Source organism: Alternaria conjuncta, assembly GCF_024043145.1.
Source record: "Alternaria conjuncta strain BMP 0040 chromosome Unknown scaffold_4, whole genome shotgun sequence".
NCBI classification, from domain to species: Eukaryota; Fungi; Ascomycota; class Dothideomycetes; order Pleosporales; family Pleosporaceae; genus Alternaria; species Alternaria conjuncta.
Window position 1 is genome coordinate 2,048,865 of NW_026250093.1, and position 424,743 is coordinate 2,473,607.

At 50.6% G+C, this 424,743-nt stretch overlaps 140 protein-coding genes and 1 non-coding gene across 141 annotated transcripts; 75 read left to right on the top strand and 66 right to left on the bottom strand.

Annotated features, from left to right (window-relative positions):
- Positions 1–303: 303 nt before the first annotated feature.
- On the bottom strand, positions 304–2,299 carry J4E85_003548 (uncharacterized protein; the record flags this gene model as incomplete). Its single annotated transcript, XM_051467815.1, has 5 exons — positions 304–750; positions 803–1,180; positions 1,232–1,611; positions 1,664–2,019; positions 2,067–2,299. 5 exons carry the CDS (start codon positions 2,297–2,299, stop codon positions 304–306), a joined length of 1,794 nt encoding a protein of 597 aa, XP_051328974.1.
- Positions 2,300–3,461: 1,162 nt separating this feature from the next.
- On the top strand, positions 3,462–5,557 carry J4E85_003549 (uncharacterized protein; the record flags this gene model as incomplete). Its single annotated transcript, XM_051467816.1, has 5 exons — positions 3,462–3,659; positions 3,725–3,994; positions 4,223–4,659; positions 4,725–5,482; positions 5,532–5,557. The coding sequence occupies 5 exons, from the start codon at positions 3,462–3,464 to the stop codon at positions 5,555–5,557; spliced, it is 1,689 nt and encodes a 562-aa protein (XP_051328975.1).
- Positions 5,558–5,918: 361 nt separating this feature from the next.
- On the top strand, positions 5,919–7,504 carry DBP8 (putative RNA helicase; the record flags this gene model as incomplete). Its single annotated transcript, XM_051467817.1, has 2 exons — positions 5,919–6,385; positions 6,436–7,504. The coding sequence occupies 2 exons, from the start codon at positions 5,919–5,921 to the stop codon at positions 7,502–7,504; spliced, it is 1,536 nt and encodes a 511-aa protein (XP_051328976.1).
- A 169-nt stretch (positions 7,505–7,673) lies between these two features.
- J4E85_003551 (uncharacterized protein) lies at positions 7,674–9,409 on the bottom strand (the record flags this gene model as incomplete). The annotated part of the gene is made up of 4 exons (XM_051467818.1): positions 7,674–7,778; positions 7,834–8,637; positions 8,694–9,056; positions 9,104–9,409. 4 exons carry the CDS (start codon positions 9,407–9,409, stop codon positions 7,674–7,676), a joined length of 1,578 nt encoding a protein of 525 aa, XP_051328977.1.
- A 1,354-nt stretch (positions 9,410–10,763) lies between these two features.
- Positions 10,764–11,621, bottom strand: J4E85_003552 (uncharacterized protein; the record flags this gene model as incomplete). Its single annotated transcript, XM_051467819.1, has 2 exons — positions 10,764–11,162; positions 11,220–11,621. The coding sequence occupies 2 exons, from the start codon at positions 11,619–11,621 to the stop codon at positions 10,764–10,766; spliced, it is 801 nt and encodes a 266-aa protein (XP_051328978.1).
- A 1,653-nt stretch (positions 11,622–13,274) lies between these two features.
- J4E85_003553 (uncharacterized protein) lies at positions 13,275–14,152 on the top strand (the record flags this gene model as incomplete). The annotated part of the gene is made up of 2 exons (XM_051467820.1): positions 13,275–13,704; positions 13,800–14,152. 2 exons carry the CDS (start codon positions 13,275–13,277, stop codon positions 14,150–14,152), a joined length of 783 nt encoding a protein of 260 aa, XP_051328979.1.
- A 3,948-nt stretch (positions 14,153–18,100) lies between these two features.
- J4E85_003554 (uncharacterized protein) lies at positions 18,101–19,210 on the top strand (the record flags this gene model as incomplete). The annotated part of the gene is made up of 1 exon (XM_051467821.1): positions 18,101–19,210. One exon carries the CDS (start codon positions 18,101–18,103, stop codon positions 19,208–19,210), a length of 1,110 nt encoding a protein of 369 aa, XP_051328980.1.
- A 2,167-nt stretch (positions 19,211–21,377) lies between these two features.
- J4E85_003555 (uncharacterized protein) lies at positions 21,378–22,397 on the top strand (the record flags this gene model as incomplete). Its single annotated transcript, XM_051467822.1, has 1 exon — positions 21,378–22,397. One exon carries the CDS (start codon positions 21,378–21,380, stop codon positions 22,395–22,397), a length of 1,020 nt encoding a protein of 339 aa, XP_051328981.1.
- A 3,274-nt stretch (positions 22,398–25,671) lies between these two features.
- J4E85_003556 (uncharacterized protein) lies at positions 25,672–26,675 on the top strand (the record flags this gene model as incomplete). Its single annotated transcript, XM_051467823.1, has 3 exons — positions 25,672–25,699; positions 26,229–26,368; positions 26,505–26,675. 3 exons carry the CDS (start codon positions 25,672–25,674, stop codon positions 26,673–26,675), a joined length of 339 nt encoding a protein of 112 aa, XP_051328982.1.
- An 864-nt stretch (positions 26,676–27,539) lies between these two features.
- Positions 27,540–30,164, bottom strand: J4E85_003557 (uncharacterized protein; the record flags this gene model as incomplete). Its single annotated transcript, XM_051467824.1, has 2 exons — positions 27,540–27,678; positions 27,736–30,164. 2 exons carry the CDS (start codon positions 30,162–30,164, stop codon positions 27,540–27,542), a joined length of 2,568 nt encoding a protein of 855 aa, XP_051328983.1.
- Positions 30,165–31,524: 1,360 nt separating this feature from the next.
- J4E85_003558 (uncharacterized protein) lies at positions 31,525–34,580 on the bottom strand (the record flags this gene model as incomplete). The annotated part of the gene is made up of 5 exons (XM_051467825.1): positions 31,525–32,567; positions 32,617–33,685; positions 33,734–34,106; positions 34,274–34,350; positions 34,533–34,580. 5 exons carry the CDS (start codon positions 34,578–34,580, stop codon positions 31,525–31,527), a joined length of 2,610 nt encoding a protein of 869 aa, XP_051328984.1.
- Positions 34,581–38,520: 3,940 nt separating this feature from the next.
- J4E85_003559 (uncharacterized protein) lies at positions 38,521–39,447 on the top strand (the record flags this gene model as incomplete). Its single annotated transcript, XM_051467826.1, has 1 exon — positions 38,521–39,447. One exon carries the CDS (start codon positions 38,521–38,523, stop codon positions 39,445–39,447), a length of 927 nt encoding a protein of 308 aa, XP_051328985.1.
- A 987-nt stretch (positions 39,448–40,434) lies between these two features.
- On the bottom strand, positions 40,435–41,793 carry J4E85_003560 (uncharacterized protein; the record flags this gene model as incomplete). The annotated part of the gene is made up of 6 exons (XM_051467827.1): positions 40,435–41,083; positions 41,130–41,238; positions 41,288–41,341; positions 41,421–41,591; positions 41,644–41,662; positions 41,773–41,793. The coding sequence occupies 6 exons, from the start codon at positions 41,791–41,793 to the stop codon at positions 40,435–40,437; spliced, it is 1,023 nt and encodes a 340-aa protein (XP_051328986.1).
- Positions 41,794–42,787: 994 nt separating this feature from the next.
- J4E85_003561 (uncharacterized protein) lies at positions 42,788–44,247 on the bottom strand (the record flags this gene model as incomplete). Its single annotated transcript, XM_051467828.1, has 4 exons — positions 42,788–43,089; positions 43,149–43,727; positions 43,793–44,029; positions 44,115–44,247. The coding sequence occupies 4 exons, from the start codon at positions 44,245–44,247 to the stop codon at positions 42,788–42,790; spliced, it is 1,251 nt and encodes a 416-aa protein (XP_051328987.1).
- A 3,840-nt stretch (positions 44,248–48,087) lies between these two features.
- On the top strand, positions 48,088–49,155 carry J4E85_003562 (uncharacterized protein; the record flags this gene model as incomplete). The annotated part of the gene is made up of 4 exons (XM_051467829.1): positions 48,088–48,259; positions 48,314–48,368; positions 48,414–48,456; positions 48,508–49,155. 4 exons carry the CDS (start codon positions 48,088–48,090, stop codon positions 49,153–49,155), a joined length of 918 nt encoding a protein of 305 aa, XP_051328988.1.
- Positions 49,156–49,491: 336 nt separating this feature from the next.
- On the bottom strand, positions 49,492–50,163 carry J4E85_003563 (uncharacterized protein; the record flags this gene model as incomplete). Its single annotated transcript, XM_051467830.1, has 1 exon — positions 49,492–50,163. One exon carries the CDS (start codon positions 50,161–50,163, stop codon positions 49,492–49,494), a length of 672 nt encoding a protein of 223 aa, XP_051328989.1.
- Positions 50,164–51,034: 871 nt separating this feature from the next.
- On the top strand, positions 51,035–52,261 carry J4E85_003564 (uncharacterized protein; the record flags this gene model as incomplete). Its single annotated transcript, XM_051467831.1, has 2 exons — positions 51,035–51,478; positions 51,539–52,261. 2 exons carry the CDS (start codon positions 51,035–51,037, stop codon positions 52,259–52,261), a joined length of 1,167 nt encoding a protein of 388 aa, XP_051328990.1.
- A 201-nt stretch (positions 52,262–52,462) lies between these two features.
- J4E85_003565 (uncharacterized protein) lies at positions 52,463–53,211 on the top strand (the record flags this gene model as incomplete). The annotated part of the gene is made up of 2 exons (XM_051467832.1): positions 52,463–53,155; positions 53,182–53,211. 2 exons carry the CDS (start codon positions 52,463–52,465, stop codon positions 53,209–53,211), a joined length of 723 nt encoding a protein of 240 aa, XP_051328991.1.
- Positions 53,212–53,487: 276 nt separating this feature from the next.
- Positions 53,488–54,424, bottom strand: J4E85_003566 (uncharacterized protein; the record flags this gene model as incomplete). Its single annotated transcript, XM_051467833.1, has 3 exons — positions 53,488–53,724; positions 53,836–54,189; positions 54,227–54,424. The coding sequence occupies 3 exons, from the start codon at positions 54,422–54,424 to the stop codon at positions 53,488–53,490; spliced, it is 789 nt and encodes a 262-aa protein (XP_051328992.1).
- A 763-nt stretch (positions 54,425–55,187) lies between these two features.
- Positions 55,188–57,079, bottom strand: J4E85_003567 (uncharacterized protein; the record flags this gene model as incomplete). The annotated part of the gene is made up of 2 exons (XM_051467834.1): positions 55,188–56,972; positions 57,059–57,079. 2 exons carry the CDS (start codon positions 57,077–57,079, stop codon positions 55,188–55,190), a joined length of 1,806 nt encoding a protein of 601 aa, XP_051328993.1.
- Positions 57,080–57,756: 677 nt separating this feature from the next.
- Positions 57,757–58,751, bottom strand: J4E85_003568 (uncharacterized protein; the record flags this gene model as incomplete). The annotated part of the gene is given in 2 exon segments (XM_051467835.1): positions 57,757–57,822; positions 57,834–58,751. The coding sequence occupies 2 exon segments, from the start codon at positions 58,749–58,751 to the stop codon at positions 57,757–57,759; spliced, it is 984 nt and encodes a 327-aa protein (XP_051328994.1).
- Positions 58,752–59,729: 978 nt separating this feature from the next.
- On the top strand, positions 59,730–60,695 carry J4E85_003569 (uncharacterized protein; the record flags this gene model as incomplete). Its single annotated transcript, XM_051467836.1, has 1 exon — positions 59,730–60,695. The coding sequence occupies one exon, from the start codon at positions 59,730–59,732 to the stop codon at positions 60,693–60,695; it is 966 nt and encodes a 321-aa protein (XP_051328995.1).
- A 1,045-nt stretch (positions 60,696–61,740) lies between these two features.
- Positions 61,741–63,117, top strand: J4E85_003570 (uncharacterized protein; the record flags this gene model as incomplete). Its single annotated transcript, XM_051467837.1, has 2 exons — positions 61,741–62,177; positions 62,313–63,117. The coding sequence occupies 2 exons, from the start codon at positions 61,741–61,743 to the stop codon at positions 63,115–63,117; spliced, it is 1,242 nt and encodes a 413-aa protein (XP_051328996.1).
- Positions 63,118–75,007: 11,890 nt separating this feature from the next.
- Positions 75,008–75,404, top strand: J4E85_003571 (uncharacterized protein; the record flags this gene model as incomplete). The annotated part of the gene is given in 2 exon segments (XM_051467838.1): positions 75,008–75,355; positions 75,375–75,404. 2 exon segments carry the CDS (start codon positions 75,008–75,010, stop codon positions 75,402–75,404), a joined length of 378 nt encoding a protein of 125 aa, XP_051328997.1.
- A 1,846-nt stretch (positions 75,405–77,250) lies between these two features.
- Positions 77,251–79,036, bottom strand: J4E85_003572 (uncharacterized protein; the record flags this gene model as incomplete). The annotated part of the gene is made up of 3 exons (XM_051467839.1): positions 77,251–77,845; positions 78,940–78,949; positions 79,015–79,036. The coding sequence occupies 3 exons, from the start codon at positions 79,034–79,036 to the stop codon at positions 77,251–77,253; spliced, it is 627 nt and encodes a 208-aa protein (XP_051328998.1).
- A 1,639-nt stretch (positions 79,037–80,675) lies between these two features.
- Positions 80,676–82,515, bottom strand: J4E85_003573 (uncharacterized protein; the record flags this gene model as incomplete). Its single annotated transcript, XM_051467840.1, has 2 exons — positions 80,676–81,791; positions 81,850–82,515. 2 exons carry the CDS (start codon positions 82,513–82,515, stop codon positions 80,676–80,678), a joined length of 1,782 nt encoding a protein of 593 aa, XP_051328999.1.
- Positions 82,516–83,401: 886 nt separating this feature from the next.
- Positions 83,402–84,311, bottom strand: J4E85_003574 (uncharacterized protein; the record flags this gene model as incomplete). The annotated part of the gene is made up of 3 exons (XM_051467841.1): positions 83,402–83,519; positions 83,597–83,883; positions 83,970–84,311. The coding sequence occupies 3 exons, from the start codon at positions 84,309–84,311 to the stop codon at positions 83,402–83,404; spliced, it is 747 nt and encodes a 248-aa protein (XP_051329000.1).
- A 386-nt stretch (positions 84,312–84,697) lies between these two features.
- J4E85_003575 (uncharacterized protein) lies at positions 84,698–85,724 on the bottom strand (the record flags this gene model as incomplete). Its single annotated transcript, XM_051467842.1, has 7 exons — positions 84,698–84,925; positions 84,975–85,060; positions 85,107–85,215; positions 85,268–85,401; positions 85,452–85,505; positions 85,552–85,588; positions 85,641–85,724. The coding sequence occupies 7 exons, from the start codon at positions 85,722–85,724 to the stop codon at positions 84,698–84,700; spliced, it is 732 nt and encodes a 243-aa protein (XP_051329001.1).
- Positions 85,725–87,355: 1,631 nt separating this feature from the next.
- J4E85_003576 (uncharacterized protein) lies at positions 87,356–88,028 on the bottom strand (the record flags this gene model as incomplete). The annotated part of the gene is made up of 2 exons (XM_051467843.1): positions 87,356–87,864; positions 87,914–88,028. 2 exons carry the CDS (start codon positions 88,026–88,028, stop codon positions 87,356–87,358), a joined length of 624 nt encoding a protein of 207 aa, XP_051329002.1.
- Positions 88,029–88,560: 532 nt separating this feature from the next.
- Positions 88,561–89,217, bottom strand: J4E85_003577 (uncharacterized protein; the record flags this gene model as incomplete). The annotated part of the gene is made up of 2 exons (XM_051467844.1): positions 88,561–89,063; positions 89,112–89,217. The coding sequence occupies 2 exons, from the start codon at positions 89,215–89,217 to the stop codon at positions 88,561–88,563; spliced, it is 609 nt and encodes a 202-aa protein (XP_051329003.1).
- A 566-nt stretch (positions 89,218–89,783) lies between these two features.
- J4E85_003578 (uncharacterized protein) lies at positions 89,784–90,250 on the bottom strand (the record flags this gene model as incomplete). The annotated part of the gene is made up of 2 exons (XM_051467845.1): positions 89,784–90,097; positions 90,148–90,250. 2 exons carry the CDS (start codon positions 90,248–90,250, stop codon positions 89,784–89,786), a joined length of 417 nt encoding a protein of 138 aa, XP_051329004.1.
- A 276-nt stretch (positions 90,251–90,526) lies between these two features.
- Positions 90,527–91,477, bottom strand: J4E85_003579 (uncharacterized protein; the record flags this gene model as incomplete). Its single annotated transcript, XM_051467846.1, has 1 exon — positions 90,527–91,477. One exon carries the CDS (start codon positions 91,475–91,477, stop codon positions 90,527–90,529), a length of 951 nt encoding a protein of 316 aa, XP_051329005.1.
- A 2,036-nt stretch (positions 91,478–93,513) lies between these two features.
- Positions 93,514–94,489, bottom strand: J4E85_003580 (uncharacterized protein; the record flags this gene model as incomplete). The annotated part of the gene is made up of 2 exons (XM_051467847.1): positions 93,514–93,821; positions 93,883–94,489. The coding sequence occupies 2 exons, from the start codon at positions 94,487–94,489 to the stop codon at positions 93,514–93,516; spliced, it is 915 nt and encodes a 304-aa protein (XP_051329006.1).
- Positions 94,490–95,815: 1,326 nt separating this feature from the next.
- J4E85_003581 (uncharacterized protein) lies at positions 95,816–96,439 on the top strand (the record flags this gene model as incomplete). The annotated part of the gene is made up of 2 exons (XM_051467848.1): positions 95,816–96,054; positions 96,106–96,439. The coding sequence occupies 2 exons, from the start codon at positions 95,816–95,818 to the stop codon at positions 96,437–96,439; spliced, it is 573 nt and encodes a 190-aa protein (XP_051329007.1).
- Positions 96,440–97,985: 1,546 nt separating this feature from the next.
- Positions 97,986–99,090, top strand: CHS7 (Chitin synthase, class 7; the record flags this gene model as incomplete). The annotated part of the gene is made up of 3 exons (XM_051467849.1): positions 97,986–98,220; positions 98,274–98,845; positions 98,896–99,090. The coding sequence occupies 3 exons, from the start codon at positions 97,986–97,988 to the stop codon at positions 99,088–99,090; spliced, it is 1,002 nt and encodes a 333-aa protein (XP_051329008.1).
- Positions 99,091–100,007: 917 nt separating this feature from the next.
- On the top strand, positions 100,008–101,994 carry J4E85_003583 (uncharacterized protein; the record flags this gene model as incomplete). The annotated part of the gene is made up of 4 exons (XM_051467850.1): positions 100,008–101,444; positions 101,492–101,657; positions 101,709–101,825; positions 101,882–101,994. 4 exons carry the CDS (start codon positions 100,008–100,010, stop codon positions 101,992–101,994), a joined length of 1,833 nt encoding a protein of 610 aa, XP_051329009.1.
- Positions 101,995–105,691: 3,697 nt separating this feature from the next.
- On the bottom strand, positions 105,692–107,642 carry J4E85_003584 (uncharacterized protein; the record flags this gene model as incomplete). The annotated part of the gene is made up of 2 exons (XM_051467851.1): positions 105,692–106,929; positions 106,976–107,642. The coding sequence occupies 2 exons, from the start codon at positions 107,640–107,642 to the stop codon at positions 105,692–105,694; spliced, it is 1,905 nt and encodes a 634-aa protein (XP_051329010.1).
- An 813-nt stretch (positions 107,643–108,455) lies between these two features.
- J4E85_003585 (uncharacterized protein) lies at positions 108,456–109,939 on the top strand (the record flags this gene model as incomplete). The annotated part of the gene is made up of 2 exons (XM_051467852.1): positions 108,456–109,301; positions 109,355–109,939. 2 exons carry the CDS (start codon positions 108,456–108,458, stop codon positions 109,937–109,939), a joined length of 1,431 nt encoding a protein of 476 aa, XP_051329011.1.
- A 707-nt stretch (positions 109,940–110,646) lies between these two features.
- Positions 110,647–111,501, bottom strand: J4E85_003586 (uncharacterized protein; the record flags this gene model as incomplete). The annotated part of the gene is made up of 2 exons (XM_051467853.1): positions 110,647–111,264; positions 111,319–111,501. The coding sequence occupies 2 exons, from the start codon at positions 111,499–111,501 to the stop codon at positions 110,647–110,649; spliced, it is 801 nt and encodes a 266-aa protein (XP_051329012.1).
- Positions 111,502–112,258: 757 nt separating this feature from the next.
- On the bottom strand, positions 112,259–114,371 carry J4E85_003587 (uncharacterized protein; the record flags this gene model as incomplete). Its single annotated transcript, XM_051467854.1, has 2 exons — positions 112,259–112,826; positions 112,888–114,371. 2 exons carry the CDS (start codon positions 114,369–114,371, stop codon positions 112,259–112,261), a joined length of 2,052 nt encoding a protein of 683 aa, XP_051329013.1.
- Positions 114,372–114,830: 459 nt separating this feature from the next.
- J4E85_003588 (uncharacterized protein) lies at positions 114,831–116,026 on the bottom strand (the record flags this gene model as incomplete). The annotated part of the gene is made up of 3 exons (XM_051467855.1): positions 114,831–115,003; positions 115,041–115,890; positions 115,943–116,026. The coding sequence occupies 3 exons, from the start codon at positions 116,024–116,026 to the stop codon at positions 114,831–114,833; spliced, it is 1,107 nt and encodes a 368-aa protein (XP_051329014.1).
- Positions 116,027–118,506: 2,480 nt separating this feature from the next.
- Positions 118,507–119,275, top strand: J4E85_003589 (uncharacterized protein; the record flags this gene model as incomplete). Its single annotated transcript, XM_051467856.1, has 2 exons — positions 118,507–118,704; positions 118,772–119,275. 2 exons carry the CDS (start codon positions 118,507–118,509, stop codon positions 119,273–119,275), a joined length of 702 nt encoding a protein of 233 aa, XP_051329015.1.
- Positions 119,276–122,563: 3,288 nt separating this feature from the next.
- Positions 122,564–123,817, top strand: J4E85_003590 (uncharacterized protein; the record flags this gene model as incomplete). Its single annotated transcript, XM_051467857.1, has 1 exon — positions 122,564–123,817. One exon carries the CDS (start codon positions 122,564–122,566, stop codon positions 123,815–123,817), a length of 1,254 nt encoding a protein of 417 aa, XP_051329016.1.
- Positions 123,818–123,961: 144 nt separating this feature from the next.
- J4E85_003591 (uncharacterized protein) lies at positions 123,962–125,317 on the top strand (the record flags this gene model as incomplete). The annotated part of the gene is made up of 1 exon (XM_051467858.1): positions 123,962–125,317. One exon carries the CDS (start codon positions 123,962–123,964, stop codon positions 125,315–125,317), a length of 1,356 nt encoding a protein of 451 aa, XP_051329017.1.
- A 221-nt stretch (positions 125,318–125,538) lies between these two features.
- J4E85_003592 (uncharacterized protein) lies at positions 125,539–126,564 on the top strand (the record flags this gene model as incomplete). The annotated part of the gene is made up of 1 exon (XM_051467859.1): positions 125,539–126,564. The coding sequence occupies one exon, from the start codon at positions 125,539–125,541 to the stop codon at positions 126,562–126,564; it is 1,026 nt and encodes a 341-aa protein (XP_051329018.1).
- A 497-nt stretch (positions 126,565–127,061) lies between these two features.
- Positions 127,062–127,957, top strand: J4E85_003593 (uncharacterized protein; the record flags this gene model as incomplete). Its single annotated transcript, XM_051467860.1, has 2 exons — positions 127,062–127,408; positions 127,501–127,957. The coding sequence occupies 2 exons, from the start codon at positions 127,062–127,064 to the stop codon at positions 127,955–127,957; spliced, it is 804 nt and encodes a 267-aa protein (XP_051329019.1).
- Positions 127,958–128,498: 541 nt separating this feature from the next.
- Positions 128,499–128,936, top strand: J4E85_003594 (uncharacterized protein; the record flags this gene model as incomplete). Its single annotated transcript, XM_051467861.1, has 1 exon — positions 128,499–128,936. One exon carries the CDS (start codon positions 128,499–128,501, stop codon positions 128,934–128,936), a length of 438 nt encoding a protein of 145 aa, XP_051329020.1.
- Positions 128,937–129,281: 345 nt separating this feature from the next.
- On the top strand, positions 129,282–130,426 carry J4E85_003595 (uncharacterized protein; the record flags this gene model as incomplete). The annotated part of the gene is made up of 2 exons (XM_051467862.1): positions 129,282–129,798; positions 129,852–130,426. 2 exons carry the CDS (start codon positions 129,282–129,284, stop codon positions 130,424–130,426), a joined length of 1,092 nt encoding a protein of 363 aa, XP_051329021.1.
- Positions 130,427–130,697: 271 nt separating this feature from the next.
- J4E85_003596 (uncharacterized protein) lies at positions 130,698–131,048 on the bottom strand (the record flags this gene model as incomplete). The annotated part of the gene is made up of 3 exons (XM_051467863.1): positions 130,698–130,783; positions 130,835–130,949; positions 131,001–131,048. The coding sequence occupies 3 exons, from the start codon at positions 131,046–131,048 to the stop codon at positions 130,698–130,700; spliced, it is 249 nt and encodes an 82-aa protein (XP_051329022.1).
- Positions 131,049–131,379: 331 nt separating this feature from the next.
- Positions 131,380–132,721, top strand: J4E85_003597 (uncharacterized protein; the record flags this gene model as incomplete). Its single annotated transcript, XM_051467864.1, has 2 exons — positions 131,380–132,367; positions 132,423–132,721. The coding sequence occupies 2 exons, from the start codon at positions 131,380–131,382 to the stop codon at positions 132,719–132,721; spliced, it is 1,287 nt and encodes a 428-aa protein (XP_051329023.1).
- A 558-nt stretch (positions 132,722–133,279) lies between these two features.
- J4E85_003598 (uncharacterized protein) lies at positions 133,280–134,092 on the top strand (the record flags this gene model as incomplete). The annotated part of the gene is given in 2 exon segments (XM_051467865.1): positions 133,280–134,000; positions 134,013–134,092. The coding sequence occupies 2 exon segments, from the start codon at positions 133,280–133,282 to the stop codon at positions 134,090–134,092; spliced, it is 801 nt and encodes a 266-aa protein (XP_051329024.1).
- Positions 134,093–136,720: 2,628 nt separating this feature from the next.
- J4E85_003599 (uncharacterized protein) lies at positions 136,721–137,699 on the top strand (the record flags this gene model as incomplete). Its single annotated transcript, XM_051467866.1, has 2 exons — positions 136,721–137,283; positions 137,336–137,699. The coding sequence occupies 2 exons, from the start codon at positions 136,721–136,723 to the stop codon at positions 137,697–137,699; spliced, it is 927 nt and encodes a 308-aa protein (XP_051329025.1).
- A 430-nt stretch (positions 137,700–138,129) lies between these two features.
- On the bottom strand, positions 138,130–138,765 carry J4E85_003600 (uncharacterized protein; the record flags this gene model as incomplete). The annotated part of the gene is made up of 2 exons (XM_051467867.1): positions 138,130–138,357; positions 138,412–138,765. 2 exons carry the CDS (start codon positions 138,763–138,765, stop codon positions 138,130–138,132), a joined length of 582 nt encoding a protein of 193 aa, XP_051329026.1.
- Positions 138,766–143,060: 4,295 nt separating this feature from the next.
- Positions 143,061–144,915, top strand: J4E85_003601 (uncharacterized protein; the record flags this gene model as incomplete). Its single annotated transcript, XM_051467868.1, has 3 exons — positions 143,061–143,205; positions 143,262–143,510; positions 143,567–144,915. 3 exons carry the CDS (start codon positions 143,061–143,063, stop codon positions 144,913–144,915), a joined length of 1,743 nt encoding a protein of 580 aa, XP_051329027.1.
- A 1,295-nt stretch (positions 144,916–146,210) lies between these two features.
- On the bottom strand, positions 146,211–147,872 carry J4E85_003602 (uncharacterized protein; the record flags this gene model as incomplete). The annotated part of the gene is made up of 2 exons (XM_051467869.1): positions 146,211–147,283; positions 147,347–147,872. 2 exons carry the CDS (start codon positions 147,870–147,872, stop codon positions 146,211–146,213), a joined length of 1,599 nt encoding a protein of 532 aa, XP_051329028.1.
- A 1,308-nt stretch (positions 147,873–149,180) lies between these two features.
- J4E85_003603 (uncharacterized protein) lies at positions 149,181–150,187 on the bottom strand (the record flags this gene model as incomplete). The annotated part of the gene is made up of 2 exons (XM_051467870.1): positions 149,181–150,052; positions 150,112–150,187. The coding sequence occupies 2 exons, from the start codon at positions 150,185–150,187 to the stop codon at positions 149,181–149,183; spliced, it is 948 nt and encodes a 315-aa protein (XP_051329029.1).
- Positions 150,188–151,034: 847 nt separating this feature from the next.
- J4E85_003604 (uncharacterized protein) lies at positions 151,035–152,281 on the bottom strand (the record flags this gene model as incomplete). The annotated part of the gene is made up of 5 exons (XM_051467871.1): positions 151,035–151,578; positions 151,633–151,769; positions 151,820–152,056; positions 152,110–152,182; positions 152,244–152,281. 5 exons carry the CDS (start codon positions 152,279–152,281, stop codon positions 151,035–151,037), a joined length of 1,029 nt encoding a protein of 342 aa, XP_051329030.1.
- An 834-nt stretch (positions 152,282–153,115) lies between these two features.
- Positions 153,116–154,212, top strand: J4E85_003605 (uncharacterized protein; the record flags this gene model as incomplete). Its single annotated transcript, XM_051467872.1, has 2 exons — positions 153,116–153,280; positions 153,343–154,212. The coding sequence occupies 2 exons, from the start codon at positions 153,116–153,118 to the stop codon at positions 154,210–154,212; spliced, it is 1,035 nt and encodes a 344-aa protein (XP_051329031.1).
- Positions 154,213–154,445: 233 nt separating this feature from the next.
- On the top strand, positions 154,446–156,417 carry J4E85_003606 (uncharacterized protein; the record flags this gene model as incomplete). Its single annotated transcript, XM_051467873.1, has 3 exons — positions 154,446–154,885; positions 154,934–156,197; positions 156,259–156,417. The coding sequence occupies 3 exons, from the start codon at positions 154,446–154,448 to the stop codon at positions 156,415–156,417; spliced, it is 1,863 nt and encodes a 620-aa protein (XP_051329032.1).
- A 1,311-nt stretch (positions 156,418–157,728) lies between these two features.
- J4E85_003607 (uncharacterized protein) lies at positions 157,729–158,887 on the bottom strand (the record flags this gene model as incomplete). Its single annotated transcript, XM_051467874.1, has 2 exons — positions 157,729–158,782; positions 158,838–158,887. The coding sequence occupies 2 exons, from the start codon at positions 158,885–158,887 to the stop codon at positions 157,729–157,731; spliced, it is 1,104 nt and encodes a 367-aa protein (XP_051329033.1).
- Positions 158,888–159,708: 821 nt separating this feature from the next.
- J4E85_003608 (uncharacterized protein) lies at positions 159,709–161,209 on the top strand (the record flags this gene model as incomplete). Its single annotated transcript, XM_051467875.1, has 2 exons — positions 159,709–160,697; positions 160,750–161,209. 2 exons carry the CDS (start codon positions 159,709–159,711, stop codon positions 161,207–161,209), a joined length of 1,449 nt encoding a protein of 482 aa, XP_051329034.1.
- Positions 161,210–161,284: 75 nt separating this feature from the next.
- J4E85_003609 (uncharacterized protein) lies at positions 161,285–163,739 on the bottom strand (the record flags this gene model as incomplete). Its single annotated transcript, XM_051467876.1, has 2 exons — positions 161,285–161,352; positions 161,408–163,739. 2 exons carry the CDS (start codon positions 163,737–163,739, stop codon positions 161,285–161,287), a joined length of 2,400 nt encoding a protein of 799 aa, XP_051329035.1.
- Positions 163,740–164,046: 307 nt separating this feature from the next.
- On the bottom strand, positions 164,047–165,304 carry J4E85_003610 (uncharacterized protein; the record flags this gene model as incomplete). Its single annotated transcript, XM_051467877.1, has 2 exons — positions 164,047–164,169; positions 164,198–165,304. The coding sequence occupies 2 exons, from the start codon at positions 165,302–165,304 to the stop codon at positions 164,047–164,049; spliced, it is 1,230 nt and encodes a 409-aa protein (XP_051329036.1).
- A 1,049-nt stretch (positions 165,305–166,353) lies between these two features.
- Positions 166,354–168,155, top strand: J4E85_003611 (uncharacterized protein; the record flags this gene model as incomplete). The annotated part of the gene is made up of 3 exons (XM_051467878.1): positions 166,354–166,386; positions 166,447–167,034; positions 167,085–168,155. 3 exons carry the CDS (start codon positions 166,354–166,356, stop codon positions 168,153–168,155), a joined length of 1,692 nt encoding a protein of 563 aa, XP_051329037.1.
- A 449-nt stretch (positions 168,156–168,604) lies between these two features.
- Positions 168,605–171,246, top strand: J4E85_003612 (uncharacterized protein; the record flags this gene model as incomplete). Its single annotated transcript, XM_051467879.1, has 3 exons — positions 168,605–168,743; positions 168,809–168,915; positions 168,973–171,246. The coding sequence occupies 3 exons, from the start codon at positions 168,605–168,607 to the stop codon at positions 171,244–171,246; spliced, it is 2,520 nt and encodes an 839-aa protein (XP_051329038.1).
- A 944-nt stretch (positions 171,247–172,190) lies between these two features.
- Positions 172,191–174,375, top strand: J4E85_003613 (uncharacterized protein; the record flags this gene model as incomplete). Its single annotated transcript, XM_051467880.1, has 4 exons — positions 172,191–172,752; positions 172,804–173,028; positions 173,078–173,280; positions 173,329–174,375. The coding sequence occupies 4 exons, from the start codon at positions 172,191–172,193 to the stop codon at positions 174,373–174,375; spliced, it is 2,037 nt and encodes a 678-aa protein (XP_051329039.1).
- A 1,150-nt stretch (positions 174,376–175,525) lies between these two features.
- On the top strand, positions 175,526–177,924 carry J4E85_003614 (uncharacterized protein; the record flags this gene model as incomplete). The annotated part of the gene is made up of 3 exons (XM_051467881.1): positions 175,526–175,636; positions 175,685–176,857; positions 176,905–177,924. 3 exons carry the CDS (start codon positions 175,526–175,528, stop codon positions 177,922–177,924), a joined length of 2,304 nt encoding a protein of 767 aa, XP_051329040.1.
- A 2,558-nt stretch (positions 177,925–180,482) lies between these two features.
- Positions 180,483–181,754, top strand: J4E85_003615 (uncharacterized protein; the record flags this gene model as incomplete). Its single annotated transcript, XM_051467882.1, has 1 exon — positions 180,483–181,754. The coding sequence occupies one exon, from the start codon at positions 180,483–180,485 to the stop codon at positions 181,752–181,754; it is 1,272 nt and encodes a 423-aa protein (XP_051329041.1).
- A 2,497-nt stretch (positions 181,755–184,251) lies between these two features.
- Positions 184,252–184,333, bottom strand: J4E85_003616. Its single transcript has one exon. It is a non-coding gene; the product is annotated as a tRNA-Arg (tRNA).
- A 3,250-nt stretch (positions 184,334–187,583) lies between these two features.
- J4E85_003617 (uncharacterized protein) lies at positions 187,584–195,195 on the bottom strand (the record flags this gene model as incomplete). The annotated part of the gene is made up of 5 exons (XM_051467883.1): positions 187,584–189,103; positions 189,286–189,919; positions 189,967–190,357; positions 190,405–194,926; positions 194,973–195,195. 5 exons carry the CDS (start codon positions 195,193–195,195, stop codon positions 187,584–187,586), a joined length of 7,290 nt encoding a protein of 2,429 aa, XP_051329042.1.
- Positions 195,196–195,360: 165 nt separating this feature from the next.
- On the bottom strand, positions 195,361–197,148 carry J4E85_003618 (uncharacterized protein; the record flags this gene model as incomplete). The annotated part of the gene is made up of 2 exons (XM_051467884.1): positions 195,361–196,847; positions 197,118–197,148. The coding sequence occupies 2 exons, from the start codon at positions 197,146–197,148 to the stop codon at positions 195,361–195,363; spliced, it is 1,518 nt and encodes a 505-aa protein (XP_051329043.1).
- A 297-nt stretch (positions 197,149–197,445) lies between these two features.
- J4E85_003619 (uncharacterized protein) lies at positions 197,446–202,551 on the top strand (the record flags this gene model as incomplete). Its single annotated transcript, XM_051467885.1, has 3 exons — positions 197,446–197,629; positions 197,678–202,446; positions 202,501–202,551. 3 exons carry the CDS (start codon positions 197,446–197,448, stop codon positions 202,549–202,551), a joined length of 5,004 nt encoding a protein of 1,667 aa, XP_051329044.1.
- Positions 202,552–203,376: 825 nt separating this feature from the next.
- Positions 203,377–204,930, top strand: J4E85_003620 (uncharacterized protein; the record flags this gene model as incomplete). The annotated part of the gene is made up of 2 exons (XM_051467886.1): positions 203,377–204,346; positions 204,479–204,930. The coding sequence occupies 2 exons, from the start codon at positions 203,377–203,379 to the stop codon at positions 204,928–204,930; spliced, it is 1,422 nt and encodes a 473-aa protein (XP_051329045.1).
- Positions 204,931–205,268: 338 nt separating this feature from the next.
- On the bottom strand, positions 205,269–206,378 carry J4E85_003621 (uncharacterized protein; the record flags this gene model as incomplete). The annotated part of the gene is made up of 1 exon (XM_051467887.1): positions 205,269–206,378. The coding sequence occupies one exon, from the start codon at positions 206,376–206,378 to the stop codon at positions 205,269–205,271; it is 1,110 nt and encodes a 369-aa protein (XP_051329046.1).
- A 6,011-nt stretch (positions 206,379–212,389) lies between these two features.
- Positions 212,390–213,123, bottom strand: J4E85_003622 (uncharacterized protein; the record flags this gene model as incomplete). Its single annotated transcript, XM_051467888.1, has 3 exons — positions 212,390–212,421; positions 212,478–212,835; positions 212,884–213,123. The coding sequence occupies 3 exons, from the start codon at positions 213,121–213,123 to the stop codon at positions 212,390–212,392; spliced, it is 630 nt and encodes a 209-aa protein (XP_051329047.1).
- Positions 213,124–214,226: 1,103 nt separating this feature from the next.
- On the bottom strand, positions 214,227–215,488 carry J4E85_003623 (uncharacterized protein; the record flags this gene model as incomplete). The annotated part of the gene is made up of 2 exons (XM_051467889.1): positions 214,227–215,152; positions 215,227–215,488. The coding sequence occupies 2 exons, from the start codon at positions 215,486–215,488 to the stop codon at positions 214,227–214,229; spliced, it is 1,188 nt and encodes a 395-aa protein (XP_051329048.1).
- Positions 215,489–215,729: 241 nt separating this feature from the next.
- J4E85_003624 (uncharacterized protein) lies at positions 215,730–216,209 on the top strand (the record flags this gene model as incomplete). Its single annotated transcript, XM_051467890.1, has 2 exons — positions 215,730–215,768; positions 215,832–216,209. 2 exons carry the CDS (start codon positions 215,730–215,732, stop codon positions 216,207–216,209), a joined length of 417 nt encoding a protein of 138 aa, XP_051329049.1.
- Positions 216,210–216,582: 373 nt separating this feature from the next.
- On the bottom strand, positions 216,583–217,532 carry J4E85_003625 (uncharacterized protein; the record flags this gene model as incomplete). The annotated part of the gene is made up of 4 exons (XM_051467891.1): positions 216,583–216,829; positions 216,883–217,273; positions 217,362–217,432; positions 217,495–217,532. The coding sequence occupies 4 exons, from the start codon at positions 217,530–217,532 to the stop codon at positions 216,583–216,585; spliced, it is 747 nt and encodes a 248-aa protein (XP_051329050.1).
- A 1,177-nt stretch (positions 217,533–218,709) lies between these two features.
- On the top strand, positions 218,710–220,377 carry J4E85_003626 (uncharacterized protein; the record flags this gene model as incomplete). The annotated part of the gene is made up of 2 exons (XM_051467892.1): positions 218,710–219,133; positions 219,245–220,377. The coding sequence occupies 2 exons, from the start codon at positions 218,710–218,712 to the stop codon at positions 220,375–220,377; spliced, it is 1,557 nt and encodes a 518-aa protein (XP_051329051.1).
- Positions 220,378–220,549: 172 nt separating this feature from the next.
- Positions 220,550–221,442, bottom strand: J4E85_003627 (uncharacterized protein; the record flags this gene model as incomplete). The annotated part of the gene is made up of 2 exons (XM_051467893.1): positions 220,550–221,065; positions 221,257–221,442. 2 exons carry the CDS (start codon positions 221,440–221,442, stop codon positions 220,550–220,552), a joined length of 702 nt encoding a protein of 233 aa, XP_051329052.1.
- A 569-nt stretch (positions 221,443–222,011) lies between these two features.
- On the top strand, positions 222,012–223,719 carry J4E85_003628 (uncharacterized protein; the record flags this gene model as incomplete). The annotated part of the gene is given in 2 exon segments (XM_051467894.1): positions 222,012–223,628; positions 223,648–223,719. 2 exon segments carry the CDS (start codon positions 222,012–222,014, stop codon positions 223,717–223,719), a joined length of 1,689 nt encoding a protein of 562 aa, XP_051329053.1.
- A 4,853-nt stretch (positions 223,720–228,572) lies between these two features.
- J4E85_003629 (uncharacterized protein) lies at positions 228,573–229,845 on the bottom strand (the record flags this gene model as incomplete). The annotated part of the gene is made up of 2 exons (XM_051467895.1): positions 228,573–228,595; positions 228,624–229,845. The coding sequence occupies 2 exons, from the start codon at positions 229,843–229,845 to the stop codon at positions 228,573–228,575; spliced, it is 1,245 nt and encodes a 414-aa protein (XP_051329054.1).
- Positions 229,846–230,478: 633 nt separating this feature from the next.
- Positions 230,479–231,262, bottom strand: J4E85_003630 (uncharacterized protein; the record flags this gene model as incomplete). The annotated part of the gene is made up of 2 exons (XM_051467896.1): positions 230,479–231,123; positions 231,173–231,262. 2 exons carry the CDS (start codon positions 231,260–231,262, stop codon positions 230,479–230,481), a joined length of 735 nt encoding a protein of 244 aa, XP_051329055.1.
- Positions 231,263–232,728: 1,466 nt separating this feature from the next.
- On the bottom strand, positions 232,729–233,097 carry TIM9 (protein transporter tim9; the record flags this gene model as incomplete). Its single annotated transcript, XM_051467897.1, has 3 exons — positions 232,729–232,923; positions 232,974–233,043; positions 233,090–233,097. 3 exons carry the CDS (start codon positions 233,095–233,097, stop codon positions 232,729–232,731), a joined length of 273 nt encoding a protein of 90 aa, XP_051329056.1.
- Positions 233,098–234,171: 1,074 nt separating this feature from the next.
- J4E85_003632 (uncharacterized protein) lies at positions 234,172–237,436 on the top strand (the record flags this gene model as incomplete). The annotated part of the gene is made up of 3 exons (XM_051467898.1): positions 234,172–234,337; positions 234,487–234,642; positions 234,690–237,436. The coding sequence occupies 3 exons, from the start codon at positions 234,172–234,174 to the stop codon at positions 237,434–237,436; spliced, it is 3,069 nt and encodes a 1,022-aa protein (XP_051329057.1).
- Positions 237,437–239,576: 2,140 nt separating this feature from the next.
- J4E85_003633 (uncharacterized protein) lies at positions 239,577–240,782 on the top strand (the record flags this gene model as incomplete). The annotated part of the gene is made up of 1 exon (XM_051467899.1): positions 239,577–240,782. One exon carries the CDS (start codon positions 239,577–239,579, stop codon positions 240,780–240,782), a length of 1,206 nt encoding a protein of 401 aa, XP_051329058.1.
- A 776-nt stretch (positions 240,783–241,558) lies between these two features.
- J4E85_003634 (uncharacterized protein) lies at positions 241,559–243,166 on the bottom strand (the record flags this gene model as incomplete). Its single annotated transcript, XM_051467900.1, has 1 exon — positions 241,559–243,166. The coding sequence occupies one exon, from the start codon at positions 243,164–243,166 to the stop codon at positions 241,559–241,561; it is 1,608 nt and encodes a 535-aa protein (XP_051329059.1).
- Positions 243,167–243,980: 814 nt separating this feature from the next.
- Positions 243,981–244,792, top strand: J4E85_003635 (uncharacterized protein; the record flags this gene model as incomplete). The annotated part of the gene is made up of 2 exons (XM_051467901.1): positions 243,981–244,753; positions 244,786–244,792. The coding sequence occupies 2 exons, from the start codon at positions 243,981–243,983 to the stop codon at positions 244,790–244,792; spliced, it is 780 nt and encodes a 259-aa protein (XP_051329060.1).
- Positions 244,793–245,557: 765 nt separating this feature from the next.
- On the bottom strand, positions 245,558–247,739 carry J4E85_003636 (uncharacterized protein; the record flags this gene model as incomplete). The annotated part of the gene is made up of 2 exons (XM_051467902.1): positions 245,558–247,492; positions 247,548–247,739. The coding sequence occupies 2 exons, from the start codon at positions 247,737–247,739 to the stop codon at positions 245,558–245,560; spliced, it is 2,127 nt and encodes a 708-aa protein (XP_051329061.1).
- Positions 247,740–248,161: 422 nt separating this feature from the next.
- Positions 248,162–248,475, top strand: J4E85_003637 (uncharacterized protein; the record flags this gene model as incomplete). Its single annotated transcript, XM_051467903.1, has 2 exons — positions 248,162–248,195; positions 248,252–248,475. The coding sequence occupies 2 exons, from the start codon at positions 248,162–248,164 to the stop codon at positions 248,473–248,475; spliced, it is 258 nt and encodes an 85-aa protein (XP_051329062.1).
- A 480-nt stretch (positions 248,476–248,955) lies between these two features.
- On the top strand, positions 248,956–250,646 carry J4E85_003638 (uncharacterized protein; the record flags this gene model as incomplete). Its single annotated transcript, XM_051467904.1, has 3 exons — positions 248,956–249,196; positions 249,310–249,598; positions 249,743–250,646. 3 exons carry the CDS (start codon positions 248,956–248,958, stop codon positions 250,644–250,646), a joined length of 1,434 nt encoding a protein of 477 aa, XP_051329063.1.
- Positions 250,647–250,992: 346 nt separating this feature from the next.
- J4E85_003639 (uncharacterized protein) lies at positions 250,993–252,352 on the top strand (the record flags this gene model as incomplete). Its single annotated transcript, XM_051467905.1, has 3 exons — positions 250,993–251,318; positions 251,416–251,892; positions 251,956–252,352. The coding sequence occupies 3 exons, from the start codon at positions 250,993–250,995 to the stop codon at positions 252,350–252,352; spliced, it is 1,200 nt and encodes a 399-aa protein (XP_051329064.1).
- Positions 252,353–252,929: 577 nt separating this feature from the next.
- Positions 252,930–253,932, top strand: J4E85_003640 (uncharacterized protein; the record flags this gene model as incomplete). Its single annotated transcript, XM_051467906.1, has 2 exons — positions 252,930–253,387; positions 253,485–253,932. 2 exons carry the CDS (start codon positions 252,930–252,932, stop codon positions 253,930–253,932), a joined length of 906 nt encoding a protein of 301 aa, XP_051329065.1.
- A 2,620-nt stretch (positions 253,933–256,552) lies between these two features.
- J4E85_003641 (uncharacterized protein) lies at positions 256,553–258,799 on the top strand (the record flags this gene model as incomplete). The annotated part of the gene is made up of 2 exons (XM_051467907.1): positions 256,553–256,962; positions 256,987–258,799. The coding sequence occupies 2 exons, from the start codon at positions 256,553–256,555 to the stop codon at positions 258,797–258,799; spliced, it is 2,223 nt and encodes a 740-aa protein (XP_051329066.1).
- Positions 258,800–259,347: 548 nt separating this feature from the next.
- On the bottom strand, positions 259,348–260,106 carry J4E85_003642 (uncharacterized protein; the record flags this gene model as incomplete). The annotated part of the gene is made up of 1 exon (XM_051467908.1): positions 259,348–260,106. One exon carries the CDS (start codon positions 260,104–260,106, stop codon positions 259,348–259,350), a length of 759 nt encoding a protein of 252 aa, XP_051329067.1.
- A 197-nt stretch (positions 260,107–260,303) lies between these two features.
- Positions 260,304–260,728, bottom strand: J4E85_003643 (uncharacterized protein; the record flags this gene model as incomplete). Its single annotated transcript, XM_051467909.1, has 2 exons — positions 260,304–260,520; positions 260,574–260,728. 2 exons carry the CDS (start codon positions 260,726–260,728, stop codon positions 260,304–260,306), a joined length of 372 nt encoding a protein of 123 aa, XP_051329068.1.
- Positions 260,729–262,617: 1,889 nt separating this feature from the next.
- J4E85_003644 (uncharacterized protein) lies at positions 262,618–262,892 on the top strand (the record flags this gene model as incomplete). Its single annotated transcript, XM_051467910.1, has 2 exons — positions 262,618–262,692; positions 262,758–262,892. 2 exons carry the CDS (start codon positions 262,618–262,620, stop codon positions 262,890–262,892), a joined length of 210 nt encoding a protein of 69 aa, XP_051329069.1.
- Positions 262,893–263,246: 354 nt separating this feature from the next.
- J4E85_003645 (uncharacterized protein) lies at positions 263,247–264,008 on the bottom strand (the record flags this gene model as incomplete). The annotated part of the gene is made up of 2 exons (XM_051467911.1): positions 263,247–263,763; positions 263,818–264,008. The coding sequence occupies 2 exons, from the start codon at positions 264,006–264,008 to the stop codon at positions 263,247–263,249; spliced, it is 708 nt and encodes a 235-aa protein (XP_051329070.1).
- Positions 264,009–264,232: 224 nt separating this feature from the next.
- Positions 264,233–265,512, top strand: MDM10 (Mitochondrial distribution and morphology protein 10; the record flags this gene model as incomplete). The annotated part of the gene is made up of 3 exons (XM_051467912.1): positions 264,233–264,329; positions 264,383–264,661; positions 264,710–265,512. 3 exons carry the CDS (start codon positions 264,233–264,235, stop codon positions 265,510–265,512), a joined length of 1,179 nt encoding a protein of 392 aa, XP_051329071.1.
- A 2,318-nt stretch (positions 265,513–267,830) lies between these two features.
- Positions 267,831–269,616, top strand: J4E85_003647 (uncharacterized protein; the record flags this gene model as incomplete). The annotated part of the gene is made up of 2 exons (XM_051467913.1): positions 267,831–268,108; positions 268,161–269,616. The coding sequence occupies 2 exons, from the start codon at positions 267,831–267,833 to the stop codon at positions 269,614–269,616; spliced, it is 1,734 nt and encodes a 577-aa protein (XP_051329072.1).
- Positions 269,617–271,918: 2,302 nt separating this feature from the next.
- On the top strand, positions 271,919–273,913 carry LCB2 (serine palmitoyltransferase component; the record flags this gene model as incomplete). Its single annotated transcript, XM_051467914.1, has 1 exon — positions 271,919–273,913. One exon carries the CDS (start codon positions 271,919–271,921, stop codon positions 273,911–273,913), a length of 1,995 nt encoding a protein of 664 aa, XP_051329073.1.
- A 1,293-nt stretch (positions 273,914–275,206) lies between these two features.
- Positions 275,207–276,322, bottom strand: J4E85_003649 (uncharacterized protein; the record flags this gene model as incomplete). The annotated part of the gene is made up of 1 exon (XM_051467915.1): positions 275,207–276,322. The coding sequence occupies one exon, from the start codon at positions 276,320–276,322 to the stop codon at positions 275,207–275,209; it is 1,116 nt and encodes a 371-aa protein (XP_051329074.1).
- Positions 276,323–282,762: 6,440 nt separating this feature from the next.
- J4E85_003650 (uncharacterized protein) lies at positions 282,763–286,899 on the bottom strand (the record flags this gene model as incomplete). The annotated part of the gene is made up of 5 exons (XM_051467916.1): positions 282,763–283,483; positions 283,548–284,310; positions 284,363–284,729; positions 284,856–286,788; positions 286,868–286,899. The coding sequence occupies 5 exons, from the start codon at positions 286,897–286,899 to the stop codon at positions 282,763–282,765; spliced, it is 3,816 nt and encodes a 1,271-aa protein (XP_051329075.1).
- Positions 286,900–289,142: 2,243 nt separating this feature from the next.
- Positions 289,143–290,325, bottom strand: J4E85_003651 (uncharacterized protein; the record flags this gene model as incomplete). Its single annotated transcript, XM_051467917.1, has 2 exons — positions 289,143–289,526; positions 289,582–290,325. 2 exons carry the CDS (start codon positions 290,323–290,325, stop codon positions 289,143–289,145), a joined length of 1,128 nt encoding a protein of 375 aa, XP_051329076.1.
- Positions 290,326–291,641: 1,316 nt separating this feature from the next.
- Positions 291,642–293,105, bottom strand: J4E85_003652 (uncharacterized protein; the record flags this gene model as incomplete). Its single annotated transcript, XM_051467918.1, has 4 exons — positions 291,642–291,830; positions 291,884–292,490; positions 292,542–292,601; positions 292,801–293,105. 4 exons carry the CDS (start codon positions 293,103–293,105, stop codon positions 291,642–291,644), a joined length of 1,161 nt encoding a protein of 386 aa, XP_051329077.1.
- Positions 293,106–293,804: 699 nt separating this feature from the next.
- On the top strand, positions 293,805–295,077 carry GB1 (Guanine nucleotide-binding protein subunit beta; the record flags this gene model as incomplete). Its single annotated transcript, XM_051467919.1, has 5 exons — positions 293,805–293,910; positions 293,980–294,692; positions 294,751–294,840; positions 294,891–295,010; positions 295,060–295,077. The coding sequence occupies 5 exons, from the start codon at positions 293,805–293,807 to the stop codon at positions 295,075–295,077; spliced, it is 1,047 nt and encodes a 348-aa protein (XP_051329078.1).
- Positions 295,078–297,392: 2,315 nt separating this feature from the next.
- J4E85_003654 (uncharacterized protein) lies at positions 297,393–298,250 on the top strand (the record flags this gene model as incomplete). The annotated part of the gene is made up of 2 exons (XM_051467920.1): positions 297,393–297,968; positions 298,017–298,250. 2 exons carry the CDS (start codon positions 297,393–297,395, stop codon positions 298,248–298,250), a joined length of 810 nt encoding a protein of 269 aa, XP_051329079.1.
- A 1,608-nt stretch (positions 298,251–299,858) lies between these two features.
- On the bottom strand, positions 299,859–300,795 carry J4E85_003655 (uncharacterized protein; the record flags this gene model as incomplete). Its single annotated transcript, XM_051467921.1, has 3 exons — positions 299,859–299,866; positions 299,892–300,193; positions 300,248–300,795. 3 exons carry the CDS (start codon positions 300,793–300,795, stop codon positions 299,859–299,861), a joined length of 858 nt encoding a protein of 285 aa, XP_051329080.1.
- Positions 300,796–302,720: 1,925 nt separating this feature from the next.
- J4E85_003656 (uncharacterized protein) lies at positions 302,721–303,043 on the top strand (the record flags this gene model as incomplete). Its single annotated transcript, XM_051467922.1, has 2 exons — positions 302,721–302,903; positions 302,963–303,043. The coding sequence occupies 2 exons, from the start codon at positions 302,721–302,723 to the stop codon at positions 303,041–303,043; spliced, it is 264 nt and encodes an 87-aa protein (XP_051329081.1).
- Positions 303,044–304,532: 1,489 nt separating this feature from the next.
- On the top strand, positions 304,533–306,245 carry J4E85_003657 (uncharacterized protein; the record flags this gene model as incomplete). Its single annotated transcript, XM_051467923.1, has 1 exon — positions 304,533–306,245. The coding sequence occupies one exon, from the start codon at positions 304,533–304,535 to the stop codon at positions 306,243–306,245; it is 1,713 nt and encodes a 570-aa protein (XP_051329082.1).
- Positions 306,246–312,211: 5,966 nt separating this feature from the next.
- Positions 312,212–317,246, bottom strand: J4E85_003658 (uncharacterized protein; the record flags this gene model as incomplete). Its single annotated transcript, XM_051467924.1, has 2 exons — positions 312,212–312,780; positions 313,091–317,246. 2 exons carry the CDS (start codon positions 317,244–317,246, stop codon positions 312,212–312,214), a joined length of 4,725 nt encoding a protein of 1,574 aa, XP_051329083.1.
- A 1,239-nt stretch (positions 317,247–318,485) lies between these two features.
- On the bottom strand, positions 318,486–320,309 carry J4E85_003659 (uncharacterized protein; the record flags this gene model as incomplete). Its single annotated transcript, XM_051467925.1, has 1 exon — positions 318,486–320,309. The coding sequence occupies one exon, from the start codon at positions 320,307–320,309 to the stop codon at positions 318,486–318,488; it is 1,824 nt and encodes a 607-aa protein (XP_051329084.1).
- A 1,438-nt stretch (positions 320,310–321,747) lies between these two features.
- Positions 321,748–323,621, top strand: J4E85_003660 (uncharacterized protein; the record flags this gene model as incomplete). The annotated part of the gene is made up of 2 exons (XM_051467926.1): positions 321,748–323,535; positions 323,571–323,621. The coding sequence occupies 2 exons, from the start codon at positions 321,748–321,750 to the stop codon at positions 323,619–323,621; spliced, it is 1,839 nt and encodes a 612-aa protein (XP_051329085.1).
- Positions 323,622–324,336: 715 nt separating this feature from the next.
- Positions 324,337–325,635, top strand: J4E85_003661 (uncharacterized protein; the record flags this gene model as incomplete). The annotated part of the gene is made up of 3 exons (XM_051467927.1): positions 324,337–324,834; positions 324,884–325,361; positions 325,424–325,635. 3 exons carry the CDS (start codon positions 324,337–324,339, stop codon positions 325,633–325,635), a joined length of 1,188 nt encoding a protein of 395 aa, XP_051329086.1.
- Positions 325,636–330,631: 4,996 nt separating this feature from the next.
- Positions 330,632–331,532, bottom strand: J4E85_003662 (uncharacterized protein; the record flags this gene model as incomplete). The annotated part of the gene is made up of 3 exons (XM_051467928.1): positions 330,632–331,052; positions 331,152–331,274; positions 331,360–331,532. The coding sequence occupies 3 exons, from the start codon at positions 331,530–331,532 to the stop codon at positions 330,632–330,634; spliced, it is 717 nt and encodes a 238-aa protein (XP_051329087.1).
- A 780-nt stretch (positions 331,533–332,312) lies between these two features.
- On the bottom strand, positions 332,313–334,153 carry J4E85_003663 (uncharacterized protein; the record flags this gene model as incomplete). The annotated part of the gene is made up of 3 exons (XM_051467929.1): positions 332,313–332,370; positions 332,425–333,775; positions 333,826–334,153. 3 exons carry the CDS (start codon positions 334,151–334,153, stop codon positions 332,313–332,315), a joined length of 1,737 nt encoding a protein of 578 aa, XP_051329088.1.
- Positions 334,154–334,850: 697 nt separating this feature from the next.
- J4E85_003664 (uncharacterized protein) lies at positions 334,851–335,574 on the bottom strand (the record flags this gene model as incomplete). The annotated part of the gene is made up of 3 exons (XM_051467930.1): positions 334,851–335,268; positions 335,323–335,519; positions 335,548–335,574. 3 exons carry the CDS (start codon positions 335,572–335,574, stop codon positions 334,851–334,853), a joined length of 642 nt encoding a protein of 213 aa, XP_051329089.1.
- A 2,538-nt stretch (positions 335,575–338,112) lies between these two features.
- Positions 338,113–339,483, top strand: J4E85_003665 (uncharacterized protein; the record flags this gene model as incomplete). Its single annotated transcript, XM_051467931.1, has 1 exon — positions 338,113–339,483. The coding sequence occupies one exon, from the start codon at positions 338,113–338,115 to the stop codon at positions 339,481–339,483; it is 1,371 nt and encodes a 456-aa protein (XP_051329090.1).
- Positions 339,484–340,507: 1,024 nt separating this feature from the next.
- Positions 340,508–342,265, top strand: J4E85_003666 (uncharacterized protein; the record flags this gene model as incomplete). The annotated part of the gene is made up of 4 exons (XM_051467932.1): positions 340,508–340,848; positions 340,984–341,243; positions 341,307–341,817; positions 341,872–342,265. The coding sequence occupies 4 exons, from the start codon at positions 340,508–340,510 to the stop codon at positions 342,263–342,265; spliced, it is 1,506 nt and encodes a 501-aa protein (XP_051329091.1).
- Positions 342,266–342,841: 576 nt separating this feature from the next.
- Positions 342,842–344,639, top strand: J4E85_003667 (uncharacterized protein; the record flags this gene model as incomplete). Its single annotated transcript, XM_051467933.1, has 4 exons — positions 342,842–343,031; positions 343,093–343,192; positions 343,248–344,063; positions 344,120–344,639. 4 exons carry the CDS (start codon positions 342,842–342,844, stop codon positions 344,637–344,639), a joined length of 1,626 nt encoding a protein of 541 aa, XP_051329092.1.
- A 2,943-nt stretch (positions 344,640–347,582) lies between these two features.
- Positions 347,583–348,115, top strand: J4E85_003668 (uncharacterized protein; the record flags this gene model as incomplete). The annotated part of the gene is given in 2 exon segments (XM_051467934.1): positions 347,583–348,083; positions 348,101–348,115. The coding sequence occupies 2 exon segments, from the start codon at positions 347,583–347,585 to the stop codon at positions 348,113–348,115; spliced, it is 516 nt and encodes a 171-aa protein (XP_051329093.1).
- Positions 348,116–349,843: 1,728 nt separating this feature from the next.
- Positions 349,844–351,325, top strand: J4E85_003669 (uncharacterized protein; the record flags this gene model as incomplete). The annotated part of the gene is made up of 1 exon (XM_051467935.1): positions 349,844–351,325. One exon carries the CDS (start codon positions 349,844–349,846, stop codon positions 351,323–351,325), a length of 1,482 nt encoding a protein of 493 aa, XP_051329094.1.
- Positions 351,326–351,592: 267 nt separating this feature from the next.
- Positions 351,593–352,712, top strand: J4E85_003670 (uncharacterized protein; the record flags this gene model as incomplete). Its single annotated transcript, XM_051467936.1, has 3 exons — positions 351,593–351,775; positions 351,822–351,925; positions 352,325–352,712. The coding sequence occupies 3 exons, from the start codon at positions 351,593–351,595 to the stop codon at positions 352,710–352,712; spliced, it is 675 nt and encodes a 224-aa protein (XP_051329095.1).
- An 87-nt stretch (positions 352,713–352,799) lies between these two features.
- On the bottom strand, positions 352,800–353,125 carry J4E85_003671 (uncharacterized protein; the record flags this gene model as incomplete). Its single annotated transcript, XM_051467937.1, has 2 exons — positions 352,800–353,057; positions 353,084–353,125. The coding sequence occupies 2 exons, from the start codon at positions 353,123–353,125 to the stop codon at positions 352,800–352,802; spliced, it is 300 nt and encodes a 99-aa protein (XP_051329096.1).
- A 2,011-nt stretch (positions 353,126–355,136) lies between these two features.
- J4E85_003672 (uncharacterized protein) lies at positions 355,137–356,639 on the bottom strand (the record flags this gene model as incomplete). Its single annotated transcript, XM_051467938.1, has 1 exon — positions 355,137–356,639. The coding sequence occupies one exon, from the start codon at positions 356,637–356,639 to the stop codon at positions 355,137–355,139; it is 1,503 nt and encodes a 500-aa protein (XP_051329097.1).
- A 447-nt stretch (positions 356,640–357,086) lies between these two features.
- J4E85_003673 (uncharacterized protein) lies at positions 357,087–358,678 on the bottom strand (the record flags this gene model as incomplete). Its single annotated transcript, XM_051467939.1, has 2 exons — positions 357,087–358,442; positions 358,499–358,678. The coding sequence occupies 2 exons, from the start codon at positions 358,676–358,678 to the stop codon at positions 357,087–357,089; spliced, it is 1,536 nt and encodes a 511-aa protein (XP_051329098.1).
- Positions 358,679–361,528: 2,850 nt separating this feature from the next.
- J4E85_003674 (uncharacterized protein) lies at positions 361,529–363,333 on the bottom strand (the record flags this gene model as incomplete). Its single annotated transcript, XM_051467940.1, has 3 exons — positions 361,529–361,846; positions 361,915–362,911; positions 363,128–363,333. 3 exons carry the CDS (start codon positions 363,331–363,333, stop codon positions 361,529–361,531), a joined length of 1,521 nt encoding a protein of 506 aa, XP_051329099.1.
- A 567-nt stretch (positions 363,334–363,900) lies between these two features.
- Positions 363,901–364,463, top strand: J4E85_003675 (uncharacterized protein; the record flags this gene model as incomplete). Its single annotated transcript, XM_051467941.1, has 2 exons — positions 363,901–363,972; positions 364,032–364,463. 2 exons carry the CDS (start codon positions 363,901–363,903, stop codon positions 364,461–364,463), a joined length of 504 nt encoding a protein of 167 aa, XP_051329100.1.
- A 229-nt stretch (positions 364,464–364,692) lies between these two features.
- Positions 364,693–365,052, bottom strand: J4E85_003676 (uncharacterized protein; the record flags this gene model as incomplete). The annotated part of the gene is made up of 1 exon (XM_051467942.1): positions 364,693–365,052. One exon carries the CDS (start codon positions 365,050–365,052, stop codon positions 364,693–364,695), a length of 360 nt encoding a protein of 119 aa, XP_051329101.1.
- A 778-nt stretch (positions 365,053–365,830) lies between these two features.
- Positions 365,831–368,068, top strand: J4E85_003677 (uncharacterized protein; the record flags this gene model as incomplete). The annotated part of the gene is made up of 2 exons (XM_051467943.1): positions 365,831–367,199; positions 367,707–368,068. 2 exons carry the CDS (start codon positions 365,831–365,833, stop codon positions 368,066–368,068), a joined length of 1,731 nt encoding a protein of 576 aa, XP_051329102.1.
- Positions 368,069–368,282: 214 nt separating this feature from the next.
- J4E85_003678 (uncharacterized protein) lies at positions 368,283–371,218 on the bottom strand (the record flags this gene model as incomplete). Its single annotated transcript, XM_051467944.1, has 4 exons — positions 368,283–369,311; positions 369,361–370,191; positions 370,245–370,942; positions 370,993–371,218. 4 exons carry the CDS (start codon positions 371,216–371,218, stop codon positions 368,283–368,285), a joined length of 2,784 nt encoding a protein of 927 aa, XP_051329103.1.
- A 976-nt stretch (positions 371,219–372,194) lies between these two features.
- J4E85_003679 (uncharacterized protein) lies at positions 372,195–373,674 on the top strand (the record flags this gene model as incomplete). The annotated part of the gene is made up of 2 exons (XM_051467945.1): positions 372,195–372,688; positions 372,750–373,674. The coding sequence occupies 2 exons, from the start codon at positions 372,195–372,197 to the stop codon at positions 373,672–373,674; spliced, it is 1,419 nt and encodes a 472-aa protein (XP_051329104.1).
- Positions 373,675–374,330: 656 nt separating this feature from the next.
- On the top strand, positions 374,331–375,751 carry J4E85_003680 (uncharacterized protein; the record flags this gene model as incomplete). The annotated part of the gene is made up of 2 exons (XM_051467946.1): positions 374,331–375,542; positions 375,596–375,751. 2 exons carry the CDS (start codon positions 374,331–374,333, stop codon positions 375,749–375,751), a joined length of 1,368 nt encoding a protein of 455 aa, XP_051329105.1.
- Positions 375,752–376,375: 624 nt separating this feature from the next.
- Positions 376,376–377,327, top strand: J4E85_003681 (uncharacterized protein; the record flags this gene model as incomplete). Its single annotated transcript, XM_051467947.1, has 2 exons — positions 376,376–376,709; positions 376,894–377,327. The coding sequence occupies 2 exons, from the start codon at positions 376,376–376,378 to the stop codon at positions 377,325–377,327; spliced, it is 768 nt and encodes a 255-aa protein (XP_051329106.1).
- Positions 377,328–377,509: 182 nt separating this feature from the next.
- On the bottom strand, positions 377,510–378,325 carry J4E85_003682 (uncharacterized protein; the record flags this gene model as incomplete). Its single annotated transcript, XM_051467948.1, has 3 exons — positions 377,510–377,784; positions 377,897–378,036; positions 378,177–378,325. 3 exons carry the CDS (start codon positions 378,323–378,325, stop codon positions 377,510–377,512), a joined length of 564 nt encoding a protein of 187 aa, XP_051329107.1.
- A 328-nt stretch (positions 378,326–378,653) lies between these two features.
- On the top strand, positions 378,654–379,728 carry J4E85_003683 (uncharacterized protein; the record flags this gene model as incomplete). Its single annotated transcript, XM_051467949.1, is given in 2 exon segments — positions 378,654–379,698; positions 379,712–379,728. The coding sequence occupies 2 exon segments, from the start codon at positions 378,654–378,656 to the stop codon at positions 379,726–379,728; spliced, it is 1,062 nt and encodes a 353-aa protein (XP_051329108.1).
- A 461-nt stretch (positions 379,729–380,189) lies between these two features.
- Positions 380,190–380,624, bottom strand: J4E85_003684 (uncharacterized protein; the record flags this gene model as incomplete). The annotated part of the gene is made up of 1 exon (XM_051467950.1): positions 380,190–380,624. One exon carries the CDS (start codon positions 380,622–380,624, stop codon positions 380,190–380,192), a length of 435 nt encoding a protein of 144 aa, XP_051329109.1.
- A 1,884-nt stretch (positions 380,625–382,508) lies between these two features.
- On the top strand, positions 382,509–383,431 carry J4E85_003685 (uncharacterized protein; the record flags this gene model as incomplete). Its single annotated transcript, XM_051467951.1, has 3 exons — positions 382,509–382,623; positions 382,676–383,177; positions 383,203–383,431. 3 exons carry the CDS (start codon positions 382,509–382,511, stop codon positions 383,429–383,431), a joined length of 846 nt encoding a protein of 281 aa, XP_051329110.1.
- Positions 383,432–385,436: 2,005 nt separating this feature from the next.
- J4E85_003686 (uncharacterized protein) lies at positions 385,437–386,671 on the top strand (the record flags this gene model as incomplete). Its single annotated transcript, XM_051467952.1, has 2 exons — positions 385,437–385,822; positions 385,882–386,671. 2 exons carry the CDS (start codon positions 385,437–385,439, stop codon positions 386,669–386,671), a joined length of 1,176 nt encoding a protein of 391 aa, XP_051329111.1.
- A 1,932-nt stretch (positions 386,672–388,603) lies between these two features.
- Positions 388,604–389,251, top strand: J4E85_003687 (uncharacterized protein; the record flags this gene model as incomplete). The annotated part of the gene is made up of 2 exons (XM_051467953.1): positions 388,604–389,211; positions 389,233–389,251. 2 exons carry the CDS (start codon positions 388,604–388,606, stop codon positions 389,249–389,251), a joined length of 627 nt encoding a protein of 208 aa, XP_051329112.1.
- A 1,199-nt stretch (positions 389,252–390,450) lies between these two features.
- J4E85_003688 (uncharacterized protein) lies at positions 390,451–392,160 on the top strand (the record flags this gene model as incomplete). Its single annotated transcript, XM_051467954.1, has 3 exons — positions 390,451–390,512; positions 390,562–391,405; positions 391,459–392,160. 3 exons carry the CDS (start codon positions 390,451–390,453, stop codon positions 392,158–392,160), a joined length of 1,608 nt encoding a protein of 535 aa, XP_051329113.1.
- Positions 392,161–424,743: the final 32,583 nt, after the last annotated feature.

Sequence of the window (424,743 nt, forward strand, 5' to 3'; positions counted from 1 at the left end):
GGGAGAGGAACTCTTTGAGCAGAGAGGACGGAGAAGGACTAGAAGATGGCGGTAAGTGAAGCGTAGGCAGAAGTTCGATGGAGAAAGGAATAAGTGGTTCATAACCACCTTGTTCATAAGATCAAATCTAGGCATGCGGAAGGGTAGTGAAGCTAAATATTGTATTACATTTAATTATCTTCAATGCCTGAACGGCCCTCTGAAAGAAACGAACATTAGTCTAACAAATCAGCGTTGCCGTCGCCATGAACCCCCTCGCTAAATCAACAGTTTTGTCTATACCGTAGCCGTACTAAAGATTGTCTAATCTTCTCGATGAAGACTTCCTGCTCGTTGACGCATGGCAGAGTGTGGGTGCGCAGCCTCTTCCTCGTCTCGAGGACCACCAGCACCACCCTCCATAGGACCTCCAGCCTGCATGCCACTCGGTGTTCCACCGAAGCTGACCAATACAGACGGGTTGTCTGCCGTCAGGGCGTCCAATACGTCCAACTCGTGTGCTGTGAACCATTTCGGCATCAAGAATGTGCGCAGCGGGATGAGGGCGATAATGAGGACCGGGAAGCCGATGGCGGCGATGGTTTGCGAAATGGCGACTGTGCATGCGACACCAAGAATCTGAAGACCGATGAAAAGCCGAATCTTGTTGCGTGAGACGCGGTTGAGTGGGTTATCGCGCTGGATGAAGCGTTTCTCTGACGTGAGGTAGAGCGCCTTGCTGACAATGCCGTTGGATTCTATGGAGCCCCACTATGAAGAGATTAGCATATTGTATCGTGCTTAAAGATGAGTCAACACGTACACCGACGACGAAGAACACGCCAGCAAAGACTGCTGCGGGCATGGTGTGTAGTACGATGAGTAAGGGACCAGTCATGGTACCCCAGATGGCCATACCCATCAAGAAATGACTGATACGCTGCTCGACAACAGCAGTAGCCTTGACAAATGGCTTGCGGATCTCACCACCGTCTTCCGTTTTGGTGATTTCCAGCCTAGTTTCGTAAACGGTCAAAGAGTCTGTGTGTACGGGTGCTTGCGGAACCAGGCCGTTGGGAAGTGGGAGGCCGATGACGCCACCAACAAAGCATGTGCAGCCGAGAAGGAAAAAGTCCCAGTGAAAACCAGCGGGCTTCTTGAGGGGGTACTGGCGGGCCTGTGCTGTGAGGGATGACACATTCTATGATCAAGGGTTAGCGTTCGCCGATGCTAGAAGACGTGTATGACTTACGTGGTCGTAGTAGAACAACAGCATCATCAAGAAGCCGAATGGCAAAGCCACGAATACCCACTTGACGTCAAGATTCCAGAAGTCGATTACCCAGTCTCTATCCTGCGTCGGCGCAAAGGCCTTGCCGATAGGCACTCGGTATAGCCCAGTCTCCTCTAAACGTCCAGGAATATGCGAGAAACCGACCCAAAACAGGGTAGGGAAGACGAAGGAGTAATCGGCGATAATGCTACGAATGCCTGGGGTAAACACCGTACTGCTACCAAGCTTCTCGAGGCCGTAGACAGAGCCGAAGTAACACATCGCAATGACGATGGAGAGGTAGCCACCGTCAAAACCGGATTCTTGGAACAGATATACTAGCTCTTCAACACCCTTGACTGAATGCAGGTCAATATCGTGTCTTGATATGGCCAGTGACTAGATACATACCACAGTAGATAATTCCAACATACATGCCGAACGTCTCACTCGAGAAGTCAGTGACATAGGCCATGTAGTCGCTGAAGTTTCCGAAGGCTACGATCCAGTGAAAGATGGCAGCCCAAATTCCAACCCACGCGGTAAATGCTGGATAAATGGAAGGGTCATATTGGGTAACTATGTCGTAGATGGTGTAGTTGAAGAGCGCGATCAGACCAGTGACTCCTACGATGGTGAGGGGTTGGCACGCGAGCAAACTAAACACCATGGCTGCTAATGCGGACGAAAACAGGGCTTCGTTGATGCCAAAGAAACCGCCCGTTCGACGGTACATGTCGAGTGTGAACGCAATGGCAGGTAATACGCTATATTGGTCAGTCTGAGACTTGAGCGTCTATCGAGATAGACTTACTTTACGAAGTACATGCGAACTGTACTGGCGAAAGCTCTATAGGTGAGAGCATCGGTTATGTCACTCCAGTAATAAGGTAGTCTCCTCTTGACATCGTGATACATGCCGCGACCAGGTTGGAGAATGCGCCATCTCCGCCATCCTCTCGCGCCTTGGAAGGTATACGATTCGTGTGTTGCGGTCCTCTCTAGTATCTCCTTGCTGTTCGAATTTGTCGCGTCTGGCGAATCCATGATGACGGATATGCAAGTTGAATGGACTACAAACGGGCAATGGATGCGAAGCCGCAGAAACTAAAGCTGAAGGAAACCGATCGACGCAATAGATGTGTGCATAGTTTGATCCGGACCCTGAGCATCTAGCCTATATACGCGGGATCAAGTCCAATTACAGAAGCCGGCGCACTACGGCCCCAATGTCATAGCCAAGCTTGGCATTTGTGGAGATCGAGGTTTTGCCATCGATGGGCGAACTGCTTTTGCGCGGAAGGAGACATGATGATGATGTTTAGCATGAAGATATTAGACAAAGGCGGATGCTTGTCTCGAACAATAGCGTCTGCGCTTCCGACACGATTTCGTTGTGGTTGTTCGCGATAAGCATGTTCATTGTTGAGACATGTTTGGTTGTTTGGTGACGTCTGCCGGAGTAGAGGCCTCGCGCACGTGGTTAGCGTGGCCGTTAGTTCCCGTGCCATGCTGAGGAAGGTCGCCATTAGCCCTGTGTTCCATGGGAGCTAAACCACTCGAGAACCCAACAGACACCATCAGCCCTGTCGCCTGCGGCTTTTTTCTGTCTGCTCGAGCAGCAACTTCCATGGTCTGGGTCAACGTGCACGTTACAACCCAAACTCCGCAACCACGACCATCGTCTGCAGGGCACCGTGCAGCTGTGACATTACTTCTAATTGGTCCAGACGTCTGTACCACACCAAAATGACGTACACGGCTCGCCGAGCGTATGACTGACGCCAAGCGCCATACCGCACGCGGTCAAGAGCGTTTCCATTCCACCCCGGTATCTTTAACAGCTGCTTGAGCAGAATTTCCATCGGCATCGTCACGTTTCCGCGCGCTCCTATTGCGGCATATAGAAAGAGGTGAACAGTGTCGCGACATTGCGACATTCGATCCGGTTGGACTTCGGACAGTTTGTTCAGCCCATGAACAGTCCACCGACCTTCCATTACCGCACGTCTGTAGCGAGTCTTGTTTCGCATCCTGAGGTATTTCTATGGTACGGAGATACCTCCACTGTAAAACTTCTAGTGGGCATCGTGGTAGGTTTTAAATATATCACCCACCTACCCGCACAATGCTCAAGCTTCTTAGCGTCCGGTGTCAACTCCACAGGCTTAATTAATCGTCCGGAGTTTTATCGATATACTTCCTTATCATGAACGCTCTCCAGGACGTCGATGGGCTTTCAGAATGCATCGGCAAGGCGATCCAGGAACATCTTGCTAGATTTAACATCAACATTGCATGGCCGCAGCTCGACAACCTGGATCATCCCATCCTTCGTGTCGAGGCTTTTCTTGAGGAAGCCGATGCCACCCATGCAGCGAGAGCGCAGTCCGAAAAGATCGCATCGGTGAGTTATGTTCCCACCACACTCCAGCTGCCAATGTGCAGTAGCGTGTGCTCACGCGTCCACAGAGAACCGTCGATCTGGCGGGTATGAGGACGCCAGCCCCCACAGCAAGCCCAGCCGCAATGGATCTTCAGAACTTTGATGAAACCTCGTCAATGGACGAGTCTCATTCGCGGGACGAGTCGTCCTCGTCGGTACAACAACCCCGCGAGCCCCGCAGGAAAGGCACTGGCGGTCTGAGGGTGTCGCACACTCAGTCATCGTTCCAAGAGGATCTGAGCGAACACCAACGGCAAATGCAAGTCGATAGCCGCAGCTTCCCGAAGCGGAAGAAGGTACGTGGATTCTCTCAGGCGACGTCACGTCAGCCTAGGAAAAAACTGAACACCCTAGAGCCTACATTAAGGTAAAAACATGCAAAGTAGGTGGCCCAAGGTCAACGTAGGCTCCAGGGTGTTCAGTTTTTCCATTGTATGAGGTGACATCGTTCTCTCAGGCACTCGCCAAACCCTCAGTGGGGGAACGGGTGGACTGCTTTCTCGTACCTAGCTAACTATTTCCAGGTAGCATCGGAGAAGTTTGTGTTCCAACCGTCTACTTTGGACAAACTCATCATCGGCATCTGGGAGCAAGTACATAGCACGCTCAACCTCGATCCGAAAGCAATCTTCGAACAATTCCAAGTAACGCCCAATGGATCCTCCATGAGTATGGGCATGGTCGGCCATGCGCACACCGATGAAACACCTTCCGCTATGGCCGTACTCAACAACGCCCCGAATCCAATATCCGAATCCTTCAGTCAGATGAATGTCTTTTGTCGCAAAGTTACACAAGCGAGTCGTGTATGCCGGTCCATCGAAATGATCGTACAAGCTCGCTGGGTCGAACTGTTTGAGGAGCAGGTGCTATACCGGAGCCAATTGAGACCAGAGTTGTCAACAACAAAGCATAGGAAAGCTGTGTTCATGGAAGCGTGTCAGGACTTCGATTGGTCGGAGTAAGTACATACACCTGGGATTGCGCACGCATCTTGGCTTGCATTCGCTGACTGTACCACTCCAGAAAGGAACTGCGCAACAAAATGGCCATTTGGCGTGGCTACAAAGAAGTGAAGGATTCAGCAGGCTGGGCTGCACTTGTCTTCGCTGGCATGGGCATATACCGGTTCTGCAAGTACCGGGTCGGTTTCGATAAAGATGCCATGCGCCGGCTACGGAATCTGCGAAAACGTCTCGAAGTCGCGGCCGATACCCTACACCCCCATTGGCGCCAGCTTTTGTCCATAGTAGGCGAATCGCAAACCCTTCAATACCCTGGCCATCCGCACGACTGGGTAGTCTTCGAAGACGGATCAGATCCTGTGCCACTGCGCCAAACATATCTGCTCCAAGACCCTTACTTTGCCTTCGAACACATCGACGAGTCGATCATCGATGAATCAGTTTGGGGATGCGAAGACCCACGCTGGACACCACAGTCGAGCGCAGTGACAAGACCAGGCGGAGCCTACATCTGCGCTTTGTGTAACGAGCCGCAGTCCGACAAACCGCAAGACAACTCCTGTTTCTGTTTCCCGACCCTGTTTGGCTGTGTAAAGCGAAAGCCACCGCCTGTTCAGATCCTGCGGACTTCCGATGGCAGAAACAACGGTCTAGCTGCATTGACCTCCTTCGACCGTGGTACAGCAATCGGCGAGCTGGTTGGCCTGATCACAAACGGTGTTAGACATCTCGATGTGCTGGATAGCTCAACACCCCTGGCCAGCTATCAAATCTGGCAAGGAAGGGCAGGAAACTTCACTCGCTTCATCAACCACAGCTGTAAGCCGAATGCGCAATGCTCTACATTCACTTGGATAGATACCCAGAGGGTGGTTCTGGTCAGCAAGGGGATAGATGCGGGAAAAGAGGTTACATTGGACTACGGAGACAAGTATTGGGCTGGGCTAGACAAGAGCTGTCTATGTGGAGAGAGTTGTTGCAGGTATCGGAGAGATGGAAGGATGAGATAACATTGTTGGAAGCGACTTGCTATATTTAACGCACACTTGATAGAACACAGCGACTTTTTTTAAACAGCTGATGTGTTCGAGCTGTGGCAAACGTCATGTTGGTGCAATAGTCGCAAATGTTGGGTCCAGACGTGAAAGGCGCGTGTTGCAGTATCGATAAGACTAGCGCGACAGACCCCTGCACAAAATTTCGGAGACACTCGAACCTGAACCATCAGCGTGTCTGCGAAACATCAACAACAACCATGGCGACCTCCGATTACAGCGAATCTGGCGCATCCGACCAGGAGATACTGGAAGCGCAGTCAGGAGCCAGAAAGAGAAGGAGACTATCACCTACCGAGCCCGAGAGTTCAGCTTCCGAGGCTGAAGCTGAGAAGCCGCTGCCAGTAGCAGCACCAGTACCAACGATTTCGCGCATCAAAGCGAAACAGCAAGACAAGTCGACGAATACCGCCAGCTCCGCACCAAAAGTAAACCAGAAGCTGGATTTTGCGACGCTCAATGTAGCACCATGGCTTTGCACCTCTTTGGCCAGCATGGGGATCAAGCGCCCAACGGGCATTCAGGCTTCTTGTATTCCTGAGATCCTGAAGGGGAAGGACTGTATTGGTGGATCGAGAACCGGTACGGGTAAAACTGTAGCGTTTTCTGTGCCGATAATGCAGAAATGGGCGGAGGACCCAAGCGGCATCTTCGCCGTTATCGTCACGTGAGTACAGACCATTGCTGCCATGTGGGCAGTAGCTAATAGCCATGTAGGCCGACCCGTGAGCTCGCGATCCAGATTTACGAACAAGTGAAAGCGATCTCAGCGCCGCAATCTATGAAACCCATTCTCATCACAGGAGGTTCAGACCAGCGTTCTCAGGCCATCGCTCTCGCAACGCGTCCCCACGTCGTAATCGCGACACCAGGTCGTCTAGCAGAGCACATCCGCACCTCAGGCGAAGACACCATCTGCGGCCTCCGCCGCGTCCGCTTCGTCGTCTTCGACGAAGCTGACCGTCTTCTCGCCCCAGGAAAAGGCTCCATGCTGCCCGATCTCGAGACGTGTCTTTCCGCTCTACCTCCCAAAGAAACGAGGCAAACCCTTTTATTTACGGCGACCGTAACGCCAGAGGTTCTAGCGCTGAAATCGCAACCGCGCGCACCGGGTCGTCTTCCCATCTTCGTGTCCGAGGTCGATACAGAGGATCTAGCAATTCCGCCCAAGCTGCAGCAAAGATATCTCCAAACGCCTGTCACGCACAAAGAATGCTATCTGCACGTCCTATTGAACACGCCCGAGAACCTCAAAAAGAGCGTCATAATCTTCTGCAACCGAACCAAAACCGCCACGCTACTAGAATACATGCTGCGTCTCCTCGCTCACCGCGTAACAGCCCTGCACTCGGGCCTCAAGCAAAACGACCGCGTGAGCAACCTCGCTCGCTTCCGCGCACAAGCCGCTAGAATCCTAGTCGCGACCGACGTCGCAGCCCGCGGTCTAGATATCCCAGAGGTAGCGCTCGTTATCAACTTCGACGTGCCCCGTGACCCGGACGATTACATCCATCGTGTTGGTCGTACGGCGCGTGCGGGCCGTGTGGGAACGAGTATCACGTTGATTGGACAGAGGGATGTGGAGTTGATTCTGGCGATTGAAGCGAGGGTGGGCAAGAAGATGGAGGAGTTTGAGGAGGAGGGTGTTAGTGTTGAAGGAAGGGTTGTAAGGGATGCGCTTAAGCCTGTGACGGAGAAGAAGAGGGAGGCGCTGTTGAGTATTGAGGAGGGGAGGGATGTGCTGGGGAAGCGCAAGGTGGGCATGCAGAGGAAGCGAGCGGAGTAGGTGTAGATATCTGATTGCGTGGATGGTAGATGGAATTCACAAGTCAAACGGTATCATCTAGGGTCATTTCATACTGATGTTATTCAAATAGTACACATTGTATGCTCTTCGCTAGAACGCTATAGATCGATACATGAAACAAGATACATTACTCAAAACACTTCGTTGCTCACGGCGACCCCTTCCTTGGCCTAAACACTGTGTTGAAGTTCCTTTGCGTAACGAACCAAGCGTTATGCGTCTTCCACTCAGCATCAGGGTGCTCCAGCTCGATCTGCAACCAGTGTTAGTACCGTCCAGTTTTCAAAGTCATCATTAGTGAGACTTACCTCGAATCTCCTTAGAAAACTCGGCACAAGCTTGTAGATCTCAAGAAGACTGATGTTCTTTCCAATGCACGTCCTAGCTCCAGCACCAAATTGCAACATCGTGCCCTTCATTTCCTTCAGCTTATCCGGACTGGCCCCGATCCAGCGTTCAGGACGGAAAGTGTCAACATCCACACCGAACACCTCCGGTCGGCGGTGGACGATCCAAGCGTTGCAGCCGACGATGGTGCCACCAGGTATGAATTCGCCGCAGATCTGCATACCCTGCTTGGGTACGACGCGCTCGAGGATAAGGCCGGGTGCGGGGTGGAGACGGAAAGACTCTTGAATGACAGCGTCGAGGTAGCTGAGTTTTTGAGCTTCAGGCCAAGATACGGTCTTGTCAGGGCGAGACTCGACAAGGCCATCTGCTACTGCGGTATCCAATTCTTGCATAAGCTTCGCATAGACGCGCGGGTGCTTGACGAGGAAGTAGAAGACGGCCGAAAGCGAGATGGCGGTTGTTTCTGAGCCGGCGAAGACCATAGATGTGCATGTTGAGAGGATGCGGTTATCGTCCATGAATTCATGGTCGTGGCTTGCTTGCGCAAACTTGGAGAGGAGGTCGATGCCATGAGGGTTGGCTTTCTCGTCGTCGGAGAGACCGAAACGCTTGATCTTCTCGACTTGTGTGGCTCGCTCGTTAGATCGGTTCAGGGCGAAGAGGGTGACGGGGTGGACACGCTTGTCCAGGCCGATGCGCTGTGCGAGGAGGCTGATTGGATTCTTCCAGAGAAGACGGTCGAGGATAGGAATTTGACCGACCTGAAAACGCGTAAGTATGACCCCATGCATGCCAGGTCCTGTTTGTGAGGACTTACCGGTGCGACATAGTCAAAGAACTTGCCCAAGAAACCAATAATGTTGTCCACGTCCTTGTTCCCCTCGACAAAACCCAATCGCTTACTCCATGTCAACTCGCCGATAACGTCGAAGGCGAAGAACTGCAGCCATTGACTGAAGTTGCAGCTCTGACCAGTCCTCGCGTACATGTCCTCCGTCTTGTCCAGCCAGTATGTGAGTGTCGAGCTGACGAGAGGCTCGTAGTTGACGAGCGAACTCATGGAAAAAGCGTTGTTGACGCATCGGCGGTACTTCGCGTGGAAGTCTTCGTCGGTGGTGGAGAAGAGGGAGAGCAGCGGCGCGCCTTTGGAAACGGCGCCTTGGACGGGGTAGAAGTCAGACTGGAAATGTTAGCTGTCGCTCAGGAGATTGACCGAGACGTGCGTACCTTGGTAACACCCTTATTCAACCCATAGATAGCCTTGATAGCCTTTGGGTCCGCGAAAGACAAGACGTTCGGTCCCAGCCTGACGATGTCTCCATGCTTGCGATGCAACGCGAGGTTGGTCCATTGATGATTGTGCTTGGACACATCCCACAGCCGCCACCAGTTGGTGTATCCCGCAGCCCAATGCCCAGGGTATTTGTTCAAACCGTTCCAGTACTTGTTGTTGAGGAGGTATGCAATGGTAGTCGTAGCCAGAACAAGCGGCCAGTACTGCACCAGCAGCGGGACGATCTCGTTGGCCAGCATGTCGCGCGATCAATCTACCCGGTGATAAGGTATTCGATCCGGGGGTCCAGATAACGGTAACACGTGAGTAGGTATATAGCAGAGTAAGCAGCGCGACACGTATAGAACGCTCGCCCGGGGCAAAAGCTCATATAAATGGCAGCCAGCCGTCCGGCCTGTGCCGCCCACTTCCCGCGTCGTCAGACAGTCGGGTCGGAGTCGGAATCGCCATCGCAACGCGTCTGGGTGCTTGCGCAAGATTGTGTGTGTCGGCAGTTGATAGCTGAGGCGTGAGATGATGAAGGTGGGTCGGTGGCTGGACTGGAGCGGCTTGGAAGGATGACGCGGGGACAGTAGCTCCGGGGCGCTTTCGCGGGGTAAACCTCGTCCATCACGCTGAACGCCCATCCTCAGCCCTATCCATTGGCCTCAAAACTCGGTTATCGCGATGCATACAATTTATCGTCCTGACTCTGATTGGTTAAATCGCCTGTGTGCAACACCACGCGGGATTGAAGTGATCGCAAACCCAGGTCTCTCACAACGCCTCTAGATTCGGCGCAGCATCGCCAATGTGCTCTGTGCTATTCTTGAACTGCCGATTATCGTCACTTCGACAGCTAAACCTTGTGTGAGACGATAGCGAGGGTTTGTGGACCTTTCGCGTGTCGGCAGTTGTATTCCAATGTCATAACTGCAACTGCCGATATCTGAAGGGGGAATGGGCGCCGAAGCCTCCGAGGCCTCGTCACGTGGCTCCGGCTACATCTGGCCCTCGGCTGTCATGTAACCTTTCCAGCAGTCGGTGAGAAGTATGAGACTTACTTTTCATGTTCGTCCCAGAGATGAGCAGTGCGTTCAACGATCGGCAAAAATGTACGCAACTTGGGTGCAATGCATCGTCTGATAGCAAGCTAATTAGAAGCACAGATCGCGAAATATGCGCATGGGTTTTACCGTGATGGTGGACAAGGCAAGTGACATGTCTTGCATGAATGCATGGGCAAGACCCAACTGCGTAACCCGGATATATGCAAGCCCAGCAGAATATCGACGTCAGCGGCCTTTCCGCACCTCACTTTCGCCTTCATCACGTTCCGTATCACGAGATATACTGAATTGTCTAGTCAATCTGATAAGAGAAGTAGAGATTGAGTCGAAGTAGTGCACCAAAGAGTTTTGATCAAAGTTTTGTATTGCTAGTATACCTAGGGTAGTACTTCTTCTTGCACAATGTTGTGGCATACAGAAGTGTCGACTACCATCTTCAGCTTAGCCGGTGTTGAACCAGACTGAAGCTATCCTGTGCACCAGCACAAAGACTACACCAGAAGGATGAAAACCAGATCCCTGATCCGTAGGGGTATGTGGCCGCTTAGCCAGTGCACTGGTAGTCATAGTTCATGCGCGAAGCATCCGTATCCTTGGGAACATAAATAGTAACCCTCCTCCCATCCGCCTCAAGCGTACCCACATACGAGTCAAAGAAGGGACGCCAGTAGACCTGACCAGTTCCACCCGGGCAGTCAATGTTGATAGTAACAGACGTGGTACTGGTCATGGTAGTCGAGAAACCGGCGGAAACGCCAATCTCTGCGCTGACTGCATCCCATGCGCTTGCACCCAGACTGGCGCTTGCCGTGATGGAAAAGGTCTCTGACTTTGCTTCTGAGACGGTGTAGGCGCCGTTGTTGGGGACTTGGGCGACGAAGACGGCGGAGCCGGGCATGTAGACGTTGTAGGATGTTACGACGTCTGCGAACCTGTCCGCTTGCTGCGTTGTAAATGTTTAGCTTTCGGAAAAAGAGAGTGAGGAAGCTGGTGTACATACCCGGCTCTCCAATTCGTTGACTTGAGATGCCGCGGCGAGACTGTCGATCTCTGCCACCAGAGTCTCAAGCTCAGCTTTGTTCTCTTCGACAGTGATCTCCTTGTAGCTGGTCGCTGCAGCCGTAGACATCAGGCGCCATTCAGTGGCGAGCCTGATAGCGACCTCGGTCCAATCCGCGGGTGGAGCTGGTGACTGATAACCACCCGTGTCCTCTGCGCAGCCGTCCTCGATGGCTCTGGCTCTTCCACCCCAGCCAGAGGCAGAATCGCAGACTTCATACTCCTCGTTGTTGCAGAATGAGATACGGCAGTTGCCTCGTGTCCAGATACGGCATTCTCTTGGGATGACGCAGACACTCATGTCTGGGTTGGTGCCCTCGCCAAAATAGCCGTTGCCACTCATGATGTTGCGGCCTGTTCATGGGAAGAAAACTCAGCATTGCTCTTCAATGTGATGATTTTGAAAGCAAGAGAAATCGGAGTACTCACAGTCAGCCCAGTCAGGCTGCAATCTTGCCTCGCAGAAGATGCCGCCAGTTTGCGTTCCGTCCCAGTCCTCTTGACGAGGAGCAATTGGGGAAGAAGCTCCCATTGCCGCAAGCATCGGCAAAAGGGTGAGAATGTAGTTCATCTTGTCGAAGATGGAGTCTTGAGGTCGAGGATGAACCAGGTGATCTGAGAAGAAGGTGTTTGGTTGTGATGATGGGATTGAGAGCAAAAACATACCTCTTTATACCTTTCTGCCCTTCCATCTGTCTCACGAGCATTCGTATATCCAGCGTCATGGCTGGCCTGACTATGCACAATGTCTACTATCGAACATGGGATATGGTTTGCCTTGAACGTGAACTAGAACTCTGAGCTCTAGCGATTGGTGCTCTCGTACACTATCATTGATGTGCATACCTCCGGGGGCCAGAAGTAACGCGCTACTCAGAGTATACGATACTTGGCCGCTGTCATTCAGTGTCTTGGAACGATTGTCTAAGATCAGCAGAGCCTCTTGCCAGGCAGAAGCATCCGAGTTTCCCGGCGGTGGTACATTTGGGGGAGTGGAGAAGGGGCTGAAATGAAGACCTCAGATATCTCGATCGCAGGACGATATCACAGTCCCAATAACTTCTCGTGGTGCCTGCTCCTCTAGGACTTCAGTGCCTTCCATTTGTACGTCTTGCAGAAAGACGACAGGGCAGACGCCATGAATCGAATGTTTCCCATAATCCCACATGTTCTCAAAGAGAATTCGACAAGACTGAACCAACTTCCTCTTCCAGCTTCACCACACGCTCGTCAAGACAACCCAGCATGGACGCCTTGCGTCGGCTAACACGGCGCGGGCCTAACATCCCCACGTTTCTCTTCCCAAGGCTCTTCTCTGGTCAAAAGGTTGGTGAAGGCAACGGCAAGTCCGATGTACGTGCGTAGGCAAGGTTTGGAGCCTCGAGGCGAGCGAAGAAGAGACACCAAGACGTCTGCCAAGTGCCAAGCATTCCGATCACTCCACATCCACCCTTATTGTTCGTCTCGTAAGTGTTATTTCCCCACAGTAAGCTGCTCAATGTAGCGAAAACATGCGAATGTAACGAATGCGATGCAACCTGTTCACGTTAGTTTGAACATATTTACGCCCTGCAGGTGCGACGGGGCGGGACTACTATTGCAGCCCATATTGACCTTGACACCGGAGTATGTCATCCATCCGATTACCCGTCTGGAAGACAGCGGAGCCTCTCATCCTTTCCCAACACGTAGTCGCCAGTTGATGCCTCGCGGGGGGCCTGTTGCGGTGCGAGCCGCACACCCGTCACTGCAGGTACCTTGATGTCCCCTCCGCTCTTGGCAAACTCCGCTGGAAGACTGCTACGTCATGTTAGGTCCACCGTGAGGCTGATTCATACAGCAATGTAAAGACCGCATGTGCCTACCTCGAAATGTCTTTGATGCTTGATACTTCCACTCGTCCCTGGTTTTGCTGATCATCATGGCCAATTTCGTCCTGCTAGCTGCATCGCTCCTTCTCAACTCATGTTCAGCGCAAGAATCGAATGACACATCTATGGAAAGATGTCAAGGCCCCATCAACGCTATCGCCAGCGGCAGTCAGTACTTCAACTCGACGGGAACGGCCCGCCTACCCTCAAACCCAACACACGACGATGACTGGTACGTCAGCGTCACCATCACCGATAGACGCGATCCGAATCACATCTACGGGACCGAAATGCCCTGGCAAGAGAGGGAAGCTTTTATAAGTGTTCCTGATTCGCTGGTTGGAAGTCAAGATGGCAATCAGACGGAGTACTGCGTCTACGAACTTCCGGGTCAAGACGCCTCTTCGCAACAAGAAGCTGGAGACTGCAGCGGCGTACTGAGCGACGACTGCATTGACGCGTTGATGAAGAATACGCCGGCCATGTCGGATGGCCAATGTTATAAGCCGGAGAATGTCGAAGACGCCTGTGGGATGGTTGCGTCGCAGCCAGTAGGTTAGTACATCCCGCTCTTATCTCAGCCCAGCGACAGGAGCTTCGTGACCTACTGGTCTATTCATATAGCGAGCGTGTACTGACGTCGTGATAAGGTACACCATCGAACTTCAACAGTACCGAGTGCAGTTTGTCCGAGATGCCGCATGTCGAAGTACCGGATAATTACCGCACCTACTACGCCCACTACGTACCCGTGTCTGAAGGTGGAGGTGGTTACGAGAATTTCGACCTTTACGATAGGCACGTTCGCGAAGCAGTGCCCATGGTCTTCACCATCAAGTCTCCAGGTGGCACCATCGCCCACAAGGCCGTTTGTGTAGCACCGAACAATGTCGTTGACGGTAGCCGTGTTCCAGAGTCTGCGGCTGCTCAGTTGTCCTCCGGGGCTTCACTGGTAGCAGCCCTTACTGTTATGGCTTTTGTATCTGTTCTCTCGATAGCTTGATAGATCTTGGCATTTCCGTGTCTTTTACTTGCAGCTTAAAGTAACGATTATCGCATCCGGTGACTTGTAGCATTAGCGTTGTAACGGTAGTAACACCGGGAATGACAGTCAAGCCGAGCATTTAGCTCTAGTCAGTATGATCGGGTGACCCGCAATGTGTCAAAACCTCGGAGCTTGAAGCGACATGTTGGTATACAACTGGGTGGGTTGCGACAAAGTTTGGGGCGCGAGAAAAAGCAAAAGGATCGACGATATGTCGCTGCCTCGAGGCAATACCCGAATACCGTAGACATGTGATTGTAGGTAGGGTCGGCGTCTCGCTACACCCGATGGTGGGCTGTATATTGGAAGACTCGCGCGATAATGATTGTCAAGTCGGCAGACGTGTATAGCCGAGATCCTTTCGTGAGAATTTGCTTGAAGGATTGTCAAGTGAATGTGTTAACCGAAAGCGGGAGGTGACAGTACTATTACAGCAACTCCTGACGAAGCAGCGTATTGGGATCTGAGATTAGCTATGATCTAGCCGAAGATCTGCAAGACCTTTGACTCGTAAACACCTGTCAGCCTTGATTCCTCGGGGCTACACTCCATGACTATCTACCCACGCGTGCATAACTTCTCATCAGCCTGAACACTGCACATACTTCTCCGCGGCAGTGCACAACGACGACGGCTGATTATTTCCGACTAGAAGAAATATGAGGCTTCGGTGGGTACGTCAGCGGCTGCGTAAGAGGGTCTAGATGCGACAGTGTAAAAGCGAAGTTGCGATCCCAGCATACAAGTCTAGCCGAAACGACGAGCAGTATGGCGAAGCGCCGACAAAGCTCAACAATCATGCCCTGCCTGCGCTCCGCTGAAAAAGGCAGATTAGAGTCCAGGAACATGGCTTGACAAGCGACGACTACCGATCGCCTATGGGTGCAACCCCATTTGGTTCCAAGGTTCCCGTCGATTAGTCGATGAAGTTGCGAATGGCGGGCCAGCCATACCACTAGGACCACGACCCGGCACCCCCGATCGAGCTGTTCTCAACTCTGCAGTGTTGAGGTTCGCGGGCGAGAAGATGGTGTGGTGGATACCAGAGCTACGGTAGCCCAAGCTCCCCGTCAAGGATGATGGGGGCGGCTACCATATCTGACCCCGCTCACATCTCATAGGGAGACCGTTTGGACAAGATACAGCCCCTGAATTGAGGAATCCCTATATTTCCCATGTTGTTTAGAGACCTTGCCTTATTGTTTCTCAGCGAATCTTCTCCTAGATGATTAGAACTGATCACTGGCCTAAGATGACACCCAAGTGGCTTGGGTAAAACGGAAGATCGGACGAGGCATCTCTCGGATCTAGCGCTTATACCAACAAGAACGCTTGGATAGCTTCGGAGAGCGAGGCACGAGCCAAACAAGTCTTGAAGACAGGGAATCGTGGTCTTCGACTTTGGTGCTCGAGCCGGGGGCATCAGCCATGGGTTTTCAGGGACTTTGGGATAGAGCAGGGACCACCTGGTGTAACCAGAGTATAAAGGCCTAGCAGCCCGTGTGAGGAGATGGTTCAATCAGCAGTCGGGCTGGCTTGTGATCCGGCTGCATCGTTGCCCACCTCTATGGCAGGTGAAGAGACGACATTTCCAAGATTGACCGGGCCCGGAAAGCGAGCGCATTAGAGGAAAGCAGCCGGAGCAGGAAAATTCTGCAGCGCTTGAGGTCAAGACAAGTGCCGTGCTCCGCACATGCGCTGGGAAGTATGCTTGCTCGAAGCTTGCTTGCTGTGGGTGAGTCATCTAGGTCCACGTCGCGATGCAGGCGTATGCGGCCGCCGCTTCGCCGACATATTGTGAAACACGACGGATGAATTGCGTGCATGATCAGTCATACGTACATATGCTCCATGACGACGCTCTATCACGAGCAAGACATTGTCTGCGTTGGAGGGTAAATGTTGGGCGAGGACGGGCCTGGGAAAGGGTTGAGTCGTGGGGGAAGGAGCCACCCGCTTCGTGTCGGCTTAAGTGGGGCACCTGACCCGTCTGTGCCCCTGTCAAGCTGAAAACGCAGGAAACGGTCACGAGTATCCTTACACGTTGCGATATAACATCATGCTCTGTATGCACGCACGATCCTTTTGAATCATGAAATCGGCACCAGCAAAAGTAAAAGCATCATGATAACGTGGGGCAGTCGGCCACGGCCGCGGCGCATGGCCAGGACGTTGCCCCGCGTATTCGTTTGCTATGAGGCGCAGCTACAAATCCCAGCTGCAGGTCTCGGGGTCGCCTTTGCAGGTCTGAAACATGGCAATGTGGGATGCTATCGATAAGTCCGTACAGATGGGACGACTGGACGGCGCTGGGGTTGCCGAGCATTGCGTAATGCTCTCGCTTTGCTTCACTTGAGGATACTTTTCTCCAATCGCGCAGCTGTAGGCCTAGCAGACGATGCGGATTGAAACGGAAACGACCTCTCCGATGCAGCCTTTCTTTTGCGCAGAAGCGACCGTTTCCCATAGAGACAGGTGGTATCGGCCGGAGCGAGTTATTGCCAGTTTATTGCCAGGTCACTGTGGGTAACATCGTCATGAGGCCCGATTGTGTCGGTACTGTAGAGGTGACATCGGCAGCGCCGAATTGATCTGCCTCGAGGTGGCATCGTCACCGCCGGAGCGCACGTGTCTGCGGCTGTGCAGCCTAAGCGAGAGTGGCGCAACTGCCGACGCCACTGCGACCATCCTCTTGCTTCTTCGCAGCAGCAGCATCATCGTCATCAGGGCACAATTGCGCAAGCAGGAGTCGTAGAATATTCGCATCGTGCTTCAGCAGGCGCCGAAGCTACTCGACCATGGACGCTGGCATGATAAACTTCTGGGCCGTCTGCGGCTCACATGATCGCGGGTTTTTCGGTAGAGAACCCTGCTCACATCCCTGCTGGGCCCGCTGATTGGGCTGACTGTTTCGAGCCCATTTTTAGGCTCAAGCAACGTCAACCTGTAGATGGCCCAAGACTACCACGACTACACCCACCGTGAAAGTCCTGCTCTGCGAAACCCCTTGACAAGCGTAGAGGGCTCGTCCTCCCTTTAACCGCACACTCCCCAAAAGGGTAGCAAAGCCGCTGCCGTGCTCTCTGCTTCCGGACGCCCAAAGAAGGCTTCTGGAATCCGTGTCATGTCGCAACACCAGATGCTCGACGCCCAACTATAAGCGCAGTTGCAGGCTCGAGGATGCTGCGACGCTCGCCTACGGCGTGTATCCATGTGCAGGTTTGGTGGCTGCTGCGGCCTCCCGATCAGGTTTCTGCGGCCTCGCATGCATCTGCAACCGTGAGGCCGTCTTCAGCTGCCCTGGTGCACAGCACTATTCGGTCGTAGTCGTCGATTACATTTGCTATTTCCACTGGGGAGGCTGATCAGACGCCTCTTTCGCAGTCATCTCCGCGCGTGCATGGCCGAGTAGTCGTTCGCACAACACTCGCAGCCATGAGAGCATCGCAATCTTCGCGCACCACACGCATCCGCCTATCCACGCGTGCGCAACGCGCTCGCCGTGTCCGTCGGTCAGCTTAGATCCGACTAGACCTGCAGCTGCGGACTCTGGCCGTATGCACGTTTAAACAAGCTAGATGCGCAGTGCAGCTAAACGGGGCAGTGTGCATGAAATCCTTGCCGACAAGTGTGGCCACGCCGACCCATGATCGTCGCTTGTAAGCTCTTAAGAGATCCCACCCACCACCACCACTAGCCTTCTTCACCCTCCTCCCACCTCGCCTTCCCCCATCCTCATTCGCCCGCCCCTCCCTGTCTCTCCTCCTCAATCCAAGGCGCCTCTCGAAAAATTATACCCGCCAGAGACATTTTCTTACAACCTCTCTTTTGTTCTTTTCTTTGAATCTTTGATAAATCGTCCCAATCCTAATATCGCAAACGTCTCGCACATACCACACACACAACATGCCGATCTCGTTACTACCCGCCTCGGCTGCGGCCTTTGCGCCCCGATCAAACGTCAACGTCGTATTAGCCTCCAAGGTCGAGCCATGGTTAACACAAACCCTCAAGAGGGTCAACCGCGTCAAGCGTCCGTTGAACAGCGTCCAGCAACACACGAGGTGTCTGACTGAAACTCTTTCCGGACCCAACGCTATGTGGTCGCTGTGCTCAATCATGGTACCAAAGGCCCCGGACTCGGAACTGCGCAAGGACAACAACCCGCTGGTAGAAGCGCTCTTCAACTACCAGCTCATCCACATCGAGGCCTACGTCGTACACGTTGACATGGTTTCACAACATGAGGTCGCATTCAAGCTTACACCGGAGACCATCGAAGCGCTTATCGAGTACCACAAGGACATCTACTCTGTCGATGTATCCGCCAGCACCTGGGAATGGGCCGAGAAGGAGCAACAGCTGAAGAAGCTCCAGGATGGATTTGTCCAGGCTGTCAACCGCTACGTCTTCCGAACTGGTGTCAAGGCTCTGGAAGGACTCGAGGAGGATGGTGCGGGAGAGCTACTCGAGGGACGAGGTGAGGATGTCAAGAGCGCCATCATGGGCCTGTTCCTCCCGCTCCTTCCTCCTCCTCCCAGGATCGTCGACGTTGTGCGACCAGCACCGCTTCTCCCAAGCTCGCCCGGTTCCGCCAACTGGTGGGTGCCAACACAGCAGTACCAGTCGCACTCAGCCCCGGTTGACACATGGAGAGTGGTCCCATCGACACCCAGCCCGACCATCGCTACCTGCGGTGAAACTGGACCAACATTCTGGAGCACCATGGGCAACATGGGCTTCGAAGCGATCCAGCTTCCGTCGCCGACACCCTCCTACAGCCAGCCATACAACTCGACGAGCCCGTACGCACCATGCACCAGCCCGTATGCGCCAAGCACCAGCCCATACACGTCAAGTTCGTACTACAGCCCGCCCCCAGCGTCGGCACCGATACCAGCCCTTCCTCTGCCGAGCGTGCTAGCCCAGCAGTGCGGGTCAAGCGCCGTTCACGGAGGTTTCGGCGGTTTCGGATGGGACACAGGATTCGCACCACAGTACGCAGCATTCACATAAGCTGAATGACAAACTCGACTGTGGTGTATGCACCTGTTCTCTGTCGATGCTGGGAAGCGTGGACCTGGCCAGTCCCCCTTGCTCTTCCCTTTACCGCGCAGGTTGCCCAGCGCACCAACCTTGCCACGCCCGACACGAGACGAATGCGATATTCACGACATGATGTGCAAACATCACTACCCAACCGGCATGGGACGGCGTTTTATCATTGATTCCTTTTAGCGAGCGTCATTTCCCCTCTCCTTCTCCGTACATTTTCTTTTTGATACCTGCTCTCACGTTATCTGTTTTGTTTTTAGCGAGCGATTTCCTTTTTTGTCTACCACAACGGCCGGACCAGGTCTTTTCATTTACTTGAATACAGCATCTCTGGGAGGCATGCATGTCGGGCATTTCAAACGGAAGACGGTTAAACAACAGCCTCACGGCTCACGAGGTCAGGCACACTCGGTTTTGGGATTTTTGTTGTGCTTTTTTTCCTGTTTGTTAATGTCGTTTTACAACTCCTGGACGGATGCGCTATCTCTTCGTTGAGCCTGTGGCATGCCATGACTCTTTACGATCTGACGCGATTCACGTTCACGAATTACGCTTACTTGGCCTGGCATTGAGTGTCAGCTGGATCTGCCGAGAGGCGGCGACAAAAGTTATACATGCATCTGCGATGCCGCTGTGATAGCTCGTCTCCGTTGCGAAGGAGGACTGGGTCGGAAAAACTAGGGAAAGCGACAGCGCGGGGTCGAGACATGAGCACGCCCGTGGCGTCTCTGCCTCTCGGGAGGTGGTCCTCTGCTTGCGGAGCAAACACTTCCTGACGCACCTTTGCGCTATCGCTGACCTTTCTTTCGACTTGGGATACTGGATGCACGGAGACTGTAGGTTCATCTCCTACACTTCAAGCAAGTTCTTGGAAGAAGCACTCTCCTGGTTGACCTGGGAGCAGTTGAATCGGATGCTGGAACAGAAGCAAGCTTCTTTAGCCTTCTAAACTTAATAAAAAACGAAACTTGAATCAAACAAATCAACTGTTCAAAGAACTGTGCATCGTTGCGAGTGAGATTTGACGAACAACCTTTGGAATGCGATGACCTTACAGCCTGACAGCCTCGCGACTTTCGATTAGCCATCTCGCATTCGCGTCGATCATCCTCGCAGATCAAGAACACGATACCCACTTTCGATGCGACATAGAACATTGCATCACCCGAGCCCTTGGTGTTGGTAAGTGACCACTTTTTGCGGCACAGTTTGGCGAGGCCACCAGGCGACGCCGCCGCAACAGCGCGCGCAGACTGATGTTCTGCCCAGCCGGCCTCGCCAACCTTCAGCCCCACGCAAATCGCAAGCAAGCCCAGCATCCCGTCCCATCAACCATTCATCATCTCAACACCGCGACTGCCACAGGGCTACCGCGCTCATCAAACGGAAATCAGAAGCAGTGAAAGCCATAAAGTCGGAGTTGGAAAATACATAATCGATGAAAGATTTGGCACGTGAACAGTCGACAAACGAGCCACTATGCCAACACTGACAAACATCGGGAACATTTGATCACAAAGACCATCAGTAGCAGAAAACATACTTGCTATCAAAGAGAATATCACATCGCGTGATCGCATGTCAAGCTAACCTTCGCCTTATAACCACGTCTCAGCCCTTGACTGAAGCTCATCTCTCAGCTTCTCATATATACGCGAAACCTACCTAGGTACTCATTCACTATAGCATCGTCAGCGCCACAGCATTCACTTCCTACGCCGCGAGAATATCCGTCTCGTTTCCTTGGTGAAAGAACAACAGGCGGAAGCGATGGTGCTGTGCGTCTATCATGTCCGACCTGAGCAATGCATCACCACCCGCAGGTACATTCACTCATTCACACTGAACGGAGTAAGCCTACAACCTCAGCTCCTCGCCAGCCTAACGCCATGGCCTCTCCTGAATTCACTATGGCTTCAGTCTCCCCTTCTCCATATAAAAAACCCCCCTTTTTCCTCCTAGCTGTTCTCCATCACAGCACCGGAGTCAACTCTCAACCCACCCAACAGTCTACGCGTCGAAGCCAGCTCAGTATCCCCACTAGCAAATTCCAAACTTTGCTAGACCAGAAACAAGTTGTCCACATCCTACCGATTGCTCCCATCTTTTCGCAAACGACAAAGCAGAGATGGCGCCGACTCCCTTGACCAAGCAGATGGAGCAAGCTACCAAGAAGGATACAAAAGCCGCCGCTCCATCTCCCAATGGTAAGGCCAACCTTCTTGCTTCTGCTTTCGTGACCGCGCCTGGTTCCAAGAAAGCTATGCAAGCGACCGAGAACAACATGGGCGACGTGGCCAAGATCTACGAGCTCTCTCATGCCGACCGCAAGGTCCTAGCTACAGGACCAAAAGTACAAATCGTCGACAGCGAGGGCAAGCCAGTGGCTGAGATGCCTATCGCACTCTTTCGTGCAGTCTCCATCAAGAAGGAGATGGTAGCTGGCCCCAATCCAGTGATCAAGCTGCCTGCCGAACTTGAAGTCCAGATGGTCCAGGACCTGATCACGCACTTCAACGAGATCACCACGTTCAAGAAGTTCGCGAAAGAACTGCACGCCTACAAAGCCCCGGGCGCGTACCAGGACCTCCAGCTATGCAGCGCCGCAGACTACCTCGGCATGATGGCGTACACCCAACGAATTTTCAACCGATACTGGGCCCTCATCCGCGCGGAGCGTCTCCCAGAGTACTCAGACATTGACGCCTTTTCCACTGTCCAGACACCGATGGGCGAGAACCTCTTCCGAAAGGTCGTAACCAAGCTCGCTCAGGCCGAGCTTGACGGCAAGATCCCCGACCCAGAGGACTACGCGGCCTATCTTGTGCACAACGAGCGTTTCGGACTTGCTGTGACTGAGGCAAAGGAGAAGATGCAGAAGCATCTTGACTATGCCGAGCGCAAGGCCAAGCGGGAGGCGAACGCACAACAGAAGAACGATGCCGATCAGAAGTGGTCGCAGCAGCGGAAGCTGAACGAGAAGGAGAAGGCGCAGAAAGATAAGGCGAAGTGGGAGGCGGCGAGGAAGACGGAGGCGGAGCTGGCTGCGCGTGTTCAGGCGAAATGGGTGCAGCCGGGTAAGAAGCATTGGACTGCAGAGGAGGCGGGGTATCTGCGTCGTGTTCGTGGGATTAACGTGGCTATCTAGGCGTGACGAAAATCCCTGCGGCTTCGTGGTAATTGTGTTTCTATAGCTGGGCCTGTAGAGGCTAGTATGTGCAGTAGTTGTTTATCTTTGTCTGCATGGGTACATCCATGGAGTGAGAGGATATGGTAGACAGCATCAAATGAGCTCGTTGCCATTCCACACACGTTAATTAAGAAAAAAACTAAATAGGCCTATAGCCTATATTAACGTAAAAACTTATAAAATAAGTAACCTAACATTAATATAGGCTCTAGACCTGTTTAGTCTTTTTCTTGTATAAGGTGCACGTATTTATCTCTTTTTTGCTTGTGTCATTTCCTGTAACATTGTGTAGCTTCACTCACGAAACTCTCGAGCTGTGGTGCCGAACGATGCGCCACGTCAGAGATATGCAGACTTTCTTTCATTTCGAACAAATATGGTAGCCGTGTATTTCTGAAAAAGCCACACTGACAACAGGTAATCTGAGCTTATGGCCGACCAGATGATGAAACCTCAAATGATCTTTACTTCTTCCATCGGCAACGACAGTATCAGACGTCCTACATTATCTTCCTTCTCTTCAACTCTCTCCTTACCATCATTATCACTCCTTGCTAAGTCTTTATCATTCGTCCCAATCATTTCAGATTTCGTCGTCTTCAGGTGGATTTTAAGAAAACCTATCCTCTTGTACTGTGGGGCATTGTTGGACATTTGCTGGACGACAATCCCGCCGATGCTGACACTGGAACCTCTCGCGACTAAAAGTTTTATGGTACATCCACTTTCAAATGGAGGATTGGCGGTGGTTAGATCGTAGTCGGGAGAGAACCAAGTGCGAGAGATTTCCAGATTGTTCTGCCGGAACTGTTCCATGATTGGAGCTGACTTTGAGATGTCGTGAAAACGCGTGCCCCGCCTGATGTGATGATATTCGGCGGAATCAAGCCCGTCAAGGCCTGTCAAGTCCAGTACAGGCACCATTAAGACGATGCTAGCATTGTTGATATCTCCGAGGTTAGCAGCACCAACGACAGTATACTCCAGATCGACAATCTTGACCTCTCTAGTAAATTCATAATCATGCCAAAAGATCGTCGAGTTTTGCGCTGATACCCAAGACCAAGAAGGAGTCATCCGGTCAGGGCGCGGTTTCTTTCCCGCTGTGTACCACAGCAAATCCGAGAGTATGCTATTCTTCCACAATCCTGCAACGTAAAAGTCGTCTACTCTTCGTAGCCGCGACATTTGACCGACGACAGCTGCAAGAGCTGGAAGACGATCACTCTCGTAGGTCATTTTGAGCTTGGTGTACTCCATCACAGTCTTTTGCCAGTAGGTTTTATGGTCCATGCATTCATCACCCCAGTAAAGATCTAGCGAGTCTTCGAAGTCAGGAGCATTTGTACTCCATGCTATGTCTTCTCTGGAATCCTCGGACGAAAACCCGGTTTGGCACTCCCAGTATACCTGATGGTTGCCAAAGTGTATTGTGCGGTGTGAGAGTCTTCGTTCTTGATACACCCAGGCGCGAGTTAGCAATGGCATTGATGTTGGTGTATTATCTAGCATTCTTGTTGGAAACTTCATTAGTTGTCTCCGGACGAACAGATGGGAATGCTTTTTTAAACGTCTGTTAATCTGTAAGCACGAATAATAAGATGTCTTCGAACCGCGTTGGCAAAGCATAGCAAGGGAGCTACATACTATTAAGAAGTTAGCAAGACATCTTAAGAGCTATCCGTGGCGGCTACTTTACCCTCGCGACTGGACGATCCGAAGAAAAGAGACCGCCGTTGCTATCTTGGCTAGCTGTGGCTGCAATGGTGATGTGTGAATTTTCGTAAATATCGCCCATCGTAGCAGCAGCTTCTTTCCAATCTTCTTCGCTGTCTTGGAGAATACCTGCACTTGGTCAGCCGCGTATCTTTAACTAAATTTTGTCCTAGGATATCTCACACAGCGCATCGATCCAGATGTAGTAGATTCCTATGTTACGACACACCTCCACCGCATCTCGAAATGTCTTGGGTAGATCCGATGTCCTGAGACCATCACGTAGATGTCCGGCAGTCTCAGCAGTTAACTTAATGGCTGGACCATTCAACCCCCAACAGTGACTGAGACAAGCATACGGAGCTAGCCTGCCAGGCCGCTCGCGAAGGAATACATGTTCAGCTGTGATCTTTAGGATCCTCTTGGGCAATGGGACGGCTTTTCGTTGCATACAATGATTATGGTGTTGCATGCAAGTAGTCTTCCACTCCTGAACCATACGAATAGTCTCTTGCGAAGAAGTGTTTTTCGAAAGCGGTCGGCATTCTTTGACGTTCCAGACACCAAACTTGGAAGGCTCGAAATTGCGTGGAAGGTCTTACTTGTTATTAGTTCGAGCGTACCTATGGAGTGTTCAGACATACCACTGTAACGTATGACTTCAATCTTATCGCCGATGTCGATGCGAAGTTCTTGGCGTAGTTTTTGGCGTATGGGACCAGGGTGTACCGTTATGTGGTCTTGCATGAATGATCGATCTTTGCCCTCAACGAAAGTGAGGATAGCGTCAAGAACGACAGCGCAGTTCCGACACCCAGAGTCTACTCCCACGGGCAGCTTCTTGACGTTGACCTCAGTATGACCCCATTTCAGTGTCATGTCGCCTTCAATCATTTCGTCCACTATCGGATGCTTACAACCAACACAAATATTCTCGCTGTCAGACATCTCTGCGCAAGCTGCGGATGTTGTACTGGCGAAGACGTTTACAAGCAGAACTGGCTACTCGATGATAGAGAGGCTTATGAAAGGGTCCTTTGTTACTGTGCCACTAGCAACGGTATGCGGCAAGAGCAGCTATCGGTCTTGGATTTGAAGAATGTTGATGCAAAGTCGCAGCCTGGTGAGCCCAGTTGAAGAAATGAACATGATGCATGCAGCCAAGTTATGTGGCTGTGGCGGGGTTTCCTTCACCGGTTTACGTAGTGAAGCATGCATGCTGACAGCATGTGGGTTGTAAGATAAATCCCTCATTATCAAGAGTATTGCAAGCCCATGTTCTGGGAGAACTGTTATCTCAGCGCAATGTATGCGCTGAGTCTGAACTGTAGAAAGGAAAGACGCAGACATGGCTTGCTAAGACGATGTAGAGGTGTTTGAGTGTGACCTGTCGCAGGCCCGCGAGCGCCATCGGATGAATGACGGACGGTCCGTGCGCTGCTGACGTAACCCAAGCTGGTCGAGTTCACAGCGGCAGCACATCGCGACTCAAGACCCCCACTTAAACACCGCGACAATGGCTTCAGGATACGGACTTGCTGGTGGTACGTACAAATCACTTCCTGGGGGACAACCTTGGGAGCTTTGGGGGTTGGCGGAGGCAGCGGGGCGAGCGCAATGGCACTACGAAGAGCGAACCCGGAACGGATGCGAAGAGCGATCATGACGACTACACGATGCGAGCACCCACACCGAACGTACCGAAGGATGGAATTACATGGAGGGATTGGGAATAAGGTGGACCGAGCATCACTGCTAGCGCAGAGGCCAGCCGTTGGCTTGAAGACGACTCCAGATCTGGAGGATGATACGAGCGCGCATGAGCACCAAGAGCTACAAGATCAACACCCATTAAATCGACGGGACCTCCAAGAATGGCTTTAATATCGCAAGACGGCTATCACATCTTCACCACCAGTGTCCGCCCTTCGCTCGCTACATGCCCTCAACTCGACCGACCGTTCGCTCGCGCCGCAACCCTCCAAAGCTTTTTGATCTCGTTCTTATCCATACGAAGCAAGAAGAAGCGCCTCTACATAGAGTTCTCAAACATCAACTAACACATCACCCCAGGCCCATCCCGCTGCTTCCCCTTCTGGCAAGAAGTCCTCGCATGCTACACGACCAACACAAACGCCGAGGACGACTCTGGCAAGGCAAAATGCGCCCCCGTCCTTGAGGACTACTACGAGTGCCTTCACCACAAGAAGGAGGTGCGTACCTCCAAACCTCACCCCCTCCCCCTACCATCTCCCAATCAATCCCATCTTCTCATTACACCTCCCACACAGTCCCTCCTCCCCCCCACCAACCTAGACCAGAACACCAACGCTGACAATGCAACAACAGGCTGCCCGTACCCTCGCCCTCCAAGCCGCGTACCGCAAAGCCGAAGCCAACATAAAACGCGACGACGCACCGTCTGCGGGCGAGATAAGGCGATTGGGTGTGTTGGATGCGCCGCTTGAGGAGAAGAACCTTAAGCCGAGCAAGTGGTTCCCTCATAAGGAGATCAATTAGATTGGGCTGGGCTGGATTGCATTGCGTATTGGTCTGACGATGGATGGGGAAGGGAAATGGGATGACTGAGGGGGGTGGACTTGTGTATATTGGTACCTAGGTAGCTTATGTTACCTGCACGGCCAGCAGAAAGGGAACAATGGAAGGGAACTGAAAGTGATGAGGCATCCCAATATATATGTGAGGTGATAAATGTGCAATGGAACAGCTGGTATCTGACCCGTACCAAATGAACTTTGCCATCGAAGCTAGAGTAACTACAGGTCATGCATGCCATCCCAGTCCCATTTGCGATGGTCACATTTGTAAACACGTCAAACATCCGAGCAGGAACCACTTTCAAAAGATATATGCTTTCATTCATTGCCTAACACTACAAGCATACACCATCCAAACTTTCCCACTCTTCCATAATCCATACGCATAGCCATCTTATCCTACCCCTCCCCCTCGTAACCGATGCAGATAGCAGCAGGAAAGAAACTGAACACACCATCATTATCATGACGCACCCGTTTTTGCCCCAGAATGCCATAATGCCCCATAGAACGCCATAAGCGGAGTGATACGATCGATAAAGTGATGCAGCAATAGAATGAAGACAACAATCCGTATGACGAACAACACACTCAACTCCATGCATACGCAGAGTTTTGCGGACCGATAAACCGAGAAACCGAGATGCGACCTAATCAAACACACAACAAGGAAGTGTCGTAACCGTCATAATCCAACTTTCGCTCATTCTGAAGAGTTTGGACCACCCACACCGTCGTCAGATGGTAGTATAGGATCTGTACCGAAACGTGAGAGGAGAAGATATATCGCTAATGTCTGTTGGTCTATATCGTCCTGCAACTCAGTCTACATGTTTGCAGGGACACTGGTGCGCGCGAGATGGGGAGGATGGGGAGGTGGTGTAGCAGTAGCGCGGCTGCCTATGCTGCCGAGACCGTGGGCTTGAGCCATGCTGCGGTGGAAGGAGCCGATTTTTTGGAAGCCCCTGTTGAATTGTTAGCAGTGCACCGTTACGAAAGACAAGGACGCATTCGCAACATACTTTGAAAGATCGTAGCTTTCCTCCTCGGGCTCAGGCTCCTCCTCGAAGCTCGTCAGGCTGGCACCGCGTACCATCCCTCCATTGCCCACGATACCCAATCCAAGCCCGTTGACATTGCTATTTGATCGGGAACGCTGGCTTCCAATATGCCGACTGGCGGGTCTGGAGACGGTACGACTTGGACTCTCTGGGCCGGCATCTTCCTCTTCTTCGCCTTTCTCCTCGGCATCTTGGTCTTGATCTTCATTGTCTTCGGGCTCTGCGCTGTTGTACGGCAACATGGGCGGTGAACTAGGGTGGTCGTCGTCATCGCCATCTTTGAAGTCTGGACGTTGTAGTTTGATGGGGCTGAGCTCGAGGGGTGCTTTGGCAGGTGTGCTGGGGAGGTCGACGAACTTCCAGAAAGGTGCTGGGCTGGAGAATGCCATGTACTGGCTGGGCATTTGAGCTGTGCTGGGGGGTGCGAGACGGGGTGCGTGGCGGGAAACAAGTGGGGTGACGAGGGCATTGTTCATTCGGTTCGCATCGTAGTTGCCATTCATGTTGTTCGACCCGGTGTCCGAGTACAGGGTCGGTGGTGAGTTACCGACGTCTGTCTTCATACCAGGGACACTCTGCTTAACGGGGTCCACACCGGGTGATGATTCCAGTCGAGATTCGTCCTGCTTGATGTGAGTAGGTTCCTGGCCGTCATTGGCTCCATAAACAAGGCGCTTCGCCGGAGTGACGAACCGATCCTGGTCGCGTATAGTCGGCGATTGCTTGAAACCTCCAAATGGGCGTGGGCCGCGGTCTGGAGTGTAGGATTCGGTGGCCATCGGGACCGACGAAAGCGGGGGCGTAGCGGATCGTGGAGGCGACTTGACGCGAGGAGGGTATTGGCTTTGGCGGTTGTCGCGCTCCAGGGCACCTACAAGGCGCTCGGTGGCTTGAGATGGATTGCCCAGCGCGGGCGAACTAGGCCCTGAGCCGTCTATGCGGTATCCGATTGCCACACCGCCCTTGCGAGGGTTAAGCAGTTGCTTCTTGATGAACTCTTCCTTCTCTGACTCTGCAATCTTCCACTTCATACCCTTGCCAGGCTCGTCGGTGCGGCGTGCAACCTTTTCAAATGACTTGTTGAGAGACAGATTGTGTCGAATGCTGTTCTGCCAGCCACTGTTTGTGTGGCGGAAGAAGGCATACCGGGACTTGATGTAGTCGTAGATGTTGGCAAGCGTGAGCATCTCTTCCTCGCTACTGAGGATCGCTTGGCCGATGAGCTGGGCGTAGCTGTGAGGCGGCTTGATTTCTTTAGTTGAGTCTAAGCTGTAGTCAATATCGTCGCCATTTTCTAGTAGAACTGCTCGAGAGAAGGTAGCAGGTGAGCCTTTGCTGCGGGGGTCCTTTTCGCCGCGGAAGGTCATGGGGGTTCCGGGTTGTGGGTATCCCGGGGTGGATGTCATCTGGTTGTAGTATGCTTGTGACGATTGGTGTTTGTTGCGAGGGTGCGAAGACGGTGGGAACGGATCGTACTGGTCGCGCTTGGGCGTCGGTCCGCTGGGATGCGCGTGCTGATGGGGTTTTGGCGGCGGGTTGCCGTCATTGTCAGACTCGGCAGCGTCCTCATTCTTAACCTGACGCCACAACATAGGGTGAAAGTGGTCCTCTTGGTTGGCGAGAAGGAACAGCATCTGAGTGCTCATGATGCTGATACAGATACCCGAGTGTAGGGGTGCCTTGTCTCCTCTGGTGAGATGGCGGTCGTCTAGCTTGAGACCGTTGCGGCTGTTTACAGTGATGTACCACTGCTGGTCGTCAACCTCAAAGTTGATCTCGGCGTGGACGCGGGATATCTGGCGCTCAGGTCCGAGGTCAATGTGCACGCCCCAGTCCTGGCGGTTGGATTCACTTGGAGGCAGCCCAGAGATGTCGGGCTGAGAGCTCTGTAGGTTGGAGCGTGTGTTCGAGTCTACACGGCCGATTCTAACTTGCGTGTCCTGAACGAAGAAGCACCAGTCGCGGGCAGCAATCTTGGCAAAGGCCGGGATGTTCTTGCCCTTGTTGCGCTGCGACTGCAGGTCGTTGGCATAGTCGATGGCAGCGTGGGGCACATAACCGGGCACGCGGAGGGCGGCTATGACGATGTTCTGGCGCTCTATGGGGTCCATGGGGTTTTCTGCGTCTCCGCCGTTGGGCAGTGTCGTGTTGGAGTCGTTGCTGGCGACCGACTCTGTGATGCGGGTACGGGGCGGGTCGGGGGCGGCCGTAGCAGCGGGCTCTTGGGCGGCGCCATTCAACTGTGCGAGTGAGTACAAGTTCGCCGCAACACTGGTGGTGTTGGGGCTGCTCACCCGCCTGCGCTTGCGCGAGGGCGTGGCATCTGGCGTGTCGGGTTCAGACTGCTGCTGGGCGTCTCTGCGCGAACGAAGACTTCTACGAGTCGACATGGTGCATGCGGGGGGCTAGCGAGCGAATCTGTGGAGGAGAAGAATGTATCAGCGAGAGTTGTGCGAGTGTGGGCATCCGTGTATTATTTGTTTTGGGTGGTGACGGCGGACCATGGGAGAGGGACGAGCCAGCCACGGACGTGCGAAGAGCAGCCAGCCAGGCGCCCCACCAAGCGACTCGACACACTCGGAACGGGAGCTGCTTACCGCGAAACGTCGGTGTTGGATTCCCAATGCACTGCGCGCGACTGGAAGGCGTCGTCCAGGGAGCGGCGGCGGGCCGGGGGCAGGCGTCGCAGGGCGGTGGTGACGAGGAGGGTGGAAGAGCGCGCGGTCGTGGGCGGAAGGGTCGACGTATCGGCGTGTTTGTTATTCCAGCACGACGCGACTTGGTGGCTAGCGCAGGCGTGGCGATGACCTCAGGACGCAGCGAGACAACGGTGACAATGCGCGACGCGTGGGATAGTCAGATAGTCGGTGGCTATCGATAGAGAGATAATGGAGCAGAGCCGCAGGAGCACGGAAGGGGACAAATTACGTCGCCTTGGTGTCCTGGCTCAAGATGCTATCCGTGCGCACTCGTGATCAAAATAACGCGGTAGCTGGCAGCGCGCCCCCAGCCGTGAGCGACCCAGACCCAGACTTCCAAACATGCACGCTGCGCCGCTGTCAAACGGGACGCCTGCAATATGATGCCCGCCTCCTGTCATTGCGCCCTGAGCATTGCTTCTCCAGCGCACCCAGAGGCCCCAAACGCTCAGGTGCCGACTGTGCGCGTCGGGCCCAGCCAAGCAAACAATGACGCTATGCAATCGGGCTTGAAAACCGTTCGCATGCCGCCAACAGGATCGCTGCTGGCTGCACCAACGGCCCACCAACACGACGCCAATCGTTGCCGCTTCGGACGCTTACTCACGCTCGCTTGCTGTGTGTACTGCTACACGATGAGCGAAGAACGTCGCAAAATACCGTGTCGACATCCTGCATAACGATCGCAACTTTGCATCGTTCGTCTCGTGACGCGTCTAATTTTGATCGCTTTAGCTACATTAGTCACCTCGTAAACGCATTCCTTGACTGTCGCCCGTCATCGAGGCTCCACGCCGAAGCGCAGCCGGCCCGGGATACGCATTACCCCTCAATCCATCGCGATAGGGCACCATAGCCGTCTGTCGGGATCGATCAAGCGTCCATGTAGCGGTTTCACCAAGTTTGACAGGCAAGACACGTGCACACACCATCAGGCAATAGTCACAAAGATTCGTTTCTTCATAAAACTAGCTATGACTAGCTCACAATTAAGGATTGAACATTACTGTTGATGGTTTTTATCCAAACAATACAGATCTCAACGACTCCTCTACGAAGTGTAGTCGCTGGTGTCCATCTCCGCAGTAAGCAACAACTTACGCGAGCTAGCACCAACGTACACCGTCTTGGGGTACTCGGAGATGACCCAGTTCTGGGCAGCGACGTCCCAGTTGCTGATGTCACGGCGGGTGATGTCAGCGTGGAAGGTAGCGCTCATGCCGGGCTGAATGCTCAGACGGTCAAAGGCGCGGAGCTGGACCACCGGGTCTTCAGGTCCACCGAGAGCGATGTAGCACTGCACAACTTCGTCACCAGCGACGGTGCCGTTGTTGGTGATGGTGGCCTCGACTGTGTAGAGGACGTCCCACAGCTGAGGGTTACCACCGGGAGCACCACCGGCAGCGATGCGGGCCTGGGGTGAGCCATCAGTGGAACCTTCAGGCCACGTGTAGTCGACACCGTACTCAGGGTCTTGTGACGCCTCAGCAAGGTCAGTCGAGTTCAGGTAGGGGTAGATGAAGGTGGCCGGGCGGGTGAAGTTGGCGGGGAACTGGTACTCCTCAATATTCCTGCTGTAGTTGCCAAGAGTAGGGGCAGCGATGGTCTGGCCAGTAGTGGGCTCGTATGCGCCAGCAGGCACCTTGACGACACTGATGTTAGAGTACTCGAAGGTGGTGTAGGAGAGACCGAAACCGAACTCGTAGATGGGGGTGATGTTCTTCTTGTCGAACGCACGGTAGTCAATGAAGACACCCTCGTCGAAGTTGTCCTGGGGGCTGCCGTGGCCGTTGGTGGGCTCGTAAGTGACATCAGGGCCGTACTCTTCCTGGGAGCTGCCAATGGTGAAGGGCAACTTGCCACCGGGGTTGTGGCGGCCGTAGAGGATGTCGACGATGGCGTTGCCAGACTCTTGGCCGGGAAGACCAGCCCAGAGAATGGCAGTGATGTTCTCGTTGTCGTAGAAGTTGTTGACAAGGACAGGTCCGACAGAGTGAATGACGACAATGGTGTTGTTGCACAGTGCCGACACGTTCTGGATCAGAGTCTCACCGTCTTGCCAGACAGTGAGGTTGTTGCGGTCACCCATGTTGCCTGTGCCTGAGTTAATAAAGTTTCAATGTAAAAGTAGGATAATATATACCGTCGACGGTGATGTAACCTTCACCAGAGTCGGCGTTGACGAAGACGATAGCGTGGCTAACTTGGCTAGCCATTGCCTGGATCTGCGCGTAGGCCCAGTTGTCGGTGACGGAAGTGACGACACCACCGTTGTCAGTAACCTCGCGCTTGATGGACTCGAGAGGAGTGACCAAGTAAGGGAAGTCGGCAGTTCCCGATCCCCAGCCCATGGCCAAGGTACCGTTGTCACAACCGCGGTCAGCGCATCCGTTGGGACCATACTCGTTCTCACCAGCATCGTTGCCGAAGACACCAGTCCACTTCTCGTTTCCGGAGAGAGGAAGGACACCAGAGTTCTTGAGCATGACAGTCGACTTGGCAGCAGAGCGGCGAATGGAGCGGAAGTGGTCCATGCGAACGTCAATGTGCTGGTTGACGAGCTTATTGCCAACTTGTGCGTAGTAGTGCTCGTATCCGTAAGTGTCGCGTTGCCAGCTGTCGAAGTTGACAGGGATGGACTCGTCAAGGCCGACGAAGTAGTAGGCGGCCATGATGCGGACAGCCGCATCGTCGAGACGCCACTGGGGAACGGTACCGTTGAGGATGGAGATAGTCAGGTTGGTTCCCCAGAAGGACTGGCCAGAGTTGAAGTCGGTGTCACCGGGCATAGTCATGTCAAGACCAGCAAGGGTGGAAGACACACCAGAGTGCTGAGCATCCCAATCAGAGACGATGAATCCCTGGAAGCCAAGCTCGCCCTTCAGAATGTAGTTCTGGAGGTACGAGTTCTGGCAGACCTGGGAGTTGTTGACCTTGTTGTAAGAGCACATGATGGATCCAGTTCCAGCACGGATGGCGTCGGCGAAAGGCCACAGGTAGAGCTCGTGCAGAGTCTTGTCATCCAAGTTGGAGCTGATGGCATCGACGAAGCCAAAGTCCTCGAAGTTACCGGGCTGGCGGAAGTGCTCCTGCTCGTTCATGATGAAGTGCTTGGTGCAGGCAATGACACCAGCGTCCTGGATACCGCGGACGGTGTCGGCGACAGCATGGCCAGTCAGGACTGGGTCAGGAGAGAAACCTTCCCAGTTACGCTGGGCAGATATTAGTGAATGTTAATGCGGTTGGGTCGAACAACTTACTCCACCCTTGGGATGGCGACCAAGAGGACCGATAGCAGGGCCGAGTTGCACGTCGACACCCTTTGCGCGGTGCTCCTGACCCATCTGGTAACCACGGCGGTAGAACTCGCCACGGTCCCATGATGCAGCGATGGTGCCACCTGCGGGGAAAGCAGAGACGTAATCGGCGAAACGGATACCCAGAGGGCTGTCTTGCAAGCAGAGAGGGTCGAAGTCGAGACGGGGGATGGCGCCAACGTTGCCAACGCAGGCGTCACTCTGCCATCCAGTTCCGGTGGTGAGGTTCACTTTCTCGATGAGAGTAAGCTGGCTGACAAATGCCTTTGCCTTGGTAATGGCATCAGCCCAGTCGCCAGTGGTGTCCTCTGCCCAGCTATGTTCGAGTCAGCAATTGTGTTCCAGATGTGAAGCTCGGTCGTGTCGCGATGCAACTGCCGCATGTGAAAGCTTGGTGGAGCCGGCGCTCCTTCGCTCTTCCCCACACCTGTCAAGCCCACTTCTACGGCTAATGACTTGTAAAATGCCGAAATTTGTACGTACGGGCTGGGGTAGTATGGAGGACTCTCAGCAAAGTTCAATGGACTGCTGGTGTCGTTAGAGCCCGTGTTGTTGGAATACTTGTTTATGATCAGCGTAAGCTCGTAAACACAACTGCAGGGGTGAATTGTACTGCGCGCAGAAAGGGGAAGAGGGCAACAACAAGATGCGCAAGATCGCGCAGCATCTCTGCAGCTTGAATACAAACATCTTGCAGTGCCAACGGCGTTGTGGTGCGTAATTAGAGGATGTGCAAACAGACCTGGGCGTGGGCAAGGCCCGCAAACAATGCTTGTGCAAGCCACAGCATGGCGTCGGCTGGCTGGGAAACGCGGCGATTGAGATACAAGAACACAGTAATATAAATCTACTGTGGTAGTATGCAAGTAGGAGTTGAAAGCGCTCGCAGACACAGGCCTAAAGTCCCGGGCGCCATGACAGCTTTATTCACAGCCGCGAGCAGCAAGTGACATGGGCAGGGCATAGCTTCCCCAGCGCCCAGCTACCCGTCCCCTAGCACCATGCGCCGTCACGACCCCAGGCGCAAGCGGCTGCCTCTTCTTCTGCGGGGGACGTGTGCAGAACCTGCTGATCCCCGCCCCTAAGCCCTCAATGACTCGATGGAGCGCACCCCGGTGCCTCCGCTGTGTTCTTCTGGCCCCGATGTTTCCTTGGAAGCCCCATCACATGGTCCGTCTCCAGTCAAGACTGCTGCGCATATGCAGCGACCATCGACTTCTCGCAGCTGCATCACGTCAGGGTAGCTCCACAAGGGAGAAGAAGAAATATTGCTTCTCTCCCTCCCTTGAGCTACGTGCACGGGCGCGTTGAATTACCCTGGCCGTGTACATCGTCATCTACCTACGTCAACCCCGGACGTGCATATAAGCTCACACTCAAAAGCCCTTTCCGAGCGCCACAGAACAGCCAAGCTCGCAGTGGGAGGTGCGTGAGGCGCCCTGTCTCGCTGGCTCAAGACGTCCAAGCCAGGGCAAGACACCCAGTGCGGGGTTGGTGTCGTATTCGAGCTTCCATGCATCCGTCTTCAACTGCGCCGCAAAGTCGCAAACCTTGGTCTCTAGCATCTGCTCAGTAGCGTCTGCTGTGAGGTCCGACATTCCGTTGGGCTGAGAAATCGGCGGTATAGCTCCTCGGGGTAGACCCCAGTATTACCTGGAGCACCCGCATTATACATTGGCGAATCCTCGGGAAAACTCTTTGAGGACATGCTCCCGTTTTGCAAGCTCACGTTTACGTCCGGACCGTTGCCTCGGCGTGTGCTGTCGAGCAACTAGCAGCCGACCAGGTGCGCTTGAGAGCTTTTCCACCGGATGATCTAGTAAGCACCAGGACGCTCTCGTGGGCCGCCCCACTCGGCAGGTGGTACAACGAAAGTCACTCACGTCACTGATCTGGTCTGAGTAACTTGACCCCGATACTGACCCATTTGTGCTACACCTTTTCTCTCAGAGCAGCATCGCGTCAATACCAAGCGGATACACGAGCCGACGGTACGTTGTTCGGCATGTCGTCTACCACCCGCCATGCTTGGCTGTGTCTCTCAATTGGTCACTATGTTGTGAACGGTACAAAGTACCTTGAATGTCAAAAGTACCTCGCGGTACACCGATAGTCTGCGATCCCTACCCAAGAACATCGCTAGCCACGTTGGCTCCGAGTCCTAAGAATACCAGCAATATCCGAGTACCCGTTTTCCAGTGTGACGATCGCAACTTAATCAACGTAGTCGCGGTGTATTAGCTTCGCGCTTTCAAGGCATATCGCTGGTGGTGGTCAATCTAGATGTCGTCGTCCTGTGCAAGGACTTGCATGAGTCGTTCACGCTATATACCCCGCTCCGCGTGGAAATAGCACCTATTACGTCTAGCCTGCAGAAGTCTACCAGGTTTCAGCGTATGAACGTATGAGCGTATTTCGGGTGAAGACGACCGTCTGCGCCACATTCCACGATGCCGATGCAAGAGATTGGAGCTCTCTCTTGGAGTTGTGCCCAACGGCGTAGGCTTACTCAACATCATCTCGGTGCGGTCAGATTGAATTGCACCGGGCCGTCATGTTATATCCGCAGTTGAGCCTAGCCTATAGCCAAGCCCTTCGAGATAACTTGGATCACATATCACGTATTACACTGAACTTTTCACTCCGTCGAAATACTGAACTTAGATTGTGGAGCCTGTTCTTCTCCTCTCGAGCCTAAATCCGATCAAGTCTAGCATGTCTTTGATGCAGCGCCATACGGACTCTCAGCAGCTGGAGACGACAATCGATCGCTTTCGGAGATGCGCCTTCCTACGTGTGCATGGCTCAGGGTCTGACTAGCTTCGAGAGTTGCGACATTGATGACGAAGCATGTCTGGTTTCCAGCTGGTGAGGAATCGCGAACAAAAAGTTTTGAGCTTCACAGCAACATCAGTCAACTTGTCTGACTCGGAGCTACAATCACATCTGAGGACGAAGAGCATAGAGCTACACGCCTACACGACTACCCTTCGTGCCGGTACGCGCCATGATCTCTAGGATACAAGACGATGGCCAGGTGACCTTCATCAGATGGTAGCGACAAGAAGCGGATCCAGCAACTGTTTCTTAGTAGGCGTACCGCGACACAGGTTCGGATGATGGATTTCGAGTGTGAAAGCTAGCGAAAGATGAAGCCCCAGATGGCGCTAAACCCGGTGCGGGGTTGGTGGAGCTACTAGAGAGTAGGCCGCCTGCTGGCTGTGCACGACATCGTGCCCTCAACCGCATGCAGCTTTCTGCCATCGAAAGGGCGGAATGTCCTATGTTTCGAGGTTCTGTTGTTGTGCCCCTACCAGAGTCATATGGCTGAAGGGCGAAGGCTCGTGATCTGACGTCATGGTCAGCCCTCACCATGCTCTCGCAGTACGACACGAGTCTCGGAGCATCGATTGATCAATCAGCATACGTGAAGAGGTCGACCAGATACGTCTTCAGGCCACAGTCTCATTGAAGCTAGGAGATGTCTGGTATCTGTGGGGTACTGTGATGATGTCTCGTCGAAGCCAATGACTGTCAGCGCCGCAAGGCTGGCTGCCTGCAGGCAGCACCACTGCGCCTTCCGTTGAGTCAACAGCCTTGAGTCAAACCTCGCACATTTAACTGCATGCTGTTCTCTATTTAAGGTCTTCTTGCTGAGAGCTTCATGTGTAACAGTAGCATACGCCATCTCGTTTACTATGGGTTCTAAGTTCTCTCGAGCGGTACGGCCGCACGTGAAAGCTGTTGCCTCGCCAGTCGCGACTGCCCAACATCACGACATTGACCATGCAAACGCCAAACGGGACTGCCAAGAGGCCACACCACGGGTCTCAGACCCTTATTGTTACGACGATATCAACGTTGCAACCTCTACCACGGTACCAGTTATTCCGCAAAGACGCAACAGCGCGCCCGCAACAACGTTCGCAACTCTTGCACCTTCCATCGCCATGGAACAAGCCCCAAACATCACCACTTCCTTCCTTCTCTTCTTAGAAGAGCGTCGACTCATGTCTATCCAACACGATCATACCGACCCTGAACCCCCGCCCGCGATTACCATGCCCCCGCCTCCTCCACCACCAGCAAAGCCTACTCTTACCTTACCATTACCAGAAGTACAGTGTATTATATGCTGTACGGAATTACCAGGTGCCAAAAGTCCGAAGCACTCAAAGGAGGTTGTGAAGCCATGCAGACAATGTGGCAGTACATACTGTGGGTCGTGTATCAAGAGGATGTTCACCGAATGCTGTAAAGATACCACGCGCATGCCTCCAAGGTGCTGCGGACAGATACCAATTCATTACGCAAAACCGCACCTGACAAAGGAGGAGTTCACAGAGTTCAAATCGAAGTACGAAGAGTGGCTCACACCAAATCCATTCTATTGTCCAGTGCCAACATGCTCGGCCTTCATTCCAGAACGACTCCTGCCCGATCAGGCAACAAAAAAGCAAGGGAAGCGCGCTGACTCTGGTGTTGGAACGCCAACGTTGAACGTCTTTGCGTGTCCAACCTGCTCAGCTGATATCTGTCTCACATGTCGGCAAGTCGCTCACCCGGACGCTATATGCAATATCTCTGAATTTGGCATCGATGCAGAAACTACAGAGCTACTGAAGAGCTGGGGATATAAGAGGTGTCCGAAGTGCGGTCATGGACTGAAACGAATGTACGGTTGTCTACACATGGAGTGTCGGTGTGGAGCGCACTTCTGCTACATGTGTATGGACGAGCCGGAGGACTGTGGTGGAGCGTGTAATGAATATGGGGAAGACGACGGCAGTGACGGCAATATCACGGAGTCTGATGAGGGCGAGCCTCCATCTGGCACGAACGATGCATCGGCGCTACCCAACGAGACATCTCAAGCGCAAGAGACGGTTGGCGCAGCAGCGATATCTACGCCACAGCCAGCGCCTCCACGTAATCTTGATGCTGGAGGGCCTCGTTACTGGGAGAATCAAGATCTAGACTTTGGTGAAGAGCCAGGGGAAGACTACCAGGACCGCTCATGGAACTGTGACCACAGCTTCGAAACCTACAGAATCCCCCTCGCAAAAGCTCTAATCAACGATTCCGCGGCTGAGATGGAATGTGTAAAATGCTGGTGTTCAATACACCCAGAGATCGAAGCTCCCAAAACCGCAGTCAATGGGATGAAGGCAAAGACCGTAGCCGCAGGTATAGTACGAAGAGCCGGTCGAGGGTTCAGGAGGGGTAACGGACCAGGGCGAGGGCGCGGTCGCGGACGGGGTGGATACATACCTCCTCGCGGGCTCTTCCAAGCTGGTGATGCCATTGGAACAGCGCCCCATCTCACTACTTCCGTCGCCTCTCCGCTCTCTGAAAGTGTGCCCATTCGCGAAACCTCGCCTATGGAGGATATTCAGTACTCTTCCGGCCGCGTGGTAGATACCTACGGCAATATCGTCTCCACAACTGAAATCGAGCTTCGGCGACGAGCATCCGAAGCGTCATTCGTCACTGACGTCGTCCCTCCGCAAGCGAAAGGAAAGGCTCAAGCTACCTTCAATGCCCCATCGAACATCTTCTCTATGAAGTTCAGTCTCGCCCATGAGTGCGTTAACTGCGCCTTACTTGTGTGCGCATCGTGCAAAGACGGTATCTTGGCTGCTGAAGAGGGGAAGTGAGAGTCCTGAACCTTTCCGTACCTCTTACTTTACACGGAGTCTTGCAACATTTAATAGCATGGGGAATTTGACGTTGAACTGCAGGGGCGTTATGGGCATACGGCGTTGCTTCCGTAGTTTCAAGAAGCTTTTCAATGAGAAGATTTGGACACTTGTTATCGAACGGCGTATAGCAAGTAACTGGAGCACTCGTCTATGCACTTCAAAATGATAAATAGTGTGGGAGAATACCATGGGGTTGCATGTGGATTGTATAGGCGTCTTGCGGTGATGTATATGTCTCGGTCAGCGATTGCATGCTCCATCACACGATATTTGCGCATCGAACCACTCCCCGCTTCGTCCTAATATCAGGACCGGACGATTGTATTGACTTGAATCATCTTCATGTAGAGAGGCAACGTCGATTCTTATATGGTTTCATAGCCCTATTGTCTCAGTACTTTGATACACTCATACATATGCTACCGGCCTACTACTTGAGATTATATACGCCTCATATTCCCTGAACTGATGATATCGGAGCTATCTCACACATTGCATGCTTGACTGTCTCCTCTTACTTCAAGCATTCAGTTGGACTTCTAGCATTCTAGCGCGCCTCGGGATAACATGAGTCCACTCGTCCTTTCTACAAGCACTCCTTATAGTTGACAAGAGCGTGAGGGTGTTATCAACGTACACACAATCATCAGATACAATTTTTTATTCTTGTTCATAGAAACGTACTACCGCACACGAGAAGACCAACCGGGGAATCAAAACACTTGCAAAGGTTGAGCTCAAGTTCACTACATTCGTGGTACCGGTAGATGTAAGTATTTTAGCCCGCCGACATCTCTGATCGAGATTCCTTGATATTGTGCTTTCGCTCTCCGTTCGCTCGTCCCGTCGTGAGATAGCTTATTCATTCGTTCATTTCATCCACACTTGACTGTCGGATGCAGGTATGTCCTGTTTTCAGGCCGGAACCAAGGTTGACGCAATCTATGCGCCCAGGCTGGGGAAGGCGCTGGAATCGGTGATGTTGATGTTGGACTGGGCACCGCCGCGGCCTCCACGACCACGGGCCTCGCCACGTCCACGACCCTCACCGCCACGGCCACGTCCGCGGAACTCGCCACGACCTTCGCCGCGACCACGTCCCTCGCCACGGAATTCACCGCCGCCACGGCCACGACCGCGGAACTCGCCACGGCCTTCGCCACGGCCGCGTCCTCCTCGGCTGCCACCCTCACGGGGAGGGGGAGCAAGCATGCGGTCACCGTCAAGCTCGACGTGGACCTTTTCCTTGCGGGCGCGCTCGCGCTTGGCCTTGCCTTGGGAACCGGCCATGAAGTCCTCTTGCTCCTCACGGGCGAGAGCAGTGCCCTCAGGGAACTTGGTGCTGCTGCCCTCGTTGGCCTTGCGGACGTTCTGGGCGGCGAGAGAGAGCTTCTTCTCGGCGAGCTCAGCGAGGTAGGCGGCGTAGGACTTGCTCTTGTCCTCAGGCTCGGCATCGGCCTCGCCCTCGGCGTCCTCCTTGATGGCGTCCTTCTCTTCAGCCTGAGCCATGGCCTCTCCAGCCTGCTCGTCAGCCAACTCGGCATCGCCGTCCTTTCCGCCCCAGCCGTGTGCGGCCTGCTTGTCGTGCTCGCTGGAGATCGTTAGATATGGTCGTTATATGACATGGGATTTCTTACGCGATGCCAGTCCTGCTATGACGGTCACCCTGAGCAGCGCCTCCGCGACCTCCGCGTCCACCGCGACCGCGGCCACGCTGTCCACCACGACCTCCAGTGCTGGTAGGCTCTGCGAAACGTCAGTATAGGTACGAATTGACCAGTGACAGGGCACTCACCGCCAGATCCCCTGCCGCGGTTCTTGTCAGAGCCGACGCCGCGATCCCGGAATGCTGTGCTGCGTTAGCAATTGTCCACTGAACCTCCCATGAGAGTGTAGAGCATGGGGATTGCTCTTTGTATCCGACGTACCGTTGTCGTTGGCGTTGTCGGACTGCTTGGCACGGTTCTGGTTGCTCATCCTCTCGGGCATGGGCTTGGGGGCATCGGTTCCCTCGCGCTTGCCGTGCCTCATGACGGGCTTCTCAATCGCCCTCGTCGGTGGGTCAGCCGGCCTGTCGGGGTCGAGCTCGGGGTCATTGCCTGCGGGGTCGTGAGTGAGAGTTCGGTGCCTGTGCTGTGCGCTGCGACATACCCAGCAGCTCGTAAATGTTCTGCAGTTGGAATTAGCATCTTGAAGCTGTCTACTGTGGTGCAGGCCCTCTCGCAGCCCTCAATGGAAGGCGCGAAGCTGAACCTGATGGTGGGGTGAGTTGTAGCTTACCTTGGAAGCAATTTGCGACATCTTGACGGATTGGAGCGCCTTTCGCGCTTTGCCCTTCTAGATGCACAATCTGCCGGGAGAGAAAAAGAATGCGAGAGCTTGCCCTACAGATTTTAGGGACGTGGCTCTCAGAAGTTGACTCGCGAACGGGGTGATAGGCGCGATGTTGCGGGCACGAGGTTTTGGTCAATCGAAAATGGCCGTGGGTTGCTTCCGTAAGCGAGTGTAGTGGGGCTAAGACTATTGGAGGCACAAAGAAACATGAGCGCTGCGGTTCTTGCCGCATACAGCGCTTCACTCGATTCTTGTGCGAGTGCAGCTCAAAACAAAGTCTTGAGGCACACGGTATTCACTGTAACCAACCTGTTAGTCTGCAGCTCTTGCGCCGCTGGCGTGTCAATGTTGATTTGAATGCGCGTTCAAGCGCACGTCATTCCGAGGCTGTTTCACCCATGCAATGCTTTTTGTCAGGAAAAGCAATTGTGAATGCGTCCAATGCAGCTCCAGAATGCGACCGCATCGCTATAGTGTCGCAGGATGTGAAAAGGCCTGACTTGGCCTTGGTTAAAGAGCATGGGCGCTGTCACGGCGTTGTGGGAGTATGAGGGGGGGTGCAACATTGACTCGATAGTTGCGGCCGACTGCATTACAATATGTACAAAGCATCGTCCCGCCTTCCAGTGTCACTAGACAGGCAGCGATGCCAGAGTGAAGCGTATGGATGAGAAATATTCACCCGCGTCCATAGCAATAACCCCAAGCAATTTCCATCACAAGTACACATGTCGTAAACCTGCCCCAGGTTGAATGATAACTTTTTTGTAGAATTCCCCCGTATCGAGACTCGTGGTCTCATGTTGAACGCCGTCGTACCGTCGTGACACATTGTCGATTGGGTAAAAGCAGTTGTTGCGCCCGCTAAACAACGTCATGGGAGGGTATCAGTCGGCGGTGATCCAATTCGGTCCCTGATAACTCCAATATAGCCCCCTCTTCCTATCCTTTCCTCGTATCATCATCTACTCTCATACATCGTGGGGAAGTGCATGCTGGCCGAGAGTCCAAAGGGGTCGGCGTCAAGCATAGGGTCGTACGGGTCGAAGAGGTGGTTGTTGCTCATGCCATTGTAGGCATGGCCTCCGTCGTTGGGCGCCAAAGCTGCTGGGCTCGTAAAGGGTGGGTTCTGCGAGGGCGGCATCGGTGGTGGCATGTTGTTCGACGGCGGGAAGTTCTGTTGCGGGAATGGGCCAGGGCCAGCGGAGTGCTCGCTCGGGTCGTCGTGGTCGTAGGAGTCGGCTTGTTCCTCGTACTCCTGCTCTGTAACACGAAATCAGCCTAGGATTACAAAGCCCTATACTTAAGAGGGGATAGGAAACGGGTCAGCTTGCCGAGTTGACTCATGTGGTCCGTGAACTGTGTCTGGTAGAAAGACGTAGGACCACTGCTCTGAGTTATGCCGTTACCGTTGCTGCCAACAGTAGACGCGTTTGCTATGCCATTTGCGGGAGCCTGGTTCGTTACGAGCGAAGGGCGCTGAGCACCCATCATGGGAGTAAAGTTTGATCTAGGCGGCTGTGGCCGTAGTGGCTGCTGCTGTTGGTGCTGCTGCTGTTGTGGAGGTATGGGCCCAAAGTTGGGAGACACTGATTGACCATGAGGTATGAAGCTGGGCGAGCGCGTTGCTGATTGAGCAGGCGACGAGAGATGCGAGCCAGGAGTGGGTTGCGACAGTGGTGAACGCTGAATCGGCCCATCCGGCTGTATCATGGGCAAGCCATTGACGCTATCAACCTTGGGCGGGCCTTGGAGCGAGCGCCGCTGTTGTTGTCTGTTCAATATAGCACGTTGTTGGAGAGGCGCCTGGTTGGGCGAGGTGTGTGCAGACGCTGGGGCTCTGGTCGGCCCCAGGTTTGGACTGCCAGTCTTCGCGCGCAGCTCGGCCTGGACGTCGATACCTGGTGGAGCAAGAGGTTAGCGTGTGTACCCTGATTGATAGACGTCTTGATAAGATTGGGGCTACCTTTCTCTAGCAGAATCCTCTCGAGTAGAGAATTCTTATACCGGAGCATAAGGCATTCGTCGGCGGCGTTGCGGTGACTGTTCTGCAGGTTCTGCAGCGTGTCCTCATGGTGCTTTATGGTGCTCTCCAGCTGCTTGATGTACTCTGTACGGCGCTCACGAAAGGCGGCTTGCGCCTGTCTATTGCGCTGCTTGCGCTCCTCTGAGGTGGCATATATCTTACGACGCTTGGTTAGTCCTATCTTCGACATAGTGATTGGCGATTCAATTGCTGCAGCCATGACAGGCAAGGCAATTGGCATCAGGAAGGCTCACAGGTTTACGGCCGCCTTTGCGCTTCTGCTGCTGGGGCTCTTCCTGGGTATATGTCTCCGCCAGACCAGGTTCGGGCGACGATCCGATAGAGTCGGTCGAACCATCGCGCGAAGCCTCTGCCTTGCCCACGGGGGCCGTCATATCTGTTACGAGACTATCTCCCATCTACGGCCACCGTACCCCTCCGTCCAGATAGAGGGGCACCGAGGCGCCAAGAGCTGCGAGAGATGCGACAAAGGCAGGTCGAAGGAGATAGCAGGAGGCTCTGGTCGCTTAGACGCGCTTGTGCTGGGCAGCCGCAGCGCCGGGTCGAAAATCGATACGGTTTGTATGGGGTTTTGATAATGTATGATAAGAAGAGGGCGTTCGGGCCTGTGTGTGGTCGCGCAGTAGTTGTGAGGTAAGCTCTTGGGTAATGGAAACAGAGATGGGCTCGAACGGAGGGGCGGAGTGCTGGACTTGAAAAGGCGGGCGGACCACTCTCTGCTGCCCAGATCAACTCCTCCCGTGTGGTTAAAGCTCGCTCGACTCGCCTCGCCCCAGAAGGCTGCCTCTCAGGCGCGCAGCAAATGGCAGCCGTGCTCCCGCTGCTGGGCACTTCGCACGCGCAATGACGGCCAAGCGAGCGGGTGCGCGGTTGGCCGAACGCTCAGAATTTTCTCGCGGGGTGCTCACGCTGCATCACGGCTCTCGCTGTGCCAGACGCCTGGTGGACGACGCCGAACATGGCTGCCCCAGCCGAGCTGGATCGCGATGCCCCATGCGGCGTAGCCTGGTGGTTAGCTCCCGCGCCACTAGAAAGTTTTGTAGCCTTTCTCCGGCTTCTCCATGGACGCGCAGGCAGAGCGCGAGCCTGGCATTGTTATCTAGCAGGCGTCGCCCGTTCGAGCGCGATCAACTCGCGACGTGTATGCGTCTGTCTGATTTCATCCACGCGGCCATGAAGTCTTCCCGTGAAAAGCAAGCAGCCAGCCGTCGTCGTCGCATCCACGCCAGGCCACCGACGTCGGAGCGCGCCCTGCACCGGGGCCACGCACCTCGCCCTTATGAAGTCACCCTACTCGCGGACGGCATAGGTAAGGCTGACGAGCAGGTTCCATCTGGATGATCTGATATGACGAGGGTTGCATTATCGGCGCAGCTGGCGATAACGATCGATACGACGGCAGTCAATCTATACGACATGCCTCACCGATGAACCTAGGACGTCTCTCAGCCGTGACCAGGACAACGCCCGTAGCCATCACGCTCCAAACTTTCAGGGTCGTCACGTGGCCTGCCCCGGGGCTGCTATGGGCCCTACTAGTGGATGCCAGATCTTGGAAGAAGGAGCCACCAACGGTCGCATCTGCCGTGTGCATTGCACACCACCACCGCACAACTAGCACTTTGGACACTTTGTTCCGCCAGCGCAACCACCGGCTCCCGAACCGCTACCGAAGTCTGGCCTGGGGATCGCCGAGGTCGTTGCTTCATGCAACACTTGAGCCCTGTTGGCCCGAAGCAGCCGTAGCGTCACCACGCTTTTTCTCGGCTGAGCAAGCAGGTGACCTATGGGGCGGGCGGTCGAGACTCGTACGAGGGCATTAGTTGCACCCTGTCGCATCGTGACCTTCCAGCCGTTGTTCGAATAGTCGAGACCCGTCAAATCGGCAACGGACATTCGGCATTGCCTAGGTGCGGACTGTCGGATTCCATACCTGAGTGCTTTTGAACAGAAAGCACCAAAGTGTCAATTGACCCCGCGCATGTACATTGCGAACCGAATTCCCGAGAAGTCTATCCTATACACGTAGAGGTTTGCGAGTATGAGAATGGCCTGAAAAGGTGCTCTCACTGAATCGCTATAGAACACTTCACAGACATGATATATGGGCTGAGATCCTCATCGGCGCGTCTGAGTACATTGCTCGATAACATCAACGCAGTGAGATGCGCTCTTTCCAAATGTCAGGTTTGTTCCTGCCAACTCCAACCGCCACGTGCCGTACAATCGTGTCAAGAGCAAGCCCACACGGGCTCCTTCTCTCACTCCTAGATGCAATGTCGCGGGAAATCGTGACATCCGACCTCCACCATGCACACCTCAGGCGACAGTCCTCACCCCTACCAGGATATCCAAGCATCGCATAGTCTCATATGACTTCCATCCTGTTTTCAGCAGTATAGATCCCGCATCAATCACTCGGTCAGCTTCTAGTCGCTAGTCGCCAGCTTCGCGCGCAGTCTATCGTTCACGAGGTGCTTGGCGCGATATCGCTCCTCAAAGCATTGCTGACGGTAGGTAGCAATGACCTTTTCCGAGATCGCGGGACGGCTGCTGAAAGGGTCAGGACACTCGCAGCCGCCGCCTGGCAAAGAGCACCTAATCGAATCTCATCCTTCGCCAGAGCGAGCCAGCATTTCCTCCTTCCTAGCTTCGCCCGAGTCAGACAACGGTCATATCACAGCCCGCGAAGGCATGCTCAGCATCCATCTTGGCGAGCAAAGAGGACACTCCACCGCCTCTTCGTGGGCGAAACCTAGACCTTTATCAGACATTCGCGAAGTCACCGAATCAAGCTTTGCAGACACTCTACCCCGGAACGCCCTGACAAACAACTTTCACCGGAGCACCTCGCGCACGGAGATGTCGCGGAAGCCCTCTGTTGCGACGAGACGACGTCCGAGCAACGACAACAGGTACGGTGAAAACGTAGAACCTGATCGAAAGAATAGCATCGAAAGCAACGGCATAAGATCCAACCACAGGGGTCGGACGTCTAGATCACCATCACCATCAAGCCCTGCAGATAACCACAGCATATCGAGCATATACAGCATACCAGCCGGTACCGTCCCGCCACGATCCTCCTCACGACCTCGTGCACCAAGCACTTCTCGAACCCGACAGCCACAGCAGATACCACCTATACACATAACTCAAGCGACTGCGACGAACACGCTCAGTGCCATACCTACTATACCGTTTCCGCCTCCTAGCAATAATACCAATACTATCATTCGGCATGGTCAATCGCAGTCGCCCTTGCGCCACATTGTGACTCACCTTGATCCCATTACTCATGACACCCACCGACGCATACCCTCCAGAACATTTGTTCGCGATCCACTATCGAAAGAGCTGCTAGAGTTTCCATCACACCGACATCCGCGAATTGACCTTGGCCTGGACTTATCCGCAGGCATTTTCGTGGGCGGAGGCTCCATCGAAGGGACCGTCCAGATAAACGTCGACGATGCAGAGCGAATACGTCATAGAAGGACTCTGGACATTGCCCGGATATCTATCGATCTTCTTGGGACTGAGGAAGTGAGCGGCAACAGACGAGCTGTCTTTCTGAACCTCGCCACAGAGCTCATTGATGAGCAAAACCCGCCGCCTCAAAACATGGTAGATACCCAAGAGCCCATAAGCTCGGCAGATCTTTTCTGGCATCTGATGCCTTCTACGACCAATCTCGCGTTCAATCTGAGTCTACCTCTCAACGTTGGTCCCCCGCCTTTCCATTCAAAGAACGCAAGGATACGTTACATACTTTGCGTATCACTTCTTATCCGCGACCAAGGAAGACAGTACATTGTCAGGACTTCCGAAGATGTCACAGTGCTCTCAGTGTACGATCGTATGAGAAACCTGATCATTCATGCTTCCTGTGATGAGGCTAATATGTCCGCAGCTGAAAAGGCACTCATGTCGCTACCTAGTCCCTTGACTGCATCAGACGAATGGATAAAGCCCCGAGATACCACCGTCGAGGTTGTTAGGGTTACCGCAGGCTTACATCGACAAGTTTGGGTCAGCGGTACTAGCCTCTATGTCGATGTCCACGTTGCCAACAACAGTCGCAAGATCGTCAAAAAGATTGAGCTTCAGCTGGAAAGGGATATACTCTGCTACAAACACGTTTGTTATGCAAACTTGACATATCATCTCCTCATGATACTAATGAGAGTACTTTGCAGGCTGCTGCGGCCACGATGGAGAAGTCTGCGGGCCAGGCTCGCATCTTTGACAGCAACGAGCGGACTATCCTCAGTAAAGCAGTCGTCAAGCATGGTTGTGCTGGCTGGAACGGTGTCACCCCGCATCAAACCCATACCAGAACATGTGATCTCGAAGTACCTCGTGGCCATGGTACCGTGAAGTGTGGTATGTACATGTACCTTGGCAAAAAGTCATGTACATCGCCCCTAACTGAGACAGGGAAATACTTCGAAGTCAGATACTTTCTAAATGTCATCGTTACCAGTGGACACACGTTAGTGTCACCATTTCTCTCGCCGACGAAGCTGACTTCCTGCAGAAAGCTCGTCACCGTCCAACTACCGATCGTACTCATCCACATGGTGCGTCCCACAACCACCCCTCCTTTATATTCGCTAATGATTGCACCTCAGAATTCTCTCGACGTGGTCCCCAACTCCGTCGCCCAAGTCGCCATGGCCATCGAAGAAAAGCGTACAGCCCGCCACTCTCCACCTCGCCTCGGTCGCCGCCCATCTCAATCCGTCCAAGGCCGCGCCTTCGCAGCACCGCGCATGCAATCCCTAGAACGCATGCGCGCACGCGACGAAGCCATCCAAGAACTTGGTCAAGCCCTCGAGCAAAGCCCGCGCAAATATGGTCTCCGCCGCGCGAACTCCAACTTCGACTACCACACCCCGCCTTCCAACCGTAAAGGCAGAATCCTAGGCGATGGCGAAGCAGCAGACCTCCAAGACCGTCTGCGTCGTGTAAGATCGAACGAGACGATTGGCTCGAGGCCTCCGACTCTTCACCGTGTCAACTCTACGCGATCGAGAATAGGCGCTGCATCGGCGTTTGGATTCCGAGAAGCAGAGGTTCGAGAGGACATTGAACTTGGGGGACTGGGCGCATCGGGTGATGGGCCATTGAAAGAGAGGTTGGAGAGAACTAGTGATCGGCAGTATCGCTTCAGCAAGAAGAAGAGTGTGGAGAAGTGGAAGGGCGTGGCGAATGTGGGGGTTGGGTGGTTGAAAGGGAATGGGGTTAAAGATGAGAGGGAGAGGGAGGGATGGGTGTGATGTGCGCACTTTGTTTCCTTTGACAGACTTCCTGTACGTTGGATAGAGCGTGCGTCGCGTTGAATGAAGATTACTTTTTCCTTCGGCTCTGCCATTGTCACATACCATGAACGTACAATAAGTGATCGGACATCACAGTCAACAGTATAGGTAATGTGGTCTGATTAGGTCTGTCTTAATGACAGCCTGAATGCTTTGGTGTAAGATACAATCATGCCTCATAGTAGTCATTAATCCCCTCTTCATCTTCCTTATGCAATATCATACAGTATTATACATGGCGTATCAAGGTGATCGTGATAGGAAAGGTTACGCGAAGCATCCTTTGCTCCAAGCCTATGACCTGCTCTTCGCGAGCTCAGACTGAGCAGTCGACGTAGGACCACCCTTGACACGCTCTCCACCAGTAACCTTCTTTTCGCCCTCAGTGATGTCGTGCAGCGCCTCGCTGGTGATGGGCTCCTTGGCGTGACTCTGCGCCTGCGCAGTAGGACCTCCAGGGACAGGTCCGTCCTCGCCGGTAAGCTTCTTCTCCGCATCGGTGATCTTGCTCAGCGTCGATGAGTCCAGCTTTCCTGAAGCGTTGGAAGTGTTGGCGCCAGTGTTGTTGTTATTGGAAGCTGCGGAACCGGATGTGAGAGCAGACTGAGCGATGGATGTGGGACCTCCTTTCATGACCTCATCGGAGCCGGTGAGGACCTTCTCGCCCTCGGTGATGTCGTGGATGACTTGTGCGGTAAGGTTCTGGCCAACGTGCTGTTGGGCTTTCGCGGTAGGGCCGCCCTTGTGTGGCTCGTCCTTGCCAGTGATCTTCTTCTCGGCAGCGGTGATCTGCGAGATGAAGTTGGAGTCGACCTGGACAGACATGATGCGTGTTGTTGTGAAAGCGCGGTGGTTGCTTAGGTCGTTGATGTTGTTCTTGAGCGGTGCTCTTTGCGATGTAATGCGAGCTGTTGGTCGTGCTGCGAGGAAAACGTTGCGGTTGATACGGAGGAGTCTGGAAGCCATTGTTGCTGCTTGTTTATATGTTGATGTGATAGTGAACTGGAAGGAGCAAGTGTGTGCGGTGTACAAGCTGAATATGTAGTGTGATGGAGTACTGATGTAATGCGAAATTGATTCTCGTCTGAGGGTGCGCTCAACGTGACGTTTACTATGGGGAAAGATGGATTGCAATGCGCATTTGCAACTTGTCGGTCTGCCCGTGCACCGCAAATCTCTGCATCAATGGCGACGACATCGTGCTGATGACCCTGAGATGCAGGTACCACATCTCCGATGGACGCGGCGACTGTGCGATGCGCGCGCATCATGTGGTGGAGCCATGATGTCAGCATTCTGGGGAACTGCGGCCATGACGATTCGGGTGTACTAGCGGTGAGCTAAGATGGCGATGCGATTTAGGGGTCCAGATGCAAACTTCACAACATCAATTACGGCGCGATCAATGCGGAAAGTAGTTGTTCAGCTACTGAAGGTTGTTCGAGTGGGTGTAGTTCAACTTTGGTCTGACGCTTCGGAGATTGCGGAATTACCGGCTTTGGTGGCGCATGTCAGACCATACGAGATTCTCGCCCGTTGCTTGATTGCAACGCCATTGGATATCAGCAAGTATCGTTTTGGTCGCACCTACTTGTACGGCATGCGTTACGCCTTGTTAAGTTGTGTGTATACAACCAATTGCTCCGAGATGGCCTTCGCGGCGATAAGGCATGCGACGGAACGACTGTGAGGCCGCTGCTGCAGAAGCTGGCAGCTATATAAGAAGAGTTGGTGCATTGGATGCTACGTGCATGAAGTTTACAACAGGATCAAAACCTATCTCACCCTTGCGTAGCTCTTGTGAATTAAACTTTCGGCTTATTCTCACACTGCGACAATGTCGTTCATCAATCCAGCAGCGCCCGTGTCTCTCCTAGGCAGACATCGGATCCTCAGTCCCACAGCAGCCGTCAGAGTCTCCCCCCTCTGCCTCGGTGGCATGAATTTCGGTGAAGCATGGAAGGCCACTCTCGGAGAATGCACCAAAGAGACCGCTTTTGCAATGCTGGACTACTTCTACGAGCAAGGCGGCAATTTCATCGACACCGCCGTCAACTACCAATTTGGCGAAAGCGAAGAGTGGATTGGTGAGTGGATGGAAGAGCGAGGAATCAGAGATGAGATGGTACTTGCGACCAAGTTCACTGGTATGCAGATCACCGAGAGAGAAAAGGAAGGCGGTGCGAGGTGCAAGAGTAACTATGGAGGTAATAGCGCGAAGAACATGCATACAAGTATTGAGCGTTCGCTCAAGGCGCTCAGGAGTAGCTACGTCGATATCGTAAGTTCCTTCTTCGGGCTCTGTATTCCGCTACGACTGTTGTGATTGACTGACTCATAGTACTACGTCCACTTGTGGGACTCAACAGCCTCCATACCAGAGCTGATGAATGCCCTCAACGACCTCGTCTCCTCCCGCCGAGTACTCTACCTAGGCATCTCCGATACCCCAGCCTGGATCGTCGTAAAGGCGAACTGCTACGCCCGCCAGCACGGTCTCCGCCAATTCTCAATCTACCAAGGCCGCTGGTCCGCCGCAGACCGTTCCTTCGAGCGCGAAATCATCCCAATGGCGCTTGACGAAGGCATGGCCCTTGCACCATGGGGCGCTATCGGCGGAGGAAGCTTCAAGACAAGGGCGCAGAGGGAGAACCCAGAAGACGGCGGCAGGAAGATGGAGATGATGGTCATCGGCAACGAACAAAAAGTCAGCAATGTGCTCGAGGATATTGCGAACACCAAATCTCCGGTCCCGCCTATCACTACCGTCGCTCTCGCATACGTCATGCACAAGTCACCCTACGTCTTCCCCATTGTCGGCGGTCGCAAGATTTCGCATCTCGTGGGCAACATCCAGGCTCTTAGTTTGAGTCTTACGCCTGAGGAGATACAACAAATCGATAAGGCATATGGGTTCGAGATGGGGTTCCCGCATCAGTTCCTGAATCCAGAGAATACGGCGATTTTGGGACCGGAGGATAATCGATTCGCGAATAACATGGGCGTTCTGGATCATGTCAAGGGGCTGAAGTCGATTCCGCCGCATCAGGGGGAGGGAAAGTAGCTGTCGATTTCTGTTAGAGCAGATATCATAACGTGCTCCAGGTCAAAGGCCGATGATACTAGACCATTCACTGTTGTGATTTGCCAAGACAAGAGCCGTTTGTACCCTTCTTGCGCCCGTATATCCGCCGTCTTAGCTCCAGCCTGGAACCAACATTTCCTGACGCAGACTTCAAGCACGCACGAGAAGGAACGAGTAACCATGTCTTCTTTACTACTACGTTCCGCCCGCCCCAACGTCCGCGTAGACGATGATGTCTGGGATATGATCTTTCCTGACGCAAGGACCACAAAGAACCAGAAGGCCGCCGGAGACACCACTCAGTCCCCCGAACCGATCACCGCCAAAGACATTGACATCCGAGATTGGCCCTTCACAGACCGCAAGAAACTCGAGTCCGAGGACAACCGTATCAAAGTCTTCATCGACGACGAGCTCATCACAACGATCTCAAAACCACTGTTTCGAGCGACTTCGACGAAGACCAGCGAAATCCTCGTGGATGATGCAGTCATGCTACCCGCAGCCGTTGATGCGGATGCAGTGTCTCGACTCATCAAATACCTCGAGGACATCATTGCGAATCCGGGCAAGTCCCCGCCATTCATCCTTTGTCTACCCATGACAACATCTCTGGACGTCTGTGCTGCGGCCTCGGCCCTTGGAATGGACAAATACGTCGATGATCTATACGCCCAGTGCGAAGACCTTTTAAGAACAAGCCTACCCTCGTGGGCGACCATCGAAGCCATCACTTCATATGCGACAATGACAGCGCACTTCTCCCGTCTCTTCCGCATTATGATAGCCGGCCTCGCTAAACGCGTTTGGAACGAAACAGCCTCCAATGTGGAAATCTTCCAGATCCAGCTAACCCCTGTTCTCGACAAGGCGGTCAAAAGGGCGAATGAGAAATACAGAACCCTTTCTCAAAGAAGGGTGATGTATGAGAGACATGAGCGCTTTTCGCGCAGAATGGTGGCAGCTGGGTATGGAGAGTGGGATTGGGGGCGGAAGGTGGTTGGGAAGAAAGATGAGGCGGGGGTTGAGTGGGATGAGTATCATGGGCCTGCTAGGAGATCACATGTATGAGGCAATGTTTAAACTACTATAAAGTAAGGAGAAATATACCGATTGTCCGTATGAAAATTTACACTGATGAGACCAACGCAAGAAACCGCCCATGATCGCCCGTCGATCCATCCTCACATGCCCTTGTTCAGCTCTTATTTACCCTTCCCAATAGCCTCGAAAGCATATCCCCTCGCCTTCGCCGTCTCCTTCATCCTCCAACTCTCAATATACCCCTCCACATCCTTACACCCATTCTCCTCTCCAGGCACCGGCTCCCCCCACGTTCCCCAATACGGCACAACACCCGTCCAGGTCTTCTTCACCAACTCCTTATCCTTAAGATCATTCCTATCCTCGCTCGGCCCGCCGGTCCGTATCTTCGCGCTTGCCTGTTGCCACACAAATAAATTAGTACGGAAAAGAAAACGTAGTAGCAAAGAATACCAATATCTTTGCAAAGAGATGGAAGGAAAGAGAGAGGAGAAGAGGAAGCAACCTACACTCTCAATCCTAACCCTAAGTATACTCGTACTCTTCAACTCCGCACTACTCGGCGGCACCCTACTCTTCTCCCAACGTTCCGGCAAAATATTATCAGTAATAGCTTTCATAGCGTACAGCGCTTCGTCGGCATCTTCGACGAGCTCTGCGTAGCCGTAGACGATGGCGGAGCGGTAGTTGCACGAGTTGTGGAAGGGGGTTAGGGAGAGGACGAGGCCGTCGAGGAAACTGGCGGCGATGGTGATGGGGAGGCCGGGGGTGGGGGTTTCTTTTGAGGACTTGAAGATGCGGCCCGAGACGTAGCCGTGGATGTAGAGGGATTGGGGGGTGGTTGAGGGGTCGGCGGATTGGTTCTGTGCGGGTGGGTTAGTAAATCGCTGGTTTGTTTACCTGTGGACTCTCTGCTCCGTGGTGGTGTAATGGAGGGAAGCGACGAACCTCGTAGTTCCCCGTACATCCCAGCATAGGCAGGACGACGGGGAAAGGGTGTTCTGGGTCGACGAAGGATACGTGGAGGATTGGACAGGCGTTTACTAGACTGTGGATTGTTGCGTAGTCATATGTGCCTGGGTTTATTGATGTGAGCATTTATCTTGAGTAGTTGGGAAGGAGAAGCCGACGAACGTACCTCGATTCGCCAACCGACCAAGTTTGTTGACGGCGGTTTTGGGGTATTCCGGTGATGCCATTGTGTAATGTCTGTTGCTGGATTTTTGAAGTATCTCCGTTCGGACGGCAAGAAAGTACTGTCGGAGAGGAAGTGTTGCTGAGGTCTCGCTGAACTGGAGTGCGATCGTATGCGAGGTTCAATCAAGCTTTGTACCTTTCCCTCTAAGCTTTCTGTGACTCCTAACTCGTGACTCTTTCAACACTCACATATGCACAGACGCACGACGCTCATCAGGCAAGCCATTGTACACGTCCAAAGTGTCTGGAAGGATGACGGCACCCGGCAGGACTTACTGCATGCGGAAGCGGGGCCGTAATCGTGTGAGTAATCATTGGTGGATGGCGTTTACACTGCGCGACTACCATACCTCGCGTACACGGTTAGGCGTGTAGGGCGTCTAGAATTGTGAGTAGCCTCACAACAGTGTACATACCGCGGAACGTTGGCTGCGGATACTTCGGGTTATCCACGGCCCGTGTACAAATCAGAGCTACAAGTAAGAGGCGATAGTATTCGATATCCATCTATGATACTAGACCGAGTACAACATGTAGTCAAAGTAAACCTAGTCCCAATCCAATCCGGGAGAGCCTCAATGGGCGATGCAGTCCAAAAGTTCAATTCCAAAACTCCGTTCCATGCAATTCTTCTTCCGCTCTTCTTGACTCATTCTCCAATCTATCATCTGAAACTCCACGCCGTTCTCAGTCCACCGTTGACACTCTCCAACTTTAAACACTGATACGGACTGCTCTGCGGATCATAATACAACCCTTCCAGCATCCCGCTTCTCCGGTCAAGGGCCACGTAGTAGAACCCGCTGATGGTAAGCCCGCAGCCTGAGTCATCGAATGTCGCTTGTTCGGCGTCGTTCGTTACGGAATTGAAGAGCGGTTGTGGTGTGATTTCGACCTCGGCACGGCCAGTTTGCGCGTTGCGGACTATGCGGTAGGGCGAGGGCTGGAGTTGCGAGGTATGCGTCGAGGTAGGAGCGGCAGGTGCGTAGTTGGAGGAACCCGTCGAGGCCCAGGGATTGGACGGTGGAGGGTCGGCGGAGAAGGAGGAGGGTATCGTGGTGGAGGGTGGGGGCTGAACGGGGTCAGGGGTGCTGCGGTTCAGGCTCTTTACAAAACATCGCTCTTTCCAGCGCATGAGTATCCAGTTCTGGCCCAGGACTTCGGTGAGCCACTTCTTGCTTGTTAATGCCCTGACCACGTCTTCATCGCTCATCTTCTGGAACGGGGGCAGTTTGCGCCAATATGTTGCGTCGTTTGCGGCGTTTGATTTGAAGGATTCGGTGAGGAGGGTGTAGTTGTTGAAGTCGAGGATCTCGCCTTCGAGGTAGGTTGTGATAGAAGATGTGCGCGTGACGGACGGTGTGGCATTGTTGGGGGAAAACATGGTGTGCGGATGCGGGTGGGAAGGTACGTTATACGCTTCCATAGTTGCGGAGAGAGACATCTGCTCCCAGTCGACGTCGTGTATGGTAACCTTGACGGGCCATCGGTCTTGGTGCGGTTGTGCGTCGGGCTGCGAGTTCCGGCTCGTGGAGACTTCGCTGGGATTCCATATCCACGGTCGAATGGGCGGTGGGAGTCCCGTGTGCCGGCTGTATGTGGTGGTCGCGGCAGCGGGCATGGTCGTCGCATGCTGACAGCCCGAGAGTATCGCGCCCGGTGCCAGCCACGATGTCTCGGTGGGCGGCGGTATGGCGAGGGTGTTTGCGACGAAGTCTGCGTGCTGCAGGAAGAAGTCCTTGGTCAGGAAACCGGCGTCTCGCGCACGCTCCCAGCTCTCGTCGTCGTCGCGCGAGTGGCGTATGCGCGACAGGTACTTGACGGTCTGCTCCAGCATGGGCGACGTGCGGGCCTCGGAGTCTCGGTGCGAAGACATCTGGCGGGCGGAGCGTTCTCGCTGGACGGTCTCGGGGAAGAGGCTGGATCGGGCGGCAAGCATGTCTCTGAGGCTGCGGTGTGAAGCGTGGCGTGGCGGTGCTTCGCTGCTGGTGGCGGCTTCCCTGGTGCGCGCTGAGAAGCGTGGATGGCGGCGCACGCCTGCCGACTGGAGGATGGCCGTCGACCTCAGCGAGCTCTCGGGCGCGCCCGGGGCCTCTGTGGCCGGCGACCAGTCATACAGGCTGTTCTGACTGGGCACGCGGTCGCCGTAGTTGTTGTCGCTGAGGCGGCTGAGGCGTGACATGACGCGGCGCAGGCGGTCCCGCTGCTCCAGCTCGTCTCGCTGCCTTTCCAGCAGGCGCAATCGCTCCTGGGACCGGTCCAACCGCGCCTGGTCGCGCTCACGTGCTGCGCGGAGATAGTCGACGTGGGCGCGTTCGATGTCGTCGTCGCTGGGGATGCCTGCTTCGTCCGTCGGGGTGCCCAGCGTGGCGGCGAGGTTGAGCACGTCGTCGTTTACGGGGCTCTCGAGCTCGCGCAGGGCCGAGATGAAGGTGGGCTCCGCGTCGTCCTATTGAGCGGCTACGTCAGTCATGCACTTAGACCACGGCTATGTGACAACATGTGGACGGCAACATCTGAACGGCGGGTGCTTACAGGCGAGTTGGCGGGCGGCATTATGACCAAGCAGGCGGCGCAGCGGGCATGGCGGGACGGAGCGATGGATGAGCTGTCGCATGCAATGCACGACGTCGGATGCACGATGTCTCAAGAGCAAAGGCGTGTCCTCGGCGAAAGTGACGCGACATGTCAAACTCTTAAGCCTGAGCCATTGCCCCGAAAAACCAAAGACAACTCTGCCTGGCGACCGTCGCGGCACCTGATAGCGCACGCCATCTCGCCATGCACTTTCCCCGTTGTCCCGCTGCTGGCTTCCGCTCCGCCCTGCCAATAGTCGGCGCAGAGAGGCATGCCGCACAACTCAATGCATTCCTCGCTTGCCCCAGATTGCCCTCGTCGGTCCCGCGGGCATGGGTGGGTGGTCTGTGCGTCACAATAACCTCAACTACACGCGTCACATTGACGACGCTGGACACTACAGTCCATTTCTAAGCAGGCAGGTAGTCTTGCAGTAGAGCTAAACAATGATTACTTTCAACATGTTCGCGCTAGCACCGCAATCAAAACTTCATCACGACAGTCGCTCCTTCCTCTCCAACCCCTCCAATACCAACAAAATCCTTCCTACCAACTCTGCAAACTCCTCATGATCCCCCCACGTATAAGGCCCCAGCCTCGCCTTACTCGCCCGTACCAAATGCATCAACTTCCCCCTCAACTCCCTCCTCGGCTCCTCATTCGTACACATCGGAAACCTCAAATCCAACAACGCACTCCTCGCCGTCTCCACCATCGTCTTGCTACACCACACATGGAACCCATGCATAATCACATCTTCCAGACTCAGCGGCGCGTGCACAGTTCCTGGTGGCATAAGTAATAAATCCCCTTTCTTGAGGTAAATAGGAAAACCGGGTTTGTTTGGTGCATACTGGATACCTGCTTGTCGCGATACAGCCCATTCCTCGCGTTCAGAGTCGGAAAGCGACCATGTGAACCAGAGTTTCGAGCCAGTCTCACACAACACGCCGGTGTAGAGGCCGTGTTCGTCAACGTGAGGGAAAGACCATACGCCGCGTTTGCCCCAGAGCGCGAAACCAGTTTTACTAGAGAGATCGCTGGGGTTCGGGTCCGAGTGGTTGGACATGCCACCGTATTCTGTCGCTTCGGATAGGATGCTGTAGTCAGTCAGGTTGTCGAGCTCCCAGGGTAATACGTTTTGACGTACGGGCCGGATGTCGAGCAGGTTTATCGGGAGGGCGGTTGGGTCGGACATGCGTTTTAGGGCGGTGGAAATGGTGAGGCGGCGGGTTATGTTTTTGGATGTGAGGTCTTGGACGTCCATGTAGGGTTCGATTGAGGCGTGGTTGCGGAATTTAAGGACTGCTTCGTAGTGCTGGGCGGAGTAGAGGGTGCGTGGTTCCGGGCTGTTGTTTAGTTCTGAGGGGACCAGGAGAGGGATTTGGAGGGTAAAGCGCTGGAGTAGGTCGCGTGCTTCTATTGAGGTGCAGACGATGAGGTTGTTGTCCCAGCTCGGTGGGGGCTGCTGGATGCGCTGTTCGTACTGGGCAGCGGTGATGGGCACAACGTCTTCTCCGGGCTTGATGATGTCGATGTAGCCCTTAGATTCTGGGATGAATCTCTTCTTCCGGGCTTGCGCGATGTCAGAATCTTGTACCTGCGTGATCAGGCCTTCCAGCATACAGATACCGCGCTTCAGTGATGACATCGCGGTGGCAGAATAGCTCCTGATGAAGTCTTCAGTCTCGATGGCTTGATGCATTTCCGGGAGAGAACAGGATCGAACCTGCTCAAATGGCTGAACGGTAGCTTCTGACAAGCGCCTCTTTTTGGATGAAGGAGGGCTGTTTGCCACATCTTCCGTACGCTTCTTAGTCGGCTTGGTATCAGCAAACATCATTATAATCACTGTTAGTACTGCCGAGTCGAAGTTTGATCCTCGCCTGCACATCGGGCGGTGCAGCCGTCGTTATGTCCCCTTGACTGGTGCTTGTCACCCGTCTAAGCGCATTCTCGAACTGATGGACCTCATCAAGGACGTTCGCGAACATGTAAGACAAGTCCATAGAGCAAGAAAGATATGACTGGCATGTTTCTCTAGTCACCAAGGGTCGAAGAGGTCGAGCTACTCACTCGGTCACTCGACAAGCAACGCACTCACGCTGTATTAACGTGCAGCAAAGCTTAATGTATAACAAGACGTTTAGCAAGTGGATGACGATGTATTGCAAACATTCCACACCGTATATAGACCCATTTGGCCAACAGAACTCCGAGTATCGGCCTTTCCTTTACTTCCAACATGTCACTCGCACGAGTCCCCTGACGTATCCCATGATCATGATTAACTGAAGACGCAGTAAGAGACCTCTTGGCGAGCTCTACTAGGCAGAAGTGTGATCAATTGGGCGAGGTCGGCTGTCATTGTCATTCACTGCCAAGGCCACTTAGTGCTTCCCTTCTCTGTATAGATTCTCCAGCCCTGCTACTCTTATATCTCTTTTTCTACGAAAGTATCTCATCCCTCACTTTTTAGGTCTACAGTTGAGAATACTCGCCATAGAATCCAACCACGATAACCTTCTACAATACACCCAGAACGCCACTTGTGTGTAAGGTCCAATAACCGCTTTACTTCCCGACCGATTCTGACGGCTACAGAGACACGCGACGACTCATATCAAACATGTCGAACAACATGGTAGCCCCCGCGCCTACTTCAAGCGATTCTCTCAACGATCAGAAGGTCCCCGGTGGTCTCGAGCACTTCCGTACCTTCGGACCTATCCAACGCCAAAACCTGGTCATGAGCAACAAAGCCCAGCTTGTGGATCACCTAGGTAACGCTATAATGTCCGGAACCAACTCCACCGAGTTACCGATCGCTCTCTTTGAGGCCGTCTCAGAGAAGCATGAATTGGTTGTCGATGGCAAGATTGAGGTTCCAGAGGGCATCGATATCAAAGCTCTGAACTACCTGGTCTCTCTGGTACTAGCACTACCAACCGCGCCGAAAGTGTATCAGTTCCAGAAGTATGTGGTGAGAGACTTTAAAGGACAACCCATGAAGGATGTTGAAGATACCTTCAAAGACCTGCATCTTTGCTGCGCCGCAGATGCATTGGGTATTGGCTCCTTCACCCAAGGCATCTTCAACCACTTCTTCCGCCGTATCAACACCAAAGTCCCTCCCACAGACGTCATCAACATCATCACCGCGGCCAACAATCCAACCGGAAACAAACTGTTCAAGCAGATGGCGTACACCATGGCGACAAAGCTCAACGATGGAACTTTCCCCGACCCTGAAGGATTCAAGCAGAAGTATCTCACGACCAATCCCCGTCTCTCCGAAACCATCGACCGCTTTCTCACCAACATCACGGACACTGATGCTCGGAACGCTGAGTACGAGAAGCGAGAAGCTGGACGGCAGCAGTATGCTGCTCACAATGCACAACACGAAGCCTGGAAGGCGGCGGAGAAGGCACGCAAGAAGCAACGCGAGGCAGATGAGGCTGCGCGGTGGGCGGCAGCTGGCGTGTCGTACCGGAAGAAGGTCAGTCAGGGGAAGAAGAACTTCACTCTGCTCGAGGTGAAGTGGGCTGATAAGGTGGCTGGGAAGAGGGTATATCCTGGGACTGGTAACTGATGAGTTCTTAATTTCAGAGGATCATGAACTGGGGTGGCTTTAGTGGTTGATGGGATGCGCGGGCTCGCGCGGAAGACATTTGCTGATATGGTCTGCAGCTTTCACTATGGAGTCTTTTGGGATTGGTGAAGATGTGTATCTAAAGAACAAAGGTTTGGCTTTGTAGACGACAAGTGTATATTCATGAAAATGATGGTGAGGAAATGGACATCTCCGTGTGTTGAAGTTGCCCGACATGAGTAATGTGCACGTGCTCTTCCATTACGTCATGTGCAAAAGTCACGGAAGTGACGCGACGCGCCGCGGTTGCTACACCACCAACACTCATCTCATCACGTCGCATCTATGTCCATCGCCCTACTGCATGTCATCCTTCAGTTGAATGTGTGAAGTGCCATGCCGGGCGCTTCTTTCCCTCCGGCTATACGCGCTAACAGATGTCGGTCGGCCATGGCGTACGCAGTTGGCAAGAACAACAGCGACGCAACACGTTCATCGCACATCAGTCTCACGCAGCGTACATGTCTCGAAAGCCCCAAAGAGGTCAGGGGTAGGTAGAAGCGAAATGCACATACAACGTAATGTGATGAAACACGAGACATTCCGCTCGGGTGTGAGCAAGACTAATAATAAGAGACACGCAGCCACCTATACAAGAAAAAAGCTGAACAGGTCTAGAGCCTACATCAACGTCAGGTCACCTACCTTGTAGGTTTTCATGTTAATGTAGGCTGCAGGCCCGTTTAAATTCTCTTCTTGGCAGACTTGCTGCCCCATAATTTCTTGGGGTATTTCACTTGCTCTTGCTCAGGTCGCGTGTTTACGCGCTAGTGTCTGCTAGTGTAGACGACACACTCACGCATCCATCGCTCCTGCTCAAACAAACCCAGTCGCCCGCCGTTGATCCTGTCCGAATTCTCTTTCGAAGCAGCGACTCTCACTTCTATCGCCGACTGAGCACCATAGTCTAGGCGTCAACCCCTGAACACTCCTTCGCAAACGGTGCCGACTAGCCGTCTGACACACTCCGCTCACGACAGCCACGATGACCAACCTTCTCGATCTTCCGGTTGAGATCTTCCAGATGATCGTCCACGAGCTAGTCAATAGCGCGATTAACAACGTCAAAGGTCCTTCCCAGGGCTTTCAGATCGATGGTGTCTGGAGACTGCGAGATGTTTGCGGTACCTTCGCTGCAGAGATCGAGCGCAACGTCTTCTCCCTTCAGCCCAAAGAGGTTTACTACAACAAGTACTTTGTTCAACGCCTTGCCCTCAAGCGTTTGCCCCGATACATGATGCAAGTCAAGCGAATTCCGGGGAACATCAACGAAGGCTTTCATGCAAGACTAAAGCGCATGATCAGCTACATTTTACAAGAGCTTGACATCAAAGATGAAAAGCAACGCGCAGGTATCATCGAAAAGTTCTACCTTAGTTTACGCAAGATCGTCGAAGCGTACAAATTGAGTCACGCCTTGTGGTGCGATTGCGGTCCCTCCTGCCATTACGTCACCCAGAACCAGAACAGTACCGAGTTATCTGTCCAAGATAGGCTTTACACATCTCTAATGGTCAGAGCGCATGATGTTCTTGCTAGTGTTCTCACAGAACTCAGTGGTATGGAGAAAGATGCGCTCTTTGATGTGGAACCTTTCCGGATCGCACGAGATCTAGGTGACACGGAGTCGATTGACGTTATTGTCCGTTATCTCGAAACACGGTCGTCATCAGTGCAAGCTGCTCTTACATCTGAGGACGCCATGTTTCCCATACATAGCACTATCAGCATCGCGCTGGCTACCGACAGCGGTACAATTGCTCAAACTCTGCTCGACTACCACAAGAAGAATCTACGCTCCCCCACGAGGCACGCCTACAACTATTGGGTCTCTCGCGCTGTCCATGCGAGTACGACCAAATATCTGCACAATCTAACGGCCGTCTTGGATTTCCACCCTGAGGGCAGGAGACGTGTCTTGCGCGAAACGATGCTCTCCATATGCGCCGGAGGCAGCTCTGAAGATGTTCAGGAAGCTCTCAAGCGGGTTGAAGATGTGGACAAGGGAACAGCGTTGAACGCTCCCATCTTCATCGCTGTTCGATCCGGTCGCGTTGCCGCTGTACAGGGCTGCATCCAGGCAGGTGCTAATGTGGACTTCACCGTACGTTCAAACATCCCGACACTTCACAAGGACACTATCACTCCCCTTGACGTCGCCATGAATCGGAACGATGATCGTGTTGCAGACGTCCTCATCAAGGCCGGTGCAACAATTCCGCACATATCGCAGTGGCCAGGGACTAGGCGCGTGTACAAGGTGTTGCGCAAGGCCGTCTCGGAACGCACTAAAGTCAAGCTGCCGGATCTGAGGAGCTTTCAACATATGAGCCTGGTGGAACGCAAGGATATACAGTATTAGTGGACCGACAGCGAGGCTATGGGCGTAGCTGCAGCTTCGACGTGGCAAGAGTGATGGACTGGAGCATATGGGAAACGGACGGCAGGCATTATGGTGAGCCTTGAAGTACACATCGTTTTCTTATCTATAGACATGCCAATCAAAAGCATAGCGAATACGCCTGGGTCAATTGTGGGTCAAGTCGCCCAAACAGTCGCCTTTGTTATTAACATGCCATGTACATGATGATGATAGCTAGCTCCGTACCGTCACTTCCCCGCGTCCAAGCTACCATCCTCATTTGCTTGCTGGTGCGATGTTGCGATTAACACAATGGCGAAACTAGTGCCTTTTGAGGAAGTTTGTGTACGCCGGGAGTATAGCGAAGGTCTGTCATAATGTTGGAGAGTCGAAAGTCGTGGTAAGAGTGATGGAGGCTCCGCGATCGCGTCGACGCATACGTGCGGATGGAAGTTTAGCGCTTTTGCTCAAATATACCGCGGCATGACGTTGGTGGCTGCTTCCAAGCAGCTCGGTTCTGCCAACAACATCCGCGCCGTAACTTTTCAATAAACGTCCTCGTTCTGTCCTTGCCGCTTCTTGCATGCATGCAAAGCACATGCTTCGACCATCTGGTCGAGCAGAGGCCAGAAGGCGCCTTCTAATGGTAAAGTCGCCCCCCTCATCGCATTTCCGTCGACGGGAGACAGCGAGACCTCTCACATCTATGATCCTGATGACGTCACGGGAATTTCGAGGAACTCGAGTACATACATGGGCCGAAAATACGACTGTCTCAGTTCAAGCTGAAAGGAATTGAATCACTCGATGAACAATGCGACTGCGGCCTGTGCCACACCTGTCTAGCGGTGTGGCAAAGTGTATGTAAGCTCCTTGCTAGACTTCGGATTATCTCAGTGCTCTAGTGTATATGATGCACAGACGTTGGCCCAGCAAGCCAATGCTTTTCTAAGCCTCTACACTATACCTTCTGCGCTACTCCAACTTCCACTACAGCTGAACCTCAACCTGGCGCGACCATCACCGACCAAAAATCTCAACTGAGACTTGAGTGCACTGTCGATAATTGCTACAACAGTCGATATCATGGCGCTCCTCAACGACCTTCCCAATGAACTTCTGCTCCAGATAACCGAGCATCTCAAGGGCCAATCTCAAACACTCGCCCGACTTTGCCTAGTCTCGCGCAGATGGAAAGAAGTCGCTATGAGCACTCTTTACACTGGAGTGGCTTTGTACATTAGCCCAAAGAAGTTTCATACCTTTGTGCGAACACTGCTTACACACGATGATCTTACACGGCATGTCAAGATATTTGAATGTCTTTGGGATACACGGAACGGCGATCTCTGTGCTGCCGAGGAAGATAAGATACAAGATGAACCAAAGCTTGTGGGGAATTGCGCCGCACAGATCATGCAGATGGCCGTCCCGGTCGAGGTAGCGGGACATCTCACTAGTAATCTCGCGCGCGGGCAGCGGTCGGCTTTCGCAGCGATCATATTACACCTGCTACCGAAGCTTGAAAGGCTTTCAATCCGTGTCACAGACCCCATCAACGGATCACGATTCTCTTTCCGTAACGACCTTCTTCGGGTGTTATATGGAATCAGACACGATCGATTCACCCGGACTGATCTGTGTGGTTTACGAGGCGGGCTCCAGCATTTGACACACCTCTGCATTCCCTTTACACATTTCAATCTCCTCCGATTCTTCTACCTCCCAAACCTGAGGGCGTTGAAACTAGATCTCATGAGCAACGGTGTCCGCGATCTAGGGTCAGGCTGGTTGAACCATATCACCACACCGATAGCTTCGAAGAATGGCATTGAAGATCTAACTATCCAGAGTGATTGCTGCGAACTAGAGCCGTCATCAGTTCACCCCGTCACCCCACATATCATACGATGGCTTCACATCGATGGAAGCCTTAACGGTCGACGACATACACTGAAGCATGTCGACTTTCATCTCACTTTTAGAAGAGGTTACTACTGTGGAGCTAGGCGATATTTCCAGACCCTGGTCTCGCACCTGGCGGCCGCTTCGACAGAAATTGAGAGCCTGCGCATAGATATCCGCCTAGTCTATTGCGACTGGGAAACATTAGCACGGTACCTTTCGAGTATGAGACCCGTTACTACACTCTCTGGCTTCGGGAACCTGCGAAACCTTGAGGTGCCACAGGAGTTTCTCATAGACAGAAAGTTTCGTAGCAGACCGCATCCTGGAGGTGATCTTCGACATCTATTGCCCTTAGCGATCGAGAGTTTGACTATCATCTGCCCTGATGGTATGGCCATCGTATGGCTCCACAAACTCTCCCTTGTTCTAAACCACTTCAATGCGCTGCGGGTTCTTGCGCTTGAATGTGTTCCAGGACATGGTCGACTTGCCTCATGGTTCCATAAGCGCCGCGATCCTGTCTTCGACACATTCCGCGATAGAGGCATTTGCGTGCGTATATATGATGCAAAATCTGGATTCAGGCGTCCTCAGGCGTACGACACTGTCGATACGCCCGATCTAAGACAGAAAACGGAAGACCCTTTCCAAGACTCTCTGCACATTTCAAGTCTTTTTGGTGAAGACGTCGAATGTGCAGAAACATAAAGGAGGGTTTGGTTCGATGGAGACAAAAGTCGCATGCTTGTCGATAGATGCACTACTGGCAAGATGGCAATCAATGATGCACGTCTCCAATATCAGAGAATATTGACAGGGTTTTCTGGATAGTATCGGCTGAGAGCGATCTGACTGATGTTGTAAGAGGGCGAAACTCACCGTCAATAACGCTTGGCTTTGCTCGTAGAATGTAAAATAACACAAAGAACATGCCGCTGTTAGCTATTTCCACTTCGTTGAAATTAATCACGAAACAGACATGTCAGCGTGATGCTAGATTTGGGCACAATGAGATGAGATAGTGCAGGAGCGGGCCGGAGAGACGACCTCGGCACGTGCTCGGGAAGGTATCGCAGAGTCGGAGGTTCGGCGAATTGATGCGCCGACATCCGAAGCCGCAGTTTCCCCGAAGCCTCGGCCATGAGCCTCAGCTGTCTGGCAAGCCAACTCCGTGCATCATCGCTATCATGTACTTTCCCACGACTAGAATTGGCAAGCGATCTCCCGTTGCTTCGAATCGCTCCAACCTTCTTCCCTCACCATCGCGCCTCCGGTCGTTGCTACCGATGCCGTCCACACCATACACAAGCGCACCTACCGTGGTCGCTGATGATGGCAACTGCTGTAGCCAACGTTGTAGTTTTCGACCTTGCAGATTATCGCCTTATGCAGATTCGCAATAGCCGACAACAAACACTGTCATAAGAGACTGCAAGAGTACCCAACCCCAGTTAGAACGCCAACTTTCACTGGGACTCCAGGCACATACTGTAATACAAGATCACGTCGCACACCGAATGAAGCTTACGGATGCTGGGTGTCATCTCAGAATAGAGCCCAGGTGATAAGGTAGTTCGACCTCTGGGACGATGCGCAATACGGGCCCGGCGGTAGGCCTATCTGGCTGAGAGAGGCGGAGGGAGACAGAGTCGCAGCGCGTTCGTCAGTCGCATTATCTTCACTGACAGCTAAACAGGGAGTAACATAATGATACAGATATTGATCTTCATCACGCGAGATATGAAGCCACACAGTACATCCCAGCGCGCAACATGGCGTGAACAAACCCAAGACACGACACGCATACATCCGATCGCCGCGACCCTACGAAATCTTCGAAAGCGCATACGCAGCAAGATGACGACAGAGCTAGCCACGGCTACCGACCTCGTGAAGAGCAGAACACACAAGCTACACTGAGCAATGTTGGAGTGGCTCTCAAACCCTGAGGCGGGGCTACACGATGTAGCGTTGTTCACTTGTAACACGACATTGACGCGGTCGATATAATATGCCCTTGCGGACAAGAATTCTCTAGTCTTTGTAGTCGAACCGTGCGTAGACATCCCCGTCCCAGCACGTTGATCCTGGGGCCCCCATATCGCATGAGTATGAACAGAATGGCGAGGTGGGCGAAAGAAAGTTAGACGGCAGTGTCATAATACCATTGCGCTGTGCTAGCTACATATTTCCCTTCCACGTCAACAACCCGTTTGCCCCGATTGATCTGTTGCAACTTTCTAACCCCGACAGATGTGTTTCCCCCCCCCCTCCCCCAGGTTGTGTCGCGTTCGTATCAAAGACTCCGTCTGTTGCAAAAGAAAGATTAAAAAAATTCCAGAGACAATATACCACCAAGCTACAATAGCGGTGACGAAGAAATCATGCCAGGGGCTGAGTTATTCTGGGCCGTTCTAGCCTGGGACCTGACAAGTACCCTAACCGCAGTCGGGGCGACCTCTCCCTCCTGAACGTAATCCGGTAGTATCGCGTCCCATGTATACGGCAAGGGTGGAACTATATCTTGATATCGCACCTTAGCCCACTTGTGATACCAGTCGGCCATCCCTGAACATTCAGAATTTGCTTGGAGGAGCTCATCGATGTCCCAGTGCCGATTACTGCAATTATTGAAACGCACTGCTCCAGTTCCAGTAAGAGAGTCTCGCATGAGATCAGGGAAACCTGCGAAAAAATAGCAAGGATAGTTCTCGTATCCTGTTTCGAAATAAGGAATGATGTGCCGACCTGGCCAATTCTGCAGCGCCTCTTGCCATGCGGCATCCTCGATGACTATATCGAATATTGGCTGCATTAAATCTCCTTCGCCTTCGAAGATAAGGGTAAAGGATCCTGGAGGCATACCTGCAGACTCCAAAGCCAAAGCTTCCATCATCCAAAGAGCGACGGTTCTAGTAACGTCAGTGCCAAACATGGTGCGCATCAGCGCTAACCCTTGACGTAGGTCAGAGCGGTATTCCTCATAGCGCGCAGATTGCAACGAAGTCAGGACTGCACCCAAAAGATCCACACGGTACACAATCTTGAGTTTCGGATTTTCGATCGGAAAGGGTATCAAAGCTCGCGCATGGCACTCCGGGTGCGACACGCTCGCATGCGTATCGTGGAGGTCGATCGATCGGATGCTAGTCCGAAGATGTTGAGGTAGCTGCGGTAAAAACGTTGAGGCTTGTGAAGCGGCAGAGACGTAGTACTTGGTGCGATCGCGGACGTGTTCGCGGAACGGGTTATGTCGGGACGGCGAAAGCTTCTCCATGGACTCGACTTCGTGCTCAGTCAGGAAATTCCATGGCGTCGGTTGTAAAAAATGAAGACTTAGTGCATCCTGGCCTGGCGAGAACTGGAATCCATGCCTCTCAAGCATTTTGCGACTTATCTCACCGAATCTGGGATCCCGGGCCACGAGTCGAAGCAGCTCAGCGATCGTTTCCCGGTAGAAGGATGGAGCTTGTCCCCATACGCCTGAATCATTCAGCAGCTCGCTCCATTCGGGAAGCCTTACATTAGTGTTCATGAGGTGTTTCATCAAGATCTCGCTTCGTGGGAATTGCTCCGATATTGTACGAGCTATGTTGTCGTCGATGAACTCCCGGGCGCAAGGCAACAGAAGTATATTGACCATATGGAGGTCATCGAAAAGGTGACCATGATGCCTGGTCCTTGTGCTATATCGCTCGGTAGTCAAAGTAGTTGTCGTAAAGTGTATCGTGTTGTTCTGAAGGTGCAGACTCCGCATCTCGGAGGCGATGCTCTTGCATGAGTACATGAGAGACAGCTCAATCTTATCTCCGGACTTGGTGCGTAGCCTTCCAGACTCAGAGTCGAAGTGATAACCACCATCTTCAGTGGTATAGTGATTGTATATCATGTCGCGCAGTTCGCGGGGAAGGCGATCGAACAGCATTGTAGTGAGTGCTATGAGCGTTATTTTGAGGAGGTCCGACGGTTCGTAGCTCGGGTCTCAAGGTACTGGGGGTTGGAGATGATTTCACAGTAAAGAAGGTGCGAACGATGGTTTTTATAACCCTCCCGTCAGGCTCCAGCTTCAGAAAAATCACGTGACACACTCGGGGCTATTCATGAACGCTAGACAAGACCAGTGGGCGCAGTGTGGGTCACTCTCGAAAGAATGCCAAATGCATCCAGGCAGAATCTGACGAAAGCAAAAGGCCAGGCGGCAGTTGCAGTTGGAAGTGCTGATACTGGTTCATTACGTGGTAAAGGTACCATGGTACTATGCGATGACTGTGGATGCCTAGGTGCGTAGCTGGCGCATGTTTTCTGTACCAAATCACAATCTTAAGCAAGATCTGCGTCTAGCGTCCACAGGTGTTACTTGGTTGCGGAGCGCGAAGGCTTCCAGCATTCGCACTATGTGATCACGTGTTTGCTCCATCTACTTGAAAAAGCCTTATCGTGGACATTCAGACCGCCTTCTTGAACCGTACGGCTACCTGAGTGCGTTATTAATCAAGCCCGCTACATCGAGATAGCTCTACAAGTTGATTTACACCCGTGGACGTATCCCATTGCGACAGTAGACACCATGCAGTGATGTGTGTATATTCATGATAACAATCTCGATTGACAACACGCTGAGTCTACCTACGTAATGAGCCTGGAGTGGCAGCCCGCCCCAAGCCACCCAAACAGGGCGGTCAAAGACATGAACAACAACAAAACTATCAGCAAGCCGTTCCGCGATCTTGCAGCACTCATTCACCTTTGCGGCCCTAGATCCGTGGGATAATCGGCCTATAAACGATGACTACCACGACTATCCATCTGGCATACTACAGCCATGCCCGAAGCGTCCTGAACTGCGCTTTTGCCTATACGTATCCCTTGTGCGTCCGCAAGATCTTGACACAGGATGTAACTCCAACTGAGACACACTCACCTAGTCACTCTTTACCACCTGCTAAGTCCTGTCGTCTGGACGACGAATTTCGTACGATGATACTGCAAAAGAATCGCACATCTTAAGAACTCGAGAGACCAAGCCTGATCCTAAGCTCACACTAATCATAATTTAGACCAGTGGAGGCATCGTGTACTGACGCTGAATATGCTTCCAGCTAGGCCAAGGTTCCACCGGGTCCAAAGAGGTTAGGCTCAGCAATTTCCATTTTTGTATCCAGGCATCATGAGTGGTGCATGTACGATTCTCATCGATAAGCCTGCCTCTGCTTATAGGCTCCGATGAGGCCACTCCCGAAAATCTGATGAATGAATCGCCAGCTAATATGGTCGCCATCTTTCGGGGAAAATCTTCAGAGAAGTGAAGCGGAGAGCCCCTATGGCCAGCAGCACAGTTGTCGGGCCCAAGCATGGGCGGCGCAATGGATTGGCGTTGAAGGCAGCTTTCTAATGCTCCCTGCCAGACCGCATCGTATTTCATTACATTGATGACGTATTGCACGTAGTCGAAAGTGCCATCGAATATGAGCGAGAATGCGCCTGGAGGCATGCCGGCTGCAGGTAGTGCTAGAGCTTCGTCGATCCATATTGCCACGGTTTCGGTAATCAACGGTCGCGGCATACGTGGACCGCGCACGCTATAGAGGCTCAGCTCTCGGGCTATGTCTCGACCATTTGAATAAAACCCTGGTAGCACGTTTTGCCATAGGTCTACATGCCGCTTGACACGCATATTCGGATTTTCGATACAATATGGTATCAGTGCTTTTGCATGACATTCGGTATAGCCGGCGCCTATGTGGGTTTCGTGTAGTCTGATCTCTCTCACTGCGATCCGCAAACTGCGGGGAAGGCTGGCCAGGAAATCTGCAGCCAACGCCGCGGCGGAAAAGCACCGTCTATAACGCGTGCTGCCGTCTGAAAAAACGCCACGAAGACCTGGAACTGTCTCTTCAATCTGATCCAATTCTGTATCGGTTGGTACTTTCCAGGACTGACATACTGGATGTGTCAATGTGTCTATATGCTTCGCGTGTTTGGCGAAACAGGGGTGCTTAATGAGATTACCCAGTGCGTGTATGAAACCTGGGAAACCTGGTTGTCTCTGGACTTGTTGAAGAACGTATGTGATTAGATCCCGATGCTCGGATGGTACTGTTCCCCAATCTTTTGCTTTGCTTGGCGTTTCCGGGTAACTGCGCCTTCGGTTCGTCAAGACCGGTAAGAGCGAAGTGCAGTAAGGAAACGCTATCGTCGCATCTTCAATGATCTCTGCCGTGATGTACGGACGACAGTGATTCAACAGCTCTAGTCTTCTCTGATGCAGATCATGTACCATGGCATGGAAGCGGGAGGCTCGAGAGACTGTGGCGGGGTTGTCGTTCAAGGACGCTACGAAGTCAATAGTGTTATGGCGGAACAGCATACCGCTCAGTTCCACAGCAGCTTGCTTGCATACGTAAGTAAGATTGAGATCGATCGCATCTCCGTTACATGTTCGTAACTTGGCATCATCGGGAAAGTATCGTAGAGGTTCGCGTTGTGTGACGTAGAATTCATATATCAGATCGCGCAGTTCGCGAGGTAGATGGAACAGCTCCATAAAGCTTGGGAAGCGTGAACCGGCAGTAAGGGGGTTTTGATGCGAGAGACCTTGGAAGTTTCAAATTTATGTGTTGCACCCAAGCAAATACTTTTGTTTGGGCAGCAAGACTGGTAGGACGGTAGCACGATCAAGGCGCCGAGAACGTGAAAAAATATGCCGGCTACCAGGCGGCCGGTGGAAGAAAAAGCGCACCCGCTGAGATGAGGGCTGGATGTGAGTACCGTGGTACAAAGTAGGCTGATAGGTACCTACTCTCACTCTGTGCAAGGAAAACACCTGCTAGAACTCAGCAATCTAAAAGTCTACGTTGCGTTTGGATTAAAGTAAGCCTTTTTCCTTGCTGGTGTAGACCACAGTCATTCGATGAATTTTTGTCTTGTATGAGATATCCGCAAAAAAGAGGGTTTGATGATCAAGGGGACACTAAAGATCCCTTGGGCCGAACTAACCTTGGAAGGTTTCCAAAGGTTCCAAGGTTATCATCAGTGTAAATACCAGCATCAACGAATGGTCATCGAGCAATGTAACGTCACCGTGGTAGTCAAGCGTGTCTGGCCTCCTTCCACTGGGGTGTTTTCAACTGCAAGGGTTGGAAATATGGGCCGCTACGGTAGATCATACGAAGGCTACCATGATAGGTACGCTTTGGGTCACATGATCGGGCTGTTGCCTAGGTGTTCGCACATCACAAAAGTATCTTCGCCCAGTCCCACTCCAGCGACAAACCGTTACATGGTACTTCCTCCAATCTCTCGGCAATCTACAAGCAGAAGCCTTATCCTTTCCTCATCACTCATTACTACAAACCCACCAAACATGAATACACTTGCACACGTCCCGAGTGGTCCCAAAGACATCCTTTTACAGCCTCAATCCAGATTATTCGCGCTTCCGCGTGAGTTGCGTGATCTGGTCTATGAGTACTATCTTATGGCTGCGGATGGGTATCATTATAATCATGAGACAGGGAAGCTGACACAGATTGGGGGCCAGCCTATAGACATCGCTCTTACCTACACTTGCAAACTGGCAACTGCTGAGATAAATGGTCGCGCGCTTACTCTAAACGCCATCAAGTTCACCACAGCTCATGACGAAGGAATCCGCGACCGGGCAGGACAGTACGCACTGATCGTACAAAGACTTGAGGCTTTGAAGTCAGGCATACTTTGCGCTGTCTATGAATGCATCGAATCATCGACCAGCAGCGAGTTTGAGCCCGAATTCTCGTATCTTCTACCCGTCATCAGCCAACTTCGGACGTTGGGAGCGGACCACGAACTCGCTCATAAGAGTTGGGGCGAAACCCCCTCGCTTCATCGCCGATTTGTCGTACGAGCTCTGGAAATCCTCTCCGAACACACGAATTTCAGCGAAAGAATCACTAGCGACGTCAATATAGGGTGGTTTGGCGATCGCGTCCATGAGATTCTCTCGCTAGATGACTCGCCCTGGAACACACCAGATAGCAACGAGATAGCCAACATGTGGCGCGTTCTGGACGATGAACCAATGTTCCTTGAGATATGGGAAAGAACTAAACACAGATTCTCCGCGGCAGCGACAGCGATACGGTTCCTTTCGTCACTGCCCAAATCTACGCGATGTCGCATTCGTCGTGTGCTCTTGGACGAGGACCGCGTGTCAGTTGCTTGGCCTGAGTGCCACGCCCAGGGGTTGATTCCCTTCTGTCAGGAAAATGGCGCGCTTCGAGTGGAGCGACGAGTTGATTTGTGGAGAAACGCACTTCCTGCTGGTGCCGAGCCGATAAATTGCGTCGCCAGTGCAGCAAGAAGTCATCATCCTCAAGATCGTATGGATCGTCTGCGCGCTGGATACATCACAACCCCATGCTTAGCACCCTGGATCATGGAAGCACTCGCCCTTGACGGTCTGGGCATGCCACCTCAATGCTTCAAGCTGAAACTCGATGGACAGCCAACACCAGAAAGGAGCTCCGAAGTTTTCAAGGTCGTGCAGCGGGACGCCGCATGGCAAACCGCCTTCGAGAGAAATTTCGCAGAGCAACACAATACCCCCAGCTGGTTCGAAATGAGGGGTAACAGAAGCTACCAAATGAGAGGATTTCCGGAGGCCATCACAGCCATCGTCCGAGGAACATCGATTGTTAGCTGCAACTTCAATACTGATACTCCAGAAGACCCGGATACTATAGCGCAGGATGGACGTCACTGGACGATGGGTGAATGGGAGCAGCAATGGCGTATGCACGAACCCCGCGCGTTCAATACCGCAGCGCCATTGCCTGGCTGGGAAAGCCTTCGTCTTTCAGAGGAGGCATTGCCGGAATGACTGTGTCGCGATGTAGGATGGATCAGAGCCGTCAGCAGATGCTCAGGTAAGATATCGACAATTTAGGTCTTCAGGTACAATAGGGTCGAAGAGACCCCAGGACGTTCTGTTCAGCCCAAGCATGGCGCGTATAGCTTCAGTCCGCTTACTTACAACGCCCTCAATACTTACACACATACCCCAATCAGTTATCAGTTGGATCATCTTCCGTCTATCTTCCTGGTGACTCTTTTTAGACCGTTGGTAACCGACCATCGATTGTTGCGAATTCTATTTCCCAGCGACCATCCCCCAAAGAGATGTAGGGCTTGAGTCAACAGCGCAAAACAAGCGTAGATTCTGATGCGCGTTCAGAGTGCATCGTTCCGTCTGCGATCCGTTGGTGCATTACGTGTTAGAGGCTTCAATGTAGTGTGTTGGACATGGGACGGTACCTAAATTGGCCCTCTCGCTAGCTAGCCTGGCACGTGCCTGGGCGCCTGCCGCGCGATCTCCGCCTGAGCGTCGGTGTGCTGCCACACTGCCCATACGGCCACCCAACAACTCACCATCACCACAATTTGACGACCTCATCACACCTTGATGGACCCAGTCAATGCTATCGAACGCGCGCGAAACGCACTGCCCATCGACGTCTTCTAAAGCTGCGCGATTGGATGCCTGACCCTTCAACCTGTTGAATGGTGAGGTCACATTCACAAGGGTATTATCGCAACCATTCGACAAGCATGGTGCGCCCAAGCTGCATAGCCTGAAGAGATCTATGAAAACCAGCATGATACACATCATAAACAGCGGGATTACGTACAGCGTGACGCTACCTCTGGCTGAGCTGCAGGGCTCACTTCCTAAATAGTAGACGAGTTCCGCGGTACCACCAAGGCAACCCCATAACTAGGCATCTTCGTGCGCACGAGTGCATTGTTTCCGGATAACTTTGCAACTACCGTTCCAATACTATAAAGAGCTTGACCCCCCGGCTTACAAGACAGTCTCACTTCCCACATCGTTACGCCTTCCACGGTATCTCCCAGACTCGCCAGACCACGTCCATCGCACCCCGATCGATTTACCTCCCGCGTCATACAATACTACCTGATTCGAAAGCGATTTACACGAACTATGACGATTCTGGAGGGCTTCCGCAGGCTTCCGCGCGAGCTTCGAGACCAGATCTACGAAGAATACTTCATCCTTCAGGGTGGGTATCACTACAACCATAAGACCAACAAGCTGCTTACAGCGAAGGGCAAGGCTATCGATCTCAATCTGAGGTTGGCCAGCCGTCAGACAGCTGCTGAGACTCGCGGGCTCGCGCTCAAGCTGAACACAGTTAACTTCTCAACTGTATACGACAGCGACCTTAACCAGAGAGCCGGCCACTTCAATTCTCTTCTGAATCTGATCAACGAGTGGAAGGGACGATACTTGCTCCGTGAAGCTCCCCGGTCCGGCTTATTCGATGATCAAGTACGCTCACACGTCGAAGAGCATCATACACACTTTCTTCCTGTTCTAGACGCGTTAGAAGCAAATAATGTCACCAACAGAGACATTTATGCGTGGAAGGAGGCCCCATCACGATCGCGACACTTCGTGGAGTCGACACTCGAGTTCATGGCCGCACAGCCGCATTTTCACGATACTGTGAGCCAGGCCTACCATTGGCACGGGACAAACGAACATCCTTGGCCCGATCCCCTTCCTGTGATAGCGCACTACCAGGTGCCGTGGATACTACCGAGTGAAGAAGAAGTCGCCGCTATGCGCAAACTAGTCTCACCACTTCCCATTGTGGCCACCCGCTTCCAACAGTGTCAATATTGGGAGAGAGAGAAGTACAGGCTATCCGCAGCGACTATGGCCATTGTATTTTTAAGTTCTCTCACACGCAGCACGCGGCTCGAGATGTGTGAAATGATCTTGCTTGAGGATCATGTCGCGGTTGCGTGGCCCGAGTGCCACATGCAAGGCTTCATTCCGTTCTGTCGTGAGAACCCTAACTTGCACATAGAACGAAAAGTGTCCCTCTGGAGAGCTATGCTACCTGCCGCCTCCGCGTCCCTCTACGCGATGTCGACCTTTTCACCCGCGGATCAGCGACGAGGTAGATACCACTGCATAGCCCCGCACGCAGTCAGCCGAGGGAAGTTTGGTTATGGCGGCGTGGTGGACTGGATAATGGAAGCGCTGGAACTGGAATCTCTCGGGATGCCATCGGGCTCTTTCACCCTAGTCATCGACGGCGAACCCACAACCGAGGCATCAGCACAGATCTTCGACATCCTACAGCATAACGCTGCATGGCAGGCTGCTTATGACCTCTGTATTCACGACTCGACAGTTTGGCCAGTCCCGCTTACCTGGCTGCAGAGTCGGAATCTTGATGCATACATTATGAGAGGATTTCCTGATGCCTTGAGAGCAATCAGTGATGGTAGGTCGATCGTCAAATGCAACATCGACACCGGGCTTGTACATGATGTGAACCAAATTATTGCGGATGGTCGATCATGGACCCAGAGAGAATGGCATGAGAACTGGTGGACGACTATTCAACTCCACGGCGACATACACACCAGTGAACCACTGCCGAGCTGGGTTGAGCTCCGGATGGAAGACATGTTGGAAGAAGAAGGAATGGACTGATCGCATGCATGCGCTTTCGTTTTGTGCTGATACTGGCGGCTGGCTTCGTCTCCAGTCTTAATAGCGGCCTCACCGTACCTTCATCTGTCAAGCAAGTTCATGAGAGCAGACTAGTCATCAGCAATAATGCCAATCAATATGCGTTCACTATTCGTCCACCGGCTTGATCGAAGCTTCGCGTTTATTAGGATATAGGCTATCACGCCTCATAGAAGTGCGCATGTTGAGCTCGGCCTCCCTTCTGGCTGCATGCTGCATATTCATCCGCAGAGCCTCTCCTTCTCCGCTGCGGTTGCTGCGATTGTCACAGTGGAAAGACTCCGCACGACCCAGGTAATATGATAGCTTTATAATAGCCTATAAATTCACACATATCTTGAATATGCTTACACGTCCAAAGTTATACATTCTGTGCGATAGTAGGCTTCAAAGTAATTGCGTCTATGGCCTTGCTTTTTTGCACACCTGGGCAGGGTGGCACCCGAATAGCGCTCTCGGGTGTTACAAATAGGGCCCGATAACTATGATCAAACACGATGACAACACGTGGTAGACAGCAAGATGAATGCTCAGACATCAGATATGACTCATTTGTTCGCCGTCTCTAATCTATCATCTTTTCCCGCCACTCTCTTGTCCATTCCCCTTCTCCCATCTCCCAAATCCGCGTGGTGTCATTCTGGGTTGGACTACCCAGTCTCTTGCACATCTTCATGTTACTCAACATCGTCGTCGTACTCAATATCGGCATGCTCCGGGTAAGCCAACGAAACTTCTATCGGTGTATGGTCGTTTGGATAGCCCGGCACGTCGATGACAATGGGATCGTTCGTTGCTTGCGATACCTGCGCGTTTGGTACGAATGTCAGATCAATGACCGCCTGATATGACGGCCACTGATCGGAGGTGTTGATCTCGGTACGACTAGCGTTCCATTCACTCCCCCAATCATCTAGTGCCCAATGGAAATGCTCTTCTGGCACTTCGTTCTCGTCAGGCAGACTTCCGATAGGAAAATTGCACCTGACCATCGAGGTTCCATTGGCTACATCCTGCATGGCCCGAGGGAATCCAGCCATGATGAACGTCGGACTTGTTCGGATGATAGCTGGGTGGAGTAGACCACCAGGATTGGTCGATGTGCGTCTCTCAAGCGCAGCTTGCCAAGCTGCGTCTTTCAGGGCAACATTGAGGACTTGGGTAGCGCGCGCTGGGTTCGTGCCGCCGATGAACGTCAATTTGAATGCACGTAAGGGCATACCAAACTTCGCCAACGCGATTGCTTCCATAAGCCAACGAGCAATGTACTGACTACTTGTGGTCGCCATTACATTCCACGACGTCTTGGACATAATTCCATATATCGATTCGGCGATCGATGCGCAAATGTCCGTTCTCTCGGCAGAAAGGTATGAGCCCTCGAGCGTGACATTCAGGCCATGCGATAGAGTCGTCGTCTTCGTCCAGTACAATCCATCGTATCTTCTTCCTCGCTTCTGGGCGAAGACGCTTCATATATCCGATAGCAACGGCAGCAGCTGAGAACCGGTTCTTGTCTTCTGCGAAGAACTCGTTCATGCCGTATGCAGAGCGGGCATATGGTCGCAGCTCGTCTGCATTCCTTTGCAGCTCGTCGAGTTCGTCGTCGGTGGGAATCAGCCACGGCTCGATTGCTTGGCCTTGTGAAGTTTTCAAAAGGCTTTTCAGATAGATATGCGGCATTTGCGGCGGGTCTGTAGCCGAGCCTGGGCAAAATCGCGGCCTTATGGTATCCAGTGTTGATGCAATGAAATCGCGGGTGATAGAAGGGACTTCCTTCCACTGTTCTCTATACCGGTCGACATCCGTGTCACGCAATGTCTTTGCATGATCAAGGAGGGGTAGGAACTGGGCGTGGTTTGTTCGAACGTAGTCACGGGCGGCGTCGTCATACCAATCTGACATCGTGAGCAGCCTTCGTAAAGCCCTGTCTCGCGTATTGGACAGCTCGGTGAGGAGGTGACGGATCTGCGAGTAATTGGGCTTCGTCATAGGTAGCGCAACCGTGGTGAAATGTATCTCGTTGTATTTGAACACGAAATCGCGCGTTTCTTGCGCGATGAGCTTGTTTACTGTCCTGAGTGCCATTGCGTTCTTTTCCTGATGCGATGCGACAAACTTGTTGGTTGCTGGATTATAAGTGTAGCCATCTTCAAGCCTGAAATAGTATCCATAAATCTCTTCTCGGAGTTCTGCGGGCAGGCCAACAATGCCCTGCTTTGCCAGCACTGAAACGTGATTGATTTCGTGAGCCATGGTGGTCGTAGGTCGCGGAGGGTCGGAGAATGCGTTGCGATGGTGAAGTTGCGGAGAGGCGAGGCAGCTCGGCAAGATGCGATCATTGATGTGGGGTCGTATCTCATAACTAGCGGGACGCTACGGTGGCATTTAACGAGGTTGGGGAGCGGGCTCCTCACCTACAATTCCGGTCCAAAACTTACCGGGTCCACAGCCAAAAATCATGTCTGATGCAGACGACGGTGTCAAAGCGTCTGATTCGCTCTCCAATAGCTACCTCGGCAGGCTACCACAGGAGTTGCGAGACGAGGTTTACAAGCATTACTTCACGACGCGTGGTGGCTATCGCATCGATCCCATCACGAACACTTTGCGTGCAGTTGATGGAAATCCCATTAATCTATCATTGAGATCAACATGTCACGCGATCGCGAAAGAGACGGAAGGGTTAGCGCTCCAATGCAACACCATCCACGCCACGACTACCGAAGAGAAGCGCTTCGCAAAGGCAACTTACAACTCGTGGAGAGTAACGAAAGGGCATTCCTTCGATCGTCACAGGGCTCTGGTGAAGCTCTCTAAGTGCATTACCCCAAGTGTAGCCGATGAGATCCTGGAAGGGTTCCCTCAGTATAGGGACGCACTGCAGGAGTTGATAGCAAACAGAAATAGGGAGGGGCCAGGTAGGGAATACATGCGCTGCACTCCTCCCACAGCTACAGAGCCCTGGTCTACGGAGCTGAGATTCGTCTCACGTGCCGTGAAAATAATGAAAGAGCGCTTGGATCTCCCCGGAACACTCTTCAGAGCTATAAGCCAACTGCATTTCTGGGTGCTATCAGAGACCGATCCGGAGCAGCAAGCGCCCTGTTGGGAATTCCAGAGGAAAACGAACCCTTTCGAAATCGCTTTCAGCCGGATCGATGGAAGGCCTGTTATGAAGGAATATAAACCGTCATCCTGCTTTTCCGCAGCGGCCGTAGCAATACGATTCTGGAACGCCCTCGACCCGACGACCCGCAGGCAAATCCGACACTTCGATATAGACGAGGAGAGGCGCTCCAGATTCTTCCCAATGTGCCATGCGGAGGGCTTCATCCCGTTGTGGCAAGAGAACCCCAAGCTTCGCATCAATCGTCGCGTCAATCTCATCAATACTATTGTCGAAGAAGCTCGTCAACCTGATAGACGGGCTTGGCATCGGGAGCACGCGCATCATGCAGACAGTAGGTGCTGTGGAAGCTCAAAGCTCAAGATTAAAGCTGACAGGCGCACAGAATTAAAAACACTTTGGGATTGGATTGTCGAATTCAAAGCACTACATGCGGCATTTGACATACCCAAAGGAGCTTTCGGTCTCTCCTTCTATTCTGACGCGTCGCCTGAAGACACTAAAGAGATAGCCAATGTCATTCAAGAAGCGGCAGCCTGGCAGATGGCGCTCGACAAAGTAGCGAAGAGCGGAAACGCAGGTAACATGCATGCTCTTGGGTTCAACTACTCTGATTACCTTTGGGACCCACGCGGGCTGGCGTGGCAGGAGTTGCAGGATGTATCAAAGGGCTCCTCGATGATCAAGTGTGACTTTGACATGGGTCAGTCTGTGGACCCAAAGGACTTGTATGATGGCAGTGATCGCTGGCCGCATGAGAGATGGAATAGCCACTGTGCTGTGAATGACTCCAACAGTTGGCGGCTTACGTGGCAAGTACGATAACATCTATTGGGCGCATTTCACGATATCAATGAAGCAGATCACTACCAGGCACAGAAGTAGTGACAAATGCGACATCCTCCATTAATCTTTCAACTAAGCGAACCTTGCATCACGTATTTGTCACATCACATCCCCTAAAGGTCTACCCTACGACCCCCCAAACCCCTTCTCCAACCCCCTCAGCCAAATCCCCGCAGCATACGCCCCCGGATCAGGAATCTTACTCCTCTCACTCCCATCCTCACTAATATACGTCGCACGTCCAAACTTGGCCTTCATATCCTTCGTACTGTCCGCCTTCTTCTCCGCGACATCTACACTCTTGCTCAGATCCTTACTTTCAGCCAACGTGTTGATAAACGGAATCAACACGTCCATGACCGTTCTATCGCCTTCCCGTGCACTAGTATAGTTTTTGAGGTTCTCGAGAGCGGCGGAGGCGGAGGAAGCGAGTGTAGAGATATCCAGCGGTGCGTTTTGGGATAGTGTGGCTTTTGACAAAGCGTTTGTGAAGGCGGTGACGAGGATAGAGAGGATGGCGCCGAGGGAACCGCCGACATCTTCGACGTTCTCGCCTATGCTTTCGAGGAGGGCGAGGATGGGTGGTGGGCTGCTTTCTACAGAGTCGATGTTGGCGAGGATGGATTTGCAGACGCCGGCTACGGCTTCGCCGCAGTCGCCATCGCCCATTTGGAGGTCGTATTGTGTGATAGTGGGTTCGGCTGCGAGGGCGTCTTTGCAGGCTTGACGGAGCGCGGGGATGAAAGATGCTGGTGTGGCGGGCCCCTTGTGGAGGAGGGATTTGTCGGCTGCGGCGGCGTTGGCTTTGTTGCGGAGCTCTTCGGTTTCCTTGTTGATGTTTAGGGGTTGGTAACCGTTCTTTGGCCATGCTGGGGCGTTTGTGGGTGCGTCCAGCAACTCCATGACGTCCTCGTCTTTAAGGTCCATGGCCTTTGCCATTCCGCTCATGTTGCCAAGTGTGATGCTGAAGCCCTGGGCGTTGAGTGATGTCTCCAGCACGCCGGCGTAGATGCGTGTTGGCACGATCTTCCAGTCGCGCTTCAAGGCTATCAGGGCGAGGTTCACCAAAGCGTCGAATTCGAGGTTTGAGAGGCCTCCGAAGTTGTTGACGAGCATGACGACGTTGTCGTTGGGGTTGAAGGTGACGAATGCGCGGTCGGAGTCAGAGGAGTCGAGAAGGTAGCGGAGCATCTCTTTGATCACGTCTTCGGGACTGGGCATCGGGGAGATGGTTCGTAGGCCCTTGGTGAAAGTCAGTTTGAGGCTCTTGGGAAGGCGGAAGTAAGCTGATGAAACTTACAGGCTCATTGTGAATACCCATACCAACCACACAAGCATCGTCCTGCACACTCTCGAACGCCTCTCGACCCGGTACGTGGCAATGATCCAGACTCGTGCCAATAGTGACAAGCTGGGAGTTGCCCAACTCACCAATCTTCCTACACCGCTCGAAAGCCCAGCCTTTCTGTGATGCAGCACCAGCAAGCTTGATAACCAGCAAGTTACCAGCCAGTCCTCTCCTTCCTACCTTGCCGCTTTTTTCGCGGCCCAAGGCAGCGTCTTCCGCCATGCACACAACGTCGACTTTGTAGCCAAGTGCTTGTCCCTTCTCTCTGGCAAGACCGAAGTGGAGCATATCTCCAGTGTAGTTTGTTATGCACAGTATGACGCCCTCATTACTCGGCACGTTCCGTATTCCAGCCATGATCTGCTTAGTGCTGGGAGAAGCGAAGATGTCACCGCATACAGCAGCTGACAGCATGCCGTCGCCAACGAAGCCGGACCATGCCGGCTCATGCCCTGAGCCACCACCGGATACGATGGTGACTTGATTCGGAGGGTGTGAGAGGTTGTAAACGACGCGGTTGGCCTCATCGAGCGCCATGTGGGAGTTGCGCGTGCATAGTGAGCGCAGGTTGTGGAGGACTACGCCTTCTGGGTTGGGGAAGAAATGCTTTCTTGACATTGCAGCGGTTCGTATGGATATGTGTAGTACTCAAAAATCTGAAGGTTGTTAGCGACTGTAACGTGTTTGACAACCGTAGTGTGAAGCCGGAGGCTGATGGAGAACGTACCTCAATTCAATCACGTATGCCAACGTGTACACAACTCGAAAATAGCGGAATTGGATCCAAGAAATCAAGACACGCGGCGTACCGCCAATTCAGCCGGGCATCGTGCCTTTTAAACAAGTCCCCCGCATCCCCCGCCTCGATCAACATCATGACCATGAACCCCGCTCGTGGACACCCCGTCAACTCAATTTTTCGGTGCCAGGTATTCAACACGCGTCTAGAAGCCTAAAAACGCGCTCAAATTAGCCCGAAACGATGTCAGAATGATATGCTAGGCTTGGGTATACTGCATTCAGATAAGTGGGCTGCTGGAAGCTGGAGAGAGGGTCGTGTTTGCGCCGGGGTTGCCGCTTTGGGGATGCCGGGCGGAAGCTTGGCTTTTGTGGAGGAAGCTCGCATCGGTCGGAGCTCCGAGAGCTATCAGGTCGGCGCCTCGCGACGAGACGCTGGCAGTACCTGCAGTATCCGCGCTCCGTAGAAACATGTAGCCTTGCGGAACAATTCTGTACCTTGTCAGAGACGTGTATAGCCCTGTCAAAATTCGATTTGGAGCATGTAGGCGAGCTGATCGTATTAATATCGTCGCAAAAGGTAGCGGGCTATGATCAAACGCTCCTCAATACCTGCAAATGAACAAAGCGCCGCACCTACAACTCTCCGTTGTCCAGTGTCCACACATCATGACAAGCAACGGAGCAATCCATTCAGGAAAAGAAAGATCCCAATCAGGACCATGACCCGCTCGTCAAGCATGATCATATAGCCACATATGATCCTCTAGTCAAACATGATCTTCTTGCCCTTCAACAGTGTGCCACCGAGCAGTTTGCCAACTGCGTATCCAATGTAAGCGCCGGTAACGATGGTGACGGGCCACTTCTGCCATTCGCGGTCCCTGTGTTTCATTAGCTATGCCCATTGCATATACGTTGTCGGCTCCAGTCTCAACGCTGAAGTCGGTCAAGTACTCACCAATCCAAGGGGATAGGTACAGCGCCCAGCCATGCACCAAGCACGGTACCAATCAGTCCTCCGTAGACTTCATCCATCGGCAGAAGTAGCGCGATGATCTGCCTCCAAGTCTCGCCGTCTACGCCGTGTACGTATACCAAGGGAAGTGTGCTGAGCAGCGCGATGTGGGCACCAGCAAGAAGCGTGTGCATGTGATGCGTGGTGGCAGGCGCGCCGAAGAGAACGAGGGTCGCGGTGAGGAGCGGTGTTGCGGCGAGCGTGGTAAGGAGGAGAGATAAGAATGCCGGCTGTGTATCGTATAGTCAGTAACGTTTTCTTTTGGTTGGCTGTCGCGAGTCTAGTGTAGGCTGTACGAGTGGGAGTGTACACGTACGACAATCTTCGAGTTGAGTCCCTGCTCCAGCTTGCCAGGTGCCTTCCCCTTCTTCTCGCCAGGCTTTTTGTTCTTTAAGGAAGGTGTGCCTCCTGTTGGCGGAAGGCATACTGCTACGAATGCTATTTGTAGTACGGCGAGCGGCGCCAGAGTGGATAGGAGCGTCGGCACCGGGTCCGCGACCAATGCGGGAAACTTGAAGGCATAGACCGAGAGGACGAGTATCGGGTGTATATGCGTGTAAAGTCGTGCACTATCGTTCTTCAATGGCTCAATTGGCGGCGCCGTGGAGGGTTGAACCTTTGCCGTCGCGTTGGCGTTGATGACAGTTGTGCTGGCCATGTTTACGAGTGAGATGGAGGATAACGATGCACGCTGCTGTTAACGTGATGAATATGTCAATTGGCGACGCAAGGTAGTGTGAGCGGCGTCTAAAGGAGCGGAAGTGGCGCCTGGCCTGTTGGATTGCTGTAGTCGCGGGTGTTGCGGAGGTATGTCGCGCATCGGAAAGTTTCGTGATCATGTCCGTGCTGCTCGCTCATTGGTTCAACAGCGGACATCTTTCGAGCACCTCTATGGTTTGAACGAAGTGGTAGAGAAGTGTGAACGGTAATGGAATTTATTGACTGCTTATTTGTTTTGCCCTCGCTTTTGCTCATCTCGTAGCGTGTTTCTCGTGCGACATGTTTCTGGGTAGTAGCATTCCTTCAGCATCACCTTGCAGACCTTCACTGCTTCTGCCCGCCCTTCTTGGGCAACAGGTTCCTCAAAGACAGATCGTAGACAACGTCCTCCACATCCTTGACTCGGTACTTCAGTCCGTCGCTGCGGCGGCGCAAGCTATCGTTCTTGAGGTTGAGGATCTGGAAACCCGCGTGCAAGTCCTTGACGAACTGGTTGATGAGAAGCGGACGCTCGTAATCACCAAGAGTGACGGCGTTACGTGCAAGACGTGTCTGTCGTTGTCAGCGTTGATGCAGGTTAGAGCTGAGCAAGGCAACGAACCAGTTCTTCGACCAGCGTCATGAGAGAATGGAGGTACTCTTCGAGCGAGAGATGGAACTCATCGCGGTCCTTGAGGTTCACGGGGACTGGTAGAATTAGCGATGAGCATGTGCATTGTAATCTTGAACATACTCTTGAAGATCTCGCCGAGCTCCTCGATGGTCAAGAGACGGCCGCATTGCACCTCACCACCGTCGTACTTGTAACCACCGAGCCAGCCCCAGAACAAAGCGCTCTCGCACTGCCGCGTTGTCAGTATTGCGATAGCGATATCGTGTGGTTGATGAGCTTACTGCGCCCTGCATCTGACGGCTCCACATGTTGTTGAACTTGTAATACGGCATCTTGGACGCAGCCTGCGACAGGTTGCCAACGGTGTCGATCACATTTCCGATAGGCTCTTGTGCCGCTTTAAGGATGTCGGGCACTGCAGTTCGTTTAGTTGTGGTGTCACCAGACCTGTGCAGAGCGACTTACGCTCGCTGACAGGTGTCGAGTGGGCCCTAGACAACACGAATGAGACGTTGCGGTCTACATAATGTCAGTATAGTCCGCTGCTCTTGCAGAGGATACTAACTGTGCTTCTCGAGCGCTTGGATGATGTCGCGCAGCTCCTGTCGCGTCGTGAGTACGCTATCACGTGCAGCTCCATCGGCCGCCACTTACATCCCGGGTAGCAGTGTCCTCGTCTACGCGCGCCTGAAGGTCCTGGAAGATGGCCGGATTGACCATACCTGAGTTCGCTGCCATTGTGACGTGTGGTTTGGTGTTAAGGCGTTGTTGCGAGGATGTTCGTGTTAGTGGCTGAGTTGACGATTGTTTCTCACGGCAAGCTACGAAATTTTGGTCTCTCACTACTTAACGCGCAATGTTGCTTTTGATCAGCTGCAACCACGCAAACTAGACTACCACTTAGGGATTCACATGTACAGTTCGTCTTCGCGTCAAATGGGCCATATAAGTAGGTGTCACGATCGATATGCAGCGCATTCAAGGAGAGGTAACAGGCGTGCGCCACCAAATGCTGCGTGACATGGCAACCACCACCTCACTCCAAGAACTTGTAGACAACACTCCATGACAATAGTTCATGTCACGCAATGACCTTGACTAATGCTTGCTTTCAGCGACAAGATGTATATTACCGCCAAGGATTGCACAACACGAACACGGTACCGCCCTTGCTTTTACCTTCATGCAAATGGCGATTAGAGATGCCTTAGATCATGCGAGTAGATGCTTGATAACGAGGAATGGAGGGCATATCACGCTCAAGCAGTTAGTATCATATAACGGCATTGCATACAGTTCATTATGTCTTCAGTGGTCATCGGTCTCCAAAAGACTTAGCACAGTTCAATCTCGATATCAACCTTCTTCCTCAAGCGACTGGCAAGCCAGAAGTCTCAATGAAAAAGTCGCGTCTGCCAGAGGTAGTGAAATACTGGCGACACTGTGTCAAGGAAGATGAGCAAGCCCAGAGCCTCCTCGACTGGTTTCAAAAATAGGAATAATCAAGAATTCTCCCGTAGGAGAGTTTCAGAGATTAAACTGAAAAGAACAGATACTACACTTGATCTAGGAAGTGTTAGTAGATGTCAAAATGAGAGGGTAGGGTAGAGTAGACGTACCTAAGCCAAAAGGCAAAGAGAGCTAAGGAACAGAAGAGGAGGCAGAGGGAGGGCAGAGATATATACTGGCCCTGGCCTTGGCGCGCTAGACGTCACGTGAGGCTCAGTAGCGTCGCACGTACCTTTTCTGCCTGCTGGCGGGAGAACTCCGGCATCCGGGCGCCTGTAGCACATTTCCGTTGCCGGTGACAGTGAGTCTCCAGGCTCCAGTATCACGCATCACTTTTGCCTGCTCGGACGCGTCGTGCTCCTTTGCGTAGCGGCTCCCAAACTCACTTTCACCGTAAAGACACGTCATTGACTTTGCGGCGAGATCCATCCCCGATGGCCATTATGCTTCGTCTAAGGATGGCGTTGCATGAGCGTAACGAAACACGTCGCGAAGTGGCCTGATTATCCTGAGTTGGGTACAATGTCAGCGTATGCATGGTGCTTGAAGTTGCACTCCCCATGTAAGGACGGTGATGTATACGTCTGGGAAACACCTCGGTTACAACTCATTAAGAACAACCATCTTCGCATACGGGTACATTTACATTCGTCTATGCTGATAGCGCAGGAATAGCAATGCTGCCTGTAGAATACGAGAACGCTCCGCCACTCTCTCGAACGCATGCACACCGCGAGTTACTCCACGCTCCATAGCATCATGTCTCTCGCACTATAATACTACTGCGCAGCTTCCGAACCCCCATATCTCGGCGAACCCGTCCGTCTCGCGCCCCCCTGGTACACCGCATAACTTTTCGTTTAACTCGCCTTCTTCGTAAGCGTCGGCTTACCACGAACCATCTTGTACCTTATACTCAACTTGACGACGCGACGCTCCTTCATTCCAGCACTCTTCGCGCGCGTCTGGCGACCTTCCACCTCCCTTGGCTCCGCATCGACCGCATCGCTCGGCGCCACCATCGCGAGTTGTTCACGAGCGTGGAACTCGTAGCTCAAGAATCTCGCCTCTTCGCAGAACCAGTGGAAACTTGGAGCGTAGCCGGCCTTTTTTGTGGTTTTGTATTCTCGACCTTCGATGAGCGAGATGTTGTCGTAGAGGAGTTGGGTCGCCCAGCTCTCGCCATCCCATCCGACTCTCATGTTGAGAGCGGATATATTGATGCCTTCTTCCTTTGCGCGTTCGTCGGCTAGCGAACTGGGCGTCATGAGACCGGTTGCAGCGCGCTCCGATGTGGCTGCCGCGCGGCGTATACGCGGAGCGATGGCGTAGAGGAAGAGAGGACTGCGTAACAGAAAGCAGAGGTCGTCTGATGCTCGCGATTAGTTGATTGCATCTGTACTGGCCTGGCTACTTACCAAGAAGTTGTGTTCGATCGTGCGACGGTAGTCTGCCCAACGAATCGTCGAGCGAGCTCTGGAGATGGCTGCGCAACCTATCTTTGGGCTGCCCGAGACGGAGCCTTAGCTTCATCGCTCCTGTCGATTGTGTGGCGGTTGAGAAGACGGGTTGCTGGTGGTCTTTAGGCCGTGTTGTATCTGTCCCGAAGGTCGCGCTGCGTGAGAGGTCACAAGGTCGTGAATGGTGAGACTCCCGCGATAGGGAATATAAGTCGAGCCATACTTAGTGATGATATTGCCTTGGACCGCGGACCGACTTTCTCTCACTCGTCAACCCATAACAGTCCTCGTGCGCAGTGGTTAGTCATCATGGGCCTGTCGATCGTTCAAAGTGAATGTGACGACCGAACAGGCCTGCAGACTACATCACGATGGAAATATGCAAAGTAGATGACCCAACGTCAACGTAGGCTCCAGAGCGTTTAGGTTTCGGTTGAATGAGGCACCAATCTAGGAATGCTATCTGCTCGACGACCTGATAATTGGCTAGAGTGGGCTGGTAACTACCGCCATCGGCAAGGTGCCCACGGCAAGCGCTATACGGAGACTTATTACATCCTGCCACCACATATCGAACCCACGGAGTCGTCATTATGGGGCTTGCGCTACTCGACAACAGCCTCTCCAGCCTCCTTCTCCCTCGCTATACGCTCTTCCTCGTCCTTCGCACGCTCCGCCTCATCCTTCTTACGCTTCTCCTCATCCATCTCACGATAACTCTCCGCGAGCATATGCATCCTATCAAAAAGCGCCATCATTGCCTCCCTCTCACTCACGTCCGACTGACCCTTCGCCAGCGTCCACTCACCAACCAGGAAGCGCGCAACATGACCCTCCCAACGGACCGCACCAGGAATCCAGGATTCCGGTTTCAATTCCCACTTGACAGTGATTGCGATAGACTTTTGACCCTCTATCGTTGACGCATTGAATTGGGTTGGAAAATCAAAAGATTGCGCCATACTGTTCAGTGAATCGTTGGAGTCGCCGCCATCAACGAGGGTTGTTGCACCGGAATGGAGTTCTGCATCTTCGTCATTCTGCGGGCCCTCCCATGGGTAGTGCTGTAGATGTTTTCTTCCCACGTCGAGAAGATAGATGATGTCCTCTTGACTTATGTTAGTCAATCACTTCCGATGGAAGAGGTGGCACTTACTGCACCAAGGCTGGTACTCCGTAGAACTGTAGACTCCTAGCTTCTTGTCCGTTATGACGTATTCGACCTGGTTCTTGAAGTTTGGGTCGTAGTTCTTTTCGTCCATGATTACTGTAGTCTTGCTGTATTCTTGACACGGAAGAAGTCATGGACTGGCCATGAAACAGCATCTTATATGGTACATGCGTTTGACATCAAACTTCTTCAGCGATGTGGGCGACGTTCTGGCTTGCTACCTATCCGTGTCATATGAGATGGCTAGACACGTGTCGCATGTTACTGCACACATGTCGCTAAGTCATGATCGGTAGCTACCTGTTCAGGCAATGTATGCCTCTATCTTGAACTCGGTTCAATAGAATGCGATACGAAGGCTGTCCACCCCTTGTGGCGGCGCAAGATGACCTAGCGAATCACGCCTTTCCGCATGTTTGCGAAAGCTGCTTCGAGCAATCGAGCTGCATATCTGCAACATCTCGACAAGCATCACTCAAATTCAGGCAGTCTTGGATGATTGAATGGTACCGTTCATAGTTTGATACAAGCCTAGTATACATGATGATAGAGCAAATGACAGCCAACAACAATTCCTCGCGGCCAAGAGGTGAAGCACACGGCACTATTAATACAGACAGGACATGATGACAGCCTCAATGCTCACCATGAGCCACATCATTCATACTCTCGTGCCAAAGTAACAACCTTCTGGAACACCTCCAGCAGCGCATCTGCCGGTGAGGAGGTACTCCTTCCCTTGGCCAACACATACCCGTCAACAACGATGAGAACAACACTGCCCTCGAACACCGTGGCTCCACGAGAGTCCTTCTCCGCGCCCTCGTAACGTCGGATATCTAACTTGTTGCTGCAGTCCTCACGGTTCTTGGCGCTAAAGGCAGGGCGGCTGATGGAGTGCTCGAGTGATTCTGTCTGCCAGGCATGGTCGTGCATGAAGGTGGGGTTCGCGAGGAGAGCTTCAATGGCCTCTTCAACGTGTTAGCAAACATATCAACATGTTGAAGAGGGTGAGACGTACTGAGGAAAGGTGTGTAGTCTGGACCGGTGAGAAGCGGGAGACCACGGTACTTCTGGTCCGCTAGCATTGTCTGAAAAGCGTGTCGTACTGGGTTGAAAGTCATGTTTGGAGATTGAATTTGTTGGATTGGAGTGTAGATATTTGCGAGTTATGTTTCAGCGGGATCAGGCTTTTATGTGGTCGGCGGGGTGCTTGATCTGATGCCTTACTCATGTATTCGGCTTGTTGATCGTTTGCTGCTGTCACAATGGAAGATAAAACTTTGCCAATTGTAGCGGTATCATCTCGCGGCATGAAGGCGATGTCACCGTGCCCGTGGGGACCCCCTTCTGGACGTTTGGCATAGTCCGTAAAACCCACATGCAGTGGCGCGCCACACTCACAGAACGAAGAACTCGCGAATCATCTTCTGATTTCCGTTCGCATCAAGGTCCCCAATCCATGCGGCTGGTAGAAATGTCGCGGAGAAGCCACCCTTTTCGTCCATCCCAGCCTTGATTATGCAATTCCATAATCTCGCTTCTTCTACCGGCCAGCCGGTGGTTTGGTCTACTTGGGCTTCTTCCAATTCGATCGCTCGTTTGGACACCGCCACATGTTGCCCCGCATCCCAAAGGCCCTCGCGTGGTGGGTTACGTTCTAGAAGAGCTACTGCCTTTCGTCGGGTAACAGGACAGCGGCATCGAGTTGCGACAAAATAGAGCTGAGGAATTATCGCAATGTCGAAAGTGAAGTGAGCGGTGTTGGGGTTCGTGGGCGGCCTCGAGTCGATGATTGCTTGGGCATGATGCAGGATCTTCTTGAAGTGATCTAGATAGTTGTCGTATGTCTTCTCGATGACTGTTGCTGAGCATGATACGTAAACAAACGTCGTGTGATACGAAACCTTGAGGGCGTTCGCAGCCATTAATTCATCGTTCGAGAGCGCATGATGCTTCTCGAAGCGCTGCATGTTCTCGTACCAGAGATGATGGCACGCCAACAGATTGTCGCGTTCTCGATACAGTTCAAGACTAGGATCCTGCAGAACGAGTGATCTTCTTCCCATAATATACAGATGAGTTATAGATGCATTGCGAAGCTCGAAGTAGGCCTGGTGCGCCTCGGAGAGACTCGCATATGAGCGCTTGGAGTACGAAGCAGGCATCACTTGCAATATCTCCAAATCTTCCTGAATGCTGGCGCCATAAAGCAAAGCTTGCGCCATGCCGCGGGTGAAGATGGACACCAACTTGTATTCTGTTGAGCTTCTCGAAGGTCCGGACCCATCCAATGCTACCTTTGGGGGATACGTGGTTTGTAATGAGCCCCGGTAGTTCGGTAGTGCCATGCGGGGCGCGTACATTAGTTTGAATCCGTTCCTCAAATGGGTGAAGGCGGCATGGTAGTTGCCTTGGAGGAACTCAATGCAGACGAAAAGAAGACAGAGAACGAGTCCAAGCTCCGGCGAGTAAGTGGCATCGCTCATTCGATTGACTAAGCAGCCAATGGACTTGTTGTAATGAGATAACATGACCTTGCGCTCATGATTGGCAATGAAGCCCGCGCATGCATGCTTCATATCTCCAGGCTCGGCTTGGCAAAGAGCTCCTAGAGCTATCACGGCATGGCGAACGGCTGGTTCCGAGTGAGCCATCTGCAGTACGATGCGAGACCAGAATTCTTTGTCGAAGTTGGTGGAGAGTGCAGGGCAGGCGCAATGGTAGTAGAAGTCCAGATAGCGTGCACTATCTCCAAGGCCACTGAAGGCAGAGATGGCGTTCTGTGGATCGGAGGCTCGTCCATGAGTCCAGACATGAACTTGGAACTTCGCGTCGTTTGTAGTGTAACCATCGCATTTGCGGCCAGTACATACACACCTGACAGCATTAGCTCACGGAATGATCCGCGAGAACGGGGAGTCAATGCTTACTTGAGGCATTCTGGCTTCTTCTCATCACATTTGACGCGTCGCACTCTGGAATCGATGTGTCAGCCTTTTGTCACATGCAAAGGTGTCCGCTGCGTACTTGCACGTCTTGCAGCCTGTCTTCACTTTTGGAGCCCGTCTGCGGGCTTGGAAAGACGCCTCGCTCGTCGAAGACATCCTGGATGCAGGCCAGAGATGGCGATAAGAGTACTGCGTGACTGCATGATGGAGACGCGTGAGGATAGTCGGATAAGATACGCGACGAAGGTGCGAGTGTGGCGGACGGAAGACGGCCAATCATGACATCAGCGCCCGGAAAACATCACGTGCTTTTACGAGCCGACCAATCGTAAGATGTTAAACCCGCAGATGTCTAACTACCTTATACAAGATTTTAAGCAAAGCTAGAGCTAAGATTATTAATTAAATCTACTTATAAGCTTCTAATAGTTTTTCTTTATTACTTTTAACTTACTTATAAGCTTTTTTATAAAATTTTATTTACTAAATAAATATAATTATTTTTTTATTTTACTTTTATACTTATAATACTTTTTAAGTATTTTTTAGTATAAATAATAGTACTAGTAAATAGTATATAACTAAGTTTATATAAATAAGTTATATAAAGTAATTAAAAGTAGAGTTAGTAGTATAAAAGTATTTTATTTAAGTTTTATTAAATTACTTAAAATTAAGTTCTTAGCTTATATAGTAGTACTAGTAAACTATATTATTATAGTAAGTATATTAAAGCTTAGTTTTAGCTTATATAATTTATACTATTATATAGCTATTATAAAGTAAGTTTTACTTAAGTTAGTTTAAGTTTATATAAAAAAGCTAATTTTAATATACTATAGCTACTATATTTATAGTAGTTTATATAAGTAAGAATTTATAAGTAAAAATTTTAGCTACTTATACTTTATTTTAGCTAAGTAGTAGTAGTAATATAACTAATAGTTACTTTAAGTAGTATACTAGTTTTTAGTAAAGAGAGCTAATAATAACCTTAGCAAAAGAAGCTAAATAGGTCTAGAGCGTACATTAACGCTAGGCTACCTATCTTGTATGCTTTTATGTTAATGTAGGCTGCAGGCCTGTTTAGATTTTTTCTTGGTTGACGTGCGACGACGTTGCAGATCAGGCGCGCAACGACTGGCATAGCGAAGTGCAGCATCCAGATAAGGCATTGTATCTTTTCGTCGACAGGATATGTGGCTGTGCTTACATACAGCTATGTACATGCCCGCGCGCTCCCATGCCAGCTACTGAGTCGAAACTACCTAAGATACCTAGGTAGCTTACAAGATGTCGCCGCGCTGAGCCTACATCGACGCTACGCCTTGCCATTTGCTTCTCATCATCCTATCGTAGGCTGCACGCTTCTCCAGTTTCTTCAGTTTCTTCCCTGTCTGAGGAGCACCAACCGCTCCAGCATCTTTTTCCTACCGCTAAATGTTTGGAGATTTGGCGAGGATCATTGCATGCAACCCCAGAGCGGCCTTCTCAAAACCGTCCTTGGCCAATCCGTAGACCTCCTCGTCTACCAACGGGTCATTTCCCTCCTTCTCGCAGAGGTCGCCCTTGAGAACGATCGTGGGGGCCCCAGTGCGGCCGCGTTCCGGATGGACGGCCAAACACATATAGCTACGTCTACCCTCATGTCCTATGAACATGCAGAGTTGCCAGAGTGACTGTATACCATTAGGACCGAAGATACCGTGTACCCCAAGGTTGATGATATAGTCGGACAGATAATCTGGAGAAATCCTGAGTCAGCGGAGGAGAAACCACGTGGTGCAGTGGGAAAGAGAACTTACAGACTAGACGATGCATTGCGTCCGGATTCTCCGCCCACCAGATAGCCAAGATATCTCGGAGGACCAGATATATGCGATCGTAGAGCATCTCGCGAGTGAGACGTTCGAGCGGCTCGCGATAGATCTGCGGCACATACGGTCCTGGCGATGGCTCTGGGGATGGTGACTTCGACTGTGTACCAATGACGGGCATGTGACCTGTCGGTGGCGCATACGGCGGAGATGGCGACTTCGACTGCGTACCGATAATGGGTATGTGACCTGTCGGCGGAGCATACGGCGGGGAAGGTGACTTCGACTGTGTACCAATGATGGGCAGGGGAGGTTTCGGCGGAGCATGCTGCGCGGTGGTGTGGGAAGGAGCGTACGCGGTCGGTGGTATAGCCATACGCGAAGGCTGGAAGCCGGGAACTTTCGGGGAAGGCGGTGATAGCTGGCGTACGGACGTGGTTGGAGACATGGACGGAGAGGCTAGACCGGGCGACGGAGAAGTTGAGTAGCCCCTTGGTCCAGTCGTGGCGCGAAGAGGATTCTGCGCCTGGTAGTCGTGCAGTCGCGACACTGCGTCGTTGGCGGTGCGGGAAAAGTCAGGAGGGTGGTCGGCCATCTCGTGAATGACAGTCAGTTGAGACGGGACTTGGACTTGATGGGGATGTCGTGTGTTGTGAGCGGCGACTCAGGATTTGAAAGCCCTCAGATCACCAGAGCAAGCGACCTAAGGAAAAAAGGAGTGAGCGCGGTGATTGCTAGTGGTAGTCGATGGTTTGGGGTTGCGCCCACTGAAGAGATTTCAGGTACAAAATGATAGTGAAAGTGAGTGGAAACGAGTCTTGCGCATGTCTGAAGACTGTCTGCCGAACGAGACTTTTCGAGTGAGATCCTGATCATGGAAAGCCGTTGCATTGTCCAAATGTCGACCCGAAAAGGTTAAGCTACCTAGGTACACAACGCGCTTCTGGCAGGACGTTGACGACTGACACGATTTCACAAATGGTCCCAGAAGTCGACCGGAGCAATGCATCGAGTTTCCCGGTACTAAATTTCATCGAGCGGGGTTGTCGAAGTCTCCTCTTGCTCTCATACATCAACTAAAGAAGAAACTAAGCACTCTAGAGCCCACATTCGGATAAAAACATGCAAGTAGGTAGTCTAAGTTCAATGTAGGCTCTATAGTTCTCGTACATTAATCAAGGAAGCAGCTAAGTACCCTAGAGCCTACATTAAGATAACAACATGCAAATAGGTAGTCTGAGGCTGATGTAGGCTCTAGGATGCTCAGTTTTTTCTATTGTATGAGGTGCTCTCAAACTTCGAGCGGTCAATTCACGACAATCATGTGAAGGCGGTACCGTAGCCCCAAGTTGTCTGCAACAACAAGTTTTTCTGCGTAGCGCTGTCTAGACGTTTGCTCAGAACACAGCCTCCAGGGCTGATCGACTGCTGCATATATCACGCACACTTGCAGAACATCATCTCATGCCTTGGGCAGATTTCAACCCCGCTACGCTCTCACTTGCGAAGAGCGCTTGCGCGAAGGCACATTCCTGCATGCGCTGGCTGGAGTATCGATGCGACGAGGACCGGCTTCGCCAACCTCATAACTTACTCCCCGTGTGTATCGCAACGAGTTCCTACATGGAAATCGCCATTGGCGGTTCTGTTCAGTAGTAGACACGAGCTATTCTGCGATGCGAGGCACGTGGCGGCTTTGCTGAGGTGCCATCATGGCTCCTTCCCTAGTCATCAACTCGGTGAAGCCGATAAGCGCTCTTTCCCCGTCCTACTGGCACGGCCTCGTTAATGAGCGCTCCTCTCTCGAGTGTCTGAAATTGGCCCCACAATGCAGCTCAACTATTTTCGCATTCGAGCGGCGCCTCGATTGAAGTCATCTCACCCTACTGTTACCTGAACCGCGGCGAGACGTCCACCAACGATGGAGCTGATCGACTCTGATGACCAGGACTTTGGTCCACCCTCTCCCCCCAGTTTCAACAACCTCGGTAAGCGCAGCAAGGAGCTCATGATTGCGAATGCCCTATCGGATCGACTCGATTCGGCAAGAACGGTCAAGCGCCTTAAGTTCACCAGCAAGAACCCTCAGCAGGAGTCTCAGACGCAGCTCTGGCATGAGAGATTGACGGCATTCAGAAGTGAGACTCTGTGCATCGCCGAGTCAGTTCATGCTTCTCCTACCAAAAGATCGCCCTTACTGACACGACGTAGCGCTGAGTCCACAATGCCAACTGCGCGAGATATAGAGCGGTTCATAAGCTGTATTTACAAGTATATGAAGCCAAACGGTGGCGGTCTCGTCGCCGTGGGCTCTATAAAGCGCGGCATAGAGCACACAATGAAGGCGACCACATTCTACTTTGCCGACTTCAAATCGTCGCGCCGTGACAGCATGCGCATCGATTCGCTGCTGCAGACAATGGTGCTCAAAGACCAGCTCACGAACGATGCTAAGCGGGAGAAGCAGTGGATCGGAGCGTACACGGTCGCTCGACTGGTCGACATCACTTACCGTGATTCACTGGACAACGGAACTAAGAACTAGGACAAAACACTCGCAAAAGTCCAAACCATCATTCTGCATGCGGCCCTAGGATGCCGCACTGGAGACGTCACTGAATCGGGTATCGAAAGACACAAGTTGCCGTATCTTACCTACTCGGATATCACAATGAAGCTCGTCGACGGTTCAGACCTGGAACACTTGAGCATGATGGTGCGCCTGAGAAATAACAAAGGCAAGAAGTGAGTGACTACACGGGTTAAGGGCAAAATCGCCATTGGCGATTGCAGTTCAAAAGCAGCAATGGTCCTCAATTTGCTTGCTAGATGGAGATAGGGTAGGATGTGCTGCTGCGGCGCTTTCTACGCAACCCTAGAAAGCTCTAGCTAGAACAAGACGCGTCTACAAAAAGATACTATAGTTAAGTTTAGACAGTCAATATTGCTATACAAGCGAATAAGGTTCTCACAAACATGAAACGGTAAATGTACAACCTTTTATGTGAAGATAGTATTTTAAGACTGTGTTCACAAGACGCAAAAACACTTGCAGCCTATCTACCTAGGTAGGTAGGTAAGCAAGAAACTGAACAGATGCGCTGCAGCCTACATCAGTATCAAAACTGAAAATCAACAGTTTGCTGAGACAATGTAGACATCCAGATCATGAAAAGATGCCATGTTGATCAAGTGTAGATCCAAGAAGTTAAGCTATACAATGCGGTTCTAGCAGAATGTTGACGCCTGTTCCGACAGAACACGATTTTACAGATTCACCTCATTTGAGAGAAAACGTGGACACCGTGGAGCCTACATCAACATTCAAAGATACAAAGTATGTAAATCAACGTCAATGTAGGCTCTAGGGTGTCTAGAGTTTCCTTGAATGAGGTGAATTGCCCTACGACCCGAGCGGCGCAACGAATTTAGTTTCCAAGTACCAGCTTCCATCAGGCGGGTTTGTCGATGTGTCCTATCGATCTTAAACCACGTATGCACAAATCGCGTGCTCTGCAACCTACATTAGCGATAAAACCAAGAAATGACAGAACCCTGAGGCAATGTAGACATCTAGGGTATCTACTTCACCGAGGGGTGCTCGAGCATGCTCTCTTATGTGCGACTACGAGCCGCTGCGGTTACTTCTATTGACATGGTATGATATGGACAGAGGTGACTTAATTCCACAAGGTTGTGAACAAAAGAGGAGGATCGCGACTTTGGTGCGAGTGGCGGCATCACGAGGTGGTATCGTTTCGTTGCCCGGAGAAAATCGTGGAGACGCAAATAGCATGGACTAGCCTGGATGTGGATACGACCTGCAGGGTGGGCCTAGTGCGGCTCGGGAAGTGTCAACAGTGCGCATTCACTCCTGACAACCGCCCCCATAGTATCCCTGACCCTCGTCGCACCCCACCGCGCCTTCTCTCGTTTCTGTTTACCTTGCGGACATTCACTCGCTAATCGTCCGCACCTTCCTCCGCTATCACACTTCACTCACTTACCGTCATCCACACCAAGCTACCGCCGCACACTGCGCCAGACCCGCCGCAACCCGAGCGACACCACACGTTTCATAAACCGCGATCATGGGCTTCGGCGACTTCCAGACGATATGCGAAAAGGCACCGATACCACTATGCGCGCTTGTCGGCCACCAGGAGATCAACGATGGCGTGGGCATCCAGACAGAGTGCTATGCGCGCACGATTGAGATTGCGAATACCCTCATTTTCGAGGCGGCGAACGACTTCATGCATATTTTGGCCATGATCATGACCGTCGTCATGATTATCCACGTGCGCTCCAAGTTCACAGCTGTCGGTACGTTTGCGCATTGCCGTCTATAGCCGGGGCAGTTCACTAATGCACAGCAGGTCGCAAGGAAATCACATCCTTCTTCTACATCTACCTCCTTTTGACCATCATATCGCTCGTCCTCGATGCCGGTGTCGCTGCTCCTGGTTCTGCCGCCTACCCGTACTTCGCCGCCGCCCAGAACGGCCTCGTCTCCGCGCTATGCACCTGTCTGCTCATCAACGGCTTCGTCGGCTTCCAACTTTACGAGGATGGCACTACACTCTCCGTCTGGCTCCTACGCCTCTCTTCGCTGGCCATGTTCATCGTCGGTGGTGCCGTGAACCTCTTGACATTCAAGGGCTGGGCTGGACTGGAACCGGGCAACCCCGTCGGCATCTTTGTCGTTACCTACATCGTCAACGCCATCTGCCTCTTCGTATATACCGTCAGCCAGATCATCTTGGTTGTCGGAACACTGGAGGACCGCTGGCCACTCGGTGATATCTCATTCGGCATCTTCTTCTTTGTCATCGGCCAGGTCATTCTATACGTCTTCAGCGACACCATCTGCGACCAGGTCCAACACTACATCGATGGCCTCTTCTTCGCCACTATTTGCAACCTGCTTGCCGTCATGATGGTCTACAAGGTACGCTTATCACTAACATTATCCAACCGAACAACACTGACAACTTCCAGTACTGGGACTCCATCACTCGCGAAGATCTCGAATTCTCCGTCGGCGTCAAGCAACACAACTGGGAGGTCAAGGAGCCTTTCCTCGAGGAGGACCAAAAGCGTGGCACTATGTACCAGGACTCCGACTACGACGCACCATCGCTATACCAACAACCATACACGCGCAACTCGCACTACTCCGCCGTCGGCCATTAGGCTCACGACAACATCCCGCTTTGTTTTACTTTCGATGATACTTGTTTTGCGCATACCATTTTACGGCATTGGGTGGAGTTTATGGCGCATATCAGTTTCGGCAAAATGCTTCAGCACTGTACTACTGCTTGTGAACGGTGGCTTTTGGAACTTGGAGGAGCTGGGAACCGCAAAAGCACTTGGTAATGTGCTTCATTGCCGCCCTTTGCAGACGAGATCATGACATATTTAGCGCTTATATAGTAATATCAACTCTTTACAATCGACCGAAGTCCTCCCTGCGCACACGATTGTCTCATACAAGGAAGGGAACGAACAGGTGCCCTACAGTCTACATTATTTTCAAGACAAGCCTACGACAAGGTCTCACGGCAATGGAGACTTCAAGGTCATATATTCTCTTGTTCCTGTAGGTGGGTGTCTTGATGTATTCTTTACATGGGGTCTTGTCCGAGCCGAGGCTTCCTGGGGCCGCGTGTAAAGCGCCGCAGCAGCACAACTCATCCCATCTCCATCTGGCAAGCAATGCGAATACCATTGCTGTAGACAACCTTGGAATACTGTCTTCACATGATTGTCGTACATTCACCGCTCGAAGTTTGGGAGAACCTTACTCCGGCCCCTTCCCCGGATTCGCTGCACTGATGATACGCTAGTGAGCGGGTCGATGTTCATCCCCGCATCATGTCCGATGCGCCCTCGGGGTTTTATTCGGCAGGTATAACTTCGCGGAATGCTGTCATCTCGCGATGTAGATTTCACTGCTACTGTATCGTTGACCGTCGCTTTGGAGAGTAGCATCACCGCGATCATCGCATATAATCGCCTTTCATCTCATCTTTACCGTCTACGGGTTCACCCATTAGTGCGCCAAACTCCAGCAATTCGATAACGAATCGATATACTACGTTGACGCGATGCCAAAAACGGATGTTCTCATATCCGGTTCCGGTTCAGCTGGTGTCTTCGCAGCAACTTGGCTAGCAATCTACAATATCCCATTTACGATTCTGGAGCGACGTCCTGGTCCACTAAAGATCGGCCAAGCAGATGGCGTCCAGGTGCGCACAGTAGAGATCTACGAGTCATTTGGTCTATCGGAAGATTTGTTGCGCGAGGCATATCATATCTTGGAGGTGTGCTTCTGGGGTGTCGATGAAGATGGCAATGGCAATGAGCAGGGCGGCATCAAGAGGAAGAGTAGATCTATTGATACGGAGAAGGGTCTGAGCCATTTGCCACATGTGATCCTGAATCAAGCGCGCATGAATGGACTCATGCTGGGGAAGATGGAGACCATCTTGAAAGAGCAAGGAAGATGGAAGGAAGGCACGAGCAACGGTATCGAGTACGGCTGGACGGTCAAGAGCGTGGAAATAGACGAAAAGAGAAAGAACGACCCGAACGCGCATTGCGTCAAAGTGACCGCTGAGAAAGATGGCAAAGAAGATGTTTGGGAAGCGAAGTACGTCTTAGGCTGCGACGGCGCGCACTCCACCATTCGCAAAGCCCTCGACATTCGCATGCTCGGCGATTCTTCCGATACCGTTTGGGGCGTCATGGATATCTACCCACTTACGACCTTCCCCGACATCCGCCGCAAATGCACCATACACAGCACCGCCGGCAACTTGATCATAATCCCACGCGAAGGTGGCCAACTAGTCCGTTTCTACATCCAGCTTCCCGTCGGCACGCAGCCCAAGACAGTGAAACTGGCCGACTTGCAAGACCAGACTCGCAGGATCTTTGCGCCGTACACCATGGACTTTGCGGACGTCTTCTGGTGGAGTGCATACAGTATTGGTCAGCGCCTGGCCGAAGTGTTCCATGCGCATAACCGCGTCTTTTTGACGGGCGATGCGTGTCACACGCACTCGCCGAAGGCAGGCCAGGGGATGAATGTGTCGCTTCAAGACGGCTACAATATCGGTTGGAAGCTTGGCTCCGTTCTTTCCGGTCTATCCCCTCCTTCCCTACTATCGACATACGTCACCGAGCGCAGCAGGACGGCCGCTGATCTGATCGCCTTTGACAAAGAGCTTGCCAAGATGATCAGCAGGAAAGACCGGTATGAAGGCGAGTTTGCGGACTACTTTAGGAAGAGTGGGCGGTATATGGCGGGGTTCACAGCGAGGTACGAAGATACTGTGATTACCAAGGGCATGGACAGGGAGAAGAGTGCGGCGACGGCGGTCACAGTGGGCACGCGTTTTCCAAGTGCGCAGGTTATACGGTTTTGCGACTGTAAGGCTGTGCAGTTGATGAGTGTGCTGAGGAGTGATGGAAGGTGGCGCGTTGTGGTGTTTGGGGGTGATGTCAACCAAGCGCAGCATCATGAGCGACTGGCCAAGGTATGCGCGCCCAGCTCCCATAGTCTTCGTATTCTAACACCGTTAAGCTGGCAAAAGCCCTCGAAGCAATCGCAAGCCGATACACGCCGGCGGGGAAACACATCGACAGCTCCATCGAGACGCTCCTTGTGTTGAGCAGCAAGTTCCCGGAAACGGAGCAAGAAAGCATACCCGACTACTTCTGGCCAAAGAGCGGGAAGTGGAACATACGCGGTATGCGGCCCCCTCATATTTCGTCCATCGTCACGCTGACCAATGCGACAGATCTCCACAAGACGTTCATCGACGATGACCACTACAACTCAGGTCATGGACACGCGTACGAGAAGTACGGTGTGAGCCCCGACGTGGGCGCAGTCGTCATCGTGAGACCTGATCAATGTAAGCAATCGACGCGCGATCATTGACACTGCAAAAGAAATACTGACAACATGTAGATGTATCCAAAGTGACGAGCCTTGATGACTTCGATGGTGTTGCGGACTTCTTTGCGGGATGTTTGATTGAGCAGGCGCCCACGCCGATTGCGGGCGCAAGCGCGAAGTTGTGATGCATGTGATGGCTGTCAACTCCTCCGGCACCGGCTGCGGAGTCAGAATCCTTGGGAGGGGGCGAGGCTAGCGAGTATAAATACCACCTCTCATGTCCTCCAACTTCTCTTCCATATTCTCACCTTTCATTTATCAAAAATATCGAGACAACACGACTATGTCCGGATTTCCTGGTTCTTTCCAAAATTCATTCCCTCGAGATCTATGGAGCTGTCTCGATCGTTCCAAAGTTCGGCTACTCCCATGATATGTCTCCCGGCAGCTCGCCTTTCTTCCATCATTTCAAAATCGCCACGGGCGATTCCATGACTTCTGCTCTCTGACAACGTTCAAAACTCCGCATTCATCGAATATATGTCGCTTTTGCCAAAAAAAAAAAAAAAGAATGCAGGCGGTATGTGGGAAAAGTGCAAGATCGCTGGGTACACATGTCCGTCTTTTTCGGATCTCTTGTACCATTCTTGAGAACATCATGTAGTCTTCAGTGCTCGACCAAAGTCCAAAATCATCAATCGGCAGCCATATGAGATATTTGCTCTTATGCAGATCAAAAAGACATTTCGAGGCTGGGATGAGTCCTGTGGGCGGAAGATTGCTGCACTATTTGTCAAAAATTAGCAAGATTGGATCCATGTGTTCTCTCGGTTCTCTGCCTTGTCCATGAGCTGTACTCGTCGCTCCACTCTAACGCCAGTGGTATTCTGACAATATAAATATCTCGCAGATGGAAGGTAAAGCTTCCATAACTTCACTTTTCACCTTACCTTACCAAAACAACAGATGGCAAGCTCTATGTTCTATTCTGCCGCCCAAACTTCAAAACTGCCGAATTACCGTTGGATGTCTCCCTGGAGGATCAGTTTTCCGAACGCTTCATTTTTCTAATAAATCGTCATTGGCGATTGATGGAGCTCGTCGTCAAAAGTCCGTACTCGACAGATGCATGAGATCTTGAGCGAAATTACATCACCGCAGTCGCATGAGTGCAGAAGTCAAAGAGCCCATCGCGTTTCAAAGTCTTTGATACAAATGTAATGTAGCTGTTGGACTTCGTCATAATCACGACTCTAGACACCAGGTGTTATCTTGTATACGCTTAGGGGCCTTCAAAATCTACGAATATGACATGAAAGTTCAATGTGTACTTTTTCCTATGGATATTCTAAAAAGTTGGTATGCGCAAACTCATGTGCAAGGCTTGCTTGCATGTCACCTAAGTGCTTTGGGCATGTCTCTTGACCCATATTATTAACCATTGCCTTGATCACGAAGACACATCTCCTTCGCTCAGTGGGACTGCTGCGCTCTTCTTCCAAAACCGTCTTGCAACATGATGATCTTGACAGCACACAAGGCCTTCAAAACAGCATTGTGCCAAGATACATGATCAAGTCCATCGCTTAGAGCGTTAAAGTGACCATGATATGAACCGCATCGCTCATCGACTACTCCAAACCCATTGGATGGAGCAAAACACCGCGATTTCACTACATTCAACACCTCTCCTCTTCCTACTCCAAGTAGAAAACGAAAAGCGGCCTTTACCTCCGCGGCCTCGTCCTATAATCCACACCCACCCTCTTCATACTCAAAGCAGCAACCCCATCTTCGGCCTTTCTCTCCGCTGCAATCCTCCTACTTTCCACACCTACCGCATGCAGCATTTATTGAAACCGCTAGGCGTCCCGTCGACCACAATTATGTTGTAGGCCATAGTATATTGGCTGGCATTGAGTACCGCTGCAGTCTATGCTTGGTATGGTGGTGTGCGAAAAGCGATAGTCGGATTTAAGGGTCCTTGGCGTCGTGGGGATGTGCTGCGGCGAACTGGGCCGCGTGCCAATCAACTATCAATCACAAGTCGAGAGACAAGGGTTTTGGATGTCGCTACCGAAACAAGTGGGTAAGTTGGATCGGATTTGAGCGTGTTACACGCGGTTTTTGTCATCGGTATTGATGAATGCCATGCTTGCACGCGAGCGCGGACGCCCGTTCCGGTGACATGGGCAACATTCCTGCAACGGTGGATCGATGCGGCACGATTTTCTGGAGAGTCTTGGTGGCTGGAACTCGAGACGAGACTCGACCGACCTTCCGTTATCTTCAGTAGCAGACGAGGGTCCGTAAGGCTGGTGTGAATGGTGCAGGTCAGTGCGCCTGGCCGCGCTTGCATCATGGGCGCGTCATTTTGCCGTCACGACTTACTTTGTGCCTTTCGCGACTTTGACGAGTGTTGGTGTCTTTTCGGACTTGGGTAATTACGAGGCATCTGCCACTACGAAACATGTTCGCGACTACTCCATGATTTTACCCAAGGCTCTTTTGATTGAGCTCTGGCGCCAGTGGCCCCATCGAACGATCGCCATGCCTGGAAGCGAAAATGAGCAAAATTGCAATATTCATCCCTCCATTTACAAAAAGTGATCTTTTGGGCGTCATGTTCTCTTGACAGCATCACTGGTGATGGTGGGCGGCAGCTTCAGACCGTAGATGTGGTTTCCGGCCAGGACCACTTGCGCCCCACCACAGACACTCATATAAAGTCAGACCTTTCGCATATTCCCTTCCAGTCTCTTCATCACCACTTCTTCTCTCCACAAAACCAAAACTGGAATGAGAAAGTTTTATGTGTTCTGCGCTCTGCGCCTTTCTTCCAAAAAAAAAAGGGTTATCGACCAGCTTGCATGAGACCTCTCGCAATGCCAAAGACACCCCCATTCACTACAAATGGTTCTCCGCAAATACTGTACATATAGTCCTCACGACAGTACATGCAACCCAGAAAAGACATGGTTGAGTCTCTGATGTCGATTCAATATCCAAAAGTCGTCACAAACACCTTCCATACTTTTCCCTCTACTCGTGGAATCTTTCTTACTATCAAAAACCCCAGAATCCACACGATGTCTCTTCATATGGCTACAAAACTAAACACAGTCGTAGACATGGCGTCTTCTCGGGCTTCCGCCAGTTCAAAAGAAGCTCACTTTTACCCAAAACATGTACATCAGTCACCATGACTGCAACACCGGTACTCGGCGGACTACCCAGAAGCTTGGGCCACTGCGGTCTGTATAAATTGTCCGTCCACGCGGTACTCTTTCTCTACAACAATACCACCTATTTTCTCAAAGAACAAAAAACGCAAACGCGGCCTTCATGATGGCTGCGCTCTCCTGTTAGCGAAAAATAAAAACATAGAAGCCTACAAATATGGAACTTGCGCTTTCCCAGATTGAAACCTGACCGTTCTTCCACATGATGAGGAGGCTTTCTTGACTTCAAAAAGGACGGTAAAACGACTCATGCGGGCGCACCAGCATCTTGGTTGAGGGATGTCAAAAGAAGCATTTCGACATTTGCATGAGAGCAAAGGGATTGAGTAGCGGCTCTCAAACTTCGAAAGCGCCAGGGGCAAACATCATGTCTTTGGGATATCATGTCTTTGGGTTACCATGTCTCTGGGATAAGCTTAAATCAATACACAACATCTAAAATGAAAAGACACGATAGTGATGTAAGAGATTCATAATCGAAAGCAATGGCGCTCTTCTCGCTTATGCTGCTTTCCGAGGTTCCATCCAGAATCGACATATCAAGGTCAAAATTCTTCCATAGCCTTGATATGTCGATTCTGGTTGAAAAAGCTGAAAGCACCATGATATGCCAGCACCGTGTATTACGTTCTACCACAATCTACAGCACACCCCTCTCCACAAACCTAACCGGCAACTCCACACTCCTCGCCCTGAGATACTCACAAACATTCTTGCCCAACGTATCATACGTACTACAAGCATCATACCCACGATCCAAATGATCATGCAACAAAAAGTGCACCGCCTTTACATTCCGCATTTCAAAGCGATCGATCGGTTTGCCCTTGTATTCCTCTGGCCCTAGCAATTCTTTGATTTTATCGATGGTGAGGAAGCTCCGTAACCACTCCCATTCATCGGTGTGGCGGACGAAGAAACCGACGTTGGCGTCTGAGCACTTGTCGCCGGAGCGACCGAGGACGATGGAGCCGAGGGGCAGGCGGATGGTGGGACCGAAGTGGGAGAGTGGGATGGGTGATGTAGTTTCGTAGGAGGGTTGTTGACGGGGATACTCGCGAAATTCGGGTGCGAGGGGCATGCCGATCACTTTCTTGCCATCTGCGAAGCCATTCGTGGCTTCACCGTCCCAGATACAATGTACACGCTGTTTAACGGCTGACTGCGGAAGAAGCGAGGGATGGTACTCGTAGTATGGTTTTCCCTCTGCTTGCCGCACGTCGTTACCCAGTGACGCGCCCGGACACGACATGAGGAAGTTTACCATGGAGATGCGAAAGAAGCCTTTGGGGTTGCGCATGTTGAGTAGCTCTCTGTCTCGAGACTGGGCAAAGACGCGGAAGTCGACCGTGGCGACGTCTTGGTTGCGAGCGTCGATGACGGAGGACCCGTTTTGCATGAATTTCAGGACGTCGAACTTCTTGATCAGCTCTGGGCCCAATTCGTACCGGATTTGCTCTTCGATCCATTGGCACTTTTCTTCCATGTGCAGGCCGACGAGATAGATGTGGTATTCGGCTTGCCAGCCCGCGAAGCCTGTGATGCCGACTTTGGTTGTTGGGGGTGGTGGGAGGCCTTTGATGCCGGAGACTTTGACTTGGTCCTCGCCGATCTGTTCGATTCTGATGTCGGTCAGGTCTGCGGTGACGTCGCAGTTGTAGTATAGTGGGCCTTGGATCTCGTAGAGAAGTTGAGATGTTACCGAGTTGACTGTCATACAGCCACCAGTATTCTTCTCCTTGTACATCACCCCCTCGCCTTTGTTGTCGATTGCGCAGATCGGAAAGCCCATGTTGATATGCTTACCTTGGGCTAGGAGACTCCGAAAGTCGGAGCAGTAACCGCCAGATACATATGCGGCACATTCGAGAAGATGGCCTGCGAATATTAGTACAACGTACACATGTGATTGTAAACGACCTACCAATGACTAGAGAGCCAGCCAATTCATCGAATTGATCACTCGTCCATTCGTGCCACCATGCAGCGGCACCAATGATGGGCGAAGCATCCGAGACACGACCAGCGATGACAATGTCAGCCCCTTCCGTCAGTGCTCTGGCAATACCCAAACCACCAAGATAGCATTGAGCGCAAACAGGCTCTAGACCCCACTCAGACACCGATTTATCATGCATCAAACTCTTGAACCCCTCGCCTTTAGCCAACATACTCTTGACAGTACCCGTAACATCATCACCCTCAATCCAAGCGACCTTCAGTGGGTACCCAGCTTCCTTGCACGTCTTATCTACAAGCTGAGCCAGCAGCTCCGTGTCTGATGCACCAGCATTGACACAGACTTTGATACCGCGGGTAGCTATATCCTGAATCGCAGGGGTGAAGCAATCCATAAAGTTCTCAGCGAACATGGCATAGTTGAGCTTCTCGTCGAATGAGCGAGCTTGCAGCATTTGCTCCTTGTTCCTGAGCTTTCCGGTGCCATGCATGGTCATGGTCATTTCGGAGAGCCAGTCCCCTACTATGACATCGACGTCGTCTTTGGCGAGGGATGCGATGGCTCGAACACGGTCGGAGAAGCCGCCTGAGGCACCGCCCACGCGTACGGGTCGGCGGACTGCGGGAGCCATCTTGAAATCGTATCAAGGAGTTGGTCGGTATGATGAGGATGGCGGGTAGAAGGCGCTGAGCGAGCCAAAGATCGACTGGAAGCCATGCTGAGATGTATGACTGCACCATCGGGACAGCTTTCCCTCATGCACCTGCATTCTGTGTAGGAAGTCGAACGGCTGTTCATATCCGTAGGATGCTGCGGAATACGCGTTGACAACTAGGATAGACATGTACCCCACTCGGGCGAGCCGCTGGGACTAAACCATCAGTAGCTAAGGTCCGACCCACTGACTCCGCTCTGGAGTCTAAGGATCATTTTCGAGTTGCCGAACATACGCGAGATGGTTAACTCATGTCGCGCGTGTGCGCGTTCCTGGGCGGGTTGTGGGTTGAGGACTGTCGGGGTACCTCACAGGAAGAAACCTAACAGGTCTGCAGCCTACGTGCAATCAAAAACAGGCGAAATAGAGGACCTAAAGCCGATGTAGGCTTCAGAATGTTGAAGTTTACTATTTCCCGAATGTGGTGGGGGAGTGTTGCGGTGATCAAGCAAGCATGCCCAGGTGGCCAGCGTGAGAGTAGCGGCAAGACCCGCGTCACCGATCGTGAAACTCATATCGATATACCCATTGGAAGTAAGCGCTCAGAAATAATGCCATCGCTGATAATATCACGGGAATCGCGTCGTCGCACACATCTCGTAATCCCTTGGAACGCAGCTGGCGCCGCTGTGCCACACCACGTGCCTTCTGATTCGGACCGAGACTAAAACACACACCATCCCCTAACCATCGCGCATCCCCGCATCTCCACACCTGGGATCAACTTTAATGTCGCAGTCACGGGGGCGCGCTAGAGCGCCCGATGGCCTCCCCATCCACGCCCCCTCCTCCAGCAACGATAACCACGATAACGCACCCCTACCTTCCTACCTCGCCAGGCATATCCAGCTCGGCTTCTCCACCGACGATGTCGCTGCGCTCATCACCGCCATCGACTCGAGCCAAGACCGATCGCCCTCCTCTGCGAACAGGACGCTAGCGCACCTCCCCGCAGAACTGCTCCTCCAGATCCTCGAACATGTTCCTGTGGACTATATTCTCGACTGGCGTTTAGTCTGCCGTGGCTTTCGCGATGCGATCGACGGACGGGTCCTATACCGCTGTCTGCAGAGGACGGAGCTGGTGGGGTATATGGGTGCGAGAGATTTTGGACTCATGGTGGACTTGGACGACGAACAGTATGAGTCGGTCCATTTACTCGAAGCAGGGTTTTCGCACGTCGAGTGGGACACTGCGTCAGACCCGGAGACAAATCGACCCGCGTGGAGCGCGACGCACGCCGTTTTTGAGATCGCAGAGGAGTGGTATGACGCGTTCAGGCGAGTAGGCGGTGCGGAAGCGAATGATGGCCATACGCTTGACGACGCGGACTCAGACTGGTATAGTGTCTTGGTCCGACTGCAGTTGCGCCGCAGGGAAGAATATTTCGGGACGTTGCGCTGGTGCATCCGGCTCGACCACGCGGTCCTAGATCTGGATCTCCCGTGTGAATGGCGGCGAATGCACTTCGACGTCGATGTCACCCTGCGCACGGGATCGATACGGGTTGCGTGGAAAGATATGCTCGTCCGCTTCCTCAAGACGGAGCGACAATACCGGTTACTACTAGAACAAGTACATCTGCCCCCAAAACAGCTCGTATGAACATACTGACAACCACGACCCAGAAAACCGCCTCCCCCTACACCTTCTCCCACCACGAAGACTGCCTCCGCTCCGTCCGCCGCACCCACCTCATGCGCTCCCTCACCGACAGTAAAGACGACAGCCGCATCCTCTGGCACATGCGCCTCCTCCCACCCCTCTGGGCCAGCGCCCCATCCCCCAAACACACACCCCTCAGCCTAACCCCCACCGAAAACGACGCCATAACCACACTGCTCCTCCTCCGCCGCGCCGCCTCCCTCACCTCCTCCCAACTCACCTACCTCCACACCCTCCACACCTCCTACCAAACCATGGAATCCGCCCTCCGCAACCTAGACGAAACATACTCTGAATTCAAATCCTACATGAACATGCCTGGCTTCCAGACGAATATCTTGCTGCCGGCTGTGATTCGCAATGCGAAGAATATACCGAGGAATCCTGTGGCGTGGAGTGATGAGCTGAGGAGTAAGATTGAGGGGATGGTGGAGAAGTGGCGGGGGCAGAGGGAGGTGGTGGAGAAGGTGAGGGGGTTGTTGGAGAGTAGTAATGTGGCGATGGCTGTGCCGGATGATAGCTTTGATGAGCTGGGGAGTGATTTTTGAAATAGTGGCAGATGGGGTGGGATGTAATGGCAGGATTGAGATGTGGGATGGAATGGGTCTGCGGGCGGGCTGGCGTGGTGGATGATTTATCTTCTTTCGATGCGAGAATGATCTTCGGTGGACTAGATATACTTCTAATATTTTGCCTGTTGTTTGAACAGTGTTTCGAGGTGCCCAGCTGGTGGTGATTACTACCAACCGTGTAGGATGCCAAGCCATAAAGCCATGTACACCTTTCGATGATCTTTTAGTACACTCAGTGTATTACCAAAGTGATGTGTATATGACAACACCTCGGTTACACTACACATCCGTTTAAAGATCTACAGTCACACGACATCACAATCAACCAGCAATCTGAAGACAAAATGTTCCAAAGTATTATGATTAAGGCCTGGAATCTATCCCAAGCTCGGTATGCCGAATGCGTAATGTGTATATCTCAAAACACCATGCGCTGCATCAAACCATAATAAACAAAAAATGCGCCAAAGCTAGCTCATCGAATCATTGCGCTCGCAAGCTATCAACATGAAGAGTAACAACAAGCGCCGGCGACATGCTCGCTAATGCAGGGAAGACATGCGGTGGAAGTAATGCAATGCGAGGCGAGGCGGTGGACATGCAGGGGCAATGTGAAGCCTGCCATACCATGCGCGGGAATAAGAAGAAGTTTCTCGAAGTAACGCGGTGGTGTAATGCCATGCTCAGAGAATGAGAGCAGCGCCGAGGAAGACCATGGACGCGCCGACCATGGCGAAAGGAGCCATGGAGATGGACGAAGCGGCACCGTCGGCAGGGGGAGCGGCGGCGTCACCAGTCTCGCTGGCTTCGGCACCCTCAGAGCCAGTGGCAGTCGCGCTGTTGGAGAAGGGTGTGGCAGAGGAGAAAGCAGAGCCGGTTGACATGGAGTGCATGCTCCTGCTCTCGCTGGTGAGGCCGCTGGTCTCGCTGGCGGAGATGATGCTAGTAGATCCGGACAGGGCACTCGAGGTGGTGCTGCTCATCGACATGCTCATGTCGCTGCTCATGCTTGAGGCAGTCTCGTCGAAGAGAGCCTGGATGCGGATCTCGTGGCACTGGTCGCCAATCCACGAGTCGTACAGGTTGCCGAAAGCACCGCTCATGCAGCGCCACCAGCGGGTGCTGCCTCCTATGGCGAGCGAGTCGTTGCCGCACACTGAGAAGCCGCCTGTGTAGATTGCGCCTGCCTGGGGAGGGCCATCGAACTGGAACTGTTGGTTGGCGACGATGGAGCCGGTGCGGCCGTATTGGTCGTGGAGGATACCGTCTTCGAGAGTGCAGAGGAGGTCGCCGTCAGATGCCTGGTGATGGTGTTAGTATGAAGTTACGAGTAAGAGGTCAAGGCAGCGGCATACCTCTTGAGCAGTTTCGCGCCTCCTGAGACTGGGGTTCTCGAGTGTGCCAATTCGGAAGGGCGTCGTGACAGTCGTCTTGCAGCCCTCGGGCGCAGAGGCATCGGGAGCAATGCCCTCCTCGACGGCCTGGGCGAGGCCAGTGGCCGCGAGGAAAAGCGGAGCGAAGATGGTGGAAGTGCGCATGGTGACGGTCGAGGATCCCTGACAAGCTAAGACCCACAGTATGGGAGAATATGTCGTATCGTATTACTCGTGATAGTAAGAAGAGTGCGGGATAGAAGATACTCGTGATATGGGCTTGCAGCGTCAAAGTCGTGAAGAATAGCAGAAGAGCGGCGATGGGAGGGTGCAAGATAAGAGGCTGGACGCGAGGCCGGCCAGAATTATTTGTTGGTGCAACCCTCGCGCGACTTCCACACAAAGCAAGGCCCAAGGCGCAACAAGCAAGGTGTACCTGCAGATCGACGCTCAATCGGGCAAGGCCCAACGCGTGGACGTCAATGCGTAGATTGCATGTTTATCGTTGAGATCATAACCGCTTGCCGAGATGAAACATGGCCGACCATGCACCCTATAGGGATGACGCCCGTAGAACTCCTGGGGAACAATACGAGCCTCAGGGCTGTCCACGTAGGGCATGGTGAAGACACAGGAAAGCGCATCGTGTGCGTGCGACAGCGCCTTCTACACCCACACCGCCACCGGCACCAAGGCAGGTACCCGCGCCGACGTTGGAACTTGCGCCTGTCAATGCCTGCCCACTAATTTGCTAGCCCTCTGGGCACTCGAGGACAAGATCTGGGCAAACATCGCCATCGGCATTCAATTCCGTCGCACCATGGCCAGCGCAGCGTTTACGGTTACACGGCATTGCCGTCATCGCATTGTGTTTGCCCATTCTACACGAAACTGCCTTCCCCATAACCTCGCGCCTGCAAACCTACCATTTCCAGGCTGCCATGCCATTCAACTGCCGCTCTGCCTGCATCTTGTGCATGCTCACCGTCATGTCCTGTGGCGTCATACCTGCCCCAGTCTGCGTGGGTCCCGAGGTAGGTGCGGTAGAGTGCGTGTGCGCCGGAAGAACATCGGGGTCGACTGCCATCGCAGCCTTCGTCTCCTCACACACGCGCCCGATCGCAAATGTCTGGATTTCTGCAGCTCTGGCCTGCAGTGCTGGCATTTCTGTTTTGTCCCGCTTGTTGAGGTCGGGGTGGTTCAGCACCCCCGGCTTATATGTGTCTGCGCACAGTGCCATCAAATCACCGATATCTTCTGGCGCGTGCATCATCTCAAGAAAGAAGAATTTGTACCATCCCGCCCGGTTCAGAGCCGGCATGTACGTTGTGTATGTTGTCATCGGCGTTGGCACATCAGCGATTACTTTTGCATCCTGCCCATGCGAATGTTGATTAAAGTTCCAGTTTGGTGTCAGGTTGGATTGGCAGGGCACCATGATGTGGGGGACACCCTCGAGACTCCACAGCTTTGCAAAAGCGCTATAGGACCTGTAGGAAAAAAGATCTAACTTCACATTAGTCTTGCATCATCTGTCGGCAATTCAGACACTCACGACACGCGTCTTCGGTCAATTTCACCCAGCTTCCGATCATCTTTGGTGCTTCTAGAAGGCCCGTGTTCTTTGGCTCAAACTTCCGGTCCAGAGCGTCGAAAAGCAAATCGGCCAGAATGTAGAACTCGCGTGTTGGAACTTCAGTGATCGCATCTGCAAACCTCCACGGATCAGCCAGTGGAATCGTGCTGACACTAAACGACCGCCGAGGAATGGTAAAGCCAGGCGATGGCGATCCAGTCGGAGATAGCGAAGGGTGGAAAGCTTGATATTGCGAGCTTGAGACCGATGTTTCTTGTTCCTTCGGCTTCGATTCTGCAATAGTCAAATTTCCAAGATCTGCAGGAAGCTCTGCAATGAACTCGTGTGGCGCAGCATATTGTGTCTGATGCGGTGCAGGCGTTGACGACTGACTTGACTGTGCAGGCTTGTTTGACGGCACTTGAGGTGCCGTAGTCATTGGCGGTGTAGGTGGAGGGCTGACGGAGTGCGCAGGCATCTGCGACTGTCCTTGGCCATATGCACCACCTGGAGACGGGCTATTCCACTGTTGCTGTGGATGAGGTGGTGGACTTGCCGCAGTGGTGTTCTGCTGTGTAGAATATGTAGGGGAACCCGACTGCTGCCCGGTAGCCTGTTCCCATTGTGGCTGCATGGCTTGGGCGGGTATTCCCGGAGACATACTTGAAGTGTGGGGTGGTGGTGTATGTTGAGCGACATGCGAGCCTCCCACTACTCCCATCTGCTGTCCGGTATACTGGCCAGATTCCTGTGTCGGTTGTGGGACAGGCGCCTGAGGCTGACCCGGCGGCGCCTGATTTTGCCCATTGTATCCATGTGTCTGTGTATGCTCCGCTATCCCTCCGCCTTGACCGTATTGCCATGAATTATGTCCCGTGGTAGTGAGCGGCGACTGCGGCGTATGAGACTGTGTATTGGGCGCTTGAGTCGTCTGCTGTGGGAAGTAGTTGGTCTGCCCCGAGTGGCCGGAAGCGGGTGTAGAGTAGCTGGGTTGCTGATACGGAGACGGCTGCGAAGGTGGGTAGGCATTCTGCACTTGAGGTGGGGGTTGTTGCTGCGGTGGTGCCCATTGCTGCTGTTGCGGCTGAGGACTGAAAGCCTGACCCTGAGGTTGCTGGTATGGTTGATTCTGGCTCTGTTGCCCAAAGTGAGTCTGGTAACTCTGATAGCTCTGCAGATGCTGCGGTGGGCCTCCCGAAGGCTTGTTCCCTAGCTTTGAGCTTATAGTCTTGCCCAGCTTGTTCAACATTGGCTTTCCTGTTGTCACCGCCTGCTCAAGCCGCTGATTCATCATCTGGCCAAACGTGCCTCCTCCCTTCTGAGACTGATATTGTGCTCCATAGTTCGTGGCATTGGGCTGATAGCTCGAGGGCTGCTGGGCGCCTTGCGATTGCGCTGGAGAGCCTTGGGATGGGGGAACGTAGACCCCTGGGGACGGCATCGAGTTGTACTGCGACATGGCCTATATCGTGATATCAGTGAACTCTAGAGCGAGCATAAGACGCTCTCTTGTCGTTACAGAGGCACCACACTGCAGCGCACAAAGCTCGTTACCGCAGATGGGCATCAGCCGCACCGTATACGGCGCTTGGCAACAAGCCATTGAGTCTAGGGTTAGCGAAGACATTGTCGTTAGCATGGTGATCGAGATATGTGGGCGGTTATGAAGGCATGAACTAATGCGTCTACCAAAGTCATGATAGAGGTAGTGGGGTGTTTGGTGTTCACCAGACGCGTAGATTACTTTTGCGGAAGTGACGGCATGCTGGACCCTGCAAGCTGCCCAGGACCGAGGTGGAGCTGCGAACCCAAATGGTCACGCTTCGATACGCCAATTGCAAAACACCACTCAAGCTTTACAACCATAACACACTCATAGCATTACTGGATATCTTCGATCTATATGAACACGACAACTTCAGTGTATGGCAGAATCCACGCGACTCATACCTCCAACTTCCACTAGAATCTTGACATGGTTCTCCTTGTCGTTGATCAGGGCTTTGATCCCGCCTTCTACCAGATCCTCCAGACTAATCTTGCTGGTAATCATCTTCATGGGTTTTAGAGTGCCTAAAGACAAATCAGCATCTGAAGGAAGTAAGGTTTCGCACACCGCACAACTTACCAGCAGCTAGATGTTCGATGACGGCCTCGAGGTCCTTTCTTTGGTAGCCCAAAACGGCTGTGTACTGCGCCTCCCGGAACACGAGCATGTTCGGGTTGAACGGAACCTCCTTCTCCCAGATCGCGACGTTGACGACCGTGCCTCGAGCGCGCACCGCCGTGCAAGCCGTTGTGAGACTTGCGGGAACGCCAGCGCAGTCGAAAACCACATCCGGTCCATCCTTCCCACTCAGAGCCTTGCTCATCTTCGCAACATCATATGTCTTGGGGCAGAGAACATGGTGCGCGCCGAATTCTCTCGCGAAGCGCTGCCGCGCGCCCGACACCTCGCTCACGATGATCTTCTTCGTGCCCAGTGCCTTGAGACATTGGACGATTGCCAGCCCGATCGGTCCACCGCCTAGGACCATGACGACGGAATCGGGTGTCAGTGGAGCAGCTGAGATAGCATGCCACGCAACAGCCAGTGGCTCCACCAGCGCGCCGACGTCGAGCGGCACGTTGGTGGGCAAGTTCAATACTGCGCCTTCAGGCACAACGACTGAATCGCTCAAACCACCACCTCCTCCCGAGAGCCCGATGAAGCCACCGTTTTCGCATACGTTTTCTGAGCCCGCCTTGCACGCCTCGCATTTCCCACAATATATCGTCGGCTGAACAACGACATTCTGGCCCACCGTAAAGCTCGAGTTATCCGAGCCCACTTCAGTCACAGTCCCTGAGAACTCATGCCCCAATGTAATAGGGATCGTTTCGTTCGTACACGGGTGCGGTGTCGTCGGCGCGAAGTTGGGCCCTCCGAGGTATTCATGGAGATCTGTACCACAGATGCCTACGAAGGCCGGTGCGACCTACTCACTGTCAGTCATCGCGCAAGCCGCTTCTAAAGAACCAAACACATACCCTGACTTGTCCCGCCCCGCACTTCTGCTCATCCACATCCTCAATCCTGATGTCCTCTTTCCCGTAGTATCTTGCTGCGCGCATGGTGAATGTAGAAGCCCGGTCTTGATCACCCCAGTTCGGTAGTCCCATAACTCAGATTCCTCTCGATCAACGACCGTATTTACGAATGCGCTTTCAATAGCAGATGACATGACACGATCTGCACCTCCGCTTCTTGCCAACTCTAAAAAAGGAGCGACCTCGGTTCCGCTTCTCGGAACGTATGCGCACAGCCCCCAGGTGTACATGTGATCTAGAAGAGGGTACCCACTGTTGCCGCCGTGCCGCCCTACATATCTATGTATGTCGCGGGTTCTGGACGAATGACCAAGCCCGGATTGCGGGCATCGTGAGGCGACGCGGCTCGCACAAGAGGGCCGCGTCCGCTTGCACGCTTGGGTATCATCGGGAGCGGGGCTGGCATAGTCACGATATCAGGAGGTGTCTCCGTGAGTCCCGTATACCCGGCTGCCAGTGGTGCCATGCGAATGGGTTCGGTGGAGTTGGTGCGAGGCTAGGTTTGCGGGGGCGGGGAAATTGTGGAATGACTAACTTTGGTAACCCGGATGCTGGGCTCTTGCTTTGTTGATCCGACTTGGCTCTTGTGCTCCTTCCGTTCGTGGAACAACAGCTTCAGACCTTTCGTAGAAACTCCAGACAGCTCTAAATGCTCAGTATGCACATTATCAGTTTCCTCGTATCCCATCGGCCTGCAGAGCTTTCCGGATAGTGTAATTTGGCTACACCTTGTATGCGCAATCGCGCTTGATCGCGCAGAGTGTCGCGCGTTCATTCCCTCTCCTCATTGCTTTCGCAGCGAAAATACGAGCGAGGAACGAGCGTAGTATTTGAGCGGAAGAATGCTTACCAATCAGTTTTGTAGTAGCATAAGACAAGCCTAATGTTACGCTACGGAAGACATTAGGGCATGCCTATAGGCTTATTAATTACTAGTCTACTAATCTAATTTTTTTTATTATCTTTAAACTTTAAATAAAATATATCTTACTTATATTTTAAACTTTTTTTAGCTTTAGCTTTTAATATTAATAAAAAAGTTATTATTACTAGTAGTAGTAGTTTAAATAAAAACTCTTTTATAAAGTTATTTAAAAGTATTATATTTACTTTATATAAAAAATTTAATATTAGTACTAAAACTTATATTACTATAAATAAAATTAGCTATTACTATAAAGTAAATAGTTACTTATAAGTTATTTATATTAAAGTAATTATAAATAGCTATAAAAAGTATAATAAAGTTAGTAAACTTCTACTTAATATAGAAGTTACTAATAAGCTAAATAGTATATATTAAGTAACTAAAGTATACTTATAATATTAAGCTTACTTATTAAAAAGTAAAAGTAAAAATAGTTACTATTTTAGAGTACGTAAATAAAAATAAGTATAAAAAAATTAATATATAAGTATAAAGATTTTATAATTTTATCTTTTTTAAGTATTAGTAGTATATAACTATAATAGTAAACTTTAGTTATTAAGTTAAGATTTTTCTAAGTTTTTATAGTTAAGAAATACTAAAGCCTAAGGCTTACTTTAGACACGTAATAGCATAAAATAAGAGCAAAGCACACCTTTCTATTAGAGGATTAAAGCTCTGCTCTTATTGGCCGAATCTGAAAATCACCTTTTTATGTAAGCAGGTTCGAGTCACGTGACGAACTTCAAAATATCCAAAATAATAGACATCTCGCTCTTTTTTGCAAAAGCGATTTCATCGCTAATCGCTTGCGGTCACTCACCCAAGTAATAATCCTAGGATTACTTGCTTGCATAGTTGTGAGCAATTGTGTGGGTTGGAATCACGTAAGGGGAGAGCGGTTGTTAGGATATATAGGAGATAGATCGTATATATTGGCCTAACAAAGCAGCTGCGCACACGAACGTGATTGTAAGCATTCTTCGCGAAAGCAAACATCAGGCGTGCTTCACGTCTGTACTAATCTACGTTTTACCGTACACAAGCAACAACCTAGACAGATGATTGCAGACTACATGAGTATTGAAACAGGTCTCTACAAAGTTCTCAAGCGACGCAGACTTCTAGGTCGCTTACTTTTGTCATCCTTTCGAAACGGCATGGTACAAAGTTGTTGCCTATTGTAGGGCCCCGCATAGCCACCCGATGCTCAGCCTCACCAGCGCCCGTCAACATTTCATTCTGCAAGGTCATTCAAAAGAACAATATTCTTAACTCATCATCACAAAATTCTGTTAGGCTAGAGATGCGACCGTTCACTTATATCCATGAATCTGTCCTATACGCTTGGAACGACAGCGCCCGCCTGCGTCGCTGGGTAAAGCGCTTCACATGCCCATGTCTGGGCTATTGTTACTGCACTCGCTCAGCCGGGCTTCGCGACTGCACTGGGCGGAATCGGAGAAGAAAACAAGAAGAGCGCGTCCGGGTCATGAGCGAGGTAAAGCAGGCGCGGCGAGAGCGGGCCGTGGCAAACCGAAAGCGAAGTGTATCTGTGGACGGGAAGCACACCAAGATGCTGTTTACGAGACGGAAGAAAACCGTGGAGCAATTGCAGAGCAATCTCTTTGGTAGATTACCAGCAGAGTTGAGAGTGATGATCTATGAGTTGGTTCTGTGCGAACGGAATATGATTGTTGTGGATTCAGAGGCAAAGGCAGACACTAATGGCAGGAAGGAAGTGTTCGAGTTCAAGGCTGAACTTGGATGCTCAGTAAGCATATTGCGTGCCTGTAAAAGAATGTTAGTATACCCCCACACTTACATCTACACCCGCTGAGTTTTTTCCCACCAGTTACCGCGAAGCCATTGGCGTACTCTACTCAGGCAATACTTTCAGCTTCAAAACCTACCGTGGCTTCGTCATGTTCACCCGCTCCATTCCACCACCGCGTTTAGCCAACCTCACGCACATAACCATCGCCCAAAGCACAATGACGGTTGACGGCCCAACCGATTATGAGACCGAGGAGGAACGATATCGCCGTAACTATACATACGACGACTTCTTCACAATCATCACTTCTTTGACGAGGCTGAAGGTTCTGGTCATGAGCTACGAGGTCTTATCTGCCGGTGGCGATCCGTATTGGCTACAAAGCGAGCTTGCGTTATTGGACGAGATGGGACGAAGGAATGATATGGGTGGCGTGGAGGTTTGGTATGAGATTGTTGGATCAATGGAGGGGCTAGAGAGGTTCCGGGAACGGGAATACGATCGTAGGACGTGGTGTCTGGAGGGCTGGACGAGGTGGGAAGTTGGCGAGAGGTGTAGTCTACGGTGATGTGATAAACGTGCTGCATGCTTTGATAGTTTGCCGTGGAGGTAATCGCTGCGAGTTGCGGTGGTGCACTTGAGATCTGCGATACTGCGAATACCTTCACGGTAGCTGTCGGGTTCACCCAACATGCCTGGCTAGAGCTATGTATATACCAGATGACACCACTTCCCCCGAATAGCACCACTAGTGACCAGGCAAAGATTGAGCATATGCCAAGCACGATCTGGAGGAAGATAGGCTGTGTGTTCACCGTCAAGGATATGGGAGCCTGACGAAGTCACGACAGGGGACGGGCCCCACCAACTGCGCCGCCTCCTTCGCAAGATCAAACAAGGCCACCCACAACACATATCTTCAGCCAACAACCCCCGATCTCAACATACACAACATTCAGACAACACGATGCCAATTCTTGAGCCCATCAAAGATGCCATAATATACACATGGCACACCAGTTCCATCCTGCGCCTCTGCTGCAAACTCGTCACTTGCCCTCTCTGTGGTCTGTGTTATTGGCTCAGATCCATCGAACCCCACACCTGTGTTAAACGTCCCCCCGGCCGTCCATCTACAGCACAGCAAAGGCGATATGACGCCTTGGCTAAAATCGAACATCGGAGACGCGTGCGTGCTTTGGAGAAGAGAAAGCGCAGTGTTTCCGTTGACAGGACCCGGGGGGTATGGAGGAAGCATGCGGAATATCAATCGCAAAGTTTGTTCTTTACCAAGTTGCCTGCGGAGTTGAGACTGCAGATCTATGCGATTGTGCTTTCTGAGCAGGAGGAAGTAGGGTTGAGGTTTAATCGCGAGGAACCTTGGAATCTTTGGAGGATAAAGGCGGTGTCGGGCTGCAACGTGGAGATGCTGAGAACTTGCAAGAAAATGTCTGTTTCTTCCTCGCTTTCGGGCAGTCTCGTTGAAAAGAAGATTTACAAAAGGTACAGGTACCGCGAGGCCATTCCGGTGCTCTACTCTGATAACACGTTCAAATTCGACAATGCCAAGAGGCTGTCTATTTTCACGTCGACAGTCCTTCCGCAACGCCTCGCTCGGATCCGAAATATCGTTATCGATGATACATTCTCTTCGTCTTGGTTCAGCGGCGTTGGCAGTTTCGATCACTGTGAGGGCCTGTATGCCTCGCTTGGGGGTTTCGCAGATCTCAGAGAAGTGGTACTAAGGTACCGTATACGCGAGAATGCGTACAGGATGACTCCCCACCCGAGGGACTTTGCTCTGCTTGAAAGACTAGAGAAAGAGGAGAGACCAAGAAGGTTTGAGATGTTTTACGAGATGTTAGATGTTCACCCTGGGCCGAAGATTGAAGGTATGTTGTTTGATCGGTGGGTTGTTGGTGAGAGAAAGAGTATACGCGGTATGGACTCAAATGAAGGCGTGGAATGAAAGCTTTTGCAAGCATCAGGAAGGACGAGGAAATAAAGACATGCTGGGAATGTGTATTTAGACGAGTATAACCTTTCTCTTCTGCTCAGGTTTGATGTTTGACGTGTCCAGTACATGTCCGTAAGTCTTATCGGCTGTCTGCCCGATGCCTATTCGCTCGTAGCAGGTCTCCGCAAAGCGGTGCGACTCAACGACCAGCAGGAAGTAAGTAATGGGAGTGCTGCTGCAGGTTGTGTCCACTCTCTGCGACATAATCACAGCCATACATTGGGTAATGCAGCTTTCTGGGATGCGATCGTGGTAGCCTGTACCGACGCAGATACCACGCTCGTCAAAGATATCAACCACCATGCGAAGATAAGGGTCGCTATATGGCGCGCTTCCGTCTGAGCACGAGCGGCATACGACGTCGAGGCAATAGGCCTCCAGCATCAGAACGCCATCTCCAGGCTCGAGCGCGAAAGACAGAGAAGAAGTCGCAGTGTAGGCGGTGCGAACTACAGGGGTTCTCGCCAAAACAGGCATCGACCCGCACGTGCCGTCCGTCGACCCCATCCATCCCGAGGTCGTGACTTCACTCACGCTGCGTGACTAGGCGCTACGGCTACATATAATTCTGGATGTAATAACGGTACGTGTGATCAGGCGACAGACCAGGCAGGGTGGAAGTGACTTGAACACAGTGGTGGAGTAGCCGGATCTGCCAAACGTGAGTCCATGAGTCGCTGCCTGTGTGCTTCTTGCGTCCAACGATTTACCAAAGGACGACCGGCGTCCAGCGAGGCCGTGATACATCAGCCCATTCGTAGCTAAAACCCATAAATGATTTTGGGTTACGCGCCTGAGGTTTTCCGAAAGGTTTTCGTTGTGCAGTTTCGCAGGCGTCTTCTGGGTAGCGCTTCCTCTCACACTGCGAACCTTTTGGGCTCCGTATTCGAGATCTTCTTCGCTGAGATGGTCAAGCGAAGCGGAGGTTCAACTTTCGATCTTAGGGTCTATCCCGCTATTGGACGAATGAAATCTCTCTCCAAGGCACAATCCGTAGTGTGAAGAAACCAGCGGTCGCGCTAATCTAGGTGTGCTTAGGCTTCTGCCCATGTGCGGAGTTCCGGCAGCTATCGAAGCCACCACTGGCGCAAATCCAGTCGGAAGCCAGGCAGATGGCTTTTGAAACTCCTTTTGAACGACGCTTGGCTGGAACAACCTGTCGCGTCTGCCGAAATGCAAAGAGAGGGCCCCTGGGCAGTTGTGGCTGAAAAACAACGGGCGGCAAGATAGTCCCGAGCGCACCTGGGCAGATGGGATGCATGTGCTAGCCACGTTCGGCTAGGCTATATCTCGAACAGAGATCTGGCCACATCGAAGTTTGATTGAAGCTTGACAAGCGAGCAATGCATGTCAGAATGCACCACATACATCCCTCATCTATGCTAGACTCTGTTTTCGCTGGCTACTTAAATGCGCCTTTCGCATCGATGCACCCGGCAGTTGCTGCGGAAGGTTTTCATGATGGTGCTCAGCTCGCTGCGTTCAGTGTCGGCGCTCCGGGGCAGCATCTATATGGCAATGCGAGGCCGTCGCCTGCATACTCGCAACACACCTGCAGCTACATGCTCATCAGTTGTGCGTCCCGCTTTGCTATGGAGCGGCATGTCCCAGCGAACAGTGTAAGGGTCCATGGGCTCGATGGTCTAGACCTTAGACAGGGCAGTTGCATGGCCTACGCGGTCTAGATTCCCACCAGACGTCTGGCTTGCCACTCCTGGAGCCGTTTACTCCGGGACGGGAATCAACAATGAAATGTGGCTGGGATCTGTACTGGCGCAGCAGCCCGCAACTCCGTACCATAACATCTCTCTCTTGGGTCGTCACGCTATCGGCATTGTTATGGCGGTAGAGCTTGAGCAGTCTCACCTCTCTTTTCTCACGAACTCGACTGGCGATCCAACCATTGATGCCGATTTGCAATACATTCGGGACTTGGACTGGGCCAAAACCGCCGTCGGACTCATTTCATCGTGGCCTCGCGAGCTGTTGTTGCTCATTCACATCGCCATGATCTCCCCTCAACCGCAGCTTTTCCTACTTGGCTCCGATTCGACCGTCCTTTACAACACAGCGTACGGCCGACTGCTGTACGACCATCATCCGCAGTACCAAGGACGACCTATAAGCCTAAACACAGCTTTGGTACAGCAACTGCCCTTGGTCGATGGACTTGGCGAGTGCCTAAGAGTAAAGTCGGGTCTTAATGGCGGGCAAAAAATACCCTTCTTTTTCTCCAGAAATGGACGGCTCGAGGAAGTGTTCTTGTCCATTACAACAACGGGTCTACCGCCGTCCCTGGGCGGATCCCATGCCACAACCTACAACGTCACGCGAGATATGCTGGAGTCTCGTCGTGAGCATTCTTTGGACGAATTTCGCAGTTCCTGCGAGACTGCCTTGGATCTGGATACGCTGTGGCCCTCGATCTTGAAAGGCATATCCAATGGAGACGGAGACATATCATTTGCCGCGTTGTACCGCGTAGAGACGACTGAAGAACAAGACAAAGAGACCGCTTCTTCTGAGGAACAGGCTCGGTCACCAACCTTCGTTCTCTCTGGTACTGTTGGCTCCTTCCCGACCACGCCTCCTCCAACGCTCGAGCCAATCATGGATCAAGGATGGGTTGACGCCTTTTACAGGAGTGTCAATACTCGTACACCGGTACTCCTCCAGGCTGAGAACGGTACACTCCCCCAGGAAATGTGTGAGGCTTCTACGAGTCGATGCTATGGCGATGTGTGCCATCAGGCTGTCATCTTGCCAAGTGTTTCGAACCGCACTGCCAATGTTCATGCTGCCTTAATCGTCGGTCTGGCACCTCGTACACCTTACGATCGCGCCTATCAAGCATGGATCAAGACGCTCCATCGTGACTTCTCCCACGAGGTGATTTCGATGGCAAATGCTGAAGCTAGGAGCCGTACTGAGAGGATCCGCAAAGAACGCATTGCTAGAGAAGAGGATGTTTCCACCAAGGAAGAAGCTCTGAAACAACAAGAGCTTGCGCGCGTAGCAGCTTTGGAGCAGCTTCATCTTAGCGAATCGCGGCTGCAACAAGCCGTAGAAGCCAAAAGGCAACAAGAGAAGTGAGTCTCCACGTACACATGGTATGCTTTAATTTACTAACAGGGTGAAGCTTCGTTGATATGGTGAGCCATGAAGTACGCTTTGGGAGCCATACAGGTTGTTGCATAGCCTAACATGCCGTAGATTCGGAACCCCCTTAGTGCTGTCATGCATTGCGCGGATTCAATAGCTCACTCGCTCTCCGAAGTGAAGCTTCTTCTTAACCAGTGCGAGAACCGGGGTACACCCGACAACGACAGCTCCCGCACCGCCGACGACTTACGCAATCTCAACAGCAGCATGGGCGATGCTGTCGACACGATCATGGCATGCACTATGCATCAGAAACGCATCATAGACGATATTCTTTCGCTCTCCAAACTGGACTCGAATTTGCTTGAGATCTGTCCAACGGTGTTCCAAGTCAAGAGCTTCTTGGGTCAGGTCGAGAATACTTTCAAGACCGAGGCTGAGCAAGCTGGTGTCCAGCTTGTAGCTGTAGCCGATCCTTCATTGACCGAACTCGGCGTTGACTGGATCGATGCTGATCCGGGTAGAGTGACACAGGTGTTATTCAACATGGTCGCCAATGCGATCAAATTCACCAAAGATAGATCCGACGAAAGAGCTGTTACCGTTCGTATTGGAGTAGCGTCATGGCCACCTACTGCTATCTTCGACGGTCTCGTCAAAGCAGTGCAAAAGACTGGATCAATAGACCAATCCGAACAAGAGGAAGGGTCCATTTTTTTGTGGTTCAAAGTGGAAGACACAGGGTGCGGAATGGATGAAGCGACCAAAGCGCGCGTCTTCAGCCAGTTCACTCAGACTATGCCAAAGACATACAGTAAATACGGTGGTTCCGGACTGGGTTTATCCATCAGCAAGAAACTGGTGGCCTTGATGGGTGGCGAGATTGGCTTCCAGTCTCAGCAACATATCGGATCTACGTTTGCTTTCTACACTAAAGCATCGAGGGCTCTACCACCAAGGCCGTCTCTATCTACCAGGAGCTCTGAAAAGTCGATCACATCCGAAGGATCGACCTCGTTGCTGCCTCACGCTATGGGCACCGCTGCGGATGCACCGCCAACAGTCCAGTCTAGCATCCTGCTTGTGGAGGACAACATGGTCAACCAACGGGTGCTCAAGAAACAACTACAACTCCAGGGGTATATCGTTTACACAGCCGATAACGGGCAGGAAGCTTTCGACTTCATTCAGACCACGCAACACTGGAAAGGCTCGACTTCATCGCAACCACGTGTCAACGAGCCACGTATCGACGTCATCCTCATGGACATTGAAATGCCCATTGTCAATGGGCTTGAGTGCGCAAGTATGATTCGCGCCGCGCAGGAAGACGGGTCAATCGATAAGCACCTTCATATCATCGCTGTCACCGCGAATGCAAGACCCGAGCAACTGAAGCGCGCGAGAGAGACTGGAATGGATGACGCGGTTCCGAAGCCGTTCCGAGTGAGAGAACTGGCAGCTGTTATCGAGCGATTGAGAGATGAGTGATCCAATGCCAGAGGATGCTTCACCGTGCAGCGGTGATCGACGCGCCTTCCCGTTTCGTCTCGTTTGGATCTCACTTCACCAGGGTCCAAATGCTTGGCGTGACGAATACGGTGCAACCTCGAATCGTCGCTTTCTTCGCGTCGAGACAGTGTAGCGACCTAAGTACAGTTCAAGGTAGGTTGAAGAACAGCTAAGCCTGCGCTCATACTAACCCACAACAGATGAGCTTCAATCTGGACGCACTCTTCCACGACCCTGATGACTTGCGTTCTGGGAAATTGTCGCTTAGTCTGTCAGTGTCCAAAGCGTCTACTGTAGAGCCCGTCGGTGGCCTATGGCACGAGAACGTAGTCGATGAAGAGCAGGAAGCGAAAGACGGTGAAGAGGCCCGTCTGAGAACTACCATCGCAACCTTGAGTCAGCAATGCGAATACTGGAAAGGGCAGGCTGAGAAACGAGGCAAGACCATCGACGATCTAGATCGAAGGACTGCCAAGACCGCTGCTGGGTCTGATCTTCCGACTGACACCGTACGCCGTCTCAACCGCCTCGAAAGCGAGGTCACGCGTCTGCAATCCGAAAACACGCAGCTGAAGGACACACTAAAGACCATCGAGTACGAAAATGTCAATCTGGGCAATCAGAACGATGGAAAGACGCGGAAGCTAAAGGGTGCCAACAAGAAGGTCAAGATTGCTAAGGACATGGTGGGGAAGGAGGAAGAGAAGGCCAAAGACGCTCAGGGTGATAAGCAGCGCCACCTCGCATCCGAACGCAGGATGAAGAAAGAACGCGGTGATGCTTTGGCTGCACTACAGCAACAGGGAAAGCTCAACGGTGACCTGCGTGCGGAGCTTGAGGTCGAGCAGTCTGGTGCACCTCACATGCGCGATGTTGCTGCGGACCCGAACAACACCACTGCCATCATCCCGATTCAGTTCGATATCCGTCGCACCGATGTGCAGCCGATGATGAGGGTTCTTGAGTCGCACCAGATGAATCTCACCGAAAGGTTCAAAGAGTGGTACAAGGACTGGAAGAAGGCATCTACCATTGAGGTATGCAAAGTAGTCGGCTCGGAAGGTGTGGATGACGAGAAGAAGAAGCTCGAGAAGCTGTATGGAGATATGGTTGAGATGCCTGATGGTTACATGGAGACTGCGGCTGAGCACGATGGTTGGCGTTCTAAGCGCGCTGTCCAGGCGGTTTGTCGTCATGCTGAAGCGCGACACAACGGAGAGATGTAGATGTTGGGGATGGTGGCTTTATACCTCTCCGCTCCATGTTAATACGTAGCATCGAAGAGCACACCACCCTATAGTGAATACTAGAGACTACCTGGGAATCTACATCACCGTCAGACCGGCTAAACTCTTGTCCCTATACTAATGTAGACTGCGGTACCCCCGTTTGATTGCTGCACCACGTTATCACTCTTCCTCTTCCTCCCCCGAACCAATGAATGATGCGGCACGGTGCCGAGGATTGGTTGCATCGATGGCAATCTCATAGATGCAGGCGCTGAGGACCACATTCTAGGGTAGCCAGCAAAGGACGCTTCCAAACACGCCGGGTAGAAGTGGTTGAAAATCCCGGAAATTGTTGTATTGTGAAAGTCGTGTGTTAGCTAAGCACCGAAGATGATCCCTAGCATCCTCGACCCGCGGCAAGTCTGACGCACGACGCACGACCCTCCGACCCACATCACTCCGCCAAACAACACCGCCAGGGTTCAATAGCGACCATGTCCAACATCCTGCCCCTACACCACTCGTACTACCCCTCGCGCCAGTCGTCTCTCTCGCGGTCCGTAGACACTGCGCAAAAGCCATCGACATCCTCCTCTGCAGCCACGATCCGCCCGCAACCCGGCACACAATCGCAACCACAAGGGCAGCATATCGCAATGAGCGGCACCCCAAGCCAAGGGCCTGGGCTGCGGTACCCGTCGAATAAAAAGAGCATATATGACAGGAATCTGAACCGGAGTAAGAATGCGGAGCTTAGTAGAGCCGCGTTTGCGTACCTCTTCATTGAGATGATTGCGTATGCGCAGAAGGGCGCGAAGGATGTGGGGGACTTGGAACAGAGGTATGCTAGATGCATGCAGCTGCGGAACTTCACATGTGCACTGCGACATACCGCATTGGGTTTCCAGCTGAACGTGTTCTGACACCATGTAGACTGAACACACAAGGCTACCCCATTGGCCTCCGTTTACTCGACCTTCTCCTCTCCCGAACCGCCAACCCCCTCGCGAGCATTCGGCCCACTCGTATCCTGCCTCTCCTCCAGTTCATCGCACAACAGCTATACCGCTACCTATTCGGTCGACCCGCGGATGCATTAGAAAAGTCCGGCACCGATCCAGGACAGTACATGCTCTTCGACAACGACCCCATGGTCAACCAATACATAAGTCTGCCTAAAGAACTGTCGAGTTTGAACTGCGCGGCCTTTGTTGCGGGCATAATTGAGGGTGTTTGCGATGGTGCGGGGTTTCCGACCGAAGGCGTGACAGCGCATAGTGTAGGCGACGAGGAGGGCAAGGGTTTGTGGCCGGGAAAGACGGTCTTTTTGATCAAGTTCAAGCCCGAGGTGTTGGAAAGGGAGGAGATACTGGGCAGGGGTGGGGGCTGAGCTTTGAAGGGTCATTCAATTCTTGACAAGCAGCTGGGTTCAACTGCTCATGATGGCATAGCGAGGCGTTGTGGACTTTCTGGAATTCAAGGTTGCTACCACTCAGCATGTATATCATTGCACGGTCGAATCTACCTCCGCAAGACCATCCATCAGTTGAGCACAGGCCCTCCCATCTGCATGACTGATGACTCCGCTCAAAGGTTCCGTGTGCGCATTGCGCAGCATATATAGCCTCCCCCGCACAGAACTGCCATCACCGACTACCAGATGCGGCAAGCGCACCGACACGTGATCGTGAAGCTGATGACAAATGCTGATTGGCCAGACCATTCGTGGTATGGCGCATTGATTGGAAAGAACATTCCACAAGGTCGCGCCATCGTAATCGAACAAATACAAAAGTGCAGCCTGGATTTTACGACAGCTTCAATACACTACAACCGCCTTTCAACAGTCCTTCAGTACCTAAGACACCACACTCAAATCACTTGACACATCTTCTCAGCACGCCGCTTCAACAAATACCCCAAGATCAACCATGCCAACAGAGATCTCAGCACCTCTACACTTCCGCACTCTTTTGAACGGCCACACCTATCTCATCGCCGACTTCTACGCAACATGGTGTCCACCTTGCAAGCAAATCGCGCCCATCTACAACCAACTCTCCACAGCACACACCTCACCAGGGAAATTTGCATTCGTAAAAGTCAATGTGGATGAGCAGAGAGAGATCGCAGGGCAATATGGTGTCACAGCTATGCCGACGTTCATGGTCTTCAAGGACGGGAAGAAAACCGAGGAGATCAGGGGCGCGGATGTGAGGGCGCTGAAGGCTGCCGTGGAGAAGGTTGCTGGTGAGCTCGGGAAGGTTAAGGAGGAGAAGGAGGAGGCGAAGAAGGTTGAAGACGAGAAGACGGTTAGTGGTAGCTATGGGATGACTGGAGGGAACAACTGGAAGATGTCGTTGCATTAGATATGGAAGGTTTGGGAGGTGATAGCCACATGCAGGTCTGGAGGGCGATGTCTTTGTGATACCCGGGAATTGAATGCATATCGTAGTAAACAATATTTATCCACAGCTATGTATACGCTTTAGACGGTGATTAGTATACGTGATCACTATCCGGTGTACGTCATCCCGTCGCGTTGGTGATGGATTTGTAAAGTTGAGACGCGTAAGGACACCTTTCAGACTAGCGATCGCCACCGCGGGACCCTGATAGCCGCTGTGCTGCTCTAGCTCCCCACCAGATTTCCCACCGCTCTTCAACACACATTTGGAGCTTCAACTCATCCTTGAGCTTCACACACATCTAAGATGCTTTTCCGCAATTTAATACCCGCAGCCATTGCGCTGCTGCCCGCAATTGCCTCGGCATCGGCCGTCATCGACCTCACACCCTCCAACTTCGACGATGTCGTTCTTAAGTCCGGCAAGCCCGCCCTCGTAGAGTTCTTCGCTCCCTGGTGCGGCCACTGCAAGAACCTCGCCCCCGTCTACGATGAGCTCGCTGGCGTCTTCCAGCACGCTGGAGACAAGGTCAGCGTCGCAAAGGTTGATGCTGATGCTCACAAGGCGCTCGGCAAGCGCTTCGGTGTCTCAGGCTTCCCTACCCTCAAGTGGTTCGACGGAAAGAGCGACAAGCCTACGGATTACAGCGGCGGACGTGACCTCGAGAGCTTGAGCAAGTTCATCACAGAGAAGAGCTCGGTCAAGCCCAAGGTCAAGGGCAAGCTGCCTAGCCAGGTCGTCTACTTGGACGACAAGACCTTCAAGGAGAAGGTTGGAAAGGACCAGGATGTGCTCGTTGCCTTCACTGCCCCATGGTGCGGACGTATGTCATGCTGACCTCTTCTCTATCGATTGTTCATAGCTAACACCTGGCAGACTGCAAGACTCTCGCCCCCGTCTGGGAGACCCTCGCCAACGACTTCGTTACCGAACCCGGTGTCTTGATTGCCAAGGTCGACGCTGAAGCTGAGAACTCCAAGGCCCTCGCACAGGAGCAAGGCGTGTCATCCTACCCGACCATCAAATACTTCCCCAAGGGCTCCACCGAGCCTCTCCCCTACAACGGCGCCCGCGCTGAGAAGGACTTCGTCGACTTCATCAACGCTAACGCCGGTACCCACCGTGCTGTAGGTGGTGGTCTCGACGCTACTGGTGGCACCATTGAGGCCTTCAACACCCTCATTGAGAAGTTCCAGGGCTCGTGGGCCGGCGGTGCTGAGGAGGCCAAGACCCTCGCCGGTACTCTGCAAGACAAGTACGCCGAATACTACGTCAAGGTCTTCAACAAGATCGGTGCCAACCAGGAGTACGCTGCGAAGGAGCTCAAGCGTCTGCAGGGACTTATTGCCAAGGGCAACCTGGCACCCGAGAAGATGGATGACCTGATGAGCAGGAGCAACATTTTGAGGAAGTTCATGGGTGATGCTGAGGAGGAGAAGTCTGAGTTGTAGACGACCCGTGCGTGAAGTAAGATTCCGCAGTGAGGCATACCATCAACACTATTAAGATGATTAGATGAGCTGGGGGCGCAAAGAGGCCTGGCGCAGGAGCGACAGGCATACGTGATCATGACAATGAGAAAGAGGAATAAGTAGTAGAGAACCAAAAGTCAATACCCAGATTGCATACGATCTATGTAATTTAAAACCAAACGCCATTGACTTAGACGTGCGCATTGTACACCGCCTGCTTTTGACCAAACATGATGCCTTCCCTGCAAATCTACTTGCCAGACCCTGAACCCTTAGTACCATCTCCAGCCTGGATAGTTGCTTCAAGGTTATCCAGCCGCCGTGACATGTCATCCACTACGCGTTATTAGCCTTCAATGTGCCTCCCATAGACATGCTTGTACTTACTCTTGGCGAGCAGCTCGCTGCTGACTGTAGTGAACTTGGTGTTGAGTTGATTCAGGAGATCGTCAACAACCGCTGTAAGCTCTCCAGAACTCTCGGCATCTTTTGAGACAGCAGACTGTGCGCGTGTTAGGTAGAGCGGGGCATCGTGAGTGTAACAAGCACGTACCGCAGTGTCGCTTTGCGCGCGGTCTGCTAGTGGCTGCGGTGTCGCCATGACTGAATGTGTTTGTGAGGAAAGGTGAGAACGATGCGAGTAGTCTGCGGATTTGGGACAATTTCAGCACCTCACAAGGCGATTGTCAAGCGGTCTGCTATTATACAACAGGAGAGATGCGCATAACGTGGATATGTAAGGTCGCGGAGCACGTGGTCTTCGCCGCGGCTTCCTGCCCGTTTCGTAGGCGGTCAAGCTAGCGTGCGCGCTAAAATGTTTCTGCGCCCAGACTTCGAAGTTCACGAATTATTTTCTGGGAAGCTTTGACGTCTTGTCTTTTGCGACGTCCGATACTCCACACCCTCCAGAACCCCCATAAACCTCAGTCGAAATGGCGAAGAAAGGTGTCCTCAAGTCTGCGCTCGACAATTACCAGGGCCGCGACATCAAGCGCGAGAAGCAGAAGAAGTACGTAAAGCAGGCGCTGAAGCGCAAGGAAAAGCGCGAAGCCAGGAAGGCTGCGGAGGAGGGCGAAAAGGATACTGAGGAGGGCGGCGTGCCTGTGCCGTTGGATGAGGTAGAGGTGAAGGTCAATGGCAAGACAAAGAAGTCGAAGAAGGACAAGAAGGCCGACGCAAAGGCTGCGCCAGCAGTCAAGGAACCTGAGTGGGAGACCGAGGGCGAGGATGACGACGACGACGCAAGCGACGATGAAGACGCGCCCAATGGACTTCAAGTAGACCTTGACCACCTCAACGACACCGATAGCGACATCAGCTCGGACGAGGAGGAGATACAGGCTGATGAGGCCGCAGAGGAGGATGAAGACGCTGAAGATGACGAGGACGATGACGATGACGAGGATGACATTGCGCTATCCGATCTGGATTCTGTCGCTTCAGAGGACAAGGGTGACATTATCCCGCACCAGCGCCTTACCATCAACAACACCGCAGCCCTCACCGCAGCCTTGAACCGCATCCAACTCCCCTACTCGAAACTCGCTTTCTCGGAATACCAGTCCGTTACCACCGACGAGCCTGTAGAGATCGCCGACGTCGAGGACGACCTCAACCGTGAGCTCGCCTTCTACAAGCAGTGCCTGTCCTCGGTCAAGGATGCGCGGAAGAAGTTGAAGAAGGAGGGCGTGTCGTTCTCTCGGCCAGCCGACTACTTCGCGGAGATGGTCAAGAGCGACGAGCACATGGGCAAGATCAAGCAGAAGCTGATTGATGCCGCGGCAGGCAAGAAGGCCGCTGCTGAAGCACGCAAGCAGAGAGACTTGAAGAAGTTCGGAAAGCAGGTTCAGGTTGCGAAGCTGCAGGAGCGCGCCAAGGAGAAGAAGGACACCATCGAGAAGATCCAGACTCTCAAGAGGAGTATGTGTTACCCATATCTGAGAACTTGACTAGCAGTATACTGACAAACATGCAGAGCGACAAGGAGCCGACATCACAGCTACCCACGAGGAAGACCTCTTCGACGTCGCCGCCACCGCTGATGACGACAAGTCCGACCGCCGCGGTCGTGGTGGTGCTGGCGGCAAGGACTTCAACAAGCGCCAGAAGAAGGACTCGAAGTACGGCTTCGGTGGCAAGAAGCGTCACGCGAAGAGTAACACCGCCGAATCCAGCGCAGACGGGAGCGGTTTCTCGGCTCGCAGGATGAAGGGCAAGCCCAGCGGCGGTGCAAGCAAACGGCCTGGCAAGGATAAGAGGGCGAGAAGACACTAGGTGGTGTAGTCATATGGAAAGCTGAGTGACAATCACATGTCACGTTCTGCATGCGTATGGCGCTCTGGCGTTCTGGAACTGCACTTAAAAGCACGCTATGTATTCTAAGATGCGAAATGTCTTACTTTGCTAGGAGATACCAATGCACAATTCTACGAACGTCTGGAGTCACTTCGAACTGCCGCTGATGTATCATTCTACGATTTCAGATGAGGGAGTTGGCGCCTACATACCGCCTTGTCGGGGCGATATCGCACGGCATCAACCCCCGTAGCGGTATACAAGGTCGTTTGTATCGGTCTGTCGGCGCCCCATGTTGGAGCCCGATAGCTCCAGGCGCCAGTCCCGCCTTCACCGCGATACCGCAAACCACAAGCGACGACGTCATCTAACAAACGCTCGCAGGCTATAACGCCCGTGCTTGCTCTTACAGTATACATTGCCCATCCCTCTCACCTTCATAAACCTCTCAAGCACCACCCCCGACTACATTGCCTCAGCACCGACATTACGATACTCGACGATATCGCAAGTCCTCGACTATCCCTACATCTCACCATGGACAAAGGCATCTACTTCGAAGGGGACGATGAAGTCATGCCCTTCAACAAATCCACCCCAATCCCCGCTCCCAAAGTCGACAAGCCAGTCGACGAACTCGCCTTCATCGACGTCGAACCCAACACAATCTGGTACTTGAGCATCATCCGACCACACATCGATTCCTACGAACTCTTCGGTCCCGCGAAAGCATTCCGCCACCTCCTCCCTCAAATCGAAGACGTCGTCAGCAACTCGCCCCCCGCAATCGATAAGTACGCCCTCCTGAAAGAGAAGCCAAACGACGACTTCCTGTTTGAGGATGACGAAGATGAAGAGAAGGAGGTTGATGAAGAGTTCTTGGAAAAAGGCTTCGATACATTCATTGTTGAGGGCCAACGCGGCGTCTACACTATACTGAAGATACATCGCGAAATCAACAAAGACGTCTTCGATATCTTGCCCGCGCCCGTCTACACCATTATCTCCGCCGGCCCTCTTGCCCATGCCGAACACCATTCCTCTACCTCCTTGTCTTCGAAATTCGAGGCTTCCAAGCCAAAAGGATACGCAGCTACAACCAAGCTTCACGCCTCTTACGTCGATCGTGCTGACGCGAAGGAAGACGCTGAACATATCTTCACGGTCTTGCTCCTTGATACAGAGGATGTGAAGCAGACTAAGAAGTGGGAGAAGGGGACTAAAGGAGGGGGTATCTTGATCGGTATGAACGCGAGTAGTATGTGGGAAGTCAAGGTTCTTTACATGGATGATCCGATTGGCAGGGCGCAGGAAGAGGCTGACAGGGAGCATGACGGCTTCGTTCTGTGAGGGAATGAGGGAGCGGGGAGGTATTCAGTGCGTTGGCGGTGTTCAGACGGTTGGGTGATGAGGTTGTGAGGTCCTCCTCGGTCTTGTATGAAGCTAAAGTCGGGAAGCTTTTGGTGTCTTGGAGAGAGACGGGACTACCCATGGCGTCCAGGATTGTGGCTTCTCATTCAAACTTTCTACAGGCTTTGCCGTCGTCTCTTGTATGCTGAGATTCTCTATTGCTTTTGTGATGACGTGTTCGCGGTGGAGGAAGCGGCCGTCTGGGCCTCGTGGTGCGCGCATGCATCCTGCGATCCGTGGAGGGTCGTTTGTTTTGCTGTTCTTTCGTACAAGAGCGAGGTGCGTAGTGAGTTGCTGACGTGCAAGCCGTCTTTTCTGGATTCGGTTCTGCTGCTTTGCGTTGAGTTTGTTGACTGGCGTCTCGACTGGTTGCTCGTTGGTTGCTGACATGTTGATTGATGCTTGGGGCACTGTCCCGGGCGTCCTTGCGATGACGGCCCGCTAATTATTCTACGGGTGGGAAAGAAGAGGAGTTGGATGTTTCAATGTCAAGAACAATGGTTTCATATCTTTTCCACGTCCAAAGTTTGCAAAAAGCGTTTGTCGTGCATTGCGGATCAAAGACATGCAGGAAAACAATGCCACATGATTTGTTAGTGATGACGTATGACGGTCAGGCGATGCGGGGACGTCTTGCAACGTCGTGAACACACGACCACTACCACAACACCATCTCGTCGCAACGCGTCGATTGCTTAAAAACAACGAGAGGCTCACAGCAACACATACAGCACGAGGAATGTATTGTCGAATTAGGCTCACACGCTAGGCCCAACGGTGTCGGTAGAAAATCGGGTTTGACTCAACGGCCGACAAGGAGCCTCACGCCACGAGTCGAGAACTTTTTGACGTCCCTCCCTCCAGAACTCCCGAGCCCAGGGGACGGACGCCAAGGAGACTAAAAATCTATCACGCCGCACCGCTACTGCACTTCAGTGGACCTCCATTGTCTTTGGCTTAGTTGCGGAAGCATGCCTCTGCTGCATCGGATTGTGGAGCGAAATCCCATCGGACCTAATCCGGTATACTATGCAGAGCCCAACGCTCTCGGTAGTTCGAGCCGCCGACCGACGACGAGATAATTCCTGTTATGCGCCAATACAAGCCTATGCACGATGTTATTGCCAACCTCTTGAGGCGCCTTCCTTCGTCGTTTGCAGGCTTCCCCACCATGGCGTCAAGGAACAACAGGATTGAACTTGTGCGGTCACACTCGGTAGCATTCCGCAACAACACCAACGTTTGAAACAAGCCACAGGCGGAAACAGAAACACGCTACAGTCTGTCTCTCCACAAGAGATTGCAGTGTGGATACATCGGAAAAGGGCTGTTCGTGATAGGCCTACGGCTAAAGTGCAGGTTGAAGTGAACCACTACTGACTCAGGAGTGCTGCATCTCGAGAGCCCATCAGCCTGGATGCACGCCTTCATCGTGTAAATTGAGTCTTAACAGCTCAAATAAGCGCAACAACAGGCTCAATTGACGGTGGCCGTGATATATAATGGTGTAGACCGTTTCCATCCGTGAGTCTTGCCTTAGATACGTTCTTGACAACCACACAAACTTCGGTAGCCGCTCTACCTCCGAGACCCGTATGCAGTCTCTATCTTTGGCACAGTGGGTACGAGCACAGCGAGCGCTAGATGGTAGGTAGTAGCTCACCCGAACTCAGACGTGAGTGGGCTTGCAGTCTGGTTGTGTCTGGATCCCGATCATCACGTCCTTCAGCATGTGCGATCCCGCCATGCCCCCCTTTCCGTCATTACTCGTTTCACGTTGAAGAGGCGGAGAAATAATCTTGCTGCGTTTTCATGCGCTGAGATATTGGAAGTGGAAAGAGATATCGCAACACTGATGATAACAGCATTCTGCGAATCCTTCATGGGTGTCGATCCACTATTGACCGAACGTTGAAGTCTGCTCACATATTCCTGTACCACTGTGCATAGTCTGCACCGGCAGCGAAGTTCCGTCGAGCATGGTGCCTGCACCTCCCCAACTGATGAGACCTCCGACCGCCAAGTCTCCTACTGCCAAGAAAATGGTTTGAAACAGGCACCCGTATGGTGACAGGCCCACCACCGCGGTTCCCAGGATCGAAAAAGCGGGCGCTACGGGGGTCAATACCACAATGACAGCTCTCATCCCTTCGTATGGTCATCTCGCTTCGCCACAGCTGTGCGGGATAGCGGAAATACGGCCACAGCCAAGAGATCTCGGCCTCATGCGTCGATGGAAGGAAACACCTGAGGCATTGTTTCATGGTGTAAACCAACGTCGGCGAAGAGGGGTTTGCAAGGGATGGGTGGAAAGACCAGCTCTGGTCACTGGAAACGGTTAGCGACATTGACCACAGCGCTCAGATAGGAACGCATGCTCAGATACATAAGAAGCAAAACACCACCACGATGGAGAGCTCATCAGCACACTTTTGCACACTGTCTTTCGCTTCTCTTCAGCTTTTCGCTACTACATTCGTTTCTACAGGCTAGTCCTACTATACAATCGTTTTTCATCTTCCAACTCACTACCAAACGCCAAACCAACCACCACTACCCACCTCAAACATGAAGCTTTCCATCATCGCCGCAGCTGCCATTGCGCAGATTGCCTCTGCCCACTACACCTTCGATGTCCTCGTTACCGACGGCCAGGAGTCCAAGGGCTACGAGTTCATCCGTGAGAACACACGTGCGGAGAAGTTCAACCCCACCAAGTGGAAGAACCCCCTCGACAACATGACCCCCGACATGGACGACTTCCGCTGCAACAAGGGCTCTTTCGCCAGCGCTGGCAAGACCGGCGTCAAGGAGGTCGCAGCCGGCACCAAGATGGCCATGAAGCTTGCCTACGGCGCTACCATGAAGCACCCCGGTCCCGCTTTCGTCTACATGTCCAAGGCGCCAAGCTCCGTCAAGGAGTACGAGGGTGACGGCGAGTGGTTCAAGATCTTCGAGTCTGGTCTTTGCCACCCCGACAAGGACATTCTTGGTGATGCTTGGTGCACTTGGGATAGCAACAAGATCGAGTTCACTGTCCCGGCTGAGGTGCCAGAGGGCGAGTACTTGATCCGCTCTGAGCACGTTGGTCTTCATGGTGCCCACGATGGTCAGGCTGAGTTCTACTACGCGTAACTTCTTCTCTTCACGACTTCCATAACAACATCAGCTAACACACGATAGTTGCGCTCAAGTCAAGGTCACCGGCGGCGGCAGCGGCACCCCCGGCCCCACCGTCAAGTTCCCCGGCGCCTACAAGAAAGACGACCCAGAATTCAACTTCAGCATCTGGGGCGGCTACAAGGACTACACCTTCCCCGCCCCCGCTGTCTGGGATGCCAGCACCAGCGGCGGCGCTCAGTCTCCCGCTCAGACCCCTACCGAGGAGCCTGCTGAGGAGACTTCGCCTGCTGCTTCCCCTGTTCCTTCTTCCGAGGAGCCTGCTGCTAGCAGCGAGGCTGTTGCGCACAACTCTGAGAACTGCAAGGGTGGCAAGGCTAAGCGTGGTCGCCGTGCTTTCCGCGAGGCTCTTCTCCGCAAGGAGTAAGATGGGTATGTTTTGCATGATCTGGAGGATTGAAACGACGATAGGCTAGGCTTTTTGGTCTGGCCGACTTTTTGTATATATACTTTTTTGATAGGCGCAGCCGTGCTGCGCTTTCTTGTAGATGTTGCTGAATGGGGAATACAATCAGAATTTCTAAACTAGACTATCTTCTTTCGAGTGCACTGTGACAGTCCTTCATTTTATCATGCGATGGATGGTATGTAGATCTTCACTCAGGGTGTCATGTCTCCTTGGTGCTCCCTCATGTCTTTATCATATCGTCACTTCGACCAACCGCTTTCGTAGAAGATACATTTGCAGGAATGTGTATTAGACTGCGAGAGTTTGGATGTTGTAGTCTGAGTTCGGCTACCTGTGATTATGTCTTTGTTGCGAAACCCTGAGAAACGAAACCGACGCTTCTTCTTCATTAGATAAGGTATATCTTTTGCACTTTGTGCATCTTTTCCGCAATAGCTTTCATAACAAGACGTTGCTGTAGTACACCCCGCAACCGCGCAATCATCTCCATCGTCAACACGCTAATCCAGAGTATGTTGACGTTCTGCTCAAGCGTGAACTTGTCATCGATTTTGAGGTCTTCTAGCAGCGTGACAGCATTACGAATCATGTCACCCACCGTGACACGTACGGTTTCCTGTTTGGGCTTCTTTGATGTCCTTTCAAGCGTGCCCAAGGTACGGACACTTACAGGTAGTAGGAAGGGGTTTATCTGCAATATCGCCAGGGAAGGAGACTGAAAGTTCTTGCAGGCGTTCGTATGGCGGTGCACAACCCCATCAAGATACTCGTGCATTTCTCCCATCGATAATATTTGCCTCCAGTACCATGTTTTTCGAACTCGCTCTATGCGGAAAGAGAGTCCTGCGTCTAACAGATTGATACCATGCGAGTCAGGAGGCTTGTAGATCTTCTTGACCAACTCGGTTAGCTCTTGATGAGCGGATCCAGTGATGTCGGCGGACTCAGTGATGTCGAAGCCGAGTGGTGCGTTCTCAAAGGCAAAAGCCATGACACGCTCCTGCTGTTCCCTGATGGCCGCCATTCCGACCGGCTCCTGGCTTTCGGCTACGTGTGCGTCTGACAACCAATCTGATTGTTGGCTAGCAGCGGTCGCTAGAGGAAAATGCTGCTTCCAGTGATCTTGAATGCTGGCGCCGCGTATTGACTTCGCGAATGCGCTTCCAGCACGTGTGCTAAAGAATAAAAGATCGATCAGCCAACCCTCCACAATCTCTACTTCAAGGCCAGCTAGCTGCCCAGATATTGCAGATATGTTTCCACGTTCACGAAAGCCCGGGATAAGCTTGTAGCCCGCAAGGGCTGCTTCTTTCGTTGAGAGATAATCACCCTTGGATGATTTTTCACGACGGAAGTGGTGGGTGAAGTCTTGCCTGATAGCCCATGGGTCACCAGTCGGAATGCCTCGTAGACCGCACGATATTTCACATGGGCTGTCAAGGCTATAAACTTTGTTGGCGTGCAACTTCAGTAGACAGGGTCGATTCCAGTTGACCAGAATATGCAACTCAGCGTCTTCGCGCGGCATGCGAATTCTTGTTCGACCAAGATTCTCGGGGTCCGCGAAACCCAGACCATATAATGGGTTACCGTTGATGTCGGTGAAATATATCTCGTCTTTTAAAACAGACAGTAAATGCACAGCGTCGACCACCATTATACCAGCCTCTTGTAATGGTCTTGCTGTACCCTGTGGTCTGCAAACGTCTTCTAGTGTCCATCTATATTGAGATCCGTGTTTTCTGGGCCAACGCCAATTCAGACCTGACGAAGATCTCCCCAGATCCGTATTTCTAAATTCGAGCGTTTCGGATGCTGAAGGCGTATGCTCATAGCTCGTCTCTATGTTGGAAAGAGAGTCCCAGTCAGGAACCCACGACGGCAGCAATGGAGTAGTTTTGGGAAGAAAGGCAAGATCCAATATGTATGACTGCAGTGGCCAGGATCCCCATTCTGTGAGCCAGTACATTGCCAAGCCTGTATAGAGCTGTTGAACGTTGATGCCATAATCGACCGGAAGATCGGATCGCTCGTCCCTACCAGTGAGGCCCAACAAGCCATATAATCTATCGCGTGCATCACCGCATCGACAATGCAGCGTGGCTCTGAGCAGCGATATGATGCTCATGTCGCTTCGTTCGATATTGAGGTACTCCACCCAATGCTGCTCCCAGCGCTTATCCTCGCGCTCACCCACGCGCTTCCACTCGCGCCCATATCCGTACTTTCCCTCGCCCCCACCCTCGTGCTTCCACTCACCCGTACCCTCGAGCGTCTTATCTCTGTACTTGTTTAGATATCTCAAAAAGAGGCCCCAGTCTATCGTGGCGTCACCAATCGTGAGGGTGGCTTTGTTGCTAAGCTGGACCTCTTGGATTACCCAGATGCGTGAGAAGTAGGGTATCTGCAAGATGTATCGTGGATCCACTGAGGTCATGTGGTTATCATCAGTAAAGTCTGGAATGGGGACATGTTTGGCACTCTCATCATCCGCGTATATAAGAACCCTCGACGCGGACTCGTAGATTTCCCTCATGAGTGACACTTGTTGCCCACGCTCTTCCAGATCAAATTGATTTATACAAATGGCGTCTACCCAGATAAGCCGGTCGACAGCAATCCGGTAACGTTGTAGTGCTGCCATGCAGTTCTTCGTCACGAGACAAGTGTCGTAATTTGGACCGACGAAGATAGTCTCGCACAGGGCTGAATTGCCATCGGAGTCTGCCCAGGTGTATGATAAAGCCTCGAAGATTGGTCGGCTCTGATCGCGAAGCCCATAGACTAGTAACGAGCAATGAATAGGGTCGCTCTTGGTTTTGCTGCCATGCAGGCAAAGAAGACGAATCGAATCAGTCGCAGGAAGGCGGGAATAAATCTTGTGTAGCACCGGCTCTGGGCGCACCTGTTGCTGCAAGCTCTCCCGGTTGCGCGACAACGAGGGTTCAGGTTCCTGGCTCGCATGGCTGGCAGTCCATTCATCAATGTTGGCACATATGAATGCTCGCAGCTTTTGCTCTTCATTATAGTCATGGCCAGACGCTGCAGCGTAGCCCTGGTCTTCGTCGCGAATGAGATTGGAAAAGACTCGTGGGGGCCATGTGCACACCAGTTGTGATCGTGAAGTATGTAGCGGAGGCGCGGGCGGTGAAATCGGGTGGATAGGCGTTAGCTCGGGCGCCCTGCGCTGGCAAGTGCGGCACCCAGGGCGTCCGTCTTCCCACTCCAGATGCAGGTCTGCGCAGCTCGCATCGTGCCATGCCATGAAGCTAAATTGGTTCACTTCTGCGAAGTGGATAGAGGATGTGTAGGATGTAGTGGCGATAAGGCAGTTGCGCAAGGCTGGAGGAAGCAATGCAGGCTACCCCGCCGAGCTCGTGCCTATTGGTCAGCTTTGCTGCATCAATATCTCGTTCTGGAGACAAGACAGGGGCCTAAGTCGACGTTGAAGATTGGCAAATGAGCATCCAATACTCCTACAAGATCAGTCTTCGATACCCGCAATGTTGCAGATGTGCTGCAGTCGCTCGCGGAGCCCCAGATACTTATTAGGAAACACAGTACTACACCATGGCACCACAAGAGCCGCCAGAAGCGTTCAGAGCCAAATCCAACGGTGTTGACCATCTTGAGAGACCCAACTCAAGTTTCCCAAAAGATGCCACAAAACGGTGGAGGACCTTCAAGACCCAGGACCTTGTCCTGTCCTGAGGCCTGTCCCGAGGCCTACGCGAGCCAGCTGGCACATGACAGCTGAGCATCGTGACGAACTGAGGCATTGCACCCCGGCGTCTGACAGGCTTCTCGTGTAACAATGAAGTCCTGCACAAGGAGAGCTGCGGCTGAGGCCACCACTGTCGCACAAAGTTTGCATAGTCGGTACGAGTTGTGGGGTGGTGACATCTCAGCGGGAACGCGAGAAAAGTTGGTAGCGAAGCAGCAGCAGTGCGTTGGGCGACAATGTGGAGAAGAACATGCGGACGATGAATGTCGGGGTACGCGATGTCGCTTTGTCATGTACCTCAGAGCTCAGATGCCGCGCCTGAAGATTTTCTCTTCGGCGATTCGTGCTATGTCGGGGCTGAATTCTTTTCCGCGTCAAGCTTCGTCGGGGTAGGCGCTAGCGCAGGGCATGGCCAATCAGGGTTGTGGGCCGTCGGATCGAAACCATGGGGAGACCTCCGCGTGATTGACAGCGAGCGACCCACGTGAACGAACCACCTCGGTAGCGACAGCCTTCTCGCCATCATCGCTACCACATTTTCCTCCCGCAGCGAAGGGACTGGATTTGGATCTCTCGCAGTCGCTGGGTCAGACATCCTGACCGTGCATCGTGACCACATGCACTAATCAAGGGCGGCCCCGGTTGGACGTTTCCAGCGTCGGGACAGGAGCGGAGGCTGGGGTTGGTGGTGTTGGGCTAATGAGAGTGACTCGTGCCACACTGCGCGCTTAATTAGGAGCTCCGAAGGCCAGCGAAGTCGCGTATTGGCCGTTAGGCGTCCATGGCGGACAAGCGTCAGCAGTTCACATTCATCATGACCGCCGTTGCATTAGCGTTCAGCCACATGGTGTTGTCTGGGGAAAGAGGCCTGCAGTGGTGAAAAGCATAGCACAGGCCACGCCATTGGCGCATCGTCAGCGCATCATCGTGATGTTAGAAAGCAGGCGTCGAAGGCGGAGGGAGCCGAGTGTAGGGCGCCGCGCACCTGGTATCGGGGGTTAGCGCCGTTACCAGTCTGCTCCAGACACACGTTAGCCGACTCCATGGGCCACGAGAGACTCCATGGGCCACGATGGTGGAGTCTAGTGAAGTGGGAACCCTTGGTCGGGGAGCACCTCACGTGCGGCTCTGAAAACCTAGAAGCGTTCTAGACAGGCAAAACCACCGTCTGTGCTCTGGCTGCCAAGGTCAAATCACAGCCGGTGCAAATGCCGGTCCGACACTTGTCAAATTACCAGGTTAGTCGGGCCAGTCGGGCCTGGAGAAGAAGCTGGAGCAGGCAAAACGCGGGCGACCATTCCCCAGAGAGCTGGTGGCGCGCACCCTTCACTGGGTTCCAGGCTAATGCACCCAATAGCAGGGAAGCACGGGCCCCTACTAGTCGCGCCGCAATGTTACCTAGCCATTTCTGCGGTACACTTGTTCCGCACTGCACTAGATCTCAAATCTCCAGCTCTGTTTATTAACCCTCAACTCACCCGCATCTCGGATTCTGATTCCTCGTCCAAGGCCGCGTGCGAGTTCTACCCTGCACAGCTTCAAGCAACGCGCTTCGTCAACTCCCTCAGCGTACAACCCCCACGCACTTGCCCATCATGAGCCACAACAACGACCTGGCCGACGAGGCCGCCAACCCCAAGGGCATCCAAGCTACCACCGATGTCAACATGACTGAGTGCCCTGTCACTTGGAAGGCCTACCTCCTCTGCGCCTTTGCCTCCTTTGGTGGTATCTTCTTCGGTAAGACAACAACATTGTACAATCTCCACAGTAACAGTGGCTGACTGCATACCCAGGTTACGATTCCGGATACATCAACGGTGTGCTCAACTCGCCTCTCTTCATCCAGGAGGTCGAGGGCAACATCTGCCCCCAGGGTCTCGACACTCCCGATGGCCTCTGCAAGATCAGCTCTGGCAACACCTCGCTCATCGTCTCCATTCTCTCCGCTGGTACTTTCTTCGGTGCTCTCGTCGCTGGTGACCTTTCCGATATGATTGGCCGCAAGTGGACCATTGTCCTGGGATGTCTCATCTACATCATCGGTACGAACTCCCCCGCTTGCACTACTTTATGAAACAAGCCACTAACCCCCACTTAGGAGTTGTTTTGCAAATGGCTGCCACTGGCCGTGACCTCCTTGTCGCTGGTCGTGCCATCGCCGGTATTGGTGTCGGTTTCGAGTCTGCCATTGTCATTCTCTACATGTCCGAGATTTGCCCCAAGAAGGTCCGTGGTGCGCTCGTCTCCGGTTACCAGTTCTGCATTACTATTGGTCTCCTGCTTGCCGCCTGTGTCAACTACGGCGTCCAGGGTCGTGGTGACACTGGCGAGTACCGCATCCCCATCGGTATCCAGTTTGCCTGGGGTCTTATCCTCGGTGGTGGTATCGCTTGCCTTCCCGACTCTCCTCGTTACTTCGTCAAGCGCGGCAAGCCCGATGAGGCCAAGAAGGCTCTGATGAAGATCCGTGGTGTCCACCCTACCGACCCCCAGGCTGCTGAGCTCAGGTCCATGGTTGAATTCGAGCTTGCTGAGATCATTGCCAACGAGGAGTACGAGCGCGAGCTTATCCCCGCCGGTGGCTGGATCTCTGGCTGGGCCAACTGCTTCAAGGGTTCTCTCTTCCAGTCCAACTCCAACCTTCGCAAGACTATCCTCGGTACCTCGCTCCAGATGATGCAACAGTGGACTGGTGTCAACTTCATCTTCTACTACTCCACTCCCTTCTTGGAGTCGACTGGCGCCATCAGCAACACTTTCTTGATCTCGCTCGTCTTCACCCTCGTCAACGTCTGCTCCACCCCTCTTTCCTTCTACGGAATGGAGAAGTTCGGTCGCCGCACACTCCTCCTCTTCGGTGCTCTCGGTATGTTGATCTGCCAGTTCTTGGTTGCCATCATCGGTGTCACTCAGGGATTCAACAACTCCACTACCCTCGCCGATGGCACCACCCGCGCCAACAACATCTCGGCCGTCAACGCCCAGATCGCGTTCATCGCCATCTTCATCTTCTTCTTCGCCACCACCTGGGGTCCTGGTGCCTGGGTCCTCATCGGTGAGGTCTTCCCTCTGCCCATCCGCTCGCGTGGTGTTGCCCTCTCCACCGCCTCCAACTGGCTCTGGAACACCATCATCGCCGTCATCACCCCCTACATGGTCGGTACCGACCAGGGTAACCTCAAGTCCTCCGTCTTCTTCATCTGGGGAGGTCTCTGCACCATCGCCTTCATCTACACCTACTTCTTGGTTCCCGAGACCAAGGGTCTGTCTCTCGAGCAGGTCGACCAGATGATGGCCGAGACCACTCCCAGGACCTCTGCCAAGTGGCGCCCAACCCACACCTTCGTCGAGAGCTCCCTCCAGAAGGGTGGCTCTACCATGATCGAGCGCAACGGTTCCATTGTCGTTGACACTGAGAAGAACCACCGCACTGCTTCCGTCCACTAGATGGTTAATGGTGTAGTGTTTTATTCACGTCTTGATGACACGAATGAGTCACTTTGAATGATGTAATGTTTGGTTTTAGCTATGCAGTACAGTATAGCATATTACTAAAGACACGGAATGGATAGATGCCTGGGCTGGAGAATGATACCTCTGTAGTTTATACTATAGCATAAACTACTTCTTAATCTTGAACTACCGATGCTCTTCATATATGTGATGTCTTCCTTATTTCTCAACTTTGGAACGTTCTTCTCACATGTGATGTCTTCTCCAATGTTCAGTCTTGTCATGCTCTTCCCATGTCGTATGTCTTCGACCCATCTTTTCATACGTCATCCTGCATCAATACTTTATCCACCCCTAATCACACATACCCACCCCCTCCCTCTGCCTCCTCAGCCCCTCCCTCAACTTCCCATTCCTCTCCCTCTCCCCCTTCCCCACCCCCTTCCTCCCTCTCTTCTCCCTCCCCTTCTCCCTCCCCTTCTCCACCCCCCTCATTCTCCCCTCCACCCTCTTCACCTCAAGCTCATCCGCCCAAGGCCCTGCTTTCACCTCCGCAACACTCTTCCCGACCCACCACTGCGGATCATGTATTCCCAGCCAACCCCCTTGCTTCACCCAATCCGGTCGCGGGACGCCCAATTCATAGATCTCGAAGAGGGGTGATGAAGCTATGAGTGTGGCGTGGGTGCGGAGAAGGTTCAAGGCGAGGAGGTGGGTGGGCTTGCTGGTGGTGGTTGGGATGGTGAAGCGCGTTGTTTGCGCTGGGGTGGTGGTGGAGAGGGTATAGGTGATACCGGATTGTATGCGGTGGAGGAGGGGGTCTGTCTCTGAGATGGCGGTTGTCTCGTCCAGCAAGGCGGATACGGAGGGTGTTGGGGAGGTAGAGGGGTGGCGAATAGATGGGCGGGGAGTCCTTCGCGTTGGTGACGACGGTCGTGGCGTGGTGGCGGGGGTTGATGTCGTCGCCTCGCTGCGCGATCGCTTGATTGGTGGTGATGAGGCCAGCTCATCGTCCGCTCTACGCTTCGAGGATTTAGACGTCATGGTGGCAGTAGACGTGATAGTAGTAGGTAAGTGGCTTGGAGAAGCAGCAAGGTGTTGGTCAGATTCGAAGATGTCATTTGGATATCTAGAAAATAGGACTAAGCTCTAGTCGAAGTGAAGGAGAGTTTTTACAGACACCATAGCTCATGCGCCAAACGTAACAGCCTCTTTCACCGCAGTATATCAGATCCCATTCGCCTTGACTGTACGCGTACATAGAGCCCCACACATGACTGAACCGTCATTCACTGAGTTGGACAACCTCCAGAGCCACGAAGAGACATCTTCCCCAGCATCTTTGCAGTGTCTGGATCATCATGGATGCTCTCCTCACCGAGATCGTTCGGGCCAAGAGCTATCCACATCATCAGTAGCTCAATGCCCGGTATAGTTGGCTGGTTCACTTCCTTGCGATGCCTCTCGACAACCTTCATCAGTACTTCAGGCTTCACGGCCCCGAGCTGGGTCGTACGTGGTCCTGGAAGTGAACGATTGGGGTGAGCTTTGGTGGTCAAGTATATTCCAGTTACACCTGTGATCTTGTCCGCGTAAGGTATATCACCCTTGAAGCCGAGCTCGCGCATGACCCAATGTTCTGACTGGACTTCAGGACCCTTCCAGGCTTGGAATGCTGGCATCATGTGGGGCGTCTTGGGAAGGGCAGTGTGGAGAGCGTCTAGCCTAGACTTGCGTTGAGCCTTTGTAAGCTCTTTCCATGATCTCGCAGTGTTGTAGCCGTTCTGAGTTGGGGGGAGAGTTGCCATCTTGTAGGACTTAGCAAATGCCTTTGCCGCTCTGACGGGATGATCCAGACCCAGTTCGGCGACACCCAAGAAGCGGTAGAAGCGAGCGATAGCCGACACGGGAACTGCCTCAAACCCCAAGAGCTCGTTGTACAATCTGGCGTCCTCAGCATAGCCCACCTTCTTCGGTACATGCTCGTACTTCCGGCCGATTTCATCAATGGCCATGTCTGAGAAGAAGAACATCGCTAGTTCAAGGCAGACCATGCATTCGAGTGCACGAAGTTGAGCTAGGAAATCGGGTTCCAGACGTGTACTCATCATATTGTTGTGCTCCAGTGTAATGTCGATGAACTTGAGTGTGTCGTCCCACTTCGCGAATGCCATGTCTCCATTGCCTATGTTGAATGCCATGTCGCCCATGCATTTGATGGAGAGAGCGATATCGTAGACTTCAGCGACAGCAGCTCGTAGCCATGCAACTCCCTGAGTCATTGCCTGCTTGACGCGTTCAACAAGGACAGCATCAAACGAGGTGGTGAAGGCGACCTGCTGTCGGCAAGCTACACCGCTGACTGTGATAGCGATCAGTTAGATTAGCCAACGTTTCATACGCAACTCGCCATGGCAGAACTCACCTTTCTCCATAGGTAAGACCAGCTTCTCTTGATCCTCCCTGCTCAGAGTGTTGATGATACCGGGCGGCTTGTGTAGTGCGAACTTGAACTCATAAGCCATGAAGTTGGCGAAGTCCAGGATTCGTAGAACGCGAGCAAACTTGGCCATGTCTTGCAAGAGCAACAATCCCACTGTCGTCTTTCCACCATACCTCGACTTCTGGTGGAAGCTGGGATTGACACTGACTTCAGCAACATGCTTGTCGAACTCATCCATCTTCAACTTGAAGTAAGGTGTTTCGTGATTGATCAGAGCGGTTTCAATCATCGTACCATAGCCATTGTGAAGTTTGATCCATTTGTTGCCCTCATAGAAGATGTTGGTAGCTTCCTGATTGATAGCCTTGTTAGTGCGAAGAACAGCGACCTGGAAGTCATAGTCTTCGACGAGATAGCGGTTGGGCGGCCCACGAACGCGATCAGAAAGTAGCAGGTAGCGGAGGATGTCGCGAAGGATGTGCTGCGGCAGCACTTCCAGACGAGACATGATGGCATACGCTTTCAGGTCGCGGTGGCAGCTGGTCGCTAGGGGTGAGCGTGCAGTCGCGACTGCCGGCTACCGCAGAGCTGTAAGTAAACGGTACCCTTTGAACAGAGCAATACCTGAGACGGGATCACACGGATTGGTGAGTCGCGTCGAGGTGAACGATGAGAGTGAAAGGCATTAACTCGACGGCCTCGATGAGCGTGATGAACGAGTTTTCCGTTGACGACGTCATCTTTCTACAAGCTTCCAGGCAGCAATGTCAAGTGGAAGGTGCTGATGACTTCCTGTGTTGTGCAGCGAAAGTGAGTGAGTAGAGACGGGCAACTGCGAACAACAGCCCTGCGGGGGTCTTACCGAGGCTTGTATCGATGTAGCTTAGCGTCTCCGCTTAGCTCAGGTCCCTGCGCATGCTCCCCGGGGCCGGCTCTTCTGCCTTCATACCCATCCTCCACGCAGTCCATCTCATCATGTCTAGCCGTCTCTTATCATTACCGCGCGAACTTCGCGACATAATCCTCGAATTTGTCATCAGTGCGCACGTCGAGCCTCCAAGACACCCTGCATCAGATGACACCCCTCGCAAGGCCTCAGTAGGCACGAATTGCCTGCGAATACCCGTCTTGCCACCTGCCGAGCAATATGCTACTTACGGACTGCTCCTCACGAGCAGACAACTGCACCACGAGACCACAACCCGTCTCCGCCGCCCGACGGCGTACTTTCTCGACGTCATGATGGTCAACGACAAAGAGCTCTGGCCCACATGGACCTGCTGTCCAGCTCGAAGCAAGGAGTCGATCGCTTTCATTGGCATAAACGTGCGCGAAACCAGAGATAGGCCGGCTCTCTATTTGAAGCGGCTTCACGACATTCTTCTCGATAAAGCTAGTTTTACCGGTCTCGTCGAATACATAGCGGATGTCTGTTGCCCTGGTCACCAAATTAGGAAACTTGGGTTGAACCTCCTTGTACCCACTTCACCTGAGCGAGCCCCGCATGTCAGTACTGTGCAGTTGGACTGGTTTGGGTGGCAAGGAAGATTCATACAGCGGGACATGCGTCCTGTGATGAGCAAAGAAGATATCATGAACAACGAGAGCCTAGCCCTGAGACTACTAGCCTATCGAATGGCCTTTTTCTTACTATCAATAGAGATAACCGTATCGGAACTGAACCGCGTGGGCTTCAAACCGTGGGCTGGAGGCTTTGACAAGAAGGTCATTATTGTCGATGGGGACAAGAGGGCTGAGCTAGAAAGGCGCTGGGAAGGGATCCATGATCCGCACGTCCAGAGCGCTACTGACGCACTTAATCACGACAATATTTCAGGAGCAATTTCTCCGTCCACTCCCACAAACCTCCCGCCAGAGCTTGGTCTTTAGCCTCCACCGTCAGTTTCTCCGTCGAGTCTACGCCCCCAGGCGTGTAGTATCCTCCATTCCGCAATGCTTCTTTTTCCGCTCCGGCCGCACACCAAAGCTGATTCAAAACGCCCTCATGCGGCTCAAGCCACTTCTCGCCCGACATCCGCGACGTTACATTGACGAACGTCTTACTCCAGCCGGCCATCTCGGCATTCATGGGCGTCTTGACGAGTCCAGGGTGGATGGCTACAGACGTCAGCTCAGGATGCCGACGCGCGAGCTCCGCTGCGAAGAGGATGTTTGCGAGTTTGGACTGGCCATAACGAATCCATGCGCCTAACATCATCCGAGACATTGCGCTTCCAGCTTCCAGCTCATCGAAGGCAATACCGCCTCTAATGGCTCGATGGAATTCGTAACCGGCGGAGGTGTTACTGATGACACGGACGTCTGCACCGGGGTCTTTGGCTGTTTTGAGTAGGATGGGCATCAACTCTCTGGTGAGCATCACATGGCCGAGATAGTTCGTCGCAAATTGGATCTCGTAGCCATCAGTACTCAGGACTGCTGGTTTGGCAATGATGCCGGCGTTGTTCATCAGTGTGTCGAGGCGGTCATGTTTGAAGTCTCGAGCGATGGCCTCTTTAACTGCGCAAAGGGACGAAAGATCCATCTTGATGAAGCTCAAAGATGTCCTGGGGTGCTTGGATTTGATGTCGGCGATCAGTGCATTCGCTGCAGTGACATTGCGGCCTGTGAAGTAGATGTGTAATGGACTGTGCGCCGCCAGTGCTCGCACACTTTCCTCTCCCAATCCTGCAGTGCCTAATATGACTGTCAGAAGAATGTCAACGACGGGAAACAAGTTTAATCACCTCCAGTCACCAAGATCACTGTTCCGGAAAGGTCTCGAATGTCTTTTGCAGGGTCGAAGTCTTTGAAGCCTTGCATGTTGAAGCTTTGGTCGCGAGGTGCGTTGATATGGACATCTCAGTTTCTGCAGATGCACAGTGCCTCTTATATACATGGCGCACTATTGCCATCTTCCAATTCGGACGAAAAGTCAGGCTTCTTGTGGCGCTTCTTCAAGGTGGTGGTGGTGCTGCGACAACTATCTCCGCCGGGGAGATGTGTGGCCGCAACGTGCAAAACGCCGGGATGATCGACGAGAGTGCAAAAACGCTATACCACATTCGGCCATGAGACAGAACTATGGCTGCAGGCACAAATTTCGAAGACTGCACAAAGTCACCTACCATAATTCACGTTACGTGAGCTGGACGTCCAGATCAAAAGTAAGGTGGTAGATGCATTACATGAGCTGTCATAGTGTCACCCAGTCGCGCTTGCTCCTAGTCCGCCGACGCTAGCACGTCCCATGTGCAGCTTCGCGTGCCGTCCCGTCGCATTCGTCGCGTTCCTTTCCAAGCCGTTTACGTCTCGCACCACCTACCCCGAGTTCGCCAGACACTCTAGCGCGTGCGATAGGTCGACCATCACGCGTGGGCCAGTACACGCTATCGCGATGAGCGGTACCCAACCCGTTGACCGTAGCATCGGCCTCACGGAGACCGCACCGCGTCGCACTCTAATACGCAATATTTTCCGGACGGTGTTCAATCTTGCCGCTCGTGGGATGGTATACTTGCTTCGTGAGGGACATCGCGTCGATTCGTTTGTCTAAGACTGCCTAAAGCTGAGCTTTGGTGGGATATTCACGTTGGTCCAAGTCCTGTTTCCGTTACCTGGTGCGGATACGATCAAAAACTGAGAAATGCGCGGTCGCTTTACTACTTGTTTAGACCTTGTTGTCTGGGCTTTGGTCATGCGTTCCCTCATCCCATGCGAATTCCTTCGTCATAGTAATCCCTCTTTCTCTCCTCATACTCTGCGAGAGCTCGCTCGTAGTCACACTGCCTTCTTTGCACAAGGCGGTACCCGGGCACTCCCCATGCACAGTCGTTGTCGTGAGACACATTTCGTCTTCATCCAATCGCGATTTGCCCCACTGGCTCCGAGTGTCATTGTTAATGGTGTCTCCCAACGTATCCTTGAGGTTGATCTTGCGCGTGCGCTTCTTGGATATCGTTTCGAGAGGGTTTAGCGAGGGGCCGGATGATTCGGAGTGCTGCGATGATTTGAAGGAGGATGGCAGGCGCGTCGAGAGTGCGTTGATCACTTTCATCATGAGCGGTCGCAGGGTGGGTAGGCATCCGGAAATGATGCCGATGGAGGGTTCTACGGAGGACCAGATGAAGACGTCGCTCTTCGCCCAGCTGATGTCTTTCGACTGGACGAGGTGGGTGATGGTGATGATTCGGTAGAGCGAAGCAAAACAGACGCTGTGCTTGTTAGCGAGACACCGTCCAAGGGACTGACGTTGAGCTGCGACGTACAAGCTACCGAGTAGGAACGTGAGACAGACTGCCACCTTCTGGGTACGTCCCATGTGGAGCTTAAGTACGCTCGCTATGGGTATCGTGAGGATGCACACATCGCCGAAAAGGTTGATGATGCCGACACCGAGATAGAACTACATCTTGGTCAGTCGCTGTTTGCAGCTCGGTCTTGGAGTATTCTCACCTTTGCCTCGTCTACCTGGACCACGCCTTTATCTCCGTACCACTGGTTCCAGTAATAGTGCAGTGGTCGTGTATAGAGCGGTAGAACGATGTGGTTGGTGATAAGATAACCTGTAGTGAGAGCGATGCAGAAATAGCCAAAGTACGAGAGGCCAAATATGCGGCGGTATAGCGCCAGAATCGAGAACTTGATGATGCACACACTCCATGCGTAGATGAAGACATATGCGAAGGTGATCTTACTGTGGTCAGCACTGCGATACTTGTGGGGTTCTGGAAGTCGCAACGCACTATCGTAATCTGTCGCATCTCATACGGTCCCAAGGACCATATGTGCTTTCCAAGGCCGTAGAAACCGCCTAGTCTGGACGTTAGCATCCGTGATTAGTCTTGCGGGATCGACTGCTTTACCTGCAATGCAGCACGCTAGGTTGCCCGCATTCAGCGCAAGACCGAGAAACATGAGATAATCATCTAGACCCAGTGGCTCACGCTTTACGTGCAAGCGAGTGTAGAGGCGTAAGCCCACGAAAACGAGAGAAAGGACGAAAAGTACAACGCCGATAGCATTGTTAGAAGCAGTGCGGGATTCGTTCAAGTCGAGACCCGGAGGGGGGTTTGCAAAGTAATCGAACGCCATGTCAAAAGCCGGTTGTCGTCGGAATCACGCAGTTTGGTTTGCAAAGTGTCAGAGAATGGTACAACATCATTTGATGCAGAGGGTCAAGTTGTATTATCGCCGTGCAGGCTTTTGGGTTTTGCACCCCCATTCACTCGGCGGTTTTCTGTGTCACGACATGCATTTATTGCAGTGAACCCATAAGGCCGTGCAATCACATGTCCAGTCGGATGAGTTTCCCGCGTAATCGCACCGATTGTGCAACGAGTGAATGCCAGTGTTTTCGGGGAGAGTGCCGGTTTCGGTGCGAAATGGAATCGACGCTAGCCATACTTGTATAGGCTCACCTGGCTGCGAGAACGCGTGGTGTGACGAGCCGGGTACCTGATGCGCACTAGCCCGATGACAAACGATCTTCGTGTGCAGTTGCATTGTTTGGCAATCCGGGAAGGGCTGGCAGTTGGGCAATCGGACCTTTCCACGACGCGGGAGATAACGACGTGCCGCAGCGGCCGCCGTTGTACGGTGACCGACCGGAAGCGGCGATCTTGGCAGGTAGCAAGCAACCTTAACAAAGAAATCTGGGTCCACGACAGCTCTCTTCTCCGCAGTTTCACCAGCCTGACAGTCTTGACTCAATTCATCGAGTAGGAACCCCGATTATCGCGCTGCAACAAGATGGCACCCAAGGAAACCAAGTTCAAGGTGGCTGCCGCCCACGCTGCGCCCGTCTTCATGGACAAAGCGGCCACCATCAAGAAGACTATCCGCCTCATCGAACAAGCTGCCAAAGATGATGTCAAGCTCTTGGTGTTCCCCGAGACCTTCATTCCTGGCTATCCTGTATGTGCATCGGCTGTTATCTCAAACTTTGTATGCTGGGGCTCAGGCTAATATTACCACAGTACTGGATCGAATGTTACCCACCCCTAAAGCAGGTCGCTGCTTTGGCCAAATACGCCGAAGAGAGCGTTGTGGTGGAGCCGAATGGGGAGGATGTGAGTGCTATCCAGGATGCCTGTCGCAGGACCGGTGTAGCCATCAATCTGGGCGTATGCGAACGTGTCGCCAACGGCTATACGCTGTTTAATTCGCAAGTTATTATCGATAGCGACGGCACTATACTCGGTGTTCATCGGAAGCTTCAGCCAACCTATGTCGAGCGCATGGTGTGGGCTCAGGGCAACGGAAGTACATTGCGCAACTGGCCATTATCGCTCGGGTACAACCTCGGAGGTCTCGCGTGTTGGGAGCATACCATGAACGGCGCGCGCCAGGCCCTCATCACACAGAACCAGCACATTCATGCGGGAGCTTGGCCGGCATTGTCCACCATGGCCGGCTTCGAAGCCGTTGCTGATGCGCAGATCGAGGCGTTGATGAAGGCCCATGCCCTCACTGCCCAAGTCTTCGTCATCACCGCTTCCAACTACGTCGACCAACAGTGCCTCGACTGGATGGAAGAGAACCTCGGAAAGCAGGACCTCGTCAAGGCTGGCGGCGGCTGGTCTTCTGTCCTTCATCCGTTCTGCTCGTACATCGCTGGTCCGCACACGGGTGGGGAGGAGAAGTTGGTACAAGGCGAAATTGACTTCTCGCACATGGGATCGGTAAAGGTATGGATCGATGCGGCGGGCCACTACCAGCGTCCAGAGATTCTGCAGTTCGCATTCGATGCGCGCCCACACTGGGCTGATGAAAAGACCGATCGTTTCAGGGTGCGTACAGATGAGAAGAAGTCGGACACTGAGAGTGGTTATTCGTCTCAAGAGTGAGGTCAAACTAGAGGATGTGGTCTTGGCAACTGTGCCGCATCGGCAGGCAGTCGCGATATGAAGTGGCGTGGTATGTGTGACATGTTACTGGCTGGACCTCGTGGAGGCTTAGCGACTCCGCCATCTTGTGCAGCCTCATTCAGGCGGGGTCAGATGGAATCTCCCACGAAGTTTCAACACTTTCATTATACCATTATCGTGTCATTGCCCAAACGTATTGTTATTCTTTTGCCATGCCGGTCACATTCGGTGCCGTAGGCGACATCATCTCCGTCGTTTTGCTTGTGAAAGACCTAGTCGCAGCGCTTGACGAGGCTCGCGGCTCCAGAGCAGAGTATCAGGCCGCCGTACGCGAGCTTTGGACTCTCGACCGTACGCTCCTCGAAATCGATCTGCTTACTAGACAGCATGGGGATGGAGCTACGCCTGAGTTACGGAGCCTCTGCGAAACAGCAAAGCAAGCCGTAGCTAGATGCAATGACCGCGTTAGCGCCTACAAGAAGCGCATCCAGGGATACCAGCGCGCTTTTGAAGTCGGCAAAGTGAACAGGGTCAGAGAGATTGGAAGAGCGATTGGTTGGAGGACTGGAGAGAAAGAAGCGCTGGAGCAGTTTCGCGCAGAAATCGCAGGGACGACATCAAGCCTGCAGATGTTGTTGATCACGGCCAATGTGTAAATATCATATTTATCCTGATCAGAGCTGATGCTGATGTTGCATAGCACGTTACTTGGGGTGAGTCGAAAAGAGATGAATGACAAACTCGACGAAGCAAAGCGCAGGAACGACACGGCGACGCTCTTGCATGATGCATCACTCATAGACATCAAAGACGGCATTGAGAATGCTAACCGCAACATCGAAGCTGCCAAATCGATATTGGGGAACGTATCCGAAGCACTCAAGCTAGATTGGCTCCGAAAGCTTGGTTCTGAGCTTAAAGGCATGATGCGAGGCGCGACGACGATCAACTTCGCGACTTACCGTGCTGTCATGCGTCTGCAGAACTCACTCCCCAGCCACCTAGAGCGGAGCATGTTCGAAGAGCCAATAATACTGGACGATCCCATGGGTCGTATCGCACCTGTTCATCTGCAATTCATCACCTCTTGGGATGCCTTCCACTCTGTGCTTGAGCTGCGATTCCAGGACATGCCAGGCCATATGAAAATTGGACGAAGGCAATACGCCTTACAAGCCAACGGTACGGGAAGAGAGATCGAGTTATCGCGTCCATGGCACGCTGCCTTTATACCTGGTCAGCGAATTGACATGAGCTTCGTCTTCAATCAAAATGATGCCAGCGAGAGCAGTAGCACTACCTGTCCAGGATGCTTGACTAAATCTACGTATTCCAGCGATGCTGAGATAGAATGCACGAATTGTCAAATCCGATTCCGGAGGATCACTGTGATTCAGGAAGACGAATCTCCGTTACAAGAGGATCAGCATACACGAGAGTCCAAACTGCGAGCAGAAGCTACAGACGCTGGCAGTAGAAAAAGAAGTTTCTACGAGCTTGCTGAGCCCGAGGAAGAGGACCTAAGAAGCTTCAAACGAGTGCGACTCATCTCAAAAAGAAAGCGTGCTGGTAGACTTGGGATCTTTTCGCCTGGAACGGCTAAGGGAGAAGCACGAACACTACAGGAGAAGTACGAGTTAGATCATTCTGCGGAACTCTTTGGATCACTGGATGGACGTTTCACGCACCTTCGAGCGCAAGTCGATCGATTCCACGCCCAGGTCAACAAGAAAACAGTCGAGCAAGAACTGAAAGGCGGCGAGGAATTCAGTCTCGAACGTCATGGAAAACTCATGGCTTCTCTCAATTCACGTAGAGATAGGAAGGAGAGGGTTAGAAGGAAGAGTCAATCAGACATTGGCCCAACAAAATTTGCCCAAGAGGGCGGGGCGGACAAAGGGAGCCTTCGATGGGTTACCGCCACCAGACCCAGCGATTTCAAATCAAAGGCTAACATGCGAGCCGTAAGCCAAGCTGCGATGAACAGCTATCTAAAGGCAACAAAATAATTGGCTAGAAACATAGCCAGGGCCACTGGCGAAGCCACGGATGATTCGCAAGAAATGGCCCCAAAACGATCAGATCATCCACCCTGGGAGCCACAACCAGAATCAGTCAAGGGCGCGCTACGATCTGACTAAGAGTATGGTTCGCATCTCCAAAGATGAAGACGAAGGCTTGTAGAATTACCAAGGCTCACTCCTGACTATAACATGTCTACCATAGAAGGATCAAACATCAGATCGCCGGCTGAAAGACGCTACCAATAGCACTCATTCCTACATACACCACTTCTTCACCTGCACAGCCTTACATCCATCCTTCCCAAGATACCAATCATCACAAAGCGTATTGCACTCCACTCCCGGCTTCACAAACACTCTACCCTCCTGGCTCGGGTCGCCATTTGGAGTACCGTACCATGGTAGTCGCCATTGCACTTCGAAGTCGTCGGCTTTATAGCCTGTCGCGCCTGTTGGATGTGTAAGCGCACATGTCGATGAACCGATGGCGGTTTGAAGGAGGGAAGTGAGGGGAGACGTACGATACCCATGGCGACAGGCGCAATAATTTGGACCAGGCGTATGGGGGTTGTCGTGGCCCCATACATAGGTGCAGGAGGTGGTGATGTCGCACTTGTTCTGGTCGGGAGTGGGGATGCATGTGTCGCAGGGGGGTTCGTAAGGCGGAGAGAGGGCGGTGGTGAGGGCGAGGAGGGAGGAGACTACGGCGATGGTGAATGTCTTCATGATGAGGTTAAGCGATTTGGCTGATGCAAGTTTGATGAGTAGATGGTCGATTGAAGTGGGTGTTGTTGTACTGTTGCTTCGCTTTATGCAGATGCTGAGCCATGAGCGGAGTGGGAAGGTCTTCTTATAGTTGAGACGCTCTATCATAGCTGTGTGAGTCCTAATTCAGCATCGTATCGTACTTGCGCCATTACGATACCTCCAAGACATGTATTCCGTATCGGCGTTGGAGCAGCAACACCGCATCGACACTCATGATTAGATTAGTACGAAACCACCTCAGCCAACATGATATCCACACGTAAATCTGAGCCACTATAGTCTTACTGGACTCCTTGATCTCGTACTCCAAGACGTCTGTAGATGCCAAGCAAAAAGCCCATGCACGCGAATGGAAGCAGCGACTCCATGGCTTTCGCCGCATCACCTAGCGCTGCCCGCAACCCACTGCTATAAAGATGCCATGGGGTAAATATAGCGGAGATGGCTGAATTGAACAACTGATGATATGCCTGGCGCGGTCAGGAGATCTCGTGTTGCTTCCCCGCATTCCTCATCTTGCTTATGAGGCAGACAACACGAGTGTTAGCGGCTTAGGAGGAAGCACATGTGGATATTGCTCGCCAAATTGGAATTGTGAATGCAATGAGAATAAATGTTGCTAATTGTGTGACCGGGATATGCCAATGCTATGCGACTCCATAAACGCCATGCCGTGATGCGTATGCAATTGATCCTCCTTGTCTCATCTCTTTCCCTTCTTGAGTACCAGCCCCTTCCAGCCCTTGCTATCCTTGATCCGCCTGAGCGCTTTGCTCGCAACGGGATCTTTGGCCAAGTCATCCAAGCAAGCCTTCTTTTCCTCTTCACTCTCGTGCTCGTGGAACTCGCACCATTCTTTCTCCATCTTTGGCCTCTCGCCCCTAGCCAACATTGTTACCAGCTCGAATAAGAAAGCTTGCGGAAGCTGACTCCGTAGAGCTATCGTGCGCTCGTCGTCGCGGTCGGGGTTCCAGTACACGGAGTACATGTCGAGGAAGTATCGGCACAGCGGTGCGTCTGGTGGAAGGCTCTCGTAGGCGGCGATGACATTGCTGTGGTCGGGCATGACTTGCAGGATTTCATCGTTCGTTTGCCATGCTAGGATGACGGCGCGACGTAGCTTCGGGATGGCGTAGCGGTGTGCGAAGACGTAGAGCGAAATGAACCGGCGCTCTAAGAAGCCTTCCAGCCCTCTCCACTTGTATGGTCTTGAGCAGCATGGGCACAACGTCTCTTTGGGTATCTCGGGCTTCTCAGCTGGGTTTCGTGGGGGCGGTACTACGGCAGCTTTTTCGGGCTCGGCATCGCCAGGGACTTTCTCCGCACTGGGTGCAGGGCTGCTTCCTGCTGCTGCATTGGCCGGCGTGGCGTCCGCTTCCGTATCGTCAGTCTCTAGAGCAATGCCCCAGGACGCAGTATCCACATCATCGCCCTCCTCCTGACCGGTGGTGCTCGAGCTGTCGCCGCCATTGACACTGACTGCATGAGTCGGAGGGTGGACTTCCTTTCCTCCCTCGATGAGATGATGTGGTATGAAGCCCGTGTATAACCATAGCATGAACGCGTCAAACACGTCAGGGGTTGTGTCATCGAGGTCTAGCGTAGTTCCCGACTTCTCGTAGGGCGAATTGCTCTTCTCCTCTAAGCATGTGTTGAAGTATGGGGAGCATCGTCGGAGAAGTTCGCGGTGGCAGCTGAAAGACTCGGCGTAGTCTTTTCCGCCGACTTTGACTGTGATGATCGTCTGGTCAAAGTTTCTGCCTCTGGTTAGCCGTTCAGCCTAGTGAATCTGAATGTACTGACAGTACTTACCGGAACGTGTGTCCAAGCGTAGTAGCACCTTTTGAGTGCATGAAAGGCATTTTGAGTAGATAGTCAGGTTCCATTCATTGCCGCCTTACTGAGGACTTCATCGCCATTATATCTCTACTTTCCAGCCCGGGTAATACGGGGAGCTCAGTTTCAGCAGTCGTGACAGATGCATCTTGGCGTTCGACCTTGCGGCGGTTGAATGCTTGTACGAGCTTCTGTGCCCTGTTCGAAGAGGCTTAAGCGGGGTGACAATGAGCTTAATTGAAACCGACAGGCCCTAGAGAACGAGTGACGGCTGGGCTCAGCTGGGCGATCTTAGAACGAGGTAGGGGTCTTGTCGAGTCGTGCGGAAGAGGATGAGTTTGATAGCCGTTTCATGATGCTTGGCGGGGAAAGCATGCCTCAGCCGACATCTGGCTCGCACGAGATCTTCATGGCGGTGAAGTCGAGCCTGGCATCTCCTTGCGCGTGGCCTAACGTAGAGACGGGTGGTGCCGCAGGATGGCTTGGTGATGGAGTGGATGGGGTGGTTGGAGCGTGATCGAAGACGCGTCGCATCCCCGCGTCGTCGATGTTGGCATCCGTGCGCCGCTGACCCACTGCGTCATCAATCCCTAGGAACCGCCATGGGCCCAACACCAAGCAAAGACAATATACACTCTACGAATCAGATAGTCACCGAGCATATGCGAACGATGACAGCTCGTAGTGTGATGCTTACCCCGCGTCTGTACGATGTCAACCCCGCTTCAACCGCAGCCATCAGAACTTGGCCGCATCCAGCTATGCGTATAACTATGCCGTTGTGGTGCGCGTCTTGTCTGCAAGTCGATCCGTATCCTGAAAGGTCTTCAAGGACAAACGACTCCAGATGGCTTCTAAACTCGACACGAAGACCTACCTAGGCAATATCATCAACAACCAGCTCGTCCCAACCCCTGAAACGCGGCATTCCATCAATCCAGCCAATGGCCAACCGCTGTACGAAGTGCCGGTAGCCAGACAGGAAGATCTCGATGCCGCCGTAGACGCAGCGCGCAAAGCATTCAAGACATGGAGCTCCACATCCTTCTCCGAGCGAGCAAAACTACTCCTGAAGTATGCCGACGCGATAGAATACCACCGCGATGAGCTGGAGCAACTCCTCACCTCGGAGCAGGGCAAACCACTATCGCTATCCCGAACTGAGATGGACTGCGCACTAACATGGCTGCGCGCCTTCGCGACTATGGAGATCAAAGACGAGATCCTACAAGAAGACGACGAAAAGACCATCTACTCAACCCACCCACCCATCGGCGTATGCGCCGGTATCGTGCCCTGGAACTGGCCGATTCTGCTGGGTCTAGGCAAACTGGGCCCAGCAGTCGTCACAGGAAACACATTCATCATGAAGCCATCGCCGTACACACCATACTGCGACCTCAAGCTCGGCGAGCTAGCCATGACCGTGTTTCCTCCCGGCGTCGTTCAGGTTCTCAGTGGAGACGATCGACTCGGCCCTTGGATAACAGAGCACCCTGGTATCGACAAGATCTCGTTCACAGGCTCGATAGCAACAGGCAAGCTGGTCGCAGCATCCTGTGCGAAGACGCTGAAGCGGTATGTGCTAGAGCTTGGTGGCAACGACGCAGCGATCGTGTGTGAAGACGTGGACATCGACAAATGCCTACCCAAGATCGCGACGTTGAGTTTCCTCAATTCGGGCCAGATATGCATGTTGACGAAGCGTATCTACATACATGAGAGTATCTACGACACTTTTCGGGATAAGATGATTGAGTTTACAAAGGAGAACATCAAGACTGGTGCTGGGACGGAAGAAGGCGTTGTGGTAGGGCCGTTGCAGAATAAGATGCAGTAAGTACATATCCCTCACTTCATTCAATCTCTGTACTGATACGTTGCCCAGATTCGACAAGGTACAAGACATGTACGCCCAAATCCCCCTCCAAAACTGGACCCCCGCCCTCGCCGGCACCATAACCCCAACCCCCCAAACCGGCTACTACATCACCCCCACCATCATCGACAACCCGCCCGAAGACTCCCGCATCGTCCAAGAAGAGCCCTTCGGTCCCATCGTCCCACTACTCAAATGGCGCGACGAGAACGACGTCATCGACCGTGCCAACGCGCTCAGAACGGGGCTTGGCGCATCGGTGTGGAGTAAAGACATCACGCGCGCGGAGGCCATGGCACGAAGGTTGGATGCGGGGAGTGTGTGGGTGAATTCGCATTTTGATGTTGATCCCAGAGTGCCGTTTGGGGGACATAAGGAGAGTGGCGTGGGCATGGAGTGGGGGATGGAGGGGTTGAGGCATTATACTAATAGTAGGAGTTTGTGGGTTTGGAAGAGGGTTTTTGAGTAGGGTGGTGGGGGTGTGCTGTTGAAGCAATGAATGAGTTATTGTTGAGCAAGCGAGGATGATATTTTCTGTTATGACTTAGGCCTTGCTGTTGCCCCATTCTCTCCACCACTCGTAGAGCGCGATACCACCAGCGGTTTGAACGTCTGTTGAGAACGTTAGTGTGTGAGTCTTGACGTGAGTTACAAGAATGAGACTTACTCAAACTTCTGGTAACTCCCACAGTTTTGATCTCGACGTTGCGATCGATGACAGCCAGCACCTCCGCGGAGATACCTTCCTTCTCGCTACCTAGCACAAGACAGCACTTCTTCGGCAGTGTACCAATATCCTGGCTTCTGGCCTCTTTCCTAATCATCCCTTCATCCACAACATCATTCTTACCATCCTCAGTCCCCAATATGCCGCTGCGATCCGTCTGCTCAATGCCCACAACCTCATACCCCTTACTCTTTGCATCGAGTAAGAACGCCGGTACGCCAACCTCCTTTAGCTCATTGATAGCAAGATGTTTCTCCGATCGCACACTGGTAGCCTTAAAGTCTTTGTGCGCAACCTTCTTGAGGTCGTCGATGTAAAGGGCTTCGAGACCGAAAGATTCGGATATGCGGGAGAGACCTCCGAGGTTGGTGGGATTGTCGATGAGAGAGGCGACGAGCATGACAGATGCGGGGCGTGCGTTTTGCATGCTGGGTGGGCCCCCAGGTGGGTGAAGGTTGTCGAGGTCGATGCCAGCTTTGGTCTGGAGGGTGATTTGGCCGGTCGGTTCTGTGGTGGTGGTGGTGGGTACCGGGGTAGTTTTAGCTGGTGTAACGACGTCAAAGCTGGGTTTGATCTTGTTCCCAAGTGCTATGCGTGCAGGTGGCGGGTTGAAACCATCAGACTGATCATCACGCTCCAGAGCCTCGAAGTCTTCATGCGTGACGAGCTCTGGTTCCGGTGTCTCGATCGACAGGTATCGGCCTTGAAAGATGCCTGTAAGGGTAAAGTCCTCTTCGATATCGACCTTTAGAGTCCTTATTGTCCAGGGAGAAGCGTTGAACTTGTCCAGTCGGCGGATGAAAGCGTTCATGCCTACGAAAGCGGGATTCCCGGTAATCCTTTTCCAGCCCTTTTCGATAGCTATATCAAACACGATGGGAACCGCAAAGTTTGCTTCGTGGCGGATCTGCACTTTGGGGCTGGCAGAGTAGGAGTTCAGGTGTGTGATGAACTCTACTGCAAAGTCTTGGGTTTCGTATGGCGCGACTAGAAGACCAATCTTCATCAGACTGGCGATATGAATCGGGCTATACTCTTCCAGATTTCCTAGCTCTATCAAGATGCGCTGAGTAAATTCCGGGAACCGACGGTAAATGCGAGCTATGGCCCATTCGAGCAGGTAGCGGTATCGTGGCCATGATTCTACCACTAAGGCACGAGTGAGATAATCGAGATGAATTTCCACATTTATGTCATCCACACAGTAGTGACTCATCAATAGCATTGCCTGCAGTTGAAAAGTGTTCTTCCATGGACATTTGACTGCGACTGGTGGTTTCTGATCCTCCCAGGGAAGTTCCAACTCATCCAGTATATTCCGAGCAGTCTCTGGAGATGAGACATATGGGTCGTTCGGAATACGATGTAGGATATCTATGACAGCTGCGTATGCATGCCATTCTCGCATACCGTAGTACGATGCATATGTTCGATGCGGCAGGTATTGCTGAAGCTTGTCCGCAGCGACAACCTCAAACAAAAACTCCGTTCCGATGGATGCTGGATTATTGATGAAATCGAGAATGTAGTCATCGAAGGGGAGGCCTCCCCGCAATGATTTGATTGCATATGGGTGTGCAAACACAGCTTTGCGTAGCGATCGAGCAAGTACTGCAAGAATGTAGGACCGTCCCTTGGATAGCTTCATAAGGCGTTTCATGGCTGTCCAGAGCAGACCTTGGATATCGCAGCCACTGGGAAAGTGGTCCAGAGCGTCCTCAACACAAACTATTATGCATGTCGGATGGAATAGTAGCGCAGGCAGGTGTACAGCAAATGGTCTGATGAAGTCGCGAATCTCGGCCTCTTCCCATAGTGCTGACAACACAGTGTGCAGCTCGTTCGCGTCGATCTTGGCTGGCTCAGTGCGATCAAGAAACTCCATCACGCTCTTGCATGCTGGCGCGAAGGCTGGACCTTGTATGCAGCTATGTTTTGAGTCGCGGAGGTCGTTGATGAATGACTGAAGAGTAGGCAGCTCGCCATCACTCGTGCCAAAGGTTGCTTGGAGCGCAGAGTGATCCACTGGATCTTCCAGCTTTTGGCATTTAGCCCGCAGGGCTTCACTAGTAGGTACACCTTTCGACTGTGAATCGGGATCAAGAAGATCGCAGAGCTTTTGGCAGTGAACGCTGTGTAAGTCACTTGCTACCTCTGGCATTCCAGGCAAGCGTGATAAGCTGATGATCTCGGTAATCTCGGAAATTTCCAGTTTGTGATGCGTTGGGCTTCTTTCGTATCGCGTCTTCAGGCCTTCGATGAGACCATGCATCATGTACAATATTGCTGGTTGGAACATCCTCCCGCCGGCATTCACGAGGTAACGAACTATGCCAAGAATGATTGCACGGCCATTTCGGTTGTCCACTCCGACTTCAGAGACGGCATAGTCGACCGAAGGGACGAATGATGGAGTGTCTTCGGTATCGGAGACAAACCGAGAGATCACTGCAGCGAGTGCGTCTCCGTGAGCGCACGTTGTCGATGATCGTGTGGCAGTAAGATTCGATGTGAAGAGGCTACCATCCGTTGCCCAAGGCAGAAATCCCTCGAAAAGGAAGTTTATGTGGCCGCTCAAGTCACCCCGGCGCTGCGATGTCAAAGTCAGCATCGGTATACTCAGCCTCTAGCAGGCCATGGCTTTCGCCCTCAAATATTATCTTGTTGCGTGGATAGTACAAGAACGATAACAACGATATCGTCTATGAGAATGGAAGACATGTGACTTACTTCGATGATAAAGTCCATATACCAGCGGCCGATCATTTTCCTAACGCTCTCCTGTATCAACGGGTTTAAGGCTGCCGTGAGTAGAGTTGTCGTCATCGCGGGAGTAATCCGGGAAGGATTTGTTGCTGAAGAAGAGCCAAGAAGCGTCGTCATGGATTTTAGGCAGTCCTCGACCTGGCCAGAATACCGATGAAGCACGATAGTTTCGAATAGGGTCGTATATAGATCGTACTGCTCCCGGTCTTTGCCACTGGCATCGTATCGCATCGTAGGTGTATCGATATGGTCAGAAGTAGCAAGAAAAGACTGGCGGATGATACCGAGGCAGTATTTGCGTTGATCTGCATGGCCTTTCACAAGACCCAGTCTAAGCTTTCTCCAGTATTCTTCGTTGCTCACACATGTAAACTTCAGCCCAGCGGAAGCGGCGAGCGATATCCATTGGAACCAGGTCCTGTATATCTTGCTAGACTGAGCAGCAAACCTTGCCATGTCGAGTGCATTGAGTCGGTTCCATATTGATTGATCAATGACTTCATCGAGATTGGTGGGCGAGTTCTCTCTCTTGCTCTTCAACAGCGAAAACAAAGCGGACAAAGTATCGTGTGCAGTATCATCTAGCCCTTCGATGCCGACGAAGCTCGAAAGGAGAGTGAGAGATTGCGAGTCGACCATGTACGAAGACGCGGCCGGCACCCAAAAGGAGCATTTCAGGAATTCGAGATAGGCTCTTGCAGTTTCGATGTTTTCCCCATGTGCTTGTTCAGCCGATAGATCCGTGGCTAGGGTGGAAAGGCTTTGCTTGATTTTGGAATTGAGAAGAGATGCGGCATGCGAGTCGTGGGTGTAGCATATCTCAGCAATCTCGTAGAGGCTCTCCGGTGACCTTTGGTCGACTAGACGGTCCAACACGGTATTCCATAGTTCCTCATGCTGCGAAGTACTTCCACCTTCTACATAGGCGCCTCCGCTGGGCAACAGTCGCACGCAGATATCGAGCGCGCCGCTGTCGATTCCCGGTGCAGCTCTTAATCTCGCCAGGCTACCATCAAACGCTACCTGTCGGGTATGTTCGTCCAAGAGACTTAGTACCGCAGCGGTAGCCATGTCTGGTGACGGCGAGTGAGTCTTGCGCGGGCGTGATAGGCCTTCCTGGTAGTGCGCTCCTCAAGCGAGGTGTGGACAGGCCGTTGTAGGTATCCTGGTCTTGAATTCGACCGCTGGATGCCTGTTCTCATTAAATGAATGAAGGTAAGTAAGTCGCGCGCGTGTGGATATTAGGTCGAGCGGAATCTTGCTAATTGCATTGTTAGAGTTCACGTCGCAGGGTCGACACCAGTCACATTTTGCGCCCGCCTCAGATGGAAAATTTAGTCGCTACTGCGATGCACCGCCGGCCGAAACTGCGATACTGACAACATCAGTCCAACAACGTAACGAAACGAACAAGAAGCCGTGTAGGATTGCGATGGGCAATGGATTAATGTCTCGTGTCGACGAGAGAACGCGACTTGAATTGGAGCATGTTGTGTGGAAGGCGCTGGGACGAAAGCCGTCATTGGTGACTGCAAGGTATCCAACTGATAGTCCTTGATCCTTCACCGGATGCTCATACCAGAGCCGCACTGCATGCGCCTAGACAGCTTCACCGTCTGTTGATGCCATGGACAAGTCAGCTAGCTCTTGCTTTTGGCCAGGTCGTCCTGTCGCGTCGTGTTGGGAGACGAGGGCTGCTGTGGGTACTCGCCAGTATGTACCTGGAGACAGATCCAGCTGATCCGACCACACAGTATCTCCCCAGCAGATCTCGGAAGCTATTAGACATCCCCTTTGGTCTGGTCGCGTCGCGCTGTGGTGGCGCGCGCGTCTGTGGGGTGCTTGGCAGTGACGTGTTATCGATCGCACACGGCAACCGCGTGTTGACACGGCCCAAACAATGGCCCACGAGTCATGAGCAGAGCGATCCGTGCTCCACCTCAACACCGCCTATGCACCTGCTGTACATTCACCGGTCGCAACAGCTCTTGGATTCTTGCTACCTCATACTAGACGGTATCTTGGACTACAGAATGTATCCCCTACACACGACCGCCTCTGCGCCTTCCATGCGCGCATCCGACGCATCGTATCTTCAGGCGCTCTCATCACCCGCGCCCATGAACGACGACCCCGGCAATGTCAAGGTGGTGGTGAGATGTAGGGCCTTTGTGCCGAGAGGTAGGATATCAGTACTCAATTGATACCTACAGACACTAATAAGGGCTATAGAGAAAGAGAAGGGCACGAAATGCCTGATTCGCATGGACCCAGCCACACAAAAGACCACACTCTATGCGCCAGAAGAGAGCGGGAACAGCGGACGCCGTGTTCTGGACGACAAGGAATTCACATTCGATCGCTCATACTGGTCGCACGACGAGTCCGACCCGCACTACGCCCACCAAGAAGACGTCTACCGCTCTTTCGGTGAGGAGTTCCTCGACCACAACTTCGGAGGATACCACACATGTATTTTCGCATATGGTCAGACGGGGTCGGGAAAGAGTTACACCATGATGGGCACACCAGACAACCCAGGCTTGATCCCGCGAACTTGCGAGGAGCTGTTCGATCGCATCGCACACGAACCGTCGCCCAACACCAACTACCACGTCCAAGTCTCTTACTTCGAAGTCTACAACGAGCACGTGCGGGATCTGCTCACCCCGAGGACGACCCCGCCTATCTATCTCAAGATCCGCGAGAGTCAGAAGGATGGTGTATATGTGCAGGGCCTGACCGAGGCTGAAGTCAAGAGCTACGCTGATGTTGCGCGCTTGATGAAGATTGGCGACATGGTAGGCATTCCGCCCATACCCCTCCAGACGACATACTAACAAAAGCGTAGAGCCGAACGACTGCCTCCACCAAAATGAACGACACCTCGTCACGATCGCACGCCGTCTTCACTATCCGCCTCAAGCAAATCACCCACTCGCTTCTCTCCGATGAGACCATCGAACGCACCGCGCGCATGCGTCTCGTCGATCTCGCTGGCTCCGAGCGTGCCAAGTCGACAGAAGCTACGGGAGCTCGCTTGAAGGAGGGGGGACAAATTAACAAGTCTCTTACTACACTTGGTCGCGTCATTGCTGCACTGGCAGACCCAAGACGACACGGCGCGAAGGGGCGACGACCACGGGAGGTTGTGCCGTACCGTGATTCCGTCTTGACCTGGCTGTTGAAAGACTCGTTGGGTGGTAACAGCAAGACAGCCATGGTTGCTTGCATTGCGCCGGCCGACTATGATGAGACACTTTCCACCCTACGCTACGCCGACCAGGCAAAGCGCATCCGCACACGTGCCTTGGTCAACCAGGACTGCATGTCGGCTGCCCAGCGAGACGCTCAGATTGCAGAGATGTCAGAACAAATCCGCAGTCTACAAGTCTGTGTCAACGCCGCCAGTCAGCGCAAGAGGGAGGAAGCCACTGAGCTGGATGAGTACCAGAGGCAGGTCGCACTAATGCAGCGCCTCATGGAGGAGAACCGTCAAGTCTCTGCGGCGAAGATCAAGGCACTTACCTCGGAAGTTGAGGAGCTGCGTCCCACAAACGTAGCTCTACGCGCAGAGATCGACTCATTGCGCCGCCATCTCCAGCTCGCTCTAGGAGAGCTTAAGAACCCTATCGTCCTGCCACCACCACGGGAGCTTGGAACGCCAGACTTTGAGAACGAATCGTGGCTAGGCGAGGGCGAGGGTAAAGAAGGATCTGTCCCTGCTCCGGGCGACGAGGCCAGCGATGATGACTCTGACTCAGGCTACGATGAGGGCGACCACGATGAGTTGGCGCAGGAGCTGCACAACGAGGCAGAGGCCTTCCTCCAGGACCTGGGCATGTTCCGCAAGAAGGTCGGCAGCGATGTCGATCGCTTCGGTATCCGCGAGACACTGGCTGAGCTCATCGGAGGTCATTGAGCAGATGTGTTCTGATGTTGATTATGCGACTTGGTAGGGAGGAAATCGGACTTCTCGGCGCACAGATTGGTTACGAATGCATGAGCGACGGCGTTTTCTTCAAGTTGGATTTGGCAGAACCCAAGATTAGTATACCAGTATATAGTTACCAAGAAATGAAAGATATCCCACGAGTTTCAATGAGTTCTGCGGAGAGTTGATGTGAGTCAAACATAACATAGCAACAGACGCTGAAGTACACATTGCTATATCATGCTTAAAGTCACACAATTAGGGAATGAAGCATATGTTGGCTAGATTTGGTTTTTGGGCGCTCTACTTAAATGCAACCTTCGCAGGCGTTGTGACAGCCTCGGCGGCAGAGCTATGACCTCAACTTGAAGCTCAATCCAGGCACCCCAAGCCTCCGACAAGTTCGCGCGATGATACCCCGATAGTCGCGCCCAACCATGTCCAAGCCAACAGCCAACTGGGAAAAGGTCGGCGACAAGTTTTACAGGAAGGTGCAGCTCTACCAGGCCGTCTTCGACGCGGATCTCGAGCTCGAGAACTACAATGTGGTGGGGGCGCCGTATAGCGGTGCTGTAGGTAGGTACGTCCCACCGTCTGCCGACGACTGCGCGAACATGTGACCAGGTGACTGACTTCTGTAGCTGTCTACCGCGATGAAGACAAGCTGCATACCTACCGTGGACCCGGCGCGTCCAAATCGAGCATCGACATCTACAGCTGCGCGGGCAAGCTGATACGCAGCATCAACGTATGCAATCCTCTACATGTGCCGGGAGATGAAGGACGGAATACTGACAGGCGATAGTGGGACAAAGGCACAATCAAGGGCCTGGGATGGTCGGAAGACGAAAAGCTGCTGGTCATCACCTCGGACGGAACGGTGCGCTGCTACTACGACCTCCAAGGCGACTTCGTGCCCTTCACCCTCGGCCACGGCGCAGACGAATACGGTGTGTTATCCTGCAAATTCTACAACACGGGCTTTGTAGCGCTTCTCGGAAACAACCATCTCATCTCCGTCACCTCGTACGCCGAACCGCGCCCCAAACTCCTCGCGATACCGCCGACCGAACCCGTCATATCATGGAGCATCATACCACCTGCCTACTCGCTCTCACGATCGGTGGAAGTCATACTAGCAATTGGATCTACGCTGTATGTCGTCGATGCGACTGAGGCGGAAGATCGCAACTTCGATGCCGGACCGTTCAGGCACATCAGCGTCAGTCCGCGTGCAGAGTTTCTGGCCTTCTATACAGAGGATGGAAAGGTGTGGGTTGTCAGCGGGGACTGGAACGACAAGCTCAGCGAGTACGACAGCAAGATCAAGACAGTGCCGAAAGACATGGAATGGTGCGGCTCGAACGCCGTCGCGTTAGCCTGGGAAGACGAAGTACACCTGATCGGCCCTCGAAGTGCCGCGACCAAGTTCTACTACGACACCTGGGTGCATCTCTTGCCGGACGTCGATGGCATACGGCTCCTCACGAACGACGTCTGCGAATTCATACAAAAGGTGCCGGATGAGGCAGTGGACGTCTTCAGGCTGGGCTCCGACTCGCCTGCTGCAAATCTGTTGGAAGCGTCTTCGCTCCTGGAACAGAAGAGCCCCAAGGCCGACGACCTCATACAGCTGATACGACCGAGTCTGGGCGAGGCGGTGGACACATGCATCAAGGCCGCTGCGCATGAGTACAACATCCACTGGCAAAAGTCGCTGCTGAAAGCGGCTTCGTACGGAAAGTCAGTTCTGGACCTGTACTCGTCTGACGACTTTGTCGACACGTGCGACACACTACGAGTTCTGAACGCTGTGCGCTTCTATGAGGTTGGCCTGCCGCTCAGTTACGACCAGTATCGCCGCATGACGCCTGAGAAGCTCGTTGAGCGTCTCACGAACCGCAGCGAGTATCTTCTTGCATTGCGCATAGCCGAGTATCTGCATCTGCCAGCAAACCAGATTCATGGACACTGGGCGCAACAGAAGGTGCGCGTCTCGACGGACCCAGAAGAGGAGATTTGCAGTCTTATAGTTAAGAAACTGCATGGCAAGCCTGGTGTCTCATTCGAAGAGATCGCACGGGCGGCCTACGATGAAGGTCGCGTGCGACTGGCGACGGAGCTTCTCAATTACGAACCCAGAGCTGGCAAGCAAGTACCGCTACTACTCAACATGAAGGAAGACAACATTGCGCTCGACAAGGCGATCGAGTCGGGCGATACCGATCTCATCTTCCACGTTCTCCTACATCTACGCAAGAAGCTACCTCTTGCCTCCTTCTTCCGCGTCATCAACAGCCGTCCGGTCGCCACAGCTCTGGTCGAGTCGTCAGCCTGGGACCAAGACCGTGAGTTACTGAAAGATCTCTACTACCAAGACGATAGGCGATTAGATGGTTCAAACCTCCTACTATCCGAAGCAATCGCACAGGAAAGCCACCCAGCCCAGCAAGACAAGTTAAAGCTGGCGTCAAAGTATCTCCAGGACTCTCGCGACAGCGCGGCCGTCTTCCAGCGCCAAGCTATAGACGATGCTGCCAAACTGATTCGTCTCCAACACCAGTTCGAAACAGACCTCAACGGACCGAGAGACCCAACACCCGCAGGCGCGCTACCAGGTCAAACATACATCGGCCTCTCGGCAAACGAGACGATCTTCCAACTCATCCGCCAAGGCCACTACAAGCGCGCCCAAAAAGTGCAGTCAGAGTTCAAGATCAACGACAAAACATACACATACATCCGCCTCCGCGCCCTCGTAGCAGCGCGGCACTGGAACGAGCTCGAGGAATTCGCAAAGCAAAAGAAGAGTCCGATTGGCTGGGAGCCCTTCTTCAACGAGGTTCTCGGTGCTGGAAATACTAGAGTGGCGAGTGTGTTTATCCCCAAATGCACGACGCTTACGGTGCCGGAGAGGGTCGACATGTGGATCAAGTGTGGGTTGATGGTTAAGGCGGGTGAGGAGGCGTTCAAAGCCAAGGATAGGGAGCTGTTGCAGGAGATTAGGGATAAGGCTGATGGTAGTACGGCGATGGAGGTGGAGAGGTTGTTGGGTATGTTGCCGCAGGGGAAGAGGTAGGCGGTTGGGTTTGTAGGTGGGTTATGTAAACGAATGGCGCAGTGGTGGATATGAATATGGGCTGGTGTATAGTAATCGTTCACGTGTAATAAGTCTGGATTGGTGCTGACATGTCCTGCATAAAGCGCGAAATACTCTTGACTGGCTTCTCTTCTCAGTTTGCGACAGCAAGTGTCACAGGAAATCTGTCTTTATACGGATAGCTTAGAAGGCTACATTAAGCTGAGTATATAAGTAGGTGAGCGTCATGAAACAGGTAGAAGACTACATTGAGTTGAATGTATAGACAGGTGGATATCATCGATCAGGTAGGAGTATACAATGCCCATGAGCTCTCTAAACTTTCTTCCTGTATCTTGTTGTAGACTGCAGTTTGTCAGAAGCTTTATCAATTCCTGCTCAATCGCCTCATTGTATGCATCAGGATCAATTTCTGAAGGTATGCTATCCTGCTCTCCCCTCATTGTATTCACCAAAATTATCATCTGGAAGCATGCCATCTAGCCTCCTCTTTTCCCAAGTCCAAGCTCCCGTTCCAAGACATCGGGACGTGGAGGCAGGCACACCCGGCAAATCCCCGGGCCGCTACTTCTTCGGGGGAAAACCCACACTAGCGTCAGCCATGTGCAGAAGACCGACCCGCAGTGGCTGCGAAAACGACTCGCTTCCCCGCAATGGCTAGGATGGGTACCGGGGCTAGGTGCAGGCTCCGCGATCTAACGAAGAAATTCGTCGCTCGACGTCGTCATCTCGGTGTGTACTCATCCGAACCGCCTCCAGATCTTCAAATCGGCAAATGAGTGTGGGAATCGAAAACGGGGTCATGGCTTTGGCTATGGTGCCGGAAGGCAGCGGGAGGGAAAGGTACATAAGCCTTGGATCGTCAAGAGCTTGAAAGGGTTGTAGGATTGGACATTTTGGTTCCGGTCGCCATATACGCAAACATGAGGCTCTCCAACTCTCTAGTCAGTCTCGCGGCTGTCGTACCCGTCGCGCTCGCATCGATACCTTATTCGCAATACATCCTCGCGCCCAAATCACGAACCCTCCACCCCATCTCCGTACACAGCACAAACGGGTCTGTCACGCACCCCGAGAGCCTCACCAGCGCGAATGGCAGTTGCGTCTTTACTGGTGAAGCAGCAACAGCGTACGACTTCGGCATCAACATCGCGGGTCTCGTTACCGTAACAATCGGTTCCGTCAACTCGTCCTCCTCCGAATACATTGGTGTCACCTTCTCCGAAAGCTCATTGTGGGTTAGCAACCGAAGCAGCGATGCGACGGCCGATGCGGGAAAAGACGAGACCCTCTGGTTCCATGTTAATGGTACGGGACGGTATACAGCGCCGAAAGAGAAGGTGAGGGGTGGGTTTAGGTATATGACGTTGGTGCATAATGGGACGGGGAGTGTGGAGGTGACGGGCGCGGAAGTGCATTATACTGCTATGCCGCATTGGGAGGGGGATGCGTTGGGGAATTATACGGGGTATTTCCACTGCGACGGTATGTCAATCTTCCTTTCCTTGCTTAGGTGGAAAGACTGACATGTTGCAGATGAGCTGCTCAATCGCGTGTGGTATGCCGGAGCGTATACGAACCAGATCTGTACGATTGAACCAGATACCGGAAATGCGCTCGTTCATTTGGGCGAAGAAGGGTTCTCGAGTGAGGACGACCAGTCGCCGGTTAATGTTACTTGGTACAATAACTATACCATTACTAGTGGCAAGAGTGCGCTGGTTGATGGTGCAAAGAGGGATAGACTTGTTTGGGCTGGCGGTACGTTTACATCTTCCATCACTGAGTGCATACTGACAAACAATGGTAGACATGGCGATCGCAGTCCCTGGTGTCGTGGTATCGACGAACGATGTCATTTCCATTGAGAATGCATTGGACTCGCTCTTCGAGTTACAGAACGCGACGAATGGTCTCCTCCCATATGCTGGAAGGCCTTTCCCCCCTCAGGCGATATCGTTCACGTACCATCTCTATACTCTGATCGGTGTTGCTGACCACTTCCTTTACACTGTAAGACAATCCGATCAAATCCTTCACACTCGCTGACCACTTCTCCAGGGCGACATGGACTACCTGAAATCTCTATGGGACAAGTACAAATTCGCCCTCTCCTTCTCCCTTTCCAACATCGACTCTAGCGGCCTCATGAACGTGACTGCGCCCAACGACTGGCTCCGCTTCGGCATGGGCGGCCACAATATCGAAGCAAACGCCATCCTGTACTACACCATCAACCAGGGCATCTACCTCGCCTCAGCTTTGAACGACACAGCCAACATTTCTTCCTGGCAAGAAACAGCTGATGGTATCAAGACCGCCGCCAATGAACTTCTCTGGGATGAGCAAGAGGGCATGTACCGCGACAACGAAACCACAACGCTCATGCCCCAGGACGGAAACGCCTGGGCCGTCGTCGCAAACCTCACAGTGAACAGCACACAGACGAGTATGATCTCACAGAATTTGGTCTCACGATGGACGCCGTACGGTGCCCCTGCCCCCGAAGCCGCAGACGCCATCTCACCCTTCATCTCCGGCTTTGAACTGCAATCCCACTTCCTCGCACAGAACACAACCGCTGCGTTGGAGTTGATGCGTCTACAATGGGGCTTCATGCTCGACGACCCCCGCATGACAAACTCAACCTTCATCGAAGGATACAGCACGACCGGCGAACTCCACTACGCGCCCTACAACAACGACGCACGCATCAGCCACGCCCACGGATGGGCAACAGGACCGACATCCAGCCTCACACAATATGTCGCCGGTGTACAGTTACTCACTGCTGGCGGAGCAACATGGCGTATTGCGCCTTCGCTCGGCGATCTCAAGTTTGCGGATGCGGGCTTCAGGACGAGTTTGGGTTTCTTTGGCGCCAGGACACAGGTGTTGGATGGTAGCATAATGTTGGACTTTGAGGCGCCGGAGGGGACGGTGGGAGAGGTTAGGATGCCGGTGATGGAATGTGCGGGACGGGTGGTCATGAGTGGAATGGAGGGGCTGAGTGGGGATGTTGTTGTTGAGGTTATGGCTGGGCAGGGGGATGTGGATGTCAAGGATGTCAAGGGTGGGAGGTGGACGGCTACGTTTAGGTGTACTTGAAGAGTAGACGTATGAAGATCATTGAATGTCTAACAATTCTGGTATTGAGATGAGCAATTGAACCGCTATAGTATGTTTGTGGTCGGTGCCACGATACACGGCTCACATACCGACTACCCTGGTGTAATCCCATCTTGATACGGACCAGACTCCGTGAACACGAGATGTTTGCTTCTCCTCGGCTTCAGCAAAGCGCAAAGCAGGCTGCGAAAGGCCCGTACACGAACTGCGTTAGAGCGCAAGAACTATTACACGCGCCTATATGAGGTCGACATAGCAACGGGTATGGAAAAGAAATCTCATCTGCCGCTTCCCGGCAGAGCTGAGGACGGTGCAGGATGGTTTTCTGGGTCCGGACTATCAGCGGATAAGAAACAGGGAACCATCGGCCCACTACTACCAGAGTCCTTCACCAACAGAAATCCTTCACGATGGCATGTTGAACACAGGCTCGGTACAGTAAGCCGGATAGTTATTCGTCGAGCATTGGACATGTTTCTTCAGGGTAGTGGTGTCCTGCCAAAGTCTAAAAGCGACCAGGCGGCCAGGCAACGAGGCAGCAAGTCTCGAGTAGTCCAGGTCAGCATATAGCACGGGTATAACCAGCTGGGAATGTAGCAAATACCGGTCGTGTTGACATGCAGATTACCAGTATGATCCATGCTGTACCGCCTACCCCGCGCGTCTGAGTGGCGGAGGGCGATCGTGTGAAACGAGGCGTTCTCGTGATGGCGCGCTACATGGACGCGCCCGGGACGTCGCTGTGCCAACGGCATCCTTGGCGCATTGTTCCAAAATAGTGTCGCGCAAACCACTATGACCACCCGCTTGACTCTGATCTGCGGCCCATCCCCAGCATTGCATCACTTGCGTCTTGTGTATACACATCTCGAGCATTGCTTCCTTGCATCGGCCTGGCATACAAGAAGAGTGCTGTTTGAGCCATTCCCTCGTTTTACGCCTTCTCCTCCTGCTCGGCCTCTTGCGACCGCCTGCATCTCGCTTCCCCACTACTATCCACTACCACGTCAGAGTCAGGACTCATCACACCGCATCCCATTGCTCGCGCAAAGTTTCTCCGCCCCACTGGACGCGGTCACATTGCATGCGCGTTTGAGCCTCGCATCTCGCTGGCGGGTCTGCAGCCACCATGGACACGAGCTACCTCGCCCAGCAGGTCACCACCATCATCGGCCAGCTGCACGGCTTGTTCGACGACATTGGCGTCCCCAGCCATGAGCGCGACACGCGCGAAGCAGAGGTGAGGAAGGACGAAGTGTATGCGCGCGCGACTGCTGACTTTGTGTAGTTGTTCTCTGCTCTGTCCGAGACGCTCCACAACCAATTGCGACAGGTCACCAACGAGAAACATGAGATGACAGAAGAGGCGCATCGCCTGCTCAAGACTATCCGCCAGATGGAGGCTTCGCTCGATGACAACAAGCCCAACCCCAACTACGACGACCAGGACGACCGGGCCATCACCTTCCCCTTGACGCGCTGCCTCCAGGGCCTGAAGGAGCGATACAACTCGGTCAGCAAGATGCACAAGGAGCGCTTCGAGCAGGTCAGGAAACTCGCCGAAGCCCTGGAATCGTATGCGTCGCATCTCGAATCGTCCTTCGTCCAGGTCAAACTCCCGCCCACGGCGCCCAACGCGAAAGTCTCACCCTCCTTCGACATCTCGCCCTCCTACGTCACCAAGCTCGACAACGAATTCACACGCGTATACGAGGAATACACAAAGCGCCTAAACACAGTCCAGGTCATCTGCCAGGAGATCATCCAGCTTTGGGCGGAACTTGGTACACCACAAGCGCAAACGGACAGCGCGATCGTGCAATGTCATCGCGACGCGCCTGAACAACTCGGTCTGCACAAGGACGATCTCGCGCAATTGAACGCGAAGAAGGAACGACTTGTCGAGGAGAAGCGCGGTCGCGAACGACGGTTAGGGCAGCTGCGCACAACCATCGAGGAGCTCTGGGATCGCTTGGGTATTGAGGAGCGCGAGCGCAAGCAATTCCTCACCAGCAACCGCGGATGTGGCCTGCGCACCATCAACGAGTACGAGGATGAGCTGGCCAGGTTGAACGAGCTCAAACGCCAGAACCTACACTTGTTCGTCGAGGAGGCGCGCGTTCAACTGCAGGAGCTATGGGACGCCCTTTACTTCTCCGAAGAAGAGATGCTCGACTTCACACCCGCCTTCTCCGACGTCTGCAGCGACGCTCTACTCGCCGCCCACGAATCCGAAATCGCACGTCTCGAAGCGCTCAAGGAGCAACGGTTACCTATACTTCAGAAGATCGATCGCCACCGCGAGCTGATTCAGGAACGCGATGAGCTTGCACAATCGAGCCAGGACGCGACCCGTCTGATGGCGCGCGGCAACAAGGGCGAGAGACGCGACCCGGGCAAGCTCCTGCGCGAGGAGAAGATGCGAAAGCGCATTGCAAAGGAGCTGCCCAAGATTGAAACAGTAAGTCACCTTAGTCAAGGAGCAGGAACTGAGCTAACACATCACAGGATCTGAGAGTTACCCTCGAGAGCTGGGAAGACGAATACGGCCGTCCTTTCCTTGTCCACGGCAACCGATACCTCGACGAACTATACGCAGCCGCGCAAAAGGCAGCCCCACCACCTCGCGCAAAGACACCCTCCAACAGCGGTATGCCTACCAAGCCAGCCACCGTTGGCAGAGCCTCAGCAGCGCCTAGCCGTGCCGGAACAGTTCGTGGTGCGCCACCCAGCCGATCAAAGACCCCCGTATCGAACTTTGGCCAGAGCGTATCCGCAGCAAGCATGTCCCGTAGCACTTTCGCGCAATCAGTGGGTCCCAACTTTGGTGCTTCGGTATCGGCATCGGCCCAAAAGAGTCCTTCCAAGATTCCTTCTCGTGCGGGACTGAATGGCACAACAAACGGCAGGAGCTCACCTGAGAAGCGACCACAACTCTCACGAGAAGATTCGGCTACGATGCGCAAGATGGCGCCGCCTATGGCTCCTCCCCCACGTATGAAGGATCTGTTCGTCCCTCCAGAGCCATCACCAATGGAGACACCGATGAACCGTTTCGAGTTCAATCGTGGAGACCGCAGTGAAAGCATCGTGCGCAACGTACAACCAGAGGACCCATACGACGACCGCTCCTTCATGGGACGCACCATGAGAGGAGGCTACACACCCACCTACCCACCGCCATCACTATCATCCGCCAGTAGCCGACAAATATCGCAAACCTCGTCCACAGGCACAGCCGCTACAGGCATGACCATGCAATCCGGCTCCGAGAACTGGGAAACGTTTAGTGAACAGTCCGACGAGGTACCAGAGGAAGAAGTCGACTTCCAAGCCTACCGGCGACAGATGAAGCGCTACACACCCGAGGGCGGCCATGTCGCCAGCCCAGGTCGTATCCAGGGCAAGAAGGTCCGCGGTATACGGAGCGTCGACACGGGCGAACTGTTAACCGAGCAGGACGGTCGCATGGTACGCGTTATCGAAGGCTCAGAAGCGGGCTGGACGACTGACGGCGACGGGTACTGAGCAAAGTACCCTATCCACTTGGACACTTTCTTCTCATGTCGACACGACTGCATGGCTTTCATGCTCCACGACGCTTATACCGCCACGGCCGTTCATCACTTTCCGGCTCACCGAGCCCTGTTAATTGCTCTTGCTTAATTCGTGTGTGCATACTTTGCGGCTCGGCGTTACTGGACCCTGAAAATTTTCTCTTCTTGTCGACTCATCCTCGCTGCCGCAACGGCACGCACAAGCGGGCTGGGATACTCGCCACGTCTCTGCGTTAGGCAGGGTTGTGCGCTGCATGTCACTTCCCGCAATGCGACCGGTGCGGCGCCTGTTTTGGGTAACGCAGCATGTACCTGCCCAGGTGGCTCTTTTATTTCTTCACATCACTTGCTTCTTTTTCAGCGGTAGGGTGGTGGATCATCCGGCGTTGGCGACCCTCGGAAGCGTATATCTGGATAGCGCGCCATGCGCTACCTTGCTTGTGTCTCGTTTGCGCGTTTTGCATGTTCAAATTTCCCTTGTGCGAGGATGAAGCGAGAGAAGTGTGCATAAGGCTTCCTTTCTGTGAGTGGAAGGCAGATCTGTGTGTTGGCGAGGAGACGTGTACTATTACGATTGAACAGAATCCAGAACATTGCAAAAACTTGTGCGACCATGCCGTGACTGATGCACGAGGATGCCGAAGTTTGTGATGCATTGGACGCCTACACAGGAGTAATATACCATCAACTTTATTACATACTACGCGTAGACGAATACACACTCATGTATCCAATGCCTTGATTAGCGAAAGGCGGTCACGTAGGCGGCAAGCAACACCAAGTCGTGCCTTCCTGTGCGAGTAAAGATGATTGACATGAAACAATGCAAGCGCACAAGGGCGGGTCGGTGCCGAGGGCCAAGACGATGACGGGAAGCTTGGGTACACGATAGAAGGTCACTCCGTTCCTTCCTCTTTCGCACAAGAGATCCCTTAAGCTCGAAGCAGCAGGTGCAGTTACCGTGACAGAGCTCTATTATGCAAGGCCGTTGGGGAGCCTCAATCTCGAACTAAATTCTCACAAGGACACGTGCCTTTCGTTCTACCTACCGTGAACTACTCACCAAGGCCACGACATGACGACAATGACGAAGTTGGTGTCCAGAAAAGGGCCGGTATGGGAAGTGTGTAGAGTGGCACAGTGGGAATAGACTTTCTCTCCACTCCACATCCACCATGCTTTTTTGCCTCGACAGTGGAGGGCAGCGGGCATGCACCCCGCAGGAATCCGCGGCCTAGCGCGCGAGACGGCGCCGGGCTGCACGACACATGGTGGAAGTGGTTAGATGGAGTTAGAGGCAGGTAGCGAGATATTGGCACAGAGATAAGGATAGCACATCTGACAGGCCCGGAGCGATTCCACAAAAGCCAACCGTGACCGGAAGGCAGGCAGGCATGCGACTGTCTTGCCGCGGGGAGCGCTGCGTGCATACAGACTCCTAGCTGCAAGCCACGTTACAGTCATCGTAGATGCCTAGCAGATGGGAGGTGCGGGTGAAGGGAGTCATGATGACAGGGTGCGCTAGTGTGAGTTTTGAGTGAATGCTAAGCCGGTGATTGTGTAGGTTATGAGACCCAACGTCTCATGTGATGGCGCGCAACGTGCTGGTTTCTCTGTAAAAGGATGGCTTCCAGAAGACGGCCGGCGTGGGGCGAGGACGCGACAGGGCTGACGGAGGCGGAGGTGGCGGCTAGGGCCAATCAGGGGATGCCCGAAGGCGATCACGACTGCTCGAGTGTTGTGCATGCGGGACCGACCGGGGCTGAGAGCTGGTATGCTCGTGTGAAGCGTGATCAGCGCAGCAGTGGGCGTGGCGCTGGCAGAAGGCCACGCAGTCTTATCCTCAGCCGCCAGTATCTGGTCCGAGAAACGTGCCTGCATGCGAGCTGGCCTGGGTGTGTGCTTTTGGTGTCTTGTCTTGATAGGGAGGCTGCCGACAGGACACCTCCCACGCTGCCCTTATTACTTATCGCCGCCCGATAACCCTGAGACCCCAACGTCGTCATCCTCCCTTATCACCACCGAAGAACCGCCTCGAGTCCACCACCATAGTATTTACTTCTTCATAGCATCCTCGCCTTTTTGGACTTTGCCTACCCTCGTGTGCGAAAGCAGAGCAGTGCGTCGGCGATCTTCGGCACACGTAAACCCTGTAGTCTCATGTCGCCCGCGACCTGCCCTTGCAGACCCGTCCAATCGCCAACCAGCAATAACGTAAAGAAATCCGACGGCCGCACGTCACATCCAGCCTAGCCAGCACCAGCCGTACCTGGATCGTCCCAGCTGTTAGTCACGGGGAAAACGCCTTCAGGGCCCAAGCCGACGATAATGATGTACTCGCCAAGGTCCTTTCCCTACCTCCAGCACTCGTCTCCGCCATCCTCACGCACCTCCCGCTCCAGGCCTGAAAAGATGGGCACGCGAACGCGATCCAGTCCCTCTCCGAGAAGTGTCATGCCAGTCACTGTGGGAACCAACACGCAATCTATGAATAAGAACGGGTCCCTCTCACATACCGAGGCTACAACCATGTCTCAGCCCGTCGTTATTCCCCCTCGAACGCCCATCAAGTCGGCAACTTCAACACAGACTGTGAGAATGAGGGGACACAATGGAGGCAGACCGTCTCGCAATTCACAGAGCCACGATGCGAAAGCACTACCACCGGCTGTTGCAGCCTTGCTGGCCGTTACCGCTATCCCTAAGATGCCCACCCGCCGACGACCGCGTACTACCGCCGAACGGAGGATATCCATGGACGAGTTGATACAGGAGTGGAAGCAGGACGATTCTGACACTCCGCCCTCACTTGTCGGCTCGCCCATGGACCTGCTTCTTGGTCGCGTGGACGAGTCGGACGATGAGTACAGCAGCGTTCTGAGCATGGAGCAAGAGAAGGGCTCTTTCCTGACATCTAGGTCCATCTCGAGCGACTCAATATCCACCCTACCGCCTTCCCTGGACTACGAAGACCCCTCGTTCGCGTCGCATTGGGACAATCTCAGCACACCAGATTCCCTGGGCAGAAAGTCACTGCCAGAGCGCAGGGAGAAGATTGTCTCTTCACCACCAAAGGAGGACTGCGTCTTGGACCATCCCCTGCTCCATTTTGGACCGGACGAATGCGAGGACATTATTGCGACAGACATCAACGAGACTGTCACTCCCGTGCCTTCAAACGAACGATTTAGGTCATTCAAGTCAAACCTGACTGCATCACTCCAAGCACTCAAGTCAGCCGCCAAGTCCTTCTCCAACTTCACAGCTCCCAGCGTTCCGCCGGATGACTTCCTTACTCGGTCGCTGTTGGCACCCAACTACACAAGCGAGATGCGACCGAAACACGTCGAAGGCCTGCCATCACCCGAATTGCGACGATACCTCAACCCACAACCCTCACCAATCTCACCGACCGAGTTGTCAATGCATTTACACGACTCTCTTACCCTCGATGCCGACGCCGAACCCCACGCGCCGATGATCCAAATGCAGACATACGAACGCCGAGGGCGATCACAAAAGTCGCGCCGGAGTCGCTCCACGGATCCCTTTTCCGAAGCAGGTCGCGTCCTGTCAACCGACGCACCTACCGTCCGGCAGCGCGAGCCACGCGAGAATAGCGACTTTCTACGTGTCATTGTGCTCGAAATGAACATGCGCCGCGTGGGCAAGCTCGACACAAAGGCCGTCGGCAAGGCACGTATTTGGTTGCCGCCAAGAAAGCCTGGGTCTAGCAAAGCACCTTCCCTTCACGGCGCAAGCGGTGTGCCGCTTAGATGGACTCCCGTTACCGCTGCGTGAATGCGCTACGGCTAGCAATTTCATCAGGCCGTCTCGTTGCGTCAACAGGCTGGGTTGGGCATGCACGCAGCACTCGGTACGGTACCCTCGACACGTTCACCACGACCACGACACGAGCCGGGAATGTCGCATGCATGCACGCAAGCATGTCGTGTCGAGCTCCACCCACGTAGCGCATCGCAAATGCGCAGGCAGGAATTCGATCCTTGGTCATTGGCAGACGCGACATGCAGCCCTGTCAAGCTCGACGATCCCGGATTCAGAGTCTCCGAGGATCGCATCACCTGCCTTGGCATAGCGCGCGCTCGCTCGCGGATTCTAGTGGAGCCGCCAATCGAGCAGAATTCCTGGTCTTGGTATAGGACAACGTCACAGCCCGCACCGTTGGATCTGGCTGCGGATACTCGCGACATGGGGTCGCACGTGTCGTGGATATTTCTGGTCGCGAGACATCGTCAAAGCAAGTTTCTCGACCAAGGAGTCAAGTCAGTCATGGGAAGGTTGGCCGCGCGAGGTCGCTCGGCGATACGCACGTCTCGGTGGTTCATCGGGACCCGTGACCTGCTTTCCACACTCACACGACACACGGTTGCGGAGCAAGACGTCACACGTCGCATGCACGTAGGCGTCGCCTGTTTCCGCTGCGCAACGGTCGCATACCCACCATCCGGTGAATGACCTGTCCCCGTCACGATAACTCGCTTGCGCAAAAGCTGGGGACCTTTCTCACGATGCCACTTTCGCAAGTCCCGTCCCCACCCGGCGTCCGCAATGCCGGGTCTCGCCGATAGACGCCCGTCCGCCAGGTTCGACTCGCGAGAGTGGGGGGTACACGACCCGGCACATTCGTGTTACATGTTTGTATCGAGCAAATGGCTTGCCCGAAGGCCTACGAGACATTTCCGAGGCGGCTATGAGCTGATTTTTTTCTCTTTCCGTCCGTTTTCTTCTCTATATTGTCGTGCGCATATTAGCGGAGCCTCGCGGCATTTGCCAGATTATCCATTTTCTTTTTTTCTCACGTCAGATCTTTTCTTTCCGCGGTTTTGAGAAGCATGGGGCATGGGTACCGGCGTTTGCGCGATGGGAGCATACGACGGTCAAGCGCTGACCGCAAGAATTTCTCTCCTTTTCTTTTTGAAGTCAATGAGTCTGTGTGCGTTGTTAGTGTCGCGTAGCATAGCGTTATATCCGCATCGCATGGCATCGTATTTTGTCGTATCGCGTGTTCGCGATCTAGATTGCATGACTTCACAGTCACGTTAGTTCGACATGTTTACGGCATTCGCTCCGAGGCACATACATATATATATCAACACAATAAGTACATATCTAAACAATTCAAAATATCAAACAATAGACATCCGACTGGTGCAGGTGATGCGATGCATGTGAGGTATACTGAGTGCGCGATTCCAGTATCTTCGCTTTTAGGCGGACGACATGACGGGAGTGATGCGTATGTTCCAGCTGGATACATGACATGGGAATTGGTATCGCAAGCACTGAAGTGCATGTGTGATAGAAGACGGAAGATACGTCTGTTATTGTGGGTGGATGATCATACCTAGGTGTGAGATGATGAAGTGAACTGCTCGTGTGCTGGTAGGGCGCATTGATCTTGTCAATTCCCCTCTCGTAGGATAGCGGCCGATTCTATATGGGCTGATCCTAGGTCTGCAGTTGACAAAGTCGTCAACGCGAAGCGCCCTCTAGCTATGCGGTGTCCGAGAGCGATTGGTTGTTTCTGCGTAAATCTGGGTCAAAATGAAAAGTAGTGTGCACATCGCAGGCTGGTATGTACGCAGATGAAAAGTCGTGATACGGCATTGTAGTGCATAGAGATGGGTATCCTTAGGGCTGAACAAGAGGTCATGTCGTACAAATTCGAGTGCAGAAGGGCGCATGTAGCAGTATAAATATACTTCTTACTTAGGTTTATTTTTGCCAACTTTGCGTCATTTGCCTGCCTTTACTATATCTAAGCATATTACTCGTCATGCCACTTGCTGCTCATGAGTTATCGTCTATCAGTGCGAGTTCAGATGTAGGGGTTCGCTTCGATCCGTTCTCAACAATTGTTTGGCTTCCTGTTTGATGAAACCAGACTCTGTTGCGAGAGTGGGTAAAAATGTAACACCTTTAGTCTGGCAACCGACGAGAAATGCCGAAAGCTAGAAATAGCACGGCGGTCTTTATTCTTGTTCAAAAGACAATCTTTATCTCTGTCTGCGTGAAGTGTACATTCTGGAGGTTCCTAGCATGAAAGTTATGGGTTTACATAACAAACCTTCTTAAGGTTTTCTGTAAGTATAGCCAAACAGGAATAACACCGATACGTATCGACACTTCTACTGTATCGCTATGTCTTTTGTAGAAGCGTGAGGCATGTTACAAGTGCAAAAAATCCGGCATGGAGGAAATTATGATCAAAATGATGCCACACATCTCCAACTTGTGCCAGCAAGCAAAAAGAGAGCTGTTAAGCCGTGTTGTATGACCTAACCAGGGGTCGAACCTGGAATCTCTTGATGTCGGAGTAATCGTAGTCAAGCGCCTTGCCATTGGGCCATTAGGCCAGTTATACTGGTTGTTGATGGAAGAAGTTGAACTTTGTCCGTCAATATCCTTAAACACAAAAGCACACAGCCCGCATAGCATGCTAGAAAGCTCGATCGTAGCTTACTGCGTTTGATGGTACCGGGAGGTTGCTGGCTAGTAGCATGCCAAAAAAATCTTTGTGCTGTGGGGCTGCGGGATCCGCGGGTGAGGGGCACAGCAGATTTTCGGAAGCGAAGCACGACAACGCCGTACGCGTGCATGACTGTAATCAACGGCAAGATCTCAAGGTTACTACCCCGGGTAATCTTCGTTCTGTCCGCTCTGTTTGGCTGCGTTCACAAGCGACACTTGGGCCGAACAGTAGTACCTGATCCCATCACATAGGTCTCATTGACGATGCCGGCAATCGACGACTGAACAACATGATAGAAAGTCAAGTCACATATCTAAGTAGCAAATGCATTGTTCGCGATACCTCGCTACCAGCATAGTGTTGTTGGAGCTCGATCTGCCCGTGCCAGGCGCAAACGCAGTCACAGCGACGTTTCGCGATGGCTTCTAGCCGCAATCGACACCTGTTTCCAACCCTGCCTGGAAGAGGAGGACTGGCTGACGCTAACGCAGAGTCAAAGCAAAGCATCGCTGTGGCTTCGATGGCACTTGTAAACTTGCCTCTCTTGGACCCGGCGTCTACGGTAAACCAGCCAACCAGACTGGCAAATTCTTCAAAGCGAAGATTCGCTGCGGCGTTCGACGGTAAGTGTAAACCTGCCCGTCTCGGACTGACGATAGGATTCATGGGCCCATCTAGCCAGTGGGTCAGTGCTCTCTGTGAAAGCAAAGTATCGCTGTGCCTTCGACGGCTGTCTCAAACTTGCCCGTCTCGGACATGATGCTGTGGTAGGCACGGCACCGATGGCACACCACCTAGCAACATGTCCAGAAGGGGCAACTTCGTGTTTCCTGTCGAACGTCGCTGTTCTGTCAAAGCGAAGAATCGCTTTGACAGTACGGCCTTCGATGGCATACGCAAACTTGCCTCTCTCGGACGTCACGCTTGTGGCAGGCCAATCAGATAGGTTATCCTGTGAAAGCAAAAAATCGCTGAAGCTGCTGCAGCATTCGACGGTGAGTATCCAACCTGCCTGTCTCGGACTTGAGGCTTGTGGTAGGCCAATCAAATCGAATGGCGTCTGAAAGCAATCTTTCGCGAACGCAGGCTTGGCCGTAATCTACAGCTGTTGCAAACATGCCTGAAGTGGAAGGATGGGTGGATAGACCTTGTCATTGACTTTCAGCGATTGGTGCTTCTGTTCGGAGGGCAGCTGCCACTCTGGAATGCCCATGGATCAGTGTGTTCCCCCTCAGTTGCAATCGGCCACACCCTCGAAACTGTGCTGGAGACGATTCAAATGCAGCTTCCTCAAGAATGTATACCCAAACCATGAGAAGATGTTGAGTAGTATTTTCCATTATCACGCTTTTTAAAACTGAACAGCATGAGGAGGATCAGGAAGAATCGCCCACAACCCAGCCCACCTGTGAACAAAGTGCGAAATCCCGAGGTCAGCGGCAATCAACAGCAAACCCAAAGTTCCTGTAGCAAGCAATGACGACCTAATGTTAGTGAACAACGCCGCAATCCACGCTCCTCCTGCAAGTTGCCTGGACGGGGATCTGCCAGCTATCTCACCAATTGAGGGGCTCAATGTCCAAGGCGGCATTCAACTGCGCAATGTGAACAAGCTGTGTGCCATAATCTACACATCTTCAAATCTTGCCTTGACAGGAACGCTACGTGCTTCTGTTCGCAAAAGCGACATTCTTTGTGGGCAATGGACTCATCGCACAACTTCGCTGTCGGTGCCATCTTGGATCGTGAGCAACTTGCGATCCTTGTGTAACCACGGACATTCAGAACCTCAAAGAACTATCGTGAACAGTTTCGCCGCCATCGACACCTTCTCAAAACTTACTTGAACGAGACGTCTCACGTGCAGTGTCCTGAAGTCCTCTGTGCATGACGCACGAAAAGCGCTCTTTACCCGACCGATCCTAGCCTCAGACTATCCGCAGATCACTAACCCACTGCAATCTAGCAGCAAATGTAGCCAATCAGCATGACTGCAATAACTTTTCGAACGTCGATATGGCCTCCCACCGCGATCAACACCTGAAGCAAAGTTACCTAGTTGGGAGTCATTACGTCTACGACTGGGTCTAGTTGCAGGGGGTCTGACTGTTCATCCCTGCAGACAGCGAAGTGTCGCTGTGAGATGGCCTTGGCTGCGATCGATACCTTTCTTTCTAACTGCTTGTTTGAGAAGCGTCGCTGGGCGAGCTGTATGATGTGGGCGTAGTTGTGTGAACCGGAATGTGAGAACGGTTGCTGATATTCTTTGCGCGTAGAGCGCTGCGGAGATGCGATCTGCTAGGCTCGCGCAATGTGTGCCCGCAAATCGCAGCATCGAAATGTGTAGCATGCTTCCATACTGTACGTAGCAAATGCTTTGTGGTCATCGATCATAGGCAGGCAAGACGCCGTCCGCGGGCCAGTTGACGCAGCCGGGGCAATCGGGGTATGCCTCCGCAATCTACGCCCTCTCGAAATGTGCCTGTTTGGGAGGCTCAGCCTCGTTGCAACCTTTGCTCTAGATCTCTCTTTTGCAGTATACGGCACACGTTGATAGCTCAAAAGTAATGGAGAATACCATTTTCTTGACTACATGACACTGCAGCTGTTTACACACATTCGTGTTGCGGCATTTTAGTTTGCGTGTGGGCGCAAGACTTAGGGCAATTTTCTACGTCAAAAGCACAATCCAAAAAGCTAGAAAATTAGCTCGCCGGCATCAACGCATTCCAGTGTCGTCTACATGCAGGGAAAATGTCAAATCATCGATTCTCTACATTGTCACAAACTTGAAAGTCATGCGCGACGAAGTGACTTGGGGTGAATGTGGGTTTGGTGTCTTGGGGAATGGAGACGCGACGAGACGTCAGCAACGACGCGCCCATCTGCGCTGCTGCAGGCTACACAGTGGTCACATTTCAGAACCAAGTAAACCTAGAGATAAGCTGAACACCCTGGAGCCTACATCAACGTCAGGTCACCTCCTTTGTTTGTGTTCATATCAATGTAGTCTGCACGCCTGTTTAGGTTTTCTCTCGTATGATGCGGAACTGTCACGAAGATTCATGCATGCCGACTACATCACCCTGGCATTATTACTACACTGCTGCACAGAACCCATGTGGTCGCCTCGCCTATGCGTAGCTCGCCCACCCCATATACAGCACCGCCAAATTCCGTTCATCGGTAGCTTGTTGTATGAGCTCATTCACCGTGGCCTTGGTACTGAGCGTTTTACTCAGTTTCTTCTCCACCACGCTGAGCGCTCGCCCCGCTTCACCAGCCTGTTCCTCCTTCTCCCTCTTTTTGTTATCTTCCTGCGCGACCGCTGCTGCCTCTTCGGCCGCCGATTGACCCGATGGCGCGGGTGTACCTCCCGGCGCAACGGTAGTCGAGCGCGCAGTACCGTTTGCGCCCGTTTCTTGGTTGGCTTCCTGCATGCGCTTTGCTTTCGTGGGTGTGACGCTCCAGTTGACGAGAGGATCATATCGCAGGACATTGAGGAGTGTCATGATAGACTCCCGCTCCTCGCGCAACGTGTCCATGGTAAACTCGCAGCAGCGGCGGAAGACTCCCTCCGTCTTCGTGTATCCCATGCCGTCTACCAGATCGCGCGTCAGTCGGAAGGGCACGACTTCTGGTACTGGCAGTACGCGACCAGCTTCGAAACTCACACCAAGATCGATATGTACTACCTCACCAGACTTCTCATCGAGGAGGATGTTGTGACAATGCCGATCGCCGAGACCGAGGACGTGTCCAAGGATGGAGATAGCGGCTGTTGAGCGCGTGTATGCCAGGCGACGTTCAAACCACTCGTCTGGGTCTTCGAAGCGCTCCAGTAGGAAGTAGCGCATCACGGGGTGGAAGTTGTCCGCAATCTTTTGCCACACCTTGACGCGCGTGGTGAGGGAGTCCTGCTGGCATGCACCGATCTCTTTGCGACATTTCTCGGGCTTGTAGTCGCTTGGGTAGTATTTCTCGTGAGCTGGCATAACCCAGAGATGTAGAGGAATGGTATTCTGCACGAACTCCATGAGGCCAGAACGTGTTGAGAGTGGCAGGACTTTGTATGTGCGGATGCCCAGATTGCGAATACGCGTTGCGGTGTGGTTCTTCAGTAGTCGCGATACTTGATCGAAGACTTGCTCCATGATTGCGTCCTGGCGTAGGTCGTCGTTCCCGGATTTGAACAGTTGCTTGTACGGTTTGCCATCGGTGCCCTTAGCAGTGATGACCTTTGGCGCACTGAGTCCGTTCGCAATCGTCATGGTCGACTTGAAGCCTGCGATCTTCGGCAAATCACTGTAGTTCATGTTCGGCCGAACTTCAATCTGAAGAGTAGCCGGGGGTACGTTGAGCTTCGGCACCCTGTTCACCAAATCTCGTGACTCCTTGTACCTATCAAGGGGTAACTCACGACCTTGCTGAGTACTCTCCTTCTCGCCCTTGAACATGGCAAGATGATGATAGACCTCGTTCGACTGGAAGATCGAGCTCCAGTACGATCGACCCCTCTTGTCAGTGCTGAGCGCCGTCGCAAGGCCGCCCGCAGCTTTCTGGCGGGACTTCGCAGATTCATCCTTGGCTCGAACGACATCTTCCCTAGAGGTGGCGGCGACCTTCATCTGAATCGCGAAGATCTGATGCATTCCTGGTGTACGAAGTCAGCGACACATCTCACATTAGTCCGTGACACTTTATACTAGGGAAAAACTGAACAGCCTGGAGCAGACGTTGACGTTGAGCCCCCTACTTTGCATGGTTTCATCTCGATGTAGGCTCCAGGGTGTGCGGGTTTCCCCTTGGATGAGGTGGTACTGGGAATTGACTTACCATGATATGGGTGGTCAACGCATATGCGGAAGACCAGCTCCATCAACAGGTGTTGAAAGTCGTTCTCTTCGGCTTGTAGTCGTGAGGATAGCTGGTTCATCAGCAAGGCAAACTTCCCGCTCGGTACATCCTTCAGATATGCCTTGACAGCTTGATTTGCCAGAGGCGTATCGGAATATTCCAGCCACAAGGAAAACACACGAAGCGCGTCGTGATTGTATTCGTCGCTGGCCAGAAGAGACAAGAGATAGTTTTCGAGACACTGGCGAAGGAATTGCTCGCGGCCCTTGCGCATCCTCTCATATTCCGCATTGTCGAGGTCGTACCAAGTCTTCGCACGACGAGCGTTTCGGTGGTACGTCTCGCGCATCCCTTTACTCTTGTCGGTCTTCGAGAGCTTCGCGAAGTCATGGTACTCTTGCAACTTTCGATCCATCACAGTCTTGATACGATTCATGTCTTCCGCTGCTTCAGGACTTTGAAGTTGCTTGTCGCAGAAGAGGGCAAACTCGTGGAAGACTTGGCCTGGGCCCAAGCCCTCTTTCTGGCCTTTGAGCTCACGGATGGCAGGTTCTAGGTACTCTTTCATGATTGCATCTGGCTTGGCAAGGCGAGCTTCAGCGAGATGATGTCCCTGGTATTGTTAGTCGAGCGATGTATGCAGCCATTCGGTATCCTTACCAGTCGAGCAAGCAACACTGGCAAACTGAGATCAACGTTCTGCGAGTCGAAATCGGCGTTGTCGATTAGATGCTGACGCATTCTTATCGAGATCTCGGTTTCACCCTGTTCCCACAGCACATTCGCTACCTCATGTTGGGCTGTAGCTTCAATGTCAAGACCTATAGCCTTGCACTCCGGTACGATGTCGGAAAGGTAGGTCACACTTGCGAGCGACTCTTGCAGTGCTCCATGCTTCCTGCAGAGACTAGACGATGAAACTAGAGCCTCGACCTCCATGCCTCGCACGGTCGCAGTCCGGGTGTGTAGCGAGTCGACGAGAGCGGCATTTGTACCGAGCACGTTGAAAAGCGTCTCACGACATGATAGTAGCTGGCGCACGTCATTGAATCTAGTGATGGTAAGTATACGGTCTTGGAAAGGTTGAGCAATACTTACTCGCCAGCCCGCATCCACTTCTCTCGAGCCTTCATGCGATCCCAAATATCTAGCAAATGCTCCGAACGTTCAGCTGTGATCACTTCGTCTGCCTCTGTGAGCGCCCCTAGCGTGCGCAGGCGAGTCTTCGTTGATATGGATGAGGTGTCTTTTCCGCAGAGGAAGTTCATCGTCACCTGTAGTTGGCGGTCGAAGTTCTCCTGAGCCTCTGTAGTGCTCTTCGCAAAATGCAGCCCTTGGAAGGCTTTGAACAAAGTGCTTGCCTCTGTATGATTTACTTCCGGCGCTTTGATATCCCACTGGCCCAGTTTGCGCGCAGTATGCAGCGTACTCTCAACGACGTCGTCTCCGGCATCGCGGAACTGGTCGTTGGAGAGTAAGGAGTGCGTAAGGCTGTTCATATTCAACATGATGAGAGATTTGAGCGTTCCTCGGGAGTCTACCGCCTCAAACTCGTTGCGCCGGCGCATTTGACTGTCTAGACGAGCGCCACGAAAGAGCAGGCTCTTTACCCCGTCACCCTCGTAGTCGAGACGGTCTAGCACTGACAACAAACTGGAACCTCGATCAACACCGTAGAACGAATCAGGCTCGTCGAGGTTCTTGTAGATAGAAAGCTGGAGCTGTAGCGGCACTTTTGGAGGGTCGACCCTAACAGACGATCTCCTTGTGCTGTTCTTGATGATTGGCTGGCCAGAAGATGTCTCCGCAAACAAGAGCGCACTCCTGAACATGCCACAGTCGTTCGCGGCTTGTGAAGCCTCTAGATAGTCGACGTCTAACCATTTGTCTCGCTCCACTCTGGTAACCTCCTTAGGGACTGGTTGGCTCCGGAGGTAGAGGATGGATTGGATAAGGATGCGGACGTGCGGTATGGTATCTGGGCTGCAATCGCGGAACCAAGTAGCCATAGCTTTCGATACGATGTCATGAACATTGCGCTCCGCTTCATATTCGTCAAGTAGCACGAGATGAAGTATGTAGGGCAGGAGCTTCTCCGCCATGTGGTTGATACCGCGGAGCAAGTCTGGAAGAGCCCCCAAAATGGGGTCGTCGATTGCAACTTTGCACAGTGCCATTGTCAGGTTTCTAATCCAGTCAGATACCGGTTTGACCGGTGTAGGTGAGACGGCTTCGCGAAGACCATCCGTCAGAGGATGCGAGGTAGTATCTGGCTCCGGGGGCTTGTACAAAAGGGCTTTACCGATGGCCTCCGGAATGACTCGATGCATCTCGCTCATGTACTGCGAATCAGGCACCAAGCGAGAAATCAGGCGTCGTACAGCATCCTCTGCAAGGCTGACCTCATTTCGTTCGTCGCTGTAGAATAGATCGATAACCTCATTAACAATAGCTTCTCGTGATGACTTCCCAGGAACCGATTTGGAAGTCTGCACTGACGATGCCCATGGCCGAGCCTGCGCAGAGCTCTGCTTCACTTCCCCGTAGGCGCTATATGCTCGTCCTAGGACCCGTGCGGTCCATAACAAATAACCGTCGCCGACCTTACTTCTGCGACACGACTCCCAGACAAGGGGTGCATATTCTGCAGCATCGTAATCCAAGCCGAGGACGTCATCTCGGGCGTTTGGAGCTGGTTCAAAGTTCTGGCAAAGCAAGTCCAATGCGACATCGCGTGATGTTTTGTTCAATAACTTGCGTCCTGACTTCGCGTCGTCCAATATCTCAAGAAGAAGCTTGCTCTCTTCACTACCTCGCAATGAGTTGCCTTCGGCATTGACTTGAGCAGCGGTCGCGGTGATGATCTTGAACGCTTTGATGGCGGAAGAGCGCTCTACACCATTAATTGCCTGCGCGTGAGCCTTGAGATACTCAGTAAGCCAAGCATGGAATCTGTTGGCTGCATTCATAGTCGCGAGATGTTGGGATTGTTGGGTAGTGCTGTCCTGAGAGGAGCCTAGGAATACTCGAAGAGAGATGAGAATCGAAAGGCCGATACCTGTAACGAAGCTGAGCTGTTGACGGAGATACTGAGCGCCGTGTTCGAAAAGATACTGCATGATACCAACTGTATCTTCAGCACATTGCATGTCGGTGAGGAAAGGGCGCAAAGACTGCAGCGTCATTTGCAGTGGGTACCCTTCATGTGCTACAGGTCCAGCCAGCGCAACTATGACTCGAATCTTCCTGATCATCGAACGGGCATACAGCGAGCCGAGAGCATGATGGATGCGATCGAGCAGGGAGCGCATCACATATGTATATGTGCTCGGTGACCAGAAGCCAGCCGGTCTGTCGCCCGTCCGTCTACACAAGCGTTCCAGCTGATCAGGCAGATAGAAGGCGGAGAACGAAGGCTCAATACCTATGTTGAGGCCTTGTGCAGATTGGCCAATTTCGGCAATTTCGGCTAGAACTGCAGCGGCGGGATTGAAGGCTGGTTTCTTCTCTAGCGACTTGGGTAAACGTTCCTCGTGATCGATGGTTTGGAACATGTGGCCCAACACCTGGGGGAAATGTTTCTGCACCAGGCCATAGTATTTGTCGCTACCAACCATGTCTTTCAGCAAGTTGCCGAAGCTGGAGTCGGCTTTGTTACGGGCGGAGCCCCTGCAAGTGTCCCATGCTATTGTATATGCGGCTGCTTTGCCGATATTTCTCGACAGCATCTCCTGTGCTGACATGTCTAAATGGTCAGCCAGAAACTCCACCTCATCCTTGCGCCCGAACATTATAGCTTGGCCCACCACTTCGGCTTCGATGTCACGAAGAAGGTCGGAAAGCGACGCGTAACCGAAGATAGTAAAAGGAATACGGCCGACCTTTTGGCCTCGGTCGAGCCAGGTGAATATGACTTGTGGTGCAAAAAGCCGGAATAGGCTTTGTGAATCACCGAGACCTCTTGATTGCGCCACGTTCAGGATGCATCGTTCGGCGTGGTAGGTAGCGCCTGCGATAGTCCCTGCCGTAGCGAAGATTCGATAGACGCTGTGACGCAGCAGCGTATGCCACTTGGATGCCAGTCGCGACAGGACGAGCAACCGAACCGCTATGCCCTCAAGACCTTCGTCATCTCCAGGCAAGCTGCTATCGACATCCTGCAAAATCTTGTCGTGTTCGGAGAGAACGAAATCTTCGAACATTCTTGGCAAGTGCTCCGCGATGTGATATTTGACAGTCATTTCGCCTGTTGACAGCAGCTCGAAAAGGCTAGTCCGTACTGATGGGACCTTGCGATTTTGCGCAAAATCGGGATGATGCTTCAGTAAGCCATGTAGAAAGACTGCTATCGTTGTCTGCAAGTTTGCTGAACGCCGGACTCCTCCTTTCGATTTCTCCATCTCTTTGACGTAATAGACATACAGGGCCTCTACGTTGTCGTAAAGATCTTGAGCCTCGCGATCGGTTGCATCAGGTAGCCAAACGAGTGTGGTTCCAATCAGAACCTCGACAAGCATACCGTTGGCGACTTCGGAGGTGTTGTATTCACGAGCACGAGGATCGATAAGAGCTTCGCTGAACCGTTCGAGGAGATTGAGGCAGTCGTTCCTGGATATCTGCAGGTTGCTGTTCCATACCGAACGGAGGAATTGACGCGAACGAATAAGGTCATTCTCCGAGAGAGACACGAGGAAATCGACGAAATCCGGGGGTACTGCTCCAGTTTCCAACTCAGTGCGTTTGGCCAGAGACGAAATAAACTGCAAGTGTGCTAGACAACATGCACGCAGAGCAGATAGGTCGGTTTCTGCTTGCACATCATGTCGAGGTACGTCGTTATCGGGAACTGTGGCTCCAGCAGTCATCTGTGAGTCAGGCTCGTCGTCCACATCCATGAAGTCATCCTCATCCGCGTAGAACGATTGTTTGACCTCTTTGCGTTGCTGGAGAGCCCGGGGTAAGTGCTCAGCCAGCTGGTCCATACCTATCAATTCGTATACGCCAGAGCTCACTCGCTTTGAAGAGCTGATGTCAGGAAGACCTTTTGCACAGGTCTCGAGGACTGCATCGACTTTGTATTGTTCCATCTGAGGCTTAGCCAGTGTAGTGGCAAAAGACTCGATCAGGGCAGCTGCGGACGATCGGAGAGTACGCACACGGCGGTCGTCAGGGTCGCTCAGAGCTGCAACAGCTGGCGCGACGATGCACAGATTTGTGACGATGCGCATCATATCTGAGGTGATGCCTTGTATGTTTGACGAAGCCATATCCTTCCAACGGTGCTGGGCTCGTTCGAGCTCGGATACGCAGAAATCAAGGATCCTGCTTCCAAGTTGCGTGGAGGAGAGTTCGCCTGTGGGCTCATCGGAGGAGAGACGCGGTCCTTGTTCGATCTTGGCTACAAAATCCTTTACAGGTCGGAGAAGCAGGAGATAATGTGCGAGGTCTTTGTAACGCGCCATTTGCGTTCGGGCTTGCCCAATAGGTCCAAGTACAAGATAAGAGGCCGGCTCCGGCGGGCTGTAGGGTGCGTCCAGGCACGTGTAGAGTACGCGCAGTACATCACGAGCGTTGCAGTGGTGAGCATTCAGCGCCGAGTATGTCCGTTCAGACCATAGACCTGTATGATGTCAATTCAGCTTCAGGAAAAGCTTGATAGCGCTTACTGGGAGTCCATTTAGTGAGGAGCCAGTTAAGGATCCGCTCAGCTGTCGAACTGAAATGTGTCGGGTTTTCTTTGATTCGCTCCTGAAGAATGGTGGTGAGTAGTGATGAGCTGCTCTCCGTGAGTAAAGCCGGTCCGCTTAGTTCTATCGACAACAGCAGAGACTGGACAGTCTCAGACACTGCTGAGAAGGGAACGATGTTCAGTCGTAGGAGGACGTCCATGAGATGACATGCCGCGCGGGATATGGATACGGAAGTGACTGCGCGAGACGCGCTTTGCCATGCAGAGATCCAATAGGGAAGAAGGGTTGAGTGGGATGCTGTTTGTTGAAGCGCGGCTCTGCGCAAACGTCAGCTACGTCCGCTGTGTATAATGTCATGATATGCCTACCCTGCCAAACCTATCATTGCCCACACTGAATGTACTGGGTTCTCATCTGAGATGCACGAAGTGAGCTTCTCCAACAGCGATTGAAGTTCCTCTTCGTCAAATGGTCCTTCCTGAATCATGAACGAAACGACCTGTAGAGCTGCTCGCTTGGCATTCGATCTGGGCTCAGACACATGACGAAGGTATTCAGGGAATAATTGAGTAATGCGAACACGTTTGCTAAAGCTCTCTTCGCTGTCGCTACGGTCATGGGCGATGGACATCCTTCGCTCATCAAGCATAAATGAAAACCGCGCAATGGTGGATACTGTAGACCACAACCCTTCATATCGCTGATGTTCAGTCTCCATGGAGAATGCGCATGTGTTCAGGGGATGAGTCTCATTGCGAGCAGGCCCCAAGTGTCGAAAACAGAGATGATCCTCTTCAAGATATTGGTGCGCGGTAGTTTCTTGCCTGCGTCGGTAGTCGCCATACATGGTCTCAACGAGGCCTTCCAGGTCAGAGCTAGTGGTTTCGTCATCTGGGTCAGTGAGAAGGCTCGCAATGTGTGCCTCAGTGTATATCAGACTGATCATAATCTCATCTCGTAGGATAGCCTCGGACCACATAAGCTTGAGGAGCGGGAGCAATGTTTGCACCGTACGCTTGGTCAACTCGACAGATTGCAACGTGATGCGTGCGAGGACCGCGTTGACAGCGGCCAGGGCAGCCACGCCCGTACTTCCACGGGTAGTCCTCTGTTGCAAGAACTTTAGTAAGACAGCCAGAACGGCGTCAGCCTTGTCTAGCAATGGCGCATTGGAAGCCTTGACGAGATGATGCAGGCAATGGACAAAGTCTTCTGTTGCGCGAACGTGCTCTGGAGGGGTTGACTTGGTCTTGGTCACTGGCAAGCGTGGAGAGGCTCTAGAGGACGTGAAGTCGGCTTCAAGGGGAGTGCGGGCGCGGCTGGAAACATTAGTGCTCCAGCTGTTCTGTGGCTCACCTTCGGCGGGCGACTCTTGGAAGAAGCCGGCCAGAGTTTCGATGCAGAAATCGACGGCAGCATCCCAGCACTCCTTTGACAGGCGCTCAACGTGGGGCTGGTACTCTAAGAGGGATCGCAGCGTTTTTGGGAGGGCTTCCAGAAGCGGCTCAACGAGACCAGTCGTCGCGGGAAGCACCTCAATTATCGTGTCTATTATCATCTCGACCGTAGAGCTCTTGATGGTCCGCACGCCCGAGGCAATGACGTGACGCAGGGCCGATGCCGAGAGGGGAAGGAGGGCCGCAGTAGAACCAGCCTTCGTCGCCTTGGTCTTACCGTGGAAGAAGGCGGTGCGCCCATCGTGTAGGCACTGGAAAAGCGTCTCGCATAGCGCCAGGTATGATTTGTTCCCAAGAGCCTCCAGACTAGGCTTCCCGCGATTGTGCTTGAGGATGTGGATGAGGTCTTTGAGACCGCTCGTTCGGTCGACTACCCGTGAGGACTCGATCAGGACTGTCAAGCGTTAGTATAAGGCCTATGCGAAGTTCGTTTGTATAAACTGTGACAAAAAGCCGAACACTCTGGAGCCTACGTCAACATGAGAACATGCAAAGTAGGTGACCTAACGTCGATGTAGGCTCCAGGGTGTTCGATTTTTCCCCAGGTTGGCTTGCGAGTGCGCTGCAGTCTGGAGGTGCTCAGTAGGTTCTGAGTTAGCAGATGTGAACGCAACAGGTCGCGACTACCTCCCGCCTTCATCGTGTGGTTCCTCCAAGGACTTACGCTTTGCATCCTGGATATTGGTCGCCCCCATGGCCAAATACTTATACGCGTAACATGTCGCGGCAACTACGCGACGAATATGGAGGCTGAACGCTTTTACATGGAGTAGGTGCAGGTCCTACGGTTGCGGAGTTATGGCGGAGGTGAGTCGTGACGGGAAAGCGCGTCGCAGGGTTTACGTCCGTGCGCCTTCGCGTTCTGCGAAAGTCAAGCAAGCAAGCTCTCGCTCCATTGTTGAGAAAACAACACCCAAACACACGGAACACGTCCGCCCACCCGCCGCCACTCCCCCGGCGCATAATGCGCACGACGACCTCACGAATCTCCTATGGCTGAAGAAGACAGCCTCGCCGCCCTCCAGGGCCTACACCGCGACTTGTGCGCGCACATCGACCTGCAGCTGCCAGTCCTGGAGCGACTGCTGCTGAACCTAGAGGCGCATCTGGAAGAGCTGAAGACGCTATTGGACAAGAAGCCGAAGAATGATGCGAGCAGGCAGGCGCTAAGCTCTGGTATTACATAAACAGAAGTGTAGACAAGGAAGGTGCTAACAGCGCCAGGCAAGATCAGGATTGACGACAACGAGTATGAGGTCAACGACGACTTTAAGCAGAAGGCCCTCGAACTCGCCGACGCCCTCAATCTCGACGAGCTCGACGCCGCTGCCCTCTTCTTGGGCGCCGAGAGCGAGGCCCAAGAGCTCGACCGACCCCAGCTCCAGACCGCCGTGATCCGCTTCCACCGACGCCGCGAATATGTTCTGCTCTGCGTGCGCATTCTGATGAAGACTGCGCTGGACAATGGCGACTCGGAAGTGGAAGGCCTGCCTGTCCTGCAGGAGGCTGCCCAGATGATAGTCGGAGTACATGGCACAACCAATCTGTCCAACGCATACGGCTTCTGGACCAAGTGCTTGACCAGCATGGAGGCGGTGGAGAGGTGGCTGCAGTCCGTCGCTGAGCGCGTCCAGAGCACCCAGGTCGTTGGACAAGTGCCCCTCCCTGGCTTCGTCGAGATTATGGATTACCAGCGCCAGAGTCTCACACGACAGCACGAGAACCTAGCCGCGATATGCACGCACATGATCAAGCCCGGATACGTCAACCTCGACAACTACACGGCTTTACTCACCCGCGCCAAGTCCCTCGACCGACACGACCTCATTACCATCCACTACGTTCCGATACTCCTGCGCCTCACATCTTGGGTCGCATCCGAGGGCAACAACGTCATGCTGAGGGAAGCCCGCGCTCTTCACGACTCGCTCATGGCCGGAAGGGAAAACGACAACTGGGCGCTGAGGAATCTGCATTCGGCGACATTGACGTGGTGGTTGGCGGAGTACAGTGGGCGGTACATGGACCCCAACACGCAAGACGCTGCTTTGCAGGGTATCAACTTTGAGGAGGAGGCCAACACCCGATCTGAAATCTTCCTGAAAGCACTCGGCGACGGCGCATTCCATTTCATGCTATCGGTCAGTCAGGATGTGCGTCCCACGCGCTGGTACGACCCTCAGAAGACCAGCATGTTATCTACGCTGTTGCAGGACACTGCGGTCCTGAGCAGAGATTCGCCACAGCCCGAGGACTTCTTCAAGGAGCTTCTCATGGAGCAACTACAAACCTTTGTCGACTCGTTCATTACTCACATGCCAGACACTCTACGTAAACTAAAAGCCGAAGAGGACGACCAGCGACGACAATTACAACTCCACTTCCAGCGCTCAACTGGAGAATATCCGCTCCACCTCGAACGATTCATGGTCATTGTCGCATACGCCTTTGATGGGTTCCCAGACGCAGCGGAAGACTTTTGGAGCGATAAAGAGAGCAACCTCTACGGATTTCTGCAGTGGGCAGCCAAGCGCCAACCCACTCCCCGGATAGCCATGTTCTGCGAGATGTTACGGGCCATTGGTTCTGGAGAGGCAAATGCCGAAGCGGCGCATCGCTTCCTGCTCGAAGAGGGAGCATCTGCTTCCGGGAAGATCCGACGAACCAGTTCGCTCAGCTACACGACCATCTTCAACGAGCTACGCGAGTTCGAGAACGACATTCACGAGCCGAAGAAGCCCATCCAAAGCGGCGTCTACGCTCAGACCATGAACCCAATCGACCAGATCGTGGAACCAGAGAGCGCAACTATGCTGGAAAGCTACTTGAGACTCATCGCACACATTTGCCGACAAAGTTCTTCTGCGCGGATGTGGATCCTGGATCTCAAAGAGTATTCCTTTGCTGGCATCTGCTTTGGTCTATGCACCGACAAAGTTGAGAGCGGGCTTCGAGCAGCCGCCTACGACGCTCTGTCGGCTCTACTTGTGGGCAAGGACTTCACTCGTGCAGATGCCATGTGGAGTCTCTTGGATGAGTGGACGGTCAATGGCTTCTATACTGGATCCAGACAAAACAACGCCTTGGGTGCTACACCCAGAGATGACTTGTGGCCAACGCTCGCCGACGGGTACGACGAGTCCATCGCCCTAGTTCGTTTCCTTCACTCGCTCGTAGAGCCATATCCGGAGAACGAAGGCTTGAACGACAGTCTACCATTCCCTGAAGGCCTGGGATCGTCGCGCAGGATGCCGGGTATTGAAAGCTACATTGACTTCGTCATGCAGCAGGTGTTTGCAGAACGTTCCCTGGACGTGCTTGATCCGCTACAACGTAGCGTCATGCAATGGACATGCTTGCGCTTCATGGTCACATGTCTTTCCACCTTCAATGAGAATCTCGTCGTGTTCGCGAACAAGTCTAGCATACCTGTTGATTCGGTCATTGACCCCACATCACTTGCTGTGTACGTTGCGCTTCACCCATTTGCACGCGTCATGGAGTGGCTCTTCAACGACAAGGTGTTGAAAGCTCTTTTTGTTGCATCGCACCACGACGTGACCGAGGTCGACGCTGCTCCATCCGACTCTCCATTGATCCAATCCCTGATGCTTAGCATCGAGGTGATGGATCTTGTGATGAAGCTCCAGGCGACATACCTGGATATCGTCAAGCCAGTTCTCAAGCAACAAACGTCGTTCCAGCATTCTCCCGTGTCGAACCTGTCGCTTGCATCTTTCGAGGATGCGATTTTGAACAACCTGCAGGTTATCGTAGACCTGGGACTCTATTGTGGTACCGGCCACGAAGCTTTGACAATTGCCTCTCTTCAATTGCTAGAGAAGATGGCGTCTTCGCGGAAACTTGCAGTCTCGCCTGCGGGCTTCGGACAACGATCAGGGCGAAGCAAGATTGTTGGCATACTAGAGAAAGACAATGAAGCCGAGCGCATCGGCCGGTCCCTCTCAGGCCTGATGCGTTTCAGCGCCGAAGAGCTCGAAGCTGGCGAGGATGCTTCAGGATATGTTGTCAAGCTGCGCGTTTTGGACTTCTTGAACAGCTGTCTAGCGGCCGTGTCCCTCCGGCCGACCATAGCGCATATCCTTCTCGGCTTCTCATGTGGACCCAACACTGTCCGCGTTGGAGAGAACAGCCTCTGGTCAAACGGACAAGCCTTGTTCCACAGCATACTCCTTCTTGGGGTTCAGTATCCTGACAATGACGGCGAACAGTTCATAGCTTGGCGGTCTGCTCTTAAGACCCGATGCTGGGATGTTTTGCAGAAGCTCTGGCGGTCACCGCTGACGAGCGCGCTTGTGATGGAAGAGCTCCGTGACAACGAGCTGCTTTTTGTGGAGGCCCCCCAACTAACTCCCATTACCCTTGATATACCCTGGGATGGAATGTCTCTTGCGCAAGGGCTCGAGGTCACGCCTAACGATTACTCTCCATTTTTCTCAGGACCACCAGCACTCGCCCTCCAGAGCTTCCTTCAAAGACGTGCTGCTTTCCTCGATTATGAGTCGAGAGAGCTGCGCTTGACAGTGAAAGAGAGCATGCCGACTATGAAGTCTAGGATCCAATCTCTCCTTCTCGGAACCACGATCCGGCCTGGCGAGGACGCAATGCCAAACCCGAACATCTTCGATCTATTCGACTTCATCGAGCTGACCTACCCTGAGCGCGCTCTGCCAGATCAACACAAGTTCTTCGAAGGTGTCAATCTGACCTCATGTCAGGAGGAAAAAGAGGGTAGCACTCTCTATTCTTTGCCACTCTTGGAACAAGTCATCCGTCTCAAGATGAAGTACTGGCGGAAAGAGGGCATACTGACTGATCAGGAGCAAGAAGAGCAACTTGTTGAGCAAGCCGAATTGCTCATGGCTATCTTCGTGGACTGGAACCGTCGCACGCAACTTCTCCGCTACCACAAGGACATTCTACAGTCGTGGGTTCAAGTCGTCATGGTCGCGGTACACAGCTGCGATTTCGAGAACGGCGCGCGCAGTTCGTTCATCATGCAGACGCTACAAGTCATCCTACCCAAGCTTGAGCAGTCATACTCCTCCGACATCTTCACGGCTCTCCAACTCGCCAGCCTAGCAGAGGCTCTCATTCAAGAGGTCGACTTTGAGTCAACCGCATTCGACAAGACAGGCGACTTCGCAAACGACCGCCTCTCTCAACTCTTCCGCGCGGCGCTCATCGGCATATACAGCCCCGTGTCCACCGCCGAACTACGGGAATACTGCTACCAGATCTGCTTCCGCTACATCCACGGCACCTTCAATAAAGCAACACCCAACTCGCTACTCGGCCGCCACACCCTCAGCGCCATCAAGAACTGCGGCACCAACATGCTCGAAGTGATCTGCGATGACGCCTACAGCGGCCAAGGTACCTGCAAAGTCTCCGCGCTCCTCCTCCTTAACGCCTTTGTCTCAGCAGCAACACGCCAATCCTCAAAATACATCCTCGACAGCTTCGTCTCCCTCAACTTCGTCGGCGTCCTCGTCGACAACATCAAGCACATACCCGAAGAACTCTCCGCCGCCGCCGCACCGCTCGTCCCCGTCCTCCTCTCCTACTACGATGCCAGTCTCGCTCTCCTTCTCCGCGTATGCCAGTCCCGCCTCGGTGCCGCACACGTCCTCAACGCCGGTCTCTTCCCTGCTATACGCGACTCGCAACTTTTTTCCGTAGACCCAGATATCGGTCTTGAGTTCGACGACCCGAATGCGCTGCGCAAGTACTACGAGCTCATGCTTGCTGTGTTGCGTGTTATCAACGCTGCGGTCATTGCGCGAGGACGGCAAAACGACCAAACGGTGTTCCAGGCGAGAGAATTCTTGAAGGATAACAGGCATAGTATGGTTAGCATTTTCAAGCGGAGTGTTAATGTGGGTGTGGGGATGGGCGAGGAGCTGCAGCAGGATATTGTGGATTTGGTGGATTGTTGGACGGTTTTGGTGGATGTTACGGGGTTTTTGCAGGTAAGACTTCTTGACACGAAAGGCGACGAGGATGTTGATGCTAACACTTTGCAGTATGAGGATCAGTCGAGTGCGAAGAAGGTTAGGGTGAATATGTTCTCTTGATGAACATCATGCTTGGATGGAGGAAGGTGGAGGGAGCGATCTCCTGTGCGCTTGCTGGAATTGTGAAAACATTTAGTAATAGAAGAATCATTTTGAACTCTTGCCGATTCGTCCCTGCCACGCTTGCTATTGTTGTGGGTGTGCACCACGATAATGAAGTAGTCATCGAAATAATGTTGAATGTGATGCATCTAGACACTGACTCGCGAGACCTGGTCAGAACTCGGGCTCAGATTGCACCTCACACAAGGGAAAAACTAAACAGGCCTAGAGTCTACATAGATATTAGGTTACCTGCTTTGCGTGTTTCTATGTTGATGTAGGCTGTAACAACAAAAGTGTAGGCTGCAGGTCTGTTTAGTTCTTCTCTAGGTTGACGTGACTGGACGTTAGTGTTGTGCGTTGCTTGGCATGCTATCCAGATCGGGAAAGTATCCAAAATCCGTCGATTGCCCGTGTCTGCATTGTTACCACAGGCCTCCGAGCGGTTACCCAGCCGAAGATATGATGCACTCACATTTCTTTCCCAAACTTCGTAATACTGGCCGAGGGCTACATCAGACTTGAACACCTTTTGGCCGTACTCACTTTCTTGTGTACAGATTATACTGCACGATGCGGCACCTGCTGCAAAGGCCACCTCGCCGGTGCTTCGCATCGTACCGTGGTCGACTGACGCTGCGCTACCGACCAGGCAACAATCCCACGTATCTCGCATTGTCGCTTCGAATGTGAACTTATAACACAGATACTACCCCCTCAAAATCGGCACAGTACGTACAGCTGCTCAGTCGCACCCTCTCACGTCACCGACCACGCTCGACAATGGCACAAAACACACCTGTCGAATGCACGGGTGTTCGCCCCGTGAACACGACCACCGCCGACCCTATCGGGACCTTAGTGCCACCTCTTCTCCGCCTACCTCGCGAACTCCGCGACCTTATCTATGAGGAGTATGTTCGCGTGGACGGAGGATACATCTACAACCCTGAAACAAACAAACTTGCGAACGCAGATGGTTCCTCAATAGATTTGTCGTTAGGCCTCGTCTGTCGACAGCTCGCGACAGAATTCCAGGGCCTTGCTTTGAAGGTGAATACTCTCACGTTCGAGACATGCTTTTCAGAGGCTTCACGAGAAGACGCAGGAATGTACCACACCATGATTAAGCAGATTGCGTGGCGTAAGACGGAGGTGGTGAAGACGTTCGCTCCGCAACTCTTTACACCCATCATGGCCAAAGCGGTGGCGGATATCTATCCACGCCTCTCGCCACTTGTGGAGGGCTGGAGTACAAGATCTGAACCTGAACTAGAGGTCTTGGCGACACAGGAGAAATACTGCGGCGAGGCTCCTTCGATTTGGCGCGACTGTATCAATACTGTCCTGAGTCAGATCTCAGAACATCCGGACTTCGATGTGACCGTACAGGAGGAAGGCAAGGCCAGTCGACGGTATTGGATCCCGGACAATGCTGACCGAATGTCCAAACTCGTCGACGTAAATCCAGCACCCTGGCATATACCCAACAGAAAGGAACGCGATCAGCTAGCAATTGTCACCGGGGTTGAACCAGAATATCCGTGGTACAAACAACGAACGAAGTACACCTATTCCGCAGCTTCGTTAGCGCTTCAATTTCTCAGGTCACTTCCTGACTCAGCGCTTATGGCTATTCGTAACATCATTCTGGCGGAGAATCATGAAACTGTGACACACCCGGAGTGCCACGGTCGAGGCTTTGTCGAGATATGTCGGCAATACCCCAAAATCCGCATTCAACGCTTCGCCAGTCTTTGGAAGGCCGTCTTTCCTGTTGAGCTCGGAACCCGACTCGATTATAGCTCTTTCAATGAAGACGGAGAAGACGCTTCCTTGTTTGAGCGAGACCGACTAGAGGCCAACGACATTACATACGCAGTAGGTATATGGATGACGGAAGTACTGGTTTTACCCCTCCTCGGGATGCCGCCGGGCTGCTTCACACTAATCCTTGACGGCAATCCCACACCTGATTACATGACCCAAATCTTCAAAGTCGTGCAGCGAGACGTGGCTTTCCAGGCAGCACTCGACATCGCATACGCTACTGGCTCCTTGCCGTCACCGACATGGATTGATCGGAGGCTTCGTACTGGATACACATTCGACGTTCTGCCGGGCTTCATCCAAACGCTCTCGACAGACAGCCCGCTCGTACGCTGCAACTTTGATCCCGGCCAACCTCACGACGCCAACAAACTCCTGGACGAACACCGGGGGTGGACACTTCAGGACTGGGAAAAGTCGTGGGACACGCATTCCCCACGCAGGTTCCAAACTGAGGCTCCGCTACCTCCATGGCATGAGTTGCGATGGCAGTATGTGATAGTATAATGGCGGTCCGAGCAATCGAACCACGGGGTGCAATCACGATATGGAGAGAAGCAATAATCGTGCGTTCGTAATCCCTGGGTTCTCAACATTTTCATGTACTTGGCTTTGCTTGAAAGTTTCAAACCTCTAGTGTGCAACAACCTTCCAGAATACAACATGGTTGCGAGAGAACCTGTCCAAGAACATATTCATAACACTTCGAATACATGTTCAAGCCCATCAGTGTATCCCAGACCTTCAATCTCCACCGGCACTGAGTGGTGGCATCGAACACGACAATCGCATCTCAGAGGACTAACCTCAAGTCAGCATATACATACCCTTTACGAATGATGAACTCACAACTTGTCGGCAGGCATTGACATGATCGTCGATACCTTCGAAGCGATGTCGTAATCGAGAGTCCTCCGCGATACCGCCAAGATTTCTTCCCATGTTTCTAGGTTGCTCTCCTTGAAGTAACCAGAGAAGGTCACCTTGGGAACATTTCTCAGGCGATCGAACGCCAACACGAAGAACAAGTCAACGAACTTCCTCTGGCAGGAAGCCGTATTGCGGAACATATCGTGAACATGGCGCCACGGGTCGTTGATCATGAAAGACTCGTCGCTGAATGGAGCTTTGGGGATCTGGAAGTCGAAATGCAAGTGGTCAAGATTCAGGTCGGTGAGGATATCGAGGGTAACTTCCCTAGACGAAGTGCAAGGCTTGAATCCGCGCTTCCAACTGCTTCGGAAACCTAAAAGACGGAAAAACTGGCTGTTACTCATGCTGAGTGCTAATTGACTGAGGGTGTTGAAGCCAGTCGTGGATTTCACCGACTGGAGTAGCGGAATAGATGCGCCCATAGTGTGGAGACGGGTGTAGCGCTTGACGGTGGACTCCCAGAGCATCTTCTGGAACTCGAAGCTGAACTGCCGGCTGACCAGGAGCAGACTCTTCATCCAACGTGCGTTTTTCCTTGACAGCCCATCGGTGGAAAATACATCAGGTCCCAGCAGATGTGGCTTGCGGCAACCGTACGTGGGTTTGGTGACTTCGTAGGGTATATCTATGCCGATAGTCTTGGGCAAGGCAGCGGTTTGAAAAGCAAGACTTGCTAGTCCTCGAGGCTCGTTCTCCAGGGGTTTGACGTGAATGCACGTTTCAGCTTTTTCGATTTCGCTCACATTCATGAGCGCGGGAAGTTCTTCGTCTTCCGAGTCATAAATGATGGTTTCGTCGTCAATGGTACTACGCTCTCCTTGTGAGCTCAGCAGCGCGTAGCATGGCTCGCTGCTATTGTCGTCGGCGTAGCAATTGCGGCACTCAACCTTGGCTCGTGGCCAGATAGCTGGTCCGATCAAGGCCTCGAGCACCGTGAATCGCAGTTCGGTGGGAAGTCTCATGTAGTCGAAAGCCTGCGTTATTAGACTTGTACTCTGAAGATAGGGGTGGTATCGGAACATACTTGGAAAGGTGCGCACTCTCCAGGAGACCCATCTTGAACTGAGCAACTTCGAGGCGCATAGCGCTTGTCCCAAGTCTCATCCCATCCCAGGTATATGACGTTGGCTACGCTCCGACGCTTCTCATGTTCGCCATCCTGAGAAAGGAGGCAAGAGGTACACTGCATATCTGCAGACATGGTGTTGAGAGTATGTTGAAAGTTAAAGTGGAAGATTTAAAACTAAATCGGGCTTATATATCAAGAAGAAGCGGGAGAAATTGTGAATGAAAGAGATCGACAACGAGTGAAGTGCCTGGCAAGAAGTCAACGCCCGTTCACAAGCTCGCTTGAAGACCGTGCGATGTTGGCAATACGAAACATTGCCACTGGGTAGTTCTTGCGCCTGTGATGTCTGCGAAATAGGAGTCATCACCTCAACTCTGGAAGAGGTATGCCATCTATAGGTCCGCGAGTGAACTATACCGGATCCGGTATGGTGGCTTCATCGAGATAGTACTGAGATGGTCAGCTACCGCGCAATAAGCCACATGCCGTCGCTCGTACACATGGATTTTTTTTTAGGATATGCAGCGAAATGAGTGAATCTTCATCACTCGTTGATGCGCGAGCATTCGACAGCGCTGTGGAAGCTTTCATGAAATCATGATGTACCGAGGTAAGCCGTCAATAGCTTGTGCGCGATGACGCTAGGTATGAGCACTAAAAGCTGCGGCTGGCTCGCGCTGGGAAATTGTCTCTTCACCTCCCCGATCGTGGCTACCTCAACATCTGTTCGCGTCGCGTTCGCGCTTACCCGACACGGTCTTGCGAGACAGCAATTCGCTGGACTATTACGTGGCCATTGATATCCAAAAGCTGTCGCAGCACCCCGCATAACATCGGCGCTCGATATAATATCGCGACAGTCCTCCCGGCATTCATAACGCATCTGCAGTGAATGCGACTTCTTGTACTCGATGATTGAGTCAAGACAAGTAACCGAAATGCCCGCTACGGAAGGTGCAGCTTTGCCCAGCCACAATGATAGTGTTCAACCGCCCAACTCAGTCGAACGGCCCGCCATACTCCGTCTACCACGCGAGCTGCGGGATCTCATTTATGAACATTACATTCGCATCGAAGGCGGTTACACATACGACTATGCATCGAACAAACTCCGAGAAGCCGATGGTCGCCCCGTCTCTATCGCCCTTACCGCATCCTGTCGACAAATTGCTTTCGAGCTTCGTGGCCTTCCCTTTAGCTACAATACAATCACGTTCTCTACGTATTTCTCGGAGTCAACAAATAAAGATGCGGGCGTCTTTCATAGCACAGTGGAAAGCATCTCACTCGCGAAAAGAGGGTTGATACGGCATTTGATTCCACTTCTGCTTACAGAAGACATGGCACAGGAAGCTAGTCAAGCTTTTCCACAATTTGAACAAATCTTTGACGAGTGGGAGCCTGGAGAAAGCATCAACGCGCTACGCAATTGGGACTTTACTGGCGGTGAAGCCCGTTCTGTGTGGGAAGACTTCATGCAGCTCATCTTAACTTTACTTTCAAAGCATCCCAGGTTCCTCCAAGAATTGGAGGCAACTCATGAATCTAATACAAGGCGTAAAGGATGCAAGGTACCCGGGTTAAGAAATGCTTGCGTAGAACCATGGTCAGTTCCCGATGTCTTCGAAATGGAACGACTCGCGGACATCGTGAATGTTGAGCCTTCTCGGCCGGATTATTGGTCCAGTACCCGCTACTGCTTTTCTGCAGTACATGCAGCTCTCCGCTTCCTACATTCGACTCCTACAACGACCCGCGAAATGATACGCAAAGTCATTTTACTTGAGGACCGTCCATCTGTGGCATACCCACAGTGCCATGGACGGGGCCTGATCTCCTTTTGCCAGGCACACAAGGAACTCTGCTTTGAGCGTGTCGTCGACCTGTGGAGAAACGCATTTCCCGTATCAACCAGAGCAATGTACGACTACATCAGAAGAAGTCAGGATGGCGACGATGCGAACACTATGAGAGATGATCGCTTGATCTCTGCGACAATCAGTGATGCCATAGGTTCTTGGATGACGGAAGCGCAAGCGCTGCAAGACCTTGGAATGCCGGAAGGGTCGCTCACCCTCATATTCAACGGCGCACCCAATCTAGAACAAGCTTCACGTGCCTTTCAAGTGGTACAACGAGATGCTGCCTGGCAAGTAGCCCTAGATGTTGCTTACACAAAAGGCACGCTTCCTCATCACTCGTGGTCAGAGCGGCGGCTCAAAACTGGGTACATCACCGAGTGCTTTCCAGACATCGTCGCAAACCTTTCAAAAAAGGATGCGCCTATTCGATGCAACTTCAGCCTTGGTACCCCGTACAGCCCCAAGAAGCTGGGCCAAGATCATCGCGGATGGGATGATGATGACTGGGAGTCTCGTTGGAACTCTTATGATCAGGCCAAATTTCAAACAGAACCGCCACTTCCTCCTTGGCATATCCTGCGATGGGGCTATGTCCTTACAAGATGAAATGTCGCCATACATCTTCGGCGCTCACATCTCTTGGATTTCGTAAGCGTTGCGCAGATCTCAGACCCCACTGGATGGAAGTTTGCATCGCGTGGGCACCGTGGCAGTGCAACCACTGTTGGGCGTCTCTCAAGCTCCGGACTAGCATGACCAGGGACTGTTTCGTTGCATTCCCTCTCGTTAGCAAAGTATGGGAGCGGATGGCTTCTCCCAGGGTTCCTTTGATCTATATGCTAGCAATTTGCGGTTATCGCATCTCGATCTCACGCTCAGCATCCAATGTACGCACATCATATCGGGGAATAGATATCCAGCAGGCCAACACATGAGACCTAAAAGGAACAGAATTGCTATGTTCATGTACGTTCGCCTGGACGGTTAGCACCATAGAACGAAATACGTCAGCTTAGTTGAGTCCGCCACACTGGTGAACAGGTGGCACTGATATCCGCAACCACGATGACTTTCAAGATACTCGAGGGCGCAGCGCGGAATCAAGCCGTGTTGCGGGCAATGGCGACCTTTGGAACCATAACAGGCCCATAGGGTAGGTACCATCTAGACACTAGTACCGATAAGGCAAAGTAGACCCACTGAACAATATTCGGCTCGGTACTGATTGTTGCTGCCTTCGCGCAAGGACACCTACCCTCTACCAACGAAGCTTCATCGATACGCGTCGCATATTGTGTATTTCTGCGAGTATTGCTTTTCGTCTACCATGTCGTCACGTGGAGGCATGTAACAGCATCAACAACCAGTCGCTCTGATGGTTCTGGCTACCACGTTCGACCATCTAGGCAGCGACGATTGCTGTGCGATTGACGCACGACTAGGCGGGAACATGGTACACAAGTATTGCAACTCCGGCTATTAGAACTCAACGTGGCTTCAACGGCCTCTTACCACTTATATACAGCAGACGTCGCTCCTACTTGCTTCCACTTTGACTTCTTCATCACGCTCAAGACAATCACACCACTACAGGTTTACATCCGAGTCACGAAGCAATGATTTTTGAGTATTTGTTCAAGCTCATTAGGGCATTTCTACTCGCTTCCATGAGAGTCATTCTGTTCGATCTCATCAGGAGAATCCTGTTTGCTCTCATTGGGAGATTTCTGTTCACCCGCGCCGAACGGCGCCGGCTCGCGCATTACAGGGAATCCAAATACAACCGCCTCAGAAGACATTGGTACGATCTCATCAATGGACCTCGGCTCTTTTCCATCAGGAAACTGTTCTTCAATGCTCCACCTCCCATCATCACGCGCTGTACGACCATGGCCATGGCTTCCCCAAGTCGCCCAACGCATATGCAACTACAGTCACCCCTCTTCCGAATACCCCGGGAGCTAAGGGACCAGATTTATGGCCATTATCTAATTTGCGAAACGGGCCTTAAATACGACTTTAGCAAGAACAAACTTACTCGGACGGACGGCGAACACATCGATCTATCACTGACGTACACGTGCCGAGAGGCCGCAGCTGAGCTGCACGGCCTAGCTCTTCGACTCAATAAGATCAACTTTCGTACCGCATGTCCGGGCTCATCAAGATTCAACAGAGGGAAGTTTGACGTTGGTATGAGAACATTGAACGGTGGGAAAGAATATCTACTCGACGAGATGGCTCAATCTTGTTTGACGGATGAGATGGAGAAAAAGATAACTCTTGTCTATCCACAGTTTGCCCCTGTTGTGCGGAAGTGGAGACTGGGAGGCCTAACCGGACAGACGTTGAGCGGCGACTTCACCTTTGGCGAGCCACCTTCCGTATATCGCGACTTCGTTCATTTCGCTTTGAAAATCTTGGAGAACAGCCCACACTTCAGCATGCCTTCTGATCTGTTGAGTTTGCCGCACCTCGAGCCTTGGCAATACCCGGATGATGAAGCCCTTGAGGAGATTCTCTGCATCACATGGGCTAGAGAGGCACGCCCTAGTGTCCATGATACTTCATGGCCTGTTCATTGGGACGGCCACGGAGTCATCGTCTCCGCTGCTGCTTGCGCCATCCAGTTCTTGAGCTCTCTTCCAAGCTCGATACGCTCGGAACTCAGGCAAATCGACCTGATCGAAGACCGCGAGTCCATATCATACCCGGAATGCCATGCGAGAGGTCTGGTTCCGTTCTGTCAGGAAAACAAAGAACTGCGTATTCGCAGCCGCGTCGATGTCTGGTGGAATCTACTTTGGGAGCATCATTGGGGCAAGATAGAGGTACACTCAAGGGATATATCGCGAACTGTTGCCAAGTGGATGGTCGAAGCGATGGCACTACCTCTTCTGGGTATGCCTACTGAGGCATTCGTGGTGACATTTGAGTGTGACTCCGCGCCGGAAAAAGCCACCGAGGTTTTTGATGTCTTACAGCGAGACGCTGCATGGCAGGTTGCTCTAGATTTGAGCTACGAACGCCAACACCTACCAACCCCTTCATGGGACCGTCGCAGGCGGATGAATGGGCACATCTACGAAGGGTTTCCCCAGATTCTGAAGAACATAGTCAGCAATGACTCTTTCTTACGTTGCGACTTCTTTCCGGGAGAACCTCATGACCCGGAAGTGATTGTCAATCAGCATATGGGCAAGTCACTCAACGAATGGATGGAGCTCTGGCGTTTTCATACGCCACTGAAGATCTCAATGCCTTCGAATAGGCCATCGTGGTGCACCACGCGCTAATTTCACTATCCATGCGGCGGCACAAAGTGAATCGAGAATGTTGATGCAACTCTGACACGTCACTGCCTCACGCTTAGTGATACTCGAACGATTTGCATGATCGCAAGAGCACACGTTCTTTCAATAGTCTTGTTCAAGGTTATCATCTTCGCAGCGAAGATGAACCTCAACCCTTCGCCATACAATACAAATCAAGTATCACTATTCGTAGGTCTCATGCACATATACTGCACGTATTCATCAGTTCACCTGTGAGCAAGGTGAGATAATTGCTTGGTATCGTGAACGTTCATGGCGGCATTTCTCCCCTGCAGCTATCTACCGTGAACTTATGATGACTTGGCCAGGGAAACGCTCAATGTATCCACCAGAGTTCTCGTGGTGCTAGCTAAAAGGTCCTTTTAGCGTAGAGATCACGCACATCGCGAAGATACTCATCAGGATCCTCTTCCACCCGAGCCGGACAACCAAACCAATCCGAAGGACCATCGACAACAACCATTCGATGATCCCAAATCCCCAATCTACGCTTGAGATCTGCAAGATCCCGCTTACGTCTCTTTTCCTGTTTCAAGAAATTGGGGCTATTAAGGCTGTCTTGCATGACAAGTTGCGTGACAGATACCCTCAGAGAACGCTTGAATTTCAGCAGCTCTGATAAGTACCACCAAGCCACTTCGTCTTCATAATAACGGGAAGTAAACCGCCCGCGAGATCTGCACCGGTGCCAATCCGGGGGGATTCGGAAGATCAACTCGCGGAGTCGCGGGAGATTTCCCAAAATGGTGACGAGCGACTTGCATAAGTCAATCCAGGTACTCCTCTGGTCGCTCAAGGTCTGCTCTGAAAATTCCGGGCAGACGAGTCTGTAGTAGGCAATAGTGCCAAAATTACCGTAAAGACGAGTCTCATCGCTGTAGACCGGTTCGTCTTCATGGAGCAAGGGTGGTGTCATGGTCAAGGTCTTCAACCATCTGCGATTAACAGGCCCGATGTGATTGAGGAACCGCAGCAGTTCGAGGTGGTCGTACGTACTCCAAAAGACGAATCTATTCTCGCCATAGAGGATCTGGGCGCATTCATCGTGCATGGCACTGCATGTACGCAGGAGACTAAGCGCTAGTTTGGTTGGGTGTTTGCGGACAGTCTTGTAGTAGACAAGGTAGATGGGATAGTCCTGGACGAGAACGTAGCGGTAAATCTCGACGCGTAGTTCGGTTGGGAGTTTGAAGAAGGGAAACGGTGGGCCAACCTGCACATATCAGCATGAAAGTTCCTTGTCATCGTCTGGTAAACTTACGAGCTTACGCAGGCTCCTCTTATGATCGAACAGTGCGCGATTCGATCTGTAGGGTTCCAGTTCTTCGGGTGTGAACAGACGTTCTGGTGCGAAGATCGGTTGTAAATCGCCCTCGTCGTCTTCTGCCCAGTCCACAGGTCTGCTCTTGATAACGCGTTTGGGCTTAAGGATAAGGTCATTGTGCTTGAGGATAAGGTTGTTGTGCTTGCTAGCACCGTTCGAACGTCGTCGTCTCGCCATGCTACAGACCTAATGGTAGTTTAGATACTACAACAGAGTTGAGTGCTCCAAGAGTAGCGAACTAAGGAGAAGGGTGAACAGCGGGTACTAGGCGATGTAATTAATAGGCACCGCTCCCAGTCCGTGCACTCTGCGCCTGAGCAGAGGGATTAATGCCACAAGGCCTTGTAGTCAATGAAACGATAACGGTGTAAATTGAGGGAATGGTATGCGGATAGAACGGCATGTCTCGAGTCGATCTCTCTGGGACGAACTCGAGATTCCATACTTGTGTATGCAAACCGGGGAAATGATCGTGAGGCATCCACAGATCTGGAATAGTCGCCCCGATCTCTTCGCCAGTAAATCTCGTAGTAGAAGACTGAGGGCCTACCGGTACGCTCACGGTGTACTTGCAGACCGGTTCGTACAAGATATCTGTGCCAATACACAAGTCGACCGACTCAACCACACAGTGCCGCTCGAAGTGAGCTCGAGTCCCCATCATTTGTAATACATCACCGCATGTGGCAATACATCTCGAATGAACGTAGCAAAAAGATGCTTTTCAATACCTAACACATCACAGTAAGATCACCAAGCGAGGAAGTGAACTCCTTACCTGTTAACCTTACCTTGACGCCGTTGCACTACTTGAAACATCGTGCTTGTAACTTACATTAATACCTACCCAGGTAAAACCGCGAGCAAGGAAGATAATTTGAAAAGAAAGAAAGCTAATAAAACATGCGGAAGAAAGTTCACCTTGCCCTACCCATCGATGGGAACCATCCTAGCCCGGCCTACCAAACCTGTGCGAACCTGGGGTGATGAAGATCGTGACTGTAGTCGGCTGAAGGGTGACGCTGTACCTTTGCTTTACCGAAAAGTCGAGATCGAGACGTGGAGTGCTAGTCGACGAGAATGTGATGACCGATCGAAAGCCTAGAGGTGACACGTCGACAACCCTTACCATCCTGACCTGTAACGCTGTGTTGAATGGTCGAACGTCAAGAGCAGAACAAGCTCGATCTTACCCTCAGAGCCGAGAAAGGGTGAGGCGAAGAAAGGGGAGGTAACCTTTGACAAACCCTTGCAGAAGATACGTGAGCCATCGAGCGGGCCTAGTATCTGCGGCGCTGGCTTCGGTCGTCGTAGCTGTCGCCTTCGTAGCCGCGCTTTCGCGAGCCGTCGTCTCGGCCTCCACCACCGTACCCACCGTCGCGGTCGCGGTATCGATCTCTGCTGCCGAGCGGTTCGTTGTTAGCGCCGCTGGATCCTCGGTCGTAGCCACCACCACCGCCGCCGCGTCGGTCTTCGTATCGTCCTCCGCCTCCACCACGGTCGCCTCCGAATCCACCTCCTCGGTCGCCGCCAAAGCCACCGCCTCGTGGACCGCGAGGACCAGCTGGCGCGCCATCAGGAGGTCCATAACTGTTGGACTGGTAGCCGATACCTCCGCGACCACCACCGAAGTCACCTCGACCGCGGCCACCGAAACCTCCTCGTCCGCCGCCGAAGCCTCCTCGATCACCTCCGAATCCGCCACCAAAGCCGCCACGGCCACCACCTCGTCCGCCGAAACCTCCACCGAAGCCACCGCCGCGGGCTCCGAAGCCGCCGGGGCCAGCTGGAGGCCCTCCAAATTGGCTGCCTCCTCCGCTTGGCCCACGAGCAGACGGACCCTTGGTGTAGCCGCGTCCGCCGAGTCCGCCACCGAAGCGACGTGGGCGCCATCCAGAGACTGTGCGGCCGCGCTCGACATCAACGAGTACGCGTCGATCCTTGATCTTGATACCGTCTGTCTCCTTGTATGCAGCCTTCATGTCCTTTTCGCGCTCGAAGACAATAAAAGCGTAACCGCGCTTTCGCTTCTTGGGTGGCGCGTCGGCGGGTTGGGTGACGTCTTCAACGATCCGAATGCGCTCGATGGGACCGTAGCGGCCGAATTCGCGCTCGAGGTCATCGGAGGTGACGCCATAGGAGAGGCGAGAAACGAAAAGCGTCTTGAAGGCGTCGCCCTGTACTTTGGGATCTTCGACGGGTTTGTCTAGATAATGTTAGTGAGTGATGCAAATAACAATTGCGCAAGTGATAGCGTCAGCGCGCGTGGTGATGTCGTACAATCCTTGACCCCTTCGGTAAGCAGATACTCCTGTTTCTCCTTCTTTTCGAGCTTCTTGCGATCGCGCTTCTGCAGCCAGCTGTCGGTGGGCACGTAGCCGTCGTTGTCTTTGTACTCCCTCAGCGCCTCCATGTACTGGCCAATGCCGCCAATCTTGGGCGTGCAGCGCTTCTCAGGCGCGTGGTCGGAAGGCTCGACCCAGCGCAGCGGCGGCCGCGGGGCGAACAGGTTCAACAGCATCGGGGGGAGTAGATGCGTCATGGTTGCGAGTTTGTTTCTGGAATGCGCTCCAGACGGCGATGTGGAATAGTTGGAATATGAGGAGTGGAGGGCGCGACGATGAAAGTCGATGTTTGGGAGTTGGGGCGTTCGAGGAAGCTGCGACGCGGAGTTCGCACTAGCGCAAACCTAGGCTGCGACCGCCGCACGTGAGATCCGGGCCCGACTTTGGACTTTGAGATTGGTGAAAGCACCGCCGTCACCACCGCAATTGCCCGCCAACATGCCTCTCTCGGCTATCAAGACGGTCGCAAAGGCTCAGGTATGTTTCCACTGATACATCCATCCCCGCATTTGTCATCCTCGATGCTAACTACGTCCTCAGAACGGCGTAGGAGCCTTTGTCCTGCCGTGCAAGTCCATCACCTTCCACTACTGCAACTGGTGGGGGTCGTCGAAAGGCATGAACGCCTTCCTCAAAGCCTCTCTCCCCGCCTTCGCCAAGCGCAACCCTCAGATCGAAATCTCCGTCAGCCCACGGCCACGCCACCACCCCGTCATCATCGCAAACTACATTAACGGCGCTCAACGATCAATATGTGTGAGGAATCTGCAAAATGAGGGTGTGAGGGAAAAGGCGGAGATGTTAAGGAACAGCACAGGAGAGAAGAACAGGAGGCTGGATGGACGACCAGTGAAGAGTCTGAACGAGAACGTCAGGGGCATCTGGAGTCCGTTCCACGGCAGCAAAATCAACATGTGAAGGATTGAAGGTGAAGGCAGACGAATATTACACGCGACGATATCCAGCGAGAATCATGGCAAGGCGTAGCGGCATATCGACCAGAGCTCTGCCTCTATGACATGAATGTTAAAGGACCCGACTTTTTTCGGTATGCCCAAGAGGATGTGAACGACATACACTGGCTGGGGAGTTCATAAACGCTGTACAAACAATGTATCAAAAACACAGGAATCACGAAACTTGCAGAGCCTAAAGCGATGGTCTTCATGCACGTTCATTCTGCTGAATCTACATAGGTCCTAGCCAAGTCTTCTTTTATTTCATAAGATCATAACCATTAGCTGTCGAAGCACGCTCCAATCAACTATAGACGAGCATCGCTTCGAGGCATTCATGCCTGGTTGGCGTTGATGATGTCAACGAAGGCAGGCTTCAAGCTAGCACCGCCGACAAGGAAACCGTCAATGTCGGCCTGCTTGGCAAGCTCCGCGCAGTTCTTCTCTGAGACACTGCCACCGTACAGGATACGGGTCTTCTCGGCAGCCTCGGCAGAGACCTCCTTCTTGAGCCACTCACGGAGGGCGGCGTGGACTTCTTGTGCTTGCTCGGTGGTTGCGACCTTGCCGGTACCGATGGCCCTGTTCTACGTTAGTGATTGAGCATGAAAATTATCTTTATAAGCTTGACGCACCAGATGGGCTCGTAGGCAACGACAATCTTGCTCCAGTCCTTGACCTTGTCCGCGACAGCCTTGAGCTGCTTGGTCACAACGTTGACGGTCTCGCCCGCCTCGCGCTGCTCCAGGCTCTCACCGCAGCACAAGATTACACTGAGACCGTTGTCGATGGCAGTCTTTGTCTTGCTGGCGACGAAGTCGTCAGTCTCTTGTAGGATCTGGCGACGCTCCGAGTGACCAAGGATAGCCCAGGTGATGCCGCTGTCCTTGAGTTGTTGAGCCGAGATCTCGCCGGTGAAGGCACCGTTAGGCTTGTCGAAGACGTTTTGCGCCGCGACCTCGATGCCCTTGCGGAGGTGCTCGCGTGCGAGGAGGAGGTAGAGGGCTGGTGGCGCGATGACGACCTCTGGTCTTGGTGTCAGTCTTTCGTCATCCTGATGGTATGATGGAGTTTTGCGCTTTTCTCGGATCGCTGGAAATATGTTTCGACGTACCTGTGTTCTGGTCGAGCTGGGCCTTGTTGAGGTTCTCGACGAGCGACTTGATGGTCTGAATGTCGCCATTCCTTTAGACTTGTCAGCTTCTCTTCATCTTCTCCAAGCACTCACAGCTTGTGAAAGTACCCACATCTTGTAGTTGCCGCCAACGAAGAATTGACGAGCCATGTTTGCGGTTGGATTGGTTGTGTTTGCGTGAAAAGATGTTACGTTAGGATATAAGGGTGTGGGATTGTGATCGAGTGTTGTGAATGAGGAAGGCACGGAATGTTGTTGTTGTTGAGCAGGAGCAGCACTTCTTACAGCTTAGTGGGGTGACGCGGGGCTAGTGACGTCTGAGGGCTCTGAGCTGTGCTGTACCGTAAGAGCATCCGGCAAAACTCGGACTTGAGCGAAGCATCGCTGAAAAACAATGGGGACGGTGATCCAATAGGAAATCTCTTCAGCGAATTGGCAAGTGTCGCGACGTTTCATTATACATCCTGTGGGACCCGATGCCAGGCAGCTACGGAAGCCATGCCGTTGCACTGCGGCATTTACATCTAACAATGTATGCTTCAAATCTATGTGTCCAGAAGAAAAAGACGGGTTACAGTATCCATCACTCTACTTGGTGTTTCCGACTGGATGAAGCGATGACGAAAGAGTGGGGTCACCCACTTGATCATCCCGCAGCGCTTCTTAGCTTTCAGCCTCACAGCCGGCCGAAATCCTTCACATGCACGGCCTTAGCACCGCATTCCACCACACGAACATTGCCGGTACCCTAATGTCATCCGAAACGCAAGACTCTCCGACTGTTCACGGCTTGTCGGTCACACCGCTAACGCAATGCTCTCATTGGCATTCCCCGCTTGACATCATCGCCATCAAGCATTTTTGCTGCCAGAAGTTCTACGCATGTATCAGCTGTCACGATGCATGCGAGTCCCACGAGTCTGACATCTGGCCTTACAAACAAAGAGACGAAAGCGCAGTGCTTTGCGGACAGTGCAAGCATGTGTTGACCGTTACTGAATACATGGACAGCGGAAGCAAATGCACACAATGCGGAAGCGCATTCAATCCTGGGTGTAAAAACCACTGGGAATTGTACTTCGAGCTAAACAAGAAGCCGCAATGATGCGCTGGAAGTCGGGTCACGAGCTGCGGATATTCCCAGGCAGCACTCCCAACCGAACCGTGATAACACCATTGCATGCTGCGACCTGGATGTCTTCCGGCCACAGTTACTAGATCAACGTGTCTTTGGAACAATTCTCAGTGTATGACTCCCGGGCTCCCTCGTAGTCTTCGAGCATTCACCTGGACTCCCATCGACATCCCACATACGGGCGAAATCACAATGGCCTTCCATGAATCTTCAGCTTTGGCCCGCATGTTCATCGTCAAGAATATCAATATCCCGCCCTCTCCCACTGTACCGCCAGACCAGGATGCCGCTACCGAATCAGAACGACTCAATCTATCCTTCATGGATCTACCGCGAGAACTTCGAGATATCGTATACGAGCTCTACCTCCCGGATACAGAATCCACATACGACGCAAAGACACACAAGTTTACCATCACCAACAAGGAAGCTGACGACATGTCGCTTGGCTTCACTTGCCATACCATCTTAGAGGAGCTACTTTGTCGCGCATTCGAAGTCAATCTAACTTTCCATGCTGCTTTCGTGCACACGCCACGCGAGAGTGACGATCAATGGGTCGATGACATTGGCCACATCTTACTTTACAAGGAGGATGTCGTGGATGAAATGGCCCGTAGGTTTCTAACGGAGGCCGGAGAGGAAGAGATAGCTACATGCTATCCACAGTTTCAGCCCATACTCTCTGCCTGGCGCTCGAACCGCGACGAAACATGGTTCTCCAAAGGCCATGACTGGGGAGAAGCTCCATCGATCTACCGCGACTTCATCCAGCACACATTGACTGTGCTCGCAAAGCATCCCGAGTTCGCGCACGACGACATAGAGTGGATGGACATCTTGCGGACACCATCAGGCGCTCAACTACCAGCTCGCAACCTCTTGGATCTTACCAATTTACAGTCCAAACTCTGGTCGATTCCTACGGACGGAGATTTCATGCATAACGTGTCCATCTCTGGATTTCCTACTGAGAATAACGATTACCCCAATACCGTTAGGTACCCATTCTCGGCCGCAGCCATCGCAATACGATTCCTCAACTGCCTGCCCCTGGGCCTGCGGAAGCAGATCCAATGTCTCCGCCTTGTTGAAAACCGAACTTCTATCGCGCATCCGGAGTGCCACATGCGAGGTTTCATACCATTCTGCATCGATATGCCAAAACTCCGCATCGAACGACGCGTCAGCATCTGGAAAACAGCTTCTACTTGTCACCATCCATACCCTTGGCTCAACGAGAGACGAGTATATGTGCGAGAAGGCAGACAGGAGGGCAAAAAGAAGCCTAAACGTAACCGGAGGATCTGGCCAAACTGGAGCCCACCTTCATTCCACGACTGGTTCACAGCTCATGTATTACCAGAAGCCCAGTCCGTGACGAAAGCTATCGCACCCTGGATCATAGAGGCTGACGCCTTGGAATCGCTCGGCATGCCGGCCGGTGCATGCACTCTACTGTTCAAAGGAGACGCAGCTGTGTATCCCAAGCTTGCGCACAATATGTTCAACAACGTTGTACAACACGATGCCGCGTGGCAGATGGCCATGGACTTGACGTTCAAGCCCAAAGACTCGGAAGCTTCGCAAATAGAGTGGTTTGCAAAGCGACGCCGTCGCGGTTACTTCTACGAAACCTTTCCGGTTCTACTTCAGCATATGACCGCCGGGATAGGCCGCATCAAGTGTGACTTCGATTTGGGCGTTGAACAAGATGCCAGGACCGTCGCCCAAAGCATGCCACACCAGTCTTCTGTTCACTGGGATTGGCTCTGGCGCGATCATCAGTTGAACTCAAATGATACGGCGTATGTTCTGATGTTCAAGGTCCTGAACCCTAACCGCCCTGGGCCTCGCTGATTCAATGGAACCTGTCGCTTGAGTAGCATTTCCGAAGCCTTGATTTACACCAAATCGACGATGCAGAAGAGGGAACTCATTTGAGGAACCCATAGAACACATTGTAGAATGTATTCATTCGCCATATATCCTTTATATCACATTCATTCATGATTCGCATCCCCTTATTTACTTATTTCCCCAACGTCAAAAACAGCCTGTCGCCAATATCGCCCAGCCCGGGCTTAATCATGCCCTTCTCATCAACCCCCTTATCGCACCCACCAACCCACACCTCAACCCCCTCTTCCCACTCTCCACACGCCTTCTGCAGCCCCTCTTCCGTCGCCAGAATAGCCACGACGATAATCCGCTTCACACCCCAGTCCTTCAGCGTGTCAATGGCCGCCTGTGCCGTCGCACCCGTCGCGATGATGGGATCTACAATAATCGCCAGCTCTGGTTGGGGCTTGGTTGAGCCAGCTGTGTGCGGGGTGTGGTAGGGCAGGTTGTTGTAGTATTCTACGGGTTGTAAAGTGGATTTCTCGCGGTAGAGACCGAGGTGGTGGACGGGCACGGGCATGGGGAGCAGGGAGGAGAGCGCGGGGACCATGGAGAGGCCGGAGCGGAGGATGGGGACGAGCGATATGGAGGTCGGTGAGGGGGAGGTGGTGGTTGTGGTGTATTCGTAGCCGAGCGGGGATTTGTCCTAGAGACGGCATGTTAGTAGGTGGTATGGTATGGTATAGCATTGCTGCTATGATTGTTGGCTGGGTGATCTGGGGATATGGGAATATGGGAATATGGGAATCCTTCTATGTATATGTCGTGGAGTACCACCCCACTTTGTGACATGATGTGACCGGGTGAATGTAAATGTGATGGAATGGGTGAACGTACGAGGCCTGCCTCTTGTGCCTTTAGGCCAGCGGCCAGAGCTTCATAGCCGACCATGAGAGCGAGTTCATGCACCAGGGTTTGCGCATCTTTGGACCCTGTGCTCGCGGATCGGAGCTGTGAGAGCTTCGCCTGGAGACATGGGTGTGTTGAGACGTGGGCGTTCTTGGGGAGGTTGATGCCAGACATGGTGGATTCGCAGTGTAATTACGTAGAGAAGATACAGTAGTATTGCAGGTCTTGGTATTCTGGAATATATAGTTGTTGTTCAACTTGACACCTACTGTCCATTCAAGAAGGTGCATGAGACAAGCGCGTGGTCACGCCTAGCTCCCCACATGCCGGCGATAACAGATGCCATGGCGTCGGGCGCCTCCGTGACACGAAACCTTGTCACGCCTCGGCAGGTGCAGTGCCGCTAGACTGGGGAGTCCCTGCCAATCGGAGAAAAAGGAAGCGCGCGCCATTCGTCCCATTATGTGCATAAGCAAAGGTTACTGAGATTTGACCTTTTCTTATTTGGCGCAGGAGGGAGGAGAGACGCGAAGGAGGGCTGATATACGTGTGCTGTCTTATTCTCGGGCATCGCCACTTTTGTCCCGGCATCATAGAAAGCAGCATGGCGCGTTACTCCAAGTTGCACACGGCGTCTTGAGCTGAAATTCTACACTACAAAGTTACGGGCGACTGCTCATCTTGGGACCCGCACGTCATTGCACATCGACGCTGCATGCACAAACGGGACCAGGACGGCAGCTATGGCCAACGCTGCACTCGACGACGACGATGTCCCCACCAAGCGCGAGTCGCATTTCAACAACCAGCGCTCGTCGCTGCGCTCTTCCACCCTCTCTGAAGAATCAGCGCACCGCCCGGAACCGCGATCGCGAACCCGCAGCGACCTGCGCCGGCTGCACGACTTCAACCTCGACCTCGAGAGAGTCCACTCGGAGCACGCGGATAGCGAGCCATTGCCCTCGCCTACCTCGACCGCCTCGCCCGCACCCAACGTGCCGTATACGCGACAGCGGAACCATTCGTACAGCAGCGCGAAGCGGTGGGACAAAAACGCCGGGAAGCACCGTTCGCTCAGCACAGTTTCCTCACGAGCCGGCGAGAGCAAGCACGACGACGACCTCCTAGGAGCAGACTCCTGGCTCCATCTCTACAACGACAACGCGCATTCGCCGAATCTTCCCACGCCATTGCGCACACCCAGAACGCGAGCACAGAGTAGGGCGTCGCAGAGAGAGAATGCGGGTGGTGGTAGTCCGGCATCTCAAACACATCCACACCGATCGAGAAGACCCTCTTTTCCACTCGGACGAGTAGCGCCCGGTGCTGCATCAGGGTCTCAACTAGACATCACGGCCCTGCCCAGCATGTCGCCTGTCCAAGAAGACGGCCACGATCACTCCCACCGCTACGATGATCACCACACAGACGCAGAGTACTACTTGCGCTCCAAGCGCACCCCTGGACAACAAAAAGCATCGAGATGTGCCACGGAGCTGTACACCATCTCTTACCTTATCTTCTTTTCCATATGGGGTACCTTAGCTCGTCTGGGTCTACAGGCCCTGACATTTTACCCCGGCGCACCCGTCATTTTCTCTGAACTCTGGGCCAATGTCGCGGGTACATTCATAATGGGCTTCCTGTCCGAAGACCGCCGTCTCTTCGCTGCCGAATGGGGGAGTCGCAGTAATAGTAATGATGGTGAAGAGAAACTGCCCGAACCCACCGATTATCCTGCCAACGACATTGAACACTCGCAACACAAGGCGCGGCATGGGAAGATCAAGAAAACTATACCGATGTACATTGGTCTTGCAACAGGGTTTTGCGGCTCATTCACCAGTTTCTCGAGTTTCATGCGCGACATCTTCCTCGCGCTGTCGAATGACTTGAAAAGTCCTATCAATCATCCTTATCCCGCGGGTGCATCTACACCGTCTGTGACCACCACAGTACCCCGCAACGGCGGATACTCCGTCATGGCCATCCTCGCCACCATCATAATAACCATAGCAACATGTTACTGCGCCTTACACATCGGCGCTCATCTCGCTCTGGCCCTAGACCGCATAACACCCAGCCTACCCTTCCGCTTCACACGCCGCGTCTGCGACCCTATTTTCGTCATCCTGGGCTGGGGCGTATGGTTCGGCGCAATCATCATGGTGTGTCTCCCACCTTACTCAACATGGCGCTCCCAAGCCCTCTTCGCATGCGTCTTCGCCCCCGCAGGCTGTCTCCTCCGCTACTACATCTCCCTGTTCCTCAATCCCATTGCGCCGTCCTTCCCACTCGGCACCTTCACCGTCAATATCTTTGGTACTGCGGTACTGGGTATGGCATACGATCTCCAACACGTGCCTCTCAGCAGTACAGGGCTGGTTGGAGGTAGTGTGGTTGGCTGTGCGGTACTCCAGGGGATACAAGATGGCTTCTGTGGCTGTTTGACGACGGTTAGCACGTGGATTGTGGAGATCGATACGGCGAAGAGGAGGAGAGGTGCGTATGTTTATGCGGGGGCGAGTGTGGCGGCCGGAGTGGGGTTGTTGGTTGTGGTTATGGGGAGTGTAAGGTGGACGGTTGGGTGGGAGGAGATGCTGTGTATGACGTGATGAGCTGGTGAGGTGACTGTTGGACGATCATGTTTTGTTTGCATTTATGGTTTCGGTTATTTGGAGAACATGGTCATGAAATGATGGGTCATGAGACGGTACACGAGGATCTCACTGGTCATACGATACATGATACGACTACGGAAGATGATGAGCTTTTGGCATTTACACTTATATACCCATGCAAGATAGAATCAACTTTATTTACATTTCTTAAGCGCGCCCTCCTCTTTCCATTTGGTTTTTTCACTCCTCGACTTCTCTACTCTACTCAAGTGTTGATTATAAGTGCGAGTATGCATCCTCAGCGCCCTGTCGGATCGGGCGCTCGATATACGCCGCTGATCTTTTGCATCGCTGCAACGACATTATAGACATCTGGTTTACCCTCAAGGGTCTGCGATATATGCTCAGAACAGCAAGTTATTATATTATTACGGTTAAGTTCTGATGCAGAGCAGAGCTGCAACGCGGTCGGGTAACTCTACATTACAGTTCCTATGCAGGTGTATATTCTAAATACCTTGTACTCTCCGCATGCAGCTACAGGAGTTGTTATGCTAAATCTGTACAGTTACAAACAGCCTGCATACTTCAATATTGAGGTTAGAACGGGCTGAATAGACGCAGTAGTAGTAGTACAGTTACAACCGCCGTCAGGGATACTTCGCCGGATACCTGTGGTCTTTGACACACTAGACGCATTTTGTGAAGCTGAGAAATCTGACGATACTTCCTAGAGATTCCAAATGATAGTGGGGCCGTCACAGGTTCCCAACTTGTTCTAGCTCGTTGTCCTGATCGGTGCCTGCCAAACGTACTGGCTGGGAAAGAAGTACAGCCTGATCATGACATCATCTCACCTGCACTGCGCCAGCCTGGTAAGGCTACACATATAACCACCGCTCGGCTGCCCCACCATAATACTACCGGTTCCATCGACAAGGCTCCTTTCCGTCACATATCCATCCAATATCTGTCTGGTGAGAGCCTCTTCAGATGCGAGCGCATCTTGCTCATTCATCTTCTCTTCACTTCCATATCGCATGCCTACCTTCTTTTGGCGACCTAGAAGGCCGTATCAATGAGCGATACGCCAAAGGCTAATACGCTCTGCGAGCGCTGCAGCCTTCTCAGCTTTGACGATGGCGCCATCGGGGGCCAGGAAGTAGTTGGCGAAGATGGCGTTGTGCGACTAACCTTCCCGGAGTCCAAGATCAATTATCGTCCTGAGTGGGCGGAGCCAGGGGTCTATGTACAACCTCATTATGAACTAGTTCGCCTCGATTGGAAGCTCGTCGAGCCCTCGCCTGAGATGCCTCATTTGTCTCATTCTTCTCAACTTGGTTGTGCATTCTGTCAAGCTTTGCGCAAGTCACTAGAGGAGACACTTGCGGACAAGGCGAGAATCTTTCCGATAGACGATGGTCCACTGAATTTGATAGCATATCTTTCGGTGGTTGATAGAGGGGTGGTTGATAGAGGTATTGAGGGGCTGGTGATAGAAGCAACTTATAATCTGGCCAGCTTGAACGGAGCCGACGTCTTTCAGACTTTCTTTCCCATTGAGGCAGACTCCAGTAAGTCGGATCATCCAACGAAATTATGAACCGTGTAGACTGACGATTTGTCTGAAGGTTGTTGTGATTGGCTAGGAGCTCAATTCGAGCGGGATGCTTCGTACCTGCATCCTACGAACATTCTCAAGATGCGTCAACTGCTTGAGCACTGCACGTCAACGTGCCACCCTGATACCCCATCTCCGTTCATACCTACAAGGCTCATAGACGTCGGCCATGACGTGTCTGATGTTCCTCGCTTGGTTCTGTCCTCTGACATCAGCAAGACTCAGCAAATGAAGTACGCTGCCTTGAGCTACTGCTGGGGTAATGCAAAAGATTCTGCTTTACAGTTCAAGACTGAGAAAGCATCTCTGGGGCGAAGATGCGCAAGTCTGCCTGAAGAGCTCATGACGCCAACCACGAATGACGCCATCGCGCTCGCAAGAGCAATTGGCCTTCGCTATCTATGGATAGACGCTCTCTGCATCATACAGGATGATGAAGATGACTGGTCGCACGAATCATCGCAAATGAATCTTGTCTATCGCCATGCATTTGTTACTCTCTGCAGCCTCAACTCGGTATCATGTCACGAGAGTTTCCTGGATCGAGCCCCCGTGTCGAACATCCCCTTCCAATCAACGATACGGGAATCTATCAATGGCTCTTACCTGATCCGACTACGGTCAAGAACGGGTGATAACCCGGATCGCCGAATGTATACGATGGACTCAGCACTATCAGAGTGGGACAGGAGATGCTGGACATTTCAGGAAAAAGAGATGTCTACTCGTCTCCTGCTTTTTGGAAGCTTGAGAATGCATTTCACTTGTGGTAGAAGCGAATGGTCTGAAGGGGATGAAGCACCCAGTGACAGGATCGGGTCCACAGTAGGAGTCTCGGAAACGATTATCAGGTTTATAAACAAGCGCATGTCATCCATGGAAATGTACCAGTATTGGTACTCGTTGGTTTTCCAATATGGTCATCGCTCGTTGACGTTCGACAAAGACCGCCTTCCCGCTATCGCCGGACTTGCTCGTATGATAGGCGAGGCGCTGCAAGATCGATATCTCGCCGGACTCTGGAAAGGTGATCTACACCACGGATTGACATGGCTACCTAAGGGCTATATGCTTTCGCGCGGGCTTGAGGCTTGCATACGCGATATCAGAAAAAGGAACTACGTTGGCCCTTCATGGTGCTGGGCAGCATGCCCAGATGTGATAAATGTGAGACACGATCCCACACTTATAGTTGAAGAGTCAAGTATAGTAGATGCCAGTACTGATACTTGTTCTGATGATCTATATGGAAAGGTATCTGGAGGACTCCTTCGAATTCGCGGGAAACTGGCGCGGATACCGGACTGGTTACCGAAGGACGAAGGTACACACTGGTCTCAAAATTGGGTCCACGATGCCAACGAAACCAACGATAGTTTTATTTTCGGCATAACGGACTGGCTTCACAAAGAGAAAGAAGCGGGACTAGAGAATCTTGTTGTCATGCTTCTCTACCGCATTGAGAACAAGGCATCTCCAAGAACCTCCGCTAAAGCAAAAGCGCCAAATCTGTGGGCTTTGTTGCTCTATCCTGCAGGTGAACCGAAAAATTATTATCGAGTGGGGTTGGTAAGATCTGAAGGATACGACGGCTACAAAGAGATGAGGAAATGGTTTGAGGACAGCGAAGAAGAAACTGTCTGTATTATCTGATGTGCAGACACTCTAGGTTAAGAGTAGATATAACTCCAAGGCGTTGGGAAAGATGCGTGCACGCATCGCCGGTAGTGTCTCCTAAGCACAAACCGAAAAGTATCCAGGGAGAGAGATTAGTACACAAGAGGTGCTCGATACTTCACAACATCAATGCACCCAAACAAAACACCTGGCATCGGCCTCATCACCGTTCCTCAAACACCCCCTCCCTACACCTTCTTTCCCTCTTCACTCTCGCTCCTCACCGCTGCCCTCCTCTAAACATCCCTGTTCACCACCCTCCCCACATACTGACTCCCCCCATAACTATGCATCCTGAGCGCTTCGTCAAACCGAACACGTTGTCTACGCTGCTGATCAAGCGTGTTACTACAGTAGTCCTCTGGGGTAACTCCTTGCTCTACGCTGTGCGAGGATAATATGGAAGAAGTTTTATCGCTTTCAGGAACTGTGATACGAATAACCGGCACGATCAAAGCCTGTGGAGTAGCGTCTGTGTGAGTCTTCGGCTTGTGCGTACATGTGTCTTCGACAACTGGATCTACCGCCGCAGCAAATGCTTTCTCATCCTCATCAACACCCTCTTCCACCACCAACCCCCTCCCCAGAACCCCCCTTCCAATCATTTCCAACTCTCGGACTCCTACCGCCCACTCTTCCGCTTCCCTTCCTCCCTCTTCATTTCCTCGTTCATACCCCTCCCATTCCCTTCTTCCCCACCTCTCCGCTCCTCGATCCACATCACCTCCACGTCTAAGACGCTGGGGATCAGCCATAACGTGCGCTCGTCCAACTTGGTGGTAGTAGTGGCGCTGGTGATGTGGTTGTTCTGGTTGGAGATAGTATGCGATGAGGGCAAGGATGGAGAGTATCAGGGCTGATGCTATGACGGGTTCGATCATTGGGGGTTTTTCTTGTTGGTGTATTGGGTTGAGGAAGATGGTGGGGAGTTATAAGAGGATGGGGGGTTTTAGGATTGGGAAAGAGAGGAAGGGAGTCGTGGGTATGGAAGTGTTGGTATGTTGATGTGACTGCGGTGTCAATATTCTGACGAAGTCTTCGCTGAGTAAACACGTGAACATACGGGGGGTCCCAAGAAGCCCATATTCCAAATTCGAATTAGACTTACGACTTGAAATGTACCGTGAAGGTGTATACGGCATCCCATGCTGAAGCTCTTACACAACATGTGGAAACCCCCGAATAGGTCTGCAGCCTACATCGACATGAATACATGCAAAGTGTGTGATCTAACGTCGATGCAGGCTCCACACCTATTCAGCCTCCTTCTTGTATTGAATGCTCCCCCTCCTCCAGATCCCTAACCCACCTCCCCACCCCATCCCCCTTCCATCCAAAAACATCATTCTTCAGCGCTCCCTCCACAGCCTCCGTAACCTCATCATTCAACTGTCCCGTATAACAGTCCCTACTCACAATCTCCATCAACGTCCTACATGCACTCTTCGCGCCCCCCATCTTCCCCTTTCTAAAGAACTCAAAATCAGCAATCTGCTTGTATCCCATGCGCCACTCAGACCAGAAATCCGAAGACTGTGCTTTGCGCCGCTTGCTCGCGTCGCTGAGGAGGTCGCTTTCGGGGCCGGGGGCGAGCTGGAACGTGGCTTGTGTGATGGACGGGATCATGTGCATGCCACATAGTACGGGCGTGAGGCCTGATAGCAGGGGGAAGACAGCGGTGAAGCTAAACGAGGTGAAGTGGCGGCAGAATTCCGTTTTCTTGGCAAAGCTGGCGATACGGTAGAGGACGAGTTCGAGGATGCGGGGCGGCACCATGAGATGGAATTCGTAGGTGCTGTATACGGTGATGGAAGAGCCTTCGTTGTAGCCGAGGTGGTGCCAGGGTCTTTGTCGCAGGAGTTGGCAGCTGGAATACCGGGGTTCGCTATTCGAAGTCTTGTCAAGTGGAGGCTCTTTCTGGAGAAGCTCGATGTAGTGCATCTTCATCTCAAAAGCCCAGTTATCGTTGGTGCCCATGGCTGAATCTACCAGCGCGGCCATGGTTTTTGGTGGCGCAGCGACAACGATACGTGTAGGGTCTAGACAGGAAAATGCCTTTGTCCAGATGTCGGTGACTGAGCTCAGCATGTGGTCGTGCGCGGTGGACACATGCCACAAGTTGTATTCTTGATCTGTATGTACCACCAGGCTCTTGATGTGGCGTTTCAAATCATTCTGGGTGACAAATTGTGTGAACCTGTCGAAGTCTTTAGAAAGATGCGGGATCCACGCAGCTCGCAGTGTCGCCTTAAGGTGTTCGTCTCCATCCTGAATGCGGCACAATTGGATAAGCACGTCGTCCATAGCCGGCTCGAAAGCAGACCCAGAGGTACTCTTGAATTTGCTGCGAAGTTTTGTGTAGATCATGAACTCGTGGTTACTCAACTTGGATAACTCTCCCTGCATGCTATCGACGAGTCGCGCATCCATTGGTACCCATAGTGCTTCCTTGTCCAGTGCTATACGGGCGTATTGGAAGAGAATTGGAAGCAAAACCTTTCTCCATCTCCATGACACTAGGGAGAGAAGCTTTAGTGGTGTGGAATCAGAATGCGTTAAGTGCGAAGATGGCTCGTGGTGGAATTTGGTAATCGATGGGGCTTGGTCTGCGAGATGCGAGGCGATCTGAGCCAGGAGCTCATTTGGCAGCGACTGCATACTGGTGTATTGATAACTAACAGTGTAGATGGCAACCGCGAGGTTTGTGTTTGGCGAGGCTTGAGTGAAGCGTGAAGCGTGACGCGTGAAGCATACAGTTGGGTAGTATCGGTGGAATGATCAAAGGTCCGAAGTTGTGGGCCTCCGGGTACGTCATCCCGTCTTCGATCAGCACCCAGCAACGGCCATCTCAACTACCCGATTCTATACTACCAGATTCGAATGGGCATCTCAAGTCCGAAAACAGATCGAGTCTCACAAGGGTAACGTCCATTTACTGGGCGTCCAAAAAAGACAAGGTCCAACACCGTACTCAAACAGCATCTACAGTAGTACAGCTTGACATCGAACATTCTGGGTCTCCAAAGTTGAATCAATGCTATCTGAATATGACTTTCGCTTCATTATACCCATCCATGGTACAGGTGTTTAGTCTTCCTAGGGACATCACACGTAAGTAGAGGGAAGAGACCTCCACCACCTCCCCTCCGCCTACGTCATCCCGTCTTTGGTCTGCACCAGCGCTGGAGATGTTGCACCCACCAGCTGCCGCTTGATTAGGGTTCTACAAATCTACAGCGCATATCCAACGTCTTCACAAACAGACATCTACTATTTGTACATGAACTAATTCTAGAACCCCGCCCTAACAGCCCCATCCAACCACGCAACCCCCGCCATAACCCCATCAACAACCCTCACCCTACCTCCCTCCTGCTCCCCCAACTCCTCCACACAAGCCTCCCTAACCATCTCATCCATCCCCGCCATACCCGCGCAACCCAGACAAATCGCGCCAACTTTCCCTTTGCCCAACAACCTCTTAACCGCATCCTTCATCCTCTTCTTCACCTCCTCCGCCGGCGCATCATGCAGATCCGTCGCATTGAGCCCCGTTGTTTCCACGCCTGCAAACCTTTTACCCGCGTCTGAGCCCGTGCCCAAAAAGGCTATTGTAGCATCCGTGAGGATAGTCTCCCAGACTTTACCCGTGCTCACTATGCCGAACTTCTCGTCGGGGTGGATAGCTTGCAGAGAAGCACCGACACTGGCTTCGAAGATACCCGTAACAGGTTTCCTCTTATCTCTTATAGCGGGTTCTTGTTTGAGGAGAGGGACGAGCGGGTGTTGGCTGTAACATGCGACGAGGAAGGCATCGTGGCGGGCGAGTTGTTCGCGTAAGGCGGGGAGGCAGTGTTTCACCGACTCTGCGGCGTCGTCTTCGTTGTTGATGCTCTTGGGGCCGGAGGGGGCGGTAAAGTACTCGTGGGCGGTCTGCTAGCTGTGGTTAGTTGTTGGGTGGGTGTGGTGAGTGGTGTTGATTAACGTTTTTGAACTGCAGGGCGTCGACGAGCGGCTTCAGGCCGTTGGTCATTTGCTCCGTGGAGTTTGGGTTGATGATGAGGATGGACCGCATCTTGCTATATCGTGGGTTGGTACCGTTGCGATATTCACCCATTGGCTTTGCTTGGAGTCGTGTGCCTGCGCGGTTGCCCCGCCATGAGGTTTGACATTGTGGCGCGTGATGGATTTGGGATGTGGAGCTGCGACAAGGATGTGGGCTGTGACGTCATGTTCCAGATTGTCTTGTTTGTTGTGTACACAGCCCTGGGGGACAGAGGATTGCGTGCGACGAGTGTGGAAGTGCAGTGAAGAACAGACATGTTGTATTAGGCTACTGAGGGTATTGTGAAGCATGGAACTGCGTCGCAGATGTATGCCCGTGGTATCGCCTAACTTCTCCTTGAATTACGCGCCGTCATGCGTATTCAATCGCACCAACGCCGTCGCAAGAGGAAATCATCGAAATGTGGGATATGAAAGCTAGCAAAGTCAGGACTGGTCATCGTCGAATGTCTTGCAGAAAGCTTACAGGTCGTGAATCGTCGTCAAGGTTCGGCGACTAGCTTAGCGGAAGCAGCTGAAGCGTCCGCAAGAGAAGCGGAAGGGAGCGCGGCGGACGCCGTGACGGTCAGCGACAACACCACCACCTAGTATCTTGTCAGCAACTGGTGCTTTTGTCCGGAACAGACGGCTCCAAAGCGGGCCACTTACCGGCGTGCTTGCCGCCAAAGCCCTTATGCCACATGAGACCCATGGTTGCTTGTGTTTGTTGGTCGGTAGAGGTAGTAGTTTAGGTTTGGGAGTTGACGAATCGCTTTGTTTGTGCAGAGTTCTTGTTGTGGTGTAGCTGGAAGGTGATCGCAGCGCGTGTGTTATATAGGAGGTGTGTGGGAGGCTGGAGGAGATTCAGGGCAAGAACAGGGTCGGTGAAGCGGTAGCTGCTGCGTCATAGGCTGGCAGCCAAGGGCTTGGGAGATGCAGCACAGCCACCGCTAAAGGCGATCATCGTGGAGATTGCAGCGAGCGCACACAGTACAGCCTCGATGTCTTCGTAGACCTGTGCGCGCTTGATTGGCCGCGTCTGGATTTCTTCAAGATTGCCCATAGTGCGCTCAAAGTGGTGCGCCACAACCCCGTATCTTAGAAGGGCCGAACTGGTGTTTCGTGGCACTCTCATGACGACGTTCGCGGCTGTGAACAGCTAGCATTGGAATTCGGGCGCCTTTAGCTTGTCAGCTGCGACTCGATTTGCACGCGTACAAACCGGCTAGCCATCTGCAAACACATTCACCGCACATTTCGTCCCAGATAGGCATTAAGCGGAGACGTGTGACAGCGGCAACTGAGCGCTTATTGAATTTGAGTGCAAGGTTGTAGCTTGCTTGACCAAGGCCATAGATCATAGCCCGCTCCCAGCCAGATTCCAAAAATAGTTTCTATTGTACAGATGTCGTGATCCAAATAACATGAAATAGCCAGCGCTGCCGCCGAGCCTGCTACCGGCTCATAGCTGACGACGTGCGCTCCTCTCGCAGAATTTTATCTTCCGCCCATGCCACCTTGTTGTGCCATGGCGGCGTTTTGTTCCTGGAAGCGGTCGCCTAATCGCTGGGAGCCCTTCATGTGCTTGTCGACGCATCGCATAACGCAGCTCTCTTCGCGCGAGGTGAGGGACTTGCTCTCGAAGCCGTTGACGCAGTGGTCGAAGCATTGCTGGACGAGGTTGGAGTACATCTGGATTGGTCAGTATTGCTATCGTGCAGCATAGAATATGGATGGCGTACGTTCATGAATTCCTTCATCTGCTTCTTCTCCATGCGCGACTGCAGCTCGCGCTGCTCAGATGCTGTGAGTCTACATGCGATTAGTTATTGTGATGCCAATTGGGGCAAGTACATACGACTCCATGATGCCTGGTCGTGTGTGGTGGCAGGATTATTGTTTACGGAAGGGTGGCTCGACGCGGAAATTTGGTATGACGTCGGGTGGTTGTCTGGATGCTGTGCTGACGAGCCTGCACCCAAAAGTGTAGACGCGAGCTAGGCCACCGGGCGGCCCGTCCACGCTCTCCAGTCACCGAACCACGGGAAGCAGGCGTGGAGACTTCATGGCAGCCGCACTCAGCGGGTCATATCTCGTCAAGTCTGGGACAAATCTGGGAAGGCACTTGGGACAGAATGTGGCAATGGATGCGTCGTCTCTCATGTCCCGTCGCACCAATATTGTGTGGCTCCCGCTGCATGGCCGTACCAGTACCTGACCTGTACCTTTCCCGCCAAGACGGTCGTTATTATTGGAACCGACTCCAGCATAGCAAAATAATAACACATTAACATCGCCTCTTAATAGCCAGCTGCATCCGTTACCCGTATTGATCGCCGCTGTATTTTGCCGTCGAGGGGCATCAAGCCTCGCGTTTGTGTCTGTCAGTCAGGCGACGCCGTGCCGTCTTCCTTGGATGCTCACAATTGGCCCGCAGCCACACATCACGGCCGCTAACCTGCTGCTCTTCGTCAGTCGAGCAGCGGGCTGCCACTCGACTGCCTCGCCCCGACTGCGATCATTGCCCTCTCCAGACGCCGACCCTGCAGGCCCAAGTCGCCTCGAGCCACAGTTTCAGGCGCGCCTCGATATTGCGCCCGACCAGGCCGCTGAACCCTCCGACGACATCCTGCAGCTGTACCTGTACCCCTAACCGCCCGTCGCGTCCTAGACCCAGTCTCGCGCCAGCAGCTCTCTCGCTCTGCTCTCCACCAAGGACGACGTCAATATTGCAGGATCCGCCTACAGGAACGCCGTCACGACCCCGCTGACATCTCGCGCACGCTCGCTACCTCGCTTCCTCGACTCGCTACCCTCCGACGTCACATAGCGGCCCCCAGACAGCTGCCGCCTGCCCACTTCGGGCCCACCTGTACCTGGACACCGCGCCTGCCATATTACATACCTAGAGCTGCGACGCTCTCCACACCACCGCCTGCCATGGCTCCCGCAGGCACCCACACCAACCCCAACACGCCGCGCGTGCGCAATGGCGAGCCCCAGCCCGCCCCGTTCGCGACACCAGAACCTGCCTCGTCGCGTCGAGACTTGACATCGTGGTGGAGGCAGTTCAGCAAGCGCCCCGCGAAGAAGGAGGACGAGAAAGGTACGACACCACTGCCAGCATTTTCACATGTCGAGTCCGCGAGTTCAGCCTCGTTGGCGGCTGAAGCCCAGCAATGCGCTGCGACTGTGCCTGCAGCTCCCCGCCTCTCCTTGTCGCGAACAATCACTGACTGTTGTGGCCGCACGTAGAACCCGCCCTCCCTGGCATCTTTGGTGTACCCCTCATACAAAGCATACCCTATGCCAACGTCGCTATTTCGCTATTCAACGAGCACGGCGAAAGCTACATCTATGGTTACGTCCCAATAGTGGTCGCCAAATGCGGTGTCTTTCTGAAGGAAAAGGGTCAGTGAAGCTAATCCCATCACCCATCAGCTGTTAACAGCGCACAGCAACCGACGTAGAAGGCATCTTCCGATTAGCAGGCTCCGAGAAGCGCATCAAGGAACTCCGGACGGCCTTTGACACCCCACCCCGCTATGGAAAAGGTCTGGATTGGTCCGGCTATACTGTACATGACGCCGCCAATATTCTGCGCCGCTACTTCAACAATCTCCCGGAGCCTATAATACCGCTGCAACATTATGACCCGTTCCGGAACCCGCTCAAAGGCCATCAGGCTGAGGCAGTAGGCGCCAGTGAAGGACAGCAGCCCTCGGTCGGAGGCTTCGATCCCGATGCGGCTGTGCGCATATATCAACATCAGATTAAGGCGTTGCCGTCTTTGAACCGACAATTGCTGCTGTACATCCTAGACTTGCTTGCAGTCTTTGCCGCCAAGGCTGATGTTAACAAGATGACAACCTCCAATTTGGCTGCCATCTTCCAGCCCGGACTGCTCTCACATCCGCAGCACGACATGTCTCCACAGGATTATCGTCTGAGCCAGGACGTGCTCATATTTCTCATCGACAACCAGGATCACTTCTTAATTGGTATGGAAGGCACAGCTGTCGATGAAGGCACCGTTAAGCACATTGAAAGCGGGCCTTCTACCCCACAGGCAAGGACACCCACCACACCCCGCAATAGTTCTGGCATCGGGCGATCGGCTTCGACCACTTCGAGCGCTGGTGCAGAAAGCCTTCGCATGTATGGCGGCGTCCGCAGGAATGTATCCACGTCTTCGAAGCGTTCACGACACTCGCCCGCTGTTCCCAGCCCAATTGCACCATCATTTGTTTCGACCACGACATCTGGAGTGCATCGAAGCAACACGCTGCCCTCAAAGCGCTCGCCGGGGCTTGGGAGTCCCCGCTTCCCTGCTGCAAAGCAAATCGGCCCTGAAGAGACCAAGAGCCCGCTTTCGTCTCCCATGCCCCCAGAGGTTGCTGATGTTCCCGAGAACGTTGCCCCACAGCAGGAGATGGAGTTGCCTATACGAACGAAGGAAGCCCCACAGGCGGTCGCACCCGCAGCGGAGCAAATACCAGCCACACAGCCTGCCGATCAGGAACTGCCACCGCCACAACGTGCGCAGACCATGCCGCCGAACAAGATCGAGATGCCGGTCCCATACCAACCCTTCCCCCAACAGGGAATGGCTATGCAACCGGCAGAGCCTTCACAGAATAGACCCGCGGTCACACCTGCCACCCACAACATGCCAGGCGGGTTCCCTCTGCCGTCTCCGGGCGTCATCCCACCGAGTCAGCCCACTACCCCGAACGTCGTCGCCCAGTCGGCCCAGAACCTGTTACCTTCAAGGTCCACTACTCCCGGTCCACGTAGTCCTCAGCGTAGTCCTCGTCACACGCCAACGCGTGAGCGGTCAGAGTTCTTGGAAGGGCCTGTGGACTCAGGTCCGTCAATTGAGATGACTCCTGCCGTTCGTACATTCACCCAGATTTTAGCTAAGGTCGCTGCCTCTCCTCCAAACGAGTCCAAGGAAGCCAAAGATGGACGGAAACCGAACAAGCTTCAGAAGAAGAGGTTACCGAACAGTATCAGCCAGAGTACGCATAGCTCTACGCACTCTCTTGGTGGCAGCGATTCAGGATTTGGTGGTCAGTTCTCTCACGGACCTCCTTCACCACTGCAGCCACCCTCGCTTCCTTTTGCCCATGGTCAGTCACACGCAAACAGCTCTAGAGAGGTTTTGCAAGACACAGGCTCCTCGCGGGCTTCCGGGAACACCCTCAAACCTAGCATGTCGCCTTCTGCTAGTTTCAGATCTCATTCGACAGCAACAGAATACTCGGAGAACGAGCAACTGGAAGAACAACCAAAAGAGGAGAAGCGCAGTTTTTGGAAAGGTCACAGGCGAGGAGAAAGCAAGGCAACGCCGACAGCAAGTCAGACAGATCTCCACGGTTCAGTACCTGGCGCCGACAAGAGTATGAGCTCGTTCGCGAGTAGTTCCGGATGGACAGGCGGAGGACGCAGAAGTGGGCAGTACGAGTCGAATCACGGCTCTGAAACGTCGATGCTGTTCGGCAGCAGTCCCCCTGATCACGACAGATCCGACAAGAAAGGTGCATTCGACTGGTTCCATAAGCGCCGACAGGATCATAAAGAGCGTTTAGATCGGAGAGAAAGAGCCAAGAGTCCACCGGGCAGCTCTAGTCATCTCCCTTCTCCCCAGAACATGATGAATTCAACAGAATCCTTCGCCGTTCGAGGACGCGCACCAGATGTACCACCACCGGTGGAGGAGCCTCAACCTAAAGCAGACAAATCCAGCGACGTTACGCCTACCGGGATGAGTCCAACACCCCCGAATGTGCCTACTCCGGGAAGCCCGAAGCCCAGGATGAGTCCTGCCATGGCTCTGCGGACAGATCTCCCAGCTGCACTGACTGAACCCCGATCAGTCGCGCGATCTCCGGACAGGAATTCCAAGTCACCTGTCACTACAACGCCTCCTGTGCAGCCATTCGCTAAAGCACCATCACCCCTAAATGTCGACAGTACGCAGCAGGTAGAAGCTAGCGCAGCGACCCAACCCGAGGCCTCAACAGCTACATCGGAACCTGTCCAGCCAGTGTCAACACCTTCGGGGCCTCTTCACTCTTCCTCCAACTCGACTACTACTGTCACTCCTCAGACGGTGAACCGGGAGACAAACTCTGATGCATCGCCCTCTGATGGTCAGTCGTCGTCGCCTCCGTTCGTCGCAAGAGGCGAGCCAGCGCCTTAGAGACCGCGGTGGTCGCTGTCGACCTCAATGACGTACGAGCATGAGTTCGGAAGGAGATGTAGGTATTCAGGGTGTTCATGGATTGAGCGTGATGGGTAGAACTGTGCACAGCACCCTTGGCAGTCCATTATGGGCCGAAGAAAAAAGTGTGTATGTGGCATGGGAGATTTTGCATACGGCATATTTGCCATGAAACGATGAAGCGTGCTAGCGAGCATTCTCTGAGCGTTGCGATGATGCATAGCGTTGTGGCACATATCAATGATAATTCATTCTCATTCTTCATGATTACTGCATACTGGGCAGGAAAAGCAATTGTGAATCAACATCGAGACTGCCCGACAAGGCCGTGTATACACGACGGCCCAAGAACACAGTAGCTGTATTGCAAAATACCCCACACTTTGATTAGTAGAATAATAAAAAAGCAACGTTACATGTTGAGTAGTCGAGTATTGACGGTGTCTGACACCGCGCTGCCGTCTCTGCCGAAGTCCGCATCAACCCCTCAACATAAGCACAAATAGCTATAGCGTCGTGGCGACATACACATAGACTCATAGCGCGATGTGCCGAAATGTCTAGATGGTGCGTCTGCGTCGTTGCATATCCAGTATCCCCACCAGTGAGATGCATCTAGGCCGAGTCCCGCAATGCGCGTTTGGTGTTCTGAGGTGTTCTGATCTACTTGTCTCGATTGTGAATGCGCAGTCTGCTGCTACCCAGCTCGGCGCTAGCCAGCCTGCGTTCCAATCATGCCCTGTCTCTGATTAAAAATAGATCACGCCTGTGGCAGCGGAGCGGAGTTGCAAATGTGTGAGATACGCGTTTGTTAGTGGATAGTGGGTAGTGGAGTGGATAGCAAAGGTGTGTGAGATACGAGAAGAGCGAGAACACGTCTAGCTTTGAACACGAGGAGATGATGACGGTGGGGAAAAGCAAATCTCAATATCATGGACGATGGTGCTGGACCAAGAATTCGAGATTGCAATGACGATGCTATCGCAATGCACGCATCGCAGCGACTACCAACACGTCGAGTGCTCCGTGGAAGCCTCAGCAGGGTTTCAACATGCGAACAGAGCGACGGGGAAGCTATCATCGGGTTGAACGTTCCAGTTCGTCTCGCCGGTGGCTCGGTCCATGCATGACGTTCTGGCTTGCGGCCAAGCGAGGCCACTGGCGCGGAAAGGGCTCCAGGCTCCTACCGTTTCTGCGTTTGCAGGGGTCATTGCATATACCGACCCCGAGGTTTACGTGCCAACTTTTTTTGGTTCGTGTTTCAAGGCCGAGGTTTCAATGGCACAATCGTCTGAAGTATTGATCTGTTGCGTTGCGATGGGAAGGGCTGGTGTGAAGAAGTTTGGAACTCGGTGTGCGCGAACATTTACTAGAACTAGATGCACTCCAACAGTTCCAGCTGTCAGTTCAGTGGAGAGCTGGAGCATGATCTTCAGCGGAAAATCGGGATGCTGAAGCTTGGCTTGTTTAGGGCGCGGTCAAGAGGCGAAAATGACGATGGGATCCATGACAAACAGCGGGTCCAAACCTCGTGTTTCTGTCAAGTAAGACGCACCTAGCGGCACCTGTATCAGCAACGCCTTACCCAAAGATGCTTGGTGCTCAACTCGTACAGTAACCGTATCGCCTTCTGCCTTAAGGACTGATCTGCCGTTTCTCCTCATCACTATCACACGCTTCCAACGCCTTTTTTACCGACTTTACGGTCCACGACTCCGCTTGTTTCGACTGACTCTTGCGAAGACCACACTCGTTGTTGAGATCACCCCGAACGACCAAACGAATAACTACGCTCGCTTTCTTTTCCTCGTCGGCAAAAAGAAACGGGAGCGTTGAACATCAGCACTTGAGGAGTCTACAGGCTATCGATTCTCGGGCTGTGGCGTCAGACACCTGCAACCCAGCCACTCGGAAGCGACAGATTCTGTGTAAGCCTGCTCTCCAGTCCGCGACGTCTTCGCCATCACATCAGCCCATTGCGCTTTACGTTCTTTTTCTTGTACACAATTTACGGCCTTGATTCCAGTTATGACAAGGTGCTAACACGCTTGTCGCAGTTTCTGTTCTTCTTCGCTGAGAATCCACCTTCGCTTTCGTTCTGCACGCCGATTTAACCACGATGCGTTCCTTCTGCCAGCTGGCCGTTCTGGCCCTGCCATTGTTCAGCACCGCCGTTGCTGCTTCACCAAACAAGCGAGACGACCACCCAAAGACCATCTATGCGACTGCACAGGAAGCGTTCCAGGACCTGTTGAACGCGTTGCCAGAGGAATCTCTACAAGCAGCATTGAGCGGACTGAAGGACTTCAAGAATGGCGTGTTTGAGTCGCACCACCGCGGCGTCGAACATGTTCACGAGAACAACCCAGCGCTCGCTACAAAGCTCATTGTCGACGCTGTCAACGACTTGAAGAAGAGGCAGGCGCCAGGCAATGGCACGGCTTCTGCCACTGAGGCTTCAACCCCACAACAGACAACCGAGGACGCGCCTTCATCACAGGCGAGCGAGGCTCCTCCACCAGCAGTCGAGACCACCGTAACGCAGGTCCAGACGCAACAAGGCACTACCGTCACCCAAGTACAGACCCAAACACAGCAGCAGACTCAACAGACCCAACAAACCCAACAAACCCAACAAACCCAACAAACCCAACAAACCCAACAAACCCAACAAACCGAGCAGCCCCAACAATCCCAGCAACCCTCGGACGACGCACCCCCCTCCACCGTCACTAACACACAACAACAAACCACCACCCAACAAGCCACCACCACCGTCCGCCAAACCACCACCCAACGCCCCGCCATCATCCCCGTCGAAGCCACCATAACCGAAGACGGCACAACCGTCGTCCGCACCACGCGCGTCCTCTCCGAAGTAACCGCCTCCGTCCCCGTAACCCTCGTCCGCACAAACTCCCAAGGCAGCACCGTCACCCAAACCGAGAACCGGCCCGCCGTAATCCGCACAACCACCGATTCCGCAGGCCGCACAACGGTTACCACGTCTGCGGCTGACTACGCGCCTACCGCTGGTGAGGTGCAGACTGCGACGGATGAAGCGGGAAGCACGTTTTTGACTACGTACACGCCTGGTGGCGGCTTGGTTAGCAGCATCAAGTTGATTACGACGACAGATGCCGAGGGGAGGCCGAGCACTATGACGAGTTATACGTTTGTGGATCCGATTCAGGCGACGCAGGCGAGTGGGGGTGATGGTGGGGATTCGACGGAGCAGCCGAGTGTGCAGACGGGTGCTGCGGGCGTGAATGGCGTGCCGTTTGCTGGTGCTGTGGGCTTGGGCGCTATGGCTTTGTTCTTTTAGATCAGGGCAAGCGAGTAAGTCGTATGGCCGTTTCCTCTTTTCAGCATGATGATTAGGATGGAGGGAGGAAAAGGAAGATGAAGATGGAAAAGAGGGTATATATAACGAGAAACACGACTGCTTTGCATTTTCAGGCTTTTTTACTACTTTATTTGTACATTAGCGACGTCGCTCCTTTTTCGTTGGCATTGGTTTTTTCAGATACCCGATACACGCTCCTTTACGATTTATATATACGGTGGATGGATTTGCAGTTTGTAGTTGGAAAGGGGAATGGAAGTGCATATACGGTGTTGGTGTTTGGTGGGATGGGCGACTGGGTAATATCTTAGCATACATACACGGAGCGGATTGTTGCTCTTTACTATCCTTCCGTATATATAATACGACAATACAAACTTTGAAGAATTGTACTTAACGTGGATGCTGGGGTATAGTACGCTTGAAGCTGCAGATTTGGAGGGTGTGACTACGAATCGAAAGCGATGCAATGTACATATGTTTATAAATTCTGCATTTGAAATAGCTACAGAAAGAGAATATAGATCAAGGGGTATTGATGTTAAATCAAACGCCAAGTGTGCTATGCTTCAGACGAACCTGCCCAGCCCTTCTCGCTCAATCGCTCACCTACGCTTCCTCCCGTCCAACTGTATTGTGAGGAATCCCACAATAAAAGTCCAAGAAAATGTCCGCCCATCAGTGTTGACCTACAATCCCTTCTATATGATACAAACTCACCAACCATCTCCAATCAACTTCTGTTCCAGCCCGCCTCAACGCGCCTTTGTAGCAATAAAATACTCGACGCTCTCCCCCGCCCAACTAACGCTATTCGTCCCACTCTCAAACCTCTCCTCATCAAAAAGCCCAGCAATACTCTGTTCATTCCTAACCCCTTGCTTAGCACCGCCGCCAAAACTCTCAAGGCTAACGACTTTACAGCCCTGTTTCAAATCGAGAAACTTCTGCAACAGCAGATTATTCAGCGTCTCGCCAAACACCTTGTTGTTGACCAGCACAACGTCAGCGCGGCGGAGGACAGCGTCAATCTCAGGGCTTTCGAGGAAATCGCCTTCGATGAGCTCGATGCGGGGGAGGGCTATGTTCCAGAGCTTCGCCCGCGCTTTGAGTTCAGAGGCTTGTTCTGTGCCGAGGGAGGCGGCGAGCTTCATCTTTTCGATGCCCCAGCTTTCGGCGCCGGTTTGCAGGGCGGACTGCAGGACGACGTTGCCGACGCCGGAGCCAAGGTCGACAAAGGTGTGGGTGGAGTTTAGGCCGGTTTGGGCGAAGATTTTGTGGACGAAAGGGGTCAGGAGTTCGCCGTAGGTTGTTTCTTTGCCTTCGACTTTGCGGAGGCGGTGTGCGTGCGGGGAGACGATGCGGTTGTAGCTTTGGGCCGTGATGCGTTTGACGAGGCTGAGGGGGATGGCGTGCATGTCGTCGAGGATGCGGGGTATCGTGCCGTTGGCGTATTGGTCTTTGATGAGCTTGTTGAACTTGGCGAGTTCTTGCTTGAACAGTTCGGGGTCGTCTTTGGTTACGGCGCGCTTGAGGAGACGGACGGTGCCTTCGGCGTCGGAGGAGAGCTCGTTGGCGAGATCGGGCGGGAGGTAGTGCTGGATGATCTCCTCTATGCTGAAGTAGATGTCTTCCAGTGGACTGTACTCCTCGTCCACCTCTTTCCGGGCCACTGCCTCGAACTTTTCTGGACGTGACACGCTGGGGTACTGGAGTTCGACGGTGAACTTCTTCTCGCTACCGGGGAATGCGGACTTGTAGGCTTTCGCCCCATCGTCTTTTGTCATCTCGAAGCCGTGCTTCAGAGTGCTCTTCCCCGACACAGCCTTCTTCTTTCTGAACGCGGCGTTTTCTTGCGCCATCTTCATCATATCCGACGCGCCATTTGATGTGCCGTTCGCAGTTCCATTCGATGCGCCGTTGACACCATTCGATTTCGCCTTGGCATCAGGCTCTACTATCCGTATACGTCGCTTCAAGTCCGGCTCGAGTGCGCGGTTCAGGCTCATCGGCTCAGTGCTACTACTCGCTGGCCGCGTCTTCCGTCGCTTGACGCCCAGCCGGCTGGTATCCTCATCCTCGCTCGACTCATCGCTGCTAGCCCATTGCGGCGTGTCGGTGCCTTTACGCTTGTTGGTCTCGACACGCGACACGGAAACCGACTTGCGCGCGGGTTCCCGCGAGACTGTTTGCGAGCGCGGCGTGGACTGGTATCGGTTCGCTGGCGGGCCAGATGCACTGTAACTACGTGTGCCGTTGCCGGGTCTCGCATGCGGCGATGGTGAGGGGTTCGCTGTGGGGGCGGGCGCCTTCTTGACGAGGACGGTTCTCGTTTTGATCTTGGGTTTTCCGGGGACGAACATGACGGCAGCGCCAAGTTAAAGTTTGTAGGTGAAAGCAGGGTTGTATGCAGAAGAAAAAACGGGCATGAAACGCGGCGGGCCGGTGCAGATGTGAAGGAGCGTGTGGCCAAGGGCAGCCGCGAGTGAAAAGAGAAGGACGTCGAAGGGAAGGCAGCAGGCCGGTCAGCCAATACGGGAGGAGTCGCACGCGCAATGGACGAGATACGTGACCCAGCGACGCCCCAAGCCTGTACGCCACTGCACGTCTTACCGGGATCGTCTCGCCTATCCGTCTTGGCATCCGTCCCTGCTTCTGTCTACCGACCTCACCACGCCAAGTGTCACCAAAAGGCCCTTCTATCAGACCTCGTCAATCTCTGGACAGTCAATTGAATGGCCAGCTTCAATGACTGCGATGTTCCACTCAAATCCCGCCTTAGCACAACCCACGCAACCATTCAACGGATTGTTCGGGGACATCTGACTCTAGGTCTTCAATACCACCAGCTTGATATACTAAAGTCGTACCACACGACACTCCTGTTTACCCACCACATTCAACTGTTCCGTATGAAGATCATGGGTTATCCGCAGCGTAGTCTTCAATATTTAGAATATCAGTTAGCCAGCCAGGCCTTGTGTCTCCATGCCAGCCCTTCACAGCAGTTCTATGCATTAGGTAAAAGTTTAGTCTTACCGCAATCTCTCTACAACCTTATCCATTGCGCCATTGCTTATTTTTGTTCTGGAAGTTTTCTTGTTACCCTGCTATTGTTGTCTGTTGTCGTTCAACAAAAGTCGATCGTTGGAAGAGTCGAAAGCAGCTCCTCCTCTGATGCGTACAGTCACTGGTGAGCTAGTGGTCTGCGGTGATTACTCAAATATCCCAGAAGTCAGCCGAGGAGCCTTGACAGAAAATTACTTGGACCATGCCTCCGATCCCGAAGACGCGATTCCAACCGGTACCTTCACGTTGGGTTTACTGGCAGATGCATCGATCGCACTCCGAAGAGAAGGCAGTGCACTAGAAGTAGTGGACGACGATGAGTGCTCAGACTTCGTGCGTCCTAGCCCCCGAGAACGACGCCACGCCCTAGACCCCAACACCTCATCGTCCGTCAAAGCCTTCCTCGTGCCTCTACCAGACTCCCGCATCCCCCACGGCCCAGCCAACCAACCCCTAACCGACAAACTCCTCAAGACCATTCCCAACTCCCTCCGCAACCGCGCCAAATCGCTTCACGAACCGCACCCCCTCCCTTTCCGCTGGAGCCTCCCACCCAACGCGCGTTTCCGCATTGGCGACCCAGAAGCCTTTGCTGCTCTGCAGGTCAAGAATATAGAGTGGTATGTAACCACCGGCTTACTAGTTGAAGACTTCATGGGTCTACGATGGAACGCAGGAAGCTACACGTATCTTCTGTATTGGCATGTAGAAGGCATGCCTACGCCTGATGGTGTTGCGGATGCAGGTAGGAAGTGGTTGAGTATCAACCCAGGTTTCATGCGGGATTGGCAGAAGGAGAAGTGGGAAAGGGAGTTTGGAGACGAGGTGTTGGTTGTGGAAGATGAGCCTGCGACGCCGATTGTTGAGCGGGAGGATTCGGGGTTGGTTGAACACCCCATTCCTGCTGTTACAGTGGGTAATCGGCCGCCTACGCCGAGTCGAGAGAGATGTCTTCTTCCGGGTTCGAAAAGCGCATTGAGGAGTAACTGTCAGAGTAGGCCGGTGTCTCCTTCGCCTTCCCTTGTATCTGATACTGGGTCTGAGTCGCCGAGGAGAGAGAAAAAGGTAAGATTGCTGAGGGAGAAGCGGAAGAGGCTTGTGATGTGGGAAGTCGACGACGACGACGATGTCCCGATAGCAGAGGAAGGTAAGTTTGTTGAAACAATGGTGGATGAGGTGGACACTCTGAGTGATAATGAAGGGAGGACGGCGAGGAATTGGGGGTGATATGATGAAGGGATGGTTTGTTTAGGCTTTTACCAACACCTTTATATAACCCAGACCTGCTCAAAGTTGTACATACGACCATAGGAACAAGTCAATAGCGCTTCCCGTTTGCTCAGCGGTACTCAAGCTTGTTACCGGCTAGCTAGTAGCTTCGTGGGTGACCAGAAGCGAATCCCCGCTGTTGTATGTTTTTGCCTCCTTTTTGCCCTTTTTTTGGTGGTGGATACGGCAGTGGCTGCAGAGACACCATGAATATTCGCTGCCACTTCACCACATATGCCATGTGGAGTGCTGGACACAGGCTCGCCGTTGAGCGAAAGCATTTCGCAACCCCATGTATTTTGGCGGTAGCCTATCTCCAAGGCACACTCTGCACACGTGCTGCAAGTCGCACATCGAATGCCTGCTAATAATCATACATCCTAGAAGAAAACCCAGAAGAAAACCCTCCCAACCGATCAGCGACGTCGGTCCCGGCTACGGCTCCTCGCACTGCGGCTCCTTCGCCTACGTCTATCCCTATCATCACGTCCCCTATCTCTGCTGCGCTCGCGACTCCTCTCCCTAGGCTTGCGATCGCGCTCGCGATCTTTATCCTCGGCCTCAGCAGCGGGAGCACCGCCAGGTTGGTAGCAATCAGACTCCAGACGCCTACTACCACGGTCTCTACCACCATCCCAACGATCATAGTCTCGGGCCCTGTAGCCTCGTGCGCGGTCACGGCTATCATCACGCTTGCGAGGCCGACTGTCGTCGCGCTTGCGGTCACGGCTGTCTTCGCGCTTCCGAGCACTGCCACTGCCAGCACCTCCACCGCCACCGGGTACATAACGGTCGATGTTCTCGGGGCTTCTGGAGCGACGGCGGCGCCCGGATGCAGGGGATCTCTCGCGCTCACGTCGGCCGCCTCGTGAGCGGGAACGTTCTCTATCTCTGCGACGCTCCTCTCGAGGTGGCGACGGACTGCACGTTTCGTAGCGTGACTTGCGGCGGCTGGTGTGAGTCTCTCGTGAGCGACTGCGACTCTCGCGACGGGACGGTTTCTCATCTCGGTCGTCGCGATCGCGTCGTCGACCGTCATTTGAGGGCCGGTAGGAATGTCTATCATCGTCGCGTCGGGAACGGCGGTCGTCGTCGAAGCGCGAGCCACGCCTGTCGTACCGACTTCCGCGGGACTGCGATCGGTTTCTGCTACGCTCCCTCGTGCTGCGCGCGACACTACGGGACCTGTCACGCTTCGGTAACTCAGGTCGCTTGTCATCCCATCGGCCCTTAGCCGCCTCTGCTGCGGATGGGGCATCTGTCATAGTGGTATCTTCGTCCTTCGCAGCCGCATTTGGCGTACCTGGAGCGGGGGACTTTGCGTCTTTGCTGGGTGACCTTTCAGGTCTGCTGTCAAGCCTGTCCAGTCGAGCCTTCACGGGATCGCGGGGAACGAGCGACTTGGGAGGCTGAGCTTTTCGCATAGGTGGTTCCAGTGATTCTGATCGCGGAAGCAGAGGCCTCCGTTGTCGTGAATTCTTCATCTGCTCACTTTCCTGTAGCAGGAGCGCCAATGCAGTCTCATCGTCAACTTTGATGTCTTCAGGCTTGATCGACAGACGGCGTTCAGGCGACCTGGTCTTTGACCTGCTCCTTCGCCTGCTCCTGTCTCGTCCACGCCGGTCCCTTTCACGATCGGGAGTCCTGCTACGGCCACGACCACTGCGATGGCGACCGCCGCGATCTCGGTCATGCTCCTCTTGTAGGCGGCGCTCTCGCTCAGCGTCTTCTTCGCGGATCTTCTTGAGACGGGCTTCTCGGCTCTTCTCGTGCTCCTCTCGTTCCTTCTCGCGACGTAGACGCTCCTCTTCTCTCTCTTTGTCGATTCTCTCTCGGTCCTTGCGTCGGCGCTCTTCGTCTTCCTTGTCGCGCTCTTCACGCTCCTTGCGCCTGCGCTCCTTCTCCTCTTGTCGCGCCTTCTCACGGGCTTCGTCCTCTTCCTTCTCGCGGCGCTTACGCTCTTCCTTCTTTGCCCTCTCCTCGCGTTCTCTCTCGCGCTCTGCCTCCAACTCCTTTTCTCTCCGGGCTTCACGCTTCTCTCGACGAGCGTCTGCTTCTTTAGCCCATTCCTCTTCGCTCTTACTGCCTCGCTTCTCCTCTTCGGCAGCAGCCTCAGCGCCTATTTCGGCAATGCGGTACTCGCGCATTTTCGGTACGCCATGCTCATCAATCAGTTTATCCAGCAGAGTGTTGACCGTGTTCATAATGTTGCCGTAGATGTCGCTGCGCTCACCCGCGCCTTCTATAAGTGTAGTGGCCATTCGGGGATCCTTGGACAGCAGCGAGGGATTACGGTCGGTTTCGCGGTCGACGAGCTCCTTGAGAGCGGCTTGCAGTTCATCCTTAGCAGGCTGGCACGCGAAGGTTAGCCTAGCATATAGTAATAATCAATCGTTGGCCACCTACTCCTGACACATATTGCTTCATCAAGTCTCTGCGTATGTCGTCGTATGCGCCCTTCTTACGGAACATGTGCACCAGGCTGTCGATGGCCGATCGCTTCGCCTGGGAAAGCGGGAGTTCCGATGGCCTCAACTTTTTGCGCATAGTCGCAGCTCCATCGCTTTCACTTGGGCGCTTGCGGCCGACTTCCGCCATGGTTGATTTTACGTGATTGCGATCCGTCGTTTTGTGTCGTTTGTGTTGCGGCCCGGCGCATCAAGACGGGGGTGGGAAAGGCTGGCGAGTAGCGAATGACGTAGGGGGCTAGGCTGGTGCGCCAGCTCAAAATGGTAATAGTGAATGGATTGTAGAGCGAGAGCTAAAAAGTGAGCGACAATATCAGGAGAGGCGCGAAAGCGGCATTGTCGCGGAGGTGAGGTCGGCGGACCTTGGTTCCGCATCCGCGTGGGTGGTTCGTTCTTGGCGTTCCGGAGCTTGACGATGGAGCATCGCAGCCCAGAAAGCCAGTACTGGTACAGCGGTGACAACGCGCCCTCACGACACCCGCCCCGATTGCTGCTGCAGCACAGAAGGAGTCTTTCACACCGACACAACTGACACGACTACATCCGCTCACCATGGTCCACAAGATCCTCTTCTGGAGCGGTTTCGGTATGTCCCCAACCGCCCGCGCATACCCCCAGGGATTCTACTGACGACATATACAGGCGTTGCCGCCCGGCTATGGCAACTCGGCATTGAGATGCGCCCGCTCTTCAACAAGGAATCTCTCTGGGTCTACCCCCTCTACGCCGGCGCCGGTGGCAGCTTCGGCTACTGGCTCACTGGCGTCGAGAACCGACAATTCCGCCTCCTAGCCGACCGACGAGACGCCCTACTCGAGAAGCGGGCGCGGAGGAAGGAGCGTGAGGAGGCCGCTGGTACCTCTTAGGCGGCCGTGGCCTGCAATGGCAAGAGACAGTGGTGTGAGGGGTAGGGGTAGCTGGGACTGGGCATCGCACACACGGCCAGAGCGTCATCTCAACTACAACGGGAGTGAGACTATCATGCGCTACTTCCAGCGCTCATGATGAGTATATATGGGCATGAAATATGAGCGGGGTTGGATGCGTTGAGAGCAGCCTTCTATCACATCTTGGCTGGCGACTCGTTCTGTACAAATTTCATTTCAAACCAACTACAAATGCAAAATCTCCATCAAACACCTCTTGCCGAATTGTGCTCAAAATGCGAGATATTGCCTAGTCGCGTAACGCGTGACACCCTAATGGATTAGTGCATGACTCCTACCTCTTCTATTCTGAGCTCATGGAAGGGCATCCACCTTTGCGAACACCCTGTCAACATCACCATGACTTGATAAACCCGCGCCACGACCCATGTGGTCAACCATCATTGCACGCATCTCGTCATGTCTGCCGAGAACTTTCTCTCGCCTAACGGCGACCACGTAACGCCGTCTTCGCCCATGTCCAACGGCAACCTCAAAAGCAAAGGCATCGTTGTGTTCTCAGGTGGAAGCGCTGCGAACAATCTAGTCGATGTGTTTAAGAAAGTCAGAGAAGACAAGAGATGCCCGCTGAGCTATGTCATCCCTATCAGTGATAACGGCGGCAGCTCGTCTGAGCTGATACGCGTCTTCGGAGGTCCAGGTGGGCACAGTCTAAGGCAGGAATGACACAACACTGACATTCACAGGTATCGGTGATGTGAGAAGTACGCGAATGCTCTCAGAGAACAATGATCTAGATGTTAACCTTTCTAGGTCGTCTTGTCCGCCTGATCCCGGATGACCCCGATCACGATGACAGCGAGAAAGCAGCTATCAAGACCTTCTTCAACCACAGACTGCCCAAAGAACGGTCTTCAGCCCGAGATGAATGGCTGCAGATTGTAGAGGCTGAGCATGCACTCTGGACAAACATCTCGACGGCGAAGAAAGAGCTCATACGATCGATACTCAATGTTGTCGCGTACGAGATCGTCAAGCGTCGCCGGCCCTCATCGAGTTTCGACTTCTCAGGGGCGAGTATCGGCAACTTGTTTCTTACTGGGTACGTGATTGATGCACTCATTATGCTTCTCCCTATTTATATGATCGCTCAAATCCCGATTTCATTGTCTCTGTTACGTTTACCATCGCATATCCTCTGCAGCGCACCTACCCGCATCAAAATTCTCGAAGCTGACAGTTACAGTGCTCGACTTTTCACTGGCTCGTTCGAGTCAGCCATCTATCTACTCTCAAGCATCTGTTCTGTGCCCAGTCACACATCAGTCTTACCGGCGATCAACACCAACTTCACGCACCACATCTCAGTCAGCCTCGCAAACGGCGACACCATCACCGGCCAGAACTCCATCTCACACCCTTCCATTTCGACAGCCCTGGTGTCGGGAGGTGCACCAATAATCGATGAGACCGAACAGCACGATCGAATTGAGGATGCCAATTTACCCGGATCTTTACCGACTCTTCGAAAGCAATACATCACCTTCTCCAAAGCGGATGAAGAGGAGCTGCCAGCCAGAATCGAAAGGCTCTGGTATATCAATCCCTATGGCCAGGAGATACGCCTTTCTGCCAACCCCACCGTGCTCAATGCATTGAACGACGCACAGGCCGTGATATACAGCATCGGTTCGCTCTACACATCCATCATTCCTTCATTGGTTCTCAAAGGTATCGGCGAAGCCATCAGCAACCCCGCAATCCGCTACAAAATCCTCATCCTCAACTCGACCATCGATCGCGAGACAGGGCCATCCTCCAACCCCTACTCCGCGCTCGACTTCATAGCTGCCATCGCGAAAGCATGCGAAGACTCCAAGAGCGTGTTTGGGCCATTGGATAAGAGTCAGTACAAGAAATACGTCACGCACATCATCCATCTCCAAGGGCCAGGGACGCCGGCGGTCGACCGAGACGAGCTCAAAAGCATTGGTATTGAACCCATTCGCGTGTATGGGAAGAAGCATGAGGGCGAGAACTTTGTTAGGTATGATGGCACGGCTTTGATCCAGGCTCTTGAGGTTACGATGGGGAAGAGGGATCCGAGGATGCCTAGTCGGAGGAATACGCTGGAAGGGCCGGCGAGATGAATGGGGATTCTCTTCCCATCTCATTTTGAATCAAAGTCTGAGTAATTCTGCTACGGTTGCTTGAGTGGGTGCCTGGTGGTCTTTGTTGGTTTTATATGTGCCAAGCAGGTATCTCTGTACTAAGCGCAGATCTTACTCTTTCGGGTCGCCCTTCCATCCCGTCTCTCTGTCGTACCTCTCTAGTCTGACCAATGATCCATCGCAATCTACACGGCTATAGTTTGCTCGCAATATTAGGGACGCGAAAGCTCCCATTGGAAGCGCATATATCTGGTTGCTGGCCCCATAACCTTTACCAGCTTTCTCATAGCGCGGACCGCAATACATTCATCCCCAGCAAACTGCCATGGGCTCCATATTCTCATCAATCTACTCACCCAATCCTTCGAAGCCAGACTCTCGACCTCCTTATGATGGCCCGAATCGATACCCATATGTGCGTAACGGCCAGCTTGTCCCCGTCGAAGCGAATCCCACCATTTGGTACGAACGCTTGTTTGAAGTTGCGGACTGCGTACAACACCAAGACACGGACAAAGTCATCATATTCACGCCCATCTGCGATGAAGACAACGGCGAATACCCAGACCCCAGATCGAGGCATGGCTGGCCTATAAAGCGTTTGCGGAAGGCGTACGAGCTCCTCGGTGGACCACACCCGCGGATTGTTCGGTACGTATCATTCTGCTCGTGTACTTGACCGCGCTTAGTCTTTCAGGTATATCGGCGCGCTATACAGCACTTCGGGTGATGGCGTAGTCGTTGAAAGACTGGAACCGGGCCAACTCAAGAGGGTTGAGGTGCCTGCGATGACAGTGCCTGTGGTAGCGCAAACGATGTCGCACGACGATAAGATCATGCTATCGCTGTATTACCGATGGGCGATACAGGCACTCTCCGCCTTCAGGGTCATGCATGCAAGATCCATGTGCATTGGGTTCTTCTCAGCGCAACTCGTGTGGATACGCCCGGACTTCTCGCTCGCAGTGGGTGGATTCATCAGCGCTAGTGCACAGGAGATAGAGGATGAGCTCTGGAAAGATACTGAAGAAGACACTAAGGCGGCCCGACGAGAAGCTGACTTCATAGATGAAAATGGGCGAAAGATAGAGAGCACCGCTAGCTGCGGTTGGAGCGAGGGTGAGTGGGCAGCGGACGACATGATATATGATATGGTACATCATGAGGATCCTTTTGATGAAAGTTACTACACAGGAGGTGTACAAGGAAGTGTAAAGGCAGACCTGTGAGTATGCGCGAACCACGGTGTACGCACAAAAGATTGCTGATCCTTATCTTCACACTCTAGCTTCTACTGGGCTACATTCGTCTGGCGACTCATGACGAACGACTTCACTGCTGTGTCGCCATCGCATCGTGGGCCTTTTCGTGGGCTATGGGAGCCTGCATGGCCCATGGAAGGAGGCTATAAAATCGAAGACTCGCCAAATATATCCAACATTATCGATGAGAGAGAACGGCGCAAGCTATTCCAGGAGCTAGAGAATGCTCGACTGGGACATGTTCTGGTTGGCGCTTGGAATAATCGATATGGCAGCGTGGATAAGGTCATTGGTGATATCGAGTTGGCGGCAGCTGAGGTGGGCATAACCATCTCTGGCGATGAGGTTGACATTGGTGAGAAGTGGGAGGGTATGTTCGAGTTCAAGGACGGGAAGCTGGGGTTCAAACTTAGATCTGATTAGGATAAGCTTGATAGGGCTGCCAAGCAGGCATCATTGGCACGGTTCACGAGGCGCGATGGCGCTTGCCTCAAACGGCAACACCTGGGTCAGTGTATATAGTACGCAATGTATCGCGATTTAGTACTTTTAGCATCTTTTCTCGTGCTGCCCAATGGGTTCGGCAATTTCATCTCTTAATGGGCCACTGCCCCAAGACGAAGAGCGAACGATTGCAACGCAGTCGCCATATTATCCCTCCGAAGCCAGCATAGAGCCGGAAGACACCCGACGCTGGTACTGTGATTTCTGGCAACATGCATGCGCAGTACCTCACAAAGATGGGAAGAGCATCATCATATACGAACCGAAAGATGACGATACAAGGGCTAGACCAGAATGGGGGATCAAACGGCTACGGAAAGCTTATGAGCTTCTTGGCGAAGACCATCCAAGGATTGTTCGGTATGTGAAGTGTTGAACAGGACTCTGTTAATATTAACGCGATTGCAGGCGTACCGGCCTTGTATATAGCGACGCCGGTAACGGAGTGATCGTCGAAAGACTTGGTCCAGGCCCACACTGGGGCGATCTTCCTGCCATGACTGTACCTGTTCCAGAAGAGCCTTCAAGAGAGGACCACATCATGCTGGCCCTGTACTATCGGTGGGCCTTACAATCGCTGTCCGCCATTAGCTACCTCCACTCTCGCTCTGTATACCTGACGTTCTTCTCGTCTACTAATGTGTGGTTGCGCCACGATTATTCACTGGCTATTTCAGGTTTCATCAGCGTTGATGGGCCAGAGCTTGATGCCGATAGTAGACGAGAGGCTTGGAGAAAGGAGAAGCGGTACGAGAGACGAGAGCAAAGAGTTCAGAAATGGCGTGCTGCAGGGGCTCCAATTTCAGAATATCCTAGAGACGAAAGTGAGGGCGAGAGCGAAGACGAGAGCGAAGATATTCCGGAAGACTTTTCCGGTGGTTGGGATACTTGTGAATGGGCGGGAGATGGCGGCACTATATACTACGACGACTATTCCACAGAGTTTCCTCGAACGTGTGGAAGTCATCGTGAGTCCTTGTGAGTATTCATCGTTCTCGCATACGTCAAGACCTAGGCGCGGCAGTTCGCTAACTACGTATTTCCGACACAGATTCTACTGGGCGACCTTTGTCTGGGAACTCATGACGAATACTCACACGGCCGAAGCGCACTGTAAACGGGGCATAGATTGGGACCCATTCTCTTCACCTGAAGGCGGCCCACCGAAGCCAGCAAAAGATTGGCGTGATCAGCTTCAAGTGTTAGAAGAGGCTAGGCTTGGAAGTGTCCTGCTCAAAGCCTGGAAGAGCGAATACGAAAGCGCAGAGCAAGCTGCCAAAGATGTCAGAAAAATTGCGGAGAAGATGGGTATCAAGATCGTCAGCAGTGCGTCGGAAGTTGATGACGCTTGGACGAACGTGTCCCAGCAGGATGAAGTCGATATCGGCGAGCCTTGGGAGGACGTTTTCGAACTAGACCAAGCCAAAGAGAGGTGGGGCGCTCGAACGCTTAGGTTCAAGCGGCAAGGCACGCATGTGAATTTGCCTGTGGCAAGATAGAAAGCAAGACCATGGCCACAGGTCGGTCATGTTTGTCGTTACGTACTATCAGGCGCGCACTTTATCCAGTATGCATCGTGTTCGAAGACCCCGTTCTGAGGCGAGAAATATCCGTATGCTCCTCGCTCATGGTCCTTCGGGACCCTTCATGCATGATTTGCAAGCGAAGCAGGCAGTTGTTGGCGACACGAAAGTGAACCAGGCTGCCATCGTAACTTTCTGAGGCTCTGCGACGCTGGTTATGTGACACACCATGACACCCCCGCGCATGCATTGCATATCGCCCGACGGATCAACTTGTCAAGAAACCTGTCTCTGGCTGCTGGAAGGTCATCCCAACATGCTCTCATCGGATCGTTTAGTGTTGATCGCAAGCTGTCAGTCACTGCTTCGGAGTGTGTAACCGAAAGCGTGATTAAGATCGTCCTGTAATGCCACGCCATCTTGCCTCTGCCGCGGCCTGCCGGATGTAAGAGCTTGGCTGTCGAAGGATCAATCTGGCGGTCAAGGCAACGGTACCGAGTCGGCGGATTGCTGCGATCGTGCGGGGTGGTAGGCAAGCCGTGATGCTCGCCCGTGTCTCAGACATGTACGTACCCGCAGATCGTACCAGCGAGATGCCGAGCTTCTCAAGTGCCGTGTGGCTCGGAGAGTAATTCCATACCGATCAAGATGTCTCGTACTTCCGGCGCGCTTCAATCTGTTCGTTAGCAGATTTGTCGGTATCAAGTCTGGTGCAGGATTGCATCCTTGCTCAGGTGGCTGTTTGTGGGCGCATGATTTTTCAATAGAATGCACTTGTATGACTACTGGCTCAGACCGGAGACTTGGTTATGCTCCTCAAAACGCGGGAGAGATGATTCAAGCCGACATATCCGGTCCGAGACTGATATGGAGGATCTTCATGATAGAAGTGCATGAGCGAGGGCGTGTCTGCGTCCGGTGAGCGAATATCAGGAAGTGTAACGATGTTGTATATCTATCGCGGCTACTCGTAAGAGTTGCAGTCGCTCTCACCTATTAGAGACGATTCTGGAACACGGTTGTGGTGTTGCAACCCAGACGTGCATAAGGCTGCGTGTCAAAGATGTCATCCAGCCGCGGATATGCATGTCATGCGCGGTGGATCCGGTGTGTTCGATAGGCCTCCAAATGCGATCAAGTCCGCGGGCCTCCGGCAAGAAGGACATTGGTTGGATAGAGAGCTGAAGATTGGAGGGCGGCACGAGCTGCATGGAAGGGCGTCGAACTGCAGTAAACAGGTCGACAGCAACGCGATGTGCAGTAGTAGATCGACGCTGCGCGAACGCGCGCTGAGCCGCACCGCAGAACGGTCTGAAGTCCATGTTGGAGTGTAGGCGGATTAACATCGGCTGGAAAGATCGAATCGCACTGCGATACACCAAAGGGCGATGTACCAAAATGTTTGACATACGACACGCCCAGCAGTGATGCAAGCCGGGCTGGGTGGTATAAGTGCAGACACAGATAAGGGGTCTACATGCGTATCACCAGGTACAACTACCAGTGACTAAAAGACTTTGGCGTAACCAGCGGGTTCTTACCTCGACTTGTGGGTGGTGATTGGATGCGTTGGCCGAGCGGAACGAAGGGCAAGCAGGCGGGTTGGACGTCAGCAGGACGCTGTCTCAGCCATTGATACTCGTTACTCAAAGAAAGGGTCCTCATCTTTCCCGTACACCTTGCGATGGTGGCTTGTAGTGGTCAGTTGCCTTCTTTTGGCTGGCACCTGGGCTCGAGGCGAAAGGGGGTGTTGAGCCGTGCACGGGCCAAAAGCGGGGTCATGACGCCCCGTTAGCGTGGTCAATCAATGATCGCTTCTTCCGCGCTGGCACCGTGAACGTTTCTCACACTTCGACGACTTCATGTATCCAGCTCCACGGAGGGCAGGCCAAAAAAGCAAGAATTACATCCATTATTCGCGGCGAATCCCAACGATTGCAGCTGTAATGCATATGCGACCTTATCCAAACACCAAACACCATCAGGCTGCATGCAAAAACAGGCAGCCGCTATGAGTCCTCAAATATGCATGCGCATGGCTTCTGCATATTTTATACGATCTTTAACTGGTCCGGTCAAAGTTGAGCCTCAAGACGTGTAGCAACGATGCTATGCTGCGCGTTCACGCAGGAGGGCGGGGTTATTTGCCTGTTTGTCCCCCTCAGCCTGGTGGCTTAGACCGGTGAGAGCCTCGATATCACCCTCAAGTGGGGCTTGCGAGTGCCCTTCGATACGACCAATTAACGCTTGTTTCATGTAGACCCCCCGGGGAAACAACTGGATGTGGCTGTTGTACTCCTAGAGGGACCACAACCTCGCTTGCATCGACAAAGTGCTACTACTGCTCCGGACAAAGATCGAGAGCTACAATCTTGCAGTATGACAAGAAATCTGCCAATCTATATCTTCGGTCAACGTCCTCCTGTTTCTGCCTTAGACTTTCTAGTTCGCCCTGTCATTCACTTCCCGTGTCTTCATCACATTGATCTGCCTGTTGCGATCATCGGCATCAAGTCTTCAGTCACTTGAGCATCTAGCCATCGGCTATACTTCCTTCGTTGAAGATATCCCTCCTATAACCTTCACAAACCATTCAATGGCGACTCCGCAGCAGGCACAGTATCAGGGTCAGGTACCCCATCCGCATCAGAATGTCAGTCAACCACGACAAGTCCCGAATGGGCAGCAGCAGAGCTCTGGACAACAACAGAACTTTGGACAGGCCCAGCAGAGGCCAGCTCAGCCCCAACAGCAAGCTCTAAACCCATACGCCAACTACGATCCCCAATTGGCTTCCTTCATCTTAGAGAAGCCAAGGAACGCCACTTCCTGGGAGGATGCCACACCTGAGCAACAACACGTCGCACTCCAGGAACTCCACAGCGAACTGCACAAGTTTCGTCGAAACCATAATAACGTCAAGAAAGCGATGAACGAGATCCCTTCCCCAAACTGTCGCCGAATCATCAACGAGCTCGTTGAGGACCAGAACGTTGAGCTTGCGAGGTACAATAGAACCATCCAATACAGAATTGCAAGCGTTGTAAACAAATGGCGCTCGGTCAACCGTCGAGAAAGGCAGCTGGTGCGTGTAGACATCATTCTGGAGACTGAACCTTCTGGGTTTCAAGAGCCTATGCAAGCGAGACCTGTCGTCGGAGGTGCGGGCAATGGGCCCCAAGATGCAAACAAGAACAAGCAACAAGGAAACTCGCAAGGTCACCAGTTCCCGAACCCGTCTAATAACCCCGGCCAAAACATGCCACAGCAACAAAGACCTCCCCAACAGCAGCAACCACAACATCCTGGCGCGCAAAACCCCGGACAGCATCCTCCAAACCCGGGCCACATGAATCCAATGGCAGGCCCTGGAGGCCCTCCTCCACCACCGCCACCTCCCGGCATGTCCGCACAACACGACGGGGGTCGTCCGCCGCCCCCACCGAATGTTGGACCAGGCCAACACATGCCGGGCGTGCCACTGCAGCATCTTCCGCCTCCTCCTGGCCAACAACATGGCCCTCCCCATGGTCAAATGCCAATGCCTGGTGCGTTTCCGGACCAGATGCATATGCCGCCAGTTGGCATGAGGCACGTCCCCGGCTTTAATCCTGATCACCTCAGACATCACAAGAAAAACCACAGGGTTCGTCGCGATGTTTCTGGCTCATCGTCCGACAGTGACTCTTGGGAGTCTGAGTCGGAAGATTCCAGCTTTGTCAACATTGAACATGATCACATAGATGTTGATCGACGTGGACGAGGACGTCAGCGGCCCGGCAAGAGATCGAAGAAGACTCAGAAACATCGATCACTCAGCAGAGCTAGAGGTCTTAGTCGCAGTCGTAGCCGAAGCCGTCCGCGCAAGAACAACGTCGATCCATATGTCGCAAAAACCACCCGTCGACACCGCACTTCAGACATAATCGATGATCAACGCAATGGTAGGCATAGCCCAGAGTCCTTCACTACCGACTCTTCTCGGTCTTCTCACAACAAAGTGCCGCCTGTTCATATCCACTTGAGCACCAACAATATTGTGGAAGACCGAACACGTTCCGGTAATGCCTCACCAGTTGGCCTCTCTGACGAGAAGAAGAAAAGATCTGGAAAGTACTACTCCTCGCACGGCATGGCTAGGGAGACCTCCAACTCATCGTCAGAGCGTGGAAGCGGCACCGAGTCTATGAACACTACATCTGTCCACACAGCAGATGATGGTATCTTTGACACTCCTATACGCCGCCGCCCTTCTTTCACGCACGTGCATCGTCGCCAGAAGGTCTCTTACGGGAGAAAGTCGCCAAATATGTTCAGCCAGCCGCACCCCAGCCACATCTACGACGAAGATGTTGACCACCGTCGGGTACAGAAGGTCAGATACCACAAGGAGACAGTAGACGACTATCCACAACCTCGCAGTCCACGCACGCACATGCACGAGCCTGAGTCGTACTTCGATGACTACCCAGTCCACACTACTCGTCCAAGCCTGCCAAATCGTCGCGCAACCATGGCTAACCCACCCACCATGCATAATCCGTTTGCGCAGTCGCACTTCCCACCCAAGCCAGTGCGCGCCTCATCATACCTCGCGGATAGACACGAGCCAGGCTACGGCTACCCCCAACCACGCGCAATTGGAGATCAAGACGAATTAGATGCGCGATACGCACTCAACGACATCCATGCGGCTCTTGAGCACATCCAGGACAAGAAAGAGCGATCGGCTAGACGTTCTAACATGATGGGTAGGAGGGACTCAGCTTTCCAGTATGAAGATGATGAGTGGCATGCTAGGGTGCCGTTGGGTGGGCGACGTGGAGGTTATGGTGGGTACTAGGTGATACGCATGGTATACTTTCTCGCTTCTCTTCTCGATGCTTTTGTCTTTCCTATGAGTGTCTCTGTCTTTCGGCGATACGTTCGGGCTGAAGTACCGCTTCTACTCAACTCTTCACGCGGGACTCTTTGGCTAGAGTACAACATCACAGCGTCATGAGTCTTTCATTTTTGGATAAACATCTTGGATATACTATCTAAATCTATATCGCATATCCGCATTGGTTACATTCTCTTCAGCATGACAATTTGATACCGAGTGAACCAAGTCCACTAGCCCTGATCCAGCTAGGAAGGTGTGAGCACCTTTCTTAGCTCTCTTCAATCTCAGCATGGATGCTGCTATCCTTCATAATACACTCACCATACACGGCGAGTAATGACTCAAGATTAGTCTTTGCATAAAAGTGATTTTCAACGAGAAGACCACTTCGAGCATAATACGCTGCTTCTTTGTACTTTCCCTGCACGAAGTTGTTGTCCGCGAGCATATTGTATCTGGATGGGACACATTAGCATGACATGAAGAGTACGATCGGGCCCGAATACTTACGCAGATGATAGCAACCAGTCGCGTACGCCCAGTTCGTGCAGTAGATCGACGTAAATGCGAAGCTTTGCGCAGGATATTTGACCTTCCACATTACTATAGGTGGAGCACAAAGTTCGCTCTGACGCGTCCGGCTCGAGCGCAGGCGCACATGCTTTGCAACTGCAGTCGAAGCCCCATCCTAGCATCAGTGCTGCTTGGCGAGCATCCCTGCTCTTTTCCCAATCGTCCGCGATGTAGTTGATCAGGATCTCTTCACCAGCGTTAATCTGTCGTGTAGCAACCAGTCGGCCATAACCTTTAAGATCTGCACCATTCTTATCGATGTAAAGTACTGCATTGGGGATGCAGGAATGATTGGCGAAGGATATCGTGCGATAGACAACTAGGTCAGTGTTGTCATCTGCAAGGGGATAAGTTGGGAACTTGAAAGCGTTATACCGACAACGATCTACAAGGTGCTCGACGTCTGTAGCCCTGGTCTTCGAAGTATAGAGCTTGTGGAAGGCTTCTCGGTCTTGCCAGCTTAGCCGTCTGTATGCTGTCGTCAAACGCGTAGTAGTTTTGTTGACTTCTTCGTCGTAGAACGTGATGAGTTCTCTATTCTGCTCCTCGGTCCGCTTGCGTGTGTCGCATTGGAAGAACGCGTCTTCGTCGAGAATGAGAGCGCCTTTCTTGAAGTCTTGCTGTGCCACAAGGCCATTACCCGCAACAACGTTGACATCAGTGACTCGTACCTGAGGATGATTAGCTGCCATGTTTATCGTGTGGTTGATGACTTTTATCCGTATGGGTGATGTAGGAAGTCTGCCAATGGACGTCGGATCGACCCTTATATCCCGTCAGCTGCGGCAGTTTGCTGATCTGGAAGCATAAACAGGAGTCTGGTTTGAGAAAGAATCATCGACACGCTCGTTGTTCAGGAAGAAATACAACGATTGATCATATGCAAACACTACATAGGTAGGATCGAAAAAGGACCCATGGCCCCTTTGTTGTACTCCTCACGCAGCCTTTCGTCCTCCTGATGACACTGTCCTAGTATGTCGTTCAGCTGCTGATTCCAAGTATCAATGAAGAAGTTCTTCTCGACGAGCGACCCTGCCATGGCAGCTTGTTTTGCCTGCGCGTAGTGTTTCTTTCCTAAGTAGAGTCGTGCGAGTTCTAGACATCTGTTCAATAGTCGTTAGTGGTGTAGACATGAAGAGAAAGTGGGTTGACCTACGCGTTGGACAGCTCTACATCCCACCTGCCCAAAGAAGTAAGAATGTTGATGTAGCCCGCCAGGTTCATGATGCTGTGAGTCTTCTGCTCCTCAGTCATTACCGCTGTCATGGCAGTGATGTTGGTCTTGTATTCGCGTACTAGATTGCGCGACATCGTATCCATGACGGTAAACGGGTGTGTACACCCATTGCACGAACACGTGAATCCCCAGTGATGGTTCAGTACAGCATTTCGAGCTACATGGTTGCCGAGCCAGTCGCGTTCCATGTAGTTTACGAAGATCTCGGCTCCGTCTGGGATTGCTCTAGTTGCTACAAGCCTTGCCTGGCCTTCCGGAAACACCGTGCGGCGAGGCCATATTTCGATGGTAGCGTTTGGAACACACGAGTGGTTGATGGAGCTGATGTCTTCATACACTACCAGGTGTGTTTTGTTATTGCTGGCATTCACGAAGGTGAATGCGTTGCGTTCGAAACGATCGACGTATCGATCGAGTGTAGAACCATGGGGTGGCCGGGGCCAGAGCGTACGTAGTGTTTTTCGCTGCTCTAATGTAAGATTGTTCACAGCTGCATAGATGACAGAAGTTGCATGTATTCGTTGAGCAGCATAGAAAGTGTCGACGGTATCCTGGTCGGACCACTGGTTTTCAGTATTACCGGTGTTGCAGAAGACAATGGGGTCTTCCGTGAGTATGAGGTCGCCCCGTCCAAGTGGTCGATTCGCAAATAAACCGCGCCCTCCGAGTGGGCTGTTCTGGGTTTGATAGTTCATTTGGAGCTGCTGATGAGGTAGTGTCCGTTTCTGGCTGTGAAGCTTTACCTTCTGCTTGTGGATGCTGCATTATATGTGCTGAGCACCGAGACAATTCCATTGTTAGGAAGCAACTTCGTGTTAGACTCCATGCAAGACATGAAAGTGAGATCAAGACACATGTTCGAGAACAGATGAAGTGACGATACCTAGACAGCTCATCTGGTTTGGCTCGAGCGCGAAACACAGAGAAGGCACCGCAACGGCAGTGGCCATGCAAAGGCTGCTGTATTTTGTGAACAAAGTCCAGATCTAACGATCCGCGGCGTCATTTCGTATACCAGAGTCAGTTGTGTGATAGCGGTCTCAGGCTCCGCGGTGGTGCTGCAGGCTCAGCAAAACATGCACGTCATGCACGCGTCCTCACATCGCTTGCTCGCCCGCTTGTACCTGCCAAGCCATCAGGGGCGCCATGTGGGGTATCTCCACTCACGCGCGCCTCCAACGCTCACTAGCATCCATTCACAAAGCCATCCATCGACCTCACCCAAAAAAGCAAACCCCCATCGCGCGCATCAGCTGCTCACTTTCTGCCCTCTAGCCTGCCCAAATCCAATCCATAGATTCACCGCGCCAGTCTCGCGGCAATAGGACTAGGCGCCACTAACTTTCGGGCTCGCAGCCATGTAGACACGAGAACACGAGCCCCCATCCGAAACACGTCTAGCCCCACGGAGATGACCAGACCTCTGGGCACGCTGACTGGGCGGCCATCATTGGGCGGGTTGCGGGAGAGTATTGATATGCTTGTTCTTTACGAGATCCTTCTCTTTAGGGGCGGAGGGCCAGAACAGGCTGACGGGGGCAGGGTAGAATGAATGGGGATTAAAAGTCCCTGAGAACCAGTTTTCTGGTCCTACGTGATGCGCGCGCGTGCTGGGCTTCACTTTCCATCGCGGTCGTAGTCGTCGGTCGATCCTTACTTTTGACTCTTTCGCTCTTTCCTAATACATTTTATTATCTTCGTCACTACACGTTCGAGTTTCCGCCAGCATCACTATTGGGTTTCACGTCTGCCGACTGCCGTTACTAGTGCATCACAACGCGACAAGTTGGGTAGCAAGAAAGAAAGTATGAAGGTGCTCGTTGCCTTGTTTGGCCTGGTGGTCGCCGCGCTTGCGCAAGATGCCTCAACCTCAAGCTGTAAGTTTGGTCGACGGCAATAGTTTTGCATGTAGTATGCCTGGAATCTCAACTCTAATCAAGCATCCGATGTAGATACCGGCCCAATGTTCGACCCGGACACGGCGCCTTTCTTTGGCCCTAGCACCATCGTCTATCCCTCCGTCACCGAGTCCGCTCCGGTACTTTCAAACTTACCGACTCTCACACCTTCCGGCAGCACAGTCATGATCTCCATGTCTAGCAGCGCTATGGCCAACTCGACGCTCTCGACTTCAACGCTGTCGCGCAACTCTACAACCTCGCATACCTCGACACACTCTTCCACACACTCATCCACATCGGTCAGGACTACGCGCACGGCGACTCCTACAGCGGATGAGACTTCGGCGAGTGCGTCGGTTCCGGCCGAGACGGGTGCAGGTGTTGCGAACTACCCTGAGACATTTGGTGCTATCGTAGGAGGTCTTTTAGCTGGATTAGCGATGCTGTAGCAGGTTTAAATATCTTTTTAGTAGAGAACAGGCGACTGAAAAATATATGCAGTATGCCATGAAAGCTAGTCGCGCAGAGGTCCAGCAAAGTTGAAGACCAACATAATAGGGTATATTGTGATGTGCTCGTGGGCTGACTCGAGCTTTCCGTCAAAGTCATCTAGCATACTTTTCCCTGGTCGAACCGAACGCCTAAGAAACGCCGTCATGATGCAACTGAACTAAGCTGATCTCGCTTGTTCCTACTCCTCCATAGCTCCAACCTCTGTCACCTGCTCAGTCGCCTTGGTGTAGTAGGCCTTGAGATCGATCTTGAAGTCTGCCATGGCCACACCGAACATCTTCAGCAGCGCTGTTTGATGACTGTTCATGACCTTGCCCTCCTCGGCGATGGTGTGCGGCACATCCAAGATGATCTTGCCCTTGTCGAGCCTCGTTGGCATGCCCCATTTCCTGATGGTAGTCTCCATGCTGTGCGGCAGCGGCACGTCCTCCTCTTCGGGAATCTCTCCACCTCTTGAGTGGACAACACCAGCGGGTACTGTGAAGGTCTGTGTAGCGACAACACCGGCGCGCGCAAAGTCGGTTTGCGAGTAGTTGGCAAAGTACTCAATGACCTCGCTGGGCTCGCGGTTGGTGAAAAAGAGTCCGACATTGCCGTTGAGGTGCTTGGTAAGCTCGGAGAGGTTCGAGAGGTGCTCTTCTGCCGGGCTTAGGCCAAGCGCTTTCGCCATGACTTTGGTCTTTCCGAAGAAGAATCTGCGCATTCGTTAGCCATGCGCGCATTGGATGAAAGCGCTTCCGCAGACATACCGGCTGTCAGCGAACTCCTGGCGAACTTCTTTGAGGTACGAGTTGCGCATGTTCTCTACGGCGAAGACGAAGATGTGCTCAAAGTTATCCGCCGCTTCCTGGACATTGGCAAAGAGCTTCAAAGATAGCTCCTTGCCCTTCTTGTCCGTCTTGGTAAGATGCACGACCTTCTGGCGCTTGGATTTGGGCATGGTGGCGGTATTTCGGGGGTGTTGTGGTTGGTGGTTGCGCTCAGGAAAAAGTTCGAAGTTGCGGTCGCGACTTCCAAAAAATTGAGCGGGGATTTTGGCGAACCCCCGATTGGTGCAACCGCGGCTGCTCCGCTGTGGATCCAGATGTCGCTCTCGCGCTCTCCAAAGTCTACGCACTCAACCTCACCCCAGTCTGCTCGAGATGATCAATCGATAACATAGCGATGTTGGATTTCATGGATAGTGTGCAGCATGCATTCTACGAGGCATCGGGCTGGAACGTCGACAATTCCTATGGCGCACTGAACGCGTCGGCACGGGGTACGTCACACTGGATGTCGCGTTCTAGACTGGATACTGACTGTAGATGACAGCATTGCTCGACTTTGACATACCCCGTGGGCTGCGCATGCAAATCTCCTCTCTCGCGGCCCCCAATTTCGCAACCTCGTACACCCTAGGCAGTGTGGGGGTAGTCGACGGCTCAGTATCCTACCTGTACTCGTCGCTGCCACTACGGAAGGACTTTAGGACGTCCCACATCGACCTCCACAACGTCATACGAGGTTACAAGCATGTGCAAGAGTTGCGGAGACCGGACGAGAAGTGGTCGTGGGAGGTTTGGCATGCTGGCCGCCGGATAGACCGCAAGAGTGAGCTGGATGACACTGCCTTCCCGTACCCCCGCTGAGTCAAGACAGACACCCTGTTGTATGGGCGCATATTCCTACCACAGCAGAGGCTCGAAGCCCTGTACCTCCGCCGCCTCACTCCTACGCGACAGCTGAGGATCGCCGCCGTGAGCGACTCCAATCTCAACAACGGCGGGACGATCCTGACGCTACTGCAAAATGACTTCGGCAAATACAGCACGGAATACATGTACAGCACAGACTCGGCGTTGATGGGCGTCCGGGGTCTTTACAACTTTGGTCCAGGCCCCAGAGTTGCGCCCGCAGAACCCGTTGCTGCAGAGCAGGTGGATCCTGTGCATGGTCGCTTCAGCGCAGGCGCTGAGCTGTACTATGGCATACTCAACAAGAGCGGGGGAATCAGCACAGGGGTGAGGTTCGCCACCCTACCCAACCATGCGGGCTTCCCGTATACCATGACGCTCACGCTCAACCCGTTGATGGGAAATCTCTCTTCCACGTATGCTGTCAAGGCCGGCCCTAACTTGGCCCTGTCCTCCCGCTTCGACTTCAACTTCTACTCCTATGAAAGTGAGCTGCAGCTCGGGTGTGAACTCTGGCGTCTGCGCAGCACAACCGACGTAGATTGGGCGATCAAGAAGTTGCGTCCAGATTGGAAACGCCCAACAACTTCTGCAGATGACGATGTATCCGGCGTGCTGAAGGCTAGAGTCGATCAGGATTGGCATATCGGAGTATTGTGGGAGGGCAGAATCAAGGAGCTGCTATTTACTCTTGGTGCGAGTCTGGACCTAAAGAAGAGAGAGCAAATGGTCCGCTCTGTGGGTGTTGAGCTGCAGTACTCCTCATGAACGATAACACGCACAGACGGCAATATCCCGATCGTTAAAAAGAATAAGTATACCGTTTGCGAAGGAAGGATGCACATCGGATCGACTGCCGAACTGACTCAACCGGCCCAGCCCAGGGTCGTCGACCACTGTACTGTTCGTCAGCGGTTGTTCTAGAAACGCGTCTCCCGCACATGGTCAGGGCATCAGAAAATGTTTCTAGAAGACGATGGCGTCAAACAGTGGGACGCAAACGAGGGCCGTGAGAGCCTTACAGTATCCATGCGAGGGCGACCATGTGTTTTCTGAACACGACATATATTGCAGGCTAGCACTCGAGTAAGTAGCGAAGTGTGCATGATGGCGTAGTCTGGTCCCGAGCGGTGTAACGCTGAAACAAAGTATGGGGATGGACGCTGCTCGTCACACTGCGTCGGTGCTGTTTGGACGTGTTTTCAATGCAGTGGCACGATTCGCAACATTCTGTTACACTTGACATTCTTGAAGGCAAACGGTGGTTGAGCATGCAGAGACGGATGAGGGACTTCCGCAAGTTGGGGGTGCAGGTGGACTGCAGATCCGGTCGAGGCCGCGCTCGGCGCGGGCCATGATGTTGTTGGTGGGAGTCAGTTTTCCGGGTTGGTGGTTGTTGTCACTCGCTTGCCGACGCGTCCACCATTCACACCGCCGTGCCTGGCGTAAGCCTTGCAATTAATGGTGCAGGGAAGCGATCGGTACTATAGATTGACAGCTGTAGGGCGACAAGACGGGCGACGAGCTAAGCTGAGTCGGCACTCTCAAGATCAACGAACTATTGCGGCTTGCCAAATGTGAACAATCTCGATTCCGTGGCTTTTTGACCGAGCGACGAGCGTGTCAGGATGGGAGCGATTAGACGGCACGGGCGCCGATGCTCGTCAGGATCTTTTCTCATGCTCGGCTTACCCGAGCGATCCGCACGAGGCTCGCGATCAAGTCTTCACGATACCGAAATGGGCCCTCTGCCGCACACTGTCAGCACCAGGAATGCGGGCGCGTACGGCGATGCAGGCCAGGTGCGACCGACACAGACGCGTGCCAGGAATACTTTCAACGCCCTGCCGGTGCGCCTTCTCGCTCACGCTCACGCTCACAGTCACGCTCTGGTGTGCCTTGCCCGATCGTTGCCGTAGTGAGCGCTCGAAGACGCAGGGCTTCTCAAACACGACAACGGTAGCGCCTCATGCTCGCGCGTTGTTTGGCCTGTCGGAACACGCTAAAGCGGACCATGAGGACGACGACTTCGCGGCCTTTTTTTTGATAAACGAGCACCATTCATGCGCGCTGTTCTGACAGGTATCGCGATGCGAGTCTGTTGTCGCGGCCAGCCTCGCGGCAAGGATTGCCCTATAGGCGGAGGCCTCCTGAGTCTTGGAACAGAGCCTGTCGGTCGACCCTTGCTGTCACGTCTCTAGTGGCGCGACTCCGAGGTACCTCGCAGTAGTCCCCCTGATCGGAGCTATTGCGGGCAGCGCGTGCAGGCGGGCAGAGAGCACGCCGCACGCGCACCGTCGGATGCTGGTGCTGTTGTGTCGTGGTGTAGAGCGGAGGAACATCCGGTCAGAGTGTTGCGACGAGCATGGTTTGCTTCAGAACATAAGCGTTTTGGTGCGTCACCACTGGTCTCGCGCCTCCAGGGCGGGCGTCGAGCGGTGGTGCCGTTGGGCTAAAACCGTCTCTCTGGCCAGCTAGCGCCCTGCCCAGCCTAAGCTAGCCGGCGCGCACCTTCCCCCCGGCTTCAATGCCCCTTCCCTTAATCTCCCCTTTCCCAACCACGGTCGCTCATTTACATCCAAGGCCCTGCTCCTCTATCCGGATTCCTATCGTCACCTTTGCTGTCGGTGTGGTACCTACATCTTTCTCTTTCTCTGTCGACTTCTGCGAAGTGCCGCCACTCCTTTCGGCCTTTGCCCACGTTCCTTTCTTCACAACCCTCCTTTAGGCTTTGTCTGTCCGCTCCTTAGCACCTCTTCCTTCACTCTTGTCGACTTGGACTCGCTTTCGGACGATCCATCTGCTCCCCGGCCAGCAGCTTCCTTCACCCTTGACCCTTCTCACACGCGCCTGGACGGTGTCTCGAGCTTCTCACACACGTGGATTCTTTCTCCCGTGACATTGAACTCTTACCAGCTTCGCATAGCTCCACTATCTTCACCCACCACCATTGCTTGGACCATTACTTCACGACACTTTACGAACCAAGATAGACTGAGGTGTTAGCTCGATTGCTCCCTCTATATCTCCGACCCCGCTTCGAATCGAGTCCAACTCTCGCCCTCCGATCATCCCCACCACCCAACATGCAGTCAAACGACGACGCAATGGTCTCGCCCACGCCATCTCCACCGGCGTCATCCTCGACTCCGACGCAGGGCTCTGCCCCGCGCCGACCCCCGCGCAAGAGCACCCTCACCCAGCAGCAGCGCAACCAGAAGAGACAGAGGGCCACTCAAGACCAATTGGTGACACTCGAAGTGGAGTTCAACAAGAACCCCACGCCCACTGCTGCTACCCGCGAAAGAATTGCCTCGGAAATCAACATGACCGAGCGCTCAGTCCAGATCTGGTTCCAGAACAGGTAGGAAAAGCGAGCAGCATGGTGCCTGTGCACAGTACTGACATTTGCATAGGCGTGCCAAGATCAAGAACATTGCCAAGAAGAGCATCGAGAACGGTGATGACTGCAACGATATCCCAGAGTCCATGCGACGATACCTTGCCCTCCAAGCCATGGAGTCTGGCAAGTCAATCGGCACTAGTTTCCTGGGACGCGCAGGCGGTATGCCATACGGAAGTGGCATGCTTCTCAACACCGATGCCAACAACTCCAAGGTTGTCATCCACCACTTTGCTTGCCGCTCCCTCAGCATCGGTAGCTGGAGACGAGTTGGACAGAGCGCCATGGACCTTGTGGTATTCTACTCACCTGAGAAGTGCTGCATCACCTACTACATCAACAACGACTCCGCAGGATACAAGATTGAGTACCCATTCTCATACATCAAGAACATTTCACTGGAGAATGGCGACATGACCGCAAACGCCGAGGGTGCGTCGCAACGCCCCGGAGGCCTGATTGTCGAGCTCAACCGCCCTCCGAACTTTTTCATGGACTCTTCCGGTTCGGGAGGATTTTTCCAATGCGGCGACTTTACCGAGGACCAGCAAGCATCAAACATTATGTTGCACCATTTGGGTGGCCACCCGAAGGTGCTGAGCGGTCAGTTGGCGAAACTTGTCTCACTGGAGTCGTTTCAGAACCGACACAACATGTTCGACCCAAACACATTCGCCGTCTCGGCACCGGTCTCGCCCATCAACCACCGGCCCGCGTCCCAACCAAACCACCTCCAGCACCCGCATCACATGGGCATGTTTCAGGAGACGCATCTCGCACCTCAACCCTTCCAACCGCGTGGTCACAAGCGCCAGCGAAGTCGTTCAGTGCCTGTTGCGATGGACTTTTCTATGCTTCGCAACCCGATGCCATCATTCTTGATTCAACAAGAGCCGTCGCCGTATGTTCCTAACCCTGAGATCTTCGCGCCGACGCCCCAGAGTGCAGGCCCCATCGGCCCTCACCTGAGCATCGACACTTCTGCAGGGTACGGCATGGACTACCGACAGTACCCCATGTCCGCCACTACCGCCAACTCACCTTCGGAGTACGGCACGCCTTCCTTTTTCACATCGGGTCCATCGAACGACAACATCCCGGCATCCAACTATGGCCAGTACAACATTCCTCCTTATGTACATACACCTATGGGCCCGCCACCTTCTGCATCTCACCACTCACCTATGCCGGCGATGAACCACCCTGACCCTATCATTGCTAACCAGTCACCACCACTGGGATCTTTCGGTCGTGACAACCACAATGATGTATACCCAATGTCGCACGACAACGGCATGTCCGACGAGGCTCTGCAGATGACAGACATGTACGCCAAGCAAAATCTCAACATGCCGTTCCGGTCACCAATGATGGATGACAACGTCGACGACTTGGACATGCAGAACCTGGTGTCATTCGGCTCGTTAGACCCGTCAAGCATGTCACCGGAGCATCACCAGATGCAATGAGCAGCCCGCACAATACCGTCTGTTTGTCAATTATTCTTTTGCGTGCTCTTATACCCGGTCGCGGTTGCTTTCTTACGAGGAAGCTCGATGCGTACGTCCTGCCGCTTGGAACAGTGGCAGGGCATTTGCGGCTCTTGCTCTCCATCATCGCTCATACTTAATGTGGTTGTCATCTCTCACATATTGGTCTCAAATCCTTGGATCTACAAAGCCATGGGATTTTCCCGTCGCTTGCAGGAAGCCACCCTTCCACTACTTTCCATCACTACTCTTCGTAACGCAGGTTGAACGACCACCATACAGGGACTGGTTATTGAACACGGCGTTGCTCAGGATTGGGTAGGCTTGGAACTATACAGAGAAATGGCGGACTGGTGGAACCTGCGCTGGTGTTGGCAGACGTCAGCGGCATATGCTGGTCGTCTTTTTTCCTTTTGGATTGTTCTTTTCATTGTTCATCATCTCTTCTTTTTCTGTTGCGAGCTAGCCATTGTTTCATATGTTGCGTGCATCTCGGAATTTTCTCTTGTCGGGCTCGGCTGGCAGGTGGAGGGATTGCCATTTTAAGGAGATCTTGAGCTGCGGGGGTTGTGGTGGATTACAGAGCCGCTGCGCGTGCTTGAGTATGTAGCTTTCAAAGGGGTCTCCGGTAAACAGCTGTTCTTCGAGATCAGTAAACAAATACATTACATTACTTGAACCGACCTGGGATGGTGCCAGCAATGTGCTATGCGGAGGTGTGTAGAGCTGTCAAGCAGCGGGGAAGTGCCATGTTATAGCAGAGTGAAATTACGATGGACAGGTTGTCTCGTATCTGCGGTTGCGAGATGAAAGTCCATCGTAATTTACAGCGAATCCTCGCACTAGGAAGGGCTACACAGCCCATTTGACAGCGCATTAATGAGAGTGGTCTCGGGCCAGCCCGTTGAACCTCCACAGGATGATTACAAAATCGGGAGGGCCAATCATTTGCTGGAAGGCTGTAACATGTTATTTCATGCTACACAGGCGTGTGTAAGGAGTGTAATTGTCGCGTGGTGACTGCTGCGCAACGGCGGCACGACGTCTTCAAATATGTGGCCGCATGTGCTTATGTGCTAGTCTATGGTGTAGGCGAAGCCGGAAAAGGAAATAGCACTGCAATAAGATCGTCGACTATGCGTGGTGGTGTGAGTGCCGCAACGCTTACAGCGTGCCAAGAGGTGGGCATCAGTGGGCGAGCACGTCGTGGCTGACAGCAGACAGCAGACAGCCATGCGTGGATGACAGAGCATGCGGTGATTATGTCAGGCTTGTCAGACCGAACCGTTGCTCAAGAACTGGGTTCAGAAATTTGATGTAGTCGATGACGTGCGGCGAGGCCCGTTGGCATCGCAGGCGCGCAGGCACATCGCAGACAAGCTCTGGACCCGCGCGATTATGGCCCGAGTCGCAAGGCTTTTCAGGCTCGGACGAGGTACGGGTCTAGTCTGGCAAGGCTTGCGATGCTCGGCAGGCGAGGAGGGCGATTCGAGGGCGAAGTGGCAGCGATCGGCATCGAGTTCCCCTGACGTTGTGCCCCAAGCGGCGTGGTGCCGAACGGGACAATGGGGCTGCTCATTTCACGTTTCGTCGGGCCAACCAGCTCGCCGCTGCTTTTCGACTGCACCACCCCTTGCCTCGACGCTGATAAGTGAAGTGCCAGCTTTCTTCTCTCGCTCCACACCCACATCTTGTCGCTCATTACTTGCCCGTTGGTGTTGATCGTGCCAGGACTTTCACGCCATCTCTACGTCACGACCGGCGGCGCAGAAGCTTGGTGGTTCGCAGCAAACGGCCGCGCCACTCAGGAACACGAAAAGCGTTGCGACAGCCCTTCACGTACTCCGCAGTACCAGTCAAGCCTCTGTTTATTGCACCGCGAGCAGCACGTAGGTCCTTTTCCTCCAAGCGTCCGCGGCCTCCCGCTGCACCTGCCCAATCCCAGCCTCCAATCTCTTTCCCAGCTTTCGTCTATCTCCTGCACGCTATCCGGCACTGCCGCTCCCCGGCTTTGTCCACGCTCCGGGTGCATGAGCGCGTCAGTACAGTCCTACTAAGACTGCCCTTCACCCACCACTGTCCCAGCCGCTGCTCGCCGACATCCTCACGCAGTGCCGCCAATTCTTCCTCGAGTCGCCTGCTGATCCCTTTCCCGTCTAGCTCCTCCCGCGACCTCCTGCATTCTTCACCGCCAGCTCCGCCGTGGGACGATACTCGAGCCTACACCTCCCTGCGTCTGCCCTGCCTACTCTAATACCGCCGTCCGAGAGCAATTGCTGCAATGCCTGTCCGAAGCATCAACCCGTTCGCATCCACCGCCCCTGCTCCCCCCCTCGATCCCTCCGCCGAGAAGCGCGAGCCAGCGCGTCGACAATCCTTCGCAAAGGGCAACAAGTTCACATCCCTCTTCGGTGGCTCCCCCAAGTCCCGGACCGACGCTGCCCTCCTGCGCGAGGCATTCGTTGCCCAGCAACAGGCCCTGCTCAATAACCCCTCACCGTCGCAAATTTCCCTCCCGACCATCAACCTGACCACCGCGACCGGCGAGAAGATGCCCACGGAGCCCAAGACCCTCTTCCAGCCGCCTTCGCCAGAGGAGCAGCGCCGCCTCGCACGAGCACACGCCCAATTCGGTCCCCTTGGCTCCCAGAAGCACCGCTACCTCAGCAAGTTCGAGGGCGAGTTCGGCGACCCCATCGAGGACGAACCGCCATATTATTTCCTTTTCACCACATACATCAGCTACTTAATCCTAATAGTATTCGGACATGTTCGCGACTTCTTCGGCAAGCGCTTCAGGAAGCAACACTACAGCCATCTGCAGGAGAAGGACGGATATGCACCCCTCAACAGCGACTTCGACAACTTCTACACCAGACGGTTGAAGATGCGCATCAACGACTGCTTCTCGCGACCCACGACCGGTGTCCCTGGACGCTTCATCACCGTGCTTGACCGCAAGTCAGACGACGGCAACAACACCTTCAAGATGCTCGGTACCACCACGGAAACCCTCAACATGAGCTCCTACAACTACCTCGGATTTGCCCAATCAGAAGGTCCCTGCGCAGACGCCGCCGAAGCTACCATCAGGAAATACGGAATCTCAATGGCCAGTCCCCGATCAGACAGCGGTACTTCAGACCTCACTGTCGAGGTTGAGGACCTCATCGCCAAGTTTGTCGGCAAGCCAGCTTCAATGGTCTTCTCTATGGGTTTCGTTACGAACGCTACCACATTCCCCACCATTGTTGGAAAGGGCTGCCTCATGATCTCCGACGAACTCAACCACTCTTCCATCCGATTCGGCGCTCGTCTCTCCGGTGCCATGGTGACAATGTTCAAGCACAACGACATGCGCGATCTCGAGCGCAAGCTCCGTGAAGCCATCTCGCAAGGTCAGCCCCGCACCCACCGCCCCTGGAAGAAGATCTTGGTCGCCGTCGAGGGTCTCTACTCCATGGAGGGCACCATGTGCAACCTCCCCGGTATCATCAGCCTGAAGCACAAGTACAAGTTCAACCTGTTCGTCGACGAGGCCCACTCTGTCGGTGGTGTCGGCCCTCGCGGACGTGGTGTATGCGACTACTTTGGCATCGACCCCTCGGAAGTTGACATCCTCATGGGTACATTGACGAAGTCCTTCGGTGCTAACGGTGGTTACATCGCCGCTGAGAAGCCTATCATCGACAAGCTCCGCACCTCCAACGCCGCTATGCTTTTCGCCGAGTCACCCGCACCACCCGTCCTCATGCAAATCTCCTCCGCTCTCCGTATCATCGACGGTTCCATCGTTCCCGGCCAAGGTGAAGAGCGTCTCCAGCGTCTCTGCTTCAACTCGCGCTACCTCCGCCTCGGTTTGAAGCGCCTCGGCTTCATCGTCTACGGCCACGACGACTCGCCCATCATCCCCGTCATGTTGTACAACCCCGCCAAGATGCCCGCCTTCTCCCACGAGATGCTCAAGCGCAAGATCTCCGTCGTCGTCGTCGGTTACCCAGCTACACCCCTCGTCTCATCACGCGCCCGCTTCTGCGTCAGCGCCGCGCACACCAAGGACGATCTTGACCGTATGCTCACGGCTTGCGACCAGGTCGGCGAGCTTCTCCAACTTAAGTTCAGCAGCGGTGTTGCTGGCGGTGCGGAACCTGAGGACCTTCTCGAGATGAGCAAGGCCGCGGACGATAACAAGGAGACGATGCCCAAGCCCCCCAGGTGGAGGATCGAGGATGTGCTCAAGAGGACTGTTGATGATGTTCAAGGGACGCTGCGGTAAAAGAATTACATGTTTATATATGTCCTACGCAGCATCTTTCCTTGTATCATCTTCTCATCAATGCTTTTTGTCATCCCGACCACACTTATTGGTTTCACGACGTTATTCAGCAAACTTTTGGAGCATTTTGGCGTCCGTTCTCGTGCGCGTTGGCCTTGTTCTGGCGCGTGTTTGCTTGCATGTATCATAACTCTTTCTCGATTCAATACCCTCGCTGTTGGCTTTTTTACACTATTAAACTTTTTTTTATGTCCAGTATGGCATTGCCACTTTTTGTCTGGAGATGTGGTGATGTTTTGCGTTTGATGGATATGATTGCGAGTTGTTTTTCTTGTCTGTGTTTGTGATTGTGAACATGCATTTTGACGTCGTGGTGACTAAGTGGTTGGAGTGGGTTCTAGTCGGTAATCGTAATGTGGTGGATGAGTGATTGGGAAGGTAGAGGGTTGATGATAGATGGTAGATATGTATATGGATGAGATGGTCTATAGACATATGGTGGATACTGTAGGGCGATGAATGTAGTGATAACACTAGACTACAATCATCGCCCTCCAGTATCCACCACATGTCTATAGACCATCTAATATGGATACTAGAGGGCGATATGAGAGATAAGCGGCGCGGGGATAGTGAAAAGACAATAAATATCATGATGAGCACACACCTCTTTCCTTAGTTTGAACGTATCACACTTGGGTTTTCGCACAAGACTATGCCTTTTTGTCTTCTTTGAGATATGACATGTTTGATATGCTGGTTTGTCTATGTTGCCTAGTCTGTTCTTCTTCTTCTGTGTTTGCTTGGTTGGATGTTGGATGTTGGATGTAAGACGGCGTATATGAGGTGAAAAGCATAGAACAGCTGTTCGTGATGGGTAGGGAGTGGGTTGGCTGCAAAGCTGGAGGAAATATGTGATGAGGCTCTTTGACGGACGGAAGAGGATCTTAGTTAAGTGTGGTGAAGTTAGCTATAGGGTATGTGAGGACAACTTGATCTTGCAGTTGGTAGCAAAATAGGAGATCACGTCGGTAATGTAGTAGCATGCATATAAAGGAGGCGAAAAGAGATGTCCAAGTCAACAAGAAGATTATTGCAAGACCGATCCTACTGTGTAAAGTAAAGTCACGCCCAAAGATCACAACATCACCAAATTGTCAAACAGGTTTCCAGGTATCATAACTGCGATTCAACAATCAAACTATATACAACTCAAAAGTTCTCATAACCCCCTCATAAACATTCATACCACATCATCCATCGCTAGGCAAAAGCAAACTCACATCCAAGCGTTTAACCGCGGGTAAGAGTAAGACCGTAAGCAGACAGAATCTCGTTGACAGGCTGGAAGTAAGTGACACCTCCGCTGGAGCAGTCACCAGAGCCACCAGAAGTGACACCCTGGGCCTGGGCACCGCTGTACCAGGAACCGCCAGAGTCACCGGGCTCAGCGCAGACGTTGGTCTGAGTAAGGCCAGTGACACGGCCCTCAGCGTAGGAGACGGTGGCGCCGAGAGCGCGGATAGTACCACAGAAGACACCGGTGGTGGAACCGGAGCGGCAGACGCTGCCGCCGGTGGCGGTGGCGGTGCTGCCGGAGACGGGGAGGGTGCTGCCGGCGTAGTTGTTGATGCGGCCCTGGTACGTGTTGCCAGAGGTGCCGCGGATGTACGAGTAGTCGTTGCCGGGGAAGCTGGAACCAGCGAAAGTACCGATGGTGGCACCGGCGCTGGTGGAGGCAGTGTTGCCAGTGGTACCGCAGTGGCCGGCGGAGACGAATCCACCGGTGACGGAGAAACCGACGGAGCAGCGGCCGGCACGGTTGATGTAGTAGGCGTCACCACCGCGGATGGTAGCGAGGACGGTGGGCATGGCGGCAACGGTCTTGACCTCGTACTCGGAGTCGGCGAGACCAACCTTCTTGGCGAGGTCGGCAGCGGACTCGGTGCTGTCGGCGAGAGCCTCGAAGACGAGCTTGTTGGAGGCAACGTCGACGTAGTAGGCGGCGATACCAGACTCGGAGCGCTTGGCGGACTCGATGTCCATGTTGTCAAGAGCAGCCTTGGCCGCCTCAAGCTTGGAGAGAGGGACCGAGACGAGGAGGGGCTTAGCACCGGCGGCCTCGACCTCAGAGGCGGAGGCCTCGTCGGTGACGGCAACGGTGAGGTCACCGTCAACGAGGTAGGCACCACCGAAGGAGGCACCGGTGGAGGTACGGAGCTGCTCGATGACATCGGTGGCCTTGAGCTCGCGGGCAACACGGGCGTGGGCCTGCTCGGCATCAAGTCCAAGGTCGCGCTTCATGGCAGCGAGGATGTCGGGGTGCAGGCTGTTGGCAGCAGTGGTAGGGGCACCGTAGACGATGGGCAGGAAGACTGCCACGGCAGCGAGGAAGTTGGTGAGAACCATGGTGAAGATACCGAACGTTTGATGTTGTAGAGGCGAGAGCGAAGGTAGTAGAGTGAGTGACACTGATGAGAGTGATGATTTGAAAACGACGGGAATACCCTCCTATACTTATACTTCTTCGTCCACCTCTGGCGTCGTGACTTGCATCATGTCGTCGTCCGTTGCTGTGCAAGATAGAGCCCTAGCTCGCATACACGGCTGTGAACTGCCTCCTTCCTCATCCGCTACGTGGTGTGGTCCCACGTGCTTGCAGTATCAGAAAGGTAGTCTCCAAAAGGCACCTCACAAGAGCTGTAAATTGGATCGACCGCTAACCAGAATATCTCCTTCCTCTTCCGCTGCAAGGCATGTTTACCCCGGGGTGCTACGTTTCAAGAGTATCGGAAAGGTAAACCCCATAGGGCACCTCACAAGACATTGCCCCCACGGTGTTACACCCAAACAGGCACCTGACAAGAGATTCGCCCCTGGAGGCCATCGAGCTATCGATGTAGCAGCTCTTAACACCAAAGTTAACGGTCTGCAAGCACCCCTACGCTATCCAGGTACGCGAATCCGTTCAGGAAGGAGGTTGAGATACGACAGAGATCCGGTAGGGGTAGATAAGCGAGCTGGTCGGATAATGTGCCAGCCTTAGGGAATAACCCCGCACGGGCATATCCGTTCATGCAGAAGCCATACACACCTCTTTACCATACCTTCCTGATTCATCATGTGTCCCGCTGCCAAGAGCCAAGACCTTTATCTTCTAATATCGAGGGGCGCTTAGCAGATAGGAGCTTTTGCGATGGCTCTCTCTATTCGCCGACTTTCTTGTAGTGCCGGTAGTTTGGCGTTCTACCCTCTTGGCGAGCTCGGGAATTGCAAGGGCATAGTCCACCTATTCTGGTGTTTGTTCGTAGTCCAGGTAAATGGCCAGTAGATATGCGTGTTAATCGTGGTGATCGTCACTGGCAGCTCCCCAGGGTTGAACTTGTGCGCGTAGCGACAGTGTCTAGACTCGTAGAAAATCCCTATGAGTCAGGGAACTTTGCCGGTTCGTCGCTGATCAAGAAGGGTCCAGCTGCTTCTGAGCGATCAATCCTCGTGGTCTTTACCATTGGTAAATACGCGGTGGTAGAAGTTCAGTTAGCTCCAGCGCCGCCCGTCGAATACTAATCAACCTAGAATCCTGCTGCAGGAGGACCACAACTTCCTGCACACATGTGCTGGCGCTGTTCGGTCTACTGTATGGACGTTGTTTTTCCGCGTTACTAGTATCCGCAGCAGTTGTGAAGGATCAGAAGGGAGGGTCGCTCCGAGCGGGTCCTACACCCTCCTCCTGCCGGTACTCGTATTAGAATGCAAGCTTCCAATCAGCGCGAGGCGTTGGCAAGTATCCGTCAATGCAACCTCGGAAAACTAGATGGATGAGGGATAGCATACACATTGCCACAACCGCTCGTAGCGTCCTCATGCCCAGCCGTTTGCCGTGCCTGAACCAAGGACGGCTGGTACCTGGCTGCAAGCGTGGTGGCTGCAAGCGTGACCCCGTATTGCGCCATCGTTCTACAAGCCGAGGTGAATTCGCTGCGCACGTGGGTGCGATGAAGTCAACGGCGCCTGCGCCATGTTCGAAGTTGAGTCGAGTGGCAAGATGTTATGCTGCTGTATCCGCATTTGTGAAATGGCTGATGAGACGTGATGTGTGAGTACCTGCGGGTGCAGAGGTGATGGACGGAGGGGCAGACGTGGCCGACGCCGGCGAACATCATTTCCACTAGCGCAACGCTAAAACGCGCGACGTACCAGACGGGAAGGAGCTATACGTTGATGTCATGCGGACATGAGACAGACGGGTAAAAAGTAACATATCAAAACCAGAGAGCTTATTGGAAGGTAAGAGCTTTGTTGTGCTGTAAAAAGTGTATTGCACTCCACCTTGATGTTATCGCAGATCTAACGGCAGCCGAACCCACCCGGTACTAAACATCTGTTCTAACATCGCATCGGGGAGCTTCACTACAAGTACCAATGAACTTCATATACCATCGCTGCACAGACTGGACATTGCCTCAACTTTTCCACATGCGTTTGAGTTGTATCAAATGTTCTCGGAGCCACTTCCTTGACCTTTGGCTAACACGTTGCCTTATCCTGTTCTTCGTAGTTGTGGCCGAGGATTCATGTAGACCAGAGCCAGCGGTGTGCCCGTGCGATGCTTCCGTCTGTCCCGGCTCCAGCACTTCTTCCGAGGGCTGGATGTTCGTCCTCTGAGGGGGTGTCTCCGTTGCTGCATCCGCTGCAGGTGTTGCCCACGCGGCCTGCGCATCTGTGCCCGGTGCGAGATTTTGACGAACCTCACTTCGCTCGCGATTCTCACGTGTCAGTCTTTGAGACCTCGTGCGCATAACGATACCGTCGTCCTTGTCATCTTCTGTGGGCGAATCTGGGCTCTCGGTGGTTGACTGGCGCGTGTCTTCAATGCTTATATTCCTTGGCGCGTCTAAGGAAGGGGCAGAGTTGTCCCTTTTGATGCCAGCAAGATCTTGTGAGACGTCTTCGGAATTTGATTGTTTCAAAATGGCATGCAGGATTTCCGAAAGATCAGTCTTGATAACGTTAATCATTTCCCGATCACCGGGTGCGCATCGAAGCATCTTCTTCTCAATAATGTAGAGCAATTCTTTCGCAAATGTAGTCTGCGCACTCAAGCACTTCAATGTTTCCAATCGCTGTGTGAAATTTAGTACCAGCTTCTGCTTCTTGTCGGTAATCTTACCTCTTGAACAGCCTTTTTCACGCGCGGTTCCTTGTGTCCATCTTCCGTCTGCTCGATATTGAAAAACTTGTCAGTATACAGATGTTCGTAAGTGATCATGTCCTCGTCCTCCCTATCGAAACTGAATTTCGCAACTTCATCATACCCTTGGAGGTACCAAACGCAGAACTCTAAGAATACGCATCCCAAGGACCAGATATCGTATCTTTGGGAGATCTTGTCGTCCATATCGAGATCGGGCGGTCGATAAGCCAGAGTATGGCCATCGATATCTGAGCGCGGAACAACCGACTTCGAGAATTGGGAATGATAGCGCGTGAGACCAAGATCGGATATCACGAGGAGATTAGGATCACGTCCGTGGTTCTGAAACCAGAGGATGTTCTCAGGCTTGATGTCTCCATGCCTTCCCCAATGGCGCTCGGCTTTGATAAGCGAACTAAATGAGGATGACCTTTCATTCATCTGCCATGTAGTAAGCCCATGAATTCGACTGACTGCTTTTGCAAGGCCCAAACATTGTTCGGCAGCCCATCTCTCGTCCAGGATAGACGGTGGTCTTGAGGAATATCTTTTCCAGAACTGTGCGAGGTCGCCGTCCGCCCATTCGAAGAGGAGGTAATACTGCGATCCGTGTTGAAATGTAAGAAGAAGCTTGATCAAATGCTTTTCTTTCTGTAATTGCGTGCAGGTTTTCTCGAGTGCAGAGAGTTCTTCTCTGTAGGCTTTGTGATCCTCGGCCTGTATAGCTTTCAAAGCAAACATTGGATTGACCTGGGACTGTAGGGCTTAGTATCAGTCATGACAATGTACGGAATAGGGACTAACATTGGATGATGGACAGTTGTGATGGTGTGGATGGATCTAAACCTTATGCACAACACCAAATCCGCCACTAGACTTGTACTCGAAAGTCTTCCAGGGAAGCCGAACATTCGACCCGAACTCGTACGAACATAGTCGGTCGTCTTTGATGTCAAAGAAAGGAACGAAGAAGATCTCCTGATAAAGGCAAAAGAGGTCCATGTCCCTTCTATCCCAATTCGCCATTAAGCATCGACGTTCTGAGCTTCGAAGTTTGACCCACCCCTTGCTCCCACTTGCTAAGCCGTCAAGCGGCAGCTGGTCGTCCCATATGTCTTCTCGTATGAAGTCATCAATATGATGAACTTGTTTCATGAAGACCAAAGTCCCTAAGATTCGACGCCGACTCCTACCCGAACTTGCATTTACTATACAAGCAAACTTATCTTGCAGTTCTCTAACTGTTGCGGGACTGTAGATTTCGTCCAAGAGTAACACGATCGATTTGAGATTAAATATAGTTTCGAACGAATCCATGGGCAGATATTGCGCCGACATCTCGTCAGACTGACACGAGTCCAAGGATTCTTCCGTTTGTTTCCGTAGGCGACACTGTACAGACGTCGCTTCTGGCGGCTTCTGCATGTAAGCGGCTTGGCGTTGCTCGCGTTCGAGAAACACTTCTCCAAGAGAATTGGATACGATGGAATCGTAGTCGCTTGGTATCGAGGAAACCCTTAGGCGATGGTTTGCAGCTGCTTCGAAGCCCATATCTTCAACTTTGTGGATCGAAGACTCTTCATCGCTCCGACTGCTTTCCAGACCAGTGATCTGCCCATTTCCGTAGTCATCATCGTGTGCTGGGCGACTTTCGCCTTTAACGTCGGCGATGAAGATATCCGGGCCACCGCCAAACTCGTTGTCGTAGTGAAGTGGCCTTCTGGTTTTGAAATAAGTCTCGAGATGACCTGAGGTCAAAGGTAGGGTTGCGTTTCGTTGGTGACGTGAGCGTGATACGTCGGAGGGCTGAGCGGTTCTATCGACATGCGTATCGTAGTGGAGAGTGTCCATCTTCAGCGCTATGTGTGCAACCATAGCTCCCACACATTGGTTCTCGTTCACGTTTGCTCAGTGTTTTGGAACACCAACTCGGGTCTGTTCACATAACGCTCAGAAGGGCCGGTCCTTTCAATTATGACTGAGCGCAGTCGAAGAATTCAGTGGAGTGTGAGATTGGCGCACCCAAATAATCGCTCTTGAGTCTGTACTGATCGGGCCTGGAATAGATTTTAAGCCTGTCTAGCGGTCGGAATTTTGCACATCTTGAGCCCATTAGGCACTGGCCGCCTCCCCCAGTTCGCTCATTGCAGGTAGGCGACAAGGTTGTGATGTGCAAGCACCTGTTCATCTGTCTCGAATATGATTGGCGTTGGGGCCAGAACACTGCATGTAATGGCGCACGGCTCAAAACCAGCACAGCCCCACATACCCGCCCATGAGTCGATCAGCCGATGACGAAGAGTGCGCCGTGCCCCAGGTGAGTCTTAAGTATTCCAGGAAGCATTTTATGGGGTAAAAGACGTTCCTAGAATGGTTCAGACTTTCGGCTCTTGGAGTGTATTCTGTTACGGATCCGGAGCAAAGTCGCTTGGATGAGCTTTGAACTCTCCAATACATATGAATACAGTCCCGCTGCGGCGAAAGCTGACTCTGAGAGAGCCCCCAATAAACCCTAGAAGGACCAGGAATTTGAGACAATAAGTTTTATAGAAGTACGAGCCGTTCGAGAAGCCTGATTGAAGTCATGCTGGCGGCAGACCGCGCGACAGATCCCAAGGTCACCTATGTCGCGCTGCGAACACTCTCACCCTACCCTTACAGGGGTTGACCGCATTTCCTAAACAGTGCAATGGTAGTTCTGATGCCTGATTTATAAAGGGAAGGCTGAGTGGTTTTGGTTGGGTAAGCCTTGTTGCGCCATCAATATGTTGTTGCATCAGCACAGCCCCGTGGCCGCAACCGGTGAAAGCTCAGACAGCCCCCATGCTGGCGTTATCCAGTCAGGCGCAACCTGTCCCCTCTGACAGTTATAATACGCGGACATCGCCCGTACCCTGGACCCGGCTACGTCTGCTAGCGCTCGCCACGTGGGTTTATATGTCCTTACCTAGGTATTGTCTCTTCGCTCAGTTTTGCCTCTTCGCCATCAAAACCTTTTGGCTTCATATCCTGATCATTTTCAATGTCCAAATGGCATCTAAGAAGCGTACGCGAAAACACGAGTGTGAAGGTCTACACAGAACATACCGACCGCATACATCCTCGAGATCTTTCGGAAAGCCTTGCAAAGAACGTGGGGAAGGACCAATTTCGCGTTTCGCTGCGAAAGAACATATACGTCATCTACATCGATGCGCGAAGTCACGAAAGCAATACCGTGAGCACAGCGGATAGTCTCAAAGGCCACGCTGATACATGGACACAGAAAGAGAAGACGATCTCAACCGATGACAAAATGCCTCGCAAGTCTACGATCGAGCCACAGACGTATCAGCAGAGGTTAGAAGATTTCAAAAATGCCGAGGAGATCTTGTGCGATGTCAACCGCCGCGTTAGTGAGGAGCGTTGCGTGCAGCGGCAAGTCGAGAGAAGAGAAGAGTATTTCGGCAAAAGGGATTCTTAACTATCGAGATTAGCAGCATCTGGTGTAAAGCGTTTCTTTTGGTACAATGCGGTGCTCAACTTTCATGAGAATTTATCAAGAACAAGTTCAATCAATACAGTCAATCTTAAACGTCTCTGAGGCGATATATCTAGCACCCCATCATACCACAAACGCCTTTGGCTTACAACGTGTGAGTCGATAGGCATGCGGCTAATGTATATCCACCCATGATCCTTCATCCTTGATGACACTGGAGTCGAGTGACGCAACTCCAACTCTCTCCCAGATAAGATCCCTCTTGTCGTTCAGCGATTGATGAATCACCAGCACGTGGTTCTTTGGGCTCACCTGCCCTTGTCCAATTCTATCTCTTCCAATGACAACGCATCGAAGACCTTTTGCCTCGAAATCCACATCATCGTCAAACCTGATGCCTATCGCCATGTCTTTCGTCGAGAGATTCATCTCCCTAGCCAAACCCGAAAACTTAAATATTTTGTTCTCATCGGGGGTATCTTTCAAGGTCACGAAGGGGCTTTTAAAGTCGTCAGCCCAATCAACCTCTTTGAACTTCAACTCATGAGTTGCATCCAAGTACTGTATCTTCCCTTCTTTCGACAGTGATGACCAGCTGGGAACCTTTCGGTCAGGTATTTGGGGAATGCGCTCCATGCGCTGCGGATTGCGGCGTTTCCATAGCAAGCCTCGAGAAAAGTACGCATCGAAGAGTCCGTGAGCTGCTTTCATGTTGAAAGCGTGCGAAAGTCGTTTTTGCAACCCTAGTATAGCGACGGATCGATCCGCAGGCTCGGTGAAGGCTAAACCCGAGTATCGTTCGTACAGATCTTGTATGAGGAGCTGCCTACCGTCTTTGTAGTGTCCAACGGCGGTCGTTGGGAAGTTGGCATCACCCAGAAGAGCCCCTCTCGAACTGCGACGGATGATTAGCTAAGCAAACTAGACAGCGACCTATTTCATTCGTTCCGCAGACTTACTTTTTAAGACGGGTCAGAGTTTCACAGTGTATCCCACCACCGCACTCCCAGTAGACTTGCTTCGAAGTAAAGAACATCGTGCGACGAGATAATGCCCTCTCTTGCAGTACCCAGCCTCGGCTGTTAAGCGGCGAGAGCTCAACATCGTTATGGAAGTTGTCGGTATCTAAACAGGCATACATCATCCCGGATGTATTACTAGGTACCTTCAACACTGTTCGAGGCTTGCGGTTGGCAAGGAACCCTTGGAGCGATGATTCGGCTGAACTTGCGCCAATTGTGAAGAATGCGGCGCTGAACACCTGTTCCATCTTGCTCGCTTCGCTTTCCCAATCCGTTTTGTCGTCCTGGACGATGCATAGCGAGTCGATCCAGATGTACTCTACGCAAAGTCTCCGTGTCACAGTGATTGCGTCGCGGAACGTACGTGGCAGGGCCTCGAAGTCAATCCCTTCTTTGCGGTGCGTGAAGTTGTTCTTGTAGGTGCAGAATTTCTGGTGCGGTTCTAACTTCCCCCAGCAGTGACTTAGGGCCGCGTATCGCGATGGTTCGATGTCTGCTGTTTCGACGAGGCGAAGCTGTCTGCCCACTTCTATGAGACGAGTCGGCATAGTCAATGTTTCATCAGTACGTCGACACTGGACATGCTCTTTGTCGCAAACTTGGATCCACCCCTTCAAAAGCGCATAGAATTCGGCCGTGTCTGTATCGAAGAGCTGCGCAAGGCCCAGTTGTGCGCCCTTAGGAATTGGTACTTTTGAATCTGCATTACGCACGTCAGTGCGTTTAGTAATGTCTGAGAGAAGGAATCTTACCTGGCTCGCAGTACAAAGAGAGAAGATTGGGCCCGTCTTTGATACCTACGTGAGCAGTATCGCGGCGTAGGTTGACTACTCCTGGTGCTCTCAAATGCTGAGTGTTCAATGCGTCCTGAAGCATGCTACAAAGCTCGCAGGCCCTCGCCTTCTCCTGCAGTACTTCAAGATCACATGCCGTGTCGAACAAATCCATTGAATCACTCGAGTAGCAGTGCTTGCAACGGCCATCATGAACACTGTTTGGTATCGGGACAGCTTTATCCCACCCGATGGTATCAAAATATCTTGCAGCAAAGTCATTGTCTGGAAAGGACGTCCAGTCATCGTTGATTTTGCTTGAGCTCTGAGCCAGGTCACCGAAATTCTGCGACGGATCTGATTAGTAGCGCATCGAACCTTCATGACGAGTAGCGAAGCTTACATACTATCAATGTTGTGTTAGTTCATTCTCTATAGATACTCTTCAGACACGATGTTAAGATTGACGTACTTCTTGATGATTGGAGGCCTGTGACACCTGACTATGCAGGTTGTCGCCAGATTGCCTGAAGGTCGGCTTGCGAACAGTGAGTTGAAAGACATCTGGCAGTTCTGGCTCCAGACTGCCTGCTGCTTCAGCAGTCGTACTCTCTGCTATTGTCTGAAATGGACCCAAAGTAGGCTTGGCAGCAAGTCGTTGGTTAGGCACCGCAAGCTTACCGTTCTTTTCATGAAATTCACTGCGTTGGACGCTACCCCGCCGTGTCGCGTTGGGATCGGGTTGAAAATATCTAAGCTTATCTGGAGAAGGCGACAGGAAGGTCTCATCAGTCTGACATCTTTGAGAGATCTCGGCAAAGCAGTCGTGTACTTTGGTGGCGCTTCCTCGGCAGTCTTCCGGTACATGTTCTTGATTTCGTGAGACTTTGACGACGAGAAGCCGGGTTTCTACCAGCTGGAGGATGCATTCATAAGCGGAACCGGGTTTGAAATATCTGCTCAGGGCGCCCATGACCGCGACGACGTGTTCGTGCACCATGTATTCGCCATCTTCGCGTTCTGAAGCCTTCTGCCAGAAATACAAAGTGTCTCCCCTGAACACTTCCACATCTCTAGGGCCGCAAGCAAGCCATATGAGGAGTTCGAGGACAACGCATCCTAAAGACCAGATGTCATATTGGCGTGACCGAGTCCCGTATTTCGGTGATTGAGGGTCATGTGGATCTCGTGTGCGACGCTGTTGATCCATTTCTGGCGGTTCGTATCGAGAGGTGCCTGACGGTGTTTTGGTCCCAGATTTACGAAGTTGAGTGTGTTGTTCCTTCTCATGAAAAGCAGCAAGACCGAGGTCTGCGATCTGCAAGGTTCCTCCATCGATATTGCTACGATCGAACCAAAGGATGTTTTCTGGCTTGAGATCTCCGTGTCGGATGTTATCATTGTGAAGTGCTTCCAATGCAGAGCAGATTCCTACGAACTGTCGAATCTGCCATAGAACACGGCTCTTGTTTCCCGCATGACTTGGGAATTGCTTCCAATAATCGCCTAAGTTGCCTCCATCTGCCCAGGGAAAGATGAGACATCTGTTATTGCCGTGTCGATAGCCTGAAATGGGCTTGATGAGATGCGGTGAGTTGTATTTCCGTAGCCGGTCAAGATTCTCCACTTCTTTATCGAAGAATGCGGCGCGGCTGTAGCTGGGATTGGGGTCCTCATCGCCCTCCTTAGCTTTCTTGACTGCGATTACTATCGCATCCATCTGCAGACGCTTCCCATCCTGATCAGGTTCCTTAGAGGTCCAAATGAACGTCGACAGTTTCGATGACGGATCGATGTGCTTAGCGTGAATGACAGTCCTCGTAACCTCTCCAAAGTACCCACTGCTCGCGGGTTGTGGTGCTACCTCCAAGAAAGGCAACCATTGCCCCACAGGAACTTGCTGATGGAATTCAGTCGTGCCAAAAACAGGGGCCGTGAAACGATATTGGTAACTGGCAAAGAGTTCCTTTTCGCCGCGTTCCCAATGGTGAAAAACGCAGTGCCGTTTACTTTGATCCGGCCCCTGCACAGCAGATGCTGTATTGTCTCTATTGAACCTGATTGGTAGTGCATGATCATCAAACCCGTTGTCTTGAAAAGATTTGAGTTCCCGCTCTAAAGATTTTCTTTCCATCAGGACGAGGATCAGGAACAGCCGCAGCGCTTCGTTCTGGATGAACCTTACAAGGTCGTCCATGCTCGCAAAGGCTTTCACGGCACCGAAAATGGATTGAATGCTGTCTTCGGAGGCAAAATGGCGCATCTCGTCGTTGGGGAGGAATTTCTTGTCTTCCCAGTTGTCGCAAAGAGCGTTATAGATATCCGCGGACAGATTTTGAATCCCGCTACCTGTAATCGGCACATCCTCAATCGAGATATTGGTATCGGGGCCTCCCGTGCTCGAGCTGTTTGTCGTATGCTTGGAGATACCTAGACGATAAGTTAGGTTTTCATGATTGCATTGTCATTTATTGCTAGACGTACGGGATGCGTGTTTGGGACCCAGTCCCAGACATGACCGGAGAGACCTCACCATCTTAGTCAGTAAGTCGACTATTGGCCGCATCATTCTGAGTGGATAGCAGAATCAGGGATAAGTAAGCCGGTGCGGGCTCGTCTCGAAGAAACCAGGCATCTTTTCAATCTTTATGTCTGCCTGGAACGTGATTATAGGAAGGCTGAGAATCGTGCCGTACATGCGCTGCAACGCAAGGTAAGCTGCGCATCTTCTTCGACCATGCAGAGTGAGTGCTGCCGTTATATCATGGATGTGATTCGTGGCGATCGCGAGGGTTGAGCAGCCTCTTAACGTTAGTCTAGACAATTCCGGCGGAAAGCACACGGCAATAGAATGTGGATGCATTGCAGGCTCGCCTATAGACCCGGCTGACCAATGTCGCGTCGCTGTGGTATTGCGCATGCGCATTGTGGGATCCAGCCTTTCTTCGAAGGACCTCCAAACAGGTATTAGCTGAGAACTACGGCTGTGCTTATCTAGCCACCGAAGTCATCCTCCCACAAGTCGGTCAAGATTTGGGTGTAGCATGGTGGCGCTAGATATCGGTAGGTATCTCCTGCAATAACGTAAATCAGCTCGCCTTTTCACGGCGTCAACGTCCATCTCGAAGACGGCAGCCTTGACGTTTACCTCCGTAAGTAGCGACGGCAAGAGCGGAGACGGCGGTCGCAAACACCGTTTTGGACATTCCAACCTCCCTCACACTTATAGTTTCTCGCAGAAAAAAATCAGGCTCCAGCGCGAAGCCCGGAAGACCGCGGTCGCGAGGATCGTCTCGATGGCCTTGCTGAGCCCGCGCAGAGCTTTCGTATCATGAGCGTCTCACCTTGCTTTTTGCGGGAAGCGGGAAGGCATCGGATGGCCAGCGGGATCTCCGTGATCGACTGCCGACCCTCGTACACATTTGCACTTCATCATCTGCAGCGGCAAATCACTCGTGAATTCCAAAGATCGAGGCAAAGAATGTTGAAAACGACCAAGTGAGTCGGATGCGCGCATCTTTGCTCGAGTTTATTGAGGCGAAGGTGGCTGGTGCCGGCGCGCACAACCTCCGTTAGCTCTTCGCTAGCGCGACGCTAAAACGCGCGGCGTTCCGGACGGGCAGGAGCTATACGTCGCTGTTATGTAGACATAAGACAGACGCACCTTATACAAGAAAAGGCCTATACTAGGTATTCTTATTTACGCGCTTGTTTTATAATAATCTAATTATAATAACTTTAATAGTACTTTAAGTAGTTAAGTATATAATAACTATAATTTACTAATAACTAAGTCTAAGCTAGTATATCTTTATATATATCTATAGTATAGTAATAAGTCTTTAAAATAACTTTAAAATAAAATAGCTTATACTATAAAACTATAGTTAAAGTTTAAGTATATAAAGTACTATTATTATTTTTTATTATAGTATACTATTTTTATTTAAACTCTCTATTAATATATTTACTTAGCTTAAAATTTTAGTTTTAGTTCTTAACTAAAAGTAAGTATACTTATTACTACTACTAAAATAGTACTTTAGTAGCTAGTTACTAAAAGTAATAAAAATAATTATAAGAACTAAAGCGCTTATTAAAAAATATAATAATACTAAAGTATAAGATAATAGCTAAATAATTAAGCTAGTTAAGTTATATTACTAAAAAGTTAGCTTAAGTAATATAAGTAATAATAATACTTAAAGTGCTACTAATAGTATATAGTAATTAACTATAATAAAGTTAACTTTATTTAGCTAGAAATTAATACTTTAAACTAGCTACTTATAAAGTATATTAATAGTACTTTTAGCTAATATAAGATAAAGTAGCTTAAGCGTATATATATAAAAAAGATTAGTATTAGTAATACTATTATTACTAGATATAGTAAGCGCTTTAATTTACTTAAATAAGTATAGTTTAAAGTAGCTAGTAAGTATAAGTTAATAAAAATAATAAAATACTAAAGTAAAATTATAAGAAGAAACTTACTTAGAGACTAGCGTCTTAGTAATAAAATTACGTTAAAACATTAGAAATATTAGAGCCTATACTAGGTGTGTAGAATGTGTTAAGATAGATTAAAGCATGCAAAGTAAGTAAGCTGACGTTGATGTAAGCTCTAGGGTGTTTAGTATTTTCCTATCAATTGGTGGACGGGCCTTGAGTGATATCACATAGGTACATTGCACCCGTCCATTCTGTGAGATAAGAGTTATGCCCACAACGCTACCCTAAAGACATCGCAAGAGGCCTATGATTTGCAGGCAAACTTGTCCCAAACCGCCGCTTTCCTCTTGTCATCGGTCTCCAGATCCCCACACTGTGGCGCAGAGCGTTTGCAGAACAGATCCGAGGTGAAGGGAAAAGCAGAGTACCAGCATGAGCAGATCTTACGCAGTCTTTCCGTCTCGGTAATATCGACGGGTGCCTTTGTATCCGATGTACCTTCGATAGATGTTGCTATACGCCAGTAGCTCGTGTGGTTGTAATCCGAACACTTGAGGTCTCCGAGAGGAACGTAGTCAGTCAGCCACGGTAGATTGCCTTCTCGGTCATCCGGAGTGGTATAGACACCGTAGAGGCGGTCGTTCAGTTTTAGTACACCACCACGTCTTTTGGTGGCATCCGTGTCGCACTGGGGTAGTTAGTAGCTGGACTACGATGCATTCGAGATGAGACTGGTATCTTACGTTGCGTATAATGTCTTTGTACGTCAAGCGACAGTGGTCGATTTTGGCCTCATCCGTTGCTCCTTCAAAGAACTGTCTAATGTTCCGAGGTTGTATGTACAACGCGGGATCAGCGACCGCAAAGAATCCGAGATGTGATTCAGGATTTGTTCCCTCGAGTGAGTATACTCTACTAGCGTTACGAAAGTCCGAAGTATCCCGCACAGCTGGTGGAACTGGGGTTGCTACGTCCCACGTTTTGATGATGTCTTCACAGAACTGTCCGGCGAATTCGACCGCCTTGTTTCCATCAAAGTCTTTCGCGTAGGGATGGTTATCCGAATCTTTGCCGAAGCAGGTGAGATCGCGGTTCGCGTCCATATTGACCAACTGATCCTTATAGGCTTCACCAAAAGCCTTGATAGACTGAAGATTCTTTTGCGTTCCAGGGCTGTCTGGCATGTTCTTAACGTAAGGCATTCTTGTGATGTCGGCCTTTTGATCCGCACGGAGTAGATTCTCAATATGAATACTTTTATCAGGCTGCAGTCGAGACACGTTGTAGTTTGGCTGAGACTGCGTACGTTGACTAAAGAACTCATTCAGAAGGATTGAGGCGCCATCGTCGCCGCTGAAGGGAACTGCAAGTTCGTTATATCCGAATGCTTTCCCCGCCACATCCGGAAGGAAAGCGAACTTTCCAGCGATCCTAGGTGCTAGGTACTTAGATAGCGCGAATAGAGCATAGTTGTCCGCTAGATCCATTAGTTCATGAAACGCTTCTGGATGTACAGTATAACATACCGTTGACTGATGCCCAGTCATGGACACCATCGTTTACTCGAGCCAGGACCTTCGCGCAGAATATCCCGTAGCACGCGGACCACCTGTCTACAATCCCAACACCGCTTTTCTGCGAGGCGTATACCCAGAGATCCAAGAGTGGCCAGTTGAGGTCGTCAGATTGTGGGAGATAGTGTAACAATGTGCGAAGCAGTGTAGTTGCTAAGCGTTATCAGCGTATGTACTATGGGGCTGCAGTCTTCAACGATAGGCTCACCCTGATTCTCATGATGAATACCCAAATTGTATCGAGGCCGGACATCTGTGGGATGATTGATCATCCTCTGAATTTGATGATCTAGTGGGGCAAGTGTGAAGAAATCGCCACAGAACACAAGTTTGGCTCCAGAGTCTCGCCTCTCATCCGGTCCTGATTCTCCAATGCCTCCTATCGTGAGTGGACTGCTGCACGCTGGATCTGTGTTATCCAAACTGCAGCGGCCTTGAAATTCGGGAGGGTTCTGCGCAAATTGCTCAAACCTGTTGTGGACGAAAGTCACATTTCCCTCGGACCCAGGACCCCATATGTCCGGAGAAGAAGAATCATCTTTATGATCCGTCTTGTCCTTGACAGTATCCAACACCATCTGCGATAGATCTCGCAGTGCCTGGTTTATCGTATCTTGAAGATCTGGAGTACATGAGTCGTCGATGGAGGCTGTTAAATCGGTGGACGAAGGAATGAGGGTCCCTGAAGCCTGAGAACCTGTTTGTGCGAGGGTCTGGGAAGGTGATTGAGGATTTGCTTGCGAGGAAGCTTGTAAGCTGGCCTGAGAAGCTGCAGAGGCCACCTGAGAAGCCGCAGAGGCCGCCTGGGAAACCGCTGAGGCCGTTTGCGAAGAACTTTGTGCGGCGCCATCCGCGATCAAAGAAAGTATCAAGAAGATCGTCAGGATTAGGCCGTTCGGTCGAACCACTGACGTGGCGAACGAGCGGACTTTCTTGACGGCGTTGAACATGTTGGAGAGTGAGGGATGGGAGAGGAATAGCCGTATGCTGGCAGGGCGCAAGATATGGTATGTTGATACAAACAAGATGTGAGGTGATGTTGGTTCTTTGGTATTCGCGTGATAGTGTCTATCGAAAAGAGATTGTAAAAAGAAGGAAGAAACCTGCGATGCGAGATCTTGTACTCAGCGATGACTATTGCGAAGGACGTGGCAGAATAGTTTTGGTCATATATCGGAGTCATCATGACTAGAGCTCATCAGCCGAATGACTGTTGCTTCGACCGTATATCACATCTCCCATCCGTCCCAAACCGCGAGGATTCGCTTGAGGCGGGCCTGCTCATCTGGACCGGTAAAGATCGACTTGATAGCTCGCTCGCAAAGTGCTCTGATATCTTCTCGGTCCAAGTGGAAGTGCTGCGCTGCGAGGTAGTACTCTTGCGAGAGAGGGCTGCAAAAGACACCTACATCATCTGTCTGCCGGGTATTAGTCATCACGCGGAACACACAGTTTCCAGAGCTGAACGTACGCTCAGAGCGACGGGAACACTGCTGTGTCGCCACACTCCAAAGTGGTGGTCCGAGTAAGTGCCCGTGATCATCTTGGCATGGACGTTACAGCTGAGGCACAGCTCAACGCCGATTCCGTGCAGCTCGATAGTCTTTTTGAACTCATCTTTGACATGTATGACATGGCCCAGTCTGTCAGGTTGCCATGACAGGAGTGTTTGCAACTCCAAATCCGAGGAAGAATTTTCGCTCTCGGCAAAGTGCAGCGTGATCTTCAGTCCGGCAGCCTTTGCCCGAGCGAAGCTGTCGCCGAATATGCGAATGTCACCTTTCGCTGGGTCGCCGCAGAGGTCGACACCGACAACGCCGGTGGAGTGATACTTGATGGCGAGATCGACGACTTCTTCCGCGTCTGCGATGTTGTTGCGACGGTCGATTGACAGTATGAGGAAAGCTCGCATGGTGTTGTTAGCATCGTCGTTGTGGGCATTGAGTATGTCCAAAACGGTCTTCACGTAATCATCCTTGGTTACGCCCTCCCCAAGGATCGCTCTTGGGGTTGTTCGAAGCTCAACGTATACTACCCCATCATCCTGGAAGTCTTGCAACACAGCCCTGGTGGAGTACCTAGATTGATCAACCGCAGCTCACCATACACGTCCGTGTCGACAGACATACTGGATGCTCGGCAAATCACTGCAAAGGCGATAGATGTATGACGAAAACAGCGGGAAGAACCTAATCTAGCTGTCAGACGTCTGCTAGTATTTCGCGTGGTGAGCCAGTTGTTTGGGACGACCAAGCGGGTAGCGATCATTTGTCAGGGGAATATTGGCCGCGAAATCGCTTGCGCGATCGTCTTGGCCCATGTATCCCCAACGGCACGCCGGTGTTACAGCGAGGATTCCGAACGACGAGCAAAACGAGCTAGGCCTACGTTTTGATATCGTAGTCGACCTTGCCCGCGGGTATGGCGACCAAAGGGTCCTCGAGGTCGAAGTCAGGCTGCCGTGCTTTCTTTGTCTCCCATATGGCGTGCAGGCAGTCGCGACTGATGCTGCCGGTTAAGTGGGCATGAAGCTGAGTCGCGTCATTAGCAGCAGCGAACGGAAGTCTGAGCGTCCTTGGCGCGATGACTAGGGACCGAGGAGGCTGGAGCAGTACCTCAATCTTGGGCAGGCCCTTGGTGAAGGCAGCGTCGACGGGCAGGTCGTGTGCAGTCGCGATGGGGAGTGCAGCCATGCTGGGGAACACGGCGGTATTGGTGGCGTGGGGATGGTTCTCGAAGCGATAATGGAAAGGTGAATAGACTTCAGGAGGAGGCCTGGGGGGTATAGCGGCGGACGCGGGTCATAGTGCCAGCCGAGGCTGCTCGCTGCTCATTCGTCCGTCGCCTAAAGGAGGAGGTGCGCTGCAGGAGATTGCAGCGCGCGCCTTCTTCGTCAGGTCTGGACAGGAGCGAGCATAGCAACACCACGTTGACGCCCTCAGCAGTGCAAACACCCGACCCGACAGCACGCAGGGCTCCTCCACGTTACCGCCCCTTCACATCGCTCACGTGTCACGGCAGGTGTTTGCAGTGAGCATCTTCGCGACAGACTGGCGGAGCACCGCCCTTTGATCTCCAGCGCTCGCTGCTCGGCTAGGCCAAGCTAAGCTCACCCCGGGCCGCTCCTGTACCTCACTCATCTCCAAGCACTCACCCTTCCATCCTCACGCCCCCACGACCGTTTGCCAGCCGCCGCTCCCTCTGCGCAAGCAATTGATTCTGCTCTGCGCGCGTCTAGCCATTGCTGCCGCCTGTCCATCGCTCCTTCCGCCGCTCTCTCTCGCTCCCGGCTGCCGCGCTCCCTAGGAGGCCCCTGGATTCGCCTGCCTCGCCGTTTCGCGCCGCTCGCGACAACACCCTCACCACCAGCACACCACTAATATATGGCCGATATGAACCAAGAAACGATCCAGCAGAAGATCCAGCTCGCCCGCCGCGACGCTGAGGCGCTCAAGGACAGGATAAAGCGCAAGAAGGATGAGCTCGCTGACACGACCCGTATGTTCTTTTTCCAGCCGGCGTGCTCACCGCATCGGAACCTTGTAGACGGCTAACACAAGAGCGCAGTTCGCGATGTCGCCAGAGACCGTGTCGAGGCTCTGCCGCGCCTCACCATGAAGACGAAGCGCACCCTCAAGGGCCATCTGGCTAAAATCTACGCCATGCACTGGTCCACCGACCGCAGACATCTCGTCTCCGCCTCGCAGGACGGAAAGCTCATCATCTGGGACGCCTACACGACCAACAAGGTCCACGCCATCCCTCTGCGATCGTCTTGGGTCATGACGTGCGCCTACTCCCCGTCCGGCAACTACGTCGCCTGTGGTGGTCTCGATAACATCTGCTCCATTTACAACCTGTCGGCGCGGGAAGGCCCAACACGCGTGGCACGCGAGCTGTCCGGCCACTCGGGCTACCTCAGTTGCTGCAGATTCATCAGTGATAAGCGCATCCTTACGTCATCCGGTGACATGACCTGTGTGTTGTGGGATCTGGAGACTGGCTCCAAGGTGCACGAATTTGCCGACCATCTCGGTGATGTAATGAGCTTGAGCATCAACCCGCTCGACCACAACCAATTTGTCTCCGGTGCTTGCGACGCCTTCGCGAAGCTCTGGGACATCAGACAGCAGAAGTGCGTGCAGACCTTTGCCGCGCACGACTCTGACATCAACGCCATCCAATTCTTCCCCAACGGAAATGCCTTCGGTACCGGTTCCGACGATGCCTCCTGCCGTCTGTTCGACATCCGCGCCGACCGCGAGCTCGCATCATACCAGGTACGCCCGCTGACATATCTGGCACTCTTGGCATTTGGATTACTAATGTCTGCCATAGATTCCTGAGCCCGTCTGCGGTATCACATCCGTAGCCTTCTCCGTCTCCGGAAGACTGCTATTTGCTGGTTACGACGACTTCGAGTGCAAGGTAAGCAGTCAGCGCAGCCCCCACAGGTTCCACAGTCTAATAATATCCAGGTTTGGGACGTACTCCGCGGCGAACGCGTAGGCACATTGCAAGGACACGACAACCGCGTCAGCTGTCTCGGCGTTAGCAACGACGCGCTCAGTCTATGCACTGGTTCATGGGACTCAATGGTAGGTTCTCTCGTGCTCCCGTCTGCATCACACAACTGACTTGGCATAGCTGCGCATTTGGGCATAAGTGCCATCAGCCTCCCGAACTTCCACGACGCCATGTAACGACGCCAATCCGAACGTGTGCGCCTTACCGTAATATTGGCAAACTACAACCTACGACAGCGATCTCCGCAACTCCTGGCATACCATACCCCTGCTGCATCTTATCAACCAGGAGACTGAGCGCTGCCATACTCTAAGAATATAATACTCGCACCTGTTGGAATCGTCGATGTGGCTACGGTGCCAACTGATGTCCCGGCGCCCGGAATCTTTTTGTGCTCAAACTACTTTTTCTTTTCATACCACTGTTCTATTCCTTTCTCGACGGTGCGAGCATACTGCTCACACCCGTCTTCATGTCCGGGCCGGCTGTTCTACGTACATGAGTAGCACCTATCTACATCAACCTTCGACATAGTCTTCTCCTTGCGTTCTGCCTGATCATTAAAAGCGACCAATTGTACTTGCACTTGCGTGGGAAGAGATGGGGCTGTGCAAGACGGGGAGCTTCATTACTGTATGTTTCGGATTCTACTACGTGCAAATGGTTTTGGAGAATCCATGGATGAGGGGGACTGAATGGACGGATCATGGCTTTCTGGCGCATGGGCTTTCAATGTGTACGATTTGATTGGGTTGTGAAGGATGAGTCGGTAGTCAGCGAGTTTCTATATACCTCTTTTAAGTTTATCGAACGCTTTTGCATGGTGATAAGATGACTGATATTGCCTATTCCATGAACCTTGGAACGTCTCGAGCATTCCAAGGTTTGAGCGCGCTCAGTCCAGGTCAGCTCGTGAAAGAAGTAATCAACGTCAACGTGCCTTCTAGACCTTGTCGCAGCTGTTATTCGGCGCTCTCAGCGGTTACTGTAGCCTCAGCGGTAGAAGTTACTTTTCGAATGCTGGCCTAGGCCATTGTGCGAGGCATTAACAGCTCCAAGGTGATTGCACCACCTGGGATGATACCCGCTCGCGAATCTAGTGGCGCGCACACCGTTATGCATATGACTAGGTTGGCCAGGGGACCCCAATTGTCTATCCGGACGTCACTCCGGGACAAGCAGTGACAAGCCGGAGTATCAGCGATCAGAGCTTATTGCGGTGGTGGTAGCGTGACCGTACTTTAGGCGTTCGTCGGGCAGGGCTGATAGATTATGGTTGTGATCTTCATGGATGACAGCAGAGCGACCGAGCAGAAGACGCAGGAGCCACGTCGTATTTTACTTTCACCCGGGCGGTTATGCAACGTCTTTCTATTTTCGAAGAGAAATCAATGTATCGAACTATCGTCTTTGGCATTAACGTGCCTCAGCTAATGCCCGCAATCTTAGGCTGCATGGCAACTGGACCCTGGAATCGACAAAAGGAAGCGCCTCAGCCGATGCAGGAGTCGATCGGAGAATAGGAACGCGATGGATGGCATTAATGCTTCTAGAAGCGAGCACAGAAGGATTCCATTGCATGTGCACCGGGGGACTCGCATCCGGGATGTGGCCGGGACGAGAATATCAAACAAGACCGAAAGAGAGATCCCTCGGCCCCTTTTGGTCGGCGGTGCCATGGAACTCTGGTGCTGCATGACAGTTGGTGCCTCGAGGAGATTGAAACATCGAGAGCGCATGAGAGGGTTAGCAGAGGCGTAAGGTCATTGTGACGTGTAGCCTCCAAACAGCAGCGAGGATAGGGCAGGTTGATGCTGCGACAGACGTGTCGAGGAGGCGTGTAGCAAGATAGTTCGGCATGGTGTTTCAGCAGTCGTCAGGCTTTCACGCGGCGCCCCAAGCCATTGCGCGCCACCCGCGGGTCCTCGATTGGGCGGTGTACAGGCGGGTGAGCGTGTTTCGCAGTCGAGCATCCTGTTTCATAAGGCCGACATGCCTTTGCGCTTCGCCAATGGAGTGCGATGCGGCCCCGTGCGGGCGTCTAATGCATCGTGAAATCGGCCGGTCAGCATCAGCCCTAAAACAGCACCTACCAAGCACACCCCTACACACCGTACCGCCTCGACCACGTTATCCACGTACGCACGTTGGAATCCTCGAGGGAATTCTCCCGTGCGCGTCCAATTGCATCGCTGAAACCCCAGCGCGTACTCGAAAATAGCCCTGCAAGCACGCGCGCCAAGGCCTGTCATCTAGCGGAGCACCATCCCAGACGACCGACCCCAACCTTGCAACGACTCCCTTTCCTTCTGCCCACCACAGACCAACGCGTCACCAGACACCGGGACCTGTACACGGACTCTGCAAACAGCTGACGCTGACCGTCCCCCTTCTCCACACATATATCAGTCCGGCGCCCGTCATTCGGGTCCCGCTCTTCTTTTTCTTTCGTCATGACTACAGCCGCTCAAGACGAATTCAACGAACTGATCCGAGACAAGGACCGCGAAGACCGCCACCCAGAAGACCGACACAACGACTCCGACCTCTCCGACCCGGAATCCCCTGGTGCCGCCGACGACTACCTCGAGAAGATCGATACCGACGACGAGCTCGACATCCCAGCCGACATGAGGGCGAATTACTACATGCCCAACCTGCGCTCAGAGGCCAACACGGGGCCCAAGGGTGTCATTGCTGACGCCCAGGCGTTTGAACAGGCCAAGAAGCAAGCACGACGCTTCACATGGAAGAAGAACGCCGCACCCGCACAGTACAATGTCAATGCCTATCACGACGAGAAGACATCGAGCAGTGATGACGAGGTCGACGAGGGCTTCATGCGCCAATGGCGTGAGGCGAGATTGAAGGAACTGCAGAATGTTGGCGAGAGGATACGGTCGAGGACCAACAGCCCCAGCCGGAGGATATATGGAAGCATGCCGTTGGTGGATGGTGAGGGGTATCTCGATGCTGTCGACAAGACCGCGTCGGGTACTACCGTTGTCGTCTTCATCTATGACTCCCAGGTATGTTGAGATGAAACTTAAACACACTGCATCAACTAACTCATATAGTCGAACATCAACCTCGATGTCGAAGAGTGCATGCGTGAGGTCGCCAAGCGCAACGACACCGTCCGCTTCGTCAAGATGCACGGCGACGACGCCGAAATCGACCATGTCGTCCTCCCCGCTGTTCTAGCATACAAAGGCGGCGACAAGTTCGCAAGCCTGCTACCGCTCCTCGAGGAGCTGCCAGACGACTCGGAGCTCAGCCCCATCAGCCTCGAGACCGCCTTCAGAAAGTGAGTCTCATCTTATCATCGTTTGATAAGATCATCAACTGACCAACGATCAATAGGAACCGCATCCTTTGAGACCGCGCTCATATCTCCTGCTACCACAGCATCTCCACAACACTCGCACCGATTTACACAGCTCCCTCTTCGGTATACTCATCACCACTCCGGTTGACCACGGCACACCACCATGCGAACTAGCACCCGCTAAGACCGCTACGGTTTCAAGCCACCACATCATACCTCCGCTCAGACCCCCTCATCTCAGCACGTCATGACATGGGGTATACCTCACCGACTCGCCATGACCACCTCATCACACTATGAGTCCTGGTCCTTTCATCTATCGTGCATAATGCATGGCTTCACGACATCGCATTACCGGCGTTTCTCTTTGTTCTTTTAGGTTAGACGGTATATCTCACTTGATCACGACTTTGCTTAGTTTTCGCGCTTGAGTTAGCGCTTCAGCATGTTTGGCGTTCTGTGTTGTTTGGTTTACCCTTTGGTAAGGGCGTGATCTATTCTTCTATAGAGGAATGAAGGATCGGCATGATGGCCATGTAGTTTCAATACCCTGATATGCATTCTGATTGAGCATCCTCATTGAGGGATGCGTTACTCTCTACTCTATCTCTTCTAGTCTTGGTGTCATGCTCTGTCCCTTCGTATCTGACACTCGTCCCTGCTCTCAATCCGCCTTCAGTCCCTTCTCTGTCATGCATCTCTCCCCCAATCTTCCAATCAATCTAATCACTGCGCAAGCTTCACACCAGCCTGACTACTTCGTCCGTCCATCTCTTCGAAAGCACAGAGTACCCACGCCATCGTTTAGCAACAACTTTCATGTTCACACTCGTCACTTCGATCCCGCTGATGCGCACTTGAAGCTTCCACACACCTATACGTCTCCAGGTACCTCTTTCTCTTTCTGGGGATAAAACTACACCCATTAGACATCGCTGAATCATATACTTGCCTCCTAATCTGACAATCTGGACATCCGCTACCAGAGCAAGGACAGCATTCTTCGGTGGTTCGCTGTCACCCCTGGATATGTCATCGGGGTGATATCTGAAGATAGGGCTACAATCGAACCCTCGATCCGCCACACATGTGCTTTCTTGCCGTATGCGACGCATCTGCGCCAAGACGTCTGTCGACAACGCAACGCTTGCCGGTAACATCTTCGTAGCGAGGTCAAGCCGTTGACCCGCGAACTCGCTGTATACCTCACCAGGGGCTTGATTATGCGACAACGCTCTCACTGTTGCCCAGAACACGTTATCAAAACACACCCGCGCCTCGCCCAACAAACTCTTTCTCTTCGCGCTCACCTCATCATCTCCAAACAGCAGCGCCAAATGGTGGAAAGCGTAGATCGGCGTGCTGAAAAAAGACCACGTTGGAATCTCACCCGGCTTATCAACACTCTCCCTGACTTCAACCACATACTCAAAAGGCGGCCCTGGCGCGATGTTGTTGTGCGCTCGTGCAAGCGCAGAAGGCTTCTGATCTACATACCACAGCAACGTCACGGGAAAACATTCTCTCCACAGCCCAGCCAGATACGTTAGATTGCCCAGGTGAGCAAATGCTCGCGCAATCCCTGCGATGGCTATGATTCTGTCTTTTCCGAAACTTAGGTTACGTGCACGGTATTCGTTTATTAGGGAGAGCCAGTTGCGTAGGAAGGATAGGAGGACTGGTGCGCAGGGGTCGGAGGAAGACAGTTTCGATAGGCTGGAGAGAGACGGAGGGAAGTATTTTGATTTGCAGAGGTCGGTATCTAGACTCGGGGTTTCCGGTGTGACAGGTGTGGTGGTGGATGGGTTGGGAATGGAGCCGATGGGCCCGAGGAGCTCGTCGTAGAAGAATTGACTGCATTGGTACATGAGGTTTTTGTGGCCAAGCAGAAGGGTACGCGGACTGAGGAGGTATTCTTGGAATGTCCTGGGCTTGTAAGTGGGTGTCTGAGAAGGGAATTTGGAATAGGAGGGTTCTTACCACGCTCGCTGGAATAAGGGCCATTGGTTTTGCAGCAACCAGTCTCGACCGTAGCGCTTGTCGCCAAGTATCCACGCTCTGTTCACATGCTCGACGTATACGCCCGGTTGCGAAGATGTTGCAGGACGCAGGATACACGGATGCCAAACGCGTGGATCTTCTCTCGTAGTCGGTTGCTGGTCGTTGTTCGGTGGAAAGAGACACGCGATGTTGCATACAGCGTTCCCATACACGGTAGCCATTCTCGTCGCTTCATACTCCCAATCGCTCTTCGAGTCCTGTATGATGCAGAGACTGTCTATCCAGATGTAGCGGTATCCTAGTGTCCGCGTTACTCTGATGGCTTCGCGAAACGTCGCTGAAGTGCCGAGCTTCTGCATGGGTATGTCTCTTTTGAAGTCTTCAATGTTGGCCTCTTGGAGAAGGAGTTGCTGACCGTGGTTTTGTCCCCACATATGACTTAGAACGAGGTATTCGTAGGATTTGGTGGCTATGTCGCATCGAAGTCTGACCTTGTCTTCGCTTACTTCGAGGATGCGTGTAGGCATCTCGTGTGGACTGACGGTGTTTCGCTGGAAGTTGCGGCAGTGCAAATGGTCGGAGCGGCAGGCTTTGATCCAGCCTCCAGCAATGTGTAAGTTCTCTCGAGCTAGTTTATGAGTCCTCTTCGTCGTTATGTGTTGTTGGAAGGCATCACTGTAAGCCGAATCTAGTCTTGATCAGTCGCACTTTCCTCGGGCAATCAATGAGACGTACTCACATGTGAATCTTCGTAAACAAAACGCCGCTCCATACTTGCGCTCGTCTTCTCTCGGTGGTGTCTTGCCGCCCAAAGTGACTTTAAGCGCGACGCAGTCACCGCCGTCAACAGCGCTCACGTATACATTTGCATCGCTTTGACTCCTGACGTTCCTGTTCGGAAATAACTCCAACGCTCTAAGGATTAAAGCGCAAGAATGACAGTCTTTACAAGCTTGTATAAGATGCGCTACGGTACTTAACACGCTTGGTTCGCATGTGTGGCCTGGCAGTGCTGAAGATAACTGCACCGCATCGACAGCGACCCAGGAACCGAAAAAACGCTTGCAGTTATCGCAGAGGCGATGAAATGCAACTGGGGCGTCATTTCGTGTTAGTATAGGGAGTGATAGCCCTTTTTCCGAGGCGGTCGAAACGAGAGATCGCGTTGTTGACATGACGGCGACTGGACAGGTCGTGTGCAATTAGAAAGGAGATAATGCTTCATGTTCTCAGATGGCGGGGCTGTCTACTCAATTGACATCATATCAGCCGAGCGCATCGCTCAGAATGCAGAGTTGCAGATATCCATGCGTCTGCATGCTTGGAGCGAGCGCTTAGGTTGTGACTGTCGAATCGTCTTGCTCAGCGCAGCACCTCCCTGTCTCTAATGCATGACGCGGGGCAAGTTTTTGCTGTAACACGTAGCCATTGCACTAGACCTCGATCTCGCGAACTTTGACGCAAAATTTGTTTGTTCAAAGAAGCTCATCTCCTGCTGCATCGTGCTTGACGCGAGAATGTACTCAATAAGGCTGAGTAGATTGAAAGTATGATTTAGAAATACATGGGTTGATCTCGAGTATAAAAGGTGCAAGTTTACAGCTTGCAGTCTTCAAAAGGAAAAGTTAGGTGACTGACCATGCAGTGCATAGTAGAGTTGTGATACCAAAAGGAACAGCTCAATGAGCGTCGCATCCGGGCTCAGCACCCTTGGTACACTGTTCAGGTAGCTTTGCTGCGCGGAATGACTGATAGCTGCGTGTACGTATCCGCTCGAGTATAACATGCTTCTCCACATCCCACATCCAACTCATCTCGTGGTCTGCAGATTGTGCCGAAAGATCGCCGGTGACAGGATTTGCGTAAGCCTCAACGAGGCTCCAATTTGTGAGTAAATCCTTCAATGCCTGGAATTTCTCTTCGTCTAACCCAGTCGGGCTCACATGTACCACGTCAAAGCGCACGATGGCAATTAATCCGAAAAGCGGGCTGATCAAAGGACTGGCGACGCTTCCACGGAAGCAATGAACACTCCCGGCTTCTCTCTCGCCCGCCCATGGAGGTGGGTACTGGAGCTCATCTTCGACATCGATGCCATTGACCCCGATGCCGGTGACCCTCGCCTTCCGCCACTGCCATCTTATGTCGTCGGTCCGGATTGCGAACTTGGGCTGGCATCCTTCCTTTGGTCGTGGGCGCGGATGAGGAGATGATTACCCGTCAGAACCTTGAAGGGAAGCTGGAAACTCAGATACCTTGGTTGGTGGTCGTACCTGTTAGTGGTTCGCTGCTCGCTACCGGTACGGGATACCGCGCACTTCTAAATCAATCCGAGGTCATATTTCTGCACCAGTCCGCATCACCATCTCTCGCAAATCCCCGTTACCCATTGCGCGTCTCGTCTACTGCGATGGAGTCTCACGAAAGTATTGCTTCCAAATCTGATGCCATGATGCAACACGAAAATGCAGGCGCGACTGCGCCGCCTGATTCTGCCAACCCGACCGACTATGGCTTGCAGCGGATGCTCGATTTGCCGACAGAGCTACGCTGCTGCATACTAGAGCTCCTCATCAAGGACGAGTTCTTCGAAGCCTACTACACACTCCTCGAGCATCCGGAGATGGGCGATTTGGTACGCTGCAACTTTGCTGCGCAGTTCAAAGCGATCAAACAGCACCGCCATCTCGCTAGCCAGCTTCAGCATATCCTAACAACTACGGCCTTACTTTCGACGCATACAAACCGCCCGCGCTCAAGCGAGCAGCTAGCTGAGTTCTTGAACAGCAATCTACACGATGAAACCCTAAGTATATCAGTGGACAGCCCCGGTCATGCTGTCGGCATGCTCGCCGAGTACCAAGCACTCTTGATCGACGCGGATATCCTTACAGATCAGTTCGTTCACCTAGCACTAGGCAATGCAGTAGCTCGGTGGGCCTCATCCGATCAGTCTGACTATGGTACCGATACCCTGTCTGATGTCGAGCATCATCGTGTACTTCGTGCATTTTTCCGGTTGCAACTCTACGCTGTGCTCCGGAAACACTATGGAAAAGGGAAAGGCTTCAAACGGAAGATCAGAAGCTTGTTCTCGATGTGGACGACGTGGGAGTTTGACGAAGTGAGAAGTTTAGCCGAATGGATCAAAATCGAACGCCCATTCCTACCGCGAGATTACGACGCTAGTATCCGCAAGTTGTTTGCCTGCGTGGACAGACATTTCTACAACGACATGGTCCCGTACGTCAGAATTAAACCCGCTCCTTGTCGCGACCGGAACCGACGTTCTGCGTTCGCGAAAAAGTCGAAGACTTGGCTCGACACGCCTGCGACAACTCGTGAAGGTCGAGCTGATGCACGTAACAAGGATTGGAGACCGCTCGGTCACAGTTACGGTTGTTACGTCGGTTATACACAACAGGTGTATCGAGAGCATTGTCTTGCTGAGGGTTTCCCATTTTGGTGTCGATATACAAAGCCACATGGTGGATGGTGGCGTTTCCGCGATGCCGAGCTGTTCCAGAAATTCGGGCAGGCTGGGGTCTACGACACGCCGACAGGGCCGTGGCGGTGAAAGTCATGTAGACTCAATATTGGGCTTTACGATCGCATGTATCATGCTGTCAGCGCTACATTGTGGACGGGTTCACGATGTAGATGTTCCGTAGCCTCAACTCTAGGTACGGCTTGGCGATCCTCTCAATCTCTTCTTGTGCTTACATAACGACGCCCAGTGCGCTATCGTTAGCGTCCCCGCGCGTTCGCTCCTTCGCGTTTACTCATCAACAATCCATTTCAAATCATCCTTCAGCGGACTAGAGCCCGTGATTTGCGGACGAACACGATCGGCTCCCCAGAAACCCCTGGAATAATGGCCTCTTTCTGCTCAAGGCTAGGTCAGGTCATGCATCGACACCCTGCCATGCCGCCGTGAAACAGCTCAATCGCCGCATCACCCAACGGCCCGACTCTGAACAGCACAGCAACATGAACGCACAATTTCCACGTTCATTCAGCGTGCGGTCCGAACGCAGCACATATATGACATCCCGGCGATAACGGGCTTGATATGTTTCGAGCGCACCCATGAAGATCCGGAGGGTTGGATTTATATGCTCATCATGAGGAGGTTGTAGTGCACTCAACAGTCAGTCGTTTCTTCGCCCACCCAGCCCAACTTTCGTGCATTTGCGCACGTATCCATTCTTTAACAGAGCATTGCTCATCCACATTCATTTTCCATACATATCTCATCTCGAAGATGAGGCATTTTCACCAGTTGCTCGCCGCCGGAGCGGGCTTTTCTTCACTTGCGCAGGCCGTCAACACTCTCGTCGATGTTGGCTACGCGAAGTACCAGGGAGCTGTTGTTGACTCTCAGCTTGGCGTCTCTGCCTGGAAAGGCATTCAGTATGCGGCGCCTCCTACCGGCGAACGACGCTTCGCAGCCCCGCAGGACCCAATCGTCTCCGGACTCATCAACGCGACCAGGCACGGCGCAACATGCCCACCCAACCGCCCTGATGATTGGACCATATCCGGAGCCACCGATCGCTTTCACGTCGCGGAAGACTGTCTTTACCTGAGCGTTTATGCGCCTTCGGAGGCCAAAGTCAACTCGAAGCTGCCAGTGGTGGTCTTCTTCCAGGGAGGAGGCTTCTCATCGCAGTCTAGCGCCAACTGGGACCCTACGGAGATCGTGGCAGACGGTCAGGTCGTCTTTGTTCAGTTCAGCTACCGCGTGGGCCTATACGGTTTCCTCAGCAGTGAAGCGGTCAAGGCTGGAGGTGGCGACGTCAATGCTGGACTTCGCGACCAGATCAAGCTTCTCGAGTGGGTTAAGGAACACATCGACCAGTTCGGCGGCGACCCTGACCATGTTGTCCTTGATGGAGTCAGTGCTGGCGGATCTTCTGTTGCACTCATGCTAGCGGCCAACACCGGCAAGGAGTTGTTCGCTGGTGGCATCATGGAGTCGGGCGGCTGGGTCACAATGCGCACACCGGAACTGGGCGAGGAGCAATACCAGTGCTTACTCGAAGACAAGGGCTGTGCTAATGCGACAAACGGCCTGTCTTGCCTGCGCGCGTTGAATGAGTCGGCTATCCGAACTTCCAACTGCTGGTTCAACCCGAACATTGACGGTGAGCTCTACACCGACTCACTCGTCAACCTTTTCGAACAGGGCAAGTATGCCAAGGTTCCGACCATCATGGGAACCTGCGCCCAAGAAGGCACCAAATACAACGCACCAGAGGATCTCAACACCACAACCGACGCCGTCAAATGGGTAGCTAATCAGGACCCAAGTCTCAGCAACTCTTCCATCTCCATCCTCGATGATCTCTACATGAAGCCCAAGAAGCCTACATTCCCCGGCAAAGGCCTCTACTGGCGCCATGCCGCTGATGCCATCGGCGACATTGGCACCCACTGCCCTACGCGCAACATCCAGAACGCGATTGCAGCCGACGACGTACCAACATGGAACTACAAGTACGCCGTACAGGACCCTGCCGACGAAGCTGCTGGCTACGGCGCCTGGCACACCGTCAACGCCTACGCCTTCTGGGGCGTAAATCGCACAGATAACAGCGAGCCAGCCAGCTACTTCACCACCAACGCGCCCATCATCCACCAGGTGCGCAGCTACTGGACAAGCTTCATCCGTAACCTCGACCCCAACACTGACCGCGCCGAACGCGCTGTCGAGTGGAAGCCATACACTGGACCCAAGTCGCGTGAGAGGCTGTTCATCCAGACTAACAACACTAAGATGGAGCGTATGAGCCCTGCGCAGGCGCTTCGGTGCGATGTTGTTAGGCCGATGAGCGATAACCTTGGGAAGCCTGTTGCGAAGGGTGTTGTCACGAATCTGAATGCGAAGTTGGCGAAGAAGGTTAAGGGGGCTAGTGAGAATACTGCGTGGAAGAAGGGCAGGAAGGATGCCAGGGACTTTGCGCAGGACTACTGAGCAGGGTGATGACACATGGATAGACGCTGGTCGAGCAGGTCTGCCCTTATGTGAGGCTGCTGAGCATCTTGCTCGTTCTCGTTGTATATATTTTCGAGTCTTAAATCTTCTTTCCACCTTTCGCCAATCAAGTCCAAACAGGTCTAGAGCCTACATCAACGTTGCATTACCTGATTTGCGTGTTTTTGTGTTGATCTAGGCCGCGGACCAGGTTTGGTTTTTCCCCAGGCTTACATATTTCTCTTTCGGCTGCAGAAACGCACCTCACTTTAATTCATGGTGTTTGTAGTCCACTGCATTGCCTATGATGCGACGGCTGCTAGCTACACAAGTCTCTATCAAGACGCTACGAGATGTTCAGACTAGAGTGAGGCTTTCCATCTTTACTCCTTCGAGGCGCAAGAAAACCGATGGATCGCTTCGCTGCCACTGTCTTGACGTATGCTTGTACACTGGACCAGTCTGCTTAGTATCGAGCGCCTCGTCTACCGGCAGATCTATCTGAGCGTCCCAATATCCAATACGTTTCCATGTACCTTCTTCTTCACCGGGAATCAGCGCTAGGCCTGCTAAAATGCTTTGCGGAAAGTAAGGAACCCGAGTCTCAACTAGAAGAGCCAAAAGAACTCTCTCTGGAGGCTGAGCGTTGTATTCGATATCGTCACAATATAATGAAGTCCAGGTGTGTTTTGCACATTCAGGGTGCCTGACGTAGAAAGATGTAAGCTTCTCCTTCAAGCAGACACAATCAGCGTCATAAGAATCATCACTTTCTATTCGGGTTTCCTCGAACGTAGGTAACTGTAGGGTGATCTGCAGTCCAGAAAAGTCGTGATATGTTGCTGGAGGCATCGTATTAACCGGCCAGCCCGACCACTGGTAGTAAGAGAGCTTCGCTAAGAACAGTAAGTCGCTCAATTGGCATCCGCCGCCATCACTTTCCGGAGGCCAGAATTCGTAACGACCGAAGTACCTGAGCGGGTGATCCACGTAAAGATGGCTCGAGAGCCACGACCAAGAAGGCACCGTTTTTGATCCATGCTCACGTATTGATTTGGATATTGGCAATCTCTTCCCATCTTTATCCCACGAAGGCTCGGCACTTATATACCACAGTAAACCATCGGGAAAAGATTCTGCCCAGATACCAGCAAGATTTGTAATTCGTGCTTCAGCCTGGAAAGCTCTGGCGACACCAGCAAAGGCGACAGGTCTATCACTGGGCACGGTTAGATCCCTCGCTCTGTATTCCCAAACTAGGTCTTTCCAGTTTCCGAAATACTCCAGGACGTGCTCATAGTCTGCAAACGAGTTTGAAGTATTACGTCTGTGCGCAACATGACTTGCTAGAAGATGCGATTTCTGCGTAATCTTCCGGTTTTTGTAGCCATCACTACGGTTGTAAAGCCGGGTTTCAGTCTTTGGAAGCCATGAGCCCGCCAGCTCATCACAGAACTCCTCCACGCACTCCCACATGAGGGTTTGGTGTCCGTAGAATACTGTGCGTGGGCTTAAAAGATGCTCCTGGAGAGTCCATGCTCGCTGAGATATAGGCCATTCGTGGTAATTGAATCTAGATGTGAATATCTCGCGCTCTCCGGGAGCTGCGGGACCAGACACATACCGGCCCGGAGAAGCGACGATGTAGATCCCTTCGCTGGTCCTAGATGCCTTACGGATGACGCAGGGGCTCATGGTTCTCGGGTCTTCCCGTGTTTTCATGAGACCTCTTCCGGGCGGAAACAAGAAGGCTATGCTGCAGATCGCATTGCTATAAACTGAAGTCATTGAGGCGGATTCAATTTCCCAGTCTGATGGTGAGTCTTGAATAATACACAGTACATCCACCCACAGGTACCGGAAGCCAGTGTGGCGAACGATTCTCAAGGCTTCGACGAATATAGCAGGTAGTTCCGACCATGGTATTGCGACTTGGAATTCGTCAAGCCTTGATAGTGTCAGGCGAAGACGATGGGGCGCATCTCCCCAGACATGGCTGAGTGTAAGGTATTGTAGGTCTGTAATGGTACCGGTATCGCATCGTAATCTCACGCCGTCGGATATGAGTTCTAGTAGTCGGGTCGGCCGCTGGGATGACGCTGACAAGCTCGAGGCGCAGCTAGAACAGCTCCCGTGCGTTCGGATACAAGCATTGAGCCACGTATTGATCTGATCCAAATTGGCAATGGGCTGGCTCGGTACGCTCTGCTTTTGTTCTGGCGCGTCGAACTCATGGTTACTCGATCCTAAATTGTCAAATGGCTTCGCTAAAAGTTTGGAAACACCTGCTTACCATCGAAACATTTCAGGTACATTGACGCCCATCGATACTGAACATATTTGGTACCACCTAGACCCAGGATCAGATGCAAGTGGCCAGGCAGTTTTCTTGTCCTATCTTTGCATATCATGAATTCTACAGGTCCGTTGTGATCTAATTTATGGTAATCTAGTATAGAGAGCACCATTGCACACAAGTGGCAAGCATCCCTTGACTGCAACAATTGCGCAACGGTGGAAAAGTGGGCCGGATTGGGATATTCATCTCGGACGTCGTGTATGTCGTCGATACCATCCTTGACCCATCTTAAGGAATTCCAGCCATCGACAAAGCTTTTACAGCGATCGCAAAGTTGGTGCAGTATGACCGAATCTTTTGCGTCCGTTTGCGTCCGATCTTCCGCGTAGCCGCCCACGAATTCTGAGTCGTCAATATGGGAATCTGAAATCGTTGACATTGCGCCAGAATGGGTACTATTAAGCGTGACGAGGGAGGTTGAGGGCTGTTATGCGGTGTAAAGATGGATTGCGAGGTGGTGTATCGCATCAGGCAACCCCGCGTGAACACCCATGCAACTGTGCCACATGCTCGCATGAGCTCGCTTCTCTTGGCTGTCCCCATGACCAAAGACGCACTCTGGAGCTAAAATTGCACTAACTTGTAAGAATACATCCACATGCAACATGATCCATATGTCCAGTGTACGTTTGGGGGTTCCATCGTAGATTTGTACGGCGCAACTCTAAACAAACGAGCTTCCCAACTTTTCAGTTCCTCCGATAACTAGCTATTTGAGTGGATACGCTCCATTCCATCCACTGCCAACACTGCGTCTTTTCGAACCCAAACCGAAGTTCACAGCGGACTTCACGCATGGACGACGGGGAATCTTGTTTGAATCGTTTATCGGCGCATCGCTACATTAATATCCCCTCACTCTAGATACAGAGTGTAAAAGTTGTTTAAACCAAAGTAAAGGTCTCAATCTTCACTCCTTCGAGACGTAAAAAGATGGAATCCGTTTCCCATGTGTCATCGCCCAGGTCAACCCACGCTTTCCAGTAGCCTATGCGCTTCCATGTGCCGCTCTCAGCCCCGGGTGCCAATGCCAGTCCTTGTAAATCGTGACGGTAGTTGAGATCCACCTCTTCAGCAATGAGAGCTATGCGTACTTCGACCGGAGGTTGATACAACGTTGTGAGATCATCGCAGTGATAAGAGGCTGCCAGACGTTCTCTACCAAACCCAAGACAACAAGCTAACTCTTGTTCTAGACTGTCACAGCGAAGTCGAGGACAGTCGTTTTTGCCATTTGGCTCTTGAAGAAGGATCGTGGTCATATGTGTTGCGAATTCGAGCGTAATTCGTAAGCCTTCGAAGTCATAGTAAGCCGTTGGAGGAGCGTGGTTGACCGGCTCTTTTGGCCATCTGAAGTGCAGGAATTTTGCCACATATAGTTGCGGGTCCCAAGTTCTACTACCTCCTCCAGGTATAACAACATCGCAATACATATAGATTGGTCCGGCGAACCATGACCATGTGGGTACGGATTTTGATGGTGGCTCCCGAATCAAGAAAGGCTCAGCCATTTTCCGCACCCTCGCGGTCTCAATATACCACAGCAATGATCGTGGTAAGTGTTCCTTCCACGTTCCCGCGAGATACGTGAATCCGTGTTCAGACTGGAAGGCTCGTGCTATCCCGACGATAGCCATGAGTCGATCGCTTGCATGAGAGAGGTTTCTTCTCCTGTAGTCTCTTATCAACCTTGCCCATTGAGGGAAGACTTTGAGTCCCTCCACTTTTCTTTCAAGCGTTGAATCTAGAATCATTGATGGTGTCGTCTGATTCGGCTGGCAGCGGCTCATGTGTACATTGAGCTTCAAAGCCACGCGGCTGCCGTCAGTCCCACGGTCTGACAGGGCCAGCTCGTCGTAAAACCTAAACCCGCATTCCCACATGATGGAACGGTGGCCATAGAGAATCGTACGAGGACTCAATAAATGTTCCTGTAGAGCCCACGCTCTTGACGATAAAGGCCAGTTGCTGGATGAGAACCTTGATACTTCTTCTCCCTTGGGACTGACGAAGATGCCTCTCCATTTCCAGTCTACTCCGCTGCCGCGGACGATACAGGGTGTTGATGCTCGGGGATCGTCTCTAACCTGACAAAACTCAACACCGGGTGGGAACAAGAACGCAATCGTACAGACAGCGTTATTGTAGATTGCAGACATCATGTTGGCTTCATGCGTCCAGTCAACTGTGGAGTCCTGTATGATGCAAAGTGAGTCCAACCAAAGGTACAAAAACCCCAGGGTACGCGTTATTCGGATCGCCTCGCTGAAAATACTTGACAGCTTGTGTATGGGTATGGCCTTTTGAAACTCTTGCAATGTTGCAGCTGTCAGAAGCAGTTGTGTCGAAGGATTTTCACCCCACATATGACTGAGCGCCAGATACTCAAGCTTGTCTATGACTTGTGGATCGCACTGCAGTCTTGCACCGTTTTCGTTGAGCTCCAGTATTCGTGTTGGTCGACGTACTTTTGTATCTAGCTTTGGAAACCAATTGTTACATGTGACATGATTTGCACGACAATTTTGTAGCCATTTCTGAACTTGGACCAAGTTGCCAGTCGGCTGAGATGGGATTTGCTTTGCCATGAATGGAAAGCAGAATTTGTCATAACCTCTTTCGGTTCCTACCGAGGGGTTACATATTCAGTTTGAATCAGTCATAATTGGAGTGAAACTTACCATTGTATTCTTTATGTATTACTACACAGTCAGGGCTAAGAACATGGTCGTTCAACAATAAGGACATCCCTATTGCGTATCTGTTCCTTTGTGATTCCCAGAGGGAAGGGAGACCGATTTGGCACACTATAGGCTCGTGTAACGGTATACCATCGTTCTGTTTGATCTGCGAGTATAACATCTCGCACAAATGACAGGAGTGTCGAGACCCCATCATTTCTGTCAGGGTGCACAACTCATATTTCTCATATCCGCGAGACGGTTTCAGTTCCTCTGTTGCCCCAAACCATTGGCAGGTTTTATCCCACGTATCGAACATCTGGCGACACCGATCACAAAGCCGATGGAGGGGCACCGAGCCTTCAGGAATGGAGTCATCCTGAGAATCCGTCCACGTTGGCGCCTCATCATCAGGACATTCCGTCATCGTCTGGATCTCGTGGTGTATCCTGGTAGTCGTTGGTGTATCGCAAATGGCAGGTATCTGTTGTGAGATATAGAACAAGACACAGAGTCAGACATGCGTAAAAGTGGGAAAAAGAAGAGAAGAGATTTCCAGCGCCCAGAGCTGAAGATAACAGATGTCAGCTTACACAGCCACAGAAACAGGAAGGAAATGACGACGAGGCTGAGTATGACGACATGCTACCTCGACATGATTGGCAAGCATCTCACGTGCCTGTACAACAAGATGCCCAACCAATAGCGGCGCTTTACCACACCTTTTTTCCTGCATTCAAGCGGGGTGACAACAGACATGTGTTACCGTCTCAGAATACGCGCAACAATGCAGGGTCAAGATGAGCGACGAGTTCGCGATCGCATTCGTCACCACGAACAAGGGAGTTTGAGAGGTTGTCTGAATGAAAACGTCCGTAAAGATCGTTCAAGGAATACATTCCTACCAAAACCTCACACCCACCTCCCTACCTCTTCACATCCCCGAACCCCCGACTAAGAATCCTATTAACATCGCCACCATCCTGCACTCCTTCGGCGCCCACAACCTCAACCCGATTCCTAATCAAATCCTTAATCTCGCCCTCCCTCCTCCGTTCCTCTTTCTCCTTCTCACTCTCTTCCTGCCCACCCACCCTAACCACGCCAGCCCCCAAGCCCACACCCCCGTCTTTACTACTACTCCTCCCACCCTTCCTATCCCACCCCATCTGCAACTCCCCACTACTAGCCTCCTCAAACCGTCTCTTAACCCCCGGATCCCTCTCCAACGCCTGAAAAACATGCGTATCGCTCGTCCACCACGCGCTCGCCCCACTCTTAACCGCCAACTCAAAGACCACAACCGCGAGCAAGATGAGCACGAGACACAACCACCAACTCCAACTCGAGCCGAAACCACGGAGGAAAGTGTCGCGGACGTAGTAGATTTTATTGCTAGGGTTGTAGACGGAGGAGAGGATGATGTTCCAGAGGAACCAGCCGCCGATGGAGAGGAGGAGGGCGAGGGCGTTGGTGAGGGTTTTGGTGTGTGTTTCTATGAATCTATCACCCATGTTAGTACTTGTATGCCAAGAAGGAGGGGATAGGGATAGAGGGGATGAAGGGGAGTACATACTGCATCTTCAACGCAATAAGCCAAACCGCCGCCGTATACGTAATACTCCCCATAGCAAAGATACTATTATCCTCCGTCCAAAGCGCATCGCCATACAGTCCCAACATACAAAAATACACCAGCATCGCCTCCCCACTCGCCATGAACATCCACCAGAGGTAAACTTTAAAGTTGAACCCGCCGTTCACCTGACCAATAGTATAAAGTTCAGGAACAGCAAGCAGCGTACTCGCACTAAGATCCTTCTCAAACACGCCCATGAAGATAACAGGCAAAGAGGTGAACAGCGTGTTGAACATGCTCAGACTCCAGCTCTCGTACAAACTCGTCCCGGTATAACCCACGGAACGCTGGAAAAGCGCTTGCGTGAGGTAGAATAAAAGTTCTTTCCAAAACGTGCCGACGGTGTACTTGCACGTGCGTATGTAATTCCAACGTCCATGCACCAACAGCAATTTAGTTAGGAACCTGAATTGCGCGATACTGTAATCGCTCGTTCTTGCCGCTTGTAAGCCTTCTTTTCCGGTAATGCCGATCCCCACGTGGGCTTCTTGGATCATGGCGATGTCGTTTGCGCCGTCGCCGATGGCGAGTGTGATACTCTTCTTCACGCGCTTGCGGATGGATTTTACGAGTTGGGCTTTTTGGGAAGGCGAGGCGCGGCAGCAGATTACGGAGGAAGCGAGGATGGCGAGGGAGTGGAAGAGCGTGTCTAGGGCTGGGGAGGAGGTGATGCGGGAGAGTGTCTGGCCGTCTACTACTACGACGGAGTGGGCGACTGTACCGCTAATGATGGCCTGGATGGCGGAGGTGATGGTTTGTTCGACGAGACCGGTTTCGTGGTCGAGAACAGTTACGGTGCTGAATTCCTTGATTAGGCGGCACGAGTAACCGATATTGATGGCGGTTTCGCGCTTGTCGCCTGTTAGCATCCACATTTTGATCTGGGCGCGGCGCAGCTTGTCGATGGCTTCTGGGACGCCGGCTTGGAGTTTGTCTTCGATGGCGGTGGCGGCGCAGAGATCGAGGTCTTGCTCGATTAGGTCGCCGGCTTCTTCGATGAGACGGGTGCGGTCGACGAGACTGGTGGTGGCGGAGAGGTAGGTAGCTTTCCAGGATTGGTATTCGGATTCATGTAGGAAACGATAGCCGTAGAGGAGAGTTCGGAGGCCTTCGGTGGCGAATTCGTTGATGTGTTGGAGACAGCGTTCGATGACTAGGGTGTCGTCGCCAGCTACGCCTTCGTCGACCATGGCTTCCATGTCTTCTAGTTGCATTGAGCTTCGGGCTGAGGAAAAGGCCATGCTGAAGCGATCGAGACCTGACTGGCGAGGTGTTATCATGGGGGTCTGCATTGGTGAGTCTTCGTCCAGGGACGACATGTCCATGCGGTCGTTTTCACGCTCGCGTAGCCACTGGTCTACTTCATCTCTTGCTGACATGGAACCGCGCCCGCCCATACTAGGAGCGAAAGATGGACGTCCGAGGTTGAGACTAGCCCTGGCAGCCTGACCGATGGTCATGCTTTTCCGTCCACCAACACTGCTCATACGACCAGCCACACTACTCCGCCGTTCAGCGTGTTCGCTCATGCGCGCAATCGCATGTTGAGCTTCCATACTCTTGCGAATATTAGCGCGACGCTCAATCTCAACCATCTTCTTGTTCGCCAGAGTAGCCAACTTCAATCGCTGCATGACGATGGAATCAGCGCCCTTGCAGATGATGCATATTCTGCCATCTGGAAACCGCAAGATGATGGACATGCGCTTTCGCTTGCTGGAGAACTCGATGACGTCCAGGATCTCATAGACCTCTGAGACAGGTTCACTGTCAGACCCAGATGGCATGATCTTGAGAGTTATGGTGTGAACGTCGCGGTTAATCAGTAGGAAACCCATGTCTTGCGCTGCCTGCACTAATGCAAGTTCATCCGGGGATGAAGCCATGAAGTGTGTCTTGCCATCTTCCTGGATTTCAGGCAAGCAAGTATGGCATAGCGCTAACGAGAGGAGGAACATGCGCGCTTTCTTCGAGAACGGGGTGTGAGGTTTTCTTTGGATGTACCGTAGCATGTCCTGTGTACGCAATTCTCGCGATGTCTTGCCTGGCTTCGCGCTCGACTGCCAATTTGACGGTCCCCCTTCCCCAGGGCTCTCCAGCTGCTCAATCGTTTCAATCACTGGCGTCGTAGGTTCGTCATTCGCTACATCCTTGGCCGATCTCACACTCTTCCTACTCTTCGCAGGCTGCTTCCCCTTCTTCCTCGTCTTGTGAATCAGCTTCTTCTTCTTGTCTTCCTTCAAATCGGCATCATGCAACCAGCTCACACCCGCAACACTAAGCTTCCGGAACTTCATCGAGTTATCCGTAAGCGTACCCGTCTTATCTGAGAAGATGTAGCTAATCTGACCGAGCTCCTCGTTGATTGTTGATGTCCTCGGCTCACACGGCGTATCGGAGATAGGGTCGTACATGTCGATATCGGTATGCAAAAAGAACATTTGCGCCAGTTTGACAATCTCCAAACTGACGTAGAGAGACAGCGGAATCATGGTGTTGAACATGATGATGAAAGATGTGAAGCTGGGGAAGAAGGCGACCGAAGAACCGCGGAGATACCACATGTCATCTTCGTTCTTCTGCCAAATCTTGTAGGCTACGGCGTTGAAGACCGACAAAAGAATGACAAAGACCACGATGAGAACGACGATGCGGTTGACAAGGCCTTGCAGGGCGGGCGCCTTAATGCGGGGGTTCTTGTTCGAGTTCATCCGGATGCGACATTCCTCTCCGGAGTAGATGACCATGCCGATGGCATCGGGTGTGTTTCGCAGGATACTGCCTCGGAAGATGATCTCGCTGAGAGTCAGTGGCGCTTGCTTCTCATCGACCATCACACGACCTTCAAAGCTGTACAAGTCCCGGTTCGGATCTTCGACAACAAACTCGGCCTTCGTCTTCAAGACGTCCTCCTGATCGATGATGGTCTTGGAGATGGAAGCAGGCGTTTGCTTGCTTTTGAGGTTCGTCTCCCCATCCAGCGCCATCGTCTCAACAAACGCCACATTATTCTCCCCATTCGTATGAAGAAGCGCCATATCCGCAGGCGCTGCGTCGTTCCTCTCAAGCTTGATTATATCGCCGACGTTGATATCCTGCCACTTGATCGTCTCCCACTGCAGTGTCTCAGAACCAGGACTGGAACGCAACACCCTCGCCTCCCTCATGTTCTCCGCCTTGTCCAACCTCCATCTCCTCAGATCATCGTATCCTTCCTTCGCAATGGAAAGGGTAACAAAAAACAGCAGCGGTACTATCGTCGTAAACTGGCCCGTCGTACTAAGCCCGGGTATCATTTGCAAAATGGAAATAACAAGAAAGTAAAAGTTGGCGAGTTTGGAGAACTGGGCGACGAGTTGGCGGGGGATAAAGTTCCATGCTGAGTAGCGCGTGGAGCGGATCCAGTTGCTGGTGTAGGGTTGCTCGGTACGTTCGTCTGTGAGGGGCTCTTTGCGCGTGGGATCGAGGTGGATGTGTCGGCCATCTTTGCTGGGTGGGACATCTTTGATGCGGAAGATGAATTTCCGCGCCTGCTCTGCGAGATCCTTCGTCTGCTTGACGATTTGTGATCGCCGGCTTGGACCCTTGCTCTCCAACCAAGGAAGTGCGATTGGCCCTTCTCCCAACTTCGACTTTGATATATCCGAGGCTGACGAGGCGTAGTCCAGATGCTCTGGCGTGACGGTGATGACGGCGTCTCCAGACTTGCGCGACGGCGCATGTCCACTGGAGCCTTCCGCCTGTCCCATCGTAGGGTGTGACCCCCCAACGCCCTCCTCCAGTTCAATTTGTGTATCCGGTGATTGCGCCGTATCGTGGACGTTCCTCCTGAACAGCGCGCTGCGCAGCGAGTACCCGCGGTTGCGAGAAGTGGGCGAGAGCGGCGATCGAGAGACGCCATTCCGTGGTGGTAGTTGTGAGCGTGAGGATGAAGCCTCAGCGTGATCTTCCGGAGAGACCTCGCGCGTGTTGATGGACAAGTCTGGCGTTCCAGGCCTTTGCTTCCCGCCAGCACTCTTCCCAATGTGTGCAATCTCGTCCCTGCCATTGCGCTCGATATCCGTCGAGAAGCGAACGCGCGGCGACTCTTCAGTTGTCAGGCGCGCAATCGACGGGCGTGCCGTACTCTCCACCGCCGAAGTCCTCGATCGTGGCGCATCGTCGCCGTCTCTGGGAGTCTCGATCGCATACGGAGGGTTTGCGCTCTGTGTCGTGGGTGGCAGGCCATCCTCGTCGTGGGATGCGGAATGACGCCTTCTTACTCCTCCGCTACCTCCAATCCCAGCACTCGATGCATCGGAAGCATCTCCAGGCTGCGACATGATTTCCAGTCATTCCCTATTGTCGTGTACGCTGTTGTCCTACAGAAGGGTGCTGCAAATCGAAGCAAATCCCCAGCCTTTCCCGCAGAGTCCGGTCTAGCGGCTTGTCCACGCGGGTATTACGACGTCGATGCCCGCGCTGGGGGCCTTTGCGTCTTGGGCTTTACGCGGCGCCGGCGATATTACAATCAATACAAATGCGAATTATAGCAATCATATCGCGGTGCGCAAACATAGGTACAAACAAGGCGCAAACAGTACCCTTCCCTGTCGTTCATTCGAAAACGCGCGAGCAACGCGGGCAGTACCAAGGTCCCGGTCCACCTGGGCAGCCCTGTTCCTTCAGCCCACCACATGATGCCAGCCGCAGCTACCCAGGTGCTCCAGGCTATTTTAGGACTGACGTAGCTGGGGCTAACTCCACCAACTCCAGCTCCGCCCTCAGTAGTGCCGCTTTCCCCTCATGGTGGGCTGTGGGCTTGCATATGCGCGCTTCCCCAGAGCATGTCTGCTTCTTCTGCAGTTTGCAGTTCCCGATCAGCAAAAAAGGAAGATCTAACCCCGCAGGTCGCATTTGCGGCTGGCGCCAATGCAACACATCGCAGCTGACGTTCCGCCAATCGGATTCATTTCACACAACAACAGCAATCATCGCTGACAACATCGAAATCCGTGTATGTAGTTCATGATGTATTAGTTCTATATTGATTACAGATGCCGCTAATCAGATGCAAAAAATCTCACTCGCTTCAAAGAACAGATGTAACAAGCTATCCAAGATGCATCTTGCCATTCAATTGCACCCAAAAAACGCACTCTACTCACTACTCCAGAACCCTGGCTTTTTACGACCAATATGCTAATAATGCTTCGCTCCAAATGATATGGTATAGTTTCGTTCCCTGTCTCTGTCTCTCTCTCGCTTTCGCCTTTGCAGGCCAACTCTCTCTCTCTCATTCTCTCTCTCACACACACAAGTCTCCAACCCCCTTAGATTTCCTCCTCCTCCGCTGCCAAAGAAGAAGCCATTCTGAGTAGCAGTAGTAGGAACTTGCTTTGTGGTATCCCGGTAGTCGTGTCGCTCATTAAGTATTGCACCTTTGAAAGATTATAAGAAAAAGACATAGAAAAAAGCAGTGTGCCCAGCGCCATGCAATATGCAGCCAGATGATGAAGAAACCAAACTGGCGATGATGATTGGTAAAAGAGGATTAGAGAAGAAGGACTGCTTCGCGTGTCCTACGATGCAGCAACGCACCAGTGGCGGTGGAAAACCCACGCGCTCTTCTGGCATTCTTTGCTGCAGTACTTGGTCCGCCGGCACCGACGGCACTTGGCGAACTGGCGGGTGTATTCTTCCCACTTGCCGCACTTGTAGTATGCGCACTGTCGGATGCCGCCTCGGGAGTCGTCTTTCCGGCATAGGTTGCGCATAACAACGCTGGCCCAGTATTGCATGTCGGACGAGTGGTGCCGTACCGTGAACTGCTCAACCAGAGGGAAGATGTTAAAATCGTCTGGAAGTTCGTATTCCTCCAACTCCTCCTCTTCTTCCTCTGCCTTGGGTGTCGAGGCTTCTCCGTCAAGTAGCTCGGTGCCAATCTTCAGCTTGGGCACCAGATGCGAGTTCTGGAAGTAGGACCGGAGGTTGCAGTATTTCGATACGTAGGCGAGTAGTTGTAGAGACATGAGCACGTCTTCGTCCCGAGGCATGGCTGCGAGCACGCTAGCTGACGCATTGCGTTCTTGCTGGTATCTGGGTAGCCAAGGAGGCGGTGGGTTGGTGTTGACGACGTTGATGGTGGGCGGCATGGGAGAGAAACCGGTGATGGGGTTGTTCGGCGGGGTGGTGGTGGGGTTGATCAGACTGCCATCGAGCGCTGGACGGTGAGTAATGTTGAACGTCTCGTTGTTCTCGTCTGTGCCTTCCGACGGAGCAGCGATGGGGACTGGTGTGTTGCCAGCATCCAGCATCTCTGCGTTGTCGACAATGTCGGCCATGTTGATCTCATTGTTCTGAATGCCGACGATAGGCTCATTCACAGACGGACCCGCCGCTGTTGCAGCCTCTGCTGACATGTCATCTTGTTGTGCTTCGAGATCCGACTCGCCAGATACAGACAGCTGGTGTCGGATGGACGGTCGGCGGCGCGTCCGGGCTAGCCCCGCTCTTGGGCTCGTCTGGCGTGCCTGTGGGGCGCTCGGTGTTGTCGGTGACTCTGGTTGGGAAGTGATCTCCCCTTGCAGGGCGGGGAGCATGGAAGGAAGGCGATCCGCATCTCGCACCGGCCGTAGCGCAAACGCGTCAGGTGTTGCTTCCATGGAGGGTAGCGCCGTGACCAATGGCTGGCCGAGGTTGCGGGTGTTGTTGCCGGGAGCGCCAAACAGCTGTGCCCGGCTTTCGTGGCTGCGATGGTGATGGTGGTGGGGAGGTCGGCCGCGTGCAAATGTCGTCCGCTCAGGAGGGGAGCTCAGGGAGAAGGCGGGAATGGGCGTCGCGTCGGCCAAGGGTGCGTCCGTCGGCTGGGGTATCTCGATGGGAGGAGGAATGATGCGCCGTGATCGATCGGCTCGGTGTGAGGAGCTCGACGCAACCTCGCCGGTCCGCGAGGAGTGGTGTCGGCTCGATGCACCGAGACGTGCAGATTTGTGAAACTCAACCTCAGCGCGTGCCCGCATCTTGTCGATGACCTTGATGTAGTTGTCGAGAATGGAGGCGATGACGGGGACCATGTCGGCCTCAACCACACGCGTCCTGACGTTCTCGGAGCCGCGTACGCCAATGTTGAAGATGCATTGGAAGGCGAGGTTCCACTTCCACATATCCATCATGTCCTTGCTCCGGCCCTCCTTGAGGATGCATATCAGGCGTTCGATGCCGCCATCGACGGTGAGAATGTCCCGTATGCGGGCCGAGGAGGTTGTGAGGTATGCGAGGTGGTTGAGCGAGTTGATGAGCGGGAGCGTCGATGTGCAGTCGAGAGCGCGGCGGTCGTAGAGGGCGGTGGTGATGCCGACCGACGCCTTGTTGGCGTTGGGGATGCTAAAGTTGACTTCGCGCATGTTTGGAGCTGTGTGGTGCCGTGGCTGGGTGGATGGGCGGGAGCTGGGTGGTGGAGAGGTGCAGGACTAGTGTCGCATGTGGTGGGCAGCAAGCAGGAGGGTTTGGCTGCAGGCTGGGAGCGAGCAAACAGCGGAGCCCGGGGTGAGGGGAGAAGCAGCCAGTTGTTTGTTGATGCTTCAGGCTCGGACGCAATAGAGGGGCCCGTGTGGTGGTGTGCTCAGAGGTGCTCAGATGGTGCTAGGACGGCGCTTCACAGCAAACGTGTGCTCGAGGGCGGAAGGAACCCGACAACGCGGTGACGACGGACCACAGCCAGACTCGGACGAGACGGGGCTGTCACGGCTGTTGGGGGAATAACCAAAGCAGAGGCCGGTGGAAAGGGATGGTGATGGCGGAGATGAGGCGTGTTTGCTGTTGTTAGGGGGACCAGGATGGCTTCGCTGCCGCTGGCTGGCAGGCAAGAGCGCTCTCTGGCGTCGCAGTGGGGCCGCGCAACACTGGGGTCGTCTGGTGCGTCGCTCTACGGGTATTGGTAAGGCTGGGCTATGGGATGCTGGATGAGGCTGTCGGCGATGAATGGGATGTAGAGAGGCGGTTCGGGTGAGAGGTCATGGGCAGTGGAGCAGCTAGTCCCACTGTTAAGGATTGGCACCGACCGCCCAGAAGGGTAGCCTCGAACCGCTAATTTCATGCGCTACGGGCAAAAGAGAGCACCGAAATGACTGCCCTCACCTTCAATAACAATATGGCTGCTTGGAAATGCACCCTCCTCGAGGACCGTCAGCACGTGTAGCGACATGTCACGGGCGCCAGTCCCCGCCGTCCACGAGTCCCTCTACCGCCCAAATTCCCTCACCCCGTCTCCGCCACAGGTGGCGCCCTTGCCTCTGCCTCTGCCAATGCCGTGAACCCTTGAAACTTGTCCCCCCACTGCATTGCCAGCGAACCGTGACTACTGAAGCTGCGTCTGTTGGCGCCTGCATCTTTCGGCGGCACTCGAGGGCTGCGTGGGGCGCCGGCCAGCTGCACGATGCCAACAAGGCTGCTGACAAAGGCGGCCCTCTCCTTGGGCTTCCCATGCGGTGTCACCACTACGGACTCGACGCATCTGACTCAACGTACGAGCAATTCACGCATTTCGGCCCAAATACACTGTGACGGGAGTGAAGTGGTACCGGATAGTTCTGCGGGGTGCACAGGGTCTTTGCAGTCCCGTATTTACACATTGTCCCGTCATGGTGAGGGCCATTGGGCACATGAAACTCGCGCGAAGCTCAGAGGTTGCGACCTCACAACGTGGGCTACACAGGAGAACCGCCAACCACCAGCCAATCCGCGCCCTGCCATATCAATGGCTGCAGCATTCTATTCTTCACTCTCGTTTACCTGAATAATTAACCCAACCCCATTGCTCCACAGTTTCGGATTTCGGACGCGATGGCCGCCTCTCCTCATGAGACAAAAGTCCAAGACTTCGCATCCGCTCCACCCGCGCCCGACCAGCCAGAGCGCTCTGCTTCAGATTCGGCCGCCCCTCCACATCTGACTATCGATACCCAGTTCAACGAGCAGAGAAGTCGCGGCCGCTCAGCAACTGCCACCACGGCGACTGCAGCATCGACGAACCGGGAAGACATCCTCTCCCCTGACCGCTTCTCAGTCGATTCTACCCTGCGCCGACGCATAACGCGATCGCATACCGTCAAGCACTACCAGTCCCCGACGCGCCCGTACCAGCACCAGGAACCCGGTGCTGAGCCTGGTGTCGACACCAAGAACGAGACCGACGGCGCCAACTACCACCACCTCTACGCGCGATGCCAGATTACCGTCGTAGACTTCTCCGACGAAAAGGTCGAGTGCCATGAGCTGGACAACGATACATTGGAGGACTTCCTCAACTACCCAAAGGAAGACTGGGTGGCATGTCGGTGGATCAATGTCAATGGCCTGTCATGGGACGTGATTCGTTCTCTGGGAAACCACAAGAACCTACACAGGCTGGCTATTGAGGATTTGATGAGCACCCAGAGTAGGACAAAGGTGGACTGGTACTCCGATCAGGCCTTCTTGCTCCTGACGCTGTCCAAACTCGTGCGGACGCCCATGGACGAGGACTCCGAGAGCGACTCCGACTCGGATTCCGACGACAGCGAACGACGACGGCACAAGGCTCGCTCACGCTCCCGCTCGCGACACCCTCAGAAGAAGAAGGAGAAGAAGAAGTCGCTGTACAAGAAAGCGAAGAACCTGCTCTTCCCCAAGAGCGAAGCCAAGAAGCAGGTACGCAAGGATGAGATGATGAGCGCATTGGACAACCTAGAGAAGCAACTCGACGACACGCCCTTCGAGAAGGTCAAAATATCCACCCCACCGGCCACCACCGCCGTACGCACCCTCCAACGCTACCGTGGCGGTTACAATCTCGATCGAATCGTATACCTTGAGCAGCACTCTGCCCTCACCGAGAAGCACCTGACCGTCAGCGTCGAGCAGGTCAGCATCTTCCTCCTCGCCGACAACTCCGTAATCTCCTTCTTCGAGCACTCGGCCGACGACGTCGAAGACATGATCCTCAAGCGTCTCCGCACCGAAGACACCATCCTGCGCCGCAGTCAAGACAGCAGCATGATTGTCCAAGCCATAATCGACGCCATAGTCGATCTCGCCATCCCCGTCGTAGCCGCCTACGAAGACGCTATGGGCGAGCTCGAACTCGACGTCCTCGAAGACCCCGAGCTGCACCACTCCCAGCTCCTCTACCTGCTCACCTCAGAACTCTCCATCCTCCGCAACACCATCCAGCCCATCGTCTCCCTGATCAACTCCTTGCGTGATCACAAGGCTGACCCCATGGCCCAAGCCACCATGATGAGCCAGAGTACCGCTAACCTCGCTACCCGCAAGACCATGACGCAAATCAACATCAGCCCCCTCGCACACACGTACCTTGGTGATGTGGAGGACCACTGCATCATGATCACCGCTTCCCTAGACCAAATGCGTCGCGCAGCCGACAACCTCATCGACCTAATCTTCAACATGATGGGTGCCTTCCAGAACGAATCCATGAAAATCCTCACCGCCGTAACCATCTTCTTCCTCCCGCTTACTTTCCTCGTCGGATATTTCGGACAGAACTTTGAGCGCTTCAACGGTGTGCAACACCACTCTGATGCCTTCTTTTGGGTCATTGCTGTGCCGGTTATGGTTGTTACACTACTGGTGCTCATGGCTGATCGTATATTGCGCAAGATTAGGCATTGGAGCGGGAAGCTGAAGAGGAGGGAGGCGAAGCGAAGGGCGGTTAGGAAGGGGAAGGTTGGGGGTAATGGGATTTTGGGGGATGGGATTGGGTTGAGTAATGGGGTTAGGGGACAGCAGGGGATGCATCATAAGAGGAGGCAGACTATGTATAGTAAGGGGAATATTGGGTCGTTTTAGGTTGTTGGCATGGAGTCACGTTTGGTGTTGGAAGGATGCGCGATGGGCGAGCCTTGTTGGGCGAGTACCAGCGGGCTGTTGTATAAAACTGGCACATTGGCATTTTGCGGATTATTTTGATAGATTGTATAGAAGATACCCTGTTTCACGCTCGCGGTTGTATTCTAGTGTGTCTACGGTCGTTGCTACTACCTACGTACCAGGGGCGGCTTCCTTCAGGGCGATGGCGTCATGGCGTTATAACATGCCTTCCCCAGCCATCCAGTCGTCCAACTCACCTGTCTACAACCACGACAACACTCTACGAACAGGAAAAATGTGACAGGCCGTCGACACGTCCGCTGGTGGCCTGATCTGCTGCCGCGGTTCGCATGTTCGGCCAGACGCTTTCCTATCATCAACTTCATGCTCGTTCCATGGGGTGAGCGAACTGAGGTACCATGGTAGGAACTACCTTTGTAGCTACTACCTAACTGTGCTAATCTTTCTGGTACCCGACTTTTAGGACGCAAGCTTTTCTGCACAGCACAGTCAAGTCCGCTTATTTTTTTTTTACAAAAAAAGATCACTATACACATTACTATGGACGCCACGAACGTTGGATGGACGAGCGTCAGACCGGAGAGCGATGAAGAGCGATTCGGTATGCGGTCACAAGAACGGCAAGCAGCCTTCGACAAGATTGAAGCCGAGCGTAGCTCTGTCGAGATCGATCGCGTGCTTTGGGCGTTCTGCCAGTTCGCCGACCTAGACTTCGTGAAGAGGTTGGCAGCGTCAGATGCTGTTTGGAATGCAGAGACCGATTTTCTGCGCACGAACGCTGCTATAGATGCCGTAAGGCTCTGGCAACAAAAGCCAGAAGTAAAGAACGACGTCGCATCCTCCAACGCCGTTGCACCCGTCTCCCGCCCCCATACCGCCTCCGGGAAAGCATCGCGGACAAGATCAGGACGAAGTGAGGACGGCCAAGAGGCCAGCCTTGGAAGATCAGCGGTTGTCGCAGCTCGCTGTAAAGATCGAGACGGCAACTTTTGTGCCGTATCAAGGACAAAGGGTGCAGAAGCGGTCAGTAAACTCCCTGTACGAACTGCATATGAGACAACAACTGACTTTGTAAACCGATCTTTAGGCCCACATTTATCCATGGAGCGCGTTTAGAGAAAAGAGCCCGGACCGAGTGGAGAGCTTTTGGGCTACCATGAGAATCTTCTGGAAGAAGGCAGACGTAAACGCATGGCGCGAGCAGATCTTTGTCGACAACAATGCGAGCTCCAGAGGCACAGAGAATGTCGCCAACATGATCTCGCTGACCTCGACACTACACACCTTCCACAATCAAGGTGCGTTCGCGCTGCGCCCTGTACAAATCTCCGACGACAAGAAGCAGTTGGAACTAGAGTTCCATTGGTTGGTCATAGAGGAGCGCGAGAGAGGTACCAAGGCCAAGCTCATGGACATGCCGGAGTCCTCAGAAGACCGGGCAGAGTCTGGTGACGGCTACGGCCCGTTTGCACGAAGGGATCCCAACGGCAGCCAGCTCCTGAAGAGCGGACATAGATTCATCATGTCCACCGACGACCCGGTCAACACACCGTTGCCGGACCCAGGTAAGCTTACCTGTACAAAACGCATGTGAAACATACACTGACTTCGTAATTCCATTCTCTAGGCCTGCTCGCTTTGCAGTGGCACCTTCAGCGTATCCTCGCGATGTCGGGCGCGGCTGGTTGGCGCGACGAAGCTTTCGATGACGACGACGACGACGAGGAGGATGCGGATGGCGTGCCCGCTCGGGATGTTGACGGCTGGATGCGACAACTCCCTGAATCACCCTCCGGCTATCAAAGCCCTCCACTGTCGCCGAAAGTGCAAGACGAGTAGATGGATTCTATAGCTCACTTACTTTATCCTAGTGTAGTCTGCAGACCTGTCGAGGTTTGTTCCTGTATAAATGGAGGGTGTTATGTCTTCGTGTGTGTGTTCTATGTTTCAGCTGCAATACTCACGATTTCTATTCGCATAAATACAAGACCCCAGGTAAACGAATGCGAACGCACTACGATGCCTCCGTGAAGGATGTCTCTTAAAATTTGTCTAGATGCCGTCGCTCACGTCGCGAAGAAACCCGTCCAAGTAAGCCTCAATGGTTTCGTCTTTTTGCTTGTGCTCAGCTAGCGAGTGGTGTCTTCTCATCAGAATCGCAGGATAATTATAGCTGCAATAACTAAATGAGCACTTTACCACGTACATGTGGTCCATAGCGTTGCTTCTGATAGTGCTTTCATTAAAGTGGCTCGCGAGCCCTGGAGGCGTTCCTTCCTTGTCATGCCATGGCGTCATCACATGCCTTTGGAGAATCTAGCCAGCGCAGCTAGCTGTACACCACACCATCACCAACAATACTCGAAGGACAGAACTTATACCACGCGCCTTAGAGCCAGACCTTATAAGTCTGAAGGGGAAATGTGTTCCGTGTAGTAGGTTACACATTACAGTAGCCTGATTTGCTGTCGACGTTCGCGTGCGTTGCAACCTCGTCCAAGGGAGACACTGATCACACTAGAGTCTACGTTGCCCTCAGGTCCCCTCATTTGCGTATTTATATCTTGATGTAGGCTGCAGACCTGTTCAGGCTTTGCCTTGCCTAAGGCGCTACTACCCGTAGATACGCCTTTCCAGCTGACCCTCAGCCCCCAATCATCAAAGCCAGAGCTCTGTTTCATTGGTTGCATCGTCGCGAATGATGTGCTTTCTGCATAATGCACAGCGCTGCGCAGCAACGCCAAGTCCATCAGGCTGAACCTTCTCAGGCTGGGTAGGCATCCATTCTCCCCCTCTGTTCTTCAACTCACCGGCTTGGAACGCTCCTTAGCCATTGATCACACCTGGTCTTTGCCTGCAACACGGACAAGCACGATACTGGAGCACCCAAATCGAAGTTTACCTCGTTCACCAATACCTTGACTGTGTCCTATACAATATGGAGACCATCGAAGAAGGACCGTCGGCTACAACGTTCAAGCACGAACCTCTTCCAGACTCAAACACATACATACGCTTGTTAGAGATCCAGAGCATCGAGAAAGATGATCGACTCATCTGCAATTTGACCGCCTGGCCAATCAAAGATGCTCCTGATTACATTGCTCTATCGTACGTCCCCCGCAAGCAAATCGAAGTCGTGCTTCATACTGATCGATCACTGTATCAGATATACCTGGGGCCCACCATTTCCAAGTCATCAGATCTTTATCAACGGATTCGTCTTCGCGGCAGGCCAGAACTGCGTCTATGCCCTCAAACAGGCACACGGATTCAAAGAGTATGCCGCCAAGGCGTATGCACTCAAGGCGCATGCACCCAAGGTAAGCGGGTACTTCTGGATGGATGCTCTGTGCATTGATCAAAACACTACACGGGAAAAGAGTCATCAGGTTGGAATGATGGCGCAAATATATGAAAGAGCAGTACATGTGTTGGCGTGTGTTGGACCCCGCACGGACAACAGCTCGTTGCTATTTCAACTTATTGATGTGAACTCTGAACTTCTGACAAAGATTTATTTGCCACTCCACGGAACTGAAACTACCGATTGGAGCGACTGGAAAATTCCCGAAGCCATCTCAGAGTCTACATGGAAGGGGCTTCGACCTTTGTTCCCGATTCATTCTAATGAAAGAGAATCGATAGCCAGGGCCTTTATTGCCTTCATGAAACGCCCGTATTTCTCAAGAGTCTGGGTTTTGCAGGAGCTTCATCTGGCTTCAAGGGTATCACTGTGCTGTGGCATGGCAGTACGTTCATTTGAGCATCTCCTGGCTGTCAGTGTTTTGATAGATCACTGGATCGTTACCTCCGAATGCGAACAACGCTTGTGCAACAGCTTCCCGGCTGTTACACATGTTTGCCATCGGCTATCATGGTACTCCCGTGAATGGAAGGACAGCCCAACATTACAAGAGAGCTTCCAAGACATAGAGCCTCAACGCGGCTGTCTTACTCTTGCTTGTGGATGTGCGGGACGTCGCGGATTGGGAAGCGTGTTGGAGGCCATGCTGAAATTCCAGTGTACTGACGTCAGGGACAAGTTATTCGGTGTTTTGGCTTTGATCGAATGGGGAAGTAGCAGACCCCTTGTACCAGACTATGGGAAAGACAACTGTGAAATCGCTATCGAGGTATTACGATTATATCTTGATCATCCCGAAAGCGCACCAAACTGGCATGTGGCTACTGAATGGCCACGTCTACTCCGGGAAGTCTTCAATATCAGGACTGCAGGCGAAACAATGCGTGCGTCGATAATTACGAGATTTAGTTGCACTACCATGCCACTTCATATAAAATCAGCGTACAATAACATCGGCATAGGGCCTCACCACGTGCCCAGCCTGCAAGACAGAGGACCATGGCAAAGTTGCCTGAACCTTCCATCCCCTCCGAGTGACGAGTGGTATGGAACACAGCTACAGGATACAGTAAGAATTGGAGATAAAGGTGCTCATCACAGAGTGTTCCGACAATACTTCTGCTCCGACGACAATCATCAAAGACACTTGACTGATCAGACGTGGCCACTGAAGAAGATCACGGACTGGAAAAGGAGGATTTGCGCGTATGCTCCGGTAGATACGAGACCCGGGGACTGGATTTTGACTAGTGAAGTCGCTTCTGTCAGGGGATGGCAACCCCTCATCGTAATGGTCAGAAATGTGGATGTTATCCGGGGAAAATACGAGATCATTGGCCAGGTTTCCGCAGAACGCATCGGCGAACATGGTACGTTTGCTTATCGTTACTGGGTCCCTTATAAGCCGCATTGGGGCGGAGAACACTTATACCATTTTCAATCATGTTGGAACGCAGAAGATCTATTTCTCTTCGACTGGATGTACATCAGTCGTTCATTGAGTCTCCAAACCACGGAAACAACACGCGACTGGCTTCGGATTCCAGTCTGCTCGAACGAATCGTCATCACACTTTTGCGGCCCAAAACAGTTGGAACTGGAATGCATCAATCGCCGCGAATACAACGTGTTCGGTACACCTCCAATCTGAAACACACTCTTATGTAATTCTTCGTAGAGCAGGACATGCGTATGGACGTCTTTTGCTGAACATGTGGGTGAGGTTCAAAAATTGGACGCCTAAGCGCCGGCAGAGGAGCCTGAAATTTGTGTCGCGCTTTGGAGAACATTATTCGGGTAGAAGCATACGGTGTCTTAGCAACTGCTTATTGATAGAGGTTGGGACGCATATATGCGACACGCATACTGGCCATTCCTAGTGACAATATTTAGGGATAGGGAGATTGTAGATGAGAATGAAATCTTTCCTTGAGTTGAACGACAGGAGCAACTTTCGAAAGCTTCTCTACAACTCTAATCCCGTAAAGCTTTTCTCCATGATCGAGCACTCTTACAAATATCACCAAAGAGACGATGTCTTTAGAGGACTCAATACTGAGTTACCTGAATTGTTCAGTGCATAGATCCATACATAGATCCATCTCCGAGCGCCCGCGTGTAGACATCTTGGATCATGTTGGGCGTGTGTTCGGATATGGACCAGCGGAAACCAGACTGTCTTACTGGCTCTTGTTCGGCGAAAAAGAATTACTGATGGACGGCTACCACATGATGGTGATGGCGAAAAATGCAGGCGAAGGCTTCATGGTGCACTCTATGATCAGTCAGGCATTCACAGATCGCGATTACGAATGGAGCATCTTTCCTCGATGGGTATACTTTGGCGTACACTGGCACACAGAGATCTGTTTTTCTTCGGCTGCATGTACGGGAACCTTCCGAGATATTCAAACGCAGCCACGAAAACCCCTAGCTAGTTTGAGGTAGGAGCCCACCAAGAACAGTGTCGCCAGCACCTCTTTCAAGAAAACACAAAACACCTTAGAGCCTAAACAGAGGCTAGACAATCAACTTTGCATATCTTTAGCTTAATGTAGTCTGCAACGCTGTCCAGAACTAGATAAACCCAAGAAGAGTACGAAGATCAATCTCCCAAACATACTATAGTGCTCTAAAGACCGAGTAGAGTCTAGCGACGGCTACGGACCTTTTGTAGGAAGAGATACCACCGGCAGCCTCCTTGCTTTGGTAGGCACCTGTAGCGTGTTCCCGCAATGTATGCTCGCGGCTAGTTGGCGCGACGGAGATTTTAAGAACGACGACGACGATAATACGGATGGCATAGACCAGACCGTAGTCTTAGCTAAAGTCGCACTGTGTTGTTTCTGAAACAACGATCTTTACACGCAGGATTTCGAGTACGTAGGACTTTTCGCCGAACTACCGTTACTATCTAATCACTTCAACGCGGAGCGACGATACAAGAATGAGTTTTGACACATGCTTCCATTATGAATACATTCATGTGCTGTCGTAAATTAGTCCGGAGATCTTCGCTCTATTGCTCAATGCGGCTCGTGACTTCGTGATTGTGCTTGACTGGTCGATGTCAGTACTTCCAGCACGTTGCGGCCGAACCCGGAGCTAGAGTACCCGCGAATACGACGATTGAACCATGTATTTTTAACCGCTACAAACACCAAACTCCTCCTGACACCCCTTCTCCATCTTACAGTAATCCTCCGTAATCCCGCAATTCCCATGCCTACTACAACACTGTCCCGTCCTACATATATACCCCTTCCCCTTCCCCTTTTTCTCATTCCCACACGTCAAATCGGGAGTAATCCTCTCCCACGGAATGCTGTCGTCCGCGGTATCGCACTTTGCGAAGGGTGTTTGGCAGCTGAGTCTAGATCTGGTAAGGGGATATGGAAGGCGAGCGGTGCGGTACCATTGCGAAGGTGAGGGTTCGCCGAGGCATTCCGCGACGGTAACAGCTACACGTCATTCATCAGTCAAAGTTCTTTTCTCGATGCACGGGGCTGGAGTTGCCAACTTACTCTTAATCCCCCTCTCCCTCACAACCGCAATCATATAATCAATCAACTCCCCCTGCGTCCAAAGCTCCTGATCATGCGCCTCAACAATACTCTCCCCCCTCTCCAGGCCCTCGACAAAAAGCCGCTTCGCCTCCCCAACCGTTTCCTTGGTCTGATACTTCCAGTCTTTGGTATTCAGATCCCCGATGATGACGTGGTATTCAAGTTCTTGCAGCACACGCAGTGCCTGGCTGTTCACAGAGAGCAAGGGCGGGCGCATGTAGTACGGGAAGAAGCCTAGGATATCCAGCATGGCGTCTTCGAGGAGAGTCATCTCGCTGCGTATGGCGGTGGGGGTGAGGGAGGAGAGGTTCGCGTGGCTCCATCTAGATTGACGAGAGATTAGTTGTGTTTCTTCTGGGTATGGCTGGCCCAGTTCTTGGTGGAGTGAAGTGAAGAAGGCAGGGTAAAGTAGAGTTTCTTACGTATGCGACCCAATCTGATGCCCCAAATCCACCATCCGGCGTAGCGTCGCATTGTGATCGTATATACTGCCCCTATTCTCTCCATTGATGAACCACGTCGCTTTGAAGCCCGCGACTTCCATCCTGGATAAATCACGTCAGCGTGAGTACCTAACTTGCCGACGTCGATTCAGTAATGATGGAACCTTGGAATGGGCATAATACCTACCGGTCGAGGATATCTGCAGAGTAAACTCCTGGTCCGTCGTCGAAAGCGGGGGCGATGACGCCGGGTGTTGTACATGAGTAGATTTGTACGCCGAAGGGAAGTGCGGAGGCGGATGATGGTAGAATGGAGAGAGCGGCCAGGGTGCCTGTTATGGAACCAAGTCTTGGGCCCATTGTTGAAGCTGGCGTATTGTTTGACAGAGGGTGGGAGATTGGAGTTCCGCGTGTCTAACGTGGGCTTTGGACGAAGAGGATGAGTAACAGAATAATTGACTTGCTAGTAAGCCGGCCCTGAACTTTCCCAACCTGTAGCTTATGACATGTGCATCGACTTGTCATGTAACACGAGCTAGAAGTTCGTGCTCAGAAAAGGCGTGTACGTGTTTTACGTTCCCACGTGGTCCACGATGACGGCTGGGCCGCCGGGGCCCTCCAGGGCTATATCCAGGTACAAACATGGTTGAGTAATCGTACATCGTACATCGCATTTACAAACCCGCTCTCTTGTGGAGCGTACGCGTGTAAGCACGCAAATATCTGAATCGCGGATCCAGATCTCGAAGTACACCATCAGCGTCGGCGCTTACATAGGCGATACTAAGGTTTAATTGTCCCGGCTTGGGGCTGACTACGACTGGGATGAACCCGTCTTGCTGGAAAGGCTTGAGCGGGATCTACAGCACGTGGGGAGTTCTGATTACTTTACGTTGTTGTAAGTGTATACATATGTATTGGGTCTCCTTCGGTGAATTGCAGTGTGGTATTCATTACGGTCTAAATCAACACCTAGGCTAGCGCGCTAGTCATCAACCCCATCGAGGACCTAACTTGCCGCATCACAACATGAACCAGATGAACGCCAAGTAATGCATATCGCGACATACATGTCCAAAACAGTAAGGCAACAAACACCATCCTCTAGTATAATATCAGTTTCCTGTGAACGGAATGCGCCTACTGAACCTGCTTGATCTTGCACTGCCATCCTGAGTTTGCCTCAAGAAGTGGGAGACTATTTTTACGTTAGCACGATCCTCAATCTGAACAAGGGTACACAAAGACTTACCTAGCACCCAAACACCATCCCAACTCGTTGCCCTTAATCTTCTTCGCAATTTTGACCTCACGGTCAATCGGCATACCATACCCACTCCTCAACAGCTCATACTGGAAGTTAAGATCCAAGCACCACTCCGGCCTGCCCTTGAGCTCCTCAATAGCCTTGGGCACAGCGTTGAAGGAATCCCAGCCCTTCTCGCCGGTGCACACCTTGTTGGCTAGATCCTGTAGCTCACGGAGAGTGAAAGACTCGGGCATGCCGAGGTCTTGGGTGCGGTCGTAGAAGTAGGAGAGGAGGTATACGGCTTCGGAAGCGAAGGTCTGCTCGAAAGGCGGCTGGTGCACACCGCGGAAGGCACAGGGTGCGATGGCGCATTCGTCGTCTTTGTGGAGGGTCTTCTCGGCTAGGCCGCGGCATTGGGTGGGCGAGGCGGTGGCGGGGCCGGTCATGTTGACTGTGACGGACTCGCCGAGTGCGTGGCCCTTAGGCATTTGCACTTCGACTTCGCGGGTCATGCCAGGGGCGATGCAAGGGTTGACGATGGGTTTCTGGAGGTACTCCTTGTTGTCCTTGTTGTTCTCGTGGAGGCCAGCGAGGAGGGTGCTGTGGATGTTGTTGCGGGCTTCCATGAGGCCGTAGCCTAGGTATGAGTGCTGGTAGAGATTGAAGTTCTGGTTGGCGAAGTCGAGCTCGTATCTGTGGTCGCCCTTTGCGAGCTCTGTGGGGAGTCCGCCGCGGGGAGTGTCTGGGAAGGTGGGCTCGAAGATGATCTGGGTAGAGCCACCACCGAGATCGAGGACAGCGGCGGTAGGGTTCTTATCCGGGCCGCCGATCTTGCCTAGAAGGTAGTTGACTGTGATCCACGCGTACACTCCCTCCATCTCGCCAGGCATGACTTCGACGCCATTCTTCTCTTCTGAGACGAGCGGGAACGGGTAGTCGTTGTCGAGGTGGTGGCGCACGGCGGCGAGGATGGCATTGCTCTTCTGCTCACCGAGCTTGCGGAGACCGGCCGTTGCCTTTACAGCGACGGGTGTGCACGACTGGTATTCCTTGGGCACGTTCTTCAGCGCAACGTCCATGAGCACGTCCAGACTCTTGGCAGCAGCCTCCGGGTTGTCGCCGTATGCCGAAAGACCGGAGCCTCCATCTCTCTTGGGTGTCATCTCAAAGTTCTCGCTCTCGAGTTCGGGGCTGGGACCGCAGTTGTTGAACTTGTAGACGTGGATGCGGGAGCCGGTGCTGCCGGCGTCGATCATGAGGGCATACTGGATGAGCGGCTTGTCCTTGGAGAAGGACTTTGTGCATTCGGCCTTTGCGTCGCCAGCTGCTGTGTTGCCGCCTGCTGGACGGGATACTGATAACAGTGTTAGCACGTGTCTCCCCCAGCATGTGTCCTCAACCTACCTGCCGGCCTTGAGATGCCATCACGCGGTGCGACGAAATATAACACAAGCAGTATGAAAGCAATGACGCCACCTGTCTTCAGGTAGCGCATGCGCTGCCCTTGGTTCATGACGGCGCTGCCCTTGTGGTCGTTCATGAATGCGTCCGAATACGTGGAGCGATGGCGCGAGTGTCTGTCGGCTTTGGCGTTGGGGTCGCTGGCGTCGCGATTGAGGTCGACGTTGCGAGGTAGGGAGACGGAGACGCGGCGGCGTGGGCCAGTGAAACTAAAGTAGGACCAGATGCCGGGACGTCGTTGGCTTCCGGGGACCTCAACTCCACTGGACATGGGACTAGGCGACACGAGGGGAGAAAAGGGTCCAAGTTTAGGGCGCGGTCATTGAGCTGAGCTGGAACCGAGTTAGCCAGGGACTTGTGGCAATGTGAACACAGTTACGGGCAACGTACAACAGGAGTGACTGTTCAGAGCAGTGGGAGACGAGGTGAAATTGCGATTGGCGTTACGCAAGCCTGCTGCATTCGTGTTCGTGTGCTTGTTGAGTGAGGTCCCTGAATCTTGGCACTAACATTTCCACTTCAGCCCTGCCGCGCCACTATCCAATCGCGCCGGCTTATCGGCGCGGCTATATTTGGCATCGCAGTCAAGTCGAGACGTGTATCTTTTGATTATGCTACAGATACACTATGTTGTCGCCGTAGACCCCTCCAGTGCAACATATGGTCTTCTGATCCGTGTAGATATCTTCCCCCGATATGTGATCTATCTCAAACCAAGGCTTCACTGCCTCCGCCCCTGTATACCGGCCTCCCATGCTGGCGATTGAGTGCGCTCACTGGCGGGGGTATCGTCTGCATAGCATGGAGAAGACGGGTAGGGTGGAGCGCTGGGAGGACGAGAAGCTGAAATCCTTTCGCGAGAGGTCTTGAACGGTCGCCATAAGCGCGTTCAATAGTGATATTCGTAAGGGCTTCGCGATGATCGTGCAGAGCGGCGTTCCGTGAGTCGCGCATGTTCTCTCGAGGCTTCAACCGAAAGATAGTCCAGCCCTCTTCATGACGCTCTCAAAGTCTTCGAGACTAACCCCTCCCACGTCTCTCTCCTGACCCTTGACCCCGCCGTTGGCCTCGATGATCATATCCTTCAAGACTTCGTCTGGCACGTCTTCTCGCAGTTCCTTCGCTACCCTCCTGAGATGCCCAAGCGTTATCGGTCCCGCAGCGCCGTGTGTGAACAGCTTGTATGCCGCGCTAACTTCTTCCGCATTGCTCTCTCCCTGGAAGTCTTCGTCGTCGTCCTCTTCGTCGGACCCTTGCTCTTTCGAGTGTATGGCGATCGCAGCGTAGGAGAGGAAGGGCACGAACTCGACATAGCCGGTATTGAGAGGGTCGATGGTGGATAAGATAGAGGACATCTCGGACTTGTCGGGTGTGAGGTTCAGCGAGCTTTGCAGTCGTTAGCATGGGCGCGCTGCTCTCGGGCGCATTCGCGTGACCTACATCAGGACCCTGCGCACATCGCTTTTCTTCAACACGCCCTCCTTAGAGTCTTCATGTTCGGGATGCGACACGGCAAAAAGACCGAATGCTTCGCGAATCTCCGCCTCTTGCGCCGCGGTGATGCCGTTCTCTTTCGCGAGCTTTGAGGGGCGTTTGACAGGCGGCGCCTTCGTGGGAGGACCACGTCGTTTGGGCGGCTATCACGTATTAATTGCTATCCATTACCACAACCTGCATTGCAGAACTCACCATGTCGCGTACTCCAGGGCTTGCGAGAGTTGAAACGCGCCCCTGTGCTGGTGCTATCGTTCGTCATTCCATGCGCTTCGATGACGCGACTGCATGGGCCACCGCCAAGGAGAACACAGGCCAACTCCCGAACACCCAAATTCTTCGCTTCCAGCCCCCCTCCTTCGTGTCTCAGCTTATAAAGGCAACGCGACTTCCTTCGTGTCCTTTCCTCACAACTCCCTCATTCCATCCCCGTTGCGGCTCTGGACTGCTCTTGTTGCTCGCCATGTCTTGACATGGCACAATGTCGACGCGTCGGACGCGATTAGCGTCGACATCTTCCACTATGAATTATCCACCCCCTGAACCCACCCATCCCCCTTGTGCCCCTCTGGTCTTGCGAGACGAGAGGTGGTTTTTCGCAGGCGAGGAGGTGAATGGACGCAATGCTTGACCGCTGCAAGGCGTGTCACAATGTGTTAGTTCACCCGATCGTCTGGGATTAGCACAGGCGTTGGCTTGGAGGGTAAGTCTGCTCTCAGTCCAGCGCAATGTCTCCAGCACTAACTAAGCAACCAGATTTGTTTGAATCGTCACGATTGTTGAAATCCACAGTGTCGCTAGGGGTGGAAGCTGCTTTGCAGAACTATCCCTAGGTCAGACGGTGGTCCTATACGAACCATATAAACCGAACGCGTCAACATTTCATGGACCTCGCAAGCAGGGGATTTCCCCCGACACTGAGATATGGGGTGTTTAGAGGCTGGACCTCTTGCTCACAACAAGAGCTTCGGCAGTCTTAGATCCCTATCTCAGAGGAAGAAGCCAACAGATATGAAGCCGTCTTCGGATGGTCTTCGACAGGCCGCATGGCCCCTGGCATATTTTGCTACAAGGCACCCGTGGGTTGACGCGTTCAACTTTGTGGCCATGCATGAAAGCCACCTGTGTGGAGGTTTTCCCATGAGCTGACCCTTCCCCATTGTCGAGGCTAGCGCGTGAGCGTGGGACTTGATGATGGGGCTGTGTTGTCGGGTGCATGGCCCAGAACGACTGTTAACGCCCTCTAACAGTCGGTTCCGCTGCGGCGGAATCGGAGGGAGCGACTCGCCCATACGTCGGATGCTACCCTGCCATCAGGCAATGGCCCCGGTCGACTACGCGAACTCCCCCTCCAACGATTGGTGGCAATGGATGGCTGTATCCGTCACTATCGACAAGGCGACGCACTACGTTCCAGCGCCTTTCGCGGTGAGGTTGCTGCAGCGGCCTCAAAAGCGAGAAGCTCTTACTCCGGGAGGCTCAACCCGGAGATAGGGCACGGAACAGGTCTGACCAACCCGTGCGGCATTGGAACCTGGAGTTCCAGCCGATCAATATTGTTACAACGCCTTCGGGATGTTGTCTGAGGGCTGTGGGCTTATGCTTCATGTCGACTTCGTCGGCATTTAGCTACTGAGGGCTTTTGAGCACATACACGTTATACACGCTGTGGTTCTATGGTTCGTCATACACGTTACACACGCTATGCACGTCATACACGTTACACACGTTATACACGTTACACATGTCCGTCCCGTGGGGTGTTGGCTTTGAGGGAGTTGTCTTTATCGACCTTCGACCTCTTCTCATCCTTTCTCCATTGTTCTGATGGGGGGAGAATGATTTCCGCTTCTAAAATTGCTAGAGCTTGCCGTTACGGATTTTCACGTTGAGCAAGTGTGGACAGTGAAGCAAGATTAAACAACCTCATCTACCCCCTTCAAGGTGGTGAGGCCTTTGTTCCTCAACCCCGTTGAGCCGATTTGATGGCTCAAGGGCGAGGAATGGAGGAGACATACTTTTGTTGCACCAAATTCTTTGGTAGTGACAACGTTTTGGATTTTCCACTTGCCGCCTTTGCTGTGATGTGGCGATGTCGCTGCATCCCTGCGTGGCTTCGGATGGCTGTGTTATTGTGCAGTCTCCGGCCGCGTAGCGAGGCCTGTCAGTTCCATAACCGCGCATGCTCATCGCATGGTGTTGATGATCGCTAGTAATTCTTCTCAGCTCTCACGCTCGCAACATCAATGCAACAGTCCATTTACTTTTCCTAATGCCACTCCTGCAATTGAGTGAACCGATAATGACCGCAGCCTTGCAGCTGCTGCCTAGTGCATGCATGGCTGACGCAACTGCACAGACCCATCTCACCATAATCTCCTTCGATTAAGATGGCTCTTCCATCCTCACTCTCATCGATTCACTTACTCACATCAACATAATCATCCACTCCATCCCAGAATGAGGCTAATTGACTGTTGTAGCGAACCCTTGCAGATGATCGACTTCCTTGGGCGCCCACCGCATGCGTTTGCCATTCTCTCACATACGTGGGATAGCGAAGAACTTACCTTCCAGGCTTTCCACCACCATGCCACGCGCTCCGTAGCCAAAGGCTGGACTAAGATCGAGCAGACGTGCCTTGAAGTCCAGCGGTGCGGCTTCAATTATGTTTGGATCGACTCATGCTGTATAGACAAAACAAACAATGCTGAGCTGACCGAGTCCATCAACTCGATGTTTCAGTGGTATAGCGATGCTGCCCTCTGTTTGGTCTACCTGTCCGATTACGATAATGCCGCCTCCTCGAGCGACCGGAACGAAATGTTGTGGGGTGCCCGCTGGTTTAAGCGCGGATGGACATTGCAGGAAATTGTAGCGTCGCGAATCGTACACTTCTACGACCATGCTTGGCGCTGCTTCGGCACGCAAGAAACACTACGAGACGAGCTGGCGTCCATTACGGGCATCGACGCAGGCTTTCTTTCGCCGCCGCAGCAGCCAGGGGCTTTGGAAATTCGTGACCTTCTCGACGCTTTACCAGTTGGTCGACGCATGGCGTGGGCTGCAGGCCGACAGACCACCAAACCGGAAGACATGGCGTACTGTTTAATCGGGCTGTTTGATGTTAGCATGCCCATGCTGTATGGCGAGGGTGCCGAGAAGGCATTCTTTCGTCTACAAGAAGAGATCATTCATAACAGCAACGATCTCAGCCTCTTCGCGTGGACGGCAGCTAACGGATCATCCACGTATCGCGGCATACTGGCTCGCAGCCCGGAAGAGTTCGCGAGCCTTGGCAATCTCGTGCTCGAGCAGGACCTCAGGTTCAACCCAGACTATTCCATGTCGAATAAAGGCCTGCGGATTGTCACCTTCCTGAAACCCACTGAAGACTCAGAAGACGTCATCATGCCGCTACATTGTTACACTGCTGAAGTTCAAGGAAAGAGAAAGGTACATCTCGGAGTAATTCTCAAACATGAAGGCGCTAGCTCGTACGTTCGCGCAAGACCTCATATGCTTGGCGAGTTGATAACGCCGACTTCCACCGCGGGTGGGAATAGCATCTTCGTCGCCAAATATGTGCGGAAGGCGGTCGCCACCGGTACACTCAACGGCGCCAGCAGGACTCCTGATGCCTTCTACTTCACGATCCCAAGCGTCAACGCTCCGATCCGGTCCAAGCGCCACAAGACAGTAAGGCTGCTCGAAGTCGAGCCTAGGGAGCTCTGGGATGCCCAGAACAATGTCTTCCTTACGCGTGGTTTGCGGAACTTCACCGCATTTCTCAGGTTCAACGTGAATCCAGACGTAAGTTCAGACCGCACGGGCGAGGTCGTGTTGATATGTGGCTTTGCTGAGAATGTCTCGCCGTGGGTCTTGTTGGACGATCAATATGGCGAGCTGTTCCGGGCTACACTGCACAAGGACTTTCAGGCAATGGGCAGGATTGGTGTGAAAGGACTAAGCTTTAGAAATCGGAGCCAAACCATGGATGTTAATTCTGGTGGTGGAAGGTCAAGACTTGCGAAGGTCCATCTGCGGTGTGACCAGGCTGTTCACAACAAAGAATTGACTTTGAAGTTGGACCTCGAATTCCACTAAGGCTTAGTCGCCTTTGGTTTGCCGTTTGGCTGAACCGTCCTCTAAGCAGGTGACATCTGCAAGGTGCTGAAGCCCTGATGGGTATTCCTTGGCTCGTGGTCTTCGGTACTCATGGCTGAAGGATGGTTAAGCTGTAGCTGAACAATCCCGCAGTTGTCAAGCAATCTCGGGTAGAAACCCCTCTCTGGTTCTCCCCTAGGGTTCATCGAATACATCAATGCCTTCTTTAACTATGGTCAAACCATCGCACCCTTACCACACTCTTCCCTACCAATCGAGAAACACGCTGCACCGGTAGATTCATGCTAGTCAGATCTTTCAAAAGCGCCAACCTTACTGTCTAGATCTATTAGGATAAGCGTACGGGGTATTTCTCTAGAAGTGTTAGGGTCACGCATCAAAACGTGCTGTGCTAAAGCTTAGTTTTTGGGAATCCTTTACACGTGTTCTGATATGTTAACGTTGTGCCAATTTGTTAGGTGGGGTACCGCAACCCATGCTAGCGTGGGCGAGGCTTGCAAGACCCCACCAGCACGTCAGGAAATCATACCATCTCCACCATATCCCGTCTCCCGGCGCGTAACGTTTCGCAGCCGCGGTGCGAACTCACGAATCACATCACTGGTATATCGGCATGCATCGCCGTTATATGATGGGCAGCGATATGCTTACACATGTCCTTCTATTTCGGGTACCTAGCGACCGCGCCGCTCTCCTACCGCGTGTGGCGTGGGAGCGCGCTATACTGATTGTCAGCAACTACGCCTGCAGCATGCCTGTAAACTCGGTACCACCTACCATGAAAGAATGATATTCCCGCGACTACTCCACAGGCACTAAGCTTCTTGAAGCACATAGGCTACTGTCGGGCGTAGGGCGGAAAAAAGTCCAAGGTTCGTGCGGCTCAATCAGCATGAAGTCCAGTATGTTATGGGTGTACTTCCTAGGTCTCGTCCCAAAAGCTGGATCCCTTCCTACTTGGTAGACCGTCCTTCATCACTGGTACAAGTAAGGTGACCTCAATATGACGTTTCTAGCATCGACACCTCTTCTCATCGCCGTCGGTACTATCGTATTCTACACACTCAGCCGCTTCTTCTTGCGTAGGAACGACCATGATCTTCCTCTCCCTCCGGGTCCAAAAGGCATTCCTCTCATTGGCAACATCAATGACTTACCGAAGCCTGGAATCCTCGAGTGCCATCATTGGCTCAAGCACAAGGACCTCTATGGTCCTATAAGCTCGGTCACGGTTCTCGGTCAGACCTTTGTCATCGTCAACGATGCGAACATAGCAGTAGAGCTTCTGAGCAACAGAGCGGCGACCTACTCGGGGAGGCCACATATGGTGTTCAGTGGAGACATGTACGCACCTGGCGCCTGTACGGAGCGATGAAATGGCTGACGAACAAGCAGGATTGGCTGGACAAAGACGTTGGCAATGCATCAACCTGACCAGAACTTTAAACATCATCGTCGCAATATTGCCAAAGTAGCCAGCTCCAGCACGTCTCTTGCGGTGTTCGATCGCGTCCAGAACGAAGAAGCAGCACATTTCCTCCTGAATGTCATGGAGTCTCCTAATGATCTGTTCGAACACATCAGGAAAGAAGCAGGTGCTGTCATTTTGAGAGTCACATATGGCTATACGCCAAACGCGAAGGGACCAGATCCACTAGTGGATGTAGCAGGGCAGGCAATGGCCGAGTTTGCTGACGCAAGTGTGCCTGGAAGGTGGCCTGTCGACGTCATGCCGTTCTGTAAGCTTGCCTCTATATCATCAGGCTACCATGTATGCAGTAACGCACGCTGACTTCGCAAAGTACGTTTCCTCCCAGACTGGTGTCCAGGTACCGGCTTCAAGCGTACAGCTCGGCAGATGGCAAAGACCTTGATACGCACGGCCGAAGAGCCCTACGCTTTCGTTAAGTCGCAGATGCAGGATAAGAAAGCGAAGACATCCTTCCTCTCTCAAGCCATCGAATCTCTCGGCTCAGACGCATCTATGGAGTACATCAACAAATGGTCCGCTGCATCCATGTACCTGGGTGGCGCAGACACTACCGTCTCGTCGCTGATGACGTTCTTCCTGGCCATGGCCGTCTTCCCAGAAGTCCAGAAGAAAGCTCAAGAGGAGCTGGACCGTGTGATTGGCGGAGAGCGACTACCAATCACCAGCGACAAATCAAGCTTGCCATATATTGAGGCCGTAGTGAAGGAGACGCATCGATGGCATCCTGTGGGGCCCATGTCAATACCCCATTCCTGCACGCAAGAGGATAGCATCAATGGGTATAGGATACCGAAAGGAGCGATGATCTTGCCTAACAACTGGTACGTATGATGTCCATGCGAGGAGCAGACGTATTCGTGGCTGACAGCATGTAGGTGGTTCACACACGACCCAGCCGTCTACCCCGATCCTATGACATTCCGTCCCGAACGCTACTTCACGACACCAACCCATATCGCAGAGCCCGATCCACGTACATGGACATTTGGCTACGGGCGTCGAGTTTGCCCTGGACGTTATGTCGCAGACAACGCTCTTTTTGCGACGATCGCGCAGTCGCTAGCTGTCTTCAATGTCGAGAAGCCTGTCGAGAATGGGAAGCTAGTAGAGCCCAAGGTTGAGTTTGAGCCTGGTGTGATAAGCCATCCAAAGCCGTATCGTGTGAACATCGTACCGAGGAGTGAGAAATGCAGAGAGTTGGTCAAGCAAGCGGAGGAGGTGTACCCATGGGGCGAAAGTGATGCTGAGACTTTGGAGAATCTGAGCTAGATGCTGATGAACGCGGCATGGGGCGTTCCGAAGTGGAGATCTAAGGTCGACAGGTACTCATCGCGCAAGTTCGGAAGTCGCGTCCAAGCAGACGGACTTGGCTGTTCACGCGTAATCATTGGATGGTGCCAAGGTATGTACTACTGCCGTCGATAATTCCACGTATAAGACACTTGTAGTGCAGTGATCACTGCAAGCCAAGAATGATGAGAATTGGTTCTGGGTACGGCATATGAAGTTGTTGTGACTGCCATTCGGGAAGTGGAGGATGGTCTATCCTCCTTTGGACAAGCGTTCCCGAACTCGAGCCGCAACCCAGGTTAATCAAACGCGTGCATGCACGCGCGCGTCACCAACAGAAAAAGAGGCTGGCAGCTACCCCGGCTTTTCACGCATTTACCCCAGTAAGTTCCCCGCATAAAGTGCAGATCTCCAACGAAGATACCAGAAAATTGACCGAGGCCATGCTTTTCAATTGCCGCATGACGTCCCAGTCAAGATCTCCGTTGCCGGCGACGCCCATAAACAACGCGCAGACTGCCTTCAAAGTATGGCAGCGACGATCCAACGCCCACGATGTTACCCTCAATCAAGTGCTCTCTTGCTGTTGCAGCTCTCGGTGCTTTTTTAAAGGCCGAGGCTGCTCACATCTCATCCAGGACAAAACCAATTGCGATTCCAAAGTCTGCACCCAACGATGCCGGTGTTCCCTTGGACTCTTTCGTATCCTATTCGTTTGAGTTCTCGTCATGGCCGGACTTTGCTGGTATGTCTCCTGCAATATCCAAAATCGTCACGACAGCTTGACTGACGATCACTGCTTGTAGGCAATCTGTCGCATCCCAATGCCTTCTCATACAACCTCATGAGCAACCTTGGCAAGCTGCAAGGCTCAATGCCGATTGCTCGCGTCGGCGGCAACACACAGTAAGACGTCCCCTTCATCGCGATTCTCTATACATGTAGCTTACTCAATAATTAGGGATATCGCCATCTTCGATGAATCGCTCGAGACCAGCATCGTCGGCATCATTCGCCCAAACATCTCCGCCGACTACCCAACGATCATTACTATTGGCCCGTCCTACTTCGAGTCCTACAAAACCATGCCTGAGGGCACGCGATTTGTTCACGGCTTCAACATGGGCGCCAACTCCAGCGCTGCAAGGGCCGCAACTTGGGCATCAGTTTCCTATGCCTGCAAAGCGATAGGAAGCGACCTACTGTTTTGGGAGTACGGTAACGAGCCCGATCTCTTCACTGCTTCTGGATACCGAAACGACAGCTGGGCGGAGGCCGACTATGTATCTGAGTGGCTGAATGGTACGACTGCCATTGAAGAGGCCACCAAAGCAGCATGCCCAGACCTCGCTGGCACCAAGTTCATGGCACCGAGCTTTGCAGGCATCGGAGTCAACGACTACTTCAGGTTGGACCCCGTCGAAGTCTTCAAGCAGGGATTGGACGAGAAGCAGAACATCGGCCTGATCGCTTCGCACAACTACATGGGTGTCTCCACCAACCCCGGTATCACACTACAAGGCACGTTGATGAACCACAGCAGTGTCCTCGCCAAAGCAGACGAACAGATCGGCGTGAAAGACGGCATCAAGGCACTGGGAGACGCGCTAGCTCCAAACGTCCCCTTCGTCATGGGCGAGCACAACTCGCTCGCCCGACAAGGACGACCTGGTCTTAGCAACAGCTTCGGCGCTGCGCTGTGGGGTGTAGACTGGAACACCTATCTCGCGTCGCAGAACCTTACCCGCTCTCACATGCACCAAGGAACAAACTACCGGTAAGTGACTATTCCACCAGCATGAAACCGTTCGTGAGCTAACAGTGTCCTCAAAGCTACCAATCCTGGCAGCCAATCGAGACGAACCTCACAGCTCGAGGAACAAAGCCGCCATACTACGGCAACGTCGCCGTCGCAGCCTTCATGCACAAGCCTTCATCCGAGTCTGAACTCAAGATCTCCTCGCTTCCCTCATCCTCCATCTACGCAACCCAATACGCCGCCCACGTCGACGACACGCTCGCCCGCATTCTCCTCGTTGATCTACACACATACAACACGACCGCCGATAACAACTACACCACACCTTTCACACGTCCGGTCGAGAAGTACTCGTTCCAACTCCCCAGTGACTGCAAGGGCGAGGCGCAAGTGCAGAGGTTGTTGGCGAACGGAAGTGATGCTATTACGGGTATTACTTGGGATGGGTATAGTTATAACTATGAGCTTGATGATGGAAAGCCTGTACGCATGGATAATGTGACGTGTGGGGAGAGTGTGAAGGTGGATGGGAAGGGTATGATTAGTGTGGAGGTGCCGTGGAGTAGTGCTGCGATTGTTAGTCTGGACTGCTGAGATATGTTGCGTACTTCTAGTAGTCGAGATAGATCAATTAGGGATCTACCAAATTTGTTTTTCATGACGGTGTGCTTTTCAGAAAATCAAGGTGATGCCTGGCATAGACTCCGCATGTTCAGCTAACCTCTACAATTGAACTCAGCGACGACCTCACATCCACAACCGGGTTTCGGCCGCGCAGCTTCTACCCAACCACACGGACTTTCGCAATAGCAAACCGGCGGGCTTTCGCAATGTTAGTGTGACGAAATAACGAACACTGAGTGTACTTACAACATCGCAGCAGGCGTAACCTTGATCTCCGCAGCCTTGTCCGCAAAGTCCCGCCTGACTCCATGCTTGAAATCCTTCCATATAGGTTCCCACTCCCACCTCGTACTATTCTTGACATCCCCACTCACACTCACCATCGGCACATTCCCGCCTTCCCCATACCCCAGCGCAAACTTCTCATACAACAGCGTGAGAAACGCGTCCACCCACACTTTCTGACACTGAATAACAACCGGATCGAGCTTGAACTGCGTGACAGGATGTAGTCCATCTCCGAAAAGCTGGAAAGGGAGGGGAGCTTGGAAGTGCAGATCGAGGTAGTCAATGGTATCAATATCCGTCAAGACACGCAGGCTATCCCCTTTCCCAGCGGGAAGCGGCGCGAACGCCAGTTCAGCGGTGGTTTTATACCCGAGAAGACGGAGGTATGCGCGGTCGCTGAAGTTAAGCGAGACCCGACGGAGTGTGTTGAATGCGTGGGTGGAGAGGTGGGGGATTGTACGGGTTAGCGTTGCTACATTGCCGAAGTTTTTGGTTGTGCTTTCCCAGATTGTCTTGCGGGCTTCGAGGCTGAAGGTTTTGCTGATGAGGAGGAGGGTTTTGATCCGTTGGGTGGAGGAGCGGGTTGAGCCGTAGGGACGGTGGGATTGGGGATAGTGGCAGGATACTCTGTCTCGGAGTCGCGGGGCGTTGATGGACAGGCCCCGCGGCCAGGTGTTGGGGGTTGGTTGCGCGTCTTCTGCAGATGTGGGAAGTGGTGTGTTGATTTGATCGTGTTGTGATGCAGGTGCTGGATCATATGCATGGAGGCCAGCATTCCGGGGTATTTCCGACTCTTCAGCAACTCGATAATCAGGCCATAATACCGGCCCTATCGATGCTTCAAAGACCATAAACCGCAGTTCAAGCGGAAGGTCCATGAACCGGAACGATGTATGGTAACGATCGAACCACTCATCAAGTAGGCCACGGTGCGTGACGTCCCCACCATATTGCTTTATCAGCCAAGATCTAGCAGATATGAACATGTCCTCAGCCATCCCAGAATTCTGAATATCGAGCTCCGGCTCACCGTTGATGGATTTCCATTGCGTAACTATGTCATGCCTGGCCGCACTCCCGTCTGACCCTGTTTCGACAATCGTGAAGTATTGAACAACACGTTTAGCATGGTAAAGAGGACGAATCCCAGCGCGTCGCTCGATTCGAACGCCATGTGTATTCGTGTAGAAAGTGAAACTATTCCGGCGCTCTTCATTCAGTATGAGTCTTAGTCTTGGCAGTGCATCTGGTATGCTCTTTAGCTGTTCCTGCTTATTACGTCAGTCTTGTTTGGTAGAAGGACCGATGGCACGATAGCTTACTTGCACAGGGCTCGGCGGTACAGTACCAGGAGGAACCCGGGTTCTGTCGACTACCAATTGACTGGCATGGTTGGGGCTTTGCCAATATGGGGCGTGAACGGACCACGCGTCAGACATTCTTTGACGGTATGATGGATACTGTTTGGGGTATCAAGGAAAGATGGTAGTGCGCATGGTATACATCCTCATCTATGGGTGGAGTGGCGGTGTGGTGGCGTCCTTTCCGTGGGTAGTGGCGGGTCGCCATCCACCATGCGCTTTGACCACGCCCCGCACTTCCCGCACCGCGACCTCAACACCGGCACGCTATCGTGATGGTGTTGTACGGAAAGGGATGGACCATGACATGACTGAACACCGTGGGGCCTGCTTCGCTAGACCTGCTAGTCTGCTTGGTTCACGCTAGTGTAGTCTTCAGATCTGTTCGGCTTTGGCCTTGAGTGAGGTGCGTGTGGTTGCGACATGCCTTGTCCTACTTCTCTGGTGCGCAAACTATGCGCGTGCTGACCCGCGCGAAACGATCCAGGCGGCTTGATTTGAGTAGGTACGCGATAACTCACAGCTTTGTATTACTCCAACGCGAATCAAATACACGAGAAAACAAGTCCTCTGCCTACCTGCGGTATCCGGGCGGGCTCGTTCGGGTGCGGTGGTGCCAACAGCTCAGATTGCTGCCTAATTGAACTTCGAGTATCTTGGAGAAGCGCTTACCGTTTTACGTAGTATGAATGGCTGCTGCAGGTCTAGTTCCATGGAAGCCTTCAAGGTCGCGCCAAACATGGGAAACCGTACGTGGCCTCAACTGCAAGCTTTGTATTGCGCATCATCCTTTACCTTTTAAACTCGAACCAAGCCGCGAAATTATCACCAAACTTCCGCCCAGCTCTACACAACTCTCTCAACACAATCGCCACCCTGCGACACCAGCCACTGAGGCTCTCAGACCCGCCCAACGATCCCGCCTTCAAGCATGCCGTCCTTGCTAACACTCCCACGCGAGCTGCGCGACCTCATCTACGAGTACTACCTTCGTTGCGATGGTGGTTACATATACCATGCGGAGTCCCGAAGGATAACGCAAACGAACGGGAACGCGGTTTGTCACGCACTGGCCCTTACCTGTCGACAGACCGCGTCCGAACTAGAAGGTCTAGCTTTCAATCTGAACGCAATTACCTTTTCAGCTACGTATTCGGAATCTTTGCATGAGCAAGCGGCGCTTCATCATGCCGTTGTCCTCATGCTCAAAACTTCGAAAAGAGGTTTGCTGGAACAGATAGCTCCCAAGCTGTTCACACTCGAAATGGCCCAGCGAGCTAGCGAAGCCTACCCACAGTTCGCTGGACTTATCGATACCTGGGTGACCCAGAACGACATGAGGTCACTTTGGGGATATAACAACACTTTCGGCGAAGCTCCGTCCATTTGGGATGACTTTGTAGAATACATTCTGGATCTGGTCTCAGAACACCCCGCCTATACCGAAACTGTCAAAGCTATACCGTCTGGCCTCGGAGGCGTAGAAGAAGGCCGCAATGCATTGCAATTGAAGGACCTACGCCTCCAACCTTGGCTCGTTGTCGGTCTGTCGGATCTCAAACGCATGTCGAACGTTATTCTTAGTGCTTCCGGAACACCGCGCTATTACAAGAAGACGCGATATGCCTATTCCGCGGCTGCTTTGGCACTACAATTCCTGGCCTCGTTATCCGAAACAATCCGACTATCCGTCCGGAAGATCGTACTCGAGGAAGACCATGTATCAGTAGCGCGACCAGAATCTCACGGCCGAGGTTTCATAAGCGTATGCCAACTGAACAGGAAACTCCAGGTTGAGCGCCGTGTACATCTGTGGACAACGGTATTCCCAGTCCGATTGAGTGAACGCTCTCGATACATAGGCGGTGCTGAGCATGACATGGAAAGCAGTGGTGTTCAGGGTGATCGCCTGCTTGCGGTCGACGTTACGCGATCGGTGGGGAGCTGGATAATCGAGGCAATGATGTTGCCTGGCCTAGGAATGCCAGATGGTTCCTACTCACTGGTTCTCGATGGGAATCCTCTGCCAGAGCACACATCCAAGATATTTCGAATCCTCCAGCGCGATGCCAGCTGGTGCATAGCCATGGATACCGCCTATTCCAAGGGTCACTTCCCTGATTTGTCTTGGTTACGGCGACGTCGTCATTCTGGCTTCCTGTATCGAGGCCTCCCCCACGCCATCCGCACGCTCTCGACCGAAGCCGCTCCTATTCGATGCAACTTCAATCCTGGGCCACTCTTTGATATCGAGAATATGTTGGAAGACCGTCGCGGGTGGTGGTTGGAGAACTGGGAGCGTGATTGGCCAAAGCACGAAGTTCGCGAATTTCAAACCGAATCGCCGTTGCCGCCGTGGCATGTTCTCCATTGGAAGCGAGTCCTACCTGGTGCCTCCATCTGAGGTATATAGCTATAGCCAGGACAGGTCACTCATAATCATCGTTGTCTTCTATAAATCGTGGGCGAGATTGATGGAGTCAGTCCTATAATCTACTGTTAATGCCAATTCGTAACATGTTGATATGGACGCTCGTTCGCATTGTTTTGAGCATGCAAGTAGACTACCTTTGCTATCGGCGAACCGCACCGCATTGCGAAGTAGTCAACTGACACCCGGATTGGTCGGATGCGCTCGTCGCATTGACGGTGCTGAGGACAGCTGTTCATCGTACCTGCAATGATTGAAGAGACAGTGCCGTCGGTGGCCATGGTCGTAGAAAGCCTGCTGTTGTGTGTTCAAAAGCGTCAGAGCACGCGCTGCGATTTTGTAACTCTGACAATGAAGCTTCTGGATTGGTAGTTGGTGAGGGCCCCGGGGTCCATAGGTGCGACGCGTGTGTGATGTCAGGTGCTAGCGCGATGTTGCAATCGCGTCGCCCGAGCGTTCGTCAGCCTTCCGGAATGTTCTACGTCATCTTCTTATCTACCACAGCACCCCGAACAACGCCTTCACAGGTCCACGAAGCGCAATACCACTTAGGCACTGTCATAGTCGTCTACAAATCTCCTTCAATATGGACGTCGAACTGTACGTGTATGACCTTTCTCAAGTAGGTGGCTAGAGCAGATGCACATGCGCCGTCTTTCGCGACGCTTTGCAGACGTGTTCAGAGCTGACAGCATCTAGGGTCTTGCGCGAAGCATGTCGCGGCAATTCTTGGGCATTCAGGTAAGCCAGATTTCTTCCAATACTCGGTACATCCGCTGACACATCCTTCCGAACAGATCGATGCCGTATATCACACCTCAATAGTACTCGACGGCATAGAATACTACTACGGATCAGGCGTGCAGACATGTCGCGCAGGCACCACACACCACGGGCGACCGATGGAAGTAATTAAACTGGGGCAGACTGCGCTTCCAATGGAGGTCATATTAGAGTACCTCGAGTCTCTGAAGGAAATATACACGGCCGAGGTACGGTTCCGTTTAGCACTTTTGCGCAGGCTATGCTGACAGTCCATCCAGTCATACGATCTATTTGCGCACAACTGTAACAACTTCTCCAACGACTTCGCCATGTTCCTTGTCGGGAAAGGAATACCAGACCACATCACTTCCCTCCCGCAGACCGTCCTGAACACGCCGTTCGGACAAATGCTCAAACCGCAAATCGACGCCGCTATGCGACCCATCGTCCAAGCGCCCACACCGCAGCCGGTACAACCGCAAGCCCATACGAAAGCGTCGACTGCAAGTACATCCAACGGGGTCTCTTCTGGGGGCAGCGCTTTGGAAATGAACACGGGCAGGGTCAACAACATAACAACACTGAAGGACGTAGACCGCCTTCTCGATCTCGCGAAAGACCGTTGCGCCATCATCTTCTTCACGAGCTCCACATGCGCTCCATGCAAGCTGGTGTACCAACCCTACGACGACCTCGCCGCCGAGACTGGCACCAAGTGTGTCTTCATCAAAATCGACTTCAGCCACGCCGATCGCTCCATCAACGCCCGCTATCCCGACGTTCGCGCGACCCCAACATTCATAACATACCTCAAAGGCGAAAAGCGTGACGAATGGAGTGGAGCTGATCCCAGGCAGCTGCGGAACAACGTGGAGATGCTGGTCAATACCGCGTTCCCAACGCACCCACATCTCGAGAAGAGCACACCCATGCTGTTACGGCAAAGTCAAAGGCCTGTCAAGTTCACCAAGGTGCCGCCACTGGAGAAGCTTGTCGCGAAGATGGGAGATGCAGGAAAGCAGCCAGCTGTGTCGTCAGTTGTATCTTTCATACAGACCCGCGAACAGTCTGGTGCCATAGAAGCACCTTTAGGAGATTTGCCGCAGTTCGCCAGTTTCCTGAGGAGCAGCACCTCGATACTTCCACCAGAGCTTCTGTTCACGGCCCTGGATCTGCTCAGGGTGGCCTTAACCGACGTGCGCGTGGCCGGCTTCTTTGCGGAAGAACACAAGGGAGCAACTGGCACACCGGCCACTATACACCATCTGCTGGACCACGTCGACAAGCTAGGCGATTCCGCACCTTACCCTTTGAGACTTACCACATTGCATCTCGCATGCAATCTCTTCTCGTCGCCACTCTTCATACCGCACCTCCTCTCTCCCCCGCTCTCATCAACGCTCATCTCCATCCTAACAACCGCCCTCCTCGACGAGAAGCACCCCGCGCTCAAGGCCTCGGCTCTCAGCCTAGCCATGAACCTCGCGTCTTCGAACCACCACATACGCATGAAGAAGCACAGCGCAAACCCGTCGGCCTCGTTATCTTCCGAGGCCGAACTGCCGGACGCGGAGCAAGGCGAGCTTTTGGCTTCGCTGCTGGAGAACATTGGCACCGAAGCCCAGTGGAGCGAGAACCAGAAGATGGGTGTTATATGTGTTGGTTGGTTGGTCTATGCAGCCGATATGCAGGGTGAATTGAGGGATACGTGGAAGGTTATGGACGCGGCGGGTACGATTGGGAAGGTTCAGGCGAAGGCTGGTGAGGATAGCTTGATGGTTAAGGAGGTGAAGGGGTTATTGGAGGTATAGCATGTAATAATAAGAGGCACCAACATGGGCTGAATTCCACTTTTTTCCAATAATGCGATGGGGGGTGTTGAAGGTGAATCGCCGACCCTTGTGTCATCACGGATCCATGGTACGCTGGCAATTTCACGTGCGCATTCGTAATGCGCCCACCATAGACTTTTCGGACTCAGACTATTCGCAGTCACATTTACATCGCAACGATCATCGGCCCAGCCTGCTCACCTTTATCATCTATTCCGCTCACTCTCGCCCCTTCGTGCCGACATCATGTGCGACGAAGACTCCAGATACCCTTCGGTTGCAGTCCCGCCAAGTGTCTACAAGGAGCTTGCATCACCATACCGCAACGAAGATGAGATGGATGACGAAACCATTTCCGCACTCATAAATGAGTATCATCTGAGTCAAGAAGCTGTCCTTCTGAAGCTTGGAGGCTCAGAAGCAAAGCTGGTATGTACGTCCCATCGTCTTCTTCCATTACTGCTAACGTTTCCAGGGCCCGATCCTCGCGCCTCTGCAATGCATACTAGACGAAGAATGCATACGAAGCCCTACATTCGCCACAAGAGTTTCCAACTGCATGATCATACCCGTTGCACAGTAAATACTTGTCACCGAAGTCGGTTATTATTCGCATTGCAGAATTTATTTCCACGCTAGTAAGGCTAGATTTAATCTGTTCGTACGGCGAGGGCACTTGCAGGACGCATCAGAAGTGGAGTTGTACGAAGAAGATTCTTATCCAGGCTCACAGTGCTACTGGGTATCTGCTAGGCAGTGGATGAGAGACCTTTACAGTGGACATGCTGTCAGACAGACGGAGCTGGAAGTATGTCAAAACAGCACAGGAATGCCTTTCCGGTTTATGAATCTGCCTGCGGGGCTGCGATTGCTGGTATACAAACTCTTAGTCGGGAAGCAGATTTGGCCGCATCTTGCTAACCGCCGATCTGATCCGGGAATCTGTAATCACGAAGGCCACAGCCACCACGGGGCTAGCCGAATCATCTTTGACAAGAATAAAGATTACTCAAAAGGCCTCTTCGATACTACACACCCGATAGCCTTCGCTACGTACCAGAGGAAGGTCGATCCGGTTGGACTCTGCGCCCCGCCAGAAGACTCGCACGCCGAAATTGGTGCGACACGGGCGGACGAGATATCAGCAAACAGCTTGATGCTTGTCAACCACAAGGTCCGTAAAGAAGTCGCAGTCGTCGTCTGGGGTATGTCTAAAAAGCGCTTCAATCTACTCTACGTCCTCAAAGACGTCGTCTTATACTACAAGAGCTACTGCACTCAAAACGAACAATTAAGTCCTGAGTTCTCTCCCCACGGCTACTCCCTCCTAAGCCATATATCACTCAGTCTCACCAACGACGACTGATGGTGGTAATACACTAGCTACAATCGTCAAAGATGTGGAAGGTTGTTATTCATTATCAAGTTTGAGGCTCGATCTTCAAGCAGATAACTAGTCAAAGACACGGTGCAGTCGAAGCATATGCCATGGTGGTAATGGGGCTGCAGTATCGAATCCTTCCTGTTCGTGCATGTCCCAATTGCGGTCCCAGTCTTGTGCAGTCCAGGAGCTATGCTCCTCCAACAGCTTTTCAACGTCATACGAAGGGCCTAATTCGAAGTTGCAATTGACGGGAGCATCTTCTTTCGCCAAGTTGTCGATGATACCCGAGAGGCCTTCGTATATATGTGTGACCTGGAGCCGGCGCTCCTGCCAAGATGGTGTTGGCAACATACCACGAGAATAGGCCGTGTCCAGGGCACATTGCCAAGCGACATCTCGTTGTAATACCCGGAATGCGTCGGCTGTAGGTGTATCCGGTGAAGTAGGCTCGCCTTCGAAGACAAGACGAAATGAACCCTCCGGCATCCCGAGATGGGGCAAAGCCAGGGCTTCCGCCATCCAGGAGCCAACCGCTTTGGAGATGTGCTTAGAAAGCAAGCGATCATTTCGAATTCTTGTCAAGGCCCAAAGATCTAATTCACCATTTTCTCCACCATTTTCTCCACAACGCAGACTTGCTTCCCGATAGTCGAACTTCCGATACGGCGTTACTGGGAAAGCGTTCCGCCAAAGACTGACAACGCGCTTGACGCGAAGCTTTGGATTAGACTGACACAGTTTAATAAACCCTCTCCCATGACGACTGGGATATGCCACAGATTCGCGGTCTTCCAGAAGCGTTATGCTTCTTATCTCGCTTCGCAGAACGTCTGGCAGAGTGTAAAGGAAGCGAAGCGCATTCGAAGCCGCAGAGTATGTGAACTTCGTGTTGGGTTCGAACTGACTTCGTTCGAGCTTGTGGTTGATGATACTTGCTAATCGCTCAAGCTCAGTGAGATCAGGAATGAGCCAAGGTTTTGGTGACTCATCGTTAACTTCAATTGCCCGGCAGATGATTTCTGGTACCCGTCGTTTTGGTGCAGCGGGCGCTCTTGCTGCGAACCAAGAATGGCTTGGTATTAGATCCAGAATGCGGTTTACGAAAGTAGGAATGAACCAAGGTCTCAATGATGTATGATCCGCTTGATTGGGGCGATGCGTATCCCACATCCCGGGTATAAAAGAAGCTCTCGTATCGAAGCAAGGATGCTTTGACATCAAATCCAGAATATGGTGTTTAAAGTCCAACCAGACCGAAGGGGCCTCCCCGCAATGGAAACTCTTTTTGTGAAGGATAGGAACATCACTTCCTGGGGTCCAGCCGTCGAACACCGGCGCAAATTGTGGATACGATTTGACCGCCAGCTCCACCTAGAACGACGATGTACGAAGTCAGCGTAGGTCTCACACGCATCTCGTACAAGGGGGATCCTACCATGTCGCGGGTGAGAAGCTGAGACACAAGCGAACGAAGCATGATATGCTTTCGGTATGCAAAATCACCCACCACAGCATGATGTACACCTGCAGCCACCTGTTCGCGCTGCAAGTCAGACGTTGAAAACGTAATTGTGTTGATGCGAAAGGCGAGACCTCGAACTTCGCACGCGACCTGTCGACAGGTAAGAGAGAGGGACAGCGATATAGGCGAATGATCGGCCTGCGTGAGTTTTTCGAGCTCGGAATCGTAGAGGTAGCCGTTTTCGACTGCAAAATATTGCTCGTAGATCATATCGCGAAGTTCGCGCGGCAGTCGGAGGAGGCTGAAGGACATCGTTTGTATAGCGTCGCGACTCGGTTTGGTGAAGTATTGTGGGATGAGGAGACGAACGTAACGGAGTAGAAGTTTGAGTAGTTGTCCAAAGTGCAGAGATGGGGCGCTTTTCGCAGAAGTGTACTCTGGTGCGTGGAGCCGCGTAGTTTGGTAGAGAGGCCCGCTTCCACACAAAATCTGCTCAGCCACCCGTGGACGTCCCCAGAGTTGTTCAACGCTTCGCACCCCATACAAGAAAAGAGCCAAACAGTTTTACAGACTACATAAAAGCAAAAACTTGCAAAGTATGCGACCTCACGTAGACGTAGGCTCTAGGGTGTAGAGCTTTTATGCTAGGTTGGCGTGCTCGGATGGAGTTGCAGGTAGTCAGTGCGCACGCGTTACCGTTCACGGGCAAGCCTCGGCTCGTCCCACCCGTGGACCTTTCGTACTTTTCCCCAATCTCGCCACAGCAATAACGACGTATCAGCACGACATGCAGATATATCGCAGTAACATCACATCAGTCAAGAGGATCGGTGAAGCAAAGGATTCTATTGAAGTTGATTGTAGATTACATGCTTGATAAATGCCTTGGCCGTTAGTTCGCAGTTGACACTGAATGCCACTCTTGTTCCAACAAATCCCAAAGCCTAGGGCTTCCAAATGACATGTCCCCAACGAAGCACATGCCAAGGTGGTAGTGGTGGCTCGGTCTGAAACACCCTCGGCTCGTGTGAGCCCCAGCCCATATCCCACTCTAACTCAGACCATCCTTTGTGCTCTTCTAGCAGTTGCTCAACATCGTGAGGTGGAGGAACCTCAAAGTTGGTTCTGATGAGCGAGCTGTTGGTGGAAAGAGCTCGAACTGCTTCTGGTAGTCCTTCATAGATGAAGCCACTGGTATTTAGTCGCCGATCGAGCCAGGAAGGTTGCGGTAGGAGTCCCCGGGCGTAGCAAGTATCGAGGGCGGTCTGCCATGCGACGTCGCGTTGGATAATGCGGAAAGCGCGGGATGAAAGCTCTGGCACAGGATCGCCATCGAGAACGAGAGTGAAAGAGCCCTGTGGCATGCCGAGTAATACAAGGGCCTCGGCCTCCTTCATCCACGTACCCACCGCCTTAGTCATGTCCTCGGCCTCACATCTGCTGAGGAACAAATACCCTTCATCACCTCTATCAAACAAGCTTTGATCGTTTTCCAAATAACTGGACAAGCTAAACGAAGCGATAGGGAAGACATTGCTCCAAAGACTGGCGCGGCGTTCAACTTTGAGCTGTGGATATGTCTGACAGAAAGGGATGAATCCTCTGCCATGGCTCTCAGGAAGCGATATCGATTCGCGGTTCTCAATCAACAGGATCTCCCGAATGTTCTCGCGTGTAGTCTCGGGCGCGGAGTGCAGAAAGAGAAGAGCTCTTGAGGCTGCCGAATAGGCGTGCTTTGTGCGAGCAGAAAGGTGGAAAGTGTCGAACGGCTGTCCCGAGATCCTCCGCAGCCTCGCAATTTCCGTGCTGTCTGGGATTTCCCAAGGCCTAGTATCAACATCGCTAACCAGATGATATTCGTTGTTCTTGAACGGCAGCTCAGACCATACTCTAGCGTTCTTCAGAAATTCAGGGTGCTGAGAGACTAGAGCCAAGGTGAAGGCTACAAAGTCGTGCCAAATGGATGGAGCCTCACCACATATCAGGTAAGGCCTGAACAGGGTGCGATGGATTATCGAGCGACGCGGCGACTGCCAGTGATCAATCACGGGCGTGAATTGCGGATATGCTTCCCTCGCCGTCTGTGCTTGCTCTTCGCTGAGATAGTCATGCGTTGCGTAGTTGAGTATGGACTCTTTGATGTAGCGAATGGCATTGTTGCTTGCATGGAGCAAGACGGCATCTTCCTGCGTGGCGCCCGAGTGGAAAGTCGTGAACCGAAGTGTATTGATCCGCAGGGCAAGGCCATGGGTTTCGGCGGCGATTTGCCGGCAGCTCAGCACAAGAGACAACTCGATCGGTTGATCGTCGGCTCGCCTCAGCTTGTTCGTTTCGAAAACGTGTGTATAGTCCCCATCACAGCTGAAGTAGTAGTCGTAGATGCGATTGCGGAGCTCGCGCGGCAGTTTTAGAAGAGGCGACGTGATGGTGATGGTGTCGTTGGGCATGTTCGTCCTTTACAGATGCAGCCTCGGCTTGGTGGACTATCTGACGATTAGCTGCGGGCGAGGTCGTCTCGCGTTTGATTACGTACATTCTTTTGCGGGTGATGGGAATGCGGCTCAGACTCGGAGGGGTTGGTCTTGAATCGAGCTGGTTGTAAGAAGTGTGCTTTGGCACGCCGGCTGATTGCAATAGCGGAGAGGTTTGCGAGCGAGACCACTGAATTGTAACTAACACAGCATCGTAAATTTGTGATAAAGATGTTGTCCGATTTTGTACTTGAGGAAAAGCGAAACTCTTAGGCCTGCAACGAAATTCTTTGCTCCTCTACCTGTACCATGGTACTTACATTAGGCTGCTGTCTTGGCGAACTTGCAACACCGGTAATGCCATTGAACCTGATCCAAAGAAATATTCCACCAGTCCATTGGTCCGCCATCACTGTTCCGGAACTACAGCATCACCCGCAGCCACTTGAGCACATGCCACAAAGGCAACGGGTCCTCGGTTTGGAAGCTATGCGGCTGGTGCCAGTCCCAACTCAATTGCCACTGTTGTAAAGACCAACCACGGTGCAGCTCAAGAATGCTCTCAACGTCGACCGGTGCACCCGTATCGAAATTGCAGCTGGTTGGCCCATTGCCAATTGACATGTCGCGGATCGCTGCTGGAAGCCCTTCGTACTGGTATCCAACGCGAGCTCGTCGCTCATACCATAAAGGAGTGGGTAAGAGTCCGCGAGCATATGCAGCATCGAGAGCCAATTGCCAGGCAACGTCTCGCTGTACGATCTTGAACACAGTAGAAGTGTGTCTGGGCGTAGGGCTGCCATCCAGCAGCACGCTGAACGAATCCTGGGGCATCCCGAGTGACGATAATGCCTGGGCTTCAACGATCCACGCCCCCACTGCCTTGGTGATTGTCGATGAGAGCAGACGGTCATCTTTCACGATATCACTATTCTCCCTGAACGCGCTTAGGTATTTGATAAGTGATCCAGGCCCCGCTCGAAACACGCTGCTCCAGACGTTCACGATACGCTGAACGCGCAGACGCTGGTTAGATCGACATAAAGGGATGAATCCTCTTCCGTGAGACGCCGCATTCGCGATCGATTCGCAGTCTTCGTGAAGTACGACGTTCCGCACTTCGTTGCGGGACGACGACGGAATCGCGTGGAGGAAGCGTAGGGCTACGGACGCCGCCGAGTAGCGGTACTCCAAACGAGAGGAATATAGCGTTCCGACTTCGACATCCGCGATGCTTGCGAGTCTGTTGATTTCGGAAGTAGTCGGTATGAGCCATGATTCTGGACAGGCCTCATCCAGAGCTGAAACGTTCCAGGGAGCCTCCTCGGTCCAATGATGAGGCATAGAATCTGCTTCGTCTTGACATGTGGGGTGGTCCGACAGCAGACTGAAGACGCAGTTGATGAAATCTTCCCACGTTGATGGAGCTTCTCCACAGTCAAACTCATGCTTGTACAAAGCGAAGATTTCCCGGGGCGGAGTCCAATCGTCAAAAACGTGAGTGAACTGCGGGTATGCGTCAATTGCCCTTTGTACCATGTCGCTAGAAAGAAGCCGAGGTATGAGGTGTCGTAGCAGCATGTGCTTGCGGTGCCTTATAACATACATCGATCCGTGTAATAGACCGGCTTGCTGTCGTGTGGACTCTGAGAAGTGGGTGTAGAAGGTGATGGTATTCTGCCTGAGCGCGAGCCCTCGCAATTCGGCTGCAATCTGGCGGCATGTGAGAGCGAGCCCGGTGGAGATAGGGAAACCGTCGGCCTGTAGGAGTCGGTTCGTCTGAAGAGCTAAGGGTCAGCGCGTGCACAAAGTCCAGCCCATCGTCGTTCCCATACCTCGAAGTTGTGGATGTAGCCACCGTCGACCTGGACGTAATGCTCGTAAATGAGATCTCTCAGCTCGCGTGGAAGGCGTAGCATTGCCGGCAGTGTGGATGCGTAATCATTCATACGTTCGAGATGAGAGCCGGCGAGCCCAGGTGTGTCGGAGTGGTTGATGGATTGAGGTGGCTTCATAGTGGAGGTTCTGTGGGGGTCGGTAGCAGGAAAACGAGGGACGGAACGGTGTTCCTGTAGCTGAAGAACTCATCTGGTCAAGCTACGGTGGCCAACCAGAGACCGTGACAATATGTAACCGTGGGCTCCCAAATTTGCACAGCTGCGACAATTCGAAGGTCTCGGTAAGGCCATGATGTGCCATTGCTAGTGGTTACGTGTACCAGGTATAGCTCTCTCGTCTAGAGACCAGTAATAGACGCATGGTGGTGGAAGGCGGGCGGTATCATGTTGGTGGGGAAGCTCGCGTCCGGTACGCGGTAGTGGTGAATGGAAACAGACGCGATGCGGTTCGTTGGGACGCGTTGATGACGTCAGCGCCGATGCACCAAAGCGTCTCAGGCAACCACATCCAACGCGCCGACGACAAGTTCGACAACGACATAATCCAACAAATCAGGTATGGCCTATATTCAAGGAGACCACGTCAAGATAGGCATTTGACGGGCCCAGATATATGCAATACCGCGCTTTTGTCGCAAGCACACCGTCAAACGGAGGACAACTCCAGGACACAGGCTGAACTAAGACCACACCCCAGTTTGCATCGAAGACGCACCCCAGTCTTCGGTTGTATATCGCAACGTCGGTTTCGCCTTTGCTGTTTCTACTCGTAAGCCACCTCTCACCGCGGTATATCAGGGTAATTTACTGCCAATACGCCCTTTCGGAGTACCTGACTCACGTCTTTGGATGCGGCTTTGACAGGCTCCATTAGAGATGAGTCACGCTTGCCCGCTATATGTATATCTTCCTCACGGCGACAACGTTCGACACATCTCATCATTCATTTCACCAAGACATGACAACTGGGTATCTGCTACCTCTCCGCGACGGACTGTCTTGTGGGCCTCCACCATCTGTAGTTCAACGCGATGCAAAATCCACCATGCCGCTTCCGAACCCTCAGCTTCAATCGCGCCTCTTTCGTCTCCCCAGGGAACTTCGAGATCTCATATACCACCATTACCTGTTCAACGAAGACGGCCTAGTGTACAATTCCGAGACCAACAAGCTCCCTGTCGATCTGTCGTTGACGTACACTTGTCGTGCGGCCGCACTCGAGCTTCGAGGCCTTGCTTTGCGGCTCAACAAAATCGTCTTCCACACAACCTGCACGACCGCTACCCAAACGCATGCGTATATATTCCACGGAGCGCTCATCAAATTGCACGCCCTCAAATTCGACCTGCTCAATATCCAAGCTCCGCGTCTAATGACTGAAGCAATCGAAAAAGAGGTATCCCTCAAGTATCCACAGTTCTCACCAATCCTACCGAAACTAGGTACACTAGGTGGACGTGCGAATACCTTGGGAGAGCCACCCTCGGCATATCGCGACTTTGTTCACTTCACTTTGAATCTCTTGTATGACCGCAAGCACCACCCCAAACTGGGCGGGAAGCGTTCGGAACGCCAGCGCCGAAGTCTCCGAAAAGTGAATCCTGAACCCTGGTTAACACCCAACGAGGGCAGACTCCCACGTGGTCAAGAGGGAAAGTTTGGTCATTGCGCCCGGAACAAGCATAGTCGCGACCTTGTGGCTACATACGACCGCGAGCTCCAGCGACTAGTCGACATAACCAGGACTCATAATGGTGTTGGGAGCGTGAAGCACTCCTTGTCAGCAGCGGCATGCGCAATCCGTTTCCTTCGGTCTCTCCGCGTCGAGACGCGTGAGCATGTGCGACAGATTGAACTCATCGAGGACCGAGAGTCTATCTCATTCCCAGAATGCCATGGCAGGGGTTTTATACCGTTTTGTCGTGCGCACCCAAACCTGCGCGTTCATAGGCGTGTCAGTCTCTGGGCGAACGTGTTCCCCGTAACCTCTGTGATACGGTACCAGTTGAACGGGCGATACTCAGAAGACGATCGACTTAGCTCCAGCTACGTCTCAAAAGCAGTTGCGAAGTGGATGGTAGAAGCATCTATATTACCCTCCCTGGGTATGCCCGAGGGCTCTTTCAAGCTAACTTTTGAATGCGACTCCGCCTCCGCAGAGACTACACAGGTCTTCACCGTCCTCCAGCGAGATGCTGCATGGCAGACTGCCTTGGATCTAAGTTATGCACGGCATATTCTACCGCAGCCAAGCTGGCGCCAGCGCAGACTCCGCAATGCATACGTATACGAGACCTTCCCAGAGCTTCTGAAGCAAGTCACCAACGGTGACCACCCTTTTATCCATTGCGACTTCCACCCAGGCACGGTGTGCGACCCGGAGGAAATCATCCGCGAGCGGAGGGGCGACTCACAGGAACAATGGCATGCAGCCTGGCTCGATCATACGCCTCGAGAGTTCCAAACACCCGCCAACATGCCGCCGTGGCACGTACTACGCGCTGGCTTTATACTTTGGGACGTGTGGGGAGGAGTCCGAGTTCACGGTTAGGGTTGTGATCATTCCGGTATAGCTTACGTCATGATCATGACTTCGGAACTGACCTTGGGCGGTGGGTGCATGACGCAAGTAGATTCATTGCTTTTGTTCCGGCGAGAAACCGCATCAAAGCCACTTCAATAGAGCATTAACCACTGTACAAATCATTTTAATAGGAAGGCTAAACTTCCCACTCCCCACCCCTTGATCCCCGCTACCACATCGCTATCTCCTCCTCCGCCCCCCTCCCCAGCTTCGGCCCCTAAACGCCCGCGTCACCTCTACTCCCAATACTCAGCCACGTCAACCAAGCAACAAAACTAAACAGGCCCGCAGCCTACATCAACATAAAACCTACAAGATAGGTAACATAGCGTCAATAGAAGCTCTAGATCTATTCAGTTTTTTTTCTTTGTATAAGGTGCAGCCTACTTCCTCCTCCCATGTTTCGCAATCAAACTCCTACTCTCCCCACACAGCCAGATATGCGGTCCCGCCTCGCCGTCCTTGAGACCATGCTCATTGATGATATGCTCAATCTGTTTTGCGCGCCCGCGGTTCGCACTCAGGGTGGTGAGGCTCTCGGCCCAGCCGTAGAGGAAGATGGATTTATTGAGGTGGCCGAGTTCGGCGGCGACGGCGGTGGCGGCGTGGGGCAGGTTGTCGGTAATGGTGGAGACGTTGGGGTATTTGACGGTTATGGGGAGGGTGAAGGAGGGCGGTGGTGGGTAGTCGGATAGAGAGGCCTGGTGGGGATGTTAGCTGGGTATTGTGTGGGGTGATGTGATGGGAGAGGACGTAGCCATTCTTCAACGAGCTTCTCTTGTGACCACGACGCGCAGTCTCCTTGTCGGAGTAGCAGGTCCGCTCTTGTCTTCTCCGTGTCAGTTGCTAGAGTCTGTACTATCAGGTTCATCTGCTCGGCCGCTTCGCGCGTGCACACCATGGGATGTGAGCCGATTGCAGGGTACAGATGTGTTGGTAGCAGGTGCTCTTGAGCCTCCTCTTCGATCTGGGCGCGTACTTCGCCCGGATACCAGTCCAGTATCGGGCATGGTTTGTGAGAAATGTCGGATATGAGGGCCAGTAGAATAGTGCAGTCGATGTTTAACGTATCGCTGAGGGCCCGGGACCTATCGATAAGAAGGCGCGGTAGAACAGCATCTATAGAGAGCGCAGGTGGAATATCGTCTCCGCATTGTACTATCGCACCGGTAGCGCGTATCTTATTGATGATCATATCAATAGCTGGTGTTTTCCCAGCAGAGATTCTTGTCAAGACGAAGCGCACCTTGGGTGGTCGGCCGCGAATTGGGTTCGCGCGAGCAGCTCTCGCAAGACCTCGAGCGTTCCGCACCACGTCGATTTGGTCTTCATCGTCATCGTCATCTTCCGGTGGAGGCGGCATATCTTCGTCGTCTTCAGAGTCCGAGTCGTTTACCCAACCCAACTTCGCAAGATCGAATAGAATACGCTTCTCTGAGACGGTTGATACCCGTATCCACTCTGCACCTTCTTCTGCAACGATATCAACGAGCGCGGAAGTCTTGTTCTTGGCTTGGCTTCCCTTTGCCAGGCTGACTCCTTTTGTAGTGCTCTTTCCTGCTGGTGCTTTATGTCGGTCCCAGAAGAAGTATTTGCGGAAGCTTTGGATTCCCATTGAGCGCTTTGCTGCGCCCCATAGTGCTTCATAGTAGAGAAGATTCGAAGATACAATGTAGTGTCGGGCCTTTTCCTCATCCATGCTCGATCCCGCAATCTTCTGTAGGAAGGCTAGCTCGTTGCGCATGTCATTGCGAAGATTTCGGTATCTAGTACAGTCAGCTATGATCTGAGGTTGCCAATCTAATCACGAAGCAGCTCACCCCTTCTCAGATGGACCTCCCCTGGAGGTATACGCTATGTTGTGTACTGCCGACGTGAAAGCAAATCCACCGCGAACACCTCCAGGGTCATATGAGGTTTAATCTGTGAAGGCGGGGAGAGTTCGTTTAGATGACTATATCACGGCAATTGCATATACGTACTCAACTGGATTATAAACCTTCCCGACCTTTTGCTTCTCCAGAACCGCGGCAATATACGTCTCTACCTCGTCGTTGAGATGGTTACCACGCGCCACTAGCTCTTGAATAGTAGCTTCGAGCTCAGCCCTTGGGGTGGGCATCTTGCCGTCTGCCGGCTCTTCCCCAAGATCGATCTGGCTGAAGTCTTGGGCGATGGAGTCTGCCATGATCACCTCAGACTTTGCAGACCACACTACGATGAAAGTGAATCAATCGGCCGATCTGGCGACAACGTAGGCTCCAGAGTGTTCAGTTTGTTCCTTGGATGAGGTGTGATGGTGAGGGTAAGGTAATGGCGTGAACAATGCGAAGGCTCTTTACTTCCACTGCGCTGGCTTAGAATCCAGAGAATGCCTCCTTGTCCTACTCAAACTCCGGCGTCCGATAGTTGTTCCTGATAAGTAGTAGTCCGAGGTGGTGGAGAGTTGATAGAATAGATTTCGATTTCTGAAGATGAAGTATGGGAGCCCTGACTCAATCACTAGTCAAACCGTGGAAGGTTCTCGGGTAGTGGCGCAAGCATCAAAGTGCTGTTGCCTGATAGGTCGGTTCTGGTGTCAGCCCTTTTCTGCATCCTGGGTTCCCGTCGCGTGCGTGGTACCTGGGTAGAAGTCGCGACTCTGGCCCGACGATTCCCCGGCCGACCCCGCCAAAAGTTGCCCGCATACCGAACCCACGCACCGACCATCCCTCATCTCTCTCTCACCCTCGACCCCAGACAACTCCAACCCACCATGCCCTACTTCGCGACAAGCCAGGAGTGGTATGAGCAGTCGTCGCTCCTGCTCAAAGCGCGACCGACATCCGTATGCCAAGCTCCACTGCACACGCACGCACGCGACCCGCCTTCTAATCTCGCTACTAGACACGCATCACGTCCAAGTACTCGGTCCTCAAGCCCACGGCCTCCAAGATAAAGAAGCGCCAGAAGTACGAGGAGAAGCGAGCATCGAAGCCTACAGATACCGCGCGCGCATCATCACCGCCGCCGCAATCGCAGAATCCCGAAGAAGTCACCGTTTTCTTCACGCTGAAGACGTACGACCCGGAGTCAGGGACATGCCTGCAATATGAGACCAACAAGGGCGCCGAAGTCGGAAGATTGATTGGAAACCTGGGCAGGCTGGGAAGGCACATGGCAGCGCTGCCGGAGACAACGGACGATCTGAGCATGCCGGCTGCCGGCGAGGCCACATCCACACCACAGGTCGACGAAGGCGGAGACGTGAAGATGGGCGGCGTCCCAGCAGCTGGTGCGGGAACCGGAGGCAAGAAAAAGAAGAAGGGCAAGAAATGAGTAGGATTACATCACAACCATACAATAATGCACGCGCCGGGCAGGGCGCCCAAGGCAAACGAAGACATTGCGACGCACGTACACGATACCACGAGGCTCAGGGATATCGATTGCGGTTCAATGATTGATAAAGGGCCAAGGCATACATGGCGCACAGCCTGCGAAATGAAGATACCCAATCCCACTCCCAGCCTGCCCGTCCGTGAACTTCTCACAGCTGCCGTCCATACTAAAACTTCTTAACAGCCGCACCAGCAGCCGCAGCGTACGAGACACCCTTCATACGCTCCATGCGCTCCAGAAGCTTTTGCTTACGCTTCTCAGCCTTGCGCTCTTCTTTCTGCTTCTCCATCCGCTCCTTGCGCTCCGCCTCCTCCTTTTGCTTCTCAGCCGCCGTCTTGCCGATGATGGTCCACTCGGCCTTGTCCTGTTCGTGCAGCGCTTCGTCCTTGTCAACGACGTCCCAGTTGTCCTCGCTGTTGGCGCTTGACTCGGGTGCGTGTAGACCGGCGTTGTTGGTTTGATCGAGGAAGTCCTTGAGATCTGACGGCGGGGTTTGCACCGTGGTGGTGGGGATGCTGGAGGACATCGTGGTGACTTGATGACTGGTTTGAGTGAGTGAACGAAGGGTTGAGGCAAAGTGTAAGAGCTAAATATGGTGAGCGTTCGACGATAGTGGTTTACTTGGGTCTTGAGAGTGGTTATAATGCTATACTGACAGGCTACAGAAAGTATATGTACCGGCCCGGCCGGTGGCAGTGCCTTCAATTCGCAACTCTCATTCACAGCTAAGTTGCTGCAGTGAATGTCGAATCATCACCGCGCAACCATGCGTGCGTCACATTCCGACGTTGAAAGGCGGCCAAGTGTATTATCTCGACCAAACCATGGTTCTCGCATGGTGGGCGCGCTCGCACGCGAGATCCTGATTAAGGGATGGATAAAACTTCCTGGAAATTGCCGAGTCACAGGTATCATGGATCCGATACATTATGTTGAATCTGGCTGCGAGACTGCACGGCGGGCGCATCCATGCTGCCAGATTGACGTTGCTCACATCGATGGCGGCATGTGTTGCCACAACTCCGAAGGGCGCAGTTGACCGAAGCGCACTCAAGAGTGCCTGGCCAATGTGCGATGCCGCGATACTAGATGGCGATTTCTTCTTCTTGGTCGGAATCGCATATCTCGGCTGATGTTGTCGGTTTGACGGGTACATGGGCTGTTCCTTCCGCTTTGGGTTAGGTCTGTGCTGCGGCGTCGCATCAACATTGATTAACAAGGGGGAGTCGCAATCTCTGAACCTTTTTTTTCAGACTCGTCGTCTTCCCTTCTTAACACCAGCAACGCAAATGTAACCAGACGACATGGGCGCCTTTTACGAGGGTGAAACATATGGGCCTCCCCCGGGTGCCGGGTTTCCTTGTTACTACCAACTCATCTGTCCGGAGCTCGATCAACACTATACACTTCACATGTACGAACACGACACCCCAAGGTTATTTGACCGGAAAGACGAGTACTGGTTTCACAATATGTTTGTAAAGCGAGACGTGGAACGTGTCCAGCACTTCTATCCACCCAGTGGAGACCTCTTCGAGCGCCTGCCAAACGAAATTATTGACCAGATCTTCGATTACATCCTACTTCGCGTAGAGGTTGACTGGGAAGCACTCGGCTATGAACGCTGGAATAGGCGCCCCTCAGTGCAAGAGTTCAATCGGGAAGACTTCCTTGCACTATGCCTCTCGTCCGCTCGTTTATGGCCACTCGCCTTGGCCCGTATATATCGGTCCTATCAGAAAGCCAACTGGGTAGGCAAAAAGGTTGGGTTCCACTTCGAGCGGTCGAAGCTCACCGCGGCACAAATGCGGAACTATGGTATCGAAGACACTCCTGTCATGATCAGTGGACGTCAGCAAATGAGGTCGCAGCAGAATGTTGGAGATCAGGGATGGGACAAGACATGGAACCATTTCAGGTGTCGGCCAGAAAATGATTGGTGCTCTCTCATGCGCCCCATGCGTGGATACACAGCCGGCCGAGGATTGAAGATGGCAAAGTATGAGCTGACGTTAAGACCGGGGGATCGGGACAAGATCGAGCGGGATGTTGGTCGGGCCAATCTACGAGTCACAGACAGAGACTGGGTGCTTCGCAACATCACGACTAGACAATACGTACGTTCGGATCAGTTGCAAGAGCCACCCTCTCCAGCACCAGATTGGGACTCACTACCCAAGTTCCACGAGCCAGTACTTCCCAAGATGCAACGCATCTACCGCGAGCTGTCGGAACAAGTGAGAAGAGTTTCGGTGAACAAACCGCGACCACTACCGGAGAGCGACCAAGCGCTTACATTGGCGAACATATTCTTGGTTCTCACATGTAGCAACCCAGATTGTCCTTCCCCAGGACAAGCCTTCAACTTCTCAAATGGCCCATGGGCTGGGTGCGCATTTGAAGTTGTTTCACTGGACGACCATCTGCAGTCTCAGCAACAAGTGTTAGAGTTCAAAGAACAATCAGGCGAGGCATGGGTGAACGTCAGTAAAGAGGTGGTTGCGGATGTCGCCAACTTGCGTTTTTGCATTCGCAGGTTGCAGGAGATGAGGCATCAGGGTCACGAGCGGTATTTCCGCAGCCACGACCCAGCAGTCAACAAAGCATACTGGGACAACTTCTGGAACAAGATCGAGATGACAAGAAAGCTACATCGGCAGTGGGTGAGGACGTGTCCGCCTAGACCTTGGATAGATGAGAGCGTGTATGCGGAAACGTAGGTAGTCGAAGTGACCGGAACAATCCCACCTTCACTTTCACCTCGCTTCAATACAGCACAATAGGAAAGAGATGCTTCTACCTAACCCTATCGTCTTCTGCAAAGCTATTGTACACCTCTATTCTAGTAGTTCTATTGTACCTCCTGTCATCCTCTAAGGTATCAAAACCTCGCCATCTCCTCTACAAAACCTACCCCAGACACCTACAACACCTTCCACCCCATCATATCTTGCTTCCCAAAAGCCTTGACATCCTCCCCGCGCCCCCAAGACCTACCTCTCCACCACCCAAAAGTAGCTGGACTACTTCGCGGCCTCACAATGAGCCCCCACTCCCGCCTCTGTCGCCGCCTAACCTGGCACCTCTGCCGCGCGCGCCGCCAGCTCGAGCGCCGAGCAAATGGCCCACCAGCCATGCGAACGCGAAGCCGCTCTGCCACTACATCTTCACCAACACCAGCACCAACACAAGGCACACCCGCAACACCACTTACCCTCGGCGGTGAAACCGGCACCCTCACCAAAAAGCCCCCCACCAAGAAACAACTCCTCGCGAGCTCAAAGCGGCTTGGACGCAAAAGACTAGCGCTAAAGCGGGTGTTGGAGAAGAAGAAGAAAGACATGGAGGAGAAGGGGAAGAGGACGTTTGGAATGGGGCAAAGGATCAGGCTGTTGAGTCAGCTTGGTCCGGCTGGGGAGTTGGAAGTGTTGGAAGGGAGGAGGTTGGTGCCTGCGCAGCGGAAGATTACGAGCCCGGAGGCTATGAGGGCGAAGAGGGAGGGGGAGAGAGTGGGCAGAAGTCCGTTGAGGGAGATGTGGTGAGGGGGGGTTTGTGGAGGGGAGGATGTTGGGGGGATGTTTTCTTCGGGGGATGGTTTGGGGAGGGGATTGGAGCGCTGGGCGCTTGATGTATTCGTCAAACGTATGTTTACTTCGACGTTTGAAGCGCTGGTCGCTCCATGTATTCCTCAAACGTACATGTACTCCACCGATTAAAGCGCTGGTCAGTTCACGACGTCTCCCAGCTTCCTCCCATCTACAAGTTCAACAACACACTCGCCAACCCCATACCAACACCCCACGCCGCACCAACACCCAGCCCCCGCTTCTGCGCCTTACCCTGATACTCCGGCATACCCGCCCCAGCACCAAAGTCATACTCGAAGCTTCCATTGAGCGCAACAGGACCTTGAACACTTCTTCCAGTACCAAGAATAGTAATGTTCTTAACCACACACTCCGTCTCGTATCCAAAGTCACCGTCCATGCTGAACTTGCCGTTGTCGTAGGAGAAGGTAATCATGGATGTAGACGGCTGCTCGATGCTATCGCCGTCGTCGAGGTACAGCGAGCCCTCCGCCTGGTTCGTAGCGTTCGGCGCGATCCACAAGACAAAGTCCTGCTTCCGCAGCTCGGTCGTCGTGTTTGCGGATTCAGCGCGCAGAGGCAGGATGGAGCCGCCGCGGACGTGGAGGGGAATGGAGTCGAAACCGATGTCGGTGAGGTCGATCATGCTTCCGTTTCCTTGGATGCGCTCGCCGGTCCAGTAGTCGTAGAAGACTTCGTTGGGGAGGTAGATGGATACGGAGGTGGAGTTTTCTTCCAGCACGGGCGACACGAGGATGGCGTCGCCGTAGAAGAATTGGTATTCGAGGGCGAAGGTGTTGGGGTCGGTGGGGTAGTGGAACCACAGCGGGTTTAAGCTGGGTTCTCCGGTGGTGGTCTGACGGTGGAAGGCTGTGTAGAAGTAGTCGAGTAGACGGTAGCGGACGGCGATGGCGTTCTTGGCTGCGGCGGTGGTCAAGGGCCAGCGGTAGTACTCTTGGTCGATTGATGTGTCGCCAGCGTGGTTCCTCATGAAGGGGTAGAAGGCACCGAGGGTGGCCCAGCGTGCGCAGAGGGTCTCGGTGGTGTTGCCGGCGAAACCGCAGATGTCAGGTCCGACCATGGGGATCTGGAAGATGGAGTTGAAGTTCAAGATGCCGGCGATGGAGAAGCGGTATTGTGTCCATTCGGAGACGTTGTCACCTAGCCACTTTCCGAGGTAGGTACCTAGACCGACGAACTAGATCTCGTTAGCTGTTGCGCGATGTAATGACTTAATAAAGACTTACAGTGGAGCGGGTGATGATCAAAGGACGACGTTCAGGACGGCGTGCAAGCATACTCTTGTGCGAAGCAATCGACATCATCGAGCCCCAGAAGTTGTGGGTATCATAGTGGTACGTTCCGTCGTAGTTCTGGATGTCGGTGTCGAGGGTCTTGTTGCTGATGGAGCCAGCAGCGTTGGCAATCTGGTACTCAGGGTTGATCAGGTCACGGCCGGGAAGACCGGGGTGCGCGGCAAGGTCTTCGGTGTTGTTTGAGGCTTGACGCTTGAAGTTGGAGCGCTTGCTGAGAGGGGAGCTTGAGCGGGTCTTCAGCGTGGAGTTGGACTGGGGCTGGAGTCCCGCTGGGAAGCCAGGGATCTGGCGGCCGTCGGCGGAGGTACGGACTGGCGGTGGCTCAGGCGGGTTCTTGGACTCCTCTGAGTAGGCTACAGGATCCTCGCAAGGGTACGGACAGAAATTGGCAGGCTCGTTCATGTCGTTCCACAGACCGTCAATGTCAACACCAGTCGCCGGGTCAAAGAACTCCGCAAACTTCTGGTCCCAGTACTGCTGGGTGTTGGGGTGGAACCAGTCGGGGAAGACAGTTGGGCCGGGCCAGACCGCGCCTTCGAAGAAAGAGCCGTTCTCGCGCTTTTGGAAGACATCGAGCTCAGCACCGTCGTTGTAGCCATCGTAGTCGCCACTCCAGACAGCCGAGTTGACCATCATGATGTAGTGCTGCTGGTGAGCATGGAGGTAGTCAACCACCTCGCGAACGAGTTCAAGAGGGTAACGCTCTGGATCCAGAGTGAACAGGCGACGGAGCTCCATGTAGTCGATGTCGGTCCACATGGTCTGGGTGGTATTAGCAAAGATGTATTGGTACTCTGTAACACAGTAGAACTCACCTCAAGAGGAATGTCGGCAGCGGAGTAGTTGGCAACTACCTCAGCAACTTGCCAGACATCACGGTAACCGTACTTGCATTGATGAGATCCGAAACCCCAGTAAGGCATCATAGCGGGAAGACCAGAGAGAGCAGAGTACTGGACTGCGACTTCCTTCGGTCCAGGACCAGCGAGGAAGTAGAAGTCAAGAACACCACCTAGAGTGTTGTACTCAAGGAACTGGCCCTCGGAGTCGTCGATCTTGATGTCCATACCCTGGGAGCTGGCCAAGAAGACACCGTGAGTGCCATTCTCGCCGCGGTGATCAAAGTAGATGGGGTGAGCTCCGTAGAGGTTGGAACCCTCTGGGGTACCGTAGGCATCACGGTTCCAGAGAGTGCGGGTGTAGTTGGTGGTGTTCAGATGAAAATGGTCAGTCGATTCACCAAGACCGTATAGGTTGGGCGAGGGAGGTAGAGCAGTTCTCAGACGAAGGTACTGCGACTCAAAGACGAGCGATGCAGCGGAGGTGTCGAAGAGAGTCTCGTTGGTCTCCTTGCGCTTGATGGCGAACGAGAACGGGCTGTCGGTCCATGTGAATGACAGGGCAGAGTCCTCGGGGCTGACACCCTCGTCATCGGAAGGACGAGGCCAGACAGATTCTTGGATCTGGAAGACTTGCTCTTCAGCATCGAAGATCTTCACGTGGAGGCGTTCGGCTGTAAAATTGGTTAGCACCAATAATGATTGTAATGGTTGGAGAACGCACCCGTCTGGTACTCGACTTCAAGCTTGAGGTCAGTCAAGTCGTCGCCGTAGACATTGCAAGCGGTGCCCGCAAGCGTAAGGTCCGCGGTAACCTTGGAGCCAGAATCCTGAAGGTTGCTGGCCGTGTATCCAGGGCAAGCTTCAAGTGATGAGCTTTGGCGTTGAACCAGCGAACTTGCAAACGCAGGTACCGCCACCCCAAGAGCGAAAAGGCCTTTGGTGATCATGGTGCCTGAAGGTATTGAGAAAGCCAGGACCGTGTTGGATGCTGATCGTCCGAGGGAACCTTCGCCTTCTTATACTCGAGCGCGTGCAGCCGTGTGTGCTAGTCCGATGCACTACAACAACAAAGCATGCATCGTGATCTCGGTTCAGACTTACCGTTTGCATGGCTAGGATAGGCGGATATGCACCCAAGGCGCGCTCCCCGCAGTACCGTCATCATGGAGGTCGGACTTGCATGGCTTGGCAACGATGCGAGGGCCAGAGAGGCAACATAGCGGGGTCATTGGTTCCGCAGATTCACGCTGTGGAGAGCTTGTTTACCCGGAGAGAATCCCGTTTGGGGTTCGGCTGGCATGGAGGACATGCGAGGCGCAAAACTCTGGGGTAAACGATCAGGTTTGTTTACGCGGGTGCGAGGCGCGACGCACGGCGGCTACGCTGATTCGATGGAAGTCGGGAGTGCGAGATGCCGGTCCGACATGTGGTGCCGACGTGCCTTCGCGCTTCCATCGCCAAGCAGACGGCTGAAGAAAGCCAAGATAAGGCTAAACTTGGTGACATGTCGTGAGTCCAGGATTCAAACGTCGAGTTCCAGGACGTGTTCTACATGTTTTCCCGAAGTTGAACAGCGCTTGTGCGGTATGTAGAGGGCGGGAGCAGCAGGCCGCATTTCTTGAGCCCTACGTTGGATTCGTTCAAGGCGGCAACATTGAGCACGCGAACCTCTTGCACGGGAACTCAGCTTTGAGGGACAGTATCTCAAACTGCACCTTGGCATATACACATGACTCTACATCGCTACCTATGCAGAAACAGTGCCATGTATACTTCCAACGTGTGTCTTGCGGTGCATATTCCTGAGATATCCATGGGTCTGGAGTATCTAAGTGCACGGACGGAGACTAGCGCGCCTCTGGCCCAAGACCGAAAAGTTCACGAACGCGACAGCAACAACCTCCAACACCACTCCACGTCACCATGCTTTGCGCAATTTCTGGCGAAGCTCCCCGCGAACCCGTTGCCTCGCGCAAGTCGGGCAATGTCTTCGAAAAGCGCCTGATCGAGGCGCACATCTCGGAACACCACACCGACCCCGTTACTGGCGAAGACCTCGCGACCGAGGACCTCATCGAGCTCAAGTCGCCCAATGTCGTCACCCCACGCGCCCCCAGCTTCACCTCGATACCCGCCATGCTCAGCGCCTTCCAGAACGAGTGGGATGCCCTGGTACTAGAGACACACACGCTCAAGCAGCACTTGGCGCAAACGAGGCAGGAGCTGAGTACGGCGCTCTACCAGAACGACGCGGCGACACGGGTCATTGCGCGCATATCAAAAGAGCGAGACGAGGCGCGCGAAGCTCTGTCCAACGTCACCGTCAGTGGAGGCGGCGGCCAGGGCGATGCGATGCAGGTGGACGGCCAGGGCCTGCCTGAGGAGCTTGCCGCCCTCGTTGACGAAACACAGAAAGAGTGAGTCTTGTCCCCTCCTAGATTACATACCATGTGAGAGCCCCCGACTAACGCACTACAGGCTGTTCGGCTCGCGACGAAAGAGACCTGTACCCGCAGGCTGGGCCTCTGGAGACGCCATCTCCAACTACGACATTGCCAAGACGACCGACTCGCTATTCCCAGGCAGCAGCTGCATCGCTGTCAACGAGGCTGAGCTGGTCCTATTCGGTGGAGCTGATGGTACCGCGGGTGTCTACTCGCTGGCCCAAGGCAAGGTTCTGGAGACATTCAACGCTGGCGGCGCCGTCACTTCGACAGCATGGTGGGGAGAGCGCGCTCTTATCGGCACTTCGACAGGCACAGTCAAGGTCTTTTCCAACGGCGATGAGGTTGCCCAGATCGGATCACACGCTGGCGCCGTCACATCCATGTCGCTACACCCCAGCGGCAAGATGCTCGCTACCGCCGGCGCCGACAAACGCTACGCAATCCACGAGCTCACCACTTTCAAGACCGTTTCGCAAGTCTACGTCGAAGCCGAAATCACCTGCGTCTCCTTCCACGTCGACGGCATGCTCTTCTTCCTCGGAAGCTCCGACGGCAACATCCGGATATACGATATCAAGACTGGTGCCAAGATGGCTGAACTCGAGACTGGCGCGCCCGTTGCGGATCTGAAGTTCTCCGAGAACGGAACGTGGTTCGCCGTAGTACAGCAGAATTCCTCCAGCGTCGCGATTTGGGATATCCGGAAGCAGGCAGCAATTCACACATTGGAATCTGGCAGCCCAGTCACCAGCTGCAGCTGGGACTACACCGGCACGTTCCTCGCGATTGCCGGCACGGGCAGCGTCTCTGTGCAACAATACACCAAGGCGTCGAAGAGCTGGGCTGAGCTGGTGAGGAAGGCAGCTCCAGCGAAGGACGTCGCCTGGGGTGGTAAGGCCGAGAATGTAGTCGCCCTGAACCCAGAGGGTGGCTTGGTTGTATTGGCAGCAGTTTGAAGTGTTTTGGGCTTCAGGGGTGACTTTTGATGGCGTAAAGTTTTTGTGACAGGGCAGGCAGATGTGTACATTGGCTGCTATTTCATCAGTGTGTAGAATCAGGAGCTCGCGGATGCATTTAGGCTGGGGGGTTTTACGACCAAAATTTGAATAGGATACTACCACATGCTGTAAAACACTACGTCACGATCCATCTCGCACATGCAAGAGCAAAACAATGCGCTTTGGTGAAGGGGCTGGGTCGCAGAAGACGATAGAAACGAACAGAATAGCGGTCTGTAGTCATTGTTCGATTCCAATCGACGGTGAAGGGTGATAGGTGATTTTGGATTTGACGTTCTGGCGTTTGTCATACTGCCCAGATGGATGTTGGAGCGCCACCACAGTTTCGCCGAACTCAGCACCCCCAACGGCACGAGACGGGCCCAACCTTCCCCCTTCGACACTCGCCGGTGCTACTATCGCCCGCCGCCAACCTCACCACGCACCCCGCAACCATCACCAGCCTGACATCCGGCATGGAAGGCGAAGGACGACCGAGTGGGTTCACGCACAGACAGCAGAAGGTGAGTGCCGTCGGCGGTAGTACCGCCAACATAAACAACAACAGGGTGAAGATTGGCTGACCACGGCTGCTGCAGCGCTCACATGCACAAATGGACGGCGAGCAAGCGTCTGCCTCGCCTGCCTGGAGACATGGCTCCTTTCCCGACAACCGCGAAGCTCCCCCAACCTACCACGGCCTTCCCTTCGGATACGATTACGACGATAGGCAGAGCCCTGCTAACGACATCTACGACCCACCCGCCCGCTATCATTTCGACCGCCAGCCCACCCCGACCTTCGAGTCTGCACTGCGATCGCACGCCCGCCCGCCCATAGAACGCGCCTCCTCAAGCGCCCAGCACTCGCATACCGCCGGGTTACACCTGCCAAGGTTGGGCAACATGGCGTCTTCGGCATCCAGACGGTTCGCGGGCGATGGCTTCGACTACAGGCGGCCGGCTGGCTCGGCAAGTCAACACACAACAGCGTCTGTCGATCTGACGGGGGACGACGAGGACGACGTGGCTATCGACCTGAGCCAGGACGACGACATCATTGACTTGACAGCCGATGATTCGGGCGACGGGGCGAGTCACAATGGCAACAATGCACGCGAGCAACAACAGGATAGAGGACAGCAAGAGTCGCATCGCGGTGGCCGTCACCCACGTCGTTTGCCAAGGGGCTTTGACATCATCATCGACCTCGACAATGGCGAGGAGGAGTGGCACCCCAATCCACCAGCGCCGCAACCAAGCTCGCCCGAGATCGAGTTCATTTCGTCGCGCACAATACCCGGTCAGCGCCACCTTCAACCAGTCGACGAGAACGAATCCGATGGCGAGGATGTGCGGTTCATACGGGCGAACGCGTTACCAGAGGCCGAGGCACGGAGACGGCAGAGGAACGAACAGTTGGATAACGTCATGGATCTCTTTGGAACATTGAACGGACGTTTCACCCACCTCCGAGCCCAAGTCGATCGATTCCACGAACAGGTCAATCAGACCGCAAACCGCTTCCACGAACCCGTCGCCCCTTCGCGCAGTGCCTCTCGGGGTCGAGCGCCGCACATCCGAGTCGGCGCATTCCAAGCGCCCAATTTGGATTTCGATATCATCGGCTTCGACATTGGCCCACGGGTACGCGAAGCACCGCCCCCTCCAGCTACCTACGACGCGCCACCACCAGCCCCGGAGGGCTTCACGCGGAGTCCAGAAGAAGAAGGAGATGCGCTTATATGTCCCAATTGCGAAGAACAGCTGTGTGTCGGCAGCGACGAGATCAAGAGGCAGGTGTGGATTGTCAAGGGATGCGGTCATGTAAGTCTCAGCTTGTGACGGACGGCACGACGACAAAACTAACAATGTGCTAGGTATACTGCGGCGAATGCACAGCCAATCGATCGGCGAAGCGCAGTGCTAAAGGCAAGGAGACGCGCGCAAACACGAACCCTTTCAAGGTCTGCGTGGTCGAGGACTGCGATAAGAATGTGTCCCACAAGAAGAGCATGATTCAGGTATTCTTGTGATCACACAGTTCAAGAGATGGATACTGTACCTTTCTTTCTAGGACCTTTATCTCGGCTCAAGTCATGGTTGGGTGTTTTGACGATACCCTTGCTCGCATCTCTCTCTCTCTCTTATCATATCTATTCGCATTTTGTTTGCATTTGCATAGCAGGGCGTTTTTTGCATGGATGTTTTTCCAATTGAATTTACATATGGTACTAGTACCTACGAGCGGTCGATTCTCTGAGCGTGCCCTATTGCCCCCGGTGAAATATAAGAAGAGCGAGATGAGGGATGACCGGTGTAATTAGTATGCGAGGATTTAGATGAATCTGCGATATGGATGATTCTGACTCGAGTGCTTGTGAATATTGATGTGCTACGTGTCCCGAGTATCTTGTTCATTGCGATGATGAAGGTCGTGGGCGATCACGTCGAAATAATGTATGATGATCTCATCCCACGTGGAAGGACCTCGGGAATCCGGCGCCAAGAACAAGGGTCCTCAGGTACGCGAGACCGAGCTGCATGCGAGAAAAGGGCAGCTTGCTACATGCTTCCCTTGGGCCTCAGGCACACACAAACCCCGTCACCTCACTTCTAACTTTGTTTCAAATCAATTGCATCACAATCGACCCACGAACATGTCCACCAAATCCAAAACATCCCAGGCTGCGCGAGCCGCGGCCCCCAACGACCAACGACCTTCCAAACCATCCGGAGGAGCGAAGAATGCCTACCTCATGCTGTACAACGCCGTCTCCGCCGCACTATGGGCAGGCGTACTCTTCCAGACCGTTACTATCGGTGCAAACGAGGTGGTGAATGCACAGAAGGCTGGTGCGTTTTTTGGCAAGGGCGATTGGTTCACCGCGGCGAAGAGGGGATTGGGTAGTGGGAAGGTGTATGGGAATTTGGAGGGGTATACGAGGGGGGTGCAGACGTTGGCGGGGATGGAGGTGTTGCATAGTCTGGTTGGTGAGTTACTATCTCTTAAGGGTGGGTGGGGAAGGCGGACGGGAGGATGGTGGATCGAATTCCACTCCTGGTTCTTTCTTTCGTGCTCGCACCTGAGTGGGTGTTACCGCATGAGGAGCCTTGGTTGTGCACATTTGGATATGGATATTCGGTGGCCTGATCAGCCTCACTAACAACATCACAGGCCTCGTCCGCGCCCCCCTCCTCACTACACTCATGCAAGTCGCATCCCGCTTCCTCCTCGTCCACCTCATCGCCTCGCCCCCCGCCTTCCCTCTCTCGACCCGCCACTCGCCCGCCTACAGCACCATGCTGCTCGCATGGAGCGTCACAGAAGTAATCCGCTACTCCTACTTCGTCTTTTCCTTATCTGGTGCCGGGGTTCCGAAGCTCTGGACCTGGTTGCGGTACAACACCTTCCTCGTTCTCTACCCTCTTGGTATTTCGAGTGAGTGCTGGCTGGTGTACCAGGCTATCCCTTTGGCTAGTGAGAGGAACGAGTTGTTTGGGTACGCGCTTTGGGCCATATTGGCAATCTATGTTCCGGGAAGTTACATCCTGTTCTCGCATATGTTGGCGCAGAGGAGGAAAATTGCTAGGCAGAGTAGGGTAGCTTAACGGGTGATGGGTGACGACGAAGCGCGGGAGAGAGATGCATCGGCAGTCAGACGGAGAATATACACATGGAATAAGTTAAGCCTGTGTTTGAAATGCAGCAAAGATACAATGCTACGTGCGATCGATAGCCCAAGTTGAGTGACTCATCCGCCAACCACATCAATACACAGCCTCATAGATATTCACTCCTTCCCCCCCTCCTTCGGCCCCGTCTGCGCATTCCTCTCCCCCACATCCAACGCAACCAAAAACCTACTCACGCAATTATACGCCGCGACCGTCGCTGTAATCTCCACAATCTCCTTCTCGCTAAACCCCACTGTTTTCAACTGCTCGAACACGCTGTCTGGCACACGCACGTCTAGTGTCATGGCATCCGTGTATGCCAGTACAGCGCCCAGCTTCTCGCCTAAGTCGGCGAGTGGTTGTCTGGGGGAGGAGTTTAGGACGGCGAGGACTTGGGGTTTTGTGACGTCTTGTTGGGGAGTGAGTAGGTGTCTGGGAGTGGGGGTAGAGGAGAAGAGAAGGGGGGAAGGAATGGGGATAGGGGAATGGGGGAATAGGCATACCTTCAGCTGATTCTAGAATGGGCGAATGAGACTCCCATTCGTACCATGCCTTGTTTAGAACTGCAACGCGGCAAATGGCTGTTTCGCGGATGGATGTGGGAAGACTGGTTTTCGTGCGGATGGAGCCGAGGAATGAGTTCCTGGGTTTGGTTGTTAGGTTGGCGGATACTGGGGTGGAACGGTGGTTGGAGTGGATATGGCTGTGTTATGCGCCCGTTCATCGTGTGCGGACTGGGACAGCATGACATGGAAGATGTGAGCATGATGCTTTGGAACTTACCACCCGTCCGCGACCGGGGGAGCATGAAGCAATGTCCGGTCTAGAGCTATGAGGCCCTTCTCGCCTCGCCGTTGTCTGACGCGCTGCTCGACGGCTTTGTCTTCTTCGGACGTGAAGTTCGGCGGGTCGGGGACGTAAGGGAGACGCATTGTGAGGTTGGTAAATCGATGAAATGTTCTTGTAATCGTGAACGTCTTCTTGTCGACTTATATAGATAGAGACTCAGTCTGAGTCAAACGCGTATGCTCCTCTTCGTCGAGATCGAGATGAGTCAAGCTGCGTGCTCGTCACTACATATCCCGAGGTCGGCAATAGAGCTGGAGCCGTCGGAACGCATTCCGAGCACTGAGCTGGCGGGGACGAATCACAACTCTCTTCGCTTACCACTTATCGATAACGAGACTTTCACCATCCTTTCCCACCTAGTCCGATGACTGTCGCACCCGGCTGTAAACAACAACACCAACGAAAACAGACATGGCGCCCAATTCCAAGCTAAACGCAAAGCGCAAGGCGCAAAGAGAAGGAACGCAACCTGCGAAGCCCAAAAAACCGGAAAAGCGTCTGGCGAATGGCGCTAAAGGACCTGGGATTTCTTACATTCCGATTGAACTCCAACAGCTTTTGTTGAACATTTTCCGCAACTCGTTCGCGGAGAGGATGAGCGCGGATATTACGCCGCTGTTGCAGGAAGTCAAGGGCCATCTTTACAAGCGCGACTTTGCGACTGCCTTTGGGAAGAAGGAGTATTTGGAGGCGTATGCGGCGAGGTGGAGTCCGAGTCGCGCGTTGGGATATTTGGATCTCATGTGGGAGTTGAGGGACGAGATATGGATTGATGAGGAAGATGAGGAAGAGGATCAAGAAGTCAAGACAGGGCAAACCAGGCCGAAGAACAGGAAGATTGTGTGTTTGGGTGGTGGAGCGGGCGCGGAGATTGTGACTTTGGGCGGCTTGCAAAAGCTCATGTCTACCACGTATTCACAAGACGGGGAAGATGTAGATGGCCCGAGAGGTCATGTGGAAATTACCGCCATCGACATCGCCGACTGGAGTGTGGTCGTGGAGAACCTCGCCAAACAACTCACAGTCCCAGCCGAACTGTCGAAATACGCATCCGCCGCTGCAAGAGCCGCAAACGTTCCACCTCTTAACCCAGAAGACGTCACCGTAAAGTTCAAGCAGCAAGACGTACTCTCAGCCTCAACTGAAGAACTAACCGAGCAACTCGCCGACGCAAACCTCGTCACACTCCTCTTCACCCTAAACGAACTCTACACAGCCTCACTGCCTCTAACCCAAAAGTTTCTTCTCCTCATGACAACGATCCTCCAACCCGGCGCTCTCCTCCTCGTCGTCGACAGCCCCGGAAGTTACTCATCCGTCACGCTGAACGGCGCCGAGAAGAAGTACCCCATGCAATGGCTCCTCGACCACACGCTGTTGAAGCAGGCCAGCGGGAATTTGAATGAGCGCGGCAAGGAAGAGATTGTTAGGTGGGAGAAGGTTAAAGAGGATGATAGTAGGTGGTATAGGTTGGATGAGAGATTGAGGTATCCGATTGAGCTGGAGAATATGCGTATGCAGGTTCATCTTTATCGGAAATTGTAGAACGTCGCAATACCATCGACAAAGATACAAAACTACCCTTCAACCCTTTCTCTTCAGTGGTCCTCACCCATTACTTATCCAGCTGCCACCACGAAGCCGACTCATCCATTAAGTCTGACTCCGGTCACCATCGCCACTCGCCTACGCACTGTTCCTGCGACTTGATTGAGGTACTGTATACCATCGAGCCTGGACAGCGTGGTTGTCAAGACGTATTCCACAGTCGCTTGGGAGCTGGTCGCCTTATCCGCGATAGTAGCCAAACCTGCCGCACCACTATCGCGGTGGTGTGTGTCGACAAGCGGAGTTTGAAAGGTCCGTTCCATTCATCGCATGGCGTCCACGCATGCGACATGATGGCCAGTCATCATGAAAAGCAATATCACAAGCCCCCCCTCCCTCTCACCCACCCCTAACCTCCGTACAACTCCACCCCCTCTCCCTCTCCCTCCCCTGCCCATAAACATCCTCCGGCCTCCGAACTCCACTTCCCGAGTCCACCCTCTCCATCTCCATCCTCATACTCGATCTCGACAGCTCCTTCGTCACAAGTATACTCTTCAAACTATGGTTCTCCTGCACACTGCGCAGACTTATATCGCTGCTTGCCTGACTCTGGCTGAGCTTGGGCGTCTCGCGTAACCGTGTCTTTTCGTAGCGGCGGAGCAGGATGGCGATGATGGGGACAAGTAGGAGGAGGCATACGATGGCTATTACGATGCCGATTATGGCGCCGGGGCTGAAGCCGTCGCGGCGGGAGCTGCCGTTTGGGATGGGGATTATGGCTGGTGGGGCTTCGGGGGTGAGGGTTGTGGTGGGGATGGGGTATGGTGGCATTGTGGGTGTTGGGGTGTTGTCGTTGTAGTTGCTGTTGTTGTTGTAGCGGGTCGATGTGTTCTTGGAGTAAAAGCGATCGAAGATGTAAAGACGTCGTGCTCCTCAAGGAGAAAAGAGTGATGAGACGGAGGCCCAATGGAAAGATTAAGTGTAACGACAGTATTATAGTGAGCGAAATTCCAAAGTATGACGGATGAAAAGCGACAAGAACGAGGTTCAATAATAACAGAAAGGATATGCCAGGCTGTCACTCCCAATAGTAAGAACACGAGGGGTTTTCATGCCACGAATAATACCCCATCACGCCTTACCGTCACCTTCCAGAACAACCCCCAGCCCACCCCTACCAAGCCTATCCCGACCAAATTGCAGCACCCGCTGACCATAAAGACGTGAGGACAGCCTAGCGCACTCCACGACCCTCGTTGTAGCGATCAGAATTGGCTGCAAGGCAAAGTTAGTGGCGTTTACAATCAGCCAATCACGTCCCATCGTCGCACGTAGGAGGCGAACACCTGAGCCAGAGCCGCACGCCGCCTCGCCTCAGACAGCGTAGGTTTGCGCTGAAGGATCAAGGTCTACAGCGAATAGTAGGCGGGAGGGGTAGAGGGGTAGTGATGGCCTTTTGTGAGGCGCATGTGGAGGGACGTGGGGACGCGGTCTCGTTGGACCGGAGGTGCGCGAGGTGAGGCTTGCGCAGGTACGGGTTTGGGGGGAATGGGGATGGGATGTGGTGAGGGGTTTGCCGCTTGTGAGTCGCGTTTAATGAGTTTGCCGTATGGATAAGTGTTGCAGTATCACGAGGTCGTTGTGGAATGCCCAGGTGTTGTTGCCAGTTGCCAGCCGTGCCTGCCCCTTGATCGTAGGCGAGGCGGCAGGCTGCCCCTCATTCGCACCCTTCGTCGCGCTGTGCCCTCGCTCTACTAAGCATCCATCACGACAAGCATTGCGCAATTTCTCTTCCGAGTATAACGGACTTGTTCCGAATGGAAATCTTTCTCCTGGTGGTAGTATCTTCCTTACTTGTCCTTATGTTCGTGTCTGGCGACGCGATACCCTCCGTCGCAACATGCCTTCAGCCAACGCCGATGTTGTGCTAGTAATGATTCGACACCGTCATGAAGACACGGATGAAGGCCATATTCAAGGTAGCGTTCTTCGGAGGCTGTGATACGTACCAGTCGTCTTATCTTCGAAGCCGACTCCTCCGGCATTGCGGAAGAGACTCGTCCGGCTCTCTCGCCAGGGACCAGGTCATTGCAAGCGGGGGTTGAAAAAACTGATCCCCTGGAGATGATCGCGGTCGTCAGTTAAATTCGAACATCAAAGACGAAAACATGACGACGATTTCTGATGCAAGGAGTCGTCGGCGCAGTCTGGGAGTGCGAGTGCGAGACCGACAACGAACTGCACCGCGTATGCACGGTCCTCTGAGCCGTACTCTTTCCGGTATACGACTTGTGCCCCAGATGTGACGTCGCCCTGCGCTGTGCTATTCAATCCGCGAGAATATCATTGGCCAGATATCTCGCTGAAACAAAGCATCTGGGGCTTTTAGATCTCGCGCTTCCGCGGATCGACACCGGAAGCATGGCTGTGCGCCCTTCCCGGCGTGCATCACCTAGGATGCGGGCACTATGTTGCTATCTATCTGGTCTTAGTTGCGAAGCTGGTACCACAAACTAGCGATAGTTGTTACGCGTATACCATACGGACGAAGGTGTTTACTAATGTTGTTGTTAGAGCTGTCAAACCTGGGGTCTTCAAAGAGACATATAAGACATGGCACCATTCTTGTCAATCGTGTTGCAACAACAGCCTACACAGCAACTCGATTCGCTTCTTAAATACCATATGTCTATCACCGCTATCTTTAATTCCATCATGAAGTTTACTACCGTCTTCATCGCTTCCACCGCGACACTCGCCTCGGCGAGACCTCAGTACGATGCCGCACCTGCGGATCCTCATGCTTGGATGGCGGCGTCGCCAAACGACTGTATGTATACAGGCTATTCTGTGGAACGAAGATTTAATGCTGATATCCGTAGTCCGCGGCCCATGCCCGATGCTTAACACCCTAGCGAATCATGGCTTTCTTCCCCGCGATGGCCGTAACTTCACCCAAGAGAACGTAGTCAAGGGCTTGAAGGACGGCTTGAACTTCAACGCGTCTCTCGGCGCTCTTATGTGGCAGCAAGCAGTTATTGCCAATCCCGAGCCAAACGCGACTTTCTTCACTCTCGAACAGCTCAACGTCCACAATGTTCTCGAGCACGACGCCAGTCTCACGCGTACCGATGCGGCGTTTGGCAACAACCACGTCTTCAACGAGACAGTCTACAATGTGTCGAAGCAGTGGTGGACGGAAGAGGTGGTAACAGCCAAGATGCTGGCCAACTCCAAGATCTTCCGTCAGTTGGAGAGCCGAGCAACGAACCCGAACTACACCTTCACCGCTTCCACCGAAGAGTTCAGTCTGGGTGAAGTCGCAGCGCCTATCATCGCTTTTGGTTCTCTTGATGAGGGTACTGTCAACCGCACGTTGATGGAGTACTTCTTTGGTGAGTCAACCCAGGACTTGCAAGATTGTCGAGCGCAATGTTGGACTGGAAGTTAACCTCAAAGCAGAGAATGAACGTCTTCCCAATGATTTGGGCTGGACAAAGAAGTCGGACGAGATTACTCTCATGAACATTCTAGCTACTACAAGTATTGTCCGCAACGCGACGAGTCTGCTCACCGGCGGCAACACGGCCGAAGACTCACCGCACGGCAAGCGCGATATTCACGGTGGGATGTTCTAAGATGGCGGTCTTTCAAAAGGTTCAGAACCAACACCACATGTCAGAATGTGTCAGCCTCCAATACGGCGCGTTGACGGTCTTGCTGCGTGCATACACCGCGCTTGTATGTTGCTGATAGCGGTTAGATAGATACTAAACATACTTCGAATCTTCCCGATGTGCGCTCTCTAGTGGCGCGTCATGCCCGTCATATCGTGAAGTCGGTCTCGTAGCGGTTCGACAGCTATACGCCGAATAGAACATGCTCGCAGCAAGGTCATCGACCTAGTCACGCGTAATGCGTGATCCAGTATTTCCGCCTTTTCTTTGCGGAGCTTTCCCGAAGCGCGCTCGAAGTGGAGTCGTGGTATACACTTATCTAAGCCTTTAGGTAACTACCACGTCTCGGACTCTTCTCACGAAGTTCGCGACTATGACGCAACCTATACATCTTTCGACTTCATACACCTCGTTCCCACCACTATGCATAGCCGAGGGCTACGTACAAGGAGCATCTGACAGTGATGAGGAAAAGGTAGCGCGGGTCGTGGCGAGCGCTTGCGACAAGGGACCGTCGCCGAGTGCGAGCTCAGTGGACCCGTCGACACCAGATTACAGTCCGGATGAAGACACCTACCTCATTACCACAGCGCAAGTCCCGTGGCGTGTGACCTCTCCTACCTCATTCTACCGCGACGCACCAGGATCGCTCGCAGGCTGGCCAAGCGGGACGAACCTATGGCCAACTCGTGGCTCTTCACTTGCAACACTGCCTGTGATAACACCGTCTACGGTGTTGCACCGTCACTCTTCAACGATCGTGGCCAACGATCCGGACGAGATTGAACACTTAATTACACCACTTGAGACACGCGCAAAGCGGGATGAACTTTCGCCAGTCGACGATTTACAAGAATGGAACCCTCAAGACCCTTATACATGGCCGATAGTCTATCTACCATTTCACCTAACGTCCAACGCAAGCGTACCGTCGCACATCGATGAGATGCTTATCCACGTACACTTCAAGCGCCTCGGAGCGAGATTGCTGCACAACTTGCTATACAAAGCGAGGGAGGAAATGGAGACGGAAGAGGAGCAGACAAACATTGGACGTATGGCTTTCGATTTCTGGCCTTTCAACTTTACCCAAGATGGATGGTGGAAGGGTGTTAGTGGGATGTGTCCGGAAGATGTCAATGCGTGGAAGGTAGCGCGACAACGAGATCAGGGTTGTGGGTTTGGATGCGTGGAATACGACGGTGAATGAGCGTTCTCCCCCTGCCAGCACAAGGTACGTGAGGCCGCCTTCTGTCAATATCTAGTTGTTCAACAGGCATTAACACTGGCGTTGGGGGCAACACAAGATCTGGACTAGCTTGGCGCATTCGGCGGCCGCCATTGCCGCTGGTCGGCCATCTCAGATTACTGAACACTATCCTTCAACACCACTTCACCACCACACCATCACCTGCGCGCGACTCGCAACAGCGCGTGTAAAGATCCATGAATCGGATGTATAGTCCCTCGGTCGAAGTTTCCCCGGTACTACCTCGTCGCAATAAAGGTCGCCTGCACCAATGTCCGCATAGCGCAAACCTCCTCTCACTTGGCGATGTTTTGAAACTCCGTCTGTGCGATCCATCAATCACATACCCACTCGCATGCGCCACCACGTGCGACATGAATAATTACCGCAAGCGAGTGTGGGGTACAGCAGAGCTTGCTCATTCGGGCGTGTGTGCCACCGCGTCGAGGGTTGTACGAAGCGAAGAGTCGGAAATTTAAGGCATTGGTGGAGCTTCGACGGCGGCGCATGCTCATCTATTACATCTTGGCGACTGACACGAGAGGTACAGAGGTTCGGACTCATGACATGCGACAAAATCTTGGGTTCGCGAGATGCCACGGAGATTGATCTGGGAGTATATAGAGTCCATAGCCTGTTCGTTGCAGGAATGCAGAATCACCTTGGCCTACCAGCACCTATCAACACCCATCTTGTATCACTATACTACTTCTCAATATGCGTTCGCTTAGTTTCGCGGCTGCTATCGCTGCGCTATCTGCTTCTGCAAACGCCAAAGACATTTATGTCTCGCCAACAGGTCAAGGAACGGGTACCTCTGCCGCACCCTTTGGCTCAATCCAATCAGCCGTCAACGCTGCTGCGCCTGGCGATGTGATCCTTCTACGCGCTGGTACATACAAGCCCACGACAAACATCCAAATCACCAAGAGCGGCACCAGGATCCAGCCCATCACACTCCGTTCCTTCGAGAAGGAGAAGGTCATCATCGACGGTGAAGGCATGCCCGGTACCCCCTATGGCTTAGACGAGTCTCTACCAAACAAGGAGCGCGGTGCTCTCCACATCGAGAAAGCGAACTACTGGAAGTTCTACAACTTAGAGTGAGTACACCTATCTATCTCCGCACCCCGACCGTTTAGCATACTAACACACCGCCCAGGATCATCAACGGCCCATACGGCGTATACGCCCGCGACGCGTCGCACAACCACTACGAACTCCTCACCACCCACGACAACTACGAAACCGGTTTCCAACTCCAAGGCGCCTCCTCCAACAACACCGTCGTGTACCTCGACTCGTACCGCAACCGCGACCCGCGCAAGAACGGCGAGTCTGCCGACGGCTTCGCGTGCAAAGAAGGGTCGGGCGAGGGCAACGTCCTGCGCAACGCGCGCTTATGGGAGAACGTTGACGACGGCCTTGACCTCTTCATGTTCGGCTCGTCCGTCACGCTGGAAGAGGTATATGCGTGGGGCAACGGCTTCAACCGGTGGGGCTTCAGCTCTTTCGAGGGAGACGGCAATGGCTTCAAGCTCGGTATCACGGATAACCCGCCTGCCAACCACATTGTGCGGAACTGCATGGCGTTCTCCAACGCGAAGAAGGGGTTTATTGATAACGGGAACCCTGGTAGCTTGACGGTCGAGCGCAATACCGCGTGGAAGAATGGCGATGTGGGCTTCAACTTCCGCAGCTCGAGCTCCACTATGAAGAACAATATCGCTGTCTCGAATGTGGGTAGCTCGCAAGTTAGCCTCACGGCGTCGGGTATCAAGGCGACGGGTAATTCGTGGCAGTCGGGCAGCTGGTCGGACGCTAGCTTCGTGAGCGTCGATCCTGCGGCGTTGAAGAAGGCAAGAGGTGCTGATGGAAGGGTTCCGAAGAGCGACTTTCTCGTACCGAAGAGCGGTGCTGCTATTGGCGCAACTACACAGTCTGATGTTTGAGGTTTCGTTTGCGCACTAGACGTCGTGCTCGTCGCGATGGTTTTCCTTCTTGTTGATAGTTATCACCGTCTGCTTGTACATATGTTCCTTACTTATTTGGAATCACTACCTCAAACGCGCCTTAGACTTAGACCGTCTCTTTCGGATGGCTCCACCGACATGTTTGATCCACGCGATATCAACTCCCCATTGAACGTCGTTTCACTTCTCGGCTTTGTTCTTCCTTTGGGAGTTTGTTATTCCGAAGCGTTGGTGATGCTCTGTTCTGATGGAGATAAGTCGTCGCCGGTGTCGGTCTGTTCTGATAAAGACAAGTCGTCGTTGGTGTCGGTCTCTTCGGATCACGACGACTCGTCGCCACGTATACTGTGTTGAAGCGTCCGCATTTTCCCTTTCAAGTCATTCTCCTTCGCTGCATGAATGACATGTTTCCGCCATGTCTTGTTCGCGTACATAGAAACCTCGCTCCATTCGACATCTTCGTTCCAGCCCCATCCACGCTCGACCGTTCCACTCCTTTTATAATCGTACTTGACTTCACGCGCGTGTATGAAGATGACAGTGCAGTGAATATCTCTCCTTTCGGCGTCGTGACAAAACTCGGCTAGCAGATCTAGCCACAGGACTTCCCAATGATTGGGTAGAATTTCAATGCTGATCGACCGGAGATGGGGACATGCTTTGCTGCTTTCCTCTGAAAGACGGTGGAGCGCAGGTATAAGGATGTTTGGGATGATGCCGAGATCATGGGACATGAAGCCAGGTATCCAATGGTGTTGCGACCGTGTAAGCCAGAGCTCCTCCAAGGATGCTGGAAGGGCTTTCCAAAACATGTCTATGGTCAGCATGATGTCCTCCTCGAATTGAACGGTGCATTCGTCGTGGGTGTATCCCCAGATCATTTCGGGCGCTACTCGGAGGCGGCGAAGAGACTTGAAAGAAGTGAATGACATGGCGGGCGTCCGTCTATCCAAGAACTTCCACCATGGTTCTTCAAATACCGTACTGCCCTCGATCTCCTCGTAACTGAGTGCGAGAGTCTCCAGGTGGTGTTGATGATCTTCCAGACAACGCATGAGAAAGGGAAGCTCCGCCGAGCGCGACGTGAAAGGACCTCCCCTCTCGTACAGGAAGGCTTTGAGTTTCCCCGGTATAGTCGCTTCGATCAAGTCTCGCAACGTATGCGTTGCCAGCGAGGAGGCTCTGAGCTCGATGTATTGCACGCCACAGGGTCGCAGTCCCAGCAAGGCGAATGGATTTCTCTCCATCATAATGGTATTTTCATCGTCATCCCCAAACTTGAATGCGTACATGGAGCGAAGATTCGGCAGGTGGAACAATGATGACAAATATTCAACGTCGCCAGCATCGGAATCTCTGATGAACACATCGACAGGTTTTGGCAATGGAGCGGTTGGAGACGAGGAAGATTCCGTCGAATTGAGTAACGATGGATCGGCGAAAAAGCGGTGCGCAAGTGGGCGGAGGTGTCTCAGAGCTCCCTCTCCGCCTATATCTGCGTTTAACGTGATTTTCGCGTAGAGATGAGGAGTAGCGATGCGATTGAGTTGCTTGGACACGCGGCATAAGTTTGCTAGTGTGCGTCGGCCGCAGCATAGGCTGACGATGGTATCGACGAGCTCTTCGGATATGTTGTCGAAAGGGTGCCACATTGTGAGATGCTGCGATGTGTATCAAATGTCCACGGTTGGGTTGGTTCGATTTCTTCGGTTTGGTTAGGGTTAGGGTTACTGCGATGTGTACTGTGTGCGGTGTGATGAGAGAGGGTGGCCTCGGCTTCACCCCTGGGGCTAGCCTATCGATAAGGCGCGTCCTTCGATAAGCCAACGCGGCGCAGTCGTCAGCATAAGCAAACATTATCTGCACCTCGTTCCATCACGATGCGCATACACATACACGACTCACTACGCCATGTCTGAAACTGCAGCCTGGCCGCCCGCGAACGGGCTCACCACCAAGATCGTCCCGCGAAAGGACGCCGTCCTCACCATCGCCTACTCGACGGCAGTGCACGCGCCGGCGTCGCTCGTATTCGACACCCTTCTCCGCGCCAAAGACTACAAAGCATGGAACACGTGGGTACCCGTCGCGGAGATCCAATCCCCCGGGAACGATCTCGACTCGACTAGTCAAGAGCGTATGAGCATCGGCTGCTCCATGGAGTTCCATGTCATCATGAACGCGGACAAGCCGAATGACATCACAAAGACACAGCTGAAGGTCGTCGACATCAGCACGCCCTCTGCGCCGACGTCCTATCTCACGCCCGAGCTCCTCGAAGACCCCTCGTTTACGGCCGACCTCAGCAAGGTATACAGGGTGAGTTGGACGGGCAACGGCGGCATGTACGGCTTTGCGCCCAAGCTGGAGCGCTTCCACGAGGTCATTGTCACCGGCGAGAACGAATGCGAGGTCAGAACCTGGGAGATTATGACTGGCATGCTGTCAAGGGTTGTCAAGCTGATGATGGAGGACACATTGAAGGGCAAGGTCGCCCTCTGGTGCGAGGATCTGAAGCGGTATTGTGAGAAACAACATAGCGGAGGCGCGGCGGCTTGAAAGTGCCCTGTTCCCCCTTATACCTACGAGACACCTATGCTCATGTGATAGGAGAGTAAAATCCAGTAGGCGAGCGAAAGTACGGCCCAAAGCCCGCCATAACAGTCCGAAGCGACACCACCCTCCGATCCGCCTGTCCCCCATTCTCATGACATGAGCTGCTGTCGCCAGCGAGTAATACCCCTATTGCGCACCCCATACTCATTGACGTGTATCAGTGGTGAGCGTCGCAGAGTCCGCGTCCCTCTTTTGAACGTGAACTTGGTAAACCCGGCATCGGGTCCGGTGCCGCTTATGGACCATCGACGCTCATCGGTCAAGCTTCACACCACACCCTCCGTCTTCGCCCGCGCCTCTGCACGAGCAGCGACCGCTGTCGCGCACTGCGAACGTCAAACTGGGAAACTGAAGCGCCCGATCTCGAGAAACGCCGACTGCTCTCACGAAAATCTTGCCAATCGTCATCGGACAGCCTTGCATTACCGCGCATTCAACCGTCGGCAATTGAAGCGGGTCGGGGTTCAGGCCGATGCATCGTGCATGCCCAAGTCAAGTTAGGTCCTTCCCCAGAAAACCTTGACTCATGTTACGTCACCACCCACGATGCCGACTATCACGACCAACTCGTTGCGTCTCATGGCCGCATTCAATCGCTACAACTCGACGGGCATCGCATTCACGCATCGCACGCAAAGTCTTCGCTAATCTGGCATCAAAGGCTTCGCAAGGCTTTTGAGAGTGGTAGCCGCCTGGGCGCTAGGCTTGGTGCCGGCAAGCTTCAGGCAAGCTCAGGCAAGTGCACCGGCGTCTGTGCCAGGGCGGCTTACCGCCTCTAGTAATGCGCGAAGCATTCGGACCACTGTCGCGCGACTTGGCCGCGACTAACAAGCTATTGAGAGCTTACGATCCACACATCCATGGTCGCAACTGGAGAGGCTTCCGCGTCCCAACCATGAAAAGAGGGGCCGACAATTGGGGCCCCATGGGAATCAACGGCCTCCGCAGGGTTGGACGACCACGCGCGAAAGTCACGATGTAACCCATCCATGCTCATGGCATCATGCTATAAGTATGCCCGATCCGCCTACGGGCTTCAAAGTTCGCGACAAGGTTTCCCGCTCAGCGAAGCATCGAACCGCACACGTTGGCGATAGTATACCCAGCCAAGGGTCTGAAGTTGCGCGAAGCTATTGCCCACCATGGACCAGATCTCCAAGTGGAATGTCGTTCATCGATATGAGAAGCGCGCATTGCTCATCGCGTATGTATCCATCACAACACAATTGAGCCTTCGCTAACTCTTCTACCAGGATCAATTGCATCGCCGGCTTATCGATCCTGTTCTTCGGTTACGATCAGGGAATGATGGGAGGTGTCAACACCGCATACGACTACTATACCCTGATGGGCTTCGGACACAAAGGCGCAGATGGCGGCCCAGTCGTGGACAATACTTTGCTCCAAGGCGGCATCGTGTCGGTATACTACCTCGGTACACTGGTGGGATGCTTGGTCGGTGGCTCAATTGGTGATCGCTACGGGCGCATCAAGACAATCTTCGTCGGCGCTGCTGTCGCAACTGTCGGCGCCTGCTTGCAATGCTCGGCCATGAACCACGAATGGATGATCTGCGCACGTCTCGTCAACGGCTGGGGTACCGGTATCCTCAACTCGATCATCCCTGTCTGGGCCACGGAGACTGCGGAGCACACATCGCGCGGACAGTTCATCGCAATCGAGTTTACCCTCAACATTCTCGGTGTCGTCATCGCATACTGGCTTGAGTACGCATGCTCCTTCTACGGCGACGGCACTTCGTCCTTCATCTGGCGCTTCCCCATCGCCTTCCAGATCCCTATGCTCATGATCCTCATGGCCGCCGTCATGTTCTTCCCGGAATCCCCGCGTTGGCTCGTGAAGGTGGGCCGCGAGGCAGAGGGGCGCTACGTTCTGGCTCGACTTCGAGGAGACACCGGAGAGGACAAGGAGAGGGCGGAAGTCGAGTTCCAGGAGATTGTCGCCTCTTGCGAGTTGGAGCGCTCCAACTTCCGCAAGCAAGACTACTTCCGCATGCTGTTTGGTATTGGGTCTGGCAAGCTGCACACTGGTCGTCGCGTTCAGCTCGTGATTTGGTTGCAGATCATGCAGGAATGGGTAAGCTCAGGATCTATTGTGTACACAAGGACATCACTGACATGAGAGCGCAGGTTGGTATCGCTGGTGTCACAATCTACGCGCCCACGATCTTCGGCATCGCTGGCATGAGTCCGGCGAAGCGACAATGGATCTCAGGTCTCAACAACATCTTCTACATGTTTGCGACCCTCATCTGCGTCTTCACACTCGACCGCATCGGCCGCCGCTGGACTTGCTACTGGGGCTCGGCAGGACAAGGCATCGCAATGGCCCTCGCCGGAGGGTTCTCGTACCTCGGACAAGAAGCGACAAAGCGCGGCGACACGAGCGCAGCGTCTTCATACGGAAACGCCGCCGTCTCCATGGTCTTCATCTTCACGGCCATATTCGGCGCGACATGGCTTACAGTCCCGTGGCTCTACCCCGCCGAGATCTTCCCTCTCGAAGTGCGCGCAAAGGGCAATGCCTGGGGCGTCGTCGGCTGGTCCATCGGCAACGGCTGGCTCACACTCCTCTGCCCCATCATGTTCGACTCGCTCGGCGAGAAGACGCTCTACATCTTTGCCGCATGCAACGCCATCACCATCCCCATGGTTTGGGCGCTGTACCCCGAGACGAACCAGCGCACGCTCGAGGAGATTGATTTGCTCTTCGCGTCCGACAGCATCTGGAATTGGGAGGCGGAGAAGAACTTCAAGGCGTTGCAGGAGCAGTTGCCGTACGTCGCTACGAGCCATGCTGCGAAGAACGATATCGAGAGGATTTCGCTGTAGATAGATATAGTATTTGTAGAGAAGAACTTCGCGGGGATTATATTACTATCGCGTCTAGAAGTATAGAAATAAATAGAAAATAAATTATTCTATTACAAGTTTACTTAAAAAGCTCTCTTAAGTAGTAAAGCTTTTAAAAGCTTATCTCTATCTAAACTAGTATAATTATATATAATTATTAGATTCTAGTCTTCTATTAGAGTTAACTCTATTACGTATAACGTAATATTATATATAATACTAGAATACTCTATTACTTTATTATAGCTTCTAGAGCTATAGCTTTTTATATTTTACTATAAAGTATATAAATCTTATCTTAAGTCTAATTAATTTTCTTTTTAGTTTATCTATTAAACTATACGTTATTTATATTATAAAATAATTTACTTATACTAATATTAGTATAAATACTTTTATTCTATAAATACTTAGCTACTAGAAATAGTACTCTATACTTATAGCTCTCTTTACTTTATACTAAGAATAATATATTCTATATACTTATAAAGATTAACTAGTAGTATAAAACTATATTCTTTATACTAAAGCTATTATTATACTACTAAATCTATATTATTTTTATATATATAAGCTATTTTTTTTTTTTTATATCTACTAAGTATTAATTTAGAATTAAGTATATTCTTTAACTATCTACTAGATTCTTTAAGTAGAATATATAGTATAAATTATAGTTTAGAGTAGTAAGTACTAATAAGTAAAAAAAGTAATAAATATATAATTCTCTTAGCGTATTCTAAATAACTACTTATTCTAGCTTATAGTTATTATTATAGATTAAACTTATAATCTCTATCTAATTAGAACTAGCTCTAATTAAGTAAAAAATATTAAAAGTTTACTATATAAGTAGATTTATCTATACGTAATATTTTATATAATAGAGATATATATCTAATAATTAATTATAGTATATAGTATCTTTATACTATATTATATTAACTTTATATTTCTAGAATACCTTACTTTAGACTTAGTTATTAGATATACGTCTATACGTAATAATAAAGCTATTACTACTACTACTACTAATTAAGTACTAGCTCTAACTTTAGAGTTAATACTATATATACTATATATATATTACGTCTATAAGTATATTTATTATACTAGCTCTAGAAGCTATAATATTAAGTTAAAAGCTAATTAAATATCTATATATATTTCTACCTCTAGTATAATACTCTACTTTAAATTCTATATATTAGTCTACGTGTTTTATATAGAGTACGCTTTGCTACTAATACTTATATTACTAATAATACTATCTTTCTATAGATTATCTATAATTAGAAATAGAATACTATACTTATAACTATCTTTACTCTATACTAAGAGTAATAGATTTTATAAATCTATAAAGATAGACTAATACTATAAAAGTTTATCTATCTTCTCTTTATAAATATTCTACTAGTTAATATATATTATCTTAGTATATAAAAGCTACTTACCTTTATATATATCTACTAGATAGCGCTCTAAAATAGTATATATTTAGTAGCTTAGTATTAGTACTTTTAAATAGAATATACTATAAAGACTACTATTTAGAGCTATTAGCGCTGTTAAGTAGAATAGGTAATATATAGTTAACTTCTTAACTATATTCTCTACTAATATCTTATATAGTTTATAGTTTTATACTACTCTAAGTAGATATTTTATAAATATATTACTAATATAACTAATTATAGATATAGTGTAATATATATATAGAGTAATATTAGTGTACTACTAGACTAGCACTTATTCTAACTATACTATAGCGCGTTTTAGTAACTTAAACTCTAAAAGCTTTATCTAAGAACTTCTTTACTTTATTAGCTATATTCTATCTTACTACTTTTATAATATACTTTATATAAATAAAACTAAGATATAAGTATATATAGAAGTTATACTAATTAATTACTACTAGTAATAATAGCTATAGTTCTAGGTATTATAAGAAGTCTATAAACTCTATTTAGAAAGTAAGCTAAGTTAAGACTAGTATTATTATAGTTTATAGTAGAAAGTTTATAATAAAGACTAGATTATCTATTAAAGTAGTGCTTATATCTATAGTATTCTTAGTACTTTTATAACTTTACTCTACTATAGTTATATTTACTAAAGTTATAACTAGTCTTAAAGTAGTATTTATTTAGAATAGAACTATAAACTTTATATAATAAACGCTACTTATCTATAGCTATAGTAGATAATAAATTATTTAGTTTATATACTAATATAGCTTTACACTACTTTTACTTCTTATAATTATAGTTTATCTATACTTTAGATTTATAATCTATATTAACTTAACTAAATTAAGTTATATTATCTTTATTAACTAAGCTAGACTCTAAGTAAAGAAGTATAAAAGTACTTTATCTATAGACTTAATATTAAGTAATTTATATATAGTAATATCTTTATATTAAGAATAGTGTAATAATTATACTAAGTACACGTCTAGTAAAAAGAATAACTTAGATTTATAGTAATAACTAGAAAGATACTATAGTGTAAGATTTTTATATTATTATTATACCTATAGATTAGGTAAAGTATTCTTCTTATAAAGCTATTTAGCTAGATAAGAGTACTTATCTACTAATAGGCTAGATAGTATTAAAAGTACTCTATATTACACTAGAGGTTTATTATTCTAAGTAAGATTAATATAAACTATATACTATATCTTATTAAGTATAATTAGTAGCGTAGCACTAATAGTAGCTATACTATAGAAAGAAATAAGTTAATACTAACTTTTATTCTTTATCTTCTATAATAATTAGAGTAGTAAGCTTTATTTTTAATACTAGTATAATCTACTTATTATATTCTATAGTATAGTTTTTAATTATACTATATACTTTATATAAAGTTATACTTCTTACTATATATACACTATAACGTCTTTACGTACTTTATATTTAGCTCTATTACTTTTATAGCTACTATACTATATTAAACTACTACTAAACTTTATTACTACTATAGTAGTCTAATATTCTATTACTTCTAGAGCTAAGGTTTTATAGTAGCGTTAGTACTTATTACTTTTATAGTACTATAGTGTATAGAAGTTATATAACTATTTTTACTAAAATATAAGTACTATCTAGAATTATATTTTTTTCTATTAGAGTTAACTCTATTATATATAAAGTAATATTATATATAATACTAGAATACTCTATTAATTTATTATAGCTTCTAGAGCTATAGCTTTTTATATTCTACTATAAAGTATTTAGATCTTATCTTAAGCTTAATTAATTTTATTCTTAGTTTATTTATTAAACTACGCGTTATCTATATTATAAAATAATCTATCTATACTAATATTAGCGTAAATACCTTTATTCTATAAATACCTAGCTACTAGAAATAGTACTCTACACTTATAGCTCTCTTTACTCTACGCTAAGAATAATATATTTTATATATTTATAAAGATTAACTAGTAGTGTAGAACTATATTCTTTATACTAAAGCTATTATTCTACTACTAGATCTATATTATCTTTACGTATATAAGCTATCTCTTCTTTTTTATATTTACTAAGTATTAATCTAGAATTAAGTATATTCTTTAACTATCTACTAGCTTCTTTAAGTAGAATATATAGCGTAGATTATAGTTTAAAGTAGTAAGTGCTAATAAGTAAAAGAAGTAATAAATATATAATCTTTTTAGCGTATTCTAAATAACTACTTATTCTAGCTTATAGTTATAAATTACGCTAAATAGCTACTTAGTAAATATATTACTAATATAGCTAATTATTAAAGTGCTATAATATATATATAGAATAAGGTATATATATTATTTTACTAGTATAAGTCTAAAACTTACTATAGCGCGCCTTAGTAATTTAAACCTAGATAGAGCTACTCTTAGACTTCTTAATTATTATTAGCTAGAATTAATACTTATAGTAGTATAATATACTCTATATATATAAAACTAAAGTGCGCGTATACGCTAAAGTTATATTAATTAATTACTACTAGTAATAATAGCTAAATCTAAAAATATTATAGAAAATTCTAAAACTTAGTTTAAAAGCTAGGCTAAGTTAGTATTACTACTATTATAGTCTATAAGAGAAGGTCTACTATAAAGATAATATTATCTATTAAAGTAGACGCTTTCTTTCTATTATTTATATAACTCTTATAACTCTATTTATTAGAAGTTAGATTTACTAAAGCTATAATAACTTATAATATTCTATTCTTTCTAAAAGTAAAAATAAACTTTATATAATATATACTATATAACTATAGATTAGATAGATAATAGATTATTTAGTTTCTACCTTTATAAGGCTTTCTATTTAGTTCTTAGCTTATAGTTTAGCTTTTAACACTTCTAGAATTTATAATCTATATAGACTTAATAGAGTTAAGTTATATTATTTTTATTAATTATCTTAGATACTATATATAGAAGTATAAAACTACTTTATCTATAGTCTTAATATTAAAAAGCTTCTCTAATATAATATTATTATATTAAAAGTTATCTAATAACTAAATACTATATATATCTAGTAAGAAGAATAATTTAGATATAAAGAAATATCTCTTAGAGTACTTTAGTGTAAGACTCTAGCGCTATTATTATAGATATAGAAAAGGTAAAGTATTCTCTGTATAAAGGTATTTATTTAGACTAGCGTAGATTAGCTTATATACTAGTAGACTTAGTAGTATTAAGAGTATATAATAATATTAGAAAGATTTATTATCTTAAGTAAAATTAATATAAACTATATACTATGTTTTATCTAGAGTCTTTAGTAAAGAAGCGCTTACTCTAAATATATTCTTAATAGTAGTTAGTAGATATAGTTTAAAAACTAATAATTACTTAGTTTATAATAGCGTATATTCTTATTTTTAATACTAGTATAGTTATTTAATATAGTATATAGATTAGCTATTTATTCTACTATATATAGTATAGTACTATATATCTCTTACTACTTATACACTATAGTATACTATAGATTAGCTTTAATAATACTATATACTATACGCTAAAGTACTTTTTTTACTATATATAAGCTATAGCGTATAAGCGCTTTATATGCGCTAATAGTATATAAGTACTATATCTATACTAATCTATAGTTATACTTCTACTACTTCTTAAGCTATATAGTTACTACTTAGTTATACTTATTATTTCTACTTCTAGAGCTATAATATTATAGTAGAGTCTATATCTTTAAGTTCTATAGTAGACTATAAAGTTACTTTTTAGTAAAAAGCTATTATATAAAAATTAGAGAAGTATACTTTTATTTATCTAGTAGTATAGTAGCTAGTAACTATAGCTACTTAGTAATAAGTAGTTTTTTATATACTAGACTAAGCTACTACTTAACTAGTATCTATTAAAGATCTAGTATATTACCTCTAGAGAAAAGCTATTAGTGTTAGTAGTATTATTATTATTAGACGTATTTAATTCTTAAAGTATACTTAAATATTAGTTATATTATATTAGCCTCTCTTAATAGTTATAAAATATTTATATTCTAATACTTAACTATACTAGATTAGTATAAAAATATAAAAGATATACTAGATTACTAATATCTAGATAGTTACTAATATATATAAGCTATAGCTCTACCTAGTAAAAAAGAAAACTAATAAGATAAAATATACTATAAGAAAGAAGTAAGTATATTCTAATAAATATATTTAGTAATAAAGAGTCTAACTTTAATTTACTATTACCTTAATCTATCTAAGATATAAAGCGCCTAATACTAAGAAAAACTTATTAGAAGAAGAATTTCTAGAATAAGTTTAATAGAAAAGTTATTAACCTAAGTATTAAAAGTAAGAAAGATAATTCTAATTTACTATTTATATAATATATTAACTCTCTAGTAAGTATCTTATTACTCTATTATAATACTTTAGCTTACTTTCTTAAGCTTAATATATACCTACTCTAAAAGAAATATATTAGTAGCTAGAAATAGTAGCTTACTAAGTAATAATAAAAAAGAAAAAGTAATAGTTTATATAGTTACTAGTTGCAAAGATAAAAAAGCTATATAATTAAATATAGTATTATATAACTTACTATAAGATAAGTAAAGTAATCTAAAAAGGTATTACTTTTTTTTACTTTCTAAAACCTTCTAAAAAAGAAAGAGTAGTAGTATTTAAAATATACTTAAATAGAAATAAGAAACTTTTTTAATATCTATTATTTTAACTAGCTTTTCTTCTTTTTTATTATTCTATAACTTTTCTTACTACCTTTTATATATTTCTAGAACGTAATATTATTTATAAGCTCTTTCTAGCTTCTATTACCTATAGTTAGATATATAAATCTTAGAATAATAGCTAGAAGTACCTTCTAGATATTATAGCCTTAGATAATAAAAAAAATAGTCTAAAACTATTACTTCTCTCTTTAAAGCTAAAGATAATAGCTCTAACTATATTAATTCTATATTATTAAAGATTAAGTATTAAAGTTAGAATATCTATAAGAATTTTAAAGAGTATATAAAGTAGAGCTTAACTAATATTCTTATCTAAAACCTCTATAAAGTAATAAACTTCTAAAGAAGAAAAGCTAATACTCTAATATAATTATATAGAAAAAGAAAAGTTTTATATTATCTATACTCTAAATACTTACTTTTATATTTTCTTAGTTTAGGTTACTTTCTTTTTTATAGAGGTCTTCTTCTATATCTTACTTATACTTCTAGCTTTCTTACTTATATAAAAGTACTTAAAAAAAAAGATATTATTTATAAAGTATTTCTAATTCTAAGTAATCTATTTATAATAAAGTTATCTAACTTTTTTTTTATAGTTATTAAAGCTATAAGCTATATTTAGCTTATATACTCTATAGTTATCTTTTAGAAATAGTGCTTAGTTAATTAGTCTTCTATAATAGTTATATAATACTTATATCTAGATACTAAACTTTATATAGTTAGTATAATAGTATAAGTAGTATATTAATTTACTAACGTATAGATAATCTTTTTTCTTCTAAGTAAGTTCTTCTTCTTAAAAAATATTCTTTTTCTTATCTAATATTAGTACTTTTATAGCTTATATAGTTTCTATATCTACTTTATTTTAGTTTCTAGCTATTAACTTACTTATAAACTTATTCTTTAGAAGCTTATTATTATCTTAAAAAAAGTAACACTAAACTTATTAAACTTAAAGTTACTAATAATATACTTAATAATATTAGCTAATATCTTTACTATTATAAGCGCTACTACTTATACTAGCTAAAGTTTTTAGTATAAATAAAATCTATATAAGAGCTAGTTTATTAATACCTACTATAGTAAAGTTATAATAGATACTAAAGCTATACGTTATAAAACCTTATCTTTAAAAGTAAAAGTATTCTATTTATATTTATATAATAAGTTTACTAAGTTAGAAAGTTTTAAAAAAGAAGATCTCTATATTATAGATAGTAAGTTTATAGATAAACTAATAAAGTTTATTAACTACTTATATAATTCTAACTATAAGTAGTATACTATTTTCTATAATAAGTATAATCTAAGAGTTTATAATACTATATTCTTTATATAGAGGCTTATTCTAAAGAGAAAGAAATTAACTTTTAACTACCTTAATAAGAAAGAAAGAAAGAGAAGAGATAAGCTAGATAAAAAAGCGCTTTCTTATCTTTATAGAGTAAGATTAGTATTACTACTTATAGCTTTTAAGATAGAAGTAATAGAATTATACTATTATCTTTACTAGTATCTAGATACTACTACTTTTAGCTTTCTCTAATACTTTTAGTATAGTAAGAATAACTTACTACTAGAGCTAAGCCTCTAAGTAAATACTAGAAAAGTACTTTTTCTTTTAAAGATAGAAGTAATATAATTAGACTATTATCTACTTTCTTTTTTATTATATATATAGCGTGCTTTAAAAAGAATTTCTTACTTTTTTTCTTTTTTCTTTATATTTTCTACGCTTAGAGAAACTATTTTCTAATAGTATAATATACTACTTAATCTATACTAGTTATACTTCTTTTCTAATCTATATACTAGATTCTATTATTATTAAGATACTCTTACGCTTTCTAAACTTATATTCTAGAAAGTAATATACTTAAGCTATATAGATATAAAAAGTAAAGATAAATACTTTTAATTATCTATATACTAAGCTAGGTACTTATAGAAGTAGGTCTCTATCTAGAATATATACTACTAGCTAGAAATAGAAGTTTAATAAGAAAGAGTAAAAGAGAGAAAGAAATATCTAATAGATAGAGTAGAGAAGTAACTAACTACTAGAATAAGCTAATAAGCTACGTATACACTAAAATATTATAGAAAAGAAAATATAAACTTTAGTTCTTAAAGAGCTTTATACTATTATCTAAACTAATATCTAAATATAAATATAGTATATAGTTAGAAAAAGCTATAAAAGCTATAATAGAAGAATCTAAAGCTAGAGAAGAAAAGTAGTAGCCTATCTATACTTATATAGTTAGTAATAGTAAAGATAAAAAAGCTTTAGAAATAACTAAAGTATAGAAGAATTTACTATAAGATTTAGTAGAGAAAATAAAAAAAACTTTAGTTTTTATTTATTTTTATAAACTTTCTAGAGTAGAAAGATTAGTAGTATTTAAAACGTAATTACGTATTAGAAGAAAAGTTTTATAATATCTATAGTCTAGATATTTAACTTTAAGTTTTCTTACTTTATATTACTTTCTTTTTCTTAATAGTTTTCTTCTCTTTCTTTAATATACTTCTAGCCTTTTTACTTATCTAAAGATACTTAAAGAAAAAGATATTATCTATAAAGTATTTCTAATTCTAAGTAACCTACTTATAATAAAGTTATCTAACTTTTTTTTTATAGTTATTAAAGCTATAAGCTATATTTAGCTTATAAACTCTATAGTTATCTTTTATAATAGTTATATAATACTTATATCTAGATACTAGGTATTATATAGTTAGTATAATAGTATAAGTAGTATATTAATTTACTAATATATAGATAATCTTTCTTCTTCTAAGTAGGTTCTTCTTCTTAAAAGATATTCTAACTTTATTAGAATTAATAATAATAGACTATTATTATATAAAATATAGTATATACGTAGTAATCTTATAGTGTAATATTACTAGTATATAGTATAATATTAGTAGGCGTAGAGGTAATATTAGCTATAGTAAGTATAATATTAGTAGACCTAGAAGTAATATTAGATAACTAATATTACCTATTTTAATCTAAATTTATAATTTAAATTATTTTACCTATAATATAACTATATAGATAAGACTATTCTCTAAATTATAAGTATTTTAGAAACTTTATAATTCTAGAAGTACTTTTTCTTACTACATTACTTATAGATATTAATCTAAGTTAAGTTCTATTAAATATTAAGCTATATATAAGTATAGTTTTAGAATTATATATATTCTATAAACTTTATAATTCTAGAAGTACTTTTTCTTAATATATTACTTATAGATATTAATCTAAGTTATAATCTATTAAATATTAAGTAGTAAGTAAGTATAGTCTTAGAATTATATATATCTAAAAACTTTATAATTCTAGAAGCGCTTTTATTATAACTAATCTATAGCTATTTTATTTACTTTCTAGTAATTTTAAGAACTATAATTTTATAATTTCTAAATATAGCTTTCTAAGCTAACTTACTTACTATACTACTTTCTTTTATACTACTATCTATAATTCTTAATATACTATTAAGTAGCGCTAATAAATTAGTACCTTAGAAATAATATAGCTTCTTAAGAAAAGTATATTCTATTAGTAGATTCTAGTTATATATATACTTAACTACTAACTACTTAATTCTTATTACTAACTTAACTACTAGTTTATTATATTTAAATACTATTTCTATCTACTATATAACGCGCGCTTACGTAATCTTTCTCTTAACTTAGTTATTTAGATTTATACTATATAGTAGTAATATAAAAATACTAATTATTCTAAATTACTTCTTAAGAATATTCTAGTACTTACTCTAATCTAGGTACTCTCTAAACTTAATCTAAAGCTTTTTATCTTTTTCTTTTATAGCTATTCTTTCTAATTTCTTTTTATATATAAGAGTAAATAATATCTTTTTTATAATACTACTATACCTTTACTTTTTTTAACTTATTTCTATACTCTACTTTTTTATTTTCTTATATATCTACTTATATTTCTTATAAAAAGTATCTATTTTCTAATATTACTATATTTAACTTACTATTATATTAGTGTAAGTTTATTAGATCTTAAAGTACTTCTTTCTTAACTTTTTAGTATCTAGTCTTACTTATATTTCTAGAGATACTATATTAAGAGTTTATACTAACTACTAAGTAAGCTATATATCTAGTATATAAGAAGTAAAACTAAAACTTTTATCTTTAACTAGTTTTAGCTTATTAAAGAGCTATAAACTCTTTACTCTTTATTACTTCTATAAAATAAAAATAGTAGCCTAATTCTTAAATACTTTTATTATCTTTATAGCTTTTACTATTTTAATTATATAAGTAATTATATTTAAGTCTACGTTTAGTATTTATTAAGCCTATTAATAATAACGTTACTCTTTAACTAATATTACCTCTAGATTTTAAATAGTTTTCTAATTCTAGGTACTTATAATTATTTATATAAGTTAAAGATTAAGATAATTAACTATATCTTTATTAACTTATTTAGTTATCTTTTTCTACTTACGCTTTAATTCTAGCTATATATTAGATATATATTTATTATTTACGTCTTAACTATATTACTTATTATAGATATCTTTATTCTAATACTTCTAGATAGATAGTTATAATTATAATTAAGAACTTTAAGAAGTTTAGATTTAGAAATATTTTAATATATCTAACGTAAAGCGTCTATTAGATTTTATAATATAAACGCTATATATAGAACTAAGTTATCTAGAAAATAAATAAATATAGCTAGTTTTATACTAGAAAAACTATTCTAGATAGCTTATCTAATTACTTATAGATCTAGTACGTTATTTATAATAGTATTAGAAATAATATAAAATATAGAATAAGCTACTATATCTACTAGTAGTAGTTATATTATTATATATAGTATTAAGTAAACGTAGAAAAGTATTTCTATATAGTTAAACTAGAAAGATAGATCTACTAACTCTATATCTATACTTTATTTAGTTAGTATATAGCTATAGCTCTATTTTAGATATACTACTTAGTCTAGTTTTTACTACGCCTATACAAACTATAGTGTAGTCTTTATTTTAATCTAAAATTTATATTTAAATTATCTTTTCTACTTTTACTAATACACTACCTAATATATTAATTCTAAAATAACTTATCTATAACTATAAGTATAAGGCTCTAATTTACTCTATCTATAGTATTATTATTCTCTCTTAAACTATTCTATTCTATTTTAAAAACTAACTTTATTATATAAAGAATTAGAGTTAGATTCTTTACTTTTGCTAATAAATTACTAGCGCCTACACTAGCTATCTACTATATCTTTTTATTCTTTATAACTATAATTATTTATACTTAACTATTAAAATATATTTCTAGATTTTAATAGTAGTATTATAATTATATACGCTCTTTTTCTTAATACTTACTACGCTCTATACACTATTATATATTATTATTAAAGTTATACTAATATAAAGAGTTAAAGTTTATATATAACTCTAAGTAGACTATATAAGCGTTTTATAGTATATTAAGAACACTAAGTCTATATATATTACTTTTCTACCTACTCTTTAGTATTAGTATTTCTATATCTACTTTATAATAAGTAGACTTACTATATAATACCTAGCGCTTTTATTTACTAATTACTAGTTTTAGTATTATTATTACTATAGCGCACGCTTACGTTACGTCTACTACCTACTATAGTAAGCCTATACTAGGTATTATAGGTTACCTCTATCTACTTAAGATATACTTTATCTCTACGTAATAAATTAATACTTATAATACTTTATAGTTTACTTATATATAGCGTATCTATTATTTTTCTTATTAATACTACTATATTAAATACGTAGGTTTTATTTTTTAGATCTATATAACGCTACGTAGATTACTCTAACTATATTAAGTTTTAGAATATAGACTCTAAATTCTAAAAAATATAGTACGTATACTCTAATACTAGACTTAATATTCTTCTATACTTAGACTAGAAGAATAAGTATATAAGAATATAGAGTCTAGAAGAATATACTACCTAGAAGAATATAAAGTCTATAGAAATATAGAGTTCTTATAAGAATATAGAGTTTTTATAATATATAAACTATACGCTAGATCTTAATTTTAGTGTATAATTAGGTTAAAATATCTTTAATTAATTTCTATAATAGAGCGTAGTTTACTTAATATTACTCTATTATCTATTTATAAGGTAATAGAATAGAAAACCTTAGAAGAATCTAGAAAAGTTTTCTATATCTCTTTATATAATAGATATATAATATTATATAGATATTATAATATAAAATTATCTATAGATAGTATATAATAAAGCTTTCTATATACCTCTAAGTTAGTTAACCTATAAACTTAGAACTCTAATATTATTATCTAATCTATCTCTACCTTTAATAATTCTACCTACTATTTTTTATATACTTCTAATATATAATAGTATAAAGAGTAGATTATAGCTATCTACCTTATTATCTATTAACGTCTCTAATACTAACTAGTCTAGTAGTAGATCTTCTAATATGCACGCTGCATATAGAGGCTTAATTACTAACATAGTATCTTATATAGTTAAATTATATACTACTAGTATTTTAATCTACTAATTAAATTAAGTAATAGTTAGGCTAGTCTTAATATACGCGTTATTAACTAGTTATTATAGAAATAATATAAATACGCCTATTCTAAATCTTATCTTAAGTAGATACTACTATCTCTCTATATTTAACTTCTTTCTAAACTCTTACTAATTCTCTTTATTAGTTTTCTTTATTACTAAGCACCTATCTATAGACTTATATAATTAGATAAATAGGTATTTCTTTATAACTATAGCGTATCTATAACTTTTTCTACCTATAGATATTACTTTACTTTGTACTAAAGCTTAGAGACGCTTATACTCTATAGTTAACACTACTATTATCTATTAATATTATATTTTACTAGTAATTCTAATAGTGTAACTACGTTTAGTAGAAACTATTAGATAATTAAATTAGGTAGTATCTTTATCTATAAGACTAGACTTAGTATAGAGAATAGACATTCTTTATAATAAAACTAAGTAGTTCTCTAGCTAGATATCTAGTATATCTACACTTATATATAACTATAAACTAGCTATATTATCTAAGTCTAGAAGTTAGTTAATTATATTAGTAAATAAACGTTTCTCTTAGCTATGTTAGGTACGCTAGTACTTTAATAGCGTTCTCTATTCTTATATATACTTAGCTATTATAACTACTACTATCTTTATAATTATATTATCTATAACTCTAATACTAGCACTAGGTAAATATTACGTAAATAACTAATATTACTACTTATTAGAATTAACTATAATATTATTATCTTACGCCTTTAAGAGCTTTTACGTGCTTACTATAGTGTATACTATTATCTTTTCTAGTTACTTCTTTAACCTTCTATTAATCTCTCTAGTAGTTATTTTTTTTTCTTTACACTTTCTCTTACTACTTATATTACTATTATATATTTTATCTATATTATTCTTATCTTTATCTATATTAGGTATTTTATCTACTAGTGTATTATACACTTAGCTTATAAACTATAGTACTTTCTTTTTATTAACTTTATAATAGATTTACTATAACGCTACGTTTAGTAAAGTAGTAATAAATACTTTATAGTTCTAGAAACGCGTATCTAGTAACGTATATAACACGCCTATCTATAATCTTACCTAGTATATACTATCTAATAATACTCTTATATTCTTATTATTCTTAACTATACTAAATATTAAGTGTAAAGTCTTTTATATTATATTAAAGATAATAGTGTATTATAGTACTTTATATTACGTATTAGGTAACTATACGCGTATCTTAGCGCTTTTCTATTTTAGTATTAGCTATAGGCTAAAATCTTTACATTAACACTTAACTAAAAATATCTACTTCTACTATTAGCTTCTATTATAGAGTAATCTAAATATATTATTACTAACTATAAAAACTATATTTTTATTTACGTACTTTACTTCTACGCTCTTTTACCTAGTAAGGTCTTATTATATTTTAATAAAAAGTATTATAAAGAAATAAACTCTTAAAAGTATTATAATATCTAGACCTTTATTAATAATCTACTTAACTAGTACTTCTTCTATATAAAGTATAAAGACTTTATTATCTCTTTAACACTAATTAAGTATATTACTAAGCTTAAGCTATATAAGAGTTCTTACTAATATAAGCGCTATCTAATAATTATTACTAGTAATAATATACACTATAATATGCACTAACACCTCTAAATATTATACTATCTTAATACTTTTTTAAACCTAGGCTAACCTAGTAGAGAGCTCTAGTATAATATCTAAGTTAATATTCTAGTATTATAGTAGTTCTTTAAATCTATTTCTTTCTAATACTACTACTTTAAACTTATATAAAAGTTTCTAGTCTCTATTCTCTATAAGCACGTAAACGCTATATTAAGCTATATTAAACTATTTACTATAGAATTTCTATTCTTTACACTATCTACTATCTTACTTAAACTATACTCTTCTACTACTACTACTAATAGTCTTACTATAATACTAATAATAAATAATAAGGTTATATAACGCCTATAAAGCTAGCTTAGAAATACTTTAAAGTAAGTAAAGAAGACTTAAAAGTAATAGCTTATATCTCTACTAGGCGTACTCTCTATATAAACTAATCTCTAGATTACTAGTGTTAGCTTTATATATATATTTAAAGATTTTAATACCTAGACTAAAGCTATAGCCTATATTATAGTGCCTTTAAGTTATATAAAACTTTATTTAGTCTACTTATATAATATAGTAAAAGGTATAGTTAGTACCTAGTAGAATATTATAGTAGAGTTATTACGCTTTGCCTATATTTGTATTATATAAGAGTCTTATACTAATATTCTATTATTTCTATTTAAGCTCTACTAAGTAAATAATCTCTACTACGCACTTTTATTATAGAAGATATTTCTATTTTTCTACTATATTTTTAAACTAAATTAGAAATAACTATTAACTCTAGCTCTTTAACTACACTAAGAGTATACCTAAAAGATAATTTTATATTTTCTAAATATAATTAGACTAAGTACTCTAAACGCTAAATAATAATATAAACGTACTACTCTATTTCTACTTAAGTTTTTCTACTATACTTTTTAGATTAGTTTTATTAAGTAAACTAACTAGTGTAAAGATAGTAAACTTACTTTAACTTATCTAGTTACCTTTCTTATATTATTACTATTAAAGAATAGATTTCTTAAAGTATATAACTTTACTATCTACGTATCTAGTATTAAGAAAATATACTAGTTTGTAGCTCTATAGAAACTTTAAAATAAGTTTTTACTACTAACCTTTATACTTAAGAAAACCTTTTTACTAATTCTATTCTATATATTATTTACTACTAGTACTACTACTATAGCTAAAGAGGTAGACGTTCTTATAGAGAACTTAGACGCTTTTCTAAAGAACTCTTATATAACTAAAGAAAAAAATTATACTCTAGCTAATTAGTTTTATATATAGATATATAACTATATAATAATAGAGTATTCTACTATAATAGCTTAGCTTATTAACACTACGTATATATTAAGCTACTTCTACTATAGTAAGAACCTAGACGCCTTTATTTATTAGAATAGAGATAATATTACTATTTATAGATTATATATAAACTTTACTAAATTTATATATATTATATATAAAGAGTATAATAAAGTATCTTATATTCTCTATAAGCTTACCTACATTACTAACTATACTAGCCTTTTTTCTATCTTTTAGAATAAGCTTATAGATAATAGTAAGAATACCTTACTAGAGTATAGTGTATTTAGCTCTAGTAATATAAAGCTTTAATCTAGAAAAAACTTTATTATCTAATAGCTTTTAAATAGTATTAGTAAGAACTAGTTTAAAATATTTTAGATTATAAACTTAGATAGCTATATAGAAGTAGAGCGTTACTATAACCTAGTATAAGAGTTTCTCTAATACTTTCTTTACTTTATCTACCTTATAAGTAGGTAATCTACTTATAGTATAAAGCTACTTAGTGTATAGCTTAAAAATAGTCTAGTTATAGATATAAAAAACGTTTTTCTATATAATAAACTTATTATAATTATATCTTACTATTATAAGAGCTATAATATAGATAAGTTTATAAAGATAATATACTAATTTCTTTCTAGAGAAATTAGTAGTCTTCTTATATAGTATAGCTAGCTAGTGTAGCTCTTCTATCTTACTATTTAGTTCTAGCGTTAACTAAACTTACGTAACTACTACTTTTATTAAGTAAAGAGCCTACTACTATAGCTAAATAAGGTTAGAAAATAATACGCTTTATTCTAACTTCTTAGCAAAGTAATACGTTAGGCTATAGGTTACTAGATTAGTAAAGAGATTAATATTAGCACTATATAGTATCTTATTATTATATTTAGTTATAAGCTTAATAGTAGTAATAGTATATCTAGAGAGCTTACTAAAGAAAACGTAGAAAATATTTATAATAAGGTAGAGGTAGAGTTATAAGAAATATAAGCTAGCTACTCTATTAAAATAGCTAGTGTAGTATATACTATTAAAGTTAGTAGAGTATTTAGTTACTAATTTAACTAGCCTAGTAGTTACTTTAATACTTTAACTTACTAGTATTATACTCTTATGTTTAGTCTAACATCTAAAGTTACTATTACTTCTTAAGTTATACTTAACGCTACTATACTTATAAAATAAGTAGAGTAAGAGTTTACTAACTATACTTACTTATTATAGGTAATATTTATACTAATATTCTAGTTCTAAAACTTATAGAAAGATGTTATCTAAGCTATTATACGTAGTAAACCTACTATTATCTACATTACTAGTATAGAGTTTAGAAAATCTTTTATATTTATATTACCTACCTATTTCTCTAGATACTACTAGACTATTATTATTATTTCTCTAGCTACTTTATAAGATAATATATTCTAATAATACTAGAGTTTATAGATTTCTATAACTATATAGTGTAGTAGTAGTTATAATAAGTTAGTATTTATTATTATAGCTACACTAGAGAGCCTATTATATAAGCTTTTTCTAAAGTTTATCTACTATTAAACTACTCTTAGTGTTCTTAAAAGAATAGTAGTAGATAAATTCTATTACGTAATTCTTTTAGATATAGATTACTATTAATATCTAATAAATCTACGCACTCTAGCGTAGTTTAATATATAACTTACTTTCTTATTAGTAATAATACTAGTAAGTAAGTAAAGTAAGACCTTTTAACTAATAAGCTTACCTAGTAATACTACTCTAATCTAAAAGCTAATAATACGCTTAAATATATAATACTCTATTTAGTATATTAGTAGCTCTACGTAATAGAGTATATAAAAGATAGTAGCGTATATAAATAGTAAATTAGGTATATATATAAAGTAGGTTATATATATTAAATATACTTATACTATAGATAACTTAGCTAAGAAACTCTATTACTAGAAGTTCTATAGTTAAATATTAGATAATAATAAAGTCTATAATATAAATAGATTCTATAAATATTTAACTAGCTATCTAATAGCTATAATAGTATATACTAAAGGCTTTTATATCTCTAGTATTTAGTAAGTAAGCTAATTTAGATTACCTACTTTACTTATTTTATATAATTAGAAAATAGAAAAAGGTAGCTAAGATAAAAAAGAATATAAAGTAGTTCTTATTATATTAAATAGAATACCTAGCTAGTACTACTTAAAAACTAATAATATAACCTATAAACTAATTAATACGTATATATAGTATAGCTAGCTAGTGTTATAATACTAGTATTATATACTTAATAATTATTTTAATAGTAATATAAAACGTACTATATACTTATAATATAAAAGTTAGTGCAATATATATAAAGAGTAATTCTACTAAGACTAGTTACACTAATAATATCTACTAAATAGGTATAATATCTACTTATAAGGCACTACTACTAGAAAAGTCTACTATATACTCTAGTTAGAAAGTCTAGAGAAATAGTTTCTTCTATACTTTATTTCTCTAGTAGCTAACTAACTATATTATCTCTAGTGTACGCACTTTTAATAAGTAGACTAGAAAATAGCTTATCTCTAGCTTTAACTAATATATTAGAGATTAGTGTACCTACTACTAGATAACCTCTACTAGCTTTTATACTACTAAGTATAGATTCTAGCTCTACCTATAGTAATACACTATATAAGAGAAACTATAGCTAAATTAAACTAAGCTAATTATTAATAATAGAGCTACTTTTAAGCTTTATAATAGTACTTAAATAGATAAGATAAGAATAAAAGTTATAATATAATAGCTGCGTAAGTATCTCTAAAGAATAGCTATAAAAGAAGCTATTTAAGATTAAAATACTAGCTATATAATAGTTTTAGTTACTATATTATATTATCTACTTTTTAACTAGAAAATAGTATTAATACTCTAAGAGTAAATATAAAGTATTTATAAATAGTATTATAAAAGTGTATTATATACATATAGAGAATAAGTAGAGGTTAGACTAATATTAGTAGTATCTCTTATCTATAAATTGTTACCTAGAGTAGTAAGTTCTAGGTATAACTAGAGTAAGTACACATATATAGAGAAAGAATCTATACTCTAACTAATATACTATATAAAATACTTAAGCTTAGCTATAGAAGTATAATATACTAGTGCGCGTAGCTTAGATTAAATATATCTAAGAGAGTAAAGAAGAGTTATAGTTATCTAATAATAATAAGTAGTTTTAATATTACTTTAGTAAAGTAGAAGACTTTAGAAATAACTATAAAGCTAGATATATTATATTAGAACTAAACTAGGTTATAAAGAATCTAGTAAACGCTAAAAAAGAAAGTAAAGAAAAAGAATAAAAGGTAACTATATATACTAGAAGATACGCCTAGCTAATAGTAAAGTATAGAATATATATTCTAGAGAGTAACTAGAGAGGTTTTCTATATACCTCTATATAGGTAGTAGTTCTAGAGGTTATAGTAGTAGTTACACACTTATCTAACTACGTTTCTATCTTCTATTTATTCTAAGTTTATACTTAAAATATTATTATCTATTAAAACGTCTCTAATATAAAAAGAGCTACCTATAGAGTATAGAACCTATAGAATAATTATAAAATAGAGATTAGAATAAGAAATAGCTAGATTTAAGTATATAGTAATAAACTAAAGGTCTAATAATATAATATTATCTATAGATATAAGTACTATAAAGAAATATAAAAAAGTTATAATACTAGTAAGAGCTTAGATCTAATAGTCTAACTCTTACTTTTTTAACTTTAGTAACTTAATAATAACTACTCTATAACTACTAATTTCTTTAGTATAATAAGTAATTAAAACTAATAATAATTATGCGCTCTACTACTAAATATAAGTAAAAGTATTATAATATATATCTAAGATTATTACTAATTACTACTCTAGTTCTTATACTACTTTTATAATCTAAGACACTAGTATAAGTAAGTTTACGCTACTATAACTATACTACACTACTTTACTTTCTCTAAAACCTTTCTAGGTACCTCTAATATACTTATAATACTTTTCTAAGTACTTTTATATAGAAACTATAGAGAGTTATAGTAGAGAACTTTAAAAATAGATATTAGCTAACTCTAATAGTAAATAGAAAAAAGATCTACTCTCTATAAGGCGTAGACTACACGCTATACTACTAAAGAAGAAGAAAAGTAAAATTACTAAGTATATCTTTACACTAAACGCCTAAGAGAGTACTTAGAAAAGTTTTCTAATAACCTCTATTATAGAAAGCGTACTAACTATAATATAACTAAAGAAAATAATAATAAATCTATATAAGGTTTAATAAATAAAGTATTAGATACTATCTCTAAGATACCTAATAGTAAGTAGTATATCTAGTATATTACTATATTTTCTATATATTAGGTTTATATAAGAAAGTTTTCTAATTACCTCTATTATAAAAATATCTCTAATAATAATATAGGCCTAGAAGCTCTAGACGTGCTTATATAAGATATACTAGAGGCACCTCTAGTAACTATTCTAGAAACTCTATAAGATAGCACTAAGCGTAGCTAGTACGTTAATAACTTTACTATATCTTAGGTATACCTAGAAAAGTTTTCTACTAACCTCTATTATAGTAATCTATTAGAACTAGAGAGTAATAATAATAATAATAATTTTCTAAAGTCTACTACTAATATTATAATCTAGAATAAGAGTGTCTTAGATTCTAAAATTAATAAAGATAATAGCGCTATAGATAGTAATAAGAATCTAGAATATAAACTAAGTAGAGATTTCTATAAACCTATTATTAGTAATATTACTCTAAACACACTTAGAAGGCGTAACTTAACTAACTAGATTAAGTAACTCTATAAGTTTACTAGTTAAGTTCTCTAGATTATAAATACTTAGTTTATTAATCTTACTATTAATAACTATTAGATAGTTAAAGCTTATAATAATCTTAGTAAGTACGTTTTACTATATAGTGTTAGAGGTATTAGAATTAAGGGCGCTCTAGACGCTAAAACTTCTAGTAATAGTACTTTTATAGTTATAGCCTCTAAGAATAAAATATAGAATTAGCTTATTAAAGTATACTAGGTCTACTTTTTATTTTCTATTAAAGTAGTTATTTTAATATCTAATAATAGTATATTTAATATTATAAAGATTAGAGAGAGCGCTGCTTATAATACTATACTCTAGATTCTTACTAAGATTATAGTTAAGAACTATTAACTAGTTAAGAAATAAGAGCTTATAAAGCGCCTATAGAGCTAGAAGAAGAATATAAGTATCTAGGTCTTAGAGACTTCTATATAGAACACTACGTTAAATATATTACTAGAAAATACCTAGACTATAGTAAAGTTAACTATTAGCCTAGTCTAGAAGAAAAAAAAGTCTACTCTACGCACTTTAAGTAAAAAGAAGATTAAGTATAAGGCTAAAAAGAAGAATAATAATATCTTAGCTATTAATATAAATAAGCTATAAGTAGCTTCTAAACTACTTTATAAGATTTTAGATATAAAGTTAGATAATATTATTATAGTATATATAGAAGAGATAGAATATAGTACTACTAAGCTTATAGATAGCCTAGAACACTAGGCACGTTTACGTTAGAACGCAATATCTCTAGCTAACTACGTAAATAGTCTCTACGCTTAACTAAAGGCCTAAAAGTTATATATTTATAATTTAGAACTACTACACTAAGCTATATTAGCTTATATTATAAGTATTAAATATATTTCTAAACTAAATAGATATTATAAACCTATTATAGATACTATAAAGAAAAAGTATAAATAAAATAAGAAGATAGTAGACTTAATAAGTAAGGTAGCTAAATACATAGAAGTAGAGTCTTAGAATATTATAAATATTATTAGAGAAGAGAAAGTAGCTACTATCTATTAGATAGCTACGTATAAGATTAACTTAGATAGCAAAGATAATAAGCTTAACTAGATAGTTAATCTCTCTACTAATAAAAAGAATAACGCTATAAAGAAATTATTTACCTAGGTAAAGAATAATATAGCTTTTAACTCTTAATTTATTATTTAGGTATATATTAAGGCTTATATTACTAATATAAATAATAAGCTTATTCTAAAGATAAACTTTACCTTTTAATAGTAGTAAGTAATTAGTACTAAGTAGATTATAGACTTATTAGCTAGTTTACTTACTATATAGATTAATAGTAGAATTATAGCTAATATAATTAGGCTTAGTAAGACCTTTATTACTAGTAGAACAATTACTAAGATAAGAAATAACGTACTTAGAGGTATCTAGAAAAGTTTTCTAAATACCTTTTTATAGAATACCTACTAATAATATATAGATAATCTAGATATAGATAGAGTTTTAAGACTCTAAACTAGATAAGTATTATAAATATAATCTACTACCTAAACACCTAGACTACGCTAAGCTAAGACCTAGAGAGGTTAGCTTACTCTTAATATATATTATAAAATTATCTTTATACTATTAGACTACTAAAAAGCTAGTAGCTCTAAGTCTACTCTTTAAAGTCTACTACGTTAGTAAAGATCTAAAGGTAGCAGAGAGCTACTATCTTATTACTAAGAACTTTCTACCTAACTCTAATTCTATCTAGAGTAGTAACTATCTCTTAGGTATTTATACTATATTTATAATAAGCTATTAATAGCTTTTAGATAAGTATAGACTATCTAAGTATTAGAAGAAAGCTTTAAAAGACTAGAACCTTTAGTATAAAGAGCGTAGTATATTACTATCTAGTTTAGATACTTATAAGATAAAGAAAAATCTAAATATATTACTATTCTTTCTAGAAGATAACTCTAATCTACATATATAATCTCTAGCTAATAAGATTACCTTTCTATTTACTAATAAAGCTTAGAAAGAACTTTATAATATCTTAAGCTAGTAGAAGTCTATATAGTAGGTATAACTATAAAGTCTTATTCTTATATCTAGTTACTCTACTCTATAAAGTATAGAAGATATAGAATTCTATCTTTAACTACTAGAGTAATCTAAGCTTATTATAGAGTATAAGAGGCTAAAGCGTAAGTAATTAAATAATCTATCTAACCTAAATACTTTTATATATAGCGTATCTAATCTATATAAACTATCTAAGAATAATCTAAAGTAAGTTCTATAACCTATACTAGAGAGTAATTAGAAAAGTTTTCTAAGTACTCTCTCTACCTAATTTCTCTCTATAGTTAGTTCTAGCTAACTTATAATAGCTTTTACTTTTATTATCTCTATAAGAACTAGGCTAAATTTATTATAAACTTATCTAATCTCTTTTATAAAACTTATATTATATAGAGTATACGCGCGTAAGCTATACTAGAAACTATTATTATCTATTATAATTTTAATAGCGTAATATCTATTAACTCTAGTAATAATATTAGTAAATACTTATCTTCTAAGCACGTCTACACTATTAAGCGTATCTTCTTACCTAATAACTAGAGAATCTACTCTAACTAGCTTATCTACTAGAAAACTTGTCTTTTTACTATATATATAAACGTAGATAGTACTAAGATCTCTATAGCTAATGCTTACGCTATATAGACTTTATAGATTATTAATTTTCTTTTCTTAGTAGGTTTTCTATACTTAGAGGTAGAGGCGTAGAAGCGCTCTAAAGATTAGATTTATAGTAATAGTAATAACTATTTAGATAAGAAGTATAATAAAAACTATATATTCTAGTTTTATTATAAAAGTAATCTATTTAAAGCTTATACGCGTTGCCTAAAGATAAAGCCTAACTTTATTAGAATTAATAATAATAGACTATTATTGTGTAAAATATAGTACGTACGTAGTAATCTTATAGTATAATATTACTAGTATATAGTGTAATATTAGTAGGTATAGAGGTAATATTAGCTGTAGTAAGTTTAATATTAGTAGGCCTAGAAGTAATATTAGATAACTAATATTACCTATTTTAATCTAAATTTATAATTTAAATTATTTTATCTATAACGCAACTACGCAGATAAGACTATTCTCTAAATTATAAGTATTTTAGAAACTTTATAATTCTAGAAGTACTCTTTCTTACTACGTTACTTATAGATATTAACCTAAGTTAAGTTCTATTAAATATTAAGCTATATATAAGTATAGTTTTAGAATTGTATATATTCTAAAAACCTTATAATTCTAGAAGTACCTCTTCTTAATATATTACTTATAGATATTAACCTAAGTTATAACCTATTAAATATTAAGTAGTAAGTAAGTATAGTCTTAGAATTATATATATCTAAAAATCTTATAATTCTAGAAGCGCTCTTATTATAACTAATCTATAGCTATTTTATTTACTCTCTAGTAATTTTAAGAACTATAACCTTATAATTTCTAAATATAGCTTTCTAAGCTAACTTACTTACTACACTACTTTCTCTTATACTACTATCTATAATTCTTAATATACTATTAAGTAGCGCTAATAGATTAGTACCTTAGAAATAATATAGCTTCTTAAGAAAAGTATATTCTATTAGTAGATTCTAGTTATGTATATACTTAACTACTAACTACTTAATTCTTATTACTAACTTAACTACTAGTTTATTATATTTAAATACTATTTCTACTTACTATATAACGCGCGCTTACGTAATCTTTCTCTTAACCTAGTTATTTAGATTTATACTATATAGTAGTAATATAAAGATACTAATTATTCTAAATTACTTCTTAAGAATATTCTAGCGCTTACTCTAATCTAGGTACTCTCTAAACTTAACCTAAAGCTTTCTATTCTCCTCTTTTATAGCTATTCTCTCTAATTTCTCTTTATATATAAGAGTAAATAATATTTTCTTTATAATACTACTATACCTTTACTCTCTTTAACCTATTTCTATACTCTACTTTCTTATTTTCTTATATATCTACTTATATTTCTTATAAAAAGTATCTATTTTCTAATATTACTACATTTAACTTACTATTATATTAGCGTAAGTTTGTTAGACCTTAAAGTACCTCTTTCTTAACTTATTAGTGCCTAGTTCTACTTATATTTCTAGAGGTACTATATTAAGAGTCTATACTAACTGCTAAGTAAGCTGCGTATCTAGTATATAAGAAGTAAAACTAAAACTCTTATCTTTAACTAGTTCTAGCTTATTAAAAAGCTATAAACTTTTTACTCTCTATTACTTCTATAAAATAAAGATAGTAGCCTAATTCTTAAACACTTCTATTATCTCTATAGCTCTTACTATTTTAATTATATAAGTAATTATATTTAAGCCTGCGTTTAGTATTTATTAAGCCTATTAATAATAACGTTGCTCTTTAACTAATATTACCTCTAGATTTTAAATAGTTTTCTAATTCTAGGTACTTATAATTATTTACATAAGTTAAAGGTTAAGGTAATTAACTATATCTTTATTAACTTATTTAGTTATCTTTTTCTACTTACGCTTTAATTCTAGCTACGTATTAGATGTATATTTATTATTTACGTCTTAACTATATTACTTATTATAGATATCTTTATTCTATACACTTCTAGGTAGATAGTTATAATTATAATTAAAAACTTTAAGAAGTTTAGGTTTAGAAATATTTTAATACATCTAACGTAGAGCGTCTATTAGATTTTATAATACAAACGCTGTGTATAGAACTAAGTTATCTAGAAGATAAATAAACGTAGCTAGTTTTATACTAGAAAGGCTATTCTAGATAGCTTATCTAATTATCTATAGATCTAGCGCGTTATCTATAATAGCGTTAGAAATAATATAGAATATAGAATAAGCTACTATATCTACTAGTAGTAGTTATATTATTACGCGTAGTATTAAGTAAATGTAGAAGAGTATTTCTATACAGTTAAACTAAAAAGATAGATCTACTAACTCTATATCTATACCTTATTTAGTTAGTGTATAGCTATAGCTCTATTTTAGGTACACTACTTAGCTTAGTTTCTACTATACCTACGTAAACTACAGCGTAGTTCTTATTTTAATCTAAAATTTATATTTAAATTATCTCTTCTACTTTTACTAATACACTACCTAATATATTAATTCTAAAATAACTTATCTATAACTATAAGTATAGAGCTCTAATTTACTCTATCTATAGTATTATTATTCTCTCTTAAACTATTCTATTCTATTTTAAAGACTAATATTAAACTAACGTTACTACGCCTAAACGCTGTCTTATTCTTAGCGCTGTTATAGCTATATAAGAAGATCTTAATTTAAAGACTAAGTATAGTAATTTTAATATTCTATTAATAGCTATTTCTATTATATATAGTCTTACTATTTATACAAAATTCTATTAATATAATTAATATAGTACTATTATAAAAGGCGCTAACGCTAGTAGTAATATATAGTTATATCTACAAAACTAATACGCCTTATTTAGATCTAATTTACTATAATATATTAGTAGCGCTAACTAGTATTTCTCTTACGTTAGAGAGGTTACTAGCTAACACTTCTTTATAGGCGTTCTAGCTACCTACTAAAACTCTAGTTTTATAAAATACTTTAAAGTGTATAAATCTAACGCATCTAACTATAGTAATATAGAAGTAGATATTATAACCCTCTCTTCTAACACTTCTATTAACTAGAGTAGTAGCCTATCTTAACCTAAATTTCTACCTAAAATTACTAATACTATATTACACTATACGTAGGTTACTATACTACTATAAACTATATCTTCTCTTTATAAGTAGCTATAGGTAGCTAAGTAATAGGCTATAAGTAAGCGTAATAAATCTCTTATATAGATTCTAATCTAATCTAATATATCTATAAATCTATAGGTTACGTATACATTATTTCTTACTATACTAGAGAGTATATTATAGAAGCGTATAGTATTATATACTATGCCTCTAGTAGGAAAATTAGACTATAAAATACACTTACTCTATAACGTAGTAAAGACTATAGCCTAAACCTAGTAGAATATTATAGCTTAGAGTAGCTAGTATACTTACATCTACGTAGTAAAAGAACATTCTTAAGATATTCTACTATACCTACTTACGCCTTACTAGAACTTTAATCTTTACTATACTACTATAATATAAAAGATATTTCTCTTCTTCTATTATATATTTAAGTAATATTACCTTACGCTATTAATATTACGTCTAAGAGAAGACTAGCATACTATATAGAGAGCTATTTATAACTATTTCTATAACTTTAATAAATTAGAAAAGTATAAATTTAACTTTAGGTATACCTATACTATATTAGAGAAGCTAGAGAGATATTACTATATATTCTAGATATCTCTTATTACATAAACGTTATATACTACTAATATAGAGCTATCTATACTTATTTCTTTAGCTTTTATTACTATATTACCTAAGAGTAATAAATTCTAAAAGGCGTATCTATTTATAACTAACCTCTTAGTAATTAAGAAGTTTACCTATATAGCTATACTCTAACACTTTTAGAATATATTATCTAACACACACTAAGTAAGTAGTAATAAACTCTACTACCTAATATCTTTATAAGAGGTAGAGATACTTATCTATAAGATTAATCTTAGAAGCTTAAGTATAAAAGAATCTAATAACTACGCTATAGCAAAGTTACTATAGATATAGATTTCTAACTACTTATCTACTAAAGAGTTAATACTAATAAATTAGATTATCTATATAGCGTAGAACCTTAGCTAGTATTACTATAGAGAGAATCTAAATGCGTTTATTTACTAGAATAGTAATACTATAAGCGTGCGTAACGTTTAGATATTACTTACTAAGTACTAAAGTATAGTCTAGAATAAGTATAAAGAAGCCTTATAGTACCTCTATAAACTTATAGACGTTACTTCTAGAGTAGAGCTTCTAACTATACTATAGAATTAATTATATAATAAACCTAGTAATAAAAGTATTAGCTTTAGCGTATTCTTATCTACTAATTCTATACTTACTTATAGTTAAGACTTTATTATAAACTATATTATTAACGCATAAGAGCGTAGTTAGTAATCTATTCTTTTATAACTTTTAAATACTCTAGAGATTCTAGTATAGTATAATATACTATAAGACTTTTTAAAGAACTTTCTTCTTCTTAGCTATTATACTAGAGAAGATACTACTTATAGACTAAAGGCTACTAGCCTCTACTTTAAGAACTTAATAGAAGATAGATTATATAATATCTTTCTTTATAATAGCCTAGTAACACTAGTTCTAAGATACTATAAAGGCTATAATTAAGATAAGTTAATTAAAGCTATCTACTAATTTCTTCTACGCAAGATAAGTAGTCTTCTTATATAGTATATTTAGCTTATATAGCTATTCTATAGTATAATCTTATATTAAGCTACTTTTTATATTATTAACTTATATTACCTATAAGCTATAAGCTAACTTTTATAGTCTAATAAGAATAGGTAGTAGAGGCGTAATAGAGTATATCTTACTAGAATTATTTATTACGCGATCTAGCGCTAGATAGGTATAGATATTAATATTAGTATACTATAATATCTTATTATTATCTTTAAGCGCAGACTTAATAGTAAAGCTAGAATACTAATAGAGTTATTAAAGAAAGAAGTAGAAGAGCTATATAAAGTAGTAGATATAGAAGCTTAGAAAATCTAGTCTAGGCACTTATCTAAAATAGCGTATAGTATCTACGCACTTAATCTATAAAATATATTTACCTAGTAGTTTTACTAATCTACTATATATTATAAAATATTAGTAAGATAGTATAAAGCGCTTAGTTTTATAAGTTATAAACCTAATATTAAGAAAAGCTATAGCGTAATATACCTAATAACTAAAGCTCTTGTATTAAGGTGCAACGCAAACTATAAGACTCTAATTAGAAAAAACTTAGAGCTAAAAGCTAAGTACTATAGCTATTAATAGAAGGCACTAAAAGCTATTCTAGAGGGTACTACTATTATTCTATACGTTGCTAGTATAGAGGCTAGTAAGAGCCTACTCTTTTAGTTGCTAACCTACTTTTCTAGCTATAAGAAAGTTATTATTATTATACCTCTAGTAGCTCTACGTATAGATATTACTATATAATATATAGTAATAGATATTAAAACTATAGTATAGAAGTAGAGCTAGTATAATAAGAATATATATATTATTCTTGCTACCTCTAAGAATATTACTAACTCTATTTTTTAAGTATTTATCTACTAACTTTAAAGCTAGCGCTGCCTAGAGTAAATTATAGTAGATAAGTTTTACTTTATATTACTACCTAATAGCGAATACTATCTATATTTACTATCTCTTTACTTACTAACGTAATATATAACGCTCTTAACCTTTCTATTAGCTACTATCTCTATAGCACGTTAACAAAAGGCACTATAACTAGCTAGAGTTCTAGATAATACTTATATATACTAGAAACCTATAGTATATATAAATATAGCGTATAAGGTTTAAGAAGTAGAAGTGTAAGATAATAGCTATAAGAAGAATCTAATCTACTATATCTAACACGTGTAAAGAATAGAACTTAAGATTCTTATATTTATTAACTATATAACTATAGTAGAGAGCTTATCTAAATAAATAGATTATTATAGCTACTATAGCTAGATAAGCGTAGAAGACTAGGCGTATAACTAAAGTACTTTTATATTAAATGTATTTAGAGTAATAATTACTATAAGTGCTTTTATAATAGATATTTATATTTCTAATATTTATATAGTCTTATAGATTAGTAAGCTAAGTAACTTTATTATATTTTTATAAGTAAGTAGAAGAGAAGAATAAAATAGATTACTTTATATTATCTACGTTCTTCTCTCTAATAGTATACTAAACTAGTACTTTAATAAAGTAAAATAAGCTAAATAAGACTAAGTAAATAAGTTTCTATAGCTACTCTATTATAATATAAAGTATTATTAATAGGTTATTAACGCGTTTATAAATAGAGACAAAAAGCGCTTATATTATAAAAAAGAAGAAGCTTTATATAATAAATATATTATTCTATTCTTTATAGAGTCTAAGACTATTTTAGTTACTTCTAACTAACACTAGAGTAGGCTAACTATAAGAGAAGATAGTACCTCTAAAGCCTACGTACTATTAACTACAAAAGGTAGTAAGTTATTCTAAGTTCTACTTCTAGTGTTTTAGACACTATAGCTAATAACTATTATCTAAAGTAGTTATAAACGCTACGTATAGAATATAATACTTATATCTTCTATAGCGTTATTATTCTCTTTAAAGTAAGTATAAGGTTTCTATAAGTAATATAATAGTAATATAATAAGTAATAGACTAATAAAATATAGTAAACTATAATATTTTCTCTTTATCTCTACTAAGCTTTTCTATTAATATTACTTTTAAAGCAGCGTATAATAAATAATAACTTACCTTTAACTACGCGTAGTAGAGCTATTAAACTAATAAGATAATATAGTTATTCTTAGATAACTTCTTTACTACTTAATAGTTTTAGATTAAGAACTATATAGTATATTTTATAGCTATAGAGCTATAGAACTACTTTTACGCGTAATATAACTACATAGTTAGATATATAGTTAATAAGTATTAGTCTAGAATAGAGAATAAATAGAGTAGTAGCTATTATTAGTAGTGCCTTATACTATTTAACTATTATCTAATATAGATAGTGTCTAGAAGTAATAGAGAGACTACGTAGGTAATATAGCCTAGGTAGTCTTATATAGATGCGCACACTATTTATAATATTTAAATATATATCTAGAGTAACTTTCTAAGTATATATAACTATTAGATTAAATATATTTAGAAAAGCTAGAGAGTTAAGTAGATTAAAATACCTACGTTGTTTAGTAAATACTTCTACTAAGTAAAGAATTTCTAAAACAATTTTAAGGCTAAGTAAATATATCTAGATATATATTAGATTACTAAGATATTCTTCTAATAGTTAGAGTATAGTATAGTTAAAGTACTTATTATAGTAGATACTAATACGCGACTTTAGTTAGATAAGTAGTATTTTACTTTATAATATAGTTTAAAATTAAAATATATCTTTAATTATACTATCTTACTCTATATAATATAAGACTAATTTTAAAATTATAATCTTTTTACTATTTATAATATATAAGTATAATTTAAAAAGGTTATAATTTTTAAATAGCTCTTACTATACTTATATACTAATACTTCTTAATACTATAATAACTCTATAGTAGTATAATAGAGTTACTACTAATAACAAACTAGTGTAGATAATAAGTAAGGCTAGTTCTAAAATTATAACCTTTTGTAGGCGTATAATAGAAAAAGCGCTAGTATAGGTAATAGTATTTAATAACGTTATAGAGTACGTAGCTTTAGTCTAGACTAGTTAAAATAATATATTAATTACGTACTTTTAAGAAAACTAGAAGATTTAATAGCTTAGTTATTAGATTAGTTAGCTAGCGTGCTAAGATAATTAGAGTATATAAACTTCTTGTCTCTCTTTCTCTCTATTACTTTTTTTTTCTCTTTTCTTATAATTAGAGCGTCTATCTACTTAACTATCTTATCTTAATTAAGTAATCTAAATTTAATTCTTATAAGTCTAAAATAATCTAAAAAAATCTTATAATTCTTAACATAGCCTTATATAGATATTAGAGAATTAATAAATATAGATTATAGTTAGAATAGTAAAACCTTATAATTCTTAAACCTACCTTTAGGTGTAGTTAATAAGTAATAGAATACCTTTTGCAGTAATTATATTTTTAAAATATTATAATTCTTAAATCTATTTTTAGTTATAGATAATAAGTAATAGAAGGCTTTCTGTGTTAGCTATATTTTTAAAATCTTATAATTCTTAAACCTACTTTTAGTTATAGATAATAAGGTAATAGACTCTAATAAGTGTATTTACTAATAAACTTTAGGCTATAGAGATTACTACACTAACCTTAACACTCTTTATAGTACCTACTATTATCTAGTTAGAACTTATAGTACTTAGTGTTATAGTTTTAAACATTAATATAGTATTTAATATAATAATAGATTTTACGTTATAGTTTTACTATTTTATATTACTTAACTAATTAGAGTCTTATTACCTATTTACTTATTTGCTATAGATTAACTTTTCTAATATTACTTCTTAACTAGGCGCTACTTTTATTCTAGTTAGCTTTAGCGCAGCTAGAGAAATAGAAGAAATTATAAGTAGTAGCTATAGAATATACTCTAGCACTATTATTATCTAGCATAGTTATAGAGCTATTAAGTATAATAGCACCTTCTGCGCCTAGTAATACCTCTTTATTAGCAAACATAGAGCTTCTAGCGCTTAACTTTCTTATTCTAAAGTTATATATATCTAATTCTTTATTAATAGATACTGCCTGTAATAAATATAGAAAGAACACTAGTAGTTACACTATATTGTCTTAGACTATATTAGGCCTCTACTTTAATATCTTTAAGTATACCTAATTTCGCAATACTATTAATAGCGCTGTTAACTACTTAATTTCTCTATTTATTTAAGGCCTAGGGTTAGGGTTAGGGTTAGGGTTAGGGTTAGGGTTAGGGTTAGGGTTAGGGTTAGGGTTAGGG